Source organism: Pseudophryne corroboree, chromosome 8 (genome assembly GCF_028390025.1).
Source record: "Pseudophryne corroboree isolate aPseCor3 chromosome 8, aPseCor3.hap2, whole genome shotgun sequence".
Classification (NCBI taxonomy): Eukaryota; Metazoa; Chordata; class Amphibia; order Anura; family Myobatrachidae; genus Pseudophryne; species Pseudophryne corroboree.
In genome coordinates, this window is record NC_086451.1 from 50,194,161 (window position 1) to 50,770,876 (window position 576,716).

The following is a 576,716-nucleotide window of genomic DNA, read 5'->3' on the forward strand; positions in this document are numbered from 1 at the left end:
TGCACCAGTCAAACATAACAGGGGTCTGACAATCACTGACAAAAAATCAGTGGGTAGTGGGCATCTTGTTAATATTAGACTAATGGTTGCTGCAATATAGATGGCGATGCAGCAGGACAACTCGTTTCAGTCTGCTATAATACTGAAGCTTGGGAGAAAGCTCAGCCTTCAGTAGGGCAAGTATGCCGAGCACAAGGCCAAAGCAACTCTGGCATGGTTAAACAACACAAAGACGAATGTTCTATAATGGCAGAGTGCAGATCTCAGCCCAGTGGAGAATCTGTGGCACTATTTGAACATTGCACAGTCCACATCCAACCAACCTGAACAACCTGGAGCGAGTGCGCAAGGAGGAAATCAGACTTTAAGCTGTCACTGCAGCAAGGTGGCTCTATCAAGTATTAGTTGGCATGGGGTTGAATACTTATGCAAGCATTATTTTTCAGTATCTGCAAATAAAGTAAATCTTCAGACTCAGAATTCTTTTGGAGCCTACAAGGAGGAGGGAGAAGAGGAAGAGGAGGAAAAGGAGAAAGAAGAAGACGTTAAAAAAAATCTGGAACAATCTGTGTGTGTGTAATTTGTAATGCAGACAAATCTGTTGACTTATTAGGGGTTGAATACTTTTGCAAGTCCCTATATAATAAACTTAATTAACTGAGAATTTAGGTCCTTTCATGCCCAGACCCATTTTTTTTAATGTTCTCTTTCATCTGCTGTAGCTTTTCTCATTTTCACTATATTTATTGAAGCTTTCAGACACACAGCTTTCTATTGGCAGCGTACTGGAATAAAGGTCTTCTTTGATTGGGGCTTATTGTAATGTAAATATGTCTCTGAAATTCTGTAAGTGGGTAAAGATGGGCACCAGATAAACACTCTCCCTTACAACCCTTGCTCCTCCTTAGTTCACCATTAGCCAAGTAAGGAAACAAAGCCAGGAGCCTAGGACACAGATGAGGAGTTTGGTTTTGGGGAACTTGTTTTAGGCACGGCTCCCAAAAGAGACATATCAATAAAGGAAATATAGCCAGGGAAAAAAAGCAGAATATGTGCTACTGCAGACAGACACCTGAATCGTCACTCAAAAGGAGCCGATTCCTTTATTCTCTGCGCCCCCTGCTGGGCATCTTTAGCAATGGGTGACTATCGGAGCTATTCGAGCACTTGAACTGGTGTCCAAATCCGCGTTTGGCCGATTTGGTCCCCACAAACTACGGACTAAACATTTTTTCTCGCACCTTGGAGAAAAATAAATAAAATGCGACTGCCACAGGTGATGGGCGTCTATCGGAGCAACAATTGAATAGCTCCGATAGACGCCCTTTCCTTCATACGGCCAACAGGTGATGCGCAACACAAAAAAAAAAAAAAAAAACGGTAAATCCTTTTCTCCTAGTCCGTAGAGGATGCTGGGGTCCACTTCATGACCATGGGGTATAGACTGTTCCGCAGGAGCCATGGGCACTCTAAAGACTTTTCATTGGGTGTGAACTGGCTCCTCCCTCTATGCCCCTCCTCCAGACCTCAGTTATAGGAACTGTGCCCAGGGAGACGGACATTTCGAGGAAAGGATTTACTTTAATACTAATGGTGAGATATATACCAGCTCACACCTCAACCATGCAGCACAACATGGCATTCAACATAACACACGCCAACAGGCATGAACCAATTACAGCAAACATGCTGAAAATAATAAAACACAACATGTGTAACTCAAATAAACAAAACTGCAGGTAAAGTACGAACTGGGACTGGCGCCCAGCATCCTCTACGGACTAGGAGAAAAGGATTTACCGGTAAGTATCAAAATCCTGTTTTCTCATACGTCCTAGAGGATGCTGGGGTCCACTTCATGACCATGGGGTTTATACCAAAGCTCCAGTATGGGCGGGAGAGTGCGGATGACCCTGCAGCACCGATTGACCGAACTTGAGGTCTTCATCGGCCAAGGTGTCAAACTTGTAGAATTTTGCAAATGTGTTTGGCCCCGACCAAGTAGCTGCTCAGCAAAGTTGCAATGCCGAGACCCCCCAGGAAGACGCCCAGGATGAGCCCACCTTCCTAGTGGAATGGGCCTTCACCGGCGTCGGTAACTGCAATCCAACCGTAGTATGAGCGTGCTGAATCTTACTTCTGATCCAACGCGCAATAGTCTGCTTGGAAGCAGGACACCCAATCTTGTTGGGAGCATACAGGACAAACAAAGCCTGTTTTCCGTATTCGAGCTGTTCTAGCTACATAAATCTTCAAAGCTCTAACCACATCTAGAGACTTTGAGTCAGTGAACGTGTCAGTAACTACTGGCACCACAATAGGTTGGTTTATGTGGAAAGATGAAACCACCTTTGGAAGAAAATGTTGACGAGTACTCAACTCTGCCCTATCTTCATGGAAGATCAGGTAAGGGCTCTTGTGAGACAAGGCCCTCCACTCAGACACCCGCCGTGCGGATGCCAATGCCAAAAGCATCCCCACTTTCCAAGTGAGAAACTTCAACTCTATCTCTTGTAGAGGCTCAAACCAATCCGATTGAAGAAACTGCAACACCACATTAAGGTCCCCTCTCACGAAGGTCTGAACCTCTGGAAGAGAGGCCTATTGTTTTTGGAAGAACACGGACAAGGCCGAAATCTGGACCTTGATTGACCCCAATTGGAGGCCTGCCTCCACACCAGCCTGCAGAAAATGGAGAAAATGTCCCAACTGAAACTCTTCCGTAGGAGCCTTCTTGGATTCACACCAAGACACATATTTTCTCCAAATACGGTGGTAATGTTTCGACGTTACTCTTTTCCTGGCCTGAATAAGGGTGGGGAGGACTTCCTTGGGAATACCCTTACGGGCTAGGATCCGGCGCTCAACAGCCATGCCGTCAAATGTAGCCGCGGTAAGTCTTGTTACACGCACGGCCCCTGCTGCAGCAGGACCTCGCGAAGAGGAAGAGGCCGAGGATCTTCTATGAGCAACTCCTGAAGATCTGGGTACCAAGCCCTCCCTGGCCAGTCTGGGGCAATGAAGATTGCTCGAACTCTTGTTCTCCTTATGATCCTGAGCACCTTTGGGATCAGCGGAAGTGGAGGGAAGAAATACACCGACCGGAACACCCACTCGACCTGGAACAATATTTCTGAAGCTTCATGTTGAGACGAGATGCCATCATGTCTACTTGAGGAACTCCCCAAAGACTTGTCACCTCTGCGAAGACTTCTTGGTGGAGGCCCCACTCTCCTGGATAGAGATCGTGTCTGCTGAGGAAGTCTGCTTCCCAGTTGTCTACTCCCGGAATGAAAATTGCCGACAGAGCCTTTACATGTCTTTCTGCCCAGAGGAGGATCTTCGTCACCTCTGCCATTGCCACTCTGCCTGTTTATGTACGAGACTGCTGTAACATTGTCCGACTGGATCTGCACGGAATGATCTTGAAGAAGATGTACCGCTTGTTGAAGGCCATTGTAAATGGCTCTCAATTCCAGCACGTTTATGTGAAGGCAGGCTTCCTGACTTGACCATTTTCCTTGGAAGCTTTCTCCCTGAGTGACAGCTCCCCAGCCTCGGAGACTTGCATCCGTGGTTACCAGGACACAGTCCTGAATCCCGAACCTGGGTCCCTCTAGTAGGTGAGAACTGTGTAGCCACCACAGGAGCGAAACCCTGAATTTTGACAACAGGATTATCTTCCGGTGCATGTGTAGGTGGAATCCTGACCACTTGTCCAACAGGTCCCACTGGAATACCCTGGCATGGAACCTGCCAAACTGTATGGCCTCGTAGGCCGCCACCATCTTCCCCAACAACCGAATGCACTGATGGATCAACACAATCGATGGTTTCAAACCCTGTTTTACCATTTTCTGGATTTCCAGAGCCTTTTCCACTGGAAGAAATACTCTCTGAACTTCTGTGTCCAAAATCATCCCGAGAAAAGACAATCTTGTCGTCGGTTCCAACTGTGACTTCGGATAATTTATGATCCAACCGCGTTGTTGGAGTATTGACAGGGAGAGTGTGATGTTATGTAACAACTGCTCCCTGGATCTCGCCTTTATCAGGAGATCATCTAGATAAGGAATTATATTGACTCCTTTTTGACGCAGGAGAGCCCTCATCTCCGCCATCACCTTGGTGAATACCCTCGGCGCCGTTGAGAGACCGAAAGGTAACGTCTGGAATTGGTAATGGCAATCCTGAACCGCAAATCTCAGATAAGCCTGGTGACGAGGATAAATGGGAACATGCAGGTAAGCATCTTTTATGTCTACAGACACCATGTAGTCCCCCTCCTCCAGACTGGAAATCACTGGCCTCAGTGATTCCATTTTGAACTTGAATCGTTTCAAATAGAGATTCAGATATTTCAGGTTTAGGATCGGTCTGACCGAGCCGTCCGGCTTCGGAACTACAAAAAGGCTTGAATAAAACCCCTCCCCTTGTTGTGACAAAGGTACCAGGACTATGACCTGATCCTGACATAATTTTTGGATTGCCGCTGTTACTGCTTCCCTTTCTGGAAGAGAAGCTGGCAAGGTCGATTTGAAAAATCGGCAAGGGGGAACGTCTTGAAACTCCAGCTTGTATCCCTGGGACACTATTTGCAACACCCAGGGATCCAGGCCAGACAGAATCCAACCTTGGCTGAACAGTTTGAGACGTGCCCCCACCCGAGCGGCCTCCCGCAAAGGAGCCCCAGCGTCATGCTGAGGATTTGGCAGAAGTAGGGGTAGACTTCTGCTCCTGGGAACCTGAAGCTGCTGTGGACTTCTTTCCCTTTCCCCTACCCGCAAAGAAGGGGGAACCTCTTGCTTTTTTGTATTTATTGGGCCGAAAGGACTGCATGTGCGGGTGATATGTCTTTTTTGCCGGTGCAGGCGTAGAGGGCAAAAATGTCGACTTACCTGCGGTAGCCGCCGAGACTAACGCATCCAGTACATCGCCAAATAAGGCCTCACCTTTATATGGGAGAGCCTCCATTTTTCTTTTGGAATCTGCATCCGCGTTCCACTGGCGAATCCACACCGGCCGCCGAGCCGATACTGCCATGGTAGCGGCTTGTGAACTGAAGAGTTCAATATCTTTCATCGCTTCTAACATGTATGCGGCAGCGTCTTTGATATTCCCCAACTTAAGGAGTATCTCATCTTTATCAATCGTGTCAATTTCTGATGACACGCTTTCTGACCATTTTTCAACAGCGCGACTCACCCACGCGCAACCAATTGTGGGCCTGAGCAGCGTACCATTGGCAACATAAATGGATTTCAATGTAGTTTCCATCTTTCGGTCTGCCGGCTCTTTTAGTGAAGCCGTGCCAGGTGCAGGGAGAATTACCTTCTTTGTCAACCTGGACAGTGCACTGTCTAACACAGGGGGTGACTCCCATTTTTTCCTGTCCTCCACCGGGAAAGGGTAAACTCTGTGAATTCTCTTGGGAATACTAAATTTCTTTTCGGGATTCACCCACATCCCTTCAGAGAGTGTATTAAGCTCGTGGGAAGGAGGGAAAGTGACCTTAGATTTCTTTTCTTTATAGAAATAAGCCTTCTCCTGAGGTGCAGGAGTGGCTTCCGTGACTTCCAGAACTTCCCTTATAGCCGGCAATCATATATTGTAAATTTTTTGCCAATTTATGATCTATTTATCTGGAGTCACTATCGTCGACACAAGAATCAGTGTCCGTATCGGTATCAGTATTCACAATATTCGCAAATGGTCTCTTATGTGACCCAGGGGGGTCGCCTGCGGATGGAAGAACAGAGCCCTGAAAAATCACATCCTCCACAGATTTTCTCCATCACTCAGCATGAGATTCAGACTTATCTAATCTCCTATTGATATGATGCATACTATCACGCATTTCTTTCACCCATGCAGGCTCTTGGTGTGCCGGCAGCGCCACCACATTACACTTGTGTCCCTAAAATGGTTTCCTCCGGGGAGGAACTCCCTGCCTCTGACATGTCTTAAACACGTGTACAACACACACACACACTGGGACTTATAGGGGACAGACCCACAGTAAACTGTCAGAGGGACACAGTTTAGGAGCAGCCAGTTCACAACCCCAGCGCCAGTATCTAATGCCTGTGAACACAGAATGCCCACTGACATGCAGCGCTTTTTACAAAGTAAAACACACTTGTAAAGCACCAAATTCGTTTGTGCCCCCCGTTTTGCACCCTGATACTTGTAGTCAGAAGTGAAGGATGACCAGCGATGTCTCTGCAGCCTGAGGAGAGAAAATGGCACTGAGTAGTGTGCTGGCTGCCTGAGGAGAGAAGCTCCACCCTTTTTAACTCAGAAACTTTTCATAATATTTATACTGGCAGGGGTAGGGCTGTACCTGTGCATCTTATGCCCCCTTTTTGCCAGTTTATAGAGGTGTTTTTGCTGTCCAGGGCGCCCCCCCCCCCCGCACCCTGCAGTACCTGTGTGTGTGTGGGCAGCAATGGCGCGCTGCGCTCCCGCCAGCCGCGCTGTACCTCAGCCGTCACTTTTCTTGATAGAAGATCTGTCTTCATCTACTCACCTGTCTTCTGACTTCTGGCTCTGTGAGGGGGGTGACGGCGTGCTGTGGGAGTGAGCATCTAGGCACGGCTAGCGTTCAGTACCCTTCAGGAGCTAATCGTGTCCTGTCAGCCAGAAGCAGAGCCATGAAACATCAGGAAGTTGGTTCCTACTTCTGCCCCCTCAGTCCCACGAAGCAGGGAGACTGTTGCCAGCAGTTCTCCCTGAAAACAAACAACCTAACATAAGTCTTTTCAGAGAAGCTCAGTAGAGCTCCCCTAGAGTGCATCCAGTCTGCCTGGGCACATTTCTAAAACTGAGATATGGAGGAGGGGCATAAAGGGAGGAGCCAGTTCACACACATTGAAAAGTCTTAGAAGTGCCCATGGCTCCTGCGGAACCGTCTATACCCCATGGTCATGAAGTGGACCCCAGCATCCTCTAGGACATATGAGAAAAAGGTGTTTTTCTATTGAAATGTCACCCAAACACAAACTTGGTTATACTTTGTTCACTTATTCTAAGAGTGCACCTGTCGCCACAGACCAAGTGGGAATCACCCTCAAGTTCCTTGCAGAGGACGATCCCCAGTTGTCCTACGCAGAAAGAGGGATTAAAATGCCCTCAAGCAGCATGCATTGCAATTGTAAAGTTGTTCGCAGGCAGCTTTGCAAATGCGATCCATAGTAATGCAAATGCAGTGTTAAACACCTCCTTGCTGCATTTGCGATCCCAGTGAAGCGACCGCATCGCAGCCTGGGATCAACATCACGATTAATGGTTGCGATGTTCCCCGCAGACTGCCAGCTGATTAAGCCTCAGCTTACTCAGGCTGGCCGTAGCCGAGGTTGCAAGGCCAAGAAACCTGCGTCTGGGACGCAGAGCTTGGCCTCACCACACCCGGAAAAAAGGGGCGACACGTCTCCATTTCTGGAAAAGCCGTCCGACTCTGCCCCACGAAAACTGCTGTTGAAGTGCGAGTTAGAGCCAGGGCCTGCTCTGCATTATGCGCACAACGGGTCCAGCGCAGTTTTCCAATAATCGGGAAACTGCGCATGGGATCGCTTGTGCAACCCATCCTGAATGAGCGCCCAAGTTTGTATTATAGCCTGGATTCGGGATCTGCCTAAATTCCCCTTTCTTCTAATCCATCAAAGCCAGCACAAATGGGTGTTAGGCTGTTCTCATCTTTATTTTATATAATCTTTTAGGCTATTACTACCTTTTAACCTTTCAGTAGATGATGATTACACACCTGCCCGTTTAATTGGCAACTTCTTCTGGTCTCTGATCAACAGGTACTGTACCACCTCACCCACCTACAACAAAAAAAGGGAAAAACTAATTTAACAAGTGCAGAAATGTGGGAAAAGTCTCTAGTTTTGAAGGTTTCCCAGGATCTGCGCTGTAACCGGGTCAGTACCCAGTGACTGTGGCCATTTCTTTATATGAACATGCCATAGTGGGGAACAAGAGCCATCTCTCAACTTAGATGGCAAGCAGGGCAGGTATTCACCTAATTAAAAACAAAAAATAAGGTTTGTTGGCGCTGGGCAGAACTGTGTAAATGTGAATTGGAATCAGCAGCCACCTGGTAAGGAGGTAGCCAGCCTCCTCAGCAATTAGCAATAGAAAACAAACAAATACCAGGTCGGCGCTTGAAAATCCAATAATACTGCCAAATATAATAAAACAATTTATTTAGCTAGCAAAAAAATATATAAAACACAAAAAGAAACATAGAAAAATAAAAACTAATAATGGACCACAATAATATATAACACATAAAACTTGGGTGTAATTACACCTCAGATAATAGCATATATATGCCTATAATAAAAACATATAGGAGTGGGTCACCGGTTTTCACCTATATAGCTTTCAATATACTGGATTCTAAGTTGTTCAGTCTCTCACAGTTCAGAAAGAATATGTCCTCCGGCTAATAAATTCAGCCTCTGTAACCATATATGTAAAGTATAATTTTCCACGTGATGGATATGATATGAAAGAACCGTACGGTTTCAATTACTCACTGAATCGCTGTCCTTGCTTTCCTATGCACGGTGGGTAATGCAAAGCCGCTCTCTATCACCCTTTGCAATTGTATTAGGTTATATATATTATTATTATAGGTAGAACTATAATAATTTATGTAATGGACCTTATTAACTGATTCCCTGAGCTAACCCCTAGCCTTGTAAGAGATTGATAAATGAGGCACCTGCTGTGATTTTGTACACACCTATTCTCACTAATTACAAAGCACAGGGTATAAAAGATAGAAAGTGCTCAGAAGGGAATACTTTGCCTCTTGAAGAAGCCGCCTGGGGTGCGGAGAAACGCGTTGAGGACACAGAGAGGACGGGTCACTGAGAATATCACCGAGACCATCCAAGTGCTCACAGGAGAAATACACCTGCTGTTCTATAATATCAAGTTGTCTGTAACCTGTTGCCGGCAATCAGCCTGCTTGTGAAGAGACCGGACTCTTCATTTCTTCACAATTTTTCACACCATCAGCCTGTCTTGCTGAGCATGGCTATTTCCAATCAGGGATAATACACGGCAGTTTAGCTTACCAACTCTGTGCTGTGTTAAAGAAAACATCCATCCCTGCGGGCGCCGCCGACGGATGTCTCACCCGTGCAAAGGGTGATAGAGAGCGGCTTTGCATTACCCACCGTGCATAGGAAAGCAAGGACAGCGATTCAGTGAGTAATTGAAACCGTACGGTTCTTTCATATCATATCCATCACGTGGAAAATTATACTTTACATATATGGTTACAGAGGCTGAATTTATTAGCCGGAGGACAGATTCACCTAATTAAGCACTTAACTGGATAACCACATTGTATGTCCAGCCAGATGGCACGTTTAAGTCTTCATTCTCAAAATGGGACTCTCCAATGCAGATGATCTTAAAGTGAGGGATTACACTGCTGACAGTATGTCCCATGTCCATGTATGAATTCCCCAATCTGAACAAAGCATTTCCATTACATGACAGCAGGTCAAAGACTTGCAGTGATTAGGATTTGGTACATTACTTTGCCTTCCCTTTGAGACCCCAAAGGGGATGCGGTTACCATCTCGGCGGTCGGAATCCCAGTGCACAAAATACTGGCACCGGGAGGAGTGGTTTGGCAGCCAGTGCGGGAGGACGTGTTGTCTGAGGACTCCTGCAACATCAGTCTTTATATAAATATTCACATCCCCCAGCCACGCTCCAGTCCCTCCTATACGATCTCCCCCCTTCCTACCTACAGGAGAGCAGGGACTGCGGAGCCGGGAGAGGCTCTAGGCCTCTCTGCGGGTTGTGGCCTGCCTCCTCCATACAGACCGGGACCTCAAGTTCCGGGCTTGCCTGCCGGGTGCGCCATCGGACCCTGCCGGCCCGTCTGATCTCCTTTCGGGTCCCGGCAGCACCTGATCTGACTGACCCCCGCTGAACTCACCACTGGCGGGGCTGCCCTCTCCTTCTCGCTCTGGTTCCTCACAATCATCGCGGCTCTCCCCGCTCCCCGGACGGACGCCCGCCATCTTGGCTCTCCCTGCTGCTCAGTAACTCCCGGCGCCGCACATCAGACAGCGCTGCCGGAGACGAGCGGGCGAACCTGGGGAGTGTGAGCCGGCGCCCGCTCACTGGCCTGCAGAGGGACCCGACAGGGTCTGCAGCCTAGTCCGGAGGATCCAGCTGAGGGAGGTAAGCCTTGCTGCGGTGGGCTGGTGCCCCCGGCACCCCCCATACGCTGGCCTCCGTCCCACAACACCCACCTCAGCCAACACCACTAAGAGGTGCTCCTGGGCGCTGACAGCTGCACGCAGCCTGCGCTGTTTTTACACCCTTCACGGGCGGTCCCTCAACAAAGGGTATCTTTACGCAGCTCAGGCGATACCTGAACCCCCCCCCCTGCTTGTGCTTATTGCTGCATACCCAAACAGCGCGCCTCTTCCTGGCGCCAGTTACGCGCTTGCCCCCCAACTCTTACCCCTGCCTCTCACGTGTCCCCCCATCTCCCTGATCTCTGCGGCTGATCCCGGACGAGGCACACGGAATAGGACTAGTGGGACCCCTGCGAATTGCGGCCCACCTGCCCCATAGATGCCTCTGCCTCCCTTCCAGTTAACCGGTGCCTCCCAGTTCGGCATATAGGGACTCTCTGGCACCAGCCTGCGGTCCCGGAGCCCAACTATTGCTGCCGCTGCCTTATACAAATACTCCCTTTACAGTGAAAGCCAGACTGCAGTGGCCTCCCTTGATTTGGCCTGTTTTGTGCGGGTGGTGGCTTACGACTCTACAGTGTGGTGCCCATCTCCCTCATTCTTGATTACCGGGACATTACTTTTATTTTTGATTCACCCGCGGACACCCACTGCTGCGACTATGGCGGATAGCCTACATCCCCTGACCCCTGCCTCAAGTACACCTAGACCCCTCCACCTCCAGTAGTGGAGTGCGCGCCTCATAGCTCCACATCAGCTACCTGGCAGAGAGTGGCCCCACACGCGGCAATGCTGGAAAACCCCATCACTGCTTTAGACGTCTAACAGTCCTCATGTCCCACTGATCACACCATAACTCATCCCTCCAGTGGTCCTTTCTCTGGCTGTTTGATAGCTTTGCTTTCTTCATCTACTCCAGTGCTCGGTTTAACCCTCCCTCACTCAAACCCTACTACTGAGGTGCAACCATGTCTAAATCCAACCCGAACACAAGAAAACGTGCGGGTACAGATATCTCCCAACATTTTACTAAAAATGACAAGACCGACAAACCCTCCTTACCCTCAGGCCCTCCCTCTCCTAGCCTATCCTCATCAGATAGAGACGATCCATCCCCCTCACCCGTTCTATCTACCAAAGAGGATATTATGGCCTTGAAATCGCTCATAATGGACTTTAAAGAATCGCTGGAATCCAAATTGGACAGTGCGGTCACCTCAATCAGATCAGACATGTCATCTCTGTCATCCAGAACCTCTAGGTTGGAATCTAGACAAGACATCCTGCAAAAGGATCACATAGAAACCGTCCGGGATATCGACCACCTTATCCAGGACATATCGGAGCTGCGTGCTAAAAACGAGGATCTAGAAAATCGCGAAAGGAGAAACAACCTCCGCAATATCCCAGAGTCTATTCTCCCAGCGGCCCTAGAAGCATACCTACAAAGGCTGTTTGCCACCCTTGTACCAAGTATGGACCCTGCGAACTGCCCTTGGAAAGGGCTCATATGGCTCTCTGACCCAAACCTCGTGATGGCGATCCCCCAAGGGACGTTATCATGCGCTCTCTCAGCTTCAAAGATAAAGAGTTGGTTCTCCTTCTGACTCGGGGCAAACCGCACATAATGTTTGAGGACTCCAAGTTACAGTTTTTTCAAGATCTAGCCACCTCCACAATACTTAAAAGGAGAGAACTCAGGGACTTAACTTCCGCACTCCGCATACGCGGGATTCGCTACCGTTGGGGATTCCCCTTTAAACTTCTGGTCGACTACAACGGTAAAACAATCGTCATCAAAGACCCGAGAGAAGGAGATTTCCTGTCACACTTGGAGGACTCAGACCCACCAACTGGGCCGATTCCCACCTCTCGACCGCCCTAAACACATTTGCACCTGCGCTTATGTGGACATTCTACTTATTATACTGCTCTAGTAGCCATGTTGATTGTTCGACCTGTTTCAATTCATCATCCTGGTTGTTCTGAATGCCTATTGTATATAGTCTGCCCTCTCTTTTCTCAACCTGTCTTTCTAGCCCTACCGTTTGAAGTTTTGCGGCTGTTTCTGTTTCAATAGGTCTGCCCATATGGCTCTTGCTGCCGCATATCGGCTACTACTGCATACTTTATAATGGCGTTTGGACATCAGGATGTTTAGCTCGGTTTTCTAGTGATTTTGTTTATATTACTGCAGTGTTGCTCTTATTGTGATTAATGTTTGGCTCTACATGCCGCTTCTCTGTCAAATGGGTTTTTTTTTTACACACTGGTTATTACATATCACAGCCCCTATTGCACCTTTTACATTGACCACCACTGGAGAGACGTGTTCCCCCACTGGCTTTGCCCACCACACAAGCTCACACTGTTGCTTTCTACCATCTGATCCCACCTCTCCACCCTTTCCCCTCCGTGGAGGGAGTATGTTCGTTACCAGACGCTCCTCCACTTTGGATCCTTTGAGCCTACTCTCTGTGCCTGTTCCTTCTCGCTGCCCGTAAGGAACCCCTACACAGACTCCTCCCCTCCCTTCCTGTTCTCTCCTTCTCCTCCCTCTGTTGAGTCGGGGCCCATTCTTCTCTCCCGCCCGCCCGCCCCCCCCCCCTTTAAAAAAAATAATATTTTATTTATTTATATATATATATATATATATATATATATATATATATATATATTTTTTTTCCCCTTGCTCCCCTTAGGCAATATCTAAGATGCCCTTGGTCCTGGCATCCTGGAATGCTAAGGGTCTCAATACCCCCCAGAAACATTCGTCCCTGTTCTGCTCTCTCCAAACCATTAAAGCGGGAATAGTGTTCATCCAGGAAACTCACTTTAAATCCCGGTTACATCCAACCCTGTCCACCAAACGCTATCCAACGGCTTTTTATTCCTCAAGCCAATCAAAACACAATGGAGTGGCCGTTTTGATCCACTCCAAAATCCCACTTACACTACACTCGACTCACACGGACACTGACGGCCGCTATATTATTCTGACGGGCACGCTCGGACAATTGGAATGCACGATTGCCACTGTTTACGCCCCCAATTCCGGGCAACCCTCTTTTTTCAATTCTTTCTTAACAGATCTGACTAAAGTCAGACAAGGTTACTTAATATTAGGGGGGGGGGGGGGGGGGGCTTCAATACTGTCCCAGACACCGACTTAGATAAATCTTCAGGACAGTCCCACACACAGCGTGATTCGGCCTCACGATCCTTAAATAAACATATCCGCGAATTAGGCCTCTTCGATGTCTGGCGGGCCCTCAACCCAACTTCTAGAGATTACACCTTCTTCTAGACTCCGCACCAATCATACTCTCGAATCGATCTTTTTTTTTGCGGCACACTGGTCTATAAACATGTAACAGACTCGTCTATTATTACTAACCCTTTGTCGGACCATTCCATCATTACTGCCACCTTTAACATCCTCGACACTCCGACAACTCGCCCCAATTGGCAATTAAACGAGAAACTCTTGAAAATCCCTAAATTCCAAGAAAAAATTAATCTAGCTATCGCTGACTATTTCTCCTTAAATATAACTGATTCTGTTTGTACCCCATTAGTCTGGGAAGCCCACAAAGCTGTCATCAGAGGCCAAATTATAAGCTACGCGTCACATAGGAACAAAGATCGCAAGCAGAAAATATCATCCCTCACAGTTAAGGTCCACAATCTAGAAACTTTACATAAACAACGACCCTCGCGGTCTCTATATTCACAACTCACATCTGCCAGGGAAGCACTAAATGCTTTACTAGCCGAAAAAACCGAGCACTCTCTCCGCTGGCTGAAACAAAAATTCTATGAAAAGAGTAACAAAGCTGATTCACTATTGGCCAGCAGATTGAGAGCCCGGAAGGCGCACACTGCTATCCCGGCTATTAAAGACGAGAACGGCTCCCTTCAATACAACCCAAAGACCATTAACTATCTTTTTCAGACTTATTACGAGCGGCTTTATAATTTGCCCGACGCCTCATCTTCCTTGGACCCGACCCATCCCACGATTTCTGACTACTTAACATCCCCCGACCTGCCTCATATCGACTCAAATGTCTCTTCTGAACTTGACAAACCTATTACCCCTGAAGAAATAGACCTAGCTATCAAAAGTCAGAAACCATCCAAAGCCCCAGGCCCGGACGGCTATCCAATGTCCTATTATAAGACTTTTCAACCCGCACTACTACCCCACCTCACAACAGTATTTAATCTTATACTGGACGGGTCTCCCTTCCACCCCCACACTACTAAGGCTATTATTACCGTGCTTCCAAAACCCAATAAAGATCCCCAACTTCTCTCTAACTACCGGCCCATATCACTTCTGAACTCTGATTTGAAATCTTCGCCAAAGTACTGGCTAATAGACTCAACCCCATTCTCCCCTCACTCATACACGGCGACCAGGTGGGCTTCGTCCCATCCAGACAGGCACTTGACAATACTAGACGTGTGGTGATATCATTCATCACATTAATCTTCATAAGATCCCGTCTTTGACACTTGCTCTGGACGCGGAGAAAGCCTTCGACAGGGTCTCATGGCATTTCATGCAGCAGTCCTTACAACGTTTTGGCCTTCAAGGTAAAATTTCTCCATACAGGCCTTATACCAGAACCCTTCGGCATCGGTTCACTCCAACGGCCTACTATCAGATCCCTTCAAAATTTCAAATGGAACCCGACAGGGGTGCCCACTATCCCCCCTCATATTCGCACTTGTTATTGAACCCCTCGCAAATTGCATTTGGGCTAATCCTGACATCTCGGGGGTCTATATCAACCATACCAATACACCATCTCCCTCTTCGCGGATTACATCCTTTTGACTCTTACGAACCCGACTATTTCCCTTCCGAAACTCTTCCGAGAACTATCCACATATGGCAATCTCTCGGGATATAAAATTAACCAGACAAAATCTGAGGCCCTCTCCTTACACATCCCCAAACCTCAATTACAACAGAATTTTAACTTTTCCTGGCCCAGACACTCGCTCAAGTATCTAGGGGTCTACATCACTAAATCCTACAGTTCTCTTTACAGGGCTAATTACCCCCCCCGCTCATCACATCAATCCTTAATGATATCCATCAATGGGAATCATACTCTCATGGGTAGGACGAATCAACGCAATAAAAATGAACGCCCTCCCCAAACTTCTATACTTGTTCCAGACACTTCCAATCTCGATACCTCCCCGGACTCTTAATACTCTCCAATCTTCTTTGTGTAAATTCATATGGAACCATAAAAAGCTTAGAATCCGGCGGGATATCTTAGCTAAACACTCCCGGTACGGCGATCTAGGCCTCCCCATCCTTCAGCGTTATTATGATGCAACCAGGTTGAGCCAAATGGTTGCCTGGCATGTCCCAAAGCATACCAAAAGATTGGTTGATCTGGAGAGTGACCTAATGGGAGTCCCGTCGGTCTCTTACTTGCCGTAGCTCCCTAGAAAACAACGCTCCCCACCCCGCTGCCTCTCACCGACAATAGAATTGTCACTTAAACATTGGCAAAACCTGAACAAAAAATTAAAATTGTCCACCCATCCCTCCCCTTTGACTCCCATCTGGAGCAACCCAGCATTTCCCCCGGGACTCTCCCAAGGAATGGCCCGCCCTTGGATCTCAGCAGGTGTCACTAGAATTCACCATTTCACAGGGACACACGCCATTAAATCATTCTCCGATTTGCAAACTACATATGATCTACCCAACTCTCTGTTTTATCAATATCTACAAATCCGCCATTTTCTCTCTTCTCTACACTTACCATTCCCTCTACCGGTCCCCTCACCTATCTAGAGACTTTGCATCTACAACTCTACCGACAAGGGCACTATCTCTCTTCTCTACAAAACCACCCTCATCCCTGAATCTCCCCCTCTCGAACCGCATGAGCTAGCGTGGGAAGCGGATTTAGGGTCTCAACTTGGGGAAGACACCTGGGACACAGTCCGCATTGCGATCTCACAATGCTCCATCAGCGTGGCCATATGCGAAAACTCATACAAAATTTACACACGATGGTATTTAGTACCAGATCGGTTGCATAGGATCTACCCTGATACCTCCAACCTTTGCTGGAGGAACTGCGGCCAAGTAGGCACGTTTTATCATATTTGGTGGACTTGTCCGGTGATTATTCAATATTGGATGATGGTCAGCAAACTCCTCTCTCAACTAACTGATTTGTCAGCACCTCTTTCACCCGTGAACCTCCTCCTTTGCACACCACCTGATTGCATTTCTAAAGAATCGAAAAACCAGATCCTTTTCATCTCTTGCGCAGCTAAATTTCAAATAGCGCGTAATTGGAAGAATCCTGAAGCTCCCAACCGTCAGGCATTTATGAATAGAATCTGGTTTGTCGCAAACATGGGAGTATATTACCAGTCTCCGCCAAAACACAGTACAAAAATTCCACTCTATCTGGCTCCCCTGGTATAGATACCATGACCAACCCCTTCCTGGATTAAACTAAATGTAGATCCCGCTCTATAAGTATTATTCCCCCCCCCCCTTTGTTTGTTTTTATCCTTCCCCTCTCTCCCTCCCCTCATTTCCTCTCTGCCCCTCAGACCCCCAACTCTTCGGAGTACCTTTTCCTTTCCGCTATTTTCTTCTTTCCTCTATATCACTTGATCTTTCTTTTCTGTTCATCCCTTTCTACATACTTTTCCTATCTGCCTCGCCAAGTATTTCCTGTCTCTGTTACAGCTCGGAACTCCACGATCCCACTCCCTTTTTCTGTTCTCGCATCCTCCCACTCTCCGAAAATGCCCCACTACACGAGTCTCTAATCTCTAAGTAGGACGTTTAATACTTTACACGCCTCTTTTTTTCTTTTCTTTTCTCTTTATTATTAATTTCTTGAAGAAATTTTACGTCTGTATTTTTACCGGCCTCCCAGCCATCTGTTTACTGTTTATATATTCGTTATGCTTTTTCCGACTGAATTGTATTTTCTCCTCCAAAATAAAAAATGACATGATTATAAAAAAAAAAAAAAAAAGATACTGGCACCGGAATACCAAAAGGGGATAGAACACTGACGCCGAAATCTAGACTGTCAAAATCCCGATCATCCAGGTAAGCACTATGCTGCAGATGGTGTGTGTGTGTGTGTGTGTGTGTGTGTGTGTGTGTGTGTGGGGGGGGGGGGGGGTTAGGTTTAGGCACCACCTGGGGATGGGGGATAAGGGGTGTTTGGGTTAGGCTGCAGAGGGGTGGGGGGGTTGGAGGTTTAGGTCCCTAAAAAGGGAGAGTTAGGGTAGGGTTACACTCCTCGACTGTGTTTACATGTGTGCAGCAGTTTGATAGCAAGTGTATATAGCAGCCTCTACACACTGAAGGTAGTGAACAGCAGTTGAGCTCTTATTATGAGAATCTAAGATTTTCAGTATAGCAAAGTTTATGGATATATAGTGCCCTTATGATAAGGGAGAGTAAAACGCGAGGACAATTTTATATCAAATATAAGGACCTCATTCAGTAAGGATTGCAGATTCTGCTTATTAACAGAATTTGAAATCTTTTTGATTGCATGCTGTGGGCCGCCCATCATGCTACCCGCCGCTTCCCCACTGCCAACACGCTGAAATTGCGGTCGCATCGCACTTCCAGCGTGATCGTAGAATTTGTTGATACCTTCCACCGGCGCAGCTGCCATCTTTGTGATCGTAGTGGCTGCGTGTGACGTCACGCCCCCTCCCCCATTCTCCTCCGTTCGTCTGCAGCCACCTCTGTTTCCCAGATGCCACCCCTGCTATGCTCCGTCTCTGCCTAGGAAACGGAGCGTTGCTGCCCCCCTCCCGCCTGATTGACAGGCAGAGGCGTTCGCATTTACTGCGGGGTGCCGGAATTTGCACAGGACGGGCCCTGAGCATGCGCCCGCATTGTCTTTGTCATTTTTACGGTTGGATCACGTTTTGCGATCCGAACTATTTAAACGGTTTTGGGCGAGCTGCCCCCGAGGCTGCACTTATCGGGGCATTTTCCTTGCATCTTTTTGAGGTGTGGGCAGCAGCAATACATGTTAAAAAGGGCACTGGGGCTGGACGCGAGTGCCAGACACGCCTTACCTTAGCACGGGAGAAGCGGTTTAACGTGGCTAATCCCGTTCGCTGTCAGGACCAGCGCGAGGCTGGTCAAGCAAACAATTGAATTAGCTCCCTGACACTTTAGACGGGAATTCATTCTCTTATATGGGCACACGATTGAGTAAAATGGAAAGCTCTTATGAACTATACCATGAATGATACACATAGAACGGTTAAGACAGCAGATATCAGAAAACATGGGTCATTAGCAATTCTCTAGACATGAGAGGTGCTCTGATGAGCGACCTGCTGACGTGACAGGACGGACCCAAGAGGTCAAATCCCGCCCTCCTTTATATAGTATATTGATTTGGTACTGCAGATTGGTAATAAAGGTGTCTGGGTGCCTAATTATAAAGCTCACCGACTTGTTAGTAATTACCTGACACCCGTTACCTGTGTGTGACATGGTTGTGCGTGTATACCTCACCATTTTCTGAAGTTAGGGAAAGTTTGCGCTTTGATGCTATGCAGTGCTGAGATCATGTAACAAACTATACACTCTCAGTACATTACACTGCGGCTGTACCTTAAGGCTGACTTGTGTGGGAGAATGCTTGGCCAAATTTTTCTGCACCTGCGATGGAGTTTGGGTTTGAGTGATATTAAAGTCATCATCCATATCCACATCTTGACCCTTCACAAACACAAAAAAAACAAAAAACAAAGTAAATGAAACTCAAAATTACTACACCTAAATAAAGAGATGACATTAACGCACAACCCCCCCCCCCAAAAAAAAAAAAAAAAACAACCAAAAGGATGTCCCTTGCAGAAATCAAGTTTGGTGGTGGCATTAAAAGGCTATTATTTCATGTCATGAATAAATGTGCATACAGAAAAAACAAACATCCCCTACTTTTGTGCAGTTCTTATTACCCCTGTAGTGGCATAATGATCAATAGTGATGGCTTGTGAAAGTGCCAGAAACCACAGATCCCCCCTGAACGTCTGACCGGTAACCTGCAGGTCTCTGTGGTTGGTGCTGCACATACACTGCTTGCTTTTGACCTGTATGGTGTCTGCCTGGGAAGGTGTCTGATGTCGCAGCTGTACGGCCAGGGAGAGATTACAGCCACCCCGTAAAAATCGGAACAGTCCCAACCATACGGGAGGCTGTAATCTCTCAGTACTTGGTGACATCTGTCACAGACATCTTCCATTTTTGACCAATCGCCAAGTTGTAAATGGGTCCCAGGTCAGATGACCCGGCTTACCCGTTTACACTGCCCCTTAACCCGGGTACTAGTCATCTCCAACCCTGCAAGCTACATGGGTTGGATTCCCAGGTAACTGGACCCGGTGTTTCTTTTTAAAGGAGCCATTTACACTGAGCAAAAACCCTGGTTGGTGTGCGTTCGTGTGCAAAAACCCGGGTTTTTGAAGGCAGTGGAAAAGGGGTATTAAAAATCTAAAGCTGGGTACACACTGGAGTGATATGTACTAAGCCGATATATAGGTCCGCGCAAATTGGGCATACTCACTGCCCTACATGCCCCGATGTAAACAATGTTGGCCCGGACTGGATATTTTTGAGATCAGCAATCACCACCACCATCATGCAGTATTGCACATTTTTACTAATGGTTTTTAACACGGCGGTAAGTAGGGGGAAAAAAAAAAAAAACCCACTCAAAAATCCCAAAAACAAAGCACAGAACAGCAAAACATGGGGCAGATGTATTAACCTGGAGAAGGCATAAGCAAACGATAAAGCAATGATAAGTGCAAGGTGATAAACGCACCAGCCAATCCGCTCCAATATGCAAATTGACAGTTAGGAGCTGACTGGCTGGTGCATTTATCACCTTGCGCTTATCACTCGTTTATCACTTAATTATGCCTTCTCCAGGTTAACACATCTGCCCCCATGTCTTACTAAATTAAACTTGTTGGAATATGACAAAAGGAGGTGTACTGCAAGATGTAACATGAAGAACAATCTTCTAGGCTCATAGTGATTTAGCATATCAGCAGTGTATTTATTTGCGGTGTGGTATAAACAGCCAAGGAAGGGTCTCGCCAAAGGCCGCTCTGAGCACACCAGACCATACAGTACAGTTGCCTGATATTAGCCGCTCCGCTCGCACACTAGCATGCAATATTAAAGTCCTAACCATAAAACACATTTAAAGGCTAATCTCTCCAAGCATTCAGAAGGCTCCGGATGGTACCTGAAGTTGTCGCAAGTCCTGATGAGCACTGGGCCGGCCTCTCCTCCTCTGCGACATTGCTCCTGGACCTGAAACAGCCTGACCAGTGACGCTCTGTGAGAAACACACAAGCACATACATAAAAGGGAAAAAGTTATCACAGAACACCAAATGTTAAAGAAATGTTAAATTTTACAAAACCTTATTTAATATTTATACCATCCTAAAGTCAGGGTTTCACAATACATTCAAAAACATAACACTACCGTTGTCTGAAGATATTGTATAACCAGTTCCTTTTCTTTAAAATACACAATGGTAGGAATTCAGCTTTCGATGACGTCCATGAAGTGTCGGCATTCCATAGATGAAAATGTGCAATACTGCGATTCCATAACTCTCAGAAATGTGCGCAGGCAAACAAGTGGGGTGGGGGATTCAATTCCTGGTGAGGTGTCGCCATGCACTTTACACGTCAGTCGGTTACGGTAGCACATACATCGTAAGTTTTCCCTTGTCACATTTTGAAAAAAAAATTGTTTAAGTGTTTAAGTCCTTAGAACAGGCATTACCAACCTCAGCTCTCAAGGCACACTAAAGGGCCGATGTGTGCGGGTAAAATGAACGATCTTGTTCACTAATGAACGAGAAATCGTTCATATCGCTCAGTGTGTATGCACCGACGATAAGCGGCCGTGCGGTCGTTCATCGTTGGTTCTCCTTCGCTTTGCAATGCAAGTCAATTTGGACGATGATCGATTATTCAGATCGATCACTGTCAAAATTGAATGCATCGGCAAGTGGTAGGGCCCTTAACAGTCCAGGCTTGAGCACAGGTAACCGTGCCGGATTACCAAACAGGCAGAGTAGGCACCGGTCTATGGGCCCGGAACCTTTTAGAGGCCCCGTGACAACAGATCAAAATAATATTGATTTGATCTTAACAAAATTACAATCAAGCTTTCTTAAATTGTTTCCAAAATATATAGAGAAAAAAAAACAATCAACTCAAAGAAACAAGTACTTTACATTAAAGACGATTGAGAAAATACTGTGTTAATGTAATGTACCCATTAACAACTTAAAGTACAAACGCCAGCGTTTTTTCGCACACGCCCAGAAAATGGCAAGTTTCCGCCCAGAAACACCCACTTCCTGTCAATCACAGTACGATCACCAGAACGATGAAAATTCCTCGTTATGCCGTGAGTAAAATACCTAACTTTTGTGTAAAATAACTAAGCGCATGCGCTCTGCGAACCTTGCGCATGCGCATTAAGCGACTAATCGCAACATAGCTAAAATCGGCAACGAGCGAACAACTCGGAATGACCACCTATATTCTGTCATTTTCATGTTAAAATCACTTTTAATAAGTTATTACCAATTTTAAGGTGTGAACTAAAAGTGGTGATTTCTCCCTTTTAAACTCATGTTTTACTTGGAATAAAAGTTTGCAGTAAATTGAATCTGCCCCTTAAAAGGGGATGCCGTCATGTGATCGGCGCTCAGGATAAAGGCGGTCACCATGCTGATGCCGGAATCCGGAGCGCTTAAAATGCTGGCAGACAGAATGCCTACCCACGGGGTCTGTTTCCACTTGTGGGTCTCCACGACACCTGCAGAGTGGGAACAGAACCTGTGGCGAGCGCAAGGGCTTTGTTGTGCTCACCCCCCCCCCCGCCGGCATTCTGCTGCTGGTATCCCGGGGTCAGTATGCGGGGGCAGATGTATTAACCTGGAGAAGGCATAAGGAAGTGATAAACCAGTGATATGTGCAAGGTGATAAACACACCAGCCAATCAGCTCCAATATGTACATTAACAGTTAGGAGCTGATTGGCTGGTGCCTTTATCACCTTGCACATATCACTGGTTTATCACTTCCTTATGCCTTCTCCAGGTTAATACATCTGGCCCAGGGTTCAGTAGGATTTAACAGCAAATTAGACGTATACCAAAGTACATAAACCATACACATCAGGTTCACATTACAGTTTCCATATAGTTGAGTGTTGATTGGTGAAATGAAGAACGTATTAGGAGATCATTTACGAGGGGCTCCGAGATTTCGACTGCATAGGGGGAGTCCGTCCACAGAGTTTCATCCGGCACTGACGGGGGACTTAATTAGTACCCGGGTTATTTTGGTTTAACATTCTGTGCTGAAGTCTGGATATCACTAAAACCTGCACTGTTCGTGTGCCTTGAGGACTGAGGTCAGGAATGCCTGCCTTAGAAGGTACATCTAACAACCCCACTGAAATTTAGGAATGTACTGTATGCTCTTCATGTGGTCCAGCGCCATGATCCACCTTGATTAATCTGTGGGCACTCAGGATTGTAACACTTTGCTAGACATCTGTATACGATTACAGAGATTATGGGGGTCATTCCGAGTTGTTCGCTCGCTAGCAGTTTTTAGCAGCCGTGCAAACGCTTAGCCGCCTCCCAGTGGGAGTGTATTTTAGCTTAGCAGAAGTGCGAACGAAGGGATCGCAGAGCGGCTACAAAGTTTTTTTGTGCAGTTTCAGAGTAGCTCAATACCTACTCCTAGCTTGCAATCACTTCAGACTGTTCAGTTCCTGTTTTGACGTCACAAACACGCCCTGCGTTCGCCCAGCTACGCCTGCGTTTTTCTGAACACTCCCTGAAAACGGTCAGTTGACACCCAGAAACGCCCTCTTCCTGTCAATCACTCTGCGGCCACCAGTGCGACTGAAATGCTTTGCTAGATCTTGTGTGAAACTACATCGTTCGCTGTAATAGTACGTAGCGCGTGCACATTGCGCCGCATACGCAGAAATGCCTTTTTTTGCCTCATCGCTGCACAGCGAACGAAAGCAGCTAGCGATCAACTCGGAATAACCACCTATATATGTAAAGGTGCATACACTGGGCGTTTTTGCCCAGTGTGTATGAACAGCGATGATCGCTGACACCGCTGGGCTGAAAAGCGCTCAATGCATACACACTGAGCGCTTTCCCCCCCTGCCCAGCGATGTCAGCCGGGTGAGCGGCTTTCTAAAGCAGGACGTTATGGAAAGCCGCTCACCCCGCCGTTCATCTACTGGTAATACCAGCAGATGAACGGCGGCCGACAGTGATGAAGCCTGAGCGCGCATCAGCGCTCACCGCTTGTCCATTCACACTGGGCGGCTTTGAGCTGAAAGCAGCACAACACACCAAAAGTGACCTGCTCTCAGCTCAACATCGCCCAGTGTGTATGGGCCTTAACTGTCAAGATAAATGTTAACGCACTCAAATGTAATCCTTAATTTACATTTCCCCCCCCCTTTCATTTGCAACTAAATCTATATGGAATAGAAATTCAGGATGTGAACCCAGCAGACCATTGCCACGCCCTTTTGCAAAACCCTGGGGAGTACCCGGCAATGGCGGCTCTCCTTAAAGAGGTCTCTGCTCTGCGGGTGTGGTATGTAGGGTCGACCACACGTAGGTTGACAGTAAGTAGGTCGATAGGATTTATAGGTTGACAGGGACTAGGTCGACATGACAGAAGGTCAACATGAGTTTTTTCACTTTTTTTGGTTTTGTTTTCTCCGTACAGTGACCGGGAACCCCAAGTAGTGCACTGTGTTCCCCTCGCACTTCGGCACAGCTTACCGATCCCATTTGTAGTCCACGTGGATCTTAAAGTATGATAAAGTTCAAAAAAATGAAAAAAAAAAAAAAAAAAAGTGAAAAACTCATGTCGCCCTATAGTGGTCGACCTAGAGACCGGATACCCTGCTCTGCTGTTTTGATGTGTAGTGACACCCCAATCAGCTGACGTGTCAGCCCCTGTTCATACCGAAATGTGCAGCACAGGGGCCTCGGTACAGAAGACCAGCATTGGTGGGCATCCTCTAATCTGCTGCTGCTGCGGTACATGCGCTCACGCTTGCCAAAGTAGCAGTATTTGCACAATCTGGGTGCATCACACTCTATAAAAGCACCTCCTGCATTATGTATACATACCAAAAATAAAAAAAATGTAAATGTATATTTTACCAGGATGTACTTATGTGACCAGTGGTCTTCAATACCGACACCTACATCCCACAATCCTGACAGTCGGTGTGCCGACTAGCAGACACCCATAGAAGGAGAATAGAACCTACAGCGAGCCCGCAAGGGGCTTCGTTGCACTTCCTCCCCCGGCCATCTCACAGCCGGGATCCCTCCTTCAGTATTGTGACTGGTGGTCTCCTGACCGCTGGTTACACATACCCAACTAGTGTTCACTCTAGGAATTTTTTAGGGCAGGGTGCTGATCACGGGTAGGGCACATTTTTCATTCGGGAGGGCACATTTTTCGTTCGGGAGGGCACATTTTTCAATTAGAAGGGCAAAATTAGGTACATACTATAATGCTTGGTCCTCCCATTCCCACATGATAAAGAATGGGCAGTGCGCGCCAAAGGCGAAAATTTAGGGGCGTTGTTTTTCGTGGGGTTAGGGGCATGGCCACATAATAGTGGCAATTCACATTACACCACACAATAGTGCAGCTAATACACACTGCACCAGGTAGAACCTCCTATACACACTGCGACAGGTAGAGCACGTTATACATATTGCGCCAGGCAGAGCACATTCTACACTTTGCGCCAGGCAGAGCACGTTATACACATTGCGCCAGGTAGAGAGCACTGAGACACACTGCACCAGGTAGAGAGCACTGAGACACACTGCACCAGGTAGAGAGCACTGAGACACATTGCACCAGGTAGAGAGCACTGAGACACACTGCACCAGGTAGAGAGCACTGAGACACACTGCACCAGGTAGAGAGCACCGAGAAACATTGCACCAGGTATAGAGCACTGAGAAACATTGCACCAGGTAGAGAGCACTGAGAAACATTGCACCAGGTAGAGAGCACCGAGAAACATTGCACCAGGTAGAGAGCACCGAGAAACATTGCACCAGGTAGAGAGCACCGAGAAACATTGCACCAGGTAGAGAGCACCGAGAAACATTGCACCAGGTAGAGAGCACCGAGAAACATTGCACCAGGTAGAGAGCACCGAGAAACATTGCACCAGGTAGAGAGCACGAGAAACATTGCACCAGGTAGAGAGCACCGAGAAACATTGCACCAGGTAGAGAGCACCGAGAAACATTGCACCAGGTAGAGAGCACCGAGAAACATTGCACCAGGTAGAAAGCACTGAGACACATTGGAGGAGGAGGGGGGGGGTAGATGGTTCCGCACACACATAAGACAAGGGGTAGTGGGGCCACACACAGGGGGTTGGGGGGGGCAGGAGGGCACAAGGTGTCACACACACGGGGGGGGGGGCGCACAAACCAGGGTGAGGGGGGTAAAGTGTGCCACACACAAAGGCTGGGGGTAAATGGGGTCACATGCAGGGGGTGGGGGCAGGATATGGCAATGCATTAAAATACATGTTCATTACTTTGTGTGTATCTACTTACTCACACTCTGGCAGCTGAGGGTCACACTCCGGTAGATGGGTACGCTGGCCAGTGGCACTGGCTGGTGGGAGATGGGGGCTGCCCGCGGGTGTCTGGCCATGCACACAGAGAGGAGGGAGGGCTGGGTTTGCCTCGGCGGGAGAGGCAAACCCAGCCCTCCTGTCTCTCGCAGAGGAGGGGAGATGCGGCGGCTGACAACTAAGGACGGACGAGGTGGGCGGGCGGGACGGACGAGGTGGGCGGTACAGACGGGGCGGGCCGCGGAGGTCTCTGTCTCTCATGCAGGGAGACAGTGTGACTGTGATTAAGCACACTGGATTACTGCAGTAATGTGTCCGGTGGCTTGGCGGGGTCCGGCGGGCAGCAAAGTGCGGGGCGGGAGGGCGCACACAAATGGGCAGGGCGGCATTCAGGTGTCTAAAAAAGGGGCAGGGCGCAGCGCCCTGTGAAAGACACCTAGAGTGAACACTACCCAACCCGAAGGAGGACCACACTTTTAACAAGTCAATCTTCTGCCATGTAGAACATACGTCCGGATTATGCCCAGCCTTTAACTGTTTAAGCAATAAAATACAACTTCAGCAGCACCGGGGCCATGCTTAGGTCGTCCCACATTGTCGTTTATGGGGCAGAACAAGGTTGTGCAACATTTTTGGTATTCATTTAGAAATCTGTTACGTTAACGTGGTTTCAATGGTAGTTAATACAGCTTTTAGGGGGTTATTCAGAGATGAACGTAGATGGCTGCATATGCAGCCAGATCTGCGGTTATCTCTGCACATGCTGGGGACCGCCCATCGAAGGGCAAGGCCGACCAGCACGTGTGGGGCCGCCTCCCGTTGCCTCCGCAATCTAACTGCGAATGCACTGGATTTAAGGCTGACCCCTGGCAGCGCAGCACTTTTTTTTTCTGGAGCGGCTGCGTGCAACGTCACACAGCTGCCCCGAAAACGGTACCAGTCAGTCCCCGTTTTCCCTGCGCTGCCCCCGCAACGCTGAAACTCTGCCCCCGCAATGGCCTTTCCTGTCAATCACATTGCGATGCGACCGCAATGTGTATGGTCACTGTTGCGGACAGGTCTGAATGACCCCCTTAGTTTGCTTGTCCATTGTAGGTGAAAAGTAGGGAAAATCTCTATTTTAAAGTAGATTTGTCAGAACACAGTGCTGTACCCCTGTGCAGAGATATTGGGACATATTGAGAGGTATGTTTTTGTTTGATGTACTGATACAGAATCACTAAGGATGCCCTGACGTGATCCTGTGAAGCTTTGTTACGATTTACACACATTATGTCCTGTGACCAGGTAACCTGACAGAACACGGGTAAACAATCCCTTTCTATTATATAATGCATATTAATGAAGTAAGGATGCAGTCCAGTCTCCGAAAACAGTGTGAGGTAAATCACCGTCTGATAAAAGGTGTATTCGGTCTGGTTATCCAGGTGTAATTGCACATAAAGCAGAAATCAAAGTCTCACCATATTTCATCTAATTTTGACATAAAATTAATAGCTTTGAGCAACAGAAGTGATAAACATATACCAAACATTAGTATGCAGGTTAGGTGTGAACTGGAAATCACTAGGACGTATGAGTAAGGATAAATGAGGTATCACAATGCTGTCATATTTCCACTCATGTCATATCTTAAATAATGGAAAGCAATGTGAGCATACCATATTTTATGTAGTTATTATACAGGGAAAGTTATGTACGTTTGTTTGTACTGAAGGTAAAAGTTACATCTGACAGTTCTGGGATGGAGCCAGATTTAAGTAACTGGTCAGTCGTGACTTTGTTATGACATCACACCCTGGAACATCCATCTTAATATTTATAGAGGTTTTTAGATAAGAAAATACATGACCTCATACATCATTGCGGCAGTCACCACAAACATCCCCACTCCGTGATATCTGCTAGCGGTGAGCATCATTCCCCCCCGAAAAATGTGTCTAATAAGGCCTACACACTGGGCGATGTTAACGATTTTATCAACCAACGATATTATCGATGGTCGATATTTCCGCCAACTATTTTTGCCTACACACTGGATGACATTGATGGTCAATTTGGACGATAGTAGTACATACATCTATATCGTTTAAATTGACTTGAATGTATAAACGAGGATAGATCAACGATGAACGATCGCGGGGCCGCACACCATTCATGCATACACACTGGAAGATATGAACGATTTATCGTTCATTTGTTAACAATATCGTTCATATCGACCATCGTAATCGCTAAGTGGGTAGGGCCCATTAGTGTGTCTAGGATGCTACAGGGGACTGTGCCGATTAATTTGAATTTGATATGCGACTCTTATCTGTGTGCAACTGAGTCTCCGAATCTGTATATGAAGTGCTATGATACAGTAGCTGTGGATTTTTACCATTCCATGCTTGGTTGAACTTCGTATACAGACTCAGTCGCACACAGACATACAAGTGTTGCATATCCTAGTAATCAGCACAGTCTCCTGGTGCATCCCAGTCATATTGTGTTGCGACCAAGACATATTTTCAACAAAAAAAGATGCCCGCTGCTAGCAGAGTTGCGCAGGACCTGAAAGCTCACTTACGCCAGGCATCTCGCGCTGTGTGGTGTATTAAGGATAGATGTATGAGGGCACATCGGTAAGGCCAATAAGGACAGGTCAGAAAAATGGGTTTACTGATGTGGTATATGTATGTAGAGGTGCTGAATGGATGAGAAATTTCTTTTTTTTTCTTTATCATTTACACAAGTTGCAAAATGTAAACAATTTTACACTATTGCCTCCAATATCTTGCATATGCCATCTGCCTGCTCCAGGATGATTTCCTTGCTCTTTCATGTACTTCACATAGGTCATGTACCGCAGAGTTAACACAGCACTCTACGTTTGCAATTGAAACTGTGCAGCTTGATGAAAACATCTTGCAATGTGCGCATTATTTCACACTACAGAACAAGCGGGTAATGACGATGGGCTCTATCCCATTAGCCACAAGCCCCCGTCACAGTGTAAATGCGGCTATGCATCACACATAGGTCTCTTAAGTTTGGCTTTATTACATCCGGACTATCTGAATTTTGTTTACAGCCACATACAATAATCCGCAAGTCCAGGAGGAGTAGCGGTAACACTGCGTCAAATCACACATAATAGGATCAGCCACTACAGGACGGTGCAATCAGAATCACACCCCCTCCCTGAGTCTGTGCAGCTATATGAAGCACTGACGGTAGCAATGTGCTCGTGAAATAAAGGCGCAGGGGGGGGGGGGGGGGGGGGGGTTGGGGATGGGGGGCTACTGCCGGCATTTCCATGCTGTGGCAAAGGGAACATGCGCCCCTTGTGGGTAATTGAATCGACCCCTATAGATGTTGGGACTGGGATGCCTAGGTGGGATATTTATCAAGAGTGGAGAGAGATAACGTGGAGAGATAAAGTACCAGCCAATCATCTCCTATGATACAGGCTGTGGTTGAAAAATGAGTTAGGAGCTGATTGGCTGGTACTTTACCACTCTCTCTCCAAGCTTTGATACATCTCCCCCATAGTGAGAGAAGGATGCTGTGATGGCGGCACCTGAGCACATTACTGACCACTGCAGCACAAGCTACAGCATCAGGAAGAAGACTGTTCCCGGCTACTCCTGTTAATGAGGATCGCACAATGGCGGATGGGGGTTATTACTACGCCACACGGAGAACAGACGCCTGTAGCACAAAGGCCTCTATCCTGCCGGCGGCCCCGTCCCCTCCCCTCCCATGTCCCGGTACGTAACTCACCTTTTCGGGGTTACCCCACAACCACAGCGAGTGACACTGAGCGCCCGGGCACCGGAATACAGCGGCCCCGCCCCCTCCTCGCCATACGTCACTCCCGTCACGTGGCGTTGGGTGCGTGACGCGGGCTGGTGGAAGGCAGCTGCTGATTGGCTGGCCGGTATTTGGCGCAAGTTTTGGTGCTGCAGGACAGGTTGGGATGTCTATCGATGGTTGCAATCGATGACAACATCAACAATCGATTATTAGGAACCATCGATAGACGATGGCCATCGTAAGGACAGGTGTTCCCCCAAGATGGACAGTGCTCAAGAGTCAGGAGAGGTCTGACACTGAGAGGGTGCGGCCACTGGTTACACGGGTCATATGTGCGGGATATGTAGGGCAGTAATCACATCTCATCGTAACGCTGCACTGTTCACTCCTGTGTATCATATCTGTCTTATGCATCCGTTATATGTACCTGCATAGCTCACCATATCACTGCACTGTGCACCCTGAGTCCTGTGCATCGGCTATACAGGCCTGTATATCTCACAATATCACGGCACTGTGCACCCTGAGTCCTGTGCATCAGGTATATAGACCTGTATATCTCCCAATATCACTGCACTGTGCCCCAGCCCCATGAGTCATGTGCATCAGCTATACAGACCTGTATATCTCCCCATATCACTGCACTGTGCACCCGGAGTCCTGTGCATCGGCTTTACAGACCTGTATATCTCCCCATTTCACTGCACTGTGCATCGGGTATACAGACCTGTATTTCTCTATCGTCCTAAGTGGATGCTGGGGTTCCTGAAAGGACCATGGGGAATAGCGGCTCCGCAGGAGACAGGGCACAAAAAAGTAAAGCTTTACTAGGTCAGGTGGTGTGCACTGGCTCCTCCCCCTATGACCCTCCTCCAGACTCCAGTTAGATTTTGTGCCCGAACGAGAAGGGTGCAATCTAGGTGGCTCTCCTAAAGAGCTGCTTAGAGAAAGTTTAGTTTAGGTTTTTTTCTTTACAGTGAGTCCTGCTGGCAACAGGATCACTGCAACGTGGGACTTAGGGGGAAAGTAGTAAACTCACCTGCATGCAGAGTGGATTTGCTGCTTGGCTACTGGACACCATTAGCTCCAGAGGGATCGAACACAGGCCCAGCCGTGGAGTCCGGTCCCGGAGCCGCGCCGCCGACCCCCTTGCAGATGCTGAAGCGTGAAGAGGTCCGGAAACCGGCGGCTGAAGACTCCTCAGTCTTCATAAGGTAGCGCACAGCACTGCAGCTGTGCGCCATTTTCCTCTCAGCACACTTCACTGGGCAGTCACTGAGGGTGCAGAGCGCTGGGGGGGGGCGCTCTGAGAGGCAAATATAAACCTTATACAAGGCTAAAAATACCTCACATATAGCCCATAGGGGCTATATGGAGATATTTAACCCCTGCCTGACTGGAAAAATAGCGGGAGAAGAACCCGCCGAAAAAGGGGCGGGGCCTATCTCCTCAGCACACGGCGCCATTTTCTGTCACAGCTCCGCTGGTCAGAACGGCTCCCAGGTCTCTCCCCTGCACTGCACTACAGAAACAGGGTAAAACAGAGAGGGGGGGCACATTAATGGCTATATATATATATATATTAAAGCAGCTATAAGGGAGCACTTAATATAAGGATATCCCTTGTATATATAGCGCTTTGTGGTGTGTGCTGGCAGACTCTCCCTCTGTCTCCCCAAAAGGGCTAGTGGGTCCTGTCTTCATTAGAGCATTCCCTGTGAGTTTGCGGTGTGTGTCGGTACGTGGTGTCGACATGTATGAGGACGATATTGGTGTGGAGGCGGAGCAATTGCCAAATATGCAGATGTCACCCCCCAGGGGGTCGACACCAGAATGGATGCCTTTATTTGTGGAATTACGTGATGGTTTATCTTCCCTTAAACAGTCAGTTGAGGACATGAGGCGGCCGGACAATCAATTAATGCCTGTCCAGGCGCCTCAAACACCGTCAGGGGCTGTAAAACGCCCTTTGCCTCAGTCGGTCGACACAGACCCAGACACGGGCACTGATTCCAGTGACGACGGTAGAAATTCAAACGTATTTTCCAGTAGGGCCACACGTTATATGATTTTGGCAATGAAGGAGACGTTACATTTAGCTGATACTACAGATACCGTAAAACAGGGTATTATGTATGGTGTGAAAAAACTACAAACAGTTTTTCCTGAATCAGAAGAATTAAATGACGTGTGTGATGAAGCGTGGGTTGCTCCTGATAAAAAGTTGATAATTTCAAAAAAGTTATTGGCATTATACCCTTTCCCGCCAGAGGTTAGGGCGCGCTGGGAAACACCCCCTAAGGTGGACAAGGCGCTCACACGCTTATCCAAACAAGTGGCGTTACCCTCTCCTGAGACGGCCGCACTTAAGGATCCATCAGATAGAAAGATGGAAGTTATTCAAAAGAATATATACACACATGCAGGTGTTATACTACGACCAGCTATAGCAACTGCCTGGATGTGCAGTGCTGGAGTAGTTTGGTCAGAATCCCTGATTGAAAATATTGATACCCTAGATAGGGACAATGTTTTACTGTCGTTAGAACAAATAAAGGATGCATTTATCTATATGCGTGATGCACAGAGGGATATTTGCACACTGGCATCTCGGGTGAGTGCTATGTCCATTTCAGCCAGAAGAGCCTTATGGACACGACAGTGGACAGGCGATGCGGATTCAAAACGTCACATGGAGGTTTTGCCGTATAAAGGGGAGGAGTTATTTGGAGTTGGTCTATCAGACTTGGTGGCCACGGCTACTGCCGGGAAATCCACTTTTTTACCTCAAGTCACTCCCCAACAGAGAAAGGCACCGACCTTTCAACCGCAGCCTTTTCGCTCCTACAAAAATAAGAGAGCAAAGGGCTTGTCGTACCTGCCACGAGGCAGAGGAAGAGGGAAGAGACACCAACAGGCAGCTCCTTCCCAGGAACAGAAATTACAGCGCGCAGTGGGCTCACTCGCAGGTAGACCCCTGGATCCTGCAGATAATATCTCAGGGGTACAGGTTGGAATTAGAGACGGATCCTCCTCATCGTTTCCTGAAGTCTGCCTTACCAACCGTCTCTTCCGAAAGGGAGAGGGTGTTGGAAGCCATTCACAAGCTGTACGCTCAGCAGGTGATAGTCAAAGTACCCCTATTACAACAAGGAAAGGGGTATTATTCCACTCTATTTGTGGTACCGAAGCCGGATGGCTCGGTAAGGCCTATTCTAAATCTGAAGTCCTTGAACCTCTACATAAAAAAGTTCAAGTTCAAGATGGAGTCACTCAGAGCAGTGATAGCGAACCTGGAAGAAGGGGACTTTATGGTATCCTTGGACATCAAGGATGCGTATCTACACGTTCCGATTTACCCCGCACACCAGGGGTACCTCAGGTTCATTGTTCAAAACTGTCACTATCAGTTTCAGACGCTGCCGTTCGGATTGTCCACGGCGCCTCGGGTCTTTACCAAGGTAATGGCCGAGATGATGATTCTTCTTCGAAGAAAAGGCGTATTAGTTATCCCATACTTGGACGATCTCCTAATAAGGGCAAGGTCCAGAGAACAGCTGGAGACAGCTTTAGCACTATCTCAAGAGGTGCTAAGACAACACGGGTGGATTCTGAATATTCCAAAATCCCATTTAATCCCGACAACTCGTCTGCTGTTCCTAGGAATGATTCTGGACACGGTTCAGAAAAAGGTTTTCCTTCCAGAGGAAAAAGCCAAGGAGTTATCCGATCTGGTCAGGAACCTCCTAAAACCAGGAAAAGTGTCAGTACATCAATGCACAAGAGTCCTGGGAAAAATGGTGGCTTCTTACGAAGCAATTCCATTCGGCAGATTCCATGCAAGAATATTCCAAAGGGATCTGTTGGACAAATGGTCAGGGTCGCATCTGCAGATGCACCTGCGAATAACCCTGTCACCAAAGACAAGGGTGTCACTTCTGTGGTGGTTGCAGAAGGCTCACCTATTAGAAGGCCGCAGATTCGGCATTCAGGATTGGATCCTGGTGACCACGGACGCCAGCCTGAGAGGCTGGGGAGCAGTCACACAAGGAAGAAACTTCCAGGGAGTATGGACGAGTCTGGAAAAGTCTCTTCACATAAACATTCTGGAACTAAGAGCAATCTACAATGCTCTAAGCCAGGCGGAACTTCTCCTGCAAGGAAAGCCGGTGTTGATTCAGTCGGACAACATCACGGCGGTCGCCCATGTAAACAGGCAGGGCGGCACAAGAAGCAGGAGTGCAATGGCAGAAGCTGCCAAGATTCTTCGCTGGGCGGAGAATCACGTGATAGCACTGTCAGCAGTGTTCATCCCGGGCGTGGACAACTGGGAAGCAGACTTCCTCAGCAGACACGATCTTCATCCGGGAGAGTGGGGTCTACATCCAGAAGTCTTCAACATGTTAATAGACCGTTGGGAAAGACCAATTGTAGACATGATGGCGTCTCGCCTCAACAAGAAACTGGACAAATATTGCGCCAGGTCAAGAGATCCACAGGCAATAGCTGTGGACGCACTGGTAACTCCTTGGGTGTACCAGTCAGTGTATGTGTTTCCTCCTCTGCCGCTCATACCAAAGGTATTGAAGATCATACGGCAAAGAAGAGTAAGAACAATACTAGTGGTTCCGGATTGGCCGAGAAGGACTTGGTATCCGGAACTTCAAGAGATGCTCACGGACGAACCGTGGCCTCTACCTCTGAGAAGGGACCTGCTACAGCAGGGTCCCTGTCTTTTTCAAGACTTACCGCGGCTGCGTTTGACGGCATGGCGGTTGAACGCCAGATCCTAAAAGGGAAAGGCATTCCAGAAGAAGTCATTCCTACCTTGATTAAGGCACGGAAGGAAGTCACCGTGAAACATTATCACCGCATTTGGCGAAAATATGTAGCGTGGTGCGAGGATCGGAGGGTTCCGACGGAGGAATTCCAACTGGGTCGTTTCCTACATTTCCTGCAATCAGGATTATCTATGGGTCTCGAATTGGGATCCATTAAGGTTCAAATTTCGGCCCTGTCAATATTCTTCCAAAAAGAATTGGCCTCTGTCCCTGAGGTCCAGACTTTTGTCAAGGGAGTACTGCATATACAGCCTCCTGTGGTGCCTCCGGTGGCACCGTGGGATCTAAATGTAGTTTTAGATTTCCTCAAATCCCATTGGTTTGAACCATTGAAAAAGGTGGATTTGAAATATCTCACATTGAAAGTGACTATGTTACTAGCCCTGGCCTCTGCCAGGAGAGTATCTGAATTGGCGGCTTTATCTTATAAAAGTCCTTATCTAATCTTCCATTCGGATAGGGCAGAACTGCGGACTCGTCCGCATTTTCTCCCTAAAGTGGTATCAGCATTTCATCTGAACCAACCTATTGTGGTGCCTGCGGCCACTAGCGACTTGGAGGACTCCAAGTTGTTGGACGTTGTCAGAGCCTTAAAAATACATTGCAAGGACGGCTGGAGTCAGAAAATCTGACTCGCTGTTTATATTGTATGCACCCAACAAGTTGGGCGCACCTGCTTCTAAGCAGTCGATTGCTCGTTGGATTTGTAACACAATTCAACTTGCACATTCTGTGGCAGGCCTGCCACAGCCTAAAACTGTAAAAGCCCACTCCACAAGGAAGGTGGGCTCATCTTGGGCGGCTGCCCGAGGGGTCTCGGCATTACAACTCTGCCGAGCAGCTACGTGGTCGGGGGAGAACACGTTTGTAAAATTTTACAAATTTGATACCCTGGCAAAGGAGGACCTGGAGTTCTCTCATTCGGTGCTGCAGAGTCATCCGCACTCTCCCGCCCGTTTGGGAGCTTTGGTATAATCCCCATGGTCCTTTCAGGAACCCCAGCATCCACTTAGGACGATAGAGAAAATAAGAATTTACTTACCGATAATTCTATTTCTCGGAGTCCGTAGTGGATGCTGGGCGCCCATCCCAAGTGCGGATTATCTGCAATACTTGTACATAGTTATTGTTAACTAATTCGGGTTATTGTTAAGGAGCCATCTTTAAGAGGCCCTTTCTGTTGTCATACTGTTAACTGGGTTTAGATCACAAGTTGTACGGTGTGATTGGTGTGGCTGGTATGAGTCTTACCCGGGATTCAAAATGCCTCCCTTATTGTGTATGCTCGTCCGGGCACAGTACCTAACTGGAGTCTGGAGGAGGGTCATAGGGGGAGGAGCCAGTGCACACCACCTGACCTAGTAAAGCTTTACTTTTTTGTGCCCTGTCTCCTGCGGAGCCGCTATTCCCCATGGTCCTTTCAGGAACCCCAGCATCCACTACGGACTCCGAGAAATAGAATTATCGGTAAGTAAATTCTTATTATCTCCCCATGTCACTGCACTGTGCCCCCTGAGTCCTGTGCATCGGCTATACAGGCCTGTATATCTCCCCATATCACTGCACTGTGCACCCTGAGTCCTGTGCATCGGCTATACAGGCCTGTATATCTCTCCATATCACTGTACTGTGCACCCTGAGTCCTGTGCATCGGGTATATAGACCTTATATCTCCCCATATCACTGCACTGTGCCCCCAGAGTCCTGTGCATCAGCTATACAGGCCTGTATATCTCCCCATATCACTGCACTGTGCACCCGGAGTCCTGTGCATCGGCTTTACAGACCTGTATATCTCCCCATTTCACTGCACTGTGCATCGGGTATACAGACCTGTATATCTCCCCATGTCACTGCACTGTGCCCCCTGAGTCCTGTGCATCGGCTATACAGGCCTGTATATCTCCCCATATCACTGCACTGTGCACCCTGAGTCCTGTGCATCGGCTATACAGGCCTGTATATCTCTCCATATCACTGTACTGTGCACCCTGAGTCCTGTGCATCGGGTATATAGACCTTATATCTCCCCATATCACTGCACTGTGCCCCCAGAGTCCTGTGCATCAGCTATACAGGCCTGTATATCTCCCCATATCACTATACTGTTCACCCTGAGTCCTGTGCATCAGGTATATAGACCTGTATATCTCCCAATATCACTGCACTGTGCATCGGGTATGGTCTTATGCATCCGTTATATGTACCTGCATAGCTCACCATATCACTGCACTGTGCACCCTGAGTCCTGTGCATCGGCTATACAGACCTGTATATCTCCCCATATCACTGCACTGTGCCCAAAGTCCTGTGCATCGGGTATACAGGCCTGTATATCTCCCCATGTCACTGCACTGTGCCCCCGAGTCCTGTGCATCGGCTATACAGGCCTGTATATCTATATCTCCCCATATCACTGCACTGTGCACCCTAAGTCCTGTGCATCGGGCATACACTACAGACCTGTATATCTCCCCATATCACTGCACTGTGCCCCCTGAGTCCTGTGCATCCACTGTAAAGGCCTGTATATCTCCCCATATAACTGCACTGTGCACCCTGAGTCCTGGGCATCGGGTATATAGACCTGTATATCTCCCCATATCACTGCACTGTGCACCCTGAGTCCTGTGCATCCGCTATACAAACCTGTATATCTCCCCATATCACTGCACTGTGCTTCTGGTATACAGACCTGTATATCTCCCCATGTCACTGCACTGTGCCCCCTGAGTTCTGTGCATCGGCTATACAGGCCTGTACAGTATGTCTCACCATATCACTGCACTGTGCCCCCTAAGTACCGTGCATCGGGTAGACAGACCTGTACAGTATGTCTCACCATATCACTGCACTGTGCCCCCTGAGTCCTGTGTATCGGCTATACAGGCCTGTACAGTATGTCTCACCATATCACTGCACTGTGCCCCCTGAGTTCTGTGCATCGGCTATACAGGCCTGTACAGTATGTCTCACCATATCACTGCACTGTGCCCCCTGAGTTCTGTGCATCGGCTATACAGGCCTGTACAGTATGTCTCACCATATCACTGCACTGTGCCCCCTGAGTTCTGTGCATCGGCTATACAGGCCTGTACAGTATGTCTCACCATATCACTGCACTGTGCCCCCTGAGTTCTGTGCATCGGCTATACAGGCCTGTACAGTATGTCTCACCATATCACTGCACTGTGCCCCCTAAGTACCGTGCATCGGGTAGACAGACCTGTACAGTATGTCTCACCATATCACTGTACTGTGCCCCCTAAGTACCGTGCATCGGGTAGACAGACCTGTACAGTATGTCTCACCATATCACTGCACTGTGCCCCCTGAGTCCTGTGTATCGGGTATATACACTTGGACGGGAAGCAGTCAATAGACCGCCGGACGGAATCCCAGCGGTCAATATACCAACGTCGGAATCCTGATACAATATCGACGGTCGGGTCTGGTTTCCCCACTTCATTGGTGGATTGTTGCAGAGACAGTTGTCACTCCCATAGCGCCACAAAGCCAGAAACTCAGGAGTGAGCTCCGGCTGCCGCTGAGGGGAAGGTGCCTGCGCCCGCTTTGTAACACAACCTTAGCGGGCGTCCGGCATCCCCATGTGGCTCCGGGCTCACATTCTGGGTTAGGTGAGCCGGAGAAGGCGGAACTGCGTTCTCTCTCCAAATGGAACTGACGGAACGCAGTTTCGGCTTGCTTTAACCCAGATGTTCTCAAACTCGGTCCTCGGGGGCACACACAGTGCATGTTTTGCAGGTTACCCAGCAGGTGCACAGGTGTATTAATTACTCACTGACACATTTTAAAAGGTCCACAGGTGGAGCTAATTATTTCACTTGCGATTCTGTGAGGAGACCTGCAAAACATGCACTGTGTGTGCCCCCGAGGACCGAGTTTGAGAACCTCTGCTTTAACCTCTGCTGTAACATAACAAAATGTGGAGAAAGTAAAGTGTTGTGAATGCTTTCCGGATGCACTGTATAAATATATAAGTATCCACGATAATATTGGCGATGGTGAGCATTGGCGTGGTGGCGCCATTTTTTTTACGCTGCCTGCTCCATTGGAATTCACTGCAAGTTAGCGCATTGGGGTCTATGGAGGGGGTTGGGGGTACTCCCACCCTGACTGAACCACCTTATGTCACGTGTGATTGCAACAGACATGCGGGGCCAAATGTAATAGAGTGAGAGTTTCAGAAAGTGAGAGATTTGGTAAGGTTTTGCAGGGTTTTTTTTTCAAGTGGCAATCATTTACACTGCAAAACCAGGTTGATCTTGCTGTGTAAATGATTGCCACTTTTAAAAAAAACTGCAAAACCTTACCAAATCTCTCACTTTCTGAAACTCTCACTCTATTACATTTGGCTCACGGTGTCAGTGGTGGAATTTCACGGAACACCAATGGGAATGCGGCCTTACAGACTCATGTTAGTTGGTTACAGCTTTTACTGCACCTCAGAGGCGTAACTAGGGTTTTTGGAGCCCAGGGCAAGATCAATAATGGCGCCCCCCCCCCCAAAAGAATTTTTTTTTTTTTTTTTATAAAAATAATAAATTAATAAAATGATAATAAAAAAACAAAACAAAAGGAAAGTATGTGCAGACGCCACCGGTGTCACTGCATATAAAGATGTCAGGGTGTGTATGTATGTGTATGTAGGTGCAGTGGTCGAAGTTGAATTTTTGAAGGTGGAATGAAAGAGTGCAGATAGCAATTATGCTCGGCGCGCGCTCTCCGGAAAAGGGGCGTGGTCACTCAAAAGGGGCGTGTCCTTCAGTGTAGTAGGACCCCTTATACTATCTAGTACTGGTGCCCCTTTGACATTATAGCACACGGTATGAGCCGAAATTCACATTATAGCACACAGTATGAGCCGAAATTCACATTGCCCCACACGGCATGAGCCGAAATTCACATTATAGCACACAGTATGAGCCGAAATTCACATTACCCCACATGGTATGAGCCAAAATTCACATTATAGCACACGGTATGAGCCGAAATTCACATTAGAGCACACGGTATGAGCCAAAATTCACATTACTCCACATGGTATGAGCCAAAATTCACATTACCCCACATGGTATGAGCCGAAATTCACATTACAGCACACGGTATGAGCCGAAATTCACATTACAGCACACGGAATGAGCCAAAATTCACATTACCCCACATAGTATGAGCCGAAATTCACATTATAGCACACGGTATGAGCCAAAATTCACGTTACAGCACATGATATGAGCCAAAATTCCCATTATAGAGTTAGGGGATCCTACCCCCAGAATTAACATGGCCTGTGGGGCACTATGATGAGGGGAGCCCACCCCCTTAATAGACTAATTGCAGAGTTTAGCAGCGGAAGGGCTGCAGCGGTTTCTCACCCCAAGCTGCGGCGCTTCTGCCACCTCCGACACTCCACATCTTCGGCACCACCCGGGATGCAGAGCACCGCACCGGGTATGCACCCTTTTCAGTGTGGTCTGCTGCGCTCCGAAGGGGTTCTTGTTTCATGCTGCAGGATCCCGATGTGCGCCTTCCTCCCCGCTGTTACTGTCACGGTAAGCATTAGTATCGTTTACCGCAGAGGCCATTTTCTGAGGCATATGTGTTAAACCTCAGGAACTGAGATGCCCTTCGCACCATATAGCTGTGTGGCCGAGCCGGGCGGGGGGACAGCCAGCAGCAGCATGCCGGATATCGGCAGCAGAGGGTGCGGGCTGTACATACTTGAGGCAGCTGGATATTCAACAGTGCTGAAAGCCTCCGGAGCCCGCACCCCCGGAGCTGCAGTACACCGGCAGAGGACACCCATCCCCCGAACCCTGCGTAGCCCAAAGCCGGAGATCAGCAGCATGTTGAACGCGGAAGCAGAAGCTGCTTATTGCCGGTCAGCATGCTGCTGATCTCCGGCTTTGGGCTCCGCACGTGCATTACAGCCCCCACCCTCGGCTGCTGATATCCGGCATGCTGCCCCTGCTGCTGGCTTTCCACCCGCCCGGCTCGCCCACCCAGCTGGATGGTGAGTGAGAAGGGCATCTCAGTGCCCGTGGTTTAATACATATCTGTCTTCGGTAAATGGCCATTAGTACATCCCACACACACTGATTACACACACACAGACTTGCCACCCCCAAATCCTACACACACCCACTCAGACTACACACACACATTCTCATACTTTCCTCTCCCCCACACACACACTGGACTGCAAAAATTTACACACACTGACACTGTTCCACACACACACAATTAACACACACTCACACTGTCCCACACACACAATTAACACACACGCACACTGTCCCACACACCAGTGGCATGCGGTGAGGTCAGTGGCGTGCGGTGAGGCACTACAGCCATAATGTCCGCCGAATCCTGCCGATGACCCCTACCGCCACCGAGCCAATGCCCGCCACTGCCTCTGAGCCGATGCCCGCTGCCACCACCAATGGCTTACAAACTCGCCCACCATCAACTGACCCAGCCCTCCGCCACTAATTTGCAACTCAGTCCAAAGCCGCCAATGCCCGCTGCATGCCTGCTCATCATACTTGTGATATATTGTACATTTTTATAGAAAAAATTAATAATTAGTGTTTGGGACTGGGAAGGGAGTGGGAGGAGGACATGAATGCAATTTTGTTGTCCAGGGTTTCCATTAACTTAATGGAGAAGGGTCTGAATGGGTTAAAAATGTAAAAAAAAAAACTGCGTGAGGTCCCCCTCCTAAGTATAACCAGCCTCGGGCTCTTTGAGCCGGTCCTGGTTGTTTAAATACTGGGGAAAAATTGGACAGGGGTTCCCCGTATTTAGACAACCAGCATCGGGCTCTTAGTCCGGTCCTGGTTCCAAAAATACGGGGGACAAAAGATGTAGGGGTCCCCCCGTATTTTTAAAACCAGCACCGGGCTCCACTAGCCAGGGACATAATGCCACAGCCGGGGGACACATTTATGTAGGTCCCTGCGGCCGTGGCATTACCCCCCCAACTAGTCACCACTGGCCGGGGTTCCCTGGAGGAGTGGGGACCCCTTAAATCAAGGGGTCACCCCCCCTCCAGGCACCCAAGGGCCAGGGGTGAAGCCCGAGGCTGTCCCCCCCATCCGTGGGCTGTGGATGGGAGGCTGATAACCATGTAAGTAAAAAAAGAATATTGTTTTTTGTTGTGGAACTACAAGGCCCAGAAAGCCTCCCCCGCTTGCTGGTACTTGGAGAACCTCAAGTACCAACATGCAGGGAAATAACGGGCCCGCCGGTACCTGTAGTTCTACAACAGAAAAAATACCCAAATAAAAACACAACTCACACACCGTGACAGTAAAAATTTATTAAAGCACACTGACACACTCACACATACTTACCTATATCCCACGCCGGTCACGTCCACTTGTCCAGTAGAATCCAGTAGGGGAATCTGTAAAAATGAGAGACAGATTACTTACCTACATCCCACGCCGGTCACGTCCACTTGTCCAGTAGAATCCAATAGGGGTACCTGTAAAAATGAGAGACAGATTACTTACCTACATCCCACGCCGGTCACGTCCACTTGTCCAGTAGAATCCAATAGGGCTACCTGTAAAATAGAGAGACAGATTACTTACCTACATGCCACGCTGGTCACGTCCACTTGTCCAGTAGAATTCAATAGGGGTACCTGTAAAAATGAGAGACAGATTACTTACCTACATCCCACGCCGGTCACGTCCACTTGTCCAGTAGAATTCAATAGGGGTACCTGTAAAAATGAGAGACAGATTACTTACCTACATCCCACGCCGGTCACGTCCACTTGTCCAGTAGAATTCAATAGGGGTACCTGTAAAAATGAGAGACAGATTACTTACCTACATGCCACGCTGGTCACGTCCACTTGTCCAGTAGAATCCAATAGGGGTACCTGTAAAAATGAGAGACAGATTACTTACCTACATGCCACGCTGGTCACGTCCACTTGTCCAGTAGAATTCAATAGGGGTACCTGTAAAAATGAGAGACAGATTACTTACCTACATCCCACGCTGGTCACGTCCACTTGTCCAGTAGAATCCAATAGGGGTACCTGTAAAAATGAGAGACAGATTACTTACCTACATCCCACGCCGGTCACGTCCACTTGTCCAGTAGAATCCAATAGGGCTACCTGTAAAATAGAGAGACAGATTACTTACCTACATGCCACGCTGGTCACGTCCACTTGTCCAGTAGAATTCAATAGGGGTACCTGTAAAAATGAGAGACAGATTACTTACCTACATCCCACGCCGATCACGTCCACTTGTCCAGTAGAATTCAATAGGGGTACCTGTAAAAATGAGAGACAGATTACTTACCTACATCCCACGCCGGTCACGTCCACTTGTCCAGTAGAATTCAATAGGGGTACCTGTAAAAATGAGAGACAGATTACTTACCTACATCCCACGCCGGTCACGTCCACTTGTCCAGTAGAATCCAATAGGGGTACCTGTAAAAATGAAAATGATACTTACAAACTTCAATCCACAGGAGGAGAGAGAGAGAGAGAGAGAGAGAGGGGGGGGGGGGGGGGGAGGAGGAGGAGTGGGGGGGGGGGGAGAGAGAGACTAACCTGCTGCTGCTGCTGGGGAGACCGGCACACACTGCAGGGCCACGACGGGAGGACGGAGCCGGCGAGGGAGGGGGAGAGCCGCACACCGCCGCTCCTGTCAGCGGCAGCGGAGGAGGACGGGGCGCACACTACAGACGCCAATAACCGCCGGGACAATTAACACACACACAATTAACACACGCACACTGTCCCACACACACACACAATTAACACACACGCACGCACACTGTCCCACACACACAAATAACACACGCACGCACACTGTCCCACACACACAAATAACACACACGCACACTGTCCCACACACACAATTAACAAACACGCACTGTCCCACACACACACACAATTAACACACTCACACTGTCCCACACACACACACACACACACACACACACAATTAACACACGCACACTGTCCCACACACACACAATTAACACACACGCACACTGTCCCACACACACACAATTAATACACACGCACACACAATTAACACACACTCAAACTGTCCCACACACACACAATTAACACACACTCAAACTGTCCCACACACACACAATTAACACACACGCACAAATAACACGCACTCAAAACTGTCCCACACACACAATTAACACACTCACACTGTCACACACACACACACACACACAATTAACAAACACGCAAAACTGTCCCACACACACAATTAACACACTCACACTGTCCCACACACACACACACACACACACACACACACAATTAACACACACACACTGTCCCACACACACACAATTAACACACGCACACTGTCCCACACACACACAATTAATACACACTCACACTGTCCCACACACACACACACACACACAATTTACACACTCAAACTGTCCCACACACACAATTAACACACTCACACTGTCACACACACACAATTAACACACACGCACTGTCCCACACACAACACACACGCACACTGTCCGACACACACACAATTAACACACACACACTGTCCCACAAGAACACTGTCCCACACACACACTTAACACACACACACAAAATGTCCCGCACCCCCTGTCCCGACAGGGAAGTATAAAGAAGATTACCCCGCTCACCTGCACTCACGGTTGGTTCTATATCGGAGGGGCTGAAGGGACCTTGTGACGTATTGAGGGGAGGAGCTACGTCACCAGGGGGAGGAGCTACGGGCGAACAGGGTACCCGAAAAGTACCCTCGCGGGCTCGCTTCGCTCGCCACGCTTCGGGCACGGTGGCTCGCTCCGCTCCGCTTCGCTCACCACCTAATTACTAAAGGTAATAGTTGGTGGCGTGGATAGTAGAGGAACTATCCCGCTGGCCTAGCTCCTCCCCCTTGCATCGTAACTCCTCCCCCTTACGGAAAAGGTCCCTTAGCCCACTTGATTCTAGCATCTACCCTGCACTCACTGCTGTTCAGGGGCCGCGCGCCCCCCGAGGTCGCGCACGCGCATGCGCGCACCTCCCCGGTCGCGATCGCGCACGCGATCACGTACACTTTGCAGGGGGGAGTAGGGGGAGGCTCCTGGCTGCCGCTGCCTGTCTATTGTGACAGGCACAGCAGCCGGGGAGACAGGGAAACCGCCGCGGGTAGCGCCGGCGGAATCCCTGACGCATGGGGCGAGTGGGCCGTGCCGGTGGCGCCCCCCTCTGTTGGGGCTGCCATGGCGCCCAGGGCATGTGCCCTGCTCGCCCCGTGCTAGATACGCCTCTGCTGCACCTTATTTAAACTTCTACACTATTGGGGTCATTCCGAGTTGTTTTACTCGCTAGCAGATTTTAGCAGCATTGCACATGCTAGGCCGCCGCCCTCTGGGAGTGTATCTTAGCAGAATTGCGAATGAAAGATTAGCATAATTGCGAATAGAAAATTCTTGGCAGTTTCTGAGTAGCTCCAGACTTACTCCTACACTGTGATCAGCTCAGCCCGTTTCGTTCCTGGTTTGCGTTCGGCCAGCCACTACCCCGTTTCTCCAGACACTCCCGCGTTTTATTCTGGCACGCCTGCGTTTTTCCGCACACTCCCAGAAAACGGTCAGTTTCCGCCCATAAACACCCACTTCCTGTCAATCACACTCCGATCACTTCAACGATGAAAATTCTTTGTTCGGACGTGAGTAAATCTACTAAGTTTTGTGCTAAAATACTTAACGCATGCGCACTGCGTACCATGCACATGCGCATTTTTGCCTTAATCGCTCCATTGCGAAAATCGGCAACGAGCGAACAACTCGGAATGACCCCCTATGGGGGTAATTCTGAGTTGATCGCAGCATCAAGTTTGTTAGCAGTTGGGCAAAACCATTTGCACTGCAGGTGTGGCAGATATAACATTTGCAGAGAGAGTTAGATTTGGGTGTGGTGTGTTCAAACTGAAATCTAAATTGCAGTGTAAAAATAAAGCAGCCAGTATTTATTACCCTGCACAGAAACAAAATAACCCACCCAAATCTAACTCTCTCTGCACATGTTATATCTGCCCCCCCTGCAGTGCACATGGTTTTGCCCAATTGCTAACAAATTTGATGCTGCGATCAACTCGGAATTACCCAAATGGGCGGTATTCCATTCTTTCCGTTCTCTTCCATACCCGTTCTGTTTCTGCTTACGGGCGTGGTATCATCACTACAGCTCGCTAACCCCGGGGTAACGAGGCGTCCAACCCTTTACGTAGCTAATCCAGATAACTATGGGGGCAATATGAACGATAACGGGGATCACTTTAGAAAGGAGATTAGGCCTGATATATAATTTGAATACCGTCTTATACCGTATGTTAAAATGTGCCCACTGAAGCAGGATACACACACATATATTATAAACACTGCACTCTCTATTGCAGGGCCCAGGATCATGAAGCCTCCCTTACGCAGACGATCTGCTCCCATGTGCTATGAGGTCCAGGACACAGCCCCAACACGCCCGGCACCCCTCTCCGTCTCACATAGGCAGCCAGGGAAAAAAGATGGCGCTCCTGAGGGCCTTTAAATCCAAGGCCGGATAAAAGGTCCCAGAACCTCAGGTTCAACTGCGGAGTCAGTCAGAGGTTGGTGGCTAAAGTGTTGCTGTGAGGGCTGCTGACTCACCGGCAGAGGGCACTTACCTCAGCCGTTGTTGAAGGAAACCGATTGGTTGAAAAACTTTTTCTTGTGTACCAGTTTCCATACAATGTTTCTCTGACGTCCTAGTGGATGCTGGGAACTCCGTAAGGACCATGGGGAATAGACGGGCTCCGCAGGAGACTGGGCACTCTAAAAGAAAGATTTGGTACTATCTGGTGTGCACTGGCTCCTCCCTCTATGCCCCTCCTCCAGACCTCAGTTAGATTTCTGTGCCCGGCCGAGCTGGATGCACACTAGGGGCTCTCCTGAGCTCCAAGAAAGAAAGTATATGTTAGGTTTTTTATTTTACAGTGAGATCTGCTGGCAACAGACTCACTGCTACGAGGGACTAAGGGGAGAAGAAGCGAACCTACCTGCTTGCAGCTAGCTTGGGCTTCTTAGGCTACTGGACACCATTAGCTCCAGAGGGATCGACCGCAGGACCCGTCCTTGGTGTTCGTTCCCGGAGCCGCGCCGCCGTCCCCCTTACAGAGCCAGAAGCATGAAGATGGTCCGGAAAATCGTCGGCAGAAGACTTCAGTCTTCACCAAGGTAGCGCACAGCACTGCAGCTGTGCGCCATTGCTCCTCATACACACTTCACACTCCGGTCACTGAGGGTGCAGGGCGCTGGGGGGGGGCGCCCTGAGCAGCAATAAAAACACCTTGGCTGGCAAAATAATCACAATATATAGCCCCAGAGGCTATATATGTGATAATTACCCCTGCCAGAATCCATAAAAAAGCGGGAGAAAAGTCCGCGAAAAAGGGGCGGAGCTATCTCCCTCGGCACACTGGCGCCATTTTCTCTTCACAGTGTAGCTGGAAGACAACTCCCCAGGCTCTCCCCTGTAGTTTTCAGGCTCAAAGGGTTAAAAAGAGAGGGGGCACTAAATTTAGGCGCAATATTGTTTATACAAGCAGCTATTGGGGAAAATTCACTCAGTGATAGTGTTTATCCCTACATTATATAGCGCTCTGGTGTGTGCTGGCATACTCTCTCTCTGTCTCCCCAAAGGGCTGTGTGGGGTCCTGTCCTCAGTCAGAGCATTCCCTGTGTGTGTGCGGTGTGTCGGTACGGCTGTGTCGACATGTTTGATGAGGAGGCTTATGTGGAAGCGGAGCAGATGCCGATAAATGGGATGTCGCCCCTGTGGGCCGACACCAGAGTGGATGGATAGGTGGAAGGTATTAACCGACAGTGTCAACTCCTTACATAAAAGGCTGGATGACGTAACAGCTATGGGACAGCCGGCTTCTCAGCCCGCGCCTGCCCAGGCGTCTCAAAGGCCACAGGGGCTCAAAAACGCCCGCTCCCTCAGATGGCAGACACAGATGTCGACACGGAGTCTGACTCCAGTGTCGACGAGGTTGAGACATATACACAATCCACTAGGAACATCCGTTACATGATCCCGGCAATAAAAAATGTGTTACACATTTCTGACATTAACCCAAGTACCACTAAAAAAGGGTTTTATGTTTGGGGAGAAAAAGCAGGCAGTGTTTTGTTCCCCCATCAAATGAGTGAATGAAGTGTGAAAAAGCGTGGGTTCCCCCGATAAGAAACTGGTAATTTCTAAAAAGTTACTGATGGCGTACCTTTTCCCGCCAGAGGATAAGTTACGCTGGGAGATATCCCCTAGGGTGGATAAGGCGCTCACACGTTTGTCAAAAAAGGTGGCACTGCCGTCTTAGGATACGGCCACTTTGAAGGTAACTGCTGATAAAAAGCAGGAGGCTATCCTGAAGTCTGTATTTACACAGACCTGCAGATAGTGCTGCTGCAGCGTGGTCTGTAACCCTGTCAAACAGGGATACTATTTTGCGAACATAAGTCGTCGTCTTATATATAAGGGATGCACAGAGGGATATTTTGCCGGCTGGCATCCAGAATTAATGCAATGGCCAGTCTGTCAGGAGGGTATTAGAGACCCGACACTGGACAGGTGATGCTGACTTTAAAAGGCACATAGAGCCTTATAAGGGTGAGGAATTGTTTGGGGATGGTCTCTGGGACCTCGTATCCACAGCAACAGCTGGGAAGAAAAATTTTTACCTCAGGTTTCCTCACAGCCTAAGAAAGCACTGTATTATCAGGTACAGTCCTTTCGGCTTCAGAAAAGCAAGCGGGTCAAAGGCGCTTCCTTTCTGCACAGAGACGAGGGAAGAGGGAAAAAGCTGCACCAGTCAGCCAGTTCCCAGAATCAAAATTCTTCCCTCGCTTCCTCTGAGTCCACCGCATGACGCGGGGGCTCCACAGGCGTAGCCAGGTATGGTGGGGGGCCGCCTCAAAAATTTCAGCGATTAGTGGGCTCGCTCACAGGTGGATCCCTGGATCCTTCAAGTAGTATCTCAGGGGTACAGGCTGGAATTCGAGGCGTCTCCCCCCCGCCGTTTCCTCAAATCTGCTTTGCCGACAACTCCCTCAGGCAGGGAGGCTGTGCTAGAGGCAATTCACAAGCTGTATTCCCAGCAGGTGATAGTCAAGGTGCCCCTACTTCAACAAGGACGGGGTTACTATTCCACACTGTTTGTGGTACCGAAACCAGACGGTTCGGTGAGACCCATTTTAAATTTGAAGTCCTTGAACACATACATAAAAAAATTCAAGTTCAAGATGGAATCGCTCAGGGCGGTTATTGCAAGCCTGGAGGAGGGGGATTACATGGTATCCCTGGACATCAAGGATGCTTACCTACATGTCCCCATTTACCATCCTCACCAGGAGTACCTCAGATTTGTGGTACAGGATTGCCATTACCAATTCCAAACACTGCCGTTTGGACTGTCCACGGCACCGAGGGTCTTTACCAAGGTAATGGCAGAAATTATGATACTCCTTCGAAAAAAGGGAGTTTTTAATTATCCCGTACTTGGACGATCTCCTTATAAAGGCGAGGTCCAGGGAGCAGTTGTTGGTCGGAGTAGCACTATCTCGGGAAGTGCTACAACAGCACGGATGGATTCTATACATTCCAAAGTAACAGCTGGTTCCTACCACACGCCTGCTGTTCCTGGGGATGGTTCTGGACACAGAACAGAAAAAAAGTGTTTCTCCCGCAGGAGAAAGCCAAGGAGCTGTCATCTCTAGTCAGAGACCTCCTGAAACCAAAACAGGTATCGGTGCATCACTGCACACGAGTCCTGGGAAAAATGGTAGCTTCTTACGAAGCAAAATTCCATTCGGCAGGTTCCATGCAAGAACCTTTCAGTGGGACCTCTTGGACAAGTGGTCGGAATCGCATCTTCAGATGCATCGGCTGATAACCCTGTCTCCAAGGACCAGGGTATCTCTACTGTGGTGGCTGCAGAGTGCTCATCTTCAAGAGGGCCGCAGATTCGGCATACAGGACTGGGTCCTGGTAACCACGGATGCCAGCCTTCGAGGCTGGGGGGCAGTCACACAGGGAAGAAATTTCCAAGGACTTTGGTCAAGTCAGGAGTCGTCCCTACACATAAATATTCTGGAACTGAGGGCCATTTACAATGCCCTAAGTCTGGCAAGGCCTCTGCTTCAAAACCAGCCGGTACTGATCCAATCAGACAACATCACGGCAGTCGCACATGTAAACTGACAGGGCGGCACAAGAAGCAGGATGGCGATGGCAGAAGCCACAAGGATTCTCCGATGGGCGGAAAATCACGTCTTAGCACTGTCAGCAGTGTTCATTCCGGGAGTGGACAACTGGGAAGCAGACTTCCTCAGCAGACACGACCGACACCTGGGAGAGTGGGGACTTCATCCAGAAGTCTTCCAACTGTTGGTAAACCGTTGGGAAAGGCCACAGGTGGACATGATGGCGTCCCGCCTAAACAAAAAACTAGATATTGCGCCAGGTCAAGGGACCCTCAGGCAATAGCTGTGGACGCTCTAGTGACACCGTGGGTGTACCAGTCGGTTTATGTATTCCCTCCTCTGCCTCTCATACCAAAGGTACTGAGAATAATAAGAAAACAAGGAGTAAGAACGATACTCGTGGTTCCGGATGGGCCAAGAAGAGCTTGGTACCCAGAACTTCAAGAAATAATATCAGAGGACCCATGGCCTCTACCGCTCAGACAGGATCTGCTACAGCAGGGGCCCTGTCTGTTCCAAGACTTACCGCGTCTGCGTTGGACGGCATGGCGGTTGAATTCCGGATCCTAAAGCAAAAGGGCATTCCGGAGGAAGTCATTCCTACGCTGATAAAAGCCAGGAAAGAAGTAACCGCAAACCATTATCACTGTATTTGGTGAAAATATGTTGCGTGGTGTGAGGCCAGGAAGGCCCCAACAGAGGAATTTCAGCTGGGTCGTTTTCTGCACTTCCTACAGTCAGGAATGACTATGGGCCTAAAATTGGGTTCCATTAAGGTCCAGATTTCGGCTCTGTCGATTTTCTTCCAGAAAGAACTGGCTTCACTGCCTGGAGTTCAGACATTTGTAAAGGGAGTGCTACATATTCAGCCCCTTTTTTGTGCCTTCTGTGGCACCTTGGGATCTCAACGTGGTGTTGAGTTTCTTAAAATCACATTGGTTTGAGCCACTTAAAACTGTGTATTTTAAATATCTCACGTGGAAAGTGGTCATGTTATTGGCCTTGGCTTCGGCCAGGCGTGTGTCAGAATTGGCGGCTTTGTCATGTAAAAGCCCTTATCTGATTTTCCATATGGATAGGGCAGAATTGAGGACTCGTCCCCAGTTTCTCCCTAAGGTGGTATCAGCTTTTCACTTGAACCAACCTATTGTAGTGCCTGCGGCTACTAGGGACTTGGAAGATTCCAAGTTACTGGACGTAGTCAGGGCCTTAAAAATTTATATTTCCAGGACGGCTGGAGTCAGGAAAACTGACTCGTTTTTTTATCCTGTAGGCACCCAACAAAATAGGTGCTCCTGCTTCTAAGCAGACTATTGCTCGCTGAATTTGTAGCACAATTCAGCTGGAGCATTCTGCGGCTGGATTGCCGCATCCTAAATCAGTAACAGCCCATTCCACGAGGAAAGTGGGCTCATCTTGGGCGGCTGCCCGAGGGGTCTCAGCTTTACAACTTTGCCGAGCTGCAACTTGGTCAGGGGCAAACATGTTTGCTAAATTCTACAAATTTGATACCCTGGCTGAGGAGGACCTTGAGTTCTCTCATTCGGTGCTGCAGAGTCATCCGCACTCTCCCGCCCGTTTGGGAGCTTTGGTATAATCCCCATGGTCCTTACGGAGTTCCCAGCATCCACTAGGACGTCAGAGAAAATAAGATTTTACTCACCGGTAAATCTATTTCTCGTAGTCCGTAGTGGATGCTGGGCGCCCATCCCAAGTGCGGATTGTCTGCAATACTTGTATATAGTTATTGCCTAACTAAAGGGTTATTGTTGAGCCATCTGTTGAGAGGCTCAGTTATATTTCATACTGTTAACTGGGTATAGTATCACGGGCATAGAGGGAGGAGCCAGTGCACACCAGATAGTACCTAATCTTTCTTTTAGAGTGCCCAGTCTCCTGCGGAGCCCGTCTATTCCCCATGGTCCTTACGGAGTTCCCAGCATCCACTACGGACTACGAGAAATAGATTTACCGGTGAGTAAAATCTTATTTTTTGATGCAAGTTATCCACTATTAAGAGTGATGATGCTGCAAAAACGGTGATTGCAAAAAAATAAAATAAATCTGAACTGTAGATAAATTGTCCTCAGCTGGTATTACATCCAGGGTCAGACTGGCCCACAGGGGACCAGAGGAAACCACCGGTGGGCCCACCTCCTCCTCTAGGAATTAGGTTCCAAACTGTATCCTAGTGCACTTTAATTATATATATGTTACTACTTGTTACTTTATACTGCACAGGACTATGGGCCCAGCCCATGCACTCTCTTACGGTTAGGTGGGCCTCCACTATTGCCTGGCCACACCCTTAAGCATGGGCCCCTACCACTGCATTACCCCGGTGGGCCATTCTTGCCCCAGTCTGACACTGATTACATCTGATGTTATCCGAGGGTGGCAGGCTAATATCCGGAGCCCAATAGAGGCAGTTAGAAGAGCCAGCGGGGTTTGCCTACGGACATGCATTAGCAATAGAATACATTGGCCATCGGACCATTTGGTATCAATTAAAAGATATTAGCAGCTCTTGGCGTAGTGCATGAGAAATAGGATAATGCACTCCCTACTGTAAATTATAAGGATATCAGATGTCACCAGCAACTATATACAGCACAGGGACATATTATCATCATATTTGGGGCACTTTACAGTAGTACTCACTGCACCCTACAGATATTATTTACAGTTTGGATATATATCGACATCACCTGTTTATTGTATAGCAATAACGCTTTTCATATATAGTGGCGTGTTGGGTGTGGTCGGCTTAGCACAGACCACCCAAAAAATGTCTCCTCTCCTGATACTGAACCTGTTATTCCTCTTGTAATTAATGTGTCACTGAAAGGGGTGGTATTCAGTATGCCAGCTGTTGGGATCCCGGCGCTTAGTATACCGGCGCCGGAATCCCGACAGCTGGCATACCGACAACTATTCTCCCTCTTGGGGGTCCAAGACTCCCCTGGAGGGAGAATAAATAGCTGCGCCCCACCGTGCCCGCAGTGTGGCGAGCACAGCAAGCCTTGCAAGAGTCTCATTTGCGCTCACCCAGCTGCCTGTATGCCGGCGGTCGGGATCCCGGCGCCGGCATACTACACCCGCTGAAAGCTTTGGACAGACTTAGCCAGCAGGATATCTGACCCAACAGAAGAAACTAAGGGCCTAATTACGTTCTGACCGCAGCAGCAAATTTGTTAGCTAATGGGCAAAACCATGTGCACTGCAGGGGGGGCAGTTGTAACATGTACAGAGAGAGTTAGATTTGGGTGGGTTATATTGTTTCTGTGCAGGGTAAATACTGTCTGATTTATTTTTACACTGCAATTTTGATTTCAGTTTGAACACACCCCACCCAAATCTAACTCTCTCTGCGCATGTTATATCTGCCCCACCTGCAGTGCACATGGTTTTGTCCATTAGCTAACAAATGGTATGAATTAGGCCCTAACTTCAGTGTTCTCATAGGTAATGACTTCCCCCACCCACCACCATTCACAGAACCCCCCTTCCTCTACTGGTTTCCACTCATAGATACATGGGAAGTGATCTTATTTTTACTTTTCCTTATTCCAGATCCTGACAATAGCAGCCACATAACCTACAAATCTCCCTCACTCAATCCCCAGCGAGAACCCTAGGGCGAGGGTGGCAGGTGCCCCAGCTTCTGCTGACCAAAGTGTGCAGCAGCAGTAGTAAGGCTCCTCAGAGGAGGCACCTGTTCCTCAGGGGAGGAGCCAGATGCACCTGCCTATAAGGATGGGTGGCAGAGTTTGGACTTTGAAAAGATTTACAAATATATTTTGAAAGGCACTAGAGGGGTGCAAAGCTGTCAGAATGTGGTACATGTTGAGAAAGGAAAGGAAGAAGTTTAAAAAAAAAAAAAAAAACATTTTTGGTGATGTCCCCAAGGCACATATGTTTTTTTTGTTTGTTTTTTTAATTTAATAGGCAGGTGAACATTATTTTATTCTAGCATCTTAAACATAAATGACCAACCCTTGGATGGTACACTATTCCCCACACTAATCCCGCTGTCTATACCAGTCTCCATTTAGAGGAGGTTATGAAAGGAGGCGGAACTTCAGGGCATCATGGCTTGATTGGGGGTGGGGTTACAAGTACAAAGACCGTATGAAGCTGTTGGGAGGAGGAGAGAGGGAAACAGTGGGAGCAGTCAACTGTTATTAGTCAGTTAATTAGGGTGTGTACACACGGTGAGATCTTTGCTATGTTCGATTTTTACTTGCGATTTCCCTTGAACTCCCCGGAGCCCAGATAGGACAGATTTTGACTAACTTTTCTTGAGCTATGTACTATGTGTGCTTACGATTTTGGCTTATGTGAGATATTGGCTTATGTGAGATGTCATTGACATGTGAGATGAACTAGATAGTACACCGATCTAGCAAGGATTGACTTGCCTGCACAGTCTATCTTTTCTTGCGATGCCGACCTGGCGGGGCCGCGCATCGGGATCGCAAGGTGACTTTCACCTTGCGATTTGCACTAACTTTTCTTGCGATTTTGACTATATAGTCAAAATCTCAAGAAAAAAATCTCACCGTGTGTACACACCTTTAATTAGGCTCTAGATCAGGGGTGGGCAATAAGTGGCCCTCCAGCTGCTGCTGAACTACACATCCCAGTATTCTCTGATTGCAAAACTGTGGCAGGGTTTTCTGGGATGTATAGTTCCACAGCTGCTAGATAGTTGTTGCTAAAAAAATTTAAGGAAAATAATAAACAGTAGTTTGATGTGATTCTGGGTTATCCTGTTGAGATTCATTTATCTCTGAATACTTCTGCGGCTGTTTCATTGCATCCCGAACCAGTTTCAGACCCGGAACGCTCCAGAGATAGGTTCCTGCATAATAACTATGCTTTCCTGGACTCCCAACCCAAATCTGAGCCCTTTGATACAGAGGGGACACAAACCCATCCACAGACAACCAGCTTTTGCCCCTGGGACTGCTGAAATGAGAGGAACATCTGAAGCCCACTTGAAGCACCCTATTCCCCCCTCCCCCCCCCTCCCCTTTACCTCTGTTCTAAATCTCCACACCCCCCTTTCTTACAAGAATTTGTAATCTAGCACTAGCCGGAAAGCTACTGGTGGCTTTACCGTATTTCAATGCATAGTTACTTTATTTATACAATTCAATATATTTGGGTTCTAAGAAACTGGATTATCACTGTGTGCTCACTGGCGCCAAGATAATTTTGTCCCTTAGTTGTCACTGTTCTGTTGTCACATTTGTAGTCACGGGGTCCGATTCAGAAATATGCAAAGGCATTCACAGCTGCAAAATGTGTTCGTAGCAGCTCTGTGAAAATCTGCAAATGTTGTAGCCGCCTGTGTGGACGCCCATCAGCAGTCCAAGCGGCTGTGTACAAAGGTTTCCTATGGTTGTGCAGCATGGCCGCAGGAGGTCATGTGCTGGAGCCATTGCAGCTGTGTATGGCATCGCAGTTGCAAGCTGAGACGCGCCCCAAAGCGGTTGCGACACATCTGCATTTCCCCCCCACTCCCCACTACTTACCCCAAATGGTGCCTGACTCGTCCATCACATTGCAAATAAATCCTCTCAGCAACTGCTGTCGCAAAACCGTAGCGTCACCCGAGCCCTGCGTATAGCTCTGAATCAGGCAAGCGACCCTTCGTTCACTGCAGCAGATCGGTATGTGGGCAGTGTCCCACTATGCTACTCCGTGTCGGACTGGGGCATGTAGGGCCCACCGGAGGAATGCAGTGGTAGGGGCCCATGTAGAGGGGTGTGGTCAGTATGCTGAGGGGGTGTGGCCTGCCACCTCATTGGTTTGCCTAACCATTAGAGAGTGCAACGTCTGGGCCCCTTCATAAATATGTACAGTAAATTCAGCAGCTGCATGCATGATAATGAACCAGATTAATAACAGATTGATAACAGCAATGCACTGTAGAAAATACACCATAGTACAGTATAAGGTAACATAGGTATAATGTATAATTCAAGTGCACAGTCTAGAACCTGATCCTTAGAGCAGGAGGTGGGGCCCCAGGCAGTAGGGCCCACCGGTGGTTTCCCCTGTCCCCCTGTGGGCCAGTCCAAGCCTGATGCTACTGAATGCAGGTAAGTAGAGAAGTTTCTATTGTGCAGTCTGCTTTATTGAACATTTGTAGATAGGTAACCCCCAGTCTCTGCCAGCCATGCGCGTTGACCAGGTTTAACGGCGCGCCAGTGTGTGGACTAAAATAATGCTACTCTCGTTACAAGGGGTCACACCATTTAAAAGTTGTAAGACATGTAACTACAAAGATGCTATCACACATTATTCCATTGTTTATTTATTATAATGTGATAGATCTTTATAGAAAGTTCTGGTTTTCCTCCGCAAAATCTCTACATGACGGGTTGCAGGCACGGTAGAAGGGAGTCTGTCGCATATCACAGAAACAGCAATCAGCTGATCACCAGTAGAGTAAGGGGAGGGGGGGGGTAACAGGATTCTGTGATTCCTCAACGTTTCTTTTGACGGTATAGAATCAGCCCGGTAAATAGCTGGAAGTGTTAATGCAAGAGATAAGTTGGGATACGGTCATTAGGTCGGCCACACTTATACCCTTTTTCAACCTACGAGCACGGGTCGCAGCCGGGAGCCTGACACGGGTGCTACCGGGCTGCGGCCCGTGCTCAGCCCACTTACCCACTGCGCTCACCATCCCGGCATATTGCCGGGTTGGTGACGCTGCTAGTGACGCGGCAGGGGCGGCGCTGGGAGATCGCATGATCTCCCAGCGCCGCCTTCCATACAGTGTAAACGGGAGCCGTGTCGCATCGACATGGCTCCCGTTTACACTACAACCCTACCCGGATCATTCCCGTGTCCTACCCAGGTAGTTATCCGGGTAGGATTCACGGGTCACTTGATCCGGGTTTTTGCGGGGGGACTCTTTTCCACTTGCAAAAAACACGGGTAAATGCGCGCCCCCCATGCATTTACCCGTGTTTTTTGAGCTAGTGGAAAAGGGGTATTACGTTAACAGTCATTAGGTCAACCACTTTTGGTCGACATGGGAAAAGGTCGACATGAGTTTTACACTTTTTCTCTAACGTCCTAGTGGATGCTGGGGACTCCGTCAGGACCATGGGGATTAGCGGCTCCGCAGGAGACAGGGCACAAAAATAAAGCTTTAGGATCAGGTGGTGTGCACTGGCTCCTCCCCCTATGACCCTCCTCCAAGCCTCAGTTAGGTTTTTGTGCCCGTCCGAGCAGGGTGCAATCTAGGTGGCTCTCCTAAAGAGCTGCTTAGAAAAAGTTTTTAGGTTTTTTATTTTCAGTGAGTCCTGCTGGCAACAGGCTCACTGCATCGAGGGACTTAGGGGAGAGAAGTGAACTCACCTGCGTGCAGGATGGATTGGCTTCTTAGGCTACTGGACACCATCAGCTCCAGAGGGATCGAACACAGGCCCAGCCATGGAGTCCGGTCCCGGAGCCGCGCCGCCGACCCCCCTTGCAGATGCCGAAGATTGAAGGTCCAGAAACAGGCGGCAGAAGACTTTTCAGTCTTCATGAGGTAGCGCACAGCACTGCAGCTGTGCGCCATTGTTGTCAGCACACTTCACACAGCGGTCACTGAGGGTGCAGGGCGCTGGGGGGGGCGCCCTGGGCAGCAATGTATAATACCTTTTTTATGGCTAAAAATACATCACATATAGCCCTTGAGGCTATATGGATGTATTTAACCCCTGCCAGATCTCACAAACTCCGGGAGAAGAGCCCGCCGAAATAGGGGGCGGGGCTTATTCTCCTCAGCACACAGCGCCATTTTCCTGCTCAGCTCCGCTGTGAGGAAGGCTCCCAGGACTCTCCCCTGCACTGCACTACAGAAACAGGGTAAAACAGAGAGGGGGGGGGGGCACTTTTTTGGCGATATTACTATATTTAAGCTGCTATAAGGATACAACACTTATATAGGGTTGTTCCCATATATATTATAGCGCTTGGGTGTGTGCTGGCAAACTCTCCCTCTGTCTCCCCAAAGGGCTAGTGGGGTCCTGTCTTCAATAGAGCATTCCCTGTGTGTCTGCTGTGTGTCGGTACGTGTGTGTCGACATGTATGAGGACGATGTTGGTGTGGAGGCAGAGCAATTGCCGGTAATGGTGATGTCACCCCCCAGGGAGTCGACACCGGAATGGATGGCTTTGTTTATGGAATTACGTGATAATGTCAGCACATTACAAAAATCAGTTGACGACATGAGACGGCCGGCAAACCAGTTAGTACCTGCCCAGGCGTCTCAGACACCGTCAGGGGCTGTAAAACGCCCTTTACCTCAGTCAGTCGACACAGACCCAGACACGGACACTGAATCTAGTGTCGACGGTGAAGAAACAAACGTATTTTCCAGTAGGGCCACACGTTATATGATCACGGCAATGAAGGAGACTTTACATATCTCTGATACTGCAAGTACCACAAAAAGGGGTATTATGTGGGGTGTGAAAAAACTACCTGTAGTTTTTCCTGAATCAGAGGAATTGAATGATGTATGTGATGAAGCGTGGGTTAACCCAGATAGAAAAGTGATAATTTCAAAAAAGTTATTGGCATTATACCCTTTCCCGCCAGAGGTTAGGGCGCGCTGGGAAACACCCCCTAGGGTGGATAAGGCGCTCACACGCTTATCAAAACAAGTGGCGTTACCGTCTCCTGATACGGCCGCCCTCAAGGATCCAGCTGATAGGAGGCTGGAAACTACCTTAAAAAGTATATACACACATACTGGTGTTATACTGCGACCAGCCATCGCCTCAGCCTGGATGTGCAGTGCTGGGGTGGTCTGGTCGGATTCCCTGACTGAAAATATTGATACCCTGGATAGGGACAGTATTTTATTGACTTTAGAGCAATTAAAGGATGCTTTTCTTTATATGCGAGATGCTCAGAGGGATATTTGCACTCTGGCATCGAGAGTAAGTGCGATGTCCATATCTGCCAGAAGAAGTTTATGGACGCGACAGTGGTCAGGTGATGCGGATTCCAAACGGCATATGGAAGTATTGCCGTATAAAGGGGAGGAATTATTTGGCGTCGGTCTATCGGATCTGGTGGCCACGGCAACTGCCGGAAAATCCACCTTTTTACCTCAGACCCCCTCCCAACAGAAAAAGACACCGTCTTTTCAGCCGCAGTCCTTTCGGTCCTATAAGAACAAGCGGGCAAAAGGACAGTCATATCTGCCCCGAGGCAGAGGAAAGGGTAAGAGAGGGCAGCAAGCAGCTCCTTCCCAGGAACAGAAGCCCGCCCCGGGTTCTGCAAAGCCCTCAGCATGACGCTGGGGCTTTACAAGCGGACTCAGGAGCGGTGGGGGGTCGACTCAAGAATTTCAGCGCTCAGTGGGCTTGCTCACAGGTGGACCCCTGGATCCTGCAGGTAGTATCTCAGGGTTACAGGTTGGAATTCGAGAAGTCTCCCCCTCGCCGGTTCCTAAAGTCTGCTTTGCCAACGTCTCCCTCAGACAGGGCGACGGTATTGGAAGCCATTCACAAGCTGTTTTCTCAGCAGGTGATAGTCAAGGTACCCCTCCTACAACAGGGAAAGGGGTATTACTCCACACTATTTGTGGTACCGAAGCCGGACGGCTCGGTAAGACCTATTCTAAATCTGAAATCTTTGAACCTGTACATACAAAAATTCAAGTTCAAGATGGAGTCACTCAGAGCAGTGATAGCGAATCTGGAAGAAGGGGACTTTATGGTGTCCCTGGACATAAAAGATGCTTACCTGCATGTCCCAATTTGCCCTTCACATCAAGGGTACCTCAGGTTCGTGGTGCAAAACTGTCATTATCAGTTTCAGACGCTGCCGTTTGGATTGTCCACGGCACCTCGGGTCTTTACCAAGGTAATGGCCGAAATGATGATTCTTCTGCGAAGAAGAGGCGTATTAATTATCCCTTACTTGGACGATCTCCTGATAAGGGCAAGGTCCAGAGAACAGCTGGAGGACGGAGTAGCACTAACCCAAGTAGTGCTGCAACAACACGGGTGGATTCTGAATTTTCCAAAATCTCAGTTGACCCCGACAACACGTCTGCTGTTCCTGGGAATGATTCTGGACACGGTTCAGAAAAAGGTGTTTCTTCCGGAGGAGAAAGCCAAGGAGTTATCCGAACTTGTCAGGAACCTCCTAAAACCAGGAAAAGTGTCTGTGCATCAATGCACAAGAGTCCTGGGAAAGATGGTGGCTTCTTACGAAGCGATTCCATTCGGCAGATTCCACGCACGAACTTTTCAGTGGGATCTGCTGGACAAATGGTCCGGATCGCATCTGCAGATGCATCAGCGGATAACCTTATCGCCACGGACAAGGGTGTCTCTTCTGTGGTGGTTGCAGAGTGCTCATCTGTTAGAGGGCCGCAGATTCGGCATACAGGACTGGGTCCTGGTGACCACGGATGCCAGTCTGAGAGGCTGGGGAGCGGTCACACAGGGAAGAAACTTCCAGGGAGTATGGTCAAACCTGGAGATATCTCTTCACATAAATATACTGGAGCTAAGAGCGATTTACAATGCTCTAAGCCTGGCAAAACCCCTGCTTCAGGGTCAGCCGGTGTTGATCCAGTCGGACAACATCACGGCAGTCGCCCACGTAAACAGACAGGGCGGCACAAGAAGCAGGAGAGCAATGGCAGAAGCTGCAAGGATTCTTCGCTGGGCGGAAGATCATGTGATAGCACTGTCAGCAGTGTTCATTCCGGGAGTGGACAACTGGGAAGCAGACTTCCTCAGCAGACACGATCTACACCCGGGAGAGTGGGGACTTCATCCAGAAGTCTTCCACATGATTGTGAACCGTTGGGAAAAACCAAAGGTGGACATGATGGCGTCTCGCCTCAACAAAAAAACTGGACAGGTATTGCGCCAGGTCAAGAGACCCTCAGGCAATAGCTGTGGACGCTCTGGTAACGCCGTGGGTGTTCCAGTCAGTGTATGTGTTTCCTCCTCTGCCTCTCATACCAAAAGTACTGAGAATTATACGGCAAAGGGGAGTAAGAACGATACTCGTGGCTCCGGATTGGCCAAGAAGAACTTGGTACCCGGAACTTCAGGAGATGCTCACGGAAGATCTGTGGCCTCTACCTCTAAGACGGGACCTGCTTCAGCAGGGACCGTGTCTATTCCAAGACTTACCGCGGCTGCGTTTGACGGCATGGCGGTTGAACGCCGAATTCTAAGGGAAAAAGGCATTCCGGAAGAGGTCATTCCTACACTGGTAAAAGCCAGGAAGGAGGTGACTGCACAACATTATCACCGCATTTGGAGAAAATATGTTGCGTGGTGTGAGGCCAGGAAGGCCCCCACGGAGGAATTTCAATTGGGTCGATTCCTACATTTCCTGCAAACAGGATTGTCTATGGGCCTCAAGTTGGGGTCCATTAAGGTTCAAATTTCGGCCCTGTCGATTTTCTTCCAGAAAGAATTGGCTTCAGTTCCTGAAGTCCAGACTTTTGTAAAAGGAGTACTACATATACAGCCCCCGGTTGTGCCCCCAGTGGCTCCGTGGGACCTTAATGTAGTTTTGGATTTTCTCAAATCCCATTGGTTTGAGCCACTCAAATCGGCGGATTTGAAATATCTTACATGGAAAGTAACCATGCTACTGGCCCTGGCTTCAGCCAGGAGAGTGTCAGAATTGGCGGCTTTATCGTATAAAAGCCCATATCTGATTTTCCATTCGGACAGGGCAGAACTGCGGACGCGTCCTCATTTTCTGCCTAAGGTGGTGTCAGCGTTTCACCTGAACCAGCCTATTGTGGTGCCTGCGGCTACTAGCGATTTGGAGGATTCCAAGTTGCTGGACGTTGTCAGGGCATTGAAAATATATATTTCAAGGACGGCTGGAGTCAGAAAATCTGACTCGCTGTTTATACTGTATGCACCCAACAAGCTGGGTGCTCCTGCTTCTAAGCAGACGATTGCTCGTTGGATTTGTAGCACAATTCAACTTGCACATTCTGTGGCAGGCCTGCCACAGCCTAAATCTGTCAAGGCCCATACCACAAGGAAGGTGGGCTCATCCTGGGCGGCTGCCCGAGGGGTCTCGGCATTACAACTCTGCCGAGCAGCTACGTGGTCGGGGGAGAACACGTTTGTAAAATTCTACAAATTTGATACCCTGGCTAAAGAGGACCTGGAGTTCTCTCATTCGGTGCTGCAGAGTCATCCGCACTCTCCCGCCCGTTTGGGAGCTTTGGTATAATCCCCATGGTCCTGACGGAGTCCCTAGCATCCACTAGGACGTTAGAGAAAATAAGATTTTACTTACCGATAAATCTATTTCTCGTAGTCCGTAGTGGATGCTGGGCGCCCATCCCAAGTGCGGATTGTCTGCAATACTTGTACATAGTTATTGTTACAAAAAAATCGGGTTGTTATTGTTGTGAGCCGTCTGTTCAGAGGCTCCTACGTTGTCATACTGTTAACTGGGTTCTGATCACAAGTTGTACGGTGTGATTGGTGTGGCTGGTATGAGTCTTACCCGGGATTCAAAATCCTTCCTTATTGTGTACGCTCGTCCGGGCACAGTATCCTAACTGAGGCTTGGAGGAGGGTCATAGGGGGAGGAGCCAGTGCACACCACCTGATCCTAAAGCTTTATTTTTGTGCCCTGTCTCCTGCGGAGCCGCTAATCCCCATGGTCCTGACGGAGTCCCCAGCATCCACTACGGACTACGAGAAATAGATTTATCGGTAAGTAAAATCTTATTTTTTCCATTTTTTTAACTTTTTCATACTTTACGATCCACGTGGACTACGATTGGGAACGGTAACCTGTGCCGAGTGCAACGGTAGTGGAGCGAGGCACCTTGCCCGAAGCATGGAGAGCGAAGCGAGCCATGCGAGGGGACGCGGTGCACTAATTGGGGTTCCCTGTCACTTTACGAAGAAAACACCAAAAAAAAGTAAAAAAACAACAACCTCACGTCGACCTTTTCCCATGTCGACCTTGATCACGTCGACCTAATGCATGTCCACCAATAGTGGTCGCCCTAATGACTGTCGACCCAAGCATGGTCAACCTAATGACCCATACCCAAGTGATTCCCGCAGAAGCAGCAACTGACGTGCAGATCTGATAACTCACCCGGGACAATGAATCAATTCAATCATTCGTGATTTTCTTAATCTGTAGCCCATGAAAGGTGTCTCCACCTTCAGACGACTTTTACTTCCTGGTTTATGATTCAGAGTAGTATGCAATCGATGGTTCGTGTACTCCTATGGCAGGTAGACTGCTGAGTGTCCTGGGTTGCGTGTTGTGCCCCCAAGCCATTTGGAGGGCAGAGCAGGGGTCGTGTCGGGACGGTTCTATAAAACGGCATGTAGTGGGCTGAGGCAACAGTCATCAGCAGGTAGCGTAACAATGCGCTAGGAGCCCGTGCCTCATGCCTCGTGATGTCACTAGTTTCTAGAGAGTTTATGTGCAGAATATTTGAATTCCTCCAGGGTGTGCAGGTGACACTGCACTTATATTGGTGTATATCCTGCAACTTCAGTTATGGTGAACTGGCTATTATCACATTGTGATGTAGACTGTAGATCACTACCAAGGTATATATGCTACTAGAAAATGGGTGTGGCCTTGCTGCACTGTGGGCGTGGCTGCAATGCGTTGGACTATCCCAGAGCTTCTAGCAACTCTTAAGCAGTATGCCCACTCTGACGAAAACACCTCCACCCTGCCACGTGTGCCAGCGATAGGTATAGGGTCTTATGTAGCACCTGCAAGGCACAGAGACGGGCAAGATTCTGGCAAGTCTGCTTGTATGCTTAAAGCGCCAATGATGCAAGGGCGTAGCTACCATAGGTGCAGACAGTGCAGCTGCTATGGGGCCCAGGATTGAGAGGGGCCCCTTTTATCTGTCAAAGTTACATATGTTATATACATATTACATCATTCGGTGGTACATAGGGGCACTTACAAATATTTGCCTTGGAGCCTGCAATCTTTCTAGTTACGCAACTTGACCTGTACATTGTAATGTGGTATAAAATGAACTGGAGGGGAATTATAATGTTAAAAAATATGAACTGCGGCCCTGAAATGTGGCACAATATGAAGTGAAGGCACTGTATTGTGGCATAATATGAGCTGGGGACTCTGTGGCATAATGTGAATTGATACTGTGTGGCATAATGTGTACTGGCAGCCCTATAATGTGAATTAGAGCGCCGGTGGGCCCCACTGCCTGTGGCCCCTCCTCCTCCTCTAGGCATCAGGTTCCAGACTCTATACTAGTGCACTTTAATTATGCATTATACTTATGTTACATTTTACTTCACAAGAATATGGTTTATTATATATTTACCAGGGGGTACAGAACATGTACTCTGTAATAGTTAGCCAAACCTCTGTGGTGGCTGGCCACGCCCCAGTGCAGCCTGGCCACACCCTTAAGCATGGGCCCCTACAACAGCATCCCCCCGGTGGGCCCTTCATGACCCAGTCCGACACTGTGTGGGCTACAGTGGTCTAACTATCTAACTAGGGGTCCAGTGCCCTTGGAAAAGTAAGTTACTGGTGCCCCCAATCGATGGATAAAAACCATCGATGGTCGTACAACAATGTGAGAGAGTTTTTACCATCAATGGCAGAAGGACAGATAGTTTACCGCCATCGATAGTAGCCACTGGCCAAATAAGTTTTTTTTCAGACTTGCACTGCAGCGCAGAGTTACATGGCTGTCAGCAGCTCTGCGCCGCAACTCTGAGTCCAGCAACTTCAAATACAAGTGACCGTGAGTGACCCGACGTGTTCCACGGCTGGCACTGGCCCGTCTTGCTAACTGGTATTCCCTTATTGGTGGTCATTCCAAGTTGTTCGCTCGCAAGCTGCTTTTAGCAGCTTTGCACACGCTAAGCCGCCGCCTACTGGGAGTGAATCTTAGCATAGTAAAATTGCGAACGAAAGATTAGCAGAATTGCGAACAGACACTTCTTAGCAGTTTCTGAGTAGCTCCAGACTTACTCGGCATCTGCGATCAGTTCAGTCAGTTTCGTTCCTGGTTTGACGTCACAAACACACCCAGCGTTCGCCCAGACACTCCTCCGTTTCTCCAGCCACTCCCGCGTTTTTCCCAGAAACGGTAGCGTTTTTTTACACACACCCATAAAACGGCCAGTTTCCGCCCAGAAACACCCACTTCCTGTCAATCACATTACGATCACCAGAACGAAGAAAAAACCTTGTAATGCTGTGAGTAAAATACCTAACTGCATAGCAAATTTACTTGGCGCAGTCGCAGTGCGAACATTGCGCATGCGCAATTAGCGGAAAATCGCTGCGATGCGAATAAAATTACCGAGCGAACAACTCGGAATGAGGGCCATTGTTCACTCTGCCAGCTAACTGGCGTTTGGTAGCTTGATAAAACCGTTTCAGCTCACTGACCTCATCTCAGCTACTTTCTTGTTAGAAATATTTTTTGTCACCTTCGCCCTCTACAGCAAAACATCTGCTGGGGTTGCGTGATGATGGGTTTTTAGAAGAGATGAGGCAAGAGTTGTAACAAACAAACTACAAAGTGTGGGTTGAGATTTTTTTTATGTTAACCATCTGCAAGGTCCTGCTATTTTAGTCATAGAACAACATGTGGTTCTGAACATATTTCTGTAAAAATCAGGAACACTAGGGAGCCTTTTAATACATCTCTGTTTATATTATGTTATAAGCTTTGCATGCAAAAATAAATGATGAGGGTTTAATTTAGAGTTGAACATACGTCAGTTTTCGGTATGTAAATATACACCGTCCCCATTCAGTACATGTGTGCCAAAATGCTTGTATATGTATATCTGCAGTGGTGTGCAAGATAATTGGGATGAAGCTTATTTTCTGCTGTTTAGTTTACAAACTAGCCGCGATCCAGCTCTCCTCTGTCCACCACGTCTTAGGCGACACATTAATAATCCTCACGCATGTTCACCTGTAAACATTGCTGCATGGGGGGGTATTCAATTATTGCCGTGTTTGCAATTTTCGCCTGTTTTTAGGGCGAATTACATTCGCCCTATTCAATACCTGTGCCGATTTTTCGACTGGTGGCAAAATCTGGCACTGGCGTAAACGTGGATCAGCAAATTCACCGCCAATACAAGTGTTACGTCAAATTTGCGGGCGTTTTCGCCCGTTTTTGGGTCCATTTTCATCCATGCCGATTCGACAACAAAAAGTGAAATGGTATGGGCAATAATGGATAAAAAAATGGGCGAAAACACCCGCTATTGAATTCATATGGTTGAATTAGTACCGTATTTTCGGCTAGAAGGAAAACAGCGCTTCATTGAATACCCCCCCCATAGTTTACTTCCCCTAGATATTAAAGTTTGATTGTCTTTTCAGTGCTCCGCCAGGGATATGTCTGACGTGGCAGAGTGCCCAGGGCTAGCTCTACCATTAGGCAGTTGCCTGGGTGCTTATCAGAAAATTAAGGATGCATCTTTGTTAAACTTAATGCACATGGCAGCTGTTGAACTTCTATAAATTTCTAAGATGCTACCTCCACACTTTCACCTGAGGGGCTGGAGAGTGGGTACTGTGTGTGGTTGGGGGGAGGGGGTGCAGACTGAAGTTTTGCCTAGGGTGTCGAGAAACCTTGCACCGGCCCTGAGAGTGCCAGTGGCAGATTTTGCCAATGGGCTGCAAGACTGCAAGAGAGTGTGCGTCTAGTAGGAAGCCAATCCCTGCCTAATCGTTTCCCCTACCTGGCTTTTATGTCCTTAATAACACCGTCAAGCCACTGTTCCCTCTAGTGTGTATGACACTTCATCACGTGTATAGGGTAATAGGTGTTTTGCATTTAGTACTAAGACTTTCCAGCTGCACCTCTGTGCTATAGTTGGGTTTAAGTAAATGGATTTGTATGCCTGGCGAATGGTTGATACAGAAAAACTCCTGGTTGGAGATGGACATGTCATAAAATACATGAAACTCAACATAATCATTTATTACAACAGAATTTTTGTGTACCTCTAAAAAAAGGTCCAGAGTATTTAAGATTGTGTAGTTTGTTATTACATTGTTAAGAAACATGTCACTATTAACCCAGGAAAGAGGTATTTTATACCTTGATGACCAGGCTTGTTTTCTATCAGGTTAAAATAAGGAGCTTGGACTTAATAAAACACACACTGTATACCAGTTGATCACGTTAGATCGATGCATGGGATCTACCCGATTTAACCTCTCGAAAGAAAGACAACAATTGGTAGATAATTGTGGAGCTCTGAGTTTATTTGAAGGACTCCAAATGCTGAGATAGGCAACGGATCAAGAAAATAAGAAACTATCTGGCCTTTATTTATTAACAGTTTCTTATATGGCGCAGCAAATTCCGTTGCGCTTAATAACCGGACACAATGATAAGACAAAACTGGGCAATAATAAACAGTCAGAGGTAGGAAGGCCCTGATCGCAAGCTTACAATCTATGGGGTAGAAGATTGCTGTCATCCTACATAGACTATTTCAAAATGAAACAGACTTTACAAAAAAAAAAATATTGGTAGGTGAAGTTTCTGTGGCCCTTTAGACCAGGGGGTCCCAAACTTGGCCCTCAAGGACCACTCACAGTTCATGTTTTCCAGGTCTACAATAGAAGCTTGATAGGAAATTGACAACTCTATAAGCGCCAAATTATAAGTGAAAGAAATGAAAATAAGCTATGTAGTATACATTCCTTCTATGTTCATCTCAAACAATGCTGTGCAAGTGTGCGATCGCATGTGCAGGAGAGAAGTTTGTGCAGTTTCTGCACAGACCAGGACTTACTCTTCCAGTGCGATGATCAGGGCCGGAACTGACGTCAGAAACCCTCCCTTCAAACGGCTGGACACGCCTGCGTTTCTCCAGACACTCATAGGAAACGGTCAGTTGCCACCCACAAACAGCCTCTTCCTGTCAGTCACCTTGCGATCGCACGTGCAATCGCTTTTCTCGGACCATTCCGTCGCTACCCGCCGATCCCCTTCGCTGTGAACCAACATGCCTGCGCATTGCTGTGCATATGCAGTTCAGACCTGATCGCAGGCTGTACGAAAACGCAGCCTAGCGATTAGGTCTGAATTACCCCCATTATCTCCTTCATTTATTTTTTTCTCCACATATTCTTTGGAACATATTGTTGAGACATTTATACCCCTTTCAAACTGCACAAATAACCGGTATCGACTTGGTATATTGCAGGGTCGACACGGGTCCCTGTGTGGTGTGAAAGGGGCCATGGACGAATTCCCAGGTCGCCTGACACGGTAATTCAACTCTGGTTATAAGAAAGGTTATTCCCGCGTAATTACCGGGTCAGGCGCAGTGTCAATGGGTTACCCAGGTCGCGGTGTGTAAGGTCCAATGCCAGGTCCCACCCGGGAAGGACTCGTTTCCAATTCCCGGATGGGACTTGTCATTGCGATCTGAAAGTGGTATTAGCAAGCAAAGGAGTAGAAGGAGGACTTCTGTGGAATGTATATTTTATAACTTATTTTCGTTTAATTCACTTAGAATTTGGCGCTTCTACAGGTGTAAATTCCCTATCAAGCTTGTGTTGGAAATTTGTATTGGGTGTGGTGACACCCCTTTAGGGAATTCGACTTGTGCACATTTCAAGTTTCCAATTCACTTGTTTCATGTTTTCCAGGTCACCCGTGGATTTTGAAAATGTGACAGTTGGTGACACACAGTGCACCTGCCCGGTTACCTGGAAAACGTGACCTGTTAGTGCTCCTTGATGACCAAGTTTGGGATCCACTGCTTTAGACATAATTGAGTGAGTATTCAATATCCAGTCCCAGTTTTCTCATGAGAGTTCAGCAGATATATCTGTAGGTTTATATTTTTACCTTCTTCTCTCCTAGTTATAGGATAACTGTATCGTACCTTTTCCTATTATTCCACTCCTTCTTTTGCATACTGTAACTAGTGATGTGCACCGGAAATTTTTCGAGTTTTGTGTTTTGGTTTTGGATTCGGTTCCGCGGCCGTGTTTTGGATTCGGACGCGTTTTGGCAAAACCTCCCTGAAATTTTTTTGTCGGATTCGGGTGTGTTTTGGATTCGGGTGTTTTTTTAAAAAACACCCTCAAAAACAGCTTAAATCACAGAATTTGGGGGTCATTTTGATCCCATAGTATTATTAACCTCAATAACCATAATTTCCACTCATTTTCAGTCTATTCTGAACACCTCACAATATTATTTTTAGTCCTAAAATTTGCACCGAGGTCGCTGGATGGCTAAGCTAAGCGACCCAAGTGGCCGACACAAACACATGGCCCATCTAGGAGTGGCACTGCAGTGTCAGACAGGATGGCACTTCAAAAAAATTGTCCCCAAACAGCACATGATGCAAAGAAAAAAAGAGGCGCACCAAGGTCGCTGTGTGACTAAGCTAAGCGACACAAGTGGCCGACACAAACACCTGGCCCATCTAGGAGTGGCACTGCAGTGTCAGACAGGATGGCACTTCAAAAAAATTGTCCCCAAACTGCACATGATGCAAAGAAAAAAAAAAAGGTGCACCAAGGTCGCTGTGTGACTAAGCTAAGCGACCCAAGTGGCCGACATAAACACCTGGCCCATCTAGGAGTGGCACTGCAGTTTTCTAGCGAGAGGATGAGTGCTTCCATCCTCATGTGAATCTGAACCACTAGCCATGAACATAGGCCAGGGCCTCAGCCGTTCCTTGCCACTCCGTGCTGTAAATGGCATATTGGCAAGTTTACGCTTCTCATCAGACGCTTTAAATTTAGATTTTTGGGTAATTTTACTGAACTTTTGTTTTTTTTATTTTACATGCTCTCTACTATGACATTGGGCATCGGCCTTGGCAGACGACGTTGATGGCATTTCATCGTCTCGGCCATGTCTAGTGGCAGCAGCTTCAGCACGAGGTGGAAGTGGATCTTGATCTTTCCCTATTTTAACCTCCACATTTTTGTTCTCCATTTTTTAATGTGTGGAATTATATGCCAGTATCAATAGCAATGGCCTACTACTATATATACTGCGCACAACTGAAATGCACCACAGGTATGGATGGATAGTATACTTGACGACACAGAGGTAGGTAGAGCAGTGGCCTTCCGTACCGTACTGCTATATATACTGGTGGTCACTGTCAGCAAAACTCTGCACTGTACTCCTCCTATATAATATACTGGTGGTCCCCAGTCCCCACAATAAAGCAGTGTGAGCACAGGTATATGCAGCACACTGAGCACAGATATGGAGTGTTTTTCAGGCAGACAACGTATACTGTGGTCACTGTCAGCAAAACTCTGCACTGTACTCCTCCTATATAATATACTGGTGGTCCCCAGTGCCCACAATAAAGCAGTGTGAGCACAGATATATGCAGCACACTGAGCACAGATATGGAGTGTTTTTCAGGCAGACAACGTATACTGGTGGTCACTGGTCAGCAAAACTCTGCACTGTACTCCTCCTATATAATACAGCTGCTCCCAGTCCCCACAATTAAGCAGTGTGAGCACAGATATATGCAGCACACTGAGCACAGATATGGAGTGTTTTTCAGGCAGACAACGTATACTGGTGGTCACTGTCAGCAAAACTCTGCACTGTACTCCTCCTATATAATACAGCTGCTCCCCAGTCCCCACAATTAAGCAATAAGCACAAATATTATTAATAAACGGAGAGGACGCCAGCCACGTCCTCTCCCTAACATTTCCAATGCACGAGTGAAAATGGCGGCGACGCGCGGCTGCTTATATAGAATCCGAATCTCGCGAGAATCCGACAGCGGGATGATGACGTTCGGGTGCGCTCGGGTTAACCGAGCCATACGGGAGAATCCGAGTATGCCTCGGACCCGTGTAAAATGGGTGAAGTTTGGGGGGGTTCGGTTTCCGAGGAACCGAACCCGCTCATCACTAACTGTAACAGGGTTGGGAAAGTAAGAACACACAGTGTCTTTTACTGGAAGCAGACACTGAACAGGCAGTAGCCTGGAAAACAGGCCTAGTGATTAAATAAACAGGTGTACTCAAACAACCCAGCAGCAAAGTCATTCTGCTGCCCTGGGGTGCAGCCATCTCCTGCCGTGCTTCCTAGCACAGCTATTCAGTCAGTCCCTGGCACTAACCACACCTATTCACTGGCCACTATCCAGCATCACTGGCCAGAGCACCAGGCAGATGAGAGGTTGTTTCTCTAACGTCCTAAGTGGATGCTGGGGACTCCGTCAGGACCATGGGGAATAGCGGCTCCGCAGGAGACAGGGCACAAAAAGTAAGCTTTTAGGATCACATGGTGTGTACTGGCTCCTCCCCCTATGACCCTCCTCCAAGCCTCAGTTAGGTTTTTGTGCCCGTCCGAGCAGGGTGCAATCTAGGTGGCTCTCTTAAAGAGTTGCTTAGAAAAAGTTTTTAGGTTCTTTATTTTCAGTGAGTCCTGCTGGCAACAGGCTCACTGCATCGAGGGACTTAGGGGAGAGAAGTGAACTCACCTGCGTGCAGGATGGATTGGCTTCTTAGGCTACTGGACACCATTAGCTCCAGAGGGAGTCGGAACACAGGTCTCGCCCTGGGGTTCGTCCCGGAGCCGCGCCGCCGACCCCCCTTGCAGATGCTGAAGATTGAAGAGGTCCGGAACCAGGCGGCAGAAGACTTTCAGTCTTCATCAGGTAGCGCACAGCACTGCAGCTGTGCGCCATTGTTGTCAGCACACTTCACACAGCGGTCACGGAGGGTGCAGGGCGCGGGGGGGGGGGGCGCCCTGGGCAGCAATGTATAATACCTGTATGGCGAAAAATACATCACATATAGCCCTTGAGGCTATATGGATGTATTTAACCCCTGCCAGATATCACAAACTCCGGAGAAGAAGCCCGCCGAAAAGGGGGCGGGGCCTATTCTCCTCAGCACACAGCGCCATTTTCCCTCACAGAAATGCTGGTGGGAAGGCTCCCATGCTCTCCCCTGCACTGCACTACAGAAACAGGGTTAAAACAGAGAGGGGGGGCACTGATTTGGCGATATGAATATATATTAAATGCTATAAGGGAGGAACACTTATATAAAGGTTGTCCCTGTATAATTATAGCGTTTTGGTGTGTGCTGGCAAACTCTCCCTCTGTCTCCCCAAGGGGCTAGTGGGTCCTGTCCTCTATCAGAGCATTCCCTATGTGTGTGCTGTATGTCGGTACGTGTGTGTCGACATGTATGAGGAAAATGTTGGTGAGGAGGCGGAGCAAATTGCCTGTAATGGTGATGTCACTCTCTAGGGAGTCGACACCGGAATGGATGGCTTATTTATGGAATTACGTGATAATGTCAACACGCTGCAAGCCGGTTGACGACATGAGACGGCCGGCGAACAAATTAGTACCTGTCCAGGCGTCTCAAACACCGTCAGGGGCTGTAAAACGCCCATTTACCTCAGTCGGTCGACACAGACCCAGACACGGACACTGATTTCAGTGTCGACGGTGAAGAAACAAACGTATTTTCCTTTAGGGCCACACGTTAAGGGCAATGAAGGAGGTGTTACATATTTCTGATACTACAAGTACCACAAAAAAGGGTATTATGTGGGATGTGAAAAAACTACCTGTAGTTTTTCCTGAATCAGATAAATTAAATGAAGTGTGTGATGATGCGTGGGTTTCCCCCGATAGAAAATTATTGGCGGTATACCCTTTCCCGCCAGAAGTTAGGGCGCGTTGGGAAACACCCCTTAGGGTGGATAAGGCGCTCACATGCTTATCAGAACAAGTGGCGGTACCATCTACAGATAGGGCCGTACTTAAGGAGCCAGCTGATAGGAGGCTGGAAAATATCCTAAAAAGTATACACACACATGCTGGTGTTATACTGCGACCAGCGATCGCCTCAGCCTGGATGTGCAGAGCTGAGGTGGCTTGGTCGGATTCCCTGACTAAAAATATTGATACCCTTGACAGGGACAGTATTTTATTGACTATAGAGCATTTAAAGGATGCATTTCTATATATGCGAGATGCGCAGAGGGATATTTGCACTCTGGCATCAAGAGTAAATGCGATGTCCATATCTGCAAGAAGATGTTTATGGACACGACAGTGGTCAGGTGATGCAGATTCCAAACGGCACAAAGATGTATTGCCGTATAAAGGGGAGGAGTTATTTGGGGTCGGTCCATGGGACCTGGTGGCCACGGCAACTGCTGGAAAATCCACCGTTTTTTACCCTAAGTCACATCTCTGCAGAAAAAGACACCATCTTTTCAGCCTCAGTCCTTTCGTCCCTATAAGAGTCATATCTGTCCAGGGATAGAGGAAAGGGAAGAAGACTGCAGCAGGCAGCCCATTCCAAGGAACAGAAGCCCTCCAACGCTTCTACCAAGTTCTCAGCATGACGCTGGGACCGTACAGGACCCCTGGATCCTACAAGTAGTATCCAAGGGGTACAGATTGGAATGTCGAGACGTTTCCCCCTCGCAGGTTCCTGTAGTCTGCTGTACCAATGTCTCCCTCCGACAGGGAGGCAGTATTGAAAACAATTCACAAGCTGTATTCCCAGCAGGTGATAATAAAATTACCCCTCCTACAACAAAGAAAGGGGTATTATTCCACATTATATGGTGGTACTGAAGCCAGAAGGCTAGGTGAGACCTATTCTAAATCTGAAATATTTGAACACTTAAAAAAGTTCAAATCCAGATGGAGTCACTCAGAGCAGTGATAGCGAACCGGGAAGAAGGGGACTATATGGTGTCCCGGGACATCAGGGATGCTTACCTCCATGTCCCAAAATTTGCTTTTCTCACCGAGGGTACCTCAGGTTCGTGGTACAGAACTGTCACTATCAGTTTCAGACGATGCCGTTGGATTGTCCACGGCACCCCGGGTCTTTACCAAGGTAATGACCGAAATGAGGATTCGTCTTCAAAGAAAATGGACGACCTCCTGATAATAACAAGGTCCAGAGAACAGTTGGAGGTCGGAGTAGCACTATCTCAAGTAGTTCTACGACAACACGGGTGGATTCTAAATATTCCAAAACCGCAGTTGTTCCAACGACACGTCTGCTGGTCCTAGGGATGATTCTGGACACAGTCCAGAAAAAGGTGTTTCTCCCAGAGGAGAAAGCCAGGGAGTTATCCGAGCTAATCGGGATCCTCCTAAAACCAGGAAAAGTGTCAGTGCATCATTGCACAAGAGTCCTAGTAAAAATGGTGGCTTATTACGAAGCGATTCCATTCGGCAGATTTCACGCAAGAACTCTTCAGTGGGATCTGCTGGACAAATGGTCCGGATCGCATCTTCAGATGCATCAGGGGATAACCCTATATCCAAGGACAAGGGTATCTCTCCTGTGGTGATTACAGAGTGCTCATCTTCTAGAGGGCCGCAGATTCGGCATTCAGGATTGGATGCTGGTGACCACGGAGGCTAGCCTGAGAGGCTGGGGAGCAGTCACACAGGGAAAAAAAAAAAAAAAAAAAAATTTCCAGGGAGTGTGATCAAGTCTGGAGAATTCTCTCCACATAAATATACTGGAGCTAAGAGCAAATTTATAATGCTCAAAACTTAGCAAGACCTCTGCTTCAAGGTCAGCCGGTATTGATCCAGTGGGATAACATCACGGCAGTCGCCCACGTAAACAGAAAGGGCGGCACAAGAAGCAGGAGGGCAGTGGCAAAACTGCAAGGGTTTTTCGCTAGGTGGAAAATCATGTGATAGCACTGTCAGCAGTGTTCATTCCGGGAGTGGACGACTGGGAAGCAGACTTCCTCAGCAGGCACGACCTCCACCCGGGAGAGTGGGAACTTCATCGGGAAGTTTTCCGCATGATTGTGAACCGTTGGGAAAGACCAAAGGTGGACATGATGGCGTCCCGCCCGAACAAAAAACGGGACAGGTATTGCGCCAGGTCACGAGACCTTCAGGCGATAGCTGTGGATGTCCTGGTAACACCGTGGGTGTAACAGTCGGTGTATGTGTTGCCTCCTCTGCTTCTCATAACCAAGGTATTGATAATTATAAGACGTAGAGGAGTAAGAACTATACTCGTGGCTCCGGATTGGCCAAGAGGGACTTGGTACCCGAAATTTCAAGAGATGCTTACAGAGGACTAATGGCCTCGGGAACTAAGAAGGGACTTGCTTCAGCAAGTACCATGTCTGTTCCAAGACTTACCGCGGCTGCGTTTGACGGCATGGCGGTTGAACGCCGGATCCTAAGGGAAAAGGCATTCCGGAAGAGGTCATACCTACCCTGGTCAAAGCCAGGAAGGAGGTGACCGCACAACGTTATCACCACATGTGGTGAAAATATGTTGCGTGGGTGAGGCCAGGAAGGCCCCACGAAGAAATTTCAACTAGGTCGATTTCTGCACTTCCTGCAAACAGGAGTGTCTATGAGCCTCAAATTGGGGTCCATTAAGGTTCAAGTTTCGGCCCTGTAGATTTTCTTCCAGAAAGAATTGGCTTCAGTTCCTGAAGTCCAGACATTTGTCAAGGGAGTATTGCATATACAGCCCCTTTTGTGCCTCCAGTGGCACCGTGGAATCTCAACGTAGTGTTGGGATTCCTCAAATCATATTGGTTTGAACCGCTCAAATCTGTGGATTTGAAATATCTCACTTGGAAAGTGACCATGCTGTTGGCCCTGGCCTCGGCCAGGCGATTGTCAAAATTGGCGGCTTTGTCTTACAAAAGCCCATATTTGATTTTCCATTCGGACAGGGCAGAACTGCGGACTCGTCCCCAGTTTCTTCCTAAGGTGGTGTCAGCGTTTCACCTGAAACAACCTATTGTGGGCCTGCGGCTACTAGGGACTTGGAGGACTCCAAGTTGCTAGACGTTGTCAGGGCTCTGAAAATATATATATTGTCAGGAATCGACTTACCGCTGTTATGTCTGTCCGCCGGAGCGGACTCCGTCCGGGGTCACTGCATGTTGCTGTCACCTGTCGCCCTGCTCGTGGATACCATCTCAGGCCTGGGAGCGCCCCTGGAGTCAACGGGCGTGTGGGCGCGCCGCGTCCCAGCCGGGCCGCGTCATGGGCGCCGCCATGACAGTTTTCCCCAGTGTAAGTGCGGCAGCCAATCCGGAGCTTGGCCGCACCTCCTCGTCTCACTCCAGCCAATACCTGCCGGTCAGGGGGTATATCAGGAGCTGCAGGGTGAGTCAGAGGTTGTCCTGAACTTTGTGTCACTCCTGCGACCCGTGTGTCTGGACCTGTTCTCCTGTTCCTCCGTGTTCCAGGATATTCTCCTGATCCTCCGTGCTCCTGGATATTCTTCAGTACCTGTCACTTCCGTGGAACTACAAGTACCAGCACCAGCAATACCTTTCTGGCTTCACACCTTCTACACCTGCAGTGTGCTCCAGCCTACAGCAGTAGAGACTCCCTCTCCAGGTGCATTCCGTCATCTCACCTGTGATTCAGCCTGCATGCTGATTGTGCACTTCCAACAGCACAGTGAACATTACCATCCAGTCTCCTGCATTGCTACCAGGTTTGCTACCATTATTCCACCTCTGCTGGCTCCACGTTTTAATTACTCTGGTTCCATTTCTTCATTACAAACTCTGCCATAGACTTTCAGTTTCAAACCACATTATATCATTGCCATTACCATTGCCGTTACCATTGTCATTTCCATTGCATTCGTTTGTTTTACTTTCTGCTGCATTATTATCTGGACTTTCTGTTAATAATAAATCTACATTGTGCACATGCGCAGAAACCCAATACTGCCTCCTCACTTCATTCCACCTACCTCCACTGACCCACTAGCGCCCCCTCCGGGGACACAAACTAAACCGACTCTGACAGTAAGTTCAGGACCGATGGACTCGGACGGTGGTCAGAGTGTGGGGTCAGGGGCCTTACAAAACCTGGTCTCCCGTTTGGATGGACAAGAGGCTGTGCAGCAGCAGATCTTCCAGTTTCTGCAAGGGATGTCCTCCCGGATTGATACGTTACAACAATCTCTGCTAAGTGCGCCTGCACCTCCAGTTCCTGTTACCCCTGCACATGCAAGTGTAGGGGGTTCTTCTTCTCCGGCTGCATCTGCTCCTGTATCTCGTTTGCACCTGCCTGTGCCTAGCAGGTATGATGGCAGTCCGAAGTTATGCCGTGGGTTCCTCAACCAGTGTGAAGTCCAGTTTGAACTTTTACCTCACAATTTTCCCACGCCAAGATCCAAGGTTGCTTATATCATTTCACTGCTCTCTGGATCAGCCCTGAGCTGGGTGTCTCCTCTATGGGAACGTGCCGACCCGTTGATGAACAACTATGCTGAGTTTGTTTCCATCTTCAGACGCATCTTCGATGAACCGGGTCGTGCAGCATCAGCCTCCGCGGATCTTCTCCAGCTCCGTCAAGGGACTCGCAATATGGGCCAATACGTCATCCAGTTCCAGACGCTAGCCGCAGAGATCCAGTGGAATAACCAAGCCTTGGTAGCAGCCTTCTGGCATGGACTCTCGGAGAGGATAAAAGATGAACTGGCAACCCGTGATATTCCTGAGCAATTACCCGAGCTAATCTCCCTATGTATCAAGTTGGACTCTCGCATCCGCGAACGCAACAATGAGCGTGCTCGTGCTGAGTGTCGCAAACCAAGAATGGTACCTCCTGTACAGTTGCAGCCTCCACCTTCTGATGAGCCTATGCAAATTAATAGGTCCCGCTTAACTGCTGAGGAGCGGTCAAGGAGACTCCGTGAGAGACTGTGTCTTTACTGTGCGGCAGTAGGCCACCAAATAAGTTCTTGTCCAGTGCGTTTGGGAAACACCAGATCCTGACTTGTAAGGGAGGAGTCAAGTTGGGATCTTTCAAGCAAGCTCCTTCAACCCAAGATTTCATTCTTCCTGTGACCTTAGAGACGGCGGCTGGACTCCAATCTGCAACTGCGTTGGTAGACTGTGGTGCAGCGGGGAATTTCATCACTCAAGCTGCGGTAGACAAGTTTCATCTGCCGGTCTATGAACTTCCATATCCAGTCTACATCACGGCAGTTGATGGTAGTCGTATTTCTAAGGGGTATATCACTCAACAAACCCGGCCAGTGATACTGGGGGTTGGGTTCCTGCATTCTGAGTTAATAAAATTTCTAGTTATTCCTCAGGCAACTCAGGAGATTGTGTTAGGTATGCCCTGGCTCCAGCTACATAACCCACAGATTGATTGGGCTACCTTACAACTAACTGCTTGGGGTTCACATTGCCGTCAGTCCTGTTTAGCCCAAGTTGTTCCTGTCAAGACTTCTGAAATCAAGACCCAGTCTACTCTTCCTATGGCCTATCAAGATTTCGCTGACGTCTTCAGCGAGAAGGCCGCTGATGTCCTGCCGCCCCATAGAGAGTGGGATTGCCCCATCGACCTCATTCCTGGCAAAAAACCACCTAGGGGGCGCACCTACCCGTTATCTGTTCCTGAAACCGAAGCGATGAGCGAATACATCAAAGAAAACCTACAGAAAGGATTCATCCGTCCCTCATCATCACCTGCTGGGGCAGGTTTCTTTTTTGTTAAAAAGAAAGATGGAGGACTACGTCCATGTATTGACTACCGGGGACTTAATGATATTACCGTTAAGAACAGCTACCCGTTACCTCTTATTACCGAGTTATTTGATAGAGTCAAAGGAGCCCGCATCTTCACCAAGTTAGATCTCCGCGGTGCCTATAATCTCATCAGAATCCGCAGCGGTGACGAATGGAAGACAGCTTTCAATACTCGGGATGGCCATTACGAGTACCTGGTAATGCCATTCGGGTTGAGCAATGCTCCAGCAGTGTTTCAACACTTTGTTAATGAAATTTTCCGTGACGTTCTGTACAAGTATCTCGTTGTTTACCTGGACGATATCCTCATCTTCTCTGAAGACCTCCCTTCTCATCGTCTCCAAGTCCGTGAAGTCCTCCGACGTCTTCGTGAGAATTGTCTTTACGGCAAATTATCTAAGTGTACCTTTGAGGTTACCTCCATACCCTTCCTGGGGTATATAATTTCTGGATCGGATCTCCAGATGGACCCGGCAAAATTGGAAGCTATTGCCAATTGGTCCATTCCGAACACTCTCAAGTCCATTCAACGATTCCTGGGCTTTGCCAATTATTATAGGAAATTCATCCGAGGCTTTTCAACTCTCATTGCTCCTATTACTAGCTTAACTCGGAAAGGGGCAGATCATTCCAACTGGTCAGAAGATGCCCTGGCTGCGTTTCAAAAAATCAAGATGGCTTTTGTTACCGCTCCAGTTTTGTTACAGCCCGATATTAATAAGCCATTCGAGTTGGAGGTGGATGCTTCCACAGTAGGAGTGGGAGCTGTTCTCTCTCAGATGGGAGCTGACGGGAAGATTCATCCCTGTGGATTCTTTTCCCGTAAGTTTCTTCCTGCAGAAGTTAATTATTCCATCGGAGATCAAGAGCTTCTGGCGATTAAACTGGCCCTTGAGGAATGGAGGTATCTCCTGGAACGGGCGAAGTTCCCATTTAATATCTATACGGATCATAAAAACCTGCTCTACTTGAAGGCAGCTCAGTGCCTTAATCCTCGCCAGTCCCGATGGGCTATGTTCTTCTCCCGTTTTAATTTCAAGCTCCATTTCCGCCCAGGTTCTCAGAATACCAAAGCAGATGCCTTGTCTCGATCCATGGAATCTGAGGACGAGATATCCGATCCAGTACCACGCTCCATCCTGGATCCTGTTGCTTTTGCTTCTTCACAAGTTTCTCCAGCTCCGCCTCCTGGTAAGACTTTTGTTGCTCCTGAACTCCGTTCTAAGTTGTTGTCTTGGGCTCATCAGTCTAAATTTACTGGGCATCCTGGTGTCCTAAAGACTTTTAAATTTCTCTCTGAAACATACTGGTGGCCGAAGATGAAAGTCGACATCAAAGACTTTGTGGCGTCTTGCCCTAAATGTGTGCAGCACAAAACTCCTCGTCGGTCTCCAGCAGGTCAGTTACAGCCATTATCCATTCCCAGCCGTCCTTGGTCACATCTGTCTATGGATTTCATCTCTGACCTTCCCTTCTCCCAAGGATTCAATACCATCTGGGTAGTGGTCGACAGATTTACCAAAATGGCTCATTTTGTTCCACTCCAAGGACTTCCTTCCGCTCCAAAACTGGCTCAAATCTTCCTACGGGAGATTTTCCGTTTACATGGACTACCCACTGAAATAATATCTGACCGTGGAGTCCAGTTTGTGGCAAGGTTTTGGAGAGCTCTCTGTTCTGCCATGCAGGTCCATCTCAAGTTCTCGTCAGCGTATCATACTCAGACGAATGGGCAGACAGAGAGGGTAAACCAGGAGTTGGAAACTTTTCTGAGACTGTACATATCATCGTCCCAAGATGACTGGGTAGATTTGCTCCCGTGGGCTGAATTCGCTCACAATTTCCGCTACCACACAGCTACTGAAACTACTCCGTTCTTCGCTGTTTATGGGCAGCATCCACGAGTTCCTGATTTTCAAGACCTTCCTAGCATCGATGTCCCTGCTGCCATTACTGTCCTCAGTCAGTTCTCAACAATATGGAGGAAGATTCATACTTCACTCAAAAAGGCTTCTGCCCGGTACAAATTCTTTGCCGACCGCAAGAGACGTGCAGTTCCCAGCTTGAAACCTGGGGATAAAGTCTGGCTGTCAACCCGGAATCTTCGTCTTAAAGTGCCTTCGATGAAGTTTGCACCACGCTTCATTGGTCCTTTCTCCATCGAAAGAGTTCTAAATCCTGTGGCTTACAAGCTCAAGTTACCCTCTTCATTGCGTATTCCTAATGCTTTCCATGTCTCTCTCCTCAGACCATTAGTCCTAAATCGCTTCCAAAGAGCTCTTCCAGCTGGCCCCAGCATTCCAACTCAGCGGGGCATAGAGTTCGAGATAGAGAAGATCCTGGACTCCCGTCACCGGTATGGTCGTCTGCAATATCTCATCGACTGGGCCGGCTATGGTCCTGAGGAGAGGAGTTGGGTGAACTCTGCTGATGTCCACGCTCCCAGGTTGGTCCGTGTTTTCCACAGGTCTCATCCTTCCAAGCCACGTGGGTGTTCGGTGCCCACCCATAAGGGAGGGGGTACTGTCAGGAATCGACTTACCGCTGTTATGTCTGTCCGCCGGAGCGGACTCCGTCCGGGGTCACTGCATGTTGCTGTCACCTGTCGCCCTGCTCGTGGATACCATCTCAGGCCTGGGAGCGCCCCTGGAGTCAACGGGCGTGTGGGCGCGCCGCGTCCCAGCCGGGCCGCGTCATGGGCGCCGCCATGACAGTTTTCCCCAGTGTAAGTGCGGCAGCCAATCCGGAGCTTGGCCGCACCTCCTCGTCTCACTCCAGCCAATACCTGCCGGTCAGGGGGTATATCAGGAGCTGCAGGGTGAGTCAGAGGTTGTCCTGAACTTTGTGTCACTCCTGCGACCCGTGTGTCTGGACCTGTTCTCCTGTTCCTCCGTGTTCCAGGATATTCTCCTGATCCTCCGTGCTCCTGGATATTCTTCAGTACCTGTCACTTCCGTGGAACTACAAGTACCAGCACCAGCAATACCTTTCTGGCTTCACACCTTCTACACCTGCAGTGTGCTCCAGCCTACAGCAGTAGAGACTCCCTCTCCAGGTGCATTCCGTCATCTCACCTGTGATTCAGCCTGCATGCTGATTGTGCACTTCCAACAGCACAGTGAACATTACCATCCAGTCTCCTGCATTGCTACCAGGTTTGCTACCATTATTCCACCTCTGCTGGCTCCACGTTTTAATTACTCTGGTTCCATTTCTTCATTACAAACTCTGCCATAGACTTTCAGTTTCAAACCACATTATATCATTGCCATTACCATTGCCGTTACCATTGTCATTTCCATTGCATTCGTTTGTTTTACTTTCTGCTGCATTATTATCTGGACTTTCTGTTAATAATAAATCTACATTGTGCACATGCGCAGAAACCCAATACTGCCTCCTCACTTCATTCCACCTACCTCCACTGACCCACTAGCGCCCCCTCCGGGGACACAAACTAAACCGACTCTGACATATATATATATATATATAATTCCAGGACGGCTGGAGTCAGAAAGTCTGACTCACTGCTTATATTGTATGCACCCAACAAGATGGGTGCTCCTGCTTCTAAGCAGACGATTGCTCGTTGGCTTTGTAGCACAATTCACTTGCACATTCTGTGGCAGGCTTGCCACAACCTAAATCTGTCAAGGCCCATTCCACAAGGAAAGGGGGCTCATCCTGGGCGGCTGCCCGGGGAGTCTCGGCATTACAACTCTGCCGAGCTGCTACTTGGTCAGGGGCAAACACGTTTGCAAAATTCTACAAATTTGATACCCTGGCTGAGGAGGACCTTGAGTTCTCTCATTCGGTGCTGCAGAGTCATCCGCACTCTCCCGCCCGTTTGGGAGCTTTGGTATAATCCCCATGGTCCTGACGGAGTCCCCAGCATCCACTTAGGACGTTAGAGAAAATAAGAATTTACTTACCGATAATTCTATTTCTCGTAGTCCGTAGTGGATGCTGGGCGCCCATCCCAAGTGCGGATTGTCTGCAATACTTGTACATAGTTATTGTTACAAAAAAATCGGGTTGTTATTTGTTGTGAGCCGTCTGTTCAGAGGCTCCTACGTTTGTCATACTGTTAACTGGGTTCAGATCACAAGTTATACGGTGTGATTGGTGTGGCTGGTATGAGTCTTACCCGGGGTTCAATATCCTTCCTTATTGTGTACGCTCGTCCGGGCACAGTACCTAACTGAGGCTTGGAGGAGGGTCATAGGGGGAGGAGCCAGTACACACCATGTGATCCTAAAAGCTTACTTTTTGTGCCCTGTCTCCTGCGGAGCCGCTATTCCCCATGGTCCTGACGGAGTCCCCAGCATCCACTACGGACTACGAGAAATAGAATTATCGGTAAGTAAATTCTTATTTTTTTTTCAATAATATTTTATTGGAGAACCGCACATGTAGACATAATAAAAAATGTATATAAAATTTTACAGTATAAACTATAAACCCATTCAGATTACAAAATCGTAGCAAGAACATGTTAATGTAAACCATGTTAATGATGAATTCGTACAACATCATATGGACCAAATAAGGTAACTAAACAAATAAAAGATATACAATACTCAAGGTATGGGCATCAGTATACAATTCTGCAGAAGATGTATGACATCCAAAATTAAGTATGGTTAGAAAGGATGATTGACAGTTGCAAGCACTTCAAGGTTGTACTAGGAAGTCAACGATACTGATGTACGTAATTAATTTTTAATTTAATTAATCCAATGCATTTCGGGACTATGCTGTCCCTTTTTCAAGACTGATTCTATCAGCCTTGAAAAAGGGACAGCATAGTCCCGAAACGCGTTGGTTTTGCCCTGCTGTGCCTTATTCCATTATCAAGACGGACAACCTCTGCATGCTGTGGGTCACGTGGACGGTCATTTGGGAATCAAATCTCTGGAGCCTATAGCAGGGTATTTCCCGGGGTACTCTGCTTTCTCAACACCTGCGGCTCCCACCAAATATACGGGTACGATCACCTTCCTACCTTCATTGTGATTCACCACATGTGTTTTATATTTCTAGATTTTTGTCTTATTTTATGCTTATTTTATTAAATATTTTATCATATTTTGATACCTCATTTGACATCTATATTGGAGATATCATATCTACATGGATCTAGCGCCTACTAGGGAGTGGTTACATCTCTTTGCTATTGTCTATTCCCAAGGGAGTCATATAGGGGGCCCCCATACCCTCCCTCACGGCCTGCTTCAGATCCCATACAGCGCCAGTTAGCCCCCACCTTTCGTATTTAGCTTCCAAAGCAATTTGTCTTTTGATATGGGTATACAACGAGGAGGTATTGAACACTCTGCCATCAGCATGACTAACCAATACATCTAGTCCATTCAAGACGTCTTTGTCAGGTCATTTGGAAAGGACGCTAGAAGTATAACTTCTTATTTGATAATATACAAATAATGGTATGGGCAAACATGGATATTTTTCTTGCAACTGCAGAAAAGATAGCATTTTCCGACCATCTTTTTCCAAAACATGTAAAAGTAAACAAGGCCCATCCCTGCGCCAAGCTACGGGCAATGGAGAGTATTGCATTAATGAGCTATGCGTAGTAGTGGTTTGGTAAAGCGGTAAGAATATGGTATTATGTGGTGAGAATCCCTGGTTGGAGCGAGATAACCACCAGGCAGTACAGGTAGTTGTAACAAATTGCCAGTTATGCTAGTGGGGTATTCAGAAGGTGAAACAAATCAGGCACAGTTAGATCTGGAAAGAAGGCTTGTTCCAGGACAGTATTTGCATAATTCCTAATAGTATTAATCCAGTCCACTGTGTAGCGATAGTTTGCTGCTAAAGCGTAGCTTCGTATTCAGGGTAAGTTTATACCACCCAGGGAGTTTGACTGACAAAATTTGAATATTGATAGCAGATGAGAGTTTTAAACTCTTCCTGTTCTCTGGTGATGATTCCCAGCTAACTATGGCAACATGGAAAACCCGTAGTTCCAAACCACCATTGCTCCTGCAGAGGCTTTGCTTTCCTCTCCGTTGGAGGGAGCTGATCCCACAGGAAAGTGGGCAATTAAGGTGAGAAACAACACCTCTCACCACAATATTTAGTTCTTCTCAGTCTTGTGGTAGAGCTATCAACTACCCAATTCAACCAGTGCACACAAAAAAAGGCAGTATCGTGACAAAATTGATTTGACCACATTTTTCTTCATGAAATTGGGTAGGGGTTGCTTCTTAAATTAAAAGTATTCATTACCTGTGTCTTTACCTACTAGGTAAGAATTATCAATCAACACTATGGTTCATGGACTGGCTTACTGAGGAAATGAATGCTTCTAACTAGAGATGTGCACCGGACATTTTTCGGGTTTTGTGTTTTGGTTTTGGATTCGGTTCCGCGGCCGTGTTTTGGATTCGGACGCATTTTGGCAAAACCTCCCTGAAATGTTTTTGTCGGATTCGGGTGTATTTTGGATTCGGGTGTTTTTTAAAAACAAACAAACCTCAAAAACAGCTTCAATCATAGAATTTGGGGGTAATTTTGATCCCATAGTATTATTAACCTCAATAACCATAATTTCCACTCATTTTCAGTCTATTCTGAACACCTCACAATATTATTTTTAGTCCTAAAATTTGCACCAAGGTCGCTGGATGACTAAGCTAAGCGACCCAAGTGGGCGGCACAAACACCTGGCCCATCTAGGAGTGGCACTGCAGTGTCAGACAGGATGGCACTTAAAAAAATAGTCCCCAAACAGCACATGATGCAAAGAAAAAAAGAGGTGCACCAAGGTCGCTGGATGGCTAAGCTAAGCGACCCAAGTGTCCGGCACAAACACCTGGCCCATCTAGGAGTGGCACTGCAGTGTCAGACAGGATGGCACTTAAAAAAATTAGCCCCAAACATCACATGATGCAGAGATAAATAAAATAAAAAAGAGGTGCATGATGGAATTGTCCTTGGGCCCTCCCACCCACCCTTATGTTGTATAAACAGGACATGCACACTTTAACAAACCCATCATTTCAGCGGCAGGGTCTGCCAAACGACTGTGGCTGAAATAACTGGTTGGTTTGGGCCCCCACCAAAAAAGAAGCAATCAATCTCTCCTTGCACAAACTGGCTCTACAGAGGTAAGATGTCCACCTCCTCCTCATCGTCCAATTCCTCACCCCTTTCACTGTGTACATCCCCCTCCTCACAGATTATTAATTCGTCCCCACTGGAATCCACCATCTCAGGTCCCTGTGTAATTTCTGGAGGCAATTGCTGGTGAATGTCTCCACGGAGGAATTGATTATAATTCATTTTGATGAACATCATCTTCTCCACATTTTCTGGAAGTAACCTCGTACGCTGATTGCTGACAAGGTGAGCGGCTGCACTAAACACTCTTTCGGAGTACACACTGGAGGGGGGGCAACTTAGGTAAAATAAAGCCAGTTTGTGCAAGGGCCTCCAAATTGCCTCTTTTTCCTGCCAGTATACGTATGCACTGTCTGACGTGCCTACTTGGATGCGGTCACTCATATAATCCTCCACCATTCTTTCAATGGTGACAGAATCATATGCAGTGACAGTAGACGACATGTCAGTAATCGTTGGCAGGTCCTTCAGTCCGGACCAGATGTCAGCACTCGCTCCAGACTGCGCTGCATTACCGCCAGCGGGTGGGCTTGGAATTCTTAGCCTTTTCCTCGCAGCCCCAGTTGCGGGAGAATGTGAAGGAGGAGCTGTTGACGAGTCACGTTCCGCTTGACTTGACAAGTGTCTCACCAGCAGGTCTTTGCGCCTCTGCAGACTTGTGTCTGCCGGAAAGAGAGATACAACATAGGCTTTAAACCTAGGATCGAGCACGGCGGCCAATGTGCTCTGATTTCAACAGATTGACCACCTGTGAATCCTGGTTAAGCGAATTAAGGGCTCCATCCACAAGTCCCACATGCCTAGCGGAATCGCTCCGTTTTAGCTCCTCCTTCAATCTCTCCAGCTTCTTCTGCAAAAGCCTGATGAGGGGAATGACCTGACTCAGGCTGGCAGTGTCTGAACTGACTTCACGTGTGGCAAGTTCAAAGGGTTGCAGAACCTTGCACAACGTTGAAATCATTCTCCACTGCGCTTGAGTCAGGTACATTCCCCCTCCTTTGCCTATATCGTAGGCAGATGTATAGGCTTGAATGGCCTTATGCTGCTCCTCCATCCTCTGAAGCATATAGAGGGTTGAATTCCACCTTGTTACCACCTCTTGCTTCAGATGATGGCGGGACAGGTTCAGGAGTGTTTGCTGGTGCTCCAGTCTTCGGCACGCGGTGGCTGAATGCCGAAAGTGGCCCGCAATTCTTCGGGCCACCGACAGCATCTCTTGCACGCCCCTGTCGTTTTTAAAAAAATTCTGCACCACCAAATTCAATGTATGTGCAAAACATGGGACGTGCTGCAATTTTCCCAGATGTAATGCACGCACAATATTGGTGGCGTTGTCCGATGTCACAAATCCCCAGGAGAGTCCAATTGGGGTAAGCCATTCTGCGATGATGTTCCTCAGTTTCCGTAAGAGGTTGTCAGCTGTGTGCCTCTTATGGAAAGCGGTGATACAAAGAGTAGCCTGCCTAGGAACGAGTTGGCGTTTGCAAGATGCTGCTACTGGTGCCGCCGCTGCTGTTCTTGCTGCGGGAGGCAATACATCTACCCAGTGGGCTGTCACAGTCATATGGTCCTGAGTCTGCCCTGCTCCACTTGTCCACATGTCCGTGGTTAAGTGGACATTGGGTACAACTGCATTTTTTAGGACACTGGTGACTCCTTTTCTGACGTCTGTGTACATTCTCGGTATCGCCTGCCTAGAGAAATGGAACCTAGATGGTATTTGGTATCGGGGACACGGTACCTCAATCAATTCTCTAATTCCCTGTGAATTAACGGTGGATACTGGACACACGTTTAACACCACCGCAGCTGCCAAGACCTGAATTATCCGCTTTGCAGCAGGATGACTGCTGTGATATTTCATCTTCCTCGCAAAGGACTGTTGGACAGTCAATTGCTTACTGGAAGTAGTACAAGTGGTCTTCCGACTTCCCCTCTGGGATGACGATCGACTCCCAGCAGCAACAACAGCAGCGCCAGCAGCAGTAGGCGTTACAATCAAGGATGCATCGGAGGAATCCCAGGCAGGAGAGGACTCGTCAGACTTGCAAGTGACATGGCCTGCAGGACTATTGGCTTTCCTGTCTAAGGAGGAAATTGACACTGAGGGAGTTGGTGGTGTGGTTTACAGGAGCTTGGTTACAAGAGGAAGGGATTTAGTTGTCAGTGGACTGCTTCCGCTGTCACCCAAAGTTTTTGAACTTGTCAATGACTTCTGATGAATGCGCTCCAGGTGACGTATAAGGGAGGATGTTCCGAGGTGGTTAACGTCCTTACCCCTACTGATTACAGCTTGACAAAGACAACACACGGCTTGACACCTGTTGTCCGCATTTCTGTTAAAATAATTCCACACCGAAGAGGTGATTTTTTTTTGTAATTTGACCAGGCATGTCAATGGCCATATTCGTCCCACGGACAACAGGTGTCTCCCCGGGTGCCTGACTTAAACAAACCACCTCACTATCAGAATCCTCCTTGTCAATTTCCTCCTAAGCGCCAGCAACACCCATATCCTCATCCTGGTGTACTTCAACAGTGACATCTTCAATTTGACTATCAGGAACTGGACTGCGGGTGCTCCTTCCAGTACTTGCAGGGGGCGTGCAAATGGTGGAAGGCGCCACCTCTTCCCGTCCAATGTTGGGAAGGTCAGGCATCGCAACCGACACAATTGGACTCTCCTTGGGGATTTGTGATTTAGAAGAATGTACAGTTCTTTGCTGTGCTTTTGCCAGCTTAAGTCTTTTCATTTTTCTAGCGGGAGGATGAGTGCTTCCATGAAGCTGAACCACTAGCCATGAACATAGGACAGGGCCTCAGCCGTTCCTTGCCACTCTGTGTCGTAAATGGCATATTGGCAAGTTTACGCTTCTCATCAGACGCTTTTAATTTTGATTTTTGGGTCATTTTACTGAACTTTTGTTTTTTGGATTTTACATGCTCTCTACTATGACATTGGGCATCGGCCTTGGCAGACGACGTTGATGGCATTTCATCGTCTCGGCCATGACTGGTGGCAGCAGCTTCAGCACGAGGTGGAAGTGGATCTTGATCTTTCCCTATTTTACCCTCCACATTTTTGTTCTCCATTTTTTAATGTGTGGAATTATATGCCAGTAATATATCAATAGCAATGGCCTACTGTACCGTACTGCTATATATATATGTATTGTCAAAGTCGAAAAATATCATAATACATATGCCTTGTAGTAACCCCATGCACATGCCCGCTGCTCGTGCACTCAGTCCTCCGTACGTGCACATATCCGCAATTTGCGTAGGAGTCGCTCCGGCGATCTTGCACGGGATATGTGTATTTACGGCGGAGTTTGTGAGCGTGTAGCGTGTTATTAGAACATTGCATATTTAACCCATATAGCGTACATTCTAGATATAGTTCCCCTAGACCATGTCAGCGAGTAATATTAGTTTAAACAGTTCCTGGACGGAGAGATTCGTCTTTGCATGATAGGAAGGGCCAGATAAAGGTTGGAAGGGGATGTCTAGTATCCAGCTGCAGGGTATTTTAAGGGTAACATTCCGGTGTTAGTTAGGAAAAGATTGCTTGCTCCTGCGTATAGTTATGTACAAAAGTAGAATATGAACATTAACTGTATTTGCTGTAAATTACACATGCGGCGGGAATCCAGAGGATACCACCCACAAGAGCGGTTGGGAAAAGACATCGCCTACCTATTCAAATCCACCTATGACCTTTTCTGTAATGTAAGGACACATCCCTGTGTCCAATGAACAATGGGGGTCATTCCGAGTTGTTCGCTCGGTAAAAATCTTCGCATCGCAGCGATTTTCCGCTTAATGCGCATGCACAATGTCCGCACTGCGACTGCGCCAAGTAAATTTGCTATGCACTTAGGAATTTTACTCACGGCATTTTCTTCGTTCTGGCGATCGTAATGTGATTGACAGGAAATGGGTGTTACTGGGCGGAAACAGGCCGTTTTATGGGCGTGTGGGAAAAAACGCTACCGTTTCCGGAAAAAACGCAGGAGTGGCTGGAGAAACGGGGGAGTGTCTGGGCGAACGCTGGGTGTGTTTGTGACGTCAAACCAGGAACGACAAGCAGTGAAATGATCGCAGATGCCGAGTAAGTCTGAAGCTACTCAGAAACTGCTACGAGGTGTGTAATCGCAATATTGCGAATACATCGTTCGCAATTTTAAGATGCTAAGATTCACTCCCAGTAGGCGGCGGCTTAGCATGAGCAAATCTGCTAAAATTCACTTGCGAGCGAACAACTCGGAATGACCCCCAATGAGTTTACAGTGACCATTGTATTGTGTATGCATGTTGTGTATAAAAAGACCACTGTTGCCTGGCCGGTCAGAAGACTCTGAACGCTTTCTACCTGATAGCGGAGGACTGGTTCAGGACGCGCTTGCGAACGATTCCCCACGTATGTATATTCACTGTAGCCATTATTCTCAATTATTCTGTTTAGATTTACTTGTTAGACTGTAGTGTATAAATTGTATTTGTTTACCCTTTTCTCTGAATAATCCACTGTGGTGTTAGAGCCCAGTGGTTTACCACAAACCGGTGTTGTGTTTTCACTTTCCTGCAAAGGGCTTTATAGTGTATTAATCGGTATAAGGAATATAAGCTTTAATAAAGTGTAACCATACTATTGAATTGTGTTATTTATAAGGTTTACAGTATATCAATCCGTGTGCGTACGTGCCGCGTGTGCGTTGTACCCACGGCACGGAGTCTGATACGCTAAGTGCGTATCAATACGGTACTCAGTACGCAAATAGCGTACTTAGTACGTAGGGTGTGTAAATAGTATAGCGGCCATAGCGGCTTCACGGTAATAGAGAATCTAGTGGTATAGCTTTGTGTTTTAAGATAGTAATTGACATTATCAGTATATATACTGGTGGTCAGCAAAATGCTGCACTGTCCTCCTACTATATACTGCGCAACAACTGCAATGCAGCACAGATATGGATAGTATACTTGACGACACACAGGTAGAGCAATGGACTACTGTACCGTACTGCTATATATTATATACTGGTGGTCAGCAAAATTCTGCACTGTCCTCCTACTATATACTGCGCACAACTACAATGCAGCACAGATATGGATAGTATACTTGACGACACACAGGTAGAGCAATGGACTACTGTACCGTACTGCTATATATTATATACTGGTGGTCAGCAAAATTCTGCACTGTCCTCCTACTATATACTGCGCACAACTACAATGCAGCACAGATATGGATAGTATACTTGACGACACACAGGTAGAGCAATGGACTACTGTACCGTACTGCTATATATTATATACTGTTGGTCAGCAAAATTCTGCACTGTCCTCCTAATATATACTGCGCACAACTACAATGCAGCACAGATATGGATAGTATACTTGCAACACACAGGTAGAGCAATGGACTACTGTACCATACTGCTATATATTATATACTGGTGGTCAGCAAAATTCTGCACTGTCCTCCTACTATATACTGCGCACAACTACAATGCAGCACAGATATGGATAGTATACTTGACGACACACAGGTAGAGCAATGGACTACTGTACCGTACTGCTATATATTATATACTGGTGGTCAGCAAAATTCTGCACTGTCCTCCTACTATATACTGCGCACAACTACAATGCAGCACAGATATGGATAGTATACTTGACGACACACAGGTAGAGCAATGGACTACTGTACCGTACTGCTATATATTATATACTGGTGGTCAGCAAAATTCTGCATTGTCCTCCTACTATATACTGCGCACAACTACAATGCAGCACAGATATGGATAGTATACTTGACGACACACAGGTAGAGCAATGGACTACTGTACCGTACTGCTATATATTATATACTGGTGGTCAGCAAAATTCTGCACTGTCCTCCTACTATATACTGCGCACAACTACAATGCAGCACAGATATGGATAGTATACTTGACGACACACAGGTAGAGCAATGGACTACTGTACCGTACTGCTATATATTATATACTGGTGGTCAGCAAAATTCTGCACTGTCCTCCTACTATATACTGCGCACAACTACAATGCAGCACAGATATGGATAGTATACTTGACGACACACAGGTAGAGCAATGGACTACTGTACCGTACTGCTATATATTATATACTGGTGGTCAGCAAAATTCTGCATTGTCCTCCTACTATATACTGCGCACAACTACAATGCAGCACAGATATGGAGCGTTTTCAGGCAGAGAACGTAGATATTTGCAGCACACTGAGCACAGATATTTGCAGCACACTGAGCACAGATATTTGCAGCACACTGAGCACAGATATTTGCAGCACACTGAACACAGAAACTGAGAGAACGCAGCTACGTCCTCTCGCTATCATCTCCAATGCACGAGTGAAAATGGTGGCAACGCGCGGCTCTTTATATGCAATACGAATCTCGCAAGAATACGACAGCGGGATGATGACGTTCGGGCGCGTTCGTGTTAACTGAGCAAGGCGGGAAGATCCGAGGCTGCCTCGGAACCGTGTAAAATAGGTGAAGTTCGGGGGGGTTCGGATCTCGAGGAACCGAACCCGCTCATCTCTACTTCTAACCAATGACTGCTGCTAACCAATGCAACTCTTAAGGGAGACTTACGAAGGAGACTGTATACAATATGGGCAATACTGATTCTTGGGATTCTTGAGTTAGTAAAATTTCATACTACGGCACACTCATGCTTGGGATACTGGAATGGTCAAGGTCTGACTATATTAAACATTGGTTTCCTAGAAAAGGAGAAATCCTTGACCACATATATAGAAATTTCACCTTGGTTTCCTGGCTATCCCCAATCACCCCATAATCTCACCAACATTAACATACTGGAAAGCCCTATGGCAGTCACCTCATATCTCCTCCATAGTCTCTCCACTCATGTCCTTCTTGGCCAGTAAAGATTTTATTCTTAGCATCACCCTCTCAACATTTCACCACTGCGTTACGGCAGAGGTTTTCCTGCTGTCATGAGTGGAGATCCATTCCATCATGGAAGTTCAGTCTCAGTGGGAAATACCTTCCTCGGAATTTTGAAAGTACTTCCATGCTCATCGTTTTTTTCACTCCTCAGTGTACATTACATACCGTATGCACAGAGAAATCCGACCCTTTTTGAGAATTAATGTGTTTCTCCTCAGGATTCCAAAGATTCTATTTACACATTATTATTATTATTATTATTATTATTATTAAATAATAATAATAATAATAATAATAATAATAATAATAAATAATAATTAAATAATAATAATAATAATAATAATAATAATAATAATAAAAACCTATCAATCATTATTACCAGGGTTTAGAAAATCTTGGGACCTGGGCAGACCTCTAAGTGATAAGGACTGGGGAGAAATTTCCCAAACTGCCCATACTAGCATCTTCATTTGGAAAATCAATATAAAAGTTTTGAGCTGTTGGTATAGACACCCAAGTCTTCTTCACAAGATGTCCTCTTGCACCTTGAACATTTGTTGGAGATGCGAGGCGGCCACTGGTAGTTATTTACACATCTGGTGGTCGTGCACACAACTGCAACCCTTTTGGTTGGCAGTCAATCATGCTTCCCGAACCATCTTTCAACAGGAAGTTCCTTTGGGTCCAGACCTTTGGCTATTGAATCTCTCTCATTTACTGATTTGGTACATAGAAAAAAATCTTTGCTAAAACATCTTTACAATGCAGCAAAGGCTGGGGTCTTGGTTTACTGGAGGTCTATCTATACCACCACCCAGTGACGTGCGGTGGGGTGAGGCAGAGCCTTTCCTGTCATACTAACGTTTGTGTCAGAGTTTTGACTGTATAAAGTAGATGAAAAATACAAAGAATATGTTTGTAATATCTTCTTTGCATTATTCTAATAATTTTTATAGCCAAAACTCTGGAGTAAAAAAGTCTATGGCAGGTGCTTATCTTTTCCGCACACCTCAGATCAAAAATCACCAAATTTACAGGAGTTTATACTGCTGCACCTGTGTATAATGCCCAGATGTACCCTATGGCTCGTATACTGCATTGCGTGTAAATCTGGCTCTAGTGCTAGACAGTGCCTCCTGAGCCATTTAGCTCACCGCACGTCCCTGCCACCACTTCACAAGACTTGTATAATCATATAGACTTCTATATATCTTTGGATGACATCATAACACTGGCTTTTGACACCCACGCTGATGTTACCACTACGTTGGACTACAGAAACGATATGTACAGTACCGGCCCGAAACCTCAATCGATCTGGCCCGTGGTCTGATCTGTGCTTCTTCCCTATTGATCTGTACCTTCTCTCTTAAGGCTCTTAGAAGAATGTCACCCTATTTCTTGTCCCTCTCAGACACGACCCACTCTCTCTTCACCTCTTCTGAATCCCCTTTTCATTCCTTTCTTTCCAGTGCTTCTCCTCCTGTTTGACTATTAACACCACCTGCCCCACAAGTTTTTTATTGAGGAAATAAAATGTATGCTTTTGTTGATATGACAATACGGATTCTACGTTACTACCATGGAATGTAGTTAGCATCCCGACGGTAGGGGTGCCAGCGGTCAGAAGATCAGTAACAGAATCCTTTCAGAATGCCGACGCCAGAATCCCTAATGTAAGTATGCTGGGGAGGGTTAGGTTTAGGCTGCGGGAAGGGAGGGGTATGGGTGTATAGTATGTTAGGTAGATTAGACTTAGGTCCACAGTGTCTAGGTCGACATGGTTTCTAGGTCGACAGGGACTCTAGGTGAGATGTACTAGGTCGACATGATTTTTTTTTAAAACTTTTTTTGGTGTCGTTTTCTCCATACAGTGACCGGGAACCCCAATTAGTGGCATGCTTCAGGCAAGGTGCCTCGCTCTGCTACCACTGCACAGGTTACCGTTCCCAATTGTAGTCCACGTGGATCGTAAAGTATGAAAAAGTTAAATAAATTTAAAAGAAAAATGTGAAAAACTCATGTCAACCTTTTGTCATGTCACCCTAGAAGTGTCGATCTAGAGTCCCTGTCGACCTACTTACTGTCGACCAATAGTGGTCGACCTATATAGTGTCGACCTAACGACCGGATCCTGGGGTAGGGTTATTTAGTTGCTCGGGATTATGGCAGTCGGAATGCCTGTATCCAGTACAAAACCGGTCCTACATTGTTTCAGATGCAACTTTATATTATGTCTGACCACCTGTATACCTTTCAGTATCGCCGTAATGCTGCCTCATGATAAGTCTTGCTTTGGTCCTATTGTTTTGTCATATACTTTTACACATTTTACTATTGTATATCTGTAACAGAGTGTTTATACTCAATAAAAAGTTTATGTAAGAAAAAAAATGATACAGTAATGAGTATATGTATACTGAGGTGAGACCTTAAACTAAGCTGTAAGATCAATAATTTGTTTTCATTAGACATATAAAAGCGTGTTGGTTCCTTGTCATGCTGCAGGATAATTTAATGTATTCCCTGTTAACAAACAAGATTGGCACTGGCCAAATAGAGGCGCAAAGTCTAATAGCCAATACTCTGTACGGATGCCTGCAAAGAGGTTTGGGCTTCGCTGTGGAAGCCTTCTTCTAACCTGCTTCTTGCTGGGGTTAGCTGGTAGTAATTGAGAGGTCTGTGGAGCCTTGCTCATAAACTGGAAGGTAGTGGTACAGAATGAGGAGTATGTTAGGATTATACCAGCCAGGAGGTAATGATTGCTTAGAAACTCTTCCAGAGTTTTCCACCCATAGCAGCCACCTTTCCCACTGCCAGGAACCCCTGTGTGTAGCTGCACAAGTAGTCACAAGCAATGGTAATATATTCACACAATGATATTTAATATGGGAGCTCATATACAGACGTGAGGGAATGCAAAATAAACACAAACTAAGAAAACTGCAGCAAATAAAGTCCTAGTAAAGTAGAAAACTATTAGGTACTGTAGTAAGAGGTGGTCTTCAGTATGCCGCCGGCCGGGATCCCTGCTACCATCATACCGGCGCCGAGATCCCAACCGCCGGCATGCCGACACATATTCTCCCTCTTGGGGGTCCATGACCCCCCTGGAAAGAGAATAAATAGCGTGGTGCGCGTAGCACCCCCATGACCGCAGTGTGGCGAGCGCAGCGAGCCCGCAAGGGTCTCATTAGCGCTCGCCCAGCTGTCGGTATGCCGGCGGTCGGGATCCCGGCGCCGGTATGCTGGCCGCCGGCCACTCATACTACACCCGTAGTAAGAAGTTCCTCTGCTTGCAGACACACAGGGCGCCTCACACCAGTGTAGAGCTTTCCGTTCCTTTATGAATCTCACCATACAAAAGTATATTGATGCGATTCAGGCATGGAGCGGGGGTGCCGTGGAGTAGTCAGGTGCTTCTCCACGGTAACCCACTCTGTGTATAGCCCAAAGCAGAGAAAATCCCTGTGCTTTTTTCTGTTTTATGAATGGACCCCAGTGTCTGTAGGTAGGAGGGAAGCTCTCAGTAGTGCAGAGCTTGAGGTATAGGTGATGCTGCGAGGTGAATGGAATCCCAGTAGTGTCAGGCACAGGGAATACAGGAAACCCGAAGGTGGGAGCTGAAACTCTCAGCAGAGCTCAGAAGAAGCTGCAATGCAGAGAGGATTCCTAACAATGCCACTAGTTGATCTTTCCCTGAACTGGTGCATTGGAAAGGTTTACATAGGCTTTCCAGGGAGCGGATAGGCTGCAGTGATCATGTGGAGTGATGCAGGAGCCGGATAGGTGCAGAAACGATCACATGACGAGAGTCAATATGGATGCACCCATGCTGTGCTGGGCCTTGTCATACCGATAAACTGTAAGTAGAGGCAATGCAGGGAATGTCATGCACAGGGTGTTCCAGGAAACATTGCATGCACAGAGGACATCAGGATAATATATGAAGGAGGTGAGCTGATCCAGAGGAGTAGAACCTGACAAGCAGTACAAGAGGCACTGTTAATATAAGCAAAACAGGTTTGGCTTTGGCACCCTGGTGACATCAGAGGTCAGCTAATAGCAAGGGAAACTAGAAGCCACTATGGGGGTCATTCCGACCCGATCGCTCGCTGCAGTTTGTCGCAGCGGTCGGGTCGGAACTGCATATGCGCTGGTGCCGCAGTGCGCCGGCGCTGCAGTGTGCCGGCGCATGGCAGCCGTCGTTGCCTAGCTATCGCCTCTGAGACAGAGGCGGTCGCTGGGCGGGAGGGGGCTGGACGGCGGCTTTAAGCCGCCATTTAGGGGGTGCGGTCCGGCCAACACAGGCGTGGGCGGACCATTGGGGGGCGGGCCGCGGCAGCAGCATGACGTCACACGCAGCCGTTGCAGGCCCGGGAGCGACGAGTAGCACCCAGCCAGCACGCTAAAGCTGCGCTGGTCGGGAGCTACTCTTGAAGTGCAAAGGCATTGCTGCAGTGCGATGCCATTGCACTTCTGCGGGAAGGGGGGGGGGGGGGCGGCACTGACATGCGGGGCAGACTAGCCCTGTGCTGGGCGTCCACCCGCATGTCAGTGTGAATGATCGTAGCTGTGCTAAATTTAGCACAGCTACGATCAACTCTGAATGACCCCCTATGTCTGGAAAAATGATGCTGGATTCTGGGACCGGTGTGTAACATTGCAATTATTAAGTGCAGATTTGCATCTTAGTGCAATAACAGTAAATAGCCATCAACCCAGAACCACAGTAATAAAGGACTTAATTCAATTGTGCAGTAAGTAGTACATTGTCTGCTAGTCTCAGAAGTACGCAATACCTACAAATTGTTTAGCAAATGCCAGATTTTGCATCAGGCCAAGTAGACAGACATCTGAAACCGAGAAAGTCAGTACACAAAGTTTTTTTTCTTTTATCAACTAAAATAACCAAAATATGGGTACTGGAAAAAAAAATGTTTTTAATGTATCTGGGAGTTAGTATAGCAAAAGTCTGAAATGTGGCAGGCAGGGCCAATGCTACCTAAAGCACGCACATTTTGGAGGTACTCAAAACACTAAAATTAAATGCAGCCAAATTATAGATTTTTAACTATACCCCCTATTCCCATTATAATTGGATGACAATGGAGAAGGGGAGACGTTCCATAATTTCAATTAGATTAAATTGAGCGATTTATGATCACTTTAAGGTAAATGTAATAGCTTGCAAATTGCAGGCATCGGTAAGATCCCAGTGAATCTGGGCAATGGTTAAGGGATAATTATTTAAAAGGCAAAGGTTTTGGCGTTTAAATAATTTCCCATTTAAAACAATGGGCCTAATTCAGACTTGATCGCTAGGCTGCATTTTCGTACAGCCTGCGATCAGGTCTGAACTGCACATGCGTATTCACCGCAATGCGCAGGCACGTCGGGGATCGGCGGGCAGTAAGGTGACTGACAAGAAGAGGCCGTTTGTGGGTGGCACCTGACCGTTTTGAAGGAGTGTCCGGAGAAACGCAGGAGGGACCAGGCGTTTGGAGGGAGGGTTTCTGACGTCAGCTCCGGCCCCGATCATCGCACTGGAAGAGTAAGTCCTGGTCTGTGCAGAGACTGCACAAACTGCTGTTTGTGTAGCTCTCCTGCACATGCGATCGCACCCCTGCACAGCCATTTACCCCTCCCCCTGTAGGCAGCGACTACCTGATCGCAGGGATGCAAAAAATGCACCCTAGCAATCAGGTCTGTTAGGCCCAATGTATAAACGCAGTCGCACTGATGCCTACAATTTGCAGACAATACATTTACCCCTTTGAATGTAGCACTGCTGCTCCTACCTACACATGATTGATAGGCAGTGGAAAGTGGAGCTAATCTGTGGTGTTACATTTACTCTCCCCCCCCCATACACTCAACCGCACACCTGCTCAAAGAAAGAAAAAAAAAAGCGGTAAAGGAGATGCAACAATCAAGCAGTGAACACTCTAAGGGGGAGGTAAGAACCTGCGGTGCTGGTGTCTGCTAACCTTCCACTGGTCCTTGTAATTGTACTAAGAAACCTACAGAGTTCTCTGTGTAAGGGCCCATTTATCATTACTCGCATATTTAAGGCGATCTGGGCGCGATATTCTTGCTCAGGATTGCATTACAATATGTGATTAGTTAGGGTGAAAGTATTAACACGTACCCACAGGGACAGGGGCTCCCCTGCGATGTGCTGTAAGTGCTGCCAGGGTTCCTGCGCGTGTGCGGTCTTGCTGACTGCACACGCACAGCAGCCATCGATATATATCTGCAGTGTGTAGCCCATAGGCTACAGTGGGCTACCGCCATCTTCAGATGGCGTTAGCTGCCGGGGTCAATATCAGAAATGCTCTGCATTCCGGAAATTGGTCATTCTCACAGCATCACGTCCCCCATAGAAACCTATGATGTAGCTGCAAGCGGTAATGGGGGGAACGCGGCAGGTATGGAAGATGTTTTTGTCATACATTCAGGGGATACTTAATATTTGCAGTTAACCCCTGAAAACGGGTGTTGTCGGGGATTAAGCTGCAAATATACAATGATAAATGGTATCCGGTGTTTAGGTCGACATCACTTAGGTCGACCACTATTGGTTGACATGCGTTAGGTCGACGCGGTCACTAGGTCGACATTTCAAATGATGATGCATGAAAAGGTCGACATGAGTTTTTCACCTTTTTATATATTTTTTTTTTACTTTTTCATACTTTATGATCCACGTGGATTACGATTGGGAATAGTAACCTTGCCATGCCAGGGGACACGGTGCACTAATTAGCGTTCCTGGTCACTATATGAAGAAAATGACAACAATTAAAAAAACAAAAAACCTTATGTCAACCTTTTCCCATTGCGACCTTATTCATGTTGGCCTAATGACCGTGTCAACCTATTTCATGTGACGACCTAGTCACTGTCGACCAATAGTGTTTGACCTAATGACTGTCAACCTAGTTACTGTCGACCCAACGAACCACACCCGTGATAAATGGGCCCTTAAATAAGGTGTGGCTACAAGATCTAACCTATCCAGCAAAGATGATGTGCCCTAAAAATAAGAGTGCAGCTGGTCTGGATGACAGAATGCCAGGGGTACTGAAGGGAGTGGGTGGGTGCTAGTTACCCAGACCCGGGCTTCTCTGGGTGGCCTGGGCCAGCCGTGGAGGAGGAATGTCCCTCTGGGCAAAGGATTCAGAGTAAAACCTTTCCTCTGTGTGCTTGGCCACACACATGTATCCTCAAGCATCACCTTCTAGTGGATGTAGTTATAATGGCAGCTGTCGGGATCCTGGTGTTCAGGAGCCCAAAGCTGGAATCGCGACAGGCGACATATTACCGGCAGTCGAAATGCTGACACCCCCACATAATTCCCACTCGGTTGATGGGTCCACGCCACCAACTAAGTGGGAATAGAACCTGTCTCGCCCAGAGCTGGATTAAGGCATTGGGGGGCCTGGGGTTCTTCAGACAGGGGGGCCCTAAGGTCTAAAATTATTGTATATATAATACACAATGTATCGTTTGAACTAGGGGAGTATCGGGTAGTTTGGATAAATTAGCTATTTTACATATATATATATATATATAGCAGTCCAATTGAAAACGGCACTCAGAGACAGAAAAAACGTAGAAAAAAGTTTAATTCATCCCATTAACGTTTCGGGGCAGCAAGCCCCGTCCTCAGAATGGACAGAAATGAAATACAAGAACACTTACCGCAATAAATAGAGACCCACACCGGGTTAGGTATGGGGACGGTATGGTTAATATTTTCATTTCTCGGTGCTTCCGACCCTCCCCTCTCCCTTTGCAGAATCTCCCCTGCTCGAGCCTCCTATTCCTTATTGAGGTGGATCCAGTGATTGGCTGACGGTGGAACGCATACCAAAGCGTTCCCTTAGCAACCATCAGCGGCGGATGCGGAAATTACGTCGCGGACAGAGCAGTGGGACCGGAACGCGAGGGAGTAGGCGATGGGAGGAAACGCCGCCGGTGTGGGTCTCTATTTATTGCGGTAAGTGTTCTTGTATTTCATTTCTGTCCATTCTGAGGACGGGGCTTGCTGCCCCGAAACGTTAATGGGATGAATTAAACTTTTTTCTACGTTTTTTCTGTCTCTGAGTGCCGTTTTCAATTGGACTGCTATTTCTTTGCTTTAACGGGCACCAGAGCAAGCTGCTGTGATTTGAGTGCCGGCATATACTGGAAGTATATATATATATATATATACATACACACACACACACATATATACACACTCACCGCAGCCTAACCCTAACACTCCCACTGCAGCCTAAACCTAATTCCCCCCCCACCCCTCTCTCTACCGCATGTTACCTCTCCGTGGGCCTGGCAAACACTCATAGGGGATTCCAGCGGTCAGGGATCCGAACAGTGTCGTAATTTCGGTGTCTGTATTTCGAATGCTGGGGTCCTGACTGCCAGGATCCTCACCCTGCTCATATATATATATATTACAGAATAAACAGCGGCACTCAGGGTTTTCTGTGTCCAAAAAAACTGTATTGAACAAGTCACATACAACCGACGCTTTTAGAGGCTCGCAGACCCTTTTTCAAGGTGTGAATAAGGAGAAAGAAGGTCTACGAGCCTCGAATGTCGGTTGTATGTGACTTGTTCAATACAGTTTTTTTGGACACAGAAGACCCTAAGTGCCGCTGTTTATTCTGTTCTATACCTCCACCCCACATTGTAGCACACTTAATGAGCCGAAATTCACATTCTAGCACACTGAATGAGCCGAAATTCACATTGTAGCACACTGAATGAGCCGAAATTCACCTTGTAGCACACTGTATGAGCCGAAATTCACATTGTAGCACACTGAATGAGCCAAAATTCACATTGTAGCACACTGAATGAGCCAAAATTCACATTGTAGCACACTGAATGAGCCGAAATTCACATTACAGTACACTGAATGAGCCAAAATTCACATTGTAGCACACTGAATGAGCCGAAATTCACATTGTAGCACACTGAATGAGCTGAAATTGTGACAGCAGGGAGAGAGAGAGTGACGACAGGGAGAGAGAGAGTGATGACAGGGAGAGAGAGAGTGACGACAGGGAGAGAGAGTGATGACAGTGACGACAGGGAGAGAGAGTGACGACAGGGTGAGAGAGTGATGACAGTGACGACAGGGAAAGAGAGTGACGACAGGGAGAGAGAGTGATGACAGTGACGAAAGAGAGAGAGAGTGACAACAGGGTGAGAGAGTGACGACAGGGAGAGAGAGTGACAACAGGAAAAGAGAGTGACAACAGGAAAAGAGAGTGACAACAGGGAGAGAGAGTGACGACAGTGACGACAGGGAGAGAGAGTGACGACAGGGAGAGAGAGCGACGACAGGGAGAGAGAGCAACGACAGTGACAGCAGGGAGAGAGTGACAGTAGGGACAGGGACAGTAACGACAGGGAGAGAGGTGACAGCAGGGGAACATTACCTCATCTGTTGCTGGTGGCTGGCGGCGGTGAGCGGTGGGCTGCAGTGGGCTGCTGGCGGTGGTAAGTGGCGTGCGGTGGGCGGCGGTGAGCGGCTGTGAGCTAGTACAGCGCTCTACACAGCCGCCGGCAGGGACAGGGAGCAACATGTGCAGCAGGATGGCCACTTCCCTCGCCTCCTGCTGCACTTTCAGTTCCTCATTTCCGGGTCAGTGGAAGAAGTGGCGGTATACCATACCGCTGCATACCGCCCCACTTCGACCACTGTATGTATGTATGTATATATATATATATATATAAAAAAAAAAACACAATCCGGCACTCCCTCCTATGCCACAGAAATAACCTGCCAGTGTGCCCTAATAGGGACCAGCAAAGCCCATCCATTATGCAAACAACAGAGGCGGTACTCCCGGACTCAGTACTTGGTGAAAGATAAAGTGCTTTACTGCAACGTATATATCCTGTGTGTATATATATATATATATATATATATGCAAATTTGGAACGTACACACCTTCAATCGTTTTGGCAGGGTGCTCGGTCAAATATTAACATCCAGACGATGTGACAATGATCCACAAAAACCAGCACACCTTATGTAGCAATAAACAATTTACTGAATTCTCATTTTAAAGTGCACCGTGCAAAAGGTAGTACAAATCGTATACTTAGCAGTTCAATTCATAATGGTAACCCCGCATAATGGCAACTCCAACAGCTGTTTCGGTGCAACAGCACCTTCGTCAGGGAAAGCCAGCAGTATAACTAACCATCACCAAACACCACACTTATATACACAGAGACAATTAAAAACAATTACATACACCTGTTAATTCTAATCAAATTACAAGTCATGTGATCCCATGGTCCAATCCCGGACTAGGGTATTGCCCACTTCTCCGGCGTCATGGCAACAAGATACAAAACTAAAAAATGTGTGTGCTTAAACATAAACTGTCAGCTGATGGGGCATGGGTCGTACAATCACATAAATCTTATTGCAGAACGCGCCTCACCCACCGTCACAACAGCACAGTTACAACGGCCGAATGCATCTGGAGCCGGTTACTTCCGGTGTACGGAACCAATCTCGTGCACTGGGGTTGGTGGGGACCTAACAGCGGGACGCGTCACCCGGAAGTGACGCGATTTCGCTGTTATTGTAAAGATACCGTTCCCATGACAGCGGGACGCGTCACCCGGAAGTGACGTAGTCGCGCTGGTGTCATGAGGAAAAACCTCCCTAAGCAGCTGTGTATGTATACTAAAGTGCACACACACACACACACACACACACAATGCCAACAATTAGCGCAGCATGTGTGAAGTGGCCAATAAAATTAAACATCAATAATCCCATCTTCGTCAATCGGTCCACAGAATTACATGACAAAAATGTATATCACAAGCTATAAATACCTAATAAGTCTTGCAGTAGAACATAAACAAAAGAATTAATAAACACTACAAGAATGAAATATGGTCATGGACATTATCCCAATAAGGCCAGGCTGACTGTGTCCCTACAGGTAAGTATGAACTAATAAATCATCACCAGGCTATAGCAACATGGAAATGGATGTACTGAGTCCACCAGACTAATGAGATGACCAATGCAAATCAGAGTCTATAGGAAAGGCGTAAAGGACAGTTCTTCATTTAACCCTCTTGGTGTCATCGCATCTAGATTATAAATCCATTTGCATTCCTTTTGTAAAAGAACTTTGTTCCTATTTCCTCCTCTACGTGCCGGAGGGACTTGCTCTATAGGCATAACTTTCAAGTCCTTTATCGTATGCTTAGCTGCTGCAAAGTGACGAGCTACTGCCGGTGTGCTGGTGTCAATTTTTGTTAATGCTTTTTTAATGGAGCTGCGGTGCATTGCCACTCTTTCCTTGAGCATTCTCTGGGTTTTACCCACATATATCAATTTGCACGGGCACCAAATAACGTATATGACATATTTGGTATCACATGTCATCCGTTGTTTAATTTGATATTTCTTGTCTGTGGCAGGGTTGATGAAAGTGGTCCCCGTATTCATAAAGCTGCAGTTGGTACATCCCGTGCACTTGTACACTCCTTCTTGCAACTGCAGCCAACCACTTTTAATCATTACTTTTGGACTAATGTCTGAATGCACTAGTCGATCCCTCAAATTGGTGCTCCTTTTATAACAGAACAACGGCAAGTTCTTGCAGGCCTGTCCCAGAGTCGGGTCACTTTGGATAATGTGCCAATGAGAGAGTATTGTCCGTCTTATAGCTCCTGATGTGATCGAATATGTACTAGAAAGCATCAATCTGTCGGCTTCCTCTGCCTTCTCTTTAGGAACCAGCAAGTCTTTCCTATCCAATTGGAGGCATTTTTGTATCGCATCGTCTACCTCCTTCTTTCCATATCCTCTGTCAAGAAATTTCTTCCCCATGTTCATTAGGGCTTCAGGCAATTTATCGGAATCAGAGGTAGCTCTAACCACCCTCACCATTTGTGAGTAGGGTAAACCCCTCTTTAATGGCTGCGGGTGGAAGCTGTCAAATTGTAGCAGTGTATTTTTATCGGTTGTTTTACGATAAATTTCAGTCATAAACCGCCTTTCCATAATGCTCACCTTAACATCTAAAAATTCAATAGAAGATGGACTACTGTTACAGGTGAATCTGATGGACCCCTCAATACTGTTAAGCCTGGTGACAAATTTGTTCAACTTATCACTACCTCCTGTCCAAATAAAGAAAAGATCGTCTATAAAACGACAGTAACATTTGACATATTTAGAAAATTCAGGGTCACCGTGAATATGCGCTTCCTCATAGTTGTACATAAACAAATTTGCGTATGATGGGGCCATATTTGACCCCATCGCGGTCCCGCAAAGTTGCAAGTAAAATGCATTGTTAAATAAGAAATAATTCTTGTGGAGTACAATTTCCATGAGGAGCATTAAATATTCTATCGGTGGACCTTTGTAGTTGGTACTGGAAGAAATCACCATTCTAATTGCATCCTTACCTTCCTTGTGATTAATAATTGTCACATCGTCTGGATGTTAATATTTGACCGAGCACCCTGCCAAAACGATTGAAGGTGTGTGTGTTCCAAATTTGCATATGATTATTGACCATTGCATTGTGGTTTATGGACTGCACCACTAATTTTTACATCAAAAGCTTTATGAAAGTGATCTCCATTCACATGGATTTGTCATAGCATATTATTTTTACATACACCTTTTTTGGTCATGGATAAAGATGTCGGTGATTTAACAGGCACTAAAAGATTCCTGGAAAAGGATATTTCTAAAATATTGTTCACTGCAACAGAAGAATTGGCTTTTGATACGGACAGTCCAACAGAAGTTTTTGCAGATCTACTCAAACTTAAGAAAAGATTAACGGAGTTAGAATTACATGGACTCACCTTATCACAATACCACAAAGATAAATATATACAGAGGGGCTTTCGTATCAAGAATCAACCTACCATTGGGCGCAATAGCGCAGAATTCTGTAGACAGTGGTGTCTCATATTAAATCATTGTAGTTTTGACTTGATGATTTTGATTATTCAACAGGTTAAGTGGAAAAAGCTATGCGCTCAGGTGGGTAGCACTGCACTTGGTTGTCAGCAGCCTCTTGAAAAAGGGAATTGCCAATCCCTTAAAACAAAACCAATAAAACAATTAACAAGTGGCGCTGGACAACCAGAGTAAATTAAAACATTTATTTTCTAAAATGCATGTAAAAATTACAACAACCTCCCTGGGGTAATAAATCTTAAAACATCACAATGACTGGATTAACACTGAATGAGCCTAATTAATAGCATATAATTAATTTGTAAATAACACCTGGAAGGTAAACAGCCTTTTGTGGGTTATGTATATGCACACTAATATTACTAATTGATAGAACAAAAGTCACTAGCAACTGTTTTCTATTAGCCAATTGCAAAAATATAAGTTCATGACAGTAGGTAGCTATTGCAGAAAAAAGACACGTGTATATTAATAGCTGTGTGCACACAGTTACCACTGGGCAGGAGCTCCTACGGTCTCTGCTCCCTGGTGCTGTCCCACAGTCCGGATGGAGACACTCACCAGAGCCTCAGTGGACAATCTGGAAGCCGTGCCGTGCGGGGTATCTCAATGCGCCGTCCTAGCCCAATTCACACCGTCTCCGGTACCTCCGTGTTTTGCAAACGGGGGCTATTAGCTGGTATATCCGGAGTTGAATAGGGTAAACGTTCCTGGTGTGTGTGACCCACAAGGAGCCTAACTTCTATTGGGCGGGCATCCGACAGGGGCTCCGTTCGCCGATCTGTGCCGGACTTGGAGAGGCGGCTAACGGCTTCCACCGCTCAGCTTAGCGTGTGCGGTCTGGCTGCAAAAGGTGAAGAGATGCAGCATAGATGTTCCCAGTCGCAGTGGTGAGCAGTGGATCCAAAAATGCAGGGCTTGTCGCTGTTATGTGTAAAAGCTCCCCATAGCTTTAGAGTATAAGTCCTTATGATAGGAAGCCTGTATCCTTAACGCGTTTCAACGCCAGCAGGGCGTCTTTCTCGAAAGGCAGGTATACCTGGGAGTAGGGATGGTCTGATCTTATACCTATTCCACAGGTGGAGCTAATCATCCATAATTGTATGCAGCTATTTCTAAGCATCAGATTTAAATATGCTATTTAAACTCCTATCGTTTTAAGATAGGCATACATCTTTATAATAGACATCGCTATATTGATTCTGCACTGCAATAAATAATAAATAATAATATAAAGTGCATTATGTATGATAATAAAAAGTAATAGATAATAATTAATACAGTATAATATCTATTTAACATGAGACTGGGAATATTTATGGCAATCATAGAGGATATCCTATAGCAATATATAGTCATCATATCAATTTATATAACCATAAATATATGTATTCAAATTGGTAATATTTAGTATTTATACATAAAGATAGATGACCTTTATGTGGATACCTCATAATTAGAGTCTCCACTAGCAACAGGATATACATATTAATACCTATAGGGGGGATATTGCTATAAGTATCTTCCTATAGTGATTTATGAAGTCGTCATGGAGGGAAACATGTTGAACAGGGAATAAAGGATGGGATAATCAGTAGGAGAGAGAAACCAGAAAAGATCTTTACAAAGCATATAGAGCCAGAGAGAGTTAATAATAGATCTTTTTGGCTAGGGATCGTTTACTACAAATACTGATAGATTATAATATATAGTAATAATAATAAAAGTGATAATAGAGAATAGTATAAAAAGCAAAGAGTACTAAACCTAATTTTAATAATTTTGGTAGTTTTAGTGGATGTCACTATCTCAAGGGTCAAAAAGCAAGAAGGGGGAGAGAAAGAGGCTAACCAAGATGAGACCATAAGATCAAACTGCACCCACTCTCTAGTAATGAAAAAGTATTACCAGAGACTAGGTTAAATTTCAAATGAACTCCAGATCAATAGTTTCATTAAGACCCTGGGGGTTCAATGTCTGTAGTTTCAAAATCCATGCAGCCTCCTGTCTACATAAAAGTCTAAAGCGATCACCACCCCTGCTGGTTGCTGGAATATGTTCCAGCCCGACAAGCAGGAGCCCAGTGGGATCGCCTCCATGATACTCAGAGAAATGTCGAGGAACACTATGATTCGCGTTCTTATTCAGAATATTCCGTCTGTGTTCCATAAATCTGAGTTTCAGGGGACGTATTGTTCGACCTACGTAATATATGTGACAGGGACATATCAATAGATAAATCACATATTGGGTGCTACAGTTAATAAAAGTATTAATAGTGTACTCTTTCTTAGAGACACTAGACACCACGCTTTTGGTTTTATTCTGAACAAACGAACAAGTGGTGCATCTCCTATGGTTACATCTATGGAAGCCTATAACCTCCGGTCCAATGAGAGTTCTTTGTATATTTTTTATGGATCGATCTGCGTGTCCTTTAAAGAGACTTGGAGCCAGAATGTTACGCAAATTTTTAGCTTTCTTAAAAACAATCGTTGGTTTTTCATCTAGATGTTCTCTAAGGACAGGGTCAGTAAATAGTAATCTATAGTTTTTATTAATTATGCCTTTGATTTTACTGGCCGCCACATTGAATTTAGATTTAAATACTAAACTATATTTATCTTTGTTCTTTTTTGTTGTTTCCTTTTTATTTTTATTTTTATCTTTATTCTCAAACTCATATCTGGCTCCATTAATAGCCTCCAGGTCACTACCACTTAAATGACCACACTCCTGTGCATGAGAATGGTTTTCATCTTTAGTGAAAAACAGATCTTTTCTCACAAGTTTGGAGGCATAAACCAAAGCCTCATCCAATACTTCTTGTGGATAGTCACAGCTCTTAAAGGTGTCCACAAGAGATGCAACTTGTTCATGGTATTTCTTATCTGAAGTACAGTTTCTCCTAATTCTATGTACCTGACTTCTTGGTACATTTCTAAGCCAGTTTTTATTGTGATTACTAGAATAAGGAATATAATTACATACATCCACCGATTTTTTAAAAGGTGATACTATGACGGTATCCTCTACCGTTACATCTAAAAAATTAATCTGTGAGGGATGGTGAGTGCACGTGAAGGTTAAACCATAAGTGTTATTATTAATATACCTAACAAACTCAGTGACTGAAGCAGTATCCCCTTTCCAAACAAAAAACAGGTCGTCGATATAGCGACCATAGAGGACCAGGTTCGCAGCGTGGGCACCACCCCAGATGTACGTATCCTCAAAGTCCCCCATATAGATATTGGCACTTATGGTTTAACCTTCACGTGCACTCACCATCCCTCACAGATTAATTTTTTAGATGTAACGGTGGAGGTGGTAGAGGATACCGTCATAGTATCACCTTTTAAAAAATCGGTGGATGTATGTAATTATATTCCTTATTCTAGTAATCACAATAAAAACTGGCTTAGAAATGTACCAAGAAGTCAGGTACATAGAATTAGGAGAAACTGTACTTTAGATAAGAAATACCATGAACAAGTTGCATCTCTTGTGGACACCTTTAAGAGCTGTGACTATCCACAAGAAGTATTGGATGAGGCTTTGGTTTATGCCTCCAAACTTGTGAGAAAAGATCTGTTTTTTTACTAAAGATGAAAACCATTCTCATGCACAGGAGTGTGGTCATTTAAGTGGTAGTGACCTGGAGGCTATTAATGGAGCCAGATATGAGTTTGAGAATAAAGATAAAAATACAAATAAAAAGGAAACAACAAAAAAGAACAAAGATAAATATAGTTTAGTATTTAAATCTAAATTCAATGTGGCGGCCAGTAAAATCAAAGGCATAATTAATAAAAACTATAGATTACTATTTACTGACCCTGTCCTTAGAGAACATCTAGATGAAAAACCAACGATTGTTTTTAAGAAAGCTAAAAATTTGCGTAACATTCTGGCTCCAAGTCTCTTTAAAGGACACGCAGATCGATCCATAAAAAATATACAAAGAACTCTCATTGGACCGGAGGTTATAGGCTTTCATAGATGTAACCATAGGAGATGCACCACTTGTTCGTTTGTTCAGAATAAAACCAAAAGCGTGGTGTCTAGTGTCTCTAAGAAAGAGTACACTATTAATACTTTTATTAACTGTAGCACCCAATATGTGATTTATCTATTGATATGTCCCTGTCACATATATTACGTAGGTCGAACAATACGTCCCCTGAAACTCAGATTTATGGAACACAGACGGAATATTCTGAATAAGAACGCGAATCATAGTGTTCCTCGACATTTCTCTGAGTATCATGGAGGCGATCCCACTGGGCTCCTGCTTGTCGGGCTGGAACATATTCCAGCAACCAGCAGGGGTGGTGATCGCTTTAGACTTTTATGTAGACAGGAGGCTGCATGGATTTTGAAACTACAGACATTGAACCCCCAGGGTCTTAATGAAACTATTGATCTGGAGTTCATTTGAAATTTAACCTAGTCTCTGGTAATACTTTTTCATTACTAGAGAGTGGGTGCAGTTTGATCTTATGGTCTCATCTTGGTTAGCCTCTTTCTCTCCCCCTTCTTGCTTTTTGACCCTTGAGATAGTGACATCCACTAAAACTACCAAAATTATTAAAATTAGGTTTAGTACTCTTTGCTTTTTATACTAATCTCTATTATCACTTTTATTATTATTACTATATATTATAATCTATCAGTATTTGTAGTAAACGATCCCTAGCCAAAAAGATCTATTATTAACTCTCTCTGGCTCTATATGCTTTGTAAAGATCTTTTCTGGTTTCTCTCTCCTACTGATTATCCCATCCTTTATTCCCTGTTCAACATGTTTCCCTCCATGACGACTTCATAAATCACTATAGGAAGATACTTATAGCAATATCCCCCCTATAGGTATTAATATGTATATCCTGTTGCTAGTGGAGACTCTAATTATGAGGTATCCACATAAAGGTCATCTATCTTTATGTATAAATACTAAATATTACCAATTTGAATACATATATTTATGGTTATATAAATTGATATGATGACTATATATTGCTATAGGATATCCTCTATGATTGCCATAAATATTCCCAGTCTCATGTTAAATAGATATTATACTGTATTAATTATTATCTATTACTTTTTATTATCATACATAATGCACTTTATATTATTATTTATTGCAGTGCAGAATCAATATAGCGATGTCTATTATAAAGATGTATGCCTATCTTAAAACGATAGGAGTTTAAATAGCATATTTAAATCTGATGCTTAGAAATAGCTGCATACAATTATGGATGATTAGCTCCACCTGTGGAATAGGTATAAGATCAGACCATCCCTACTCCCAGGTATACCGGCCTTTCGAGAAAGACGCCCTGCTGGCGTTGAAACGCGTTAAGGATACAGGCTTCCTATCATAAGGACTTATACTCTAAAGCTACGGGGAGCTTTTACACATAACAGCGACAAGCCCTGCATTTTTGGATCCACTGCTCACCACTGCGACTGGGAACATCTATGCTGCATCTCTTCACCTTTTGCAGCCAGACCGCACACGCTAAGCTGAGCGGTGGAAGCCGTTAGCCGCCTCTCCAAGTCCGGCACAGATCGGCGAACGGAGCCCCTGTCGGATGCCCGCCCAATAGAAGTTAGGCTCCTTGTGGGTCACACACACCAGGAACGTTTACCCTATTCAACTCCGGATATACCAGCTAATAGCCCCCGTTTGCAAAACACGGAGGTACCGGAGACGGTGTGAATTGGGCTAGGACGGCGCATTGAGATACCCCGCACGGCACGGCTTCCAGATTGTCCACTGAGGCTCTGGTGAGTGTCTCCATCCGGACTGTGGGACAGCACCAGGGAGCAGAGACCGTAGGAGCTCCTGCCCAGTGGTAACTGTGTGCACACAGCTATTAATATACACGTGTCTTTTTTCTGCAATAGCTACCTACTGTCATGAACTTATATTTTTGCAATTGGCTAATAGAAAACAGTTGCTAGTGACTTTTGTTCTATCAATTAGTAATATTAGTGTGCATATACATAACCCACAAAAGGCTGTTTACCTTCCAGGTGTTATTTACAAATTAATTATATGCTATTAATTAGGCTCATTCAGTGTTAATCCAGACATTGTGATGTTTTAAGATTTATTACCCCCGGGAGGTTGTTGTAATTTTTACATGCATTTTAGAAAATAAATGTTTTCATTTACTCTGGTTGTCCAGCGCCACTTGTTAATTGTTTTATTCAACAGGTTAACACTGAGATCGAGGTTCTCAATAAGGAGCTGGCTGACTGTGAATTGACAGGTGTTGAGATTTTACAATCTGATGTAGGTTGTGATTGGCTTAACAAATTATAGGATAGTGTTTCCTCCTTTAGATCTGAATTATTATCTTTCAAGAGAGACAAATTTAGAAAAGTCAAGGAAGACTACAAGGAACTGAAGGTGTATCCCTGGCTTACGAATCCAGGTGCCAGGCGAGTGTGGAGAGGGGGCCAGAGCAACAGGGGAAGGAGGAGAGGGGACAGATCATATACGGACCTTGATTCCCAAACCTCCCCCAGTGACTCAGACCAACCCTCCACCAGCAGACAGCCTTTTTTAAGGGATCGAGTGTACACCAGACGTCGATACAAGGTAGGCAGAGGCAAAGGCCCTGTAGAAGAGGGGGGATTAAACATCGAAAGGGGCCAAGAAAGGACATATACAAAGGGGAACAGGAGATAGTAGTGTTTAATCTGTCTAGTCACAGTCTTACACCAGCTGAAATGACTGTATTATCAAAAGGGTTAACATTTGTACCGACATTCAAACAAACTGCGTTTGAATGGGAGACTGAGTTGTACCGCTTCTACAGGCAACTACGACTAAGAGATTTCTTTAGTAAACAAGGTACGGGTGAGACACGGGAACGATCCTTTAGATCTAAGAGTTTGTTTGACCCTCCGAGTAACAACGCTTTCATTGACACATTTATCAGATTGGTCAAGAGAGACACACTGCCTATTATTAATTCTATGAGAAAGAAATATCAAAATTTAAATCCTGAGGAGATTAAAGCTTTACAGGATTTACGGAATAACGATCAGATCATAATACGCCCGGCAGATAGGGTGGCGGGATTGTTCTCCTTGACCGGTCTGAATATATTGAAAAAGTGAACTCAATAACACCTTGTGCTATAAGAAATTGACCTTTGATCCAACAGGCGCCTATAAGCGTGAGATTGACTCCATCATCTCCATGGGCACTCACAATGGTTGGATAGATGAGTCGACTGCGAGTTTCCTATATCAAGATTTCCCCAGAGTCCCGGTTCTCTGTATATTGCCGAAAGTGCATAAATCATTAAGCAAACCCCCAGGAAGACCTATAATTTCATCTAGGGGCTCGTTAAGCCAACCCTTATCACAATATGTCGACGTGTACCTACAACCCATTGTTCAGAATACCCCCTATTATTTAAGGGATACGACAGATTTTTTGAACAAATTGGAGACTTATGGGACACCCCCTGAAGGCTGTCTGCTGGTGACACTAGATGTATGTAGTCTCTATACTAATATTAATCACAAGGAAGGTATGGATGCAATTAGAATGGTGATTTCTTCCAGTACCAACTACAAAGGTCCACCGATAGAATATTTGATGCTCCTCATGGAAATTGTACTCCACAAGAATTATTTCTTATTTAACAATACATTTTACTTGCAACTTTGCGGGACCGCGATGGGGTCAAATATGGCCCCATCATACGCAAATTTGTTTATGTACAACTATGAGGAAGCGCATATTCACGGTGACCCTGAATTTTCTAAATATGTCAAATGTTACTGTCGTTTTATAGACAATCTTTTCTTTATTTGGACAGGAGGTAGTGATAGGTTGAACGAATTTGTCACCAGGCTTAACAGTATTGAGGGGTCCATCAGATTCACCTGTAACAGTAGTCCATCTTCTATTGAATTTTTAGATGTTAAGGTGAGCATTATGGAAAGGCGGTTTATGACTGAAATTTATCGTAAAACAACCGATAAAAATACACTGCTACAATTTGACAGCTTCCACCCGCAGCCATTAAAGAGGGGTTTACCCTACTCACAAATGGTGAGGGTGGTTAGAACTACCTCTTATTCCGATAAATTGCCTGAAGCCCTAATGAACATGGGGAAAAAATTTCTTGACAGAGGCTATGGAAAGAAGGAGGTAGACGATGCGATACAAAAATGCCTCCAATTGGATAGGAAAGACTTGCTGGTTCCTAAAGAGAAGGCAGAGGAAGCCGACAGATTGATGCTTTCTAGTACATATTCGATCACATCAGGAGCTATAAGACGGACAATACTCTCTCATTGGCACATTATCCAAAGTGACCCGACTCTGGGACAGGCCTGCAAGAACTTGCCGTTGTTCTGTTATAAAAGGAGCACCAATTTGAGGGATCGACTAGTGCATTCAGACATTAGTCCAAAAGTAATGATTAAAAGTAGTTGGCTGCAGTTGCAAGAAGGAGTGTACAAGTGCACGGGATGTACCAACTGCAGCTTTATGAATACCGGGACCACTTTCATCAACCCTGCCATAGACAAGAAATATCAAATTAAACAACGGATGACATGTGATACCAAATATGTCGTATACGTTATTTGGTGCCCGTGCAAATTGATATATGTGGGTAAAACCCAGAGAATGCTCAAGGAAAGAGTGGCAATGCACCGCAGCTCCATTAAAAAAGCATTAACAAAAATTGACACCAGCACACCGGCAGTAGCTCGTCACTTTGCAGCAGCTAAGCATACGATAAAGGACTTGAAAGTTATGCCTATAGAGCAAGTCCCTCCGGCACGTAGAGGAGGAGATAGGAACAAAGTTCTTTTACAAAGGAATGCAAATGGATTTATAATCTAGATGCGATGACACCAAGAGGGTTAAATGAAGAACTGTCCTTTACGCCTTTCCTATAGACTCTGATTTGCATTGGTCATCTCATTAGTCTGGTGGACTCAGTACATCCATTTCCATGTTGCTATAGCCTGGTGATGATTTATTAATTCATACTTACCTGTAGGGACACAGTCAGCCTGGCCTTATTGGGATAATGTCCATGACCATATTTCATTCTTGTAGTGTTTATTAATTCTTTTGTTTATGTTCTACTGCAAGACTTATTAGGTATTTATAGCTTGTGATATACATTTTTGTCATGTGATTCTGTGGACCGATTGACGAAGATGGGATTATTGATGTTTAATTTTATTGGCCACTTCACACATGCTGCGTTAATTGTTGGCATTGTGTGTGTGTGTGTGTGTGTGTGTGTGTGTGTGTGTGTGTGTGTGTGTGTGCACTTTAGTATACATACACAGCTGCTTAGGGAGGTTTTTCCTCATGACACCAGCGCGACTACGTCACTTCCGGGTGACGCGGCCCGCTGTCATGGGAACGGTATCTTTACAATAACTGCGAAATCGCGTCCCGCTGTTAGGTCCCCGCCAACCCCAGTGCACGAGATTGGTTCCGTACACCGGAAGTAACCGGCTCCAGATGCATTCGGCCGTTGTAACTGTGCTGTTGTGACGGTGGGTGAGGCGCGTTCTGCAATAAGATTTATGTGATTGTACGACCCATGCCCCATCAGCTGACAGTTTATGTTTAAGCACACACATTTTTTAGTTTTGTATCTTGTTGCCATGACGCCGGAGAAGTGGGCAATACCCTAGTCCGGGATTGGACCATGGGATCACATGACTTGTAATTTGATTAGAATTAACAGGTGTATGTAATTGTTTTTAATTGTCTTTGTGTATATAAATGTGGTGTTTGGTGATGGTTAGTTATACTGCTGGCTTTCCCTGACGAAGGTGCTGTTGCACCGAAACAGCTGTTGGAGTTGCCATTATGCGGGGTTAACATTATGAATTGAACTGCTAAGTATACGATTTGTACTACCTTTTGCACGGTGCACTTTAAAATGAGAATTCAGTAAATTGTTTATTGCTACATAAGGTGTGCTGGTTTTTGTGGATCATTGTCACATCGTCTGTGTATATATATATATATATATATATACATATACACACATACACACACACACACACACACACACACACACACAACCCAGGGCCTACGTTTAAATTTAATACATAAGTTTAAAAAAAATTAAACAACCCATCCTGACCATACATTAAAGACTGGAGCCTGTCTCTTCACGGTTGATGCTAGATCCAAGTCTCTTCACCCGGCCAGTAGTACACACGCGCTGGCAGGAGCTTCCTTCTTTCCTGCAGCCTGTGTGCTCAGCCAGTCGTTGAGCAGCAGGCTTACAGGGTGACACACTATTGGGCAGCTGAGCCGTCGCTCAGCAAGCAGCCCAGGAAGCGCTCAGCGGCGCCGGCGGCTCTGTGAGCGACGGCTGCTGCTGGGCTGATAGTGGGAGGGGAGCGCAGTGCAGTGCCGCGGATCGGATTACAGATCCGATCTGTGGCGCGTGACGGGGGGCCCTTTCAGACAGGGGGGCCCGGGGTACTTAACCCCGGAGCCCCCCCTTTAATCCGGCTCTGGTCTCGCCACGGGGCCCGAAGCATGGCGAGCGCAAGAGCCCGCGAGGGGACTCGCTGCCGGTATACTGACAGCCGTCATCCCATCAGCCAGTATATCTGATTCTGATTTGGAAGTAAATCAAAATGAAAAGCAAGTAACTTTGTATCTGGAACAAATGATGTTGCCATGCAAGGGTAGCAAATACATTTTGCATATTTTGCATGCAGGGTAAATACTGGCTGCTTTTGCATGTAGCACACAAATCCTGTACAGCTTTATTTTTACACTGCAATTTAGATTTCAGTTTGGACACACCCCACCCAAATCTCTCTCTGTACATGTTACATCTGCCCCACCTGCAGTGCACATGGTTTTGCCCACGTGCGCACAGGTACTTGCTTTATTGCGGCATCGGAATTCTGACCGCCGCGATGCCCATTCCACCAGCTTAAAAGAAAAGTCATCTGGTGTGGGGCCCATGTTGTCTTATGTTAGGTATTGTGGTGGTGCTACAAAGGAGAAATATATTTACAAATGTAAATCAATCTGAGGCATTTCCTATATACAGTAACAGAGAAATATTATTCTCAGAAACTGTCATTACCTGAGATTTCAAAATGGTTTATTTCATGGCAGGAAAAGCAGAACGAGTCATTCATAATTACAGAACGGCGGATACAGGAGTTCTGTTTCCACTATGCAGAGTATGTTATTACGTGGCCTTATTTTTAAAGCTCTATTTATTCACCGTGTTATGACAAGCAGTCATACGTTCGCACGGGAGACCTTACTTCTTTTCATACTGCGGCAGATATTTCCCTGCTGTGCTGCTTGATCATTGTTGGCATTGTCAATATAACTTTACAATAAAAAATAAATGATCTTCCCGTAAGTTTTGCTACATTATACAGCCTCTGGCGGTGCGCCACCCATGTACAAACTCTGGGCCCGATTCAGATCTGATCGCTGCTGTGCGATTATCAAACTACTGCGCACGCGTATGCACTGCAATGCGCACGCACGTCGCCAAACAGCGACAGGATGGCGCGAAAATTTCGATCACATGGCCGTTCGCAAGGTGATTGACGGGAAGAGAACGTTTGTGAGTGGTAACTGACCGTTTCCGGGAGTGTCAGGAAAAACGCAGGCGTTCCCAAGCGTTTTCAGGGAGGGTGTGTGACGTCAGCTCCGACGCCGATCTGCCTGTTTGTATCACACTGGAGGAGTAAGTCCTGGGCTGCGCACAGACTGCACACACTGTATAGAATGGGAAAAACATTAGATGGTGAGTGTGATGCAAACAGTTTTGCATCTGTCCACTGACTGAGGGGAATTTTCGCACGGCGTACACATGCAATCGCACACTTGCACGGGGTGAATTTTCACTCCCACTGGACGGCGACTATCTGATCGCAGGACAGTGTAATTTGCAGCAAAGTGATCAGGTCTGAATTAGGCCCTCTGTTTGGTGGTGTTCTACATACAGAGCGTAATTCCGACCTGATCGCAAGATGCGCTTTGTCGCAGCCGCGCGATCAGTTCGGAACTGCGCATGTGCTGCGGCCGCATTGCACAGGCGCGTCGTTGCCCAGCGACGCCACTAGTGAAGAAAGCAGTTGCAGCGGCGACCGCAAGAAGATTGACAGGAGGAAGACGTTTTCTGGGAGTGGTGCGGCGAACGCAGGCGTGTCCAGGCTTTGGAGGGCGGATGTCTGACGTCAATTCCGGGACCATCAACGCTGGATTCATCGCACAGGGTAAGTAACTCAAACCCTGGTCTTGTTCTGCATAAAACTTTTTTAGCATAGCAGGGCTGCACAAGTGATCGCAGCCTTGCTATGCAGAAATACACTCCCCCATAGGCGGCGTCTAGTCGATCGCATGGGCAGCAAAAAGTTGCAGCGTGCGATCAACTTGGAATGACCCCCCACAGTGCTATGGGTTCCGTCTGGTAGGGCTTGATGTGCCTCTGGGAGGCACTATAAATATGGGTGAAGATAGACACATCCATCTAAACGAGATCCGGTTAGGATCCCGACTGTTGGGTTCCCAGCAGTCAAAATGCCGACACTGGAATACCGACACAGGTCGGAATGACGGCATCCTGGCAACTGGGATCCTGATCGACACAATGCTTTCCCCCGTCCCAAAGTTGGGATGCCGCAGTTGGTATTGTGATCACCGACATCCCAACCGCCGACATTTCCATCCCAAGCCATCTAAAGCTAGACATTTGTACACACGGCACCCATTATAAATGTGCCATGCAGAGATTACTTCCACTGGCACTACAGCCATTATAAATGTGCCATGCAGAGATTACTTCCACTGGCACTACAGCCATTATAAATGTGCCATGCAGAGATTACTACCACTGGCACTACACCCATTATAAATGTGCCATGCAGAGATTACTACCACTGGCACTACAGCCATTATAAATGTGCCATGCAGAGATTACTACCACTGGCACTGCACCCATTATAAATGTGCCATGCAGAGATTACTACCACTGGCACTACAGCCATTATAAATGTGCCATGCAGAGATTACTACCACTGGCACTACAGCCATTATAAATGTGCCATGCAGAGATTACTACCACTGGCACTGCAGCCATTATAAATGTGCCATGCAGAGATTACTACCACTGGCACTACAGCCATTATAAATGTGCCATGCAGAGATTACTACCACTGGCACTACACCCATTATAAATGTGCCATGCAGAGATTACTTCCACTGGCACTACACCCATTATAAATGTGCCATGCAGAGATTACTACCACTGGCACTACAGCCATTATAAATGTGCCATGCAGAGATTACTACCACTGGCACTACAGCCATTATAAATGTGCCATGCAGAGATTACTACCACTGGCACTACAGCCATTATAAATGTGCCATGCAGAGATTACTACCACTGGCACTACACCCATTATAAATGTGCCATGCAGAGATTACTACCACTGGCACTACACCCATTATAAATGTGCCATGCAGAGATTACTACCACTGGCACTACACCCATTATAAATGTGCCATGCAGAGATTACTACCACTGGCACTACAGCCATTATAAATGTGCCATGCAGAGATTACTACCACTGGCACTGCACCCATTATAAATGTGCCATGCAGAGATTACTACCACTGGCACTACAGCCATTATAAATGTGCCATGCAGAGATTACTACCACTGGCACTACAGCCATTATAAATGTGCCATGCAGAGATTACTACCACTGGCACTACACCCATTATAAATGTGCCATGCAGAGATTACTACCACTGGCACTACAGCCATTATAAATGTGCCATGCAGAGATTACTACCACTGGCACTACAGCCATTATAAATGTGCCATGCAGAGATTACTACCACTGGCACTACAGCCATTATAAATGTGCCATGCAGAGATTACTACCACTGGCACTACAGCCATTATAAATGTGCCATGCAGAGATTACTACCACTGGCACTACAGCCATTATAAATGTGCCATGCAGAGATTACTACCACTGGCACTACAGCCATTATAAATGTGCCATGCAGAGATTACTTCCACTGGCACTACAGCCATTATAAATGTGCCATGCAGAGATTACTACCACTGGCACTACAGCCATTATAAATGTGCCATGCAGAGATTACTACCACTGGCACTACAGCCATTATAAATGTGCCATGCAGAGATTACTACCACTGGCACTACAGCCATTATAAATGTGCCATGCAGAGATTACTACCACTGGCACTACACCCATTATAAATGTGCCATGCAGAGATTACTACCACTGGCACTACAGCCATTATAAATGTGCCATGCAGAGATTACTACCACTGGCACTACAGCCATTATAAATGTGCCATGCAGAGATTACTACCACTGGCACTACACCCATTATAAATGTGCCATGCAGAGATTACTACCACTGGCACTACAGCCATTATAAATGTGCCATGCAGAGATTACTACCACTGGCACTACAGCCATTATAAATGTGCCATGCAGAGATTACTACCACTGGCACTACAGCCATTATAAATGTGCCATGCAGAGATTACTACCACTGGCACTACAGCCATTATAAATGTGCCATGCAGAGATTACTACCACTGGCACTACAGCCATTATAAATGTGCCATGCAGAGATTACTACCACTGGCACTGCACCCATTATAAATGTGCCATGCAGAGATTACTACCACTGGCACTACAGCCATTATAAATGTGCCATGCAGAGATAACTACCACTGGCTCTACAGCCATTATAAATGTGCCATGCAGAGATTACTACCACTGGCACTACACCCATTATAAATGTGCCATGCAGAGATTACTACCACTGGCACTGCACCCATTATAAATGTGCCATGCAGAGATTACTACCACTGGCACTACAGCCATTATAAATGTGCCATGCAGAGATTACTTCCACTGACACTACAGCCATTATAAATGTGCCATGCAGAGATTACTACCACTGGCACTGCACCCATTATAAATGTGCCATGCAGAGATTACTACCACTGGCACTACAGCCATTATAAATGTGCCATGCAGAGATTACTACCACTGGCACTACAGCCATTATAAATGTGCCATGCAGAGATTACTACCACTGGCACTACAGCCATTATAAATGTGCCATGCAGAGATTACTACCACTGGCACTACAGCCATTATAAATGTGCCATGCAGAGATTACTACCACTGGCACTACAGCCATTATAAATGTGCCATGCAGAGATTACTACCACTGGCACTACAGCCATTATAAATGTGCCATGCAGAGATTACTACCGCTGGCACTACAGCCATTATAAATGTGCCATGCAGAGATTACTACCGCTGGCACTACAGCCATTATAAATGTGCCATGCAGAGATTACTACCACTGGCACTACAGCCATTATAAATGTGCCATGCAGAGATTACTACCACTGGCACTGCACCCATTATAAATGTGCCATGCAGAGATTACTACCACTGGCACTACAGCCATTATAAATGTGCCATGCAGAGATTACTACCACTGGCACTGCACCCATTATAAATGTGCCATGCACAGATTACTACCACTGGCACTACAGCCATTATAAATGTGCCATGCAGAGATTACTACCACTGGCACTACACCCATTATAAATGTGCCATGCAGAGATTACTACCACTGGCACTACACCCATTATAAATGTGCCATGCAGAGATTACTTCCACTGGCACTACAGCCATTATAAATGTGCCATGCAGAGATTACTACCACTGGCACTACAGCCATTATAAATGTGCCATGCAGAGATTACTACCACTGGCACTGCACCCATTATAAATGTGCCATGCAGAGATTACTTCCACTGGCACTGCACCCATTATAAATGTGCCATGCAGAGATTACTACCACTGGCACTACAGCCATTATAAATGTGCCATGCAGAGATTACTACCACTGGCACTACAGCCATTATAAATGTGCCATGCAGAGATTACTACCACTGGCACTACAGCCATTATAAATGTGCCATGCAGAGATTACTACCACTGGCACTGCACCCATTATAAATGTGCCATGCAGAGATTACTACCACTGGCACTACACCCATTATAAATGTGCCATGCAGAGATTACTACCACTGGCACTACACTCCTTTCATAATAGGCTGTGCTAAGTGCCGCTTACTCACACGGGCCCACCAGGACAATCATTTGCCAGCTTCTCCTCCACAAATTTCCATTCTTGATTTTGGCATAAAAATATTCAGCAATTATAACCTACAGTGTAAGGAAACTCTGGAGTGGGTGTGGAGTTATAAAACTTCAAGTTCATATTATCACGTGAATTACCTCATAAAATAATTCTTCATTCCTGAGAGAGTGATCTCATACTGAAGCCAATTATATGAAATTAAATCCCCTGGGGGTTTTATTTTTACATATATAAATATATATTTTTTCCATCATAATAAAGATGGAATGCATAGCAACCCTGCAGTATTTATTTACCTCCTCTCTCCCAATGTAATGTCAAAAGTATAAACCTGAAAAAATACTATTAATCTCAATATTTTTTAAAGGAGACTTTTTTTTTATTCTATCGTTTTACTAATACACCCTTCCTTTTGGAAGAGTTCACTGTCTTTTTATTGGGATGTGGTCAGCATCCCGGCGGTTGGGATGCCGGCCGTCATGTGACCGACGCCGGAGTCCCGACACCACCCGGAGTCCCGGCACCGGTACACCAAACCGTTCCCGAAAGTAAGTATCGGGGGTGAGGGTTAGTGCGGAGTGGGGTGGGGGGGAGGTTAGTGTTAGGCACTAGAGGGGGAAGGTTTTACCCGTAGCCCCCCCCCCCAAGTCTTAGCCCTAGCTGACACCCCCTGTGACCTATCCTTAGCCGCCACACCAGGCAGATAAGGGAAGGGGTGGGGTTAAATGCCCGCCCCTACCCCACCGGCGGTACCCCCACCCGCAGCGCCTCTGGACTCCTTCCCCCATCCGTGCCCCCCACTCCGCCGCCCGTCCCCCACTCGCAGCACCTCCCTCCCCCATCCCCGCACCCCCGCATCCACCCCTCCCCCACCCACAGCACCTCTGGACCCCATCCGCGTCTCCCCCGCACCCGCCACTCCCCCAACCACAGCACCTCCGGCCCCCTCCCCCATCCACCCCCCCATCAACCACAGCATCTACAGACACGCTCCCCCATCCGCAGCCCCCCCACACCTGCCCCTCCCCCACCAGCAGCTCCTCTGGACCCCCACCCCCATCCGCAGCACCCCCTCTGCACCAACCCCTCCCCTACCCACATCACCTCCGGACCCCATCCGCGGCCCCACCGCAGTCACCCCTCCCTCACCCGCAGCCTCTACAGACCTACATTCTGTACATTGTGCCCTGCAGGCGTTGTTCACGCCGTCGCAATGGCCTACACCCCCTTCACCATTGGACGCCCTTTCGTCGCGCAATATTTAATAACTAACAAAACTAGGAATGCTGGTAATGCTCTATATAATACAAATATTGAATGCCAGACATGCGTGCAGGGGTTAAGGGGGCGTAGCCCTTTGCGACGGTGTGAAGAGCACCTGTAGGGAGCGGTGAATCACCTAGTTCAAAATACTTTCATATTAATGGGACCCCTCCTAGATTTCAAGTGTTCTTTAAACTGATTTATAGTTATTGCAAGAGGCAACCGTTGACCTGCGGGAACAAAGATAAGTAAGTGGCCAATGGCACAATAGCATAACCCATCATATTTACAACAGCACGATGTATAGGAAGGTATGAACCACTATGAGCCTTACCTGTCCCCCCTGCTTTGCTGTGCTTATAACTTTTATAGGGGTCTATTCAGGAAGCAGTCAAAAGAGTGGAGATGTGAAACAGTGGAGAAGTTGCCCATAGCAACCAATCCGTGCTGAGGTAACATTTATCAAGTACAGTCTATAAAATTATACGTAGCAGCTGATTGGTTGCCATGGGCAACTTATGCACTGGCTCACTTCTCCGCTCTTTTCACTGCATCATGAATAGACCCCATACTGTGAATGATGTTTATTCATTTACACAGTTCTACTGAAGTGTGTTTAGAAAACAGAAGAAAAAGTGTGTTCCTGCTGACACTAAAGATAGCAGTGTCGACTAGTTCTGAATGGTCTAGGCAGGGCTCCTGGGAATTCGTGGCAGAGGACACAGAGCCGTACCTAGACTGCCCTGTGCCAGAAAGAGAATTGGCGCCCTCCAATTTTCCATTAGGGACATAGGGGGTAATTCAGAGTTGATCGCAGCAGCAAATTTGTTAGCAGCTGGGCAAAACCATGTGCACTGATGTAACATGTGCAGAGAGAGTTAAGGGGGGTACACACGGAGAGATCTGTGTTTAAAATATAAGCAATCTGACTAGATTGCCTAGATTTTAAGCACGGATCTGTCGTGTGTATGCCCCCCAGCGATAGCAAGATGCGGCCCCACGCATCGCTATCGCCGGTGCTAGATTGAGCCTGCATGCAGGCTTAATCTGCAGGCTCAATCTAGCGAGTCGCTCACTTCAGCGCTGTGTGAAGTGAGCGGCCCCCCATCGTCGTCCCCCCTCGCTCAGCACATCGCGCTGTGCTGAGCGGGGGGAGAGATGTGTGCTAAGCGGTCTGTGTTAAGATCGCTCAGCACACATCTCCCCCATCAGTACTGGCCTTTAGATTTGGGTGGGTTATTTTGTTTCTGTGAAGGGTAAATACTGGCTGCTTTATTTTTACACTGCAATTTAGATTTCAGTTTGAACACACCCCAGCCAAATGTAACTCTCTCTGCACATGTTACATCTGTCCCCCCTGCAGTGCACGTGGTTTTGCCCAACTGCTAACAAATTTGCTGCTGCGATCAACTCTGAATGACACCCATAATGCACATGCCTCGCAGGGAACAGGCATGAAAAAATTGATCCCAGAGAAAGCGCCAGCTATGATGCACCTTCCCACACATATATATATATATATATATATATATATATATATACACACACACACACAGTGGGGCAAAAAAGTATTTGGACAGCCACCGATTGTGCACGTTGACCCACTTAAAAAGATGAGAGAGGTCTGTAATTTCCATCATAGGTACACTTCAACTGTGAGAGACATTGGGGTATATTTACTATAATTCGTATTTTTCCGAATGAGGTTAAAGTTCAATCACGAATGACATCGAAAGTGTAAAATTGCAACTTTTTGAATTTATTACGACTAATTTACTAAGCTGTCGTATTCTGCTTTTTCGTATTTACCGATGTCGATGTCATTTGTATTTTTTGGCAGTGTTTTACGTGAGTGAATTGTAAAACACTGTCGACTTTAACACAATGAATCTCGGCCGGATCTGTGAGATCCGTGCTGGGCTTCATTGTGCACCTTTCGTAAAAAATAATACATTGTTAAAAAAAAAAAATGCGTGGGTTCCCCCTCCTAAGCAAAACCAGCCTTGGGCTCTTTGAGCCGGTCCTGGTTGAAAAAATATGGGATAAAAATTGACCGGGGTTCCCCCATATTTAATCAACCAGCACCGGGCTCTGCGCCTGGTCCTGGTTCCAAAAATACGGGGGACAAAAAGCGTAGGGGTCCCCCGTATTTCTGAAACCAGCACCGGGCTCCACTAGCCAGATACATAATGCCACAACCAGGGGACACTTTTATATTGGTCCCTGCGGCCCTGGCATTACATACCCAACCTGTCACCCCTGGCTGGGGTACCCTGGAGGAGTGGGGGCCCCTTCAATCAAGGGGTCCCCCCCTCCAGCCACCCAAGGGCCAGGGGTGAAGCCCAAGGCTGTCCCCCCCATCCAAGGGCGGCGGATGGGGGGCTGATAGCCTTTTTGTCAAAATTTGAATATTGTATTTAGTAGCAGTACTACAAGTCCCAGCAAGCCTCCCCCGCAAGCTGGTACTTGGAGAACCACAAGTACCAGCATGCGGTGGAAAACCGGGCCCGCTGGTACCTGTAGTACTACTACTAAAAAAATACCCCAATAAAAACAGAAGACACACACCTTGAAAGTAAAAGTTTAATTCATACATCCACACCTCCAAACATACATACTTACCTATGTTCACACGAGGGTCGGTCCTCTTCTCCATGTAGAATCCATGGGGTACCTGTTGGAGAAATTATACTCACATAATCCAGTGTAGATCGGTCCTCTTCTGTTCTATTTGTAATCCACGTACTTTGCAAAATAAAAAAACGGACACCCGACCACGCACTGAAAGGGGCCCCATGTTTTCACAAAAAGCGTAGGGGTCCCCCGTATTTTTGTAACCAGGACCAGGCGCAGAGCCCGGTGCTGGTTGATTAAATATGGGGGATCCCCGGTCAATTTTTCCCCCATATTTTTTCAACCAGGACCGGCTCAAAGAGCCCGAGGCTGGTTTTGCTTAGGAGGGGAGACCCTACGCATTTTTTTTTGCCAAATTTAACTCTTTCCCACCCCTTCCCACTGATAAACATGCACGGATCTCATGGATCCGTGCATGCCTATCAGAACACGGTAAAAAAAAGCAGGTCTGTTTTATTTTAGCACTTTCTTACGATTGGTATTTTTTCACGGCAGTGTTTGGCTATTGTCGGCAGTGTTTGTGAATTATACTTTTTAGTAAATGTCCGTGTTCTACCAAATTACAGGCGAATTTGACCGATGGTGTATTCATTCGTATTTTTTTACTTGGACTTCCAAAAAAATACGAATGCCCTCATCACTGCCGTGATTTGAGTTTAGTAAATTCCCGAGATGACACTTTGAAGAAAAAACACCATCTCAGTCAAAATCGGGACCTTAGTAAATATACCCCAGAATCTGAAAAAAAACAAAAAAAACAGGAAATCACATTATATGATATTTGGACAATCAAAAAGTTTAACTCAATACTTTGTAATATAACCTCGGTTGGCAATTACGGAGGTCAAACGTTTCCTGTAGTTCTTGACCAGGTTTGCACACACTGTAGCAGGTATTTTGGCCCACTCTTCCATGCAGATCTTCTCTAGATCTTTCATGTTTTGGGGCTGTCGACGGGCAACACGGACTTTCAACTCCCTCCACAGATTTTCTATTGGGTTGAGGTCTGGAGAATGGCTAGGCCACTCCAGGACCTGTAAATGCTCCTTAGGTGCCCAGGTGGTGTGTTTGGGGTTATTGTCATGCTGGAAGACCCAGCCACGTTCCATCTTCAATGCTCTTACTGAGGGAAGGAGGTTTTTGCCCAAAAGCTCACGATACATGGCCCCATTCATCCTCTCCTTAATACGGATCAGTCGTCCTGTCCCCTTTGCAGAAAAGCAGCCCCAAAGCATGATGTTTCCACCCCCATGCTTCACAGTGGGTATGGTGTTCTTGGGATGCCATTCATCATTCTTCTCCCTCCAAACACGGCGAGTGGAGTTCATACCAAAAAGTTTGATTTTGCTCTCATCTGACCACGTTACATTCTCCCAATCCAGATGGTCACTGGCTAACTTTAGACGGGCCTGGACATGTGCTGGCTTAAGCAGGGGGACCTTTCGGGCGCTGCAGGATTTCAATCCATGATGACGTAATGTGTTACTAATGGTAACCTTTGTGATTGTGGTCCCAGCTCTCTTGAGGTCATTGACCAGGTCAGAGGCGGAACTAGCGAGCGGTGGGCCCAGGTGCGACAAAATGCTTTGGGCCCCATCCCATCCAAGTCCACCCCCTCACCCCTGGAGAGGATCTGGTGAGGGGGACCTGCTCAGGGCCAGAGAAATGGATACCTAGCAACAGTGCCGTAACTAGACATTTTAGCACTGTGTGCAAGAAACGGCATCGGAGCCCCACCCCTGCATGCAAAACAGGGGCAGTGCGCGCCGTAGGGGCGCGCAAAAATACATAGTGGCGTGGCTTCGTGGGGAAGGGGTGTGGCCACAAAATAATACCAATTCATAAAACGGTGCACAGTAGTCTCCATTCTTAAAATTACGACGCACAGTAGCACCACTACACCAGGTAGAGACCCTTTTACACCTTACGGCGGATAGCGTCCCCCTTTTTACACATAACGGCAGACAGCGTCCCCTTTTTACACATTACGGCAGACAGCGTGCCCTTTTTACACATTATGGCAGACAGCGTGCACTTTTTACACATAAAGGCAGACGGCGTACACTTTTTACACATGACGGCAGACAGCGTGCCCTTGTTACACATAGCGGCAGACAGCGTGCCCTTTTTACACATAACGGCAGACAGCGTCCCCTTTTTACACATTACAGCAGACAGCGCGCCCTTGTTACACATTACGGCAGACAGCGTCCCCCTTTTTACACATTACGGCAGGCAGATTCCCCCTTTTTACACATCACGTCAGGCAGATGAGAAATTCTTTAACCGGATTATTCTGATCAGCTGATAATGTCTCTGACACCTTTACTGCGGGAAGCAACCGAGGTGAAGACACCGAAGGGCAAGGCTCCGCTGACAGAGACAACCTATCTTTCCAGGGTTTGATTAAGTTAACATGGTAGATTTGTTCGGGTTCTCTCTTTCCCGGCTGGTATACTTTGTAATTAACCTCATTCACTTTTTCCCTAATCTCAAATGGACCCTGCCATTTAGCTAGGAATTTGCTTTCCACAGTGGGTACCAAAACAAGAACTCTATCTCCAGGAGCAAATTCCCGTATCTTGGCACTCCAGTTATAGACCCTCTGTTGAGCACTTTAGGCCTGTTCCATGTGCTCTCTGACAATAGGTACCACAGCTGCAATCCTATCCTGCATTTGTGTTACATGTTCAATAACGCTTCTATAAGGAGTGGGCTGTCCTTCCCACGTCTCTTTGGCAATGTCCAACAGCCCTCTGGGGTGTCTACCATACAACAAATCAAATGGAGAAAACCCCATAGAGGACTGAGGAACTTCTCTGATGGCCATTAACAAGTAGGGCAACAAACAATCCCAGTTTTTCCCATCTCTCTCAACAACCTTTTTTAACATACTTTTTAATGTTTTATTAAACCTTTCCACCAACCCGTCAGTTTGGGGATGGTAGATGGACGTCCTGAGGTGAGTGACCTTACATAATTTGCACAATTCTTTCATGATCCTTGACATAAATGGAGTACCTTGGTCAGTCAAAATTTCTTTTGGTATTCCCACTCTACTAAAAACCTGCACCAGCTCCCTAGCTATCGCCTTGGTTGTGATAGTGCGTAAAGGGACAGCCTCAGGATATCGAGTGGCATAGTCCATAATTACCAGGATATACTGATGGCCCCGAGCAGACTTTAACAAGGGCCCCACGAGATCCATGGCTATTCTGTCAAACGGGACCTCTATAATAGGCATGGGAACTAGTGGGCTCCTGAAATGGGGTCTAGGGGCATGATACTGGCATTCAGGACAGGAAGAACAATATTCAGACACTTCTTTATAAACCCCTGGCCAAAAGAACCTTTGTAAAACTCTTTCAGTGGTTTTTTCTGCCCCTAAATGTCCTGTGGTAACGTGACTATGAGCTAAATCTAGTACCGTTCTCCGATAAGGCTGGGGAACTACCAGCTGTTCCACCACATCCTCACCCCTTTTGACAATGTGGTACAAGAGCTCATTACAGATGGCCATGTGGGGATACGTAACCCTGTCACCTGGTACCACAGGTTCCCCATTAACAACCTTAACATTCTCTCTAGCCTTTATTAAGGTAGGATCCTTTAACTGTTCAGACGCAAACAGATCCTTATTTACCTCCAGGTCAGGCACGCTTTCAGTTCTAACTACTATGTCTCTGTTTCCAGCAAGAGGGTCCTCACTGGACTCCCTATCTGTCACTTCCCCAGCCAAACTAGCAAAAGGCAAAGGGTCAGAAAGTTCCGAAGACACACGTACATCCATAAAATCACCGGTATTATCAACTGGCTCTTTACTTCTCACATCTGTTGATAACCGTGATTCCCACAGTTTCCAAAAATGAGGAAAATCCCTCCTTATTATGGCCTCATGCACCAAGGTGGGGACCAGTCCTACTTTAACAATTGCTGACCCACAACAAGTTTCTATATTCACTTCAGCAGTGACATAATGTTGGGTAACCCCATGTATGCAAGTTACCCCAATAGGTATTTACTGGACCTTTAAGGGGTTCACTAACCCAGCTTTTACAAGGGTAACTAAACTTCCTGAATCTAGCAAGGCCTCTACCCGGTTACCCTCTAAGAACACATCACACATTTGTTTTTCCAGCTCAGGTGAAGGTACCACAGTACAGGCTAACCTAGCAAAGAAAGACATTCTGCGACATTCAAAGGCAGCATCACATTGCATGGGTTCTTGCGTGACTGGGCAATTGGCAATAACATGACCTGGCATACCACACCTAAAACATTTAACCACACGATTATCAACCCGTTTGGGCAGCATAGACCGTTCTAGCCCCATTGGCCTGTCTCCAGGGCCAGTGTTTACAGTCTCTCCAGCCTTGCGTTCTCTTAACCGCCCAGCAACGTTTTCCCACGGAACAGTCTTACCAGTCTTTACTGAAGGGCGCTGTCGAGGATCTATGGGTTGCTGGGTGGTCATCAGTAGTTCCTCTGCTGCCAAATACCTCTCTACCATGTCCACTAATTGGTCAGCAGTACCCGGGTTTCCATGGCTCACCCACTTGCGCAGGACCATGGGCAAAGATCTCAAGTAGCGGTCCATGACGACTCTTTCAACCATCTGGGGACCAGTTAATGTCTCTGGCTGTAACCATTTTTTTGTTAGCTGAATAAGGTCGTGCATCTTGGAGCGAGGAGGCTTCTCCATGGCGTACACCCAACGGTGCACCCGTTGTGCTTGTACTGACAGCGTGACTCCCAGGCGGGTCAGGATCTCAGTCTTTAGTTTATCATAGTCCCGACCTCAGCAGGGCTTAAATCATAGTACGCTTTTTGGGGCTCACCTGACAGAAAAGGTGCCAGCAGACTGGCCCACTGTGCTTTCGGCCAGTTCTCACGCTCGGCAGTCCTTTCAAACGTGGTCAGGTAGGCCTCCACATCATCAGCCTCTGTCATTTTCTGCAGGAAGTGACTGGCCCGTATAGAACTAGAGCTGGTCGGAGCACTGACGGCCATATCTCCAATCCGGGCTGCAAGGCTCTGCATCACTTCTGTTAAGGCCTCTCGCTGTAGTCTCCAATTTTCCTCCATTGCCACCTGCTGCTGTCTGTTGGCCTCCTGCTGAGCCACTGTAGCTTGCAGCAAGGCTTTGAGCAGTTCCTCCATGTCAACAGACTTTTCAGGCGGCTTTGTAGCTGCTTTCACCCAGGACATATATCAAATCCTCAGGGCGAGTCTCAGTAACTTCACACTGGGCTGTATCTGCATAAACCACCGTTTTCTGCAGGCCTCACAAAGCTGCTGCTTTCACTTATGCGCAGTACGGCATGCTCGCATTCTCCACCTAGTTGTAACACTGTAAGGGTACAAGGTGCCGTTTCCTGGGGTAAGTGGCAGCACGCAGCAGCTGAGGAACCGCACAAGTCCAGTTTCTGGTACAACTGGCCCCAGCCAGTTTTATTATACAGAAAATAAAACAAACACCAAAAGAAAATACCTTGCCTGTCCGGCACTAACTAAACACAAGATGTTCCTAACTAGCACTAAACAAAAACACAGAGTTCTCCAGTAAACACTGTATAGCTCACTTGTATCAGGAAGCGTGTTTCTCTCACAGAGATCCTGCAGTCTTCCCAGGCAGTCTGCACACATTAATCAGGCTAGAAGCCCTATAAGACTCTTGCACAGCTGAAAGCCCTGATTAGCCCTCTGTGAGGCCAAAGATCCGAACTGGGCCCAATGTCTGGAACTCGCCCTATCTCTCTCTCAGGGCCCTTATCCAGCTTTTCCAGCAAACTGAAAAGGTTCTAACAAAACAAAAGCATTTTCATAGAAGTTTTCATTTTCTAAAACATGTAAGACAAGAACCTGGGACAAACATACCTGCCCTCAAACACTATCCCAGTGTTCTTGTCACACTAAGTAAATGCTATTCGTATCAGAACCTCTGTCATTACGGTTCTTTACAACGGGCCTGCCTGCAGATCCAAGTAAGCATCTGCATCTAGATGGAACTATTCAGGCATTTCTCTCAGCAGGGGTAATAGTCCCTGTGTCACGTCTGAGGGTCTGTTAAGTATGAGCTAGGTGCCAGGAGTTGGACTAGAATTTAGGTGCTAGAAACTAGGGTGGTCATTCCGAGTTGATCGCTCGCCAGCAGTTTTTAGCAGCCGTGCAAACGCTATGCCGCCGCCCACTGGGAGTGTATTTTAGCTTAGCAGAAGTGCGAATGAAAGGATCGCAGAGCGGCTACAAAGTTTTTTGTGCAGTTTTAGAGTAGCTCAAAACCTACTCAGCGCTTGCGATCACTTCAGACTGTTCAGTTCCTGTTTTGACGTCACAAACCCGCCCAGCGTTCGCCCAGCCACGCCTGCGCTTTTCCTGGCACGCCTGCGCTTTTCCGAACACTTCCTGAAAACGGTCAGTTGACACCCAGAAACGCCCACTTCATGTCAATCACACTGCGGCCACCAGTGCGACTGAAATGCTTCGCTAGACCCTGTGCAAAACTACATCGTTCGCTGTGCTCGTACGATGCGCATGCGCATTGCGCTGCATATGCATGCGCAGAACAGCTGTTTATTAGCCTGATCGCTGCGCTGCGAACAACTGCAGCTAGCGATCAACTCGAAATGACCACCAAGGTGGTTTGATAAAGTTCCCTCCGCAATGTATGAGGACTAGTGCGGGGAGGAGTAGTAATACAGGAGAGTCTGTAGAGCGAGGGGCACTGGTATCAGGAGGCGCTAGGAGACTGCGGGACCTGATAGTGGGAACTGAGTGGCAAAGTTAGCGGAGAGTTGGATAACTGAATCAGACAGCACTGGATAACTGGAACAGGCTGAGGACTGAAGTGGACTGTACTGGATAAATTGAACAGGCCGAGGACTGAAGTGGACTGTGCTGGATAACGGGAACGGGCTGAGGACTGTGCTGGATAAATGGAACAGGCTGAGGACTGAAACAAACTATGTGGATAACTGGAACAGGCTGAGGACTGAACTGACTGTGCCGGATAACTGGAACAGGCTGACAACTGAAGTGGTAAGCGACAGATAACTGGAACAGGCTGAGGACTGAAGTGGACTGTGCTGGATAACTGGAACAGGCTGAGGACTGAACCAGACTACGCAGATAACTGGAACAGGCTGAGAAATGAACCGGACTATGACAGATAACTGGAACAGACTAGGGGACCGGGATAACTGGATCAGCTGGGAACCAGGATTGAACTGGATCAGCTGGGAACCAGGATTGAACCGGAAAACTGGATCAGCTGGGAACCGGGATTGAACCAGAAAACTGCATCAGCTGGGAACCGGGATTGAACCAGAAAACTAGATCAGTTGGGAACCGGGATTGAACCAGAAAACTGGATCAGCTGGGAACCGGGATTGAACCAGAAAACTGCATCAGCTGGGAACCGGGTTTGATCCAGAAAACTAGATCAGCTGGGAACCGGGATTGAACCAGAAAACTGCATCAGCTGGGAACCGGGATTGAACCAGAAAACTAGATCAGCTGGAAACCGGGATTGAACTAGATAACTGGATCAGCTGGGAACCAGGAGTGAACCGGACAGCTGGATCAGCTGTAACAGAGATACATTGGTGCACAGGTCATCTGCCTGTGCAACGGGGATTCCTTTTATAGGACTGGCTGTGCTTCAACTGGCCGTGGAGATCACCTGAGCAGAATCTGTGTCCTGACTGACTGGAAGCGGACATGCGCCTTTGTCCCAGACTTGGCGTGAAGTCTGGCGTGGGGATGTGTCAGGCATTGCATTGCTCTCAGACCTGACACCAGCAGCAGCCACGGTCGTCCTGGATGGCCGGGAGAGACAGCGATGATGCAGATATCTGGTATAACAGGTCCGGAGTGTGACACCCTGTCCCTGTGGACCAGAGCGGGTTTGTGTTCTTCCTTCAGTTCAGAAACTGGTCTTTCAGGCCTAAATTGACAGTGGCTGAATGTTCATCTTTAGGTGTACAGGCCTAATTCACGGTATCTATGGATATGGATATTAGGAAAACTTATCTACTGTATATGTCCCTATCTGGGAGGGAGGAACATCAGTCCCTAACCAGGCTTGTGATTCGTTCATGGCATTACTTTTTTTCATTACAACTGCTTACCTGGACGACCTTCTGATCAAGGCAGGCTCTCTGGACATGTTGTTGGAACACGAGAGACACAGAACAGGTTCTGGAGGAGCATGATTGCATAATAAAAGATACCAAATGCAATCTGATTGAGTCCCAATAGAGACTCTTCCTGGCAATGCTCTTCAAAATCCCCAATCATCCTGGCTCCTCCCATCTGCAGACGCATCATTTGTACTGCTAATTATCCATGCAAATCTATGCGAGTAGCTAAAAATCAAATGCATTTGCACAAAAGCAGACACCAATGGTACTCTCACTAGGGAGGCGTGTCTTTTACATTTTGACGTGACCTGTACTATCTGTACATATATTCAATTAGGATCATTTTCTCAAAGAGGGCAAAGTCTTTTTATAATTAGGTACCGTATATACTCGAGTATAAGTCGACCCGAATATAAGCCGAGGCACCTTATTTTACCACAAAAACCTGGGAAAACGTATTGACTCGAGTATAAGCCTAGGGTGGGAAATGCAGCTCTAGCCGTACACAGCCCTCATAGTGCCAGATATGCCCCCACAGTGCCAGATATGCCTTCACAGTGCCAGATATGCCCTCATGCTGCCAGATATTCCCCCACAGTGCCAGATATGCCCTCATAGTGCCAGATATGCCGCCACAGTGCCAGATATGCCCCCTCTGTCCCACATATGGCCCCCCCCAAGTGCCAAATATGCTCCCCCAGTGCCAGGTATACGGTAACTTACCCTCCGCCGCTCCCGCACTGTCTTGTGAAGGAGGGACACGGAGGGCACAGCGCGCGCCTCTCCTGTGTCCCTCCTGCGTCTCTGGCGACCGCGGCGGGTCTGTTAAATGAAGTGCCAGTTCATGAGCCAATCAGAGCTCACGAATGGGTACTTCATTTAATAGACCCGCCGGAGACGCAGGAGGGACACAGGAGAGGCGCGCGCTGTGCCCTCCGTGTCCCTCCTTCCCACTGCACTGGCTCGAGTATAAGCCGAGGGGGCTTTTTCAGCACAAAAAAAAGTGCTGAAAAAGTCGGCTTATACTCAAGTATATACGGTATGTTAATTAGCTCTGCATGTAGGTGAATATATGCATTTATTTCCATACACATAATGCTATTATGCCTGACTTGTGTTTAATACTTCCCCTAAGGGATACGGTCCTTAGGTCGACCTCACTTGGGTCAACAGTCATTATGTCGACCACTATTGGTCGACATACACTGGGCCAGCATGGGCATTAGGTCGACGTGGAATGATCGACACACGAAAAGGTCGACATGCGTTTTCCACAATTTTTTTCCTTTTCTTCATTTTTTGAACTTTTTCATACTTTACGATCAACGTAGAATACAGTTGGGAGCATCAGAAAATATTACATTGGGCCTATGGTTACCATTTATTATTGATAAAACCAGGGCATTCTGGGGCATTTACCCTAAGTCTCCCCCCGCCAACTTGTCTAAAGGGAACCGTATTCTACTAGTCAAACTGACTGCCGCCGCAAAAATAACGATACTCTCCCAATGGATTTCTGCTGACCCGGTTTCTATTTCATTATTACACCCCAGAGTCTCATATTTGTTCCACTTAGATTGGACCAACACCACGTTACAAAAAGAAAAGTTTTAATATATGGCTTCCCCGTTAATGAAAGAGGTTTTACGGAAATGTTTCCAGTCTACTAAATGGTACAATTTAGAAATCCTTGACTTCGGTGATCCCTTCTGAATCACCCCTGACCAGGGGTATATCCTCCCCTATCCAAGGCTGTGTTTTATTTAAACTGTATCTGTGATTTTCCTTTAAATATTACTCTGTATGTGTTTTGGAATATTGTATGATCATTATTTGTCTTTTGACTGATATAAGGTACTGATGGAACATTTTACCTTTACTATGTCTATTTGTACTGTATACATGTACTGTTTATTATTGATTTCTCCTGTCAATAAAACTTTTTGAAGAAAAAAAAGAATACAGTTGGGAATAGTAACATGTGCCAAGCGCAGTGGTAGCAGAGTGAGGCACCTTGCCTGAAGCATGGCGAGCCATGCGAGGGGGCACGATGCACTAATTGGGGTTCCCGGTCACTTTAAGAACAAAACGACACCAAAATAAACAAAAAAACTCATGTCGACCTTTTTCAGGGTGTCGACCTACTGCCTGTCGACCAAGAGTGGTCGACCTAAATAAAAACAAACCCATTCCTCTCCTAAATTAAGCCCAAATTATATTTGTTTCTTATTAAATGTACAAAACACTTCTACTGCTTTCTCAATACCAGGGCCGTAACTAGGTGTGTGCGGAGTGTGCACCGCACATAGCGCTGCAGGGTAATGGGCACTGTTGGCGGCACTTTTCAGCTGTTTTTATTACTTTCACATGCAGCTTTCCCCCTTTTTGTAGCCCAGCAACTCCTGACCACCCCTGTCTCCTAACCCTACCCCTTCCGTCGCTAATTCCTATACAACATTCATGAATTTAACTTGACAGCTCTTTTTTATTCAGTCGCACTGTCCTTTATTACATTTCAAGATGCTGATATAACCGGAATTCAAACCCATTGTCTGTGGCATTGCAGTCAGACACTCTATTAATTTAGCTATCTGCCCTTACACAGAAATCTAGAGAAGTCTAAAGCCCCGTACACACGGGGGAGATGTGTGCTGAGTGATCTGGCACAGACCGCTCAGCACACATCTCTCCTCCAGCTTAGCACACAGCGTGGTCTGTGCTGAGTGAGGGGGACAGGGGGACTCTCATTTCACCCAGCGGTGAAATAAGCTATGTACTAGATTATGGCCAGTCTAGTATCGGCGATAGCGCCGCGCGGGGCTGCACATCGCTATCGCTGTGAGGCATACACACGGAGAGATCCGTGCTTAATTTCTAAGCAATCTAGTCAGTTTGCTTAAAATTTAAGCACGGATCTCTCCATGTTAAGCTTGAGAATTCTAACTATTTAAAGCTTACCTTGTTCTTTGTGAAAAAATTGATGAGCATTGCAGCTGAGCAGATCTATAGTATGTGGATGCAAGGGATTGAATATGTGGCTGCACACTATATAGATCTGCTCAATTGCAATGTTCATTATTTTTTTCCATAGTACAAGTAGGCTCATATTGTTAGGAATCTCGTAGTTTCTATGCAGGATCAAATAGACCAGTGGCACAGGGCATCAAAAAGTCTAGTTACGGCTCTGCTCAATAACCCCCTCCCCTCCCTCTTATTGGCCCTCATTCCGAGTTGTTCGCTCGCAAGCTCCTTTTAGCAGCTTTGCACACGCTAAGCCGCCGCCTACTGGGAGTGAATCTTAGCATAGTAAAATTGCGAACGAAAGATTAGCAGAATTGCGAATAGACACTTCTTAGCAGTTTCTGAGTAGCTCCAGACTTACTCGGCAACTGCGATCAGTTCAGTCAGTTTCGTTCCTGGTTTGACGTCACAAACACTCCCAGCGTTCGCCCAGACACTCCCCCGTTTCTTCAGACACTCCCACGTTTTTCCCAGAAATGGCAGCGTTTTTTCACACACTCCCATAAAACGGCCTGTTTCCGCCCAGAAACACCCACTTCCTGTCAATCACATTACGATCACCAGAACGAAGAAAAAACCTCGTAATATCGTGAGTAAAATACCTAACTGCATAGCAAATTTACTTGGCGCAGTCGCAGTGCGAACATTGCACATGCGCAATAAGCGGAAAATCGCTGCGATGCGAAGAAAATTACCGAGCGAACAACTCAGAATGAGGGCCATTGTTCCCACACCCTAGCCTTACTGTTTTTATGTTTTAGTTCCTCACACACCCCATAATTTAATTTTACTGAAGTTCTAGAAAGGATGAGAGAAAGACGACACACTTAAATGTGTTTTTACTTTGTAGTTTTCTCTTGCTTTATTGTATTGGCAATGTCATTTTTAAATTAAAAATGGACAAAAAAGGAACATATGATATAAACAACTTTGTTGCGTAATTCTTCATAAAGCGCTGACAAATAAGGCAGCAGGTGGCGTTTCTCCATTATTTGCTGCCAATCTGGGATGTGATTCTATCTGAGGTCACAAAAACAAGTTACTCGTTACTTTAGACATTTTCATGAATAAGTAAAGGAAAAACATGAAATACAAACACAGTGCAATACTATAAAAAAAACTTTAAACACCCAGGTAGGTGCTCATATAATATCCCATAAAGGGACTTTTTTTGTCTTTCATATTCAGAATTCACACCATGTGCAGAGCGTTACATAAGAGTAAGTACTCTTACTGGAACCCAATGGCATCTGTCCTGATTTTTGCGGGACAGCCCAGTTTCTTTGCGACTGTTTCGCTGTCCCACCCAAGGGCAGCAGTGTTCCGCGGTGGGTGGGGGTGGGGGGGGGGGGGGCAGTTGGGATGCTCCTGTCACTCACTGGCTGCTCTGCTTAGTGCAGAGCAGTGGAGAATAGATGCTGTGGGCTATTCACAGGAGATAGAGGGACTGGGGGCATGCCAGCAGCTAACAGAGCCCCCGTAGTTACAAAATTGGGAGGCATGGCTCGTGGTTGTGGCATGCCGCCAAAGCTACGCCCCCTTTCTATAGGCCACACCTCTTTTCCGGCAGGCAGGTGCAGCTTCGCCATGCAAGGGGAGCACCTATTTATAAAGTCCTGATGTTGGGAGGTACAGTGCCTTGCTAAAGTATTCACCCCCTTGGCTTTAGAACCTATTTTGTTACATTACAACCTGTAATTTACATTTTATTTAATCTGAATTTAATCTGATGGGTCTGCACAAAATAGTCTAAGTTGGTGAAGTGAAATGAGAAAAAAATTATATTTAAATTTTTTTTTTATAAATAAAAATTTGAAAATTGGCATGTGCATATGTATTCACCACCTTTGCTATGAAGCCCCTCAAAAGTTCTGGCGAATTACCTTCAGAAGTTACATAATTACCTTCAGAAGTTACATAATTAGTGAAATGCAGTCCACCTGAGTGCAATCTAAGTGTCACATGATCTGTCAGTATAAACACACCTTTTCTGAAAGGCCCCAGAGGCTGCAACACCACTAAGCAAGAGGCTTCACACCGTGAAGACCAAGGAGCTCTCCAAACAAGTCAGGGACAAAGTTGTTGAGAAGTACAAGTCAGGGTTGGGTTATAAAAAAATATCCAAATCTTTGATGATCCCCCGGAGCACCATCAAATCCATCATCTTCAAATGGAAAGAACATGGTACCACAGCAAACCTGCCAAGAGAGGGCCGGCCACCAAAACTCACAGACCGGCAAGGAGGGCATTAATCAGAGAGGCAGCACAGAGACCAAAGGTAACCCTTAAGGAGCTGCAAAGTTCCACAGCAGAGACTGGTGTATCTGTACTTGTGACCACAATAAACCGTACACTCCATAGAGCTGGGCTTTATAGAAGAGTGGGCAAACAAAATATATTGAGCACCATATAAAGCAGAGAGCATCAGTGGGGGTAATTCAGAGTTGATCGCAGCTGCAAATTTGTTAGCAGTTGGGTAGAACCATGTGCACTGCAGGGGGGCAGATATAACACGTGCAGAGAGAGTTACATTTGGGTAGGGTGTGTTCAAACTGAAATCTAAATTGCAGTGTAAAAATAAAGCAGCCAGTATTTACCCTGCACAGAAACAATATAACCCACCCAAATCTAACTCTCTCTGCACATGTTATATCTGCCCCCCCCCCCACAGTGCACATGGGCCCTCATTCCGAGTTGTTCGCTCATTGCCGAGTTTCGCTATATTGCGATTAGTCGCTTACTGCGCATGCGCAAGGTTCGCAGAGTGCATGCGCTTAGTTATTTTACTCAAAAGTTAGGTGTTTTACTCACGGCATAACGAGGATTTTTCATCGTTTTGGTGATCGGAGTGTGATTGACAGGAAGTGGGTGTTTCTGGGCGGAAACTGGCCGTTTTATGGGAGTGTGCGAAAAAACGCTGGCGTTTCTGGGAAAAACGCGGGAGTGTCTGAAGAAACGGGGGAGTGTCTGGGCGAACGCTGGGTGTGTTTGTGACGTCAAACCAGGAACGAAACTGACTGAACTGATCGCCGTGGCAGAGTAAGTCCCGAGCTACTCAGAAACTGCAAAGAAATTTCTATTCGCAATTATGCAAATCTTTTGTTCACAATTCTGCAAAGCTAAGATTCACTCCCAGTAGGCGGCGGCTTAGCGTGTGCAAAGCTGCTAAAAGCAGCTAGCGAGCGAACAACTCGGAATGAGGGCCATGGTTTTGCCCAACTGCTAACAAACTTGCTGCTGTGATCAACTCTGATTTACCCCCAGTGATCACATATAATACAGTAAACATCACAGTGATCTCTATATAATACAGAGAGCATCGCAATAGCAGCCCGATAATTCATAGAGCATTTCAATGATGGCCAGATAATACAGATAATATTGTTGTGGCCACCATATAATGCAGAGAGCATTGCCATAAAAGACAAGAAAGCATTGCCGTAACCATGATATAATATACAGAGTGCTTCTGTTAGACTGTATACAGAGAATTAGATCCAGTATACAGTATTACAGAAGCGCCGTGGTGCAGCTGTCAGTGACATATACTGAGAATTACATCCACTATACGGGAATATAGAAGTGTTGGCTGTGTTATGTATAATAGTAATTATTGCAGCTGGTCTGTGGGTTACAGCTCAGCTCTGCAAAAAAAAGAGCAACAATGTAATGTGAGTGACAGGCTGCAGAGATGAACCCTTTCTGTGACTGCTGCACAGGGATCACCCAACCTCCATTCATAGGGCTGAATTCAATTAGGGGAGATGTTCTCGCAAAGCAAGCGCAGGTATATGCTGCACTCAGGGACGTCTTTTTGTATGGGCTCTTTCCCAAGGGCCCCAAGAGTACAAGGGCCCTAGTCTGATAGCTGAGGGTCCCCCCTTTCCAGCGGTACCAGATTTTTGAAAATCGGCCCTGGGGAACCGAAGATATCTGACTTGAAAGCAGTGGTCCCCATCCAAGCCTGTTAATTGCTCTTCCCAGCCAGATATCTCGAGTTCTGTCTGACTTAGAACTCGAGATCTTGTGGTGGACACTGACAGCTTGTCCTTACTATGCCCAGCTGTCAGTGTCTCCCCTTGTGGTGGATACTGACAGCTTGTCCTTACTATGCCCAGAACCAGAGATATCAGCCTTTAAGCAGCTGGTCCCTGCTCCAGCTCCACACGCCTAATATGCAGTTTTAGATTTTCGTTGATAAATTGATATGCAGTTTTAGATTTTCGTTGATAAATTGCTCTGGCTCCTGAACTCTGATCCCCAAGTCCCATTCAAAGCGAAGAAATATATTTTCAGGAACTTGAGATTTCTGCAGTCAAGCAAGCTGACCTCCCACCGGAAAAATAAGATTTTAAACCTACCGGTAAATCTTTTTCTCCTAGTCCGTAGAGGATGCTGGGGACTCCGTAAGGACAATGGGGGGTATAGACGGCTCTGCAGGAGACATGGGCACTGTAAAGCTTTAGAATGGGTGTGCACTGGCTCTATGCCCCTTCTCCAGACCTCAGTTAGGACTGTGCCCAGAGGAGACTGACAGTACGAGGAAAAGGATTTTGTTATCTAAGGGCGAGATACACACCAGCCCACACCATACACACCGTACAACATGGTATACAATAACCAGTTAACAGTATGAACAAAACAGGATCAGCCAGAGGTCGATCTCAACTGTAACTTAACCCTTAAGTATGCAATAACTATATACAAGTCTTGCAGAATGTTTCCGCACTGGGACGGGCGCCCAGCATCCTCTACGGACTAGGAGAAAAAGATTTACCGGTAGGTTTAAAATCTTATTTTCTCTTACGTCCTAGAGGATGCTGAGGACTCCGTAAGGACCATGGGGTTTATACCAAAGCTCCAGAACGGGCGGGAGAGTGCGGATGACTCTGCAGCACCGACTGAGCAAACACGAGGTCCTCATCAGCCAGGGTATCAAACTTGTAGCACTTAGCAAAAGTGTTCGATCCCGACCAAGTAGCTGCTCGGCAAAGCTGTAATGCCGAGACGCCTCGGGCATCCGCCCAAGAAGAACCCACCTTCCTAGTGGAATGAACCTTTACTGAATTTGGTACCGGCAATCCAGCCGTAGAATGAGCCTGCTGAATCGAGTTACAGATCCAGTGAGCAATAGTCTGCTTAGATGCATGAGTGCCAACCTTGTTGGCTGCATACAGGACAAACAGTGCATCTGTTTTCCTAACCGTAGCCGTTCTGGCTCAATAAATCTTTAAGGCCCTGACTACATCAAGGGACTTGGAATTCTCCAAGGATCCCGTAGCCACAGGCACCACAATAGGTTGGTTCATATGAAATGACGAAACCACTTTAGACAGAAATTGAGGACGAGTCCTCAACTCTGCTCGATCCGCATGGAAAATCATATAGGGGCTCTTGAAAGACAAGGCCGCCAACTCGGACACCCGCCTCGCAGATGTCAAGGCCAATAACATGACCACTTTCCAAGTGAGAAACTTCAATTCAACTGTTTGAAGAGGGTCAAACCAGTGTGACTCAAGGAAACTTAACACCACGTTAAGGTCCCATGGTGCCACCGGGGGCACAAAAAGAGGTTGAATGTGCAACACTCCTTTTACCAAAGTCTGGACTTCTGTGAGAGAAGCCAATTCCTTCTGAAAGAATATGGATAAGGCAGAAATCTGCACCTTAATTGAGCCTGACTTTAGGCCCATATCCACTCCTGTCTGTAGAAAATGGAGAAAACGTCCTAGTTGGAAATCCTCAGTAGGAGCATCCTTGGCTTCACACCAAGACACATATTTTCTCCAGATACGGTGATAGTGTTTCGCCGTAACATCTTTTCTAGCTTTAATAAGAGTAGGAATGACCTCCTCTGGAATACCCTTTTTAGCTAGGATTTGGTGTTCAACCGAAATGCCGTCAAACGTAACCGTGGTAAGTCTTGGAACACGCACGGCCCCTGTAGTAGCAGGTCATCCCTGAGAGGAAGGGGCCACGGATCTTCTGAGAGCAGTCCCTGAAGATCTGCATACCAGGCCCTTTGAGGCCAAACTGGAACAATGAGTATCGTCTGCACTCTTGTTCGTCTTATGATTCTCAATATTTTTTGAGATGAGAGGAAGTGGAGGGAACACATAGACCGACTGAAACACCCACGGTGTCACCAGGGCGTCCACCGCCACTGCCTGAGGGTCCCTCGACCTGGAACAATACGTCCGAATCTTCCTGTTGAGGCGTGATGCCATCATGTCTATTTGAGGAAGTCCCCAACAATTTGTCACCTCTGTAAAGACTTCCTGATGAAGTCCCCACTCTCCTGGATGGAGATTGTGTCTGCTGAGGAAGTCGGCTTCCCAGTTATCCACTCTGGAATGAAGACCGCTGACAGAGCACTTACATGATTTTCCGCCCAGCGAAGAATCCTGGTGGCTTCTGCCATTTCTGCCCTGCTTTTTGTCCCGCCCTGGCGGTTCACATGTGCCACGGCCATGACGTTGTCTGACTGGATCAGAACAGGTAGGTTGCGAAGAAAATTCTCCACTTGTTTGAGGCCGTTGTAAATGGCGCTCAATTTCAGCACAATGATGTGTAGGCAAGCCTCTTGGCTTGACCATATTCCCTGAAAATTGTTTCCCTGTGTGACTGCTCCCCCTCCTCGGAGGCTCGCGTCCGTGGTCACAAGAACCCAATCTTGAAAGCCGAACCTGCGACCCTCTAGTAGGTGAGCACTCTGGAGCCACCACAGGAGAGAGACCCTGGCCCGGGGGGACAGGGCAATCTTCCGATGCATGTGCAGGTGGGACCCAGACCACTTGTACAGAAGTTCCCACTGAAAAGTCAGTCTGTCATGGCCTCTTAGGCCGCCACCCTCTTTCCTAATACATGAGTGTATTGATGAACTGACACTCTTTTTGGCTTTAACAGGTCTCTGACCATGTTCTGGAGTACTTGGGCTTTTTCCTCTGAGAGAAGGACCTTTCGTTTTTCTGTGTCCAGAATCATGTCCAAAAAACAACAGTCGAGTTGTTGGAATCAACTGCGACTTTGGTAGATTTAGGATCCAGCCGTGTTGTTGTAGTATTCTCAGGGAGAGAGATACGCTTTGTAACAATTTTTCCCTTGAACTCGCCTTTATCAGGAGATCGTCCAAGTACGGGATAATTGTGACGCCTTGCTTGCGCAGGAGCACCATCATTTCCGCCATTACCTTGTCGGGCCATGGAAAACCCAAACGGCAACGTCCGAAATTGGTAATAACAATCCTGTACAGCGAATCTCAGGTACGCCTGATGAGGAGGATAAATGGGGATATGAAGGTATGCATCCTTTATGTCTAATGACACCATAAAAACTCCCCCTTCCAGGCTAGAGATCACTGCCCGGAGAGATTCCATCTCGAATTTGAACCTTTTCAGATATAGGTTCAGGGAATTTAGATTCATAATGGGTCTGACCGAGCCATCCGGTTTTGGGACCACAAAAAGGCTTGAATAAAAACCCTTCCCCTGTTGTAGAGGGGGAACCTTGATAATCATTTACTGATCAGTGATGATACAGTTTCTGTATGGCAGCTGCCACTGTTTCCCTCTCTGGGGAGGAAACTGGCAAGACCGATCTGAAAAATCGGTGAGGAGGCACATCTTCGAATTCTAGTTTGCATCCCTGGGATACAATTTCCACCGCCCAAGGATCAAAGTCCGACTGAACCCAGACTTGGCTGAAGAGTCGAAGACGTGCCCCCACCGGCGCGGACTCCCTCAGCGGAGCCCCAGGGTCCTGCAGTGGATTTTGTAGAGGACGGGGAGGACTTTTGTCCCTGGGAACTAGCCGTAGCAGGCGCTCTTTTCCCTCTACCTCCACCTCTGGCGAGGAAGGAAGAGCCCCGACCCTTTCTGAACTTATGCGACCGAAAGGACTGCATCTGATATTGAGGTGTTTTCTTTTGCTCTGGGGGAACATAAGACAAAAAAGAAGATTTACCCGCGGTAGCTGTGGTCACCAGATCCGCGAGGCCCTCCCCAATAAAACTTCACCTTTGTAAGGCAAAGTCTCAATATGTCTTTTTGAATCAGCATCACCCGTCCATTGGCGGGTCTACAGGGACCGTCTAGCAGAAATTGCCATGGCATTGGCTCTTGAACCCAACAGCCCAACATCTCTCGCAGCTTCTCTCATATATAATGCTGCGTCTTTAATGTGACCCAAGGTCAACAAAATGGTATCTTTATCTAGGGTGTCAATGTCAGATGACAAGGTATCTGCCCACGCTGCAACTGCGCTACCCCCCCCCCCCCCATGCCGACACTACTGCCGGCCTTAGTAGGGCACCCATATGTGCATAAATTGATTTTAAGGTAGTTTCCTGTCTGCGATCAGCAGGATCCTTGAGGGCTGCCGTATCAGGGGCTGGTAGCGCCACCTTTTTTGACAAGCGCGTTAAAGCCTTGTCTACCGTGGGTGAGGATTCCCACCATAACCTGTCCTGGGAGTGGAAAGGTTATGCCATAATAATTCTCTTGGGAATCTGCAGTTTCTTAACTGGAGTCTCCCAAGCTTTTTCAAACAGGGCGTTCATTTATTGCAACAATCATATATTGAATACTCTTGGCCACCCTTGGGTGCCACTTATCATCATCGTCGACACTGGAGTCGGAATCCGTGTCGGTACCAGTGTCTACTACCTGTGAAAGGGGACGTTTCTGAGACCCCGAAGGGCTCTGTGACACAGTCAAAGCTATGGATTGACTCCCTGCTTTTTCCTTGGACTCAGCTTTGTCCAATCTTTAAAGTCACATTAGCATTTAAAACATTCCACATATTCATCCAATCAGGTGTCGGAGACACCACAATCATCTGATCTGCCTCCTCCCTAGATGAGCCTTCCACCTCAGACATGTCGACACACACGTACTGACACCCCCACACACACTGGGATACCTAATATTATGGGGACTGACCCACAATAAGGCCCTTAGGAGAGAGAGAGAGAGAGTATGCCAGCACACACCCAGCGTCACTGTAGACTGAGACAAAAATCCTAGCCTGTCAGCGCTTCTTATATATATGTGTAAAAACACCACATTTTTGCGCCAAATAATGTGCCCCCCCCCCCTCGTTTTGGCCCTCTGTACTAGCAACAGCAGGGTGGGAGTCCGGGGCCGCTTCTCTGCAGCATGCTGAGGAGAAAATGGCGCTGGTTAGTGCTGGAGGATCAAGCCCCGCCCCCCCGACGGCGGGCTTCGGTCCCGCTCTAAATCTTTATACTGGCGGGGGATCTAAAATTATATAGCCTCTACAGTATATATAAGTACTCTGCCAGTCTTATCTGAGGTATATTTATGCTGCCCAGGGCGCCCCCCCTGCGCCCTGCACCCTTACTGTGGTGCCTGTGTGTGTGAGCTGGGAGCAATGGCGTGCAGCGTTACCACTGCGTGTTACCTCATGAAGATCTGAAGTCTTCTGCCGCCTTTGAAGTCTTCTTTCTTCTTATACTCACCCGGCTTCTATCTTCCGGCTCTGTGAGGAGGACGGCGGCGCGGCTCCGGGACGAACGGCGAGGGTGAGACCTGCGTTCCGACTCCCTCTGGAGCTAATGGTGTCCAGTAGCCTAAGAAGCAGAGCCTATCATTTAAGTAGGTCTGCTTCTCTCCCCTCAGTCCCACGAAGCAAGGAGCCTGTTGCCAGCAGTGCTCCCTGAAAATAAAAAACCTAACAAAATTCTTTTTCAGAGAAACTCAGGAGAGCTCCCCTGCAGTGCATCCAGTCTCCACTGGGCACAGGAACTAACTGAGGTCTGGAGGAGGGGCATAGAGGGAGGAGCCAGTGCACATTCATTCTTTACAAAGCTTTACAGTGCCCATGTCTCCTGCGGAGCCGTCTATACCCCCCATGGTCCTTACGGAGTCCCCAGCATCCTCTAGGACGTAAGAGAAATGATAAATATTAAGCCCACTCCACTATTCACCCCTCCCCTGCATATTAAACACCCCCTACTACAGTGGAAGTCATGTACCAGGGCTTCTTAATTCAGCCCAATGTCCCCTTCTACAGTGTAGCCCCATCTGTGCAGTAAAGGAGTAATTAGCAGAAATTACTGCTCCAGCTCCTACATGCTGAGCAGAAGATAGGACATCAAACCTGGCGCTGCTAGCACCCCCCCACCCCTATCGCTGGAGGATGGGTAGGGGGCCCAGTGCATTGCTGTGCTCAGGGGCCTACACTTCTGTTAAGATGGCCCTGGCTGCACACTCATGGTAACATTGGATTCACAGATATTTTTTTCTTGCAACAAACCATATACAGAGAAACATTGAATTTTACTGTAGATAAGAACCACATGGCCCATCCAGTCTTCTCTTTAAGCTGACCATACACTAGGACAATATCGGATACGTATGCACAATTTAGATGCCTAGATTACTGTATTGTGTGCACGTTGTGCATTATCTGGGTACCATTACGATGCGATACATGGTCCTGCGGGTCGACTGTTGCATTTTCTGATCATACGTGCAGCCCATATTATCCATCGGAATTGCCTGCACATCGTATCATGTTTTATGCACATACAATACATCGTTCGATGGATCATTCAATCAGCATCATTTGAGTGTATGCTTTTTGTGAGGCATGCAATGGATCGTGAGATGATCCATCGTATAGGGGTGCACGATGGGGCGTAAGATCGTAAGCATATCATTTGCACATCGTGTGTCAAAAACAGACCAAACCAGGACTGCCAGGGAGCTACCGGGGAGTTCAAGGGAAATCGTGAGACAACTCGCATCAGATGCTGGTCGTTCTAATGTATGTCCAGCCTTAGTGTTAAGGCATTAGGGATAATTTAGGGGTCTGGAGGGGTTGGGAGCCTATTAATTGTTTTCTTACTAAAATTGAGCAGTTGGAGCACACACTTTAAAAAGAATTTAGGCACTGCAGCCAGTGGCATCACAAGGGGGGCGTGGCTCACACCTGGGTGTCACCCACTGAGGGGTGACACCATAATGCTGGCTCCTGCTCAGTGGCAGGAGCCGGGAGCTCTATTGTAACATTATGTGCAGGTCTCTGGCTTCTGTCACTGTGTAGAAGCCGGCACGGCAGCTACAACACACCCCGGGGGCAGCCCGCATCTCCCAAACCTCCGGAGTAATGAAAACAGGGGTCGGAACGCCAAGCCACCTCCCTCCCGCTAAGCCCTGCCCATTTCCTCGTGAAGTCCAGCTCTTTTTTTGCGACGTTGCACCAGGTGTCACCCAGGTAAGTAACGCCTCTGACTGCAGTACCGTTTTTTGTTTCCCTGATTCTTGGGGCCCCCCTGAACCTCGGGGGCCCTGTACGTGTGTCCCCTTGGTCCCCTCCTGCTGCCGGGCCTGGCTCTACACAATTTACAGTAACCACAGAAAACCTTTTGTACAAGTGTTATCAAAATGAAGGTATTATCCAAGGAATTTTTTACTACTTCTTAAGTTAGGAGCCCACCTATAGGTTTCTGGTAGATACTTAATACCAAATCTTCACTTAATAATTCCCCCATTGTGGTTTTTTTTTTATATGATTTTCTCAAATTTTCTATATTCTTTATCATAAGCAGTACATATAGTTCATTAAAAATCCATGTAAACAGTTATTTTAGATTTAAATTGTAATCTCTTGAGGGAATCTTTAGATTTGCATTTTCTAACTTATTTTGTTTATACCCTTATTTCGAAAAAATGCAAAGTTCATGTTTTAATTTGTTATTCATAGATTTCTCTGCATATTCTTTTGACCCTTTTAAGTTGGTCTACATGAATATTATAACCCTATTACACCGCCAACTTTGAACACGGGTTGTTGCACATGAGCGCGCATAACCTGTGTTGCTGTGCGGTGTAAAAGGGCCAGTTGGAATAATCCGGATCGAGTGACCTGGTATTCCAACTCGGGTGGCGAGCAGGGTTGAATACGGGTTCAACCCGGCTCGCTGTGCTGTGTAAACGGGAAGCCGGGTTGATGCGACCCATATCCTGTTCACACTGACCTCACCAACCCGGCAATATGCCCGGTTGGAAACGGTGGCAGCGAGGGGCCTGAGGTGGGTCGCTGCCAGGAAGCACCCGTGTCAGGCTACCGGGTGCTATACACCTCAATCAGTCTACAGGGGTCATTCCCACCTGTTCGCACGCATCGGTTCTTCGCTGCGGTGCGAACAGGTCAGAACTGCGCATGCGCGGCAGAAACAATGCACGGCGGGTGCAATGCGCACGCGCTGCATTGCTCAGCGACGGCTGTTGCCGGGCAGTGGCCAGAAGAAAGTGATTGCAAGAAGCGCGATTGCAAGAAGATTGACAGGGAGGAGGCGTTCCGGGGCGTCTACTAACCATTTTCTGGGTGTGGAGATCCGAACGCAGGCGTGTCCAGGCATTTGGAGGGCGGATGTCTGACGTCAATCCCGGGACCTTCGCCGCTGGATCCGTCGCACAGGGTAAATAGGTCTGACCCTGGTCTTGTTTTGCAGTAAACTGTTTTAGCATAGTAGGGCTGCACAAGCGTTCACAGCCCTGCTATGCTAAAATACACTCCCCCATAGGTGGCGTCAAGTTGATCGCACGAGCAGCAAAAAGTTGATACATGTGATCAACTCGGAATGACCACCTAAAAGGGGTATTATTCAGCACTTGGTATGTTCCACTATTTAACTTAATTTAATTATCAGTAGTTTTATTTTATCTAGTTTTCTTACCAGTTTGATGTTTTTTTTGCAGAAATAAATAAATCAATATATTAATATCTTATTTATTCACACTGAATATAATGTTGAGGTCATTATTGTTTAGTGATTAACAAAAAGTATCCAGACTAATAAAATCCCCATGCCAAATTAAAAAATGCTGTCTATAAATCGGTAACTGCAGAACAGGTTTGTCTCCAGACTTCCCTGAGGCTAGATGTTACTGAGCTCCCAGTATACCATAGATAAATTGGCGTAGCGGGGGTAAAACCTGGTCCCCATGGCTGTCCCGATAGACTGCAAATAATAATCACCATCAAAATAAAAAGAAATATTTTCCAAAATAAATATTTTTTTTTGTGAATAAAGTGTTTCAGTTGTAGGTCTTTGTCAGTACTATCTTGAAAAAAACAAAAACAAAAGCTTCTATGCCCTATTAAAGTATTAACATCTGCTGATACTAGAATACATTTAGTATTATAAATTACAATACATTTTGTAATTTTAATGGAAAATCACTGGTATCCTTTATAAAATAAGAATTCATGCACACTAGAGGTTGTAAGTGGAAGTCCACAAATGCTGAGAGGTGGTTGGTTAATAACTGTTTTTATCATTGGCATCAGTGGTAGGTGCGCTGATTTTTATTTTAACACTACTTGTATAACCTCACAGTAGGCCTGATTCTGCATGTTTCCGCACTGCACATGCTCTGGAAAAGAGTACACTCAAGTAAGGGCAATGCAGAATTGTATGCGTTTCAATCGTACTCCAATTACAGCTGTAGATGCGTAGCTGAATTGTACCAGGGAGTTCCCACATTGGATATGTTCTGTATGGACATGTCAATGAAACTGTGGGCCTATACAGAGTTGGACATAAGTGTAGATAAGACTAATTCAAGGCATACCTTTGGCTCTAAGCATAGGCTGCTGCAAGTATGCACTAATGATGATAGTAATGAGTAGCAAATCAAGAGTGCAGATAGGGGCAAGCGCAACATAGGATATGCACCATCTCACGCCAGAGTGGTGAGCCCCATTACTGTACCTAGCGCTGTCACTATATATGGTGTTACATCTCTCTCCCAGGCTGTCTGGTCATGTTCCATGTCTTACCATACCAATGCCAAAGACTGTGTGTTTTCCTACTGTCAAGCTGGTGCTCCTGGGACATGGGTGATGCAATCTAGCCTGTGATCACCTGACCGCTGTTCTACCAATCTGTGAGCTGATTCCCTGCACATGACTCCTGTGACCTATCAGCCGGCAGGGCACCCTATATATGTCTCTCTCTAGCCATGGTCCTTTGCCAGAACAAATTTTGCTGTTGTCAGCTTCATAGCTTCAGTCTGCAGTTATTCCTGAGTTGGCTCCACAGTCCAGTGTGCTCCATCTGCTGATGTGATAATCCAAGTGCCAGCCATTATAGCTGTGTGGTCTTCACAGTTCTCAATGTGTTCCTATTATGCTCCAAGTGTCAACCACTATTACTGAGCACTCGCTACAGTTCCAGTGTGTTCTTGTGTTACTCCAATTGCCAGCCATTATTTTTTCTGGGCTCTCTGCGCAGTTTCCAGTGTGTTCCTGTGATACTCCCAGCTCCAGTCACTAGAGGGAGCTCTTCACAGTGTCCAGTGTTCCCCTGGGTACTTCAAGAATCAGTCCACTCAGATGGCAAACAACACCAGTTCCAGTATACTTCATGCTACTGTGTAACCATGATAAAGAGTACCCTCTGTATATCCATTGTCTCTTGTGCTATGGTTACTGCTATCATTTATCCTCAGAGACTCTCTATGCTAAGTTTGTACTGGGCACTCTCCGTAATCCCCTGTCTTGATCATATTCGCCAGGCCTTACCAGCAGTGGCTCCTACCTATGTGGATGAGGGGGGCTGCGGCTGAAGAGAGCCCCTGCTGCAGCCGCCACTGGCCGGGTCCTGGCACCTGCATAATGAAGCCGACAGGAACCAGGACCGGTGCAAGTGCAGAAGCGGTGGCTTGACTGTGCTTGTGCAATACCATGGCTTCTATGGGCTGCACTGGCTGCAGCCGATAAAAGCCGGCTCGGGCTGACGAGGCAGGGAGCTGGCTTCCTACAGGAAGCCAGCTCCCTGCCTATCGCAGCCCGGTCTGGCAGACCCGTAGGGAGGAAACACCTCCCAATGGGACTGCCTGTAGTGTCTGTGACTGGCAGATAGGACTTCCAATAGGAAGTCACTGCCGGTCACAGTGAAGCCAGTGCAGTCTCACAGACTGCATCTGGCTTCACTGGCAGTGAGCAGGGCGGGCGGATTTGGGCTGAAGTCTTGCAGCCCATAGTTAAAAAATGCCACTGGTCCTTACTGGTAATCAGTGACTGTATCATTGTGCTCAGATCTCTACCTGTGTCTGCCGTTATCAATTAACAAGTTTAATTTTACTTCTGAGAAGAAACCTCATTACTCCTCCAAGTTTTCAACATACAGCCTCCAGCCATATACAGACCTTGGGTCCTGCTCTGGGTTCAGATCCTGACATGTGCAACTCTGAAAACAGGTGAATATTTTATTTATTTATTAGCAGTTATTTATATAGCGCACACATATTCTGCAGCGCTTTACAGAGAATATTTGGCCATTCACATCAGTGAATACAGACATTTATTTCTGTGCACGCAATCAGTGTTGGACTGGGGCATGAAGGGCCCACCGGGTCAATGCAGTGGTAAAGGCCCATGTTTAGTGGTGTGGACCGTCTCCAGAGGGGATGTGACCATCCACCACATTGGCTTGCCTAACCATTAGAGAGTGCATGGGCTGGGATCCTTGATAAATATATATAGTAAATACTGACATCACATGAAGTGAGGCCCACCGGGGGTTTCCCGTGTACCACTGTGGGCCAGTCCAACCCTGCACGCAATGCAGGAGCACATATGCCCAACTTCCAACCAACTGTCTGTTAGACTCAGTATGAGGACCAGATATGTAGCAACTGTTTGCAATGGAGAACATTGTGCATGTTCTATGCTTGTCCGACTCAGAGGTCTATTTACTAAGCCTTGGTGGAGATAAAGTGGACGGAGATAAAGTACCAGCCAACCAGCTCCTAACTGGCATTGGTTGGCTGGTACTTTATCTTCGTCCACTTTATCTCCATCCAAGACATAGTAAATAGACCCCATAGTCCCTGGAAAACTTCAAAAATTTACTGGAAGCCAAAATGATCTTGCAGAACATAAGTTTGGCTGTCCACACATATTGTTATATCTTCCCAATTCTTCAGAAAACTACCAAGTTAGAGGACCAGATCTACATGTGCTTGTCCAGCATAAGATATGCAGAATACAAATATATATATACTTCCCCAGAAAATGTTGCACGTGAATCCTCTCTTCGTACATAATTCAGCTCTAAAAGGGTGTTGGGGGTATGTCGTTTAGTTGTGTTCTGTGCCTGGTGTCGAAGTCAAAAATATTACATAAAGAGAACATACAAACTACACACATATGAGTCGCTATACTTGCAAATACGCGCAGTGAGCACAGCAAAATATGGTAACACACGCATTTACACGGACATGCCACAGAGATGGATTCGACACATATTTCATACAGTACATGATTATAGTGATATCAAGCGCCAGACATCATGATGTTTTAAAATTATGTAATGAAGTAATGTCATGTATGTGTATTATTTGAACGAAGCAAGATAGACCTGTCATATTTACTATTAAAACAACCAGCTTAATGTGTAGATTAATTTGATGCTTGTTGTGAAGTTGTGGGACATTGCAGCGGATAATTATGATTAAATGTATAAAAGCTAAAATCACTTTTATTAGAACAATGGATGTTCCAAACAGGTAGTGGACAGGAAACTCAGGCCAGCCCTTTGGATGTCTTCAAGGCTGAACCTAATTAGCATATACAAAGGAACTGGTGACTCATCGTGAATCCCTCCCCCAGAAACTAGATAACACATTGATCACACAGGAGCTTAGTCCCTGTTTGGTCTCACAGTAAGATGGAGTCCCAGCATGATTCATAGAGAGAAAGGGAGACATAAGCAAAAAGGGAATGGTATTTTATCGCTGGCATGTAACTGTAACTATATGTAACTGTATGTAACTATGTTTTAACTGCTTACTGTGTGAGTGTAACCATGTGACTATAAGTATACTGTACTTTGTAATATATTGAATCCTTTTAACAACAAATATATACATCAATGAGCTTTGGAACTCAGATAATGTGTGGGTGTATTGTTTTTCTCTTATGGGATGCAGTGTTTTGCGATATATAGCGCACATTCATGGGATATGGTAATAAGAGGTGCAGGCGTTTAAAGTATATATTACAGTGGGCATTTTAAATATTTGTGAGAAAGCAATTTGGCATTTACACTGGGCACCCAGTGGCGCCGAGAGAGGGGGGGGAGAGGGTACAAATTACCTGGGCCCAGGTCTGATGGAGGGTCCCCATTCCCTTATCACCTGGAAGCAGCAGCTGCAGCTCTTCTTCTCAGCCCAGCACACGCTGCTGTATGCTGGGCTGCAGTGTTGCCAGGGAAGTGCTTAAAATACAATTTGTTTCTGTAATTTTTACTAAGGGTGCATGGCCACACCTCCTGTAATTAGGCCATGCCCCCTAAAAAGGACCTGGGCCAGCCAAGTTCTCTACTGCCCTGGCTTGGGGAGGCATTCCATGATCCTGTCAGTGGGTGCTTCTCATGTGCTAGACACGCCTCCCAAAGTGGTGTGGCCATGCCCCCAGCATGCTGCAGTCACACCCCCTCCAGGGGTAGCACGGGGGCCCAGGAAGTTGTGGTACTGGGGCCCAGGATTTCTCTTGGCAGCCCTGTGGGCACCTTGCAGAACACATAGTTACCATGTTGAATAAACATCTGTTTTTGTTTTCTAGATATTACTGTAGCAAAATTTGAGTATTTGCACCATTTTTCATAAATTTGGTGCAATCAGTATTTCTTCATTTTTAACTAGAACAAAAGAACCAATGTCTTTAAAAATAAGGCATTCAGAATATTCAGCATAAATATAGGACTTAGTGGTGTGGACTGGTCAGTCGGTGAAGAGCTTGTAACCGCTAATCTCCTATGCACCGGGTAGTTGTCACAGTTGACACTATGGTACGTAAGTAAATATGTCTTTTTACTGCCTACCGAACCATCTTTGATGTCTTGTGCTGCATTCGCCTTCATTTAAAAAGCTATTGACACACTTCAGAAACTGGGCTGAACGTCAAAATATTTTGGTTTCATTTAGAGCAGGGGGAGGTTTGGAAGAAGTTGGCCTGTCTCCAATTAAGCGTCCCCAGCCTAACTCATCTGGACAATCATGGCTTGTAAAGGAATGAATGCATCTTTTATAGACCTTAACACCCAAAAGGAAAAATGCTCTAGGTTTAAAAGTGCAAAGGAAAGTCCATCCGTACGGAGTGAATTCAAAGAGCACAGTTTTCCTTGTGATGCTCCACAGATATTTAAGTTACGATCTTATAGTGTCAGGTATGGGGAACTTAATAAGAAACTACTTTCTGCTTCTGGTGTCTATAACCATTGCCGACCTGTCTCTCACTGATGGAAGAAGTCTTGGAAGCCCCTACCTGGAGGTAAGCCTGGCATACCGTGTTTTACTTGTGTTACGCACTTTAATCTGCTCATTGTATTTTGTGCAGAACGTAGTACGGTGGGTTTGTTTCCTAATTTATTACAGATGCAGTTTTGACCTACAACATTGAAATGTATTAAAGTTAGCATTCTGTTTATGTAATATATTACAGTTTACAGTCAAGAAAATATAATAAACATAATTCAATTACCGGTGATGGGCGTTCTGACTTTTTCCCTAGTGATGTTGGGGCACAGTAATTCATGGTGATGTGCGCAGCCGTACATCGCAACTGCACATCACTAAGTACTGAATTGCCCTCTAAGAGCCCCAAGATCACGAGTGGAATGAAATTCTCTATTTACTGTGGTCAGCATAATCAGGTTACATGCTCTGTAAGGGAGCCGTCTTACAGTAGCAATTATTCACTGGGATACAGGCAGTTTATTACAGTTTCTTGTGGACATCAATTATATTTTAAATAACTTAATAATAATAATAATAATAATAATAATAATAATATTTATTTATATAAAGTCAGCATATTCTATTACAGTTTGGAACACACTAATAAAATGATCCTGGGTATTTACAAACAAGAGAGGTCATATTTGCTTGTTAAGTTATCATTTATCATAATATGCTTCTAGTTTGAAAACTAATTAAAATCAGCACAAAAAAGGGGATTCTATTGTATTTGAAGCTTAGTTTTCTGAAAGAATGATTGATTTAAATAAGTATTCAGGAGAAAATGAAGTTTTCCCAGGGAAGTTGAGCCGCTACGTTAGTGAAGGAGTATAATTATAGTTCATCTTTCTTTATCTCTTGAGTATTGCAAATGATTTCCTGCTACATTCTCAGGCTTGGAAACTTTTTTGCATGAAACATGTTTATTACTAGCAGCTCCTGAGCTGGCCCCAAGTGTCTTTGTCAATGCTGAAAATAGGCTTTTTTGTGTGTCTTGTGATAGTTTTACAAGCGTGTGTATTGCTGCAAAAATGCCACAAGTAAGGGGAAACAGGTGTCATTGGGGTTTGTGTAAATGACTGTGTGCAGACACTTAGGTCCCTTAAGGACTGAAAATGTGAAGCAGGTACATGATGAAAATAAATGGAATATTCCTGATCAGGGGCGTAAGTTCATACCAGATGCCCGGAGGTGAAATAGAGAATGGTGTGCCTTCCCTGTCCCCCCCAGCTTGTCGGGATTCTGGCAGCGAGATTTTGACTGCCCACATCCCACGCACACACATACAGCCCCATACGCACATTGCCACATACACAGCCACATATGTACACACACACAGCCCCAAATGCACACACACACACGCAGCCCCTCATATGCAGACACATGTACAGCCCCCTATATGGGCACACACACGCACGCAGCCCCATATTCACACACAGGCAGCCCTCATATGCAGACACACGTGCAGCCCCCTATATGTGCACACACACGCACGCAGCCCCATATTAACACACATGCAGCCTCAAATGCACACACACACAGCACCCCATATGCACACATACGCATAGGCCCCCCATATGCACGCACACACACACATACACAGCCCCCATAAGCGCACACAGACCCCCCATATTCACACACACATACAGCACCCCATATGCACATATATACGCACAGGCCCCCCATATGCACGCACACACACATACACAGCCCCCATAAGCGCACACACGCACGCAGCCCCATATTTACACACATGCAGCCCCCATATGCACACACACACAGCACCCCATATGCACACATACGCATAGGCCCCCCATATGCACGCACACACACACATACACAGCCCCCATAAGCGCACACAGACCCCCCATATTCACACACACGCAGCCCCATATGCACACACACATACAGCACCCCATATGCACATATACGCACAGGCCCCCCATATGCACGCACACACACATACACAGCCCCCATAAGCGCACACACACACACAGCCCCATATTCACACACGCAGTCCCCCCATATGCACACACACGCAGCCCCCTATATACACACACGCAGTCCCCCATATACATGCACAAACACACACACACGCAGACCCCCATATGCACACAAGCAGCCCCCATATTCACACACACACAGTCCCATATGCACACACACAGCCCCCCATATGCACATATTGAGTCCCAAACGCTGCAGCCACAGCTGCCGCTCCTCACCTATAGTGTGTAAGCACTGAGGAAGTCATCTTCTAGAGCAGAGCAGCCGTCCAAATCGTAGGGAGCATGAACCACTGCGGGAGGAAGGGGGGGAATGCTGGCAGGGGACGGGCACCAGTAGGGCTGCTAGGAGGTGGGTGCATTGCCGGCAACCCCCGCCTCCTCCCTCTCACTGAGATGCGGCTCAGAGACTGGAGTGGGCGGAGCAGCTCACCAGGGGCAATGTAGAATGTCAGGCCGGGTGCCGCTTTCAGAACTGGAGCCCGGCGGCCACTGACTCCATTGCCTCCGGGACTTCTGCCACTGTTCCTGATTATGATTCATCATCCCGTAATATTAGAAAACATACAAACTTTCACTTACATTTGCAAAATCAGAGCAGTGTCGGACTGTAGGGCCCACCAGGGGAATGCAGTGGTATGGGCCCATGTTTAGGGGTGTGGCCAGTCCGCAGAGGGGGGGTGTCCTGCCACCTCATTGGTTTGACTAACCATTAGAGAGTGCAATGTCTGGGCCCCTTCATAAATATATACAATAAATTAATCTGCTGCATGCATGATAATGTACCAGATTAATAACAGATTAATAACAGCAATGCACTGTAGACAATACACCATAGTCCAGTATAAGGTAACATATGTATGATGTATAATTCAAGTGCACCGTCTGGAACCTGATCCTTAGAGCAGAAGGTGGGCCCCCCAGGCAGTAGGGCCCACCGGTGGTTTCCCCTGTACCCCTGTGGGCCAGTCCAAGCCTGAATCAGAGTATCCTAAATACGTCTTGCTTACCTGGCAGCCCCAATACTGTCCATGGTACCCATACACTAGTATGGAGATCTTCATTCACCAAACCTCTGCTGGTGCCAATTCTCTCCATGTACATGCGAGAACTCAGGTCACGCATGTGCACTAACATTGGGGGTCATTCCGAGTTGTTCGCTTGTTGCCGATTTTCGCTATACTGCGATTAGTCGCTTACTGCGCATGCGCAAGGTTCACAGAGCGCATGCGCTTAGTTATTTTACACAAAAGTTAGGTATTTTACTCACGGCCTAACAAGGATTTTTCAAAGTTCTGGTGATCGTAGTGTGATTGACAGGAAGTGGGTGTTTCTGGGCGGAAACTGGCCGTTTTCTGGGAGTGTGCGAAAAAACGCTGGCGTTTCTGGGAAAAACGCGGGAGTGTCTGAAGAAACGGGGGAGTGTCTGGGCGAACGCTGGGTGTGTTTGTGACGTCAAACCAGGAACGAAACTGACTGAACTGATCGCAATGTAGGAGTAAGTCTGGAGCTACTCAGAAACTGCTAAGAAATTTCTATTCGCAATTCTGCTAATCTTTCGTTCGCACTTCTGCTAAGCTAAGATACACTCCCAGAGGGCGGCGGCTTAGCGTGTGCAATGCTGCTAAAAGCAGCTAGCGAGCGAACAACTCGGAATGAGGGCCATTGCTGGGTTAGCAGTGTAAATGCAGGGATCATGGAGACAGCCGCACTGGTGATCCATATTCCTAAATAGCGGGGTCGTTACTGGCATATTGATAAATATTTCCCCTAGTGAGGAAAATATACTCTACATATAGATCTTAGAAAAAATATCCTCTAGATTGTTTTCTAAGGCTACACAGTTATATATACTATTACTAATCTATGTTTTTTCAAAGCCGGTACTTATTGTTGGTTCTCGATATAAATTGGCAACAATATTAAATGCAAAACTAGCAGTGTTGTGCATCAGATATTATTGCCGTCTTAAATTCTGCATCCGGAAACACTGAAAAGCCTGCATAGTAAATATACCCCATATTTTCCCCCAAAAATTGTGTTAGTAGCCCCTGAAAATTGCCCAGTTTGTCTGGACAGTTAAAACCTTTTATTCTATATATGTATGTGTGGGATTTTTTATACGCGCATAGAATTTGTTTAATATTGAGTAAATATTATTATAATTATTACACAGAAACAGGGTTGGACTGGCCCACAGAGGTACAGGGGAAACCGCCGGTGGCCCCCACTGCCCTCCAGACTGTGCATTAATTATACATTATAATAAGTTACCCATACCTCCCAACTTCTCTCTGTCCTAAGAGGGGATTTTTGTGCGCTGAAGGTGCGTGGGTGAAAATAGGGGTGTGGCCTCATGGTTAGGGTGCGTGGCCTCGCAGCAAGTGGCATGATAGCAAGTAACGCACCCGTTGTACTCAGTATGGGGGTATGAGCAGCACTCAGTGACCTGCTGGCCACGCCCCCTGTCCTTCTCTGCCAGGGAATAGACGCTCCTGCTTCCCGACCGCTGCTGCCCTCCGTCTCCGGCCACCGGCGCCGCTCCTCGGATCTACGGGAGAGACGTCATGACGTCTCTCCCATAGCACCGCATAGACACTAGAGGTCAATTATGACCTCTAGCGTCTATGTGCTGCTCCCACAATACAGTGCAGGTGCGCGATGACTTCATCGCGCACCGCACAGCACCGGCACCAGTAGCGGATCTTGCCATGGCGGCGGTGGCCTTCGGACGGTGGCGGCACTCTCCGGAAAGGCGCCCGCCCCGAGCAAAAATCCTGCTTGCCTGTAACAAGATCCACTACTGGTTACCTTAGTACATTGCTGTTATTAATCTGGTACATTATCATGCATGCACTAGCAGTATTTACTATTTATATTTATTAAGAGGCCCAGACCATGCACCCTCTAATGATTAACCAACTTCTTTAACCACTGGCCACACCCCCTCTATAGTCTGGCCACACCCCTACACATGGGCCCCAACGACTGCATTCCCTCGGTGGGCCCTTCATGATCCAGTCCGACACTGTACAGAAAGGCTGACATGCGCTAGTTGTTATTGTGCCATAAATCGCCAACCGGTAACAGCACACCACTATGACAAATAAATAAATGTAAACATATTTCCCAGAGGTATTTAATATTGTGATAGTTTTGCCCTAATAGACTGTTCTCCGTATACCGCTTTTTGATAACAGGACCAAAATTCTGATATTTTAATTATTTATTTTTAAACTAGAGATTGAAGCGTCAGAACCGCCCACCAAAAACAGAGGTAAGTGGAAACAATTGTCTTTTGTTGCCTACAGAAAACATTTTGTCGGCAGGTTACATAACATTTGCCAAATTGAAACTTATGGGACAGAGGGGAAAATGTATGAAGCAGTGATAAGAGTGGAGAAGTGAACCAGTGGAGAAGTTGCCCATGGCAACCAATCAGCATTGAAGTAACATTTATAATTTGAATACTATACAATTGTATGGAGCAGCTGATTGGTTGCCATGGGCAACATCTCCACTGGCTCACTTTTCCACTCTTATGACTCCTTCATACATTTACCCTAGAGTGTTATCTATTGGCCAAGAGAAAATAAACCCAAGACGTAAGTGTTTATACGTTATCATAAAGGCTGCACTGTACTGACTTACTTTCCCCAGCATCAGACTGGCTCTGTCAGTGAGCAGTGTGGGAGCCATACTTCTGTGACATCTGTCCCACACATGTATGGAAAGTGCCACCATAAATACCATGGTGGATTTTTGTTTTAATAAGACTCATTTGTTTATTTGCGTATAACACATTTAAGAACTATGGACAACTCTAGCAAACGAGGTCCAATCTATTATCCTAGAATGTTCTATGGCCTAAGGCCATGCAAGCCAAGACTGTTGGTTGTGATAGCAAGTCAGTATACTTTATCTAATCATGAAGAGATGTCATTTCCACATAACCCACAAGTCACCCAGCTGTCCTTAAATCAGCACCACAGTCCCAATAGATGGACACCGGATGGTCGACAGGCAATATGCTGACATAGTCAAAAGGTCAACAGTTAAATTGTTGAAGGTTTATATGCAAATGCATACCTCCCAACATGACCCTCTCCAGGAGGGACACAATGCTCTGCTTCTGGACTTCCAGCTTAAGTTATAATTGCCATCACCTGTGCTGAAACACCTTTCTTATCCATTAGCTTGTTCAACACAGGTGCCGGCAATCATGAATTAAGAGAAAATCCAGGAGCAGAGCATTGTGTCCCTCCTGGAGAGCCTCATATTGGGAAGGATGCAAATGACTCAAACAGAAAAGGTTGACACGTTTTTTTCATGATTTTTAGGGTTAGGGGTTAAAGACTTAGGGGAGGGTTAGGGCGTTGGCACTTGGGGGAGGGTTAGGGTTAGGGTTAGGCTGCCAGAAGGGACGGTTAGGATTAGGCACTAGAGCAGTGATATTTAACCTTTTTCAACTCACAGCACACCAAACAAGACTTTAAAATTGCCAAGGCACACCATCAGCCCCCCATGTTGGGAAAAACACACACACATTGACCGCCACAGTAATTGAACAAACAATGGCTTCCACATTAATACACATTTGTCCCCCCACAGTAATTCCAAACACATTGGCCCCCACAGTAATTCCAAACACATTGGCCCTCACAGTAATCTAAACACATTGGCGTCCACTATAATCCAAACACATTGGCGTCCACAGTAATCCAAACACATTGGCCCCCACAGTAATTCAAACACATTGGCCCCCACAATAATTCCAAACACATTGGCCCCCACAATAATCCAAACACATTGGCCCCCACAGTAATTCCAAACACATTGGCCCCCACAGTAATTCCAAACACATTGGCCCCCACAGTAATTCCAAACACATTGGCCCCCACAATAATTCCAAACACATTGGCCCCCACAATAATCCAAACACATTGGCCCCCACAGTAATCCAAACACATTGGCCCCCACAATAATTTCAAACACATTGGCCCCCACAGTAATCCAAACACATTGGCCCCCACAGTAATCCAAACACATTGGCCCCCACAGTAATATAAACACATTGGCCCCCACAGTAATCTAAACACATTGGCCCCCACAATAATTCCAAACATATTGGCCCCCACAGTAATCCAAACACATTGGCCCCCACAATAATTCCAAACACATTGCCCCCCACAATAATTCCAAACACATTGGCCCCCCACAATAATTCCAAACACATTGGCCCCCCACAATAATTCCAAACACATTGGCCCCCCTCAATAATTCCAAACACATTGGCCCCCACAGTAATCCAAACACATTGGCCCCCACAGTAATCCAAACACATTGGCCCCCACAATAATTTCAAACACATTGGCCCCCACAGTAATCCAAACACATTGGCCCCCACAGTAATATAAACACATTGGCCCTCACAGTAATCCAAACACATTGGCCCCCACAATAATTCCAAACACATTGGCCCCCACAATAATCCAAACACATTGGCCCCCACAGTAATCCAAACACATTGGCCCCCACAGTAATCCAAACACATTGGCCCCCACAATAATTTCAAACACATTGGCCCCCACAGTAATCCAAACACATTGGCCCCCACAGTAATATAAACACATTGGCCCCCACAGTAATCCAAACACATTGGCCCCCACAATAATTCCAAACACATTGGCCCCCACAGTAATCCAAACACATTGGCCCCCACAGTAATCCAAACACATTGGCCCCCACAGTAATCCAAACACATTGGCCCCCACAGTAATCCAAACACATTGGCCCCCACAGTAATGCAAACAGAAGGGCCCCTACAATAATTTCAAACACATTGGCCCCCACAGTAATCCAAACACATTGGCCACCACAGTAATCTAAACACATTGGCCACCACAATAATTCCAAACACATTGTCCCCCACAGTAATCCAAACACATTGGCCCCCACAGTAATCCAAACACATTGGCCCCCACAGTAATCCAAACACATTGGCCCCCACAATAATTCCAAACACATTGGCCCCCACAGTAATTCAAACACATTGGCCCCCACAGTAATCCAAACACATTGGCCCCCACAGTAATCCAAACACATTGGCACTCACATTAATACACATTGGCCCCCACAGTAATTAAACAAACACATTGGCCCCCAAAATAATTCCAAAACACATTGGCCTCCACAGCAAATCTAAAACATATTGGCACCCGTATTAATACACATTAGCTCCACACAGTAATTCCACACACACTGTCTCCCCACGCAGTAATTAAATGAAAATAAACTGGCCCCCTACTTTCTTTTATTCCCTCCCTCTATTAGCGGTGGCTAGTGAGAGTTAACACGGCAGATGTGAGCAGCGCGGAGCTGTGAGGATCAGGGCTTAGTTGGCGGTGCGCTGGCAGTCTGGCGGGTGACGCAATGTGCCGTATTGTCACAGGCCAGGCCTCAGGAGAGTTCCAGCGCTGCCTGAGCCCCAGACTCCATGCGGGCAGTCGGGCAGCGCATCTCTGGCGGCACACTAGTATGCCGCAGCACACTGCACTACAGGAAGGGTTAGGGTTAGGCACCAGGGAGAGGGTTAGGGTTAGGGGTAAGGCTAAAATAACAAGACCTTTTGACCCTGTTGATATTTTTACCCTGTCATCCTAAATCCATGGCAACAATTTAACTGTCGACCATTTTACCCTGTAGACCTATTTAATGTCAGCTATCTGGTGTAGACCGGGTTGGGGCTGTAATGCCAGCGATCGGGATCCCGGAGGTCACAGCATCCCGACCCTGGGAACCCTGCCGCCAGAATGCCGGCGGGAGGGGGGTGGGTGCGAGCGCAACGGAGTCCCTTGCGGGCTCGGTGACTCGCTGTGCTCGACACAGGTTCTATTCCCACTTTATGGGTGTCGGGAATAGTCCCTGTTAGTTGGCATGGCAACCGTTAACATTGTCAGCAGTTGGGATTCCGGCGTCAGTATCCTGACTGCCGGGTTCCCGACCGCCGGCAAATCAACTACATCCCTATAGAACTATTGACTATCCATCTATATACTGTCGATCTTTCAATCCACACCCTATGCCACAGTCAGGCCCCCGGCATGCTCCACTCATGCCCCTGCGTCCCGATTCCAAGATATCTAATATTGGGAGATAGGAAGTGCGTGGGAAATGATCCGTCCTAGTTAGATGCAGGCCGTGCACACTTGCGCTACTAATTTTACGATTACGGTACATGCAAAATGGCAAGGAATGCATTTAATAGCAGGTTAGTATGCAACGCGTTTTGCACATCTCAGGAGAAATTTACCAAAGAAAAAAAATGTATTTCTAATGAAATAATAAATCATAATATACAGTAGTGAGACGTTATTAAAGACAGATGTCTGGCCATTCTTATGATTTATTTAGCCAAGCAGTATTTTCGGAAAACAACTAAAAAAAAAAGAAGGAGCTTCTATTAAACTGAAAGTAGTTACGGCTTTGGAGTAGTGAAATGCATTTCTGCCTGGATAAGCTTTATTGCCATCACCCCATAGAGTGTTAATGTAATTTTTGGACAGTTACATGCATTAACTAATTAATTATTGAATTAAAACAAATTCATAAAAAAAAAAAAAAACTGGTACACAAGTCTTCAAAATGGAAAACACAGTGTAGGTATGAAAGGGTTAATGAACATTTTTTACTATTAGAAATTATAATCAATCTCTTGCAGGGGCGTAGAGAGCTGTGGCGGGCATAGGTACATTATGGGGGGGTGGCCTAATTGAACGGAGGCATGGCCTTGTCCCCTTTGTATAAATTTGTGGAAAAATATATATTTTCAGCACCTTGAAGCAGTACAGGGGGCGCCACTGTGCCCCTCAGCCAGAGACAAATCCAGAGGGGAGAGCAATCACACCGCACAGGCAGAAGGGGCTATTGCTAAGCAGCAGCCTCCCTGTACCCAGTGGCGCTGAGAGGGGGAGCTCTTTACCCCGGGCCTTTCTGAGGGGTCCCGAGTCCTGCTGCCCCCTCTCCCTTGTGTACCCAGCTTTAGCCTTTAAAAAAAAAAGGTAAATACAAATTTATAAAAAAAAAAATTGTACATTTTATTTTTTGGGTTTCAGATAAAAAGAAAGAAAAAATATCAGAGAACCCAAAATAAAATTGCGGACAAGAAAAAATGGAAAAATGTTTGATCCGATTCCCAAATAACTCTGAGGAATTGTTTAATAGGATTTTAATACCTACTGGTAAATCCTTTTCTCTTAGTCCGTAGAGGATGCTGGGGATGCTTCAAGAACCATGGGGTATAGACGGGATCCGCAGGAGACATGGGCACTTTAAGACTTTAAAAGGGGTGTGAACTGGCTCCTCCCTCTATGCCCCTCCTCCAGACTCCAGTTATAGGAACTGTGCCCAGGGAGACGGACATTTCGAGGAAAAGGATTTATTTAATTTTTAAACTAAGGTGAGATACATACCAGCTCACACCTCAAACACGCCGTACAACATGGCATTCAACAACAACGCATGCAACAGCATGACTAACATCAGCCACAGACTGACTGAACTCAACACAACATGTGTGTAACCATAACCAATAACTGCAGATACAGCCCGCACTGGGACAGGCGCCCAGCATCCTCTATGGACTAAGTGAAAATGATTTACCGGTAGGTATTAAAATCCTATTTTATCATACGTCCTAGAGGATGCTGGGGATGCTTCAAGAACCGTGGGGTTTATACCAAAGCTCTAGAATGGGCGGGAGAGTACGGATGACTCTGCAGCACAGATTGACCAAACAAGAGGTCTTCCTCAGCCAGGGTATCAAACTTGTAAAACTTCGCAAAGGTGTTTGATCCCGACCAAGTAGCAGCTCGGCAAAGCTGTAATGCCGAGACCCCTCGGGCAGCCGCCCAGGATGAACCCACCTTTCTGGTAGAATGGGCCTTCACTGATTTCGGTAACGGCAATCCCGCCGTAGAATGAGCTTGCTGAATTGTATTACAGATTCAGCGTGCAATAGTCTGCTTGGAAGCAGGAGCCCCAATCTTGTTGGGAGCCCACAGGACAAACAGAGCCTCTGTTTTCCTAATTTGAGCCGTTCTGGCGACATAGATTTTCAAAGCTCTGACCACTTCGAGAGACTTCGATTCCGCCAAGGCGTCAGTAGCCACTGGCACCACAATAGGCTGGTTTACGTGAAACGATGAAACCACTTTTGGCAGAAATTGCTGACGAGTTCTCAACTCCTCTCAATCAGCATGGAGGCTTTTGTGAGACAAAGCCGCCAATTCAGATACCTGCCTTGCAAATGCCAAGGCCAACAACATGACTACTTTCCAAGTAAGGAATTTCAACTCAACCTTACGCAAAGGTTCAAACCAATGAGATTGCAGGAACTGCAATACCACAGTAAGATCCCATGGTGCCACTGGGGGCACAAAGGGAGGTTGGATGTGCAGCACGCCTTTCACGAAGGTCTGAACCTCTGGAAGGGAGACCAATTCTTTCTGAAAGAAAATTGAGAAGGCCGAAATTTGTACTTTAATTGAGCCCAACTTTAGGCCCAAATGGAGCAAACGCCTCAGCTGAAATTCTTCCGTAGGAGCCTTCTTGGATTCACACCAAGACAAATATTTTCTCCAAAAATACGGTGGTAATGCTTTGCCGTTACTGCTTTTCTAGCCTGAAGTAGTGTGGGAATGACTTCACTGGGAATACCCTTTCGGGCTAGGATTTGGCGTTCAACCGCCATGCCGTCATACGCAGCCGCGGTAAGTCTTGGTACACGCACGGTCCTTGCTGTAACAGGTCCTCTCGTAGAGGAAGAGGCCAGGGACCTTCTGTCACAACTGAGGGCCTGAGCTGACGGGAGGCAGCCTCAGTTGTAGGGGCTGAGATGTACCGGAACCTGGGAGGTTGTATCAGACCCCTGGACATGTAAGTAACATGAATAATAACTGCCCGAAGGCGTGACCACGACAACTTGGATAAAAGTCAATGATGTTTATTATGACAACTCCGCAACACAGCAGCAGTAAAAGAAAACGTAAAAGTCAGCAAAGAATAAATACAGTTCCTGGGTACTACAGGATGGCAGGAGCCACAGGGCACTGGTAGTGTGAGATAGTTCTTATGATCTTCTAGATGGAAAGTCCTTACCAGACCCGACTGTAGCAATGGAGATAACCCAGGATTGTGCCAGCTGGTGTTCCAGGAAAAGCTGGGTTGCTGAAGATAAAACAGCTGCTGTGGATACTGGCTGGAACCAGACTGTTGTTAGCACGGAGTGGATACTGGCTGGAACCAGTTAAATAATAAATGAACTTGGGAGCGATGAAATATGAACTGAAATGTAGAACTTGAGAGCGGAGAAATAATAATACCGGTGGAGAGTGGTAAAGTGTAGAAAGGACACCGGCCCTTTAAGGGAAGCTGTACTCTGCTGGAAGCTGAGCTGGAAGCAGGTAATGTTGTAGCTGGAAACAGATGAATCCACAATGGATTGGAGAGTCAGGCTACACCGCAGGTGGAATGCTGGTGCGGGTCTCTATGGTGGAAGTCTTGAGACAGGAGCTGGAACCTGGAAGACAATCACAGGAGAGAGACAAACAGGAACTAGGTTTGACAACCAAAGCACTGACGCCTTCCTTGCTCAGGCACAGTGTATTTATACCTGCAGCAAGGAAGGGATTGGCTAGGCAATTATGCAGATTATCAATACTGAGAACAGATTGGTGGAAATGATCAGCTGACAGAATCCAAGATGGCTGCGCCCATGCAGACACTTGGAGGGAAGTTTGGTTTGTAATCCATGTGGTAATGAAAACAGTAATGGCGGCGCCGGCCACCGGAGACAGGAGGCGCCAGGCTGACAGATGCACATCCAACCACGCGGACACAGCGGAGGCCGCGGCTGACGTAATCGCCACTCAGACACTCTGCATGCAGAAGTTCAGGGACGGCGGCGGAGGCCGCGGGAGACACCATGCCAGGTGTAATATGGCGTTTACTGTGACAGCGTCCCAGAGTGACAGGAGAGGATACAGGAATGTACACATCAGGATAACAGATGGGATCCGGTCCTGGAGCGCTGAGCCAGCCTTAGGAGGCATCTGAGGGGTAAGAAATGGCGTCCAGATACCCGGATCGTGACAGCACCCCCCCCTTTAGGAGTGGCCCCAGGACACTTCTTTGGCTTTTGAGGAAACTTGGAATGGAATCTCCGGACCAAGGCAGGAGCATGGACATCAGAAGCATTGGTCCATGAACGTTCCTCAGGACCATAACCCTTCCAGTCAATAAGATATTGTAGTTGACCGTAACGGTGACGTGAGTCCAGGATCTTGGCCACTTCATACTCAACGCCTCGTTGAGTTTGGACTTTCGGAGTTGGAGGAAGTGAGGAATGAAACCGATTCAAGATCAGCGGTTTCAACAGGGAAACATGGAATGTCCTGGGTATTTTTAAGAAGGGAGGCAACTGGAGTCTGTAAGCAACAGGATTGATGACTTGTTCAATCTTGAAAGGACCGATATAGCGAGGTGCAAACTTCATACTGGGAACTCTTAACCTCAAATTCTTCGTGGTTAACCATACCCGATCACCCACCTTGAGAGCAGGAACTGCTCGACGCTTCTTATCCGCAAACTTCTTGTACCTGAACGATGCCTTGAGCAGAGCTGATCGTACGCTCTTCCAGATATTGGCAAACTGATGCAAGGTGATATCCACTGCGGGAACAGAAGTTGCTGGAAGCGGTTGGAACTCAGGGACTTTAGGGTGGAATCCAAAGTTAGTGAAGAATGGTGTTGAAGCAGATGAAGATTGATACTGGTTGTTATGACAGAACTCGGCCCAGGGAAGTAATTGAACCCAGTCATCTTGAGAGGAGGACACATAGATGCGGAGGAAGGCCTCCAAGTCCTGATTCACCCTCTCGGTTTGACCATTGGTCTGAGGATGGTAAGCCGTGGAAAACTTTAGCTTGACTTGGAGGACTTGACATAAACTTCGCCAGAATTTGGCTGTGAATTGAACTCCTCGATCTGAGATAATTTCTTCAGGAAGACCGTGGAGTCGGAAGATCTCTTGTATGAATACTTGAGCCAACTTGGAAGCTGACGGAAGACCGGTGAGAGGAATGAAGTGTGCCATCTTGGTGACCGGGTCAACTACCACCCAGATGGTATTGAACTTGTTGCACATGGGTAAGTCTGTAATGAAATCCATCGACAAGTGGGTCCATGGTCGACGGGGAACGGATAGTGGAACCAGTTGCCCCGCAGGCGACTGGCGGGATACTTTATGTTGGGCACACTTTGGGCAAGATGCAATAAACTCCAAGACGTCCTTTTTCAGAGTTGGCCACCAATAGGACCTAGAGATAAACTCCAGGGTTTTTTGGATACCTGTATGTCCGGCAAAACGGGAAGCATGGGCCCAATGCATGAGCTTCTTCCTTAGCATCGGCTTCACAAAACTTTTCCCTGATGGGGGCGTAGAGTCCATCTCTACCGTGGAGAATGCCAACGGATTTATAATAGGATGCTTGTCTGAAGACTCTGACTCATTTTCTTGCTCCCATGAGCGGGAAAGGGCATCGGCCTTGCGATTCTGAGAGCCCGGACAGAACTGGAGTTTAAAGTCGAACCTGGAAAAGAAAAGTGCCCATCTGGCCTGACGAGGGTTGAGACATTGTGCGCCCTTCAGGTATAAAAGGTTCTTGTGGTCTGTAAGTATGGTGATTGAATGAGAAGCTCCCTCCAACAGATACCTCCACTCTTCTAGAGCGAGCTTGATGGCTAGCAACTCCTGGTCGCCAATGGCATAGTTGCGCTCAGCTGGGGAGAACTTCCGGGAGAAGAAACTGCAAGGGTGTAAATGGCCATCTTTAGCCCTCTGAGATAACACCGCTCCTACTCCAACGGAGGAGGCATCCACCTCTAAGATGAAAGGAGAGTCGATGTCAGGCTGTTTCAGAACAGGCGCAGAGATGAACCTTTGTTTTAAAAGATGAAATGCTTGCATGGCTTCTTCAGACCACTTGGACGGGTTAGCACCCTTCTTAGTGAAAGCAGTAATAGGCGCCACAATGGTGGAAAAGTCTCGTATAAACTTTCGGTAATAGTTGGCGAACCCTAAGAACCTCTGGACCCCTTTGAGGGTTAAGGGTACCGGCCAATTTTGGATTGCTTGTAGTTTCTCAGGATCCATCTCTAGTCCGGAACCGGACACAATGTACCCTAGAAACGGAATGGACTTGACTTCAAAGACGCATTTTTCTAATTTGCAATAGAGATGATTGACACGGAGACGGGACAGAACCTCTTTAACCCAAAAACGATGTTCCTCTAAATCGTTGGCAAAAATGAGGATATCGTCTAGATAGACCACGACATGACGGTATAGAATGTCTCTGAAGATCTCATTGACAAAATGCTGGAAGACAGCTGGAGCATTGCTCAATCCGAAGGGCATGACGAGGTACTCATAATGTCCGTCACGGGTGTTAAAGGCGGTCTTCCACTCGTCACCCTCACGGATCCGGATGAGATTGTATGCACCTCGCAAGTCCAGCTTTGTAAAGATGGTAGCTCCGCTAACTCTGTCAAAGAGCTCAGTAATCAGGGGTAAAGGATAACGGTTCTTGATGGTAATGTCGTTCAAACCTCTGTAGTCGATGCACGGCCGCAGACCACCATCTTTCTTTTTTACAAAAAAGAAGCCTGCGCCGGCTGGAGAAGAAGAAGGTCGAATGAACCCCTTTGCTAGGTTCTCTTTAATATATTCCTCCATAGAATGCGTCTCAGGCAGAGACAACGGATAAGTTCGGCCTCGAGGTGGAACCTTCCCTGGAACGAGATCAATCGGACAGTCCCATTCTCTATGAGGAGGAAGGATATCAGCAGAAGCTTTACTGAACACATCCGTGAAATCTTGATATGGAGGAGGTGGAACATCAGACGACCTGGGGGAGGAAGAACAGACAGGCAATACTTTAAACAAACATGTCTCAGCACAGGAGGAACCCCATGCCAGGATTTGCGTAGTCGTCCAATCAATTGTAGGATTGTGAAGACGGAGCCATGGAAGGCCCAGGACCACAGGATGTGTGGCTCTTGGAATCACTAAAAAAGAAATAAGTTCGGAATGAAGAACTCCCACTCTCAGACGAACTGGTAGAGTCCTTAAAGAAATAACTGCATCAAAAATTTTGCTGCCATCCACGGCAGTTAAAGAAATGGACGAAGGAAGTCTCTCGGTGGGTAGGGACCACCGTTTAACATAGGCTTCGGTAATAAAGTTCCCAGCTGCTCCGGAATCAAGGAGGGCAATGACGTTCCGATAACGTTGAGCAACTTGAAGCGAGACTGGGAGATTACAATCTTGAGGAGATGGAGAGGAGATCATTACTCCTAGCCGGCCCTCTCCTTGGCGAGCTAGGATTTGGAGTTTCCCGGACGTTTGGGACAGGCATTAAGGGTGTGAGACGGAGCTGCACAATAGAGACAGAGAAACTCGGAGAGACGTCTTCGGCGCTCAGCAGGAGTTAAACGGGAACGGCCAAGTTGCATGGGCTCATCTTTAGATGGTGACAGTTGACGAGGAGGAGGAGCAGAAGATTTTGGAGCAGATGATCTTCCACGCTCAGTTGCTCTCTCTCTGAAACGTAAATCAACTTTCGTGCAGAGTGAGATTAGCTCATCTAACTTAGAAGGTAAGTCTCTGGTAGCTAACTCATCTTTAATACGCTCAGATAAGCCATGCCAGAATGCAGCATACAGGGCCTCGTCGTTCCATGCCAGTTCGGATGCCAGGATCTGGAACTGTATCAGATATTGTCCTACAGTACGTGACCCCTGGCGTAAACGGAGAATCTCGGATGAAGCTGAGGTTACCCGGCCTGGCTCGTCGAAGATGCGCCTGAATGTTGACACGAATGCAGTGTAAGAAGATAGCAGGGTGTCGGACCTCTCCCATAACGGTGATGCCCAGTCAAGGGCGGAGCCACTGAGAAGAGAGATGATGTAGGCAATTTTTGTACGGTCACTGGGAAAATTGCCAGGTTGTAGCTCAAACTGAATCTCACACTGGTTGAGAAATCCCCTGCAGAATCTTGGAGATCCGTCAAATTTTGCTGGCGTTGGAAGATGAAGACGTGGAGCAGAAACGGGTAAGGTGGGTGGGGTTATAGTTGGAGTCACTGTGGTTGACGCACCAGATGCGCCTGATCCACGGAGAGTTGTCTGAATCCCATCCAGCCGAGTAGAGAGATCCTGGAGACAGCGGATGATGTGGCCCTGTGCAGCCTCCTGATGTTCTAGTCGGGCTGCCAGTTCTTGCATCGGCCTGGCCGCTTGATCCTGGTCTCCGGCTGGATTCATTAGGTCAGTGCTTACTGTCACAACTGAGGGCCTGAGCTGACGGGAGGCAGCCTCAGTTGTAGGGGCTGAGATGTACCGGAACCTGGGAGGTTGTATCAGACCCCTGGACATGTAAGTAACATGAATAATAACTGCCCGAAGGCGTGACCACGACAACTTGGATAAAAGTCAATGATGTTTATTATGACAACTCCGCAACACAGCAGCAGTAAAAGAAAACGTAAAAGTCAGCAAAGAATAAATACAGTTCCTGGGTACTACAGGATGGCAGGAGCCACAGGGCACTGGTAGTGTGAGATAGTTCTTATGATCTTCTAGATGGAAAGTCCTTACCAGACCCGACTGTAGCAATGGAGATAACCCAGGATTGTGCCAGCTGGTGTTCCAGGAAAAGCTGGGTTGCTGAAGATAAAACAGCTGCTGTGGATACTGGCTGGAACCAGACTGTTGTTAGCACGGAGTGGATACTGGCTGGAACCAGTTAAATAATAAATGAACTTGGGAGCGATGAAATATGAACTGAAATGTAGAACTTGAGAGCGGAGAAATAATAATACCGGTGGAGAGTGGTAAAGTGTAGAAAGGACACCGGCCCTTTAAGGGAAGCTGTACTCTGCTGGAAGCTGAGCTGGAAGCAGGTAATGTTGTAGCTGGAAACAGATGAATCCACAATGGATTGGAGAGTCAGGCTACACCGCAGGTGGAATGCTGGTGCGGGTCTCTATGGTGGAAGTCTTGAGACAGGAGCTGGAACCTGGAAGACAATCACAGGAGAGAGACAAACAGGAACTAGGTTTGACAACCAAAGCACTGACGCCTTCCTTGCTCAGGCACAGTGTATTTATACCTGCAGCAAGGAAGGGATTGGCTAGGCAATTATGCAGATTATCAATACTGAGAACAGATTGATGGAAATGATCAGCTGACAGAATCCAAGATGGCTGCGCCCATGCAGACACTTGGAGGGAAGTTTGGTTTGTAATCCATGTGGTAATGAAAACAGTAATGGCGGCGCCGGCCACCGGAGACAGGAGGCGCCAGGCTGACAGATGCACATCCAACCACGCGGACACAGCGGAGGCCGCGGCTGACGTAATCGCCACTCAGACACTCTGCATGCAGAAGTTCAGGGACGGCGGCGGAGGCCGCGGGAGACACCATGCCAGGTGTAATATGGCGTTTACTGTGACAGCGTCCCAGAGTGACAGGAGAGGATACAGGAATGTACACATCAGGATAACAGATGGGATCCGGTCCTGGAGCGCTGAGCCAGCCTTAGGAGGCATCTGATGGGTAAGAAATGGCGTCCAGATACCCGGATCGTGACACCTTCTATGAGTAACTCTTGAAGATCGGGATACCAGGCCCTCCTTGGCCAGTCTGGAAAAATGAGTATCGCCTGAACCCTTGTTCTTCTTATGATCTTTATCACCTTTGGAATGAGTGGAAGTGGAGGGAACACATAGACCGACTGAAACACCCACGGTGTCACCAGGGCGTCCACCGCTATTGCTTGAGGGTCCCTCGACCTGGAACAATATCTCTGAAGTTTCTTGTTGAGACGAGACGCCATCGTGTCTATTTGAGGAATTCCCCAACGACTTGTCACTTCTGCAAAGACCTCTTGATGAAGACCCCACTCTCCTGGATGGAGATCGTGTCTGCTGAAGAAGTCTGCTTCCCAGTTGTCCACTCCTGGAATGAAGACTGCTGACAGAGCGCTTGCATGTTTCTCCGCCCAGCGAAGAACTTTTGTGGCCTCCGCCATCGCCGCTCTGCTCTTTCTTCTGCCCTGGTGGTTTATGTACGCCACTGCTGTTATTTTGTCTGACTGAATCAAGACGGGCACACCGCGAAGAAGATGTTCCGCTTGCCGAAGGCCGTTGTAAATGGCCCTTAATTCCAGAATGTTTATGTGCAGACAAGCTTCCTGGCTTGACCATTTTCCCTGGAAATTGTTTCCCTGTGTGACTGCTCCCCAGCCTCGGAGACTTGCATCTGTGGTCACCAGGATCCAATCCTGAATCCTGAACCTGCGTCCCTCTAGGAGGTGAGAACTGTGCAGCCACCACAGGAGAGAGATTCTGGTCCTGGAAAATAGGATTATTTTCCGGTGCATGTACAGGTGAGACCCGAACCACTTGTCCAACAGGTCCCACTGAAACACTCTGGCATGGAACCTGCCAAACTGAATGGCCTCGTAGGCCGCTACCATCTTCCCCAGCAACCGAGTGCATTGAAGAATCAACACTCTTGCCGGTTTCAGAATCTGTTTTACCATGTTCTGTATTTCCAGAGCCTTTTCCACTGGAAGAAAAACTCTCTGTAATTCTGTATCCATAATCATACCCAAGAACGACAGCCGTGTCGTCGGAACCAACTGTGATTTTGGCAAGTTTAGGAGCCAACCATGTTGTTGCAGAATTGTAAGGGAGAGCGTAACGTTTTTCAGTAATTGCTCCTTGGATCTCGCCTTTATCAGGAGATCGTCCAAGTACGGGATAATTGTGATTCCCTGCTTGCGCAGGAGAACCATCATTTCTGCCATAACCTTGGTGAAAATCCTCAGAGCCGTGGACAGACTAAATGGCAACGTCTGAAATTGGTAATGACAATCCTGAACAGCAAACCTCAGATAAGCCTGATGTGGAGGATATATGGGGACGTGTAAGTAGGAATCCTTTATGTCGACCGACACCATAAAATCCCCCTCCTCCAGGCTGGTGATCACTGCTTGGAGAGATTCCATCTTGAATTTGAATTTTTTTAGATAGAAATTGAGGGATTTTAAGTTCAGAATCGGTCTGACTGAGCCATCCGGCTTCGGGACCACGAATAGGCTCGAATAAAAGCCTTCCCCCTGTTGTGACGGGGGTACCATGACAATGACTTGATTTTGACACAGCTTTAGTATTGCAGCACATACTACCTCCCTTTCTGGAAGAGAAGTTGGCAAGGCCGATTTGAGAAATCGGTGAGGAGGCACATCTTGAAACTCCAATTTGTGCCCTTGGGCTACTATCTCTAATACCCAAGGATCCAGGGACGAGCGAACCCAGACCTGACTGAAGAGTTGGAGACGTGCCCCCACCGGTGCGGACTCCTGCAGAGGAGCCCCAGCGTCATGCGGTGGATTTGGTAGAAGCCGGGGAGGACTTCTGCTCTTGGGAACTTGCCACAGCCTGTGACCTTTTTCCCCCTCCTCTTCCTCTCGTAGCAAGGAAGGAAGACCCTCGTCCTTTTTTGTATTTATTGGGCCGAAAGGACTGCATCTGATAGTGGGGCGTTTTCTTTTGTTGTGCAGGAACATAAGGTAGGAACGATGACTTACCCGCGGTAGCCGTAGATACCAGGTCAGTGAGGCCGTCACCAAACAAGACTCTACCGTTAAACGGCAGAGACTCCATAGTCTTCTTAGAGTCAGCATCAGCATTCCATTGATGAATCCACAATGCTCTTCTAGCTGAGACTGCCATGGCATTGGCCCTTGATCCCAAAAGGCCAATATCCCTTGCAGCTTACTTTAGATAGGCTGCAGCGTCCCTGATATGGCCCAGTGTCAAAAGCACGCTATCCCTGTCCAGGGAATCTATATCAGATGACAAGTTATCTGCCCACTTTTCAATAGCGCTACTCACCCATGCCGATGCAACGGCAGGCCTGAGCAGCGTACCTGTAGTGACAAAAATGGATTTTAGTGTATTTTTCTGCTTACAATCCTTTAGGGCTGCCGTGTCAGGAGACGGAAGTGCCACCTATTTGGACAGACGCGATAGAGCTTTGTCCACCGTGAGGTTTGACTCCCACTTTTCCCTGTCCCCAGAGGGGAACGGATATGCCACCGGAATTCTCTTGGGAACCTGTAACTTCTTGTCAGGATTTTCCCAAGCTTTTTCAAAAAGAGCGTTCAGTTCATGAGAGGGAGGAAATGTCACCTCAGGTTTCTTTCCCTTAAACATGCAGACCCTAGTATCAGGAACAGCAGGGTCTTCCGTGATATGTAATACGTCTTTTATCGCCACAATCATGTACTGAATGCTCTTAGCCAGTTTAGGATTCAATCTGGTATCACTATAGTCGACACTAGAATCAGAGTCCGTGTCGGTATCTGTATCAGCTATCTGGGTAAATGAACGCTTCTGTGACCTCAAGGGGGTCTGAACCTGCGACAATGCATCCTCCATGGATTTTCTCCATGTCTGGTTCTGAGACTCAGATTTATTTAATCTCTTATTCAACCGAGCCACATTTGCATTCAAAACACTCAACTTATTTACCCAATCAGCCGTCGGCGGTGCCGACATGGTCACTCCCACAGTCTTTTCTGTCCCCACTCCAGCCTGCTCCTGGGAAGAGCACTCAGCCTCAGACATGTCGACACATGCGCACCGACACCCACAACCACACTGGGGCTATAGGGGACAGACCCACAACAAAGCCTGTTAGAGAAACACAGAGGGAGTTTTGCCAGCTCACAACCCAGCGCCTATCCCGGTACTGAAACGATTAAAGTAATGCCTCAGACCTGTTAGCGCTTTTACACTAATAACTCAGCAACAAAATACTGTGCCTCCCCCCCGTTTTGCACCCTGTTTCTTGTACAGCGGTTAGGAGGTCAGGACCAGCGTCTCTGCAGCTCTGTGAAGAGAAAATGGCGCTGATTAGAGCTGTGAGGGCTAAGCCACGCCCCCTTAATGGCGTGCTTCAGCCCAGCTTTTTTTCAAATATTTATACTGGCGGGGGTCCGGTTTTAGTGCCCAGGCACTGTAAGCCTCTTTTGCCAGTCTATTATTTTGAGGATTTATGCTGCCCAGGGCGCCCCCCCTGCGCCCTGCACCGCCGCTGTGTGTGTGGGAGCATGGCGCGCAACGCGGCCGCTGTGCGGTACCTCAAAGCCGTCACTGAAGTCTTCTGATCTTCTTCTACTCACCCGTCTTCTGACTTCTGGCTCTGCAAGGGGGGTGACGGCGTGGCTCCGGGAACGAGCATCTAGGCGTACCAAGCGATCAGACCCTCTGGAGCTAATGGTGTCCAGTAGCCTAAGAAGCAGAGCCTTGAAACTCACAGAAGTAGGTCTGCTTCTCTCCCCTCAGTCCCACGATGCAGGGAGCCTGTTGCCAGCAGGTCTCCCTGAAAATAATAAACCTAACAAAAAGTATTTTTTCTGAGAAACTCTGGAGAGCACCTCAGTGTGCATCCAGTCTCACTGGGCACAGAATCTAACTGGAGTCTGGAGGAGGGGCATAGAGGGAGGAGCCAGTTCACACCTCTTTTAAAGTCTTAAAGTGCCCATGTATCCTGCGGATCCCGTCTATACCCCATGGTTCTTGAAGCATCCCCAGCATCCTCTAGGACGTATGAGAAATATTTTTTACATTGTAAAAAAATAATAAAAATGTATGTCTATGTATTAAGTCACACAGAATGATAATGTTCCTGCGCTTCTGTACAATCTCTCATAGATATAGGGCCTAATTCAGACATGATTGCAGCAGCAACTTTGTTAGCTAATGGGCAAAACCATGTGCACTGCAGGGAGGCAGATATAACATGTGCAGAGAGAGTTAGATTTGGGTGTGGTGAGTTCAATCTGCAATCTAAATTGCAGTGTAAAAATAAAGCAGCCAGTATTTACCCTGCACAGAAACAATATAACCCACCCAAATCTAACTCTCTCTGCACATGTTATATCTGATCCACCTGCAGTGCACATGGTTTTGCCCATTAACTAACACATTTGCTGCTGCGATCAGATCTGAATATACCCCATAGTGTCTAACTACTTACATGTATATAATCACCAGCTGAGGTGCCGGCGTTGCCCCGGTTACATGGTAATGTTATCATGTGATCAATGAGTCGGATGTAACTGTCAGCATTAAAAAAATAATTCCCAGCTTAGCAGCACTTCCAACACCCCCATGAGGTGGCTGCCCGGTGTCGTTTTTTTTTTCCTTGGGGTGTTGCCAGTAGCCCTAATCCCCAGCTCTCCTTTTTTTTTTTCTTGGGGTGTCGCCAGTAGCCCTAATCCCCAGTTTTTGTGACATAGGCATGGAGGAATAGATGGGGCGATAGTACAGGGAGGTCTCTATGTGGATGGTGGGAAGCACGGGCTTCGGCACAGAGGGCAGGTCTCTCTAATCTGTACCCACTCTGCAATGCAGGAATGATGGAAGACGTGGTCACAGGGAAGCTGAGTGACTCTGTCCCCATTGCTGTAGTTTATAATACAGATGCTGCAAGAGTCTGTGGGTTCCCCTTGGTTGTATTCACGGGATGGAAGTCTGTCACGCGGTCCGATCTCATTGAAGCTCGCTAGCAGGCTGTGAAGAATTTCAGGGATGTTCCATCCTCCCCATGGTGCAGCCGCAGGCCTCTGGTCACGTGCAGGACTCCTGGAACGAGCCCTCTGCTCTAATGCCCTCCTCTGAGAGGCGCGTGTTCTAAGCCTCTGATTCCCTTCTCCCTGGCCTCTTTCATCTCTATACCCTCTCCATCCTATCTGGTCACTCACAAGTCGCCGCAGTTCTCTTCGGCTCATCGCGTTGCCAAAAATAAGATTTTAAACCTACAATAGGTTGGTTCATATGAAAGGATGAGACCACTTTAGGTAGGAATTGAGGACGAGTCCGCAATTCCGCCCTATCCATATGAAAAACCAGATAGGGGCTTTTATGTGATAAAGCCGCTAATTCCGAAACTCGCCTAGCTGAAGCTAAGGCTAACAACATGACCACCTTCCAAGTGAGATATTTTAACTCCACCGTTTGAGTGGTTCAAACCAATGTGACTTAAGGAAACTTAACACCATGTTAAGGTCCCAAGGCGCCACCGGAGGTACAAAAGGAGGCTGAATATGCAGTACTCCCTTCACAAACGTCTGTACTTCGGGAAGAGGGGCCAATTCCTTTTGAAAGAAAATGGATAAGGCCGAAATCTGAAACTTAATAGATCCTAATTTTAGGCCCAAATTCACTCCAGTTTGTAGGAAGTGAAGGAAGCGGCCCAGATGGAATTCCTCCGTAGGAGCATTCCTGGCCTCACACCAAGAAACATATTTTCGCCATATTCGGTGATATTGTTTCGATGTCACGTCCTTCCTAGCCTTTATTAGTGTAGGAATGACCTCATCCGGAATACCTTTTTCCGCTAGGATCGCACGTTCAACCGCCATGCCGTCAAACGCAGCCGCGGTAAGTCTTGGAACAGACAGGGCCCCTGCTGCAGCAGGTCCTGTCTTAGAGGAAGAGGCCACGGATCTTCTGTGAGCATCTCCTGCAGATCCGGATACCAGGTCCTTCGTGGCCAATCTGGAACAATGAGGATTGTTTTCACTCCTCTTTGTCTTATTATTCTCAACACCTTGGGTATGAGAGGAAGAGGAGGAAATACATAGACCGACCGGAACACCCATGGTGTCACCAGGGCGTCCACAGCTACCGCCTGAGGATCTCTTGACCTTGCACAATACCTTTTTAGCTTTTTGTTGAGACGGGACGCCATCATGTCTATTTGGGGCAGTCCCCACCGACTTGCAATCTGCGCGAAGACTTCCTGATGAAGCCCCCATTCACCCGGATGCAGATTGTGTCTGCTGAGGAAGTCTGCTTCCCAGTTGTTCACTCACTGCTGACAGTGCGCTTACACGATTTTCCGCCCAGCGAAGAATCCTGGTGGCTTCCTCCATTGCCACTCTGCTCCTTGTGCCGCCTTGGTGGTTGACATGAGCTACTGCGGTGACATTGTCTGACTGGATCAGAACTGGTTTGTCGCGAAGTAATGCCTCCGCTTGATGTAGGGCGTTGTATATGGCCCTCAACTCCAGAACGTTGATGTGGAGACAAGTCTCTAGACTTGACCAAAGACCTTGGAAATTTCTTCCCTGTGTGACTGCTCCCCAACCTCGGAGGCTTGCGTCTGTGGTCACCAGGATGCAGTCCTGAATGCCGAACCTGCGGCCCTCTAGGAGGTGAGCACTCTGCAGCCACCACAGGAGAGATACCCAGGCTCTGGAGGACAGGGTGATCCGCTGATGAATTTGTAGATGTGACCCGGACCACTTGTCCAGTAGGTCCCATTGGAAGGTCCTCACATGGAACCTGCCGAAGGGAATGGCTTCGTATGATGCCACCATCTTCCCCAGGACTCGAGTGCAGTGATGCACTGACACCTGTTTTGGCTTCAACAGGTTCCTCACCAGAGTCATGAGTTCCTGAGCTTTTTCCGTCGGAAGAAAAACCCTTTTCTGGTCTGTGTCCAGAATCATGCCCAAGAAGGTCAAACGAGTCGTAGAAACCAGCTGCGACTTCGGGATATTGAGAATCCAGCCGTGTTGCTGTAACACCTTCAATGAAAGTGACACGCTGTTCAGTAATGTCTCTCGAGATCTTGCTTTTATGAGGAGATCGTCCAAGTATGGGATAATTGTGACACCTTGCTTGCGCAGGAGCACCATCATTTCCGCCATTACCTTGGTGAAAATCCTCGGGGCCGTGGAAAGCCCAAACGGCAACGTCTGAAATTGGTAATGACAATCCTGTACTGCAAATCTCAGGTACGCCTGATGAGGTGGATATATTGGAACATGAAGGTACGCATCCTTTATGTCTAGGGATACCATAAAATCCCCCCCTTCCAGGCTGACGATGACCGCTCTGAGTGATTCCATCTTGAACTTGAACCTTTTCAAGTATAGGTTCAGGGATTTTAAATTTAAAATGGGTCTGACCGAACCGTCCGGTTTCGGGACCACAAACAGGGTTGAGTAATATCCCCTCCCTTGTTGTAGTAGTGGAACCTTGGCCACCACCTGTTGAAGATACAATTTTTGAATCGCATTTAACACTAATTCCCTCTCTGAAGGAGAATCTGGCAGGGCCGATTTGAAAAAACGGCGAGGGGGCACCTCGAATTCCAGCTTGTATCTCTGAGAAACAATTTCTATTGCCCAGGAATCCACCTGTGAGTGAACCCAGATGTGGCTGAAAAGTCGAAGACGTGCCCCCACTGGAGCGGACTCCCTCAGGGGAGCCCCAGCGTCATGCGGTGGATTTTGCAGAGGCCGGGGAGGACTTCTGTTCCTGGGAACTAGCTGTGTTGTGCAGCTTTTTTCCTCTGCCCTTACCTCTGGCAAGAAAGGACGATCCACGTACTCTTTTGCTTTTATTTGAATGAAAGGACTGCATTTGATAATGAGGCGCTTTCTTAGGCTGTGAGGGAACATAAGGCAAAAATTTCGATTTACCTGCCGTAGCTGTGGAGACGAGGTCCGAGAGGCCTTCTCCAAATAATTCCTCACCTTTGTAAGGTAAAAACTCCATATGCTTCTTCGAGTCGGCATCGCCTGTTCACTGTCGGGTCCATAAGACTCGCCTAGCAGAAACAGACATAGCGTTTATTCTGGAACTCAGTAAACAAATGTCTCTTTGAGCATCCCTCATACATAATATATATAACACAGCATCTTTTATATGCCCTAGGGTCATTAAAATGGTATCCTTATCTATGGTCTCAATTTCCGCTGATAAGGAATCTGTCCATGCTGCTACAGCGCTACAAACCCAGGCCGACGCAATTGCCGGTCTGAGTATTGTACCAGAATGTGTGTAAATGGACTTCATGGTAACCTCCTGCTTGCGGCCAGCAGGATCCTTGAGGGTAGCCGTATCTTTGGATGGCAGCGCTATCTTTTTTGATAAGCGTGTCAATGCTTTGTCTACCCTAGAAGAGGATTCCCACCGTATTCTGTCCTTTTGCGGGAAAGGATATGCCATAAGAATCCTTTTGGGTACCTGCAGTCTTTTGTCTGGGGTTTCCCAAGCTTTTTCGCATAATTCGTTCAGCTCATGCGAGGATGGAAAGGTGACCTCAGGCTTTTTCCCTTTATACATGTGTACCCTTGTGTCAGGTTCCTCTGTGATATGCAAAACCTCTTTTATTGCAATAATCATATATCAAATACATTTAGCCACTCTTTGCTGTAATTTTGCATCATCGTGGTCGACACTGGAGTTTGAATCCGTGTCGGTATCTGTGTCAACTATTTGGGATAGTGTGCGCTTCTGAGACCCCGAAGGTCCCGGCGACATTGGGACAGACATGGTTTGACTTCCTGACTGTTCCCTAGCCTTAGCTTTGTCTAATCTTTTGTGCAATAAATTTACATTAGCACTTAAGACATTCCACATATCCATCCAGTCAGGTGTCGGCGCTGCCGACGGAGACCTTACATTCATACACTCCCCCTCCTCCTTAGGTGAGCCTTCAACCTCATACATGTCGACACACGCGCACCGACACACCCCACACACACAGGGAAGCTCTTTTCTGAAGACAGGTTCCCCACCAGGCCCTTTGGAGAGACAGAGAGAGAGTATGCCAGCACACACCTCAGCGCTATATGACCCAGGAAAAAACACAGAATGTTTACCCAGTAGCGCTGTTATGAATGTATATGCGCCAATTATGTGCCCCTCCCCCTCTTGAAAAACCCACTGTCACCGTCAGTAAGCAGGGGAGAGTCCGGGGAGCTTCCTCTCAGCGCTGTGCTGTGGAGAAAATGGCGCTGGTGAGTGCTGAGGGAGAAGCCCCGCCCCCTCGGCGGCGGGCTTCTGTCCCGCTCAAAATTCTTAAAAACATGGCAGGGGCTCTTTATATACATGTACAGTGCCCAGCTGTACATGTATATATGTACTTTTGCCATTAGAGAGGTTTATATTGCTGCCCAGGGCGCCCCCCCTGCGCCCTGCACCCTGCACCCTTACAGTGACCGATGTGTGTGAGGTGAATGGGAGCAATGGCGCACAGCTTCACCGCTGTGCGTTACCTCTATGAAGATCAAGATGTCTTCTACCGCCTCTGAAGTCTTCTTATCTTCTCATACTCACCCGGCTTCTATCTTCCGGCTCTGCGAGGAGGACGGCGGCGCGGCTCTGGGACGGACGGCGAGGGTGAGACCTGCGTACCAATCCCTCTGGAGCTAATGGTGTCCAGTAGCCTAAGAAACAGAGCCTTGAAACTCAGAGAAGTAGGTCTGTTTCTCTCTCCTCAGTCCCTCGATGCAGGGAGTCTGTTTCCAGCAGGCTCCCTGAAAATAAAAAACCTAACTAAAATACTTTCTTGACAGGAAACTCAGGAGAGCTCCCTGAAAGCACCCAGTCTCCACTGGGCACAGTCAGTATCAAACTGGCGGAGGGGCATAGAGGGAGAAGCCAGTGCACACCCAGATCCAAAGTCTTTCTTAAAGTGCCCATGTCTCCTGCGGAGCCCGTCTATCCCCATGGTCCTTACGGAGTCTAGGACGTTAGAGAAATCTTCGTTTTGTAACAACAAAAAGTAGCGCGTTCAATCCAGTAACTGAACAAATGCCACTGGTGGTCCTGTGCTCTGGGGTTTTATGCCTTCCCATAGGCCATTCTGATGTCATAATGAATGACATCACTGAAGCCAAGATGGAGGATTCCAGCTGCAGAGTGTCTGTGCCTACATGAATGGGGCTGGCTATTGCTTCTGACCAGTGTACACATTATTTCCACAATCTCTATAACAAAGCCCCACCAGCTACCCCATAAGCAGTGTGAGGTCTGTAACTCAGGACTGTGGCGGTGCAGTAATGACACATGGTAAATTCTCATCTCTGTCCCATTGCTAATGTCACACTTTCCCCTGATATTCCCCCAATCCCACATCACTCAGCCATCTGCACCACCTAATTCATAAGCTCCAGCGTATAATGGACCTAATTCAGATGGTTTATGTACAAATCTGATAGTGTGGGGTCTGTGCAGGCGCACATGTGCGATATCGCTCGCAGCCCCCTGTCAGCCGCAGCATAACTGACATGATGCAGCATTTGGGGGGGGCGGTGCCCGGCACCGTTCTTCAAAATGGGGGCGTGTCGTCTTCATTTTGAAGACGTGATGAGTCCAGGATCTGCTTTATCGGACGCAGACTTACTGGACCTTAGGCTGACTGCCTAAAACATTGCAAATTACAACCGATGGTTGCGATGGTGATGCGAGACCGCATTCTCAGACGCAGCACTTGGATCTGGCAGATGCATGCAGGAGGAGGCTATCTCCTACAGGCTCCTCCTGCTGCATTTAATCACACAGAATTGCAGATCCGCTTCCTTGCGGCTGTGCAGTTCCATCCATACATGAACTAGGCCCAATATATCCTGCAGCTCTCTAAGTATCACTGACGTATCCTCATTTGCCGCCAGTACAAACAGATCTGGACTTCTTTGTAACATGACTGTATTAGTGGCATCTCTGAGCTTTTATAGGTCACATCAATCTCTAGAAATCCAGACTTCTTTCATTTATTGCTGAGAGTTATGTCACTATTCAGAGATTCGCCTTATGAGTTCCTTTTTTGCACAATGCTCTTCAAATAATGGATATATTCTACTTATCCTGTATATATATTTAAACAGAGTAGAAAATAAGCAAGACTCTTTGTGGGTGCACTCTTGAGAAGGATATACAATGATCAGTATATAATGGGAGATTTTAAAACATATATTTATTAGGTATTTTTAAAAGTAGGGTATCCAAAATTAAGGACAAACAACAATCAAAATAAAAGGCTTTGGTGTAAGAATAGCACCCTAATTATGTAAATATCTGATTAGGTAATATTTGAAATCCTAAATACCAAAGCCGCTGCACCTGTGAACTGATAAGTAATTTAAGCCCTAATGGCCAATAAAACAGACTCACGGAAAGGTCACATGCATTATGAACACCGAACCAGGTATAACTACTGGAACAATATGGCGAACAAGAAAATGAGTGCAGAAAAAAGTCAAGCATAGTGATTCTGCTGTCAGTGTTAGGGTGTGTACACACGGTGAGATATTTTCTTTCGATTTTGACTATAAAGTCAAAATCGCAAGAAAAGTTAGTGCAGATCGCAAGGTGAAAGTCACCTTGCGATCCCGATTCGATCCCGATGCGCGGTCCCACCAGGTCGGCATTGCAAGAAAAGATAGACTGTGCAGGCAAGTCAATCCTTGCTAGATCGGTGTACTATCTAGTTCATCTCACATGTCAATGACATCTCACATAAGCCAAAATCTCACATAAGCCAAAATCGTAAGCACACATAGTCCATATCTCAAGAAAAGTTAGTCAAAATCTGTGCTATCTGGGCTCCGGGGAGTTCAGGGGAAATTGCAAGTGAAAATCGGGCATAGCAAGGATCTCACCGTGTGTACACACCCTTAGGCATGGAGTCATAGTGGTGAGCGAGTGATTTCTACTACACTTGGTATTCCCAGGTAGTCTCCCATCAAGGTACTGACCAAGCCCAACACTGTTTAGCTTCCAAGATCGGATGGCATTGGGCGTTTTCAGTGTGGTGTGATAGTAGATAGATATGGATGCAACAGCTCCCTGGATCACTGATGAGAGAAACCTTTTTTTTTGTGAAAAGGCATTGGCGAAAAATGCCTCAAAATCATCGAAAATGGCCTGCGTTTTCACCAGCGAAGGAGAGAAAACTAGAGATGAGCGGGTTCGGTTCCTCGGAATCCGAACCCCCCCGAACTTCAGCCTTTTTACACGGGTCCGAGGCAGACTCGGATCTTCCCGCCTTGCTCGGTTAACCCGAGCGCGCCCGAACGTCATCATCCCGCTGTCGGATTCTCGCGAGACTCGGATTCTATATAAGGAGCCGCGCGTCGCCGCCATTTTCACACGTGCATTGAGATTGATAGGGAGAGGACGTGGCTGGCGTCCTCTCCGTTAGAATAGATAGAGACACTTGAGTTGATTTACTACTAACTTAGTAATTTTGGGGAGCATTAGGAGTACTCAGAGTGCAGAGTTTTGCTGATAGTTACTAGTGACCACCACCAGTTTTATTTATTATTTAATATAATCCGTTCTCTGCCTGAAAAAAAACGATACACAGTCACATACCATATCTGTGCTCAGCCTCAGTGTGCTGCATGATAATATCATCTATGTATATCTGACTGTGCTGAGTGCTCACTGCTCACACAGCTGAATTGTGGGGGAGACTGGGGAGCAGTTATAGCAGGAGTACAGTGCACACTTTTGCTGCCAGTGTGACTGACCAGTGACCACCAGTATATTGTCTGCCTGAAAAAGTTAAACACTCCTGTGGTGTTTTTTTATTTTATTCTATAAACGCATTCTGCTGACAGTGTCCAGCAGGTCCGTCATTCATTATATTATATAAATATTTACCTGCAGTAGTGTTATATTTTTTTTGTTCATCTCTATCATCTTTATCATCTCTATATTAGCAGACGCAGTACGGTAGTCCACGGCTGTGGCTACCTCTGTGTCGTCAGTGCTCGTCCATAATTGTATACCTACCTGTGGTGGGTTTTTTTTTTCTATCTTCTTCATACTAGTAGTTTAGGAGTCTGCTGACAGTGTCCAGCAGGTCTGTCATTATATTATATATACCTGCAGTAGTGATATATATATTTTTTATATCATTATCATCTCTATACTAGCAGACGCAGTACGGTAGTCCACGGCTGTAACTACCTCTGTGTCGTCAGTGCTCGTCCATAATTGTATACCTACCTGTGGTGGGGTTTTTTTTTTCTATCTTCTTCATACTAGTAGTTTAGGAGTCTGCTGACAGTGTCCAGCAGGTCCGTCATTATATTATATATACCTGCAGTAGTGATATATATATATATTTTTTATATCATTATCATCTCTATACTAGCAGACGCAGTACGGTAGTCCACGGCTGTAGCTACCTCTGTGTCGTCAGTCACTCGTCATCCATAAGTATACTAGTATCCATCCATCTCCATTGTTTACCTGAGGTGCCTTTTAGTTGTGCCTATTAAAATATGGAGAACAAAAATGTTGAGGTTCCAAAAATAGGGAAAGATCAAGATCCACTTCCACCTCGTGCTGAAGCTGCTGCCACTAGTCATGGCCGAGACGATGAAATTCCATCAACGTCGTCTGCCAAGGCCGATGCCCAATGTCATAGTACAGAGCATGTAAAATCCAAAGCACAAAATATCAGTAAAAAAAGGACTCAAAAATCTAAAATAAAATCGTCGGAGGAGAAGCGTAAACTTGCCAATATGCCATTTACCACACGGAGTGGCAAGGAACGGCTGAGGCCCTGGCCTATGTTCATGGCTAGTGGTTCAGCTTCACATGAGGATTGAAGCACTCAGCCTCTCGCTAGAAAAATGAAAAGACTTAAGCTGGCAAAAGCACAGCAAAGAACTGTGCGTTCTTCGAAATCACAAATCCACAAGGAGAGTCCAATTGTGTCGGTTGCGATGCCTGACCTTCCCAACACTGGACGTGAAGAGCATGCGCCTTCCACCATTTGCACGCCCCCTGCAAGTGCTGGAAGGAGCACCCGCAGTCCAGTTCCTGATAGTCAGATTGAAGATGTCAGTGTTGAAGTACACCAGGATGAGGAGGATATGGGTGTTGCTGGCGCTGGGGAGGAAATTGACAAGGAGGATTCTGATGGTGAGGTGGTTTGTTTAAGTCAGGCACCCGGGGAGACACCTGTTGTCCGTGGGAGGAATATGGCCATTGACATGCCTGGTGAAAATACCAAAAAAATCAGCTCTTCGGTGTGGAAGTATTTCAACAGAAATGCGGACAACAGGTGTCAAGTCGTGTGTTGCCTTTGTCAAGCTGTAATAAGTAGGGGTAAGGACGTTAACCACCTCGGAACATCCTCCCTTATACGTCACCTGCAGCGCATTCATCATAAGTCAGTGACAAGTTCAAAAACTTTGGGCGACAGCGGAAGCAGTCCACTGACCAGTAAATCCCTTCCTCTTGTAACCAAGCTCACGCAAACCACCCCACCAACTCCCTCAGTGTCAATTTCCTCCTTCCCCAGGAATGCCAATAGTCCTGCAGGCCATGTCACTGGCAATTCTGACGAGTCCTCTCCTGCCTGGGATTCCTCCGATGCATCCTTGCGTGTAACGCCTACTGCTGCTGGCGCTGCTGTTGTTGCTGCTGGGAGTCGATGGTCATCCCAGAGGGGAAGTCGTAAGACGACTTTTACTACTTCCACCAAGCAATTGACTGTCCAACAGTCCTTTGCGAGGAAGATGAAATATCACAGCAGTCATCCTGCTGCAAAGCGGATAACTGAGGCCTTGGCATCCTGGGCGGTGAGAAACGTGGTTCCGGTATCCATCATTACTGCAGAGCCAACTATAGACTTGTTTGAGGTACTGTGTCCCCGGTACCAAATACCATCTAGGTTCCATTTCTCTAGGCAGGCGATACCGAAAATGTACACAGACCTCCGAAAAAGACTCACCAGTGTCCTAAAAAATGCAGTTGTACCCAATGTCCACTTAACCACGGACATGTGGACAAGTGGAGCAGGGCAGACTCAGGACTATATGACTGTGACAGCCCACTGGGTAGATGTATTGACTCCCGCCGCAAGAACAGCAGCGGCGGCACCAGTAGCAGCATCTCGCAAACGCCAACTCTTTCCTAGGCAGGCTACGCTTTGTATCACCGCTTTCCAGAATACGCACACAGCTGAAAACCTCTTACGGCAACTGAGGAAGATCATCGCAGAATGGCTTACCCCAATTGGACTCTCCTGTGGATTTGTGGCATCGGACAACGCCAGCAATATTGTGTGTGCATTAAATCTGGGCAAATTCCAGCACGTCCCATGTTTTGCACATACCTTGAATTTGGTGGTGCAGAATTATTTAAAAAACGACAGGGGCGTGCAAGAGATGCTGTCGGTGGCCAGAAGAATTGCGGGACACTTTCGGCGTACAGGCACCACGTACAGAAGACTGGAGCAACACCAAAAACGCCTGAACCTGCCCTGCCATCATCTGAAGCAAGAAGTGGTAACGAGGTGGAATTCAACCCTCTATATGCTTCAGAGGTTGGAGGAGCAGCAAAAGGTCATTCAAGCCTATACAACTGACCACGATATAGGAGGTGGAATGCACCTGTCTCAAGCGCAGTGGAGAATGATTTCAACGTTGTGCAAGGTTCTGCAACCTTTTGAACTTGCCACACGTGAAGTCAGTTCAGACACTGCCAGCCTGAGTCAGGTCATTCCCCTCATCAGGCTTTTGCAGAAGAAGCTGGAGACATTGAAGGAGGAGCTAACACTGAGCGATTCCGCTAGGCATGTGGGACTTGTGGATGGAGCCCTTAATTCGCTTAACAAGGATTCACGGGTGGTCAATCTGTTGAAATCAGAGCACTACATTTTGGCCACCGTGCTCGATCCTAGATTTAAAACCTACCTTGGATCTCTCTTTCCGGCAGACACAAGTCTGCAGGGGTTCAAAGAACTGCTGGTGAGAAAATTGTCAAGTCAAGCGGAACGCGACCTGTCAACATCTCCTCCTTCACATTCTCCCGCAACTGGGGGTGCGAGGAAAAGGCTCAGAATTCCGAGCCCACCCGCTGGCGGTGATGCAGGGCAGTCTGGAGCGACTGCTGATGCTGACATCTGGTCCGGACTGAAGGACCTGCCAACGATTACGGACATGTCATCTACTGGCACTGAATATGATTCTCTCTCCATTGAAAGAATGGTGGAGGATTATATGAGTGACCGCATCCAAGTAGGCACGTCAGACAGTCCGTACGTATACTGGCAGGAAAAAGAGGCAATTTGGAGGCCCTTGCACAAACTGGCTTTATTCTACCTAAGTTGCCCTCCCACAAGTGTGTACTCCGAAAGAGTGTTTAGTGCCGCCGCTCACCTTGTCAGCAATCGGCGTACGAGGTTACTTCCAGAAAATGTGGAGAAGATGATGTTCATTAAAATGAATTATAATCAATTCCTCCGTGGAGACATTCACCAGCAGCAATTGCCTCCACAAAGTACACAGGGAGCTGTGATGGTGGATTCCAGTGGGGACGAATTGATAATCTGTGAGGAGGGGGATGTACACGGTGATGAATCGGAGGATGATGATGAGGTGGACATCTTGCCTCTGTAGAGCCAGTTTGTGCAAGGAGAGATTAATTGCTTCTTTTTTGGTGGGGGTCCAAACCAACCCGTCATTTCAGTCACAGTCGTGTGGCAGACCCTGTCACTGAAATGATGGGTTGGTTAAAGTGTGCATGTCCTGTTTATACAACATAAGGGTGGGTGGGAGGGCCCAAGGACAATTCCATCTTGCACCTCTTTTTTCTTTCATTTTTCTTTGCGTCATGTGCTGTTTGGGGAGTGTTTTTTGGAAGGGCCATCCTGCGTGACACTGCAGTGCCACTCCTAGATGGGCCAGGTGTTTGTGTCGGCCACTTGGGTCGCTGAGCTTAGTCATCCAGCGACCTCGGTGCAAATTTTAGGACTAAAAATAATATTGTGAGGTGTGAGGTGTTCAGAATAGACTGAAAATGAGTGGAAATTATGGTTATTGAGGTTAATAATACTTTGGGATCAAAATGACCACCAAATTCTATGATTTAAGCTGTTTTTTTAGGATTTTTTGAAAAAAAACACCCGAATCCAAAACACACCCGAATCCGACAAAAAAAATTCTGTGAGGTTTTGCCAAAACGCGTTCGAACCCAAAACACGGCCACGGAACCGAACCCAAAACCAAAACACAAAACCCGAAAAATTTCCGGTGCACATCTCTAGAGAAAACACGTGGATTCGCCGATCCACATGTTTTTCACTCCTGCTGAGTTTTTGGTCTAGGCGATAAATTGGCCCTGCTATTGAATAGGGCGAATCTCCATTTGCCCTAAAAATTTAGTGAAAAGTGCTTCTTTTGTTTTTGCCTAGGTGAAAAAAAAACTGACCTAATTGAATACCCCCCTTAGACAGCAAAAGCTCTTTCCTCTTATTGATAATGAAAGCATTCATATCACTTAGAGAAACAGCAATAACACTTACTTTGCGGTGCTTTCTCTAGTAGGACAATTCTAATATTAAATATTAAACAATGGCAGTCTATATATTGGGTCCAACATTAGTGTGGTTTTATAATTGAGTGCCAACTTGACAGGGGGTCTAGCAAATGAGAAGCCGCAGGAGCATGGCATGCCCCCCAGCTAGGGCAGTAGAGAGCCTAGCTGGGCCCAGGTACTTTTCAGGGGGCATGGCCAAATCAAAGGAGGCATGGGCCTGCTCCATCAGACCTAGGCCCAGGTAATTTGTATCCTCTCCCCCCCCTCTCTCGGCGCCACTGCCTATATAGACCACTTTTTGGTTGATTGTTCCAAAAACTGCATTTGGATTAAGCATTTGGGGGGCCGGGTCACTTAATACAGGGGTGCCCACCCCCTCTTGTCACCACTGCCCACCTGGCTGTGCCCGCTATATGTGTACCTCCTCACCCCGCACCTCCTGAGTACCCAAAACCCCTCCCCTGATGGACCACATTTTTTTTCCAGAGACGGAGACAGCCTTGTAAGTGATGTGTGTGCATAAGGTACACTGGGGTAAATATATGATACTGGCACATATTGGGCCACTATCACACTTCCCGCTTCGTCTCTTTACCAAGGCAAAGCGGGAAGCACTAGCGCCGAGATGTATTAATATCTTGGCTGCCAGAGAGGGGGAGTGAAAACTCCTCGGCGGCCACAGCACATCAGCCTACTGCTGATGCGTTGTGTCTCTCCCTTCCAGCCGGCTCACTGGGCATGCGCAAGATCTCATAAGACCTCACATGCAGTTGCATGCCAGCACCCCCCACAGCCAGGGATAGCTCTGTCCCTGCTGTGGAGATAGGACATTGCCACCTGTAGCTATCGAAATGGATAGCTGCAGATGTCAGAACAGTCAGTGTCACTGACCATTCACATATTGCCCTGCACATCTGCGTGCTATCTGTTAGATAGCAGAGCCGATATGGACAGTGGAGCATTGCACCCCTGTCACGGGGCACACCGCCACTATAATACATGGTGAAGAAGCGGTACCATAGCCAGTGCTGATACCACTTACCCCTCATACCATATCATACATCTACCCCACTGTGCAGTATCATACCTCCCAACATGACCTCTCCAGGAGGGACACCAGGCTCTGCTCCTGGACTTCCCTCTTACTGTATGATTGGCGGCACCTGTGTGTTGAACAGGTTAAAGGTGTTTCAGCACAGGTGAGGGCAATCATACATTAAGAGGGAAGTCCAGGAGCAGAGCATTGTGTCCCTCCTGGAGAGGGTCATGTTGGGAGGTATGATGTATGTACGCTATATGCAAGGTATATTCTGCAAAAAAAAAAGAAAATTATATATATATATATATATATATATATAACTCCATACACTCATGAAAACCCTGTATTTGTCCCTCTATACCTTGCTCTGTAGAAGAACACAGGATCAGTCAGTCGGCAAGCACTCACTGACTTTGATGAGTCCCTCCCATGATGAGGCTGCTCAGAGAAGCATGTGATGGGCTCCACCAATCAGAGCTCAGCATATGCCTTTCTGACCATTAGTGCTAAGTCTCCTGGGACTTAATCAGCTCCCAGTAGTCATGGGCAAAGTGATTCACTGAACTGAGTTGAAACACATGACTCAGTTCAGTGAAGTGTCTCGAGTCAGTGTCTCGGCACATGAGTCATGCATACCCTCCAACTGTACCTTTTTAAAAGGTACAGTACCTTTTTTTTATGGTCTGTACCTATTTTTGGCTCGCCAAACTTCCATTGAAAGTATAGGAAAAGGGAAGTGGCCACGCCCCATTTACCCGTGGCCACGCCCCTTTTCTAATTTGTACCGATTTTTGTATGCAAAATGTTGGAGGGTATGGTCATGACTCATGTGTACTGGAATGTGTTGCAGAGACTGCACATGAATCAGTGAGTTGCCAGTGCTGGCAGATCAGTGCTGGACTCATGGAGGGAGCTATTCAGCTGCAGTGATTGTGCAGTGTATCTGGGGGAGGCAGCTGCTTATGCACTGATTGTTAATAATATATTAACATAGATTCAGTGTTATGTTGATATATTATTAATAACCACTTATTGCATACTAGTTACAGAATATGCACATTACTTCTGGCTGAGGAGAGAAAGCTTAACAGCCATGAAACACATCATTCAGTCTGTAACTAAACCAAATAAAAACATTTTTTTTTACTTTGCATACTTTGCTAATTGGATGATTTTAGGTGGGCTTTTTCTTAGATGGGCTTGGATTTATTATATTATCCACTATCTAGCCTCCAGGGAGTTTGACACGCACAATCACACTGAGCAGGATCAGTGAGTTGAGGGTAGAGGCTAGATTAGGGGTGGGCAACATGCGGCCCGCGGGCCGGATGCGGCCCGCGAACCGATTCTGCCTGGCCCGCTGTCCCATACCACTGTGCAATGACAAGCGGCCCGGCTGAGCCGCTTGTCAATGCGCTACGAAGCTCCGAGATGCGGCGCCGCTGAGGAAATACCCGGTCTGCTGACCGGGATTTCCTCTGTGACATCAGGCGCTGGGCGGCATAGGGGGCAGAGCCACGGCAGGAGAGGGCAGCGGGTAGCAGCAGGTCCTGGGGGGGGGGGGAGGAGGGAGGGAAGAGGAGGGAGGGAGGAGAGGAGGGGGGTAGAGACTGCTGTATAGGTGTTCAGGGGAAAGGGGGTAGAGACTGCTGTATAGGTTCAGGGGAGGGGGTGAAGGGGGGTGTAGTGACTGCTATATGGGTTCAGGGGTGGGGGAAGGGAGGTAGAGACTACTATATGGGTTTAAGGGAGAGGGGAGGTTTGAGACTGCTATGTGGGTTCAGGGAAGCGGGTGGGGCGAGCTAGTAAGTAACCAGCTGTGAATACGATTGATAACAGCAGTACACAGGATGCTGTTTGTTTGTTTGCTTTCAGCAGTTTTTTATTTTTATTTTTTTATTACTGGATGTGTTTTTTAAGCCCAGGGAGACGGGGGCGGGGGGGGGGGCGACCCGCTAGATTGGCCTGTCTAGCAGCAGCGATAGCGATGTGCGCGGCCGCGCATCGCTATCGCTGAGGGGGCTACACACTTGGTGTGTGTGTTTTTATAGTTATATATATATATATATATATATATACCTGTATAAATATAATACTATGTTTTTATAGTTATATATATATATATATATATAATGGATGGAGACAGGCGGCACTCAAGCAGACTCAAATAGAGTGAAAAAAGCGGTCCGTTTATTGATCCATATTGGATCAATAAACGGACCGCTTTTTTCACTCTATTTGAGTCTGCTTGAGTGCCGCCTGTCTCCATCCATTATATTGAGGATCAGCATTGTTTCTCTAGGAGGGCACCGCAGCACATTGCCATTTGGAGAGGGAGTGCCGGGATTACTACACTTTTTATATATATATATATATATATATATATATAACTATGGGCCTAATTCAGACCTGATCGCTAGGGTGTGATTTTTGCACTGCTACGATCAGGTAGTCACCGCCTACAGGGGGAGGGGGTAATCGCTGTGCAGGGGAGCGATCGCATGTGCAGGAGAGCTGCAGAAACAGAAGTTTGTGCAGTCTCTGCTCAGCCCAGGACTTACTCTTCCAGTGTGATGATCGGGGCCGGAGCTGACGTCAGAAACCCTCCCTCCAAACGCCTCGTCCCTCCTGCATTTTTCCGTGCACTCCTCTAAACCGGTCAGTTGCCACCCACAAATGGCCTCTTCCTGTTAATCACCGTGCGATCACCTGTGCGATCGCTTTGTTCGCACCATCCCATCACTGCCTGACGCTCCCTAGCGCGGCGGACTGATGTGCCTGCGCACTGCAATGCATGCGCAGTTCAGACCCGATCACCCGCTGTGCGAAAATACACAGCAGCGACCGGGTCTGAATTGGGCCCTTTAACGGGTCTCATTTTGCAGCAACTGCTGACTAAGGGGCTGATTCAGACCTGATCACTGTGCTGCAAATTTTGCTGTCCTGCGTTCGGGTAGTCGCCGCCCCCAGGAGGAGTGTAAATTCACCCGTGCAAGTGTACGATCGTATGTGTACGCAGAGCTGCAAAAATCTACTTTGTGCAGTCTCTGCGCAGCCCAGGTCTTACTCCTACAAATATTTGTCATTCATATTAGTCCCCGCCCTTGTGTGTGGCCCTCGAATATTCACTGGAAGTGTTAAGCGGCCCCCCAGCTGAAATAATTGCCCACCCCTGGGCTAGATCCAAGTGGCCAACCGTAAGTTGAGAGCCCTGTACCACAGGGGCTCCACCTCCTGCAGGCTTATGCTGCATGAATCAGATCCATCCACTGAGTCACTGAGTCTACACAGTGTACAACTGTCTCAACTCACTGCCAGACTCAGGATGAATCATGATTCATGACATGGATCAGGCACAGCAGCAGAGCACTCACTGACTGGTGAGTCGTGACTGCTCCCTCCCCCCTCCCACTGGGTGTCACCTGGTATAGCCTCTGGCCAATCACAGCTAAAGACACTCAGCAGAACACACTGACTGAAGGACACACTGAGTTTCCTCCCTCTGAGAGAGGCTGCTGCTGCAGCTGTCTCCACTCATTGGGGGTCATTCCGAGTTGTTCGCTCGCAAGCTGCTTTTAGCAGCTTTGCACACGCTAAGCCGCCGCCTACTGGGAGTGAATCTTAGCTTATCAAAATTGCGAACGAAAGATTCGCAATATTGCGAAAAGACATCTCTGTGCAGTTTCTGAGTAGCTCGAGACTTACTCTTCCAGTGCGATCAGTTCAGTGCTTGTCGTTCCTGGTTTGACGTCACAAACACACCCAGCGTTCGCCCAGACACTCCTCCGTTTCTCCAGCCACTCCTGCGTTTTTCCCAGAAACTGTAGCGTTTTTTCACACACACCCATAAAACGGCCAGTTTCCGCCCAGAAACACCCACTTCCTGTCAATCACATTACGATCACCAGAACGAAGAAAAAACCGTGAGTAAAATTCCTAACTGCACAGCAAATTTACTTGGCGCAGTCGCAGTGCGAACATTGCGCATGCGCATTAAGCGGAAAATCGCTGCGATGCAAAGAAATTTACCGAGCGAACAACTCGGAATGACCCCCATTAAACAGTGAGTGACTTGTAGGGTTTATGTAGCAGAAATTCTAATAGGATATCGATATTGATAAGTTGTGAGGGAAGAATTGGAGTGGGGTAAGTATTAGTCCTGACTATTTTAATACTGTTTAAGTAATGTCTGATTTGAAAATACATAAATCTGTGGGTGTGGGGCAGTTCAAAGCGTTTAGCAAGCTCTGTAAATGAATATATATTTCCTCCGGGATCAAAAACCTTATGTGAAGTATCTAGACCTTTAGATTTCCAGTAATAAAAAAGCGAATTATTCAAAGATGGGGAAAAAGAGGGGTTACCCCACAAGGGGAGAAAACAAGAGATGCAAGGATTCCTATGACAAATTTTGTTTAAAGAAACCCAAGCAGCATATGTATCCCTAAACAAAATGTGCATTTTTATGTGGGTAGGAATCTTTGACAGTTTAGTTTGAATCAAAGCTCCAGGGGAGTATGGGTAAAAAATAGCTTGGTCCAAAGTAGAATCTGTATAGGTAGAATTGTTTAGAATCCAATCGTTGATATATCTAAAAAAGGTAGCTAAGGAATAGTTATTTAGATCTGGGCATCCCATTCCTCCACCTGCCCGGGGAGTGACAAGTTTAATTTTTGCTATTCTAGGCCTTTTACCTTGCCATATAAACTTTAGAAACAAATTTTCCATTTTAGCAATATCTGATTTATGCAATGCCAACGGGATCATTTGCATACAATAATAAAGCTTCGGAAAGATTATTGACTGGATTATGGCAAGTCTGCCCAGCAAAGAGACTGGTAAGTCTTTCCACGATTCCAGTCTAGTGGTTATTTTAGATATTATGGGGGGAAAATTTAGGGAGTATAATTTAGTTAAGTCCGAAGGAATGTGTACCCCTAAGTAGGGAAAATGAGAGGAGGCTACTCTAAAAGGAATGTCAGCTTTATCAATAAAGTCTAGGGCGTCTGCTCCCAGCGGCATAATTTCCGATTTTGTTAAGTTGACTTTAAACCCCGACAGCGCTCCAAAGGAGTCGAGAAGGTGAAGTAGGGCAGGTAAAGATTGTGTAGGTTTAGAAAGGAAAATAAGCGTGTCATCAGCAAAGAGAGCTATCTTCAGTTCAAGAGAGTGTATAGTAATTCCATGTATCAGGGGGGAGCTACGTACTGCGACAGCTAGAGGTTCAACTGCTAGTGCAAAGAGAAGAGGGGATAACGGACATCCTTGGCGAGTACCTCTTTGAAGTAGGAAAGGGGAAGATAAAAGACCATTGCAAGATACCATTGATTTAGGGAAAGAGTATAAGGTGCGAATTATCTGAATAAAGTGAGGGGGAAAGCCAAAATTATATAATGTTTGAAAAAGATGGGGCCACAATACCAAATCAAAAGCTTTTTCTGCGTCTAATGTAATCACCATGTTGGAAGAGGAAATATCAGAGGTCAAGGTAGATTGTTGGATGACTGCTAAAAGTCTTCGGACGTTCACTACAGAATGTCTGCCGGTGATAAATCCTGTCTGGTCTGAGTTAATCAAGAGGGGCAATAAAGGTTTCAATCTCTCTGCCAAAATTTTTGTCAGTATTTTATAATCTACGTTTAGCAGAGAGATCGGCCTATATGAACCAGGGAGGCTAAGGTCTCGCCCAGGCTTGGGGATGACTTTTATAATAGCATCAGAAAAGTAAAGAGGAAGAGACTGTTGGTCTATTGCAAAGTTGAAAGTGTCCGCCAGCGGCCGGGCTATCTGTGGGGATAATATTTTATAAAATTCATTTGAAAATCCATCAGGGCCCGGCGCCGAGGCCAGTTTCAACTTTCCAATAGCCCAAGAGATCTCTTCAGGGGTAATGGGGTTCGTCAGGGTCGTCATAAATTTCTCTGGTACTTGTGGTAAAGTAAGGGAATTCCAGTAAGAAGAAGAAATAGAAGAGATAGAAGTTGAGGAGGAGGAGGGAGGTAAAGTGGGGATAGAGTCATGATCTTCTAAGGACTCCTCTGGAACCACCGCCGGGGCTGAGTACAAAGACTGATAGAAACCTTTCATAGTTTCAACTATTTGTGCTTCAGAGACAGTTTTGGAGCCGTCTGGACGTATCAAAGGGTGAACAACTGTGCGCGGTCTAGATCCTTGTAATAAGTTAGTTAGGAGCTTTCCCACTTTATTCCCAAACTTATAAAATTTTGAATGCACATTGAAAAGGTATTTGTCTCCTAAAGTTAGGAGAAATTCATTATAGGCTAATTTAGCTTCCAAGTAGGTAGTTTTATGTGCTGGTGAGGGGAGTGTCTTAAACATTTGGAACGCATTAGATAGTTTCTCTTGCAACTGCAAGTATTCTTGTTTATGGCGTTTTTTGGTATTTGCGGTAAAAGCTATCACTTCACCTCGAAGGACCGTCTTGGCGGTTTGCCAAAAGAGGGGGGGGTTAGTAGAGGAATGGGATGCATTTATTTCTGCGTAATTATTCCATGCAGTCAGAAGTTTTTGTTTTAGGCCCTGGGATTGAAATAAGTGGGATGGAAATCTCCAACTCGGAGGGGTGGCTTTACTTTTTGTCAGAACTAGTTTCGCAGTGATCAATGAGTGATCTGATAAAAGGGGGGGTTCTATCTCCACCGAGGCAAGTGAAGGAAACAGGGATTCGGCAAGTAATATATAGTCTATTCTGGACCAAGTATTGTGAGTTAGTGATAAGCAAGTAAATTCTCTCTCCGTTGGATTGAGTGTCCTCCAGGAATCTATTAAGTTAAGATCTTTGCTAAGGTATGGGACACCCAATCTAGGGAGAGGAGTCTGCCGTTTGGAGGGAGGGGATCTGTCTAGATATTGAGAAGATATTAAGTTTAGATCTCCACATACTATCAGGGAGGAGGTGTCATATTTATGTAAATGTGTAAGGAGTTCCACAAAAAAGGATTTTTTATATTGAGTAGGAGCATACACATTACAAATAGAGAAGGAGGTACCTGTATGGGAAAGGGATATAGTCTGGTATCTACCAAGCGGGTCAGAAAAGGTTGACGTAACCTGCAAGTTTAAAGCTTTTTTTGCTAAGACTGCTACCCCACATGACTTAGTATTAAAGGACGCTGAACCTAAGACAGACCAACCCATAATTTGTAACTTTTTCACTTCATCTGGCATCAAATGAGTTTCCTGTAAACATATAAGATCAACATTGCGTTTGTTAAGGTAGGTAAAGAGTTTTCGGCGCTTAGCAGGTGTATGAATCCCTCTAATATTAAGAGAGCCTATATTAAGAGACATTAAAGTGGTATTTGAATAATAATTGCAAAGGAAAGTCAGAGAGAGAAAAGTAAAGAGAGAGGAGGGAAAAAACACAGGGGAAAGGGGAGACGCAAGACATAAGGAACAAAACCATTCCTACAAAAAAACTAAGTGACCTCCAGAAAATCCCTGGTATCCAAACCGGTACGATTCTAGATATCAGGGAGGGGTCTTTCAATAATAAAATTTCAAAACAATCAAGAACGGCAGAGCTCCGCTCTCCGAGCTGCTCAAACATATAATTTTCCAAACTCAGGTAAGTAGATCCACTAAGCGTGGGCTATCTTCTCATTATAACATTATTATGTTATATAAGTGTATATATGGGTACAAAACTTGTGATATCAGACAAGATTGCACACTCATCATGTCTAAGATTGAGTGTACGGGATATGTCTCGTTTCAAGGATTCAAAGTCAAATTCCCGGTAACAGATTAGCAAGTGGTTCACACAGCCATATCATCAGGTTCTACCGTGGGATCAGTTCCTATTTCATCCGACTCTTCCTTGAGATAAGCTGCAGCATCTGCTGCGTTAGAAAAATCAGCAAAGCCTGACGTTGTGAAAATTCTAAGCTTGGCTGGGTATAACATATGAAACTTGCGGTTTGTTTGTATCAGCGTAGTACAGACCGTTGAGAAGGATCGTCTCACTCTGGAAAGCTCTACAGAAAAATCCTGGAACAGTCTCAGGGTATGGGATTCCCAAACGAGGGGGTTGTGTTTTCTAGAAGCAGACCAAAGCACCTGTTTATGCAAGTAATTCAGTGTTTTAAAAATGACAACCCTCGGTTTATGTGCTGAAGCAGGTTTAACTTCTCCCATCCTGTGTACTCTTTCAATCACTATATCTGAGCATTCAGATTTTACATGTAGTAATTCAGGTAGTGTATGACGAACAAAAAATTCTAACTGCGCCCCTTTGATAGATTCAGGGAGCCCGGTGATACGCAGGTTGTTACGTCGTGACCTGTTTTCAATATTGTCAAGCTTATCAGCCATGCGTTTGTTATCTAATAGCAAGTCTTTGACTGACTTTTGTAGCGTGTGGATATCATCCATGTTCTGGCTTATGTGTGCCTCTGCCCCTGATATGCGGTCAGACAAGCGGGAAATCTGTGTAGTTATGTCTGCAACCGCCTTCTGTAATAACGGCGCCATAGTGGCTTGCATAGCCTTGGTAAGTTCATCATATGTGAGGGAAGCTGTGATATTACCTTCCGGCATACTTTTGATCCCTTCCGCGGCTGAGATAGCTTTCTTCGCCGCTGGCGTCCCCGGACCCTTGTCTGTGTCAGGCGCCATGTTATGGTCGCCACGACGCTTCTCCTGGCGCTGCTGCTGCATTACCGGAGGTTGCTTTGCGGGCGGTGGTGGGCTCATGAACTTGTCCATAGCTATACCCGATCTGTTAGGGGACCGGGAGCGGTGTCTAGCTGCGGCCGACAGGGTTAAGGCTGGGTATAGCAGCGTGGAGAGCGGAGCTGCAGGGAGAAGCTGTTCACTCTCCCATGCCGGAACCGGAAGTCAGCCTCTTTTTCCAACACCTTAATTGGCTGCGGGCAGCTGGGGTCAGAGGACACAGAGAGAGGATAGGGAGATAGTGGGGGAAGACACAGAACGGAGGTCCTGTGCAAGTAGCAGCAACTGAAACAGCTGCTTGGCAGCAACAATGATAAAAGAACAACAGTTAAAAAAAATATATGCCCCGAAAATAACAGGGAGGGTATGTGCCTTGGCACTCCCCCCCCCCCTGAATCCACCACTGTCTGCAACCCTGTACCGGGAGGGTCCCTGATGTGGGTGTGAGCTGCCCACATTACTGCCCCCCCCGCCCAATCACCTCCCCCTCTCACCTGGGTCCATGTGTCCTGTGCAGAGGCGCTGGTGCTGTTGCTGAGACTGCTGCCTGGGAGAGGATAGAGGAGGAGGGGAGAGAGCGCCGGCCACCGCACGATGCACTTGCCTCTGCCTGAGGGGCAAGGGTGTATCTAGGAGTCTGAATGCCCCTGGCAAAGTAGGGGACTGGTAACACCCCCCTCCCCCCCCCCCCACACACACCACAATTTGCTTGTTATTCTAAACCATTGTGATGAAAATAAGTGCCCCACAAAAGAAAATGCCTCTGTTATTACCCAACACACAGCACCCTCTCATCATTACCCACCACACAGCACCCCTTTCAGCATTACCCCCCACACAGCACCCTCTCATCATTACCCACCACACAGCACCCCCTTCAGCATTACCCACCACACAGCACCCCCTTCAGCATTACCCACCACACAGCAACCCCTTCAGCATTACCCACTACACAGCACCCCTTCAGCATTACCCACCACACAGCACCCCCTTCAGCATTACCCCACCCCCCACACAGCACCCCCTTCAGCATTACCCCCCACACAGAAACCCCCTTCAGCATTACCCACCACCCAGCACCCCCTTCAGCATTACCCACCACCCAGCACCCTCTTCAGCATTACCCACCACACAACACCCCCTTCAGCATTACCCACCACACAGCACCCCCTTCAGCATTACCCCCCCCCCCACAGCACCCCCTTCATCATTACCCACCACACAGCACCCCCTTCAGCATTACCCACCACACAGCACCCCCTTCAGCATTACCCACCACCCAGCACCCTCTTCAGCATTACCCACCACACAACACCCCCTTCAGCATTACCCACCACACAGCACCCCCTTCAGCATTACCCCCCCCCCCCACAGCACCCCCTTCATCATTACCCACCACACAGCACCCCCTTCAGCATTACCACCCCACACACAGCACCCCCTTCAGCATTACCCCCCCCCACACAGCACCCCCTTCAGCATTAGCCACCACCCAGCACCCCCTTCAGCATTACCCCCCCACACACAGCACCCCCTTCAGCATTACCCCCCCACACAGCACCCCCTTCAGCATTAGCCACCACCCAGCACCCCTTCAGCATTACCCACCACCCAGCACCCCCTTCAGCATTACCCACCACAAAGCACCCCCTTCAGCATTACCCCCCCACCCCCACACACAGCACCCCCTTCAGCATTACCCACCACAGCACCCCTTTCAGCATTACCCCAACAAAGCACCCCCTTCAGCATTATCCCCACACAGCACCCCCTTCAGCATTACCCCCCCACACAGCACCCCCTTCAGCATTACCCCCCCACACAGCACCCCTTTCAGCATTACCCCCCACACAGAAACCCCCTTCAGCATTACCCCCCACACACAGCACCCCTTTCAGCATTACCCCCCACACAGAAACCCCCTTCAGCATTACCCCCCCCACACAGCACCCCTTTCAGCATTACCCCCCACACAGAAACCCCCTTCAGCATTACCCCCCCACACAGAAACCCATCATTACCATATTGCTCTGTGTAGTGTCTGCTGCCAGGAGAGAGTTCCATTCTCCCTGCAACACAGCTGTTCCCAGGGCCGGATCCAGGGAGGGGCGAACGGTGCGAACGCCCCCCCTAACTGTCATAGCCACGCCCACTTACATGAGGTGGGGGCTGCTGCCAGGTGATGGTGTGTGGCTGCACTAACATCCCTCCCCATCCTCCGTGTCCCTCTAGCCCCATCTGCCATCATTACATGCTGTCACCCCCACCTTGGGCAGTGTGTGCCGCCCATATGTGTGTTAGTAGTTACATGCGCCCGGTTGTGTGTGCTACATAAGAAGCACATGTGCAGCCTGGCAATGCTTTATATGCTCTTTACAGCATTAATGGACAGTTGGTATAGGAAGTGGGAGGAGTAATGTGTAGGGGAGGAGTCAGGAATAAATAAACCGCCCCCCCTAAAAGAAAAGTGTAGATCCGTCCCTGGCTGTTCCCGCTGTTGGACTCCGTTGGTTCCTGCTGTTGGACAGCTAGGTGACATAGCCCCGCACCATCCTCTGCAGCTCGCTCTCCTGGCACCCAGCCTCACTGCAACAGCAGCAGGTCCACGTCCTCCGCTATCGGCATGGAGCGCAAGGACAGCTTCGGCCGGTGGTTGCTGTACAAGGTGCAGGGTGCCATCCCAGCTGCTCCAGTGAGTCCGTGCGCGTCTTCCGGCAGGGACTTCAAAAGCATTGCGCCGCCTGTACCTCCTTCCGCCGCGGCACCCCCTTTCAGCCAGCCGCCCCCATTCACCCCCATTCAGTCAGGAAGAATTGAAACTGAAACTGAAGAGGTAATGCTATCTCGTCCCGCCACTGCGTATGGGTACAGGTGATTGGACCAGCGGATCCAGCGCTGGATCCGCTGTCCAATCACATCTGCCTCGGTGACAGGGGCCTCCTGTCCCTGTCAACGAGGCACTTATACTAGTGCCGCTTTCCCCACTATTTTCAATGGGCTTTTACAGCCCACTGATTGGTCCCACCCCCTGCTCTGTTCCCGTTCCCATTGTCACCGGGAGGCACTGCTATCAGTGCCTCCCAAACCAATTAAATGTATTAAAATTATTAGAATATTTTAAAGAAGATACTTATGATACAGAATATGTGTCATAAGTATCTTCTTTACATTATTTTAATTATTAATAACATGGGAGGCACTGCCTCCCCTGACTGCACGTCCCTGCTGTAACCCCCCCTTAATCCGGCTCTGGTAAGGCAGATAAATAGGCACAAACTGAGTAACTATGCTGGGGTGCAATTTTTTACAGAGGTGGTAATATACTCAGGGCCGGTGCTAGGGTGTTCAGCGCCCCCCTGCAAACTATAAATTTGCGCCCTCCCATATCCCACAAATGGTCAGCGCGCGCCGGGTAGGGGCATGGCCACACAATAGTACCCCCATTTAAAATTACGCCACACCGTAGCACAATCTTATTCAACTTATACGTAATGCCCCACCCGTAGTAGTAGCAGCGTCCTTATATGTAATGCACCCCAGTAGTAGCGTCGTTATACGTAATGCCCCCCCCAGTAGTAGTAGCGTCCGCAAATGTAATGCCCCCCCAGTAGTAGCATCGTTATACGTAATGCCCCCCCAGTAGTAGTAGCGTCCGCAAATGTAATGCCCCCCCAGTAGTAGCATCATTATACGTAATGCCCTCCCAGTAGTAATGGCATCCGTAAATGTAGTGCCCCACCAGTAGTAGCGTCGTTATACGTAATGCCCCCCAGTAGTATTGTCGTTATACGTAATGCCCCCCCAGTAGTATTGTCATTATACGTAATGCCACCCCAGTAGTAGCGTTGTTGTACGTAATGCCCCCCCAGTAGTAGCATAGTTATACGTAATGCCCCCCCAGTAGTACTAGCGTCTGTAAATGTAATGCCCCCTAGTAGTAGCGTTGTTATACGTAATGCCCCCCGTAGTAGAGTCATATACATAATGCCCCCCCCAGTATTAGCGTCCTTACATGTAATGCTCCCCCAGTAGTAGCGTCCATAATGCGCACGTACACAGACACACCTCACACACATACACACCCCCACCATACACACACACCCCCACCATATACACCCACCATACACATACATACCTGTACATTTCTCTGACGTCCTAGTGGATGCTGGGACTCCGTCAGGACCATGGGATTAGCGGCTCCGCAGGAGACAGGGCACAAAAATAAAGCTTTAGGATCAGGTGGTGTGCACTGGCTCCTCCCCCCATGACCCTCCTCCAAGCCTCAGTTAGGTTTTTGTGCCCGTCCGAGCAGGGTGCAATCTAGGTGGCTCTCCTAAAGAGCTGCTTAGAAAAAGTTATTAGGTTTTTTATTTTCAGTGAGACCTGCTGGCAACAGGCTCACTGCTACGAGGGACTTAGGGGAGAGAAGTGAACTCACCTGCGTGCAGGATGGATTGGCTTCTTAGGCTACTGGACACCATTAGCTCCAGAGGGATCGAACACAGGCCCAGCCATGGAGTCCGGTCCCGGAGCCGCGCCGCCGACCCCCTTGCAGATGCCGAAAAGTGAAGAGGTCCAGAAACCGGCGGCAGAAGACTTTTCAGTCTTCATAAGGTAGCGCACAGCACTGCAGCTGTGCGCCATTGTTGTCACACACTTCACACCAGCGGTCACGGAGGGTGCAGGGCGCTGGGGGGGGCGCCCTGGGCAGCAATGATAATACCTTATTCTGGCTAAAAAATACATCACATATAGTCCCTGGGGCTATATGGATGTATTTAACCCCTGCCAGGTCTCAGAAAAACGGGAGAAGAAGCCCGCCGAAAAGGGGGCGGGGCCTATTCTCCTCAGCACACAGCGCCATTTTCCCTCACAGAAATGCTGGTGGGAAGGCTCCCAAGCTCTCCCCTGCACTGCACTACAGAAACAGGGTTAAAACAGAGAGGGGGGGGCACTTATTTGGCGATATGATTATATATATTAAGATGCTATAAGGGAAAAACACTTATATGAAGGTTGTCCCTGTATAATTATAGCGTTTTGGTGTGTGCTGGCAAACTCTCCCTCTGTCTCCCCAAAGGGCTAGTGGGGTCCTGTCCTCTATCAGAGCATTCCCTGTGTGTGTGCTGTGTGTCGGTACGTGTGTGTCGACATGTATGAGGACGATGTTGGTGAGGAGGCGGAGCAATTGCCTGTAATGGTGATGTCACTCTCTAGGGAGTCGACACCGGAATGGATGGCTTATTTAAGGAATTACGTGATAATGTCAACACGCTGCAAGGTCGGTTGACGACATGAGACGGCCGGCAAACAAAATAGTACCTGTCCAGGCGTCTCAAACACCGTCAGGGGCATTAAAACGCCCATTTTACCTCAGTCGGTCGACACAGACACAGACACGGACACTGACTCCAGTGTCGACGGTGAAGAAACAAACGTATTTTCCTTTAGGGCCACACGTTAATTGTTAAGGGCAATGAAGGAGGTGTTACATATTTCTGATACTACAAGTACCACAAAAAAGGGTATTATGTGGGGTGTGAAAAAACTACCTATAGTTTTTCCTGAATCAGATAAATTAAACGAAGTGTGTGATGATGCGTGGGTTTCCCCCGATAGAAAATTATTGGCGGTATACCCTTTCCCGCCAGAAGTTAGGGCGCGTTGGGAAACACCGCTCAGGGTGGATAAGGCGCTCACACGCTTATCAAAACAAGTGGCGGTACCGTCTCCAGATAGGGCCGCCCTCAAGGAGCCAGCTGATAGGAGGCTGGAAAATATCCTAAAAAGTATATACACACATACTGGTGTTATACTGCGACCAGCGATCGCCTCAGCCTGGATGTGCAGCGCTGGGGTGGCTTGGTCGGATTCCCTGACTGAAAATATTGATAACCCTTGACAGGGACAGTATTTTATTGACTATAGAGCATTTAAAGGATGCATTTCTATATATGCGAGATGCACAGAGGGATATTTGCACTCTGGCATCAAGAGTAAGTGCGATGTCCATATCTGCCAGAAGATGTTTATGGACACGACAGTGGTCAGGTGATGCAGATTCCAAACGGCACATGGAAGTATTGCCGTATAAAGGAGAGGAGTTATTTGGGGTCGGTCCATCGGACCTGGTGGCCACGGCAACAGCTGGAAAATCCACCTTTTTTACCCTAAGTTACATCTCAGCAGAAAAAGACACTGTCTTTTCAGCCTCAGTCCTATCGTCCCCATAAGGGCAAGCGGGCAAAAGGCCAGTCATATCTGCCCAGGGATAGAGGAAAGGGAAGAAGACTGCAGCAGGCAGCCCATTCCCAGGAACAGAAGCCCTTCACCGCTTCTGCCAAGCCCTCAGCATGACGCTGGGGCCGTACAGGACCCCTGGATCCTACAAGTAGTATCCCAGGGGTACTGATTGGAAATTCGAGACGTCTCCCCCTCGCAGGCTCCTGATGTCTGCTTTACCAACGTCTTCCTCCGACAGGAAGGCAGTATTGGAAACAATTCACAAGCTGTATTCCCAGCAGGTGATAATCAAAGTACCCCTCCTACAACAAGGAAAGGGGTATTATTCCACACTATATTGTGGTACTGAAGCCAGACGGCTCGGTGAGACCTATTCTAAATCTTTGAACACTTACATACAAAGGTTCAAATCAAGATGGAGTCACTCAGAGCAGTGATAGCGAACTAGGAAGAAGGGGACTATATGGTGTCCCTGGACATCAGGGATGCTTACATCCATGTCCAAAATTGCCTTTCTCACCAAGGGTACCTCAGGTTCGTGGTACGGAACTGTCACTATCAGTTTCAGACGCTGCCGTTTGGATTGTCCACGGCACCCCGGGTCTTTACCAAAGTAATGGCCGGAAAAGAAAAGGCGTCTTAAATATCCCTTACTTGGACGATCTCCTGATAAGGGCAAGGTCCAGAGAACAGTTGGAAGTCAAAGTAGCACTATCTCAAGTAGTTCTACGACAGCACGGGTGGATTCTAAATATTCCAAAATCACAGCCTTTGCCGACGACACGTCTGCTGTTCCTAGGGATGATTCTGGACACAGTCCAGAAAAAGGTGTTTCTCCCGAAGGAGAAAGCCAGGGAGTTATCCGAGCTAGTCAGGAACCTCCTAAAACCAGGAAAAGTGTCAGTGCATCATTGCACAAGAGTCCTGGGAAAAATGGTGGCTTATTACGAAGCGATTCCATTCGGCAGATTCCACGCAAGAACTTTTCAGTGGGATCTGCTGGACAAATGGTCCGGATTGCATCTTCAGATGCATCAGCGGATAACCCTATCTCCAAGAACAAGGGTATCTCTCCTGTGGTGGTTACAGAGTGCTCATCTTCTAGAGGGCCGCAGATTCGGCATTCAGGATTGGATGCTGGTGACCACGGAGGCCAGCCTGAGAGGCTGGGGAGCAGTCACACAGGGAAAATAAAAAAATTTTTTTCTAGGGAGTGTGATCAAGTCTGGAGACTTTTCTCCACATAAAACTGGAGCTAAGGGCAATTTACAATGCTCTAAGCTTAGCAAGACCTCTGCTTCAAGGTCAGCCGGTATTGATCCAGTGGGACAACATCACGGCAGTCGCCCACGTAAGCAGACAGGGCGGCACAAGAAGCAGGAGGCCAATGGCAGAAACTGCAAGGATTTTTCGCTGGGCGGAAAATCATGTGATAGCACTGTCAGCAGTGTTCATTCCGGGAATGGACAACTGGGAAGCAGACTTCCTCAGCAGAAAAAACTGGACAGGTATTGCGCCAGGTCAAGAGACCCTCAGGCAATAGCTGTGGACGCTCTGGTAACACCATGGGTGTACCAGTCAGTGTAGGTGTTTCCTCCTCTGCCTCTCATACCAAAAGTACTGAGAATTATACGGCAAAAGGGAGTAAGAACGATACTCGTGGCTCCGGATTGGCCAAGAAGAACTTGGTACCCGGAACTTCAGGAGATGCTCACGGAAGATCCGTGGCCTCTACCCCTAAGACGGGACCTGCTTCAGCAGGGACCGGGTCTATTCCAAGACTTACCGCGGCTGTTTTTAACGGCATGGCGGTTGAACGCCGAATTCTAAGGGAAAAAGGCATTCCGGAAGAGGTCATCCCTACGCTGGTAAAAGCCAGGAAGGAGGTGACTGCACAACATTATCACCGCATTTGGAGAAAATATGTTGCGTGGTGTGAGGCCAGGAAGGCCACCACGGAGGAATTTCAACTGGGTCGATTCCTACATTTCCTGAAAACAGGATTGTCTATGGGACTCAAATTGGGGTCCATTAAGGTTCAAATTTCGGCCCTGTCGATTTTCTTCCAGAAAAAATTGGCTTCAGTTCCTGAAGTCCAGACTTTTGTAAAAGGAGTACTACATATACAGCCCCCGGTTGTGCCCCCAGTGGCTCCGTGGGACCTTAATGTAGTTTTGGATTTTCTCAAATCCCATTGGTTTGAGCCACTCAAATCGGTGGATTTGAAATATCTTACATGGAAAGTAACCATGCTACTGGCCCTGGTTTCAGCCAGGAGAGTATCAGAATTGGCGGCTTTATCGTATAAAAGCCCATATCTGATTTTCCATTCGGACAGGGCAGAACTGCGGACGCGTCCTCAGTTTCTGCCTAAGGTGGTGTCAGCGTTTCACCTGAACCAACCTATTGTGGTGCCTGGGGCTACTAGCGATTTGGAGGATTCCAAGTTGCTGGACTTTGTCAGGGCATTGAAAATATATATTTCAAGGACGGCCGGAGTCAGAAAATCTGACTCGCTGTTTATACTGTATGCACCCAACAAGCTGGGTGCTCCTGCTTCTAAGCAGACGATTGCTCGTTGGATTTGTAGCACAATTCAACTTGCACATTCTGTGGCAGGCCTGCCACAGCCTAAATCTGTCAAGGCCCATTCCACAAGGAAGGTGGGCTCATCCTGGGCGGCTGCCCGAGGGGTCTCGGCATTACAACTCTGCCGAGCAGCTACGTGGTCGGGGGAGAACACGTTTGTAAAATTCTACAAATTTGATACCCTGGCTAAAGAGGACCTGGAGTTCTCTCATTCGGTGCTGCAGAGTCATCCGCACTCTCCCGCCCGTTTGGAAGCTTTGGTATAATCCCCATGGTCCTGACGGAGTCCCAGCATCCACTAGGACGTCAGAGAAAATAAGATTTTACTTACATAAATCTATTTCTCGTAGTCCGTAGTGGATGCTGGGCGCCCATCCCAAGTGCGGATTGTCTGCAATACTTGTACATAGTTATTGTTACAAAAAAATCGGGTTGTTATTGTTGTGAGCCGTCTGTTCAGAGGCTCCTACGTTTTGTCATACTGTTAACTGGGTTCAGATCACAGGTTGTACAGTGTGATTGGTGTGGCTGGTATGAGTCTTACCCGGGATTCAAAATCCTTCCTTATTGTGTACGCTCGTCCGGGCACAGTATCCTAACTGAGGCTTGGAGGAGGGTCATGGGGGGAGGAGCCAGTGCACACCACCTGATCCTAAAGCTTTATTTTTGTGCCCTGTCTCCTGCGGAGCCGCTAATCCCATGGTCCTGACGGAGTCCCAGCATCCACTACGGACTACGAGAAATAGATTTATCGGTAAGTAAAATCTTATTTTCTCTCTCACCCTCCACTTACCTAAGTCTGGCTGGTTGCCACTGTAATTACTCTTCAGTCTCCCTCTGTACAGCATCCTGGTCCGTGTAGCCCTGCCCCCTTCTGTCCTATGTTGCTCCACCCCCTCCTCTGATCTGTACACAGTACTGTCATACAAATGAGGGGAGGGGGCTTTTCATGAAGCCAGTGCCACTGCCTGTCATACAGTGACAGGCATAGCAGCTGGCAGCAGCAGGGGAGGGATGCAGAGCAGGGGGAGCGCCTCTCCGTCCCAGCGCCTCCCTGCACTGCACCCCTTCGCTGAGCGGGTAGCGCCGGGCCTGAATATACTGTAGCTACTGTTGGATATGCAGTAGAATGAGAAGTGACTGGTAGGTTATTATTGCTGAGACAGCAAAGCTACAAGGATAACGGCTTTAGCTCCCAATGAAATCAGTATGGATGACCGGCGCATGGGATACCGGTGTTCATAATACCGATGCCGGGATCCGATGGACAAAATCCTGACAAGGGTGAGTAGAGGGTATTTCCCCCTCCCCACTAACCCTCTGGTCCCGTAGCCTAAACCTAATTTCCCCTTTAGTGCCTGAACCTAACCACCCCCTGGAGGTGCCTACACCTAACCTCCCACCCCTACTGCCCAAACCTAACCCTTTTTAGCATTATGGGGGTGTGCCCTAATTGAACGGAGGCATGGCCATGTCCCCTTATATACATTTGTGAAAAGAAAGTATTTTCAGCGCCTTGAAGCAGTACAGGGGGCACCACTGTGCCCCTCAGCCAGAGACAAATCCAGAGGGGAGAGCAATCACACTGCACAGGCAGCCTCCCTGCACCCAGTGGCACTGAGAGGGGGGGGGGGGTCTTTACCCCGGTTCTGGGCCTTTCTGAGGGGCCACGAATCCTGCTGCCCCCCTCTCCCTTGTGTACCCAGCTTTAGCCTTTTAAAAAAAAAGTAAATTAAAATTTATAAAAAAAATTGTACATTTTATTTTTTGGGTTTCAGATACGAAAAAAAGAAAAAATTTCAAATAACCCAAAATAAAATTGCTGACAAGAAAAAATGGAAAAAAGTTTGTTCCGATTACCAAATAACTCTGAGGAATTGTTTATATATTTTACGTTGTAAAATATAATTAAAATGTGTGTCTATGTATTAAGTCACACAGAATGATAATGTTCCTGCGCTTCTGTACAATCTCTCATAGATATAAGGCCTAATTCAGGGCCTAATTCAGACCTGATTGCAGCAGCAAATTTGTTATCTAATGGGCAAAACCATGGGGGTAATTCAGAGTTGATCGCAGCAGCAAATTTTGTTAGCAGTTGGGCAAAAGGGGGGCAGATATAACATGTACAGAGAGAGTTAGATTTGGGTGGGGTGCGTTTAAACTGAAATCTAAATTGCAGTGTAAAAATAAAGCAGCCAAATGTTGATTTTAAAATTTTGTCCAAAATCGTGGCTAATCGTCTGCAACAAATTTTGCCGAACCTACTTACTGACCATCAGTTGAGTTTTGTAGCAGGCAGACATTCGGTTCGCGCAATTAGATCTGCGATAGCAGCCTCCATTTCCTCCTTTCAGTCATCTTGTTCAAACAATATGCTACTTAGTGTAGATACTCACAAAGCGTTTGATACAGTGCTTTGGCCACACCTGTTCTCTATATTGGAGCACAGGGACTTTGATCTGGAGTTCATAAGATTAATTTCTTTTTTCTATCGCTCTCCCACTACTTTGCTCTTGGTTAATGGGTTGAGAAGCGATGTTTTGACCCTCTACAGAGGCACTCGTCAAGGATGCCCTCTTTCCCCCTACTCTTCAATCTGTCACTTGACCCTCTTTTACGAATTCTTCAAAACCGGCCCCAATTCCAGGGAATACGTATTGCATTGTGTGAAATAAAAATTTCTGCTATCGCGGATGATCTTCTTTTATATTTTAATAATCCCCGTGAATCAGTCTCTCTTATTTTAGACAAAATTAACTCTTATGGCGGCATCTCTGGATTGGTTATTAACGCAGACAAATCAATAGTGATGCTATTAGGTTCGGGTAGATCTATTCCGCAGTGGAGTAATTCCCATCAGTGGTCTAAGTGGAAATTTTGAAGTGGGGGTATGCAAAAGTCAGGGACGTAATTATGTGCGCGCCTAAGGCGCGCTCTCCAGAAAAGGGTGTGTGGTCACCCAAAAGGGTGCGTGGTCACCCAAAATGGGGCATGTCTCGTGTAGTAGAACCCCTTATACTATCTAGTACTGGTGCCCCTTTCACCTTATAGCACACGGTACAAGCTGCAATTCACATTATAGCACATGGGGGGTGATTCCGAGTTGTTCGCTCGCTAGCGGATTTTAGCAGCATTGCACACGCTAGGCCGCTTCCCTCTGGGAGTGTATCTTAGCTTAGCAGAATTGCGAATGAAAGATTAGCAGAATTGCGAATAGAAATTTCTTAGCAGTTTCTGAGTAGCTCCAGACTTACTCCTACATTGCGACCAGCTCAGTCCTTTTCGTTCCTGGTTTGACGTCACAAACACACCCAGCGTTCGCCCAGACACTCCCCCGTTTCTCCAGCCACTCCTGCGTTTTGCAACTCGAACGCCTGCGTTTTTCCGCACACTCCCATAAAACGTCCAGTTTCCGCCCAGAAACACCCACTTCCTGTCAATCACACTACGATCACCAGAACGAAGAAAAATCCTCGTAATGCCGTGAGTAAAATACCTAACTTTTGTGTAAAATAACTAAGCGCATGCGCTCTGCGAACCTTGCGCATGCGCAGTAAGCGACTAATCGCAGTATAGCGAAAATCGGCAACGAGCGAACAACTCGGAATGACCCCCACGGTACAAGCCGAAATTCACATTGTAGCATTTACAGAGGAGAAGGTCCTAACAGAACTCTCAAAGCTGAAAGTGGACAAATCTATGGGGCCAGATGGGATACATCCAAGGATACTAAAAGAACTTAAAAAGGTGCTGGTAGCACCATTGACAGAATTATTCAACCAGTCATTAGCTACAGGAGTAATTCCAGGGGACTGGAAAAGAGCAAACGTAGTCCCACTGCACAAAAGTGGAAGCAAGGAAGAGGCAAACAACTACAGACCAGTGAGTCTTACATCAGTAGTAGGGAAATTGATGGAAACACTCTTAAAAGAAAGAGTTGTAGATTATCTCAAATCCGGCAATTTACTGGATCCCAAACAGCAAGGATTCACTGGGGGGAGATCATGTCAAACAAATCTTATTGACTTTTTTGATTGTGTGACTAAAGTGATGGATAAAGTGGGAGCCATGGATATAGTTTATCTAGACTTTAGTAAGGCTTTTGACACAGTTCCACATCGCAGACTGCTAAATAAACTTGAAAGTTTGGGATTGGATATTAGGATTATTGAATGGATAAGATCTTGGTTGAAGGATAAAAAACAGAGAGTTGTGGTAAATGGAGTGCATTCACAGGAGGGAAATGTTACCAGTGGAGTACCCCAGGGATCTGTACTTGGACCAGTGCTTTTTAATATCTTTATTGGTGACATTGCAAATGGCATTAAAGGGAAAGTATGCCTTTTTGCAGATGACACAAAGGTATGCAACAGGGTAGACACACCAGGTGGGGTAAAACAAATGATTGAGGATCTAGGTAGATTAGAGGAATGGTCAAGAGTCTGGCAATTACAGTTTAATGCCAAAAAATGAAAAAATCATGCACTTGGGTCTCAAAAATCCTAAAGCTAAATACAGTATTAATGGCACTATACTGGAAACTACTGAGGAGGAAAGGGATCTAGGAGTCACTATTTCAGATGACTTAAAGGCAGGTAAGCAATGTAACAAGGCAATGAGGAAGGCTAGTCAGATGCTTGGCTGCATTGGGAGAGGAATCAGCAGCAGAAAGAAAGAAGTAATAATGCCACTGTATAGGTCATTGGTACTGCCTCATCTAGAATACTGTATTCAGTTCTGGAGGCCATATCTTCAAAAGGATATTAATACATTAGAAACTGTACAAAGGAGGGCAACTAAAATGGTGCATGGCCTACATCACAAAACATACCCAGAAAGACTAAGAAATCTCAATATGTATAGTTTGGAGCAGAGAAGGGAAAGGGGGGACATGATAGAAACTTTCAAATATATCAAGGGTTTTAACAAAGTCCAGGAGGGAAACATTCTCCAAATGAAGAGAAGCAATAGGACACGAAGACATGCACTGAGACTGGAGGGGGGGAGTTTCAGGGGAAATTTGCGGAAAAATTATTTCACAGAAAGGGTAGTGGACAAGTGGAATAGCCTCCCATCAGAGGTGGTAGAGGCTAAGACAGTAGAGCAATTTAAACATGCATGGGATAGACATAAGGATATCCTTACAAAGAAATAAGGATCAAATAAGGTTAGAGATAAAAATAATATTAAAAAAAAAAAAAAAAGGAGCAGACTAGATGGGCCAAGTGGTTCTTATCTGCCGACAAATTCTATGTTTCTATGTTTCTATGTAGCACACTGAATGAGCCGAAATTGTGACAGCAGGGACAGCCAGAGTGACGACAGGGAGAGAGAAACAGTGACGACAGGAAGAGAGAGAGAGACAGTGACGTCAGGGAGAGAGAGACGACAGTGACGACAGGGAGAGAGAGAGAGTGACGACAGGGAGGGAGAGTGACGACAGAGGGAGAGAGTGACGACAGTGACGATGGGGAGAGAGAGTGACGATGGAGACAGAGTGACGACAGGGAGAGAGAGAGAGTGACGACAGGGAGAGAGAGAGAGTGACGACAGGGAGAGAGAGAGAGTGACGACAGGGAGAGAGAGAGAGTGACGACAGGGAGAGAGAGTGACGACTGTGAGAGTGACGACAGGGAGAGAGTGACGACAGTGACGATGGGGAGAGAGAGTGACGACGGAGAGAGTGAAGACAGTGACGACAGGGAGAGAGAGTGACGACAGTGATGACAGGGAGAGAGAGTGATGACAGTGACGATGGAGAGAGTGACGACAGTGACGACAGGGAGAGAGAGTGACGACAGGGAGAGAGAGTGACGACAGGGAGAGAGTGACGACAGTGACGACAGGGAGAGAGAGTGACGACAGTGATGACAGGGAGAGAGAGTGATGACAGTGACGACGGAGAGAGTGACGACAGTGACGACAGGGAGAGACAGTGATGACAGGGAGAGACAGTGATGACAGTGACGACAGGGAGAGTGACGACAGGGAGAGAGAGTGACGACAGGGAGAGAGAGTGACGACAGAGGGAGAGAGTGACGAGAGAGTGACGATAGGGAGAGAGAGTGACGACAGGGAGTGACGACAGTGACGACAGGGAGAGAGAGTGATGACGGTGACGACAGGGAGAGAGAGTGACGACAGTGACGACAGGGAGAGAGAGTGATGACAGGGAGAGACAGTGATGACAGGGAGAGAGAGTGACAACAGGGAGAGACAGTGATGACAGGGAGAGAGAGTGACGACAGGGAGAGAGTGACGACAGTGACAGCAGGGAGAGAGGTGACAGCAGGGGAACATTACATCATTTGTTGCTGGCAGCGGTGGGCTGCTGGCGGCGGGTGGCTGGTGGTGGTGAGTGGCGGGTGGCTGGCGGTGGTGAGCGGCTGTGAGCTACTACAGTGCTCTACACAGCCACCGGCAGGGACGCGGAGCACCCTGTGCAGCAGGATGGCCACTTCCCTCGCCTCCTGCTGCACTTTCATGGGCTCATTTCCGGGTCAGTGGAAGAAGTGGCGGCAGAGCTGGATTAAGGCCTCGGGGGGCCTGGGGTACTTAAGAAAGGGGGGCCCTAAGATTTAAAATTAAAATCATATATATATATTATATACACACACACCTTTATATATACACATATATATATATATATATATATACACACACACACACACAATATATATATTATATATATATATATATATATACACATATATATATATATATAGATAGATACACATATATTATACATATATTTCTCTGACGTCCTAGTGGATGCTGGGGACTCCGTCAGGACCATGGGGATTAGCGGCTCCGCAGGAGACAGGGCACAAAAGTAAAAGCTTTAGGATCAGGTGGTGTGCACTGGCTCCTCCCCCTATGACCCTCCTCCAAGCCTCAGTTAGATTTTTGTGCCCGGCCGAGAAGGGTGCAATCTAGGTGGCTCTCCTAAAGAGCTGCTTAGAGTAAAAGTTTTGTTAGGTTTTTTATTTTCAGTGAGTCCTGCTGGCAACAGGCTCACTGCATCGAGGGACTTAGGGGAGAGAAGTGAACTCACCTGCGTGCAGGATGGATTGGCTTCTTAGGCTACTGGACACCATTAGCTCCAGAGGGAGTCGGAACACAGGTCTCACCCTGGGGTTCGTCCCGGAGCCGCGCCGCCGACCCCCTTGCAGATGCCGAAAAGTGAAGAGGTCTAGAAACCGGCGGCAGAAGACTTTTCAGTCTTCATAAGGTAGCGCACAGCACTGCAGCTGTGCGCCATTGTTGTCAGCACACTTCATAGCAGCGGTCACTGAGGGTGCAGGGCGCTGGGGGGGGCGCCCTGGGCAGCAATGATAGTACCTTATTCTGGCTAAAAATACATCACATATAGCCCCTGGGGGCTATATGGATGTATTTAACCCCTGCCAGGTCTCAGAAAAACGGGAGAAGAAGCCAGCCGAAAAGGGGGCGGGGCCTATTCTCCTCAGCACACAGCGCCATTTTCCCTCACAGAAATGCTGGTGGGAAGGCTCCCAGGCTCTCCCCTGCACTGCACTACAGAAACAGGGTTAAAACAGAGAGGGGGGGCACTTATTTGGCGATATGACTATATATATTAAAATGCTATAAGGGAAAAACACTTATATAAAGGTTGTCCCTGTATAATTATAGCGTTTTTGGTGTGTGCTGGCAAACTCTCCCTCTGTCTCCCCAAAGGGCTAGTGGGGTCCTGTCCTCTATCAGAGCATTCCCTGTGTGTGTGCTGTGTGTCGGTACGTGTGTGTCGACATGTATGAGGACGATGTTGGTGAGGAGGCGGAGCAATTGCCTGTAATGGTGATGTCACTCTCTAGGGAGTCGACACCGGAATGGATGGCTTATTTAAGGAATTACGTGATAATGTCAACACGCTGCAAGGTCGGTTGACGACATGAGACGGCCGGCAAACCAATTAGTACCTGTCCAGGCGTCTCAAACACCGTCAGGGGCGTTAAAACGTCCTTTTACCTCAGTCGGTCGACACAGACACAGACACGGGCACTGACTCCAGTGTCGACGGTGAAGAAACAAACGTATTTTCCTTTAGGGCCACACGTTACTTGTTAAGGGCAATGAAGGAGGTGTTACATATTTCTGATACTACAAGTACCACAAAAAAGGGTATTATGTGGAGTGTGAAAAAACTACCTGTAGTTTTTCCTGAATCAGATAAATTAAATGAAGTGTGTGATGATGCGTGGGTTTCCCCCGATAGAAAATTATTGGCGGTATACCCTTTCCCGCCAGAAGTTAGGGCTAGAGATGAGCGCCTGAAATTTTTCGGGTTTTGTGTTTTGGTTTTGGGTTCGGTTCCGCGGCCGTGTTTTGGGTTCGAACGCGTTTTGGCAAAACCTCACCGAATTTTTTTTGTCGGATTCGGGTGTGTTTTGGATTCGGGTGTTTTTTTCAAAAAACACTAAAAAACAGCTTAAATCATAGAATTTGGGGGTCATTTTGATCCCAAAGTATTATTAACCTCAAAAACCATAATTTACACTCATTTTCAGTCTATTCTGAATACCTCACACCTCACAATATTATTTTTAGTCCTAAAATTTGCACCGAGGTCGCTGTGTGAGTAAGATAAGCGACCCTAGTGGCCGACACAAACACCGGGCCCATCTAAGAGTGGCACTGCAGTGTCACGCAGGATGTCCCTTCCAAAAAACCCTCCCCAAACAGCACATAACGCAAAGAAAAAAAGAGGCGCAATGAGGTAGCTGTGTGAGTAAGATTAGCGACCCTAGTGGCCGACACAAACACCGGGCCCATCTAGGAGTGGCACTGCAGTGTCACGCAGGATGTCCCTTCCAAAAAACCCTCCCCAAACAGCACATGACGCAAAGAAAAAAAGAGGCGCAATGAGGTAGCTGTGTGAGTAAGATTAGCGACCCTAGTGGCCGACACAAACACCGGGCCCATCTAGGAGTGGCACTGCAGTGTCACGCAGGATGTCCCTTCCAAAAAACCCTCCCCAAACAGCACATGACGCAAAGAAAAAAAGAGGCGCAATGAGGTAGCTGACTGTGTGAGTAAGATTAGCGACCCTAGTGGCCGACACAAACACCGGGCCCATCTAGGAGTGGCACTGCAGTGTCACGCAGGATGTCCCTTCCAAAAAACCCTCCCCAAACAGCACATGACGCAAAGAAAAAAAGAGGCGCAATGAGGTAGCTGACTGTGTGAGTAAGATTAGCGACCCTAGTGGCCGACACAAACACCGGGCCCATCTAGGAGTGGCACTGCAGTGTCACGCAGGATGTCCCTTCCAAAAAACCCTCCCCAATCAGCACATGATGCAAAGAAAAAGAAAAGAAAAAAGAGGTGCAAGATGGAATTGTCCTTGGGCCCTCCCACCCACCCTTATGTTGTATAAACAAAACAGGACATGCACACTTTAACCAACCCATCATTTCAGTGACAGGGTCTGCCACACGACTGTGACTGATATGACGGGTTGGTTTGGACCCCCCCCCAAAAAGAAGCAATTAATCTCTCCTTGCACAAACTGGCTCTACAGAGGCAAGATGTCCACCTCATCTTCACCCTCCGATATATCACCGTGTACATCCCCCTCCTCACAGATTATCAATTCGTCCCCACTGGAATCCACCATCTCAGCTCCCTGTGTACTTTGTGGAGGCAATTGCTGCTGGTCAATGTCTCCGCGGAGGAATTGATTATAATTCATTTTAATGAACATCATCTTCTCCACATTTTCTGGATGTAACCTCGTACGCCGATTGCTGACAAGGTGAGCGGCGGCACTAAACACTCTTTCGGAGTACACACTTGTGGGAGGGCAACTTAGGTAGAATAAAGCCAGTCTGTGCAAGGGCCTCCAAATTGCCTCTTTTTCCTGCCAGTATAAGTACGGACTGTGTGACGTGCCTACTTGGATGCGGTCACTCATATAATCCTCCACCATTCTATCAATGTTGAGAGAATCATATGCAGTGACAGTAGACGACATGTCCGTAATCGTTGTCAGGTCCTTCAGTCCGGACCAGATGTCAGCATCAGCAGTCGCTCCAGACTGCCCTGCATCACCGCCAGCGGGTGGGCTCGGAATTCTGAGCCTTTTCCTCGCACCCCCAGTTGCGGGAGAATGTGAAGGAGGAGATGTTGACAGGTCGCGTTCCGCTTGACTTGACAATTTTGTCACCAGCAGGTCTTTCAACCCCAGCAGACCTGTGTCTGCCGGAAAGAGAGATCCAAGGTAGGCTTTAAATCTAGGATCGAGCACGGTGGCCAAAATGTAGTGCTCTGATTTCAACAGATTGACCACCCGTGAATCCTTGTTAAGCGAATTAAGGGCTGCATCCACAAGTCCCACATGCCTAGCGGAATCGCTCCCTTTTAGCTCCTTCTTCAATGCCTCCAGCTTCTTCTGCAAAAGCCTGATGAGGGGAATGACCTGACTCAGGCTGGCAGTGTCTGAACTGACTTCACGTGTGGCAAGTTCAAAGGGCATCAGAACCTTGCACAACGTTGAAATCATTCTCCACTGCACTTGAGACAGGTGCATTCCACCTACTATATCGTGCTCAATTGTATAGGCTTGAATGGCCTTTTGCTGCTCCTCCAACCTCTGAAGCATATAGAGGGTTGAATTCCACCTCGTTACCACTTCTTGCTTCAGATGATGGCAGGGCAGGTTCAGTAGTTTTTGGTGGTGCTCCAGTCTTCTGTACGTGGTGCCTGTACGCCGAAAGTGTCCCGCAATTTTTCTGGCCACCGACAGCATCTCTTGCACGCCCCTGTCGTTTTTTAAAAAATTCTGCACCACCAAATTCAAGGTATGTGCAAAACATGGGACGTGCTGGAATTTGCCCATATTTAATGCACACACAATATTGCTGGCGTTGTCCGATGCCACAAATCCACAGGAGAGTCCAATTGGGGTAAGCCATTCCGCAATGATCTTCCTCAGTTGCCGTAAGAGGTTTTCAGCTGTGTGCGTATTCTGGAAAGCGGTGATACAAAGCGTAGCCTGCCTAGGAAAGAGTTGGCGTTTGCGAGATGCTGCTACTGGTGCCGCCGCTGCTGTTCTTGCGGCGGGAGTCCATACATCTACCCAGTGGGCTGTCACAGTCATATAGTCCTGACCCTGCCCTGCTCCACTTGTCCACATGTCCGTGGTTAAGTGGACATTGGGTACAACTGCATTTTTTAGGACACTGGTGAGTCTTTTTCTGACGTCCGTGTACATTCTCGGTATCGCCTGCCTAGAGAAGTGGAACCTAGATGGTATTTGGTAACGGGGGCACACTGCCTCAATAAATTGTCTAGTTCCCTGTGAACTAACGGCGGATACCGGACGCACATCTAACACCAACATAGTTGTCAAGGACTCAGTTATCCGCTTTGCAGTAGGATGACTGCTGTGATATTTCATCTTCCTCGCAAAGGACTGTTGAACAGTCAATTGCTTACTGGAAGTAGTACAAGTGGGCTTACGACTTCCCCTCTGGGATGACCATCGACTCCCAGCGGCAACAACAGCAGCGCCAGCAGCAGTAGGCGTTACACGCAAGGATGCATCGGAGGAATCCCAGGCAGGAGAGGACTCGTCAGAATTGCCAGTGACATGGCCTGCAGGACTATTGGCATTCCTGGGGAAGGAGGAAATTGACACTGAGGGAGTTGGTGGGGTGGTTTGCGTGAGCTTGGTTACAAGAGGAAGGGATTTACTGGTCAGTGGACTGCTTCCGCTGTCACCCAAAGTTTTTGAACTTGTCACTGACTTATTATGAATGCGCTGCAGGTGACGTATAAGGGAGGATGTTCCGAGGTGGTTAACGTCCTTACCCCTACTTATTACAGCTTGACAAAGGGAACACACGGCTTGACACCTGTTGTCCGCATTTCTGGTGAAATACCTCCACACCGAAGAGCTGATTTTTTTGGTATTTTCACCTGGCATGTCAACGGCCATATTCCTCCCACGGACAACAGGTGTCTCCCCGGGTGCCTGACTTAAACAAACCACCTCACCATCAGAATCCTCCTGGTCAATTTCCTCCCCAGCGCCAGCAACACCCATATCCTCCTCATCCTGGTGTACTTCAACACTGACATCTTCAATCTGACTATCAGGAACTGGACTGCGGGTGCTCCTTCCAGCACTTGCAGGGGGCGTGCAAATGGTGGAAGGCGCATGCTCTTCACGTCCAGTGTTGGGAAGGTCAGGCATCGCAACCGACACAATTGGACTCTCCTTGTGGATTTGGGATTTCAAAGAACGCACAGTTCTTTGCGGTGCTTTTGCCAGCTTGAGTCTTTTCAGTTTTCTAGCGAGAGGCTGAGTGCTTCCATCCTCATGTGAAGCTGAACCACTAGCCATGAACATAGGCCAGGGCCTCAGCCGTTCCTTGCCACTCCGTGTGGTAAATGGCATATTGGCAAGTTTACGCTTCTCCTCAGACAATTTTATTTTAGGTTTTGGAGTCCTTTTTTTACTGATATTTGGTGTTTTGGTTTTGACATGCTCTGTACTATGCCATTGGGCATCGGCCTTGGCAGACGACGTTGCTGGCATTTCATCGTCTCGGCCATGACTAGTGGCAGCAGCTTCAGCACGAGGTGGAAGTGGATCTTGATCTTTCCCTAATTTTGGAACCTCAACATTTTTGTTCTCCATATTTTAATAGGCACAACTAAAAGGCACCTCAGGTAAACAATGGAGATGGATGGATTGGATACTAGTATACAATTATGGACGGGCTGCCGAGTGCCGACACAGAGGTAGCCACAGCCGTGAACTACCGCACTGTACTGTGTCTGCTGCTAATATATAGACTGGTTGATAAAGAGATAGTATACTCGTAACTAGTATGTATGTATAAAGAAAGAAAAAAAAAACCACGGTTAGGTGGTATATACAATTATGGACGGGCTGCCGAGTGCCGACACAGAGGTAGCCACAGCCGTGAACTACCGCACTGTACTGTGTCTGCTGCTAATATATAGACTGGTTGATAAAGAGATAGTATACTCGTAACTAGTATGTATGTATAAAGAAAGAAAAAAAAACCACGGTTAGGTGGTATATACAATTATGGACGGGCTGCCGAGTGCCGACACAGAGGTAGCCACAGCCGTGAACTACCGCACTGTACTGTGTCTGCTGCTAATATATAGACTGGTTGATAAAGAGATAGTATACTCGTAACTAGTATGTATGTATAAAGAAAGAAAAAAAAACCACGGTTAGGTGGTATATACAATTATGGACGGGCTGCCGAGTGCCGACACAGAGGTAGCCACAGCCGTGAACTACCGCACTGTACTGTGTCTGCTGCTAATATATAGACTGGTTGATAAAGAGATAGTATACTCGTAACTAGTATGTATGTATAAAGAAAGAAAAAAAAACCACGGTTAGGTGGTATATACAATTATGGACGGGCTGCCGAGTGCCGACACAGAGGTAGCCACAGCCGTGAACTACCGCACTGTACTGTGTCTGCTGCTAATATATAGACTGGTTGATAAAGAGATAGTATACTCGTAACTAGTATGTATGTATAAAGAAAGAAAAAAAAACCACGGTTAGGTGGTATATACAATTATGGACGGGCTGCCGAGTGCCGACACAGAGGTAGCCACAGCCGTGAACTACCGCACTGTACTGTGTCTGCTGCTAATATATAGACTGGTTGATAAAGAGATAGTATACTCGTAACTAGTATGTATGTATAAAGAAAGAAAAAAAAACCACGGTTAGGTGGTATATACAATTATGGACGGGCTGCCGAGTGCCGACACAGAGGTAGCCACAGCCGTGAACTACCGCACTGTACTGTGTCTGCTGCTAATATATAGACTGGTTGATAAAGAGATAGTATACTCGTAACTAGTATGTATGTATAAAGAAAGAAAAAAAAACCACGGTTAGGTGGTATATACAATTATGGACGGGCTGCCGAGTGCCGACACAGAGGTAGCCACAGCCGTGAACTACCGCACTGTACTGTGTCTGCTGCTAATATAGACTGGTTGATAAAGAGATAGTATACTCGTAACTAGTATGACTATAAAGAAAGAAAAAAAAACCACGGTTAGGTGGTATATACAATTATGGACGGGCTGCCGAGTGCCGACACAGAGGTAGCCACAGCCGTGAACTACCGCACTGTACTGTGTCTGCTGCTAATATATAGACTGGTTGATAAAGAGATAGTATACTCGTAACTAGTATGTATGTATAAAGAAAGAAAAAAAAACCACGGTTAGGTGGTATATACAATTATGGACGGGCTGCCGAGTGCCGACACAGAGGTAGCCACAGCCGTGAACTACCGCACTGTACTGTGTCTGCTGCTAATATAGACTGGTTGATAAAGAGATAGTATACTCGTAACTAGTATGTATGTATAAAGAAAGAAAAAAAAACCACGGTTAGGTGGTATATACAATTATGGACGGGCTGCCGAGTGCCGACACAGAGGTAGCCACAGCCGTGAACTACCGCACTGTACTGTGTCTGCTGCTAATATAGACTGGTTGATAAAGAGATAGTATACTACTAATATTATATATACTGGTGGTCAGGTCACTGGTCACTAGTCACACTGGCAGTGGCACTCCTGCAGCAAAAGTGTGCACTGTTTTAATATAATATTATGTACTCCTGGCTCCTGCTATAACCTATAACTGGCACTGCAGTAGTGCTCCCCAGTCTCCCCCACAATTATAAGCTGTGTGAGCTGAGCAGTCAGACAGATATATAATATATATAGATGATGCAGCACACTGGCCTGAGCCTGAGCAGTGCACACAGATATGGTACAGTATGTGACTGACTGAGTCACTGTGTGTATCACTTTTTTCAGGCAGAGAACGGATATTTTAAATAAACTGCACTGTGTGTCTGGTGGTCACTCACTATATAATATATTATGTACTCCTGGCTCCTGCTATAACCTATAACTGGCACTGCAGTAGTGCTCCCCAGTCTCCCCCACAATTATAAGCTGTGTGAGCTGAGCAGTCAGACAGATAATCAGATATATATAATATTATATATAGATAATAGATGATGCAGCACACTGGCCTGAGCCTGAGCAGTGCACACAGATATGGTATGTGACTGAGTCACTGTGTGCTGTGTATCGCTTTTTTCAGGCAGAGAACGGATTATAAATAAAACTGGTGGTCACTATCAGCAAAACTCTGCACTGTACTGAGTACTCCTAATGCTCCCCAAAATTAGTAAATCAAGTGTCTCTCTAATCTATTCTAAACGGAGAGGACGCCAGCCACGTCCTCTCCCTATCAATCTCAATGCACGTGTGAAAATGGCGGCGACGCGCGGCTCCTTATATAGAATCCGAGTCTCGCGATAGAATCCGAGCCTCGCGAGAATCCGACAGCGTCATGATGACGTTCGGGCGCGCTCGGGTTAACCGAGCAAGGCGGGAAGATCCGAGTCGCTCGGACCCGTGAAAAAAAACATGAAGTTCGTGCGGGTTCGGATTCAGAGAAACCGAACCCGCTCATCTCTAGTTAGGGCGCGTTGGGAAACACCCCTTAGGGTGGATAAGGCGCTCACACGCTTATCAAAACAAGTGGCGGTACCGTCTCCAGATAGGGCCGCCCTCAAGGAGCCAGCTGATAGGAGGCTGGAAAATATCCAAAAAAGTATATACACACATACTGGTGTTATACTGCGACCAGCGATCGCCTCAGCCTGGATGTGCAGCGCTGGGGTGGCTTGGTCGGATTCCCTGACTGAAAATATTGATAACCCTTGACAGGGACAGTATTTTATTGACTATAGAGCATTTAAAGGATGCATTTCTATATATGCGAGATGCACAGAGGGATATTTGCACTCTGGCATCAAGAGTAAGTGCGATGTCCATATCTGCCAGAAGTTGTTTATGGACACGACAGTGGTCAGGTGATGCAGATTCCAAACGGCACATGGAAGTATTGCCGTATAAAGGAGAAAAAGACCACGTCTTTTCAGCCTCAGTCCTTTCGTCCCCATAAGGGCAAGCGGGCAAAAGGCCAGTCATATCTGCCATGGGATAGAGGAAAGGGAAGAAGACTGCAGCAGGCAGCCCATTCCCAGAAACAGAAGCCCTTCACCGCTTCTGCCAAGTCCTCAGCATGACGCTGGGGCCGTACAAGCGGACTCGGGTGCGGTGGGGGGGGGGGTCGTCTCAAGAGTTTCAGCACGCAGTGGGCTCACTCGCAAGTGGACCCCTGGATCCTACAAGTAGTATCCCAGGGGTACAGATTGGAGATTCGAGACGTCTCCCCCTCGCAGGTTCCTGAAGTCTGCTTTACCAACGTCTCCCTCCGACAGGGAGGCAGTAGTGGAAACAATTCACAAGCTGTATTCCCAGCAGGTGATAATCAAAGTACCCCTCCTACAACAAGGAAAGGGGTATTATTCCACACTATATTGTGGTACTGAAGCCAGACGGCTCGGTGAGACCTATTCTAAATCTGAAATAGTTGAACACTTACATACAAAGGTTCAAATCAAGATGGAGTCACTCAGAGCAGTGATAGCGAACCAGGAAGAAGGGGACTATATGGTGTCCCGGGACATCAGGGATGCTTACCTCCATGTCCCAATTTGCCCTTCTCACCAAGGGTACCTCAGGTTCGTGGTACAGAACTGTCACTATCAGTTTCAGACGCTGCCGGTTGGATTGTCCACGGCACCCCGGGTCCTTACCAAGGTAATGGCCGAAATGATGATTCTTCTTCAAAGAAAATGGACGATCTCCTGATAGGGGCAAGGTCCAGAGAACAGTTGGAGGTCGGAGTAGCACTATCTCAAGTAGTTCTACGACAGCACGGGTGGTTTCTAAATATTCCAAAACCGCAGCTGTTTCCGACGACACGTCTGCTGTTCCTAGGGATGATTCTGGACACAGTCCAGAAAAAGGTGTTTCTCCTGGAGAAGAAAGCCAGGGAGTTATCCGAGCTAGTCAGGAACCTCCTAAAACCAGGAAAAGTGTCAGTGCATCATTGCACAAGGGTCCTGGGAAAAATGGTGGCTTCTTACGAAGCGATTCCATTCGGTAGATTTCACGCAAGAACTTTTCAGTGGGATCTGCTGGAAAAATGGTCCGGATCGCATCTTCAGATGCATCAGCGGATAACCCTGTCTCCAAGGACAAGGGTGTTTCTTCTGCGGTGGCTGCAGAGTGCTCATCTACTAAAGGGCCGCAGATTCGGCATTCAGGACTGGGTCCTGGTGACCACGGATGCCAGCCTGAGAGGCTGGGGAGCAGTCACACAGGGAAAAAATTTCCAGGGAGTGTGATCAAGTCTGGAGACTTCTCTCCACATAAATATACTGGAGCTAAGGGCAATTTACAATGTTCTAAGCTTAGCAAGACCTCTGCTTCAAGGTCAGCCGGTATTGATCCAGTGGGACAACATCACGGCAGTCGCCCACGTAAACAGACAGGGCGGCACAAGAAGCAGGAGGGCAATGGCAGAAACTGCAAGGATTCTTCGCTGGGCGAAAAATCATGTGATAGCACTGTCAGCAGTGTTCATTCCGGGAGTGGACAACTGGGAAGCAGACTTCCTCAGCAGGCACGACCTCCACCCGGGAGAGTGGGGACTTCATCGGGAAGTATTCCACATGATTGTGAACCGTTGGGAAAGACCAAAGGTGGACATGATGGCGTCCCGCCTGAACAAAAAACTGGACAGGTATTGCGCCAGGTCAAGAGACCCTCAAGCAATATCTGTGGACGTTCTGGTAACACCGTGGGTGTACCAGTCGGTGTATGTGTTCCCTCCTCTGCTTCTCATAACCAAGGTACTGAGAATTATAAGACGTAGAGGAGTAAGAACTATACTCGTGGCTCCGGATTGGCCAAGAAGGACGTGGCACCCGGAACTTCAAGAAATGCTCACAGAGGACTCATGGCCTCTGCCGCTAAGAAGGGACTTGCTTCAGCAAGTACCAGGTCTGTTCCAAGACTTACCGCGGCTGCGTTTGACGGCATGGCGGTGGAACGCCAGATCCTAAGGGAAAAAGGCATTCCGGAAGAGGTCATTCCTACCCTGGTCAAAGCCAGGAAGGAGGTGACCGCAAAACATTATCACCACATGTGGCGAAAATATGTTGCGTGGTGTGAGGCTAGGAAGGCCCCACGAAGAAATTTCAAGTCGGTCGATTCCTGCATTTCCTGCAAACAGGAGTGTCTATGGGCCTCAAATTGGGGTCCATTAAGGTTCAAATTTCGGCCCTGTCAATTTTCTTCCAGAAAGAATTGGCTTCAGTTCCTGAAGTCCAGAAGTTTGTCAAGGGAGTATTGCATATACAACCCCCTTTTTGTGCCTCCAGTGGCACTGTGGGATCTCAATGTAGTTTTGGGATTCCTAAAATCACATTTTAAACCGCTCAAATCTGTGGATTTGAAATATCTCACATGAAAAGTGACCATGCTGTTGGCCCTGGCCTCGGCCAGGCGAGTGTCAGAATTGGCGGCTTTGTCTCACAAAAGCCATATCTGATTGTCCATTCGGACAGGGCAGAGCTGCGGACTCGTCCCCAGTTTCTTCCTAAGGTGGTGTCAGCGTTTCACCTGAACCAGCTTATTGTGGTACCTGCGGCTACTAGGGACTTGGAGGACTCCAAGTTGCTAGATGTTGTCAGGGCCCTGAAAATATAGGTTTCCAGGACGGCTGGAGTCAGGAAAACTGACTCGCTGTTATCCTGTATGCACCCAACAAACTGGGTGCTCTTGCTTCTAAGCAGACGATTGCTCGTTGGATTTGTAGCACATTTCAACTTGCACATTCTGTGGCAGGCCTACCACAGCCTAAATCTGTCAAGGCCCATTCCACAAGGAAGGTGGGCTCATCCTGGGCGGCTGCCCGAGGGGTCTCGGCATTACAACTCTGCCGAGCAGCTACGTGGTCGGGGGAGAACACGTTTGTAAAATTCTACAAATTTGATACCCTGGCTAAAGAGGACCTGGAGTTCTCTCATTCGGTGCTGCAGACTCATCCGCACTCTCCCGCCCGTTTGGGAGCTTTGGTATAATCCCCATGGTCCTGACGGAGTCCCCAGCATCCACTAGGACGTCAGAGAAAATAAGATTTTACTTACCGATAAATCTATTTCTCGTAGTCCGTAGTGGATGCTGGGCGCCCATCCCAAGTGCGGATTGTCTGCAATACTTGTACATAGTTATTGTTACAAAAATCGGGTTATTATTGTTGTGAGCCATCTTTTCAGAGGCTCCGCTGTTATCATGCTGTTAACTGGGTTCAGATCACAGGTTGTACAGTGTGATTGGTGTGGCTGGTATGAGTCTTACCCGGGATTCAAAATCCTTCCTTATTGTGTACGCTCGTCCGGGCACAGTATCCTAACTGAGGCTTGGAGGAGGGTCATAGGGGGAGGAGCCAGTGCACACCACCTGATCCTAAAGCTTTTACTTTTGTGCCCTGTCTCCTGCGGAGCCGCTAATCCCCATGGTCCTGACGGAGTCCCCAGCATCCACTACGGACTACGAGAAATAGATTTATCGGTAAGTAAAATCTTATTATATATACATACATATATATACATATATATATATATATTAAAACCCATAACATACTGTAAATCAGCCTTACGTTCTGAGAGCTGGCTGAGAATGGGTGCTGGGCTGGCTGCTGCCTCCATGCGCGGCTGTCCTCTCTCCTCCTTCCCTGCAGCCTGCGCGCCCAGCGGCAGCCAATGTCTGAGCCGCAGGCTGCTGCTCCTCATGTTATTGGACAGTTGAGCCGTCGCTCAGCTGTCCCATCACACAGGCAGTGCAGTCAGTGGAGCCGCCGCCGGGAGCCGGGAGCCAGAGCCACCAGGGACAGCAATCGTTGAGCTGCCCTGCCGCTGCGTGTGGCGCCAGCTCCCGGGAGCGCAGCGCAATACCGCAGATCGGATCTCTGTTCCGATCTGCGGTGGCGACGGGGGGCCCTTTGAAAAAAGGGGGCCCGGGGTACTTATCCCCGGGACCCCTTCTTAATCCGGCTCTGAGTGGCGGTATACCATACCACCGTATACCGCCCCACTTCGACCACTGATTCCCATAAAATGGACTTCCTCTTCTTTATCTTATCTGGGTATAACTTTAACTATAAACCCTTCTGACTTATATAGATTCAATATCACCAGGGCAATTCAAAATATTTAAAGGCCTGGAAACATTTACCTCTTTCTTATCTTGGAAGAGCAAAATTGATCAAAATGATCACTTTTCCTAGAATACTCTATTTATTACAGGTTCTTCGTTTGCTGCTCACTCAAAATGATGTAAAATGTATTAATAGCCATTTCCGATCCTTTATATGGTACACGCAAATATGTTACTTGAATCTCAGCTATCGGGAGATTCAAATACTGCTAGTTTTCTCCACGCTCGTGATCAGGATATCCCACTTATTCTTCGAGACAACTCTCTTCTCTGGACTACGAGAAAGGTCTGGCACATTTTGAGACATAAAAAAGGGTTTAATGCTCATTTCTCCAATGCCTCCCCTTCTGCAAAAACCCAGGCTTCCAGGGCGGTATGGCAGCTCACCCCTTCACCATATGGAGGCTAGGAGGAATCACTTCAATTGGGCACTTAATTCCATCAAAAGACAAAAGACCTCTCACATTCTTAGAAGCAGTGGCTAGGTTTGAAATCCTTCAATCTTATCCAGTGGCATTTTTACAAGCACAACACTATATCTCTACTGTGCTGAGGGAACTTAAAGGTCCAGATTGGGATAACTCTTTAGATATTCTTATTCGTCAAGGATCTTCTCAAAAAAAGGCGATTTCCTCTCACTATGTATTCCTAGGAAATCCCATTGATCATACTGCCTCACAATCAGGGATGAGCCAGTGGTTAGTCCACTTCCCAACTTTCTCGACTCAGGACCTCTTACTGTTTCTTAATATTTCATGTAAACTCTTATCCTCCAGTATGTACCAGGAACTATTTTTTAACGTAATATATAGAACTTATCTTTCTCCTAATAGACAGTTTCTCATGGGCTTAATCCCATCTGATAGTTGTCCCAAATGTTCTCCGGGCCTTTCAGATTTGTACCATTGCTTTTGGGACGGTCCAATAATTAGAGGCTTTTGGGCACGGGTCAAACGCGATGCAGAAAATGCTTTAATTAACTATGTCCCTCTTTCCCCAGAATGGGCTATTTTTGGATTCCCCCAAAAACATCAACATATTACTAAGGGAGGGACGAAGTTGCTCTTAGCCATTAGCTCCGCTGCCAAAAAAAAATATTGCAAAACTGGATAAATCCTAACCCCCGTCCTTTTCCCTTTATAAAGAAAAATTACATAATATTTTTAGAATGGACTGGGTGGAAACTATGTTTGAAAAAGAAAAGCGGGTAGGTCCGTTCATTGATGTCTGGGAAAGCTACATAGCAACGCAAACTGTCTCAGCTTACGTCTGACTTCATGGTATGGATTACGTATCCTAGATGGGGATCCTCCCATTACTCTTGACTAATTGATTCCCCTACATTTTATTTTGGGGTGGGTTGTGAACACCACAAATCCTCCTGAATCTAAAGTGAAATTGTGCATTATACATTACGCAAATATTACATAATGTTTTATTGCTCTTATTGTTGATAGCTAAGAAATGAGGCTACACATTGACATATGCAATGTTTATTATTTTATTGTACTCTCTCTACATATATGTCTTGTGGATGATATGTCTTTATTCATGCTTCAATAAAAAATAAAAAAATAAAAAAAAATAAAGCAGCCAGTATTTACCGTGCACAGAAACAATATAACCCATCCAAATCTAACTCTCTCTGCACATGTTATATCTGCACCACCTGCAGTGCACATAGGCCCTCATTCCGAGTTGTTCGCTCGCTAGCTACTTTTAGCAGAAATGCAAACACAAAGCCACTGCCCTCTGGGAGTGTATCTTAGCATAGCAGAATTGTTAACGAAAGATTAGCAATTGCTAACGAAAGATTAGTAATTCTGCTATTATTAGCAGAATTGCTAACGAAAGCAATTTCCTTGCAGTTTCTGAGTAGCTCCAGACCTACTCCTAGATTGCGATCACCACAGTCCGTTTAGTTCCTGGTTTGATGTCACAAACACGCCCAGCGTCCGACCAGCCACTCCTCCGTTTCTCCAGCCACTCCTGCGTTTTTACCTGGCACGCCTGCGTTTTTTAGCACACTCTCTGAAAACGGCCAGTTTACGCCAAGAAATACCCACTTCCTGTCAATCAGCAGAGCGATTGAAAAGCTTTGTTCGCCTGTGAGTAAAATAGCATAGTTTTGTGTAAATTTGCTTAGCGCGTGCGCCCTGCTGTGCATACGCATGCGCAGAACTGCCGGATTTTAGTCTATTAGCAATTCTGCTAAAATTAGCAGCGAGCGAACAACTCGGAATGAGGGCCCTGGTTTTGCCCATTAGCTAACAGATTTGCTGCTGCTGCGATCAGATCTGAATATACCCCATAGTGTCTAACTACTTACATGGTAAAGTTATCATGTGATCAATGAGTCGGATGTAACTGTCAGCATTAAAAAAATAATTCTCAGTTTAGCAGCACTTCCAACACACCCATGAGGTGGCTGCCCAGTGTAGTTTTTCTTTTTCTTGGGGTGTCGCCAGTAGCCCTAATCCCCAGCTCTCCTTTTTTTTCCCCTTGGGGTGTCGCCAGTAGCCCTAATCCCAAGTTTTTGTGACATAGGTTTGGAGAAATAGATGGGAATAGATGGGGCCGATAGTTGAACATTGCACTGAAATAACTGCTGGTAATTCCTTCTACTTTACTCCTGCAGAACATTGCACTCAAATAACTGCTGGTAATTCCTTCTACTACACTCCTGCAGAACATTGCACTCAAATAACTGCTGGTGAATATATACTTGTCTAGGTTTATTGTTAATGAGAGCTGCATATTATCACTACTGATTGCACTGAAATAGTAAATAGCAAATTGGGTGATAAGAATGATAACATTGCTATAAGCATAAGGAATCTGCTTTTATATTAGATTGCTTATGTACATGATGGGTTACTATTGATAAATTGGAATGTTATCTCCTGAGTATAGGCATGAGGGCATGACTCTGATAAATCTCAGTTGGTTTGTTAGCTTGTTTTCTTACTAGTCATTGCTGGGGGTGGGTTCATTGGAGTTTGGGTGTAATCAGTGTATTCACATGCTTGGTCCATTACTTAAAGAGCATTAAGGAGGCTTGGGCCGTAGGCTTGTGGGCCATTACCTCAATGGACATTATTCAAAGGATAACTACAAGTTTAAAAATAATTTTGACGTTACACCGACGTTAAACAGAAGGACAACAATCAATCCACAATCTGGACCACTAAAGGACAGCTTTCAAACAAATGTGAGTCCAATTCCTCTACACATCAAACTACTCCAGCCTGAGTAACCCATACTTATACCTTAAATCTGTGATAGGAACGCTGCAAGACCTTTCCACTTCATCCGCAACTACTCAAATTTATGTCTATAGCTTACCAAAACCATCTGAATTCTCACCTGTACCAATGTTATCTGACTTTTTACACTATGAAAAGACATCCCCAAACTGCTCACTACAGCTCTCTCATATGCAAACTCATGTATGTTTTATGATGTAATGATTGGCTTGTAATTGGCATTGCATGTGTGGGGAAGTTGCACAGTGAAACATAGTTTATTATTGCATGCTCTCTGGTGTTTACCTCCTTTGATCATTTGGCCATTGTGGTCAGGTGTACTATATCTTTACATTTAGGGAGGTGTATTCATGGTGTAAAGGACACAGTGTGAATCCTGATTATATATATATATATATATATATATACACCAAACACTGAGCAACATCCCCAAACAGGTAATTTCAACTTTAAACTTGTCATTTATTTTGTACAGTCTGGACATGGCTACTAATAACAAATGCACAGACAAAATTCTTAAAGCTATGTGTGCAAATGCTAGGAGCTTAGGAGACAAAATTCCAGAGAGCTAATGGTCATAATGACAAGGGATAACCTGGATTTTGTGGCTATTACAGAGTCATGGTGCAATGAAAATCATGACTGGGACATAGCTATACCAGGATACAATTTATTTAGGAAGGATAGAATAGGAGGAGGGGTAGCAATGTATGTGGAAAAAAAAGCATAAATGCTACTTTAATACAAAATACTGAAGACAAACTGAGGCCCTTTGGGTCACCATAGAAACCGGGGAGAAGGACATTATTCGCATTGGGGTAATCTATAGACCACCAGGCCAGGGGCAGGATTTGGACAGGAACCTATTGTTGGACATCACCAAAAATGGCTTTAAAGGGAGAAGTCATAATCATGGGAGACTTCCATTTACCTGATGTAAATTGGGAGGGGTCTTTTGCAAGTTCAGCTACAAGTGGCACATTTCTACATTCCTTACAGGGAGCATCTCTCAAGCAATTGGGGAGGGAGCCCACTCGCAAAGACTCAATATTAGATTTAAATCTTACAAATGGTGATAGGATATCCGACATATATGTGGGTGAGCACCTGGGATCCAGTGATCATCAAGCAGTATGGTTTAGTATAAAGACAGGATCCAACTCCTGTCACACAAAAACAAAGGTGTTGGATTTTAGAAATGCTGACTTTGCAAAAATGGGGAGATGTTTAAGTGATTCATTGGCGGACTGGTGGAACTTGGAAGGAGTGCAGGAGAGGTGGGAAAAACTGAAAAGTGCAATACTTAGTGCAACTGACCTTTGTATCAAAAGGGTTAGGAAAAGCACCAGGAAAAGGAAGCCAGTGTGGTTCACAAAAGAAGTATCAACTAGTGTGAAAGCAAAAAAGATGGCTTTTAGGAAATACAAACAGACTCAAAATAATAATGAAAAAGAGGTGTATCTTGACAGACGGAAGGATGCTAAGAAAGTGATCAGACGTGCAAAAGCAGAAGCTGAGGAGAATATGGCCCAGTCAGTAGATAAAGGGGGCAAAACTTTTTTTAAGTATATAAGTGAAAGGAGAAAATCAAATGGAGGAATAATAAGACTTAAGACAGAGAGTGAGCATTTGGTGGAGGGAGACAAGGCAATAGCAGATCACCTAAATAATTATTTTTGCTCAGTATTTACTACAGAAGAAGGGATGGGGCCACAGTTAAGTTGCAAGGACATTCATAAAAATAAGGTAGATGAAAGTACATTTACAGAGGAGAAGGTCCTAACAGAACTTTCACAACTAAAAGTGGATAAATCAATGGGACCAGATGGGATACACCCAAGGATACTCAAAGAGCTAAAAGATGTGCTGGTTACACCTTTAACAGAATTATTTAACCAGTCACTAAATACAGGTGCTATTCCAGAGGACTGGAAAAGAGCAAATGTAGTTCCACTGCACAAAAGTGGAAGCAAGAAAGAAGCAAGTAACTTTAGACCAGTAAGCCTTACACCAGTAGTAGGGAAAGTAATAGAAAAACTATTAAAAGAAAGAGTTGTGGAATATCTAAAATCAAACCACTTACAGGATCCAAAACAGCATAGATTTACTGGTGGGAGATCATGCCAAACATATCTTATTTACTTTTTTGACTCTGTGACAAAAATAATAAATCAAGGGGGAGCTGTAGATATAGCATATCTAGACTTTAGTAAGGCATTTGACACTGTCCCACATTGCAGACTGCTAAATAAACTTGAAAGCATGGGGGTGGATTATAAAACGGTTAAATGGATAAGAACCTGGTTGCAGGATAGGAAACAGACAGTTGTCGTTAATGGAGTGCAATCTATGGAGGGAAATGTTACCAGTGGAGTACCCCAGGGATCTGTACTTGGTCCAGTTCTCTTTAATATCTTTGTTGGTGACATTGCAGATGGTATTGAAGGGAAGGTATGCCTTTTTGCAGATGATACAAAGATATGCAACAGGGTAGACACACCGGGAAGGGTAAAACAAATGATTGATGACCTAGGTAGGCTTGAGAAATGGTCAAGAACGTGTCAACTACAGTTTAATGCTAAAAAATGCAAAATCATGCACTTGGGTCTCAAAAACCCAAAGGCTAAATATAGGGTACTATAATGGAAACTACTGAGGAGGAAAGGGATTTAGTCACTATTTCAAGTGACTTGAAGGCAGAAAAGCAATGCAACAAAGCAATGAGAAAGGCAAGTCAGATGCTTGGTTGCATAGGGAGAGGAAAAAAGTTGTGATAATGCCACTGTATAGGTCATTGGTGCGGCACCATCTGGAATACTGTGTCCAGTTCTGGAGACCATATCTCCAAAAGGATATAAATACATTAGAGAGTGTACAAAGAAGGGCAACTAAAATGGTGCATGGCCTACATCACAAAACGTACCCCGAAAGGCTAAAATATCTTAACATGTATAGTTTGGAGGAGAGAAGGGAAAGGGGGGACATGATAGAAACTTTTAAATATATCAAGGGTCTTAACAAAGTTCAGGAGGGAAACATTCTTCAAAGGAAGAAAAATCCTAGAACTTGAGGACATACACTGAGACTGGAAGGGGGGAGGTTCAGGGGAAATTTAAGGAAAAATTACTTCACAGAAAGGGTAGTGGATAAGTGGAATAGTCTCCCATCAGAGGTGGTAGAGGCTAAGACTGTAGAGTAATTTAAACATGCTTGGGATAGGCATATGAATATCCTTACAAAGAATTAAGGTTCAAAAAGGGTTGAGATTGCCTAAAGGATAAAAAAAACAAAATCTTTTTCTCCTAGTCCGTAGAGGATGCTGGGGACTCCGTAAGGACCATGGGGTATAGACGGGCTCCGCAGGAGACATGGGCACTCTAAAGACTTTAGAATGGGTGTGCACTGGCACCTCCCTCTATGCCCCTCCTCCAGACCTCAGTTAGAGAACTGTGCCCAGAGGAGACGGACAGTACGAGGAAAGGATTTTTGTTAATCTAAGGGCAAGATACACACCAGCCCACACCATCCACACCGTACAACTTGGAACAAACGAACCAGTGAACAGTATGAAACAAAACAGCATCAGCCCGAGACTGATCAAAACTGTAACATAACCCTTATGTAAGCAATAACTATATACAAGTCTTGCAGAATTTAGTCCTCTACGGACTAGGAGAAAAAGATTTACCGGTAGGTTTAAAATCTTATTTTCTCTTACGTCCTAGAGGATGCTGGGGACTCCGTAAGGACCATGGGGATTATACCAAAGCTCCAGACCGGGCAGGAGAGTGCGGATGACTCTGCAGCACCAATTGAGCAAACATGGGGTCCTCCTCAGCCAAGGTATCAAACTTGTAGTATTTAGCAAAAGTGTTTGAACCCGACCAAGTAGCCGCTCGGCAAAGTTGCAATGCCGAGACACCTCGGGCAGCCGCCCAAGAAGAGCCCACCTTCCTAGTGGAATGGGCCTTTACTGAATTAGGTACCGGCAATCCAGCCGTAGAATGAGCCTGCTGAATCGTGTTACTGATCCAGCGGGCAATAGTCTGCTTAGAAGCAGGGGCGCCAATCTTGTTGGCAGCATACAGGACAAACAGTGCCTCTGTTTTCCTAACTCGAGCCGTCCTGGCTACATAACCTTTTAAGGCCCTGACTACATCAAGAGACTTGGAATCCTCCAAGTCCCCCGTGGCCACAGGCACCACAATAGGTTGGTTCATATGAAACGATGAAACCACCTTAGGCAGAAATTGAGGACGAGTCCTCAACTCTGCTCTATCCACATGGAAAATCAGGTAGGGGCTTTTGTGAGACAAAGTCGCCAATTCGGACACCCGCCTCGCAGATGCCAAGGCCAGCAACATGACCACTTTCCAAGTGAGAAATTTCAACTCAACTGTTTGAAGAGGTTCAAACCAGTGTGACTTAAGAAACTGTAACACCACATTAAGGTCCCATGGTGCCACTGGGGGCACAAAAGGAGGCTGGATGTGCAGCACTCCCTTTACAAAAGTCTGGACTTCTGGGAGAGAAGCCAATTCCTTCTGAAAGAATATAGATAGGGCCGATATCTGTACATTAATGGAGCATAACTTCAGGCCCATATCCACTCCTGTCTGTAGAAAGTGGAGAAAACGGCCCAGGTGGATATCTTCCGTAGGAGCATTCTTGGCTTCACACCAAGAAACATACTTCCTCCAGATACGGTGATAATGTTTCGCCGTCACCTCCTTCCTAGCCCTTATCAGAGTAGGGATGACTTCCTCCGGAATACCTTTCCCAGCTAGGATTCGGTGTTCAACCGCCATGCCGTCAAACGTAACCGCAGTAAGTCTTGGAACACACAGGGCCCCTGCTGCAACAGGTCCTCCCTGAGAGGAAGAGGCCATGGATCTTCTGTGAGCATCTCCTGAAGATCTGAATACCAGGCTCTTCGAGGCAAATCTGGAACAACGAGTATTGTCTGCACTCTTTTTCTTCTTATGATTCTCAATATTTTGGAGATGAGAGGAAGAGGAGGGAATACATAGACCGACTGAAACACCCATGGTGTCACCAGGACATCTACCGCTACTGCCTGAGGGTCCCTTGACCTGGCACAATACCTCCGAAGCTTCTTGTTGAGGCGTGACGCCATCATGTCTATTTGAGGAAGTCCCCAAAGACTTGTTATCTCTGCAAAAACTTCTTGATGAAGTTCCCACTCTCCTCGATGGAGATCGTGTCTGCTGAGGAAGTCTGCTTCCCAGTTGTCCACTCCCGGAATGAAGACTGCTGACAGAGCGCTTACGTGATTTTCCGCCCAGCGCAGAATCCTTGTGGCTTCCGCCATTGCCACTCTGCTCCTTGTCCCGCCTTGGCGGTTTACATGAGCCACGGCTGTGACGTTGTCTGATTGAATCAGAACCGGTAGGTCGCAAAGAAGATTCTCCGCTTGTCGTATATGGCCCTTAATTCCAGAATGTTGATGTGTAGACAAGCCTCCTGGCTTGACCATGTTCCCTGAAAATTTCTTCCTTGTGTGACTGCTCCCCATCCTCGGAGGCTCGCGTCTGTGGTCACCAGAACCCAGTCTTGAATGCCGAACCTGCGACCCTCTAGAAGGTGAGCACTCTGCAGCCACCACAGGAGAGACACCCTGGCCCTGGGGGACAGGCTTATTTTCTGATGAATTTGAAGATGGGACCCGGACCACTTGTCCAGAAGGTCCCACTGAAATGTCCTCGCATGAAATCTGCCGAAGGGGATGGCCTCGTAGGTCGCCACCATTTTTCCCAATACACGAGTGCATTGATGGACCGACACCCTTTTAGGTCTTAACAGGTCTCTGACCCTGTTCTGGAGTTCCTGGGCTTTTTCCATCGGGAGAAAAACCCTCTTTTCTTCCGTGTCCAGAATCATGCCTAAGAAAGATAGCCGAGTCGTTGGAACCAACTGTGACTTTGGTAGATTTAGAATCCAGCCATGTTGCTGCCGCACTCTCAGGGAGAGCGACACGCTTTTCAGCAACTGATCTCTCGATCTCGCTTTTATCAGGAGATCATCCAAGTACGGGATAATTGTGACTCCCTGCCTGCGCAGGAGCACCATCATTTCCGCCATTACCTTGGTGAAAATCCTTGGGGCCGTGGAAAGCCCAAACGGCAACTTCTGAAACTGGTAATGACAGTCCTGTACAGCCAATCTCAGGTACGCCTGATGAGGAGGATATATGGGGACATGAAGGTATGCAGGTTTAGGGATTTTAGATTTAGAATGGTCCTGACTGATCCATCCGGTTTCGGAATCACAAACAGGGTTGAATAGTACCCCTTCCCCTGCTGAACTAGGGGAACCTTGAAAATCACTTGCTGTTGATACAGCTTTTGAATTGCAGCTAAAACTATCTCCCTCTCTGGGGGAGACGCCGGTAAAGGCGATTTGAAAAATAGGCGCAGAGTCACCTCTTCGAATTCCAGCTTGTATCCTTGGGATACAATTTCCATCGCCCAAGGATCCACGTCTGATTGAACCCAGACGTGGCTGAAGAGTCGAAGACGTGCCCCCACCGGGGCGGACTCCCTCAGTGGAGCCCCAGCGTCATGCGGTGGATTTAGTAGAAGCCGGGGAGGACTTCTGCTCCTGGGAACTAGCCGCAGCAGGCATTCTTTTCCCTCTAACCTTACCTCTGGTGAGGAAGGAAGAGCCCCGACCTCTTCTGGACTTATGCGACCGAAAGGACTGCATCTGATATTGTGGTGTTTTCTTTTGCTGTGGGGGAACATAAGGTAAAAAAGTAGATTTACCCGCAGTAGCTGTGGAAACCAGGTCCGCGAGACCGTCCCCAAATAAAACCTCACCCTTGTAAGGCAAAACTTCCATATGCCTCTTTGAGTCGGCATCACCCGTCCATTGGCGGGTCCACAGGGCTCGCCTAGCAGAAATCTCCATGGCGTTGGCTCTCAAACCTAGCAACCCAACGTCTCTCTGAGCGTCTCTCATATATAAGACTGCGTCTTTAATATGACCTAAGGTCAATAAAATGGTATCCCTATCTAGGGTATCAATGTCAGCTGACAAGGTATCTGCCCAAGCTGCTACAGCGCTACAAACCCAAGCCAACGCTATTGTCGGTCTGAGCAAGGCACCAGTATGTGTATAAATTGATTTCAAGGTAGTTTCCTGTCTGCGATCAGCAGGATCCTTGAGGGCCGCCGTGTCTGGTGACGGTAGCGCCACCTTTTTGGACAAGCGCGTTAAAGCCTTGTCCACCTTGGGCGAGGATTCCCACCGTAACCTGTCCTGTGCAGGGAAAGGATACGCCATAAGAATTATTTTGGGAATCTGCAGTTTCTTGTCTGGAGTTTCCCAAACTTTTTCAAATAACTCATTCAGCTCATGAGATGGGGGAAAGGTTACCTCAGGTTTCTTTTCCTTAAACATGCATATCCTTGTGTCAGGGACAGAGGGGTCATCTGTGATATGCAAAACATCTTTTATTGCAATAATCATATAATGAATACTTTTGGCCACCCTTGGGTGTAACCTCGCCTCATCGTAGTCGACACTGGAGTCAGAATCCGTGTCGGTATCAGTGTCTGCTACTTGGTACACGGGACGTTTATGAGACCCTGAAGGGCCCTGTGATACAGCCAAAGCCATGGATTGACGCCCTGTTTTATCCCTGGACTCTGCTTTGTCCAATCACTTATGTAATAAAGACACATTTGCAGTTAAAACATTCCACATATCCAACCAATCATGTGTCGGCATTGCCGACGGAGACACCACAATCATCTGCTCCACCTCCTCCTTAGATGAGCCTTCCACTTCAGACATGCCGACACACACGTACCGACACCCCCACACACTCAGTGATATATCTAAATGGAGACAGTCCCCCAATAAGGCCCTTTGGAGAGACAGAGAGAGAGTATGCCAGCACACACCCAGCGCCACCGGACACTGGAATAAAATCCCAGTTAGTACAGCGCTTTTATATAAATATATACAATTACACTCACTGCGCCAATTAAATGTGCCCCCCCCCTCTTTTTTGCCCTCTGTAACCGTGTTCAGCAGGGGAGAGTCCGGGGAGCCAGCTTCTCTGCAGTGTGTTGTGGAGAAAATGGCGCTGGTTAGTGCTGGAGGATCAAGCTCCGCCCCCTCGGCTGTGGGCTTCGGTCCCGCTCAAATTATTTATACTGGCGGGTTTTTTTTTAATATACCGCCTCCGCAGTTTCTACCTATATGCCAGTGTCCCATGAGGTTAATATTGCTTCCCAGGGCGCCCCCCCTTACAGTGGCCGCTGTGTGTGTATGTGTGGGAGCAATGGCACGCAGCGTTACCTCAGTGAAGAATAGATCTGAAGTCTTCTGCCGCCTTTGAAGTCTTCTTATCTTCTTAATACTCACCCGGCTTCTATCTTCCGGCTCTGTGAGGAGGACGGCGGCGCGGCTCTGGGACGAACAGCGTGGGTGAGACCTGCGTTCTGACCCTCTGGAGCTAATGGTGTCCAGTAGCCTAAGAAGCAGAGCCTATCATTTAAGTAGGTCTGCTTCTCTCCCCTCAGTCCCACGATGCAGGGGAGCTACCCTGCAGTACACCCAGTCTCCTCTGGGCACAGGATCTAACTGAGGTCTGGAGGAGGGGCATAGAGGGAGGAGCCAGTGCACACCAGTATCCTAATTCTTTCTTAAAGTGCCCTGTCTCCTGCGGAGCCCGTCTATTCCCCATGGTCCTTACGGAGTCCCCAGCATCCACTACGGACTACGAGATATAGATTTACCGGTAAGTAAAATCTTATTTTTTGGGACAATCAACCAAAAAGTGGTCTATACAGGTCCTAGGCAAGATAATGCAAACCTTCCCCTCCCCCTATCTCATCCATTTGAAAAAGTAAAACCAGTAGCCTAGGTTGCCTAATAGATGACCAGCCTGTGCCTCCTGTCAAGTTAGCACTCAATTATAAAACCACACTAATGTCAGACCCAACATATGGACTGCCATTGTTTAATATCTAATATTAGAATTGTCCTACTAGAGCAGAGGCGTCACTAGGGTTGGTGTCACCCGGTATGGTAACTCATGGTGTCACCCCCATGGACCTCCTTCTGTATCACACCACACAGAACCCTTAGTAATGTTTTTGTACTAGTTTTACTTGTAAATCATAATTCCCGTGTATATATTCCGTGCTCTAACTGGCGCAACATTTATAACGTGCTCTACCTGGCGCAATGTGTATAACGTGCTCTACCTGGCGCAACATTTATAACGTGCTCTACCTGGCGCAATGTGTATAACGTGCTCTACCTGGCGCATTGTGTATAACGTGCTCTACCTGGTGCAATGTGTATAACGTGCTCTACCTGGCGCATTGTGTATAATGTGCTCTGCCTGGTGCAATGTGTATAATGTGCTCTACCTGGCGCATTGTGTATAACGTGCTCTATCTGGCGCAATGTGTATAACGTGCTCTACCTGGTGCAATGTGTATAACATGCTCTACTTGGCTCAATGTGTATAACGTGCTCTACCTGGTGCAATGTGTATAACATGCTCTACTTGGCTCAATGTGTATAACATGCTCTACTTGGCTCAATGTGTATAATGTGCTCTACCTGGCGCATTGTGTATAACGTGCTCTACCTGGCGCAATGTGTATAACGTGCTCTATCTGGCGCAGTGTGTATAACGTGATCTACCTGTCGCATGTGTAAAAAATAATAATGTGTAATATTATATATATATATATATATATATATATATACATACACACACTTTAAAAAAAATAATAATACTGGATTATATTGAAATTAACCATTTGTTTGCACAAACAAATGGTACTAATTTCAATAAAATCCATGTTTACTTCAGGAAAAAAATTTAATTAATTGACTATATAATATTTTTTTTTACTGTAAATACTAACTTATTATTGAAGTTTCCACAAACGAATTGCAGCCAGCCAAGGAGTGACAGCAGGAGGTTGAGAATGAGCCTGAGGTGCGCAACCAACTTCAAGGCAGGCCCTACGACCCTAGGCTCCCTGTAGTAACCGCAGCACTGACCTCCTCCCACTTCTCCCTCCCAGCAGTGCAAGCGGGCGAGCGGCGGCGTGATGACGTCACGGGACTTGCATGATGAAGACGTGATCGTGTGTATGGACCCGGCCACGGCGGAGTCTCCCAGCCGGGAGGAAGGTATGCAATCATAATTGTGCTGTAGTGGAGTCTTCTTGTTGCAGGCGGGGATGTAGGATTTTGAGTTGATGGGGGCGCGATCGTAACTGTTGTGGTTGGTGCCAGACGGCAAACAGAGCACTACAGTTACGATTGTACCCCCGTCGACTCAAAATCCTACACCCCCGCCTGCAACAAGAAGACTCCACTACGGCGCAGTTTTAATCGCATACCATCCACCCCCTCCCGGCTGGAAGACTCCGCAGCGGCACAGTTACAATTGCTCCCCCAATGCCTCCCCCGCCCCGCTGACTGAAAGTCACACACCCCGCCTGGAAGACTCCGCCGGGTCCGTGCTGTGTGACAGTGTCATGAAGCAGGGGATGCAGCAGGTGTGAGTGTGCAGCTTAATTTGGTGTCACCCCATTGAAGGGTGACACCCGGGTGCGGGCCGCACCCCCCGCACCCGCCTCATGACGCCACTGTACTAGAGAAAGCACCGCAAAGTAAGTGTTATTGCTGTTTCTCTAAGTGATATGAGTGCTTTCATTATCAATAAGAGGAAAGAGCTTCTGATGTCTTAGGGGGTATTCAATTAGGTCTGTTTTTTTTTGCCTAGGCAAATAAAAGGACACTTTTCACTATTTTTTTTTCCGAAGCCAAGGCTAATAGCATGACCACCTTCCACGTGAGATATTTTAACTCCACGGTTTTAAGTGGCTCAAACCAGTGTGATTTCAGGAAACTCAACACCACGTTAAGATCCCAAGGTGCCACTGGAGGCACAAAAGGGGGCTGAATATGCAGCACTCCCTTTACAAACGTCTGAACTTCAGGTAGAGAAGCCAGTTCTTTTTGAAAGAAAATGGATAGGGCCGAAATCTGGACCTTAATGGAATCCAATTTAAGGCCCAAAGTCACTCCCGACTGTAGGAAGTGAAGGAAACGGCCCAGCTGGAATTCCTCTGTAGAGGCATTCCTGGCCTCGCACCAAGCAACATATTTTCGCCATATACGGTGATAATGTTTAGCCGTCACGTCCTTCCTAGCCTTTATCAGCGTAGGAATAACCTCATCCGGAATGCCTTTTTCTGCTAGGATCCGGCGTTCGACCGCCATGCCGTCAAACGCAGCCGCGGTAAGTCTTGGAACAGACAGGGCCCCTGCTGCAACAGATCCTGCCTTAGAGGCAGAGGCCATGGGTCCTCTGTGAGCATTTCTTGTAGCTCTGGATACCAAGTCCTTCTTGGCCAATCCGGAACAATGAGTATTGTTCTCACTCCTCTTTTTCTTATGATTCTCAGCACCTTGGGTATGAGAGGAAGAGGAGGAAACACATAAACCGACTGGAACACCCACGGTGTCACCAGTGCGTCTACAGCTATCGCCTGAGGGTCTCTTGACCTGACGCAATACCTCTGTGGCTTTTTGTTGAGGCGGGACGCCATCATGTCCACCTGTGGCAGTTCCCATCGCCTTGCAATCTGCGTGAAGACTTCCTGATGAAGTCCCCACTCTCCCGGGTGGAGGTCGTGCCTGCTGAGGAAGTCTGCTTCCCAGTTGTCCACTCCCGGAATGAACACTGCTGACAGTGCTCGTATGTGATTCTCCGCCCATCAAAGAATTCTGGAGGCTTCCGCCATCGCCACCCTGCTCCTTGTGCCGCCTTGGTGGTTTACATGAGCCACTGCGGTGATGTTGTCTGATTGAATCAGCACCGATTGGTCGCGAAGCAGGGTCTCCGCTTGACTTAGGGCGTTGTATATGGCCCTTAGTTCCAGGATATTGATGTGAAGGCAAGTCTCCTGACTTGACCACAGACCCTGGAAATTTCTTCCCTGTGTGATTACCCCCACCTTCGGAGGCTTGCATCCGTGGTCACCAGGACCCAGTCCTGAATGCCGAATCTGCGGCCCTCGAGAAGGTGAGCACTCTGCAGCCACCACAGAAGAGACACCCTGGCCCTGGGGGATAGGGTGATCAGCCGATGCATCTGTAGATGCGATCCGGACCACTTGTCCAACAGATCCCATTGAAAGGTCCTTGCATGGAACCTGCCAAAGGGAATGGCCTCGTATGACGCCACCATCTTTCCCAGGACTCTCGTGCAGTGATGCACCGACACCTGTTTTGGTTTTAAGAGGTCTCTGACCAGTGTCATGAGTTCCTGCGCCTTCTCCGTCGGGAGAAAAACCTTCTTCTGCTCTGTGTCCAGAATCATGCCCAGGAAGGGCAGACGCGTCGTAGGAATCAGCTGCGACTTTGGAATATTCAGAATCCAGCCGTGCTGTTGTAACTAGAGATGAGCGCCGGAAATTTTTCGGGTTTTGTGTTTTGGTTTTGGGTTCGGTTCCGCGGCCGTGTTTTGGGTTCGACCGCGTTTTGGCAAAACCTCACCGAATTTTTTTTGTCGGATTCGGGTGTGTTTTGGATTCGGGTGTTTTTTTCCAAAAAACCTAAAAAACAGCTTAAATCATAGAATTTGGCGGTCATTTTGATCCCAAAGTATTATTAACCTCAAAAACCATAATTTCCACTCATTTTCAGTCTATTCTGAATACCTCACACCTCACAATATTATTTTTAGTCCTAAAATTTGCACCGAGGTCGCTGTGTGAGTAAGATAAGCGACCCTAGTGGCCGACACAAACACCGGGCCCATCTAGGAGTGGCACTGCAGTGTCACGCAGGATGGCCCTTCCAAAAAACCCTCCCCAAACAGCACATGACGCAAAGAAAAAAAGAGGCGCAATGAGGTAGCTGTGTGAGTAAGATTAGCGACCCTAGTGGCCGACACAAACACCGGGCCCATCTAGGAGTGGCACTGCAGTGTCACGCAGGATGTCCCTTCCAAAAAACCCTCCCCAAACAGCACATGACGCAAAGAAAAAAAGAGGCGCAATGAGGTAGCTGTGTGAGTAAGATAAGCGACCCTAGTGGCCGACACAAACACCGGGCCCATCTAGGAGTGTCACTGCAGTGTCACGCAGGATGTCCCTTCCAAAAAACCCTCCCCAAACAGCACATGACGCAAAGAAAAAAAGAGGCGCAATGAGGTAGCTGTGTGAGTAAGATAAGCGACCCTAGTGGCCGACACAAACACCGGGCCCATCTAGGAGTGGCACTGCAGTGTCACGCAGGATGTCCCTTCCAAAAAACCCTCCCCAAACAGCACATGACGCAAAGAAAAAGAAAAGAAAAAAGAGGTGCAAGATGGAATTATCCTTGGGCCCTCCCACCCACCCTTATGTTGTATAAACAAAACAGGACATGCACACTTTAACCAACCCATCATTTCAGTGACAGGGTCTGCCACACGACTGTGACTGATATGACGGGTTGGTTTGGACCCCCCCCAAAAAAGAAGCAATTAATCTCTCCTTGCACAAACTGGCTCTACAGAGGCAAGATGTCCACCTCATCATCACCCTCCGATATATCACCGTGTACATCCCCCTCCTCACAGATTATCAATTCGTCCCCACTGGAATCCACCATCTCAGCTCCCTGTGTACTTTGTGGAGGCAATTGCTGCTGGTCAATGTCTCCGCGGAGGAATTGATTATAATTCATTTTAATGAACATCATCTTCTCCACATTTTCTGGATGTAACCTCGTACGCCGATTGCTGACAAGGTGAGCGGCGGCACTAAACACTCTTTCGGAGTACACACTTGTGGGAGGGCAACTTAGGTAGAATAAAGCCAGTTTGTGCAAGGGCCTCCAAATTGCCTCTTTTTCCTGCCAGTATAAGTACGGACTGTGTGACGTGCCTACTTGGATGCGGTCACTCATATAATCCTCCACCATTCTATCAATGTTGAGAGAATCATATGCAGTGACAGTAGACGACATGTCCGTAATCGTTGTCAGGTCCTTCAGTCCGGACCAGATGTCAGCATCAGCAGTCGCTCCAGACTGCCCTGCATCACCGCCAGCGGGTGGGCTCGGAATTCTGAGCCTTTTCCTCGCACCCCCAGTTGCGGGAGAATGTGAAGGAGGAGATGTTGACAGGTCGCGTTCCGCTTGACTTGACAATTTTGTCACCAGCAGGTCTTTCAACCCCAGCAGACTTGTGTCTGCCGGAAAGAGAGATCCAAGGTAGGCTTTAAATCTAGGATCGAGCACGGTGGCCAAAATGTAGTGCTCTGATTTCAACAGATTGACCACCCGTGAATCCTTGTTAAGCGAATTAAGGGCTCCATCCACAAGTCCCACATGCCTAGCGGAATCGCTCCCTTTTAGCTCCTCCTTCAATGCCTCCAGCTTCTTCTGCAAAAGCCTGATGAGGGGAATGACCTGGCTCAGGCTGGCAGTGTCTGAACTGACTTCACGTGTGGCAAGTTCAAAGGGCATCAGAACCTTGCACAACGTTGAAATCATTCTCCACTGCGCTTGAGACAGGTGCATTCCACCTACTATATCGTGCTCAATTGTATAGGCTTGAATGGCCTTTTGCTGCTCCTCCAACCTCTGAAGCATATAGAGGGTTGAATTCCACCTCGTTACCACTTCTTGCTTCAGATGATGGCAGGGCAGGTTCAGTAGTTTTTGGTGGTGCTCCAGTCTTCTGTACGTGGTGCCTGTACGCCGAAAGTGTCCCGCAATTCTTCTGGCCACCGACAGCATCTCTTGCACGCCCCTGTCGTTTTTTAAAAAATTCTGCACCACCAAATTCAAGGTATGTGCAAAACATGGGACGTGCTGGAATTTGCCCATATTTAATGCACACACAATATTGCTGGCGTTGTCCGATGCCACAAATCCACAGGAGAGTCCAATTGGGGTAAGCCATTCCGCGATGATCTTCCTCAGTTGCCGTAAGAGGTTTTCAGCTGTGTGCGTATTCTGGAAAGCGGTGATACAAAGCGTAGCCTGCCTAGGAAAGAGTTGGCGTTTGCGAGATGCTGCTACTGGTGCCGCCGCTGCTGTTCTTGCGGCGGGAGTCCATACATCTACCCAGTGGGCTGTCACAGTCATATAGTCCTGACCCTGCCCTGCTCCACTTGTCCACATGTCCGTGGTTAAGTGGACATTGGGTACAACTGCATTTTTTAGGACACTGGTGAGTCTTTTTCTGACGTCCGTGTACATTCTCGGTATCGCCTGCCTAGAGAAGTGGAACCTAGATGGTATTTGGTAACGGGGGCACACTGCCTCAATAAATTGTCTAGTTCCCTGTGAACTAACGGCGGATACCGGACGCACGTCTAACACCAACATAGTTGTCAAGGCCTCAGTTATCCGCTTTGCAGCAGGATGACTGCTGTGATATTTCATCTTCCTCGCAAAGGACTGTTGAACAGTCAATTGCTTACTGGAAGTAGTACAAGTGGGCTTACGACTTCCCCTCTGGGATGACCATCGACTCCCAGCAGCAACAACAGCAGCGCCAGCAGCAGTAGGCGTTACACGCAAGGATGCATCGGAGGAATCCCAGGCAGGAGAGGACTCGTCAGAATTGCCAGTGACATTGCCTGCAGGACTATTGGCATTCCTGGGGAAGGAGGAAATTGACACTGAGGGAGTTGGTGGGGTGGTTTGCGTGAGCTTGGTTACAAGAGGAAGGGATTTACTGGTCAGTGGACTGCTTCCGCTGTCACCCAAAGTTTTTGAACTTGTCACTGACTTATTATGAATGCGCTGCAGGTGACGTATAAGGGAGGATGTTCCGAGGTGGTTAACGTCCTTACCCCTACTTATTACAGCTTGACAAAGGGAACACACGGCTTGACACCTGTTGTCCGCATTTCTGGTGAAATACTTCCACACCGAAGAGCTGATTTTTTTGGTATTTTCACCAGGCATGTCAACGGCCATATTCCTACCACGGACAACAGGTGTCTCCCCGGGTGCCTGACTTAAACAAACCACCTCACCATCAGAATCCTCCTGGTCAATTTCCTCCCCAGCGCCAGCAACACCCATATCCTCCTCATCCTGGTGTACTTCAACACTGACATCTTCAATCTGACTATCAGGAACTGGACTGCGGGTGCTCCTTCCATCACTTGCAGGGGGCGTGCAAATGGTGGAAGGCGCATGCTCTTCACGTCCAGTGTTGGGAAGGTCAGGCATCGCAACCGACACAATTGGAGTCGGACTCTCCTTGTGGATTTGGGATTTCGAAGAACGCACAGTTCTTTGCGGTGCTACTGCTTTTGCCAGCTTTAGTCTTTTCATTTTTCTAGCGAGAGGCTGAGTGCTTCCATCCTCATGTGAAGCTGAACCACTAGCCATGAACATAGGCCAGGGCCTCAGCCGTTCCTTGCCACTCCGTGTGGTAAATGGCATATTGGCAAGTTTACGCTTCTCCTCCGACAATTTTATTTTAGGTTTTGGAGTCCTTTTTTTACTGATATTTGGTGTTTTGGATTTGACATGCTCTGTACTATGACATTGGGCATCGGCCTTGGCAGACGACGTTGCTGGCATTTCATCGTCTCGGCCATGACTAGTGGCAGCAGCTTCAGCACGAGGTGGAAGTGGATCTTGATCTTTCCCTAATTTTGGAACCTCAACATTTTTGTTCTCCATATTTTAATAGGCACAACTAAAAGGCACCTCAGGTAAACAATGGAGATGGATGGATTGGATACTAGTATACAATTATGGACGGGCTGCCGAGTGCCGACACAGAGGTAGCCACAGCCGTGAACTACCGCACTGTACTGTGTCTGCTGCTAATATATAGACTGGTTGATAAAGAGATAGTATACTCGTAACTAGTATGTATGTATAAAGAAAGAAAAAAAAACCACGGTTAGGTGGTATATACAATTATGGACGGGCTGCCGAGTGCCGACACAGAGGTAGCCACAGCCGTGAACTACCGCACTGTACTGTGTCTGCTGCTAATATATAGACTGGTTGATAAAGAGATAGTATACTCGTAACTAGTATGTATGTATAAAGAAAGAAAAAAAAACCACGGTTAGGTGGTATATACAATTATGGACGGGCTGCCGAGTGCCGACACAGAGGTAGCCACAGCCGTGAACTACCGCACTGTACTGTGTCTGCTGCTAATATATAGACTGGTTGATAAAGAGATAGTATACTCGTAACTAGTATGTATGTATAAAGAAAGAAAAAAAAACCACGGTTAGGTGGTATATACAATTATGGACGGGCTGCCGAGTGCCGACACAGAGGTAGCCACAGCCGTGAACTACCGCACTGTACTGTGTCTGCTGCTAATATAGACTGGTTGATAAAGAGATAGTATACTCGTAACTAGTATGACTATAAAGAAAGAAAAAAAAAACCACTGTTAGGTGGTATATACAATTATGGACGGGCTGCCGAGTGCCGACACAGAGGTAGCCACAGCCGTGAACTACCGCACTGTACTGTGTCTGCTGCTAATATATAGACTGGTTGATAAAGAGATAGTATACTCGTAACTAGTATGTATGTATAAAGAAAGAAAAAAAAACCACGGTTAGGTGGTATATACAATTATGGACGGGCTGCCGAGTGCCGACACAGAGGTAGCCACAGCCGTGAACTACCGCACTGTACTGTTTCTGCTGCTAATATAGACTGGTTGATAAAGAGATAGTATACTCGTAACTAGTATGTATGTATAAAGAAAGAAAAAAAAACCACGGTTAGGTGGTATATACAATTATGGACGGGCTGCCGAGTGCCGACACAGAGGTAGCCACAGCCGTGAACTACCGCACTGTACTGTGTCTGCTGCTAATATATAGACTGGTTGATAAAGAGATAGTATACTCGTAACTAGTATGTATGTATAAAGAAAGAAAAAAAAACCACGGTTAGGTGGTATATACAATTATGGACGGGCTGCCGAGTGCCGACACAGAGGTAGCCACAGCCGTGAACTACCACACTGTACTGTGTCTGCTGCTAATATATAGACTGGTTGATAAAGAGATAGTATACTCGTAACTAGTATGTATGTATAAAGAAAGAAAAAAAAACCACGGTTAGGTGGTATATACAATTATGGACGGGCTGCCGAGTGCCGACACAGAGGTAGCCACAGCCGTGAACTACCGCACTGTACTGTGTCTGCTGCTAATATAGACTGGTTGATAAAGAGATAGTATACTCGTAACTAGTATGTATGTATAAAGAAAGAAAAAAAAACCACGGTTAGGTGGTATATACAATTATGGACGGGCTGCCGAGTGCCGACACAGAGGTAGCCACAGCCGTGAACTACCGCACTGTACTGTGTCTGCTGCTAATATAGACTGGTTGATAAAGAGATAGTATACTCGTAACTAGTATGACTATAAAGAAAGAAAAAAAAACCACGGTTAGGTGGTATATACAATTATGGACGGGCTGCCGAGTGCCGACACAGAGGTAGCCACAGCCGTGAACTACCGCACTGTACTGTGTCTGCTGCTAATATAGACTGGTTGATAAAGAGATAGTATACTACTAATATTATATATACTGGTGGTCAGGTCACTGGTCACTAGTCACACTGGCAGTGGCACTCCTGCAGCAAAAGTGTGCACTGTTTAATTTTAATATAATATTATATACTCCTGGCTCCTGCTATAACCTATAACTGGCACTGCAGTGCTCCCCAGTCTCCCCCACAATTATAAGCTGTGTGAGCTGAGCACAGTCAGATATATATATACATTGATGCAGCACACTGGGCTGAGCAGTGCACACAGATATGGTATGTGACTGAGTCACTGTGTGTATCGTTTTTTTCAGGCAGAGAACGGATATATTAAATAAAACAAACAACTGCACTGTCTGGTGGTCACTGTGGTCGTCAGTCACTAAACTCTGCACTCTCTTCTACAGTATCACAGCCTCAGGTCAATCTCTCTCTCTCTCTCTCAACCCTAATCTAAATGGAGAGGACGCCAGCCACGTCCTCTCCCTATCAATCTCAATGCACGTGTGAAAATGGCGGCGACGCGCGGCTCCTTATATAGAATCCGAGTCTCGCGATAGAATCCGAGCCTCGCGAGAATCCGACAGCGTCATGATGACGTTCGGGCGCGCTCGGGTTAACCGAGCAAGGCGGGAAGATCCGAGTCGCTCGGACCCGTGAAAAAAAACATGAAGTTCGGGCGGGTTCGGATTCAGAGAAACCGAACCCGCTCATCTCTAGTTGTAACACTTCCCGAGAGCATGCTACACTGATCAGCAACTGCTCTCTGGACCTCGCCTTTATGAGGAGATCGTCCAAGTATGGGATAATTGTGACTCCTTGCTTTCGCAGGAGCACCATCATTTCTGCCATTACCTTGGTAAATATTCTCTGTGCCGTGGACAGACCAAACGGCAACGTCTGGAATTGGTAATGACAATCCTGTACCACAAATCTGAGGTACTCCTGATGAGGTGGATAAATGGGGACATGAAGGTAAGCATCCTTTATGTCCAGAGACACCATAAAATCCCCCTCCTCCAGGCTTGCGATGACCGCTCTGAGCGATTCCATCTTGAACTTGAACCTTTTCAGGTATATATTCAGGGATTTTAAATTCAATATGGGTCTGACCGAACCGTCCGGTTTCGGTACCACAAACATTGTCGAATAGTAACCCCTTCCCTGTTGAAGGAGGGGAACCTTTACCACCACCTGCTGGAGATACAATTTGTGAATTGCAGCTAACACTATTTCCCTCTCTATGGGGGAAGCTGGCAGGGCCGATTTGAGGTAACGGTGAGGGGGCATCACTTCGAATTCCAGCTTGTATCCCTGAGACACAATCTCTATAGCCCAGGGATCCACCTGTGAGTGAACCCACTTGTGGCTGAAATTTCGGAGATGTGCCCCCACCGGGCCTGGCTCCACCTGTGGAGCCCCAGAGTCATGCGGTGGATTTAGTGGAAGCCGGGGAGGACTTCTGTTCCTGGGAACTAGCTGTATTGTGCAGCTTCTTTCCTTTACCCCTGCATCTGGCAAGAAAGGACGCACCTCGTACTTTCTTGCCTTTCTGTGAGCGAAAGGACTGCATTTGGTAATACGGTGCTTTCTTAGGTTGTGAGGGAATATATGGCAAAAAATTTGACTTTCCAGCCGTAGCTGTGGAGACCAGGTCAGAGAGACCGTCCCCAAACAATTCCTCACCCTTATAAGGTAAAACCTCCATGTGCTTTTTTGAGTCGGCATCGCCTGTCCATTGCCGAGTCCACAGGACCCTTCTGGCAGAAATCGACATAGCATTTATTCTAGAGCCCAGTAGGCTAATGTCTCTTTGGGCATCTCTCATATATAGGACAGCGTCTTTTATATGCCCCAGGGTCAGTATTATAGTATCCTTGTCCAAGGTATCAAGTTCCTCAGATAAGGTATCTGTCCATGCTGCTACAGCACTACACATCCAGGCCGACGCAATTGCCGGCCTTAGCAGGGTACCTGAATGTGTATAAATGGATTTCAGGATACCCTCCTGCTTTCTATCTGCAGCATCTTTTAGGGTGGCCCTATCCTGTGACGGCAGGGCTACCCTCTTGGATAAGCGTGTTAAAGCTTTGTCTACCCTAGGGGCGGATTCCCAGCGTAACCTGTCCGTTGGCGGGAAAGGATACGCGATAAGCATCCGTTTGGAAATCTGCAGTTTCCTATCTGGAGATTCCCAAGCCTTTTCACATAACTCACTTAACTCATGTGAAGGGGGAAAGGTCACCTCTTGCCTTTTTTCCCCATACATATAAACCCTCTTGTCAGGGACTGGGGTTTCCTCTGTGATGTGTAACACATCTTTCATTGCTATAATCATGTAGCGGATGGCTTTAGCCATTTTAGGCTGCAACTTTGCATCATCGCCATCGACACTGGAGTCAGTATCCGTGTCGATATCTGTGTCAACAATTTGGGATAGTGGGCGCTTCTGAGACCCTGACAGCCTCTGCGCTGTAGGATCAGGCATGGGTTGAGACCCTGACTGTCCCAAGGCTTCAGCTTTATCCAACCTTTTTTGCAAGGAATTAACATTATCATTTAAAACCTTCCACATATCCATCCAATCGGGTGTCGGCGCCGTCGGTGGCGACCCCACATTCATTTGTACCCGCTTTGTTTCCACATAGCCTTCCTCGTCAAACATGCCGACACAAGCGTACCGACACACCACACACACAGGGGATGCTCTATTTGAAGACAGTTCCCCCACAAGGCCCTTTGGAGAGACAGAGAGAGAGTATGCCAGCACACACCCCAGCGCTATATGACCCAGGAATCACACAGTAACTTAGTGTTAACCCAGTAGCTGCTGTATATCTGTTTTTGCGCCAAATTTATGTGCCCCCCCTCTCTTTTCACCCTCTTTCTACCGTGATTCTGCAGGGGAGAGCCTGGGGAGCTTCCTCTCAGCGGAGCTGTGGAGAGAAAATGGCGCTGGTGAGTGCTGAGGAAGAAGCCCCGCCCCCTCAGTGATGGGCTTCTGTCCCGCGTTTTGTGTGTAAAATAATGGCGGGGGCTCATGCATATATACAGTGCCCAACTGTATCTATGCTGCTTTTTGCCATGAGGTTCCCAATTGCTGCCCAGGGCGCCCCCCCCTGCGCCCTGCACCCTACAGTGACCGGAGTGTGTGGGTTTAGTGTGGGAGCAATGGCGCACAGCTGCAGTGCTGTGCGCTACCTCAGATGAAGAAGACTGGAGACTTCTGCCGCCGATTTCGAAGTCTTCTTGCTTCTCACGCCGGCTTCTGTCTTCTGGCTCTGCGAGGGGAACGGCGGCGTGGCTCTGGGATCGGACGACCAAGGGTGCGTTCCTGTGTACGATCCCTCTGGAGCTAATGGTGTCCAGTAGCCTAAGAAGCAGGACCTATCTTCTAGTGAGTAGGGCTGCTTCTCTCCCCTCAGTCCCACGTAGCAGGGAGTCTGTTGCCAGCAGATCTCTCTGAAAATAAAAAATCCTAACAAAATACTTTCTATTTAGCAAGCTCAGGAGAGCTCACTGAGGTGCACCCAGCTCGTCCGGGCACAGATTCTAACTGAGGTCTGGAGGAGGGACATAGAGGGAGGAGCCAGTGCACACCAGTATCCTAATTCTTTCTTAAAGTGCCCTGTCTCCTGCGGAGCCCGTCTATTCCCCATGGTCCTTACGGAGTCCCCAGCATCCACTAGGACGTTAGAGAAACTGTAATGCGGGCATGAGCCTACATGTGCGCAAGGCAGAAACTGAGTAACTATGCTGGGGTGCAATTTTTCCAGTTGTTACCTGGCCTATATGTTTTTTGGTACAGAGGTGGTAATATACTGTACAACTGTTGGATATGCAGTAGAATGAGAAGTGACGGGTAGGTCATTATTGCTGAGACAGTGAAGCTATAAGGATAACGGCTATAGCTAACAACAGAATCAGTATAGATGACTGGCGCATGGGATACCGGTGTTCATAATACGGATGCCAGGATCAAAATCCAGACAGGGGTGAGTGCAGGGTATTTCCTCCCCTTCCCCCCTAATCCTAACCCTCTGGACCCATAGCCTCAACCTAACCTCCCCTTTAATGACTGAACTTAGCCACCCCCCGGAGGTGCCTACACCTAACCTCCCATCCCTACTGCCCAAACCTAACCCTCCCTCCCCTGCAGCCTTACCCTAACCAACCTCCCCCGGGGGCGCCTAAACCTAACACTCCCTCCCCACAGCCTAACCCTAACCTGCCCCCTTCCGCTTCCCTGCAGCCTAACCCTAACCCCCCAGGTGGTGGCAGAACCTACCCAACCCTTCCCATCCCTAAACCTAACCCGCCGGCTGGTGTAATGGTTGGGATGCCGGCTATTGGTCTCCTGCCCTTTTTGGAGTTCCGGCTCCGGGATTCCAATGGGTGTCGGGATTCCGGCGTTGGTATTTCGTCAGGCCGGATCCCAAAAGCCAGCATATGCACTGCATCCCCTCCCAACAATGAAGCTGTAACATTGCAGATTTATGTGCACATTTTTACCATCACAAAATATCTTTGTGAATTATTGTCGGTTTTGATTCTAGTGTCCTTTGAGTAGTTTTATGACGCAAGTACAGACATATGTTATTTTATAAATATCCATTCCCAGCATGTATAGCGTTCAGCTGGGACGTTACTCGATGCTGCTAAACAGTGCTTTCACTCTTGGCTCCCTGAACCCATACTCTTTTATGTTCACTGATTAAAGGGTACCTCTTGCAAAGATCTCAGCTCCCCTCGGCTAAGAGGAAACATCTCAGGAATGTGAGGTGGACAGGATGTTTACACAACAGCTCCGTGGTCCTGGCCTGCTGGGGAAGGCTATGAAAGTCCCAATTATTGATGTGCCCCAATAGTCCAGTGTCCCTACTGAAGGAACATGAATGTGCTCAGTGACAAGTATTCTGGAGCATTCATTGCTCCTGCTCAGTTTATAGCAGGCTCAGGGGATGCATGATGGCCACAATATAGCGGGTAATTCAGAGCTGATCACAACAGCAAATGTTAGCTAATAGGCAAAACCCTGGGGGGTCATTCAGACCCGATCGCATGCTGCATTTTTTTGCAACCGTGCGATCGGGTCTGAACTGCGCATGCGTGTGACCCGCAATATGCAAGCGCGTCCCCCGCCGGGCAGCGACGGATCCTATGAAGAAAGCGATCGCATGAAGATTGACAGACAGAAGGCGTTTGTGGGCGGCAACTTGCCGTTTTCTGGGAGTGTCCGGAAAAACGCAACGGGCCCGGACGTTTCCAGGGAAGGTTCCTGACGTCACCCACATCCCGGATCATTGTAGCGGCTGAGTAAGGCCTGGGCTGTGCAGAAACTTGTGCAGCTTTCATCACAGCCATTCGCACCCCTGCACAGCGATTACCCCCTCCCCTGTAGGCGGTGATTACCTGGTCGCAGCAGTGCAAAAAATAGCCTGCGTGCGACCAGGTCTGAATTAGGCCCCATGTGCACTGCAGGGGGGGGCTGTAACATGTGCAGAGAGAGTTACATTTGGGTGGCTTATATAGTTTCTGTGCAATACTGGCTGCTTTATTTTTACACTGCAATTTAGATTTCAGCTTGAAGTCACCACACCCAAATCTAACTCTCTCTGCACGTTACATCTGCCCCCCCTGCAGCGCACATGGGGGGTCATTCCGACCCGATTGCTCGCTGCAGTTTGTCGCAGCACAGCGATCGGGTCGGAACTGCGCATGCGCCAGCGCCGCAGTACGCCGGCGCATGGCAGCCGTCGTTGCCTAGCGATCGCTCTGAGACAGAGGCGGTCGCTGGGCGAGGAGGGGGCTGGATGGCGGCATTAAGCCGCCGTTTAGGGGGCGCGGTCTGGCTAACGCAGGCGTGGCCGGACCATTGGGGGGGCGGGGCGCGACAAACAACTCCCGGCCAGCCGCAGGAGCTGCGCTGGCCGGGAGTTACTCCACAAATACAAAAGCATCGCCCCTGTGCGATGCTTTTGTATTTGTGCGGGGGGGGGGGGGGGGGGGGCGGACTGACATGCTGGGCAACCCCCGCATGTCAAGGAAAATTTAGCACAGCTACGATCAACTCGGAATGACCCCCATGGTTTTGCCCATTAGCTAACAAATTTGCTGCTACGATCAGATCTGAATTAGGTCCACAGTTACCTCCAGCCACAGTTCACGTTATGTCACAGTGCCCCCAGTTCACATTATGACACACCTCCTCTCTTGGCCTCTCTCAATGGACTGACTCCCCTACTCATCAGGAGGGCCACTGCCTTGATCTTGTATTCACCAGACTATGCTCTGTTTCTGAACTCACTAACACTCCTTTTCCTCTCTCAGATCACAACCTTATCACCTGCATGCTCTCCTCCATTACTTCAAACTCAATGTCCCTGAAGTCTACAAAGATGCCTCTAACCCGCAGAAATATTAACGCTATTAATTTTCAACAACTATCTACCTCTCTGCAACCACTGCTCTCACCAATTTCTACATTCACCTCTCCGGAGACTGCTGTGTCACACCTTAACCAAACTCTAGAAACAGCACTTGATGAAGTGGCTCCAGCTACCCATCACACTCCACGTAGACTTAGATGTCAACCGTGGCACTCTAAATACACTAGACTCCTACAAAAACTCTCACGTAAAGAATAACGCCAGTGGCGTAAATCTCGTAGTTCAAGTGACTTTCTCACATATAGGACCGTGTACCACTTTTATCGTAATGCTCTGGACACTGCCAAACAAACATATTTTCAATCTCTAATCTCTGCTCAAGCCTCTAACCCCAAGCGACTTTTTAATACATTTAAATAACTTCTTTTCCCTCCCTCACCCAACCCACCAGCCACTGTCAGTGCGCAAGATCTTGCTTCCTATTTCAAGGACAAGATTGACAAGATCCGAAATGAAATGGTATGCTCTTCCACAGCAAGTGACCTGCTCAATTCCCTACCTGAACACTCTAACACCTTCTCTTCCTTTGATCCTACAAATGAAGATGAAGTATCTGCACTCTTTTCATCTGCCTACTCGAATACCTCTCCTCTTGACTCTATACCCTCACAAATTAGTAAAGCTGTCTGCTGTGCTCATCCCAACATTAACTAAAACCTGTAATCTCTCTCTGTCTACTGGTATGTTTCCTTCTCTATACAAGCATGCAGTGATTACTCCCATTCTGAAAAAAAAAAACTCTGACCCTATCTCTCTCTCAAACTACCATCCCATATCTCAGCTCCCATGCCCCTCCAAGCTACTTGAGAGACTTGCCTACACTTGCCTCACACACTTTCTTAACTCACACAGCCTACTGGACCCACTTCAGTCAGGATTTCGTGTCCAACACTCCACAGAGACAGCACTGACTAAGGTAGTGAATGATTTGGTCACTGCTAAATCAATACGACATTACTCTCTACTTATTCTCCTTGATCTTTCTGCTGCTTTTGACGCTGTTGACCACTCTCTTCTCATACAAACACTACAATCCCTAGGGATTCAGGACACAGCCCTTTCTTGGTTCTCATCCTACCTATCTAATCGCTTCTTCAGTGTTCGTTTCTCTGATTCCACCTCTCTCAGTTGGAGTACCGCAAGGCTCAGTCTTAGGTCCTCTGCTTTTCTCTATCTATACCACATCTCTTGGCAAACTAATCAACTCTTTTGGATTTCAGTACCATCTGTATGCGGATGATACTCAAATCTACCTATCCTCCCGTGATTTGTCACCATCTGTATTGGGCTGTGTCACTGAATGCCTTTCTGCCATTTCATCTTGGATGACATCTCGCCACATCAAACTTAATATTTCCAAATCAGAATTAATTATATTTCCACCGATCAACAGTAGTTTCCAACCTGATATCTCTATCACTGTTGAGAACTCGGCAATCATCCCTACCCCACAAACTCGCTGCCTATGTGTCATCCTTGACTCTGACCTGTCCTTTGTCCTTTGTTCCCCACATTCAATCTGCCTCAAGATCATGTTACATACATCTAAGAAAGATATCCAAAATACGACCTTATCTTACACAAGACACAGCAAACACTCTAATCCATGCTCTCATTATCTCCCGCATTGATTATTGTAATAGTCTCCTGACCGGTCTTCCCAAACATAGGCTCTCACCACTACAATCCATTTTGAATGCAGTGGCGAGGCTAATCTTCCTCGCTAGACGTTCATCGTCTGCAGGTCCGCTCTGCCAGTCCCTCCATTGGTTACCAGTATTCTACCGTATTAAATATAAAATACTTTTACTGACATACAAGGCTATTAACCAAACTGCACCAACATACATCTCTTCACTCATCTCAAAATATCTCCCTACTCGACCTCTCATCCACACCATTACTTGTTCACACTCAAAATTACAGGACTTTATCCGGGCTTCACCCACTCTGTGGAATGCCCTCCCACGCACAATAAGACTCGCCTCTAGTCTCCAAACCTTTAAACGTTCCCTGAAAACTCATCTCTTCAGACAAGCCTACCAAATTCCAGACCCACCCACATAACCTTCAGTGCTTCCCTATCTAATTACATCCTCTCTGTACAGTCCACATAACCTCACATATTTTGTCTCTTTACTCTCACACCCTCCTGACACTTGGCCAACATTGTGGGTTGATCATATCATACAACCTATTAACAACCTAGCAATCTGGTGGACCATTATGCAATAGATAGCATCTATCCTTGTATATCAATGCCTATTTCCCTATAGATTGTAAGCTTGCGAGCAGGGCCTTCCTACCTCTATGTCTGTCTGTTCTTACCCAGTTTTGTTCTATTACTGTTTTTCTAATTGTAAAGTGCAATGGAATATGCTGCGCTATATAAGAAACTGTTAATAAATAATAATAAATAATCATAGTGACCCCAGTTTACATTATGCCACAGTGCCCCCAGCTCCGAATATGCCACATTGCAGTGCCTCCAATTTGCATACCACACAGGTCACATGCCAGTTCATTCAGTACACATACAGTACCACAGTGCCCCCTGTTCACATTATGCCACATAGACTGTTTAAAGCGAATTAATTCCACCTCTCTATTAGGAGGCTCATTCAGCTGTATCTCCCTCATATTATGCCACCATACAACCGGTTCACATTGGCATGCTCCGGCTTACCATGCTCCTTGACCACTTTCTTCTTCCCTTTGCGCTCTGCAAGGGGACTCTCCTCTCCTGAGTCCCGCGTCAGCAGTGCTGCACAAATCCCTGTGAACATGGAACTGCACCCATTTTCCCAGCGTCTTGCGCATGCACATTAGAAAAATTGCAAGGGAAATGCCCACCACGCTATTTCCCCGGAGACCTGCGCATGCGCTGCATGGTTGCCAGCTAGAGAGGAGGGGGCCTGGAACAGTAGACAAGTCTCCCGAGCCAGCCCGCTGCCCTCCACCCAGCCACCTACTTACAAGTGAAGTGGGCGGACCCGGCTGCTGAGGACATGATTCACGCTGAATTGCGTCACCGTAGCCCCGCGCCTCGCTGTACCATGCCGGTAATCTCAGCATTACATAGTGGGGACATGGGCCACCATGATGTGATCGTGCAGCCACGCCTCCAGCACTCTCGTGTAGCACCTCCTAATTAAAGCCCCCCCCCACCACCACCACCTCCAACCCACACCACTGGCTCCCGCTGTGCCGACCTGGCTGCTTACTCCCAGAGGTGAGATCTATGAGTGTATATATACTGTATCCGTATACGCTGTAATACCGCCTGGTGCATCTATAGATGCCGCTATCGGCTGCACCATCCAAATCTGCAGCAGCTCTATGGCAGGGGCAGATTTTCCATGTGAGTGCAGCCTCCAAAGTGAGCGATGCAATGTCTGAGTATGCAACCACTCCAGTTACATACTCGTGACACCCATAGCAGGTCTCGACTCTCTAATAAGGACCATCTCCGTGCGTCTGATTAGCCGGCCCCGTCACCAGGAATGCTAAACACATTTCATAACACTTCTCTGGGCAACTGCAACTCTATATGAACATAATCTAGACCCAGAATCAATTCCGATGTTCTTTTGTGTATATGACAATTCATTACATTATGGCCCTCATTCCGAGTTGATCGCTCGCTACCAGTTTTTAGCAGCCGTGCAAACGCATAGTCGCCGCCCATGGGGGAGTGTATTTTCGCTTTGCAGGAGTGCGAACGCCTGTGCAGCCGAGCGGCTGCAAACACATTTTGTGCAGAACAAGACCAGGACTGTAGATACTTATCCTGTGCGATGATTGCTGCGACGAGTGACACACGTTCTTTAATAAAATATAAATCTCTTTAGAAGTATAACTTGCACCGTTGATTCCTTTCCGCGCTTTCAAAATTCCATCCAGTTCTATCCAGTTCCCAGCATCATAGGGAATACATGACAAAGGGGGTCATTCCGACCCGATCGCTCGTTGCAGTTTCTCGCAGCGCAGCGATCGGGTCGGAACTGCGCATGCGCCGGTGCCGCAGTGCGCTGGCGCATGCCATCTGTCGTCGCCTAGCGATCGCCTCTGAGGCAGAGGCGGTCGCTGGGTGGGAGGGGGCTGGATGGCTGCGTTAAGCCACCATTTAGGGGGCGCGGTCCGGCCAACGCAGGCGTGGTCCAGCCAATGCAGGCGTGGCCGGAGCATTGGGAGGGCGGGCCGCGGCAGCTGCGTGACGTCACACGCAGCTGCTGCGGGCCGGGGAACGACAAGTAGCTCCTGGCCAGCACGCTAAAGCTGCGCTGGTCGGGAGCTACTCTTGAAGTGCAAAGGCATCACCGCTGTGCGATGCCTTTGCACTTCTGCAGGGGGGTCGGCACTGACATGCGGGGCGGACTAGCCCTGTGCTGGGCGTCCCCCCGCATGTCAGTGTGAATGATCGTAGCTGTGCTAAATTTAGCACAGCTACGATCAACTCGGAATGACCCCCAAAAGACAGAAAAAATGGACATAGCGTAATACAATTTTTTTGTAAGTAAATCAGATATAGGACTCAACAATTGCAAATGTGCAGCACTCAAACAGAACACTCCCGCAGTGGTAGAAATAAGGAAATTACCGGACAGTTCCTTGAATAAACAACCACCGCCGTCAGTCCATGCCAGTGCATTTCAACCCGCTGTGGGGTCTTTATTAAGGCAAAGAATAGTGCTCTGTGGTGTACAGCAAATCCTTATATATCCAGTTCCACCAACAGCCTTACGGCAGTCATCATGACATGCACCTGACAGAACAGATGCAAGTAAATGCGATTTTTCATGTGTGCCCCTTATTCCGCAGATACTATCACTTTAATGCTGGGTTCTTAAAGTCTGAATCAGGTGTGGACACAATATCGACGTTGTAACATAGAAACATAGAATTTGGCGGCAGATAAGACTCACTTTGCCCATGTAGTCTGCCCATGTACACGCACACATATTCACACTAGGGTTAATTTTTGTTGGGAGTGAATTAACCTACCTGTATATTTTTGGATTGTGGGAGGAAACTGGAGTATCCGGAGGAAACCAATGCAAGCACAGGCAGAATATACAAACGCCACAAAGTAGTATAGAATAGCATCCAACCTGCCAGGGAGAACCCTATAAGACTATACTCTCCCCGTAGGGTTACAGTGGATAATAATAACATCTTAATATGGATTTAGCTATCGGTGCCAAATTCCAAATTGGAATAAAGGGGACTGCAGTCTGCAGCATTAGTTTGCGTAACACAGGCGATATCGCTAATATCTCCTGCATTAGGCATTTAAATCGTCCCAATTCTTAAAATGGGATGTAGTTAATATCACAGCGCTCAGGAGACCAACGAACAGAATCCCAAGGTCAGGTTCCTGCCCATCCGGCTGCCCTGTAGTATCCATGGCAACATTCCCTATCAATCCTAACAGTAACATAGTAACATAGTATCTGAGGTTGAAAAAAGACAATTGTCCATCGAGTTCAAGTTCAACCTATTTGTGGTCTCCTATGCATGATGATTTGACTAAAATTTCTGACTGATGCTGCTGTCAGCCGTTACATTTTATCCCTATTTATAGTAACTATAATGCATGACTATGCACCATACCCCTGGATATCCTTATCCATTAGGAATTTATCTAACCCATTCTTAAAGGTGTTGACAGATTCCGCCATTACAACTCCCTCAGGCAGGGAATTCCAAACACGTATTGTCCTTACCGTGAAAAAGCCTTTATGCCGTATTATGCGGAATCTCCTCTCCTCTAACCTGAGCGAGTGTCCACGAGTCCTCTGTGTTGATCTAACCAAAAACCGGTCCTGCGCAAGCTCTTTGTATTGTCCCCTTATATATTTGTAGATGTTGATCATATCCCCTCTTAGTCTCCGCTTTTCCAATGTAAACATGCCTAGTCTTTCAAGCCTTTCCTTGTATTCCATCATCTCCATGCCCTTAATTAGTTTGGTCGCCCTCCAGTCATAACAGCAGTGCTGTTTCCATCAGCCCTTGAATGCCTCCTGCAAAAGGGCTACGGAACATGTTACCTTTTACTGTTAGTTAGACATGAATGCTAACAATTTGTAGCTAGTAAAAAAGTAGGCAATCTACCCATGATGGTTTCCCTTTTTATGCATTACCTGATCGCTCATTTATCTTTTTGGTTTTTACGTTGTTCACCGTTTCGGTCAACAGACACTGTAACTATAAGTACACCCAGGGAGCAACACCCTGAGCAACAGATATCATTACTTTTCATTGAAGCTTTGCTGACTCTCCGTTACATAATTGGCTTGTTGCTAAATTATCTGATTGCTAACTTACCACCTATTTCTGGCCCGACTTGTTAATGACCACCCAAGTCTGTTTGTAACCTGACTATGGGCCTGAGTTTAGATGTGGTTGGGTTTAGCATCACTGCTTCTTCCTTGGAAGCAGCAGCAGCGATACTAGCATATGTTAAAGTATAAGTAGATGCCTCCTGCATGCATGAGTGTTCTGAGGACGCAGCATAGGAGCACTTGTAACCACATGAGATCACATAAGCCGGCCGCCGCAGCTCCTTACAAGAGGCCAGGAAATCTCAGTCGGATTACGGAGACCTTGGCCTTGGTAGGCAACACGTTCCCTCCCAACCCTTATTCGGCTGCAGACTTTCAATCACTTGCTGGGAAGTCTATATTTTCCTATAAAATATCTCCTTAATCCCTAGAGAGCCAGGGGGAATTGTAGGTCAGATTCCATGTGTCTTGTAAAGCATTTGGACTAGTAGATAGATTTTTCCAGTGGCACGTCTTTAATGAAGTCACATTTAATGGGGTAGGTGTTTAAATGCTGCGAGAAGGGAGTAACTTATGGCTGTAACACATTTCCTTACGTAGCGTTGTCTGAGAGCTAAAACATATGGAGGATATAAGAAAAGGCCGCTTATTTCACTGCTTGCGGAAAGGTTAAACAGTAGCGGAATTTTTATTTATTCGGTTCATGATTTTCAGCTCTTTGCAGTTTCCATGCAACTTTGTGCTGATAAAAGGGAAATTAATGAAGCGGCAATATTTTTCTATTACTGAGGCCTAAAGGGCGGGTTTCCTTGCTTGGTAGAGGAGACACACTTCTAGAAAAGCAGCAGGAACATAATTAGTTACATAGAAACATAGAAACATAGAATTTGACGGCAGATAAGAACCACTTGGCCCATCTAGTCTGCCCCTTTTTTTTTTATCCTTTATGTAATCTCAACCCTTTTTGAACCTTAATTCTTTGTAAGGATATTCATAGGCCTGTCCCAAGCATGTTTAAATTGCTCTACAGTCTTAGCCTCTACCACCTCTGATGGGAGACTATTCCACTTATCCACTACCCTTTCTGTGAAGTTCGGGTGAGTCACATTGTCACATTAAGAAATCCCAGTAACAGTTACAGTGATCGTAAAAATTAGATTTTCATTTTTAGCTAGCATTAGGCTCGGTATATGACTCGAGCTGTGTCGGCCACAGGTAATTATTTTGCACATCTTCTGGAGTCAAGAACCACATTGCACGTCTCATCAAAAACAGGGGGGAAAAAGGGAGCAGAACAGGAGGCAACAGTTGAGAAGAAGACGGTAGAGTGGGGTTACGGTCGTTAGGTCGTCACAACTTACGTCGACACTCAGGTCGACAACTGAAGGTCGACAATGCCGTTAGGTCGACATGTACTAGGTCGACAGGTCAAAAGGTCGACATGGGGGTAAAAAAAAATTATTAAATTTTTTGGATTTTTTCATACTTAACGATCCACGTGGACTACGATTGGAACGGTAATCTGCGAGGCAGCTTGCCCAGGGGACATAGGTGGTGATTCCGAGTTGTTCGCTCGTTGCCGATTTTCGCTATACTGCGATTATCCGCTAACTGCGCATGCGCAATGTTCGCAGAGCGCATGCGCTTAGTTATTTTACACAAAAGTTAGGTATTTTACTCACGGCATCACAAAGCTTTTTTTATCGCTGTGGTGATCGTAGTGTGATTGACAGGAAGTGGGTGTTTCTGGGCGGAAACTGGACGTTTTATGGGAGTGTGCGGAAAAACGCAGGCGTTCGAGTTCCAAAACGCGGGAGTGGCTGGATAAACGGGGGAGTGGCTGGGCGAACGCTGGGTGTGTTTGTGACGTCAAACCAGGAACGAAAAGGACTGAGCTGGTCGCAATGGCTGAGTAAGTCTGGAGCTACTCAGAAACTGCGGGGTAATCGTTACGAGAAAATTAGCGAAGCTTTCGTTCGCAATTCTGCTATGCTAAGATACACTCCCAGTAGGCGGCGGCTTAGCGTGTGCAATGCTGATAAAAGCAGCTAGCAGCGAACAACTCGGAATCATCCCCATAGTATACTAATATGGGTTCCCCATCACTTTACGGAGAAAACTACACCAAAAACAGTCAAAAACCTCATGTCGACCTTTTGACCTGTCGACCTAGTACATGTCGACCTAATGGCAATGTCAACCTTCATTGGTCGACCTAATGAATGTCGACCTAAGCTGGGTCGACCCAACGACCCATACCCGTAGAGTGGGAGTATGAATTGCATACCCAGCCCGACTCGCAGTGGTATACCATGTTATAAGACCACAGCTTATTCCACTCTTCTCAAAGGATTTTATTATTATTTACATCAGAGGTTCTCAAACTCGGTCCTCGGGGGCACACACAGTGCATGTTTTGCAGGTAACCCAGCAGGTGCACAGGTGTATTAATTACTCACTGACACATTTTAAAAGGTCCACAGGTGGAGCTAATTATTTCACTTGCGATTCTGTGAGGAGACCTGCAAAACATGCACTGTGTGTGCCCCCGAGGACCGAGTTTGAGAACCTCTGATTTACATTGATCTGTAAGGCACCACAGTGCTCCACATGCCAGTGCGGAAAACAGGGTAGTCATAAAACAAAGACATACAAAATAGACAAGAGAGTATATGGACACATAAAAAATAAATAGTAAGAAGGGGCCCTGCTCGTAATAGAGCTTATAACATAACTAGTGACATTTGGGATGTCCCAGTCCTGGAGTTCGGCACTGCAGGCGGCAACCAGGGCGGTACTGCAGGAGGAAAGGGGGGTTGCGGCAGAAGTAGGTACCACCCACTTCACTCGGGATATGGTCAGCCGCGTGGTGGCAGCTCTGGGAGATTTGCCCACTCTTCCCAGCGGCCAGGAGTGCCACACTATTTTTGGGAGCCTCCCGGTCATTACAGGAGGGCAGGCAAAAATGGCTTACAAGCTAGTGAAAAAGAGCACAGCTGAGTCAAGAGGATGATCAGTCATTCAGGGTTGAGATTGGGACCTGCCATGCCGTGAGGGACTGTCTGACGTGACTGAAGCCACAGTATATGAAGACACATCTGTATAGCCTGATGAGCTTTAGGTATCCAGATGGATATAAGAAATATGCCCTTATGTATGAGTATGGCCTCTCCTACATGAGCATCTTTGTACGCAACGCTTTTAGCGGCATGCCGCAACATGCCTGTGATACTCCCACAAGATGCAACATCTCTGTGAGTCATTTCAGACACCCCCATTACCTCCCAGTCACGCTCCAGGAACCCCGCCCTCCTCATACATTTCTAATACCGTGCTTCTAAACTTGATCTGCGACTCTATACCAACAATATTACCACAGGCGCCTGCACAAAAGAGAAAACAGCACCCGCTAACGTGAATATCAGCATAGCATGCATGACTCAGAATGGGGCCTAACATATTCTGTAACGATCAAGACAAAAAAATGTAATCATTAAAAAACATTCAATGTTCTTAATTATTTACAGAGAAAACAAATATCAGGGTCCGGCTGTAACGCTGTCCGAGTTGGCCATGCCTTTTAAATTATTGCCCCTTTAAAAAAATCGTCCAAGTTCGTTTGGTTACCTGCAGATCTGTATCATTTATGATTACAATATTTGTTAATACTATTAAATACTGTGTACATGTTTACCGCTCACAGTGGACCTCTCATTAAATTAGTCATTAGTATTTAACATTTTTCTTGTGTGACTGATGACTTGTTTTCCTTTCCTCATCTACTCTGCTGTTATTTCCTACTTCAACAAGTGGCAGCGGCAGATTTACTAAAGCTTCTTAAAAGAGAAAGTGGAGTTGTTGCACACAGCAGGCAACCAGATTCTAGGAGATAAGTTTACTAAGCAGCGGTTTCCAGAGGTTTGCAAACCATTGGGCATCGGGCCTAATTCAACGTTGAGTGCAAAGCAAAATCTTCCTCTAATGGGCAAAGCCATGTGCACTGCAGGTGGGGCAGATATAACATGTGCAGAGAGAGTTGGATTTGGGTGGGTTGCAGTGTCGGACTGGGGCATGAGGGGCCCACCGGGAAAATGCAGTGGTAGGGGCCCATGCATAGAGGCTAGGCTAGCCATTAGCAAGTGCATGCAGTTAAATACTGTTAGTGTATGCATGATAAATACATCATAGAACTTTATAATATATAATGTAACATACAGTATAATATATAATTAAAGTGCACAATCTGGAACCTGAGGTGGTGGGGCCCCAGGCAGTGGAGCCCACCGGGGGTCTCCCCTGTACCCCTGTGGGCCAGCCCAACCCTGGTGGGGAGTGTGCTAACTGAAAAATAAATTGCAGTGTAAAAATAAAGCAGCCAGTATTTACCCTGCATAGACACAAAATAACCCACCCAAATCTAACTCTCTCTGCAAATGTTATATCTCCCCCCTGCAGTGCACATGGGCCCTCATTCCGAGTTGTTCGCTTGCAAGCTGTTTTTAGCAGCATTGCACACGCTAAGCCGCCGCCTACTGGGAGTGAATCTTAGCTTAGCAAAATTGCGAACGAAAGATTCTCAAAATTGCGAATAGAAATTTCTTAGCAGTTTCTGAGTAGCTCGACACTTACTCTGCCACTGCGATCATTTCAGTCAGTTTCGTTCCTGGTTTGACGTCACAAACACACCCAGCGTTCGCCCAGACACTCCTCCGTTTCTCCAGCCACTCCCGCGTTTTTCCCAGAAACGGCAGCGTTTTTTCACACACACCCATAAAACGGCCAGTTTCCGCCCAGAAACACCCACTTCCTGTCAATCACACTCCGATCACCAGAACGATGAAAAAAACTCGTAATGCCGTGAGTAAAATACCAAACTGCATAGCAAATTTACTTGGCGCAGTTGCAGTGCGAACATTGCGCATGCGCAATTAGCGGAAAATCGCTGCGATGCGAAGAAAATTACCGAGCGAACAACTCGGAATGAGGGCCATGGTTTTGCCCATTAGAGGAAGATTTTGCTTTTGCAATTAACCTTGAAGTAGGCCCATCGTCTCTGATTGTTCAAAATACTGTATTTACTAAAGGTCATTTTATCTTTTCAAAAATTACTTTCCATTGATTCCCAGTACTTTCCCACTGTGGTTTGCAAGCTCCTGGGGCAGAGGTTCCCAAACTTTTTTGAACTGCGGCGCCCTAGAGTATCAGAATGTTTTTTTCATGGCGCCCCTAGGTCAGAAGTTTCTTATTGAGAAATGTAGAAAGAAATATTAAATTAAGTAAACTGTGTTTATATGTCATCCTTAAGGTGTGTACACATGGTGTACACACCGGTGTACACACTTGCGATTTTGAGTATGGGGGTCATTCTGACCCGTTCGCAATGCAGCGGTTCTTCACTGTGGTGCGAACGGGTTGGAAATGCGCATGTGCAGAGGACGCATTGCGCACGCGTGCCGTGATCTTCGCCGGGCCACGACGTTGTTAGCGAGAAAAGTGATTGCAGCGGCGATCGCAAGAAGACGGACAGGCAGGAGGCGTTCCGGGGCAGATACTCACCATTTTCCAGGCGTGGTGAGTCCAACGCAGGCGTATCCAGGCGTTTGGAGGGCGGATGGCTAATGTCATATCCGGGACCTTCATCGCTGGACCTGTCGCACAGGGTAAGTAGCTGAAGGGCTAGTCTTGTTTTACTTGAAACTTTTTTAGAATAGCAGGGCTACACAAGCGATCGCAGCCCTGCTATGCTAAAATACACTCCCCCATAGGCAGCGTCAGGTTGATCGCACGAGCAGCAAAAAGTTGCTACGTGCGATCAACTCGGAATGACTCCCTATATACTGTAGTCAAAATCGCAAGGAAAGTTAGTGCAAATCGCAAGGTGTTAGCCACCTTGCGATCTCGATGCAAAGTCCTGCGGGGTCGGTATCGCAAGGTTAGATAGTCAAAATTGGCACTTAGTAAAAATTGCACATAGCCAATATTGCAAGCACACATAATCAAAATCAAAATGAGCCAAAATCTCACTGTGTGTATGCACCTTTAGGCTCAATTGTGTGGTGAGGGACAAGATTTGCTTCTGTTTGTCCACATATGTTATATGAATGGCAGCCACCAGCGCTGGTTTTGCCTATTACATTGACCATAAATAATTTGAATTGGTCCTGAACCACCAATCCAGGGCACCCCTGCAAGTGTCCCGAGGCACCCCAGGGAGCCACAGCACACAGTTTGAGAACCACTGTCCTAGGGATCTGTGGAGGTTTTTTTATTTTTAAAAACAATGACAGGTCCACAAGCAACCTGTCATTTGCGACACGCTCCCTATGGGAGAAAAATTGTGACGTCTTACATGGTTCCTTTTCTGCAAATTACAAGGAAGCCTGCATTGGAACAAAGAGGTCCTTTCCAGGGATCCGGTCTTTAGGTCGACAGTAAGTAGGTCGACACTGTCTAGGTTGACCACTATTGGTCGACAGTAAGTAGGTAGACATGGTTTCTAGGTCGACAGGGACTCTATGTCGACATGGTCTAGGTTGACATGACATAAGGTCGACATGAGTTTTTTTTAAAAAACTCTTAATTTTTAGAACTTTTTCATACTTTACGATCCACGTGGACTACAATTGGGAACGGTAACCTGTGCCGAGCGCAGTGGTATGGCGAGCAAACACGGTGCACTAATTGGGGTTCCCAGTCACTGTACTGAGAAAACGACACCAAAAAAAGTAAAAAAACTCACGTCGACCTTTTTTCATGTCGACCTAGTACATGTCGGCCTAGAGTCCCTGTCGACCTAGAAACCATGTCAACCTACTTACTGTCGACCAATAGTTGTCGAGCTAGACCAGGGGTGGGGAACCTTTGGCCCTACAGCTGTTGTTGAACTACACATACCAGAATGCCTTGCTATTGGTTTGCTATTTGGCCATGCTAAAACTGTTGCAGGGCATGCTGGGATGTGTAGTTCAACAACAGCTGGAGGGCCGAAGGTTCCCCATCCCTGAGCTAGACACTGTCGACCTAAGTCTTATCTACCTAACATACCACACCCCCTTTTCCAATGGCTTTGTAATTAATAAATTGGTGTAAAAGAGGACTGAGTCTTTTATTTGAGTTTTGTTTTTGTTTTTTTTACATTAAACTGGAGTTTGTGTGTATATGTGTGTGTGTATGTGTGTGTATGTGTGTGTGGAGGGGGGAAAGGGGTCGCATATTCCCCTGGTGCACTACATGTGCCAGTGGGCCCGGGCCCTAAGGCATGCTGACACTTGTGGCTGTAGTGCGCCAATTATTTCAAACTATTCCTGTGTTATTAGACCTCATAATTAGGTAAAAAAAATAATATATATTTATTTCTGACAAGCTCTTGAAACTTGTATATGCATTTTTTTTACTGTTATTTTCTCTGACGTCCTAGTGGATGCTGGGAACTCCGTAAGGACCATGGGGAATAGCGGCTCCACAGGAGACTGGGCACAAAAGTAAAAGCTTTAGGACTAGCTGGTGTGCACTGGCTCCTCCCCCCATGACCCTCCTCCAAGCCCCAGTTAGATTTTTGTGCCCGGCCGAGAAGGGTGCAATCTAGGTGGCTCTCCTGAGCTGCTTAGAGTAAAAGTTTTAAATAGGTTTTTTATTTTCAGTGAGACCTGCTGGCAACAGGCTCACTGCATCGTGGGACTAAGGGGAGAAGAAGCGAACTCACCTGAATGCAGAGTGGATTGGGCTTCTTGGCTACTGGACATTAGCTCCAGAGGGACGATCACAGGTTCAGCCTGGATGGGTCCCGGAGCCGCGCCGCCGGCCCCCTTACAGAGCCAGAAGAGCGAAGTGGTCCGGAAAAATCGGCGGCAGAAGACGTTCCTGTCTTCAATAAGGTAGCGCACAGCACTGCAGCTGTGCGCCATTGCTCTCAGCACACTTCACACTCCGGTCACTGAGGGTGCAGGGCGCTGGGGGGGAGCGCCCTGAGACGCAATAAAACATGTTTTAAACCTTATATGGCTAAAGAAATGCATCACATATAGCTCCTGGGCTATATGGATGCATTTAACCCCTGCCAGTTTTCCTAAAAAAAGCGGGAGAAAAGGCCGCCGAAAAGGGGGCGGAGCCTATCTCCTCAGCACACAAGCGCCATTTTCCCTCACAGCTCCGCTGGAAGGACGGCTCCCTGACTCTCCCCTGCAGTCCTGCTACAGAATCAGGGTAAAACAAGAGAGGGGGGGCACTAATTGGCAGAAAATACATATACAGCAGCTATAGAAGGGAGAAACACTTATATAAGGTTATCCCTGCATATATATAGCGCTCTGGTGTGTGCTGGCAAACTCTCCCTCTGTCTCCCCAAAGGGCTAGTGGGGTCCTGTCCTCTATCAGAGCATTCCCTGTGTGTGTGCTGTATGTCGGTACGTTTGTGTCGACATGTATGAGGAGGAAAATGATGTGGAGGCGGAGCAATTGCCTGTAATAGTGATGTCACCCCCTAGGGAGTCGACACCTGACTGGATGGTCGTATGGAAGGAATTACGTGACAGTGTCAGCACTTTGCAAAAAACTGTTGACGACATGAGACAGCCGGCAAATCAGTTAGTGCCTGTCCAGGCGTCTCAAACACCGTCAGGGGCTCTAAAGCGCCCGTTACCTCAGATGGTCGACACAGACCCAGACACGGATACTGACTCCAGTGTCGACGGTGACGAGACAAACGTAATGTCCAGTAGGGCCACACGTTACATGATCACGGCAATGAAGGAGGCTTTGAACATTTCTGATACTACAAGTACCACAAAAAGGGGTATTATGTGGGGTGTGAAAAAACTACCCATAGTTTTTCCTGAATCAGATGAATTAAATGAGGTGTGTGACAAAGCGTGGGTTTCCCCCGATAAAAAACTGCTGATTTCTAATAAATTATTGGCATTATACCCTTTCCCGCCAGAGGTTAGGGCGCGTTGGGAAACACCCCCTAGGGTAGATAAGGCGCTCACACGCTTATCAAAACAAGTGGCGTTACCGTCTCCGGATACGGCCGCCCTCAAGGAACCAGCTGATAGAAAGCTGGAAAATATCCTAAAAGGTATATACACACATACTGGTGTTATACTACGACCAGCAATCGCCTCAGCCTGGATGTGCAGCGCTGGAGTGGCTTGGTCGGATTCCCTGACTGAAAATATTGATACCCTGGATAGGGACAGTATATTATTGACTATAGAGCATTTAAAGGATGCATTACTATATATGCGAGATGCACAGAGGGATATTTGCACCCTGGCATCAAGAGTAAGTGCGTTGTCCATTTCTGCCAGAAGAAGTTTATGGACACGACAGTGGTCAGGTGATGCGGATTCCAAACGACATATGGAAGTTTTGCCGTATAAAGGGGAGGAGTTATTTGGGGTCGGTCTATCAGACCTGGTGGCCACGGCGACGGCTGGGAAATCCACCTTTTTACCCCAGGTCACCTCTCAGCAGAAAAAGACACCGTCTTTTCAAACTCAGTCCTTTCGTCCCCATAAGGGCAAGCGGGCAAAAGGCCACTCATTTCTGCCCCGGGGCAGAGGAAGGGGAAAAAGACTGCAGCAGGCAGCCTCTTCCCAGGATCAGAAGCCCTCCCCCGCTTCTGCCAAGTCTTCAGCATGACGCTGGGGCTTTACAAGCGGACTCAGGCACAGTGGGGGCCCGTCTCAAAAATTTCAACGCGCAGTGGGCTCACTCGCAAGTGGACCCCTGGATCCTGCAGGTAGTATCACAGGGGTACAAATTGGAATTCGAGACGTCTCCCCCTCGCCGGTTCCTGAAGTCTGCTCTACCAACGTCTCCCTCCGACAGGGAGGCAGTATTGGAAGCTATTCACAAGCTGTATTCCCAGCAGGTGATAATCAAGGTACCCCTCCTACAACAGGGAAAGGGGTATTATTCCACGCTGTTTGTGGTACCGAAGCCGGACGGCTCGGTGAGACCGATTTTAAATCTGAAATCATTGAACACTTACATAAAAAGGTTCAAATTCAAGATGGAATCACTCAGAGCAGTGATAGCGAACCTGGAAGAAGGGGACTATATGGTGTCTCTGGACATCAAAGATGCTTATCTCCATGTCCCAATCTACCCTTCTCACCAAGGGTACCTCAGGTTTGTGGTACAGAACTGTCATTATCAGTTTCAGACGCTGCCGTTTGGATTGTCCACGGCACCACGGGTCTTTACCAAGGTAATGGCCGAAATGATGATTCTTCTTCGAAGAAAAGGCGTCTTAATTATCCCTTACTTGGACGATCTCCTGATAAGGACAAGGTCCAGGGAACAGTTAGAGGTCGGAGTAGCACTATCTCAGGTGGTGCTACGTCAGCACGGGTGGATTCTAAATATTCCAAAATCGCAGCTGATCCCAACAACACGTCTACTGTTCCTAGGGATGATTCTGGACACAGTCCAGAAAAAGGTGTTTCTCCCGGAGGAGAAGGCCAGGGAGTTATCCGAGCTAGTCAGGAACCTCCTGAAACCAGGACAAGTGTCAGTGCATCAATGCACAAGGGTCCTGGGAAAGATGGTGGCTTCTTACGAAGCGATTCCATTCGGAAGATTCCATGCAATGGCGTCTCGTCTCAACAAGAAACTAGACAGATATTGCGCCAGGTCAAGGGACCCTCAGGCGATAGCGGTGGACGCTCTGGTAACACCGTGGGTGTACCAGTCAGTGTATGTGTTCCCTCCTCTGCCTCTCATACCCAAAGTACTGAGAATCATAAGAAGGAGAGGGGTAAGAACTATACTCTTGGCTCCGGATTGGCCAAGAAGGACTTGGTACCCGGAACTTCAAGAGATGCTCACGGAGGACCCGTTGCCTCTACCTCTCAGAAAGGACCTGCTCCAGCAGGGACCTTGTCTGTTCCAAGACTTACCGCGGCTGCGTTTGACGGCATGGAGGTTGAGCGCCGGATCCTGAAGGAAAAAGGCATTCCAGATGAAGTCATCCCTACCCTGGTCAAGGCCAGGAAGGATGTAACCGCAAAACATTATCACCGCATTTGGCGAAAATATGTTGCGTGGTGTGAGGCCAAGAAGGCCCCTACAGAGGAATTTCAACTGGGTCGTTTCCTGCATTTCCTGCAAACAGGACTATCTATGGGCCTAAAATTAGGGTCCATTAAGGTTCAAATTTCGGCCCTGTCGATCTTCTTCCAAAAAGAACTGGCTTCAGTGCCTGAAGTTCAGACGTTTGTCAAAGGGGTACTGCATATACAGCCTCCTTTTGTGCCTCCAGTGGCACCTTGGGATCTCAATGTAGTGTTGAGTCTCCTAAAATCACATTGGTTTGAACCACTCACCACTGTGGAATTGAAATATCTCACATGGAAGTGGTCATGCTGTTAGCCCTGGCTTCAGCCAGGCGTGTCTCAGAATTGGCGGCTTTATCATATAAAAGCCCTTACCTAATTTTTCATTCAGACAGGGCAGAACTGAGGACTCGCCCTCAATTTCTCCCTAAGGTGGTTTCAGCGTTTCACATGAACCAGCCTATTGTGGTACCTGCGGCTACTAGGGACTTGGAGGACTCCAAGTTGCTGGACGTAGTCAGGGCCCTGAAAATATATGTTTCCAGGACGACTGGAGTCAGAAAATCTGACTCGCTGTTTATCCTGTATGCACCCAACAAGCTGGGTGCTCCTGCTTCTAAGCAGACGATTGCTCGTTGGATTTGTAGTACAATTCAGCTTGCACATTCTGTGGCAGGCCTGCCACAGCCAAAATCTGTAAAAGCCCATTCCACAAGGAAAGTGGGCTCATCTTGGGCGGCTGCCCGAGGGGTCTCGGCTTTACAACTTTGCCGAGCAGCTACTTGGTCAGGGGCAAACACGTTTGCTAAATTTTACAAATTCGATACCCTGGCTGAGGAGGACCTGGAGTTCTCTCATTCGGTGCTGCAGAGTCATCCGCACTCTCCTGCCCGTTTGGGAGCTTTGGTATAATCCCCATGGTCCTTACGGAGTTCCCAGCATCCACTAGGACGTCAGAGAAAATAAGAATTTACTTACCGATAATTCTATTTCTCATAGTCCGTAGTGGATGCTGGGCGCCCATCCCAAGTGCGGATTGTCTGCAATACTTGTATATAGTTATTGTTACAAAAATCGGGTTGTTTATTGTTGTGAGCCATCTTTTCAGAGGCTCCTACGTTTATCATACTGTTAACTGGGTTCAGATCACAAGTTGTACGGTGTGATTGATGTGGCTGGTATGAGTCTTACCCGGGATTCAAGATCCTTCCTTATTATGTACGCTCGTCCGGGCACAGTATCCTAACTGAGGCTTGGAGGAGGGTCATGGGGGGAGGAGCCAGTGCACACCAGCTAGTCCTAAAGCTTTTACTTTTGTGCCCAGTCTCCTGCGGAGCCGCTATTCCCCATGGTCCTTACGGAGTTCCCAGCATCCACTACGGACTATGAGAAATAGAATTATCGGTAAGTAAATTCTTATTATTAACTCTTTCATTGGATACATAATACTAGGTTGAATACAAGTAAAAAAACACAAAAAAAACCAGTGTTGTTTCTAGATAACAAGTTGGATAAATGAACTTTGTTTTATATATACAGTAGGTGAAGTACAGTCCATTCCTTTCTTTGTTACCTCACAATCTCTCCTACATCTTCTTTCCCTGGTCATCTACTTTCCTTTCTTTAAATGTGAATTTATGAACAAAGTACATGAAAAATGCATCAGCAGTGCATTAAAAACACATGGGCCATACAGAATACATTAATCACTAACATAAGTCCATACTTATCATCAGCATAGCACACTTATAACAGTTTTTGGTAGTACAGCCACCATTTTATTTTGTAACCATAAAATATCTACCTGTAGGCAGTGGGACCACTATGTTTTTACAGTTTGTAGACAGGGTCTTCTGGTCCTCCCAAAAACTCACCTTCAGCCTCCCAACATTTGTTGCATCTGCTGCAACTTAGGATAGCCAACCATGGGTGAATGGTTTTGCCATCAATGGTAGAGAGAGATCCAATTGATGGCAGAGGAACCAATGATTTTTTTTCTCTCTCATGATGGAGGAGCACAGAGTTTAGCTATATCCTTGACGTGACTAACAAAGCCCCACCTCCTTCCCTGTTTGGTCCGCCAACTGCCAAGTCCCACCTCCAGATGCTTCACTGATGCCCGTTGATGGTGTAAACCATTGGTATTTTCTGGTAGTTAGTTTCTTGCCATTGAAACCACCAATTACACCATCAATGGAGACCACCGATTGTGGACCTGTCTTTGGCCAAACAAGGAGGGAGCTGCTACTTTACTTGAAAGGTGCATGTGGCCATGGCCCATGAGGTGTGGTTACTGGTAACACTTATTCACGAGGTTGTGTTGATCTCTTATTCTGATCTATTATATAGATCTACTCAAGGTTGTAGCTACCATAGGTGCAGGAAGTGCAGCTGCTATGGGGCCCAGAGCTGAGAGGGGCCTACCTTTCCTGTCAACGTTACATGTGACCTATATATTTGCACAATTGGTGGAACATAGTGGCACTTACAAACGTTTGCCGTGGGGCCTACAAATATCTACTTTTGGTCCCTGGACCCACTCTTTGTAATGCGGATTAAAATAAACTGGAGGGCACTATATTGGGGCATAAAATGCGGACACTGTATGTCATAATGTGGATTGGGGGTACTGTGTGGCATAATGTGTACTGGCTGCCCTACAGTGTGACATAATGTGAATTAGGGCACTACTATGGTGCATAAAATAAACCAGGGCACTACTATGGGGCATAAAATTAACACCTGCTGTGGGAAGGTGTCTCTCTAGAAGCGCTGGGACAGGGGCCCCTTCAAAATGTTGCTATGGGGCCCATAAAGTTCTGCCTACGCCCCTGGATCTACTGCACACGCAGAGCTAATTGAGCCCCCTCAGATTTTCTTCCCGGTTTGTTGCTGTTTTCATGTGTTTTCATAACGTTGACAGGGATTTTATTAAATCAACTGGACTTTATTCAATTAAAAGGAGCCCTGATAACAAAAGTACATCAAAACCATATGTGCTCTTGTTAGTCAACGAGCTCTGAATTAGATGGATGGTTCTCTTCAATGCACGAGAACCATCATTGCACAGACATCATTAAAATATAGTAACAACATATAGTGCAACATACTGTGGGGGAGATTTATCAACGTTTGTAAAGTACTAACCAATCAGCTCTAAACTCTACATTTTAAAGGTTGTGTTTAAAAAAATGACAGTTAGAAGCTGATTGGCTGATACTTTATCTCTCTCTATTTTATCTCTCTCCAAGCTTTGCTAGATTTCCCCCTGTAGCTGAAAACAGGTTATTATTTTCAGCTCTTTTATCATTATAGCAGAGTGGATCGCAGATTAATAGTATGTTCTTACTGCTTAGCCATAATGAATGTATTTACTCTCTTCCAGCTGACAATCCGCAGTCTGAACATTCAGTCCACCATAGTCTCGCGCTATGCCTTCACCAAGGTGCATACTGTTATGGCCAACCCGCATGATGTATCAAAGGAGGCCATCTTTGATTTGGAGCTGCCCAGCTCAGCATTCATATCCAACTTCACTCTGTAAGTACATCAAATCGTTTTATTGAACCTTATTAAATTACAGGACAAACCGAACAAACAGCCATAAAAAAAAAAAAAATAATAATAATAATAATAATAATAATAATAATTCTTACCGCGCACTGATAAAATACCCAGGACCTGATTCTGAGTAAGACGCACCGGCAGCCATATTTTCGCTCAGCTACAGCAGCCTACTTACTTCCCCATGCTAATTGGGGAATCCGCTGGTGTATAGTGCTCACGCTAGGCTGTTTTAGCAGGGCACCGCGCCCTGCCCGATTTTTTAAGGGCAAAATCCGCCCTGCCCTTTCTGCGGCGCCCTGCTAGAACAGCCGCCTGCTTCCTGCCCTCCCAGCGTGTAAAGATGGTGTGCGCATGCGCGCGGCATCCATTCATGCTGTGAGAGAGCTTGGAGGAAGCCCAGCACCTCCGTAGGTGCTGGGCACGCCCCGAACTGTGATGCCGCCGGCCGCCCACTCCCCTTTTTAACATCTGTGGGCTGAACCGCTCACTTTTATTACGTGAAATGACCACGCCCCCTATTTTGTGTGGCCACACCCCTTTTTTGGCCGCGCGTGCACACGCTTGTGCCCCTCACAGTCCGGCGCCCTGCCCTGACCAAATCCTAGAGTGAACACTAGGTGTATACTAACAATCAGTGGGGGCTGCCAGGCAAACCACACATAGTATGGGGGTGGCCGGGTAACACACAAAACATACCATTAATGTTGTATGTAATGTACGTGATGGCTTCCTGACCATGGGGATCGGCAGCAGAGAGACCACAGCCGCCGCCTCACCTGGGATGCAGCATTCAGCTTCTCCTCCCTGTATAAACCCACCCCCAGACTCCCATTGGCTAGTTTCACAGGAGTCTGGGGGCGGGCTTATACAGGAAGGAGAACTGAAGCTGAGTGCTGCCCCCCGAGTGCAGTGGCGATGGCTGTGATACACAGCGATGCTGCAGATCCCCAGGGTCAGGCAGCCATCACACATATTACATGTAACATTAAGGATATGTTTATATATGTAAACCCCCCCCCCCCCCATGCTATATGCGGTCAGTTCATGGACAGCAGTCGCCACTGCTAACAATCCCTGTTGTTATGTCCGCAACTGGCACCATTGGTATGGGCACTTGCTAGGCTTACCATACTATCCCTTTAAACCAGGACACTCGTGAACTATACAGGTTCTGTGGTTGGCTGACTTCAAACCTGCATTTCACCTGGTTGTAATCAGTCACAGAACCTGTATGATCCATGAGCGTCCCGGTTTAAAGGGACAGTATGGTAAGTCTAACACTTGCACCCCCTCTTTGCTGCGCTGAAAAGATCCTTCTGACACAGTCGTCCAATTTCCGTCTGCACACTGCGTTCCAGCACTGAAGCGGTATACACGCCACCGATAGTCTCATGACACTCCCACGAGACAACAGAGGGGCAGATTTATTAAGCCTGGAGAAGTGATAAAGTGGAAGGTGATAAAGCACCAGCCAGTCATCTTATAGCTGTCATGTTCCAGGCTGGGTTTGAAAAATGACAGTTAGGAGCTGACTGGCTGGTGCTTTATCACTTTCCACTTTATCACTTCTCCAGGCTTAATAAATCTGCCCCATTGTTCTGTGCTCTCACTGCCGTCGCCCACTTACCACCCAGAAACGCCCACTCCACGTATATGGGACATAAAACACGGCGATGCTGTAGTATAACGTCATACACCACGCTCTCATTCACAGGTCAGCTACTACAGATTTTCCCGTGTCAGGTCCCAGCACAAACTAATGAAACCTTAGGGATACCGTAGCCGGTTGTAGTATGGTATGCCGGCGGCCGGGCTCCCGGCGACCAGCATACCGGCGCCGGGAGCCTGACCGCCGGCATACCGACAGTGTGGCGAGTGCAAATGAGCCCCTTGTGGGCTCGCTGCGCTCACCACTCTGCGGGCACGGTGGCGAGCTACGCGTGCCACGCTATTTTATTCTCCCTCCAGGGGGGTCGTGGACCCCCACGAGGGAGAAAAAGTGTCGGCTGTCGGGATTCCGGCGCCGGTATACTGTGCGCCGGGATCCCGACAGTCGGCATACTGAAGACCACCCACTGTAGCCACAGTCTGGCCATTCTATTCCAAGTCTGGCAACTCATAATGGTGCAATTAAGATGGAATAAGAGCGACGTTCGTGGGTTGAAGTGTTTTTAGATTGAGCACATCTGCAGGGGATTGGGTATCCTGTAACACTTTTACCAATCTAGACGTCCTTTACAGCTTCTACCAGGGATCACGATTAAATCTTTTGACAGGAACTTACTTGGTACAAACCTAGATTAGCTTGGACCTATCTGCCAATCACTAAGTAATATAATGCATAAGCAGGACAGAAATGTATATTGTTAAAGATACAGGTAATTAATGGCTGAATAAGCAGTGTATACGGCTAAGTAAAAATCTGAGGTTGATGTATAAAGCAGTGTAACGAGTTGAGAAGAGGTCCAGTGGAGAAGTTGCTTTGGCAACCAATCAGCTTTTACCTATAATTTTCTAGAATGTACTTGATAAATGCTAACTCAGAGTTCATTGGTTGCTATGGGCAACTTCTCCACTTTTTTCACTGCTTGAAACATCACCCCCACTGTGGGGGAAGGAGACCATGGAAGTGTCCATACTTGTGGGGATGTTAGAGTGTTGGAGCGTAAAAGACGCTGGTAGTATTCCCCCCTCTTGGCAATATCAGTAGGTTTTTGTTTGTGTGTTTCACTCAGCGCCCAAGTTTACTATATAAAGGTATTATTGCGTTAGTTGCTTTCAATGGTCTGAGGTGGAAATATTTTTTTCATCCGTCTCGGTGTGAGCTAAGATTCCTACCACATGTTGGTACCCAGTCCCTCTGTTCTTCAGTCCCTAATCCCTAATAAATGCTCAGGGTGGACCATGTTACCACTTACACGGCGTTGCAATAACCTGCAGCTATACAGTGCACGTTCTTGTGGCACTGCAAGTACCAGCATGCATATATGCACCAGTATGCATATGTACCAGCATGAATATGGAACACTACAAGTTATTTGCTTTTATATGGAGGCAACAATTCTATATGACAGTCTTGTGGCACTGCAAGCATACGTATTCATTGAGGCACATGTGCATGCTGGCATTTGCAGTACCACAAGTGCGTGTGCTATATTTTGAGAGCACGGTGACCAACAGCCAATTAAACCACGTGGGGTCCAGGGCACAGTGGTCTCTTGGTGCAGGGACACGGTCATTCAAATCGTCTCTTTTCCTTGTAAGGGATGCAGTAAAATTACCATCAGTCAGGATCCCGGTGGTCAGGATACCGACGCCGGAATCCCGACTGCTGACAGTGCCGGCAGCTGGAATCCCAGCTCACAGGGGCTATTCCCACTCATGGGAGTCACCGACACCCATAGTGTGTGCATAGAACCTGTGGCAAGCGCAGCAAGCCACGAGCCCACAAGGGGACTATCTGCACTCGCCCCGCTGCCGGCATACTGACGGCTGGGATGCCGTTGCCTGTATACGGACAGCCAGCATCCCAACCGTTGGTAAATCATACGATACCCCTGTAGGACCAGGTTTGAAGCTGAGTAGGTTGGACTTTAAGAAAATGTAAGTTAAAACCGTATATTCTCCATCCAGCTGTACCCTGAGGTTTGGCCTGACCTGACTGCTGTTTGGGGGTTTGTAGTCTGCCACACATTGGATGTGGTTTGAGTTAACACCCTGCCCTGGAAACACCATCCGATATGTGGAAGTTTGCAAAGCGCAAATAAATGTGCAGCTTAGTAAATTCCCCCCTCAGACACAGCTGAGGAGAAACCAGATGGCACCGACATCAGGATGGTGTTTAATCTGGATCTCATGTCCGGGGAAATAGAAGAATTCCAGTGATATCCATTGACATTTAACAAACCGTATAAAGGGGGGTTATTCAGTACGGATTGTAGAGTCTGCTAAAAAGCAGAATCTGCAATCCTTTCTTCTGCAATACTGGGAGCCGCCCATCGCAGGGCAAGGCCGCACAGCATGCAGAATGCCTGCCCAGCGGCTGCAACCGCAACTGTGGACAACCCCCTGCAGCCGCAGCTAGGCTGCGCATGCAGGCGGTCAGCTGCCATTTTTCTCATCAGAACGTCTGCGTGTGACGTCATGCAGCCGCCCCAAAAATGCCGCCGACCAGCCTCCGTTGCCGCCCCCCACCCGCCCCGCGAATGCTTCTGCCTGTCAATCAGGCAGAGACATTCACAGCCAATGCAATCAGATCACATTTGGCTTGTCGGGCACGCTCAGGACGGAACCTGTCCATGCACATCGCTTACGACCTCAAAATACTTTGCAGCAGAAGTAGACAATAAAATAGCTTTATGTGGTTATTTTTATCTTCTAAGCATAAAAATTAGAGATGAGCGGGTTCGGTTCCTCGGAATCCGAACCCGCCCGAACTTCAGCTTTTTTTACACGGATCCGAGCGACTCGGATCTTCCCGCCTTGCTCGGTTAACCCGAGCGCGCCCGAACGTCATCATGACGCTGTCGGATTCTCGCGAGGCTCGGATTCTATCGCGAGACTCGGATTCTATATAAGGAGCCGCGCGTCGCCGCCATTTTCACACGTGCATTGAGATTGATAGGGAGAGGACGTGGCTGGCGTCCTCTCCATTTAGATTAGAAGAGAGAGAGTGAGATTGAGACAGAGACACTTGATTTACTGGAGCTTAGGAGTACTAGAGAGTGCAGAGTTTACTAGTGACTGACCACTGACCAGTGACCACCAGTGCAGTTTTATTTAATATAATCCGTTCTCTGCCTGAAAAAAACGATACACAGTGACTCAGTCACATACCATATCTGTGCTCAGCCCAGTGTGCTGCATCATCTATGTATAATATCTGACTGTGCTCACACAGCTTAATTGTGGGGGAGACTGGGGAGCAGTTATAGGTTATAGCAGGAGCCAGGAGTACATATTATTAAAATTAAACAGTGCACACTTTTGCTGCAGGAGTGCCACTGCCAGTGTGACTGACCAGTGACCTGACCACACTGACCACCAGTATAGTATACTATATTGTGATTGCCTGAAAAAGTTAAACACTCGTCGTGTGACTTGTGTGGTGTTTTTTTATTCTATAAAAAACTCATTCTGCTGACAGACAGTGTCCAGCAGGTCCGTCATTATATAATATATACCTGTCCGGCTGCAGTAGTGATATATATATATTTTTTATATCATTATTTATCATCCAGTCGCAGCAGACACAGTACGGTAGTTCACGGCTGTAGCTACCTCTGTGTCGGCACTCGGCAGTCCATCCATAATTGTATACCACCTACCCGTGGTTTTTTTTTTCTTTCTTCTTTATACATACTACATCTCATTATCATCCAGTCTATATTAGCAGCAGACACAGTACAGTACGGTAGTCCACGGCTGTAGCTACCTCTGTGTCGGCACTCGGCAGTCCATCCATAATTGTATACCACCTACCCGTGGTTTTTTTTTCTTTCTTCTTTATACATACTACATCTCATTATCATCCAGTCTATATTAGCAGCAGACACAGTACAGTACGGTAGTCCACGGCTGTAGCTACCTCTGTGTCGGCACTCGGCAGTCCATCCATAATTGTATACCACCTACCCGTGTTTTTTTTTTCTTTCTTCTTTATACATACTACATCTCATTATCAACCAGTCTATATTAGCAGCAGACACAGTACAGTACGGTAGTCCATGGCTGTAGCTACCTCTGTGTCGGCACTCGGCAGTCCGTCCATAATTGTATACCACCTACCCGTGGTTTTTTTTTCTTTCTTCTTTATACATACTACATCTCATTATCATCCAGTCTATATTAGCAGCAGACACAGTACAGTATGGTAGTCCACGGCTGTAGCTACCTCTGTGTCGGCACTCGGCAGTCCATCCATAATTGTATACCACCTACCCGTGTTTTTTTTCTTTCTTCTTTATACATACTACATCTCATTATCATCCAGTCTATATTAGCAGCAGACACAGTACAGTACGGTAGTCCACGGCTGTAGCTACCTCTGTGTCGGCACTCGGCAGTCCATCCATAATTGTATACCACCTACCCGTGGTTTTTTTCCCTTCTTTATACATACTACATCTCATTATCATCCAGTCTATATTAGCAGCAGACACAGTACAGTACGGTAGTCCACGGCTGTAGCTACCTCTGTGTCGGCACTCGGCAGTCCATCCATAATTGTATACTAGTATCCATCCATCTCCATTGTTTACCTGAGGTGCCTTTTAGTTGTGCCTATTAAAATATGGAGAACAAAAATGTTGAGGTTCCAAAATTAGGGAAAGATCAAGATCCACTTCCACCTCGTGCTGAAGCTGCTGCCACTAGTCATGGCCGAGATGATGAAATGCCAGCAACGTCGTCTGCCAAGGCCGATGCCCAATGTCATAGTACAGAGCATGTCAAATCCAAAACACCAAATATCAGTAAAAAAAGGACTCCAAAACCTAAAATAAAATTGTCGGAGGAGAAGCGTAAACTTGCCAATATGCCATTTACCACACGGAGTGGCAAGGAACGGCTGAGGCCCTGGCCTATGTTCATGGCTAGTGGTTCAGCTTCACATGAGGATGGAAGCACTCAGCCTCTCGCTAGAAAAATGAAAAGACTCAAGCTGGAAAAAGCACAGCAAAGAACTGTGCGTTCTTCGAAATCCCAAATCCACAAGGAGAGTCCAATTGTGTCGGTTGCGATGCCTGACCTTCCCAACACTGGACGTGAAGAGCATGCGCCTTCCACCATTTGCACGCCCCCTGCAAGTGCTGGAAGGAGCACCCGCAGTCCAGTTCCTGATAGTCAGATTGAAGATGTCAGTGTTGAAGTACACCAGGATGAGGAGGATATGGGTGTTGCTGGCGCTGGGGAGGAAATTGACAAGGAGGATTCTGATGGTGAGGTGGTTTGTTTAAGTCAGGCACCCGGGGAGACACCTGTTGTCCGTGGGAGGAATAGGGCCGTTGACATGCCTGGTGAAAATACCAAAAAAATCAGCTCTTCGGTGTGGAAGTATTTCACCAGAAATGCGGACAACATTTGTCAAGCCTGTGTTCCCTTTGTCAAGCTGTAATAAGTAGGGGTAAGGACGTTAACCACCTCGGAACATCCTCCCTTATACGTCACCTGCAGCGCATTCATAATAAGTCAGTGACAAGTTCAAAAACTTTGGCCGACAGCGGAAGCAGTCCACTGACCAGTAAATCCCTTCCTCTTGTAACCAAGCTCACGCAAACCACCCCACCAACTCCCTCAGTGTCAATTTCCTCCTTCCCCAGGAATGCCAATAGTCCTGCAGGCCATGTCACTGGCAATTCTGATGATTCCTCTCCTGCCTGGGATTCCTCCGATGCATCCTTGCGTGTAACGCCTACTGCTGCTGGCACTGCTGTTGTTGCTGCTGGGAGTCGATGGTCATCCCAGAGGGGAAGTCGTAAGCCCACTTGTACTACTTCCAGTAAGCAATTGACTGTTCAACAGTCCTTTGCGAGGAAGATGAAATATCACAGCAGTCATCCTGCTGCAAAGCGGATAACTGAGGCCTTGACAACTATGTTGGTGTTAGACGTGCGTCCGGTATCCGCCGTTAGTTCACAGGGAACTAGACAATTTATTGAGGCAGTGTGCCCCCGTTACCAAATACCATCTAGGTTCCACTTCTCTAGGCAGGCGATACCGAGAATGTACACGGACGTCAGAAAAAGACTCACCAGTGTCCTAAAAAATGCAGTTGTACCCAATGTCCACTTAACCACGGACATGTGGACAAGTGGAGCAGGGCAGGGTCAGGACTATATGACTGTGACAGCCCACTGGGTAGATGTATGGACTCCCGCCGCAAGAACAGCAGCGGCGGCACCAGTAGCAGCATCTCGCAAACGCCAACTCTTTCCTAGGCAGGCTACGCTTTGTATCACCGGTTTCCAGAATACGCACACAGCTGAAAACCTCTTACGGCAACTGAGGAAGATCATCGCGGAATGGCTTACCCCAATTGGACTCTCCTGTGGATTTGTGGCATCGGACAACGCCAGCAATATTGTGTGTGCATTAAATATGGGCAAATTCCAGCACGTCCCATGTTTTGCACATACCTTGAATTTGGTGGTGCAGAATTTTTTAAAAAACGACAGGGGCGTGCAAGAGATGCTGTCGGTGGCCAGAAGAATTGCGGGACACTTTCGGCGTACAGGCACCACGTACAGAAGACTGGAGCACCACCAAAAACTACTGAACCTGCCCTGCCATCATCTGAAGCAAGAAGTGGTAACGAGGTGGAATTCAACCCTCTATATGCTTCAGAGGTTGGAGGAGCAGCAAAAGGCCATTCAAGCCTATACAATTGAGCACGATATAGGAGGTGGAATGCACGTGTCTCAAGCGCAGTGGAGAATGATTTCAACGTTGTGCAAGGTTCTGATGCCCTTTGAACTTGCCACACGTGAAGTCAGTTCAGACACTGCCAGCCTGAGTCAGGTCATTCCCCTCATCAGGCTTTTGCAGAAGAAGCTGGAGACATTGAAGGAGGAGCTAACACGGAGCGATTCCGCTAGGCATGTGGGACTTGTGGATGGAGCCCTTAATTCGCTTAACAAGGATTAACGGGTGGTCAATCTGTTGAAATCAGAGCACTACATTTTGGCCACCGTGCTCGATCCTAGATTTAAAGCCTACCTTGGATCTCTCTTTCCGGCAGACACAAGTCTGCTGGGGTTGAAAGACCTGCTGGTGAGAAAATTGTCAAGTCAAGCGGAACGCGACCTGTCAACATCTCCTCCTTCACATTCTCCCGCAACTGGGGGTGCGAGGAAAAGGCTCAGAATTCCGAGCCCACCCGCTGGCGGTGATGCAGGGCAGTCTGGAGCGACTGCTGATGCTGACATCTGGTCCGGACTGAAGGACCTGACAACGATTACGGACATGTCGTCTACTGTCACTGCATATGATTCTCTCAACATTGAAAGAATGGTGGAGGATTATATGAGTGACCGCATCCAAGTAGGCACGTCACACAGTCCGTACTTATACTGGCAGGAAAAAGAGGCAATTTGGAGGCCCTTGCACAAACTGGCTTTATTCTACCTAAGTTGCCCTCCAACAAGTGTGTACTCCGAAAGAGTGTTTAGTGCCGCCGCTCACCTTGTCAGCAATCGGCGTACGAGGTTACATCCAGAAAATGTGGAGAAGATGATGTTCATTAAAATGAATTATAATCAATTCCTCCGCGGAGACATTGACCAGCAGCAATTGCCTCCACAAAGTACACAGGGAGCTGAGATGGTGGATTCCAGTGGGGACGAATTGATAATCTGTGAGGAGGGGGATGTACACGGTGATATATCGGAGGATGATGATGAGGTGGACATCTTGCCTCTGTAGAGCCAGTTTGTGCAAGGAGAGATTAATTGCTTCTTTTTTGGGGGGGGTCCAAACCAACCCGTCATATCAGTCACAGTCGTGTGGCAGACCCTGTCACTGAAATGATGGGTTGGTTAAAGTGTGCATGTCCTGTTTATACAACATAAGGGTGGGTGGGAGGGCCCAAGGACAATTCCATCTTGCACCTCTTTTTTCTTTTATTTTTCTTTGCGTCATGTGCTGTTTGGGGAGGGTTTTTTGGAAGGGCCATCCTGCGTGACACTGCAGTGCACTCCTAGATGGGCCCGGTGTTTGTGTCGGCCACTAGGGTCGCTTATCTTACTCACACAGTCAGCTACCTCATTGCGCCTCTTTTTTTCTTTGCGTCATGTGCTGTTTGGGGAGGGTTTTTTGGAAGGGACATCCTGCGTGACACTGCAGTGCCACTCCTAGATGGGCCCGGTGTTTGTGTCGGCCACTAGGGTCGCTTATCTTACTCACACAGTCAGCTACCTCATTGCGCCTCTTTTTTTCTTTGCGTCATGTGCTGTTTGGGGAGGGTTTTTTGGAAGGGACATCCTGCGTGACACTGCAGTGCCACTCCTAGATGGGCCCGGTGTTTGTGTCGGCCACTAGGGTCGCTTATCTTACTCACACAGCGACCTCGGTGCAAATTTTAGGACTAAAAATAATATTGTGAGGTGTGAGGTATTCAGAATAGACTGAAAATGAGTGGAAATTATGGTTTTTGAGGTTAATAATACTTTGGGATCAAAATGACCCCCAAATTCTATGATTTAAGCTGTTTTTTAGGGTTTTTTGAAAAAAACACCCGAATCCAAAACACACCCGAATCCGACAAAAAAAATTCGGCGAGGTTTTGCCAAAACGCAGTCGAACCCAAAACACGGCCGCGGAACCGAACCCAAAACCAAAACACAAAACCCAAAAAATTTCCGGCGCTCATCTCTAATTAAAAATGACTGAAAGTAGAGTATATAATATGTATTTAGCACAGAGTATTTAGAATAAGGTGATATTCTGTAGAATAATAATACATGTGCCTGCAAATGTCTGGTTGTTGACTCCAGGGAAGCAGGACGGCCAAGTCCTCCTCAGGCTTGGCCACAAATGGAGAAACAATGATTTAACATATAAATATTAAGCTGCCTATTTATAGAATGGTTTCTAGTCTTAAACATGTAGAAACGGATGTTTTTCTGCCTGTTTAAGGAAAATAAATTATTGAGATAATCTGTGAGGATTATTTAAAAAAAAGAACAATATAACAATGGGGGTCATTCCGAGTTGTTCGCTCGTTATATTTTTCTCGCAACGGAGCGCTTAGTCGCTAATGCGCATGCGCAATGTCCGCAGTGTGACTGCGCCAAGTAAATTTGCTATGCAGTTAGGTATTTTACTCACGGCATTACGAGGTTTTTTCTTCGTTCTGGTGATCGTAATGTGATTGACAGGAAGTGGGTGTTTCTGGGCGGAAACTGGCCGTTTTATGGGTGTGTGCGAAAAAATGCTACCGTTTCTGGGAAAAACGCGGGAGTGGCTGGAGAAACGGAGGAGTGTCTGGCCGAACGCTGGGAGTGTTTGTGACGTCAAACCAGGAACGAAACTGACTGAACTGATCGCAGATGCCGAGTAAGTGTGGAGCTACTCAGAAACTGCTAAGAAGTGTCTATTCGCAATTTTGCTAATCTTTCGTTCGCAATTTTGATAAGCTAAGATTCACTCCCTGTAGGCGGCGGCTTAGCGTGTGCAAAGCTGCTAAAAGCAGCTTGCGAGCGAACAACTCGGAATGAGGGCCAATATTAGATATACCTCCTGTGTTTAGTAAAACCATGCTTGCTGCTAGGGGCGTAACCAGATCTTTGTGGGCCCCATAGCAACATACTGAAGGAGCCCCTGTCCGAATGCTTCTAGAGAGACACTTCTCCGCAGCAGTTATTAACTTTAGGCCCCATAACAGTGTCCTAATTCATTTCCTGAACCATAATAATGCCCTAGTTAATATTAAGCCCCATAGTAGTGTCCTAGTTTATTTTATGAACCATCATAATCCCCTAGTTTACATGATGTCACATTGTAGGGCTGCCAGTACACATTATGCCACAATATCTCCAATTCACATTATGACATACAGTGCCCCCAGTTCATATCATGACACATTACAGAGCCCACTGTTCATACTGTGCCACATTAGAGTGCCCTCCAGCTCAAATTATGCCATGTTACAGTGCCCGTGTTCATATGCCACATTACAGAGCCCCAGTTCATATTATGCCACATTACAGAGCCCCAGATCATATTATGCCACATTAGAGCCCCAGTTCATATTATGACACATTACAGAGCCCCAGTTCATATTATGCCACAGTACAGTGCCTCAGTTCAAATTATGCCACATTACAGTGCCCCAGTTCATATTATGCCACATTACAGTGCCCCAGTTCATATTATGCCAGATTACAGAGCCCCAGTTCATATTATGACACATTACAGAGCCCCAGCTCATATTATGCCACATTACAGAGCCCCAGTTCATATTATGCCACATTACAGAGCCCCAGTTCATATTATGCCACATTACAGAGCCCCAGTTCATATTATGCCACATTACAGAGCCCCAGTTCATATTATGCCACATTACAGAGCCCCAGTTCATATTATGCCACATTACAGAGCCCCAGTTCATATTATGCCACATTACAGTGCCCCAGTTCATATTATGCCACAGTACAGTGCCTCAGTTCATATTATGCCATAGTACAGTGCCCCAGTTCATATTATGCCACATTACAGTGCCCCAGTTCATATTATGCCACATTACAGTGCCCCAGTTCATATTATGCCACATTACAGTTACAGTTCTTATGATGTAACATTATAGTGTCCCCCACATTACAATAAACAGATCAGATTATGACATATTGCAGTGGCCAGTTACCATTATAACATCTACTGCACACTCCCCTCACTGAAAATGTAACATCACACAGTTCAGGCCGGGCAATGGATCAGACCCAATTGGTTAGCAGGCAAACCTGGGAATTTGGTATGCAACTTTATAATCTGGGTCCAGGCCCCCTAAGACTCTGGGCCCCATAGCAGCGGCACCCCTTGCACCCACTATAGTTACTACCTTACAGTAGCAACTGTGTGCAGTGAGACTACTGTGCTCTATCATATTTGCTCCCTCTGCAACCACTACAGTTTTACCAGCATACATGTCTAACTGACCCGTTATGTAAGTGTAGACTAGAACGTGGGCCAGATGCATCATCGCTTGGAAAGTGATAAAATGGAGAGTGATAAAGTGCCGGCCAATCAGCTCCTAACTGACATTTTTCAAACACAGCCTGTGACCTGGTAGTTAGGACCTGATTGGCTGGTACTTTTTCACTCTAGCCCACAGTATAAGAAACTGAAAGCTATAGCCTCTAGAGCAGTGATAGTCAATCGGAAACACTCCATAGGGTGCATTGGTCGACCCTTTAACCCTCACAAGAGTTACCCTCTATCTACGTAATAAGGGCCTAATTCAGACCTGATCGCAGCAGCAAAACTGTTCTCTAATGGGCAAAACCATGTGCACTGCAGGGGGGGAAGATATAACATGTGCAGAGAGAGTAAGATTTGGATGGGTTATTTTGTTTCTGTGCAGGGTAAATACTGACTGCTTTATTTTTTACACTGCAATTTAGATTTCAGTTTAAACACACCCCACCCAAATCTAACTCTCTCTGCACATGTTACACCTGCCCCGCCTGCAGTGCACATGGTTTTGCCCATTAGAGAATAATTTGGCTGCGATCAGGTCTGAATTACCCCCAAGTTATATCAATGCATTCAGCCAAAGACAGAGGCACATACCTATAATAAGGGTGGTGATTGGTGCCAGTTGATGAGGATATCGAGATCACACATTGTATCAGTTTTCATGAAGCATCTATAAATAAAGAATGATGTTCGGCACAGGACGGGTCAGTGCAACTATGTCTTTGGGCGCAATCGATGAGCATCCGCGTCTGACTAGTAACACTCCCGTCAGCTCCCTGAAAAGCCCACTGAAATGCCATCTCTCTGCGCGCAGTTTTGATCTGCATCTTAAGGGCTGATTGATAGGTGGATACAATATTATGTTTACGCTAAACATCGATGCCTGCAGTGAGCGTCTGTTACGTAAGACGCCTCTTTCGGCTTTGGCATAATGTCGCACAGCTGCTGCACACAAAGACGCAGCGGCTGTTTTAATAGCGTCCACCGCTGAATCAGTAACCATCAGGATGCATGTGCATGGCGACGCGGGCGCAGGTGCAGACTGATAACATCGGCTGTTTGTGTTGCATCAACATTACGTGCACCTCTGTAACAGGGCCAAGTGTGACAATAAGGCAGGAAGCAGCTGGGGCCTCCGGTGAAGGCTTATGAGGCCCAATATATAACCTCTGCTCCTGCTTCTCCACACCTAATTGTACTATTATGTAGAGCCGTAACTAAACTTTTTAATGCCCTGTGCCACTGGTCTATATGCCATCGCCGGTACTAGACTGGCCACAATCTAGTACATAGCTTATTTCACCGCTGGGTGAAATGAGCGTCCCCCCGTCCACCTACCCCCCTCGCTCAGCACACATAGCGCTGTGTGCTGAGTGGGGGGAGAGATGTGTGCTGAGCGGTCTGTGCTAGATCGCTCAGCACACATCTCCCCCGTTTGTACCGGGCTTTAGACTTCTCTAGATTTCTGTATAAGGGCAGATAGCTCAATCAATATATGACTGCAATGCCACAGGCCATGGGTTTGAATCCCGGTTATGTCAGCATCTTGAAATGTAATAAAGGACAGTGTGACTGAATAACAGAGCTGTCAAGTTAAATTCATGAATGTTGTATAGGAATTAGCGACGGAAGGGGTAGGGTTAGGAGACAGGGGTGGTCAGGAGTTGCTGGGCTTCAAAAAGGGGGGAAGCTGCATGTGAAAGTAATAAAAACAGCTGACAAGTGCTGCCAACAGCGCCCCCTACACTTCAGCGCTATGTGCGGTGCACACTCTGCACACACCTAGTTACAGTATTAATACTTTCGCTGAGTGCAGTTTTACACGAAGTGGATCCTATAATTAACTTCCATAAATGATCATTTATGCAGCACACATACCAAGAGCAGATATTGGATCCCACATGATAATGTTGATATTATCTTAAAACATAAAGCTATACCTTTAAACATACTTTTACCATGGAGCCGCTGCGGCCGCTAAACTTAATATGCACTCTACGTACTTTTTACGCTATTTGCGTAGTGAGTCCCGTACCATGGAGGTCATTCCGAGTCGTTCGCTCAGAAAATTTCTTCGCATCGCAGCGTTTTTCCGCTTAGTGCGCATGCGCAATGTCCGCACTGCGACTGCGCCAAGTAAATTTGCTATGAAGTTTGGATTTTTACTCACGGCTTTTTCTTCGCTCAGGCGATCGTAGTGTGATTGACAGGAAATGGGTGTTACTGGGCGGAAACAGGCCGTTTTATGGGCGTGTGGGAAAAAACGCTACCGTTTCCGGAAAAAACGCGGGAGTGGCTGGAGAAACGGAGGAGTGTCTGGGCGAACGCTGGGTGTGTTTGTGACGTCAAACCAGGAACGATAAGCACTGAACTGATCGCAGATGCCGAGTAAGTCTGAAGCTACTGTGAAACTGCTACGAGATGTGTAATCGCAATATTGCGAATCTTTCGTTCGCAATTTTAAGAAGCTAAGATTCACTCCCAGTAGGCGGCGGCTTAGCGTGTGCAATACTGCTAAAATCGCCTTGCGAGCGAACAACTCGGAATGAGGGCCCATGTACGGACTTTGCGTACAAACGCCGCGCTGGGGGTACAAAGTACACGCAGCGCGTACACACTCAATTAATACACTTTTAAACCTTATACAGTTAGGCAATGTAATATACTTTAAACCCTAGCAGGGAAAAGAGGACACAACACCGATTTGTAGTTAATCACTGGGTTCCGACACCACAGAGTAATATTTCTGAAAGGGGGTTAACAATACAAATTATGCACTACAATACAACAGAGTAAATGGCTACAGTCAATGTACATACGTGAGAATATTCGCATGCACCTCCCGGTCCGGTCCTCCACTATCAGGTTGATAGCGTTGAGAGTCTTGTGCCCGGCCAGGCTGCAACAGGCTTTTTATACAATACTTCCAAAAGCAATACAATGGATACTGTAATCCCTTTGTCCATTGGACACAGGAATGCACCTTTACAGTACAGGAGAGGTCATAGGTTGATTTGAAAAGGTGGGCAATGTCTTTCTCAACTGCTCTTGTGGGTGGTCTCCTCTGGATTCCCGCCGCATACATAATATACATTAAATACAGTTTATATCTATATTCTGCTTCTGCACCTAACTATCCACAGGAACATGCGATCTTCCGCAAACCAACAACGGAATGTTACCCTTAAAATACCCTACAGCTGGATACCAAACACGACCTTATAACCTTAGTCTGTCCCCTCTTATCCTGTAAAGGCGAATCCCTTTGTTCTGGAATCATTTAAACTGTTGATACTTTCTGATGTGGTGCAGGGGGACAATGTGTACAATGTGCACTATTTGGATTAAATATGTAATGTTTTGATAGCTCTCCATGCGTTCACAAACTCCGCCGTAAATACCCATACCACGCGCAGGACCGCGGGAGCGACCATACGCAAATTGCGGATATGTGCACGCACGGCGGAACAAGTGCACGTGCAGTAGGCATGTGTGTGTATTTTATATGTGCTGTGTGTTCTGTAATATTTTTCGACTTTGACAGTCCACCCTTTGGCAGTCAACAATAACTGCCACTATCTAATCACTAAACAGAAAAATATCAATACAATATCTACAGACGATTGGATGGTAGGAGGAGAGTTGTAGGCGGGAAATGTATGACCTAGTGGGATAGTAAAAAGCATGTATGTATGAATCCATGTCTGAGGGGCATGTATCATCGTGCCGTATATGTTCTAGATAAGCTTCGAGGTATTGCGAAGTATACATTAAATCCTTCTTATCCCGTATTAAGGGTCTGTAAGTGGGCCAACAAACACTACCGAGCTCTTTTCGGCTTCTTGTTCCAACAAATGGGGTGCACATTTAGTTGATGATACATGGAGGGGGAACATATGTGAGTGCTAGTATATGTGGATATCACCTGTCAACTATGTGTGTCATTAACTGGAGGTTATAGAGATGAAGATAAGACACATATCTAAAATACATTCACATAACATTTTGACAAAGCTAAATATTTGTCTTACTTAAAACCCTTTAAGAGGTCTAAGAACACTGTACGCTATTGACGTATGGAATACCGTAAGGATACGCACGTTGCGTAACGATCGCTTAGCCGTAGTCGAGACGCTCAAGCGTCACGTTCGCTCACGGCCAAGAGATCACAGACAGGCACGCTATTGGCTGCCGACTAACGTAATGGTTCGCTATAGCGTAGCGAACGCTCGGGACCACGAGGAGATCACCAGCGGCGCTAACGCTCACAATGTTAAACCTTTATGTGTAAACCATGAACAATGTATTATACAGGAAAACCTTAGTGAAATGATAGAGTGTAGATGCAACACAGTGTAACCTTATTAACTCAAAAGCTGTTCGAGCGTCACCGACGCTCGAAGAATACTTAACACTATAAGAAATACACAAATACTGGGCTTAGGGTCTAACGCCTTATATAAATGTTATACTTGCAAAAGAATAATACAATACAAGTCATACACTACAATATAACATAGACTAACTAACCAGATAACTACACAGGAAATACAATACAATACAATTACGTTTAAGGAAAAATGAGGGAGAAAGAGGAGGAGAGAGAGAGAGAGAGAGAGATAGAGAGAGATATGGCTCACAATAACAATAAAGACAATATGATTGCGGAGAAAACTTACGCACAAGGGGAACGATCGCATGCGCCTCGATATCCAGCTCCCGATTATCAGCAATGAGAACCGTTGAAGAGAGTGAGCTGGATATGGTCGGCTTGTCTATTTATGCCCCACACACAATACAATTCAATGGTCCCTACAAATCTCATTGTTCATTGGACACAGGAATTCGTCTTCGTATTATAACAAAAGGTCATAGGTTGATTCATACAGGTGGGCTGAGACCATTTCCAACTGCTCAGGTGGGTGGGAAACTAGGTTTCCCGCCGCATGGATAAGTAAGTGCAAATAATAGTAAATGGACATAAACTTCTTATGTCTATAACTATTCGCACGAGCGATTAATCCGCTTCAAACCAACACCGGAATATTGCTAATTAAATACTCTTCCGATGGATACTAAACACCACTGTATGACCCATGTCTGACCCTTCGTATCAAACAAAGAGGGATCTCTCTGTCCATGAACATGCTATTTTAACTAAACTTTCAGAATCTATCAAGGGGACCATGATCTACAAAATACATTATATGGTGAAAATATATAACAATTGAGTCGCACGCTGGGCGCACAGAAACTTTACCGTAAATGCGCATACCGTGCGCCTGCGGGTGCCCGCAACAGCGAGTATGCGCACGCACGGGAGAGCGCACGCATGCGCAGCGCGGACCTGTATGAGGTGCAAATATGGCAGTGTGCATCGTGATATTTTTCTGACTTTGACAGTCCACCCTTTGGCAGTCAACAATAACTGCCACTTCCTAAAACATTTCAAAAAGAGAAAAATATATGTCAAGTGTAAATATATTTCTATGGTTGGGTAGGGGAGGAGAGGAGAAGGTAGGAAAAGGGTATGACCTAGTGAGATAGCAGAAGCATGTGTGTATGAATCCATGTTTGGGGGGGTCATGTATCATCGTGCCGTACGTGTTTTAAATCAAGCTTCGAGGTATTGCGAAGTATACATTTGAATTCCTTCTTATCCCGCGGTACGGGTCTGTGGATGGGCTGTCAAACTTTACCGAGCTCTTTTCGGATTTTGGTTGCAACAAAATGGGGGGAGCACATTTTAGTTGATGATACATGAATGGGGGAATATGTGATTGCTGATATCTGTGCCTGTGTTCCCTATCGACTATGTGTGACATTACCTGAAGGTTGTAGAGATGAAGATAAAGAACACTTATGGTAAATGCATTGGTATTCTATGTCAGGTTAATGAACATTTGTCGGTTGAAGTCTTGTTCGGTGTCTGTTGAATGCAGTCTTCTTTGGGCTTTTGCCAAAAGGTGTGGGCAAAAAGCTTTGTCAATGTCCATAGACTTACAAAAGTGTTGGGCTAGCGTAATTTTAAAATTTATAGGGAAACTGGGGGTCTATGGCATAGTTCATCAAATATCTGTGTATAAGGTTGTCAAAACTTCTTCTTTAATCCATCAGTTGTCTGTATACAGGATCATCAAATTCCTCGTCAAAAGTGGGTCTTTTTACCTTGGAAAAACCGGAAAAACAGGTGAAAGAAACGGACCGTATAATCGCATTTTCATCACATCATTGTTTCTACAGTTGGGTCATAAATCAAATCCATTGGAATTACAATTTCCTCACTCCTTAGACTCATTACCCTGGTACTACGTTTGCACTTCGTTAAAGCCTGACCGCATCTAAATATCAAGCCAATCGTTATGACAACACCTAAGATACATAGGAGAAACTTCCCTACATCCATTATGACTCCTTGAGCCCATTCTCCTAAACCAGAGAACCAATTTCGCGGGTTCAACCATGACACCCAACCAGTCAGCTCATTACCCACAGCAGCAAGGGTGAGATTGTGTCTCCTGCGAAATTCCCACTTTAATTGGAGAATATCATCCATCTTTTGGTCTATGACCTCGACCGGGTCCTCGGTACTATTCGTTATATATGTGCAGCATTTCACGCCGTACTGCGTTGCCAGTGTGACACAATATCCACCTGTCACTGCCGTGAGATAATTGAGAACCATTCTATGCTGAACCAGTTCTGTTTTATAAGCTTGAAGTTCTCTTCCAGTATACCTAAACGTGTCATCATACATTTCTGTGATATTGTCTAACAAATTTGCAAGCGCAGAGATATATCTATAGTTCAGCACTCCTCTAGCGGTGCGAGTGTAATCTAACGCGATTAGGAATTGGATCCCGGTGGATTCATGGATCATGTCAGAGGCCGAATGCTCTGTCCTTTCTGTCAGTTGCCTTTTAACTACGTGCTCGTAATGGGTGTGAGTATAAGGAGCTTGGGCACCACGGTGTATATCTTTCATTTTGGCATGTGATACAATCATTACCTCAGGCAGTACTTTTCCAATATAACACAATCCTTCAGAGTTTGGGGCAAGCCACTTATACGCCTTCCTCCCGCATATGAAATATGCATCATCGGGGAGAACATATGGGACGGAGTAGGACATAACCATATTACACACCCTCCATGTGAAATCTCCCACCCCTAATTCTCCCATCTGTCTAGTACACGTATCAGTTTGTACGATATGTGCACAGTATCCTGGTGATACCTCTCCAACTCTCGTAATCCTACTTCCTAGGGTATACCTATATCGGAAAGATTTTTCTCTACTGGCTATGTGGCGTATAAGCTCTGTATCTGTCGGCATTCTATCTGCTCTATATGAAAAGGTCATGGTTTGGTTACTCCATGACACTTCCCAATTTCCCGGCTTTCGGGGATTGGTAATGTTAAAACATATTAGGGATCTATCCACATGATATTGGTGGAGCTTCAAACTAGGAGGACTGGAGATATTAAACCTCCTGTCCACCGGTCTCCCACCCTTTAGCTCAAGTACCTCCCCTACCGTTAAAGGAAATGGTACTAGTCCTGATTTGCTATGACCTTGAGGTACTTGAGAGCATACCCAACAATCTGTTTGATTTAACACACTACCCACTAAGGAGTGATAGTCACTCAATGGATGCCGGTCCATGTGGATATTAAAACTGGATTGGCATTTCTTAATGCACCCATCCTCAACTACATTGTCACAGAGCCTACAGATACAGTTTTCTTCAGCTAACAATCCTTCACAATTCCTTCTATTGTCAATGCTATCGGATCGTTTTCTGATACTCGCCTTTACTTGTTGATTAAGTTGTTCTTGGAAAACTACGCCTCCATCTTTGTCATCAGAACCCATTCCAGAACCTCTCTCGACCTCCATGGTACTCTCGCCGGAACAGACTGCTCTGGTCAACATCATGGTCAACAGGAAAATCCGGATCACAGTCTCTTGGGGCAAGTCCATCTTATAGGAGGAAACGGAGAAGAATGAGAAGGGGAAAAAATAATTGAGGGAGAGGGGATGGGAAGTGGAGAAAAACAATAAAAGGGAACAGGGAATCGACAACTGCTTTTGATCTTATGATTTTCCGATGCTCAGGTGCCGCCTCAGTCCTCCTGGAACAGACACTCCAGTGATACAACTTCCTCTACCGTCTGTTCCTTATCACAGGACCTCTCTGGATCAGCAACCTTCTTACAGTGGGACGAATGAACCCAAGTCTCTCTCTCGGCAACCTTCAATGCAGTAGTGCTAGTCAATAAGACTTGGTATGGTCCTTCCCATCTGTCAATAAGGCAACCTGAGCGTAGAAAATTCCGTATCATTACATAATCCCCAGGTTCAATGTCATGACAATTACTATCTGGTAAATCAGGAATCACTAACTTCAAATTATCATTTTGGTTCCTTAACTGTTTACTCATGTTAACCAGGTATTTTACAGTCACTTCATTGTTACACTTCAAATCATCCTGAGTGTTAATCATAACATGCGGTTGTCGACCAAACAAGATTTCAAAGGGAGACAGATTTAGAGGGGACCTGGGAGTGGTTCTGATGCTGTATAGTACAATGGGTAAAGCTTCTGGCCATGTCAATCCTGTCTCTGCCATAACTTTGCTCAGTTTATTTTTAATAGTGCTGTTCACTCTTTCCACCTTCGCACTCGCCTGTGGACGGTATGGAGTGTGCAGCTTGCTATCAATTCCCATCAACTTACACATTCCTTGAAAGACATCACCTGTAAAATGGGTACCCCTATCACTTTCGATTATTCTAGGGATACCATATCTACATACAAATTCCTGCACAATTTTCTTAGCAGTAAACATAGCGGTATTTGTGGCCGCCGGAAATGCTTCGACCCAATTTGAGAATACATCTATACAAACAAGTACATATTTCAAATTTCGACAAGGGGGTAATTGAATAAAGTCAATCTGTATTACCTGAAAAGGGCCGCCTGTAGGTGGGATATGAGATGGTTCTGTTGGTATTGCCTTTCCGATATTCTTTCTCAAACAGGTAAGGCATGACATTGCTCTCTTACTCGCATGAGATGAAAATCCTGGGGCGCACCAATATGCTCTTACCAACTTGCACATTCCCTCCTTGCCCAGATGAGTCAGCCCGTGTGCTGCCTCAGCTAAACATGGAAGATATGCTCTGGGGGCCACTGGTTTACCTTGTCCATCCGTCCAGAGTCCTGAGGACTCCTGGCCATATCCCTTTGCCTTCCAGACTGCCTTTTCCTGTGTGGAACACAAATTTTGCATTTCACACAACTTCTGTGTGTTGATGGTATTAAATACCATCAATTGTGTGGTGTCTGTCTGTCTGGGGGTACCAGCTGCTAACTTAGCTGCTTCGTCTGCTCGGCTGTTACCAAGTGATACTGGGTCCTGGCTATATGTGTGTGCTTTACATTTGATAACAGCCACTCTGTCGGGTTCCTGTATCGCTGTTAGAAGCCTTTTGATGTGAGCTGCATGCGCTACCGGTGTACCAGCTGCCGTCATGAAGTTTCTGAGGTGCCATAGGGCTCCGAAATCATGGACTACCCCGAAGGCGTATCTAGAGTCGGTGTAGATATTGGCTGATTTGCCCTTAGCCAATTCACATGCTCTGGTTAGGGTGACCAGTTCAGCAACCTGGGCTGAGTGAGGTGGGCCTAGCGGTTCAGCTTCTATGGTGCCTTGGTCATCTACGACTGCGTATCCAGTACACAAGTCTCCCGAGTCTGACTGTCTGTGACAACTACCGTCCGTGTAGAAAGTTAGATCTACATCTTCCAGTGGGTTGTCACTGATGTCAGGCCTTGCGGTAAAATTTTGGGTCAAATAATCCATACAATCATGTGTGTCCTCCTTTGTATTAAATCCTCCTTCCCCACCACTCTCATCCTCCACCCTTTGTGCCTGTCCAGGCACACCTGGGAGATATGTTGCAGGATTTAATGCACTGCATCTCCTTATGGTGATGTTTACGGGGGCCATTAGTGCCAATTCCCATCTTGTAAACCGCGCTGATGAGACGTGCCTGGTTTTGGCAGAATTTAGCAAGGCTGACACTGCATGTGGTGTATGAATTGTGAGGTTGTGACCTAGCACTACATCTTCGCTTTTTGTTACTAGCAATGCTATCGCAGCAACGCTTCGCAAGCATGTGGGGAGGGATCGCGCTACCGTATCTAGCTGAGAGCTGTAGTATGCTACCGGCCTGCTGGCATCACCATGCTTTTGGGTTAGGACGCCTGCCGCGCAACCAGCACTTTCTGTTCCGTACAGCTCAAAGGGTTTCCCATAGTCTGGCATACCTAATGCTGGTGCCTGCGTTAGGCACTGTTTAAGTCTCTCAAATGCCATTTCGGACTCGTCTGTATGCGAAATCCGATCAGGTTTGTTTGAGGAAACCATCTCCTGCAAAGGTAACGCCAGAATGGAAAATCCTGGGATCCAGTTACGGCAATACCCACACATTCCTAAAAACGTTCTGATCTGTTGCTGGGTTTGAGGCAGAGTCATGTCTCTAATTGCTTGAATTCTATCAGCGGTCAGGTGTCTCAGTCCTTGTGTTAGACAGTGTCCCAGATATTTTACTTTAGTTTGGCATAATTGTAACTTGTCTTTGGAAACCTTGTGTCCTGTGTCTGAAAGATGAAACAGGAGCTGTTTCGTATCCTTCAGGGATGCTTCCAATGAATCTGAACACAGTAGTAAATCATCCACGTACTGTATCAATATTGATCCACTCTCTGGTTGGAAAGACTGTAAACAATCATGCAAAGCCTGAGAAAATATACTTGGACTATCTATGAAACCTTGTGGTAATCGAGTCCATGTGTATTGGACTCCTCTGTATGTAAATGCAAACAAATATTGGCTGTCAGGGTGCAGAGGTACCGAAAAGAAAGCGGAGCAGAGGTCAATAACAGTGAAAAATTTCGCAGTGGGAGGGATTTGCATAAGGATGACAGCTGGATTTGGCACTACGGGGAACTGACTCTCAACTATTTTGTTAATACCCCTTAGATCCTGCACTAGCCTGTAACCCCTCCCCCCACTCTTTTTCACAGGGAAGATGGGACTATTGGCAGTGCTGGATGTTCTTACCAGAATGCCCTGTTGTAGCAAGCGCTCTATTACTGGGTAAACTCCTAACTCCACCTCTGGCTTCAGAGGGTATTGTGGGATTTTTGGAGCTATCCTACCATCTTTTACTTGTACAACTACCGGAGCTACGTTTGCCATTAATCCAGTGTCCTGTCCATCTTTTGTCCAAAGTGACTCTGGTATCTGGGATGTCATCTCTTCTATTTGGGATGGAATCTTATTTGTCATAATGGTATGTGTCATTAATTTTGATGGGGAGTCTAACATGTCTCGCACTTCCTGAGCGTGATTCTCAGGTATGTCCAAGAATACACCTTCAGGAGTACAATAAATGACGCACCCCATTTTACACAATAAGTCTCTTCCCAGGAGATTAGTCGGTGCCGATGCAGCCAGCAAAAAGGAATGCTTGGTATGTAAAGGCCCTATTGTAATCTCGGCTGGTTTGCTAACAGGGTAATGCTGGACTACTCCCGTTACTCCCATGGCTGGAATTGTCTTACCAGTGGTTCTCATGCCCACTGTCGAATTTATCACTGATTTGGCCGCCCCCGTATCTACAAGGAAGTTTAATGATTTACCAGCTACATTAATTGCAATTTCGGGTTCACTTCCAAGACTTGCAATCAATTTTACTGGCTGCAGATTACAGGTATGGCCACACCCCTATTGGGTATGGTGACCTCCCTGAATCCCGCTGGCAGCAACTACTTGTGAAGGGGTTAAATGGGAACTACCAGAGGCTTGCCAGTCTCTGTTCGGGGGGTATCTTTTTGTTTCCCCTGCATGTGGCTCATAACTCCGTTTCTGTGGACCCTGCTCCCAATGTCGTGTGTCGTGTCGTTGTCTAGGGGGTTGATAAGACTTTTGTATGTTTCTCGATTTACAGTCTCGTGCAAAGTGTCCCTCTCTATGACAAGAATAACAGGTTACCACATTTGACTTACCCACAGGGTTTGGTGATTTATACAAAGGCTGCCTTGTGGTCAGGGCCTGTATACTTACGGCCATTAACTTATCACCTTGTAATTCCCTGTGTCTGGTGATATTCCGATCGTGATCAATAGCTGCCTCTCTCAAAGTAGCCACCGACAGACCTCGCCAACATGGTTGCGTGGTCTGTACCCTTGTCTTTAATGCCTCTTTTAGGCCATCCATTAGTACAGACACTGCTACTTCTCGATGGTTTATGTTTGTTTTAATGTCCTCTATGCCTGTGTATTTAGCCATATCTAGTAATGCCCTGTGAAAATACTCTGCAGCGGTTTCTGACTCCTTTTGTTTAATGGAGAATATCTTGTTCCATTTAACTACAGCTGGGAAATACTCCTTTAACTGTAAACTTATCCTTTTTACATTGTCTTTGTTGTACACATCTGTAAGAGGTACATCCTGATCCAATCCACAGTCAGCTAAAAATTGAGCCGAGTCGACATTGGAGGGTAAACAAGCCCTCAGCAATACCTGCCAGTCTTTGTTATTGGGCTCTAAAGTGTTCCCTAGGTCTCTGATGTATTTCTGGCTAGCAACTAAGTCTTTCCTAGGGTCAGGGAATTCAGACACTATGGTTCTTAATTCCATTCGGGAAAATGGGCTATACATGGCAATGTTCCTAATGGGAGTGACTCCTGTGGTGTCTGTTTTCCCATTTGGAACAGCTATCACCCTAACAGGATTAAGTCTAGCAACATCATTCTGTGTAGATTCTACAGCCTGTGGTGAAATGGTTTCAGCATAGTGTATGGTGCCGTACTTACCCGTAGATACAACCTCACCTGTCCCTCCGCTAGGGGCCTTTGTTACTAATCTTAAGGGTTGGGCCGTGCCTACTGTAGTTTCTGATATGGTGGCTGCTAGAGAGAGCGCCGATATTGTTGCCGATTCGTCCTCTTGATCACACTCCTGGGGAAAGTTCAAAACAGGGTACAACTTGCACGGGTTAATACTTGCATTGGTTAACTTATTAACATTTACACAGTTACTAAGTGTTTGTTTGTTACACCCTAGTGCGTCATTCTCCGCAACCAATTTCTCTCCTGATATGTAAGGTGGTGGCGGGGCCGTGGCTATCAGTTTCCTGATAGGGTTAGATCCCGCCGCCTGAGCCAATCCTCTCTGTATTTCACCCTCCTGTTGCCATAACTGCAAATAATCATAATGTTTGATTTGTCTCTTTGTTGATTTAATGAGACATATCCTCCTCCTTAAATTTTGTAACACTTCTGGGCTAAAGCTACCTACTCTTGGGAATTTCTCCCCGTCATGTACAGTCATTCTCTCCCATTCATCACATAAAACCTCTGTGTGTGAACCGTATTTTTCACACATTACGTACCTTGCCGACCCGACTGGTCGGTTCACTGAATCAACCCGAACCGAGGTTGATCGCCCCCTACCTGAACAATTGGCCCCCATACCTGTAGGCGTTGCTTTCGTCAGCCAACCCTTACAAAAACCAAAATGTTCAAGATAGGCTGACGGTGGCGGTTTACTGAGTACCCCACTCACTCACCCACGCCGACCAATACGACCTACACACTGCCCTAGTGCTGGCGTACTCGACCCAGGGCCCCTATGAACCTTTGTTTACTGGAACATGTGAGTGTGTTCCGCAGAGCATTGACCCTTTCCAGTAACTATTGGTTGTTGGACAATTCCTGAGTGACCAGCGAACTTCCCTTTAGAAAATAAAAAATTACACAAATCACGTCAGAATGTACAAATAGTATTTATGACCCGTTTCGTACACAAACGGTACTGGTCAGATTTAACTAATGCACACAATTACGTGCGGTACAATCGTTCAGCACATAAGCAACTAATCTTATGTGCAGAGCGACCAGTGGAATCGAAAATTTCGGCTGCGAATTCCTTCAGCATGAGCTTTAATGGCCTATATGGGTTCTGCACCAACCCCCTGGGTTGTGCTCTTTTCTCTATTTATAGCGGACTTCCTTGTCTGCTGTACCTGGACCTCCTGGTCTGTTCTGGACCTCCTGGTCTGTGCTACAGTGTGACCTCCTGGTCTGCTATACTCTAATGCTCAGATTCTATGTTTAACAAGGGATGCCTCCCTAGCCACCATGTACGTCACTTACATGCATGTACCCTGCGAGAACTCGACTTCTTGTGGTTCAACCTCAAAAATTGTATAAACTTATATATACAAAACACTCACTCATCACATGTACACTTTTGTTTCTATTTCTATTTCTGCGCAGAAATTTTCTTTCCTTTAGACCAGATGTGTTGTAAATTTGGAGAAGGATCTGTTAGTCTAAATTTCGGACACTAAAATAGACTTGCGCTATTTATCGCGTTGCCACCTTTTCGCCTGTTACAATAACACTAGTGTGTGATTTGAGTTACGTGGGCGTATCCGGGCGCTCCGTTGCGTAATATACGCTGCGTGCGTCGGCCTTTGAGTTGCGTACGCGAGTCTCGGTCTTTTGTTAGAGACACGTGCACGCAAAGCAGATATCCACCGTAACACAATTAACACATTTATCAATGTAGATGATCCTCGATCATCTACTGAGCACCACACCAATCTCTCCTTGTATCTTTAGGTAGAGCTGTGTGCGAGCTTTGCACTTTATCCCTTAATGTATTACTTTTACACTTTAACTATGAAATAGCGACAAATCTCTCTTAGCACGTTTATCAATTGTAAAATGGCAAACAGGAGAGTGATATATGAAAATACACGAATAAAAGAAATGCAGATATGCGTGTGTGCGTACGCAAGACAGAAATAAACAGTTTTAAAAGACACTAACGTGTTGTTCTTACCTCCGGTTCCGGATTCCCTCAGCACCCTTTACTAAGCAAAGCAGATGCTTATCCAGACAGCACTACGAGGAATATGACCTCCCGCCCTTTGCTGATGGATAATGTCTGCTGAAATTACCTAGTGCAGATATGTGAAGGACGGACGAACCGCCAATTGACAAAGCTAAATATTTGTCTTACTTAAAACCCTTTAAGAGGTCTAAGAACACTGTACGCTATTGACGTATGGAATACCGTAAGGATACGCACGTTGCGTAACGATCGCTTAGCCGTAGTCGAGATGCTCAAGCGTCACGTTCGCTCACGGCCAAGAGATCACAGACAGGCACGCTATTGGCTGCCGACTAACGTAATGGTTCGCTATAGCGTAGCGAACGCTCGGGACCACGAGGAGATCACCAGCGGCGCTAACGCTCACAATGTTAAACCTTTATGTGTAAACCATGAACAATGTATTATACAGGAAAACCTTAGTGAAATGATAGAGTGTAGATGCAACACAGTGTAACCTTATTAACTCAAAAGCTGTTCGAGCGTCACCGACGCTCGAAGAATACTTAACACTATAAGAAATACACAAATACTGGGCTTAGGGTCTAACGCCTTATATAAATGTTATACTTGCAAAAGAATAATACAATACAAGTCATACACTACAATATAACATAGACTAACTAACCAGATAACTACACAGGAAATACAATACAATACAATTACGTTTAAGGAAAAATTAGGGAGAAAGAGGAGGAGAGAGAGAGAGAGAGAGAGATAGAGAGAGATATGGCTCACAATACAATATGATTGCGGAGAAAACTTACGCACAAGGGGAACGATCGCATGCGCCTCGATATCCAGCTCCCGATTATCAGCAATGAGAACCGTTGAAGAGAGTGAGCTGGATATGGTCGGCTTGTCTATTTATGCCCCACACACAATACAATTCAATGGTCCCTACAATCTCATTGTTCATTGGACACAGGAATTCGTCTTCGTATTATAACAAAAGGTCATAGGTTGATTCATACAGGTGGGCTGAGACCATTTCCAACTGCTCAGGTGGGTGGGAAACTAGGTTTCCCGCCGCATGGATAAGTGCAAATAATAGTAAATGGACATAAACTTCTTATGTCTATAACTATTCGCACGAGCGATTAATCCGCTTCAAACCAACACCGGAATATTGCTAATTAAATACTCTTCCGATGGATACTAAACACCACTGTATGACCCATGTCTGACCCTTCGTATCAAACAAAGAGGGATCTCTCTGTCCATGAACATGCTATTTTAACTAAACTTTCAGAATCTATCAAGGGGACCATGATCTACAAAATACATTATATGGTGAAAATATATAACAATTGAGTCGCACGCTGGGCGCACAGAAACTCTACCGTAAATGCGCATACCGTGCGCCTGCGGGTGCCCGCAACAGCGAGTATGCGCACGCACGGGAGAGCGCACGCATGCGCAGCGCGGACCTGTATGAGGTGCAAATATGGCAGTGTGCATCGTGATATTTTTCTGACTTTGACAATTTTCATAATCTTTCTTGGGTAGGGTCGATGTCTTTTCCGGATCGGTGTATCTGGGCAGAGGGGGAGACAAAGGAAAAACGGGTGAAAGAAACAGGCCATGGAATTCATTTGCAATCCTTATAACACTGTCTCTATGGATGGGTCGTAAATTAAATCTGCCGCTGTAACAGCGCCCCCGCTCCTTAGACTCATCAGTTTTGTGCCGTGCTTGCGCCGCGTTAGAATACGAACACACCTAAATATCAAGCCAATAATTATGACGACTCCCAGGACACAAAGGAGAAACTTTCCTACACTCATAATAACATTTTGAGCCCACTCTCCTAATCCTTAGAACCAATTTCGTGGGTTCAACCATGAGACCCAGCCGGTCAGCTCATTACCCACAGCGGTCAGGGTAAGGTTGTGTCTCCTCCGGAACTCCCACTTCAACTGCAATATATCATCCATCTTTTGATCGATAATCTCTGTGGGGTCATCAGTGCTGTTTGTAATATACGTGCAGCACTTCACACCATATTGAGTTGCCAAAGTGACACTGTACCCACCCGTCACGGCTGTGATATAATTGAGGACCATCCTGTGCTGGATCAGTTCTGTCTTGTAAGCTTGTAACTCCCTACCCGTATACCTGAAGGTGTCGTCATACATCTCAGTGATATTATCTATCAAGTTCGCTAGCGCATGGATATACCTATAATTTATAATTCCTCTGGCAGTACGGGTGATGTCTAATGCGAGAAGGAATTGAATCCCGGTGGATTCGTGGATCAAATCAGAGGCTACGTGCTCTGTCTTCTCTATGAGGTGTCTCTTGACGATGTGTTCATAGTGAGTATGAGTATAAGGAGCCTGAGCACTGTGGTGAACATCTTTCATCTTATCATGGGTTATGGTCATGACCTCTGGCAACACTCTTCCAACATAACACAATCCCTCTGAGTTCGGGGTAAGCCACTTATACGCCTTCCTCCCATATATGAAATAGGCATCATCGGGGAGAACATATGGGACAGAATATGACATTACCATATTACAAACTTTCCAAGTGAAAAACCCAATCCCTAGTTCTCCCATCTGCTCAGTACAAGTATCAGGCTGGATGATATGAGCACAGTACCCTGGTGATACTTCTCCAACCCACATGGTCTTGCTTCCTCGAGTATACCTATACCGAAAATACCTTCCACTGTTGGCTATTTGGCGTACAAGTTCAGAGTCTATGGGTATCCTATCAGCTCTGTGCGAAAAGGCCATTGTCTGGTTATTCCATGTCACCTTCCAATTTCCCGGTTTTCGGTAATTGGAAATATTGAAACATAATAAGGATCTATCTACATGATACTGGTGGAGCTTCAAACTAGGGGGCCTAGAAATATTGAATTTCTTGTCGACCGGTCTCCCACCCCGTAATTCGAGTACCTCATCTATTGCTAACGGCTACAGTACTAATCCTGACTTGCTCTGACCTTGAGGTACTTGTGAGCACACCCAGCATTCTGTCTGGTTTAAGACCTTACCCACTAGTGAGTGGTAATCACTCAATGGATGACGGTCCATGTTGATATTAAGGCTGGACTGACATCTCTGGATGCACCCATCCTCGACTATGTTCTCACAATTCTTACAAATGCAATTTTCCTCAGCCAATAACCCTTCACAGTGCCTCCGAGCTCCCTGACTACCAGATCGCTTTCTGATACTCGCCTTTGCTCGAGTGATGTGTTGCTCTTGAGATTCTACAAATCCATCCTTGCCATCAGAACCCATTCCAGATCCTTTCTCGACCTCTCTAGGACGCTCACCGAAACAGACTGTCCTGGTCAACAACAGGATTAACAGGAAAACCCGGAACGCAGTCTCTTGGGGTAAGTCCATGTTGTTAAGGGAAGAGAAGGGAAACAAGAAGGGGGAGAAAGAGAAGGAGAGAAGGAGGGTAGTGGGAGATGGAGAAAATAATAAAAACTGGTGTGACAACCGCCTCTGGTCTTGTTGTTCTCCGCGCTCAGGTGCCGTCTCAACAGTCCTGCCTCTCAACCTTCCCGGAACAGACACTCCAGTGATACGATGTTCTCTACACTCTGCTCTTTGGAACGGGTTCTCTCCGGGTCAGCGACCTTCTTACAGTGGGACGAGTGGACCCAAGTCTCTCTCTCGGCAACCTTTAATGCTGTCGTGCTGGTTAGCAAGACTTGGTACGGTCCTTCCCACCTGTCAATGAGGCAACCTGAGCGTAGAAAATATCGAATCATTACATAATACCCAGGTTCAATGTCATGACAATTACTGTTCGGTAGGTCAGGAATCACCAGCTTTAGATTTCTATTTTGATTCCTCAGCTGCTGGCTCATCTTAACCAAATATTTTACAGTCACTTCGTTATTGCATTTCAAATCATCCTGGGGGTCTATCATTACATGGGGTTGTCGGCCAAAAAGAATCTCAAAGGGTGATAGGTTAAGGGGGGACCTGGGAGTGGTTCTGATGATGTACAATACTAGTGGCAAAGCTTCTGGCCACAACAATCCAGTCTCAGCCATCACTTTGCTCAGCTTGTTCTTAATAGTGCTGTTCACTCACTCAACCTTCGCACTTGCCTGTGGTCGGTACGGAGTATGCAGCTTGCTATTAATTCCCATCAGTTTGCACATAACCTGAAAGACTTCACCTGTAAAATGGGTACCCCTATCGCTTTCAATTATTCTAGGGATACCATATCTACACACAAATTCCTGCACAATTTTCTTTGCCGTGAACGTAGCAGTATTTGTGGCAGCAGGGAACGCTTCTACCCAATTGGAAAACACATCAATACAGACTAACACATATTTTAAATTCCTACAGGGTGGTAACTGTATGAAATCAATTTGTATTACTTGAAAAGGGCCGTCTGTCAGAGGGATATGGGATGGTTCTGTTGACTTTCCAATATTCTTCCTCAAGCAAGTAAGACATGTCATTGCTCTCTTACCCGCATGAGAAGAGAATCCTGGCGCACACCAGTAGGCTCTCACCAGCTTACACATACCCTCTTTACCCAGATGAGTCAGACCGTGTGCCGCCTCAGCTAAGCTTGGAAGATATGCTCTGGGGGCCACTGGCTTACCCTGTCCACCTGTCCAGAGTCCTGAGGTCTCCTGGCCATACCCCTTTGACCTCAAGACCGCCTTTTCCTGTGGAGAACACAAATTTTGCATTTCAATTAATTTTTGTGTGTTGATTGTGTTGAATGTCATCAGTGATGTGATATCTGTTTGTATGGGGGTGCTGGCTGCTGATTTAGCAGCTTCGTCTGCCCGGCTGTTACCAAGTGAGATTGTATCTTGGTTGTAAGTGTGTGCTTTGCACTTGATAACAGCCACTCTGTCTGGTTCTTGTATTGCGGTTAGAAGCCTTTTTATGTGGGATGCATGCGCTACAGGTGTGCCAGCTGCCGTCATGAAATTTCTGAGGCGCCATAGGGCCCCGAAATCATGCACTACGCCAAAGGCATACCTAGAATCTGTGTATATATTGGCTGACTTACCCTTGGCCAATTCACACGCTCTGGTTAGGGCGATGCAGCTCAGCAACTTGTGCTGAGTGCGGTGGGCCCAGGGGTTCAGCTTCTATGATACCTCTGTCATCTACGACTGCGTATCCAGTACACAGGTCTCCCGAGTCCGTCTGTCTGTGGCAACTACCGTCGGTGTAAAAAGTAAAATCTACGCCTTCCAGTGGGTTGTCACTAATGTCAGGTCTTGCAGTGAAAGTCTGATTCAGACATTCCATACAATCATGCGTGTCAGTGTCTGCACTAAATCCTCCTTCACCATCATTCTCATCCTCCACCCTTTTTAGTGTGCTGCATCTCTTTATGGTGATGTTTACAGGGGCCATTAGTGCTGATTCCCACTTTGTAAACCGTGCCGATGAGACATGTCTGGTTTGGGCAGAGTTCAGTAAGGCTGATACTGCATGAGGTGTATGGATTGTCGGGTTGTGTCCTAACACTACGTCTTCGCTTTTACTTACTAGCAAAGCTATCGCTGCAACACTTCGCAAGCATGTGGGGAGAGACCGCGCTACGGTGTCCAACTGTGTCCAACTGTGCACTGTAGTAAGCTACCGGCCTGCTGGCATCACCATGTCTCTGGGTTAGGACACCTGCCGCACACCCAGCACTTTCCGTACCGTACAATTCAAAGGGTTTCCCATAATCTGGCATGCCTAATGCAGGTGCCTGTGATAGGCACTGTTTGAGTCTCTCAAATGCCAGTTCGGACTCATCTGTGTGCGAGATCTGATCTGGTTTGTTCGAAGAGACCATCTCTTGCAAAGGTAAAGCCAGTATGGAGAACCCTGGGATCCAGTTTCGGCAGTACCCACACATTCCAAGAAAGGTGCGGATCTGTTGCTGGGTTTGTGGCAGAGTCATGTCGCGAATCGCCTGTATTCTGTCAGCGGTGAGGTGTCCAAGTCCTTGCGTCAAGCAATGTCCTAAATATTTTACCCTGGTCTAGCACAGCTGCAACTTATCCTTTGAAACCTTGTGTCCCGTATTAGAAAGGTGAAACAGAAGCTGTTTCGTGTCTTTCAAGGACGATTCGAGTGAATCAGAACACAGCAGTAAGTCATCTACATACTGTATTAATACTGATCCGCTCTCAGGTTGAAAGGATTGTAAACAGTCATGCAAAGCCTGGGAGAAAATACTTGGGCTGTCAATAAAACCTTGGGGTAGGCGAGTCCAGGTGTACTGTACTCCCCTGTATGTAAATGCAAACAGGTATTGGCTGTCAGGGTGCACAGGGACCGAAAAGAAGGCAGAACAGAGGTCAATGACAGTGAAAAATTTTGCAGTAGGGGGAATTTGCATGAGGATGACAGCTGGATTTGGCACTACGGGGAATTGGCTCTCAACTATCTTGTTTATCCCCCTTAGATCCTGCACTAGCCTGTAACCCCTCCCCCCACTCTTTTTCACAGGGTAGATGGGACTATTGGCAGTGCTGGACGTCCTGACTAGGATGCCCTGTTGTAGCAAGCGCTCTATGACTGGGTACACTCCTAATTCCACCTCTGGCTTCAGAGGATACTGAGGGATTTTTGGAGCTATCCTACCATCTTTTACTTGCACTACTACAGGAGCTACATTTGCCATCAATCCAGTGTCTTGTTCATATTTGGTCCAGAGGGATCCCGGTATTCGTGAGATCATTTCCTCTACCTTTGATGGACACCTGTCTATAACAGCAGAATGTGACATTAGCCTTTGTGGGGTGTCTAACATATCCTGTACTTCCTGAACGTGATTCTCGGGTATATCCAAGAAGACACCCTCAGGAGTACAATATATGACACACCTCATTTTACACAATAAATCTCTCCCAAGTAGATTAGTCGGAGCCGATGCAGCTAGCAAAAAGGAATGCTTGGTCTGCAAAGGCCCTATCGTAATCTCCGCAGGTCTACTCAAAGGGTAGTGTTGCACTATTCCTGTTACTCCCATTGCTGAAATGGTTTTACCCGTGGTTTTCATACCTACCATCGAATTTAACACTGACCTGGCCGCCCCTGTATTTACAAGAAAAGGTAATGATCTACCAGCTACATCAACTGTGACCTCAGGTTCACTACCAAGGCTAGCAATTAACTTCACTGGCTGCAGACTACAGGTGTGGCCCAACCCCTATTGTATATTGTGACCCTCCCGCAGCACACTGGCAGCTACCATATGTGAGGGGGGTAACTGAGAATTTTCGGAGGTCTGCCAGTCCCTCCTAGGTGGGTACCTCCTTGTTTCCCCTGCATGTGGCTCATAACTTCTCCTATGCGATCCCTGATCCCAATTATGTGTATTATAGTGTGGTTCATATCCTGGTCTAGGGGGTCGGTAAACCTTATGTGTGTTTTTATACCTACAATTCCGTGCAAAATGTCCTTCCTTCTGACAGTTATAGCATACTACTACACGTGACTTACCATCAGGGGTCTGGGGTTTTGGCTGATGCGGTTTTGTTGTAAGAGCATTTATACTTACTGTCATCAGCTTATCCCCCTGAGACTCCCTGTGCTTAATGACGTTCCGGTCGTGCTCGATAGCGGACTCTCTTAATGCAGCCACCGAGATACCTCTCCAGTTAGGTAGAGAGGTTTGTACCCTTGTTCTTAATGTCTCTTTTAACCCGTCCATTAATACTGACACAGCTACCTCCCTGTGATGTACAATTTCCTTAATGTCCTCGATCCCAGTGTATCTAGCCATTTCCTGCAGTGCCCGGTGGAAATATTCAGATGCCATTTCACCTTCTTTTTGTCTTATGGAAAATATTTTATTCCATTTGACAACAGTAGGGAAATATACTCCTAATTGCAGATTGATTTGTTGTACATTCTCCTGAGTGTACTCATCAGTGAGAGGTACTTCTGCGTCTAATTTACAATCAGTAATGAATTTTGCGGGTCAATATTGGAAGGTAAACATACTCGTAGCACTGTTTGCCAATCTTTGTTTGTGGGTTCGGTGGCGTTACCTAACTCTTTAATGAATCTCTGGCATGCGACTAGATCCTTTCTGGGATCGGGAAATTCTGACATAATTGCCCTCAATTCTGTCCGGGACCAGGGACAGTGCATGGCAATGTTCCTGATGGGAGTTACTCCCTGAGCGTCAGTCTTTTCATTGGGGACTGCGATCACCCTGACAGGATTTAGTTCAACTACGTCATTCTGAGTTGACTCCAAAATCTGAGGTGCTATTGTCTCTGCATAATGTATGGTACCGTACTTACCTGTGAACACGACCTCACTTATTCCTCCGCTAGGGGGCCTTACTACTGCTCTTGCTCGTTGGGCCGTGCCCACCTGAGTATTCTGTATGGTGGCTGCTAGAGAGAGTGCCGATATCATGTTGGGCTCATCTTCTTGCTCGCAGTCCTGAGGAAAATTTAAAATGGGATACAACTGGCAAGGGTTAGCGTTAGTACATTTATCAACTATACTCTTATCGGATACCAATATGCCATTGTCTGTAGCCACTTTTTCCCCCATAATATACGGTGGTGGTGGTGCGGTTGCCATCATTTTCCTGCTAGGTTTGGAACCTGCTGCGTGAACTAATTCTCTTTGCATATCGCCCTCTTGCTGCCATAAGTTTAAACAATCTGTGTGTCTGACCCTTTGTTTTCGGGATTTTATCAGACATATCCTAATCCTTAAATTCTGCAATACCTCTGGTTCAAAACTGCCTACCTTAGGGAATGGTTCCCTATCTCCCGCAGTCATACGTTCCCATTCATTGCACAAAACTTCTGTGTGTGGTCCATACTTCTCACACATTATGAACCTCGCTGACCCCCTGGGCCACGGTATGTCAACCTGAACCCTGGTTGAACGTCCCTTACTTGAGCAACTGGCCCCCATATTTTGCAGGTATTGTCCTTTCGGCTAATCACACAAAAAACCCCAAAATACTCAATATAAGGCAACGGTGAAAGTTCTCCGAGCGCTCTTCACCCACTCACCGCCCACGTTGACCAGTACTACCATACACTGTCGATAGCGAAGGCAACGTACCCAACTTAGGGCCCTATGTAACCTCTATTTACTGGAAGTTTCTGGGAATAACTTACCCTTTCCAGTAAATATAGGCTGTTGGAGATTTCCTGAGAGAGGCCAGCGAAAACTCCCTAAACCTTTATTATACACAAATCACGCTTGCGTATGCTATATACAGCGCTAATGATACCGCGATTTTACGCAAAGCTCGTAAAAAGGTTATCACGTTGCGATAAATATTACACCCACGAACGCGCGGTCCAATCGCACAGCGTATAGGTACTTGTTACTTATCCGCCATACGACCACTGGAATCGATTTTCAGGCTGCGAAACCTCAGCTGGAGCGTAAAAAAAAAAACTAAATGGGTAAACCTTCGCTAACCCCCTGGGCCGCAGTACTCTAAACCTCGCTGACCTCCTCGGCCGCGGTACTCAGCTACCTTGCTCCTTTGTACTTCAATCTATATTAACATGAGTCAGCTGCCTCACACCACCAAGTCTCCACTCACTTGATGTACCACTCGACGGGATCCCGAATTCCTGGGGTCCACTACGTTCTCTGTTACGTTTGCTCACTCATGTTCACTCATTCAAATACACTTTGGTTTTTCTGTACAGAAAATTATCTTTCATTCAGAATTCAGATAAACAGCTTTACTACCAGAGGCAATACAGTGAAAAAGGTTTTATTTAAACTAAATCTTGGAAACCGAGCAATTTGTGCTAATGTAGCGTGGCTACTGTCCCGCCCCTAAACTAAACGATGCTATTGTGTAATTTGTACTTAGCGGTCGTACCCTAACGCACGTTGCGTAAACACGCGACCGTGCGTATGTCTTTACGTTGCGTACACAGTCCCGTCCTTTGTCCGAGACACGTCTACAAAAACCGTACATCCGCAATAGCACAAATCCCACACTTCTATAAATGTAAGCGATATTACCTATAATCGCTCACTTAACACGACACAGTTTCTTTCTGTATAAACCTTTTTAACTAGGCCAGACTGTGTTTGTGTTTTACGTTTAATTCCTTAATATTTATTCTATATTTTAACTAAATAGCAACAAATTTCTCCGCACAGGTCTAAATGAATCTAGTAATCAGTACTTATGGCAACAATGTGAGCAGGTATACAGAGTACAGGTGTACGCTTGTGTTGTGTGCGCATTTGGCACCAAACAGAAATTCACAGACTTTTTAAATAGCTTTGCGTATTGACTTTATGGGTCCCACCAGCATCCCTACAAACCATGCAGAGCAGACGCCATCTAATCAGCAATAAAATAGGGTTTCCAGTGTATCCTGCGGCCAGAAAAAGGTTTATGTAGGATACCTGTCGCCCTTTGCTGATAGATAAAGTCTACTTTAACCTGCTAGGCTGCAGGTATGTGGAAAAACCGGATGATGCCCCCAATTGATAATGTTGATATTATCTTAAAACATAAAGCTATACCTTTAAACACACTTTTACCATGGAGCCGCTGCGGCCGCTAAACTTAATATGCACTCTACGTACCTTTTACGCTATTTGCGCAATGAGTCCCGTACCATGTACGGACTCTGCGTACAAACGCCGCACTGGGGGTACAAAGTACACGCAGCGCGTACACACTCAATTAATACACTTTTAAACCTTATACAGTTAGGCACTGTAATACACTTTAAACCCTAGCAGGGAAAAGAGGACACAACACCGATTTGTAGTTAATCACTGGGTTCCGACACCACAGAGTAATATTTCTGAAAGGGGGTTAACAATACAAATTATGCACTACAATACAACAGAGTAAATGGCTACAGTCAATGTACATACGTGAGAATATTCGCATGCGCCTCCCGGTCCGGTCCAGGCTGCAACAGGCTTTTTATACAATACTTCCAAAAGCAATACCTAGGATAATGTAATCCCTTTGTCCATTGGACACAGGAATGCACCTTTACAGTACAGGAGAGGTCATAGGTTGATTTGAAAAGGTGGGCAATGTCTTTCTCAACTGCTCTTGTGGGTGGTCTCCTCTGGATTCCCGCCGCATACATAATATACAGTAAATACAGTTTATATCTATATTCTGCTTCTGCGCCTAACTATCCGCAGGAACATGCGATCTTCCGCAAACCAACACCGGAATGTTACCCTTAAAATACCCTACAGCTGGATACCAAACACCACCTTATAACCTTAGTCTGTCCCCTCTTATCTTGTAAAGGCGAATCCCTTTGTTCTTGAATCATTTAAACTGTTGATACTTTCTGATGTGGTGCAGGGGGACTATGTGTACAATGTGCACTATTTGGATTAAATATGTAATGTTTTGATAGCTCTCCATGCATTCACAAACTCCGCCGTAAATACCCATACCACGCGCAGGACCGCGGGAGCGACCATACGCAAATTGCGGATATGTGCACGCACGGCGGAACAAGTGCACGCCCAGTGGGCATGTGTGTGTATTTTATACGTGCTGTGTGTTCTGTAATATTTTTCGACTTTGACACACATGACTGACAGGAGTAGTGGTACTGTGCCGTCAGATATACAGTACACATTTCCAAACAGTGGTTGCTGTCAAAATTCCGGCAGTCAGGCTCCTGACAGTGAGAAGACCGACAGTGGGATCTGAATGGTCAGAATACCGAAAGAGACTGTGGCGGTAAGTACTGGGGTTAGGGTTAGGCACTAGGGGGAGGATAGGGTTAGGCTGCGGGAGGGTATAGTTAGGGTTAGGTTATGGGAGAGGGAGGTTAGGGTTAGGCTGCGGGAGGATATAGTTAGGGTTAGGTTGTGGGAGAGGGAGGTAAGGGTTAGGTTGCTGGAGGGGGGTAGTAGGCTGTGGGAGGTTAGGGTTAAGGGCCCTATGGGGGAGATTAGGGTTAGGCTGCAGGAGTGGGGCAGGTTAGAGTTAGAGCTGCAAAAGGTTAGGGTGTGGGAGGGGTGGGTTAGGGTTAGGCTACAGGAGGGGAGGATTGGGTTAGGCTGCGGGAGGGGACACTTAGGGTTAGGCTTTGTGAGCGGACTGTTAGAATTAGGCTGTGGGAGAGGGAGGTTAGGGTTAGGCTGTGGGAGAGGGATGTTAGGGTTAGGCTGTGGGAGAGGGAGGTTAGGGTTTAGCTGCAAGAGTGGGAGGGTAGGGTTAGGCTGTTGGAGAAGGTTAGGGTTAGGCTACAGGAGGGGTGGTTTGGGTTAGGCTGCAATGGGGGAGGTTAGGGTTAGGCTGCAGGAATGGATGGTTAGGATTAGGCTGCAAGAGAGGGAGATTAGGATTAGGCTGTGGGAGGGGTAGGTTAGGGTTAGGCTACAGGAGGAGAGGGTTTGGTTAGGCTGCAATGGGGGAGGATAGGGTTAGGCTTCGGGAGCGGATGGTTAGGATTAGGCTGCAGGAGAGGGAGATTAGGGTTGGGCTGTGGGAGGGAGGAGGGTAGGGTTAGGCTACAGGAGGGGAGGTTTGGGTTAGGCTGCAACGGGGGAGGTTAGGATTAGGCTGCGGTAGTGGATGTTTAGGACTAGGCTGCAGGAAAGGTAGGCTAGGGTTAAGCTGCAGGAACTTAGGGTTAGGCTGTGGGAGGGGGAGGTTAGGGTTAGGCTGCGGGAGGGGGAAGTTAGGGTTAGGCTGCGGGAGTGGATGGTTATGATTAGGCTGCGGAAAAGGGGCTAGGGTTTAGCTGCGGGAGGTTAGGGTTAGGCTGTGGGAGGGGGAGGTTAGGGTTAGGCTACAGGAGGGTAGGTTAGGGTTAGGCTTCTGGAGTGGATGGTTAGGATTAGGCTGCAGTAGAGGGAAATTAGGGTTAGGCTGCGGGAGAGGTAGGTTAGGGTTAGTCTGTAGGAGGGGTTGGTTAGGGTTAGGCTGCCGTAGTGGTAGGTTAGGATTAGTGGTAGGGTAAAAATACTTACTGCCAGCTATCAGTCTTGTAACGGTCGGATCCCGACTGCTGGGATTTCATACCCAACCCTCACAAACAAATTACCAAAACACAAACAATTACAAACCACTGGCAGATGTGTGGTATCACTCATTATAAAAACATATAAAGGCAAATCCTTATTGACAGACAAATGGCAGACAGTAGCCCAGAACGGATTTCATCCCTAATTATCCGGGGGTCTCACCTTTGCATCCTCAGTAACACCATTTGAGCTCAGCAATAACAAACTCCCTGGATGTTTTGACCATAGTGTGAGTAAGCTTGTCACTAGGTAATTATAGGATGGAGGCATTAACAGGAGGCTGCTGCCATTTTCATGCCATTCTGCTTATGTTGGCCTCAAAAAAATAATTCAAAAATAACCCTGTGCTTTGAAGTGACTTTTGGAAAATGACCAAGGATACACAGAAGAGGGGGAAGAAATGGTGCAAGGCATCCGAGCACATACAGCTCCCTGTCACAAGGAAAGTTTTTGTCCCCCTGGCCAAGTTAATCTTGGCCGGCCCCTGTCCTCCTAAAGTTTATGCTGGCCAGCCGTCTATGCATGTCTCTCTTAAACTTCATCTTGCCTGGAGACCTGGAAACAGAAGAGAAGTTGTTTCAATCACTTGAGATTTTTTTTTTGCTAAAGAAAAGAGAAAGTAGGAATCAACATTATTTGTCAAGAGTACAAAGATTTTAATTGGAAATCTGGGACAGAAATGACCGTTTTGGCGACGTTTGTGTCCCAATGTCCATTTCTATAGAATTCTACCAACTTGTGTAACAAATGGAGAGTTCAGCTAAGATCAGTACAGAGTGTGCTAGATGGTAAATTATGACGGAGAATAAGGATTGTCCCTTTAATGAGATGCAGTTCTTTCCACACACTGCGCCCAATACAGAACGCGTATGTAAGTAGATTAGACTGTTCTCACAGGTATTATAAATATCCAGAATAGTACTGCTATTACAGCCTGTTTTGTTTGATAAATGTGAGGAGTGATTACATACTGTATTATATATTTTGCAGAGTATTTCATAGTTAAAAAGCATCAATGCTGAGTTTGCATTGTTTTACAAAACAACCGGACTGTATTCCTACTGTAGGTGGTCATTCATTGCTAACCTGTACCTATCTCCATAACTCCATGGCCGTCTTAACAGCATTGTAGGCCCTGGACAAAGCAATGCACTGGGGCTCCTACCCACCCATTCACGGGAACCAATTTTAAAAATCATAACATACCCCTTCTGCAGTCCTGTGCCATCTCTTCACATGCCTTCATACAGTGAATGGCTGTCAGCACTCTGATTGGTGAATATCTCAAGCCAGGGCAGCCATCAGGGGGGGACTGCGGGGACTAGAGTCCGGAGCCCTTATAGAGAGGGGGGCCCACCCCTGATCATACAGCTAGTACCTGGAGAGCTATACAGCCAGCGCAACATCAGCGGGCTGATGCGCAATGAGGACTTAATACAAGTCTTGCATGCGCATCAGCTCTGTGAATTGTTCCTGCAGGTCCGCAATGCTCCACCCATAGGTGAAGTCATGATGTGAGACATCATATAGGAGTGGAACAGTGTGGCAGAATCTTTTATTTCTGTGGGGGGGACCCTGTCTATTTTGTCAGTCCCGGGCCTCACAATTTCTGATGGCAGCCCTGGCTCAAGCCATCCACCAATCAGCATGCTGACAGCCATTCACTGTCTGGCTGCAGGCTGGGAGATAGGTAGAGAATGCCACCTGGCCACACTGATTGTGTGACCATCACCGACCCCTGCTCAGAGGCCCCTAGAATTGTTGGGCCCTGGGCAGCTGCCAAGTGTGCCTATACATTAAGATGGCCCTGCAAATCTTTTATATATGTACGTAGAACAATATTCTAAATGAATTTGGGAATGTCTTGTTCAAACATACACATTAAATACTACTACTACTACTGCTACTACTACTACTAATAGTGATAATAATTTATTTATTATTTATTACCAGTTTTTTATATAGCGCACACATATTCTGCAGCACTTTACAGATAATATTTGGCCATTCACATCAGTCCCTGCCCCAATGGAGCTTACAATCTATATTCCCTACCACATGTACACGCGCACACATTCATACTAGGGTTAATTTTGTTGGTACCCAATTAACCTATCAGTATATTTTTGGATTGTGGGAGGAAACCCGGAGGAAGCCCACTCAAGTACGGGGAGAATATACAAACTCCACACAGTTAGGGCCATGGTGGGAATTAAACCCATGACGTCAGTGCTGTGAGGCAGTAATGCTAACCATTAAACCATCCGTACTACCTAATAATAATAATAATAATAATAATAATAATATTTCTCTTATGTCCTAGAGGATGCTGGGGTCCACATTAGTACCATGGGGTATAGACGGGTCCACCAGGGCCATTGGCACTTTTAAGAGTTTAATAGTGTGGGCTGGCTCCTCCCTCTTTGCCTCTCCTACCAGACTCAGTTTAGAAAATGTGCCTGGAGGAGCCGGTCACAGCTAGGGGAGCTCTACAGAGATTCTTTAGAAAAAACGTTTTTTTTTTAGAGTTTATTATTTTACAGGGAGGCTGCTGGCAACAACCTTCCTGCTTCGTGGGACTAAGGGGGGAGTACTGTCCGCCCTGCGGGGTCTGAGCCACTATCTACTCTGACAGGACACTGAGCTCCTGAGACGATAGATCGTTCCCCGCCACAGGGGATCGCTCACCCCAGCAGCTGCCGCCACCCCCTTACAGAGCCAGAAGATCGGTGGCGAGTGAGTCTCCGACCCCTCTTGCAAGCGGGGGGCCGGTGTGAAGACGGCGGCAACAGGGTAGGGAGCACGGTATTAACCGCGCTCCGGAGCTCAGAGGCACACTGTGCGGTGCTGTGAGGAGGCGCCCTGAGCCGGCGCCTAAACCCTGCACTGGTCAGAAAGCCTGTCGGGGTCCGTGGATCTCAGCCAGCATTACCCTCAGGCCAGTATAATCATTGTGAAGAACGGGATGACTGTGCCATTTTGGGGGCAGAGCTTCTCCTCAGAGCGGACCCAGCAGCGTTCTGCGCCATTTTCCTGCCTGCATAGCGCTGTCCAGGAAGAGAAAGTCCCTCCACAGCAACTCCAGCTATCTCTCACGGTACCAGAGGGTTGTAGAAGGGGGGGGGGGGGGAGGCTAAATACAGACTATGTGACCTATTAAGGTGCACAGTCAGCGCTGGTAGGGGATCACCTTTTACCTAAAAGGCTCTGTGTGTGGGTTGGCTCCAATCTCAGTGTCTGTCTTGCCATCCTTGAGGATGAAACTCTGTCTGCCCTCCCCTGTGTGTGTGTAGAGTGTCTGTGGTCTCCATACAGCTATGTCCAGGGACTCTGTGTCATATGCTGCAGAGGATATGTCCTCTCAGGATGATCCCATTCCATGTAATCAGGATTGCACTGGTTTAGCACAGATACCAGCAAGGGAGCCTGAGTGGTTATCCTCTATCAAATCTATGATTTCTCAGATTTCAAATAGGGTTGCACAAAATGAATCTGCAACTCAGGCTTTACAGAACTCTATGGCAATTTGGCCCAGTTCTGGTACCTCAGGGCTCCCCGCTGTATGTTCCCAAAAACGTGCTCTTGCACAGATCATGCAGGATGACACGGATACCGATTCTGACACGGCAGACGGTGATGGGGATGTGTTGCGGGTGGCAGCATCTCTTGCTAAAAGGGTGCAGTTGATGATAGAGGCTATTAGAGATGTGTTGAATATTGCTGATACAACACCTGAGCAGGTTGAGGAGGCTTACTTCACTGAGAATAAGAAAGCCTCGCTAACCTTCCCTGCATCAAAGGAATTAAATGCTAATTGAAAAAGCATGGGAAAACCCGGATAAAAAATTCCAGATCCCTAAAAGGGTTCTGGTGGCATTCCCTTTCCCGGTAGAGGATAGAAAATAATGGGAAAACCCGCCCATTGTTGACGCGTCAGTATTCAGACCCTCAAAAAAAGTGTTTTTATCTGTTCCAGGATCTACCGCCTTGAAAGAGCCGGCTGATCGTAAAATTGATAATACGCTCAAATCCATGTACACGGCTTCTGGGGCAATTCTACGTGCCACTATTGCCAGTGCTTGGATTGCCAAAGCTAATAGTAAAGTGGTCAGGCACGTTACTTGAAGATTTGGATACTATGGAGAAACGTGATGTTGAATTGTTTTTACGTAACATTCAGGATTCGGCATGATTTCTGGTAGAATCTTCCATGTCTGTCTCAGCTCGTCGAGAACTGTGGTTGCGCCAGTGGTCTGCCGACGCGGAATCCAGGAGAAGTGTGGAGACCCTACCCTACACAGGTCAGGCTCTCTTTGGGGAAGCGTTAGATATGTGGATCTCCACGGCTACGGCGGTTATTGTACCGGTCCCTCATATGCAAAACAAAGGTTACTATTCGAACCTTTTCGTGGTACCGAAACCAGATAGTTCGGTCAGGCCTATTCTGAACCTAAAATCGCTAAATCCCTTTTTGAAGGAGTACAAGTTCAAAATGGAGTCTCTAAGGGCGGTGATATCAGATCTGTAAAAGGGGGAATTTCTGGTATCCCTGGATATCAAGGATGCGTACCTCCACACTCTGATTCGCACTGTTGGACTGTCACTATCAGTTCTAGGCCCTGCCATTTGGCCTCTCCACAGCACCGAGGGTAATCACCATGGTGATGGAGGAAATTATGGTTCTCCTCCGCAGACAGGGGGTGAATATAATTCCATATCTGGACGATCTGCTGATAAAGGCGTCATCCATGTATATGCTGTTACAGTCCATTCTTCTCATGACACACTTGCTCAGGGAACACGGTTGGATCCTGAATCTTCCAAAATCACATTTGGAACCAACCAGGAGGTTGTCCTTTCTGGGAATGATCCTCGACATGGAAGTGCAGAGGGTGTTTCTTCCAGGCGAAAAAGCGTTGATGATACAAACAATGGTCCGGGATGTCCTGAAGCCAGTCCGGGTGTCGGTTCATCACTGCATTCGCCTTCTGGGAAAGATGGTGGCCTCTTACGAGGCTCTACAGTATGGGAGGTTTCATGCTCGGTCCTTCCAACTGGATCTCCTGGACAAGTGGTCGGGATCCCATCTACGTATGCACCAGAGAATACGTCTGTCACCAAAGGCCAGGATTTCACTCCTCTGGTGGTTGCAACTACCTCACCTTCTGGAGGGCCGCAGGTCCGGCATTCAGGACTGGATCCTTCTAACCATGGATACAAGTCTCTAGGGCTGGGGCGCAGTCACTCACGGGGAGACCTTCCAAGGAAAGTGGTCAAGTCTGGAAGTCGGCCTGCCGATAAACATTATAGAAGCAAGAGCCGTCTACAACGGTCTTCTCCAAGCGGCCCATCTTCTGAGAAATCGGGCCATTCAAGTGGAGTCGGACAATGTAACGACAGTGGCTTATATCAACCGACAGGGCAGAATGAAGAGCAGTGCTGCAATGTCAGAGATAACAAGAATAATCCTCTGGGCAGAAAAAACACGCGTTAGCGCTATCAACAATCTTCATTTCGGGAGTGGACAACTGGGAAGCGGACTTCCTCAGCAGACACGATCTCCATCCGGGAGAGTGGGGTCTCCATCCGGAGGTGTTCAAGGTAACAGATCTTTGGGGTGTACCTGAAATAGACATGATGGCCTCTCGTCTCAACAAGAAGCTTCGGCGATATTATTCCAGGTCGAGGGACCCGCAAGCAGTGGCCGTGGACGCCCTAGTGACTCCTTGGGTTTTCCAGTCGGTGTACGTGTTTCCACCACTCCTACTCATTCCAAGAGTGCTAAAGCTCATAAGGAGCACAAGGGTTCAAGCGATCCTCATTGCTCCAGACTGGCCAAGAAGGTCTTGGTACGCGGATCTTCTGGATCTACTGCTGGAAGATCTGAGGCCTCTTCCTCTTCGAGCGGACCTGCTGCAGCAGGGGCCGTTCGCCTATCAAGACTTACCGCGGCTACGTTTGATGGCATGGAGGTTGAACACCAGATACTAGCTCGGAAAGGGCATTCCGAACAAAGTTATTCCTACCCTGATACAGGCTAGGAAAGGCGTGACTTCTAAACATTGCCATCGTATTTGAAAAAAATATGTATCTTGGTGTGAGTCCAAGAAGTTTCCTACGGTGGAGTTTCAACTGGGACGTTTTCTCCTCTTCCTGCAAGCAGGTGTGGATATTGGCCTGAGGTTGGGATCCATAAAGGTCCAAATTTCGACCCTATGTCTTTTCTTCCAGAAACAGTTGGCTGTCCTCCCTGAGGTTCAGACTTTTTTGAAGGGAGTTCTGAACATCCAGCCTCCCTTTGTACCGCCCACGGTGCCCTGGGACCTTAACGTGGTGTTGCAGTTCCTCCGGTCAGACTGGTTTGAACCTCTACAGGAGGTTGAGCTCAAGTTTCTCACATGGAAGGCTGTCACTTTGTTGGCCTTAGCTTCTGCTAGACGTGTGTCGGAGTTGGGGGCTTTGTCATGTAAAAGCCCATACTTGATCTTCCATGAAGATAGAGCTGAGCTCCGAACGCATCAGCAGTTCTTCCGAAGGTTGTGTCGGCATTTCATATCAACCAACCTATTGTGGTGCCAGTTGCTTCTGACTCTTCAATTTCATCAAAGTCCTTCGATGTTGTAAGGGCTTTGAAAATGTATGTGAAGAGGACTGCTTGTCACAGAAAATCAGACTCTCTGTTTGTCCTGTATGATCCCAAGAAAATTGGGTGTCCTGCTTCTAAGCAGTCGATCTCTCGTTGGATCAGGTTCACTGTCCAGCATGCGTATTCTACGGCAGGTTTACAACTTTGCCGAGCAGCAACTTGGTCTGGGTCGAACACGTTTGCAAAGTTCTACAAGTTCGATACTTTGGCCTCTGAGGACCTGAAGTTGAGACAATCAGTTCTGCAGGAGCCTCCACGCTTTCCCTCCTGTTCTGGGAGCTTTGGTACATCCCCGTGGTACTAATGTGGACCCAGCATCCTCTAGGACGTAAGAGTAAATAGGATTTTGGTTACCTACCAGTAAATCCTTTTTTCGTAGTCCGTAGGGGATGCTGGACGCTTCATTTTCATGCAATTGTTATCTGGTTCAGTACAACTTTGTTTTTAGTTAAGTACTGCATTGTTACTTGGTAAGTACTGTTTCAGTGGTTGCTGAGTTTTCAAGCTAGTTAGCTTGATGTGTCTTGTAAGTGTGAGCTGGTATGAATCTCGCCACTATCAGTGTTAAATCTAGAGATGAGCGCCGGAAATTTTTCGGGTTTTGTGTTTTGGTTTTGGGTTCGGTTCCGCGGCCGTGTTTTGGGTTCGACCGCGTTTTGGCAAAACCTCACCGAATTTTTTTTGTCGGATTCGGGTGTTTTTTTCAAAAAACCCTAAAAAACAGCTTAAATCATAGAATTTGGGGGTAATTTTGATCCCAAAGTATTATTAACCTCAAAAAACATAATTTACACTCATTTTCAGCCTATTCTGAACACATCACACCTCACAATATTATTTTTAGTCCTAAAATTTGCACCGAGGTCGCTGTGTGAGTAAGATAAGCGACCCTAGTGGCCGACACAAACACCGGGCCCATCTAGGAGTGGCACTGCAGTGTCACGCAGGATGTCCCTTCCAAAAAACCCTCCCCAAACAGCACATGACGCAAAGAAAAAAAGAGGCGCAATGAGGTAGCTGTGTGAGTAAGATTAGCGACCCTAGTGGCCGACACAAACACCGGGCCCATCTAGGAGTGGCACTGCAGTGTCACGCAGGATGTCCCTTCCAAAAAACCCTCCCCAAACAGCACATGACGCAAAGAAAAAAAGAGGCGCAATGAGGTAGCTGACTGTGTGAGAAAGATAAGCGACCCTAGTGGCCGACACAAACACCGGGCCCATCTAGGAGTGGCACTGCAGTGTCACGCAGGATGTCCCTTCCAAAAAACCCTCCCCAAACAGCACATGACGCAAAGAAAAAAAGAGGCGCAATGAGGTAGCTGACTGTGTGAGAAAGATAAGCGACCCTAGTGGCCGACACAAACACCGGGCCCATCTAGGAGTGGCACTGCAGTGTCACGCAGGATGTCCCTTCCAAAAAACCCTCCCCAAACAGCACATGACGCAAAGAAAAAAAGAGGCGCAATGAGGTAGCTGTGTGAGTAAGATTAGCGACCCTAGTGGTCGACACAAACACCGGGCCCATCTAGGAGTGGCACTGCAGTGTCACGCAGGATGTCCCTTCCAAAAAACCCTCCCCAAACAGCACATGACGCAAAGAAAAAAAGAGGCGCAATGAGGTAGCTGACTGTGTGAGAAAGATAAGCGACCCTAGTGGCCGACACAAACACCGGGCCCATCTAGGAGTGGCACTGCAGTGTCACGCAGGATGTCCCTTCCAAAAAACCCTCCCCAAACAGCACATGACGCAAAGAAAAAAAGAGGCGCAATGAGGTAGCTGTGTGAGAAAGATAAGCGACCCTAGTGGCCGACACAAACACCGGGCCCATCTAGGAGTGGCACTGCAGTGTCACGCAGGATGTCCCTTACAAAAAACCCTCCCCAAACAGCACATGACGCAAAGAAAAATAAAAGAAAAAAGAGGTGCAAGATGGAATTGTCCTTGGGCCCTTCCCACCCACCCTTATGTTGTATAAACAAAACAGGACATGCACACTTTAACCAACCCATCATTTCAGTGACAGGGTCTGCCACACGACTGTGACTGAAATGACGGGTTGGTTTGGACCCCCACCAAAAAAGAAGCAATTAATCTCTCCTTGCACAAACTGGCTCTACAGAGGCAAGATGTCCACCTCATCATCATCCTCCGATATATCACCGTGTACATCCCCCTCCTCACAGATTATCAATTCGTCCCCACTGGAATCCACCATGTCAGCTCCCTGTGTACTTTGTGGAGGCAATTGCTGCTGGTCAATGTCTCCGCGGAGGAATTGATTATAATTCATTTTAATGAACATCATCTTCTCCACATTTTCTGGATGTAACCTCGTACGCCGATTGCTGACAAGGTGAGCGGCGGCACTAAACACTCTTTCGGAGTACACACTTGTGGGAGGGCAACTTAGGTAGAATAAAGCCAGTTTGTGCAAGGGCCTCCAAATTGCCTCTTTTTCCTGCCAGTATAAGTACGGACTGTGTGACGTGCCTACTTGGATGCGGTCACTCATATAATCCTCCACCATTCTATCAATGGTGATAGAATCATATGCAGTGACAGTAGACGACATGTCCGTAATGGTTGTCAGGTCCTTCAGTCCGGACCAGATGTCAGCATCAGCAGTCGCTCCAGACTGCCCTGCATCACCGCCAGCGGGTGGGCTCGGAATTCTGAGCCTTTTCCTCGCAGCCCCAGTTGCGGGAGAATGTGAAGGAGGAGATGTTGACAGGTCGCGTTCCGCTTGACTTGACAATTTTCTCACCAGCAGGTCTTTGAAACCCAGCAGACTTGTGTGCGCCGGAAAGAGAGATCCAAGGTAGGTTTTAAATCTAGGATCGAGCACGGTGGCCAAAATGTAGTGCTCTGATTTCAACAGATTGACCACCCGTGAATCCTTGTTAAGCGAATTAAGGGCTCCATCCACAAGTCCCACATGCCTAGCGGAATCGCTCTGTCTTAGCTCCTCCTTCAATGTCTCCAGCTTCTTCTGCAAAAGCCTGATGAGGGGAATGACCTGACTCAGGCTGGCAGTGTCTGAACTGACTTCACGTGTGGCAAGTTCAAAAGGTTGCAGAACCTTGCACAACGTTGAAATCATTCTCCACTGCGCTTGAGACAGGTGCATTCCACCTCCTATATCGTGGTCAGTTGTATAGGCTTGAATGGCCTTTTGCTGCTCCTCCAACCTCTGAAGCATATAGAGGGTTGAATTCCACCTCGTTACCACCTCCTGCTTCAGATGATGGCAGGGCAGGTTCAGGCGTTTTTGGTGGTGCTCCAGTCTTCTGTACGTGCTGCCTGTACGCCGAAAGTGTCCCGCAATTTTTCTGGCCACCGACAGCATCTCTTGCACGCCCCTGTCGTTTTTTAAAAAATTCTGCACCACCAAATTCAAGGTATGTGCAAAACATGGGACGTGCTGGAATTTGCCCAGATGTAATGCACGCACAATATTGCTGGCGTTGTCCGATGCCACAAATCCACAGGAGAGTCCAATTGGGGTAAGCCATTCCGCGATGATCTTCCTCAGTTGCCGTAAGAGGTTTTCAGCTGTGTGCGTATTCTGGAAACCGGTGATACAAAGCGTAGCCTGCCTAGGAACGAGTTGGCGTTTGCGAGATGCTGCTACTGGTGCCGCCGCTGCTGTTCTTGCGGCGGGAGTCCATACATCTACCCAGTGGGCTGTCACAGTCATATAGTCCTGACCCTGCCCTGCTCCACTTGTCCACATGTCCGTGGTTAAGTGGACATTGGGTACAGCTGCATTTTTTAGGACACTGGTGACTCTTTTTCTGAGGTCTGTGTACATTTTCGGTATCGCAACCCTAGAGAAATGGAACCTAGATGGTATTTGGTACCGGGGACACAGTACCTCCAACAAGTCTTTAGTTGGCTCTGCAGTAATGATGGATACCGGAACCACGTTTCTCACCACCCAGGATGTCAAGGCCTCAGTTATCCGCTTTGCAGTAGGATGACTGCTGTGATATTTAATCTTCCTCGCAAATGACTGTTGGACAGTCAATTGCTTGGTGGAAGTAGTAAAAGTGGTCTTACGACTTCCTCTCTGGGATGACCATCGACTCCCAGCAGCAACAACAGCAGCGCCAGCAGCAGTAGGCGTTACACGCAAGGATGCATCGGAGGAATCCCAGGCAGGAGAGGAATCGTCAGAATTGCCAGTGACATGGCCTGCAGGACTATTGGCATTCCTGGGGAAGGAGGAAATTGACACTGAGGGAGTTGGTGGGGTGGTTTGCGTGAGCTTGGTTACAAGAGGAAGGGATTTACTGGTCAGTGGAGTGCTTCCGCTGTCACCCAAAGTTTTTGAACTTGTCACTGACTTATTATGAATGCGCTGCAGGTGACGTATAAGGGAGGATGTTCCGAGGTGGTTAACGTCCTTACCCCTACTTATTACAGCTTGACAAAGGGAACACACGGCTTGACACCTGTTGTCCGCATTTCTGGTGAAATACCTCCACACCGAAGAGCTGATTTTTTTGGTATTTTCACCTGGCATGTCAACGGCCATATTCGTCCCACGGACAACAGGTGTCTCCCCGGGTGCCTGACTTAAACAAACCACCTCACCATCAGAATCCTCCTTGTCAATTTCCTCCCCAGCGCCAGCAACACCCATATCCTCCTCATCCTGGTGGACTTCAACACTGACATCTTCAATCTCACTATCAGGAACTGGACTGCGGGTGCTCCTTCCAGCACTTGCAGGGGGCGTGCAAATGGTGGAAGGCGCATGCTCTTCACATCCAGTGTTGGGAAGGTCAGGCATCGCAACCGACACAATTGGACTCTCCTTGTGGATTTGGGATTTCGAAGAACGCACAGTTCTTTGCTGTGCTTTTGCCAGCTTGAGTCGTTTCATTTTTCTAGCGAGAGGCTGAGTGCTTCCATCCTCATGTGAAGCTGAACCACTAGCCATGAACATAGGCCAGGGCCTCAGCCGTTCCTTGCCACTCCGTGTGGTAAATGGCATATTGGCAAGTTTACGCTTCTCCTCCGACAATTTTAGTTTAGGTTTTGGAGTCCTTTTTTTTCTGATATTTGGTGTTTTGGATTTGACATGCTCTGTACTATGACATTGGGCATCGGCCTTGGCAGACGACGTTGCTGGCATTTCATCGTCTCGGCCATGACTAGTGGCAGCAGCTTCAGCACGAGGTGGAAGTGGATCTTGATCTTTCCCTAATTTTGGAACCTCAACTTTTTTGTTCTCCATATTTTATAGGCAGAACTAAAAGGCACCTCAGGTAAACAATGGAGATGGATGGATTGGATACTAGTATACAATTATGGACGGACTGCCACGGTTAGGTGGTATAAAAAAACCACGGTTAGGTGGTATATATTATAATAATAATACAATTATGGATGGACGGACTGCCTGCCGACTGCCGACACAGAGGTAGCCACAGCCGTGAACTACCGCACTGTACACTGGTTGATAAAGAGATAGTAGTATACTCGTAACAACTAGTATGACACTATGACGACGGTATAAAGAAAGAAAAAAAAATACCACGGTTAGGTGGTATATATTATAATAATAATACAATTATGGATGGACGGACTGCCTGCCGACTGCCGACACAGAGGTAGCCACAGCCGTGAACTACCGCACTGTACACTGGTTGATAAAGAGATAGTAGTATACTCGTAACAACTAGTATGACACTATGACGACGGTATAAAGAAAGAAAAAAAAATACCACAGTTAGGTGGTATATATTATAATAATAATACAATTATGGATGGACGGACTGCCTGCCGACTGCCGACACAGAGGTAGCCACAGCCGTGAACTACCGCACTGTACACTGGTTGATAAAGAGATAGTAGTATACTCGTAACAACTAGTATGACACTATGACGACGGTATAAAGAATGAAAAAAAAACCACGGTTAGGTGGTATATATTATAATAATAATACAATTATGGATGGACGGACTGCCTGCCGACTGCCGACACAGAGGTAGCCACAGCCGTGAACTACCGCACTGTACACTGGTTGATAAAGAGATAGTAGTATACTCGTAACAACTAGTATGACACTATGACGACGGTATAAAGAATGAAAAAAAAACCACGGTTAGGTGGTATATATTATAATAATAATACAATTATGGATGGACGGACTGCCTGCCGACTGCCGACACAGAGGTAGCCACAGCCGTGAACTACCGCACTGTACACTGGTTGATAAAGAGATAGTAGTATACTCGTAACAACTAGTATGACACTATGACGGTATAAAGAATGAAAAAAAAACCACGGTTAGGTGGTATATATTATAATAATAATACAATTATGGATGGACGGACTGCCTGCCGACTGCCGACACAGAGGTAGCCACAGCCGTGAACTACCGCACTGTACACTGGTTGATAAAGAGATAGTAGTATACTCGTAACAACTAGTATGACACTATGACGACGGTATAAAGAAAGAAAAAAAAATACCACGGTTAGGTGGTATATATTGTAATACAATTATGGATGGACGGACTGCCTGCCGAGTTCCGACTGCCGACACAGAGGTAGCCACAGCCGTGAACTACCGCACTGTACTGTGTCTGCTGCTAATATAGACTGGTTGATAAAGAGATAGTATACAATACATACAACAATATACTACTATACTGGTGGTCAGGCACTGGTCACCACTAGTCACACTGGCAGTGGCACTCCTGCAGCAAAAGTGTGCACTGTTTAATTTTAAATTAATATAATATTATGTACTCCTGGGGGCTCCTGCTATAACAACCTGCAGTGCTCCCCAGTCTCCCCCACAATTATTATAAGCTTTGCCTTTTATACATTGATGTGCAGCACACTGGGCTGAGCTGAGTGCACACAGACTGAGTCACACTGTGTGACTGGCTGCTGCTGTGTATCGTTTTTTTTCAGGCAGAGAACGGATATAGCAGAGAACGGATATATTATATTAAAATAAATAAAAGTTAACTAACAACAACTGCACTGGTCACTGTGGTAAACTCTGTCTGACTCTGCACAATCTCTCTCTCTCTTCTAATCTAATTTCTAATGGAGAGGACGCCAGCCACGTCCTCTCCCTATCAATCTCAATGCACGTGTGAAAATGGCGGCGACGCGCGGCTCCTTATATAGAATCCGAGTCTCGCGAGAATCCGACAGCGTCATGATGACGTTCGGGCGCGCTCGGGTTAACCGAGCAAGGCGGGAGGATCCGAGTCTGCTCGGACCCGTGAAAAAAACATGAAGTTCGTGCGGGTTCGGTTTCAGAGAAACCGAACCCGCTCATCTCTAGTTAAATCCTTCTCTCGATGATGTCCGTCTCCTCGGGCACAGTTTCTAGACTGAGTCTGGTAGGAGGGGCATAGAGGGAGAAGCCAGCCCACACTCTCAAACTCTTAACGTGCCAATGGCTCCTGTACCCCAGCATCCTCTACAGACTGCGAAACAAGGATTTACCGGTAGGTAACCAAAATCCTATTATAACAAATGATAATAATGAGTTAGGTGCCTGTTTATTATCTCCTACATCAGTGATTTTCAACCTTTTTCAATTCGCGGCACACCGCACAAGATCTGAAAATTGCCAAGGCACACCACGGAAAAACAACACACACACGGGGAAATAAAGCAAACATTTATTGGTCCCCAAGGGGGAAAAAACACACACATTGTCCCCAACAGTAATTAAAATAATGCACTGGCCCCCACAGTAATTGAACACACTGTCTGCCACAGTGATCCCACACATTGCCACCCATAATAATGCCACCACACACACACACACACTGGGATCCATAAAGGTCCAAATTTCGACCCTATGTCTTTTCTTCCAGAAACAGTTGGCTGTCCTCCCTGAGGTTCAGACTTTTTTGAAGGGAGTTCTGAACATCCAGCCTCCCTTTGTACCGCCCACGGTGCCCTGGGACCTTAACGTGGTGTTGCAGTTCCTCCGGTCAGACTGGTTTGAACCTCTACAGGAGGTTGAGCTCAAGTTTCTCACATGGAAGGCTGTCACTTTGTTGGCCTTAGCTTCTGCTAGACGTGTGTCGGAGTTGGGGGCTTTGTCATGTAAAAGCCCATACTTGATCTTCCATGAAGATAGAGCTGAGCTCCGAACGCATCAGCAGTTCTTCCGAAGGTTGTGTCGGCATTTCATATCAACCAACCTATTGTGGTGCCAGTTGCTTCTGACTCTTCAATTTCATCAAAGTCCTTCGATGTTGTAAGGGCTTTGAAAATGTATGTGAAGAGGACTGCTTGTCACAGAAAATCAGACTCTCTGTTTGTCCTGTATGATCCCAAGAAAATTGGGTGTCCTGCTTCTAAGCAGTCGATCTCTCGTTGGATCAGGTTCACTGTCCAGCATGCGTATTCTACGGCAGGTTTACAACTTTGCCGAGCAGCAACTTGGTCTGGGTCGAACACGTTTGCAAAGTTCTACAAGTTCGATACTTTGGCCTCTGAGGACCTGAAGTTGAGACAATCAGTTCTGCAGGAGCCTCCACGCTTTCCCTCCTGTTCTGGGAGCTTTGGTACATCCCCGTGGTACTAATGTGGACCCAGCATCCTCTAGGACGTAAGAGTAAATAGGATTTTGGTTACCTACCAGTAAATCCTTTTTTCGTAGTCCGTAGGGGATGCTGGACGCTTCATTTTCATGCAATTGTTATCTGGTTCAGTACAACTTTGTTTTTAGTTAAGTACTGCATTGTTACTTGGTAAGTACTGTTTCAGTGGTTGCTGAGTTTTCAAGCTAGTTAGCTTGATGTGTCTTGTAAGTGTGAGCTGGTATGAATCTCGCCACTATCAGTGTTAAATCTAGAGATGAGCGCCGGAAATTTTTCGGGTTTTGTGTTTTGGTTTTGGGTTCGGTTCCGCGGCCGTGTTTTGGGTTCGACCGCGTTTTGGCAAAACCTCACCGAATTTTTTTTGTCGGATTCGGGTGTGTTTTGGATTCGGGTGTTTTTTTCAAAAAACCCTAAAAAACAGCTTAAATCATAGAATTTGGGGGTAATTTTGATCCCAAAGTATTATTAACCTCAAAAAACATAATTTACACTCATTTTCAGCCTATTCTGAACACATCACACCTCACAATATTATTTTTAGTCCTAAAATTTGCACCGAGGTCGCTGTGTGAGTAAGATAAGCGACCCTAGTGGCCGACACAAACACCGGGCCCATCTAGGAGTGGCACTGCAGTGTCACGCAGGATGTCCCTTCCAAAAAACCCTCCCCAAACAGCACATGACGCAAAGAAAAAAAGAGGCGCAATGAGGTAGCTGTGTGAGTAAGATTAGCGACCCTAGTGGCCGACACAAACACCGGGCCCATCTAGGAGTGGCACTGCAGTGTCACGCAGGATGTCCCTTCCAAAAAACCCTCCCCAAACAGCACATGACGCAAAGAAAAAAAGAGGCGCAATGAGGTAGCTGACTGTGTGAGAAAGATAAGCGACCCTAGTGGCCGACACAAACACCGGGCCCATCTAGGAGTGGCACTGCAGTGTCACGCAGGATGTCCCTTCCAAAAAACCCTCCCCAAACAGCACATGACGCAAAGAAAAAAAGAGGCGCAATGAGGTAGCTGACTGTGTGAGAAAGATAAGCGATCCTAGTGGCCGACACAAACACCGGGCCCATCTAGGAGTGGCACTGCAGTGTCACGCAGGATGTCCCTTCCAAAAAACCCTCCCCAAACAGCACATGACGCAAAGAAAAAAAGAGGCGCAATGAGGTAGCTGTGTGAGTAAGATTAGCGACCCTAGTGGCCGACACAAACACCGGGCCCATCTAGGAGTGGCACTGCAGTGTCACGCAGGATGTCCCTTCCAAAAAACCCTCCCCAAACAGCACATGACGCAAAGAAAAAAAGAGGCGCAATGAGGTAGCTGACTGTGTGAGAAAGATAAGCGACCCTAGTGGCCGACACAAACACCGGGCCCATCTAGGAGTGGCACTGCAGTGTCACGCAGGATGTCCCTTCCAAAAAACCCTCCCCAAACAGCACATGACGCAAAGAAAAAAAGAGGCGCAATGAGGTAGCTGTGTGAGAAAGATAAGCGACCCTAGTGGCCGACACAAACACCGGGCCCATCTAGGAGTGGCACTGCAGTGTCACGCAGGATGTCCCTTACAAAAAACCCTCCCCAAACAGCACATGACGCAAAGAAAAATAAAAGAAAAAAGAGGTGCAAGATGGAATTGTCCTTGGGCCCTTCCCACCCACCCTTATGTTGTATAAACAAAACAGGACATGCACACTTTAACGAACCCATCATTTCAGTGACAGGGTCTGCCACACGACTGTGACTGAAATGACGGGTTGGTTTGGACCCCCACCAAAAAAGAAGCAATTAATCTCTCCTTGCACAAACTGGCTCTACAGAGGCAAGATGTCCACCTCATCATCATCCTCCGATATATCACCGTGTACATCCCCCTCCTCACAGATTATCAATTCGTCCCCACTGGAATCCACCATGTCAGCTCCCTGTGTACTTTGTGGAGGCAATTGCTGCTGGTCAATGTCTCCGCGGAGGAATTGATTATAATTCATTTTAATGAACATCATCTTCTCCACATTTTCTGGATGTAACCTCGTACGCCGATTGCTGACAAGGTGAGCGGCGGCACTAAACACTCTTTCGGAGTACACACTTGTGGGAGGGCAACTTAGGTAGAATAAAGCCAGTTTGTGCAAGGGCCTCCAAATTGCCTCTTTTTCCTGCCAGTATAAGTACGGACTGTGTGACGTGCCTACTTGGATGCGGTCACTCATATAATCCTCCACCATTCTATCAATGGTGATAGAATCATATGCAGTGACAGTAGACGACATGTCCGTAATGGTTGTCAGGTCCTTCAGTCCGGACCAGATGTCAGCATCAGCAGTCGCTCCAGACTGCCCTGCATCACCGCCAGCGGGTGGGCTCGGAATTCTGAGCCTTTTCCTCGCAGCCCCAGTTGCGGGAGAATGTGAAGGAGGAGATGTTGACAGGTCGCGTTCCGCTTGACTTGACAATTTTCTCACCAGCAGGTCTTTGAAACCCAGCAGACTTGTGTGCGCCGGAAAGAGAGATCCAAGGTAGGTTTTAAATCTAGGATCGAGCACGGTGGCCAAAATGTAGTGCTCTGATTTCAACAGATTGACCACCCGTGAATCCTTGTTAAGCGAATTAAGGGCTCCATCCACAAGTCCCACATGCCTAGCGGAATCGCTCTGTCTTAGCTCCTCCTTCAATGTCTCCAGCTTCTTCTGCAAAAGCCTGATGAGGGGAATGACCTGACTCAGGCTGGCAGTGTCTGAACTGACTTCACGTGTGGCAAGTTCAAAAGGTTGCAGAACCTTGCACAACGTTGAAATCATTCTCCACTGCGCTTGAGACAGGTGCATTCCACCTCCTATATCGTGGTCAGTTGTATAGGCTTGAATGGCCTTTTGCTGCTCCTCCAACCTCTGAAGCATATAGAGGGTTGAATTCCACCTCGTTACCACCTCCTGCTTCAGATGATGGCAGGGCAGGTTCAGGCGTTTTTGGTGGTGCTCCAGTCTTCTGTACGTGCTGCCTGTACGCCGAAAGTGTCCCGCAATTTTTCTGGCCACCGACAGCATCTCTTGCACGCCCCTGTCGTTTTTAAAAAAATTCTGCACCACCAAATTCAAGGTATGTGCAAAACATGGGACGTGCTGGAATTTGCCCAGATGTAATGCACGCACAATATTGCTGGCGTTGTCCGATGCCACAAATCCACAGGAGAGTCCAATTGGGGTAAGCCATTCCGCGATGATCTTCCTCAGTTGCCGTAAGAGGTTTTCAGCTGTGTGCGTATTCTGGAAACCGGTGATACAAAGCGTAGCCTGCCTAGGAACGAGTTGGCGTTTGCGAGATGCTGCTACTGGTGCCGCCGCTGCTGTTCTTGCGGCGGGAGTCCATACATCTACCCAGTGGGCTGTCACAGTCATATAGTCCTGACCCTGCCCTGCTCCACTTGTCCACATGTCCGTGGTTAAGTGGACATTGGGTACAGCTGCATTTTTTAGGACACTGGTGACTCTTTTTCTGAGGTCTGTGTACATTTTCGGTATCGCAACCCTAGAGAAATGGAACCTAGATGGTATTTGGTACCGGGGACACAGTACCTCCAACAAGTCTTTAGTTGGCTCTGCAGTAATGATGGATACCGTAACCACGTTTCTCACCACCCAGGATGTCAAGGCCTCAGTTATCCGCTTTGCAGTAGGATGACTGCTGTGATATTTAATCTTCCTCGCAAATGACTGTTGGACAGTCAATTGCTTGGTGGAAGTAGTAAAAGTGGTCTTACGACTTCCTCTCTGGGATGACCATCGACTCCCAGCAGCAACAACAGCAGCGCCAGCAGCAGTAGGCGTTACACGCAAGGATGCATCGGAGGAATCCCAGGCAGGAGAGGAATCGTCAGAATTGCCAGTGACATGGCCTGCAGGACTATTGGCATTCCTGGGGAAGGAGGAAATTGACACTGAGGGAGTTGGTGGGGTGGTTTGCGTGAGCTTGGTTACAAGAGGAAGGGATTTACTGGTCAGTGGAGTGCTTCCGCTGTCACCCAAAGTTTTTGAACTTGTCACTGACTTATTATGAATGCGCTGCAGGTGACGTATAAGGGAGGATGTTCCGAGGTGGTTAACGTCCTTACCCCTACTTATTACAGCTTGACAAAGGGAACACACGGCTTGACACCTGTTGTCCGCATTTCTGGTGAAATACCTCCACACCGAAGAGCTGATTTTTTTGGTATTTTCACCTGGCATGTCAACGGCCATATTCGTCCCACGGACAACAGGTGTCTCCCCGGGTGCCTGACTTAAACAAACCACCTCACCATCAGAATCCTCCTTGTCAATTTCCTCCCCAGCGCCAGCAACACCCATATCCTCCTCATCCTGGTGGACTTCAACACTGACATCTTCAATCTCACTATCAGGAACTGGACTGCGGGTGCTCCTTCCAGCACTTGCAGGGGGCGTGCAAATGGTGGAAGGCGCATGCTCTTCACATCCAGTGTTGGGAAGGTCAGGCATCGCAACCGACACAATTGGACTCTCCTTGTGGATTTGGGATTTCGAAGAACGCACAGTTCTTTGCTGTGCTTTTGCCAGCTTGAGTCGTTTCATTTTTCTAGCGAGAGGCTGAGTGCTTCCATCCTCATGTGAAGCTGAACCACTAGCCATGAACATAGGCCAGGGCCTCAGCCGTTCCTTGCCACTCCGTGTGGTAAATGGCATATTGGCAAGTTTACGCTTCTCCTCCGACAATTTTAGTTTAGGTTTTGGAGTCCTTTTTTTTCTGATATTTGGTGTTTTGGATTTGACATGCTCTGTACTATGACATTGGGCATCGGCCTTGGCAGACGACGTTGCTGGCATTTCATCGTCTCGGCCATGACTAGTGGCAGCAGCTTCAGCACGAGGTGGAAGTGGATCTTGATCTTTCCCTAATTTTGGAACCTCAACTTTTTTGTTCTCCATATTTTATAGGCAGAACTAAAAGGCACCTCAGGTAAACAATGGAGATGGATGGATTGGATACTAGTATACAATTATGGACGGACTGCCACGGTTAGGTGGTATAAAAAAACCACGGTTAGGTGGTATATATTATAATAATAATACAATTATGGATGGACGGACTGCCTGCCGACTGCCGACACAGAGGTAGCCACAGCCGTGAACTACCGCACTGTACACTGGTTGATAAAGAGATAGTAGTATACTCGTAACAACTAGTATGACACTATGACGACGGTATAAAGAAAGAAAAAAAAATACCACGGTTAGGTGGTATATATTATAATAATAATACAATTATGGATGGACGGACTGCCTGCCGACTGCCGACACAGAGGTAGCCACAGCCGTGAACTACCGCACTGTACACTGGTTGATAAAGAGATAGTAGTATACTCGTAACAACTAGTATGACACTATGACGACGGTATAAAGAAAGAAAAAAAAATACCACAGTTAGGTGGTATATATTATAATAATAATACAATTATGGATGGACGGACTGCCTGCCGACTGCCGACACAGAGGTAGCCACAGCCGTGAACTACCGCACTGTACACTGGTTGATAAAGAGATAGTAGTATACTCGTAACAACTAGTATGACACTATGACGACGGTATAAAGAATGAAAAAAAAACCACGGTTAGGTGGTATATATTATAATAATAATACAATTATGGATGGACGGACTGCCTGCCGACTGCCGACACAGAGGTAGCCACAGCCGTGAACTACCGCACTGTACACTGGTTGATAAAGAGATAGTAGTATACTCGTAACAACTAGTATGACACTATGACGACGGTATAAAGAATGAAAAAAAAACCACGGTTAGGTGGTATATATTATAATAATAATACAATTATGGATGGACGGACTGCCTGCCGACTGCCGACACAGAGGTAGCCACAGCCGTGAACTACCGCACTGTACACTGGTTGATAAAGAGATAGTAGTATACTCGTAACAACTAGTATGACACTATGACGGTATAAAGAATGAAAAAAAAACCACGGTTAGGTGGTATATATTATAATAATAATACAATTATGGATGGACGGACTGCCTGCCGACTGCCGACACAGAGGTAGCCACAGCCGTGAACTACCGCACTGTACACTGGTTGATAAAGAGATAGTAGTATACTCGTAACAACTAGTATGACACTATGACGACGGTATAAAGAAAGAAAAAAAAATACCACGGTTAGGTGGTATATATTGTAATACAATTATGGATGGACGGACTGCCTGCCGAGTTCCGACTGCCGACACAGAGGTAGCCACAGCCGTGAACTACCGCACTGTACTGTGTCTGCTGCTAATATAGACTGGTTGATAAAGAGATAGTATACAATACATACAACAATATACTACTATACTGGTGGTCAGGCACTGGTCACCACTAGTCACACTGGCAGTGGCACTCCTGCAGCAAAAGTGTGCACTGTTTAATTTTAAATTAATATAATATTATGTACTCCTGGGGGCTCCTGCTATAACAACCTGCAGTGCTCCCCAGTCTCCCCCACAATTATTATAAGCTTTGCCTTTTATACATTGATGTGCAGCACACTGGGCTGAGCTGAGTGCACACAGACTGAGTCACACTGTGTGACTGGCTGCTGCTGTGTATCGTTTTTTTTCAGGCAGAGAACGGATATAGCAGAGAACGGATATATTATATTAAAATAAATAAAAGTTAACTAACAACAACTGCACTGGTCACTGTGGTAAACTCTGTCTGACTCTGCACAATATCTCTCTCTCTTCTAATCTAATTTCTAATGGAGAGGACGCCAGCCACGTCCTCTCCCTATCAATCTCAATGCACGTGTGAAAATGGCGGCGACGCGCGGCTCCTTATATAGAATCCGAGTCTCGCGAGAATCCGACAGCGTCATGATGACGTTCGGGCGCGCTCGGGTTAACCGAGCAAGGCGGGAGGATCCGAGTCTGCTCGGACCCGTGAAAAAAACATGAAGTTCGTGCGGGTTCGGTTTCAGAGAAACCGAACCCGCTCATCTCTAGTTAAATCCTTCTCTCGATGATGTCCGTCTCCTCGGGCACAGTTTCTAGACTGAGTCTGGTAGGAGGGGCATAGAGGGAGAAGCCAGCCCACACTCTCAAACTCTTAACGTGCCAATGGCTCCTGTACCCCAGCATCCTCTACAGACTGCGAAACAAGGATTTACCGGTAGGTAACCAAAATCCTATTATAACAAATGATAATAATGAGTTAGGTGCCTGTTTATTATCTCCTACATCAGTGATTTTCAACCTTTTTCAATTCGCGGCACACCGCACAAGATCTGAAAATTGCCAAGGCACACCACGGAAAAACAACACACACACGGGGAAATAAAGCAAACATTTATTGGTCCCCAAGGGGGGAAAAACACACACATTGTCCCCAACAGTAATTAAAATAATGCACTGGCCCCCACAGTAATTGAACACACTGTCTGCCACAGTGATCCCACACATTGCCACCCATAATAATGCCACCACACACACACACACACTGTCCGCCTGTAGTAATAATGCCACCACACACACAATGTCCCCCTGTAATAATGCCACCACACACACACTGTCCCCCTGTAGTAATAATGCCACCACACACACAATGTCCCCCTGTAATAATGCCACCACACACACACTGTCCCCCTGTAGTAATAATGCCACCACACACACACTGTCCCCCTGTAGTAATAATGCCACACACACACACACACACACACACACACACACACACACACACACACACACACACACACACACACAATGTCCCCCTGTAATAAAGCCACCACATACACACTGTCCCCCTGTAGTAGTAATAATGCCACCACACACACACTGTCCCCCTGTAATAATGCCACCACACACACACTGTCCCCCATAGTAAAAAAGCACACACACTGTCCCCCATAGTAAAAAAGCACTGGCTCTATAGTAAAAAGAAAAGCATTGGCCCAAACCTTTTAAAGTCCTTTTCACCCTCAGCGGTAAGAGCGGTAAGAGAGGGAGGAGCGGAGCAGCACGGGCGGGATGGCGACGTGGTGTTTGTGACCTATGAGTCACACCACGTCATAAGGGTCACAGGCCGGGCCGCAGAAGAGCTGCCTCTGCAACCCGATAGTGATACTGTAAGTGTATTGTATCACTATTATGCAGCTCAGGCAGCTCTTCCACAGTCACGTCATGCAGTGAAGACGGCAGCAGCCAGGACCGGAGCAGCAGGTCTCTCTGACTGCGGCGGCACATATGACAACCGCTGGCGGCACACCAGGGTGCCGCGGCACAGCGGTTGAAAAACACTGTCCTACATAATAGCCCAGATCTGTGACTTTGTGATTCATTTGCTAACGCTGGGCGGAGTCACAACACTGGGCGGAGTTATTCAAACGAGTTATTCAAACGAGATCTGGGCAAATCTACAGGAGACTAGGAGCAGAAGCAGATAGCATGGGCATTGGGCATGGCACAGGCAGGGGTGCATACCTCCCAGCTTTCTTCAGGAGCTTTCTTCAGGCAGAAGGAGGGACACACACTCGGCGAAAAGGGGGCGTGGCTTCACGGGAGGGCCCCCATTTTCGTCAGTGAGGGGGCATGCCCAGCGCTCTGTGAGCTGCTGGCATGCCCCCAGGGGCTGATTATGAGTTCGGGGGGCCCAGGGCACTTGAGACAGGGGAGCCCTATCTCATTGGTGTGCCTGCTGTGGTGTTGGGGGCGTGGTCTAATCGCGGGACGCGCGGCCACGCCCCCTTATGCAAATTCCGATTTTTATTTTTATTTTTTTATGGGATTTTGGCCCCTCAGCTAGGGCTAAATCCAGAGGAGGTGGTCGCTCCCCCCTACACACCCGCACAGGCAGAAGAAAGCAGGGAGACTGCTGCCTCCCTGTAACACCACAGACCTGCCAATATGCAGCAGCGTGTGCTGACTGTAGCACAATGCTGCCGTTGTTGCTGGCAGGATGGGGGGGGGGGGGCTTCTGAGCTGGGACAGAGCTACTGGAGCCGGGGGGCCCCCTAAAACTGTGGGGCCAACGGTACATACCCCCTGCCCCCCCCCCCTTAATCCGGCTCTGCTGCTGGAACCCCCCCTTGATCCGTACCCCCTGACGCCCCCTCTCCCTCTGTCTCCACTATTCACTGCTGCTCTGCTAAGCAGAACAGCGAGTACAGGAGCTTTCCAACTGCCCCCCCCCCCCCCCACCGCGGGACACTGCGACCCGCGGGTGGGACAGTGGGACAGACCCCAAAAAATGGGACTGTCCTGCGAAAATCGGGACATTTGGGAGGTATGGGGGTGTGTGAGGGGGTATGCCATACTTGACCCCCCACATCGGCATACTGAGCAGGGTCTCTCTGGCGCGGAGGAGCGTCACTTTCTGGCACACTCCACGCTTCTTAGCTGCAGTTTTGTGGGGCACCTGCCGCTGTGCAGGTTCCGTACTGCCTCTGTTATCTCCAGCATCGGCAACCCCACCGCTAGCTGCAGCGCTGCCACCCGCAGTGAGGTGCGCCCAGCTCCTTCACACACTTTAGCCAGCGGGTAGCGCTGCAGAAGTCCGAGCTGCTTGCAGGCTCCGACCCCCTCCTCCCTCCAGCCGCAGCGTCTCCTGGGAGCTAACCAGTCACTCCCAGTCTCCCCTTACCACAGTGCCCGGCAGCCGCGAGGTCCGCGCCACTAGCATGCTATGACCCCCTCCTCCCTCCAGCCGCAGCATCTCCTGGGGGCTAACCAGTCACTCCCAGTCTCACCTTACCACAGTGCCCGGCAGCTGCGCGAGGTCTGCGGTGTGTGACTGAGGAGGGGGGGAGGAATGCGGACGGGCAGAGGGAGCAGGACTCCAGCCTGAGAGAGTCAGCCATGCCAAGTCTCCACCAGCAGCAGATCCCAACAGGTTGGAGTGGAACAGCAGCAGCCAGCAGCAGTGACTCCGGTAAGACACATCTGTCTGTCACCACTGTTCTGTCTCTAATACCAATCTCTCCCGCGTCCTGTGTTCTGTCATGTCCCTGTCACCCCTGGCCTTGCCCTGCCACCCTTATCCTGGCCCTTTCACCCTTATCCTGGCCCTTTTACCCTTATCCTGGCCCTGTCACCCTTATGCTGGCCCTGTTACCCCTATCCTGGCCCTGTCACCCCTGTGCTTGCCCTATCAACCCTATACTGGCCCCGTCACCCCTGTCCTGGTCCTGCCGCCCCTACCCTGGCCCTGTCACCCCTATCCTGTCCCTGTCATTTCTGTCCTGGCCCCGTCGCCCCTGTCCTGGCCCCGTCACCCCTGTCCTGGCACCGTCACCCCTGTTCTGACCCTGTCACCCCTGTCCTGGCCCCGTCAACCCTGTTCTGACCCTGTCACCCCTGTCCTGGCCCTGTTACTGCATACCCTCCAACTACCTTTTATGGCATGTACAGTACCCGCAGCGCCTCCAGACCCCTCCCCAATGCACCACACCTCCGCACCTTCCCCTCCACCACATGCGGCACTCCACCCCTCCCCCACATGCTGTGCCTCCAGACCCCCTACACCACCCGCGGCTCCCACTCCTCTGCCCCTTCACCACCCACAGCACCTCCAGGCCCCCTCCACCATTCACCCCCCTTATATGTCTCCCCCCACACCTGCCCCCCTCCACCCGCAGCATCTGCAGACACCCTCCTCCATCCGCGGTCCCCCCCTCACCCACCCCTCCCCCATCAATGGCACCCCCGCACCTGCCCCTCCACCACCTGCAGCACCTCCAGACCTCCTTTCCCATCCGCCGCACCTGCCCCTACCCTACCCATGGTGCCTGCGGTCCCCTACCCCACCCCTGGCACTCCCGTCCCTTCCCATCCCACAGCACCTCCGGAACCCTTCACCCATCCACAACATCCCCACACCTGCCCCTCTCCCACTTGTGGCACCCCTGCCCCTCCCCCACCTGCAGTGCCTCCGGACCCCTCCCCCATCTGCATCCCCCACTCCTCTGCCCCTCCCCCACCCGCAGCACCTCTCGAACCTTCCCCATCCGGGCCCCAACCCACTTCTGCCCCCCCTCCACCCGCAGCATCTAAAGACACCATCCGCAGTCCCCCCCGCACCCGCTACATTCTGTACATCGTGCCCTGCAGGTGCTGTTCACGCCGTCGCAAGGGGCTGCGCCTCCTTCACCATCGCACGCCCTTTCATTGTGCAATATTTAACCACTAACAAAGGAATGCAGGTAATACTCCATATAATACAAATATTAAACCCCAGAAAGGCATGCAAGGGTTAAGGGGGCATAGCCCCTTGCGACGGTGTGAAGAGCGCCCGTAGGGCGCGATGAAGCACCTAGTTAATCACATATTTGCATGATAAATAATGAATGAAATTGTATTTTAGTTTTAATTTATTGGCGTTATTTAAAATTATTTGCTAGATGCTTCAGGAAAGAGACTGCCCTGCGAGGCACTTCCCCATAGCTTATTGCTTGATGAAAATCTCCACTTGTTGGAGGAAACTACTGTGTTATATAAAATGCACAATAACAGCACAATGCAAAACTAGCGCAAATATAATCTCAGCAGTGATTAGATTATATATAGCAACAATATAAAAGACAGTGGAATGAGAACTACTGTACCAAGAGTTAAATGTACATAAGACCACATTGGTCAAATATAAAAGCATGTACTGTATATGGGTGTGGTATTGAAGGTCGACCACACTTAGGACGACAGTGTCTAGGTCCACCACTATTGGTCGACAGTAACCAATGGACCAGACTTGCCCCCGTTCTCACCGCCTCTGCAAGGCTGTGTCGCCGCCCTGCAAACTCCTCTGCCTATCTATCAGGCAGAGGAATTCGCATTAGCGAGATGCGATTGCATCTCACTGCGTGCGCACGCGCAGAACAGCTCCTGTGTGTGTGCACTGGGCATAAATTCATCAGTATGCGATCACAATAAGACACATAATCTTTATGCAATGTGAATGCACAAGATAAGAAAATGTTAGTGATAAATATGTTTATGTCAGTAACCGGTATTGATATCACCTCTCCTTATTAGAACACACAATGCGGCCCAGAGTACAAGAGTACAGTCTTCTGGAGTAGACAATTACAGGCACTCTATTTCTTATATAAACCATAATTGAAACCATAATCTTATTAACATTTACTTAAAACTATATGGGGGAGATTCAAATGTTTTAAAAGTCAGTTGGGTGTCTGTTTTTTCCTATCTAATATAGACAGACACCCAACCGACTTTTCAAACATTTGAATTCCCCCCTGAGGGCCGAAACACACGAGGCGGCTGGCGCCGCCCGGCAAACACCCGGCCGGCTTTAAACCACTGCCTTGATGTAAAGACACATGCAGCGCAATGTGTCCTTACACACGGCACGGTCCTGGCCCGGCTGCCGGGTTGCAGCCGGGTCTCACCACTGGAAGGTCCGGCTGCCGGGCCGTCTTTGCAGCCAGTAAACCGTGTGTGTGAAGGGGAGCTTTCACACACAATGGTTTTTTCTCAAGCCGTGTCTGATGCTGCGCATGCGCACAGCATCACACACGGCTCAAAGCCGTCCTGTGTGACAGACTCTGTCGGTTTCTCCCGGATGGCAAAAAGCCGGACAAAGTTTGTCCGGCTTTTTGCCATCCGGGAAAAACCGGAGTGTGTGTTACAGCCCTTAGAGTCTTTATTACCCTAACTTGAGAATTATTAAAATAAAATATGCCAAATAGTCTACAGATAATAATAATAATAATAATAATAATAATAATTTTATTTATATAGCGCTCTTTCTCCAATCGGACTCAAGGCGCTTAACAGATATATAGCATAATGTAGTACAGAAATTAATGAAGTACAGAACAGCTTTTCATAAAATACAGGAGCATGTAGATACTAAAGGGACATTTATGGGAATGCTTGAGTAAAAAGGAAAGTCTTGAGTCTACTTTTGAAGGATTCTATAGTTTGGCCTCTCGCACTGTGCGGGGAAGTGAGCTCCCTAGAGTCGGAGCCGCATGACTAAAAGCTCGACCCCCAGATGAATTACGGTAGATTCTAGGTACTGCTAAAAGTCCTTCATCTACAGATCGCAGTAATCGAGTGGGGCAGTATGGGGTCAGAAGCTACTTCAGCTACCTTGGGCCCAGGTCATGTAATGCTTTGAAACTCAGTAAACCAATCTTGAAGATGATTCGCCATCTTACAGGCAGCCAATGAAGGGAGTAGAGTATGGGTGTTATGTGGCTAGAACGGGGCTGGTCGGTTAACAGCCTGGCAGCTGTGTTTTGCACCAGCTGTAAGCAGTGCAATTCTTTTGCAGAGAGACCAAGGTAGAGGGCATTACAGTAGTCTAATCGAGATGATACAAATGCATGGATGACTTTTGGCAGATCATCTGAGGGAATTAAGTGCTTGATTCTGGCTATGTTCCTCAGGTGAAAGAATGATGATTTGATTGTGGCTGATATCTGATGTTTAAGTGTCAAGCCACCACCCAGGACAACGCCAAGATTCCACACATGATCAGTGGTTTGTAATTCTGAATCCCCGAGTGTAAATCCAGTTGGTTGGCTATGCTGCAGTCTTGTCCTTTGATGTTGCAGTCCTATCATAAGGACCTCTGTTTTATCCGTGTTCAGTCGCAGCCAACTGGCACTTATCCACTCCTTGAGTTTAGCTAGACAGCCATTTAGGGTTGCTATTGGGTTATCAGTGCCCGGAGCAAAGGACAAGTACAGTTGTGCATCATCTGCATAGCAGTGGTAGACTAGCCCATGGTGCCTGATTATTTCACCTAGCGGGAGCATGTATAAGATAAGATTGCTTTGTAATAAAAAGATAAACCATCCCTCCCAATGATAATATAGGGTCATAATTCTTTAATAGTGTGCTGCTGGACACCTGCAGGGCAGCCATCAGGGGGGAACTGTGGGACTGGTGTCCCGGGCCCTTACAGAGAGGGGTCCCACCCCTGGCTCCTACCACCGATACCTGTAGAGCTGCACCAGTCTATGAATCAACAGCAGGATGATGCGCAAGGAAGACTTCTTTAAAACAAGTCTTATCTGCGCATCAGCTCTCTGTAAACCGTTTCTGTAAGTCCGTAACACTCCGCCTATATGTAACGTCACAGTGTATGACATCACCTAGGGGTGGAGCAGTGCAGCAGAATCTTTGTTTTTGGAGGGTGGGGCCCTGTCTATTTTGACAGTCTCGGGCCCCATAATTTCTGATGGCAGCCCTGGACACCTGAATATCCAATTGCGTGTGCATGAAAGATCTATAAGCACTGGCGTATTTATAATGGGTGCAGTGTGTGCGGTTCACACGGGTCCCCGGGGTCCAGGGGGGGGTCACACCAAATACCTTGCACCCATTATTTTTAATACTTGCCCTCCGGAGTCCCACGGCGCTGCAGAAATCACTGTGAAAATGGCACGGTGCCATTTTCCCAGTGTTTCGCGCATGTGCTGTAGGAAAATCACTGGGAAAATGGCCACGGCGCCATTTCCCCATCGATCAGGGCATATGCTGTAGACTCTGGGACAACGCTAGGGTCCCCTAGCCTCTATTCCAGCTGGTGTCAGGATTCCGGCTTCAGTATCCCGATCATCGGGATCCCGACCAGCGGTCAATTGACTACTTCCCGTATAAAAAGACCAATATCTATCTATCTATCTATCTATCTATCTATCTATCTATCTATCTATCTATCTATCTATCTATCTATCTATCTATCTATCTATCTATCTATCGGGGTAATTCCGAGTTGATCGCAGCAGGAACTTTGTTAGCAGTTGGGCAAAACCATGTGCACTGCAGGGGAGGCGATTTAACATGTGCAGAGAGCGTTTGATTTGGGTTAGTGATGTGCACCGGAAATTTTTTGGGTTTTGTGTTCTGGTTTTGGATTCGGTTCCGCGGCCGTGTTTTGGATTCGGACGCGTTTTGGCATAACCTCCCTGAAATTTTTTTGTCGGATTCGGGTGTGTTTTGGAGATGAGCGGGTTCGGTTTCTTTGAATCCGAACCCGCACGAACTTCACTTTTTTTTTCACGGGTCCGAGCGACTCGGATCTTCCCGCCCTGCTCGGTTAACCCGAGCGCGCCCGAACGTCATCATGACGCTGTCGGATTCTCGCGAGGCTCGGATTCTATATAAGGAGCCGCGCGTCGCCGCCATTTTCACACGTGCATTGAGATTGATAGGGAGAGGACGTGGCTGGCGTCCTCTCCATTTAGATTAGATTTAGAAGAGAGAGAGAGAGAGAGATTGCTGTGATACTGTAGATTAGAAGAGAGTGCAGAGTGCAGACAGAGTTTAGTGACTGACGACCACAGTGACCAGTGACCACCAGAGACAGTGCAGTTGTTTGTTTTATTTAATATATCCGTTCTCTGCCTGAAAAAAACGATACACAGTCACACAGTGACTCAGTCTGTGTGCACTGCTCAGCCCAGTGTGCTGCACATCAATGTATTGTATATAAAGCTTATAATTGTGGGGGAGACTGGGGAGCACTGCAGGTTGTTATAGCAGGAGCCAGGAGTACATGATAAATAATATTATATTAAAATTAAACAGTGCACACTTTTGCTGCAGGAGTGCCACTGCCAGTGTGACTAGTGGTGACCAGTGCCTGACCACCAGTATATTAGTAGTATTGTATACTATCTCTTTATCAACCAGTCTATATTAGCAGCAGACACAGTACAGTGCGGTAGTTCACGGCTGTGGCTACCTCTGTGTCGGCACTCGGCAGGCAGTCCGTCCATCCATAATTGTATTATATACCACCTAACCGTGGTTTTTTTTTTCTTTCTTTATACCGTCGTCATAGTCATACTAGTTGTTACGAGTATACTACTATCTCTTTATCAACCAGTGTACAGTGCGGTAGTTCACGGCTGTGGCTACCTCTGTGTCGGAACTCGGCAGGCAGTCCGTCCATCCATAATTGTATTATAATATATACCACCTAACCGTGGTTTTTTTTCCGTTCTTTATACCGTCGTCATACTAGTTGTTACGAGTATACTACTATCTCTTTATCAACCAGTGTACAGTGCGGTAGTTCACGGCTGTGGCTACCTCTGTGTCGGAACTCGGCAGGCAGTCCGTCCATCCATAATTGTATTATAATATATACCACCTAACCGTGGTTTTTTTTTCGTTCTTTATACCGTCGTCATACTAGTTGTTACGAGTATACTACTATCTCTTTATCAACCAGTGTACAGTGCGGTAGTTCACGGCTGTGGCTACCTCTGTGTCGGCACTCGGCAGGCAGTCCGTCCAACCATAATTGTATTATATACCACCTAACCGTGGTTTTTTTTTCATTCTTTATACCGTCGTCATACTAGTTGTTACGAGTATACTACTATCTCTTTATCAACCAGTGTACAGTGCGGTAGTTCACGGCTGTGGCTACCTCTGTGTCGGCACTCGGCAGGCAGTCCGTCCAACCATAATTGTATTATATACCACCTAACCGTGGTTTTTTTTTCATTCTTTATACCGTCGTCATACTAGTTGTTACGAGTATACTACTATCTCTTTATCAACCAGTGTACAGTGCGGTAGTTCACGGCTGTGGCTACCTCTGTGTCGGCACTCGGCAGCCCGTCCATAATTGTATATACCAGTGACCTAACCGTGGTTTTTTTTTCTTTCTTTATACATACATACTAGTTACGAGTATACTATCTCTTTATCAACCAGTCTATATATTAGCAGCAGACACAGTACAGTGCGGTAGTTCACGGCTGTGGCTACCTCTGTGTCGGCACTCGGCAGCCCGTCCATAATTGTATATACCACCTAACCGTGGTTTTTTTTTCTTTCTTTATACATACATACTAGTTACGAGTATACTATCTCTTTATCAACCAGTCAATATATTAGCAGCAGACACAGTACAGTGCGGTAGTTCACGGCTGTGGCTACCTCTGTGTCGGCACTCCGCAGCCCGTCCATAATTGTATATACCAGTGACCTAACCGTGGTTTTTTTTTCTTTCTTTATACATACATACTAGTTACGAGTATACTATCTCTTTATCAACCAGTCTATATATTAGCAGCAGACACAGTACAGTGCGGTAGTTCACGGCTGTGGCTACCTCTGTGTCGGCACTCGGCAGCCCGTCCATAATTGTATATACCAGTGACCTAACCGTGGTTTTTTTTTCTTTCTTTATACATACATACTAGTTACGAGTATACTATCTCTTTATCAACCAGTCTATATATTAGCAGCAGACACAGTACAGTGCGGTAGTTCACGGCTGTGGCTACCTCTGTGTCGGCACTCGGCAGCCCGTCCATAATTGTATATACCAGTGACCTAACCGTGGTTTTTTTTTCTTTCTTTATACATACATACTAGTTACGAGTATACTATCTCTTTATCAACCAGTCTATATATTAGCAGCAGACACAGTACAGTGCGGTAGTTCACGGCTGTGGCTACCTCTGTGTCGGCACTCGGCAGCCCGTCCATAATTGTATACTAGTATCCAATCCATCCATCTGCATTGTTTACCTGAGGTGCCTTTTAGTTGTGCCTATTAAAATATGGAGAACAAAAATGTTGAGGTTCCAAAATTAGGGAAAGATCAAGATCCACTTCCACCTCGTGCTGAAGCTGCTGCCACTAGTCATGGCCGAGACGATGAAATGCCAGCAACGTCGTCTGCCAAGGCCGATGCCCAATGGCATAGTACAGAGCATGTCAAAACCAAAACACCAAATATCAGTAAAAAAAGGACTCCAAAACCTAAAATAAAATTGTCGGAGGAGAAGCGTAAACTTGCCAATATGCCATTTACCACACGGAGTGGCAAGGAACGGCTGAGGCCCTGGCCTATGTTCATGGCTAGTGGTTCAGCTTCACATGAGGATGGAAGCACTCAGCCTCTCGCTAGAAAACTGAAAAGACTCAAGCTGGCAAAAGCACCGCAAAGAACTGTGCGTTCTTTGAAATCCCAAATCCACAAGGAGAGTCCAATTGTGTCGGTTGCGATGCCTGACCTTCCCAACACTGGACGTGAAGAGCATGCGCCTTCCACCATTTGCACGCCCCCTGCAAGTGCTGGAAGGAGCACCCGCAGTCCAGTTCCTGATAGTCAGATTGAAGATGTCAGTGTTGAAGTACACCAGGATGAGGAGGATATGGGTGTTGCTGGCGCTGGGGAGGAAATTGACCAGGAGGATTCTGATGGTGAGGTGGTTTGTTTAAGTCAGGCACCCGGGGAGACACCTGTTGTCCGTGGGAGGAATATGGCCGTTGACATGCCAGGTGAAAATACCAAAAAAATCAGCTCTTCGGTGTGGAGGTATTTCACCAGAAATGCGGACAACAGGTGTCAAGCCGTGTGTTCCCTTTGTCAAGCTGTAATAAGTAGGGGTAAGGACGTTAACCACCTCGGAACATCCTCCCTTATACGTCACCTGCAGCGCATTCATAATAAGTCAGTGACAAGTTCAAAAACTTTGGGTGACAGCGGAAGCAGTCCACTGACCAGTAAATCCCTTCCTCTTGTAACCAAGCTCACGCAAACCACCCCACCAACTCCCTCAGTGTCAATTTCCTCCTTCCCCAGGAATGCCAATAGTCCTGCAGGCCATGTCACTGGCAAGTCTGACGAGTCCTCTCCTGCCTGGGATTCCTCCGATGCATCCTTGCGTGTAACGCCTACTGCTGCTGGCGCTGCTGTTGTTGCCGCTGGGAGTCGATGGTCATCCCAGAGGGGAAGTCGTAAGCCCACTTGTACTACTTCCAGTAAGCAATTGACTGTTCAACAGTCCTTTGCGAGGAAGATGAAATATCACAGCAGTCATCCTACTGCAAAGCGGATAACTGAGTCCTTGACAACTATGTTGGTGTTAGACGTGCGTCCGGTATCCGCCGTTAGTTCACAGGGAACTAGACAATTTATTGAGGCAGTGTGCCCCCGTTACCAAATACCATCTAGGTTCCACTTCTCTAGGCAGGCGATACCGAGAATGTACACGGACGTCAGAAAAAGACTCACCAGTCTCCTAAAAAATGCAGTTGTACCCAATGTCCACTTAACCACGGACATGTGGACAAGTGGAGCAGGGCAGGGTCAGGACTATATGACTGTGACAGCCCACTGGGTAGATGTATGGACTCCCGCCGCAAGAACAGCAGCGGCGGCACCAGTAGCAGCATCTCGCAAACGCCAACTCTTTCCTAGGCAGGCTACGCTTTGTATCACCGCTTTCCAGAATACGCACACAGCTGAAAACCTCTTACGGCAACTGAGGAAGATCATCGCGGAATGGCTTACCCCAATTGGACTCTCCTGTGGATTTGTGGCATCGGACAACGCCAGCAATATTGTGTGTGCATTAAATATGGGCAAATTCCAGCACGTCCCATGTTTTGCACATACCTTGAATTTGGTGGTGCAGAATTTTTTAAAAAACGACAGGGGCGTGCAAGAGATGCTGTCGGTGGCCAGAAAAATTGCGGGACACTTTCGGCGTACAGGCACCACGTACAGAAGACTGGAGCACCACCAAAAACTACTGAACCTGCCCTGCCATCATCTGAAGCAAGAAGTGGTAACGAGGTGGAATTCAACCCTCTATATGCTTCAGAGGTTGGAGGAGTAGCAAAAGGCCATTCAAGCCTATACAATTGAGCACGATATAGGAGATGGAATGCACCTGTCTCAAGTGCAGTGGAGAATGATTTCAACGTTGTGCAAGGTTCTGATGCCCTTTGAACTTGCCACACGTGAAGTCAGTTCAGACACTGCCAGCCTGAGTCAGGTCATTCCCCTCATCAGGCTTTTGCAGAAGAAGCTGGAGGCATTGAAGAAGGAGCTAAAAGGGAGCGATTCCGCTAGGCATGTGGGACTTGTGGATGCAGCCCTTAATTCGCTTAACAAGGATTCACGGGTGGTCAATCTGTTGAAATCAGAGCACTACATTTTGGCCACCGTGCTCGATCCTAGATTTAAAGCCTACCTTGGATCTCTCTTTCCGGCAGACACAGGTCTGCTGGGGTTGAAAGACCTGCTGGTGACAAAATTGTCAAGTCAAGCGGAACGCGACCTGTCAACATCTCCTCCTTCACATTCTCCCGCAACTGGGGGTGCGAGGAAAAGGCTCAGAATTCCGAGCCCACCCGCTGGCGGTGATGCAGGGCAGTCTGGAGCGACTGCTGATGCTGACATCTGGTCCGGACTGAAGGACCTGACAACGATTACGGACATGTCGTCTACTGTCACTGCATATGATTCTCTCAACATTGATAGAATGGTGGAGGATTATATGAGTGACCGCATCCAAGTAGGCACGTCACACAGTCCGTACTTATACTGGCAGGAAAAAGAGGCAATTTGGAGGCCCTTGCACAAACTGGCTTTATTCTACCTAAGTTGCCCTCCCACAAGTGTGTACTCCGAAAGAGTGTTTAGTGCCGCCGCTCACCTTGTCAGCAATCGGCGTACGAGGTTACATCCAGAAAATGTGGAGAAGATGATGTTCATTAAAATGAATTATAATCAATTCCTCCGCGGAGACATTGACCAGCAGCAATTGCCTCCACAAAGTACACAGGGAGCTGAGATGGTGGATTCCAGTGGGGACGAATTGATAATCTGTGAGGAGGGGGATGTACACGGTGATATATCGGAGGGTGAAGATGAGGTGGACATCTTGCCTCTGTAGAGCCAGTTTGTGCAAGGAGAGATTAATTGCTTCTTTTTTGGGGGGGGTCCAAACCAACCCGTCATATCAGTCACAGTCGTGTGGCAGACCCTGTCACTGAAATGATGGGTTGGTTAAAGTGTGCATGTCCTGTTTTGTTTATACAACATAAGGGTGGGTGGGAGGGCCCAAGGATAATTCCATCTTGCACCTCTTTTTTCTTTTCTTTTTCTTTGCATCATGTGCTGATTGGGGAGGGTTTTTTGGAAGGGACATCCTGCGTGACACTGCAGTGCCACTCCTAAATGGGCCCGGTGTTTGTGTCGGCCACTAGGGTCGCTAATCTTACTCACACAGTCAGCTACCTCATTGCGCCTCTTTTTTTCTTTGCGTCATGTGCTGTTTGGGGAGGGTTTTTTGGAAGGGACATCCTGCGTGACACTGCAGTGCCACTCCTAGATGGGCCCGGTGTTTGTGTCGGCCACTAGGGTCGCTAATCTTACTCACACAGCTACCTCATTGCGCCTCTTTTTTTCTTTGCGTCATGTGCTGTTTGGGGAGGGTTTTTTGGAAGGGACATCCTGCGTGACACTGCAGTGCCACTCCTAGATGGGCCCGGTGTTTGTGTCGGCCACTAGGGTCGCTAATCTTACTCACACAGTCAGCTACCTCATTGCGCCTCTTTTTTTCTTTGCGTCATGTGCTGTTTGGGGAGGGTTTTTTGGAAGGGCCATCCTGCGTGACACTGCAGTGCCACTCCTAGATGGGCCCGGTGTTTGTGTCGGCCACTAGGGTCGCTAATCTTACTCACACAGTCAGCTACCTCATTGCGCCTCTTTTTTTCTTTGCGTCATGTGCTGTTTGGGGAGGGTTTTTTGGAAGGGCCATCCTGCGTGACACTGCAGTGCCACTCCTAGATGGGCCCGGTGTTTGTGTCGGCCACTAGGGTCGCTAATCTTACTCACACAGCTACCTCATTGCGCCTCTTTTTTTCTTTGCGTCATGTGCTGTTTGGGGAGGGTTTTTTGGAAGGGACATCCTGCGTGACACTGCAGTGCCACTCCTAGATGGGCCCGGTGTTTGTGTCGGCCACTAGGGTCGCTTATCTTACTCACACAGCGACCTCGGTGCAAATTTTAGGACTAAAAATAATATTGTGAGGTGTGAGGTATTCAGAATAGACTGAAAATGAGTGTAAATTATGGTTTTTGAGGTTAATAATACTTTGGGATCAAAATGACCCCCAAATTCTATGATTTAAGCTGTTTTTTAGTGTTTTTGGAAAAAAACACCCGAATCCAAAACACACCCGAATCCGACAAAAAAAATTCGGTGAGGTTTTGCCAAAACGCGTTCGAACCCAAAACACGGCCGCGGAACCGAACCCAAAACCAAAACACAAAACCCGAAAAATTTCAGGCGCTCATCTCTAGTTTTGGATTCGGGTGTTTTTTTTACAAAAAACCCTCAAAAACAGCTTAAATCATAGAATTTGGGGGTAATTTTGATCCCATAGTATTATTAACCTCAATAACCATAATTTAAACTCATTTTCAGTCTATTCTGAACACCTAACACCTCACAATATTATTTTTAGTCCTAAAATTTGCACCGAGGTCGCTGGATGGCTAAGCTAAGCGACACAAGTGGCCGACACAAACACCTGGCCCATCTAGGAGTGGCACTGCAGTGTCAGGCAGGATGGCACTTCAAAAAAATTGTCCCCAAACAGCACATGATGCAAAGAAAAAAAGAGGCGCACCAAGGTCGCTGTGTGACTAAGCTAAGCGACACAAGTGGCCGACACAAACACCTGGCCCATCTAGGAGTGGCACTGCAGTGTCAGACAGGATGGCACTTCAAAAAAATAGTCCCCAAACAGCACATGATGCAAAGAAAAAAAGAGGCGCAATGAGGTAGCTGTGTGACTAGGCTAAGCGACCCAAGTGGCCGACACAAACACCTGGCACATCTAGGAGTGGCACTGCAGTGTCAGACAGGATGGCACTTCAAAAAAATAGTCCCCAAACAGCACATGATGCAAAGAAAAAAAGAGGCGCAATGAGGTAGCTGTGTGACTAAGCTAAGCGACCCAAGTGGCCGACACAAACACCTGGCCCATCTAGGAGTGGCACTGCAGTGTTAGACAGGATGGCACTTCAAAAAAATAGTCCCCAAACAGCACATGATGCAAAGAAAAAAAGAGGCGCGATGAGGTAGCTGTGTGACTAAGCTAAGCGACCCAAGTGGCCGACACAAACACCTGGCCCATCTAGGAGTGGCACTGCAGTGTCAGACAGGATGGCACTTCAAACAAATAGTCCCTAAACAGCACATGATGCAAAGTAAAAAAGAGGCGCACCAAGGTCGCTGTGTGACTAAGCTAAGCGACACAAGTGGCCGACACAAACACCTGGCCCATCTAGGAGTGGCACTGCAGTGTCAGGCAGGATGGCACTTCAAAAAAATCGTCCCCAAACAGCACATGATGCAAAGAAAAATGAAAGAAAAAAGAGGTGCAAGATGGAATTGTCCTTGGGCCCTCCCACCCACCCTTATGTTGTATAAACAGGACATGCACACTTTAACGAACCCATCATTTCAGCGACAGGGTCTGCCACACGACTGTGACTGAAATGACTGGTTGGTTTGGGCCCCCACCAAAAAAGAAGCAATCAATCTCTCCTTGCACAAACTGGCTCTACAGAGGCAAGATGTCCACCTCATCATCATCCTCCGATTCCTCACCCCTTTCACTGTGTACATCCCCCTCCTCACAGATTATTAATTCGTCCCCACTGGAATCCACCATCTCAGATCCCTGTGTACTTTCTGGAGGCAATTGCTGGTGAATGTCTCCACGGAGGAATTGATTATAATTCATTTTGATGAACATCATCTTCTCCACATTTTCTGGAAGTAACCTCGTACGCCGATTGCTGACAAGGTGAGCGGCTGCACTAAACACTCTTTCGGAGTACACACTGGAGGGAGGGCAACTTAGGTAGAATAAAGCCAGTTTGTGCAAGGGCCTCCAAATTGCCTCTTTTTCCTGCCAGTATACGTACGGACTGTCTGACGTGCCTACTTGGATGCGGTCACTCATATAATCCTCCACCATTCTTTCAATGGTGACAGAATCATATGCAGTGACAGTAGACGACATGTCAGTAATCGTTGCCAGGTCCTTCAGTCCGGACCAGATGTCAGCACTCGCTCCAGACCTCCCTGCATCACCGCCAGCGGGTGGGCTCGGAATTCTTAGCCTTTTCCTCGCACCCCCAGTTGCGGGAGAATGTGAAGGAGGAGCTGTTGACGGGTCACGTTCCGCTTGACTTGACAATTTTCTCACCAGCAGGTCTTTGAACCTCTGCAGACTTGTGTCTGCCGGAAAGAGAGATACAATGTAGGTTTTAAATCTAGGATCGAGCACGGTGGCCAAAATGTAGTGCTCTGATTTCAACAGATTGACCACCCGTGAATCCTGGTTGAGCGAATTAAGGGCTCCATCCACAAGTCCCACATGCCTAGCGGAATCGCTCTGTTTTAGCTCCTCCTTCAATCTCTCCAGCTTCTTCTGCAAAAGCCTGATGAGGGGAATGACCTGACTCAGGCTGGCAGTGTCTGAACTGACTTCACGTGTGGCAAGTTCAAAGGGTTGCAGAACCTTGCACAACGTTGAAATCATTCTCCACTGCGCTTGAGTCAGGTGCATTCCCCCTCCTTTGCCTATATCGTGGGCAGATGTATAGGCTTGAATGGCCTTTTGCTGCTCCTCCATCCTCTGAAGCATATAGAGGGTTGAATTCCACCTCGTTACCACCTCTTGCTTCAGATGATGGCAGGGCAGGTTCAGGACTGTTTGCTGGTGCTCCAGTCTTCGGTACGCGGTGGCTGAATGCCGAAAGTGGCCCGCAATTCTTCGGGCCACCGACAGCATCTCTTGCACACCCCTCTCGTTTTTTAAATAATTCTGCACCACCAAATTCAATGTATGTGCAAAACATGGGACGTGCTGGAATTTGCCCACATGTAATGCACGCACAATATTGGTGGCGTTGTCCGATGTCACAAATCCCCAGGAGAGTCCAATTGGGGTAAGCCATTCTGCGATGATGTTCCTCAGTTTCCGTAAGAGGTTGTCAGCTGTGTGCCTCTTATGGAAAGCGGTGATACAAAGCGTAGCCTGCCTAGGAACGAGTTGGCGTTTGCGAGATGCTGCTACTGGTGCCGCCGCTGCTGTTCTTGCTGCGGGAGGCAATACATCTACCCAGTGGGCTGTCACAGTCATATAGTCCTGAGTCTGCCCTGCTCCACTTGTCCACATGTCCGTGGTTAAGTGGACTTTGGGTACAACTGCATTTTTTAGGACACTGGTGACTCTTTTTCTGACGTCTGTGTACATTTTCGGTATCGCCTGCCTAGAGAAATGGAACCTAGATGGTATTTGGTACCGGGGACACAGTACCTCAAACAAGTCTCTAGTTCCCTGTGAATTAATGGTGGATACCGGAACCACGTTTCTCACCACCCAGGCTGACAAGACCTGAGTTATCCGCTTTGCAGCAGGATGACTGCTGTGATATTTCATCTTCCTCGCAAAGGACTGTTGGACAGTCAATTGCTTACTGGAAGTAGTACAAGTAGTCTTCCGACTTCCCCTCTGGGATGACGATCGACTCCCAGCAGCAACAACAGCAGCGCCAGCAGCAGTAGGCGTTACACTTAAGGATGCATCGGAGGAATCCCAGGCAGGAGAGGACTCGTCAGACTTGCCAGTGACATGGCCTGCAGGACCAATCGATTACCTGTGTAAGGTGGAAATTGACACTGAGGGAGTTGGTGGTGTGGTTTGCAGGAGCTTGGTTACAAGAGGAAGGGATTTAGTGGTCAGTGGACTGCTTCCGCTGTCATCCAAAGTTTTTGAACTTGTCACTGACTTCTGATGAATGCGGACCAGGTGACGTATAAGGGAGGATGTTCCTAGGTGGTTAACGTCCTTACCCCTACTTATTACAGCTTGACAAAGGCAACACACGGCTTGACACCTGTTGTCCGCATTTGTGTTGAAATAATTCCACACCGAAGAGGTGATTTTTTTTGTATTTTGACCAGGCATGTCAATGGCCATATTCGTCCCACGGACAACAGGTGTCTCCCCGGGTGCCTGACTTAAACAAACCACCTCACCATCAGAGTCCTCCTTGTCAATTTCCTCCCCAGCGCCAGCAACACCCATATCCTCATCCTGGTGTACTTCAACAGTGACATCTTCAATTTGACTATCAGGAACTGGACTGCGGGTACTCCTTCCAGCACTTGCAGGGGGCGTGCAAATGGTGGAAGGCGCAAGCTCTTCCCGTCCAGTGTTGGGAAGGTCAGGCATCGCAACCGACACAATTGGACTCTCCTTGGGGATTTGTGATTTTGAAGAACGCACAGTTCTTTGCTGTGCTTTTGCCAGCTTAAGTCTTTTCATTTTTCTAGCGAGAGGATGAGTGCTTCCATCCTCATGTGAACCTGAACCACTAGCCATGAACATAGGCCAGGGCCTCAGCCGTTCCTTGCCATTCCGTGTCGTAAATGGCATATTGGCAAGTTTACGCTTCTCATCAGACGCTTTCAATTTTGATTTTTGGGTCATTTTACTGAACTTTTGTTTTTTGGATTTTACATGCTCTCTACTATGACATTGGGCATCGGCCTTGGTAGACGACGTTGATGGCATTTCATCGTCTCGGCCATGACTAGTGGCAGCAGCTTCAGCACGAGGTGGAAGTGGATCTTGATCTTTCCCTATTTTAACCTCCACATTTTTGTTCTCCATTTTTTAATGTGTGGAATTATATGCCAGTATCAATAGCAATGGCCTACTACTATATATACTGCGCACAACTGAAATGCACCACAGGTATGGATGGGTAGTATACTTGACGACACAGAGGTAGGTAGAGCAGTGGCCTTCCGTACCGTACTGCTATATATACTGGTGGTCACTGTCAGCAAACTGCAAAACTAAAATGCACCACAGGTATAGAATCTAGATGGATAGTATACTTGACGACACAGAGGTAGGTAGAGCAGTGGCCTTCCGTACCGTACTGCTATATATATTGGTGGTCACTGTCAGCAAAACTGTGCACTGTACTCCTCCTATATCATACTGCTGGTCCCTAGTCCCCACAATAAAGCAGTGTGAGCACAGATATATGCAGCACACTGAGCACAGATATGGAGTGTTTTTCAGGCAGACAACGTATACTGGTGGTCACTGTCAGCAAAACTCTGCACTGTACTCCTCCTATATAATACTGCTGGTCCCCAGTCCCCACAATTAAGCAGTGTGAGCACAGATATATGCAGCACACTGAGCACAGATATGGAGTGTTTTTCAGGCAGACAACGTATACTGGTGGTCACTGTCAGCAAAACTCTGCACTGTACTCCTCCTATATAATACAGCTGCTCCCCAGTCCCCACAATTAAGCAGTGTGAGCACAGATATATGCAGCACACTGAGCACAGATATGGAGTGTTTTTCAGGCAGACAACGTATACTGGTGGTCACTGTCAGTAAAACTCTGCACTGTACTCCTCCTATATAATACAGCTGCTCCCCAGTCCCCACAATTAAGCAGTGTGAGCACAGATATATGCAGCACACTGAGCACAGATATGGAGTGTTTTTCAGGCAGACAACGTATACTGGTGGTCACTGTCAGCAAAACTCTGCACTGTACTCCTCCTATATAATACAGCTGCTCCCCATTCCCCACAATTAAGCAATAAGCACAAATATTTGCATCAACATTAATAAACGGAGAGGACGCCAGCCACGTCCTCTCCCTAACATTTCCAATGCACGAGTGAAAATGGCGGCGACGCGCAGCTGCTTATATAGAATCCGAATCTCGCGAGAATCCGACAGCGGGATGATGACGTTCGGGCGCGCTCGGGTTAACCGAGCCATACGGGATAATCCGAGTTTGCCTCGGACCCGTGTAAAATGGGTGAAGTTCAGGGGGGTTCGGTTTCCGAGGAACCGAACCCGCTCATCACTAATTTGGGTGTGGTGTGTTCAATCTGCAGTCTAAATTGCAGAGTAAAAATAAACCCACCCAAATCTAACTCTCTCTGCACATGTTATATCTGTCTCCCCTGCAGTGCACATGGTTTTGCCCAACTGCTAACAAAGTTCCTTCTGCGATCAACTCAGAATCACCCCTATCTATCTATCTATCTATCTATCTATCTATCTATCTATCTATCTATCTATCTATCTATCTATCTATCTAATCCAGGCATTCCCAACCTCGGTCCTCAAGGCACACTAACAGTCCTGGTTTTAGTGATATCCAGGCTTGAACACAGGGGACTTAATTAGTACCTCAGTTATTTTGATTTAACCATCTGTGCTGAAGCCTGGATATCACTAAAACCTGCACTGTTGGTGTGCCTTGAGGACCGCGGTTGGGAGTGCCTGATCTATCTATCTATCTATCTATCTATCTATCTATCTATCTATCTATCTATCTATCTATCTATCTATCTATCTATCTATCTAGTATGTCCAGGATCTGTACTAGGTTCTTCGAACGCTCCCCCAGACTCCCACACTTGCTCAGAGCAGGAGATTGTTGATTGCATTTGGAAACCCCCATCTACAATTCCTACATTTGCCCTTGCCCAATGCCCAATAAAAACTGTCAAATACAAAGAAAAACACAGTTGCGAGGAAAAGACAATTATCCAGAAATGATTGTGATTAGCAAATTACTTAAATGAAACAAATGCAAAGTACATATATACTGAGATGTTACTTTCCATAATGTACTGTAAATGTTGAGCATCCAGTGTCGTACACAAAGCAAGGACTCCATACAAGTTGCGTTATATATTGTTGTTCAGATGTCTAGTTTTTATGAATTCACAGAAATGTGTTTCTACAGCACAGTTAACGGTAACACGCATGTTGCTGAGGTAAAGGAGAAGCACCAAGCAAAGAAGATGTATGAGGATGCAAGACGACAGGGGAAGACCGCAGCTCATGTTGGGACCAGGTAAGAACACAAATAGCCCCTTCAGTGACCCCTTGGTGTCACATTAATACCAGGATAAAATTACTTATTTTTTGGAAACTTTAATAATATTTGAAAATGTTTCAAAGCAAATCTGCCATTTACACTCACCTGCGTATTAAATAAATATATGAGCAGACACCATATAACTAAACATATTTCATATTTAGGGCAAAATTCAATTAACCGCATGTTACTTACCTTCCAACTAGCTGATTTCTGCTCCTTGCCTCTGGAGGTCCGAGCAGAATTTAGCTACCATAATGGGCTGATAAATGCGCGTCATTTTATGGCCAGATATGAATATTCATTTGTCCCGTGACATCCTCAAACTGCCAGCTTTCAGCACATTGGTTCTGAATGATCACATGAGATCAGTGCCACAGGAAGTACTGCCCACACTGACAACTAATTTACATAAGACTGTAAAGGAAAACAGGTTTGATTCCACACTGGTTATCAATAATTTGGAAATAATTAGTATGAACCAACATTTGTAAAATAATGAGGTATAAATCCCTACATTTCCACTGTTGGTGATGCACCAATAAGTCAGTAATTGCTTACTGTGTACAAATATCAAAGAAAAAAAGAAAGAAGACTCCTTTTTTGGCGCACTCTTAGAAAGGACAATATAGTATGTCTAGTTGAAGATAATTAAAACTTAACTTTTACTTGTTACTCTAAAATAATGTCTCCTAAGAACAAATAGAATGAATAAAATAAATCAATATGGACATCGCCCATTCTCAAGACATTAATTTATTCTGTGTGGCTTCTATTCTTGTGATACAGGGCCCTATAATTGCTCACGTGCCTCATAAAAAAAAATTCTGGCAAAGTTCAGAGTGCAGTCATCCTTTCCAATAATAGAGATGCCACCAAGCAAACCAATGATGATGATAAAATGCTTTAAAATACTTGTGTACCGTGCAAGCCAAGATGAGCCTGGACTATTTCTGTTGTGGCAACAGGTCTGGAAAGCTCTGAACTAACATGGCTAATTGTTGTTCAGAGCCTAAGACAATTACAACACTTATCTCCACGTTAAGGAGCTAGCTTCTCAAGCCTAAGAACATTTCTGAGGTGTTTCTTAAAAACTATGAAAACCTTTACTCTGCACCAGTTGGTGATACTACCTGAGGTTTTAGTTATCGCCATAAGGAGAGACTTTCTAAGCTTAACGACTTGGACAGGGAACTCCTCATGAACCCCACTACATATTTTTAGGTTCAAGCTCTCATAAAAACCTCCCAATATGGTAAAGTCTCTGGGCCCAATCGTTTACATGCCAAGTATTCTAATCTTCTTTCCCCTCATCTGGTGTCACGCCTTACCACTCTGTTTAACCCCATGATAACTGGGCACCAAGTGCTTACTTGGTTTAGCTCTTTCTGGATTGTAGTTCTCCCAGATCTGACTCTGTGGAAATCCCGACCCCCATTTCCTTGCTCAATCAAGACCTGAACATATTTTCTAAGCACCTACAGTTTTTTCTCCCCACCTTACTGCACACAGCACAAACTCATAAATTAAAGGGCAGCATTTGGTACACAATGCAAGGATGTTGATAACAGCCATGACCAAGATGCATTACACTGTGACAGACGTAACATTGTGGTAATCTTGCAAAATCAGAAATTTGGATGTGATTTCATTCACATTTTTTAGGTATTATACAATTCACCAACAGCTGTTTTAACTATCAACAGTATTAATAACCATACCTTTAGCCTATCCCATGGCAGGAAGCAAGGATTTCCACTATAGCCCTAAACTGAGGTATTCAGGAGGGCCCCTGTGATCTTCAAGTCTCTGCTTTCATTGAGGACTTCTTGTTAGATTTCAGGAACCTCCATACTCCCACACCCTTAGTTTTGCAGAAAATATAAGATTTCCTTTCTGTGGCAGGTTTCCTTATAAACATTTCCCAAACAGAAGCTTTGGCATTCTTACCAGAAGTAAAACGGAGTTGGAAGTCTAATTTTCCATTTTGGAGGATCAACCCATCTTTGAAATATTTATGACTGAACTTCCCTCCTCACGTCTACTTATTGTATGCTAGCAATTATCCAGCCCTGATCCATTAGATCCTGGGATTTCAAACCTAAGCTAATCTTGCGTTGTCTTATTTAGGCCGCTGTCATTTAATAAAAAAAATGAGTTTCCCCGCCTTTTGCATCCTATTCAAATGTTGCCCCTTCTCACATCTAGATAGGATCTGAAGATCTTGAATAAACCATTAACCTGGAATAATAAATGCCACAGGATTTTTTTATTTAAAGTTCAGCAGGATCCAGCTTTAGATTGGGTCAACATACTGTGTATCAAGACTTATGCCTTGGTCACTGATGTTAGATATACTGTGGACTAGGTAGGAAGTCTATATATTTTCCCAATTTTAATGTGGAACAAGCTTTTTGCTCGCATACTCATTTGGGGTCTTTGCCTCACATGCACCCAACTTTCCATGGGTATTAAAGACAACCTCTCATTAAATACGTCCTGCAGGGAACGCCGTGAGACTCAAGTCTACGACTGTCCATATCTATATCCATATTTATGCATTTTTTAATAACCTTGGCTTCTATTGTGGGAACTGCTCTCGCTTGCTGAGTATCTGGCACCTCCATGGGCTCAAGAACATTTTCCAATTTCAAGACATGGTATGCTTTAGTCCCTTTTCCTTACCCAGCAAAGAGACAATTTTCCCCATATGACTATTCCAATATTTCCTTATTACAGGCTTGTAGCTAAGTTTTTAAATTGGCCTGAGATTTGCTTGTCACGGATCAACTGAGTGCCATGGATGGTGCGATGCGTCTTTGCTCTACTGAGGCCCTTTCCATCTCTCAAGTGTTTTTTTCTCACTCAAGGAACCTTGTGACTTGACATCGGAAGTTCCTAGCCTAGACCTATCCTGAAGGCATGTACTCCTAAGTTGATGTTTCTCATAGGTAACTCTAGTGACTCTAATTGCTACAAATGTCACCGTCCTAAGGCAGAATTTTATCATTGCATACAGTCTTGACTAATCTTGTCCAAGAGTTTCAGAGCTTTTGGATGAAAGTGCTAAGCATTGGAACACATGTTCTCAAGATCACATTTACTGTTACCCCAAAAAAGGCTCTTATCTTTGGTTTGTCTACATGCAATAAATTGTTACAAACCAAAGCAATGGCTACGGCTAACAGAACAATACTCTCAGTGAATCTCTAGAAGAGGAGCCCAGGAAAGGGGCGGGGGGGAAGTGGGCACTAATTACCAAGGCCCAGGCTCTTGTTAGAGGGGACTGGCGGAGGCAACGGTCTAACGCCCCCCCCCCCCCCCCAACTCACCGGTCAGCCACAGCAGCGGCTATCCTCAGCCCAGTAAACATTGTCGCTTGCTGACTGCTGTGGATCTCCTATGTATGTCTGCCCAAATAAGATATGTTTTTTTGTTTTGTTTTTAAATTAAGGGCGTGGTGATGACCCAGCCAGCCAGAGCTTTAAAATGTCTCCATAATATGTGGATGATGGGTGCACTTTAATTTAGAACATGCAATATATCCGTTTGTGACAGAAATAAAATATATAGTAATTGGGTTTCCATCACCACAGGGACAGAGAGACAGAGAAGTTCCGTATGTCTATGAATGTGGAGGCTGGTGGGGAGATCACCTTCACCCTGACCTATGAGGAACTGCTGAGAAGACACCTGGGGAAATATGAGCAAGCTGTCAGTGTGCGACCGGGGCAGATAGTCCAAAACCTCACCGTGCAGGTGACAATCTCTGAAAGGACAGGGATAGACTATGTTCGAGTTCTACCTCTACGTGCCAGCCGTCTGATCACCAACAATGTGCGAGGTATGTTCCAACCACTAGCATAGATGGCTAGATGCTGTTAATTTGGCTGGAAGTCGCTATACAATATAATTTGCAGTCATCTTTGGGTCAATTATATCTGGATGGCTGTTACATTTCCTATAATTTTTCCTTCTTATGCTTTGGCCTGATCTCTACAACATGGCAGAAGTACTTATCTATTTGTTCTACAGGCGAGACGGCAATGCCTCCATCCACAGAGATAGAAAAGAGTTCTAACTGCGCACGGGTCACTTTCCGACCAACACCTAAGGAGCAGGCTGCCCATTCCAACGCTGGCATCACTGCAGATTTTGTTGTCCAGTACGACGTGACCGTGAAAGATCTTGCAGGGGATGTTCAGGTAAATCTTCAGATTTCATTTGCCATGCTAGTTCAAAGTTACACACCTCAAATATCATCTCTCCATCTCTTTCATCCAGATATACAATGGATATTTTGTTCACTACTTCGCCCCACGAGGGCTACCAACTATTCAGAAGAACGTCATCTTCGTCATCGATGTCAGTGGGTCAATGTTTGGCACCAAAATTAAACAGGTTAGTGGTCACGGGTTTCACCATGTTGAAGATGTTGCAACAACGTTATCCTATAGAAAACCTTAGAGAGCTAGGAAAATGCTGCAGATATCCAATCACTGCGAGGGGTTTCTTATTGGCGAGTAAGAATGTGATGTCATGTCATGAGCTGCTGGTCTACATTTGGTTTATAAATGACTTCAATTTCATTTTTCTTTCCAAAGATATAGGGAACATTGTGCTACTGCTCCAAAACACTACATTAGTTTAAATGTCACTGATCGTCACTATTGTGAATAGATGATACATTTTTTTTTACATTGATGGCCTTTAATTATGTTTGAACACCATTGGTGCTCTCCAGCCGGGCCCCTCCAGCAGCACGGGCCCTGGTAATTAGTACCCCCACCCCCCCTTTTGGCGCCACTGTGTACATACATAACATGGCAAATACGTCAGCCTATAAGTTACTACACAAAATCAGAGGAGGCTATAATGAGTATATTTTGGGCGGGGGGTTACACTGGGCTTAGGACTGGTGACCTACTGTCTCATTAAACATCAGTTTCAATGCATTGTAAACATTATTGCGTTTGATACATGATGATAACGATGAATATTTGAGAGATGCTCAGTGAAGACCCCTGTGCAAGTCAACAGATGCCACCTACAGTGTCCAGAAGCACAGATGCTCCTGACTTGCAGTGTGAAATCTAGAGTGCACAGGGGGCATTTGAACCAATAGGTACCATGTCCAATAACAAGCTTTTACAAACTGTGAACTGCAGCCTTCACAACTTAAAGACGCTTTGCAAGTATGTGGGTCCTTTGAGAAAAAACAGGTGCAGAAGGCCATTATAAAATAGCATGTTACTCAATTAGATTCTGCAAAGACAGTTCATGCTGTGGAATAAACCATCCAAGTAACCGCTTGACAAACAACCCTACATCACAATAAAACACTAATTCCGCCCTACATGAAAATATTACTATTGGATAGAATTAGGTCACATAGGGGTGCATTTAATCAGCGGTAAGGTTGTGCAATGTATGACTGCGTGCTTTATCAGCTATTACAGTACATAAACACCCACTTATCTCTGATCGCACTGGGGCACTGACTGCTAAAGAATTGCTAGGCTGCTTTCCCGTGTATGGCTCCGCCCACAAAATGGTTGCCTCCAGTGTAGTAACAAGTGCACTTTAAATAAAAGATATGGATATTATATACAGACGCCGTGTTTAATTGTGCAGTAAGTCTACACTCACAGTAGTACACATGACATTATTTCCATTCTCTGCCGATTCAGACCAAGAGTGCAATGCACGTCATCTTGAATGACCTCCACCGAGATGACTCCTTCAATATAATCACCTTCTCGGATGTGGTACAAGTGTGGAAGCCTGGCTTCTCCATCCAAGCCACAGTACAGAACATCAAGAGTGCAAAGGACTATGTGAATAAAATTGAAGCTGATGGATGTAAGTGTGACTTCTAAGATTTATTTAATAGCGTATCTTTAGAAATGATCTGATGGAAAACTGGGGTTATATACTCTGTGCAGACATTGGGCCTAATGCAGATCTGATCGCTGCTGTGAGTTTTAACACAGCAACCGATCAGGTCTGAACTGCGCATGCACCAGCTCCGCAGTGCACCGGCGGCATGCCAGACAGCCGATGGCCATCTCAGCCCTGCGATTGCCTCTGCCTGATGGACAGGCAGAGGCGTTCGCTGGGTGGGAGGGGGCGGACTGGCGGTGTCTGGCCGCCATTTTAGGGGCACGGTCCGGGCAACGCAGGCGTGCCCAGACTGTGCGGGGGGCGGGCAGCGGCAGCTGCATGACGTCACACGCAGCAGCTGCGACCCGGACAGCGATAGGTAGCTCCTTACCAGCGCACAGGAGCTGCGCTGGTAGGGAGCTACTCTTTAGGTATAAAAGCATCGCCGCCGGCGGGAGGGGCAGCGGGGGTGTAGGGCCTGACATGCGGGGTGGACAAGCCCTGTGCTGGGCATCCCCCCGCATGTCTGAGTAACTGATGATAGCTACGATCGGGTCTGAATTAGGCCCATAGCGAAAACATTTAGGGGTAAGTTTACTGAGAAGGGAGTTTTTTTTTTAGAACTGGCGATGTTGCTAATAGCAACCAATCAGAGTCTACTTAACATTTATCTAGCTGCTTCTGATTGGTTGCTATGGGAAACATCACCAGTTCTAAAAACTCCCACCTTAGTAAATTTACCCTGTAGTGTGCTATTGTAAGTTTCTGTCTCCAGTTTAATTTAATTAATTCCTATTTTATTTTATTTAGTGTTATTAACAATTGTTTGCTTAACTTTCAGTAATGGTCAGCTTCAGCAGCTTTTCAGCTACTGGCTGCAAATCATCTTTAGACCTGGGGGGATAGTTAATAAAAGTTGATTTTGGTCGATGTTTGGACGATATTTGGTCGATTTTTGATTGATTTTGCGTTTAAAGGTCTAAATCACACATTTACCAGAGATTATTTTTGACATTGTTTACTAAATGAAATACAGCAACCAAACATAGACCCAGATCGATTTTTAGTAAATATATCCCTAAATCCCACATTTACTAAAAGATGATTTTTACATAATTTTTTTTTAAACGATGTAAAAAATCATCTGTTAGTAAATGTGCGATTCAGGGGCAGATGTATTAACCTGGAGAAGGCATAAGGAAGTGATAAACCAGTGATATGTGCAAGGTGATAAACGCACCAGCCAATCAGGTCCTAACTGTTAATTTACATATTGGAACTGATTGGCTGGTGCCTTTATCACCTTGCACATGCCACTGGTTTATCACTTCCTTATGCCTTCTCCAGGTTAATACATCTGCCCCTTAAACCCTAAAACCCAGAATCAATCAAAAATCAACCCAACATCGAAAAAATAAATAAATAAATAAATAAAATAAAATCGTTTAACATCGACCCAAATCGACTTACATTAAACATACCCGCTGATGTCTGGATGCAGGTGGTTGCCATGCATTAGTGTTTAATACACAGACTGCAAGATGAGCATCAAGACATCATTGCTGAGTCCTGGGAAGCAAGTGTTGAGCAAATGAATCAAGGGTCTCTTTTACCGTTGCGTACATCTGTATTTAATTATTTGTCCAACAGTTTACTTTGAGTCTAACTTTAAATGACCCATTAAATTACTCAAGGCTCTGGAATACAGGCTGGGACATCCTTATACATAGAACAATGGCGTCTTGCAACTCAGTCTACTGTCTGTCTGGTTGCTTTGCAGGCTCCTGTATGCAACCCTCTGAGACTGGATGACAGGACATAAGACTCACTCTAGGAGGCATCTGAAATCAAGACCTAGTAAATTCTCTTTCACTCATACATTACACATAGTAATAACATGTTTATTTGGTAATTTCTGCAGCAGGGTACATAGGATTTCCACAGCGAAACCTCGGGGCGTGTAGTGGAAGGAAAAAATAAAATAAAATAATTAAAAAACACAACGCTTGCTCTGCATTTGTATCAGAAAGCCTATTGACTACTTTACAGGAATGGGCTATCCATAGAATGAGGAACTAATGCAGCGCATTTCTTTTCAGGGACCGATATTAATGCCGCAATCCTGGCTGCAGCTTCGATCTTCAACCAGACATCAGCCAAATTGGAGAAAGGTGGTATGAAACAGAAGATCCCTTTAATCATATTCTTAACTGATGGAGAAGCCACCTCAGGGGTCACTTCTTCTATTCGCATCCTGGAAAATGCACAGAAGGCGCTGAAAGGCACGGTCTCCCTCTTTTGCCTAGCCTTTGGTGAAGATGCTGACTACAACCTCATGCGCCGGCTGTCCCTGGAAAACCGTGGCATAGCACGGCGCATCTACGAATATTCCGACGCCACACTACAACTAAAGGGATTTTATGATGAGATTGCCAGTCCTCTCCTCTTCGATATTGAGCTGGCTTACCATGGAGAAGCAGTTCAAAATGTGACACAGACCCTTTTCCCCAATTTTTTTGAGGGGTCAGAGTTGGTGGTTACCGGAAAGTTAAAGTCGGGCACAAAGAACCTTCAGGTTAGAATGACTGCTCATGACCAGAAAGAGAAGCTAAGTCTAGAAAATGATATCTCCTTGGAGGATAATGCCACGCAATCTGGCTTTGGATGTTCGGGCAACGTGGATGAAATCCAGTGGTTTGTCCAGAGGCTTTGGGCTTATTTCACCATTCAGGATTTGTTACAGGCAAGGATCAAAGCCAATGACACCATAGCTAGAAAGATTCTTACCGAGAAGGCTACCAATTTATCCCTTAAGTATAACTTTGTGACGCCTGTTACTTCCTTGATTGTAGTTAAACCTGATGACCCGGATGACCCAAAAACTACCACCGTCACTTCAGTGCCTAGTACTACAACTCTTCCTGCAGCTGTACCTTCCTATACTACAGTAAATTTTACTACCGCTGTTCTGATCCCCAAGTCCACTTCACCAGCCCGACCTAAAAGGCCGACCACTAAAACGCCCAAACTTCCAGCGACGACCAAGATAAGCACAATGAGACCAACAACTAATATTATAGGAACCAGGGGCCAACCGAATGCCACTCCGGGAATGCTCACAACTAATGCCATGGAGAAGATTACAACTATGGCTCCAGTAGCCAGATCATTCCCAACGACCCATTCAAGTCTCCGACACAAATCCCCTTTATCCCCCACCAGCACATTTCACCTAAGCAGCTTTGTACCAACAGGAACAATATCCAGCACAGAAAAACCTACTACCACATTCTTAAGTTTTGAAGGTCCATCCAGCTCTGTGGCTCCAGGCAGAATGTCTACAGTTCCAGCGGCAGAAACTGTGCAGGAGATCTCTACCGCATCTTTTGCCACCACAATTAATCCTGATGACCCGGAGGGTGATGAAATGCAAGGGTCGAATCCCACTACAGTACCTGTGAACCCCACTTCCCTGAGACTTCTTATTCTCTCCCATGATGCAGAGCTTCTACCTGGCACATACACGTATCCAACATATGTCGAGTCGCTGAACCCTCCCCCAGTTTACAGCTATTTTGAAGAAATTGCAGGTACGTTGGATATAAAATTAAGCTTATGAAAATTAAGGTTATGGTTTATTCTTATGTTTATGCTGAATAAAGCAAGATCACTCCATTCAATGATTCTTTATAAAAAGAATTAAAAAAGTAAATTTTTGGGTAAAGCCTAGTCAGCATCTTTCTACTTTTTTCTGCATATTTGTACAGTTTAGATGGCACTTTAGGAGTCTATCAATGTATTATATTACTGTAATAAAACTTTTGCAGCACCCCTTGTGTTAAAATTAGGGATGCCCCAATTCCATATTTTGTGTTTGATCAAATACTTAAGTCTATTAGAAAGGATTCTCTTTAAAAACAAACTGCTACTAACCCCTAATTTGCAGTTATTTTTAGTTATTTAACTTTTTTAATGACCTAATTAAAAGGACACATTTGCATACTGTAATAGGGTCAGGGAAACATGTACCATCTCCTTGGTTTGTTTTATTGTGCAGAAAACAATAGAAATAAACACAGGATCATTCCTAAAGGTGGGTACACACTAGTAGATATATCTGCAGATCAATTGATCTGCAGATATATCTATGTACGGATCGGGCAGTGTGCTGTGCATACACACTGCCCAATCCGTCGGGGGACTGACGTCATGAACTGGGCGGGCGTGTGTACCTGTCACCTGTCAATCATCGCCGGCCGCCGCAGCATGTGTACGGGCGGTCGGACGACCACCCCGTACACACACAGCGACGCGCCAATATATCGTTAGATATATTGGCCGTCGGCTGTGCTGCGCAGCCGACGCGATACGTCTGTGAACGACGGAGTTCACAGACGTATCGCCTGTACATACTGGCCGACGGTCCCGCGATGTATCGGCCGTTCAAGAGAACGGCAGATATATCGACCAGTGTGTACGGGCCTTAACTCACTAACAAAAATACAAGAAGGTTTTTACTAGAGATGAGCGGGTTCGGTTTCTCTGAATCCGAACCCGCCCGAACTTCATGTTTTTTTACACGGGTCCGAGCGACTCGGATCTTCCCGCCTTGCTCGGTTAACCCGAGCGCGCCCGAACGTCATCATCACGCTGTCGGATTCTCGCGAGGCTCGGATTCTATCGCGAGACTCGGATTCTATATAAGGAGCCGCGCGTCGCGGCCATTTTCACACGTGCATTGAGATTGATAGGGAGAGGACGTGGCTGGCGTCCTCTCCGTTTAGAAATTAAAATAGATAGGAGAGTGAGAGTGAGACACTTCATTTACTTACTGGAGCTTAGGAGGAGTTATACTAGTGACTGATGACCAGTGACCTGACCACCAGTGCAGTTTTATAATTTATTATTATTTAATAATCCGTTCTGTTCTTGTTCTCTGCCTGAAAAAAACGATACACAGTGACTCAGTCACACTCACATACCATATCTGTGCTCAGCCCAGTGTGCTGCATCATCTATGTATAATATCTGACTGTGCTCACACAGCTTAATTGTGGGGGAGACTGGGGAGCAGTTATAGGTTATAGCAGGAGCCAGGAGTACATATTAAACAGTGCACACTTTTGCTGCCAGAGTGCCACTGCCAGTGTGACTGACCACTGACCACCAGTATAGTATATTGTGATTGAATGTCTGCCTGAAAAAGTACACTCGTCGTGTGACTTGTGTGGTGTTTTTTTATTCTATAAAAATTAAAAAACTCATTCTGCTGACAGACAGTGTCCACTCCAGCAGGTCCGTCATTATATAATATATACCTGTCCGGCTGCAGTAGTGATATATATATATTTTTTATATCATTATTTATCATCCAGTCTATACTAGCAGCAGACACAGTACGGTAGTTCACGGCTGTAGCTACCTCTGTGTCGGCACTCGGCAGTCCATCCATAATTGTATACCACCTACCCGTGGTTTTTTTTTTCTTTCTTCTTTATACATACTACATCTCATTATCATCCAGTCTATATTAGCAGCAGACACAGTACAGTACGGTAGTCCACGGCTGTAGCTACCTCTGTGTCGGCACTCGGCAGTCCATCCATAATTGTATACCACCTACCCGTGGGTTTTTTTTTCTTTCTTCTTTATACATACTACATCTCATTATAATCCAGTCTATATTAGCAGCAGACACAGTACGGTAGTCCACGGCTGTAGCTACCTCTGTGTCGGCACTCGGTAGTCCATCCATAATTGTATACCACCTACCTGTGGTTTTTTTTTTCTTTCTTCTTTATACATACATACTACATCTCATTATCATCCAGTCTATATTAGCAGCAGACACAGTACAGTACGGTAGTCCACGGCTGTAGCTACCTCTGTGTCGGCACTCGGCAGTCCATCCATAATTGTATACCACCTACCCGTGGTTTTTTTTTTCCTTTCTTCTTTATACATACTACATCTCATTATCATCCAGTCTATATTAGCAGCAGACACAGTACAGTACGGTAGTCCACGGCTGTAGCTACCTCTGTGTCGGCACTCGGCAGTCCATCCATAATTGTATACCACCTACCCGTGGTTTTTCTTTCTTTCTTCTTTATACATACTACATCTCATTATCAACCAGTCTATATTAGCAGCAGACACAGTACAGTACGGTAGTCCACGGCTGTAGCTACCTCTGTGTCGGCACTCAGCAGTCCATCCATAATTGTATACCACCTACCCGTGGTTTTTTTTTTCTTTCTTCTTTATACATACTACATCTCATTATCATCCAGTCTATATTAGCAGCAGACACAGTACAGTACGGTAGTCCACGGCTGTAGCTACCTCTGTGTCGGCACTCGGCAGTCCATCCATAATTGTATACCACCTACCCGTGGTTTTTTTTTCTTTCTTCTTTATACATACTACATCTCATTATCAACCAGTCTATATTAGCAGCAGACACAGTACAGTACGGTAGTCCACGGCTGTAGCTACCTCTGTGTCGGCACTCGGCAGTCCATCCATAATTGTATACCACCTACCCGTGGTTTTTTTTTTCTTTCTTCTTTATACATACTACATCTCATTATCATCCAGTCTATATTAGCAGCAGACACAGTACAGTACGGTAGTCCACGGCTGTAGCTACCTCTGTGTCGGCACTCGGCAGTCCATCCATAATTGTATACCACCTACCCGTGGTTTTTTTTTTCTTTCTTCTTTATACATACTACATCTCATTATCATCCAGTCTATATTAGCAGCAGACACAGTACAGTACGGTAGTCCACGGCTGTAGCTACCTCTGTGTCGGCACTCGGCAGTCCATCCATAATTGTATACCACCTACCCGTGGTTTTTTTTTTCTTTCTTCTTTATACATACTACATCTCATTATCAACCAGTCTATATTAGCAGCAGACACAGTACAGTACGGTAGTCCACGGCTGTAGCTACCTCTGTGTCGGCACTCGGCAGTCCATCCATAAGTATACTAGTATCCATCCATCTCCATTGTTTACCTGAGGTGCCTTTTAGTTGTGCCTATTAAAATATGGAGAACAAAAATGTTGAGGTTCCAAAATTAGGGAAAGATCAAGATCCACTTCCACCTCGTGCTGAAGCTGCTGCCACTAGTCATGGCCGAGACGATGAAATGCCAGCAACGTCGTCTGCCAAGGCCGATGCCCAATGTCATAGTACAGAGCATGTCAAATCCAAAACACCAAATATCAGTAAAAAAAGGACTCCAAAACCTAAAATAAAATTGTCGGAGGAGAAGCGTAAACTTGCCAATATGCCATTTACCACACGGAGTGGCAAGGAATGGCTGAGGCCCTGGCCTATGTTCATGGCTAGTGGTTCAGCTTCACATGAGGATGGAAGCACTCAGCCTCTCGCTAGAAAACTGAAAAGACTCAAGCTGGCAAAAGCACCGCAAAGAACTGTGCGTTCTTCGAAATCCCAAATCCACAAGGAGAGTCCAATTGTGTCGGTTGCGATGCCTGACCTTCCCAACACTGGACGTGAAGAGCATGCGCCTTCCACCATTTGCACGCCCCCTGCAAGTGCTGGAAGGAGCACCCGCAGTCCAGTTCCTGATAGTCAGATTGAAGATGTCAGTGTTGAAGTACACCAGGATGAGGAGGATATGGGTGTTGCTGGCGCTGGGAAGGAAATTGACCAGGAGGATTCTGATGGTGAGGTGGTTTGTTTAAGTCAGGCACCCGGGGAGACACCTGTTGTCCGTGAGAGGAATATGGCCGTTGACATGCCTGGTGAAAATACCAAAAAAATCAGCTCTTCAGTGTGGAGGTATTTCAACAGAAAAGCGGACAACAGGTGTCAAGCCGTGTGTTGCCTTTGTCAAGCTGTAATAAGTAGGGGTAAGGACGTTAACCACCTCGGAACATCCTCCCTTATACGTCACCTGCAGCGCATTCATAATAAGTCAGTGACAAGTTCAAAAACTTTGGGCGACAGCGGAAGCAGTCTACTGACCAGTAAATCCCTTCCTCTTGTAACCAAGCTCACGCAAACCACCCCACCAACTCCCTCAGTGTCAATTTCCTCCTTCCCCAGGAATGCCAATAGTCCTGCAGGCCATGTCACTGGCAATTCTGACGAGTCCTCTCCTGCCTGGGATTCCTCCGATGCATCCTTGCGTGTAACGCCTACTGCTGCTGGCGCTGCTGTTGTTGCTGCTGGGAGTCGATGGTCATCCCAGAGGGGAAGTCGTAAGCCCACTTGTACTACTTCCAGTAAGCAATTGACTGTCCAACAGTCCTTTGCGAGGAAGATGAAATATCACAGCAGTCATCCTGCTGCAAAGCGGATAACTGAGGCCTTGACAACTATGTTGGTGTTAGACGTGCGTCCGGTATCCGCCGTTAGTTCACAGGGAACTAGACAATTTATTGAGGCAGTGTGCCCCCGTTAGCAAATACCATCTAGGTTCCACTTCTCTAGGCAGGCGATACCGAGAATGTACACGGACGTCAGAAAAAGACTCACCAGTGTCCTAAAAAATGCAGTTGTACCCAATGTCCACTTAACCACGGACATGTGGACAAGTGGAGCAGGGCAGGGTCAGGACTATATGACTGTGACAGCCCACTGGGTAGATGTATGGACTCCCGCCGCAAGAACAGCAGCGGCGGCACCAGTAGCAGCATCTCGCAAACGCCAACTCTTTCCTAGGCAGGCTACGCTTTGTATCACCGCTTTCCAGAATACGCACACAGCTGAAAACCTCTTACGGCAACTGAGGAAGATCATCGCGGAATGGCTTACCCCAATTGGACTCTCCTGTGGATTTGTGGCATCGGACAACGCCAGCAATATTGTGTGTGCATTAAATATGGGCAAATTCCAGCACGTCCCATGTTTTGCACATACCTTGAATTTGGTGGTGCAGAATTTTTAAAAAAAACGACAGGGGCGTGCAAGAGATGCTGTCGGTGGCCAGAAGAATTGCGGGACACTTTCGGCGTACAGGCACCACGTACAGAAGACTGGAGCACCACCAAAAACTACTGAACCTGCCCTGCCATCATCTGAAGCAAGAAGTGGTAACGAGGTGGAATTCAACCCTCTATATGCTTCAGAGGTTGGAGGAGCAGCAAAAGGCCATTCAAGCCTATACAATTGAGCACGATATAGGAGGTGGAATGCACCTGTCTCAAGTGCAGTGGAGAATGATTTCAACGTTGTGCAAGGTTCTGATGCCCTTTGAACTTGCCACACATGAAGTCAGTTCAGACACTGCCAGCCTGAGTCAGGTCATTCCCCTCATCAGGCTTTTGCAGAAGAAGCTGGAGACATTGAAGGAGGAGCTAACACGGAGCGATTCCGCTAGGCATGTGGGACTTGTGGATGGAGCCCTTAATTCGCTTAACAAGGATTCACGGGTGGTCAATCTGTTGAAATCAGAGCACTACATTTTGGCCACCGTGCTCGATCCTAGATTTAAAGCCTACCTTGGATCTCTCTTTCCGGCAGACACAAGTCTGCTGGGGTTGAAAGACCTGCTGGTGAGAAAATTGTCAAGTCAAGCGGAACGCGACCTGTCAACATCTCCTCCTTCACATTCTCCCGCAACTGGGGGTGCGAGGAAAAGGCACAGAATTCCGAGCCCACCCGCTGGCGGTGATGCAGGGCAGTCTGGAGCGACTGCTGATGCTGACATCTGGTCCGGACTGAAGGACCTGACAACGATTACGGACATGTCGTCTACTGTCACTGCATATGATTCTCTCACCATTGAAAGAATGGTGGAGGATTATATGAGTGACCGCATCCAAGTAGGCACGTCACACAGTCCGTATTTATACTGGCAGGAAAAAGAGGCAATTTGGAGGCCCTTGCACAAACTGGCTTTATTCTACCTAAGTTGCCCTCCCACAAGTGTGTACTCCGAAAGAGTGTTTAGTGCCGCCGCTCACCTTGTCAGCAATCGGCGTACGAGGTTACATCCAGAAAATGTGGAGAAGATGATGTTCATTAAAATGAATTATAATCAATTCCTCCGTGGAGACATTGACCAGCAGCAATTGCCTCCACAAAGTACACAGGGAGCTGAGATGGTGGATTCCAGTGGGGACGAATTGATAATCTGTGAGGAGGGGGATGTACACGGTGATATATCGGAGGATGATGATGAGGTGGACATCTTGCCTCTGTAGAGCCAGTTTGTGCAAGGAGAGATTAATTGCTTCTTTTTTGGTGGGGGTCCAAACCAACCCGTCATTTCAGTCACAGTCGTGTGGCAGACCCTGTCACTGAAATGATGGGTTGGTTAAAGTGTGCATGTCCTGTTTATACAACATAAGGGTGGGTGGGAGGGCCCAAGGACAATTCCATCTTGCACCTCTTTTTTCTTTAATTTTTCTTTGCGTCATGTGCTGTTTGGGGAGGGTTTTTTGGAAGGGACATCCTGCGTGACACTGCAGTGCCACTCCTAGATGGGCCCGGTGTTTGTGTCGGCCACTAGGGTCGCTTATCTTACTCACACAGCTACCTCATTGCGCCTCTTTTTTTCTTTGCGTCATGTGCTGTTTGGGGAGGGTTTTTTGGAAGGGACATCCTGCGTGACACTGCAGTGACACTCCTAGATGGGCCCGGTGTTTGTGTCGGCCACTAGGGTCGCTTATCTTACTCACACAGCTACCTCATTGCGCCTCTTTTTTTCTTTGCGTCATGTGCTGTTTGGGGAGGTTTTTTTGGAAGGGACATCCTGCGTGACACTGCAGTGACACTTCTAGATGGGCCCGGTGTTTGTGTCGGCCACTAGGGTCGCTTATCTTACTCACACAGCTACCTCATTGCGCCTCTTTTTTTCTTTGCGTCATGTGCTGTTTGGGGAGGGTTTTTTGGAAGGGACATCCTGCGTGACACTGCAGTGACACTCCTAGATGGGCCCGGTGTTTGTGTCGGCCACTAGGGTCGCTTATCTTACTCACACAGCTACCTCATTGCGCCTCTTTTTTTCTTTGCGTCATGTGCTGTTTGGGGAGGGTTTTTTGGAAGGGACATCCTGCGTGACACTGCAGTGACACTCCTAGATGGGCCCGGTGTTTGTGTCGGCCACTAGGGTCGCTTATCTTACTCACACAGCTACCTCATTGCGCCTCTTTTTTTCTTTGCGTCATGTGCTGTTTGGGGATGGTTTTTTGGAAGGGACATCCTGCGTGACACTGCAGTGACACTCCTAGATGGGCCCGGTGTTTGTGTCGGCCACTAGGGTCGCTTATCTTACTCACACAGCTACCTCATTGCGCCTCTTTTTTTCTTTGCGTCATGTGCTGTTTGGGGAGGGTTTTTTGGAAGGGACATCCTGCGTGACACTGCAGTGACACTCCTAGATGGGCCCGGTGTTTGTGTCGGCCACTAGGGTCGCTTAGCTTAGTCATCCAGCGACCTAGGTGCAAATTTTAGGACTAAAAATAATATTGTGAGGTGTGAGGTATTCAGAATAGACTGAAAATGAGTGTAAATTATGGTTTTTGAGGTTAATAATACTTTGGGATCAAAATGACCCCCAAATTCTATGATTTAAGCTGTTTTTTAGTGTTTTTTGAAAAAAACACCCGAATCCAAAACACACTCGAATCCGACAAAAAAAATTCGGTGAGGTTTTGCCAAAACGCGTTCGAACCCAAAACACGGCCGCGGAACCGAACCCAAAACCAAAACACAAAACCCGAAAAATTTCCGGCGCTCATCTCTAGTTTTTACTAGAGATGAGCGGGTTCGGTTTCTCTGAATCCGAACCCGCCAGAACTTCATGTTTTTTTTCACGGGTCCGAGCGACTCGGATCTTCCCGCCTTGCTCGGTTAACCCGAGCGCGCCCGAACATCATCATGACGCTGTCGGATTCTCGCGAGGCTCGGATTCTATCGCGAGACTCGGATTCTATATAAGGAGCCGCGCGTCGCCGCCATTTTCACACGTGCATTGAGATTGATAGGGAGAGGACGTGGCTGGCGTCCTCTCCATTTAGATTATAAGAGACTGAGAGAGATTTACTGGAGCTGACTAGGAGGAGTACTGTTACTGTAGAAGTGTAGAGACTGAGTGGAGAGTTTTTACTAGTGAGGACAGTGCAGTTTACTTTATAATCCGTTCTCTGCCTGAAAAAAGCGATACACAGCACACAGTGACTCAGTCACATACCATATCTGTGTGCACTGCTCAGGCTCAGGCCAGTGTGCTGCATCATCTATTATCTATATATAATATTATATATATCTGTCTGACTGCTCAGCTCACACAGCTTATAATTGTGGGGGAGACTGGGGAGCACTACTGCAGTGCCAGTTATAGGTTATAGCAGGAGCCAGGAGTACATAATATATTATATAGTGAGTGACCACCAGACACACAGTGCAGTTTATTTAATATATCCGTTCTCTGCCTGAAAAAAGCGATACACACAGTGACACAGTCAGTCACATACCATATCTGTGTGCACTGCTCAGGCTCAGGCCAGTGTGCTGCATCATCTATTATCTATATATAATATTATATATATCTGTCTGACTGCTCAGCTCACACAGCTTATAATTGTGGGGGAGACTGGGGAGCACTACTGCAGTGCCAGTTATAGGTTATAGCAGGAGCCAGGAGTACATAATATATTATATAGTGAGTGACCACCAGACACACAGTGCAGTTTATTTAATATATCCGTTCTCTGCCTGAAAAAAGCGATACACACAGTGACTCAGTCAGTCACATACCATATCTGTGTGCACTGCTCAGGCTCAGGCCAGTGTGCAGCATCATCTATTATCTATATATAATATTATATATATCTGTCTGACTGCTCAGCTCACACAGCTTATAATTGTGGGGGAGACTGGGGAGCACTACTGCAGTGCCAGTTATAGGTTATAGCAGGAGCCAGGAGTACATAATATATTATATAGTGAGTGACCACCAGACACACAGTGCAGTTTATTTAATATATCCGTTCTCTGCCTGAAAAAAGCGATACACACAGTGACTCAGTCAGTCACATACCATATCTGTGTGCACTGCTCAGGCTCAGGCCAGTGTGCTGCATCATCTATTATCTATATATAATATTATATATATCTGTCTGACTGCTCAGCTCACACAGCTTATAATTGTGGGGGAGACTGGGGAGCACTACTGCAGTGCCAGTTATAGGTTATAGCAGGAGCCAGGAGTACATATTATATTAAAATTAAACAGTGCACACTTTTGCTGCAGGAGTGCCACTGCCAGTGTGACTGACCAGTGACCTGACCACACTGACCACCAGTATAGTTAGTAGTATACTTATATTGTGATTGCCTGAAAAAGTTAAAAACTCGTCGTGTGACTTCACTTGTGTGTTTTTTTTTTTTTATTCTATAAAAATAAAACTCATTCTGCTGACAGACAGTGTCCAGCAGGTCCGTCATTATATAATATATAATATATACCTGTCCGGCTGCAGTAGTGATATATATATATTTTTTATATCATTTATCATCCAGTCGCAGCAGACACAGTACGGTAGTTCACGGCTGTGGCTACCTCTGTGTCTCTGCACTCGGCAGGCAGTCCGTCCATAATTGTAATACCACCTAACCGTGGATTTTTTTAATTCTTCTTTATACATACATAGTTACATAGACATCTTCTCTTTATCAACCAGTCTATATTAGCTGCAGACACAGTACAGTACGGTAGTTCACGGCTGTGGCTACCTCTGTGTCTGCACTCGGCAGGCAGTCCGTCCATAATTGTATACCACCTAACCGTGGTTTTTTTTCATTCTTCTTTATACATACATAGTTACATAGACATCTTCTCTTTATCAACCAGTCTATATTAGCTGCAGACACAGTACAGTACGGTAGTTCACGGCTGTGGCTACCTCTGTGTCTGCACTCGGCAGGCAGTCCGTCCATAATTGTATACCACCTAACCGTGGATTTTTTTCAGTCTTCTTTATACATACATAGTTACATAGACATCTTCTCTTTATCAACCAGTCTATATTAGCTGCAGACACAGTACAGTACGGTAGTTCACGGCTGTGGCTACCTCTGTGTCTGCAGTCGGCAGGCAGTCCATAATTGTATACTAGTATCCATCTCCATTGTTTACCTGAGGTGCCTTTTAGTTGTGCCTATTAAAATATGGAGAACAAAAATGTTGAGGTTCCAAAATTAGGGAAAGATCAAGATCCACTTCCACCTCGTGCTGAAGCTGCTGCCACTAGTCATGGCCGAGACGATGAAATGCCAGCAACGTCGTCTGCCAAGGCCGATGCCCAATGTCATAGTACAGAGCATGTCAAATCCAAAACACCAAATATCAGAAAAAAAAGGACTCCAAAACCTAAAATAAAATTGTCGGAGGAGAAGCGTAAACTTGCCAATATGCCATTTACCACACGGAGTGGCAAGGAACGGCTGAGGCCCTGACCTATGTTCATGGCTAGTGGTTCAGCTTCACATGAGGATGGAAGCACTCAGCCTCTCGCTAGAAAAATGAAAAGACTCAAGCTGGCAAAAGCAGCACAGCAAAGAACTGTGCATTCTTCGAAATCCCAAATCCACAAGGAGAGTCCAATTGTGTCGGTTGCGATGCCTGACCTTCCCAACACTGGACGTGAAGAGCATGCGCCTTCCACCATTTGCACGCCCCCTGCAAGTGCTGGAAGGAGCACCCGCAGTCCAGTTCCTGATAGTCAGATTGAAGATGTCAGTGTTGAAGTACACCAGGATGAGGAGGATATGGGTGTTGCTGGCGCTGGGGAGGAAATTGACCAGGAGGATTCTGATGGTGAGGTGGTTTGTTTAAGTCAGGCACCCGGGGAGACACCTGTTGTCCGTGGGAGGAATATGGCCGTTGACATGCCAGGTGAAAATACCAAAAAAATCAGCTCTTCGGTGTGGAGGTATTTCACCAGAAATGCGGACAACAGGTGTCAAGCCGTGTGTTCCCTTTGTCAAGCTGTAATAAGTAGGGGTAAGGACGTTAACCACCTCGGAACATCCTCCCTTATACGTCACCTGCAGCGCATTCATAATAAGTCAGTGACAAGTTCAAAAACTTTGGGTGACAGCGGAAGCAGTCCACTGACCAGTAAATCCCTTCCTCTTGTAACCAAGCTCACGCAAACCACCCCACCAACTCCCTCAGTGTCAATTTCCTCCTTCCCCAGGAATGCCAATAGTCCTGCAGGCCATGTCACTGGCAATTCTGACGAGTCCTCTCCTGCCTGGGATTCCTCCGATGCATCCTTGCGTGTAACGCCTACTGCTGCTGGCGCTGCTGTTGTTGCCGCTGGGAGTCGATGGTCATCCCAGAGGGGAAGTCGTAAGCCCACTTGTACTACTTCCAGTAAGCAATTGACTGTTCAACAGTCCTTTGCGAGGAAGATGAAATATCACAGCAGTCATCCTACTGCAAAGCGGATAACTGAGGCCTTGACAACTATGTTGGTGTTAGACGTGCGTCCGGTATCCGCCGTTAGTTCACAGGGAACTAGACAATTTATTGAGGCAGTGTGCCCCCGTTACCAAATACCATCTAGGTTCCACTTCTCTAGGCAGGCGATACCGAGAATGTACACGGACGTCAGAAAAAGACTCACCAGTGTCCTAAAAAATGCAGTTGTACCCAATGTCCACTTAACCACGGACATGTGGACAAGTGGAGCAGGGCAGGGTCAGGACTATATGACTGTGACAGCCCACTGGGTAGATGTATGGACTCCCGCCGCAAGAACAGCAGCGGCGGCACCAGTAGCAGCATCTCGCAAACGCCAACTCTTTCCTAGGCAGGCTACGCTTTGTATCACCGCTTTCCAGAATACGCACACAGCTGAAAACCTCTTACGGCAACTGAGGAAGATCATCGCGGAATGGCTTACCCCAATTGGACTCTCCTGTGGATTTGTGGCATCGGACAACGCCAGCAATATTGTGTGTGCATTAAATATGGGCAAATTCCAGCACGTCCCATGTTTTGCACATACCTTGAATTTGGTGGTGCAGAATTTTTAAAAAAACGACAGGGGCGTGCAAGAGATGCTGTCGGTGGCCAGAAAAATTGCGGGACACTTTCGGCGTACAGGCACCACGTACAGAAGACTGGAGCACCACCAAAAACTACTGAACCTGCCCTGCCATCATCTGAAGCAAGAAGTGGTAACGAGGTGGAATTCAACCCTCTATATGCTTCAGAGGTTGGAGGAGCAGCAAAAGGCCATTCAAGCCTATACAATTGAGCACGATATAGGAGGTGGAATGCACCTGTCTCAAGTGCAGTGGAGAATGATTTCAACGTTGTGCAAGGTTCTGATGCCCTTTGAACTTGCCACACGTGAAGTCAGTTCAGACACTGCCAGCCTGAGTCAGGTCATTCCCCTCATCAGGCTTTTGCAGAAGAAGCTGGAGGCATTGAAGAAGGAGCTAAAAGGGAGCGATTCCGCTAGGCATGTGGGACTTGTGGATGCAGCCCTTAATTCGCTTAACAAGGATTCACGGGTGGTCAATCTGTTGAAATCAGAGCACTACATTTTGGCCACCGTGCTCGATCCTAGATTTAAAGCCTACCTTGGATCTCTCTTTCCGGCAGACACAAGTCTGCTGGGGTGCAAAGACCTGCTGGTGACAAAATTGTCAAGTCAAGCGGAACGCGACCTGTCAACATCTCCTCCTTCACATTCTCCCGCAACTGGGGGTGCGAGGAAAAGGCTCAGAATTCCGAGCCCACCCGCTGGCGGTGATGCAGGGCAGTCTGGAGCGACTGCTGATGCTGACATCTGGTCCGGACTGAAGGACCTGACAACGATTACGGACATGTCGTCTACTGTCACTGCATATGATTCTCTCAACATTGATAGAATGGTGGAGGATTATATGAGTGACCGCATCCAAGTAGGCACGTCACACAGTCCGTACTTATACTGGCAGGAAAAAGAGGCAATTTGGAGGCCCTTGCACAAACTGGCTTTATTCTACCTAAGTTGCCCTCCCACAAGTGTGTACTCCGAAAGAGTGTTTAGTGCCGCCGCTCACCTTGTCAGCAATCGGCGTACGAGGTTACATCCAGAAAATGTGGAGAAGATGATGTTCATTAAAATGAATTATAATCAATTCCTCCGCGGAGACATTGACCAGCAGCAATTGCCTCCACAAAGTACACAGGGAGCTGAGATGGTGGATTCCAGTGGGGACGAATTGATAATCTGTGAGGAGGGGGATGTACACGGTGATATATCGGAGGGTGAAGATGAGGTGGACATCTTGCCTCTGTAGAGCCAGTTTGTGCAAGGAGAGATTAATTGCTTCTTTTTTGGGGGGGGTCCAAACCAACCCGTCATATCAGTCACAGTCGTGTGGCAGACCCTGTCACTGAAATGATGGGTTGGTTAAAGTGTGCATGTCCTGTTTTGTTTATACAACATAAGGGTGGGTGGGAGGGCCCAAGGACAATTCCATCTTGCACCTCTTTTTTCTTTTCTTTTTCTTTGCATCATGTGCTGATTGGGGAGGGTTTTTTGGAAGGGACATCCTGCGTGACACTGCAGTGCCACTCCCAGATGGGCCCGGTGTTTGTGTCGGCCACTAGGGTCGCTAATCTTACTCACACAGTCAGCTACCTCATTGCGCCTCTTTTTTTCTTTGCGTCATGTGCTGTTTGGGGAGGGTTTTTTGGAAGGGACATCCTGCGTGACACTGCAGTGCCACTCCTAGATGGGCCCGGTGTTTGTGTCGGCCACTAGGGTCGCTAATCTTACTCACACAGCTACCTCATTGCGCCTCTTTTTTTCTTTGCGTCATGTGCTGTTTGGGGAGGGTTTTTTGGAAGGGCCATCCTGCGTGACACTGCAGTGCCACTCCTAGATGGGCCCGGTGTTTGTGTCGGCCACTAGGGTCGCTAATCTTACTCACACAGCTACCTCATTGCGCCTCTTTTTTTCTTTGCGTCATGTGCTGTTTGGGGAGGGTTTTTTGGAAGGGACATCCTGCGTGACACTGCAGTGCCACTCCTAGATGGGCCCGGTGTTTGTGTCGGCCACTAGGGTCGCTTATCTTACTCACACAGCGACCTCGGTGCAAATTTTAGGACTAAAAATAATATTGTGAGGTGTGAGGTATTCAGAATAGACTGAAAATGAGTGTAAATTATGGTTTTTGAGGTTAATAATACTTTGGGATCAAAATGACCCCCAAATTCTATGATTTAAGCTGTTTTTTAGTGTTTTTTGAAAAAAACACCCGAATCCAAAACACACCCGAATCCGACAAAAAAAATTCGGTGAGGTTTTGCCAAAACGCGTTCGAACCCAAAACATGGCCGCGGAACCGAACCCAAAACCAAAACCCAAAACCCGAAAAATTTCAGGCGCTCATCTCTAGTTTTTACCAGGCACAGCACACTGGGTTTCAACAGCAGGTTTCTCTCACAGAGACTCCATAGCAGGGCCGGTTCTTGCCCTTGTGGCGCCCCGGGCAAAAGTTAGGGGCGTGGCTTAATGCGGGGGCGTGGTCAGTCACGCCCCCATTTGTAGCGCAGCTGAAAGGAAATTAAAAAACAAACAAACAAAGTATACTTGCTATACCCCGCTCCTGATTCCAGACATGCAGACCTCCCCCCGGCGCCGCTCTTCTCCTCGGATCTATGGGAGAGACGTCAGTCATGACGTCTCCCCCATAGCACAGCATAGGCACTAGAGGTCAATTATGACCCCTAGCGTCTGTGCTACAATGCTGTGCGGTGCGCGATGACGTCATCGCGCACCGCACAGCAAAGGTCCTCTCCATGAAGGGAAACTAGACGCGTAGCGTCTGGTTCCCTTCTCACAGCGGGGGGAGGCACAGCGCGGGGGCACTGCTGGGGGGCACTCTGCACAGTGGCGGATCTTGCCATGGTGCGGCGCCCACCGGATGGCGCCGGCGCCCTCCGGAAGGCGGCGCCCCGGGCAAAAGTCCTGCTTGCCTGTGGCAAGATCCGCCACTGCTCCATAGACTCTACTTTGTGACACAAACCTATAGGTGAAAGCCCTGGTAAACCTTCTGTGAGGCTAATAGCCCAAAGAGCCAAACTGGGCCTAAATGCATGGAGAACCCACCCTCACTTCTCACATCCAACCCCAGGACTCCTTTTCCAGCTTTTAGTAAAAGTCAAAAGCTCTCAGCATAACCAATAAAACATTCCTGGGGTTTTAAAATACATATGTGAGAAACCTGGGGCAAATTAATATACCTGCCTTCTACCACTATTCCAGTGATCTTATCACATATATAACATGCAGCAGAGGTTCCCAAACGCGGTCCTCAAGGCACCCCAACGGTCCAGGTTTTAAATGTATTCATGCTTGGCCACAGGTGACTTGATTAGCATCTCAGTCAATTTGATTTAACCATCTATGCTCAGCCATGGATATACTTAAATCCTGGACTGTTGGGGTGCCTTGAGGACCGCGTTTTGGAAACTCTGACATACAGCTAACATGCAGCCAGGGCAGCCTTCTTAATATATAATAACGTTTTCTTTTTAAATTAAAAATATATATATTTAGGGTGTTATGTATCAAAGCTTAGAGAGAGAGATAATGTGCACAAAGGTAAAGTACCAATCAGCTTCTGTCATTTTACATGCTGTTGAGTAACAACGCTTAAAAACTCTACGTAACTGGTTTCTAGTGAGTTGAATTCCACTAAATATAATCTAATTTTTTTTCCCATTTTTATTTTAAAACTGCAGAACTAAATTTAAAAGTTTAACCCAATATTGTGTCCATTTCAGGGGGAAGTCATGGAACATATTCAACAGATGGTACGTATTTCCACTTAACCTGCCTTACATTGTACTTGAGACGAGCGGGGTATGAAAAGCAGACGTTAGGAATATTGGGGGTCATTCCGAGTTGATCGCACGTAGCTGCTTTTTGCAGCCCGTGCAATCAACTATACTCCGCCTATGGGGGTGGGTTTTTTTTCCCATAGCAAGGCTGTGATCGCTTGTGCAGCCCTGCTATGGGGAAAAAAATTGTGCAGTTTCTAAGTAGGTCTAGACATACTTACCAGCTGCAATGTTTTCAGCCTGTACGGGTCTGGCTCTGATGTCAAACACCCGCCCTGGACACGCCTGCATTTCTTCAAACACGCCTGCGTTTTTCTTACCACTCCCAGAAAACGGGTCCGAACGCTGTGTTGCCGCCCAGGAACGGCCACCGCCTGTCTATCTTCAAGCGATCGCCGCTGTGATCACTTTCTTCGTTCCATTCGTGCGTGCGCATTACTCCCCCCGTGTGTGCGCAGTAGTGACCCGGTTGCAGCTGTGCGAGCGAAAGCACGCTGCGATCGGGTCGGAATGACCCCCATCGACACCAGAATGCTGATATAATTTAATATGTTGTCCATGGGTTGTCCATAGGGTTTTTTTAACTAACACTAACCTCTAACAACTGCATTATTATAATTGTTTATTTCTATGGCGCCTTAAGGGTTCCGCAGCGTCTAACAAAGTACATAATCAAATGAGCAAAACAAAAAAACAGTTATTTACAGTATAAGACAATGTTGGAAAAGTACATGGTATATTAACATTGCTGCATCAGGCGACAGAACACTGACATAGGGGATTATTCAGGTCGAATCACTAAGTGATCCAACCGCAAATTCCCCATCGGCGGCACCAGTGCGCACACACAGGATTCTGTCCTGCGTGTGGCAGCCAATGTGATCGCATCACATTGGCTGCGAAACGCATCTACCTGATTGACAGGGGCAGGCGGGGGTGGAGACGGACCATTTTCGAGTCGTCTTGCAGCCGCTCTGATGAGAAAAATGGCGGTGGGCCGTCTGCCTTCTCAGCCAGGCTGCGAAGGCAGGGTGTCATCCACAGTTGCTGCGACCGCAATTAAATTGCAGTCGCAGCCGCTGGACAGGACATTCAGCATGCTGGGCGGCGTAGCCCTGCCATGGACGGCCAACAGCATGCACTAGAAAGGATTGCAGATTCAGCTCTGAAGCAGAATCTGCAATCCAACCTAAATAACCCCCATAATCTCATGGTGGCAGAAACAGAGGGTTAGGTGAAGTTGTATGGAGTATGGAGGAGAAAATAGTCTAAGCTTGGGTACACACCCCAAGATCATCCGTCCAATCTGGCTGGTCAGAATAAAAATCCGGCAATGTACAGTATGGAAGCAAGTAACAAACAACCATTTGCTCCTAAACACCAGAAAATGGGCAAAAATTGTCACCTGAACAAACTCGCCTACTCAAATGAATTCAGCTAATTTGTCCGAACGACCACCACCTGCCCCCCAGTGCCCGGGAGCAAATGGTCCACTGGCATCCGCTCCCACACACCACCAGACCCGGGGGGTAATATAGATCTGATCGCTGCTGTGTGTTTTCGCACAGCGGGCGATCAGGTCCAAACTGCGCATGCATATGCACTGCAATGCGCAGGCGCGTCGGACAGCTACAACGAGCATCGCCAGTCGGCAACGGGATGGTGCAAAGGATCCATTCACACGGGCGTACGCAAGGTGATTGACAGGAAGAGGCCGTTTGTGGGTGGCAACGGAGCGTTTACAGGGAGTGTCTGGAAAAACGCAGGCGGTTCCAAGCGTTTTGAGAGAGGGTGTTTGACGTCAGCTCTTGCCCCGATCAGCAGGATTCAATTGCAGTGAAAGAGTTAGTCCTGGGCTGCGCAGAGACTGCACAAACTGATTTTCTCTTACGTCCTAGAGGATACTGGGGTCCACATTAGTACCATGGGGTATAGACGGGTCCACTAGGAGCCATGGGCACTTTAACAAATTGGTAGTGTGGGCTGGCTCCTCCCTCTGTGCCCCTCCTACTAGACTCAGTTTAGAAAATGTGCCCGGAGGAGCCGGTCATGCTTGGGAAGCTCCTGAAGAGTTTTCTGCATTTATTTTCCTTTTTATTGTTTTCAGGCAGGTCTGGCTGCCACCAAACTGCCGGCTTCGTGGGACTTTGGGGGGAAAGGGCCAACCTCTCTAGGGTTAATGATCCCGTTCCCCGTTGACAGGACACTGAGCTCCTGAGGGTCCTATTCGCAAGCCCCACCACGGCGAGTGTACAGACTCGCAGCACGCTGCCTCCTCTAACAGAGCCAGAAGTAAGAAGAGTGGTGAGTAGGTGGCCGGCATCCCGGTTAGCGGGTCACCAGCTGTAATGGTGGCACAAGGGGTAGGAGCACAGCACTGATAAGCAGGCTGTGGCTCCAGGCTTCAGAGGCATGCAGGGTGCTGTGTGTTCCGCTGTGAGGGGCGAGCTGAGGCCACAACACACATATCCCCACACTGGCAGCAATTCTACAGGGGTCTAACCCACTGTAGAACAGAAATGACCTCAGCCAGTATAATAAAAATGGGAAGAGCACGCGCCATTAAGGGGGTGGGCTTCACTATGAGCAGATCCAGCAGCTCACCGGTGCCATTTTCCCTCTGCAGCTATACACACACAGACTGGCAGGGAAGGGCAGCTCCACCACAAGGACTCCAGAGCACCTCAGCGGTACCAGGGGGTCATAGCAAAGGGGGGGGACGGGACATTATTTGGTATACTAAACCCTGTTTAGGGTACTTAGTTTGCGACCCAGCTAAACTTGGACTTTAGCTATAGGGGAGCTGTGTGGCTGGCTCCATTATACTCTGTGTCTCCCTAGAGGGCTCTGTGTGGCCCTATTTTCGTGTGTGTGTGTGTGTGTGTGTGTGTGTGTATTCTTTCACATTTACTATGTCAAAGGAGTGTGTATCATGCACAGCAGAGTGTTTTTCTCAATCTGGGGGATCACTGCCATGTACTCAGGATAGTACACATTCTCAGGCTAGTGGATCTGAACCCGTATTGTTAGATTCATTAAAAGGGATGATTTCAAATATTTCAATAAATTATCCCAAAATGAGAAAGAGACACAATACTTAAGGCAATCTGTTGATGACCTGATGAATAGAGATTCAGTGGTCATTCCAGTATCTCAGACCCCTACCATTTGTCCACAGAAGGGTACTCTGGCCCAAATCATGCAGGCTGATACTGATGATGATGATGATGATGATGATGTATCAGACCCGGAGGAGGGTGAAGTGGACTCGGGAAGAGGGGATGCAGCTTTGTCACAGGGTATACAGGCCCTGATAGAAGCTATTAGAGATGTCCTGCACATCCCTGATGAGATATCAGAGGACGAGGAGGAATCTTATTTTAATGTGAAAAGGAAATTCTGAGCTACTTTCTCTGCATCTAAAGAATTAAATTCCCTATTTGAAGCAACTTGGGAAAATCCTGACAAGAAGTTTCAGGTCCCAAAACGGTTACTCACATCCTTCCCGTTTCCTCAGGATAACAGAAAAAAAGGGAAAACCCACCGATAGTTGACGCATCGGTTTCTAGCCTGTCACGTAAGATAGTTTTACCTGTCCCTGGGGCAGCTTCCTTGAAGGATGCTGCAGACCACAAGATTGAGACCAATCTCAAATCTTTGAACACAGCTGCGGGGGTGGCCCAGAGACCAAGTTTAGCCTGTGCATGGATCTCTAGGTCCATTGCTAAATGGTCAGGTAATCTAATTGACGGGTTAGATTCCTTATCCAGGGGGGAGATCATTTTACTCCTACAGCATATACAGGATTCTGCTAACTTTATGGTGGAGGCCATAAAAGAAATTGGTTTACTCAATGCACGCACCACTGCCATGGCAGTGTCAGCACGCAGGGGCTTGTGGCTACGCCAGTGGACTGCGGACGCGGATTCCAGGAAAGGCGTGGAAAGCCTACCTTTCACAGGTGAAGCTCTTTTTGGAGATGAACTGGATATGTGGATATCCAAGGCTACGGCGGATAAGTCTACATACCTTCCTTCCGCAGCTCCCCGGCTAGAAAATCCTACACTGCTCCAACTCTGCAGTCAGTTTGGATAGCGAAGTTTAAAAACAAAACCAAAGGTTCTTCTATGGCCTTCAAAGGCAATAGAGGTAAACCCAGAAAACCAGCAACTGCAGGTTCACAGGAACAGAACCCTGGTTCTGCTTCCTCTAAGCTTTCAGAATGACGGCGGACCGCACTGCCTGGAAGACAGGCAGGTGGGAGCCTGTTTGAGATTCTTCAGTCACATATGGGCAATGTCATGCCAGGATCCCTGGTCAAAGATCTTATAGCCCAGGGCTACAGACTGGAGTTTCAGGAACCCCCACCTCACAGATTCTTCAAATCAGGCTTACCAGCTTCTAAAGAAGCAAGTATGACTTTACAGGAAGCAATTCAGAAACTGGTACGGACTCAGGTCATTGTTCCAGTTCCACTTCAGCTGCAAAACCAGGGTTATTTTCCAGCCTGTTTGTGGTTCCGAAACCGGCCGGTTTAGTAAAGCCAATTTTAAATCTCAAGTCGTTAAACCCATACTTACGGGTGTCCAAGTTCAAGATGGAGTGTCTGAGAGCGGTAATCTCAGGTCTGGCGGAGGGGGAATTCTTGGTGTCTCTGGATATCAAGGATGCATACCTTCATATTCCGATTTGGCCGCCTCATCAGGCTTATCTAAGGTTTGCATCACAGGACTGTCACTACCAGTTCCAGGCCCTGTCATTTGGCCTCTCTTTGGCACCGAGGGTGTTCACCAAGGTAATGGAAGAGATGATGTTTCTCCTCCGCAAACAAGGAGTGAACATAATTCCGTACCTGGACGATCTGCTGCTAAAAGCACCATCCAGTGAGAGGTTGTCAGTCAACATTGCCTCTCAACCCGACTACTCCAGGATCACGGGTGGATTTTGAACCTACCAAAATCTCATCTGGAACCAACACAGAGGCTTCCGTTCCTGAGGATGATATTGGATACGGAGGCGCAGAAGGTATTCCTTCAGTTGGCAAAAGCATTGGTGATCCAGTTGATGGTGCAGGATGTTCTAAGACAAACCCGGACACCGGTGCATCTATGCATTCGCCTTCTGGGAAAGATGGTAGCTGCTTACGAGGCGCTGCAGTATGGAAGGTTTCATGCAAGGCCCTTCCAGCTGTATCTGTTGGACAAATGGTCCAGATCACATCTTCACATGCAGCAGAGGATCCGTCTGGCGCCAAAAGCCAGGATTTCTCTTCTGTGTTGGCTTCAGCCTTCTCACCTGACCGAGGGCTGAAGGTTCAGGATTCAAAGTTGGATTCTGCTAACCTCAGACGCAAGCCTCAGAGGTTGGGGAGCAGTTACCCAGGGGGAACAGTTCCCAAAAAAATGGTCAAGTCAGGAAGCCATTCTTCCAATCAACATTCTGGAACTAAGGGCCATATACAACGCCCTTCTACCGGCATCGCATCTTCTTCAAGATCAAGCCATTCAGGGTCAGTCGGACAATGTGACGGCAGTAACGTACATAAACCGACAAGGCGGAACAAAGAGCAGGGCATCAATGTCAGAGGTAACATGGATTCTCCTCTGGGCAGAAAGATAGGCTGTGGCATTGTCCGCGATCTTCATTCTGGGAGTAGACAACTGGAAAGCAGACTTCCTCAGCAGGCACAACCTCCACCCAGGAGAGTGGAGCCTTCACCCGGAGGTGTTCATGTGCTTGACACGTCGGTGGGGAATGCCACAAATCAACATGATGGCCTCTCGTCTCAACAAGAAGCTCAAGCGGTATTGTTCCAGGTTGAGGGACCCGCAAGCAGTGGCGGTGGACGCTCTGGTGACTCCATGGGTCTACCAGATGGTGTACGTGTTTCCACCACTCCCATTGATCCCAAAGATTTTCAAAAGAATAAAAAGGGATAAGGTTCAAGCAATTCTCATTGCTCTGGACTGGCCATGAAGGGCCTGGTATGTAGATCTACTGGAGATGCTCCTAGAGGACCCGTGGCATCTAACTCTTTCAGAGGACCTTCTCCAACAGGGTCCGTTCGTCTATCAAGACTTACCATGGCTATGTTTGACGGCATGGAGGTTGGCGTCAAATTCTAGCCCGGAAAATTATCCTGGATAGGGTTATTCCAACCCTGATCCAAGCCAGAAAAGGGGTAACGTCTAACATTACCACTGTATTTGTAAAAAATACGTCTCTTGGTGTGAGAATAGGAAATTTCTTACGGTGGAATTTTAACTGGGACGTTTTCTCCTTTTTCTGCAGTAAGGTGTGGATGTGGACCTACGTTTGGGCTCCATAAAAGTCCAGATTTCGGCCTTATCCATTTTCTTCCAGAAACAATTGGCTTCTCTCTCTGAGGTTCAGACATTTTTGAAGGGGGTTCTGCACATCCAACCGCCCTTTGTGCCTCTTACGGCACCTTGGGATCTCAACGTGGTGTTGCAGTTCCTGCAATCGGAATGGTTTGAGCCTTTACAGGACGTGGACGTCAAGTTTCTTACGTGGAAGGCCATAATGCTGTTGGCCTTGGCTTCTGCGAGGTGTGTGTTGGAGCTGGGGGTGTTGTCTCACAAAAGCCCCTACTTGATTTTCATGAAGATAGGGCTAAACTCAGAACTCGTCAGCAATTTCTTCCAAAGGTGGAGTCTGCGTTTCATATCAACCAACCTATTATGGTACCGGTGGTTACCGACACCTCTGCTACTTCAAAGTCCTTGGATGTTGTGAGGGCTTTGAAGATCTATGTGAAGTGGACAGCTCGTCACAGAAAATCTGACTTGCTGTTTGTTCTCTATGATCCCAATAAAATTGGGTGTCCTGCTTCAAAGCAGAAAATTGCACGCTGGATTAGGCTTACTATCCAGCATGCTTATTCCACGTCAGGTTTGCCGTGTCCAAGATCTGTACAGGCCCACTGTACTAGATCGGCGGGTTCTTTCTGGGCGGCTGCCCGGGGTGTCTCAGCTTTACAGCTCTGCCGAGCAGCTACTTGGTCAAGTTCGAAACACGTTTGCTAAGTTCTACAAGTTCGATACTTTGGCCTCTGAGGACCTTCAGTTTGGTCAATCAGTTCTGCAGGAACCTCAGCACTCTCCCGCCCGGGCTTTGGTACATCCCCATGGTACTTATGTGGACCCCAGTATCCTCTAGGACATAAGAGAAATATGGATTTTAATTACCTACCGGTAAATCCTTTTCTCGTAGTCCGTAGAGGATATTGGGTGCCCGCCCAGTGCTTCGTTTCTTCCTGCACTGTTACTTGGTTAAGTATTCTTGGTTCAGCGGTTGCTGTTCCTGGTTTAAAGTTTGGTTACCTTGGCTTTCCTCTGTTTTGTGTGTGCTGGTTCGGAATCTCACCACTTTCCTTTTATATCCTTCTCTCAAGGTATGTCCGTCTCCTCGGGCACAGTTTCCTAGACTGAGTCTGGTAGGAGGGGCATAGAGGAAGGAGCCAGCCCACACTATCAATTTCTTAAAATGCCCATGGCTCCTAGTGGACCCGTGTATACCCCATGGTACTAATGGGGACCCCAGTATCCTTTACGGACTACGAGAAAAGGATTTACAGGTAGGTAATTAAATTCCTATTTTTAGCAGCTCTACTAACACATAGGAACACACAGTTGCACAGCAAAAATACACTCCCCCTGTAGGCGGCGACTATCTGATCGCAGGACAGCAAAAAACGCAGCCCAGCGATCAGTTCTGAATTACCCCCCCAATCCCAATGCCTGCATTCAACCTAATGAGAGGCGTGTCATAAAAATGACTTAGATTCAAATGTAAATGAGCCCCAACGTTTGTAAGAGCTACTGATATTTTTCAGGAATTATTCGTATATTGAGGGTCATTCCGACCCGATCGCTCGCTGCAGTTTGTCGCAGCGCAGCGATCATGTCGGAACTGCACATGCGCCGGCGCCGCAGTGCGCGGTGCATGGCAGCCGTCGTTGCCTAGCGATTGCCTCTGAGACAGAGGCGGTCGCTGGGCGGGAGGGGGCTGGACGGCAGCGTTAAGCCGCCGTTTAGGGGGCGTGGTCCGGCTAATGCAGGCGTGGCCGGACCGTTAGGGGGGCGGGCCGCGACGGCTGCGTGACATCACACGCAGCCGCTGCGGGCCGGGGAGCGATGAGAAGCTCCCAGCCAGCACGCTAAAGCTGCGCTGGACGGGAGCTACTCTTGAAGTGCAAAGGCATCGCCGCTGTGCGTTGCCTTTGCACTTCTGCGGGGGGGGGGGGGGGGGGAGTGGCACTGACATGCGGGGTGGGATAGCCCTGTGCTGGGCGTCCCCCCGCATGTCAGTGTGAATGATCGTAGCTGTGCTAAATTTAGCACAGCTACGATCAACTCGGAATGACCCCCAATGTGTTTTAGAAGAGCTTCCATATACTGTAAGTGGCCAAGACAAACCTTATTTCAAATGCATGTAGCCATAGGGATCATAGGGGTCATTCCGAGTTGTTCGCTCGCTAGCTGTTTTTAGCAGCCGAGCAAACGCTATGCCGCCTCCCACTGGGAGTGTATTTTAGCTTAGCAGAAGTGCGAACAAAAGGATCGCAGAGCGGCGGCAAAGTTTTTTTGTGCAGTTTCAGAATAGCTCAATACCTACTCAGCGCTTGCGATCACTTCAGACTATTCAGTTCCTGCTTTGACATCACAAACACGCCCTGCGTTCGCCCAGCCATGCCTGCGGTTTTCCTGACACGCCTGCGTTTTTTCGTACACTCCCTGAAAACGGTCAGTTGACACCCAGAAACGCCCACTTCATGTCAATCAGTGCGACTGAAAAGCTTCGCTAGACCCTGTGTGAAACTACATTGGCCGTTGTAAAAGTACGTCGCGCGTGCGCATTGCGCCGCATACGCATGCGCAGAAGTGCCTTTTTTTGCTTCATCGCTGCACAGCGAACGAATGCAGCTAGCGATCAACTCAGAATGACCACCATTGTGCCTTATAACAATGCAGGGAAATGGCACTAATTAGTTAATTTGAATGTATGTGTCTCTGATTTATATTTGTACCTCAAGAATGTAAAGTAAAATCAGGGAAATTGCTGGACTATTCCGGGAGTGAGGGAGATTGCTACTATTTCAGGGAGTCTCCTGCAGAATGAGGGAGGGTAGGGAACTCTGATTTCAACCTATAGACAAAATAACAAACGTATTAAATCTGTTGTTGTGATTTTGCAGACTCTGATTATGCTTTTATCGTGGACCCCTTCTTGGAACCAGATATTGACTATGATGGTGAGTATTGCGTAGAGCTGTAAGGCTCAATGTACAGTAGGTATAGGCAAACGCAGGAGGGGTTTCTGGTTGCCCAGAAACCCCCCCCCCTCTTCTTGGCCAGCAGTTCACATTATGACAGCAATCGTAATAGAATATAATATGATTACTAGAGCTGCTGCCACAACATGCAGTTTAAGGGACAGAGCGGATCTGCTGCACATGCCCAGAGTTACTGTAGCAGTTTCTTCTACTCAGCCCTAAATCAGAGCACTGGACCAGAGAATAGCTGCCAGTATGAAGAGACAGGGGCCCTACCATGAGGTGGAAGAATGTGAGGTTAGAAAGTTCAGTTCTGTCTCATACTGATTCTATTATCTTTGTGTATGTATTTATTTATTTATTTATGGATGTTTAACCTTTTCCTGTCCATTTATTTTATTTATTTTAATTAAATATGGTTTATAAAGCCTATACTACAGACTATAGTGTTAAATATTAATATTGTATTACATACACTATCCAGTGTATAAAAAGACCAATGTGTACATTAATGTCCAGGGTCAGTACTAGGTTCTATGGTTCCCCCAGACCTCCTCACCTGTTTCAATGACGGATTGCATTTGCAAATGCCCCCCCCCCCCCCCTAAAAATCCTGCGTTCATTCCACTGGTAGGAGTATGTACACTGGGATATACACTGTAAGATAGCAAGTACAAGATAGCAATGAATTTGGATAGAAAAAAACAATAAAAAAACGACACTATAAATATTTTAAAAAACATTCAAAGGTGCAAAGAGCATATATGGATGAAACGCATTGGGTTCTCCCTAGTCTGACCTCCTCACAAAGATAAGCATCATCTCACCCAGGGCGAGCCACTAACTTGGCGCCCCCCCTCGCATTCAAGCATGTTTGTGTATGTGTGTGTGTATATATATATATATATATATATATATATATACACACACACACACACACACACACACACACACACACACACACACACACACACACACACACACACACACACACACACTTGTGCTCATAAGTTTACATACCCTAGCAGAATTTGTGATTTTCTGGACATTTGTCAGAGAATATGAATGATAACTCACAAACTTTTCTTTCACTCATGCAGAGCCGGCCCTAACCAGTATGATGCCCTAGGCAAGATTTTGGCTGGTGCCCCCTAGCACCACCGCTAGTTCTGCAGAAGATGTCTGGCATGAGTCAGCTGGCAGCTTTGCTAACCTCGGGCGCCTTTTGTTTATGAAAATGTATCTTATTTGCATTACTATGTGGCTATGATGCACAAGCAGCTTCTGCTGATTAAAATGATATGCAGCATGCCTATATTCTGTGTGCGGCTGCGGCTGTATCTGCATACGAAATGCTACATTACAGTGATTTCCAGGAATACACGCAACGTAGCATTTCCTATGCAGATATAGCCGCAGTCACACACAGAATATAGGCATGCCGCATATCAGAAGCTGCTGGTGCCCCTAAGCATACCAAATGCCCTAGGCATTTGCCTAATTTGCCTATGCCTAAGGCTGGCTCTGCACTCATGGATAGTGGTTGGGTGAAGCCATTTATTGTCAAACAACTGTGTTTACTCTTTTTAAATCATAATGACAACAGAAACTACACAAATAACCCTGATCAAAAGTTTACATACCCCAGTTCTTAATACTGTTTATTGCCCCCTTTAACATCAAGGACAGCTTGAAGTCTTTTGTGGTAGTTGTGGATGAGGCTCTTTATTTTCTCAGATGGTAAAGCCGCCCATTCTTCTTGGCAAAAAGCCTCCAGTTCCTGTAAATTCTTGGGCTGTCTTGCATGAACTGCACGTTTGAGATCTCCCCAGAATGGCTCAATGATATTGAGGTCAGGAGACTGAGATGGCCACTCCAGAACCTTCACTTTATTCTGCTGTAGCCAATGACAGGTCGACTTGGCCTTGTGTTTTGGATCATTGTCATGTTGGAGCGTCCAAGTACGTCCCATGCGCAGCTTCCGGGCTGATGAGTGCAAATTTTCCTCCAATATTTTCTGATAACATGCTGCATTCATCTTGCCATCAATTTTGACCAAGTTTCCAGTGCCTTTGTAGCTCACACATCCCCAAAACATCAGCGATCCACCTCCATGTTTCACAGTAGTAATGGTGTACCTTTCATCATAGGCTTTGTTGACTCCTCTCCAAATGTAACGTTTATGGTTGTGGCCAAAAAGTTCAATTTTGGTCTCATCACTCCAAATGACTTTGTTCCAGACGTTTTGAGGCTTGTCTCTGTGCTGTTTGGAGTATCGTAAGCGGGATGCTTTGTGGCATTTGCGTAGTAATGGCTTTCTTCTGGCGACTCGACCATGCAGCCCATTTTTCTTCAAATGCCTCCTTATTGTGCTTCTTGAAACAACCACACCCCTTTTTTTCAGAGAGTCCTGTATTTCAGCTGAAGTTATTTGTGGATTTTTCTTTGCATCCCGAACGATTTTCCTGGAAGTTGTAGCAGTTTTTGTTGGTCTACCTAACCGTGATTTGGGTTCCACAGAATCCCTCATTTTCCACTTCTTAATTAGAGTTTGAACACTGCTGATTGGCATTCTCAATTGCTTGGATATCTTTTTATATCCCTTTCCTGTTTTATACAGTTCAATTACCTTTTCCCGCAGATCCTTTGACAATTCTTTTGCTTTCCCCATGACTCAGAATCCAGACACGTCAGTGCAGCACTGGATATAAGATGCAAGGGTCTTTCAGGAGTCCAGAAACTCACTGACCTTTTATACACACACACTGATTACAAGCAAACAGATCACAGGTGAGGATGGTTACCTTTAGTAGCCATTCAAACCCATTTGTGTCAACTTGTGTGCATGTTATCAGGCCAAAATCTCCAGGGTATGTAAACTTATGAGCACAACTGTATGTATATATATACAGGTTGAGTATCCCATATCCAAATATCCGAAATACGGAATATTCCGAAATACGGACTTTTTTTGAGCGAGAGTGAGATAGTGAAACTTTTGTTTTCTGATGGCTCAATGTACACAAACTTTGTTTAATACACACAGTTATTAAAAATATTGTATTAAATGACCTTCAGACTGTGTATATAAGGTGTATATGAAACATAAATGAATTGTGTGAATGTAGACACACTTTGTTTAATGCACAAAGTTATTCAGGCTGTGTGTATAAGGTGCATATAAAACATAAATGCATTCTGTGCTTAGATTTAGGTCCCATCACCATAATATCTCACTATGGTATGCAATTATTCCAAAATACGGAAAAATCCGATATCCAAAATACCTCTGGTCCCAAGCATTTTGGATAAGGGATACTCAACCTGTATATATATATACTCCACAAACACTCTCCTCCTGCGCTAATTGGTTTCAAAATAGGCGATTAGGTATAGCTATCTCTAGGATGGGCTGCCTGGTTCCTCTGAGTTCCTTGTTAGGAGGAACTGAGCAAAGAAAATAGAGTATAGAAATAGAGGAAAAATGGCGCATGCATGATCACTGGCTCACTGCTGATCACTATTTGGAAGGTATCATATCCATAGGATACCATAAGGACTCTGTATAGATTTCTGCATTTTTCTCCTGTATTGTGACTTCTGAGGTCCTCCATGTGTGCATGAAGTTGCTGATTCCTCTTTTTTCATACGAATGCTTCCCTTTAGAGCTCTTCGTAATCTTAGTTACCAGATTCACGAGGCTGAATGTATGCCCTTATTTCACGCCTCATTGATGTTTGGAAGCCCACGTACGAACCTATTTGGCCAATGATCTAGGCCTATCACTCTCTTGGATAGACATTATTATCTAAGACGCACCCCTGATGAAGTCTAGTTCCTAGATGAAACGCGTTGGTTTACTGTATTTCTTGTTGATGTTATCTCCGAATATTTAATGAGGAAGAACAAGGATACAACAGAAAGTTTGCCTTCTTTCCTCCATATCCCATTGATGGATTTCTGTAGGAGAAACTACATCATAATGTACATGTAATAATGATGGATATACTTCATGTTTTTGTATAATTGTTTTAATAAATTTTTATGAAAAGAACAGTCCGTTATGTGTTTTAAAAACCTGTATAAATATTGATTGCAAATCCTGTTAAGCAATAGTCTTTGTATAAGGGTATTTGTAAACCCCTGGGGCGCCATTTTTCCTCTATTTCTATACTCTATATATATATATATATATATATATATATATATATATTTATATATATAGGAAAGTAGAAATAAATGGCTCTCAGGAAACAACGGGCTAAATGTAATAATGGTCTTTAATCTCCGTCGTCAGGACATGTATGACAACGCTCCGAAACGTTGTCCGTTATTGCATTTAACCCGTTGTTTCCTGAGTGCCATTAATTTCTACTTCCCTACATTGTTTTTGGATTCGAGCACCAGGGCAAGTTGTTGAATTGTTAGAGTGCTGGACACCGCTTGTTATTTTCATTTTTTATTTATTTATTTGGGCTACGGATGAAGAAAAAATAAAATCATAACCCATACATTGATACATACATAAAACCCCAGCGTGGCGAGCGCAGCGAGCCCGCAAAGGGGCTTATTGCGCTCGCGCCATAAGCAAAGGGGCTTATTGCGCTCCCCACCGACGGCATTCCGCTCCCGGGATACCGGCGTCGGTATGCCCGGACACGCATACCACACTCATACAGATATGTAGTCACACACTTATTCACATACAATCACACACATGCGCACATTCATACACACATATAGCAGTCACACACACATACAGTGCCCCTTCCCTGAGTAATAGGCTGTGCTGCTGCCCTTCTACCCTCCTCTCTTCCATGCTGCTGCTGGCTGGCATGGCACTGTGTGCACAGGGCCGTTTAGCCCCGCCCCCTTTTCAAACCTCGGAATTTCTTGTCCGCTAAAGCAGTGCTGCGATGATTAAGGGCACTAGCAGTGGGGTGGGGGGGGGGAAGGGGTAATAATTTGTCCCCTGTGCACCCTCTTAATCCGGCTCTGCCGTGCCGATCACAGCACGCTGAAAAGATGAAGCGGCAGCGATCGCTTGGAGCCGGTGGAGCTCAGACTCCAGACTCTGCAGCTGCCGCCTATGAAGTACCCAGGCACACCACATCGCTGAGATGAAACTGAAAATAAACTACATCTCCCAGCAGCCCTTGTTGCCGAGAGCTGCAGAGATGAAAGTAAAGTGCAGCTCCCGGCAGCAAGGGCTGCTGGGAGATGTAGTTTATTTTCAGTTTCATCTCAGCGATGTGGTGTGCCTGGCTACTCAGTAGGCGGCAGCTGCAGAGTCTGGAGCCTGAGCTCCACCGGCTCCAATCGATCGCTGCCACATAGGGAGGGGGCGTTAGGAGGGGTTAAAGAGTGACAGTCTCTGCGCCTTCTCCAGTCTGGCGCCCAGGTCACATGCCCCCCTAGCCCCCCCCCCCCTCCCCCCCTAGTTTTGGCCATGCAGGTAGACAGGGTTTTGGGTGTGGGAATGGGAATGGAGAGTGGTCGGTTAAACGCAGGCGTGTCTTGATCGTTCAGACGGCGCTTTCTGGGCGTGCATAAATTTAGCAGTTGCGATCTTACTTGCTACTGGAGAGCTGCTCACCATCCCAGGAGAGCAGCTCAGCATCCCAGGAGAGCTGCTCAGCATCCCAGGAGAGCAGCTCAGCATCCTAGGAGTGCTGCTCAGCATCCCAGGAGAGCAGCTCAGCCTGCGCGTCTTCTGCGCCACTCAGACTCTGCGACATGCCCTGATCTGCGACGATGGTACCAATGTATCAGCAATTATACGCCGTTGGATGGAAATTACACCATAGCAGCGGGCGTCCCTATGCTCAGGATAGCTTCTTCTCATATTATCCTATTATCGCAAATGTGAGCGGTAAAAGATAGCAACAGCATCACAAGAAGAACCGCATCTGAATCAGACCCATTGCCTTATTGCTAGGACAGTATATTCTATATCATGCATGTTTTAGTAAGATCTTTAAACCAGAAAATGACAACAATCTGAAGATTAAACACTCCAATAAGGGGACATTGCATTGAATGGAAAGGATCTTACTCTCTCACAATTGCAAGAGCACCGAAGCGTATCTGTGTCTGGGAACAAAAGTTTCAACTCAGCCGGATTTAATATGAATAGTGATAGACGTAACGCTACTGTCCTGCTTTATCAGGTGACTGTACTAGAACATTCCTAATGTACACTTTATATGTCTTATAGGGGTACCTGCTGGCGTGCCTGGGCTCCAGACTTTCATGTCCTCAGGTGAGTTCCCGCATTTATTCCCTGCTGGAATGTGACCAACAGGGCTGATGGCTGCATTTTCCTTTTATTCCAACCAATTTACTGAGTCTCGGGAACATGGTGGAAAATAGTCAGCACTGAAATGCCAGCTCCAGCCATACCATACCATAATCATAACTATTTTGGGGCCACCATCTGCCCGCAGCTTTATTCCCTGGGGTAGGGCCGCCGAGAGTGGCTACGGGCCCGGGTACTAATGACGGCATGACCAAATCCGGGAAGGCATGGCCACGCCCCCTCAACAGAAAAAAAAGGGGCGCTGGCAGCTTAAGAGGGGGGCAATGTCCCCATAGCAGCAGACCTGGGCCTAGCCCCTGTCTGGTCCCTCCAAGAAGCTCGGGCCCAGGAAATTAGTAGCCACTTCTCCACCCCCCACCACTCTTGGCACCTCTGCTCTGGGGATCTGACTATGCACAGAGGACCCACTAGGCCTTAGTGGGGCAGTGCTGAGCACTTTAATGGCAACTTAAAGGGGGTGCTCCATGGCCATTCTCTGCGCAACACAGAGATCACTGACTATAGTCATCTTCAGTCCCAGCATCGTATGCCGATTTTGTGCCTCAGAAGGGATGCGGTTAACTTGCCGGCTGTCGCGGATCCCCGCAGTCAGGATACCGACGCCAGAATCCTTACAGCTGACAGCCGAAATACCGGCGCACAGGGGCTATTCCCACTCGTGGGTGTCCACGATACCCATAGAGTGAAAATAGAACCTGTGGTGAGCGAGCCCGCAACGTGGCGAGCACAGCAAGCCCGCATGGGCACTCTTAGCGCTTGCCCCGCTGTCGCTGGTAAATAGTATGTAACCCCCTAAGAATGCCATACAATTGGAACTGACACATGTTCTGCTATGCCTTCCATGATGGTGAAGGTAATGCCACCGTGGAGGGGTAATACCGCATGGGTCCAGTAGACATGCCTTCAGGGGCATGCTAAATACCGCCTAGATGTATTTTCTGCTGCGGGGTACACTGGGCTCCACAAGGATTGGACTGTCAAAGTCAGAAAAATGTCTCAATGCACGTTGCCATATTTGCACCGCACACTGGTCCGCGCTGCGCGTGCGTACGCTCTCCCGTGGAGGCGCTTACCCGCAATAGCGTGCACTCGCAGGCGCGGTGTGCGTATTTACGGTAGAGTTTATGTAGTCGTAGCGTGCGACTCATTCGTTACAAATGTTCACAATTAATGTAGTTTATAGATCATGGTCCCTTTGATAGATTCTGAAAGTTTGGTTAAAATAGAATGTCCCTGAGCTGAGGAATCCCTCTTTGCATCGTACGAAGGGTCTAACAGGAATCATACAGCAGTGTTTGGTACCCATCGGAAGAGTATTTAATTAGCAATATTCCGGTGTTGGTTTGGAGCGTATTAATCGCTCGTGCGAATAGTTATGGACATAAGAAGTTATGTCCATTTATTTATTATTATTTGTTCTTACTTAGTCATGCATCTGAAACAGTTGGAGACAGGCATCAGTGGGTCTCAAATGTCTCTTTGACCTCAGAGATCCCCCAAACAATAGTTTGCATGTTAAGAGGGCCTCATATCTACACATGCATAAGGTAAACACAGGAATAGTAATTGAAGATCAATTGTACTCCAAATCAGTATCTTTCCCGCAGACGGAGTACAATAGCCTTTAATTACACTGAGTTTTTGAGACTCAATAAGGAGGGCCAACACCTGTGTTTACAAATGGGGCTGGATTTGTATACAGGAGAATGAGGGCTGAGATGTCATTGTCTCAACTGAAAGTGGACATCATGAATATAGAACAGAACCCAGACAGGATTCTGTTTTGTATTCGCCAAACAATCGCTCTCCAGAAGACAGGAATGTGTTAGTCATCACCCATTATTTTGCATAACCAGGGCCACTGATATGAGTCAACTTATGACCTTTTGTTATGATGCAGGGCCGAATTCCTTCGGCCAATGAACAATGGGATTGTAGGGACTATGAGATTGCATTGTGTGTGGGGCATAAATAGGCAGGCCGACCACATCCAGCACTCACTCTCATCAACGGTTATCTGCTGATAGCCGGGAGCTGGATATCGAGGCGCAGGCGATCATACCCTTTGTGCGTAAGTTTCTCTCCGTAATCATTGTCTTTCTGTGAGCCAATTTCTCTCATCTCATCTCTCTCTCTCTCTCTCTCTCTCTCTCTCTCTGTTCTGTTCTCTCATATCTCCCCTAGACTAGGCTAGTATTGTATTGTATTAGATAGTATTGTATTGTATTGCATTTAGGTCAGTGTAGTATTGTCTTTTTGTATTTATTGTTTAGTTCTGTGGTTAGGAAGTCTCTGTTATATTGTAGTGTATCATTTGTACTGTTATCCCCTTTTACAAGTATATTAGATATAATACAGTTAATAGGCTTTGGAACCTAAACCAGTATCTGTGTATTTTCTATAGTGTTAAGTGTTCACTTGAGCGTCGGTGACGCTCAAGCAGCTTTGTAGTTAGTCAGGTTACACAAGGTTGCACTTACACCCTGTACTCACATTAAGGTATTCTTTGTATTTCTTTGGTATAAGGTTTAAACATTAAGGTATAGCGTTGTGAGCGTCTGCGCCGCTGGTGATCTCCTCGTGGTCTCGAGCGTAAGCTACGCCATAGCGAATCATTACTCTAGTCATAGCCAATAACGTGTCCTGTGATCCCTGGGCCGTGAGCGAACGTGACGCTTGAGCGTCTCGCCTACGGCTGAGCGATCGTTACGCAACTAGCGTACCATTACGGTACTTCTTAAGTAAACAGCGTACAGTGTTCTTAGCTTCATAAAGGGTTGTTTATACGACAAAGGAATTTAGCATTGTCAATTGGGAACTCGTCCTATACTTCTCACATCTGCACTAGGTAGATCAGCAGACATTATCCCCCAGCAAAGGGTGGGAGATTGTCTCATAGTGCTGGCGGGATAAGCGTCTGCTTCGCTTAGATAAAGAGTGCTGAAGGAACCCGGTAACCGGAAGTAAGAACAAAACGCTTGTGTCTTTTTAAAACTGTTTATTTTTCTTTTGTCTTGCGTACGCACGCATATATCTGCATTTCTGTTTCATTTTCGTATATCACTATTCCTGTTTGCCAATTTTATAGTTGATAGAAAGTGCAAAAAGAGATTTGCTGTTATTTCATAGTAGAGGTAATAGTTAAAGTATAGAACAAACACACGGTTTGTCTGAGATACAAGGCAGTCAGTGTGGATTGCGGTAGATGATCAGGGATCATTTACATTGATAAAAATATATTGTGTTACGGTGGATCTTTGCATTGCGTACACGTGTCGCTAACAAAGACTAGCGTACGCAATCCAAAGCAGACGCAACGTAGCGTCCGGTTACGCCCACGTAGCTCAAGTTGTGATAAAGTGAAGTAACGCAAAGGCGATAATTAACGCACAGCGGTAGATAACGCGACGCGGTAAATAACGCAAATCTATTTTTGGAAAATCTGAAATTTAGTTTAACAGATCCTGCTCCTAATTGGTAACACTTTTGGCCTAAAGACAATTTCTGCGCAGAAATAGACATAGAAACAAAGTGTACATGTGTTGAGTGAGTGTGTTTATACAATTTTAAAGGTGGAACCACAAGAAAAGCCGAGTACTCGTCAAGGGACATACGTGTAAGTGACATATACGGTGGCTAGGGAGGCATCCCTGGTTAAATAATATTTGAGCATTAGAGTATAGCGGACCATAAGGTAACAAGACCAGGAGGTCATAAGGTAACAGACCAGGAGGTCATAAGGTAACAGACCAGGAGGTCATAAGGTAACAGACCAGGAGGTCATAAGGTACAAAGAGGTCCGCTATAAAAGTCCAGTGGCACAACGCCTGGGGTGTTGGTGCAGAACCCATATAGGCCATAAGCTCTTGCTGAAGGAATCGCGGCCGGAAACATCGATTCCATTGATCTTTCAGTACATGACAAGTAGTGCTCGTGTACTGAACGATTGGACCGCACGTAATTGTGTGCAGTAGTTAGTAATCTGACCTAATACCATTAGAGTAAAGTGGTCACAAACGCTATTTGTACATTCTGACGTGATTTGTGTAATTTTTTATTTTTGGAAGGGAAGTTCGCTGGTCACTCAGGAACTATCCAACAACCGATACTTGCTGGGGAACGCGCCCCAGTAAATAAAGGTTCACAGGGGCCCTGGGTTGGGTACCGCAGCTCTGGTTACAGTGATTGCAGCACAGGCCAACGTGGGCGAGAAGTAAGTGGGGTACTTGATAAACCACCACCGCCGGCCTGCCCAAGGACATCTTGGTTTGTTTGTAAGGGTTCGCTGAAAACCTTGAGATAAAGATCCAAGGAGGAATAAGCAACGCCTGCAGATTATGGGGGCCATTTGTTCAGGTAGGGGGCGATCAACCTCGGTTCGGGTTGATTCAGAGAACCGACCAGTTGGGTCGGCACGATATGTAATGTGTGAAAAATACGGTAGTCACACAGAGGTTTTATGTGATGAATGGGAGAGAATGACTGTACAAGACAGGGAAAAAATTCCCAAGAATAGGTAGCTTCAGTCCAGAAGTGTTACAAAATTTAAGGAGGAGGATATGTCTCGTAAAATCATCAAAGAGACAAAATAAACATTATGAATATTTACAGTTATGGCAACAGGAAAGTGAATTACAAAAAGAGTCTATTGACTTTTCTGACTCTTATCTTGAGAGGAGAGACAGTGGCATCAGGAGAGGGGTTGATTGCGGAGAGAAAGACACAAGGGTGAACAATAAAAACGCTCTTAGCAACTGTAATATAGATTATAAGAATAAGTGTAATAAATGTAACAATGATTATTGTAATACTGTTGAATGTACAACTATTAACCTGTGCAAGCTGCACCCCATGTCAAACCTCCCTCAGGAATACAAACAAGAAAGTGAGCCCAGAACGATGTCAGCACCTCTTCCAGAAGCCATCCTACAAGACATCCAGGTGGACGCGACCAAATTGGTAAAGGCAATAATCAAACCCCCTAACGGAGGGTCAGGTGAGGTCGTGTCCACAGGTACGTACAATGTTTTATATCACGCACAAACAAATGTACCCCATATTATAAGACCAAAACAAGGTGATGTAATTGAGTTTAGTCCTGTCAGGGTGATCACAGTCCCCAATGGGAAGACTGATGATCAGGGAACCATTCCCGTCAAGGACAGTGCAATGCGCCATCCCTGGTCCCGGACAGAATTGAGATCAATCATGTCTGATTACCCAGATCCTAGGAAAGATCTAACTGTATGATCAAAGATTCACAGAAGGTATATCAACTCCCTAGACAACGACATAATCATGGTATCCAAGGAATCAGGTAGGTACAGGGAAAGCGGTTGATGGTGATGAGCATCCAAGCGTTTGAGGAGGCATCAAATCAACCAAAACCCCAGGCCATTGGCACATGGAGGAACTTAAGGATTTGTGATCTGTGCAAAAGAGAAGGGCATTATGCCAGTAACTGCAACAGCCCACATAAAATCAGACCCCCTAGACATGAAAATGAGCAAAAGTTATGACACACCAAATTATAATCAAGGATCACATAGGCAGGAAAGGTGATTATTAGGAATGGAGGCAAGCCTGAAGTAACGGTTAATGAAGTGGGAGGTCATTCACTAAAGACACAGGAATGACCAGGTGAAAAGTTGTAAATGTATTTGTGAAAAATGTTTTTCTCTCCCTCTCTCTATCCCCATCTCTGACTAGTAGTGGTAAGAATTCACACATTGCATATCCACTTGGTCCTTGCAGAAGTCTACCAAACCCCAGCATGACCTCCGCCACAATGTATTTCTGGCCAGATCAGACAGTGGAGTAATGCAGGTGCTGGTGGGAAGGGACTGCTCAGGGAGACCATTAGACACATGGATATGACAGCCTAATAAGTCTGACAATGTTTTTCTAATGCTAACAATGTTTTCTTACAATGTTTAAAAATGCTTTGTTTCTCTTTTCTTATTGATGGTTATTGTCGAGTTATGTAATGTATATATGCACATGAATTGTTCTCTATCTCTTTTGTTTTTTTATTTCCTCTCTCTTCTCACTCATGTTTCCATGGTTTAAAGATGGTATGTCACCCCTCAGTTGGACCAATGGTAATGCCAGATTTTTGCTCCTTACAGAAAGATCGTCGGTTAGGAAGGAATATTGCATCACCAGAATGATCGTTTTTGAAGACTGAGAGACAGCACCTTTGAGAGGACAGCAGAACAAGAAGAACAACAAGACGAGAGAACTTATTATCGTAACGAGTTCTCCCCCCCCCCTCAAACTGTTTTCTTATACCCCCTTTACAAATTTCGTCTTTTCTCCTCCTGTAAGATGGACTTGCCCCAAGAGACTGCGATATGGATTTTCCCGTTAACCATGATGTTGACCAGAGCAGTCTGTTTCGGTGAGAGTACCAGTGAGGTCGAGAAAGGATCCAGAAAGGTCCTGATGACTGAGACGGAGGTGTAAATTTCCAATAGCAACCCAATCACCAAGCAAAGGCGAGTACCGGGCACGATCTAACAACCATGTTATTTGTAAACAACTGTGAAGGAATGTTAGTTCAAAAAGAAAGTTGTATCTGTAGGCTCTGTAACAAAGAAATGCCAATCCAGTTTTAATATCCACATGGACCGGCATCCATTGAGTGACTATCACTCTCTAGTGGGTAACGTGTTAAACCAAACAGATTGTTGGGTATGCTCTCAAGTACCTCAGGGTCACAGCAAATCAGGGCTAGTATCATTTCCTTTAACGTTAGGGGAGGTACTTGAGCTAAGTGGTGGGAGACCGGTGGACCGGAGGTTTAACATCTCCAGCCCTCCTAGTTTGAAGCTCCACCAATACCATGTGGATAGGTCCCTCATATGTTTTAACATTACCAATCCCAGAAAACCGGGAAATTGGGAAGTGTCATGGAGCAACCTTACCATGACCTTTCCACACAGAGCAGATAGAATGCCTACAGATACAGAGCTCGTACGCCACATAGCCAGTAGAGGAAAATCTTTCCGGTATCGATATACCTTAGGAAATAGGATTACTAGAGTTGGAGAGGTATCACCAGGATACTGTGCACATATCGTACAAACCGATACGTGCATTAAGCAGATGGAAGAATTAGGGTCAGGAGATTTCACCTGGAAGGTTTGTAACATGGTCATGTCCTTCTCCGTCCCCTATGTTCTCCCCGATGACGCATATTTCATATGTGGGAGAAAGGCGTACAAGTGGCTTGCCCCAAACTCTGAAGGATTGTGTTATATTGGAAAAGTATTGCCTGAAGTGATGACTGTTACACATGACAAAATGAAGGACATACACCGTGGTGCCCAAGCTCCTTATACTCACACTCATTACGAGCACCGAGTTAAAAGACAACTGTCAGAAAGGTTAGAGCATCCGGCCTCTGATCTTATCCATGAATCCACCGGGATTCAGGTTCTGGTAGCGTTAGATTTCACTCGTACCGCTCGAGGTGTGATGAATTATAGATACATTTCCGCACTCGCCAATTTGTTAGATAATATCACTGAAATGTATGATGACACGTTTAGATACACTGGAAGAGAACTTCAAGCTTACAAAACAGAACTAGTTCAGCATAGGATGGTTCTTAATTATCTTACAGCAGTAACAGGCGGATATTGTGTTACATTGGCAACACAGTACGGCATAAAGTGTTGCACGTATATCACAAATAGCACCGAGGACCCGGTAGAGGTCATAGACCAAAAGATGGACGATATTCTCCAATTGAAGTGGGAATTTCGTCGAAAACACAATCTCACCCTTGCTGCTGTAGGTAATGAGCTGACTGGTTGGGTGTCATGGTTGAACCCGCGAAATTGGTTCTCCGGTTTGGGAGACTGGGCTCAAGGAGTCATAATGGATGTTGGAAAGTTTCTACTATGTATCTTGGGTGTCATTATATCAATTGGATTGATATTTAGATGCGGGCAGGCTTTAATGAGGTGCAAACAAAGTACAAAAGTGATGAGCTTGAGGAGTGAGGAAACTGTAATTAACCTGGATTTGATTTATGACCCAATGATAGAAACCAGAATGTGATGAAAAATGCGATTATACGGTCCGTTTCTTTCACCTGTTTTTCTGCTTTTCTCCAAGATACAAAGACCCCTTGGACGAGGCAGTTGACGAGACGGTATACAGACAAGACAACAGACAAGCACCAAAGATGAAGTTTTGACAACCTATGATATGGACACTTGATGAACTTTGCCATGGATCCCCAGTTTCCCTAGTACTTTTAAACTCACGCTAGCCCAACATTTTTTGTAAATCTGATGGCCCAGACAAAGCTATTTGCTCATGCACAAGGAGCAATACAGCGCAAAGAAGACGACTCTCAACAGATACCGAACACAACTTCGACGACAGATGTACATTTCCCTGACATAGAATATCATTGCATTTTCCATAAGTGTTCTTTATCTTCATCTCTACAACCCTCAGGTAATGACACACATAGACGATAGGGAATACAGGCACAGATAGCAGCAACCACATACCTCCCCCATTCATGTATCATCAACTAAAATGTGCATCCCCATTTTGTTACAACCACAGCCGAAATGAGCTCGGTAGAGTTTGACAGCCCATCCACAGACCTGTACCACAGGATAAGAAGGAATTCAAATGTATACTTCGCAATACCTCGAAGCTTGATTTACAACACGTACGGCACGATGATACATGACCCCCCAAACATGGATTCATACACACATGCTTCTGCTATCTCACTAGGTCATACCCTCTTCACACCTTCTCCTCTCTCCTCCCTTACCCAACCATGGAAATCAATTAACCCCTGACTTGCATTTTTCTCCTTAAATGTTTTGTGGCAGTTATTATTGACTGCCAAAGGGTGGACTGTCAAAGTCAGAAAAATGTCTCAATGCACGTTGCCATATTTGCACCGCACACTGGTCCGCGCTGCGCGTGCGTACGCTCTCCCGTGGAGGCGCTTACCCGCAATAGCGTGCACTCGCAGGCGCGGTGTGCGTATTTACGGTAGAGTTTATGTAGTCGTAGCGTGCGACTCATTCGTTACAAATGTTCACAATTAATGTAGTTTATAGATCATGGTCCCTTTGATAGATTCTGAAAGTTTGGTTAAAATAGAATGTCCCTGAGCTGAGGAATCCCTCTTTGCATCGTACGAAGGGTCTAACAGGAATCATACAGCAGTGTTTGGTACCCATCGGAAGAGTATTTAATTAGCAATATTCCGGTGTTGGTTTGGAGCGTATTAATCGCTCGTGCGAATAGTTATGGACATAAGAAGTTATGTCCATTTATTTATTATTATTTGTTCTTACTTAGTCATGCATCTGAAACAGTTGGAGACAGGCATCAGTGGGTCTCAAATGTCTCTTTGACCTCAGAGATCCCCCAAACAATAGTTTGCATGTTAAGAGGGCCTCATATCTACACATGCATAAGGTAAACACAGGAATAGTAATTGAAGATCAATTGTACTCCAAATCAGTATCTTTCCCGCAGACGGAGTACAATAGCCTTTAATTACACTGAGTTTTTGAGACTCAATAAGGAGGGCCAACACCTGTGTTTACAAATGGGGCTGGATTTGTATACAGGAGAATGAGGGCTGAGATGTCATTGTCTCAACTGAAAGTGGACATCATGAATATAGAACAGAACCCAGACAGGATTCTGTTTTGTATTCGCCAAACAATCGCTCTCCAGAAGACAGGAATGTGTTAGTCATCACCCATTATTTTGCATAACCAGGGCCACTGATATGAGTCAACTTATGACCTTTTGTTATGATGCAGGGCCGAATTCCTTCGGCCAATGAACAATGGGATTGTAGGGACTATGAGATTGCATTGTGTGTGGGGCATAAATAGGCAGGCCGACCACATCCAGCACTCACTCTCATCAACGGTTATCTGCTGATAGCCGGGAGCTGGATATCGAGGCGCAGGCGATCATACCCTTTGTGCGTAAGTTTCTCTCCGTAATCATTGTCTTTCTGTGAGCCAATTTCTCTCATCTCATCTCTCTCTCTCTCTCTCTCTCTCTGTTCTGTTCTCTCATATCTCCCCTAGACTAGGCTAGTATTGTATTGTATTAGATAGTATTGTATTGTATTGCATTTAGGTCAGTGTAGTATTGTCTTTTTGTATTTATTGTTTAGTTCTGTGGTTAGGAAGTCTCTGTTATATTGTAGTGTATCATTTGTACTGTTATCCCCTTTTACAAGTATATTAGATATAATACAGTTAATAGGCTTTGGAACCTAAACCAGTATCTGTGTATTTTCTATAGTGTTAAGTGTTCACTTGAGCGTCGGTGACGCTCAAGCAGCTTTGTAGTTAGTCAGGTTACACAAGGTTGCACTTACACCCTGTACTCACATTAAGGTATTCTTTGTATTTCTTTGGTATAAGGTTTAAACATTAAGGTATAGCGTTGTGAGCGTCTGCGCCGCTGGTGATCTCCTCGTGGTCTCGAGCGTAAGCTACGCCATAGCGAATCATTACTCTAGTCATAGCCAATAACGTGTCCTGTGATCCCTGGGCCGTGAGCGAACGTGACGCTTGAGCGTCTCGCCTACGGCTGAGCGATCGTTACGCAACTAGCGTACCATTACGGTACTTCTTAAGTAAACAGCGTACAGTGTTCTTAGCTTCATAAAGGGTTGTTTATACGACAAAGGAATTTAGCATTGTCAGGGGTGTAGAGTAGGATCTTGATCCGAGGCACCAACAGGCTCAAAGCTTTGACTGTTCCCAGAATGCACAGCGTCGCCTCCTCTATAACCCCGCCTCCCTGCACAGGAGCTCAGTTTTGTAAGTTGGTGCTGCAGTAAGCAGGCACTTAACAGGGGGACTGCTCCAGGCAGCCCTAAAAAGAGCTTTTTTGTGAAGAAAAAGTGAACACTTCAAGGGCAGCAGCGGTGGCAAATGTCAGGAGACATTCACTGCTGCAGCTCCAGTTCTCCCCAGCGGCGCTGTACACTCCCGAGCCCTGGTTGCCGGGTACCTACAGTGGAGGCTCCGGTTTTCTTCATGTTAGACACACACGGCTGGGGCTCTCCAGGATCGCCAGGCAGCGCTTCGGGAGGTGGTAAGTGGGTCCCGCTTGTGGGACCCGGTCTTTATAGCGATCCGGCGCGGTCAGTGGGAGGCGGACCGCGCGCGCTGGCGGTCGACACTGTGGCAGTACAGGCGATCCCACTAGATCACCAGGGCATGGGCGCAGGTCAGGTTTTCTCTCTAAACTGATTTTTTATCGCCCACAGTACCCGGTGATTTCGCCGGCAGGGGGATAAGGCTTAGACCTGAAGCCCCTCCCCCAGCCCCAGGGCGCCATTTCTAGCAAGTGTTCCCGCCCTGGAGCTGCATCTCTGTCTTTTCCTCACTCCCTGTCAGTGTCAGCGGCACCATTCTCCCTCAGCTCACTGTTCCTGGGACTGCTTGGGCAAATCCTCCTATGTAAAGCCACCTGGTTGTCAGTGCTGTGACTTTACATGACACTTAAGTATTCTACCTGCCTTTTTAGACAGTGATAGTTAAGAAAGAGTGCATTTAGTCAGGGTTATAGTACAATTACCCTGTGATATACATCCAGTTCTTACTGTGTACTGTTATATCTATTGTTATATAGCTGTGTAAGCTAGTCCAGTGCAGTATTATTGTCAGTAATAACCTCTGCATTGTACAAACTGTGACTATTTGTGTGTGCATTTGATAGCTGAGTGTTGTCCATTTCATGTCTTTCACTCAACTTGCTATCCCTATATTCCATAACCTGAGGGGGCTTGGTGCGTCAGCTTTTATCTAATATAGGATTTTCACAAAGATATACTGTATTACGTATTTTTCTCCGTGATTTAGTCACCATATCTCTCCTTTATCTCTGCTAGTGATGACTACACTGCGCAGGGGTTTGGGTTTAGAGGTATAGTGCTGCTGATAATTGTACTGTGTTACCTCATACTGCAAGTTATATCATGTCTGCTTCTGAGGGTAACGGTTCTGGGGCTGAACACACTACCGGCGTTGCTGACGCCACGGGGCCATATGAGGAAAATATAGCAGCTGTGGGCTCTGGTTCTGGGGGCTCCTTGCCCCCCAGTGGGACTGTGGCAACGGAGGCACATACTGCCTCACCGTGGGCCGCTTTTTCCACGCTTGTACATACGCTAGTTCATAAACTAACTCCCCCTATGGGACCCCCAATGCCGGTACAACCGTATGTGGTCCCTGCAGCTAACCCGCCGTGGGCGGACGATTTATCTGCTCAATTAAAGAAGTTGAACTAGTCACTGACTACTAAAAAGTCTAACCATCTCTCGCCTAAGTCCAAGGGGTCCTCTAAGCGAGCGCTTATCTCCTCACAATCCACTGCTGTCACTGACACCTCGTCTGATGAAGACGGCACGTACACTGACCCCACAGGTTCTGACTCAGATACGGCTGATGGGGAGGGTAGTTCACATGTGGATGTTCATGATCTTTTGGAGGCTATTAAGTTAATTCTACAGATTACGGATGATCCTGAGCCATCCGTCCCTCCTAAGAAACCAGATAGGTTCAAGCGTCAGAAGGTGGTTAAACAAGTGTTACCTCACTCTGACCACCTAGTGGATATACGTCAGGAACCCTGGGAAAACCCGGTAACGAAGTTTGTGCCTCAAGAGAAGATGCTGGCTCGCTATCCCCTTGCGCCAGAGCTGTCTAAGAATTGGGAAACGCCTCCTCCAGTGGACTCACATGTGGCTAGGATGGTGGTTTCCTCAGCTCTGCCTGTCACTATCGTCACGTCTCTAAAAGAGCCTACGGATAAGCGTGTGGAGGGTTGTCTGAAAGTGATTTACACCCTCACGGGTGCTGCGCAAAGGCCCACTATTGCAGCTACATGGGCTGCAGAGGCTATTGAAGCATGGGCCTTGGAGTTAGAAGCTGAAATCTCCTCTGACCATGCTAGACAATGCTTGTCATATATTGTCACAGCTTCTCGATATATTAAAGAGGCGGCTTCGGATGCCGATATCCTAGCAGCCAAGGCCTCTACTACGTCAGTCCTGGCTCGCCGAATATTGTGGCTGAGATACTGGTCTGTGGATCTGGACTCTAGAAAAACCCTGGAGGTACTCCCTTTCAAGGGAGATATTCTGTTTGGGGAGGACTTAAATAAGATAGTGGCTGACTTGGCTACTGCCAAAACTGCCTGTCTGCCAAATACCGCTCCTTCTGTTTCGAAGGCTAAAGGTACGTCGTTTCGCCCCTTTCGCCCTTCCGGTAAAGCAAAAGGTCAGGCGTACCACAAGCAGGCCTGCACTTCCAAACCTGGTAAGCCGAAGCCCAAAAGAGCATGGGCTGCCCGTCAGCCAGCTTCCAAGACCGATAAGCCTGTCGCATGATGGGGCGGGCCTCCACCTGGGGGATCCCAGGGTGGGGGGCCGGCTTCTAGGGTATTCCCAGGAATGGTTGAAGACCACTTCAGATGCCTGGGTACAGGAAGTCGTCACTCGAGGTTACGCCATAGCCTTCAAAAACCGACCCCCTCATCGATTTTGCCAGACAGACGTCCCGTCGGACCAGACAAAGGCAAACACTCTCCATTCAGTGATACAGACTCTCCTGGATACAGGAGTTGTAGTACAGGTGCCTCTTGCTCAGAGGGGCCGGGGGTACTATTCTCCGCTGTTTCTAGTCCCGAAATCGAATGGGTCCTCCCGGCCCATTCTCAACCTCAAGGCATTGAACAGGTTTGTGAAGGTTTCCAAGTTCCGTATGGAAACCCTTCGCTCTATAGTTCTGGCCCTAGAACCTGGGGACTACATGGTCTCCCTGGACATACAGGATGCTTACCTGCATATTCCTCCGTGAGTCTTCACCAAAGTCATGGCGGTGATGACGGTGGTACACCACCGTCAAGGGGTCAGGATACTGCCGTACCTGGACGACTTGTTAATCCTGGCAAATTCCCCAGAACTTCTCCTGTGTCATCTGGATATGACGGTCCGGTTTCTACAAGCCCACGGGTGGCTCATCAACTGGAAGAAATCCTCCCTGGTCCCTGCTCAGAGCATGGTGCACCTGGGAGCGCTATTGGACACTCGCAACCAGCGGTTGTTCTTGTCTCAGGAGAAAGTCCTGAAGCTTCAGGACAGGATTCGTTGCTTCCTGTGTCGTCCGCAAGTGTCGATGCATTCGACATGGTGGAGTATGCTCAATTCCATTCTCGCCCCCTCCAGAGGCTGATTCTAGCCAAGTGGGACGGCCTGCCTCACCGGATCAGGTCTCAGATGATCTCATTGACTCCGGAGGTCTATCTGTCGCTACTTTGGTGGCTCCGGGACCAACAGGGGCCGTCCCTTCTGGATATCCAACTGGGTCCTGTTGACGACAGATGCCAGTCTAAGAGGTTGGGGCGCGGTGCTGGAGCAACACTCCCTTCAGGGTCGGTGGACCAAGGAGGATACTCTCCTCTCGATCAACATTCTGGAATTGCGGGCGGTCTTCAATGCGTTGAACCTGGCCCAGCATTTAATTCAGAACCGTCCTGTTCAAATACAGTCGGACAACGCCACCACAGTGGCTTACATAAATCATCAAGGCGGCACTCGAAGCCGTTTGGCAATGAAGGAAGTCTCACGGATTCTACGTTGGGCGGAACGCCATCTACCGGCCATATTGGCTATATTATTCCGGGAGTCCTGAATTGGGAAGCGGACTTTCTCAGTCGTCAGGACGTGCATGCCGGCGCGTGGAGCCTCCATCCAGAAGTGTTTCAACTCCTAGTGGAAAAGTGGGGTCTTCCAGATGTAGATCTGATGGCGTCTCGACACAATCACAAGGTTCCGGTCTTCAGATCAAGGACAAGGGATCCTCAACCAGCATTCGTGGATGCGCTGGCGGTGCTGTGGAGGTTTCAGCTGCCGTACATGTTCCCTCCGGTGTCACTCCTGCCCAGGGTAATTCGGAAGTTCAAGCAAGAAAAAGGGTATCTGCTTCTCATAGCTCTGGCGTGGCCCAGACGACACTGGTTCTCAGACCTGCAAGGCCTATCGTCAGAGCGTCCACTTCTACTTCCACAACGCCCAGACCTCCTCGTTCAGGGCCCCTGTGTCTACCAGGACCTAGCCCGGCTGTCTTTGACGGCGTGGCTCTTGAAGCTTCCGTCTTGAGGGCTAAGGGTTTTTCTGAAGAGGTCTTTAAAACTATGGGGGTAATTCCAAGTTGATCGCAGCAGGATTTTTTTTAGCAGTTGGGCAAAACCATGTGCACTGCAGGGGAGGCAGATATAACATGTGCAGAGAGAGTTAGATTTGGGTGGGTTATTTTGTTTCTGTGCAGGGTAAATACTGGCTGCTTTATTTTTACACTGCAGTTTAGATTGCAGATTGAACATACCACACCCAAATCTAACTCTCTCTGCACATGTTATATCTGCCTCCCCTGCAGTGCACATGGTTTTGCCCAACTGCTAAAAAAAATCCTGCTGCGATCAACTCAGAATTACCCCCTATGTTGCGGGCCCGGAAACCGGCTTCTGGTCGGATTTACCATAGGGTCTGGCATTCCTACTTTGTTTGGTGCGCATCTCATAATTATGACGCTTCCAAGTTTAGTACAGCCAAACTTTTTGCTTTTCTGCAGCAGGGTCTAGATTTAGGCCTGCGTCTCGCCTCCCTCAAGGTTCATATTTCTGCCTTGTTGGTGTGGTTTCAGAGAAAAATTGCGACTTTACCTGATGTTCATACTTTCACTCAGGGTGTGTTGCGTATCCAACCTCCCTATGTTCCACCTGTAGCTCCTTGGGACTTGTCGGTGGTTTTGGAGGCGTTGCAGGAGCCTCCGTTTGAACCCCTGGGTTCAGCTGACCTTAAGTGGCTTTCCCTTAAGGTGGTGTACTTACTGGCTATTGCCTCTGCTAGAAGAGTGTCGGATCTGGGTGCCTTGTCTTGTATTTCCCCATATCTGATTTTTCACCGTGACCGGGCGGTTCTTAGGACTCGTCCCGGATATTTGCCTAAGGTGGTTTCTTCGTCCACCTTAATCAGGAGATTGTGGTTCCGGCCTTTGTCTCTCCTGATTTGTCTCCCAAAGAGCGGTCTTTGGATGTGGTACAGGGTCTCCGTATCTATGTGAAGAGAACTGCTTCTATTCGAAAATCTGATTCTCTCTTTGTTTTGTTTGGATTTCACAAACGTGGCTGGCCTGCTCACAAGCAAACTCTGGCCAGATGGATTAGAATGGTGATTGCACATGCTTATGTGAGGGCTGGTCTGTCAGCTCCTGCTCACATTACTGCCCATTCTACTCGGTCTGTTGCAGAGCCGGCCCTAACCAATATGATGCCCTAGGCAAGATTTTGGCTGGTGCCCCCTAGCACCACCGCTGGTTCTGCCTCTGACCTTGCACCTCTTTCCCAGCACCATCACCCCTCACCCATAGCAGTCCTTGTACCCCCTATGTTTTAAATAGGAACAGTTCGCACATTTGACGCACAGCCCAAAAAGGGGCATCTTCTTGCTGGGAAGGGGCATGGCCACACAATAGTAACCCCAATTACAATTACGCCACACAGTACTGCAACTTTATTCACATTTTATCTTGCGATAGTGTCCATAATTCATATTACGTCCCACAGTAGTATCACTTTACCTTATAAACGTTACTCCTCACAGTAGAGCCCCTTATTCACATTACATCACACTGAATTGCTCCTTATTCACATTAGACGACACAGTAGTGCCCTTTCTATATGCAACGCCACATAGTAGAGCACCTTATACACATAATGCCACACATTAGTAATGCATTTATACACAATTCCACACAGTAATGCCCCTTACACATATGAGACACATTAATGTCCTTATAAAAATAATGCACCTTACACATTATGACAACCTTTATTAATGCTCTTTTACACATAATGTCCCTTACACATATGCCGCACATTATTAATGCCCTTATACACATAATGACACACATAGTGCCCCCTACACATTTGCTGTACATTATTAGTGGCCCTATACACATAATGACAGACATACAGTAGTACCCTGTTACACATATGCCGCACATTATTAATGCTCTTATACACATAATGACACACATAGTGGCCCTTTACACATATGTTGCACATTATTAATGCATTTTTACATGACACACATAATGCTCCTTACACATATTCTGAATACTACTGCACAACCAACCCACTCACATGCACACAGCACTCACACTTCCACTAACACTGTGACCTCTGCCTCTGCTTGGATACAGATGTGTCCTCACAAATCTTGCATCAATGCTAACGTCGGGCACCTTTTTTAATGAAAATGCATCTTATTTGCATTGCTGTGTGGCTAGGATGCACAAGCAGCGTCTGCTGATTAAACTGATATGCAGCATGCCTATATACTGTGTGAGACTGTGGCTGTATCTGCATATGAAATGCTACATACAGAATATAGGCATGCCGCATATCACTTTAATCAGCAGAAGCTGATGATGCCCCTAGGCATATCAAATGCCCTAGGCAATTGCCTAGTTTGCCTATGCCTATGGCCGGCTCTGGTCTGTTGGACCCTCTTGGGCGGCCCAACGTGGTGCGACCCTAGATCAATTGTGCAAGGCGGCTACGTTGGTCCTCTGGGAACACTTTCATAAGGTTCTATGCCTTCGATACTGCTGCTTCCCAGGATGCTTCCTTTGGACGCCGGGTTCTTGTGCCCGCTACAGTGCGTCCCCTCCCATTAGGAACTGCTTTAGGACATCCCCATTGTCCAATCCTTGTGGAGCCCAGTGTACCCCGCAGTAGAAAACGAGATTTATGGTAAGAACTTACCTTTGTTAAATCTCTTTCTGCGAGGTACACTGGGCTCCACAAGGCGCCCAACCCTGACGCACTTAGCTTCTTTGGGTTGATATGGCATTAGCCGCTGACACTTCTCTTGTCGTGAGAGTGTGGTGTATGTGGCTACTAACCGTTGTCGTCTCTTTTTCTGCTACTGCATTGGGCTGGTTAACTAAAAACTGAGCTCCTGTGCAGGGAGGCGGGGTTACAGAGGAGGCGGCGCTGTGCATTCTGGGAACAGTCAAAGCTTTGAGCCTGTTGGTGCCTCGGATCAAGATCCTGCTCTACACCCCATTGTCCAATCCTTGTGGAGCCCAGTGTACCTCGCAGAAAAAGATTTAACAAAGGTAAGTTCTTACCATAAATCTCAGTTTTGCAATAAAATACATTTTAGAAATGGATGTTCCTGTCCTAATAAATAATAAGAAAAATAAATAGTTCCTGGCAACATTTTTGTAAAAACGAACCATTTCAGTGTTAAACTTACTTCACTGTCATGTCTGTTCCTCACATATCACTGTATCCCAATCCTATAACTTATGTTGTAGAAACCTCAAGAGTATTTAAATAGTGTTTAAATAGCTGCCCAGTGAGTACAGAATGTTATTTATTTTCTGACCACATATAATTATCTGCTGAAGCTGATTTCATGTTCTACCGCAGTTGACGGAGATCCTCACTTTGTGGTGAATTTACCTCAGATCCGAGAAAAGTTGTGTTTCACTCTAGATGGTCGTCCAGGGGACATCCTCAGGCTCCTCTCTGACCCAGATACAGGTATGATTCACGTATTATTGTCTGGTTTTTCCCCAAAGCATTATTATCTGTAAATTATTACAATTATACTTACAGTAATATACAGTATGTTGGATATTGCAAAACACAGGAGGCACTCTTGACTGTCCTTTGTTTCCCACATATGGGGATAAGGTAGAGTTGAAAAAACTCTTATTCATCCATCCGTGTGTAGATATGGAGGCGTTTCCCACACTGACTATTGCAATACCCCAGCGATACTGGTACTTAACCATTTAACTGACGATTTTCCCCCCAAAAAAAATGCTCAGAAATTGTTGGCGGGGGTTTTATGAGTGAATTAGGTGAAGAACATGAATTTAACCCTATCCAAAATGATTTTAGTAAAAAAAAAAGAAGAAGAAGAAAACAAAATATTTTTATTTTATTTTTACATGTTTAAACATCGGAACATCGTTCAGGAACATCATGACCATCGGAACATCGATAACATTGCGACTTTAGTTTTTAGAGACTGGACTGCTGCCAGGTACACAGGGGGTGCTTGGGGACGATTATTTACACTTACCAGCGGCTGCTATTGTCTGCAGCTGCTGGGGGGTGGGGGATCCTGCCATGCTGACCGATCAGCAATGATCGGCAGCACGCAAATACTGGGGGCTGGGTGCTGGAAGGTAGAGGGACCTTCCAGTCCTTCTGACAGCAGCAGCGGAGGGAAGTTTCCCTTCCCTGCCCCTGCTAACACAGTTTATCTGACTGGTCGCATCCTGTGCGACCAGGTCAGATAAAGCACTTGCAGGCGACCATGCCAGGCAAGTGGTTAAAGACTGAAGTACACTGAGTAGAATGGAGACTAGTACTAGCTAGAGATGAGCGCCTGAAATTTTTCGGGTTTTGTGTTTTGGTTTTGGGTTCGGTTCCGCGGCCGTGTTTTGGGTTCGACCGCGTTTTGGCAAAACCTCACCGAATTTTTTTTGTCGGATTCGGGTGTGTTTTGGATTCGGGTGTTTTTTTAAAAAAACACTAAAAAACAGCTTAAATCATAGAATTTGGGGGTCATTTTGATCCCATATTATTATTAACCTCAAAAACCATAATTTCCACTCATTTTCAGTCTATTCTGAATACCTCACACCTCACAATATTATTTTTAGTCCTAAAATTTGCACCAAGGTCGCTGGATGACTAAGCTAAGCGACACTAGTGGCCGACACAAACACCTGGCCCATCTAGGAGTGGCACTGCAGTGTCACGCAGGATGTCCCTTCCAAAAAACCCTCCCCAATCAGCACATGACGCAAAGAAAAAAAGAGGCGCAATGAGGTAGCTGTGTGAGTAAGATTAGCGACCCTAGTGGCCGACACAAACACCGGGCCCATCTAGGAGTGGCACTGCAGTGTCACGCAGGATGTCCCTTCCAAAAAACCCTCCCCAAACAGCACATGACGCAAAGAAAAAAAGAGGCTTTTTACTGATATTTGGTGTTTTGGATTTGACATGCTCTGTACTATGACATTGGGCATCGGCCTTGGCAGACGACGTTGCTGGCATTTCATCGTCTCGGCCATGACTAGTGGCAGCAGCTTCAGCACGAGGTGGAAGTGGATCTTGATCTTTCCCTAATTTTGGAACCTCAACATTTTTGTTCTCCATATTTTAATAGGCACAACTAAAAGGCACCTCAGGTAAACAATGGAGATGGATGGATTGGATACTAGTATACAATTATGGACGGGCTGCCGAGTGCCGACACAGAGGTAGCCACAGCCGTGAACTACCGCACTGTACTGTGTCTGCTGCTAATATATAGACTGGTTGATAAAGAGATAGTATACTCGTAACTAGTATGTATGTATAAAGAAAGAAAAAAAAACCACGGTTAGGTGGTATATACAATTATGGACGGGCTGCCGAGTGCCGACACAGAGGTAGCCACAGCCGTGAACTACCGCACTGTACTGTGTCTGCTGCTAATATATAGACTGGTTGATAAAGAGATAGTATACTCGTAACTAGTATGTATGTATAAAGAAAGAAAAAAAAACCACGGTTAGGTGGTATATACAATTATGGACGGGCTGCCGAGTGCCGACACAGAGGTAGCCACAGCCGTGAACTACCGCACTGTACTGTGTCTGCTGCTAATATATAGACTGGTTGATAAAGAGATAGTATACTCGTAACTAGTATGTATGTATAAAGAAAGAAAAAAAAACCACGGTTAGGTGGTATATACAATTATGGACGGGCTGCCGAGTGCCGACACAGAGGTAGCCACAGCCGTGAACTACCGCACTGTACTGTGTCTGCTGCTAATATATAGACTGGTTGATAAAGAGATAGTATACTCGTAACTAGTATGTATGTATAAAGAAAGAAAAAAAAACCACGGTTAGGTGGTATATACAATTATGGACGGGCTGCCGAGTGCCGACACAGAGGTAGCCACAGCCGTGAACTACCGCACTGTACTGTGTCTGCTGCTAATATATAGACTGGTTGATAAAGAGATAGTATACTCGTAACTAGTATGTATGTATAAAGAAAGAAAAAAAAACCACGGTTAGGTGGTATATACAATTATGGACGGGCTGCCGAGTGCCGACACAGAGGTAGCCACAGCCGTGAACTACCGCACTGTACTGTGTCTGCTGCTAATATAGACTGGTTGATAAAGAGATAGTATACTCGTAACTAGTATGTATGTATAAAGAAAGAAAAAAAAACCACGGTTAGGTGGTATATACAATTATGGACGGGCTGCCGAGTGCCGACACAGAGGTAGCCACAGCCGTGAACTACCGCACTGTACTGTGTCTGCTGCTAATATATAGACTGGTTGATAAAGAGATAGTATACTCGTAACTAGTATGTATGTATAAAGAAAGAAAAAAAAACCACGGTTAGGTGGTATATACAATTATGGACGGGCTGCCGAGTGCCGACACAGAGGTAGCCACAGCCGTGAACTACCGCACTGTACTGTGTCTGCTGCTAATATATAGACTGGTTGATAAAGAGATAGTATACTCGTAACTAGTATGTATGTATAAAGAAAGAAAAAAAAACCACGGTTAGGTGGTATATACAATTATGGACGGGCTGCCGAGTGCCGACACAGAGGTAGCCTCAGCCGTGAACTACCGCACTGTACTGTGTCTGCTGCTAATATAGACTGGTTGATAAAGAGATAGTATACTACTAATATTATATACTGGTGGTCAGGTCACTGGTCACTAGTCACACTGGCAGTGGCACTCCTGCAGCAAAAGTGTGCACTGTTTAATTTTAATATAATATTATGTACTCCTGGCTCCTGCTATAACCTATAACTGGCACTGCAGTAGTGCTCCCCAGTCTCCCCCACAATTATAAGCTGTGTGAGCTGAGCAGTCAGACAGATATATAATATATATATAGATGATGCAGCACACTGGCCTGAGCCTGAGCAGTGCACACAGATATGGTATGTGACTGACTGAGTCACTGTGTGTATCGCTTTTTTCAGGCAGAGAACGGATATATTAAATAAACTGCACTGTGTGTCTGGTGGTCACTCACTATATAATATATTATGTACTCCTGGCTCCTGCTATAACCTATAACTGGCACTGCAGTAGTGCTCCCCAGTCTCCCCCACAATTATAAGCTGTGTGAGCTGAGCAGTCAGACAGATATATATAATATTATATATAGATAATAGATGATGCAGCACACTGGCCTGAGCCTGAGCAGTGCACACAGATATGGTATGTGACTGAGTCACTGTGTGCTGTGTATCGCTTTTTTCAGGCAGAGAACGGATTATAAATAAAAGTGGTGGTCACTGGTCACTATCAGCAAAACTCTGCACTGTACACTACTGAGTACTCCTAATGCTCCCCAAAATTAGTAAATCAAGTGTCTCTCTAATCTATTCTAATTCTAAACGGAGAGGACGCCAGCCACGTCCTCTCCCTATCAATCTCAATGCACGTGTGAAAATGGCGGCGACGCGCGGCTCCTTATATAGAATCCGAGTCTCGCGATAGAATCCGAGCCTCGCGAGAATCCGACAGCGTCATGATGACGTTCGGGCGCGCTCGGGTTAACCGAGCAAGGCGGGAAGATCCGAGTCGCTCGGACCCGTGAAAAAAAACATGAAGTTCGGGCGGGTTCGGATTCAGAGAAACCGAACCCGCTCATCTCTAGTACTAGCTGGATCTAGTAGACAGGAATACAACTAGGAACTTGAGCACCAAGGAATAGCAGCGGGGAGCCGATAGCCGGTCACAAGAATGAAGTTGTTCTGGCACTGGTCTGCCCATCGATACAGCCTTAAAAAGGAAGCTCCTGATAGGCTCCTTGGGTCAGCTGAACTTAGAGTAGTTTCTGGTTGGTGATCAGAGAGTCAGCTGACTGAAATCAAGATGGAGACGCCTATGCACCACTAATAATAGAGATAATCCTAGAGGCATAACAACCACCAGGCGGATTTCACAGATACAAGAAATGTTTTTGGCGGCCTATGGGAACCCCTAAGTCCTCGAAGTGGCAGCACCGCAACAGGTACCATAGATATTTTTTTGGTAAATAGTCATTTTATTATACATTTAAAACAGTATTACATAGAAAAAGAAAAGCAATGATTATGCTTGATCGAAAGTAGAATATCAGGACAGTGCATTTATATAAAAGAAAGAAGCAACAAATGCATTAAAAATATTAAACTCAGCTAGCCAAACGGAGAAAAATTTTGGAGTGTGCTCTGCTGGGAAAGAGGGAAGAACAAAAGAAGAAAAGGAGAAGAGGAAGAAAGCAAGGGAAGGTCATGAAAGGTGAAGGTGCTGCTGTGTCATGGGAACATGAAGTCAATATGAAATTAGTTTTTAACAGTTCGCAAAGGTGGCTCAGCCTCAAAGTGCTTGGTCCTTGGAGACCAGATTTTAGCAAAGTGATTAGGAGTGTCAACAAGAGTGTCTGTGATCTGCTCTATACAGAATATAGACCAAATAGCATTAATGGTAGCTGGGAAAGAGGGAGGCTTAGGGTTTTTCCAGTGCAAAGCAACAGTAAATGTAACTTCAAATGCAATGTGTGCAGGGCCGTCTTTCCGTATGGGCTCAATGGGCTCTTGCCCAAGGGCCCCAGGACTATAAGGGCCCTAGGCTGATAGCTGAGGGTCCCCTCTTTCCAGGGGTACCAGATTTTTTAAAATCGGCCATGGGGAACCGGAGTTATCCGACCTCAAAGTAGTGGTCCCCATCCAAGCCTGTTAATTGCTCTTCCCAGCCAGATATCTTGGGTTCTGTCTGACGTAGAGTTTTTCTGAGGGTATAATCCAAAAGCTGCGACTCTCTCCTTTTGGTGGACAGTGGCAGCTTGTCTCTACTATGCCCAGAACCAGAAATATCAGCCTTCAAGCAGCTGGTCCCTGCTTCAGCTCCACACGCCTAATATGCAGTTTTAGGTTTTCATTGGTGAATTGCTCTGGCACCTAAATTCTGAGCCCTAATCCCCCAGTACCTTGTGAAAAGTGGGACTCTCTAGTTTTTTATCCCGTTCAAAGCTAAGAAATATATTTTCAGGAACTTGAGATATCTGCAGTCAAGCAAGCTGCCCTCCCACCAGAAAATTATAAATATTAAGCCCACTTCACTATCCACCCTTCCCCTACGTATTAAACACCCCCCACCACCCTAAAAGTCATGTACCAGGGCTTCTTTATTCAGCCCAATGCCCCCTTCTACAGTTTAGCCCCATTTGTGCAGTAAAGGAGTAATTAGCAGAAATGACTGCTCCAGGTCCTACATGCTTAGCGGAAGATAGAACACCCCCTACCACCCGCGGGACTTCAAAGCTGCCACTGATAGCACCCCCCACCCCTACCACTGGAGGATGGGTAGGGGGCCCAGTGCATTGCTGTGCCCAGGGGCCTACACTGCTGTTAAGACAGCCCTGAATGTGTGACTAGACAGTGCAAGAGATGTTACACTGAAATTAAAAAATATATTTTTTTCTGTTAATTGGTAAAAGGCTGTGCCACTAGCCCATAGATCAGTAATGCACTCTCAGTCCCTCAAAGATCATTTAAATTGATCAGATCCCAAAAAGTGTTCTCGATTCTGCGATGTGGATACAGTTTGAAGTACATGCTTGAGCATTTACATTGGGGGTTGTCCTAATCTGCCCATTTCCTTCCATCAAAAAATAAACATTTTGTTCTCTCACAGTGAACATCATAAACATGGGTATAAACTTTCCCATACAAATGGGCAAAAAGCAATAATAGAAGCAATATAAAATAAAACTGTGCATCATGTCAACATTTATCTGCAACTCCAGTAAGTACGTTAGTGAGTTTATTACAAAATAGCACAGTTCTCAAGTACACTTATATTCTATTATAGCAAATAAGGAATATCTTGTGCTCCCTCTACAGGTATCACAGTGAATGGACATTTGATGAAGGCCCCTCTGAGAATTGGCCATGAAAGCCGGTTACGTACTTACCTAGACATCATCACTATCACCATCAACCAGCCACGATGCAATTACATAGTCAATATCTCTCTAGACAGTTTGACCCTTAAGGGGGAGAAACAGATTACGCTCCCAGTTAACAGACCTGCTCTGCTCCGAAAACCCAAATTGGCCATCAAAATCTCACCATCATCCAATATAACAGTGTGGATTGGGCGTAATGTGGAGTTGTTGATCTTGTTTCATCACTACCAGCATCCAACGTACCTGCAGCTGAACCATCTGGGCTTTTACATTGTCAGAGGAGATGGGTTATCTGCCAGCTGTGGAGGCCTCTTAGGTGAGTCCACATAATCTACACAAGAACATTGTTTGTACAGAATAACCGTTGCCATCCCACTACACTAATTATCCATCTCCTTTGCTCATTGTCGTCTCACTTAATATTGTAAATGATGAGCATAATTAAAATGTGTTTCTCTAACATCCTAGTGGATGCTGGGGACTCTGTAAGGACCATGGGGAATAGACGGGCTCCGCAGGAGACATGAGCACTTTAAGAAAGAACTTAGATTCTGGTGTGCACTGGCTCCTCCCTCTATGTCCCTCCTCCAGACCTCAGTTTGAATCTGTGCCCGGACGAGCTGGGTGCTGTTCAGTGAGCTCTCCTGAGCTTGCTGTAAGAAAGTATTTTGTTAGGTTTTTTATTTTCAGGGAGCTCTGCTGGCAACAGACTCCCTGCATCGTGGGACAGAGGGGAGAGAAGCAGCCCTACTCTCTGAAGCTAGGTCCTGATTCTTAGGCTACTGGACACCATTAGCTCCAGAGGGATCGTACACAGGATCTCACCTTCGTCGCCCGATCCCAGAGCCGCGCCGCCGTCCCCCTCGCAGAGCCGGAAGACAGAAGCCGAGTGAGTATGAGAAGCAAGAAGACTTCGAAATCGGCGGCAGAAGACTCCGTTCTTCACATGAGGTAACGCACAGCACTGCAGCTGCGCGCCATTGCTCCAAACACACCTCACATACTCCGGTCACTGTAAGGGTGGAGGGCGCAGGGGGGGGGGGGGGGCGCCCTGGGCAGCATATGGACCTCTTTTGGCAAAAGTACACATATATACAGTTGGGCACTGTATATATGTATGAGCCCCCGCCAAGAAAATGTATATTTAAGCGGGACAGAAGCCTGCCGTCGAGGGGGCGGGGCTTCTTCCTCAGCACTCACCTGCGCCATTTTTTCTCCACAGCTCCACTGAGAGGAAGCTCTCCAGGCTCTCCCCTGCAGATACATGGTAGAAGAGGGCAAAAAGAGAGGGGGGGGGGCACATAATTAGGCGCAAAAATCAATATAAACAGCAGCTACTGGGTTAACATTAAGTTACTGTGTTATTCCTGGGTTTATAGCGCTGGGGTGTGTGCTGGCATACTCTCTCTCTGTCTCTCCAAAGGGCCTTGTGGGGGAATTGTCTTCAGATGAGCATTCCCTGAGTGTGTGGTGTGTCGGTACGTGTGTGTCGACATGTCTGAGGTAAAAGGCTCTCCTAAGGAGAAGATGGAGCAAATGTGTGTGTGAGTGGTGTCTCCGTCGACAACGCCGACACCTGTTTGGATATGTGAAATTAAGTGCTAAGGTAAAATTATTGCACAAAAGATTAGAGAACAGAAAGGGAATCTACCCATGTCTGTCCCTATGTCGTAGAGACCTTCAGAGTCTCTCAATGCTCACTATCCAAAATAATAGACACTGATAGCGACACGGAGTCTGACTCCAGTGTCGACTACGATAATGCAAAGTTACAGCCAAAATGGCAGGAAAGTATTCAATATATTATTATTGTAATAAAAAATGTTTTGCATATCACTGATGACTCATCTGTCCCTGACACAAGGGTACACATGTTTAAGGGGAAGAAAGCTGAGGTAAATTTCCCTCCTCTCATGAAGAAAAAGAGCGGGAATCTCCAGACAAGAGACTGCAGTTTCCCACAAAGAATTCTCAGGGAGTATCCTTTCCCTACTAGGGCCAGGATACGATGGGAATCTTCCCCTAGGGTGTCACGTTTGCCCAAAAGGTAGCGCTGACTTAACAGCTATCCTCAGGGATCCTGCAAATAGCATGCAGTAAAAGTACTTTGAAGTCCATTTACACACATTCTGGTACTCTACTCAGACCGTCGATTGTGTCGGCATGGGTTTATAGCGCTGTAGCAGCGTGGACAGATACCTTATCAGCAGAGATTGAGACCCTAGTATGTGTATATATATATATATATATAAAAAAAAGATGCTGTCTTAGATATATATATAAAACATGCCCAAAGGGACATTAGTCTACTGGGTTCTAGAGTCAACGCTATGTCGATTTCTGCTTGACGTGTCCTGTGGAACATGCAATGGACAGGTGATGCCGACTTAAGAGGCATATGGAAGGTTTACCTTACAAGGCTGAGGATTGTGTGGAGAAGGGATCTCGGACCTGGTCTCCACAGCTATAGCTGGTAATTCTGATCTTTTGCCTTATATTCCAGCACAGCCTAGGAAAGCACAACATTATCAAATGCAGTCCTTTCGATCACAAAGAAACAAGAAAGTCCGAGGTGCGTCCTTTCTTGACAGAGGCAGGGGCAGAGGAAAGAAGCTGCACAACACAGCTAGTTCCCAGGAACAGAAGTCTTACCCCCGGCCTCTACAAAATCCACCGCATGTCGCTGGGGCTCCACAGGCGGAGCTAGGCCCGGTGGGGGCACGTCTTCGAAATTTCAGCCACAAGTGGGTTCACTCCCTGCTGGATCCCTGGGCAATAGATATTGTGTCTCAGGGATACAAGCTGGACTTCGAGGAGATGCCCCCTCACCGACGGCCCTGCCGGCTTCCCCCCTCGAGAGGGAAATAGTGTTAACTGCAATTCACAAATTGTATCTTCAACAGGTGGTGGTCAAGGTTCCCCTCCTTCAACAAGGAAGGGGTTATTATTCGACCATGTTTGTAGTCCTGAAACCGGACGGTTCGGTCAGACCCATATTGAATTTAAAATCCCTGAACATATACCTGAAAAGGTTCAAGTTCAAGATGGAATCGCTGAGAGCGGTCATCGCAAGCCTGGAAGGGGGGGATTTTATGGTGTCTCTGGACATAAAGGATGCATACCTTCATGTCCCCATTTATCCACCTCATCAGGCGTACCTCAGATTTGTGGTACAGGATTGTCATTACCAATTTCAGATGTTGCCGTTTGGTCTCTCCACGGCACCGAGAATAATTACCAAGGTAATGGCGGAAATGATGGTACTCCTGCGGAAGCAAGGAGTCACAATTATCCCATACTTGGACGATCTCCTCATAAAAGTGAGATCAAGAGAGCAGTTGCTGATCAGCGTAGCACTTTCTCTGGAAGTGTAACGGCAACACGGCTGGATTATAAATATTCCAAAGTCGCAGTTGGATCCTAGGGTTCGTCTGCCTTTCCTAGGCATGATTCTAGACACAGACCAGAAAAGGGTTTATCTCCCGATAGAGAGAGCTCAGGAGCTCATGACACTGGTCAGGACCCTATTAAAACCAAAACAGGTCTCAGTGCATCACTGCACTCGAGTCCTGGGAAGGATGGTGGCATCATACGAGGCCATTCCCTTCGGCAGGTTCTATGCGAGGACCTTTCAATGGGACTTACCTGACAGGTGGTCCGGATCACATCTTCAGATGCATCGGTTAATCACCCTATCCCCCAGGGCCAGGGTGTCTCTCCTGTGGTGGCTGCAGAGTGCTCACCTTCTCGAGGGCCGCAGATTCGGCATTCAGGACTGGGTCCTGGAGACCACGGATGCAAGCCTCCGAGGGTGGGGAGCAGTCAAACAGGGAAGAAATTTCCAAGGTCTGTGGTCAAGTCAGGAGACTTGCCTTCACATCAACATCCTGGAACTAAGGGCCGTATACAACGCCCTACGTCAAGCGGAGACCCTGCTTCGCGACCAACCGGTTCTGATTCAGTCAGACACCATCACCGCAGTGGCTCATGTAAACCGACAAGGCGGCGCAAGGAGCAGGGTAGCGAGCCACCAGAATTCTTCGCTGGGCGGAAAATCACGTAAGCGCACTGTCAGCAGTGTTCATCCCAGGAGTGGACAACTGGGAAGCAGACTTCCTCAGCAGACACGACCTCCACCCGGGAGAGTGGGGACTTCATCAGGAAGTCTTCGCACAGACTGCAAGTCGGTGGGTACTGCCACAGGTATACATGATGGCATCCCGCCTCAAAAAAAAATCTACAGAGGTATTGCGCCAGGTCAAGAGACCCTCAGGCGATAGCTGTAGATGCCTGGTGACACCGTGGGTGTTCCAGTCGGTCTATGTATTTCCTCCTCTTCTTCTCATACCAAGGTGCTGAGAATAATAAGAAAAAGAGGAGTGAGAACGATACTCATTGTTCCAGATTGGCCACGAAGGACTTGGTATCCAGATCTGCAAGAAATGCTCACAGTGGACCCGTGGCCTCTTCATCTAAGACAGGACTTTGTGCAACAGGGGCCCTGTCTGTTCCAAGACTTACCGCGGCTGCGTTTGACGGCATGGCGGTTGAACGCCGGATCCTAGCGGAAAAAGGCATTCCGGAGGAGGTCATTCCTACGCTGATAAAGGCTAGGAAGGACGTGACAACTCAACATTATCACTGTATATGGCGAAAATATGTTGCTTGGTGTGAGGCCAGGAATGCCCCTACGGAGGAATTCCAGCTGGGCCGTTTCCTTCACTTCCTACAGTCAGGAGTGAATTTGGGCCTAAAATTGGGGTCCATTAAGGTCCAGATTTCGTCCCTATCCATTTTCTTTCAAAAGGAGTTGACTTCTCTAACTGAAGTTCAGACGTTGTAAAGGGAGTGCTAAATATTCAGCCCCCTTTTGTGCCTCCAGTGGCACCTTGGGATCTTAACGTGGTGTTGAGTTTCCTGAAATCCCACTGGTTTGAACCACTCAAAATGGTGGAATTGAAATATCTCACATGGAAGGTGGTCATGCTGCTAGCCTTGGCTTCGGCTAGGCGTGTGTCAGAATTAGCGGCTTTGTCACATAAAAGCCCCTATCTGGTTTTCCATGCAGATAGAGCAGAGTTGCGGACCCGTCCACAATTCCTGCCAAAAGTGGTTTCATCCTATTGTGGTGCCTGTGGCTACTACTGACTTGGAGGATTCCGAGTTGCTTGATGTGGTCAGGGCTTTGAAGGTTTATGTAGCCAGAACGGCTAGAGTCAGGAAAACAGACTCTTTGTTTATCCTGTATGCTTCCAACAAGGTTGGTGCGCCTGCTTCAAAGCAAACTATTGATCGCTGGATCTGTAACACGATTCAGCAGGCTCATTCTGTGGCTGGAATGCCGCTGCCAAAATCAGTTAAGGCCCATTCCACAAGGAAGGTGGGCTCTTCTTGGGCGGCTGCCCGAGGGGTCTCGGCATTACAGCTGTGCCGAGCGGCTACTTGGTTAAGTTCAAACACTTTTGCAAAGTTCTACAAGTTTGATACCCTGGCTGAGGAGGACCTTGTGGTTGCTCATTCGGTGCTGCAGAGTCATCCGCACTCTCCCGCCCGTTTGGGAGCTTTGGTATAATCCCCATGGTCCTTACGGAGTCCCCAGCATCCACTAGGACGTTAGAGAAAATAAGATTTTACTTACCGGTAAATCTATTTCTTGTAGTCCGTAGTGGATGCTGGGCGCCCGTCCAGGGCCGGTGCTAGGGTGTTCGGCGCCCCCCTGCAAACTATAAATTTGCGCCCTCCCTCTCATACTGTAGTTAATAAAATGAGAGTGTGCGCCGAAGGCCGCAAAAAAGGATTATGGTGTGACCACAACAGTACCCCCAATTCAAATTATGTCACACAGTAGCACAATCTTATTCACATTTCACCGCACATAGAATGAGCCGAAATTCACATTATACCACACGGTATGAGACGAAATTCACATTATAGCACACAGAATGAGCCAAAATTCACATTATAGCACACGGTATGACCCAAAATTCACATTATACCACACGGTATGAGCCGAAATTCACATTATAGCACACAGAATGAGCCGAAATTCACATTATAGCACACGGTAGGACCCAAAATTCACATTATACCACACGGTATGAGCCGAAATTCACATTATAGCACACATAATGAGCCAAAATTCCCAGTATACCACACGGTATGAGCCGAAATTCAAATAATAGCACATAGAATGAGCCAAAATTCACATTATAGCACACGGTAGTGTTATGCACACCAGTGCCTGCAGGAAAGTACTGGTGTCAGAACTGTTATGCACTCCAGTGTCTGCAGGAATGTACTGGTGTTTGAACTGTTATGCAAAACAAATGGACTCACAGACAAACTGGGGAATATGACATAACGTACACAGAAGGTGATAGGGTAACAAAATACACACAAAGTGAACAGAGAAGCCCAGAGGCTAAGGAACTGGGTATCTCCCTTGTATTAGAACTGCTCAGATGGAAAAGCAAGATGTTGTGTTTTAATACGTAGAGAACCCGAAATGCTGTTGCTAAGGGCAACAGCAAAACCCTAAAGGGTTACCAACGGGTGTGGCAGTAAACTCCTTGGTCAGAGATGGAATGATAGACACAAGGAGGGTCTCCACAATCCTGATTCTCACTGGCAGTGCACAGGTTTTAGCTTACTGCCACTAAACTGACCCCTGACACCTAGCACAGTGAGACAGGATTAGACAGGCAAGTCTTAGAATACAGCCGCAAACTTGCTAAATTCACAGAGTAGTAACAGAACCCCAGCAAGCTAAACGACTGACTCCAGTCTTACTGCTAGGTCTGGATTGGCAGAGTGTAATACCAAATCCCCAGGCCTATTTGCAGTAAGCAACAAACAAATACAAAGCTACACAGTACTGGCTAACTTTCATGAACTGACTAACCAACAAAGATTCAGCAGCATCTGCTTACCCTGAAAAGAGGCCTTATAAAGCAGGTGCTGTCCACGCCCCACTCAGACCTCACAGACTGTGAGCACAAAAACCAGCACCGGATCCCCTGCCGTGCACAGAGCCTATAACCACTGCACAGCAAAAGACCCGAACCGGAGTATCAGCTGCGCTCAGGTTACTCCGCTAGCACTTGTCTCCCGGTTGCCATGACGACGTGGCAGCACAGGGCAGGAGACCCTAACAGTACCCCCCCTCTGACGAGGGGTCAAAGAACCCCTACCACCGGGTTTATCGGGGAACTGCGAGAAGAAAGAGCGTATCAGTCTGGGGGCATGAAGATCACAACTGCGCACCCACGACCGCTCCTCCGGGCCATACCCCTTCCAGTGCACCAAAAATGACAGCCGACCCCGAACCACCTTGGAGTCAAGAATCCTTTCAACAACAAACTCCCTCTGGCCACGTATCAGAAGAGGGGAAGGTCTTCCACTGGAAGAAGGATTACTAATCGCCCGTTTTAAAAGGGAACAATGAAATGTTTTATTGATACCCAAAGAACGGGGCAGATCTAACTGAAATGCCACCGGATTGATAACCCTGGTGATCTTATAAGGGCCGATGAACCGGGGGCCTAACTTATGAGATGGCTGTCTCAACTTCAAATTCTTGGTAGACAACCAGACGAAGTCTCCTAATTTGAAGCTGCAGGGTCTTTTCCGCTTATCAAAAACCCTTTTGGTCACTAATGACACAGACACAAGGGCTTTCTTCACTTTCCGCCAAATACCTCTAAGGACCGAAACCACAGAGGAACCACCAGGCGTGGAGTCCAGGGGGTCAAAAGAATTGGCCTTAGGATGATGCCCATACACACAAAGGAAGGGAGAGATCCCTGTAGCAGAGTGAGCCGCGTTGTTATAGGCAAACTCCGCCATGGACAGATGAGCAACCCAGTCAGTCTGACACTTGGAGACATAACACCTGAGGAACTGCTCCAAGGACTGGCTCACCCTTTCAGTCTGCCCATTAGACTGCGGATGGTAGCCTGACGACAAGCTGACAGAAATCTGGAGATCGGAACAAAATGCCCTCCAGAATTTGGCCACAAACTGGGATCCGCGGTCAGAGACCACATCAAGTGGCAACCCGTGGAGACGCACAACATGCAGCATAAATAATTCAGACAGGCGTCTGGCTGATGGCAGCCCAACCAGTGGAACGAAGTGCGCCATCTTCGAAAACCTGTCAACGACAACCCAGATGGCTGTCATCCCCGAGGATTTGGGCAAGTCCACCACAAAATCCATTGAAATGTGGGTCCATGGCTTAGATGGGATAGAGAGTGGATGTAATGGGCCAACAGGAACCCCTCTAGGAGTCTTATTTCGGGCACAGATGTCACATGCCCGAACCCACTGATCCACATCCTTAGCCACCGAGGGCCACCACACCGCCCTAGATAGCAACTCCCGAGTTCTGGCAATACCCGGGTGACCTGCCGACTTCTTGGCATGGAATTCCAGGAACACTCGCTGTCTTAACCTAGGAGGCACAAACAAAAGACCTACCGGAAGGTCTGGAGGAGCCTGCTCCTGTGCTCTAAGGACTAATGATAAGAGGTCCTGGGTAATGCCCACTTTAATACATGATGGGGAAACAATGGGCAACGGCTCCTCGGTGGTCTCCTGGATTGGAGCAAAACTCCGCGAGAGCGCATCAGCCTTGATGTTTTTTGACCCAGGGCGATATGTTATCAAAAAATTAAAGCGAGCAAAAAACAAAGCCCATCGTGCCTGCCTGGCATTGAGACGCTTCGCTGACTCTAAATATGCCAGATTCTTATGGTCAGTGAGAATTGAGACCACAAACTTAGCCCCCTCAAGCCAGTGTCTCCACTCCTCGAGTGCATCCTTAATAGCCAACAATTCCCGGTTACCCACGTCATAATTCATCTCGGCAGGCGAAAATTTACGGGAAAAGTAAGCACAGGGATGAAGGCGATTATCAGACACTCCCATCTGAGAAAGCACTGCCCCAATACCCATCTCAGAGGCATCCACCTCCACCACAAAAGGACGCTCTGGATCTGGGTGTCGCAGCACCTTGGCCGAAACAAATGCCCTTTTGAGACGGGCAAAAGCCGCTTTAGCCTCACAAGACCAATGAGCAACATCCGCCCCTTTCTTAGTGAGTGCCACCAAAGGCGCCACTATAGACGAAAATCCAGCGATAAATCGTCTATAAAAATTCGCAAAGCCCAGGAAACGCTGAAGCGCCTTCAAACTAGTGGGCTGCACCCAATCCAGAACTGCCTGTACCTTGGAACCCTCCATTTGGAAACCTTCTGGGGAGATAATATATCCTAGAAATGCGATTTGCTGAACTTCAAATTCGCACTTCTCCAGCTTCGCCCCAAGCCGGTGGTCTCTGAGTCTCTGGAGGACTAAGCGTACATGCTTCCGATGTTCCTCCAGGGAATGGGAGAAGATTAGGATGTCATCTAAGTATACAACTAAGAATCTATCCAAATATTCCCTGAGCACATCATTCATGAAATCCTGGAAGACTGCCGGGGCATTACAGAGCCCAAAAGGCATCACCAAATATTCATAATGCCCTGAGTGGGTATTAAAGGCAGTCTTCCATTCATCCCCCTCTCTTATTCGGATTAGATTGTACGCACCGCGTAGGTCAATCTTAGAAAAAATGGTGGCAGTACGAAGCTGGTCAAACAAGACCGAAATGAGAGGCAGTGGGTATGAGTTTTTAATCGTGATACGGTTCAATTCCCTGAAGTCGATGCAGGGTCGCAACGAACCGTCCTTTTTACCCACGAAGAAGAACCCCGACCCAACTGGAGACTGTGAAGGTCTGATAAATCCCTTAGCCAAGTTCTCCTGAATGTACTCTGCCATAGCCTGAGTCTCAGGACGTGACAGGGAGTACAACCTGCTCTTGGGAAGCTTAGCATTTGGCAACAAATCAATGGCACAGTCATAGGGGCGATGGGGAGGTAGTACCTCTGCAACTTTTTTGGAGAACACGTCCGCAAAATCTGCATAACACCCTGGCAATCCTGGCAAACTTAGCTGCGAGAGCCTGACTGGAAGGCTCAAGCAACTCCTGAAACAATCAGTACCCCAACTAAGAATCTCCCCAGAGACCCAGTCAAATTGAGGATTGTGGGCCCTTAACCAGGGTAACCCCAACACCAATGGGGCAAAAGTACAGACAGTCACATAAAAGGACAATTTTTCAGAGTGTGTGGCTCCAATAAACAAAGAAATCTGGCTAGTGCAAGAGGTAATTTTACCTTGGGATAATGGTTCCCCGTTTAACCCACAAATCTCAATTTCCGATGCCAAGGGTACTAAGGGAACAGAGTGTTTCAGGGCGAATTGGCGGTCCATAAAAACCCCGTCAGCCCCACTGTCCACAAAGGCCTCAGTCTTGACAGTTTGACCGAGGATCTTCAAGGTCACCGGAATGATAAAAGTCTTCTTGGGAAATTCTGACTTCTGGCCTGACAGGATATTTCCCATCACCCTCAGGCCCTGAAGTTTTCCGGCTTTTCTGGGCATGATACTACCACATGACCTTTATTCCCACAGTACAAACACAACCCCTGCTGTCTACTCCGCGTCTTCTCACGCGAGGAGAGGCGGGTAGCCCCAATCTGCATAGGCTCCTCAGAAAATTCCTCAGAGTCTGAGGTTCCCTTGGGAAGGAAGGAAATCTCAGTCTCCCTTTCAAGCCTACGCTCTCTCAGCCGTCTATCCACCCGGATGGATAACTGCATGAGCTGATCCAAGCTATCAGGCAAGGGATATTGTACCAGTTGGTCCTTTATCTGGTTAGAAAGACCTCTTCGGTACTGGTGTCTCAGGGCTGGGTCATTCCACTGGGTATCATGGGCCAACCTCCGAAACTCCGTACAGTAAACCTCAACTGGCCTTCGCCCTTGCTTAAGGATCGAAATCTGAGCCTCGGCTGAGGCCGTCTTGTCAGGGTCATCATACAACACGCCCAGTGCCGTAAAAAAAGCATCAACACTTTTAAGCGACGGACAGTCAGGCTGCAACCCATATGCCCAGACCTGTGGGTCTCCTTGTAGCAAGGAAATCACTATGCCCACCCGCTGAATCTCCGACCCAGAAGACTGAGGCCTAAGCCGGAAGTATAGCTTGCAGCTCTCCTTGAAACAAAAGAACTGCGAGCGATCTCCAGAAAAACGATCCGGGAGATTTACTTTCGGCTCCTTAACCCCTGCAGGTGCTGCTGCTGCGGGAGCTCCGCCAGCAGCCTGGGAGGTGTGCATTTTAATGGACAAATCATTAAATTGTCGAGTCAGGACCTGCACCTGATCGACCACCTGTTGCAACGTATTTTGAGGGGTATGCTCCATATTCCCACAAAATTTCAACAGGAGTATTAGGCTGCTGAATATGTTATGCACACCAGTGCCTGCAGGAAAGTACTGGTGTCAGAACTGTTATGCACTCCAGTGTCTGCAGGAATGTACTGGTGTTTGAACTGTTATGCAAAACAAATGGACTCACAGACAAACTGGGGAATATGACATAACGTACACAGAAGGTGATAGGGTAACAAAATACACACAAAGTGAACAGAGAAGCCCAGAGGCTAAGGAACTGGGTATCTCCCTTGTATTAGAACTGCTCAGATGGAAAAGCAAGATGTTGTGTTTTAATACGTAGAGAACCCGAAATGCTGTTGCTAAGGGCAACAGCAAAACCCTAAAGGGTTACCAACGGGTGTGGCAGTAAACTCCTTGGTCAGAGATGGAATGATAGACACAAGGAGGGTCTCCACAATCCTGATTCTCACTGGCAGTGCACAGGTTTTAGCTTACTGCCACTAAACTGACCCCTGACACCTAGCACAGTGAGACAGGATTAGACAGGCAAGTCTTAGAATACAGCCGCAAACTTGCTAAGTTCACAGAGTAGTAACAGAACCCCAGCAAGCTAAACGACTGACTCCAGTCTTACTGCTAGGTCTGGATTGGCAGAGTGTAATAATACCAAATCCCCAGGCCTATTTGCAGTAAGCAACAAACAAATACAAAGCTACACAGTACTGGCTAACTTTCATGAACTGACTAACCAACAAAGATTCAGCAGCATCTGCTTACCCTGAAAAGAGGCCTTATAAAGCAGGTGCTGTCCACGCCCCACTCAGACCTCACAGACTGTGAGCACAAAAACCAGCACCGGATCCCCTGCCGTGCACAGAGCCTATAACCACTGCACAGCAAAAGACCCGAACCGGAGTATCAGCTGCGCTCAGGTTACTCCGCTAGCACTTGTCTCCCGGTTGCCATGACGACGTGGCAGCACAGGGCAGGAGACCCTAACAGGTAGGACCCAAAATTCACATTATACCACACGGTATGAGCCGAAATTCACATTATAGCACACATAATGAGCCAAAATTCCCAGTATACCACACGGTATGAGCCGAAATTCAAATAATAGCACATAGAATGAGCCAAAATTCACATTATAGCACACAGAATGAGCCAAAATTTACATTATAGCACACTGAATGAGCCGAAATTCAAATTTTGCCACATGAAGACAAAATTCAGGGAGAGTGACAGTAGGGACAGGGTGAGAGAGAGGGAAAGTGACAGCAGGGACATAGGGACAGGGAGCGTGACAGAGAGAGGGATAGTAAGGGCATACAATAGGGACTAGGGGGAGAGAAAGGCAGCAGGGTAAGATTACCTATTTAGCAGCAGCGGTGCTGAAGATGCTGTGGTCTGCGGTGCGGTGTATTAGGAGGCTGTGGTTGGCATGGTGCGGAAGTGCAGAGAAGGACTGAGGGCGGAGGCAGGGCGGCAGCGGTGTAGCAGAGGAGGAGGCAGGTGGCGGTGCGAGAAGGAAGCTGTGGTTGGTGGCACTGCAGCTCCTATGACCACAGCGCCACTGTTTCAAATCCGCCGTGGACCTGCAGCCAATCAGGAGGGGGCAGGATAAGATCAGTGGTGAGGAGCAGGAGGGGACAGGATGGGAGCAGGATGGGAGCAGTGGTGCGGAGTAGGAGGGGGCAAGATGGGAGTAGTGGTGCGGAGCAGGATGGGAGCAGTGGAAACACTGCATGGCACACGAACGAGACGTGACCGGGCGCCATGAGGGCAACATTAATCGTCAGCAAGCTTGTGAGTGGGGGGTGCCACGATGCCTATGGTCTGCACTCTTCTATTAGTAAAATAAAAACAAAAAACTTCCATACATACATTACACATACATTATAAATAATTATACATACATTACATATACATTATACATAAATTATACATACCGTCCACAGGAGGACACGGGCGCAGTGCGGTGCTGAACAATTAAGAGGTGGGGAGGAGAGGGGAGGGAGACCGTGACCTCACTAGAGAAGAGAGCCGTGTGGACCTGAGAAGAGCCGCTTCTTGTTGCCGGAGACGCAACGAGAAGAGGGAGTAAGGTAGCAGACGCCAGGACGCTACAGTGTGACAAGGGCACAGCAGCAGGGATGCAGAGCAGGGACAGCGCCTCTCCAGCCCAGTGCTCCGTGCTTTGCATCCCTTTGCTGAGCGTGTTACGTCAGGCCTGGTGACAGGAGGGACAGGTCAGGGAGGGGACGAGACCACCTTTCTCCTTGTAGCCCATGGCTAGCAGCAGCGCACCGTTATTAGTCCTGCTGACTGATCCGCTGGTTGAGGGCCCCCCAAGTGCTGTGGGCCCCCATGCATTGCACTGGCTGCTGCAGCGAAAGTTCCACCTCTGCCATCTACTGTTAATGCCTGCAGAAGTGAAACTTATACACACACACACAAACACATATATATACATACAGTACATACACACAAACACACACATATACATACATACACACACACATACACAGACAGTACATACACACACTTTCTCTGACCTTTTTTCCATCCACTTACAGTATCAGTCTGGTTGGCTGCAAGGGATTTGCCTCAGCTTGGGGATCCCGTTTAGCCCCGCCCATTTTCGTTCGTGTAACCCCGCCCCCTTAAGTCCGTGTAGCTCCGCCCACCTTTCATCCGCTCATCCTGCCTCTGTCCGATCATCATGCCTCTGTAGGGAAGGAGGGAGGGCTTTAAACGGACGGCGCTGCTGCCTGTCAGTTTGCATTTGCAGGCGGCAGCAGCAGCAGGGGAACAGGCCCGGCTCAGGGTAGCGCAGCACAGGGATGCAAAGCAGGAAGGCGCCTCTCCAATCAGGCGCCTACCTGCTTTGCATCCCTTTGCTGAGCGGGTAGCGCCGGGCCTGCGCCCGTCCCAAGTGTGGACCTCTTCTGCAATACTTGTATATAGTTATTGCTGCAATAAGGGCTATGTTATGGTTGCATCAGGGTTGAACTGATGCTCCGTTGTTGTTCATACTCAGGGCTGTCTTAACAGCAGTGTAGGCCCCTGGGCACAGCAATGCACTGGGCCCCCTACCCATCCTCCAGTGGTAGGGGTGGGGGGTGCTATCAGTGGCAGCTTTGAAGTCCCGCGGGTGGTAGGGGGTGTTCTATCTTCCGCTAAGCATGTAGGACCTGGAGCAGTCATTTCTGCTAATTACTCCTTTACTGCACAAATGGGGCTAAACTGTAGAAGGGGGCATTGGGCTGAATAAAGAAGCCCTGGTACATGACTTTTAGGGTGGTGGGGGGTGTTTAATACGTAGGGGAAGGGTGGATAGTGAAGTGGGCTTAATATTTATAATTTTCTGGTGGGAGGGCAGCTTGCTTGACTGCAGATATCTCAAGTTCCTGAAAATATATTTCTTAGCTTTGAACGGGATAAAAAACTAGAGAGTCCCACTTTTCACAAGGTACTGGGGGATTAGGGCTCAGAATTTAGGTGCCAGAGCAATTCACCAATGAAAACCTAAAACTGCATATTAGGCGTGTGGAGCTGAAGCAGGGACCAGCTGCTTGAAGGCTGATATTTCTGGTTCTGGGCATAGTAGAGACAAGCTGCCACTGTCCACCAAAAGGAGAGAGTCGCAGCTTTTGGATTATACCCTCAGAAAAACTCTACGTCAGACAGAACCCAAGATATCTGGCTGGGAAGAGCAATTAACAGGCTTGGATGGGGACCACTACTTTGAGGTCGGATAACTCCGGTTCCCCATGGCCGATTTTAAAAAATCTGGTACCCCTGGAAAGAGGGGACCCTCAGCTATCAGCCTAGGGCCCTTATACTCCTGGGGCCCTTGGGCAAGAGCCCATTGAGCCCATACGGAAAGACGGCCCTGTTCATACTGTTGACTGGGTAAGTTTATCACAAGTTATACGGTGTGATTGGTGTTGCTGGTATGAATCTTGCCCTGGATTACCAAAATCCTTTCCTTGTACTGTCAGCTCTTCCGGGCACAGTTTCTCTAACTGAGGTCTGGAGGAGGGACATAGAGGGAGGAGCCAAGAGCACACCAGAATCTAAGTTCTTTCTTAAAGTGCCTATGTCTCCTGCGGAGCCCGTCTATTCCCCATGGTCCTTACGGAGTCCCCAGCATCCACTACGGACTACGAGAAATAGATTTACCGGTAAGTAAAATCTTATTTTTCAATGTTTTGCATTGGAGAACACAGAACCAGTGCTGCTCCAGGAAGTTGACCATTATGTTAGATGACTCCTTCTCCCGCAGATCATATATCTATAATACATGCTAGCTGCTTATAATTTAGTATCGTTAAACTGGGCATACACTATACAATTATCTGCCAGATAATCTGCCAGATCTGGCTGATTGGAATGAAATTCTGGTAATAAATGAGAGCAAATGACAATCGACCATTTGCTCCCAAACAGTGGAAAAAGGACAAAAACTATTGTTCATATAAATTAAATCCATAAGTTAACCAATTTGTGTGAAGGATAGTTTTTGTTAAATTTCCAATGTTTGGGAGCAAATGGTCGATTGTCATTTTTCCTCAGCCATTACCAGATTTTCATTTCAACCAGCCAGATAATGGTATAGTGTATGCCCAGCTTAAGGAGGTGAACCTAGGTCCAATTTTTGGCCTTTAACTATATATGTATTGTAAAATCAGGGTAGGCGTGCCCTCTCCTGGGGTAGATGGGCACCTCCAGACACGCAGCAGCTAGGAAAACAGCACACTAGTCAAGGGTTTTCATGCAATCTAGCCGTGGCTAGTTTTATTGTGCGGTAAAAAACATAAAGTGTGTAAGCAAAACCATTTTTTATGTCCACTCTGTGAGACTATTTAGTTTAATAAAACTTTTTTTATATTGTATTGTTAGGCCCATTCACCATGTTGAATGAATTTTATTGGTGAGAGGGAGTGTTTACAAAACCCCTAAAAATTCAACAGACAAGATTTTCCTTTATTATAGCATAATAGCTGCAAAAATTAGATGTTTCATGGTCCATTTATTTTAATAAGGTTACAGTACATACTAGATCACATACAAAAGAATTGATCTTTGTTCATTCTGTAAATTAAGCTCCAGAAGGATTATCATAGTTGAACTTTCATAGGCGTGATAGGTACTTGAGTCATGAGTTCTGCCCTCACAGTTTTATTTAGTATATTTATATATATATATATATATATATAGAGAGAGAGAGAGAGACTGGAAAGTGGGCACTCACTGTTATTATGATCAAATGCCGTGGTACCCTCCTTAGTGGTACGGTGGTTCCCCGGGATGGGACTAGCATGTCCCCCCTCCTTGCAGAAGAAACCAGGTTGCACGCAGCTGACTTTGTGAAAAATTTTTTTTTAGTATATAATACAAGAAAAAGGCATAGTGCGCCATTGTTTCAATGCCACGCAGGGCATTTTTCTCAAGTTGCTATGCTGTGTTTTTGTTCACAGCATAGCGCTTTGAGAAAAACGCCCTGCGCGGCATTGAAACGTTGGCACACTATGCCTTTGGACAATTCTTTCTTATTTTCAGACATTTTTAGGGCTCTTTATGTGTCTTTAGAGGATAGCAAATCTCCAGTAGGCAATTCAGCAAGCATCTAGTGGGGCAGTTAGCCTGTTTCTTCAACCAAAGAGCACATTCTACCAGCTCAGTAAATTCCACTTGCACAGAGCAAAGGGAGGCTTCAGGGGAACAGTAGTATCAGGTGGCCCCTTGATCTTCTGTCGACGTTCTTGCACTTCAACCTTGTTTGCTTCCAAAGACGCTAGTTTTGAACTAAATAGTCTGTGCATCGAACCTTCAGAGCATTCAACAAACAATTATTTTTTCTTGGGGGGGGTCCATAGCAATTGCCTTATCTAGTGACATACACCACAAAAAGTTATTTAATCAGGATACTTGTTTTTGGTCAGTGCTTGCCTTTGGTTGACCAAACAGCTTGGCAGGACAAGTTCCACTGGACTCCCGCTATAATCTCACTCAACAGTGCCACAGTGCCAGCAGGGCTATAATCCCCAGACACCAGATTAAGGGAAAACAAGCTCTTTTGCTGGCAGCAGGGATTCTCATGTATTGGTAAATAGGCACCTGGGTGCAAAATATTTTGTGATAAAATGGTGAATTCTGGAGAAAAGATCCGAAATTGGTGCCATTAGTCTTACAAGGTAAAAAGGTTGATTTCATTTATTTTTGCAGGTCAGTTCCAAAATGCCCATATAGAAGTCACTGAGCGGAAGCAGAGTAATGATCTGACCCTGTCTGGAGTTCTGAGAAGAAATAACCACACCGCTCCTGCAATTCTTGCTGTAAAAGCCATGAAGGATTCCACGGCACAAGTCCACATGTCCAAATGCTGGCTGGTGAAACACACAGATGTCGAGGAGATTCTAGACGGAAAGTACATGTCCTACGTGGCGTCAGACCTTCAAGATATGTAAGATCACCTGCACGCCCCATACATACAGTATGATGTCTGCATTGTCACAGGTCAGCTATCAACGGGTTCACTATCTATGAGGATGCTGTATTCCTGCAAAGGACACAAAGTAATATAGAAAGAGCAATATGTTCATTGTCCAAGAGAAATGATCCTGGACAGCAACCACCATCGGTTTGTGATCATAAAGTCAAGCGCAGGAACTGTCCAGCTTTTATCATCGTCCTGTAACTGAGTTACTCACATCCATAAGTGGCAGCACCTTTGTGCCTGCACGTCGCACTCATACAAGCTAATTGTTGTCATGTCCGAGGACCTATTAATCTGGTAATGAATGTAGTGGTAAGGTGTTAGTGTATAGTATATTAACTTTATGTCTTCATATATTTATATGAGAGAAGTGTTTATAAATGTGTATAAAATGTTATGCTGTTGTGAAAAGTCAAAGCACGCTCACCATAATCAGGCCTTGTCCAGTAGGCCTGTTCTTAGACTTCACATTCCAGGTGGAGGAAGTCACCATGGAAACACTGAAGATTAGGTTAACATGGGTTGGGTATGATATGTTGGCAGCCATCCCGGCAACAATAATCAGTCGACATGAGAATATCAACATGGTCTTAATGTAGAAGTTGACCATGTCAACAGTGATTATCGACGTGAGGATATCGTCATGGTCATAATGTTGACGTTGGCCAAGTCCACATTTATTATGTAAACAGTGATGAAATGTTGAAATGTTAGAATGTCGACATATCATCCCTGGTGGCCTAGTGGGGACTTATCTGCTCCCAGCGGCTTCAGCCGTGTCTTCCAGGTCCCGATAGTCATGTGGCTATAACTTCCGGGTCAGACTACCAGCCTAACCCTCCCTCTAGTGCAGTCCTGGCCAACTTGTGTCTCTCCAGCTGTTGCAAAATTACACATCCCATTATGCTCTGGACCAGTTTTAGCATACCCTAGTAGCAAAACTGTGGCAGGGCATGCTGGGACTTGTTGTTTCACAACAGCTGGAGAGCCACAGGTTGAACAGGCCTGCTCTAGTGCCTAACCCGGACCTCCCCCACACCCGCAGCCTACCCTAACCCTACCCCTGAAGCCTAACCATAACCTTCCCCCACAGCCTAACCCCACACCCCACCCCCATTATAACTGTCAACCTTGTGGTATAGGCACTGTTATTGTCGACCTTTTGACTACACCCCATTTAGACTGATCCTTACTGTGTAGTGTTGCTCACCAACACAAAACAGTGTGGAAAGGATCTTCAGAAAGTCATGTCTGCATTTGGAATACACAAGTACATTCTAAAACCACATTTGTCTGGACAAAACCTTCCAAGTTCCAATCCTTGTTTTGTGTGTTTAAAAAAGTTTTGTACATTTGTAACATTCCAGAAATACTGTCCTGTTGCTGTTTGTTTGTAAAACTGATGTGTGTTTGTCTGTTTTTGTGGTTACAAATGTAAAAACTCTTGCACATGGAATCTGGTTTCCGCTACTTCCCAGGAGAGTGTCAGTTACAGCCTCCTCCTTGGTAATGTGATGTCAGAGGAGGGGGAGGAAGGCAGAGATTCTACCTGACAATAAGCAGGGGGTTCCAAAGTATCCCTGCTCATCAAATTCTGCACGGTGACTGTGACTGTCATGGTAACGGAATGAAAGTGAACAAACTCTAGACTGAATCATAAATGAAAGTAAAGCATAATAGCATGGTGTGTCTTCTAATAGGTAACCAAAAGGATTTACGTTAAAGAAACCCCTTGTTTGTACAAGCAATAACACTTTTATGGGTCTAGTCAAACAGGCTTTTTTCTGTACCTAAAATCAGGGTTTACCGCTTAGAGACCCACTGATTCTGTTTGTGAACTGCAGAATCAATCTCCGCGCGCCAATCCCCGATTTTGCCGTTTCTCTGGGACCTTTCCTTGCAACTCATGTAGCTGCGAAGTTCAGTCCACCATCAGGGATTCATGTGCGGGGTAATCCCCGCTGACTGACTCTGTCCATCTGTAGCAATTAGCCACAGGGTTAATTAAATATGCCAGTTAAAGTAAATCTTTTAGACCAATTACCCAGCTTTGAGATTCCGGACGAACTTGTACGTTTTTTTTTTAAAAGCGGCAGTCATTTCCTGGGCAAAACCAAACTGGTTATTCCTTGTAAATGATTACCGCTTTTAAAATAAACGTATGAGACCTGCCGGAATTTTGGCATTCCGGTTGTCTTGCATTATATCCGGCCCATTATCTCAGAATGTGTGGCCATCGGTGATAATACTGTATATTATCTCAGTATGTGTGGGCAGAACTAGGCCAAGTCCAACAAGTTATATTCAGATTGCCAATGAACTGCTACACAGCAGAGACAACAAATGTATAGGGTGACGCCGTGTGTGTCCGCATAGGAATCAATGAATCCCGAGCCCTGCAACGTTTCACTGGCACTTACCTTATTAATCGATGCTTTGGAAATGCCTCCTAATGAAAATGAGTAATAACTAATGTGGACGCAAGAATGACAGTTATGGGACTGTACTTACAGTGATAGACACAAGGCCACCTACAGACATGCACTGAACATCTCTTTCCTCAGACCGCTGGCGTACCGCCACCTCTGCAGCAGAGCGCAAAACTGAACGATGATTCCCGCCACACATTTTGTCTGTTTATTGTTTTTACCACGTTAGACATTAGTGGTTCTCAACCTCACCCCCAAGTCTTCTCAACAGGTCATGTGTGGCGGATTTCTGTCTGTGGAAGCAGCTGGGATAATTACTGACTAACAAAATACATTGACTCACATGTGCATGACTATAGAAATCCGCAAAACATGACCTGCTGGCACGGCCGGATTAAGCCTTGGGGGTGCCCGGGGAATTTAAGACAGGGGGGCCCCACGATGGAAGGTGGGGGATGTATATTAAATTGTGCATACCTCCCAACATGTCCCATTCCAGGAGGGACAACATGCTCTGCTCCTGGACTTCCCTCTTAATATATGATTGGCGTCACCTGTGTTGAACTATTTAATTGATATGAAAGATACTTCAACACAGGTGATTGCAATCGTAATTTAAGCAGGAAGTCCAGGTAGAGAGCATTTTGTCACTCCTGGAATGGGTCATGGTGGGATGTATGGATTGTGTATATTAATTTTAAACCAATGGTTTATATTAGTTTTAACTAATAGTTTAATAATGGCTGGGTACTGTTTTAGCTCTACCTAATTGAAAGAAGAATTTTATAAACTTTTCTTGTAGTGGAACAAAGACAACTTAACCTTAAAATACATATAGAAAAATAACATAATTTATCTTGTCACATGCAAGAATAGCAGCAGGCTCTGTACTACTTACACACTGGGACAGGACTCAGGAGGCGAGTGTGTGTGTGTGTGTGTCTGTATCTCTAGACCCAAATGGTTTAGTTGTATAACAGTTTACACAGGACTCAGACACCCTGGCGGGGAGTAGGAGAAGCTGGGATCCCTGTGTCACTTACAGCTCTCTCCACCCTCCTATCTCTCCTCTGGTCAGGAAGCTCTGTCGGTAGCTCATGAAACATGTTATTACTGTGTCTCTGCCTGCACTGCCTACTGTCCTGCCTGCATTTTGGCTGCTGGTTCTGCTGCTGCTTAAGAGAGAAAACTAGTGATGTCAGAGTGCTCTGGGCAGGGGTCCCGGAGTACGGTATGATCTGCATCCCCCCCTTAATCTGGATTTTCCTGCTGGTGGTATTGGGGGACTGGAGATGAGAACCTGCCACCCTATGGGTACAAAGCATATTAGGCACAATCCAGATTCACGGACACCTGCTCCGTACATTGGGCCTAATTCAGACCTGATCTCTGCTGTGCGTTTTCGCACAGCAGCCGTTCAGGTCTGAACTGCGCATGCGCCGGCGCATGCCAGGTGGCAATCTCAAAACTGCGATCGCCTCTGCCTGATTGACAGGCAGAGGCGGTCTCTAGGCGGGATGGGGCAGGCCGGCGTCATATGGCTGCCGCTGTAGAGGCACGGACCGGGCAATGCAGGCGTGTCCGGACCACGCGGTAGGCGGGCCGCAGCAGCTGCCTGACGTCACACGCAACCACTGCGACCCGGAGAGCGACGAGTAGCACCCAGCCAGTGCGCGGGAGCCAACGCCGCTGTGCGATGCTTTTGTACTTGTGCGGGGGGGGGGGGTGTCGGGCCTGACATGCGGGGCGGACTATCCCTGTGCTGGGCGTCCCCCCGCATGTCAGGGAAGCTGATCGTAGATGTGCTGAATTTACCACATCTACAATCAGGTCTGAATTAGGCCCATTGCTTGTGAGAGGGAATTTTATATTCACCTTTATGTCTCTACCAAGAGTTACAGCAGACAATTGTTTTACAACTACTAATGAATCTGTCTCATCTTTCTCATGTGCATATTGTAAAGAGTTTAGAGTATAAAAATAAAATGCAGAATTCCTGGGAAAATTACTAAGCTTTATTACTAGTTTGATTTTAAATGTTACAATACTAGTTGTCCACAGCATTGCCCGAGTTTGTTTTCTTCTCTCTCCCCCTCCTTTTCTTTCTTCTCCTCTCTCCCCCTCTTAATCCACCTCTATCTTCCCCATCTCTCTCTCCTTCCTCCTCTGTTTTTGTTGTTCTGACACTGTTCCCCCTTTTTTTTTTTTTCTGTCCCTCTACTCTGTACGCCCGACCCAGTGGCTGCAGACATTAGCAACCGCTGGGGAATGTTAAAATGCAGCCCCGTACCTTCCCTCTTGACCCCCGGATACTATAAAGAGGAGCAGGCGCCGAAAATGCAAAGTTGTGATGCATCGGCCATCGATCGTTGCGATGTTCCAACCATCAATGTTTCCTCCAATGTTTTGTTTAAAAAAAAAATGTGCTGTAATTTTTTTTATATACACTGTATATATATATATATATATATATATATACAGACACACACACACACACACACAGACACACACTATATATATATATACACACACACACAGACACACACTATATATATATATATATATATATATATATATATATATATATATATATATAGGAAGCCTGCCACCAAAACCCCATTTCAATAACAATACCACCATTCAAATCCCACCACATATGATCACCCACCACAATCTTATTGAAACAATTTTTACTCATGTACACGACATGTCAGAGGATTCCCTTGCAAAACGAGTCATTGTTGCACCCACAAATGCACACACACTAGACATGAACCGAAAAATAATTGATTTAATACCAGGAAATGCCACCATTTATTACAGTGCCGACTCTGTGGACACGGAAGATCCAAACGACACTTTGACCTTCCCCCTTGAATTTCTACACAACCAAACACCCTCAGGAATGCCTCCACATGTCCTGCTCTTAAAAAAAGGTGTCATTATCATGCTTTTACGCAACCTTAACCCACAAAAGGGATTGTGTAACGGGACACGATTAATCGTGGAAGACCTGGCACACCACTTCATAAAGTGCAGAATTATTTCAGAGTGCAACCACGGGGACGTTGTCTTTATTCCACGCATTGATTTGGCACCAAGTGATACAACATTACCATTTATCTTACGCCGTAGACAGTTTCCTATCATTCCAGCTTACGCTATAACCATCAACAAATCACAAGGCCAAACTTTTGATCACGTTGGCATTCTTCTACAGACATCCGTCTTCTCATATGGCCAACTGTACGTTGCATTATCACGCTCTAGAAAAGCACATCACGTCAAAGTACACATTACACCAACTGAACAACAAGGACAGCTCCTTGGTGACACCCAACACTTTACTAAAAATTAGTTTTCACACAAATTTTTCAAATGTAAACCATATCTTCACATACTTGCCTTGGCCAACCATCTTTACTATACATGACATTTACACCTACAATCTAACCAGCCTCCCCTATAGACACTGCTCACCCATTCACAAGACCCTGCACCCCATTCACCATCACATTCCCTTTTGTCATACTACATGTACCCACAAACAAACCAACTATTCCACCAAAACTTTACCATCTACAATTCTACACCTTCACTTTTCTGTCGAGTTTAGCGGGGCGTAGCCCCTTACGACGGTGTGAAGAGCGCCCGTAGGGCGCGATGAATCACCTAGTGTATATATATATATATATATATATATATATATATATATATACACATTTGGGTATATATTAAATAGGTATTCAATCGCACACACAAAAAACCCAGACAATTTCTGAGAGGTTTTTGGAAAAAATATTAGCCAGTTAAGTGGTTAAGTAGAAAAGTTTCCCAACCGAGTAGGATTAGGTGTAGGGATAAAATACTTACTGGGATGAGTCTGGCCCTTGGGATCCCACGGTCGATCTCCATCTGTCAGGATCCTGACTATAGGATTTCATAGTCATACTCAATCATTTTGCTTATAAGTCATACGGAACTCGGACAAATCTGGTTATCTGTGAGACGGGGTGTAAACGGGCAGCAACAATGTGAGCACACAGAACTGCCTGTCTTGTGGGAGTGTTATGTTATAGGCATGTATCAAAAGACCTGGACAATTCTGAATTGTGCGTACTGGGCTTATGACAGCTGCAGAGGCCAGGGTCAAATCAAAGGACAGCAGACGCACAAGCCACCGCATTAGCGTTATGGATTCTCCAATTACATAATGTAGTAAATCTGATTTCTGCGTCTGCCCGCAGCTGCAGCCACTTTGCAAGTGACTCCGAATCAGCCACAAAGGTTTTTTTTTACGAGTGGGCAGAGATAGAGTACCAACCAATCAGCTCCTAACTGCCATGTTACAGGCTGTGTTTGAAAAATGACAGGAGCTGGTTGGTTGATATCTCTCTCCAAGGCTTAGTACATGGGGAATAATTCATAGTTGATCGCCGCAGAAAATTTGTTAGCAGTTGGGCAAAATCATGTACACTGCAGGGGGGAAGATGTAACATGTGCAGAGAGAGTTAGATTTGGGTGGGTTATTTTGTTACTGTGCAGGGTAAATACTGGCTGCTTTATTTTTACACTGAAATGTAGATTTCAGTTTGAACACACCCCACCCAAATCTAACTCTCTGCACATGTTACATCTGCCCCTCCTGCAGTGCACAGGAGAGCAGATCTCGTCCATATTTGCCTGCACTGCTGTGGAGCCGGGTGACGGGGGGAGTGAAGAAACGTCACTCCCCCGGTCACTGCCCCCCCCCCACGCCGGGTCGCCTGGCGGCGGATCGCAAGTGTGTAGGGCCCTTAAGGGCATGTATACGCAAATGCGGCCCATGCAAAAACAACAAGGACACAAATGGGTCAGTCAGGAGGAGCAGGACCGGATGAAGACAGGTGTGGGCCCAGGGGCACCGAAGTTGTGGGGGACCCCAATAGAAAAGGTGATGCAACCCTGAGAATTCCCCCCCCCCCCCCCCCCCCCACACACACACACACACACACACACACACACACACACTCTGTCCCTGGACACTGCAGCAGGCTATACTAGACACCACTTAACCGACGAATTTTCACTTCAAAATCGTTCATAACATTGTTTTTTGAATATTTTTTATTAAAAATAGTTTAAAAAGTATTTTTTTACAATATTTAAATATTATACTATGCACATCTGCAAAACGGATCTCCTCGTCAAAAACTGGCGGACACAGTGGGGCGATGCGGTTGCATGAGATCTGACCATGCCAGTTAAGTGGTTAAATGGATAAAAGTAAAAAGACAATTTAGTTTGTATAACACATAATTGCATCCATAAAACATTCAATAGCGTGAATTCACATTCAATAGTAAAAAAGGTGTATATTACCCTGGTAAAAATGTGTCAGGAAATATATAAATGAATGGATGGAAGAATCCGTTCCAATGGCCCTTGTTAAGGATAATGTCCGTCCAAAGCAGCAGGAGTCTCTTTATTAGTAGTGGAGAGTCCGGTCGTGGGTTGTATTCCCGTGCACCGTTAGATGAACAAAGGCTGAAGAATATCCCGTATTAATGACAGGGTCCTCATGCAGTACGGTGTCTGTAATGTGCCGGAATCCTCTCTAAGGCTCCTCTGATGGATGTATCAGTCCCAAGGGTGATGGTAAATTCCAAGTAAATAAACAGTCCTGACCCATGCCATAACATCTGACGCGTTTCGCTGCATATAACTTGCAGCTTTTTCAAATACCTTTACCTAATATACATCTTTTTTACTATTGAATGTAAATTCACGCTATTGAATGTCTTATGGATGCAATTATGTGTTATACAAATTAAATTGTCTTTTTACTTTTATTAATTTAATTAGTATTTTATTGTGCAGCATCAATTAGAGCGCAGCCTCCTTTTCTGTATTTTTTTTCCTGTAATCCTGTGGAGGGACTTTCCCCTTTACCCGGCTGCAGATAAGCAAAGCATCTCCTCTCACATCTATACTAAACACTGCAGTCACTGAAATGTTTAGTATAGTAATGTTACACAATATGAGCTGGAGACACTGTAATGTTCCATAATATGAGCTGGAGGAACTGTAATGTTACACAATATGAGCTGGAGGCACTGTATTGTTACACAATATGAGATGGAGGCACTGTAATGTTACACAATATGAGCTGGAGGCACAGTAATGTTACACAATATGAGCTGGAGGCACGGTAATGTTACACAATATGAGATGGAGGCACGGTAATGTTACACAATATGAGATGGAGGCACGGTAATGTTACACAATATGAGATGGAGACACTGTAATGTTCCATAATATGAGATGGAGGCACTGTAATGTTACACAATATGAGCTGGAGGCACGGTAATGTTACACAATATGAGCTGGAGGCACAGTAATGTTACACAATATGAGATGGAGGCACGGTAATGTTACACAATATGAGCTGGAGGCACAGTAATGTTACACAATATGAGCTGGAGGCACAGTAATGTTACACAATATGAGATGGAGGCACGGTAATGTTACACAATATGAGATGGAGGCACGGTAATGTTACACAATATGAGATGGAGACACTGTAATGTTCCATAATATGAGATGGAGGCACTGTAATGTTACACAATATGAGCTGGAGGCACGGTAATGTTACACAATATGAGCTGGAGACACTGTAAAGTTCCACAATATGAGCTGGAGGCAGAGGCGGATTGGCCATAGGGTTTACAGGGAAGATCCCCGGTGGGCCGGCACACCCGTGGGGCCTGTTTTGTTTGAGGACATGTGGTCCTTTTTATAGACATAATGAATAAGATGCAAAATAATTTGCATATATGAAAATGACTTTGCCACTTAGCCTGTGATTGCAGATGATCTAGTGTATGCTCTGACTGCCTGCTTGGCTGACATATAAGATTGAGTGAATAGTGATTGGGATACACGGTTGGTGTAATAAGCAAGAAAATATATATTTCTAAAGAATTATATCGTTTCCTAAATTAAAATTCTGAAGGTGTATGATATAATGTGCTCATAATATTTAATTTTATTTCTTTTTAACTTCCCCCTTGATGCTGGACATGCCCACTATGCGGGGGGAGGGTGCTGCTGCCATAGCCCATGGCTAGACCTTACACCTCTGGTGCTGCCCATGTGGGGCCACTAGTACAAATTTTTCCAGGGCCGCTTTTTGTTCCCAATCTGCCCCTGGCTGGAGGCACGGTAATGTTCCATAATATGAGCTGTAGGCACGGTAATGTTATATAATATGAGCTGGAGGCACAGTAATGTTACACAATATGAGCTGGAGGCACGGTAATGTTCCATAATATGAGCTGGAGGCACAGTAATGTTATATAATATGAGCTGGAGGCACAGTAAAGTTACACAATATGAGCTGGAGGCACGGTAATGTTATATAATATGAGCTGGAGGCACGGTAATGTTATATAATATGAGATGGAGGCACTGTAAAGTTACACAATATGAGCTGGAGGCACGGTAATGTTCCATAATATGAGATGGAGGCACAGTAATGTTACACAATATGAGCTGGAGGCACGGTAATGTTACACAATATGAGCTGGAGGCATGGTAATGTTATATAATATGAGCTGGAGGCACGGTAATGTTATATAATATGAGATGGAGGCACTGTAAAGTTACACAATATGAGCTGGAGGCACAGTAATGTTACACAGTATGAGCTGGAGGCATGGTAATGTTATATAATATGAGCTGGAGGCACGGTAATGTTATATAATATGAGATGGAGGCACTGTAAAGTTACACAATATGAGCTGGAGGCACAGTAATGTTACACAGTATGAGCTGGAGGCATGGTAATGTTATATAATATGAGCTGGAGGCACGGTAATGTAATATAATATGAGATGGAGGCACTGTAAAGTTACACAATATGAGCTGGAGGCACTGTAATGTTCCATAATATGAGATGGAGGCACGGTAATGTTACACAATATGAAACTGGAGGCAGGGTAATGTTACACAATATGAGCTGGAGGCACTGTAATGTTACACAATATGAGCTGGAGGCACTGTAATGTTACATAATATGAGCTGGAGGCACTGTAATATTACATAATATGAGCTGGAGGCACGGTAATGTTATATAATATGAGATGGAGGCACTGTAAAGTTACACAATATGAGCTGGAGGCACGGTAATGTTCCATAACATGAGATGGAGGCACGGTAATATTACATAATATGAGCTGGAGGCACTGTAATGTCACATAATATGAGCTGGAGGCACTAATATTCCATAATATGAGCTGGAGGCACTGTAATATTACATAATATGAGCTGGAGGCACGGTTATGTTACATAATATGAGCTGGAGGCACTAATATTCCATAATATGAGCTGGAGGCACTGTAATATTACATAATATGAGCTGGAGGCACGGTTATGTTACATAATATGAGCTGGAGGCACTAATATTCCATAATATGAGCTGGAGGCACTGTAATATTACATAATATGAGCTGGAGGCACGGTAATGTTACATAATATGAGCTGGAGGCACGGTTATGTTCCACAGAATGAAATGTGAGCACTACAGTGTGGCGTAGTATGACAGGGGACACTACTATGTGGCATTATATGAGCTGGGGCACTATAATGTAGTATGTTATGGACCCGGGGCAGGGGTGTAGCGAGGGTGGGTCCGGTGGAGCGCGAGCTCCGGGTGCCAAGAAGTTGGAGGGCGCACTGCCGTCCACCACACCCTCTTCCCTTTTTAATTTATTTGAATTAAACAAGTACATACTGTAGTTAAATACAGCTGCTTACATAGCGGCTCTACCATGGTGTAATGTGTATAAGGGACTCAGCCATAGTGTAACATGTATAAGAGGCACTGCTGTGTGGCATAACGTATATAAGGGGTATTACTGTGTGATATAATGTGAATAACAGAGACTACTGTGCGGTGTAATGTGAATTGGTACTATTCTGTGGCCACTCACCTTCGTAAATAAGCCATTATTTATTTATTATTACCAGTTTTTTTGGTTGGAGCTATTTAACCTACCAGTATATTTTTGTATTGTGGGAGGAAACCGGGGTACCCGGAGGAAACCCACACAAGCATGGGGAGGATGTACAAACTCCACACAGTTGGAATTGAACCCATGATCTTAGTGCTGTGAGGCAGTAATGCTAACCACTACACCATCCGCACTGCCATTCCAGATTGTTGTTGCAAGCCTTCGGCACGCACTGACCCTATTTTAAACATGGGTGGGCACCCAAAGGAAACTTTCACCCTGACCTCTACAAGGTCTAGAACCGACACTGTCACCAATTTAGGATTTTTAAATATTGTATCTTTTCAAATGTAACATGTTGGCTAGGCCCCCAATTCAGTACAGGGGAGGGGAGCGCCAAAACATACACTTGCTCCGGGCACCATAGCACCTAGCTACACCTCTGACCCGGGGTCACTTCAATGTGGCATAATGAAATACTGGAACACTGTGTTGCTATCAACCAGTGCCGTAACTAGGCATTTTAGCGCTGTGTGCAAGAAACGACATTGGCGCCCCCCCCATGCAAGATAGGGGCAGTGCGCGCCGTAGGCGCGCAAAAAATATATAGGTGCGTGGCTTCATGGGGAAGGGGCGTGGCCACAAAATAATAGCAATTCATACTACGGTGCACTGTAGTCTCCATTATTCAAATTACGCTGCACAGTAGCGCCGCTACACCAGGTAGAGCCCCTTTTATACATTACAGCAGACAACGTCCCCCTTTTTACACATTACAGCAGACAGTCCCCCTTTTTACACATTGCGGCAGCCAGGACCCCTTTTTACACATTGCGGCAGCCAGGACCCCTTTTTACACATTGCGGCAGCCAGTCCCCCTTTTTACACATTGCGGCAGCCAGTCCCCCTTTTTACACATTGCGGCAGCCAGGCCCCCTTTTTACACATTGCGGCAGCCAGTCCCCCTCAGCCAGTCCCCCTTTTTACACATTGCGGCAGCCAGGCCCCCTTTTTACACACTGCGGCAGCCAGTCCCCTTTTTACACATTGCGGCAGCCAGTCCCCCTTTTTACACATTGCGGCAGCCAGTCCCCCTTTGCGGCAGCCAGTCCCCCTTTTTACACATTGCGGCAGCCAGGCCCCCTTTTTACACATTGCGGCAGCCAGGACCCCTTTTTACACATTATGACAGACGGTGTCCCCGAGAGAGAGAGAAAAAGAGAAAGAGAGAGAGAGGGATGGATATACTTACCTTCTCCCCGCTGACAGGCTCCTCGTGCTGGCATCTCCCTCTGTGCAGTGTGCAGGCACCGGACAAGGAGGAGGAGGGAGGGGGACTGGAGCCGCAGCAGCGCTATTTCATTGGTAGTAAGCGCCGCTGCAGCATCCCCCTCTCCTTCCGTATTGGTTGCCTGGCGCTGCTGTGGATGCTGGGATGGAGGAACCGCATCCCAGCATCCACAGCAGCGCCGGGCAGCCTATACGGAAGGAGGGGGGGATGCTGCAGCGGCGCTTACTACCAATGAAATAGCGCTGCTGCGGCTCCAGTCCCCCTCCCTCCTCCTCCTTCTCAGCTGCCTCCGGCACTTCTCTCTCCTCCAGCGCGGCTGCGGCGCACGGCGCGGACTTCAGAGGCGGCATGTAATGAGTCAATTTGACTCATTACATGCCGCTGGCCGTACGCCCTCAGGGCAACTGCGCTGTGTGCCAAGCCCACTTGGCACACACGTAGTTACGGCCCTGCTATCAACCATTACCTACATTAGGTGCAGCGTAGGGATTCCTGGGTACTGCAATTTCTTGCTCTATGAATCGGAATGCTGCAGTATGTTGAATTGTGAGACACAGAGACTTCCTGCAGAATCTCCAGGGGCTTATGAGAAATATGCAATGAAAGCACTTCAACGGTGCCCCAGTTTTTTACCTTGTTAAATATCCTCAGAACAGAGAATTCTTTCTAACCTAAAATGCCTGTGTGGCTATCAGATGCCAGAGAGGGACAGATAAATAAACATTTTGAAATGTATTAATTCTGGGAAGAGAGCGAGAAAACACAGCAGTACAACACGGCATTATACAGCGTATTATCCTCAGCATTAAATGGGATATCGCAAGGAAATGAGTTTGTGTTCTGCAGTATGGAGTAATATAAAGTACTGTCCTGTAATCAGAATTACAGCAAAAGGTTGGCTCATGGTTATGTTTTCATTAACCTTTTATTTCTCATCAATGGCAGCTAGGTCAGTTTTGGGTAGTGTCCTATGTTTATAACTAGCCACATATGCCATGATGTTGTTGGCGATATCGGGAAATTGGGCCTTCATTGTGGCATGTTTGGCCCTAAAACAGATGTGATTTGGAATAATCACATAATTATTGGGGGGATACGGTCGTTAGGTCGACCACTATTGGTCAACATGCAGTAGGTCGACAGGGTTGCTAGGTCGATTTGGTCTATAGGTCGACATTAAAAAAGGTTGACATGAGTTTTTCACAATTTTTTTCAACTGTACAATACACGTGGAATACAATTGGGAAAGGTAACCTGTGCCGAGCGGTAGCTCGCCATGCAAGGGGTGTACTAATTGGGGTTCCCAGTCACTCTACGAAGAAAAGACCCAAAAAAAATAAAATAAAAAAAACTCAAGTTGACCTTTTTACATATCGACCTATAAACCAGGCATTCCCAACCACGGTCCTCAAGGCACACCAACAGTGCAGGTTTTAGTGATATCTAGGCTGCAGCACAGATGGTTAAATCAAAATAACTGAGGTACTAATTAAGTCATCTGTGCTGAAGCCTGGATATCACTAAAACCTGCATTGTAAGGGCTGTAACACACGCGCCGGCTTTTGCCGGCCGGGAAAAGGCCAGATGATTTTATCAAGTACTATATGAATTGTCCAAGGGTGCAAATGCTCGTTCCTATCAACTTGGGTTGTTTAAAGAATAAAGTCCTTGTTTAAAAACCAGATTGCGGCGTCCAGCTAATCTGTGTATGTGGTACACTTGAGTGGATGGAGGCCGTGGTGGGTGTGCAGTTATGACAGCTTGTGGAAGTAAGGTGAAAGGGGGACCCCGGACCGGTCCTCCGTCCCCTCGCTCTCGCCGCCGTCGTTGTGACTGTGATCGGTCACACGGGCTGACCGGTCTCCATCCACACAAGTGTACCACATACACAGATTAGCCGGACGCCGCTATCTGGTTTTTAAACAAGGACTTTGGGGCAGATGTATTAACCTGGAGAAGGCATAAGGAAGTGATGAACCAGTGACATGTGCAAGGTGATAAAGGCACCAGCCAATCAGCTCCAATATGTAAATTAACAGTTAGGATTTGATTGGCTGGTGCCTTTATCACCTTGCACATATCACTGGTTATCACTTCCTTATGCCTTCTCCAGGTTAATACATCTGCCCCTCTATTCTTTAAACAACCCAAGTTGATAGGAACGAGCATTTGCACCCTTGGACAATTCATATAGTGCTTGATAAAATCATTAACATCACAGCACAAACACCAGGGTCTTTTGGACGATTCGCCTGTCAAGAGACTCAGAGCTGATAATTAAACAAGAGCTGCTGCACATTTGATTTAATAAATACATTTATGCAAAGTATACATCATTGCATTATTTGACAAACCTCATTATTTCATATACAACCCAAATCGGGGTTGAGCGAGTGTAATTCCATTTTTGTTGCAAGATAAATTGCAAATTACTATGGATTATTTTGAAGTCTTGTGAGGAAATCTTCAACACGGAACAATGGAAGAGAGAATGAAGTTACCGAGGCAGCCAGCAGTGATCCTCAAGGTTAGATGGACATTTACCAGCACATCCACCTCTGATCCTCAAGCTTAGAAGATGCAATATGGCATTGAAGATAAAGAACTGAATTTGATTTTATCTTACATAAAACACATATTTATTATGTAAAAGGTAAGAGAGATAAGAGAGCAATGTGCTTCTACTGCAGTTATATGAGGAGTGTGGCGTCTGGGAGCAGGACTACAGGAGAGGGAGCACTCATTCCCCCTATTGCAGGCCTGGCCAACCTGTGGCGCTCCAGCTATTGTAAAACTACAAGTCACATCATGCTTTGCCACAGTTTTGCTAAAACCGTGGCAGAACATGCTGGGATGTGTAGTTTCACAACATCTGGAGAGACACAGGTTGGCCAGGCCTGCCCTATTAAAATAAAATAAAAATACATAGCTTGTGCCCAGCAGCCCAGGTACTGGATGTTGGTGGCGTGGCATGGAGTGAGTGAGTGAGTGAGTGGGCAACAATGTGCTTTGACCAGAAAATTAGCCAGTATCACGCCAACTGTGGAGGGGGCAGTGAGAGAACTGTGGAGGTGGCCATGAGATAGAGCCGTGGAAAGGTGTGGAGGGACTAGAGAGAGCTGTGGAGAGGGCAGTGAGAGAGAGCCGTGGAGAGGGCAATGAGAGAGAGCTGTGGAGAGGGCAGTGAGAGAGAGCCATGGAGATATGTGGAGGGACTAGAGAGAGCTGTGGAGGGGGCAGTGAGAGAGAGCCGTGGAGAGGGCAATGAGAGAGAGCTGTGGAGAGGGCAGTGAGAGTGCTGTGGAGAGGGCAGTGAGAGAGAGCCGTGGAGAGGGCAGTGAGAGAGAGCCATGGAGAGGGCAATGAGAGAGAGCTGTGGAGAGGGCAGTGAGAGTGCTGTGGAGAGGGCAGTGAGAGAGAGCCGTGGAGAGGGCAGTGAGAGAGAGCCATGGAGAGGGCAATGAGAGAGAGCTGTGGAGAGGGCAGTGAGAGAGAGCCATGGAGATATGTGGAGGGACTAGAGAGAGCTGTGGAGGGGGCAGTGAGAGAGAGCCGTGGAGAGGGCAATGAGAGAGAGCCGTGGAGAGGGCAATGAGAGAGAGCTGTGGAGAGGGCAGTGAGAGAGAGCCATGGAGATATGTGGAGGGACTAGAGAGAGCTGTGGAGGGGGCAGTGAGAGAGAGCCGTGGAGAGGGCAATGAGAGAGAGCCGTGGAGAGGGCAATGAGAGAGAGCTGTGGAGAGGGCAGTGAGAGTGCTGTGGAGAGGGCAGTGAGAGAGAGCCGTGGAGAGGGCAGTGAGAGAGAGCCGTGGAGAGGGCAGTGAGAGAGAGCCATGGAGAGATGTAGAGGGACTAGAGAGAGCTGTGGAGGGGGCAGTGAGAGAGAGCCGTGGAGAGGGCAATGAGAGAGAGCTGTGGAGAGGGCAGTGAGAGAGAGCCGTGGAGAGGGCAATGAGAGAGAGCTGTGGAGAGGGCAGTGAGAGAGAGCCGTGGAGAGGGCAATGAGAGAGCTGTGGAGAGGGCAGTGAGAGAGAGCCATGGAGAGATGTAGAGGGACTAGAGAGGGCAGTGAGAGAGAGCCGTGGAGAGGGCAATGAGAGAGAGCTGTGGAGAGGGCAGTGAGAGAGAGCCATGGAGAGATGTAGAGGGACTAGAGAGGGCAGTGAGAGAGAGCCGTGGAGAGGGCAGTGAGAGAGAGCTGTGGAGAGGGCAGTGAGAGAGCGCCATGGAGAGATGTAGAGGGACTAGAGAGAGCTGTGGAGGGGGCAATGAGAGAGCGACATGGAGGAGGCAGTGAGAGAGCTATAACGGTGGTAATGAGAGAGCCATGGAAAGGTGTGGAGGGACTAGAGAGAGCTGTGGAGGTGGCAGTGAGAGAGAGCTGTGGAGAGGGCAATGAGAGAGAGCTGTGGAGAGGGCAGTGAGAGAGAGCTGTGGAGAGGGCAGTGAGAGAGAGCCATGGAGAGATGTAGAGGGACTAGAGAGAGCTGTGGAGAGGGCAGTGAGAGAGAGCCATGGAGGGGGCAGTGAGAGAGCTATAGCGGTGGTAATGAGAGAGCCGTGGAAAGGTGCGGAGGGACAGTGTGTAGAGGACAGTGACAGCTGTGGAGAGGGCAGTGAGAGAGAGCCATGGAGAGGGCAGTGAGAGAGAGAGAGCCATGGTGGGGGCAGCGAGAGACCTGTAGAGGTGGTAATGAGACACAGATGTGGAGGGGACCGTGGGGGTGATTCCGACTTGATCGTAGCTGTGCTAAATTTAGCACAGCTACGATCAGGAACACTGACATGCGGGGGAACGCCCCGCACAGGGCTAGCCTGCCCCGCATGTCAGTCCAGCCCCCTCCCCACAGAAGTGCAAAGGCATCGCACAGCGGCAATGCTTTTGCACTTCAGGAGTAGCTCCCGGCCAGGGCAGCTTTTGCGTGCTGGCCGGGAGTTACACACCGCTGTCCGGGTCGTAGCAGCTGCGTGTGACATCACGCAGCCGCTGCGGCCTGCCCCCCACACGGTCCAGCCATGCCTGCGTAGGCAGGACTGTGCCCACAAAACGGCGCCCAAATGCCACCGTGCCGCCCCTTCCTGCCCAGCGACCACCACTGCCTGTCAATCAGGCAGAGGCGATCAAGAGGCAACGACAGCCGTTGGCTCTCAGCTATGCGCCGGCACACTGCAGTGCTGGCGCATGTGCCGTTCTGACCTGATCGCTGCGCTGCGAAGAACTGCAGCGAGCGATCAGGTCTGAATGACCCCCCATGAAAGAAAGATGTGTTTGGGGGGAAAGTTAGAGAAATCCGTGGAGAGGGCAGTGAGAGAGCTGTGGAGTAGCAAATGAGAGAGCAGTGTAGAGGGCAGTGAGAGAGCGCCACGGAGGGGCATCGAGAGAAAGCCATGGAGAGGGTAGTGAGAGATGTTTAGGGGCATTTAGAGAGATATGGAGGGGCAGTGATAGAAAGCCATGGAGGGGGCAGTGATAGAAAGCCATGGAGGGGGCAGTGAGAGAGCTGCAGAGAGGGCAGTGAGACAGCTGTAGAGGGACTATAGAGAGCTATGGAGGGGCAGTGAGCGAAGGCCGTGTAGCGGACAGTGAGAGAAAGCCATGGAGGGTGCAGTGACAGACAGCTGTGAAGGGGGCAGTGAGCGAGCCGTGGAGAAGGCAGTGAACGAGCCGTGGAGAAGGCAGTGAACGAGGCATGGAGAAGGCAGTGAGCGAGCTGTTGAGGGGGCAGTGAGCGAGCCGTGGAGAAGGCAGTGAGCGAGCCGTGGAGAAGGCAGTGAACGAGCCGTGGAGAAGGCAGTGAACGAGGCATGGAGAAGGCAGTGAGCGAGCCGTGGAGAAGGCAGTGAGCGAGCCGTGGAGAAGGCAGTGAGCGAGCCGTGGAGAAGGCAGTGAGCGAGCCGAAGGCAGTGAGCGAGCCGTGGAGAAGGCAGTGAACGAGGCGTGGAGAAGGCAGTGAGCGAGCCGTGGAGAAGGCAGTGAGCGAGCCGTGGAGAAGGCAGTGAGCGAGCCGTGGAGAAGGCAGTGAGCGAGCCGTGGAGAAGGCAGTGAGCGAGCCGTGGAGGATTTAGGTTTAGGCTGCGGTATACTTACCTAGCCTCTGCCGGGAATCTCACCATCAGTATGCCGTGGTCAGCATACCAACATCCCAATCACCAACATCCCAATCACTGGCATATCATACCAAATCCACCCTGGACAGTATGGAAAGGTGATTGTGCAGCAATGGTAGTTTCCCAGCAGTGCTGAACCTCTCAGATAATTTCTTTAATTACTCATTAAACTGCATGGTCACATTTGCCATATTCGCTGGTTCCTGTGTGAATCTGATCTACAAGAGCATCTCAGCAGAGTTCCTTAGATAAGCCTGTGTTCAATATAATTAAAGTATGTGTGCAGGACTGCCATCAGAAATTGTGGGGCCCGGGACTGAAAAAATAAACAGGGCTCCTCCCTCTCAAAAAAATACGATTCTGCCACACTGCTCCACCCCTATGTGATGTCATACACTGTGACGTTACATATAGGTGGAGTGTTGCGGACCTACAGGAACGGTTTACAGAGAGCTGATGTGCAGATACAGTTTGTTGATTCACACACTGGTACAGCTCTAGAGCACAGGTTCTCAAACTCGGTCCTCAGGACCCCACACAGTGCATGTTTTGCAGGTCTCCTCACAGAATCACAAGTGAAATAATTATCTCCACCTGTGGACCTTTTAAAATGTGTCAGTGAGTAATTAATGCACCTGTGCACCTGCTGGGTTACCTGCAAAACATGCACTGTGTGGGGTCCTGAGGACCGAGTTTGAGAACCACTGCTCTAGAGGTATTGGCTGTAGGAGCCAGGGGTGGGCCCCCCTCCCTGTCTGGGCCTGGGACACCAGTCCCCACAGTCCCCCCCTGATGGCTGCCCTGTATGTGTGACATATCACTGCACCTGCTTACATCCCCCGGCTGTAAGGTATCGGGTCACCAGTGCCTCTAACCTCTCTGGTCTTCCTCAGGCCTTAGATGCTTACACTTACCGAATGATGCAGTTCCACCGGTCCAGTCCCCCATGCATACTATGCAGCTGAGCTAGTGGTCAGCTCTTAGTCTTAGCACCTTGAGGCTTACAGGAGAAAGAGCACTCTATAAGTAAAATGATTACCACCAGCAGCCACGCCAGTCTCTACCAAGTCCTGATCTGCATAAACAGCAATTATGCAGCTTAAAGTACAGTATATGAATCAGTCTCTGGGTTACAAAAACTTCAGAATAAAATGTTAGTTGCTTATATCAATTAAAAAATACAATTCAGATGCGTGAAAGGGAGGGGGTAGTCTAAGCTAGAGATACATTGGGGATTAACTCCCGGTGTTCCCCAGCACACCAAGCTGTACCTGTACCGAGACATGGAAGATTATATATATATATATATATATATATATATATATTTGCGCGTGCCTGAAAAAATTAAGGCAGCATGGTCTCATTGTAAAATTCCAGTTGTAGTGCCCCTTACATATTTGTCCACTGTAAAAGTGCCTCTTACACATTTGCCCACTGTAAAAGTGCCTCTTACACATTTGCCCACTGTAAAAGTGCCCCTTACACATTTGCCCACTATATAAGTGCCCCTTACACATTTGCCCACTATATAAGTGCTCCTGACACATTTGCCCACTGTTCCCCTTACATATTTTGCCCACTTAAATACTTCCCCTTACATATTAATCTAATCAAAGTACTCTTATTACCGGATATGCCCCCCTGTGCCCGGAGACTTGCAAAGCAGTCAGTGATGTTAGTACTAGAAGAAGAATCTCAAAATAAACTGCGGCTCCTAGTAGCCGGACAGCAAGGGCTTCTGGAAGCGGTAGTTTATTTTGCATGTACAGTAATGTGAAGAATCTCAAAATAAACTACCGCTCCCAGCAGCCCTTGCTGTCTGGAAGCAAGGGATTCTGGGAGCAGTAGTTTATTTTATTTTTCTTCACATTACTGTAGTGGGGTGCGCTGCCGAACATAGCGCAGCGGCGCCAACATCACTGCCTGCTCGGTGAGTCTCCAGGCAGGCTCTACATATCAGGGCGTATCAGGAACGGCCAGTGTTACTTAGGGGTCTATTTATTAACATTATTTTTACTAAAATAATGTGAAAAAGGGTGTTTTCTGTTTTCACACCCTTTTCACATTATTTTAGTATCACCTGAATGTGTTAAAGGGCATTTGGAGCAGTTTTCATGAAAACCTGTTCCAAACCCTTTCATTCACTTTTTTTAGTAACCCACATCGCATTCCCCATACTTATAATGGGAAATGTGATGTGGCCAAATTTACTAAAAAAAAAAATGTGAAAAAATACAGCAGTGTGCCCTGTGATAATCTCGCCAGCTCAGGCTGGCGAGTTCACAGGGCAGCACTGCGATAATGAGAAAGCTGAGCGGGGACCCGGCAGAGTGATCAGCTATGTGTGTCCGATGGACACACAAGCTGATCACAGTGTAAAAAGTAAAAAAAAAGAAAAGAAAAAAGTAAAAGACAAAACAAAAACCATACTCACTTGTCCAGGGAGCCGGTCTCCGCTGCTCCGGTGAGCGCTGCCGGGCGCCTTGTCCCCCATGTGCTGCAATGTGACCCCGGTGCAGTAAAGTGATGCTGAAAAGCGGCAGCGCACTTTACAGCACCGGGAGTCACCGCAGCGCACAGGATACGGCGCCCGAAAGCCCAGCAGAAGCAGCACGGAGTGGCTCCCTGGACTGGTGAGTATATTGATCTTCTAGGGGGGGTGGGCGTGGCCCGGGGGGTAGCCACGATGGCGTGGGGGCGACCGGGTGGCGGCGGTAGCGGCAATGCAGACGGGGGCGGCGCATGCGCAGCAGGACATCGGGGTATTTTTTCCGAAAAATACCCCGATGATGCTGCGGAGTATCATTGCAGGGACAGAGCTTGACCGCAAGCTCTGTCCCTGCACGCGATAATTGATACATCCCTGCGATGTAATCAATTATCGCAGTGCGAGTTTGGGTGATTTTATCACCTGTCATCCGCATCCTGGATGGTGATAAATAGGCCCCTTAGTGAAATAGATGGTTAGTATTTTATATAAAACCAGGTGAGTAAAGGATATTTCTAGAAGATCAACATTCATTCACTGTACTCACAGAGGCCTCACTGACACATACCTCCCAACATGACCCTCTCCAGGAGGGACACAAGGCTCTGCTTCTGGGATTTTCTCTTAATGTGTGATTGTCGGCACCTGTGTTGAACAGGTAATGGATAAGAAAGGTGTTTCAGCACATGTGATGGCAATCATACATTAAGAGGGAAATCCAGGAGCAGAGCATTCTGTCCCTACTGGAGAGGGTCATGTCTAGATATTGTCCTTCTCACCGCCTGAGGTTTTATATTTTCCTCTGTGTTTTGTGTACTGTCCACTCCATGTTTTGTATTGTATTTGTCCCCCTATGTTTTGTATTGTGCACTCCCCTCCCTGTGGATAAGTTACCTTTGCATGCCCTGGGCCTCTCATGCTCCAGGCTCTGCCACTCACAGTCTGTCATGACTTGGGCTTATCAGCTGCTGAGCCTCACTACTTGTGTCACTGACTGTTAGAGCGCATCACCCCAGCAGGCCACCACCTAGCATTTCCAGTTGGATACAGTGACACTCATCCAGCAGGTACATGAGTGGCAAGTCAGTAATGTGGTACAGCATACTGGCCCGTACCACCTTACGTAAACCACTGATATCCTGTGAACCTATTTGCAATAGGGGGCCAGGAGTTGAAGCTCAACCTGCCCCCTTACATAGAAAACATTAGCTAACATCAGTCCCAGAACCGATGTTAGGACTAAACAATGATTTGTGACCAGTGTTAAAAACATCGGTACTACCAATAATTTCCATGTCCCCTCCCTACTCTACAGAGGCGAGACAAGCAGGAGCCTTGTGTGCTGTGCTGGGGGCGGGGTGTAAGGGTTAGTTTATGTTTGGAGGGGAGTGAGTGAGCAGCAGGTGACAGCTCAGGTGTGCAGGGCAGGTTGGGTGGTATCAGGTGTACTGCTGGGAGAAGCACAAGCTGCAATCATCAGTAAGGACAAGGTAATGTTCTGTGGGATATACCTGTGATAATGTTCCACATAGAACCATTTTATTGTTTGCAGATAGTAGGCTATCATGGTTTTCGTTTATGTAAACTGTAATGTATAGGGACTGAGTGGTGACAATGATTGGCACACTTTATCCTTGAAGACCCTAAATGTTAATGCATCAGGGAAGATAATGGCTGTTGTATGAGCCCATGTAACTGTTTCTGCAGATCCTGCAAGTGATAATCACTAATTAACCCTCTAGTTTCCAAGGTTTTTTTTGTGGGGGTGGGGTGCTATGGTTTAGGGTATCCGTTCACATGGTCGACCATGTTATGGTCTACAGTCATTTGGTCGACATTGTCATGGTCGACATGGACACATGGTCGACACTTGAAAATGTCGACATGAGTTTTTTTTAACTTTTTTTTTTCTTTTGGGGAACTTTTCCATACTTTACGATCCACGTGGACTACGATTGGAACGGTAATCTGTGCCGAGCGAAGCGGTAGCGGAGCGAAGGTACCATGCCCGAAGCATGGCGAGCGAAGCGAGCTATGCACTAATTGGGGTTCCCAGTCACTTTACGCAAAAAACGACACCAAAAAAAGTTAAAAAACTCATGTCGACCATTGTCATGTGTCCATGTCGACCATGTGTCCATGTCGACCATGTGTCCATGTCGACCTAATGACTGTCGACCATAACATGGTCGACCATTCATACCGGAACCATGGTTTAGATGTGTGTGTGTGGGGGTTTTTTTTTTTTTATACTTCCATTTTTATTTTTTTCCTTTGCCCGATGCAAATTATTTGTTTTCTATTTTAATGGATAACAATGTTACATAGGGCTGTGACAGAAACGTGTTTTTCCATTTTTTTTTGTTCTAAGAAAACGTTCACATTTGCAGCAGGATGTAGTGGAGTCTGAGATTCCATTACATCCCGCCGAATGTCTCGCTGATATTGTTTCTACTAAATTGTTTACTATTATTATTATTATATCCTTTTTGTCTTTATGGGTGTGCAAATGATTGTAGGATCGTTTTAGGCCAGTGTGTTCACACCGCCGGAGCTACGCTCGTATGTCTTCAGGCTAGCTTCTCATATTCCCAAACTATCCTCATAACCTGGCTTGCTGCTCCTATACGGAGTTCACACAAAACTAATGGGCCCTACACACTAATTGTCCCTACACATTAGGCGACATCAATGAAAGATCTGAGTGATCTCGTTCATTAACGAACGAGATATTGTTCATACCTTTCAATATGTTGGCACCAACGATGAATGATGTGCGGCCCCGCGCTCGTTCATCGTTGGTGCTGGGTCGCTTATACATGCATGCCAATATGGACAATATCGTCCATATTACCATTCATTGCTATGGAGCCGGGTGACGGGGGGAGTGAAGAAGCTTCACTCCCCCCGTAACCCCCCCCCCCTCCCGCCGTCGAGTCACCTGTCTGCCGTCGGGCACCTCGGCAGTTCATTAATGAACGAGATATCGTTCATATATTTCAGTGTGTAGGCACCAATGATGAACGATGTGCGCCAATATGGATAATCCCGTCCATATTAGCATGCATTGCTATGGAAACTTCACTCCCCCTCGTCACCCCCCTCCGCCGGGCCGCCCATATCGGCCGTCGGGCACCTCAGCGGCACATCGCACAATGTGTAGGGCCCTTTACATGTATCTTTGCCCATCATTTCTGTGTGACTGGTCACAGTACTATCTGGCTGAACATATATGCATTATGTAGCACTAGTCTTATCCTAATGTAACACTTCTGTTTCCCTGTACACAGACTTGCCATACTATCCCTTTTACACTGGGACGCTCATGGATTACACAGGTTCTGGGGCTGGCTGACTTCAAGCCTGCATTTCACCTGGTATTAATCAGCCCCAGCACTTGTGTAGTTCATGAGCGTCCCAGTCTGAAGGGATAATATGGTAAGTGTAATTATACAGTAGATTGTAAGCTTGAACCTCTTACTTCTCTTACAGCTAGTACCCGGTCCTGTTTTATTCCTGTGTTTGTTTCCAATTACAAAGCATTACAGAATGTACTGGTGGTGTATAAATGTGGTAATAGTGTACTTTATTGCAGCAATAGGTGGTATCCGTTTGGCAGGTCGACCCTAGTTAGTTCAACCACTTTTGGTAGTCATTGACATGGACAAATGGTCGACGCATGAAAAGGTCGACATGGCTTTTTTTAATTAGATTTTTAACTTTTCGTACTTTATCATCCACGTGGACTACAATTGGGAATAGTAACCTGTGCCGAGCGCAGCGGTAGCAGAGCGAGGCACCTTGCCCGCAGCCGCGAGCCATGCAAGGAGACCCGGTACACTAATTGGGGAGCCTGGTCATGTTACGGAAAAAATTACACCAAAAACAGTTAAAAAATCCATGTCGACATATTATTGTGTCGAACTGTCCAGTGTCGACCATTTTCATGTGTCAACTATTTGTCCATGTCAGTGACGACCAATAGTGGTCAACCTAATGACTGTCGACCTTAACACTGTCGACCATTCATACCGGAACCGCAATAGGTATGTGATCTTCATCTGTAACAATAAGAATGTGATGTTACCCACGGCTGTAAGTGATCATTTCCGGTCTATAGATAATGATATGCGTGACATGGGCACTGGAATGTGCTGTATGAGCGTGGCTCCATGCATAACACTATCCATTACTTTCAGGTGTCGCCTACCTCCTGATCAGTGACAACATGGCTACCTACATTCACACTGGTATCCTGCTATCCGCCATCACGCTGTGGACTGCCTGGGCTGATCTGGATGCCAGAATAATGGAGACAGGAAGATCCCAGCTGCAGATTCTTCAGAACTTTGCCCAACACCCTGGATATGGCGACTGCTGGAGCCGTGCTCTTCAGAGGGTGGATGTGGGGTGTAAGCAGCTGAATGAGGAGGAGCAGAGCCGAATAGCTCTCGCTTTCACCCACTGTCACCTGGAGAGGTACCATCACTCCTGACTCTTGTCATTACTATTCAGTAGTAGCAACCTGCGGAGAGGAGTATTAACACCCGTCCACCAGTGGCGTGCGGTGAGGTCAGTGGCTGGTGAGGCACTACAGCCATAATGTCCGCCGAATCTGCCGATGACCCCTACCGCCATCGAGCCAATGCCCGCTACTGCCCCTGAGTCGATGCCCGCTGCCACCGCCACCGGCTTACAAACTCTGCCACCATAAACTGACCCATCCCTCCGCCACTAATTTGCATCTCACTCCGATGCCGCCAATGCCCGCTGCCTGCCTGCTCATCATACTTGTGATATATTGTACATTTTTATAGAAAAAAAATAGTGTTTGGGACTGGGAAGGGAGTGGGAGGAGGACATGAATGCAATTCTGTTGTCCAGGGCTTTCATTAACTTAATGGAGAAGGGTCTGAATGGGTTAAAAAATTAAAAAAAAAAAAAAAAATGCGTGAGGTCCCCCCTCCTAAGTATAACCAGCCTCGGGCTCTTTGAGCCGGTCCTGGTTGTTTAAATACTGGGGAAAAATTGGACAGGGGTTCCCCGTATTTAGACAACCAGCACCGGGCTCTTAGTCCGGTCCTGGTTCCAAAAATACGGGGGACAAAAGATGTAGGGGTCCCCCGTATTTTTAAAACCAGCACCGGGCTCCACTAGCCAGGGACATAATGCCACAGCCGGGGGACACATTTACGTAGGTCCCTTCGGCCGTGGCATTACCCCCCCCAACTAGTCACCCCTGGCCGGGGTTCCCTGGAGGAGTGGGGACCCCTTAAATCAAGGGGTCCCCCCCCCCCTCCAGGCACCCAAGGGCCAGTGGTGAAGCCCGAGGCTGTCCCCAGCACCCCTGGGCGGTGGGTGCCAGGCTGATAGTCATGAGTGTTAAAAAAAGAATATTGTTTTTTGTCGTGGAACTACAAGGCCCAGAAAGCCTCCCCCGCTTGCTGGTACTTGGAGAACCTCAAGTACCAGCATTCGGGGAAATAATGGGCTCGCTTGTACTTGTAGTTCTACAAAAAAAATACCCAAATAAAAACACAACACACACACCGTGAAAGTAAAATTTTATTATAACACACTTACACACTCACACATACTTACCTACATCCCACGCCGAGAATCACGTCCACTTGTCCAGTAGAATCCTATAGCGGACCTGTAAAAATGAGAGATTACTTACCTACATCCCACGCCGAGAACCACGTCCACTTGTCCAGTAGTGGGACCTGTAAAAGTGAATGAAAATAAGGAGTTACAGAGGGGGAAAAGGAGAGAGAGAGAGAGAGAGAGAAAAAAGAAAAAAAAATACCTGCGTGCTGTTGTATGCGGACGGAGCAGCCGCCCGGAGAGAGCCGCACAGACTCTGGCAGCTGTCAGCTGCCCACAGGAAAGACGTCTGGTGCCTGTGTGCGGGAGGGGGGGACGGAGCCAGCGGAGCATGACAGGGGAGAGCAGCAGTCACTGCAGACCCACCGCTGCTGCTGCTCCCGTCCCAACTTCTGCCTCCCGCCGCGTCTTGGTGATTGGACAGCGGATCCAGTGCTGGATCCGCAGTCCAATCACAGCTGCCTCGCTGACATGGGGGTGGTGTCCCTGTCAGTGAGGCACTTTTTTTCAGTGCCGCTTTGCCACTGTATTTCAATGGGCTTTTACAGCCTGGTGCTAGGCTCCGCCCCCCGCTCTCTCCAGTGCCTCCCAAAGTAATTTCACCCAAAAAAAAATATGCCATTACATAAGGAAGATACTTATGACATAGAATATGTGTCATAAGTATCTTCTATGTATTCTTTTACTAATTAATCACAGGGGAGGCACTGCCTCCCCTGACTGCACGTCCCTGCCGTCCACCCCGTGACATTATACAGTGCAGTACACCTTTCTATTATGTTTTATTTATGTTTAGAATAGGTGAAAATACTATTTTTTTGATCACTTATAGCAGGCATGTCCAAACTGCGGCCCTCCAGCTGTTGTGAAACTACATATTCCAGCATGCCCTGACACAGTTTTGCTGTCAGAGAATGGTAAAGCTGTGTCAGGGCATGCTGGGATGTGTAGTTTCTCAACAGCTGGAGGACCGCAGTTTGTACAAGCCTGACTTATAGCATACCTCCTGTCTCTATTTTGGCGGAACAGTCCCATTTCCACAGTAGAGAGGGACTGGGGGCACATCCAGCAGCTCCCAGAGCTCTGGGCATGCCCCCACAGTGACCAGATATGTGGGCACTTTTTACTCACAAGGCTGTGCCCCTAGACACAACGCATCTTTGACTTCTCGCAGATGTACCTCCTGCCTCAGTAGGGGAGGTAAGCCTATAGCCAGGGCCGGGTTAAGGGCCACGTAAGCCTGGGGTTGACAATAATCAATGACCTATTGTGAGAAGGGGAGGAGCTTTGGCCAGTACCAGGTGGGTGTGACCAGTGCCATGTGGGTGTGTATTATCAGCCCCAATATCTTCCTAAATGTGTAAAACTTGCATCATTTTCTGAGGAAAATAGAAATACAATTATAATATACTTGACAGCTATTTTTATTTGGAGGCCTGGAACTGTAGTCCCATGCAGCCCATTGTTAATTAATATGGCCCTGGCTATAGTATACAGTTTGAATCATCTAAATTGAAACTGAATTGAAGTATTTTTTGTAAGATTTTTCATTCACCTCCCTTATGTAAGGTTCATTATGTGTGGAAACCCATGTAATGTGCAGCAGTATAACGTATCTTCTGCAGGTCAGGCCGCGGCTTCCCAAGCTGCACAGAACACAGCACGGTCCGGCAGTGCACACGTGGAATGGATTCAGTGGCGTTTAACGCATATACAGAGTTCTTCACACACGCTCACAGTATCTGCTACTATCTGCAGAATGAGCTGTGGCAGGAGAAGACTGAGGATATTATTCTCCGGTAAGGGTTGCTGATCTCTGGTCCATTCTGGTGATCCTGGCAAACTCCCGGCACTCTGGCTCAGAGTAGAGTAGGTGACTAGTATGTAATTGAATCCATCTCAAAACTGCAAGCAGTCGTGGAGGCGGCGATATATGGTACCAGCTGAGGAGAGTTGCAAGAGTGGATGCAGTCGGCTTCCAAACGGTCACAGTCCCAACCATCAGATTACCGGCGGTGGGATCCCGATGGGGGAAGATGCAGGCAACTTGAAAGAGCAAGTATGAGAGTTAGGGTTAGACTGCAGAGGAGGGAGGAGGGGGCAGGTTAGGGTTTGGTTGCCGACGTGATGGTTAGGATTAGCCGTAAATACATACCAAATATTTCCGCCATTTTCACCATCGGGATCCTGCTGCCGGCGTTCTTACTGTCTGGCTTCCGTGTTCAACCCAGCAAGAGATGTCTGGAGTAGGATACATGGAAGGTCACTTGGACCAGAATAAAGAAGCATAAAATAACAATTCGGAACAACTGACACACAGGAAGGAATTCAATTAATGAAGGGGATGTAGCTCCCAGGATGAGTGTCCGGAGTTATTCAATTCACTGCATCACACCCAGCACTTATTTTGGGAGTTGCAATTTACCGTGACTAATGAGGTAAGCTGCATCTAACTTAAGTAAAGTTGCAGTGCTGTTACTAGATGTGGTATCTCCACAATTAGTCCCGAGGCACTAGTTAGTGCAGACTTCTGCTGGCTTCTCTGTGGTGTGCAAGCAGAATCCGCTAGTCGAAGGTTTGCAGCATGAGCAATTGAATAGCTCCGGCCGCTCATCCCGGGTAGCTACATTCTCTCTCTTCTAATTGAATCCCCCCACCACCACCACCAAATGTTCAGTGGTTAGCTACAGATGTCTGTTGTTCATCTGATATTAAAGCTACACTACAGCCTATGTAACAGGAGGGGCGTGATCTGGTGGACCAATTACAAGCCAGAGTCACAATCTTAGCTTGTGATTGGTCTTCACCCAGCCCTCCTAGTTTTATCTGAGGCTGTTGGATGACCATGTGCACATTACTCTTTGATGGATCCCATGTGAATGCATTGCTGAAGTATTACTAGTGAGCGTATGTTCTATGTTTTGACTGGATCACTCAACTTCAAAGCGATCAATAGTGAATTGATTACCTGTCCCCCCAGGGGCCGGTGCAAGGTTTCTCGGCAACATAGGCAAAACTTCAGCCTACTGCTCCAAACCACCACCAATACCCACTTCCCAGCCCTTCAGATGAAACTGTGACTTAGAAGTTCCACAGCCACCACTTGCATTAAGTTTCTTTTTTTTGCATTGCATTTCTTTCAGAAACATCCGAATTTTGTGATAGGCAGACTCAGTGGCGCCCCTAGATCCCGCACCCTAGACAGCTGCCTAGTAGTGGAGCCGGCCTTGTGTCCCCACGTAAATAAATTCAGTGCAGTTCTTGTAATAATGATTGTATACTAGCTCCCTTCTTGGATTCCCATCCTCGAATGTAACGCTATTATCTCTCTGCAGGTTAACGGTGAACTCTGACAGTGTAGCCAGGCAGCTGGAAGCCACAAACATAATGGCGGAAGAAATGATGCAGGCCCAGAATGCAACGCTCCAATCCCAGGAGGCAATCCTACGCAATGGGCACTTACTGAAGCAAACGCTCCAGGAATCTACTATGGGTGGGTCACAAAATTGTTTGTTTTGTAATGTATCGTCAGCATTTTAGTGCTCTGTTACTAGCCAAGAAAAAGCACAAGACTTTGCGTATAGCAGGTTCAGTGGGCCTGAATCAGAGTTGTACTCAAACACTGACTTTATGCAGTGAATATCGGCCACTGCGCATGTGCAGAGATGGTGTTGCGATGACTCTGCTGAGTGGACTTATTTGCAAAGTGATTGGCAGTTTGGAGGAGGTGGTGGGGAGTGGTAGCAAGAAGGCAGGCATGTTACAGCAGTTTTGGAATCATGTCTCAGCCCGTGTCTGCAGTTTCATACGTGGTACCAGTGGCTCTGGTGTCTCGCTTCCTGCCGCCATGCTTATACGCAGCTGTTAGGACTCACAAAGCCGCCGGTGAGCATATAAATCTATATGGCAGCGATATTTGCTTATTTCTGCACCATCGCTGCTTACTCATATGCAGATGCGGAGGCTTTAGTGCACATCTCTGTATCAGGTCCAGCATGCAGAGATCTTGGGCCTTCTGATTAAGATATAGATTTTTTTTTTTGCAAATGACAAAGTTGAACAATCACCATTGTTTAAGTGCAATAATGGACTCAATGAGAAGCGGACACGCTGGGGGTCAAATGGAGAGATATTGGGGGGCACAATATGCCGGTTATGTGGGATTTGAATATGTTTTTCTACTGTGCGAAGGCAAAACTGAAAGCTTCATGAGTTGCACATGCCAAATTTAGAAACTAAATGGTGATTGATTAGCCTTCCCCTATTGAAGGGGATGTATAAAGAACCAGGGATAGTTTTCACATTTTTTAATACCCTTCAATGAGCCTGTACCCTTCTGATGTTACACTACTGCCTGCATTGTGCTCTCCTATTCCTGCCACAGCTTATTTCCCAGACACTGTACTCTGAGTAGTCAGAGCCGTACGGTACTGCTTTCTGTGCATTTCTGCCAGTGGTGAGTACAGTGACAGAACGGACGTCTCTGCTCAGATTAGGATAATGGAATCCCCCCAAACCCAAACTCCATATTAGACATTCCTGTACGGATGCTGTCTGTGTCTATGGAACACCCACAAAGTGTAGTCCAAATTACACGTTGGAACAACTTTTGCACCATAAACTACTGCTGTCACCCACTAAGGGCCTGGATCATTTTTATTCAACTTTTGAGGTCCTCTTAGACTTTCTCTCCTGTTAAACACTAGAGATGAGCGGGTTCGGTTCCTCGGAATCCGAACCCCCCCGAACTTCAGCCTTTTTACACGGGTCCGAGGCAGACTCGGATCTTCCCGCCTTGCTCGGTTAACCCGAGCGCGCCCGAACGTCATCATCCCGCTGTCGGATTCTCGCGAGGCTCGTATTCTATCGCGAGACTCTGATTCTATATAAGGAGCCGCGCGTCGCCGCCATTTTCACACGTGCATTGAGATTGATAGGGAGAGGACGTGGCTGGCGTCCTCTCCGTTAGAATAGATAGAGACACTTGAGTTGATTTACTACTAACTTAGTAATTTTGGGGAGCATTAGGAGTACTCAGAGTGCAGAGTTTTGCTGATAGTTACTAGTGACCACCAGTTTTATTTATTATTTAATATAATCCGTTCTCTGCCTGAAAAAAAACGATACACAGTCACATACCATATCTGTGCTCAGCCTCAGTGTGCTGCATGATAATATCATCTATGTATATCTGACTGTGCTGAGTGCTCACTGCTCACACAGCTTAATTGTGGGGGAGACTGGGGAGCAGTTATAGCAGGAGTACAGTGCACACTTTTGCTGCCAGTGTGACTGACCAGTGACCACCAGTATATTGTCTGCCTGAAAAAGTTAAACACTCCTGTGGTTTTTTTTTTTTAATTCTATAAACGCATTCTGCTGACAGTGTCCAGCAGGTCCGTCATTCATTATATTATATAAATATTTACCTGCAGTAGTGTTATATTTTTTTTGTTCATCTCTATCATCTTTATCATCTCTATATTAGCAGACGCAGTACGGTAGTCCACGGCTGTGGCTACCTCTGTGTCGTCAGTGCTCGTCCATAATTGTATACCTACCTGTGGTGGGTTTTTTTTTTCTATCTTCTTCATACTAGTAGTTTAGGAGTCTGCTGACAGTGTCCAGCAGGTCCGTCATTATAATATATATATATATATATATATATATATATATATATATATATATATATATATATATATATATATATATATATATATATATATTTTTTTTTTTTTTTTTTATATCCTTATCTCTATACTAGCAGACGCAGTACGGTAGTCCACGGCTGTAGCTACCTCTGTGTCGTCAGTCACTCGTCATCCATAAGTATACTAGTATCCATCCATCTCCATTGTTTACCTGAGGTGCCTTTTAGTTGTGCCTATTAAAATATGGAGAACAAAAATGTTGAGGTTCCAAAAATAGGGAAAGATCAAGATCCACTTCCACCTCGTGCTGAAGCTGCTGCCACTAGTCATGGCCGAGACGATGAAATTCCATCAACGTCGTCTGCCAAGGCCGATGCCCAATGTCATAGTACAGAGCATGTAAAATCCAAAACACTAAATATCAGTAAAAAAAGGACTCAAATCTAAAATAAAATCGTCGGAGGAGAAGCGTAAACTTGCCAATATGCCATTTACCACACGGAGTGGCAAGGAACGGCTGAGGCCCTGGCCTATGTTCATGGCTAGTGGTTCAGCTTCACATGAGGATGGAAGCACTCAGCCTCTCGCTAGAAAAATTAAAAGACTTAAGCTGGCAAAAGCACAGCAAAGAACTGTGCGTTCTTCGAAATCACAAATCCACAAGGAGAGTCCAATTGTGTCGGTTGCGATGCCTGACCTTCCCAACACTGGACGTGAAGAGCATGCGCCTTCCACCATTTGCACGCCCCCTGCAAGTGCTGGAAGGAGCACCCGCAGTCCAGTTCCTGATAGTCAGATTGAAGATGTCAGTGTTGAAGTACACCAGGATGAGGAGGATATGGGTGTTGCTGGCGCTGGGGAGGAAATTGACAAGGAGGATTCTGATGGTGAGGTGGTTTGTTTAAGTCAGGCACCCGGGGAGACACCTGTTGTCCGTGGGAGGAATATGGCCATTGACATGCCTGGTGAAAATACCAAAAAAATCAGCTCTTCGGTGTGGAAGTATTTCAACAGAAATGCGGACAACAGGTGTCAAGCCATGTGTTGCCTTTGTCAAGCTGTAATAAGTAGGGGTAAGGACGTTAACCACCTCGGAACATCCTCCCTTATACGTCACCTGCAGCGCATTCATCATAAGTCAGTGACAAGTTCAAAAACTTTGGGCGGAAGCAGTCCACTGACCAGTAAATCCCTTCCTCTTGTAACCAAGCTCACACAAACCACCCCACCAACTCCCTCAGTGTCAATTTCCTCCTTCCCCAGGAATGCCAATAGTCCTGCAGGCCATGTCACTGGCAATTCTGATGAGTCCTCTCCTGCCTGGGATTCCTCCGATGCATCCTTGCGTGTAATCCCTACTGCTGCTGGCGCTGCTGTTGTTGCTGCTGGGAGTCGATGGTCATCCCAGAGGGGAAGTCGTAAGACGACTTTTACTACTTCCACCAAGCAATTGACTGTCCAACAGTCCTTTGCGAGGAAGATGAAATATCACAGCAGTCATCCTGCTGCAAAGCGGATAACTGAGGCCTTGGCATCCTGGGCGGTGAGAAACGTGGTTCCGGTATCCATCATTACTGCAGAGCCAACTATAGACTTGTTTGAGGTACTGTGTCCCCGGTACCAAATACCATCTAGGTTCCATTTCTCTAGGCAGGCGATACCGAGAATGTACACGGACGTCAGAAAAAGACTCACCAGTGTCCTAAAAAATGCAGTTGTACCCAATGTCCACTTAACCACGGACATGTGGACAAGTGGAGCAGGGCAGACTCAGGACTATATGACTGTGACAGCCCACTGGGTAGATGTATTGACTCCCGCCGCAAGAACAGCAGCGGCGGCACCAGTAGCAGCATCTTGCAAACGCCAACTCTTTCCTAGGCAGGCTACGCTTTGTATCACCGCTTTCCAGAATACGCACACAGCTGAAAACCTCTTACGGCAACTGAGGAAGATCATCGCAGAATGGCTTACCCCAATTGGACTCTCCTGTGGATTTGTGGCATCGGACAACGCCAGCAATATTGTGTGTGCATTAAATCTGGGCAAATTCCAGCACGTCCCATGTTTTGCACATACCTTGAATTTGGTGGTGCAGAATTATTTTAAAAACGACAGGGGCGTGCAAGAGATGCTGTCGGTGGCCAGAAGAATTGCGGGACACTTTCGGCGTACAGGCACCACGTACAGAAGACTGGAGCAACACCAAAAACGCCTGAACCTGCCCTGCCATCATCTGAAGCAAGAAGTGGTAACGAGGTGGAATTCAACCCTCTATATGCTTCAGAGGTTGGAGGAGCAGCAAAAGGCCATTCAAGCCTATACAACTGACCACGATATAGGAGGTGGAATGCACCTGTCTCAAGCGCAGTGGAGAATGATTTCAACGTTGTGCAAGGTTCTGCAACCTTTTGAACTTGCCACACGTGAAGTCAGTTCAGACACTGCCAGCCTGAGTCAGGTCATTCCCCTCATCAGGCTTTTGCAGAAGAAGCTGGAGACATTGAAGGAGGAGCTAACACTGAGCGATTCCGCTAGGCATGTGGGACTTGTGGATGGAGCCCTTAATTCGCTTAACAAGGATTCACGGGTGGTCAATCTGTTGAAATCAGAGCACTACATTTTGGCCACCGTGCTCGATCCTAGATTTAAAACCTACCTTGGATCTCTCTTTCCGGCAGACACAAGTCTGCAGGGGTTCAAAGAACTGCTGGTGAGAAAATTGTCAAGTCAAGCGGAACGCGACCTGTCAACATCTCCTCCTTCACATTCTCCCGCAACTGGGGGTGCGAGGAAAAGGCTCAGAATTCCGAGCCCACCCGCTGGCGGTGATGCAGGGCAGTCTGGAGCGACTGCTGATGCTGACATCTGGTCCGGACTGAAGGACCTGACAACGATTACGGACATGTCGTCTACTGGCACTGCATATGATTCTCTCTCCATTGAAAGAATGGTGGAGGATTATATGAGTGACCGCATCCAAGTAGGCACGTCAGACAGTCCGTACGTATACTGGCAGGAAAAAGAGGCAATTTGGAGGCCCTTGCACAAACTGGCTTTATTCTACCTAAGTTGCCCTCCCACAAGTGTGTACTCCGAAAGAGTGTTTAGTGCCGCCGCTCATCTTGTCAGCAATCGGCGTACGAGGTTACTTCCAGAAAATGTGGAGAAGAAGATGTTCATCAAAATGAATTATAATCAATTCCTCCGTGGAGACATTGACCAGCAGCAATTGCCTCCACAAAGTACACAGGGAGCTGTGATGGTGGATTCCAGTGGGGACGAATTGATAATCTGTGAGGAGGGGGATGTACACGGTGATATATCGGAGGATGATGATGAGGTGGACATCTTGCCTCTGTAGAGCCAGTTTGTGCAAGGAGAGATTAATTGCTTCTTTTTTGGTGGGGGTCCAAACCAACCCGTCATTTCAGTCACAGTCGTGTGGCAGACCCTGTCACTGAAATGATGGGTTGGTTAAAGTGTGCATGTCCTGTTTATACAACATAAGGGTGGGTGGGAGGGCCCAAGGACAATTCCATCTTGCACCTCTTTTTTCTTTCATTTTTCTTTGCGTCATGTGCTGTTTGGGGAGTGTTTTTTGGAAGGGCCATCCTGCGTGACACTGCAGTGCCACTCCTAGATGGGCCAGGTGTTTGTGTCGGCCACTTGGGTCGCTGAGCTTAGTCATCCAGCGACCTCGGTGCAAATTTTAGGACTAAAAATAATATTGTGAGGTGTTCAGAATAGACTGAAAATGAGTGGAAATTATGGTTATTGAGGTTAATAATACTTTGGGATCAAAATGACCCCCAAATTCTATGATTTAAGCTGTTTTTTAGGGTTTTTTGAAAAAAACACCCGAATCCAAAACACACCCGAATCCGACAAAAAAAATTCGGTGAGGTTTTGCCAAAACGCGTTCGAACCCAAAACACGGCAGCGGAACCGAACCCAAAACCAAAACACAAAACCCGAAAAATTTCCGGTGCACATCTCTAGTCTACACTACAGAAAAGGGTAAAAAAGAGAGGGAAGGGGGCACTAAATTTAGGCGCAGTATATATAACAGCAGCTATAGGGGACATGATTCAGTTAGTCCCGGCATTATATAGCGCTCTGGTGTGTGCTGGCATACTCTCACTCTGTCTCCCCAAAGGGCTTTGGTGGGTCCTGTCCTCTGTTAGAGCATTTCCTGTGTGTGTGCGGTGTGTCGGTACGGCTGTGTCGACATGTTTGATGAGGATAATGATGTGGAGGCGGAGCAGATGCCTATAGAAGGGATGTCACCCCCTGCGGGGCAGACACCTGAGTGGATGGACTTATGGAAGGAATTGCGTGCACGTGTCGACTCCTTACACAAAAAATTTGACGACATGCCAAATGCGGGACAGCCGGCTTCTCAGCTCGTGCCTGTCCAGGCGTCTCAAAGGCCATCGGGGGCTCTAAAACGCCCGCTACCTCAGATGGCAGACGCGGATGTCGACACGGATACTGACACCAGTGTCGACGACGATGAGTCTAGTCTAATGTCCACTAAGGCCATTCGTTGCATGATTGAAGCAATGAAAGAGGTGTTACAAATTTCTGATATAAACCCAGGTACCACTAAAAAGGGTATTATGTTTGGGGAGAAAAAACTACCCGTAGTTTTTCCCCCATCAGAAGAATTAAATGAAGTGTGTGAAGAAGCGTGGGCTTTCCCTGATAAAAGATTGGTAATCTCTAAGAAGTTACTAATGGCGTTCCCTTTCCCGCCAGAGGATAGGTCACGTTGGTAGACACCCCCTAGGGTGGATAAAGCGCTCACACGTTTGTCTAAAAAGGTGGCACTACCGTCTCCGGATACGGCCGCCCTCAAGGAACCATTTGATAGAAAGCAGGAGGCGATCCTGAAGTCTGTATATACACACTCAGGCATTATACTTAGACCAGCTATTGCATCAGCATGGATGTGCAGTGCTGCCGCTGCGTGGTCAGATTCCCTGTCAGAAAATATTGACACCCTAGACAGGGACACTATTCTGCTAACCATAGAGCATATAAAAGACTCAGTCTTATACATGAGAGATGCACAGAGGGAGATCTGCCGGCTGGCATCTAAAATAAGTGCATTGTCCATTTCTGCTAGGAGAGGCTTATGGACTCGCCAGTGGACAGGGGATGCAGATTCAAAAAGGCACATGGAAGTTTGCCTTATAAGGGTGAGGAGTTATTTGGGGATGGTCTCTCGGACCTAGTTTCCACAGCAACTGCTGGGAAGTCAGCATTTTTACCCCATGTTCCCTCACAGCCTAAACAGGCGCCGTTTTATCAGGTACAGTCCTTTCGGACTCAGAAAAAATAAGAATTTACTTACCGATAATTCTATTTCTCGTAGTCCGTAGTGGATGCTGGGAACTCCGTAAGGACCATGGGGAATAGCGGCTCCGCAGGAGACTGGGCACATCTAAAGAAAGCTTTAGGATCACCTGGTGTGCACTGGCTCCTCCCCCTATGACCCTCCTCCAAGCCTCAGTTAGGATACTGTGCCCGGACGAGCGTACACAATAAGGAAGGATTTTGAATCCCGGGTAAGACTCATACCAGCCACACCAATCACACTGTACAACTTGTGATCTGAACCCAGTTAACAGCATGATAATAGAGGAGCCTCTAGAAAAGATGGCTCACTACAACAATAACCCGAATTTTTTGGTAACAATAATTATGTACCAGTATTGCAGACAATCCGCACTTGGGATGGGCGCCCAGCATCCACTACGGACTACGAGAAATAGAATTATCGGTAAGTAAATTCTTATTTTCTCTGACGTCCTAGTGGATGCTGGGAACTCCGTAAGGACCATGGGGATTATACCAAAGCTCCCAAACGGGCGGGAGAGTGCGGATGACTCTGCAGCACCGAATGAGAGAACTCCAGGTCCTCCTCAGCCAAGATATCAAATTTGTAGAATTTTACAAACGTATTTGCTCCTGACCAAGTAACTGCTCGGCAAAGTTGTAAAGCCGAGACCCCTCGGGCAGCTGCCCAAGATGAGCCCACCTTCCTTGTGGAGTGGGCATTTTAAGATTTTTGGCTGTGGCAGGCCTGCCACAGAATGTGCAAGCTGAATTGTACTACAAATCCAACGAGCAATCGTCTGCTTAGAAGCAGGAGCACCCAGTTTGTTGGGTGCATACAGGATAAACAGCGAGTCAGATTTTCTGACTCCAGCCGTCCTGGAAACATGTATTTTCAGGGTCCTGACCACGTCAAGCAACTTGGAATCCTCCAAGTCCTTTGTAGCCGCAGGTACCACAATAGGTTGGTTCATGTGAAATGCAGAAACCACCTTAGGTAGAAAATTTGAGGACGAGTCCTCAATTCTGCCCTTTCAGAATGAAATATTAAGTAAGGGCTTTTATATGATAAAGCCGCCAATTCTGACACCCGCCTGGCTGAAACCAGGGCTAACTCGTCACTTCCATGTGAGATATTTTAAGTCCACAGTGGTAAGTGGTTCAAACCAATGTGACTTTAGGAAACTCAACACAACATTGAGATCCCCAAGGTGCCACTGGAGGCACAAAAGGAGACTGTATATGCAGTACCCCTTTTACAAATGTCTGAACTTCAGGCACTGAAGCCAGTTCTTTTTGGAAGAAAATCGACAGGGCCGAAATTTGAACCTTAATGGACCCTAATTTTAGGCCCATAGACAGTCCTGTTTGCAGGAAATGGAGGAAACGACCCAGTTGAAATTCCTCTGTAGGGGCCTTCTTGGCCTCACCCCACGCAACATATTTTCACCAAATGCGGTGATAATGTTTTGCGGTTACGTCTTTCCTGGCCTTGACCAGGGTAGGGATCTTCAGGATCCGGCGTTCAACCGCCATGCCGTCAAACGCAGCCGCGGTAAGTCTTGGAACAGACAAGGCCCTTGCTGGAGCAGGTCCTTTCTTAGAGGTAGAGGCCACGGTTCGTCCGTGAGCATCTCTTGAAGTTCCGGATACCAAGTCCTTCTTGGCCAATCCGGAACCACGAGTATAGTTCTTACTCCTCTCCTTCTTATGATTCTCAGTACTTTTGGTATGAGGGGCAGAGGAGGGAACACATACACTGACTGGTACACCCACGGTGTTACCAGAGCGTCCACCGCTATTGCCTGAGGGTCCCTTGACCTGGCGCAATATCTGTCTAGTTTTTTGTTTAGACGGGACGCCATTATGTCCACCTTTTGTTTTTCCCAACGGTTTACAATCAGGTGGAAGACTTCTGGGTGAAGTCCCCACTCTCCCGGGTGAAGGTCGTGTCTGCTGAGGAAGTCTGCTTCCCAGTTGTCCACTCCCGGAATGAACACTGCTGACAGTGCTATCACATGATTTTCCGCCCAGCGAAAATCCTTGCAGCTTCTGCCATTGCCCTCCTGCTTCTCGTGCCGCCCTGTCTGTTTACGTGGGCGACTGACGTGATGTTGTCCGATTGGATCAATACCGCCTGACCCTGAAGCAGGGGTTTCGCTTGACTTAGGGCATTGTAAATGGCCCTTAGTTCCAGAATGTTTATATGAAGAGATGTCTCCAGGCTTGACCATAAGCCCTGGAAATTCCTTCCCTGTGTGACTGCTCCCCAGCCTCGCAGGCTGGCATCCGTGGCCACCAGGACCCAGTCCCGAATGCCGAATCTGCGGCCCTCTAGAAGATGAGCACTCTGCAACCACCACAGGAGGGATACCCTTGTCCCTGGTGACAGGGTTATCCGCTGAAGCATCTGAAGATGCGACCCGGACCATTTGTCCAGAAGGTTCCACTGTGCGTGGAATCTGCCGAATGGGATTGCTTCGTAGGAAGCCACCATTTTTACCCAGAACCCTTGTGCATTGATGCACTGAGACTTGGTTCGGTTTTAGGAGGTTCCTGACTAGCTCGGATAACTCCCTGGCTTTCTCCTCCGGGAGAAGCACCTTCTTTCTGGACTATGTCCAGAATCATCCCTAGGAACAGAAGACAAGTCGTCGGAACCAGCTGTGATTTTGGAATATTGAAAATCCAATCGTGCTGCCGCAACACTACCTGATATAGTGCTACACCGATCTCCAACTGTTCCCTGGATCTTACCCTTATCAGGGAATCGTCCAAGTAAAGGATAACTAAAATTCCCTTCCTTCGAAGGAATATCATCATTTCGGTCATTACTTCAGTAAAGACCCGGGGTGCCGTGGACCATCCCTACGGCAGCGTCCGAACTGATACAGTTCTGTACCATAACCTGAAATACCCTTGGTGAGAAGGGTAAATTTTGACATGAAGGTAAGCCTCCTTGATGTCCCGAGACATCATGTAGTCCCCTTCTTCCAGGTTTGCAATCACTGCTCTGAGTGACTCAATTTTGAATTTGAACCTCTGTATGCAAGTGTTCAAAGATTTTAGATTTTAAAATCGGTCTCACCGAGCCGTCTGGCTTCGGTACCACAATAGTGTGGAATAATACCCCGTTCCCTGTTGCAGGAGGGGTACCTTGATTATCACCTGCTGGGAATACAGCTTGTGAATGGCTTCCAAAACTGCCTCCCTGTCAGCGGGAGACGTCGGTAAAACAGACTTTTGGAAACGGCGAGGGGAATACGTCTCGAATTCCAATTTGTACCCCTGAAATATCTGAAGGATCCAGGGGTCTACTTGCGAGTGAGCCCACTGCGCACTGAAATTCATTGAGAACGGGACCCCACCGTGCCTGAACTTGTAAAGCCCTAGCGTCATACTGAGGGCTTGGCAGCGGCGGAAAAGGGTTTCTGTTCCTTGGAACTGGCTGATCTCTGCAGCCATTTTCCTCTCCCTCTGTCACGAGCAGAAAAGAGGAACCCTTTTGTCCGCCTGCCAACCAGGACTGCGCCTGATAATACAGCGTCTTATTTTGAGAGGCGACCTGGGGTACATCCCCTCTTTTAAGGCAATACTTCCAAATGCCGTTTTTGGAATCCGCATCACCTGACCACTTTACTGGAATAATTGGACAACGCACTTATACTTGATGCCAGTCGGCAAATATTCCGCTGTGCATCCTGCATATATAGAAATGCATCTTTTAATTGCTCTATAGGCAATAATATACTGTCCTTATCTAGGATATCATATTTTTCCAGTCAGGGAATCCGACCACGCCAACCCAGCACTGCACATCCAGGCTGAGGCGATTGCTGGTCGCAGTATAACACCAGTATGTGTGTAAATACATTTTAGGATACGCTCCTGCTTTCTATCAGCAGGATCCTTAAGGGCGGCCATCTCAGGAGAGGGTAGAGCCCTTGTTTTTACAAGCGTGTGAGCGCTTTATCCACCCTAGGGGGTGTTTCCCAACGCACCCTAACCTCTGGCGGGAAAAGGTATACTGCCAATAACTTTTTAGAAAATATCAATTGTTATCGGGGGGGAAACCCACGCATCATCACACACCTCATTTTATTTCTCAGATTCAGGAAAACTACAGGAAGTTTTTCCTCACCAAACATAATACCCCTTTTTTTGGTGGTATTCATATTATCAGAAAAGTGTAAACTTTTTCCATTGCCTCAATCATGCAATGTGTGGCCCTATTGGAAATCACGGTTGTCTCTTCACCGTCGACACAGGAGTCAGTACCCCTGTCGGCGTCTGTATCTGAGGTAACGGGCGCTTTAGGGCCCCTGCATGAGACGTCTGGACATGCACAAGCTGAGTAGCCGGCTGTCTCATGTCAACCACTGTCTTTTATACAAAGCTGACACTGTCACGCAATTTCAACAGTACATCCACTCAGGTGTCGACCCCCTAGGGGGTGACAACACTATTTCAGACACTCTACTCCATCTCCTCATCATTTTTCTCCTCATACATGTCGACACCAACGTACCGACACACAGCACACACACAGGGAATGCTCTGATAGAGGACAGGACCCCACTAGCCCTTTGGGGAGACAGAGGGAGAGTTTGCCAGCACACACCAGAGCGCTATATATATACAGGGATAACCTTATATAAGTGTTTTTCCCTTTATAGCTGCTGTATTGTTATATACTGCGCCTAATTTGTGCCCCCCTCTCTTTTTTAACCCCTTTCTGTAGTGTAGTGACTGCAGGGGAGAGCCAGGGAGCTTCCCTCCAACTGAGCTGTGAGGGAAAATGGCGCCAGTGTGCTGAGGAGATAGGCTCCGCCCCTTTCTCGGCGTCCTTATCATCCTTTTTCTGTATGTTTTGGCAGGGGTTAAATGCATCCATATAGCCCAGGAGTTATATGTGATGCATTTATTTTAGCCATATAAGGTTTTTTTATCGGTTTATTGCGTCTCAGGGCGCTGCCCCCCCCAGCGCCCTGCACCCTCAGTGACCGGAGTGTGAAGTGTGCTGAGAGCAATGGCGCACAGCTGCGGTGCTGTGCGCTACCTTATCTGAAGACAGGATCGTCTTCTGCCGCCGATTTTTCCGGACCTCTTCGCTCTTCTGGCTCTGTAAGGGGGACGGCGGCGCGGCTCCGGTGACCCATCCAGGCTGAACCTGTGATCGTCCCTCTGGAGCTAATGTCCAGTAGCCTAAGAAGCCCAATCCACTCTGCACGCAGGTGAGTTCGCTTCTTCTCCCCTTAGTCCCTCGATGCAGTGAGCCTGTTGCCAGCAGGTCTCACTGAAAATAATAAACCTAAACTAAAACTTTCACAAAGAGCTCAGGAGAGCCCCTAGTGTGCACCCTTCTCGTCGGGCACAGAAATCTAACTGAGGCTTGGAGGAGGGTCATAGGGGGAGGAGCCAGTGCACACCAGGTGATCCTAAAGCTTTCTTTAGATGTGCCCAGTCTCCTGCGGAGCCGCTATTCCCCATGGTCCTTACGGAGTTCCCAGCATCCACTAGGACGTCAGAGAAACAGGCGTGGAAAAGGCGGGTCCTTTCTGTACAGAGGCAGAGGTAGGGGAAAAAGGCTGCAACAAACAGCAGGTTCCCAGGAGCAAAAGTCCTCCCCCGCTTCTTCCAAGTCCGCCGCATGACGGTGGGGCTCCACAGGCGGAGCCAGGTACGGTGGGGGGCCGCCTCAAAAATTTCAGCGATCAGTGGGCTCGCTCACAGGTGGATCCCTGGATCCTGCAAATAGTATCTCAAGGGTACAAACTGGAATTCGAGGCGTCTCCACCCCACCGGTTCCTAAAATCTGCCTTGCCGATTACTCCTTCAGACAGGGAGGCTGTGCTAGCGGCAATTCACAAGCTGTATTCCCAGCAGGTGATAATCAAGGTGCCCCTACTTCAACAAGGACGGGGTTACTATTCCACACTGTTTGTGGTACCAAAACCGGACGGTTCGGTGAGACCCATTTTAAATTTGAAATCCTTGAACACATACATAAAAAAATTCAAGTTCAAGATGGAATCGCTCAGGGCGGTTATTGCAAGCCTGGACGAGGGGGATTACATGGTATCCCTGGACATCAAGGATGCTTACCTGCATGTCCCCATTTACTATCCTCACCAGGAGTACCTCAGATTTGTGGTACAGGATTGCCATTACCAATTCCAGACGCTGCCGTTTGGACTCTCCACGGCACCGAGGGTGTTTACCAAGGTAATGGCGGAAATGATGATACTCCTTCGAAGAAAGGGAGTTTTAATTATCCCGTTCTTAGACGATCTCCTAATAAAGGCGAGGTCCAAGGAGCAGTTGTTGGTGGGAGTAGCACTATCTCAGGAGGTGCTACACCAGCACGGTTGGATTCTGAATATTCCAAAATCACAGCTGGTTCCGACGACACGTCTACTGTTCCTGGGTATGATTCTGGATACAGTCCAGAAAAAAGTGTTTCTCCCGGAGGAGAAAGCCAAGGAGCTGTCATCTCTAGTCAGAGACCTCCTGAAACCAAAACAGGTATCGGTGCATCACTGCACGCGGGTCCTGGGAAAGATGGTGGCTTCTTACGAAGCAATTCCTTTCGGCAGGTTCCATGCCAGAATCTTTCAGTGGGACCTGTTGGACCAATGGTCCGGATCGCATCTTCAGATGCATCGCCTAATAACCCTGTCTCCACGAACCAGGGTGTCTCTGCTGTGGTGGCTGCAGAGTGCTCATCTTCTAGAGGGCCGCAGATTCGGCATACAGGACTGGGTCCTGATGACCACGGATGCCAGCCTTCGAGGCTGGGGGGCAGTCACACAGGGAAGAAACTTCCAAGGACTATGGTCGAGTCAGGAGACTTCCCTACACATAAATATTCTGGAACTAAGGGCCATTTACAATGCCCTAAGTCAGGCAAAATCCCTGCTTCTACACCAGCCGGTACTGATCCAGTCAGACAACATCACGGCAGTCGCCCATGTAAATCGACAGGGCGCCACAAGAAGCAGGATGGCAATGGCAGAAGCCACAAGGATTCTCCGATGGGCGGAAAATCACGTACTAGCACTGTCAGCAGTGTTCATTCCGGGAGTGGACAACACTCCCGGAATGGGAAGCAGAATGGCCTCTGCTGCTCAGACAGGACCTGCTGCAGCAGGGGCCCTGTCTGTTCCAAGACTTACCGCGGCTGCGTTTGACGGCATGGCGGTTGAACGCCGGATCCTGAAGGAAAAGGGCATTCCGGAGGAAGTCATTCCTACGCTGATTAAAGCCAGTAAAGATGTAACTGCAAAGCATTATCACCGCATATGGCGGAAATATGTTGCTTGGTGTGAGGCCAAAAAGGCCCCAACAGAGGAATTTCAACTAGGTCGATTTCTGCATTTCCTACAAGCTGGAGTGACTATGGGCCTGAAATTAGGCTCCATTAAGGTACAGATCTCGGCTCTGTCGATTTTCTTCCAGAAAGAACTAGCTTCACTACCTGAAGTTCAGACGTTTGTGAAAGGAGTGCTGCATATTCAGCCCCCGTTTGTGCCTCCAGTGGCACCTTGGGATCTCAACGTGGTGTTGAGTTTCTTAAAATCACATTGGTTTGAGCCACTTAAAACCGTGGATCTAAAATATCTCACGTGGAAAGTGGTCATGTTATTGGCCTTGGCTTCAGCCAGGCGTGTGTCAGAATTGGCAGCTTTGTCATGTAAAAGCCCTTATCTGATTTTCCATATGGATAGGGCGGAATTGAGGACTCGTCCCCAGTTTCTCCCTAAGGTGGTATCAGCTTTTCACTTGAACCAACCTATTGTGGTGCCTGCGGCTACTAGGGACTTGGAGGATTCCAAGTTACTGGACGTGTTCAGGGCCTTGAAAATTTATGTTTCCAGGACGGCTAGAGTCAGGAAAACTGACTCGCTATTTATCCTGTATGCACCCAACAAGCTGGGTGCTCCTGCTTCTAAGCAGACTATTGCTCGCTGGATTTGTAGCACAATTCAGCTGGCGCATTCTGCGGCTGGACTGCCGCATCCTAAATCAGTAAAAGCCCATTCCACAAGGAAGGTGGGCTCATCTTGGGCGGCTGCCCGAGGGGTCTCGGCTTTACAACTTTGCCGAGCTGCTACTTGGTCAGGGGCAAACACGTTTGCAAAATTCTACAAATTTGATACCCTGGCTGAGGAGGACCTTGAGTTCTCTCATTCGGTGCTGCAGAGTCATCCGCACTCTCCCGCCCGTTTGGGAGCTTTGGTATAATCCCCATGGTCCTTTCGGAGTTCCCAGCATCCACTAGGACGTCAGAAAAAATAAGATTTTACTCACCGGTAAATCTATTTCTCGTAGTCCGTAGTGGATGCTGGGCGCCCATCCCAAGTGCGGATTGTCTGCAATACTTGTACATAGTTATTGTTAACTAAAGGGTTATTGTTGAGCCATCTGTTGAGAGGCTCCGTTGTTTTCATACTGTTAAACTGGGTATAGTATCACGAGTTATACGGTGTGATTGGTGTGGCTGGTAAGAGTCTTACCCGGGATTCAAAATCCTTCCTTATTATGTCAGCTCGTCCGGGCACAGTGTCCTAACTGAGGCTTGGAGGAGGGTCATAGTGGGAGGAGCCAGTGCACACCAGGTGACCTAAAAGCTTTCTTTAGTTGTGCCCAGTCTCCTGCGGAGCCGCTATTCCCCATGGTCCTTTCGGAGTTCCCAGCATCCACTACGGACTACGAGAAATAGATTTACCGGTGAGTAAAATCTTATTTTCTTCCCTTTCTCTCAAGGAGTGAAGCTAGCTTTCCAAGAGATGCAGCAATCTGCCAGTGAGCAGCGGCTACTGTTTTCTGAGATCTTTAACCGCATCACCTACTTGCATCAGTTTGTGGTGGGAGAATCCAACACCCTCTACTCCTTCCTGTACAACCTGTTGGGCTGCAGTGCGGTCTTCCTGCTGACCTCTACTCAGCGGACTGCTGGGGCCAGGTACCTCCAATACTTTTGCTCTCACCCTTAATTCTAATCTGTAATACTAATACCCTAACCCTTATCCTAATACCGTAATGCTAATACTTTAACCCTCACCCCGAAGGGTCTTGACTCCTTTTGGAGAAAGTGCGCTATATAAACTAAACATTTAGTATTATTAATCCTCACCCCAAACACTAATACCCTAACCCAGGGGTGTCCAAACAGTCGATCGCGATCCGCTGCCCATCCACACGAGGAGAGCGCAGCGCGTGCTTCTCCTGCCTGCCGCCCTACCCCTCAGTCTGGTCTCCGGCAGTGACGGCGGAGTGTATAGCTCAAATCAGGTGCCGGTTCGTTAGCCAATCAGAGCTCGTGGACCGGCGCCTGATTTGGCGCCTGATTTGAGATATACACGCTGCCGTCACCACCGGAGACCAGACTGAGGGGCAGGGCGGCAGGCAGGAGAGGCGCGCGCTGCGCTTTCCACACAGCAGCAAAACGGTGAGCAGCACTATGGGGGCATATCTGGCACTGTGGACACATGGCACAGTGGCGGCATATATGGCACTGTGGGGGCATATCTGTATCTGGCACTGTGGGGTCATATGTGGCACTGTGGGGGCATATCTAGCACTGTGGGCACATGGCACTGTGGGGTCATATCTGGCACTGTGGGCACATGGCACTGTGGGGGCATATCTGTATCTGGCACTGTGGGCTCATACGTGGCACTGTGGGGGCATGTCTAGTACTGTGGGGGTATATGTGTATCTGGTACTGTGGGGTATATGTGTTTGAGGTTTTTACCTGTGGGGGCCAATGTGTTATTTTGTGCGAGACAGTCATTACACTCTGTGCAGCAAGGCTACATCCCTTTTTTTGCTATACCACGCCCACTTTTTTTGTTATGCCACGCCCGCTATTATCACACCTAGGTAGATCACAAAAAAAGAGACGCGGCGGAGGAGCAGGAACGGGGGGAGTGAAGTTTCTTCACTCCCCCCGTCACCCTGCTCCATAGCAGTGTAGGCAAATATGAACGAGATCGTCCACATTGGCCTGCATGCACACGACGGGGCACCAACGATGAACGAGCGCGGGGCCACACATCGTTTATCGCTGGTGCCTCCACACTGAAAGATATGAATGGCATCTCGCTCATTAATGAACGAGATCATTCATATCTTTCAGTAATATCGCCCAGGGTGTAGGGCCTATAACACTCCAACTTTTACCTTTAATTTGAACCCTGATCCTAATACCCTAACACTATTACCCTAACCAAACCCCTAATTCACCTTTACCACATAACCCTAATAACCACACCCTAACAGATCAGACTAGATGGGCCAAATGGTTCTTTCTTTCTTTTCTTTTCTTTTTTCCATCAAATTCTGTGTCCTGGCTCTGACGTGATTCCTCAATGTTATATGTACATACAGCTAGAGATAAATCTCAAACTGTATATATATCTGGCGCTAAAATGCAATGTATGGTAATGATTTACCAGATGGTGATCAGTAAAAATCGTGACCTTTAGGGCTGCTGAGCAAAACAGCTGGTTAGGCTGAACAACTAATTAAAGTACAAAGAAGGAAGAAATGCTCTGCGCACCAAAAATTAATTAATTAATTCCAAGTGATTTTTGGTGCTCAGAGCATTTCTTCCTTCTTTGTGATTCCTCAATGTGACCCTTTCCACAGGCTGATCCTGTTTAGCCTGGTAGCGGCTAACGTCTACACCGAGAGGATGGTCTGTTCGTACATCTTGGGTGGATCCCAGCCCAGCTATGACGAGACGGTGAGGACATCTTCTGGTGTTACATGCTTACAAATGCCAGTTCTAGTTTTCAATACTAGAGAGATGACCCACACATAAGCGGGCACTGGGAATTATTCCATTAAGAGCGCAGCCGCAGGGACAGTAAAACATCCTTGTGTGTTGGGACAATAGCTAAACTCTTGACTGCCTAATATACTAATATACTTCCATGCATTGTGCTTTAATCACCTGTCTGAGTACCTCTGTCTGGAGATTGTGGTGGGAGGAGCAGAACTGGACCATATGATAATCCGTCTAATCAGGTGCAGACTTTCATCATAGGTCATCTCCATTCTCCACGCAATAGATGGGTCTGTAGACAAGCAAAGGCATAAGTGCCCCCAGTGACGTGCGGTGAGGTCAATGGCTGGGGAGGCACTGGCTTCCCCAGTACATCTCCAGTACATGGGATGATGTGCCTGGTGCGGGGCAGCACACGCACTGGTGTCTATACAGCCACTATGTTATAGTAGTACTCAGGAGTCACGCATGGTCTGCTTGGAGCTCAACATTCTATTCCGGCTGCCAGTCCCCATTCCCCGAGTACATGTACTGAGGTCTCCCTTATAGGCACTCTAGATGTGATGGTATGTGACCCCTTATGTGTGTGTATGGGCCATACACTTATGGGTGACTCCAGGGTACTGTCACTGTGCGTACTGTGCAGCGCCTGGTGACAGGCCGGTGCTGCTGAGGAGGAGGAAGGAGGAGGAGAAGGAGAGCACCGGGCTGCACAATGCACTTCCAGCTTACCTCCGCCACTGCCTTCAGGTCCGGCGCCTCTGATTATCTGCACCTTGCTCTCCAGCCTTCCCGGCGCTGCCAGCTGAGGAGTAACGGAGAGCACCGGGCGCCAGGCAGTGGCGGAACAAGCAAGCGGTGGGCCCAGGTGCGACAAAATGCTTTGGGCCCCCCCCCCATCCAAGTCCACCCCGGGGGCAGTGCGCGCCGTAGGCGCGCGCAAAAATACATAGTGGCGTGGCTTCGTGGGGAAGGGGTGTGGCCACAAAATAATACCAACACAGTAGTCTCCATTATTCAAATTACGCCGCACAGTAGCACCACTACACCAGGTAGAGACCCTTTTACACCTTACAGCGAACAGATTCCTCTTTTTACACATTACAGCAGACAGCGTGCCCTTTTTACACATAACGGCAGACAGCGTGCCCTTTTTACACATAACGGCAGACCGCGTGCCCTTGTTACACATTACGGTAGACAGCGTGCCCTTTTTACACATTACGGTAGACAGCGTGCCCTTGTTACACATTACGGCAGACAGCGTGCCCTTGTTACACATTACGGCAGACAGCGTCCCCATTTTTACACATTACGGTAGGCAGATTCCTCCTTTTTACACATAGCAGCAGGCAGATTCCCCATTTTTACACATAGCGTCAGGCAGCCCCCCTTTTTTACACATTACGGCAGGCAGATTCCCCATTTTTACACATAGCGTCGGGCAGATTACCCCTTTTTACACATTACGGCAGACCGCGTGCCCTTGTTACACATTACGGCAGACCGCGTGCCCTTGTTACACATTACGGCAGACCGCGTGCCCTTGTTACACATTACGGCAGACAGCGTGCCCTTTTTACACATTACGGCAGACAGCGTGCCCTTGTTACACATTACGGCAGACAGCGTCCCCATTTTTACACATTACGGCAGGCAGATTCCCCTTTTTACACATAGTGGCAGGCAGTCCCCCATTTTTACACATTGCCTCGGGCAGATTACCCCTTTTTACACATAGCGGCAGGCAGTCCCCCATTTTTACACATTGCGGCAGGTAGTCCCCCCTTTTTACACATTGCGGCAGGCAGTCCCCCCTTTTTACACATTGCGGCAGGCAGTCCCCCCTTTTTACACATTGCGGCAGGTAGTCCCCCCTTTTTACACAGTGCGGCAGGCAGTCCCCCCTTTTTACACATTGCGGCAGGTAGTCCCCCCTTTTTACACAGTGCGGCAGGCAGTCCCCCCTTTTTACACAGTGCGGCAGGCAGTCCCCCCTTTTTACACAGTGCGGCAGGCAGTCCCCCCTTTTTACACATTGCGGCAGGTAGTCCCCCCTTTTTACACATTGCGGCAGGCAGTCCCCCCTTTTTACACATTGCGGCAGGCAGTCCCCCCTTTTTACACATTGCGGCAGGTAGTCCCCCCTTTTTACACAGTGCGGCAGGCAGTCCCCCCTTTTTACACATTGCGGCAGGTAGTCCCCCCTTTTTACACATTGCGGCAGGCAGGCACAAGAAAGAAAGAAGGAAAGAAAAAGAAAGAAAGAAAGAAAGAAAGAAAGAAGAATTATACTTACCCTCAGGCTCCTCGGTGCAGCTGCGTCAGACGACGATTCCCGGGCAGTAGAGAATGAGGAGGAGGGAGCCGGAGCCTGAGGACGGAGCCGCAGCAGCGCTTTGTTACTGGTGGAGGCGCTGCTGCCCCTCTGCTTCCCTATAGGCTGTTCTCGGAAGACAGCCTATAGGGAAGCAGAGGAGCAGCAGCAGCAGCGCCTCCACCAGTAACAAAGCGCTGCTGCGGCTCCGTCCTCCGGCTCCCTCCTCCTTCCCCCGTCTGTACCGCTGCTCAGCTCCTATCTCCGGGCGGCTGTGCGCTGCGGGCAGCGGTTGCCTGCAGCGCACAGCGGCATGTAATGAGTCAGTTTGACTCATTACATGCTTGGGCCCCTGGACAGAGGCGGGCCCCAGTGCAGTGCACTGCCTGCACTGCCGGTAGTTCCGCCTCTGGCGCCAGGGATGTATCTATTGGCCTGTGCGCCCCTGGCAAAGTAAGGAACTGGTGCCCCCCATGTTACAAATAGGGACAGCGCACAGAGAAAAAGGGGCATGGTCTTGTGGGGAAGAGACATGGCCACAGAATAGTACCCCCAATTAAAATTACGCCACACAGTAGTGCCCCTTATTCACATCACAGCATACAGTAGTCCCCTTATTCACATTACACCACACAGTAGTCCCCTTATTCACATTACACCACACAGTAGTCCCCTTATTCACATTACACCACACAGTAGTCCCCTTAATCACATTATACTACACAGTAGTCCCCTTATTTGCATTACTCCACGCAGTAGTAGCCGTTACTCACATTACACTGCATAGTAGTGTTCTTTATTCATATTACACAACACAGTAGTACCCCTTATACACATTACACCACACACTATAGCCCCTTATTCACATTACACCACACAGTAGTACCCCTTATACATGTTAAGCCACACACAGGAATAAATCCCCCACGAGGGAGCTGCAGTCCGCATCGTCTGCAGCTAAGATTTGGCATCATTGATCCCTATGTAAAATGGATCTTCAAATGTACATGGGCTTATAAGACCAGAAGCATAAAATAATTAGAAGAACTGCCTTGAGTCATTCTTTTTCTAAAATCATATTTACACTTAAAACCAGTTTTACATAGTTATGAACATTAACAAAATTCTCACTGCTACTCTAATGCGTTGCAGGTAAACAATGATCAGGACCACCTCCTACTGAAGATGCAATCTAGAACATCTAATAAAGTAGCAATCTGACATGTCATTCTACAGTGCCCACAGGCAAGGGCGTAGCTACCATAGGTGCAGGTACTGCAGTTGCTATCGGACCCAAAGCTGAAAGAAGCCTGCTTTCCCTGTCACAGTTACATGTGTTTATATACATTTTACACGGCACTGCCTCCCCTGACTGCGCGTCCCTGAGTGCCCTCTGATTTGCTCTCCCAAGCAGCTGAAGGAGTTGGTTATTGATAACCTCAACCAGTCTTTTAAAATAGGTACACACTGTACAATAATCTCAACCTCAGTCTCCCGTAATCGTGCAGTGTATATGTATATGCATTCTGTATAATCTGACTATATGCAAATTCAACTTGGTGTGGCAGAAAACCGGTTACTTAAAAAAACCTTAGTGTGTAGCTCAGATATTGGGGTCTTCCCAAAAATTGTACAGTGTGCACCTAGCTTTAATCACGGGGCGAGGTCATAGTGGAAAACCTTCAGCTCCGAGAAGAGCGATACTGCCGGCAATGGCTTTTCATGCTGTTTAGTTTTGTTTCTTTTGTGTGTTTGTGACCTCGGCCTTTACCATCTTCTCTCTCCCAAGGAGAATGTCGCATTCTGGGTGGGAATATCACGGAAAATCTCCATTTCACTTGGGCTGCTGGTTCTCCTTTACTTCTCTGTGACGTATCGGGATGTACAGCGCCAGAGCCTGGAGGTGCTGCGGGGACTGCAGGAGACTAAAGCAGAGCTGCAGAGCATTCTACAAGAGGCAGGTATTGTACTTATGGTCGTTGTCTTACCATTTAGCCTAATAAATTGTCATCTTAATTGCAAGAACTTCTTCAGTAACGTGATGTTGGTTGAATTATGCAAAGTCGATTTTTTTTTTTTTTTTTTTTCCCTTTCTGATACTGAACAATATAATACTTAAGGTGTGAAATATCATTATTGTCTGGGACACAACAACATATTGCAGTGCAAACAAAACTTGCTGTGTGTACCCAATCCCATGTGTGCTCTGGCTATTTTAACCTTTTCCTATTGGTGAAGAGTGCACCCGGTGACTGTGCTTAAATCATGCACTGATGCGGACAGTGGGGGTCATTCCGAGTTGATCGCTCGCTAGCTGTTTTTAGCAGCCATGCGAACGCACAGTCGCCGCCAACAGGGGGAGTGTATTTTAGCCTTGCAAGTGTGCGATCGCATGTGTAGCAGAGCTGTACAAAAACATTTTGTGCAGTTTCTGAGTAGCTCTGAACTTACTCAGCCCTTGCGATCACTTCAGCCTGTCCGGGGCCGGAATTGGCATCAAACGCCAGCAAACGCTTGGACACGCCTGCGTTTTTTCAAACACTCCCAGAAAACAGTCAGTTGACACCCACAAACGCCTTCTTCCTGTCAGTCTCCTTGTGATCGGGTGTGCGAATGGATTCTTCATAAAATCCATCGCACCGCAACGATCCGCTTTGTAGCCTTACGACGTGCCTGCACATTGCGGTACATACACAGTTCTGACCTGATCGCAGCAAAAAAAACTAGCGTGCGATCAGGTCGGAATGACCCCCTGTATTCCTAAAGTACGGTAACCCACAAAGTGATATAAAATGGAAAATCAACTATAAATGAAATATCTTTTTAAATTTGCCCCACAAAAAAATTGGGTTGGATTATGAATAAAGAAATGACAGAATTGAATATAAAGAACTTGCATAAATAAATGAATAATACAGCTAACTGTTATTATCACTTAACTGAAAATGTTTCCCTTCAAAGCTATTCATAAAATATATATTGTTTATTCATTTAAAATAGTTTAAAATGTATTTATTAAAATATTATGCACATCTGCAGAATGGATCTCTTCGTCAAAAACTGGGGGGCACAGTGGGGTGGCATGGTCGCACGTAATCTGACCGTGCCAATAAGGTAGTTAATAAATTAAAATAATTATCTAAAAATAGAACCATAAAATGACTAAATTGTGGCTGTAGGAGGAGGCATATAATAATTAGAGAAAACCAGTGGCCTGCATTTACCATCCAATGCCTAATACTTGGTATATGCAAATCAATATTAGGAACGGAATACCCCAAAAACGGTAATACATGATGTCAACCAAAAGGGTGGTCTTCAGTTTGCCGGCTGTCGGGATCCCAATGCACAGTATACCGGCATACCGACACTTTCTCTCCCTCTTGGGGGTCCACGACTCGCAAGGGGCTCATTTGTGCTCGTCACGCTGTCGGTATGCCGGCGGTCGAGATTCCGGCACCGGTATGCTGGTCGCCGGGAGCCCGGCCGCCGGCATACAATACTACACCCACCCAGAATACTGTAATCCAATAGATGTTAGTGCACAATGGGAATGAGTGGACCAGCCTCCCTTCTAAGGAATTTTTCAGTCTGGCGTGGAAGTTGTAGTTCTTGCGGTTAGATCGCATATAGAGGTCTATTCATGTACAAACTGAAATGGCTACGGCTAATTACCAGTATATATCTCATCATATCAATGCGATGTACAGGAGTGTTATATAGCCTCTCAGTGGGGATCTATTCATGTAGCAGTAATAACAGGGCTTTCGTCCGCTTCGTCCTTTTCACAGAAGGGTTTACCATGGAGAAATCTCAGGTTTGTCCAGCTGTGCCCCCTAGTGTAGAAATAATTTTGGGGGGCTGTCTCATAATTGGGGCATTAATCTGGATTTGCAGTATGTTGGGAGGTTTTGCACTGAGGACTGTCCACGCGTTTTGGAGACATCCGATGTTGGGCTTTATGCGTAACTTCTGCAAAAGCTTCTGTGGCCTCACGTGAGATCCACTATGGTAAAATCGAAGTCACTGAACTCTATTTAAGTGTTTCCCATGGTGGAGTCACAATCTTCCCTAGTTATGAGAATTACCCAATGAAGCAACGCGTTTTACTGTATTTTTTTTTGCAGAGAAGCTTCTTAACAAGCCCAGCTGTGGTCAAGACGAGATTCTGCTGAAGGAAGACTTGTTGTTCGGGGATTCTGGAATTACTGAGTCCTCTGTTATTCAGGAGCATTCCATTCAGGCTAGCCTGCTGGACTCTGTATGCAGTGTACAGCTTGGTATGTAATATCCTTGAGGGGCATGGAGCCCACAATATTCTAGCTACGCCCCTGAAAAGAACTGTTTGAAAAAATAACAGGAGCTAGTTGGTTGGCACTTTATCTCTCTCTCTCTCCTTAATCTCTCTCCAAGGCTTGGTAATAGACCCCTTTATCTCTCTCCACTTTATCACTTTCCAATGCAGAGTGCATCTGCCCCTGGTTCACATACTGCAGAGCAGAGCATCATTGCTGGCTAATGAGTATGTGCCCTAAAGCCGTTTTCTTCATGTATATTTGTTTTATTGCCCCTTCTACAGAGACGCAGATCACAAGCACTCCAAAAAGAAGGGTCCGTTCCAGGTCCCGTTCCAGGTCCCGCAGTGTTAGTCACAGGAGGAGCGTCAGACCCTCAGAGCCAGCTGTGTACAATATTGCGGTCACCCAGCCAGAGGTAGGTGTGGCGTGCAGGCAGGAGAGAAGTGCACTAGTCTCACCTTGCCAATTAGGACTGTTCAGTAATTCAGCACTTACATCGCCAGCTTAACACAGGCTACACTTGTTATATTTATGGTGCTGGGTAGAGTGTAACCTGTGATATTATTAATACAGCGCGCACATATTCCGCATCGCTTTTACAGAGTATATTTCGTTCCCATACGTCCCTGCCCCAGTGGCGCTTACAATTTATGCGGCCTATGTACTAAGCCTTGTAGAGAGATAAAGTACCAGTCCATCAGGTCCTAACTGCCGTGTGTTTAAAAAAAAATTACAGGAGATGATTGGTAGTTTATCTCTCTCCAAGGCTTGGTACAGAGACCCCTATATTCCCTATCAGATATACACACACATACACAATAGGGTTCTTATTCTTATCAGAAGCCAATTAACCTAACCGTATGTATGGTTTTTTTTTATATTGCACCTGCGGGGAAACGGGAACACCCAGAGAAAACCCAGGAAAGGGAGGGCTGGGATTCTGCAGAAACAGAGGTCATGTTCCCAGCTCTGCTGCTTATTGCTGCTGAAACCTGCTGCTTGGCTGATGTGTGACTCTGAGGATCCGCGCTTGGACATTTATCTCAGAGGTCGTACTGTCCATGGTGGGGCTTGCTTTACAATCAGGCCTGCTAGTGTGGTCACCAAATAACTGCATGCACAGACCGGTATATGGTAATCTAGTAGTTATGCACCCAATCTCCGCCGGCTGCCACCCACGTCTCACCCGCCCCTTTCCAGCCTGCTCTCCGCCCTCCCTCTTATGCTTTCTGCCCCTTATTCCATCCTACTCCCCACCCCCTCCAATCCTGTTATGGATACTTGCCCTCCTCCATTCCTGGTCCTCTTCTCTCCCAGGGTGTGCCCGCAGTGGGAGATGGGGTGTGTGCTGTGCACGCTAGGTGTGACCTGCACACGCCCCCTGGCTGCGATTAGGTCATCATGCAAACGTTTGTGATGTCCTCATTTAATTGTCAGGAATAGTGTTGGCTTATGGCTCTGTGTATGAGTGCTTAGGGACTGCTGGAGTTGTCACTAATATAATGAACACTAGCACATGGCAGCAGGTATATGCTTCCAGTATTTATTCTTGTGTTGTTATGTATTAATCTTTGCACCTGTTTCCTTTAGGCTCCACGGTACAGCCTGCGCAGCAATGCCTCCGTCAGCAGCCCCTTGTCAGCTCTGTAGACGCAGTGTTCTGGAGAAGCCGGTCTGGTCTTCCATGTAATAGTGTGGCCATGGCATTCTGCACCCCCGGGAAACCAAGATTGAAATATTTAGTATATTTATTTTTATTGGATTTGTTTAATAAATGTTTGTACGCTGCTTACACGTTACAGCATCATTCCTCTATTGTACAGTAATGTCTGTGTAGTTGTACTGCTAAGCTGCACCATCTACTATTTGTGCAATGTACCATATTACACCAAAGGGAGTTATAAATAACCAAGGGCCATATAATAAATGATGCCACACAAGGAAACCTGACATGCACGCCAGGTCATCAGGCTCCACCACACAAGATCATCTCTATGTAACGTTATACCCTGTAATCATACTTGTCTACTGACTCCTGGTTTTTCGGGTAGTCCCCCCTGCACCCACATCTCCTGCATACCATCCGCTCCCTAGTGCAGCAGGCAGGATGAGGAATTACACCTGGGAATTACCACTCTGTATGGTGAAGGCGGAGCTAAATGATGCAAAACTGCACCATTTAGACAGGAGCTGATTGGCTGGTCATTTATCTCTCTCCTCTTTATCTCTCTCCAAGCTTTGATGAATCTCCTCCTCTGGCCCTATGGAATCAATATCGCCAGGACAGCTCTTCCGAGCCTCCATGCTCCCCTGCACCGGGTGATCATATTCTGTGTATGCGGGTACACAGTCTGGTGGCCACTCACGCTCTGTGTCCTATCACAACTATCCCATTACGGCCAGCATCTTCGCAGGGACAGACCCCTATTAGAGGTTTCTAGAAACATTCTGACCAATGAGAAGTAAGATGGTGCAGGTATCTCAGACAATGCCACACAGTATCCTCCATGTCTTCTCCATCCTGGCCCCGTATGTCTTTGTGTTTTGCACCCATGGATGATACTTTGAGGCTGTTACACAATTTAACTTTGAGGCCACCGTGTCTAGTTACACCCCTGCCTGTCCCCCTTGCTCTGTAATGATTGCAGGAAGAGTGACAGTAATTACCTGCGCACCTCCCTGCAGCGCTGTGATTGGCCTGCTCCCCGATACCTACTCTACGCAGGCTGCCAGTCATCACACCGCTAACACACTGGCCTGGTACAGATATGGAAGTAGTTCCGGCATATGCTGTACATGGAAAGAATGCATAGATTTGTTTCTATGCAGAGCTGCACTATCTTGCGATCCGTCGGCCTCTGCTTGTGTGCATGATCTGCCGCAGATGATCGTCATCAGGTCACAATGGCACCTGGTCTGTACTAGGTGCACAGTGCAGATTCACACAATGCCCACTGGGCCTGATTCTGATTTGGAAGTAAAGCAAAACAGTATCTTGGTATCTGGAACAAACCTTGTTGCCATGCAAGGGGGGCAAATACATTTATATTTCTCTAACGTCCTAGAGGATGCTGGGGACTCCGTAAGGACCATGTGGATAGACGGGCTCCGCAGGAGACCTGGGCACTTTAAGAAAGAATTTAGTTCCTGGTGTGCACTGGCTCCTCCCTCTATGCCCCTCCTCCAGACCTCAGTTTGATACTGTGCCCAGAGGAGCTGGGTGCTTTTCAGTGAGCTCTCCTGAGTTTACTGATAGAAAGTATTTTGTTAGGTTTTTTTATTTTCAGGGAGCTCTGCTGGCAACAGACTCCCTGCATTGAGGGACTGAGGGGAGAGAAGCAGCCCTACTCTCTGAAGCTAGGTCCTGCTTCTTAGGCTACTGGACACCATTAGCTCCAGAGGGATTGGTACGCAGGATCTCACCCTCGCCGTCCGTCCCAGAGCCGCGCCGCCGCCCCCCTCGCAGAGCCGGAAGATAGAAGCCGGGTGAGTATGAGAAGAAAAGAAGACTTCACAGGCGGCAGAAGACTTCATGATCTTCACTGAGGTAACGCACAGCACTGCAGCTGTGCGCCATTGCTCCACACACCTCACATACTCCGGTCACTGTAAGGGAGCAGGGCACAGGGGGGGGGGGGCGGCCCTGGGCAGCAATATAAACCTCTTATTTGGAAAAAGGAGCATATATACAGCTGGACACTGTATATATGCAGGAGCCCCCGCCAATTTTACACTTTTAGCGGGACAGAAGCCCGCCATCGAGGGGGCGGGGCTTCTCCCTCAGCACTCACCAGCGCCATGTTTTTTTCCACAGCACCGCTGAGAGGAAACTCCCCGGACTCTCCCATGCTTATACCACGGTAGAAGAGGGTTTTAAAGAAGAGGGGGTGCACATAATTCGGCGCAGATAATAACATCGCTACTGGGTAAACATTAAATTACTGTTTTTTCCTGGGTCATATAGCGCTGGGGTGTGTGCTGGCATACTCTCTCTCTGTCTCTCCAATGGGCCTTGTGGGGGAATTATCTTCAGATGAGCATTCCCTGAGTGTGTGGTGTGTCGGTACGTGTGTGTCGACATGTCTGAGGTAAAAGTCTCTCCTAAGGAGGAGATGGAGCAAATGTGTGTGTGAGTGGTGTCTCCGTCGACAACGCCGACACCTGATTGGATATGTGCAGGGCCGGATTAACAATGGGGCAGATGGAGCTGCAGCTCCAGGCCACCCATTGAAAATAGGCCCACAGAGCTCCCTTCCAGTGCAGCCAGTGATGACAGGAAAAAAAATCCTGTCATCATCAGCACACTCGCCTCCTTGCCGCCCAGTCACACATCCACCCCGAATCGGCCGGCTGAAGTCCCAACCACCCGTGGGCTTATTCAAAACTACAGTAGCTGCCACTGTCTGAATGTGCCCGAGGCCCCGCCCCCATCCCAACCCGAAGCTCCGCCCCCGCATCCGCTGTTACTCAGGGGCAGATGTATTAACCTGGAGAAGGCATAAGGAAGTGATAAACCAGTGATATGTGCAGGGTGATAAAGGCACCAGCCAATCAGTTCCTAACTGTTAATTTACATATTGGAGCCGATTGGCTGGTTCGTTTATCACCTTGCACATATCACTGGTTTATCACTTCCTTATGCCTTCTCCAGGTTAATACATCTGCCCCTCAGTCTGGTGTGGAGCAGCACAAAGTCACAAACTGTACAACAGTAAAAGTAGAAGAGCAAGGTAGGTGCTGCAGTGGTCTCAATGTCAATCCATACAGTTATTAAGTAAGAGGAATGGGAGCATAATTTAATGATATTATAAAAGGGGTGGGGACAGGCAGCTCGAGTCATAGAAATACTGCATATAAGGGGGGAGGTTAGTGGGCAAAAGTTACATACACATATAAGGAGGAACAGGACCAAAGTTCAATATAAAGGGGGTCAGGAGGCACAACTTAAATATAAAAGGGAGGATATAGGTACAATGTAAATAATATATATAATGGGGGTAGGTGACATCATAACTAAATATGTAAGGGGGCATGTTGCATAAATTAATAAAAGAACTTATTACCATCAGTATAAACCGCTGCATCTGTGTATAATGCCCACATGTATATACTGCTGCACCTGTGTATAACGCCGACGTATATACTGCTGCGCCTGTGTATAACGCCCACATGTATATAGTGCTGCACCTGTGTATAATGCCCCCATGTATATACCGCTGCGCCTGTGTATAATGCCCACATATATATACTGCTGCGCCTGTGTATAATGCTGACGTGTATATACCGCTACACCTGTGTATAACGCCCACATGTATATACTGCTGCACCTGTGTATAACGCTGACATGTATATGCTGCTGCACCTGTGTATAATGCCCACATGTATATACTGCTGCACCCGTGTATAATGCCCACATGTATATACCGCTTCAACTGTGTATAATGCCCACATGTATATACCGCTGCGCCTGTGTATAACGCCCACATGTATATGCTGCTGCACCTGTGTATAATGCCCACATGTATATACTGCTGCACCCGTGTATAATGCCCACATGTATATACCGCTGCACTTGTGTATAATGCCGACATGTATATACCGCTGTGCTTGTGTATAATGCCAACATGTATATATTGCTCACCTGTGTATAATGCCCACGTGTATACACTGTTGCACCTGTGCATAATGACCACATGTATATACTGCTGCACCTGTGTATAATGCCCACATGTATATACCGCTGCACCTGTGTATAATGCCCATGTGTATACACTGCTGCACCTGTGTATAATTCCCACGTGTATATACTGCTGCACCTGTGCATAATGCCCACATGTATATACTGCTGCACCTGTGCATAATGCCCACATGTATATACCGCTGCACCTGTGTATAATGCCCACGTATATATGCTGCTGTGCCTGTGCATAGTGCCCACATGAATATACTGCTGCACATGTGTATAATGCCCACGTGTATATACCGCTGCACCTGTGTATAATGGTCACATGTATATACTACTGTACCTGTGTATAACGCCCACATGTATATACTACTGTACCGGTGTATAACGCCCACATGTATATACTGCTGCCCCTGTGTATAACACCCACATGTATATACTGCTGTACCTGTGTATTTTGCCCACATATATATGCTGCTGCGCCTGTGTATAATGCCCACATGTATATACTGCTGCGCCTGTGTATAACACCCACATATATATGCTGCTGCGTCTGTGTATAATGCCCACATGTATATACTGCTGTTTCTGTGTATAATGCCCACATGTATATACTGCTGCACCTGTGTATAATGCCCACATGTATATACAGCTGCACCTGTGTATAATGCCCACATGTATATACCGCTGAACCTGTGTATAATGTCCACATGCACCCTTGGACTCATTTATTGTGTGTAAATCTGGCTCTGGTACTAGCCAGTGCTTCCTCAGCCATTTTCCTCACCGCACATCCCTGGTTATAGGGCACATAGATTATAAGCTTCACTGGGGCAGGGACTGATGTGAATGGGCAAACACTCTCTGCAAAGCACTGTGGAATATGTGTGAGCTATATAAATAACTGGTAATAATGTTAAAAATAATTTTTATTGGCCTGCATTGAGCAGGAAAATACAGCAAAGTGCAAGGAGTGTGTGCTGTGTATGACGGCGGGGAGCACTGGCTATGGATTGATAGCTACTCCCCCACCCCCACCAACACACTTGTAGCTCAAAGAGTCATAAATTGCTCACCTGTAGATGCCTGGGCGTAGAAAAAGTGAATTACCAGAGAGAGGCCAATGTTAATTTATTAACCTAATTTGTGTTTCCAGAGAGAGCTTATTTAATAACCAGTATTAGCATTCCGGCAGACTTTAAAAAAAAAAATAGTTTTCAAGGAGCGCCATTTTCTCATTTCTCTTATTTTTCACTCTGGCTGCGCAGCCTGCAGGGGTAGAGAGGGCATGCATGGAAACATGAGAAGGAGCGGCTGCAACACTGTAGACCTGTTCTCTCTGACATTTACTGAGCATCGCGGCTGTAAAGTAAGGAGGGTGATGAAGGAAAGGTCGGTCCAGAATGTGAGGGATGGAGCAGAGTAATGGAGGACAGGAGGGGCCAGAGTATGAGGGAAGGAGCAGAGTGATGGAGGAGAGGAGGGGCTGGAGTCTGATGGATGGAGCAGAGTGAAGGAGGAGGGACTGGAGTGTGAGGAATGGAGCAGAGTGATGGCGGAGAGGAAGGGCTGGAGTGTGAGGGATGGAGCAGAGTGATGGAGGAGAGGAGGGGCTGGAGTGTGAGGGATGGAGCAGAGTGATGGAGGAGAGGAGGTGCTGGAGTGTGAGGGATGGAGCAGAGTGATGGAGAAGAGGAGGTGCCAGAGTGTGAGGAATGGAGCAAAGTAATGGAGGACAGGAGGGGCCAGAGTATGAGGGAAGGAGCAGAGTGATGGAGGAGAGGAGGTGCCGGAGTGTGAGGGATGGAGCAGAGTGATGGAGGAGAGGAGGTGCTGGAGTGTGATGGAGCAGAGTGATGGAGGTGAGGAGGTGCCGGAGTGTGAGGGATGGAGCAGAGTGATGGAGGAGAGGAGGTGCCGGAGTGTGAGGGATGGAGCAAAGTAATGGAGGACAGGAGGGACCAGAGTATGAGGGAAGGAGCAGAGTGATGGAGGAGAGGAGGGGACGGAGTGTGATGGATGGAGCAGAGTGATGGAGGAGAGGAGGTGCCGGAGTGTGAGGGAAGGAGCAGAGTGATGGAGGAGAGGAGGTGCCGGAGTGTGAGGGATGGAGCAAAGTAATGGAGGACAGGAGGGGCCAGAGTATGAGGGAAGAAGCAGAGTGATGGAGGAGAGGAGGGGACGGAGTGTGATGGATGGAGCAGAGTGATGGAGGAGAGGAGGTGCTGGAGTGTGAGGGATGGAGTAGAGGAGGAGTCGGATGGATGGAGCAGAGTGATGGAGGAGAGGAGGGACCGGAGTGTGAGGGATGAAGCAGAGTTATGGAGAACAGTAGGGGCCAGAGTATGAGGGAATGAGCAGAGTGATGGAGGAGAGGAGGGGCTGGAGTGTGATGGATGGAGCAGAGTGATGGAGGAGAGGAGGTGTTGGAGTGTGAGGGATGGCGCAGAGTGAAGGAGGAGAGGAGGTGCCGGAGTGTGATGGATGGAGCAGAGTGATGGAGGAGAGGAGGGTCCGGAGTGTGAGGGAAGGAGCAGAGTGATGGAGGAGAGGAGGTGCCGGAGTGTGAGGGATGGAGCAGAGTAATGGAGGACAGGAGGGGCCAGAGTATGAGGGAATGAGCAGAGTGATGGAGGAGAGGAGGGGCTGGGGTGTGATGGATGGAGGAGAGGAGGTGCTGGAGTGTAAGGGATGGAGCAAAGTGATGGAGGAGAGGAGGTGCTGGAGTGTGAGGGAAGGAACAGAGTGATGGAGGAGAGGAGGTGCCGGAGTGTGAGGGATGGAGCAGTGTAATGGAGGACAGGAGGGGCCAGAGTATGAGGGATTGAGCAGAGTGATGGAGGAGAGGAGGGGTCGGAGTGTGATGGATGGAGCAGAGTGATGGAGGAGAGGAGGTGCCGGAGTGTGATGGATGGAGCAGAGTGATGGAGGAGAAGAGGGACCGGAGTGTGAGGGAAGGAGCAGAATGATGGAGGAGAGGAGGGTCCGGAGTGGGAGGAATGGCAGTGTAGAGGAGCTGGAAGGGGGCAGTCACCAGCACTGTAAAAGCACTGTAAAGAAGATTGAGAGCACAGTTTGAAGTTAAGTAGCTAATGCTAATAATAAGGTGTGATCCGGTATTGGTTTCGAGAGTTGCTGTTTTGGAGTAGATGGAAGTGGGGGGATATGTGGGTCACAAGGCAAAGTCTCAACTTGCACCCCCCAAGCACATTTTATATGCCATAAGACCATCCAGATGCCCCCAATATGCCTTCAGACTCCTTCATATGCCTGTATAAGTCATTACACTCTTCCACATGCTCTTTATATACCATTAGATCCAATTAGATATGCCATCAGGACCCCGCCCCCTCATAGGCTCTACCCCCTTATTTAGGTCTGCTTCAGAAATTTCCCCAACTGGATTTCCATCCCAATCTGCCCCTGCTTCCATGGATGTCAGAGCAGAGCTGGAGTGCAAAACCCGGCAAGTTACAGCACACACCAGGCCCGGGGGTTTCCTCTCCCATATTTAAGTGGTGTCTGTGTCAGTAAGTTTATCTGTGTTGTCTGTGTCAGTAAGTAGCATCTGTCAGTAAGTGTGTGTTGGGTTTGCCAGTAGGTGGTGTCTGAGTCAGTATGTGTGTGTCAGTAAGTGGTATCTGTGTCAGTAAGGGCTGTTTGTGTCAGTAAGTGGTGTTTGTGCCTGTGTATTTGTATCAGTAAGTTGTATCTTTGTCAGTAACGGGTGTCTGTCATTAAGGGGTCTATTCATGTAGAAAACGAAAACATAATTGCTACTTATCACTATACATCGCATCTCTTCGATGCGATGTATAGCTGTGATAAGTAGCAATTCATGTATACTCACCCTTCCGACGATGCGCTGCGGTGTCTGCGGCTCCTGCGGTGAGGTCTTCTCCAGAGATCCCTCCCGGTGATGCGCGGAGTCCAGCGGCGGGTCCCTTTGCGCATGCGCAGGGTGTTGACCTCCCGGCCGGCCGCAGTGGTTGCTGGGAGGTCGGGGGGCGGAGCCAGCGCGAGGTGCAGAGCAGCGATCAGGAAAGCATTGAGCTTCCCTGACGTCTCCGCACTACAGTTCAGGTTACGCCGTCCTCAGATGGCGAACCTGAACTCCATGGAGAAGCGGAAAGCAGAGCTTTCCGCACCTTCATGAATTGCACTCACCATACAAAGGTACGGTGATGCGATTCAGGCACAGAGCGGGGGTACCGCTGGAGAAGTCAGAGACTTCTCCACGGTAACCGGCTCTGTGAATTGCGGTAAGCAGAGAAAAGCCCTGTTTAACGCAAAACAGGGCTTTTCACTGCTGCATGAATAGACCCCTTAGTATGTACAGTATGTGCCAATAAGTGATGTCTGTGTCTGTAAGGGGTATCTGTCAGTAAGTGGTGTTTGTGTCATTAAACGTGTGCATCAGTAAGAGTTTGCCAGTAAGCTGTCAGTGGTGTGTGTGTCAATAAGTGGTGTGTGTGTGTGTCTGTCTGTCTGTCTGTCTGTCTGTCTGTCTAGCAGTGTGTTGGTGTCAGTAAGTGGAATCTGTATTACTAAGGGTTGGATGTGTTGGTAAGTGGTGTCTGCCAGTAAGTGTGTAAGCAAGTGGTGTCTGTGCTGGTGTGTCCCAGGAGCCCTCTGTTCCCTGTATGCCCAGTATTGCCCCCATCTTTTCTAATCTTTCCACATCTGTTCTGTTTTGCCTCATCATTGCTCCTCTTTAGACATCTCCACCTTTCCAGCTCTCTCTATTACATGGGGGTCACTGTGATGCTCCCTGTATATGGTGGTCACTAATGCTCTGTATTACATGGTGGTCACACATTTTTTCTTGCTATAGTTAACTATGAAGTGGTTGAAGGTAGGCACTAGCTATGCCCTCCATGGAGATGGCTACACTCATGGCACATGCCACACCCCCTATTTAGACCACAGACATACCACAACATATCACTAGAGCAGGCCCTAACCAATATGATACCCTAGGCAAGATTTTGGCTGGTGTCCCATAGCACCACCGCTAGTTCCGCCTCTGACCCTGCACCCCTTTCCCAGCAGCATCACCCCTCACCCATAGAAATCCTCATTTTGGTGTTCACATTTTATTATGCGATAGTGTCCCTAATTCACATTACACCACACTGTACACCACTTTACATTATATGTACGTTACGCCATACAGTAGTGCCCCTTATTCACATTACATCACACTGAATTGATCCTTATTCACATCCATATTGCTCTTTATTCACATTAGACCACACAGTAATGTCCTTTCTATACGTTACGCCACACAGTAGAGCACCTTATACTCATAATGCCACACATTAGTAATGCATTTATACACATAATACCACACAGCAATGCACCATACACATAAGCCGCACATTATTAATACCCTTATACACATAATGCCACACATTAGTAATGCATTTATACACATAATACCACACAGCAATGCACCATACACATAAGCCGCACATTATTAATGCCCTTATACACATAATGCCACACATTAGTAATGCATTTATACACATACCACACAGCAATGCACCATACACATAAGCCGCACATTATTAATGCCCTTATACACATAATGACACACATAGTTCCACTTACACATTTGCTGCACATTATTAATGCATTTATACACATGACTACTGCACAACCAACCCAGCCACACACAGCACTCACTTGGCTGCTAACACTGTGACCGCTGCCTCTGCTTGGATACAGATGTGTCCACATCCATCTTGCCTCAATACACCATGCAGCAGGAGATGCCTGGCATGAGTCAGCTGGCTGCTCTGCTAACGTCAGGCCCCTTTTTTTGATTAAAATGCATCTTATTTGCATTACTTTGTGGCCAGGATACACAAGCAGCCTCTGCTGATTAAAATAATATGTGGCATGCCTATATTCTGTGTGCGACTATGGCTGTATCTGCATATGGAATGGTACGTTACAGTGATTTCCAGGAATACACTGTAACGTAGCATTTCGTATGCAGATACAGCCGCATTTACACACAGAACATAGGCATGCTGCATGTCATTTTAATCAGCAGAAGCTGATTGTGCCCCTAGGCATACCAAATGCCCTAGGCAATTGCCTAGTTTGCATATGCCTAGGGCCGGCTCTGCATATCACATCACTAGTTACACCACCGCAACGCTGGTTACACCTTCCTCCGGGGCACACAATAGGCCAGGGGTGGGCAATTATTTCAGCTGAGGGGCCACTTGACATTTCCTGTCAGTATCCGAGGGCCACACACAAAATAGCAGCTCCCCCCACTTGCCAAAAATATAGGGACGTGGCTTCATGTGGAAGGAGTGTGGACAAAAAATAATACAGATTCATATTAGGCTGCACAATAGTCTCCATTATTCAAATTGCGCCACTTATACACATTACAGCAGGTAGAGCCCCCTTTTACACAGTACGGAAGGTAGAGCCCCCTTTTACACATTACAGCAGGTAGAGCTCCCTTTTACACAGTACAGTAGGTAGAGCTCCATTTTACACAGTACGGAAGGTAGAGCCCCCTTTTACACAGTACGGAAGGTAGAGCCCCCTTTTACACATTAACATTTTATTTAGGATAATTATTGCGCAGCAAGCAAATTATCCAGTGTCTTATGGCCCCTTTTTAGCTTTTAGCAGCATTTCACACGCTAAGCTGCCGCCTACTGGGAGTGAATCTTAGCTTAGCAAAATTGAGAACGAAAGATTCTCAAAATTGCGAATAGAAATTTCTTAGCAGTTTCTGAGTAGCTCGGGACTTACTCTGCCACTGCGATCAGTTCAGTCAATTTCGTTCCTGGTTTGACGTCACAAACACTCCCAGCGTTCGCCCAGACACTCCCCCGTTTCTCCAGCCACTCCCGCGTTTTTCCCAGAAACGGCAGCGTTTTTTCACACACACCCATAAAACGGGCAGTTTCCGCCCAGAAACACCCACTTCCTGTCAATCACATTACGATCACCAGAACGAAGAAAAAACCTCGTAATGCCGTGAGTAAAATACCTAACTGCATAGCAAATTTACTTGGCGCAGTCGCACTGCGGACATTGCGCATGCGCATTAGCGACTAATCGCTCCTTTGCGAAAAAAAAGTAACGAGCGATCAACTCGGAATGACCACCAGTGATAGGACACGGGGAGTGTGACACAGTGACAGAACATGAGGGGTCACAGATAAGAGCCGGCACACACAGTCCAGTCTCCGGGGGCAGCCAGCATCTTCGGGGAAGCTGGACATGCCCCCGGAGCGAAAGAGAAAATACCCGCCAGGCCCCACCCCTTTTAAATTAGGCCACACACCCTTTTTGGGCACCACACGGCTTGAGCGGGGGGGGGGGTGGTGTAATAGTACAGAGTACGCTCCGGGTGTCACCACACCCGGTGACGCCTCTGGGCGACACGGTGACAGAAGAACACGGTGGGGTTGACAGTGACAGAACACCATGGGGGTGACACGGTGACAGAACACGGGGGGTGTGACACAGTGACAGAACATTGGGGGGTGTGACACAGTGACAGAACATTGGGGGCTGTGACACAGTGACAGAACACGGTGGGGGTGACACGGTGACAGCACACGGGGGGTGACATGGTGACAGCACACGGGGGGGGTGACAGTGACAGAACACGGGGGGTGTGACACAGTGACAGAACACGGGGGGTGACAGTGACAGAACACCATGGGGTGACACAGTGGCAGAACACGGGGGGTGTGACACAGTGACAGCACATGGGGGGGTGACACAGTGACAGAACACGGTGGGGGTGACACGGGGGGGTGACAGTGACAGAACACGGGGGGGTGACACAGTGACAGAACACGGGGGGGTGACAGAACACGGGGGGGGGTGATGCAGTAACAGAACACGGGGGGGGGTGACAGTGATAGAACACGGTGGGGGTGACACGGTGACAGCACACGGGGGGGGGTGACAGTGACAGAACACGGTGGGGTGACAGTGACAGAACACGGGGGGTGACACAGTGACAGAACACGGTAGGGGTGACAGTGACAGAACGCGGGGGTGTGACACAGTGACAGAACACGGTGGGGGTGACACGGTGACAGCGCACGGGGGGGTGACAGTGACAGAACACGGGGGTGTGACACAGTGACAGAACACGGTGGGGGTGACACGGTGACAGCGCACGGGGGGGGGGGGGGTGACAGATCACGGGGGGTGTGACACAGTGACAGAACACGGGGGGGTGACAGTGACAGAACACGGGGGTGTGACACAGTGACAGAACACAGTGGGGGTGACACGGTGACAGCACACGGGGGGTGTGACACGGTGACAGCACACGGGGGGTGACAGTGACAGAACACGGGGGGTGACAGTGACAGAACACGGGGGGTGACAGTGACAGAACACCATGGGGGTGACACGGTGAGGGTTTGGTACAGCGAGAGCTAAAGATCTCTCCCCCCAACCTAAAAACAGTCTGACGCCACTGTCCGCACACACAAATACGTGACACACACACTCTCACATATATATACACACACACACACACACACACACACACACACACACACACACACACACACACACACACTTTCTCTCACTCACTTTTCCCATTAACTTACTGATCTGGCTGGCAGTGGCAGGAAGGATGGATCTGCAGCAGTCTGGCTCTTGTCCCGTGTAGCTCCGCCCCCTGAGGGCCAGTGTAGCCCCGCCCCTTCATCGGCACATAGCCCCGCCCCCTTTTCGGCTGAACACAGCCGTTGTCACTGGGGAGTCTGGAGGCGGGAGGAGGAGGCTGCTACATTGCAGCAGCAGGGGAGAGAGGCGCCGCTGGCAGCTTGGAGGTACTGCAGTGCAGAGCAATGACAGGCAGCTCAGCTGGTCGGGCCGCTTGTCATTGCTTGCTGGTGGGAGGCAGTGGGCCAGGCAGGATCGGTTTGCGGGCCGCATCCGGCCCGCGGGCCGTATTTTGCCCACCCCTACAATAGGCCCTTCATAAATGTCAGCTCCAGGCCCATGTGGACCTTAATCTGGCACTGGATATGTGAAATTAAGTGCTAAGGTAAATTTATTGCACAAAAGATTAGAGAACAGACAGGGAATCTACCCATGTCTGTCCCTATGTCGCAGAGACCTTCAGAGTCTCACAACGCTCGCTATTCAAACTAATAGACACTGAGATCGACACGGAGTCTGACTCCAGTGTCGACTACGATAATGCAAAGTTACAGCCAAAACTGGCAGAAAAGTATTCAATATATGATTATTGTAATAAAAGATGTTTTGCATATCACTGATGACTCATCTGTCCCTGACACAAGGGTACACATGTTTAAGGGGAAGAAAGCTGAGGTAAATTTCCCTCCTCTCATGAAGAAAAAGAGCGGGAATCTCCAGACAAGAGACTGCAGATTCCCACAAAGAATTCTCAGGGAGTATCCTTTCCCTACTAGGGCCAGGATACGATGGGAATCTTCCCCTAGGGTGGACAAAGCTTTGTCACGTTTACCCAAAAGGTAGCGCTGACTAAACAGCTATCCTCAGGGATCCTGCAGATAGCATGCAGTAAAAGTACTTTGAAGTCCATTTACACACATTCTGGTACACTACTCAGACCGGCGATTGTGTCGGCATGGGTTTATAGCGCTGTAGCAGCGTACACAGATACCTTATCAGCGGAGATTGAAACCCTAGATAAGGATACCATGTTATTGACCCTAGTATATGTGTATGTGTGTGTGTGTATATATATATATATATATATATTTATATATAAAAACATGCCCAAAGAGACATTAGTCTACTGTGTTCTAGAGTCAACGCTATGTCGATTTCTGCTAGACGTGTCCTGTGGAACATGCAATGGACAGGTGATGCCGACTAAAAGAGGCATATGGAAGGTTTACCTTACAAGGCTGAGGAATTGTGTGGAGAAGGGCTCTCGGACCTGGTCTCCACAGCTATAGCTGGTAATTCTGATCTTTTGCCTTATATTCCCTCACAGCCTAAGAAAGCACGACATTATCAAATGCAGTCCTTTCGGTCGCAGAATAACAAGAAAGTACGAGGAGCGTCCTTTCTTACCAGAGGTAAGGGCACAGGGCACAGCTAGTTCCCAGGAACAGAAGTCCTCCCCGGCCTCTACTACATCCACCGCATGACGCGGGAGCTCCGCTAAGGGAGTCCATCCCAGTGGGAGCACGTCTTCGACTCTTCAGCCACATCTGAGTTCACTCACAGGTGGATCCCGGGGCAATAAAAATTGTTTCTCAGGGTTACAAGCTGGAATTCGAAAGGTGCCTCCTCGCCGGTTTTTCCTTATCGGACCTACCGGCTTCTCCCCCAGAAAGGGAGATAATAATATTAAATACAATTCACACATTGTATCTCCAACAGGTGGTGCTTAAGGTTCCCCTCTTGCAACAAGGAAGGCGATATGACTCAACCTTGGCTGTAGTTCGGTCAGACCTATTTTAAAATTAAAATCTCTGAACCTATACGGGAAAAGGTTCAAATTTAAAGTGGAATCGCCCAGAGCTATCATCGCCAGCCTGGAAGGGGGGGATTTGATGGTGTATCTAGACATAAAGGCTGCATACCTTCATGTTCCCATTTATCCACCCCATCAGGTGTACCTGACACTTGCAGTACAGGATTGTCATTACCAATTTCAGGGTAAATGTCGGAAATAATGGTGCTCCTACGCAAGCAAGGAGTCACAGTTATCCCATACTTGGACGATCTCCTAATAAGGGCGAGATCAAAAGAGCAGTTGTTCAACAGCGTATCACTTTCGCTGAAGGTGTCACTGCAACACGGCTGGATTCTCAATTTCCAGAGGTCACAGTTGGTTCCTATAACTCGTCTGCCCTTCTTGGGTTTGATTCTGGATACAGACCAGAAATGGGTTTACCTTCAGATAGAGAAGGCCCAGGAACTCATGACTCTAGTCAGGGACCTATTGAAACCAAGACAGGTGTCAGTGCATCACTGCCCTCGAGTCCTGGGAAAAACATTCCCTTAGGGTTCCACGCGAGGACTTCAAATGGGACCTACTGGACAAATGGTCCGGGCACATCTACAGATTCATCAGTTGATCATCCTATCCCCCAGGGCCAGGGTATCTCTCCTGTGGTGGCTGCAGAGTGCTCACCTTATAGAGGGCCGCAGATTCGGCATTCAGGACTGGATCCTGGTGACCACGGACGCGAGCCTCCGAGGCTGGGGAGCAGTCACACAGGGAAGAAATTTCCAAGGTCTTTTGGTCAAGTCAAGAGACTTGTATTCACATCCACATATTGGAACTAAGGGCCATATACAACGCCCTACGTCAAGCGGAGACCTTTCTTCGCGACCAATCGGTTCTGATCCAGTCAGACAACGTCACCGCAGTAGCTCATGTAAACCGCCAAGGCGGCACAAGGAGCAGAGTGGCGATGGCGGAAGCCACCAGAATTCTTTGCTGTGCGGAGAATCATGTAAGAGCACTGTCAACAGTGTTCATTCCGGAAGTGAACAACTGGGAAGCAGACTTCCTCACCAGACATACGTCCTGGAGAGTGGAGACTTCATCAGGAAGTCTTCGCAAAGATTGCAGTTCGGTGGGGACTGCCACAGATAGACATGATGGCGTCCCGCCTCAACAAAAAGCTACAGAGTTATTGCGCCTGATCAAGAGACCCTCAGGCAGTAGCGGTAGGCGCACTAGTGACACAGTGGGTGTTCCAGCGAGTCTATGTATTTCCTCCTCTTCCTCTCATACCCAAGGGTTGAGAATAATTAGAAAAAGGAGGAGTGAGAACAATCCTCATTGTTCCAGATTGGCCACGAAGGATCTGGTATCCGGATCTGCAGGAAATGCTTACAGAAGATCCGTGGCCTCTTCCTCTAAGGCAGGACCTGTTGCAACAGGGCCCATGTCTGTTCCAAGACTTACCGCGGCTGCGTTTGATGGCATGGCGGTTGAACGCCGGATCCTAGCGGAAAAAGGCATTCCGGATGAGGTCATTCCTACGCTGATAAAGGCTAGGAAGGACGTGACATCTAAACATTATCACCGTATATAGCGAAAATATGTTTCTTGGTGTGAGGCCAGGAATCCTCCTACGGAAGAATTCCATCTGGGCCGTTTCCTTCACTTCCTACAAACTGGAGTGAATTTGGGCCTAAAACTTAGGCTCCATTAAGGTTCAGATCTCGCCCCTATCCATTTTCTTTCAAAAAGAATTGGCTTCTCTCCCAGAAGTTCAGACTTTTGTGAAGGGAGTGCTGCATGTTTAGCCTCCTTTTGTACCTCTGGTGGAGCCCTGGGACCTTAACGTGGTGTTAAGTTTCCTTAAGTCACACTGGTTTGAACCACCTAAAACGGTAGAGTTAAAATATCTCACTTGGAAGGTGGTCATGTTATTAGCCTTGGCTTCGGCTAGGCAAGTGTCGGAATTGCGGCTTTGTTTCATAAAAGCCCCTATCTGGTTTTCCATGTCGATAGAGCGGAGTTGCGGACACGTCCTCAATTCCTGCCTAAGGTGGTATCATCCTTTCATATGAACCAGCCTATTGTGGTGCCTGTGGCTACGCGTGACTTGGAGGAGGATGTGGTCAGGGCTTTGAAAATTTACATAGCCAGAACGGCTAGAGTCAGAAAAACAGAATCACTTTTTGTCCTGTATGCTGCCAACAAGCTTGGCGCTCCTGCTTCAAAGCAGACTATTGCTCGCTGGATTTGTAACACCATTCAGCAGGATCATTCTACGGCTGGATTGCCGTTGCTTAAATCGGTTAGGGCCCATTCCACTAGGAAGGTGGGCTCTTCTTGGGTGGCTGCCCGAGGGGTCTTGGCAGTACAGTTGTGCCGAGCTGCTACTTGGTCAGGTTCAAACACTTTTGCTAAGTTCTACAAGTTTGATACCCTGGCTGAGGAGGACCTCTTGTTTGCTCAATCGGGGCTGCAGAGTCATCCGCACTCTCCCGCCCGTTTGGGAGCTTTGGTATAATCCCCATGGTCCTTACGGAGTCCCCAGCATCCTCTAGGACGTTAGAGAAAATAAGATTTTACTTACCGGTAAATCTATTTCTCGTAGTCCGTAGAGGATGCTGGGCGCCCGTCCCAAGTGCGGACTTCTTCTGCAATACTTGGGAGAGAGAATTGACAGCATAGGAAAGGAATGAGTTAAACATCCTGTGAGGGGTGGACCTAGCTGGGAGGAAAGTACAGCCCTTGGGAAAAGGGGAGGGTTAGTATATATAGGGAAGGATAGGCCATTTTGTCTCTCTCTGGTTGGTGAAATTGCCTTGGGGTGAGTGCTGCTGTGCAGAATCTCCCCATTTATTCACAGTTATATATTCCCAGCATTTGTCAGCTCCCTGCATAACTATTACTATGGCTGCCACTCGCCCACGACGGTCCGCAGGGACCCCAGCCCGTTACCGCTCATCGGGCGGTGGGGCTGGTACCGAGGACGGGGTGGCTGGCCCTGGGGACGGCGTCCCGTCCCCTGGGGCCTTCACGGCGGGGGCCAGGTCAGCATTGACAGGCGGGCGCGGCCGACGAGGAAGGACAGAGAGGCAGTCAGGCCGCCCGGAGGTAGACGGGCGGCAGCCCTCGCCTCCGAGCATGGCCGGGGAAGCCCCTGTACCGGGTGCCCGCGGGCGCGCCGCGCTGGGCGCCCATCCGTGGAGCCGAGCTCTATTCCCATCTCTCCCCCCTTGCCGGGGCCGGATAGAGGTCCCAGGCGGGGGGTGGGAACTAGGCGGGAGACGGTGGCGAGCCGAGCGAGGCCTGTCGCAGGGCCTTGCGCGGCGTTTTCCCTGGAGACCTCAGCCGAGCGTTCACGGGCCGTAAGCTGTGGGACGCACGCGCGCCGCAGTCCTCCTTGTCCCCTCAGCCCTCTCCCCTACAGCCGGAACCCAGCATGGAGCGGGGGGGGAGGAGGAGCGGCAGAGATCAACCAGGTATTAATATGGGGGCTAATGATGAAGCAGCGGAGAGCAGTGGGGCGCGCCGCAGCAGCGCCGCCAGCCCTGCTGTCTCCCCTGTTATCTCCCAGGCAGCCGGAATCCGGCGATGGCCGAGGGGGGAGGGGAGGCAGGGCAATTGATGATGCAGGGGACTGGCAGGGGCGTGCGATGTCAGCACAAAGGGGTGCGGGAGCGAGAGGTTACGGGGCGCGCGCACGGGATGTGTGCGAGCCCGTGTCCACTGCGAGCGGCGCAGGGCGTGCGCAGCTGCGCCGCGGGGTTCCCTGTCTCCCCAAATCACTCCCCTGGAGCCGGAATCCAGCGGCCGGCAGGGGAGGAGGGGGGACAGGGAATGGGTTAGTGGCCGCAGGGCTGCTGCACGCGCCGCATATGCTCGCGGCGGCCCCCCCTCAGTGGGGACGGATAGTTCCGATCCGCAGGAGGAGGGGACGTATTCGGAGGGGGAGAGCGAGGGCGGTGCGGGCACCGACAGGGGTGCCTCCGCTTTCCCGCCGGGGCAGCGGGCGTCGGGTGCCCGGTTCACGCAGGTCGGGTGGCGAGCGCGTGGTCGCGCGCGGGCCTCGGCTGAAGGGCCCTTGGGGCCCAGGGCCGCGTTTTGGGGCAGGCACGACCCCTCCGGAGCTCTGGCGTCGGCCCTGGCCACGGTGGTGGAGGCTTTAGGGCCGCTAGCCGCGGCTGCCTCCCCGAGGGCGGCTGTTCGTTCCGGCGCGCCTGCGGGCGGCGGGCTTCGGCGGTGCAGCGGGTGGCACGCGCCTGCCGTGAGCTCGGGGCGGCTGCCGCAGAATTGGAACAGGGTCCATTGCAGGACGCGTGGGAGCGCGCGGCGGCAACGCCCCCCCGCACGGAGGGCGCGGCATGCGCCGCGAGTGCTGGATGGGTCCTCCGCTTCTTTCTCTTTTTCAGGGGAGCTCGGGGACGAGGAGATGGCAGGTTTCGAGGAGGAAGACGTCGATTTGGCCACGCCGGAGGATTCCATGTCGGGGCAGTCGGCGGCATCAGGTGAGGTGGTGCAGTCGGTATCGGGTTCCTCCACGAGCTCTAGTTCTCGTAGTTCTTCCTCTTCCTCCTCTTCATCTTCCCTGTCGTCGCAGGCGTCCGAAGTCAGTAGCACGACTAGGGCAAAGAAGCGGGCGGCAAAATTCGCCAAGAGGGTAGCGGGCCAGCAGAAAAGGCGGAAGAGGCGCAAGCGGCTTAGCGAGGAAGCTCGTAGGGCCAAGAAGCACTGCGATTTGCCCAGAGTCGTGCGATGTGACTATACTGCTGTAATGCGGGGGCAGCGAGATAGCTGCCGCAGGAAGATTCGCAGAGGGGACTTCGTAGATGTGTTCGTATTGACGAAGGACGCGAAGAAAGAGTATAAGGTGGCGGCCGCAAAGAAGGGCATCGGGGCTGAGGCATTCCGTACCTTCGATAATTGGCTGGCCGGGTTCTGGGTCTTCGCGGCATGTTACCTGGAGGACAGGCCGGCGGAGCACATGAATATAATTCGGTACCTGCATCTCGTACATGACATGCAGCGCACGTCTTCGGGATCGGAGTGGCGTAGGTACGACCAGGAATTCAGGGAAAAGCCGGACGGTTTGCAGGTCATGGACTTTGGGTTTAAGGACGTTGAGGTCTGGCTCAAGGTCACGCGGGCTTCGCAACAATCTGAGGAGCCCTGGAAGCCGGGGGCGGACGGGCACCGCGCAGGGTCGTCCGCCCAGGGGTCAGGCGTGGACGGCGGATTGGCCAAGCCAGGAAGGTCGGGCGTCCGCGCAGGGGGGCGGGCCGCCACAAAAGGAAAATGTTTCGCGTTTAACAACGGGGCGTGTTCCTTCGGCAAACAGTGTCGTTTTCGACACTCGTGCCTGCAGTGTGGCGGATCCCACCCAGCCTCCTCCTGCTTCAAAGGCAGTCGGCAGGGTGCCTGGGGTAAGCCATCTTACCACAGGCAAGCCGCGGGCGGGAGCGCTCCGCAGAGCGCCAACACCAATTAAATTGGAAACGATGGGCCGGTGGTTGGACTGGTATCCGAATAGGGAGGATGCACAATTTTTGTTTTCCGGTTTTCAGTTCGGGTTTCGCTTGCCTGTTGCGAGCGAGGTGTCCGTGCGGGCCCAGCGGAACCTCCAGTCTGCCCGAGCCTTGCCATTAGTACTGAGGGAGAAAGTGGATAAGGAGGTCAGGTTGGGCAGGATGGAGGGACCGTTTCTATCGCCCCCGGTGGATGACTTGGTCATCTCTCCAGTGGGGGTGGTTCCCAAGAAGACTCAAGGCGCTTTCCGGCTCATTCAGCATCTTTCTTACCCGTCGGGGGCGTCGGTCAACGACGCAATACCGCCGGCTCATTGCTCGGTGGTTTATCAGTCGTTTGACGATGCGTTGGAGATGGTCTGCAGTTACGGGACCGGGGCCCTCATGGCTAAGATTGATGTTGAGTCAGCTTTTCGGTTGCTGCCATTACATCCGGACTCATTCCGTTTTATGGGTTTCCAGATTGGAGCGGAGTATTTCATCGACAAATGTTTGCCGATGGGATGTTCCGTTTCATGCTCATTTTTCAAGCGTTTTAGCACGTTTCTACATTGGTGCGTGGAGTCTTCGTCAGGGGGTCACGGGGTCGCCCATTACCTCGACGACTTCCTGTGTGCGGGTCCGGCAAATTCACCACGGTGCGGCGACTTGCTTTTCAGCATCCGAGCGCTGTTTTTCCACTTCGGCGTTCCTGTGGCCGAGGATAAAACAGAGGGCCCGTCCTCCTGTTTGTCCTTTTTGGGGATTGAGATCGACACGGTGGCAGGATCGTGTCGGCTTCCTCGGGACAAGGTGGTGAAGCTCCGCGACGCTATTTGCCGGTTTAAAGGGTCGCGTAAAGTCACACTGCGGCAGGCGCAGTCCTTGCTGGGCATGTTGAACTTTGCTTGTCGGGTAATCCCGATGGGCAGGGTTTTCTGCCGGAAGCTAGAAAGGGCGACTGCGGGGTGTGCCAGACCACACCATTTCGTGCGTTTGTCCTCAGAGATCAAGAGGGATTTGGCCGTATGGACCTCGTTCCTGGAGGACTTCAACGGGGTGTGTATATGGCAGGCCCTAATGGTGGACAGCGCTAGGTTGCAGTTGTTCACCGACGCAGCGGGTGCCTCTGGATTCGGTTGCTATCTGGAGGGATCTTGGTGCGCGGCCTCGTGGCCGGCGGAATGGCATCGCGAAGGTTTCACTAAGGACCTTTTGCTTCTGGAGCTTTTTCCCATTATGGTGGCGCTGGAGGTATGGGGCGATCGGCTGGCTCATCGCAGCATCTTGTTTAGATGTGATAATCTGGGTGTGGTGCATGCGATTAATAACCAGAGGGCGAAGTCGCTGGTCGTTCTGCGGGTGCTGGGGCAGTTGCTGTTGACATGCCTACGTAGGAACGTGTGGTTCCGCGCGCAGCACGTGCCGGGGCTAGAGAACGGAATTGCTGACGCGTTATCACGAGGGCAGTGGGAAAGATTTTGTTTATTGGCACCCGAGGCCGACGAGCATGGTTTTCATTGTCCCGGTTATGTTTGGCAGGTGATCGGGCCGGACTGGAGGGTCTAGCGTTGCGGTCAGTCGCGCCAACCAAGCTTAAGGCTTACAGGCAAGCTTGGAGCGAGTGGGAGGAGTTTGTTCAAGGACAGAATTCACAAGGCATCGGATGATGCTTTCTTTTATTTGGCAGCTGTATGTTTCGGGCAGGTCCAGAGCGGTTGTATCCCGGTACTTGGCTGGCATTTCGTTTTTCAGCAAAATAAAGGGCGTCCCGACGTGACGAAAAGTGGGATTCTGCTGAAGGCGATGAAGGGATGGGCGCGAGTCGCGCCGACGCCGCCTGACAGGAGGCGGCCCATTGATGCGGCCTTGTTGCCGGCTGTCATCAGGGCGGTAGGAGGTGTCGCATCGTCCATGTTTGAGTCGCTGTTGTTCAGTTTGGCGTTCTCAATGGCTTACCACGGGGCCTTTAGGGTTTCGGAATTGGTGGCGCCTTCTAAGCGAGCAGATTCGCGCATGCTGGTCGGGGACGTGGTGGGTGAGAGGTCCTTGCTTTGCAGATTGCGTCGCTCTAAAACGGACCAAGTGGGGAGAGGTCGTTGGGTCACCTTGGTTCCGGCACTGGATGAGAGCATTTGCCCAGTAAGTTTGGCAGTGCAGTATGCGGCAGTACGGCCCGGCGGTCGGGGGTCATGGCTGCTGCATTATGACGGGCTGCCGGTGACGAAGTATCAATTTCGTTGGATGCTGGGTCGCTGTCTTGCGAGCTTGGGCCTTCCACCCGCTGCGTTCAGGACGCATTCCTTCCGCATAGGGGCGGCGACGTCGGCTGCGGCGGCGGGATTTTCCATGGCCGAGGTCCAGGCGGTGGGGCGATGGAAGTCGTCAAGTTACAGACGGTATATTCGCCCCGTTGCATGAGATGTTGGCTTGCGCGTAGTTCGTTGTTTAATTACAGTTGTTCAGTCATGTTGTACAGTTCAGTACGTTATAGTGTTGTGCGTGTGTTTGTCTTCCCACCTTTTATCCTACTCAGGGATTAGCTACTCGCCGTTGCGGGCATGAGCCGGCAGCGGGGGTCTGGAGTTATTTTGCGATTTTTTGCCTGATTTGACGGACTGAATTCTAATCCACAATTCGGCTAATCTGCTCTAATCAGAGTCCCTCAGCAGGTCTTTACGCTTTCACCTCCAGCTGAGTTCTTACATGTTTTACCCCCTTTTTACCTCCCCCCCTCTTTTTATTTTCTTAAATTTGTTTTCATTTTACCCATTCGTGTCTTCATGTTATGCTTCAAATTGGCTCGAAGCTCGTGCAGATCGGCTAGGCCGAGATTTCTGCAATATTCGGAAACAATTTTTTTTCTTTTTGGCAGATCCTTCAGGTTAATGCACTTACTGAATTATGGTTTAGATATGTAGTAACCAATTTTACCCCCTTTTCCTCCTCTTCAGGTTGGTTTGCTGATGACTTGACCGTTTGGGTGGTGGGCCACTCGTATGTTTATTGGGCCGCAAAGTTTTTAGCCTCGGCTGGGGCTCAGCGGTTTCCTAGGGCTCAGGGAGTTAGATGGCTTGGTTGGCGAGGAATGATGTGGAAAGATCTGAGGAGTAGACTAGTCAGTCAGGCCAGCAAGCATGGAGTTCCTAGAGTATTGGTTGTCCATCTAGGTGGCAACGACCTGGGGAAGAGGATATCTTTGGAGTTGCGGTGGGCCATGATACAGGATCTGGCAAGTGTGGCCGCGGCATGGACCAATTGCATATTGGTGTTCTCATTGATGGTGCCAAGGTTGAGTTGGCGAGGTGTGACGGACGGTCGCGTAATTGATGAGGCCAGAAAGAAGGTGAATGGGGCGGTGGCGAAGTGGGTGCTGTCCCACGGAGGCAAGGTAGTTCGCCACCCTAGGATTCGGTTCCGAGACAGTCACCTTTTTCGGCCTGATGGGGTGCACCTATCCAATGAGGGGATGATGTTTTTCCTGGAGGATCTGTTCCTAGTGTTGCAGGAGTTAGGGTGAGTTTATGGTGGCGGTGCGAAGACTCTGGGGAGGAGTCTTTCGCTGTTGGCGGAAAAGAACGGCAGTTTGTAGTTGTATGGTAAGCTGTAGTGATTTACAGTTTGATTTGGTTTAGGTGCACTCACCTCCATCGACTTATTGGCCGCTCGACCACCCGACCGGGAGGCAGCGGAATGGGCACCCCTCCGGGTGGGAAGTCATTGTGGGGGTGGAGCTAGCACCTATTACCGTGTTGATAGTTTGTATTTAAATTAAGATGGTTTTGATTTAGCATTTTTAAGGTTAGCGTCAGTTTAATAGAGCCGTTCTTTTTTCTGCCACCATATGCCGGCTGTTTCGGCATCTTAACAAAAGTTTTTCATTTACAGGTTTCCTATGGTTAGGGTCAAATAAATAGCTAGCAATTTTTCTGCCAAATTCAAGTCTCCGTGTCTTTATTTCTTGGTATGAGAGGTAACGAAGGCTTACTTAGAACGAAGGGGTCCACCAAATGTCACTAGGATGTTTAGGAGAGAGAATTGACAGCATAGGAAAGGAATGAGTTAAACATCCTGTGAGGGGTGGACCTAGCTGGGAGGAAAGTACAGCCCTTGGGAAAAGGGGAGGGTTAGTATATATAGGGAAGGATAGGCCATTTTGTCTCTCTCTGGTTGGTGAAATTGCCTTCCCGCCCTCCCACCCTGTTTGGTAGAGGTTCTGGCACGGAGTGCATTGGCATTGAATTGTTGGCTGGTTTAAGGCGCCCATAATTTTATTGCGATTGACAAACACTTCTTTAAGCTAGCTTATCACTAAAATAACGACACACTAAAATAACGACACGGACACGGTTAGCTGTAGTTAAAGGCCAGACGATATTTATTGATCGCTGACCTGTTCTTTAAACTATAATTGTAATTGAATTGATTTTATATTGGAGGATGGCAAAAGGACCAGTCGCTACCAGACACCAGCTCCGGTCCGTTGGATGAAATCCAACCACCAAGGAGGGGAGTACACCAAACCCCGCCTCCTACCTGCATAACCCGCATTGTGCAGGCCTCACCCCTCTTTTCTCTGGCAAACGTTCGGTTCCCGCAGGGGAACGTCTAAATGTCCAACCGCAAGAGAAGGACACACCTGCCGTCCTTCTAAAGAGGGTGCCCCACAATGACCACTTATGCCCATCTGACCGCTGGTTGGTAGCGACTTCCCGCCAGTCTGGCTGTCAATAGCCCACCGAGAAAAACAAGATGTAGAAAATTAAAAAAAACATAAAATTATGGTCAGGGCGGGCGGGAGGGCATTCCAAAATGGCAAGAGGAAGCTGAGTCATATGACCATGGCTTATATATTATTCCAAGACCAACCCCTACCCTCTTGATGGACAGCCCTATAATCCTATAGGAAAAATACCCAAGAACACACTGATCTGCCTAGCAACTGCTTAGTCACCAACAACCAATCACAAAAAATAGGACTCTTATATTGCTTCAGGCTTATGCAGCCTTCAGCTTATTTAAGGCGCCCATAATTTTATTGCGATTGACAAACACTTCTTTAAGCTAGCTTATCACTAAAATAACAACACACTAAAATAACGACACGGACACGGTTAGCTGTAGTTAAAGGCCAGACGATATTTATTGATCGCTGACCTGTTCTTTAAACTATAATTGTAATTGAATTGATTTTATATTGGAGGATGGCAAAAGGACCAGTCGCTACCAGACACCAGCTCCGGTCCGTTGGATGAAATCCAACCACCAAGGAGGGGAGTACACCAAACCCCGCCTCCTACCTGCATAACCCGCATTGTGCAGGCCTCACCCCTCTTTTCTCTGGCAAACGTTCGGTTCCCGCAGGGGAACGTCTAAATGTCCAACCGCAAGAGAAGGACACACCTGCCGTCCTTCTAAAGAGGGTGCCCCACAATGACCACTTATGCCCATCTGACCGCTGGTTGGTAGCGACTTCCCGCCACAGAGGTTTAACAAACCGCCCCGCCATCCAAACCAATAGAAACCAGGAAAGGAGAAAGCTAACTAAAAGGACCAGAACCCCAGGTAAGACAAAACCTGCAAAATTTCAGCCGGAGAAGACGAAACGCCTTCCCCCCTTGCCAAAACTGCGGCTGACGCAGTACCAGCAGAGGATGCCTGACCACCTAAAAGCCGTAACCCAAAACATCAGCTGTCCTATGCGCCAAGTAATGCCCTGCCGCCCAAAATGTAAGAGTGGCCAAACCAGCCATTCCCATTCAACCTTTGACGGCTGCAAAAGAAAAACACCCTGAAATCATCAATGACCGACATCACATAGAAAACCAAGTGACAGATAGCAGAACTAACCCAAGTGAAGGAGAAAACTCAAAAAACCTCCCGTGGACCTGTGTTGAGCCAATTGTAATTAGGCCCCCTCGGAGGAAAATGTAAAAATTCACTTCACACCCTCGATTCCTGAACGCTACTTGTTCAAAAACCGACGGGTAAACAAGTTTTTGGGTTAGCACAACAGGCACAACTAAACATTATCCACATGCAGAAGGCTTATAGTAAGCCTCCCTCCACGGAGCACCTCCTGAATAGCTGCCGTGGAGGACCCTGTGGCTGCCGCACGGTAGCCACCCCCATCCGCAAGGAATAGGACCCAAAAGTATACCTCCAACGGACCACGTCCTGCATCGCTGCCATGGAGGAACCTGTGGCTTCCGCATGGTAGCCACCCCCATCCCTATGGAATAGGACCTAAGAAGTATATCCCCAATGAAACACCCCTTGAATAGCTCCCGAGGGGGACCCTATGTCTGCCGCACGGCAGTCACCCCCCCTCCACAAGGAATGGATCTAAAAAACAAATATACCTCCAGCAGACCCCTGAATAGCTGCCGCGGTGGACCCCATGGCTGCCGCATGGTCGCCACCCCCATCCGCAAGGAATAGGCCTAAGAAGTACACCCCCAACGCCCCAGATCCTGGACCGCTGCCGCGGGAGACCCTGTGACTGCCGCCCAGCAGCCACCCCAATCCAACGGAACAGGACCTATAAGGAGTAAACCTCCAACTCCCTAGTTCCTGAACAACCGCCGGGGAGGACCCTGTGGTTGCCGCCTGGCAGACTCCCCCCTCTGCAAGGAACAGGACCTAAAAAGTATACCTCCAAACATCCCAACACTGGAACCGCTGCCGAGGGGGACCCCGCGGCCGCCGCATAGCAGCCACCCCAATCGGCCAGGAAATAGGACCTGCGACAAGCATCCCCCCAGCGACCCTGCTCCTGAAACCACTGTCGTGGAGAACCCTGTGGCTGCGCATGGTCCGCCTCCCCAGCTCGCCGGGGATAGGACCTAATATAAGCACACCCCCAAAAGCTCTGCTCCTCAACAGTTGCCGAGGATGACCCTGAGGCTGCCGCAAGGTAGCCACCCCAAACCGCAAGGAATAGGATCTAAGAAGTATACCCCCAATGGCTCAGCTCCTGAATAGCTGCTGTGGAGGCCCCTGTGGCTGCCAAACTGCAGCCTCCCCCATCCGTAAGGAATAGGACCCAAGCAGTATACCGCCAACGGGCCAGCACCTGAACAGCAGCCCAAAACACCGCAGCAACCCTGTACCTTAGTGAGATAACCAGCGAGCGCCTGTATCAGCAACTGGTCGCCCCTTCGGAGGCCCATCCATACTCCTGCGCCAGGCGCAGCGGGCCGACACTCACAACCTCCTGGGCCTCCAAGGACACCCAGCGACCCCCAGCTGCTTGATCCGATGTGGATCACACCATCCTGCCGCGCAACCGACCACCCTGCAACCCGCGTTACAGATAAAGGTCCCGGCATTCCGAAACTGCCTGCTGCTCGCCACCCTTCGCTCACCCGCAAAACCAGAATGAAGCCAAAGCAAAGGCTAATCTAAACCGGGGCCGCCTCCCACACCAACTTGGCGACAGGAGGCAGCACACCCAGCACTCTGCCAAAATTTGCCACGTAACAGGCCTACGTGTGTCCGCAGGCGCGGGGCGCACCCTAGCCCCCACCCCAAAGTGCTAACGACAGACCAGGAGGGGTCCACCAGCCTGCGCAGTCTAGAACGGAAGGAAATGCCCGCAAAGGCAGGATACCTGGCCGCCTAGGCCCTCCCTCCCAAATAACGCTCGAACAGGAAAACCAGCAAACCGTCTACCAGGGACACACCCGCTGTATTCAACCTACTGAAAAAACACCGGGACGTAGCAGACGCCCCAAACGAGGAAAGAGCCAACGCATGACCAGTCCGAGTAGCCAACCCACCCGGACAATCCACCCGCCAGAAGACGGGCATGAGGAAACCTTATGACGCTACCCCGGAACACACTCGCGGCACTCATCAAACTGCAAAGAGACAAAGCATCCGCCAAACCAATCCGACTCCGGAGCGGGATGGCAAAAAATGCACCGCCAGCAGCCACGCAGCTGTCGCAACAGCCGCAAAGCCTAGGGGGACCGTAGGGGACCAGGAGGAGGAGACCACAACCACCTCCCCGTAAAAAAAAACTATAGGAATGAAGACCAATTCCACCCAAACATCTCTGATCCCACGGGAAGGGAAACCGCGGTATGCTACCTGGTCGACCCCGCAGGGGCCCGTAGTATCCTTGAAACCTATGCCACCCATGAGGATAAACCTGCTCGCCAACGGGGAGGAGCTAACAACCGCACCCGCTTAAACCGACTTCACGTCGACCCCAGCCGTCGTTAATAAAAACCCCAACAGAGTCGGTACCTTGTCAGCGGGGAGGCGACAGCAACCCGCATTTGTGCCCAGCGCCAACCCCTGAAACCTCAGGCAACCGGTAAGGCCCTAGCCGTATACAGGGGCAACGGGATATTCCAGGATCCTGACAAAAACCTGGCAACCTACTGCAGGATACCTGCAAACCAAAATGCCTCCCAGACCCATGAAGAGAAAATAGTCCCTGTAGCGAGAAACCCCGAAAGGGCCGGATCCGGACCGTGTGCCTCAACGCAAGAAAGTGCAGAATTCCTCCAAAAAAGGCACATGAGCCAGAAAAAATTCGGGGGCACCAACCTGTCAGCATAACAGGCCCCTATCCGAGGCCCGAAAAATTAGAGGTGATAGGGACGCAGGGGAAGCAGCGCAAACACTACCCAACGTATAAGTTACCAAAATTGAGGTACCCGGCCCATATTCCTGGAACAAAAACGCAGAGTCGCTGAAAGACTAATCTCACCCCGCGCGAGGTATCGGAAATAGACCTGTCAGCATAGCGTGCAAAGAAAAAACCCCTCGAGGATACAACAAATGTAGGCTAAGGCGGCCCCCGCCCGGGGTCCCTGGCCATAACCCCCCAGGGAAGAAGCACAAGCCGGGAAGAGATGAAAAAACAAAAACGTCATAGGGCTCGCACGAGCCCTAAGCCGGGTCGGCGACCACCCTCCGCCGGACCTGATGCAGGAAAGCGTGCGCGGACCTCCAAACACCCGTTCCCGGCTGGGGCACCGTCATTATACGGGAGACAGGCCTAGCAAATTCGCAGGAGTGACGAACACGGGAGTGGACCTATGGTGTACTAGCCCCTGCCATAAGCGACACCCCCCTTTTCTACCAAGGAGCGCAAAAAACAGCAACGCCAAACTGCAAGGCACCTGCGGTCTGGGACCCCACTGTGCGGTCCGGCCCGCCGCGCGACCCCCAAACATAAACCCAAGAAATTGACGTCACACCCCCGAACCCGATGGACTTCACGTCGTAATCACCCCGAGAAAATCGTAACCACAACTGAAAATTATGGAAAGCCGTCTACCCAATCTCCCCCCACCGTCCGCTTTCTCCGCGAACCGAAGGGGCGGGGAAAACGGTAACCGCCGACGCCTTGCCTTTCCGAGAAGCCTAACGCCACGTGCAGCGCCATGAGCCTAGCCAACTAACGCGGGCGCCCAGGATAACCAGAGTAAAACGCTACAAGAAAGTACAAGAACTGCAAAGTAATAATAAACAACAGCATGCTCACCGTGTCTGGATGACGTGGCATATCATCAGCCGGCTCCAACGCCACCGACCCTGTCGTTGCATCATCCACTGTCGTTGCAGCCGCATCCCTACTTTGTCACCGATCCCTCCACGATGAATCCACAGACTCCCTGGACTCGCAGGCACCTGTGCGGACAAAACAGAGGGGACAACAAGCGCCGGCAGCGCCCGCGCATAAAGACAGCAAACAGGAGGCATAAGCAGGGGCAAAGTAACGCTGCGACCCATGGACAGTGGGCTGAGGAGGGGGGAAAACACCTAGATGGGAGGAAGGAACACCCGGCAGGAGGGGAAGCCCGGCTAACGGGATGACCAATGGTGTAGCCCGGTAGCCAGGAGGCCAAAAACCGTGCACGTGGGTACGCGGCCGCTGAGGATTAACGAACTATGATCCGTAAAGGCCGGGGGGGAGGAGGGGTGGCTGACCCGAGGCCCCTTGAAGCAACCCCCGGGTAAATGCTCCGGACCCGGAACCGCCGCACATGGCGCAAATTGTGAAAGGGGCAACAGGCAGGCCCGTGAACCGTGTCACATGGTGGGAGGGGGAAGCGAACCACGCAGCCCCAGGGAGCAGGGGCCCCCAGGTGGGACCGCGGCAGGTGACCCCGACACGAAGTCGCCAACACCCCGCGGGCCCGGGAGGAAAAAACGTGGACACCCGTCCACCAAACCCAGAGCGTCTGGCCCCCCTTACCCGCCCTCGGCCATCATAGCATGCCCCCCCCCCCCGCATAGGGGAGCTGTAAACCCCAACCCATGCACCGTCCACCATGAGGGCAGGGAGCGGCTGCTTCCCACGCGCCGCTCCAGCCCGCACAAGCCAATGCCCGTCACCCCCCCGCATACAACCCAGAGCCGCCAGGCCCACGTGGGCGCCGGAGCCGCCGGCGGTGAGGGGAAAGCGACACGCCCGGAAAGGGGACCCCGCAGCATCGCGGGCGCTGGGAAAACCACCCCCGCCCGTACCACACCCGCAGCCGCAGGGGCGCCCGTCCTCCACTAGACCGGCACGACTGAGGAGAGGCGCGGACCGCAGCATAGCAAACCCCCAGGGACCCGCCGTCCAGAGCGGGATCCAGGGGCAGGGGAGACCCCAGCCAGGAGCGCGGCCAAACCAAACATCCTCGACCGCTGCAGTAGGGGTACCGTGTCCCTCGCACGGACGAGCAGCAGGGGGAGAAGCGTGGCCGCAGCGGTCCGATACAGCCGCGCTCCGTGAGGCGCAGCAGGCCATGGACGCTTTCAGGCTGAAGCTAAGGGATGCCGGACGCTGCAGCCGTGACGGAGGAATCGGCCACCATCAGCGATAAAAGGCAGCAGTCCGGCGGGCGGCGCAGGCAGGGCGCCAGCAGCAGGGACCAACCGAACCCGAGGCCAGCGATAATCCGCTGAGGTAAGCGGGCCCGCGGCCTCGGCTAGGTGGCGGGGGGGAGCAGATCTACGTGGGCGGGATGTAACCTAACGCTGGGAATAATCTAAAGCACAGCCCGGGATGGGGGGAGAGCAGGAAAAAAGGGGAGGGGGGGAATAGCAAGTGCAATACAACTACAGTGGGAATAAACAAGTACCAATAAAATACCAACAGTGTGCAGAAAGTAATACATACAGCAACCCAGACTTAACACACACCTGCACCTCAGTACATTCCAAAATGGCAAGAGGAAGCTGAGTCATATGACCATGGCTTATATATTATTCCAAGACCAACCCCTACCCTCTTGATGGACAGCCCTATAATCCTATAGGAAAAATACCCAAGAACACACTGATCTGCCTAGCAACTGCTTAGTCACCAACAACCAATCACAAAAAATAGGACTCTTATATTGCTTCAGGCTTATGCAGCCTTCAGCTTATTTTATCGTTGGCTATTTATTGGCGGAAAAGAACGGCAGTTTGTAGTTGTATGGTAAGCTGTAGTGATTTACAGTTTGATTTGGTTTAGGTGCACTCACCTCCATTGACTTATTGGCCGCTCGACCACCCAACCGGGAGGCAGCGGAATGGGCACCCCTCCGGGTGGGAAGTCATTGTGGGGGTGGAGCTAGCACCTATTACCGTGTTGATAGTTTGTATTTAAATTAAGATGGTTTTGATTTAGCATTTTTAAGGTTAGCGTCAGTTTAATAGAGCCGTTCTTTTTTCTGCCACTATATGCCGGCTGTTTCGGCATCTTAACAAAAGTTTTTCATTTACAGGTTTCCTATGGTTAGGGTCAAATAAATAGCTAGCAATTTTTCTGCCAAATTCAAGTCTCCGTGTCTTTATTTCTTGGTATGAGAGGTAACGAAGGCTTACTTAGAACGAAGGGGTCCACCAAATGTCACTAGGATGTTTATATATAGTTATTGCTTCCATAAGGGTTATGTTATAGTTGCATCGGTCTTGAACTGATGATATGTTTTCATACTGTTAACTGGGTAGTTATCACAAGTTATACGGTGTGATTGGTGTGGATGGTATGAATCTTGCCCTTGGATTAACAAAATCTTTTCCTCGTACTGTCCATCTCCTCTGGGCACAGTTTCTCTAACTGAGGTCTGGAGGAGGGACATAGAGGGAGGAGCCAGTGCACACCAGGAACTAAATTCTTTCTTAAAGTGCCCAGGTCTCCTGCGGAGCCCATCTATCCCCATGGTCCTTACGGAGTCCCCATCATCCTCTACGGACTACGAGAAATAGATTTACCGGTAAGTAAAATCTTATTTTTTCCTGTGCAGGGTAAATATCAACCGCTTTTGCATGTAGCCCACAGATGTTACACAGATTTATTTTTACACTGCCGTTGAGATTTCAGTTTGGACACACCCCACTCAAGTCTAACTCTCTGTGCACATGTTACCTCTGCCCCACCTGCAGTGCAACATGGTTTTGCCCAGGTGCTTAGTTACTTTTTTTTTCTTGGAGTTTTTCTAGTTTGCTTTACTTCCAATCAGAATCAGGCCTTCTGTGCAAATGGGCATACGCTCAACTCTGCCACAGCCCCCGTGATCACAGGAAATGGCACAGGTGATTACCACAGTGGTACGTATTGCAGTTATCAGGTATTGTATCCAGAATGTGGAAGAGAAGGGGAAGTAGATGATGCCCCTGAGACACTGATTAATGGGAGGAACAGAAGGCATGTTGCGTCTACATTGCGGAGCTTTTACAGTATTCATCTGCTCAGCAGCAGGGTCCCGGATTGTGATTATAATGTGCATGATGAGATTCCAAGCGGTGTGCTGGATAACCCCAATATCTGTTTCCAGGTGTAGATTTATTCCAGGAGTTTCCCAGCCATGCGTTGCTCATGCCGGCAACTTACAACTCTGGTTCTTTCTCATCCCCAGCCCAAGCCAACGAGCCAGTGTCCTGGGGAGCCAGAACTGCTGCGGCATCACCCCCTGAGACAGTAAGTATGTGCTGGTTACGGCAGAGCCAGACCTAGGCATAGGCAAGCTAGGCAAATGCCTAAGGGTATTCAAATCTGCCGAGGGTCGGTGGAGGTCCTGCTTTGGGCTGGCTACTGTGATCGGAGCTCTAAGCCGGAAGCTGGCAGCAGGCACCTGTGTCAGAGTGAGCAGCAGGGGGCAGGACTCCATTACTAGAGTCCATAGACGCCAAGCTCCTGTCCCTTGGCAATCATGCGCGTACAGCACTTTGTTGTCCACGCATGATGACGTGCATGCCCAGTACGTTGTGGCCGGGTACATGCCCCGCCTCATGATGTTTACCGCTGTGGTTCGGGTTCTCTCTAGCAGCAGCACCCGGAACCTGAGCATATGCTAGCTGGCAGAGCACGTTACCTGGAACCGGTGGTATTGGCTGCTGAGTGCCGTGTCGGGGGCACAGAGATACAGTTCTTGGAAGTTTAGATGAAACACAACTTTTCCATCTTACAGAGCCCTCTTTTATACAGTAACAGCACAGAAGGGGTTATTCAGCAATCCAGGTGATGCATACAGTGTTTCCATCCATCCATCTGGGGAGGCTTCACTCATTTTATCATTGAAGGCAGTGGACAAACTCCGCCCTCTGTGTATGAGGCTGCCAGGGGAGAATGTCCAGCCCTTTTATCCTCCCAATTGTCTTCTAGTCTAGGCGAGGAATACTTCCAGTAGATCTGCTGCAGGAGCTTGCCACCTCTAGTTTAGAAGAGGTCTAGGGCAGCGGGGAGCATCAAAAATGGCCACAGGAGGAGTGCTGCAGGGTGTTACCAGCAGCAGAAGCTCCTCCTCCCATGGGACTTTGCAGAGAAACTGTCTCCATGCAGCCACAGCACCGCCCAGCCTCCCACCCCAGAAAATGCAGTTAAGGATTCACGGAGTTGCAGGGGCGGACACAGGGGGTAATTCCAAGTTGATCGCAGCAGGAAATTTTTTAGCAGTTGGGCAAAACCATGTGCACTGCAGGGGAGGCAGATATAACATGTGCAGAAAGAGTTAGATTTGGGTGGGTTATTTTATTTCTGTGCAGGGTAAATACTGGCTGCTTTATTTTTACACTGCAAATTAGATTGCAGATTGAACACACCCCACCCAAATCTAACTGTCTCTGCACATGTTATATCTGCCTCCCCTGCATTGCACATGGTTTTGGCCAACTGCTAAAAAAATTACTGCTGTGATCAACTTGGAATTACCCCCACAGTGCACATTGACTGCCAGCAAGCATAAGTAAGTTTCATTTAAAAAAAAGGTTCCTAGCATTACTAATGTGGGTCATTATGTGTATAAGGAGCGCTATTACTGTGTACCGTAACGTGTATAAAGTAGAGATGAGCGCCGGAAATTTTTCGGGTTTTGTGTTTTGGTTTTGGGTTCGGTTCCGCGGCCGTGTTTTGGGTTCGACCGCGTTTTGGCAAAACCTCACCGAATTTTTTTTGTCGGATTCGGGTGTGTTTTGGATTCGGGTGTTTTTTTCAAAAAACCCTAAAAAACAGCTTAAATCATAGAATTTGGGGGTCATTTTGATCCCAAAGTATTATTAACCTCAAAAACCATAATTTCCACTCATTTTCAGTCTATTCTGAATACCTCACACCTCACAATATTATTTTTAGTCCTAAAATTTGCACCGAGGTCGCTGTGTGAGTAAGATAAGCGACCCTAGTGGCCGACACAAACACCGGGCCCATCTAGGAGTGGCACTGCAGTGTCACGCAGGATGTCCCTTCCAAAAAACCCTCCCCAAACAGCACATGACGCAAAGAAAAAAAGAGGCGCAATGAGGTAGCTGTGTGAGTAAGATAAGCGACCCTAGTGGCCGACACAAACACCGGGCCCATCTAGGAGTGGCACTGCAGTGTCACGCAGGATGTCCCTTCCAAAAAACCCTCCCCAAACAGCACATGACGCAAAGAAAAAAAGAGGCGCAATGAGGTAGCTGACTGTGTGAGTAAGATAAGCGACCCTAGTGGCCGACACAAACACCGGGCCCATCTAGGAGTGGCACTGCAGTGTCACGCAGGATGTCCCTTCCAAAAAACCCTCCCCAAACAGCACATGACGCAAAGAAAAAAAGAGGCGCAATGAGGTAGCTGACTGTATGAGTAAGATAAGCGACCCTAGTGGCCGACACAAACACCGGGCCCATCTAGGAGTGGCACTGCAGTGTCACGCAGGATGTCCCTTCCAAAAAACCCTCCCCAAACAGCACATGACGCAAAGAAAAAAAGAGGCGCAATGAGGTAGCTGACTGTGTGAGTGTTAGGGTCTCCTGCCCTGTGCTGCCACGTCGTCATGGCAACCGGGAGACAAGTGCTAGTGGTGTAACCTGAGCGCAGCTGATACTCCGGTTCGGGTCTTTTGCTGTGCAGTGGTTATAGGCTCTGTGCACGGCAGGGGATCCGGTGCTGGTTTTTGTGCTCACAGTCTGTGAGGTCTGAGTGGGGCGTGGACAGCACCTGCTTTATAAGGCCTCTTTTCAGGGTAAGCAGATGCTGCTGAATCTTTGTTGGTTAGTCAGTTCATGAAAGTTAGCCAGTACTGTGTAGCTTTGTATTTGTTTGTTGCTTACTGCAAATAGGCCTGGGGATTTGGTATTACACTCTGCCAATCCAGACCTAGCAGTAAGACTGGAGTCAGTCGTTTAGCTTGCTGGGGTTCTGTTACTACTCTGTGAACTTAGCAAGTTTGCGGCTGTATTCTAAGACTTGCCTGTCTAATCCTGTCTCACTGTGCTAGGTGTCAGGGGTCAGTTTAGTGGCAGTAAGCTAAAACCTGTGCACTGCAAGTGAGAATTAGGATTGTGGAGATTCTCCTTGTGTCTATCATTCCATCTCTGACCAAGGAGTTTACTGCCACACCCGTTGGTAACCCTTTAGGGTTTTGCTGTTGCCCTTAGCAACAGCATTTCGGGTTCTCTACGTATTAAAACACAACATCTTGCTTTTCCATCTGAGCAGTTCTAATACAAGGGAGATACCCAGTTCCTTAGCCTCTGGGCTTCTCTGTTCACTTTGTGTGTATTTTGTTACCCTATCACCTTCTGTGTACATTATGTCATATCCCCCAGTTTGTCTGTGAGTCCATCTGTTTTGCATAACAGTTCAAACACCAGTACATTCCTGCAGACACTGGAGTGCATAACAGTTCTGACACCAGTACTTTCCTGCAGGCACTGGTGTGCATAACATATTCAGCAGCCTAATACTCTTGTTGAAATTTTGTGGGAATATGGAGCATACCCCTCAAAATACGTTGCAACAGGTGGTCGATCAGGTGCAGGTCCTGACTCGACAATTTAATGATTTGTCCATTAAAATGCACACCTCCCAGGCTGCTGGCGGAGCTCCCGCAGCAGCAGCACCTGCAGGGGTTAAGGAGCCGAAAGTAAATCTCCCGGATCGTTTTTCTGGAGATCGCTCGCAGTTCTTTTGTTTCAAGGAGAGCTGCAAGCTATACTTCCGGCTTAGGCCTCAGTCTTCTGGGTCGGAGATTCAGCGGGTGGGCATAGTGATTTCCTTGCTACAAGGAGACCCACAGGTCTGGGCATATGGGTTGCAGCCTGACTGTCCGTCGCTTAAAAGTGTTGATGCTTTTTTTACGGCACTGGGCATGTTGTATGATGACCCTGACAAGACGGCCTCAGCCGAGGCTCAGATTTCGATCCTTAAGCAAGGGCGAAGGCCAGTTGAGGTTTACTGTACGGAGTTTCGGAGGTTGGCCCATGATACCCAGTGGAATGACCCAGCCCTGAGACACCAGTACCGAAGAGGTCTTTCTAACCAGATAAAGGACCAACTGGTACAATATCCCTTGCCTGATAGCTTGGATCAGCTCATGCAGTTATCCATCCGGGTGGATAGACGGCTGAGAGAGCGTAGGCTTGAAAGGGAGACTGAGATTTCCTTCCTTCCCAAGGGAACCTCAGACTCTGAGGAATTTTCTGAGGAGCCTATGCAGATTGGGGCTACCCGCCTCTCCTCACGTGAGAAGACGCGGAGGAGACAGCAGGGGTTGTGTTTGTACTGTGGGAATAAAGGTCATGTGGTAGTATCATGCCCAGAAAAGCCGGAAAACTTCAGGGCCTGAGGGTGATGGGAAATATCCTGTCAGGCCAGAAGTCAGAATTTCCCAAGAAGACTTTTATCATTCCGGTGACCTTGAAGATCCTCGGTCAAACTGTCAAGACTGAGGCCTTTGTGGACAGTGGGGCCGACGGGGTTTTTATGGACCGCCAATTCGCCCTGAAACACTCTGTTCCCTTAGTACCCTTGGCATCGGAAATTGAGATTTGTGGGTTAAACGAGGAACCATTATCCCAAGGTAAAATTACCTCTTGCACTAGCCAGATTTCTTTGTTTATTGGAGCCACACACTCTGAAAAATTGTCCTTTTATGTGACTGTCTGTACTTTTGCCCCATTGGTGTTGGGGTTACCCTGGTTAAGGGCCCACAATCCTCAATTTGACTGGGTCTCTGGGGAGATTCTTAATTGGGGTACTGATTGTTTCAGGAGTTGCTTGAGCCTTCCAGTCAGGCTCTCGCAGCTAAGTTTGCCAGGATTGCCAGGGTGTTATGTAGATTTTGCGGACGTGTTCTCCAAAAAGTTGCAGAGGTACTACCTCCCCATCGCCCCTATGACTGTGCCATTGATTTGTTGCCAAATGCTAAGCTTCCCAAGAGCAGGTTGTACTCCCTGTCACGTCCTGAGACTCAGGCTATGGCAGAGTACATTCAGGAGAACTTGGCTAAGGGATTTATCAGACCTTCACAGTCTCCAGTTGGGTCGGGGTTCTTCTTCGTGGGTAAAAAGGACGGTTCGTTGCGACCCTGCATCGACTTCAGGGAATTGAACCGTATCACGATTAAAAACTCATACCCACTGCCTCTCATTTCGGTCTTGTTTGACCAGCTTCGTACTGCCACCATTTTTTCTAAGATTGACCTACGCGGTGCGTACAATCTAATCCGAATAAGAGAGGGGGATGAATGGAAGACTGCCTTTAATACCCACTCAGGGCATTATGAATATTTGGTGATGCCTTTTGGGCTCTGTAATGCCCCGGCAGTCTTCCAGGATTTCATGAATGATGTGCTCAGGGAATATTTGGATAGATTCTTAGTTGTATACTTAGATGACATCCTAATCTTCTCCCATTCCCTGGAGGAACATCGGAAGCATGTACGCTTAGTCCTCCAGAAACTCAGAGACCACCGGCTTGGGGCGAAGCTGGAGAAGTGCGAATTTGAAGTTCAGCAAATCGCATTTCTAGGATATATTATCTCCCCAGAAGGTTTCCAAATGGAGGGTTCCAAGGTACAGGCAGTCCTGGATTGGGTGCAGCCCACTAGTTTGAAGGCGCTTCAGCGTTTCCTGGGCTTTGCAAATTTTTATAGACGATTTATCGCTGGATTTTCGTCTATAGTGGCGCCCTTGGTGGCACTCACTAAGAAAGGGGCGGATGTTGCTCACTGGTCTTGTGAGGCTAAAGCGGCTTTTGCCCGTCTCAAAAGGGCATTTGTTTCGGCCAAGGTGCTGCGACACCCAGATCCAGAGCGTCCTTTTGTGGTGGAGGTGGATGCCTCTGAGATGGGTATTGGGGCAGTGCTTTCTCAGATGGGAGTGTCTGATAATCGCCTTCATCCCTGTGCTTACTTTTCCCGTAAATTTTCGCCTGCCGAGATGAATTATGACGTGGGTAACCGGGAATTGTTGGCTATTAAGGATGCACTCGAGGAGTGGAGACACTGGCTTGAGGGGGCTAAGTTTGTGGTCTCAATTCTCACTGACCATAAGAATCTGGCATATTTAGAGTCAGCGAAGCGTCTCAATGCCAGGCAGGCACGATGGGCTTTGTTTTTTGCTCGCTTTAATTTTTTGATAACATATCGCCCTGGGTCAAAAAACATCAAGGCTGATGCGCTCTCGCGGAGTTTTGCTCCAATCCAGGAGACCACCGAGGAGCCGTTGCCCATTGTTTCCCCATCATGTATTAAAGTGGGCATTACCCAGGACCTCTTATCATTAGTCCTTAGAGCACAGGAGCAGGCTCCTCCAGACCTTCCGGTAGGTCTTTTGTTTGTGCCTCCTAGGTTAAGACAGCGAGTGTTCCTGGAATTCCATGCCAAGAAGTCGGCAGGTCACCCGGGTATTGCCAGAACTCGGGAGTTGCTATCTAGGGCGGTGTGGTGGCCCTCGGTGGCTAAGGATGTGGATCAGTGGGTTCGGGCATGTGACATCTGTGCCCGAAATAAGACTCCTAGAGGGGTTCCTGTTGGCCCATTACATCCACTCTCTATCCCATCTAAGCCATGGACCCACATTTCAATGGATTTTGTGGTGGACTTGCCCAAATCCTCGGGGATGACAGCCATCTGGGTTGTCGTTGACAGGTTTTCGAAGATGGCGCACTTCGTTCCACTGGTTGGGCTGCCATCAGCCAGACGCCTGTCTGAATTATTTATGCTGCATGTTGTGCGTCTCCACGGGTTGCCACTTGATGTGGTCTCTGACCGCGGATCCCAGTTTGTGGCCAAATTCTGGAGGGCATTTTGTTCCGATCTCCAGATTTCTGTCAGCTTGTCGTCAGGCTACCATCCGCAGTCTAATGGGCAGACTGAAAGGGTGAACCAGTCCTTGGAGCAGTTCCTCAGGTGTTATGTCTCCAAGTGTCAGACTGACTGGGTTGCTCATCTGTCCATGGCGGAGTTTGCCTATAACAACGCGGCTCACTCTGCTACAGGGATCTCTCCCTTCCTTTGTGTGTATGGGCATCATCCTAAGGCCAATTCTTTTGACCCCCTGGACTCCACGCCTGGTGGTTCCTCTGTGGTTTTGGTCCTTAGAGGTATTTGGCAGAAAGTGAAGAAAGCCCTTGTGTCTGTGTCATTAGTGACCAAAAGGGTTTTTGATAAGCGGAAAAGACCCTGCAGCTTCAAATTAGGAGACTTCGTCTGGTTGTCTACCAAGAATTTGAAGTTGAGACAGCCATCTCATAAGTTAGGGCCCCGGTTCATCGGCCCTTATAAGATCACCAGGGTTATCAATCCGGTGGCATTTCAGTTAGATCTGCCCCGTTCTTTGGGTATCAATAAAACATTTCATTGTTCCCTTTTAAAACGGGCGATTAGTAATCCTTCTTCCAGTGGAAGACCTTCCCCTCTTCTGATACGTGGCCAGAGGGAGTTTGTTGTTGAAAGGATTCTTGACTCCAAGGTGGTTCGGGGTCGGCTGTCATTTTTGGTGCACTGGAAGGGGTATGGCCCGGAGGAGCGGTCGTGGGTGCGCAGTTGTGATCTTCATGCCCCCAGACTGATACGCTCTTTCTTCTCGCAGTTCCCCGATAAACCCGGTGGTAGGGGTTCTTTGACCCCTCGTCAGAGGGGGGGTACTGTTAGGGTCTCCTGCCCTGTGCTGCCACGTCGTCATGGCAACCGGGAGACAAGTGCTAGTGGTGTAACCTGAGCGCAGCTGATACTCCGGTTCGGGTCTTTTGCTGTGCAGTGGTTATAGGCTCTGTGCACGGCAGGGGATCCGGTGCTGGTTTTTGTGCTCACAGTCTGTGAGGTCTGAGTGGGGCGTGGACAGCACCTGCTTTATAAGGCCTCTTTTCAGGGTAAGCAGATGCTGCTGAATCTTTGTTGGTTAGTCAGTTCATGAAAGTTAGCCAGTACTGTGTAGCTTTGTATTTGTTTGTTGCTTACTGCAAATAGGCCTGGGGATTTGGTATTACACTCTGCCAATCCAGACCTAGCAGTAAGACTGGAGTCAGTCGTTTAGCTTGCTGGGGTTCTGTTACTACTCTGTGAACTTAGCAAGTTTGCGGCTGTATTCTAAGACTTGCCTGTCTAATCCTGTCTCACTGTGCTAGGTGTCAGGGGTCAGTTTAGTGGCAGTAAGCTAAAACCTGTGCACTGCAAGTGAGAATTAGGATTGTGGAGATTCTCCTTGTGTCTATCATTCCATCTCTGACCAAGGAGTTTACTGCCACACCCGTTGGTAACCCTTTAGGGTTTTGCTGTTGCCCTTAGCAACAGCATTTCGGGTTCTCTACGTATTAAAACACAACATCTTGCTTTTCCATCTGAGCAGTTCTAATACAAGGGAGATACCCAGTTCCTTAGCCTCTGGGCTTCTCTGTTCACTTTGTGTGTATTTTGTTACCCTATCACCTTCTGTGTACATTATGTCATATCCCCCAGTTTGTCTGTGAGTCCATCTGTTTTGCATAACAGTTCAAACACCAGTACATTCCTGCAGACACTGGAGTGCATAACAGTTCTGACACCAGTACTTTCCTGCAGGCACTGGTGTGCATAACAGTGAGTAAGATAAGCGACCCTAGTGGCCGACACAAACACCGGGCCCATCTAGGAGTGGCACTGCAGTGTCACGCAGGATGTCCCTTCCAAAAAACCCTCCCCAAACAGCACATGACGCAAAGAAAAAAAGAGGCGCAATGAGGTAGCTGACTGTGTGAGTAAGATAAGCGACCCTAGTGGCCGACACAAACACCGGGCCCATCTAGGAGTGGCACTGCAGTGTCACGCAGGATGTCCCTTCCAAAAAACCCTCCCCAAACAGCACATGACGCAAAGAAAAATAAAAGAAAAAAGAGGTGCAAGATGGAATTGTCCTTGGGCCCTCCCACCCACCCTTATGTTGTATAAACAAAACAGGACATGCACACTTTAACCAACCCATCATTTCAGTGACAGGGTCTGCCACACGACTGTGACTGATATGACGGGTTGGTTTGGACCCCCCCCAAAAAAGAAGCAATTAATCTCTCCTTGCACAAACTGGCTCTACAGAGGCAAGATGTCCACCTCATCATCATCCTCCGATATATCACCGTGTACATCCCCCTCCTCACAGATTATCAATTAGTCCCCACTGGAATCCACCATCTCAGCTCCCTGTGTACTTTGTGGAGGCAATTGCTGCTGGTCAATGTCTCCGCGGAGGAATTGATTATAATTCATTTTAATGAACATCATCTTCTCCACATTTTCTGGATGTAACCTCGTACGCCGATTGCTGACAAGGTGAGCGGCGGCACTAAACACTCTTTCGGAGTACACACTTGTGGGAGGGCAACTTAGGTAGAATAAAGCCAGTTTGTGCAAGGGCCTCCAAATTGCCTCTTTTTCCTGCCAGTATAAGTACGGACTGTGTGACGTGCCTACTTGGATGCGGTCACTCATATAATCCTCCACCATTCTTTCAATGTTGAGAGAATCATATGCAGTGACAGTAGACGACATGTCCGTAATCGTTGTCAGGTCCTTCAGTCCGGACCAGATGTCAGCATCAGCAGTCGCTCCAGACTGCCCTGCATCACTGCCAGCTGGTGGGCTCGGAATTCTGAGCCTTTTCCTCGCACCCCCAGTTGCGGGAGAATGTGAAGGAGGAGATGTTGACAGGTCGCGTTCCGCTTGACTTGACAATTTTCTCACCAGCAGGTCTTTCAACCCCAGCAGACTTGTGTCTGCCGGAAAGAGAGATCCAAGGTAGGTTTTAAATCTAGGATCGAGCACGGTGGCCAAAATGTAGTGCTCTGATTTCAACAGATTGACCACCCGTGAATCCTTGTTAAGCGAATTAAGGGCTCCATCCACAAGTCCCACATGCCTAGCGGAATCGCTCCGTGTTAGCTCCTCCTTCAATGTCTCCAGCTTCTTCTGCAAAAGCCTGATGAGGGGAATGACCTGACTCAGGCTGGCAGTGTCTGAACTGACTTCACGTGTGGCAAGTTCAAAGGGCATCAGAACCTTGCACAACGTTGAAATCATTCTCCACTGCACTTGAGACAGGTGCATTCCACCTCCTATATCGTGCTCAATTGTATAGGCTTGAATGGCCTTTTGCTGCTCCTCCAACCTCTGAAGCATATAGAGGGTTGAATTCCACCTCGTTACCACTTCTTGCTTCAGATGATGGCAGGGCAGGTTCAGTAGTTTTTGGTGGTGCTCCAGTCTTCTGTACGTGGTGCCTGTACGCCGAAAGTGTCCCGCAATTCTTCTGGCCACCGACAGCATCTCTTGCACGCCCCTGTCGTTTTTAAAAAAATTCTGCACCACCAAATTCAAGGTATGTGCAAAACATGGGACGTGCTGGAATTTGCCCATATTTAATGCACACACAATATTGCTGGCGTTGTCCGATGCCACAAATCCACAGGAGAGTCCAATTGGGGTAAGCCATTCCGCGATGATCTTCCTCAGTTGCCGTAAGAGGTTTTCAGCTGTGTGCGTATTCTGGAAAGCGGTGATACAAAGCGTAGCCTGCCTAGGAAAGAGTTGGCGTTTGCGAGATGCTGCTACTGGTGCCGCCGCTGCTGTTCTTGCGGCGGGAGTCCATACATCTACCCAGTGGGCTGTCACAGTCATATAGTCCTGACCCTGCCCTGCTCCACTTGTCCACATGTCCGTGGTTAAGTGGACATTGGGTACAACTGCATTTTTTAGGACACTGGTGAGTCTTTTTCTGACGTCCGTGTACATTCTCGGTATCGCCTGCCTAGAGAAGTGGAACCTAGATGGTATTTGGTAACGGGGGCACACTGCCTCAATAAATTGTCTAGTTCCCTGTGAACTAACGGCGGATACCGGACGCACGTCTAACACCAACATAGTTGTCAAGGCCTCAGTTATCCGCTTTGCAGCATGATGACTGCTGTGATATTTCATCTTCCTCGCAAAGGACTGTTGGACAGTCAATTGCTTACTGGAAGTAGTACAAGTGGGCTTACGACTTCCCCTCTGGGATGACCATCGACTCCCAGCAGCAACAACAGCAGCGCCAGCAGCAGTAGGCGTTACACGCAAGGATGCATCGGAGGAATCCCAGGCAGGAGAGGACTCGTCAGAATTGCCAGTGACATGGCCTGCAGGACTATTGGCATTCCTGGGGAAGGAGGAAATTGACACTGAGGGAGTTGGTGGGGTGGTTTGCGTGAGCTTGGTTACAAGAGGAAGGGATTTACTGGTCAGTGGACTGCTTCCGCTGTCGGCCAAAGTTTTTGAACTTGTCACTGACTTATTATGAATGCGCTGCAGGTGACGTATAAGGGAGGATGTTCCGAGGTGGTTAACGTCCTTACCCCTACTTATTACAGCTTGACAAAGGGAACACACGGCTTGACAAATGTTGTCCGCATTTCTGGTGAAATACTTCCACACCGAAGAGCTGATTTTTTTGGTATTTTCACCAGGCATGTCAACGGCCATATTCCTCCCACGGACAACAGGTGTCTCCCCGGGTGCCTGACTTAAACAAACCACCTCACCATCAGAATCCTCCTGGTCAATTTCCTCCCCAGCGCCAGCAACACCCATATCCTCCTCATCCTGGTGTACTTCAACACTGACATCTTCAATCTGACTATCAGGAACTGGACTGCGGGTGCTCCTTCCAGCACTTGCAGGGGGCGTGCAAATGGTGGAAGGCGCATGCTCTTCACGTCCAGTGTTGGGAAGGTCAGGCATCGCAACCGACACAATTGGACTCTCCTTGTGGATTTGGGATTTCGAAGAACGCACAGTTCTTTGCGGTGCTTTTGCCAGCTTGAGTCTTTTCAGTTTTCTAGCGAGAGGCTGAGTGCTTCCATCCTCATGTGAAGCTGAACCACTAGCCATGAACATAGGCCAGGGCCTCAGCCGTTCCTTGCCACTCCGTGTGGTAAATGGCATATTGGCAAGTTTACGCTTCTCCTCCGACAATTTTATTTTAGGTTTTGGAGTCCTTTTTTTACTGATATTTGGTGTTTTGGATTTGACATGCTCTGTACTATGACATTGGGCATCGGCCTTGGCAGACGACGTTGCTGGCATTTCATCATCTCGGCCATGACTAGTGGCAGCAGCTTCAGCACGAGGTGGAAGTGGATCTTGATCTTTCCCTAATTTTGGAACCTCAACATTTTTGTTCTCCATATTTTAATAGGCACAACTAAAAGGCACCTCAGGTAAACAATGGAGATGGATGGATACTAGTATACAATTATGGATGGACTGCCGAGTGCCGACACAGAGGTAGCTACAGCCGTGGACTACCGTACTGTACTGTGTCTGCTGCTAATATAGACTGGTTGATAATGAGATGTAGTATGTATAAAGAAGAAAGAAAAAAAAACCACGGGTAGGTGGTATACAATTATGGATGGACTGCCGAGTGCCGACACAGAGGTAGCTACAGCCGTGGACTACCGTACTGTACTGTGTCTGCTGCTAATATAGACTGGTTGATAATGAGATGTAGTATGTATAAAGAAGAAAGAAAAAAAAACCACGGGTAGGTGGTATACAATTATGGATGGACTGCCGAGTGCCGACACAGAGGTAGCTACAGCCGTGGACTACCGTACTGTACTGTGTCTGCTGCTAATATAGACTGGTTGATAATGAGATGTAGTATGTATAAAGAAGAAAGAAAAAAAAACCACGGGTAGGTGGTATACAATTATGGATGGACTGCCGAGTGCCGACACAGAGGTAGCTACAGCCGTGGACTACCGTACTGTACTGTGTCTGCTGCTAATATAGACTGGATGATAATGAGATGTAGTATGTATAAAGAAGAAAGAAAAAAAAACCACGGGTAGGTGGTATACAATTATGGACGGACTGCCGAGTGCCGACACAGAGGTAGCTACAGCCGTGGACTACCATACTGTACTGTGTCTGCTGCTAATATAGACTGGATGATAATGAGATGTAGTATGTATAAAGAAGAAAGAAAAAAAAGCACGGGTAGGTGGTATACAATTATGGATGGACTGCCGAGTGCCGACACAGAGGTAGCTACAGCCGTGGACTACCGTACTGTACTGTGTCTGCTGCTAATATAGACTGGATGATAATGAGATGTAGTATGTATAAAGAAGAAAGAAAAAAAAACCACGGGTAGGTGGTATACAATTATGGACGGACTGCCGAGTGCCGACACAGAGGTAGCTACAGCCGTGGACTACCGTACTGTACTGTGTCTGCTGCTAATATAGACTGGTTGATAATGAGATGTAGTATGTATAAAGAAGAAAGAAAAAAAAACCACGGGTAGGTGGTATACAATTATGGATGGACTGCCGAGTGCCGACACAGAGGTAGCTACAGCCGTGGACTACCGTACTGTACTGTGTCTGCTGCTAATATAGACTGGATGATAATGAGATGTAGTATGTATAAAGAAGAAAGAAAAAAAAACCACCGGTAGGTGGTATACAATTATGGATCCACTGCCGAGTGCCGACACAGAGGTAGCTACAGCCGTGGACTACCGTACTGTACTGTGTCTGCTGCTAATATAGACTGGATGATAATGAGATGTAGTATGTATAAAGAAGAAAGAAAAAAAACCCACGGGTAGGTGGTATACAATTATGGACGGACTGCCGAGTGCCGACACAGAGGTAGCTACAGCCGTGGACTACCGTACTGTACTGTGTCTGCTGCTAATATAGACTGGTTGATAATGAGATGTAGTATGTATAAAGAAGAAAGAAAAAAAACCACGGGTAGGTGGTATACAATTATGGATGGACTGCCGAGTGCCGACACAGAGGTAGCTACAGCCGTGGACTACCGTACTGTACTGTGTCTGCTGCTAATATAGACTGGATGATAATGAGATGTAGTATGTATAAAGAAGAAAAAAAAAACCACGGGTAGGTGGTATACAATTATGGATGGACTGCCGAGTGCCGACACAGAGGTAGCTACAGCCGTGGACTACCGTACTGTACTGTGTCTGCTGCTAATATAGTCTGGATGATAATGAGATGTAGTATGTATAAAGAAGAAAAAAAAAAAAACCACGGGTAGGTGGTATACAATTATGGATGGACTGCCGAGTGCCGACACAGAGGTAGCTACAGCCGTGAACTACCGTACTGTGTCTGCTGCGACTGGATGATAAATAATGATATAAAAAATATATATATATCACTACTGCAGCCGGACAGGTATATATTATATAATGACGGACCTGCTGGACACTGTCTGTCAGCAGAATGAGTTTTTTATAGAATAAAAAAACACCACACAAGTCACACGACGAGTGTTTAACTTTTTCAGGCAATCACAATATAGTATACTATACTGGTGGTCAGTGTGGTCAGGTCACTGGTCAGTCACACTGGCAGTGGCACTCCTGCCTGCAGCAAAAGTGTGCACTGTTTAATTTTAATAATATGTATGTACTCCTGGCTCCTACTATAACCTATAACTGCTCCCCAGTCTCCCCCACAATTAAGCTGTGTGAGCACAGTCAGATATTATACATAGATGATGCAGCACACTGGGCTGAGCACAGATATGGTATGTGACTGAGTCACTGTGTATCGTTTTTTTCAGGCAGAGAACGGATTATATTAAATAAAACTGCACTGGTGGTCACTGGTCAGTGGTCAGTCACTAGTAAACTCTGCACTCTCTAGTACTCCTAAGCTCCAGTAAATCAAGTGTCTCTGTCTCAATCTCACTCTCTCTCTTCTAATCTAAATGGAGAGGACGCCAGCCACGTCCTCTCCCTATCAATCTCAATGCACGTGTGAAAATGGCGGCGACGCGCGGCTCCTTATATAGAATCCGAGTCTCGCGATAGAATCCGAGCCTCGCGAGAATCCGACAGCGTCATGATGACGTTCGGGCGCGCTCGGGTTAACCGAGCAAGGCGGGAAGATCCGAGTCGCTCGGATCCGTGTAAAAAAAGCTGAAGTTCGGGCGGGTTCGGATTCCGAGGAACCGAACCCGCTCATCTCTAGTATAAAGGGCACAATCGAGTGGTGTAACGTCAACAAGGAGCGATACAGGCCCTAATTCAGACCTGATCACAAAAGCAAAATATTTCTGTAATGGGCAAAACCATGTGCAGTGCAGGAGGGGCAGATGTAACATGTGCAGAGAGAGTTAGATTTGGGTGTGTTATGTTGTTCCTGTGCAGGGTAAATACTGGCTGCCTTATTTTTACACTGCAATTTAGATTTCAGTTTGAACACACCCCACCCAAATCTAACTCTCTCTGCATATGTTACATCTGTCCCACCTGCACTGAACATGGTTTTGCCCATCAGAGAAAAAAATTGCTCTCTGTGCTCCTGGGTGATGGGTGCTGTGCTGGGAGAGGGGTACTGGGTCAGAGGCTGAAATAGAGGCAGTGCTAGGGGGCTCCAGCTAAAATCTTGCCAAGGGCATCATATTGGTTAGGGCCGGCTCTGGGTTACTTACAACAGCTGTTGGTTTCCACCGCTGTCCCTGTCACCGCTTATATGACAACTGGTGAGTTGCGTATCTCATCCGGAGGCAGTCACACATCCAACCATAAAGCTTTCGGGATGTCACAGGCCCACAGCAGATATCTGCTGCAGGGATATTTAATGCCTATGGAGATCCAAATGTATTGCGGTGCCGCATTTTAATGTTTGATGCATCCCACCATTAGTGTTTCCCAAATTATTTGATGCAATATACCAGTCAGCGTAACTGCTCTTGCACAGGGTGATCATGCCCTGTTTCTGCTTTCTGCTGCGGGGTACACTGGGCTCCACAAGGATAGACATTGGGGTGTAGAGTAGAATCTTGATCCGAAGCACCAACAGGCTCAAAAGCTTCGACCTTCTTCCCAAGATGCATAGCGCCGCCCAGTGGCGGAACTAGCGAGCGGTGGGCCGAGGTGTGACAAAATGCTTTGGGCCCCCCATCCCATCCAAGTCCACCCCCTCACCCCTGGAGAGGATCTGGTGAGGGGGACCTGCTCAGGGCCAGAGACATGGATACCTAGCAACAGTGCCGTAACTAGACATTTTAGCACTGTGTGCAAGAAACGGCATCGGAGCCCCACCCCTGCATGCAAAACAGGGGCAGTGCGCGCCGTAGGGCGCGCGCAAAAATACATAGTGGCGTGGCTTCGTGGGGAAGGGGTGTGGCCACAAAATAATACCAATTCATAAAACGGTGCACAGTAGTCTCCATTATTCAAATTACGCCGCACAGTAGCACCACTACACCAGGTAGAGACCCTTTTACACCTTACGGCGGACAGATTCCTCTTTTTACACATAACGTCAGAGAGCGTCCCCCTTTTTACACATAATGTCAGACAGCGTCCCCCTTTTTACACATAACGTCAGACAGCGTCCCCCTTTTTACACATAACGTCAGACAGCATCCCCTTTTAAGAATGAAAGAAAGAAAGAAAGAAACTAACTTACCCTCTCCGCTGGCTCAGGCTCCTCGGTGCAGCTTCTGGTCACGATTCCCGGGCAGGAGAGAAGGAGGGAGCCGCAGCAGTGCTGTGTTATTGGTGGAGGCGCTGCTGCCCCTCTGCTTCACTATAGGCTGTTCTCGGAAGACAGCCTATAGTGAAGCAGAGGGACAGCAGCAGCAGCGCCTCAACCAGTAACAAAGCGCTGCTGCGGCTCCCTCCTCCACCTCCCTCCTCCTCCTTCTCCCCCCGTGCTGCTGCGCTCAGTGCACTGTTCTTCTCTCCTGTCCGGGTGGCTGTGTGCTGCGGGCAGCGGTTGCCCGCAGCACACAGCGGCATGTAATGAGTCAGTTTGACTCATTACATGCTTTGGGCCCCTGGACAGTGGCAGGCCCCAGTGCAACGCACTGGTTGCACTGGTGGTAGTTCCGCCTCTGGCGCAGCCTCCTATATCACCCCGCCTCCGTGCACAGGAGCTCAGTTTGTAGTTGGTGCTTGCAGTGCAAGCATGTAACAGGAAGAGCTGCTCACAGCAGCTCTAGGAAAACCTTTTTCTGAGGAAAAAAGAAGACTACAAGGGCTGCAGCTGAGGCACAGATTGTGTTAGATGTCAGTAGACATTGCCTGCAGCAGCTCCATCTCTCCCCCAGCAGCGCTGTACACTCCTGCGCCCTGGTTGCCGGGTACCTACAGCAGGAGGCTCCGGTTTTCTTCCAAGTTAGTCACACACGGCTGGGGCTCTCCAGGATTACGTGGCCGCACTTCGGGAGGAGGGTCCCACACTTTATCACGATCCGGCGCGGCCGGTGGGAGGTGGGCCACGCGCGCTGGCGGTGAACACTGTGGCAGTACAGACGATCCCACTAGATCACTAGGGCATGGGTGCAGGTCAGGTTTTCTCTCTAAACCTTTTTACAAGTAGCCCAGAGTACCCGGTGGTTTTGCCAGCAGGGGGATAAGGCTTAGACCTGGAGCCCCTCCCCCACCCCAGGGCGCCAGTTCCAGTAAATGTTCCCGCCATGGAGCTGCATATCTGTCTCTCCCTCACTCCCTGTCAGTGTCTGGGCGCCATTTCTCTCAGCTACACTGTTCCAGGGACTGCTTGGGCAAATCCTCCTTTGTAAAGCCGCCTGGTAGTCAGAGCTGTGCCTTTACATGACACTTAAGTATTCTACATGTCAATTAGACAGTGTTAGTTAAGAAAGAGTGCATTTAGTCAGGGTTCTCTGGTACAAGTACCCTGTGATATACATCCAGTTCTTACTGTGCAGTGTTATATCTATTGACTTCATAGCTATATATATAAGCTGGTCCAGTGCAGTATTATAGTTAGTAATAACCTCTGCATTGTATAACTGTGACTATATGTGTGTGCATTAGCTTGCTGAGTAGTTTCCATTTCGTGTCTCTCACTCAACTTGCTATCCCTATATTCTATAACCTGAGGGGGCTTGGTGCGTCAGGTTTTATAATTATATAGGATTTTCACAAGATATACTTTAATACGTATTTTTCTTTGTGATTTTAGTCACCATATCTCTCCTGTATCTCTGCTTGTGCTGACTACACTGTGCAGGGGTTTGGGCAAGAGGTATTGTGCTGCTAACAATTGTACTGTGTTACCTGATCCTGCAAGTTATATCATGTCTGCTTCTGAAGGTAACGATTCTGGGGCTGAACACACTGCCGGTGTTGCTGAAGCCACAGATCCCTATGACGAGACTATAGCAGCTGTGGGCTCTGGTTCTAGGGGCTCCTTGCCCCCCAGTGGGACTGTAGAAACGGGGGTACATAATGACCCACCGTGGGCTACTTTCTCCATGCTTCTACATATGCTAGTTACTAAACTAATACCCCCTATGGGACCTCCTATGCCGGTGCAACCGTATGTGGTCCCCGCAGCTAACCCGCCGTGGGCGGATAATTTGTCTGCTCAATTGAAGAAGTTGAACCAGTCCTTGACTGCTAAAAAGTCTGACCCTCGCTTGCCTAAGACCAAGGGGTCCTCTAAGCGAGCTCTTATCTCCTCACAATCCACTGCTGTCACTGACACCTCGTCTGATGAAGATGGTGTTTACACTGACCCCACAGATTCTGACACAGATACTGCTGATGGGGAGGGTAGTTCACATGTGGATGTTCCTGATCTTTTGGAGGCTATTAAGTAGATTTCTCTTACGTCCTAGAGGATGCTAGGGACTCCGTAAGGACCATGGGGTATAGACGGGCTCCGCAGGAGACATAGGCACTCTAAGACCTTTAAATGGGCGTGAGCTGGCTCCTCCCTCTATGCCCCTCCTCCAGACCTCAGTTAGATTCTGTGCCCAGAGGAGACTGGTCACAAACTAGGGGAGCTCTACTGAGTTTCTCTAGAAAAGACTTTTGTTAGGTTTTTTATTTTCAGGGAGCACTTCTGGCAAAAGGCTCCCTGCTTCGTGGGACTGAGGGGAGAGAAGCAGACCTACTTTACTGATAGGCTCTGTTTCTTATGCTACTGGACACCATTAGCTCCAGAGGGTCGGAACACAGGTGTCGTCCTCGCTGTTCGTCCCAGAGCCGCGCCGCCGTCCTCCTCGCAGAGCCGGAAGATAGAAGCCGGGTGAGTATAGGAAGCAAGAAGACTTCAAAGGTGGCAGAAGACTCCAGATCTTCGTGAAGTACCGCGCAGCGGTCGTGCTGCGCGCAATTGCCCCCCCCACCCCACACACACAACGGCACAGCAAGGGTGTAGGGCGCAGGGGGGGGTGCCCTGGGCAGCAATTTTTACCCCATATATAGGCTGGCACAAGTATAGAAACTGCTGAGGCAGTATATAAAGCCCCGCCAGTATAAAGAAACAGCGGGACCGAAGCCCGCCATCGAGGGGGCGGAGCTTTTTCCCTCAGCTCTAAGCAGCGCCATTTTCTCCACAGCTTGCTGCAGAGAAGCTGCTTCCGGACTCTTCCCCTGCTGTACACAAGTAACAGGGTGAAAAACGAGGGGGGGCACATTCATTTAGTGCAAAATTTATTATTATAAAAGCGCTTACTAGTCTGGGACTTTGTTTAAGAACCACAGGGCGCTGGGTGTGTGCTGGCATACTTTCTCTCTGTCTCTCCAAAGGGCCTTATTGTGGGTCTGTCCCCATATCCATATATCCCAGTGTGTGTGGGGTGTCAGTACGTGTGTGTCGACATGTCTGAAGCGGAAGGCTCTTCTAGGGAGGATGCAGAGTAGATGGTAGTATTGTCTCCGGAGGCACCGCCGACGGCTAATTGGGTTGACATGTGGAATGTTTTGAATGCAAATATGGCTTTATTACATAAGAGATTGGACAAAGCAGAGTACAAATGCCAACTAAGGAGTCACTCCATGGCTCTTACTGTGTCACAATACCCTTCAGGGTCCCAAAAACATCCCTTTACTCAGATAGCAGACACTGATACCGACACGGATTCCGACTCCAGTGTCGACTATGATGAGGCAAAGTTGCACCCAAGGGTGTCAAAGAGTATTCAATACATGATTATTGCAATAAAAGATGTATTACATATCACAGAGGACCCGTCTGTCCCGGACACACGGGTCTGTATGTTTAAGGGGAAGAAGCCTGAGGTAACATTTCCCCCATCACATGAGCCGAACGCTTTATTTGAAAAGGCTTGGGAAACTCCAGGCAAGAGGCTGCAGATTCCCAAGAGAATTATAATGGCGTATCCTTTCCCCTCACAGGACAGGTTACAGTGGGAATCCTCACCCACGGTGGACAAGGCCCTTACGCGCTTGTCCAAAAAGGTGGCCCTACCATCCCCGGACACGGCGACCTTAAAAGATCCTGCGGATCGCAGGCAGGAAACTACCTTAAAATCAATTTATGCGACTACGGGAGCCCTGCTCAGACCGGCGGTAGCGTCGGCATGGGTGGGGAGCGCAATTGTAGCATGGGCAGATAACTTGTCATCTGACATGGACACCCTCGATAAAGACAGTGTTTTGTTGACATTAGATCACATAAAGGACGCAGCGTTATATATGAGGGAGGCTGCGAGAGATATTGGGCTCTTGGGTTCAAGAGCAAATGCCATGGCAATTTCAGCTAGGAGGTCACTGTGGACCCGCCAATGGACGGGGGATGCTGACTCCAAGAGACTTATGGAGGCTTTGCCTTACAAGGGTGAAGTTCTGTTTGGGGAAGGCCTTGCGGACCTGGTTTCCACAGTTACCGCGGGTAAGTCTTCTTTTCTGCCTTACATTCCCCCACGGCAAAAGAAAACACCTCAATACCAGATGCAGTCCTTTCGGTCTCATAAATTCAGAAAGGGGCGCGGTTCATCCTTCCTCGCCAGAGGTAGAGGTAAGGGGAAAAGAACACCAGCTTCGGCTAGTTCCCAGGAGCAAAAGTCCTCCCCGACCTCTACCAAATCCACCGCATGACGCTGGGGCCCCGCTGCGGGAGTCCGCACCGGTGGGGGCACGTCTTCAGCTCTTCAGCCAGGTCTGGGTTCATTTGGACTTGGATCCTTGGGTGATAGGAATTGTGTCCCAAGGCTACAAACTGGAGTTTGAAGATGTGCCTCCACGCCGATTTTTCAAATTGGCCTTGCCAGCTTCTCTCCCAGAGAGAGCAATAGTTTCGGCAGCTATACAAAAGCTGTGTCAACAGCAAGTGATTATCCAGGTTCCCCAGTTGCAACAGGGAAAGGGGTTCTATTCAACCCTGTTTGTGGTCCCAAAGCCGGATGGTTCGGTCAGACCGATTCTGAACCTAAAATCCCTAAATCTATAGTTGAAAAGATTCAAATTCAAAATGGAATCTCTCCGGGCAGTGATCTCCAGCCTGGAAGGGGGGGATTTTATGGTGTCACTAGACATAAAGGATGCATACAGGATTGTCATTACCAGTTTCAGACGTTGCCGTTTGGGCTTTCCACGGCCCCGAGGATTTTCACCAAGGTAATGGCAGAAATGATGGTGCTCCTGCGCAGGGTGTCAAAATTATCCCGTACTTGGACGATCTCCTGATAAAAGCGAGATCAAGATAACAATTACTGAAGAGCGTGGCTCTCTCTCTGAGGGTGCTACAACAACACGGCTGGCTTCTAAATTTGCCAAAGTCGCAGTTGGTCCCGACAATTCGGCTGTCGTTTTTGGGCATGATTCTGGACACGGAACGGCAGAGGGTGTTTCTCCCAATGGAAAAAGCTCTGGAACTCCAGAACATGGCCAGGGTTCTGCTGAAACCAAAAAGAGTGTCGATTCATCAATGCACTCAAGTGTTGGGAAAGATGGTGGCGGCCTACGAGGCCATTCCGTTTGGCAGGTTCCATGCAAGAACTTTTCAGTGGGACCTACTGAGCAAGTGGTCAGGGTCCCATCTCCAAATGCATCAGATGATAAGCCTGTCCCCCAGGGCCAGGATCTCTCTCCTGTGGTGGCTCCAGAGTGCTCACCTTCTAGAGCAGTGATTTTCAACCTTTTTTTACTCGCGGCACACCGAACAATATTTTAAAATTGCCAAGGCACACCAACAGTTCCACACAGAAAAAAACAAAACACACACACATTGGCCCTCACAGTAAAAAAAAAAGAAAAGAAAATCCACACATACATTGGCCTACACAAAAAAAACAATCACATTGCTCCCCACATAAATCATGTTGCTCCCTACATAAATCCTACTGCTCCTCACATAAATCAATCACATTGCTCCCCACATAAATCCTATTGCTCCCCACATGAATTGTTCACATTCTTTCCCTCATAAATCCTTATTCTCCCCACATAAATCCTATTGAAATCCTATTATTCCCCACAGGAGAAATAAAATAACATATATTATCAGCTGTCCTCCTCCCTGTCCCTCAGTGGCGGGGGCTGTTCATAGTGGAGTTCTGCGAATACTGAGCAGCGGGCGGTCAGGCAGGTGTGGATGTGGGTGGGCAAGGAAAGCTGTGTATGCTGGCGGGAACTGGAAGATGTGTATGCAGGCGGGTGATATCACATCGTTTTCAAGGCATAGGTCATGGCCGGAGCACGACTGATCCTCTAAGAAGAGCCCGGGTCAACAGTTCACTCTGAAGGTGCAGGAAGCTGCTCTGGCTCCGCGGCACACCTTGCAACTGGTTGCGGCACACTAGTGTGCCACGGCACACTGGTTGAAAAAGCCTGTTCTAGAGGGTCGCAGGTTTGGAATTCAAGATTGAGTTCTCGTGACCACGGACGCGTGCCTCCGAGGTTGGGGAGCAGTCACACAGGGAAAAAACTTTCAGGGAATATGGTCAAGCCAAGAGGCTTGTCTGCACATAAACGTGCTGGAATTAAGGGCCATATACAATGGCCTGAGACAGGCGGAGCATCTTCTTCGCAACCTACCCGTTCTGATCCAGTCAGACAATATCACAGCCGTGGCGCATGTAAACCGCCAGGGCGGAACAAGGAGCAGAACAGCAATGGCAGGGGCCACCAGGATTCTTCGCTGGGCGGAAAATCATGTAAGTGCTCTGTCCACGGTATTCATTCCGGGAGTGGACAACTGGGAAGCAGACTTCCTCAGCAGACACGATCTCCATCCAGGAGAGTGGGGACTTCATCAAGAGGTATTTGCAGAAGTGACAAGTTATTGGGGACTCCCTCAAATAGACATGATGGCGTCGCGCCTCAACAAGAAGCTTCAGACATATTGTTCTAGGGCAAGGGACCCTCAGGCAATAGCAGTTGACGCGCTAGTAACACCGTGGGTGTATCAAGCGGTCTATGTGTTCCCTCCGCTTCTGCTCATCTCAAAAGTATTGAGAATCATAAGAAGAACAAAAGTTCAGACGATACTCCTTGTCCCAGATTGGCCTCGAAGGGCCTGGTATCCAGATCTCCAGGAAATGATCACAGAAGATCCTTGGCCGCTTCCTCTCAGAGAGGACCTGTTACAACAGGGGCCGTGTGTGTTCCAAGACTTACCGCGATTACGTTTGACGGCATGGCGGTTGAACACCAGATCCTAGCTAGGAAAGGTATTCCAGGGGAAGTCATCCCTACTCTACTTAAAGCTAGGAAGGAAGTAACGGCAAAGCACTATCACCGTATCTGGAGGAAGTATGTGTCTTGGTGTGAATCCAAGAATGCTCCTACGGAAGAATTCCAGCTGGGTCGTTTTCTCCATTTTCTACAGACAGGAGTGGATATGGGCCTAAAGTTAGGTTCCATTAAGGTGCAGATTTCGGCCTTATCAATATTCTTTCAGAAGGAATTGGCCTCTCTTCCAGAAGTACAGACTTTTGTGAAAGGAGTACTGCACATCCAACCTCCTTTTGTGCCCCCTGTGGCACCGTGGGACCTGAACGTGATGTTGTAGTTCCTTAAATCACATTGGTTTGAAGTTGAACCACTTCAAACTGTTGAGTTAAAATTTCTCACGTGGAAAGTGGTCATGTTATTGGCCTTGGCATCTGTAAGGCGGCTGTCAGAATTGGCGGCCTTGTCCCACAAGAGCCCCTATCTGATTTTCCATGTGGATAGAGCGGAATTGAGAATTCATCCACAATTTCTAACTAAGGTGGTTTCGTCGTTTCACATGAACCAACCTATTATAGTACCGGTGGCTACGGATGTCTTGGAGGAGTCCAAGTCCCTTGATGTAGTCAGGGCTTTAAAAATCTATGTAGCCAGAACGGCTCGTATTAGGAAAACAGAGGCTCTGTTTGTCCTATATGCGGCCAACAAGGTTGGCGCTCCTGCTTCCATGCAGACTATTGCACGCTGGATCTGTAACACGATTCAGCAGGCTCATTCTATGGCAGGATTGCCGTTACAAAAATTGGTGAAGGCCCATTCCACTAGGAAGGTGGGCTCTTCTTGGGCGGCTGCCCGAGGTGTCTTGGCATTACAGCTTTGCCGAGCAGCTACTTGGTCGGGTTCAAACACTTTTGCAAAATTCTATAAGTTTGATATGCTGGCTGATGAGGACCTCCTGTTTGCTCAATCGGTGCTGCAGAGTCATCCGCACTCTCCCTCCCGGTCTGGAGCTTTGGTATAAACCCCATGGTCCTTACGGAGTCCCTAGCATCCTCTAGGACGTAAGAGAAAATAAGATTTTAAACCTACCGGTAAATCTTTTTCTCCTAGTCCGTAGAGGATGCTGGGCGCCCGTCCCAGTGCGGAATAAATCTGCAGTACTTGTACATAGTTACTGATGTAGTTACACGAGAGTTGTGTACGGTTGCTGATTTCTGTTGTTCATGCTGTTAACTGGTTTAGTTATATACCATGTTATACGGTGTGTTTGTGGTGTGAGCTGGTATGTATCTCACCCTTAATTAACAAAATCCTTTTCCTCGAAATGTCCATCTCCTCTGGGCACAGTTCTATAACTGAGGTCGGGAGGAGGGGCATAGAGGGAGGAGCCAGCTCACGCCCATTAAAAGGTCTTAGAGTGCCCATGTCTCCTGCGGAGCCCGTCTATACCCCATGGTCCTTACGGAGTCCCCAACATCCTCTACAGACTAGGAGAAAAAGATTTACCGGTAGGTTTAAAATCTTATTTTTACAGATAACGGATGATCCTGACCCATCCGTCCCTCCTAAGAAACCAGATAGGGTCAAGCGTCAGAAGGTGGTTAAACAAGTTTTACCTCACTCTGACCACCTAGTGGATATACGTTAGGAACCCTGGGGAAACCCGGGAAAGAAGTTTGTCCCTCAAAAGAAGATGCTGGCTCGCTATCCCCTCGTGCTAGAGCTGTCTAAAAATTGGGAAACGACTCCTCCAATAGACTCACATGTGGCTAGGATGGTGGTTTCCTCAGCTCTACCTGTCACTACCGTCACGTCTCTAAAAGAGCCTACGGATAAACGTGTGGAGGGTTGTCTGAAAGTGATTTACACCCTCACGGGTGCTGCACAAAGGCCCAATATTGCAGCAACATGGGCTGCAGGGGCTATTGTAGCATGGGCCCTAGAGTTGGAAGCTGAAATCTCTTCTGACCATGCTAGACAATGCTTGTCATATATTGTCACAGCTTCTCACTATATTAAAGAGGCGGCTTCTGATGCCGGTATTCTAGCAGCCAAGGCCTCTACTACATCAGTCCTGGCTCGCCGGATATTGTGGCTGAGATCCTGGTCTGTGGATCTGGACTCTAGAAAAACCCTGGAGGTACTCCCTTTCAAGGGAGATATTCTGTTTGGGGAGGACTTAAATAAGATAGTGGCTGACTTGGCTACTGCCAAAACTGCCTGTCTGCCAAGTACCGCTCCTTCTGTGTCGAAGGCTAAAGGTACTTCCTTTCGCCCCTTTCGTCCTTCAGGTAAAGCAAAAGGTCAGGCGTACAACAAGCAAGCCCGCACTTCCAAACCTGGTAAGCCGAAGCCCAAAAGAGCCTGCGATGCCCCTCAGCCAGCATCCAAGATGGATAAGCCTGCCGCATGACGGGGCGGGCCTCCTCCTGGGGGATCCCAGGGTGGGGGGCCGGCTTCTAGGGTATACCCAGGAATGGTTGAAGACCACTTCAGATGCCTGGGTACGGGAAGTCGTCACTCGAGGTTACGCCACAGCCTTCAAAAACCACGCCCCTCATCGATTTTGCCTGACAGATGTCCCGTTGGACCAGACAAAGGCAAACACTCTACATTCGGTGGTACAGACCCTCCTGGATACAGGAGTCGTAGTACAGGTGCCTCTTGCTCAGAGGGGCCGGGGGTACTATTCTCCGCTGTTTCTAGTCCCGAAACCGAACGGGTCCTCTCGGCCCATTCTCAATCTCAAGGCATTGAACAGGTTTGTGAAAGTTTACAAGTTCCATATGGAAACTCTTCGCTCTATAGATCTGGCCTTGGAACCTGGGGATTACATGGTCTCCCTGGACATACAGGATGCTTACCTGCATATTCCTATGGCAGTGTCACATCAGCAATACCTGAGGTTTGCGATTGGCAGCCTCCATTACCAGTTTCAGGTGTTACCTTTTGGTTATGGCGGTGATGATGGTGGTACTCCGCCGTCAAGGGGTCAGGATACTGCCGTATCTGGACGACTTGTTAATCCTGGCAAATTCCACAGAACATTTCATACTTCATCTGGATATGACTGTCCGGTTTCTACAAGCCCACGGGTGGCTCATCAACTGGAAGAAATCCTCCCTGGTCCCCGCTCAGAGCATGGTGCACCTGGGAGCGCTATTGGACACTCACAACCAGCGGTTGTTCTTGTCTCCAGAGAAAGTCCTGAAGCTTCAGGACAGGATTCGTTGCTTCCTTTCTCGTCAGCAAGTGTCGATATATTCAGCAATGCAGGTGCTGGGCCTCATGGTCTCAGCGTTCGACATGGTGGAGTATGCTCAATTCCATTCTCGCCCCCTCCAGAGGCTGATTCTAGCCAAGTGGGACGGCCTGCCTCACCGGATCAGGTCTCACATGATCTCATTGACTCCGGAGGTCCGTCTGTCGCTGCACTGGTGGCTCCAGGACCAATGATTGTGCAAGGGCCGTCCCTTCTGGATATCCGACTGGGTCCTGTTGACGACAGATGCCAGTCTCAGAGGTTGGGGAGCGGTGCTGGAATCTCTCCTCTCGATCAACATTCTGGAATTGCGGGCAGTCTTCAATGTGTTGAACCTGGCCCAGCATTTCATTCAGAACCGTCCTGTTCAAGTACAGTCGGACAACGCCACCACAGTGGCTTACATAAATCATTAAGGCGGCACTCGGAGCCGTTTGGCAATGAAGGAAGTCTCACGGATTCTACATTGGGCGGAACGCTATCTACCGGCCATATCGGCAATATTCATTCCGGGGAGTCCTGAATTGGGAAGCAGACTTTCTCAGTCGTCAGGACGTACACGCCGGAGAGTGGGGCCTCCATCCAGAAAGTGTTTCAACTCCTAGTGGAAAAGTGGGGCCTTCCAGACGTAGATCTGATGGCGTCTCAACACAATCACATGGTTCCGGTCTTCGGAGCAAGGACGTGGGATCCTTAAGCAGCATTCGTGGATGCGCTGGCTGTGCCGTGGAGGTTTCGGCTGCCGTACGTGTTCCCTCCGGTGTCACTTCTGCCCAGGGTAATTCGGAAGTTCAAGCAAGAAAGAGGAATTCTGCTTCTCATAGCTCCAGCGTGGCCCAGACAGCAATGGTTCTCAGACCTGCAGGGCCTATCGTCAGAGCGTCCAATTCTACTTCCACAACGCCCAGACCTCCTCGTTCAGGGCCCCTGTGTCTACCAGGACCTGGCCCGGCTGTCTTTGACGGCGTGGCTCTTGAAGCTTCCATCTTGAGAGCTACAGGGTTTTCTGAGGAGGTCATTCAAACTATGTTGCGGGCCCGGAAACCGGAGTCTGCTCGGATTTGCCATAGGGTCTGGCATTCTTACTTTGTTTGGTGCGCATCTAACAATTATGACGTTTCCAAGTTTAGTACAGCCAAGTTGTTGGCCTTTCTTCAGCAGGGCCTGGACTTAGGCCTGCGTCTGGCCTCCCTCAAGGTTCAAATATCTGCCTTGTCGGTGTGGTTTCAGAAAAAGATTGCGACCTTACCTGATGTGCATACATTCACTCAGGGTGTGTTCCGTATCCAACCTCCCTATGTCCTGCCTGTGGCTCCTTGGGATTTGTCGGTGGTTTTGGAGGCGTTACAAGAGTCTCCGTTTGAACCTCTTGGTTCAGCTGATCTTAAGTGGCTTTCCCTTAGGTGGTGTTTCTGCTGGCTATTGCTTCAGCTAGAAGAGTGTCGGATTTGGGTGCCTTGTCTTGTAGTTCCCCATATCTGATATTTCACGTGACCGGGCGGTTCTTAGGACTCGTCCCGGTTATTTGCCTAAGGTGGTTTCTTTGTTCCACCTTAATCAGGAGATTGTGGTACCGGCCTTCGTCTCTCCTGATCTGTCTCCCACAGAGCGGTCTTTGGATGTGGTACGGGCTCTCCGTATCTATGTGAAGAGAACTGCTTCTGTTAGGAAATCTGATTCTCTCTTTATTCTGTTTGGGTTTCACAAACGGGGCTGGCCTGCTCACAAGCAGACTTTGGCCAGATGGATTAGAATGGTGATTGCACATGCTTATGTGAAGGCTGGTCTATCAGCTCCTGCTCACATTACGGCCCATTCCACTCCGTCCGTGGGAGCTTCTTGTGCGGCCCTTGAACAATTGTGCAAGGTGGCTATGTGGTCCTTAGTGGACACGTTCATAAGGTTCTATGCCTTCGTTAATGCCGCTTCCCAGGATGCTTTCTTTGGACGCCGGGTTCTTGTGCACGCTACAGTGTGTCCCCTCCCATAAGGAACCGCTTTAGGACATCCCCAATGTCTATCCTTGTGGAGCCCAGTGTACCCCGCAGCAGAAAATAAGTTTTATGGTAAGAACTTACCTTTGTTAAAACTCTTTCTGCGAGGTACACTGGGCTCCACAAGGCGCCCACCCTGACGCACTTAGTTTCTTAGGGTTGGTATGGCATTAGCCGCTGACACTTCTCCTGTCGGGAGAGTGTGGTGTTTGTGGCAACTTGCAGTTGTCGTCTCTTTTACTTGCTACTGCATTGGGCTGGTTAACAAAACTGAGCTCCTGTGCACGGAGGCGGGGTGATATAGGAGGCGACGCTATGCATCTTGGGAAGAAAGTCAAAGCTTTTGAGCCTGTTGGTGCTTCGGATCAAGATCCTACTCTACACCCCAATGTCTATCCTTGTGGAGCGCGCAGAAAGAGTTTTAACAAAGGTAAGTTCTTACCATAAATCTCGTTTTTCCCCCATTTATTTTCTTATCACAGTATCTATTTTCTTATCCCAATAGCTGGGTCTAAATAACTGATCCAGAGATAAAGGCATTGGATATTATTAATAAAGTCATGTGCAGCGTGCCAATAATCGCTACGATTCATTAACATCGGCCATTGCGTACAAACATGAGCTAGGCCCACTGTCCTTCATGCACTTGTCTTGGGCCACTGCTGGTGACTGGGGCCTTCTTGATCCACAATTTTTGGATCGATTTTGCACGATTGAACTTCCATAAATCTGACCTCTATGCTCTTCACAAGTCTACGTCTCTCATCCACACTCATAACTCATTCCCATGCACAATTACAGGTCTTTCTTCTGGCTGCACCCACTCTGTGGAATGCTCTCCCACACACAGTAAGACTCTCCTCTAGTCTCCAAACCTTCAAGTGTTGCCTGAAACCTCACCTCTTCAGACAAGCTTATCACATTCCAGAACCGTTCACATCACCTTCATAAACTTTCCAATCCGATTACACCCCCACTGTACAGTCTGCACATATCCTCACATATCTTCTCTTTCTTCACTTTCCCTTCCGCCTGACCCCAGGCAAACATTGCTGTGTGACCATATCATACAGGCCACGAGAACCTTTCCAAACTGTTGGACCATTATGCAATAGATAGCACCTATCCTTGTATATCATTGCCTATTTCCCTAAAGATTGTAAACTTGCGAGCAGGGCCTTCCTACCTCTATATGTCTGTTTGTTACTACCCAGTTTTGTTCTATTTCTGTTGTTTCCAATTGTAAAGCGCAATGGAATTTGCTGCGCTATATAAGAAACTGTTACTAACGAGATTTATGGTAAGAACTTACCTTTGTTAAATCTCTTTCTGCGAGGTACACTGGGCTCCACAAGGATTGGACAATGGGGTGTTGAGTAGGATCTTGATCCGTGGCACCAACAGGCTCAAAGCTTTGACTGTTCCCAGAATGCACAGCGCCGCCTCCTCTATAACCCCGCCTCCCTGCACAGGAGCTCAGTTTTTAGTTAACCAGCCCAATGCAGTAGCAGGAAAAGAGACGACAACGGTTAGTAGCCACATACACCACACTCTCACGACAAGAGAAGTGTCAGCGGCTAATGCCATACCAACCCAAAGAAGCTAAGTGCGTCAGGGTGGGCGCCTTGTGGAGCCCAGTGTACCTCGCAGAAAGAGATTTAACAAAGGTAAGTTCTTACCATAAATCTCGTTTTCTGCTGCGGGGTACACTGGGCTCCACAAGGATTGGACAATGGGGATGTCCTAAAGCAGTTCCTTATGGGAGGGGACGCACTGTAGCGGGCACAAGAACCCGGCGTCCAAAGGAAGCATCCTGGGAAGCGGCAGTATCAAAGGCATAGGACCTTATGAACGTGTTCCCGGAGGACCACGTAGCCGTGTTCAAGGGTCGCACCACGTTGGGCCACCCAAGAAGGTCCAACAGACCGAGTAGAATTGGCCGTAATTTGAGTAGGAGCTGATAGACCAGCCTTCACATAAGCATGTGCAATCACCATTCTAATCCATCTGGCCAGGGTCTGCTTGTGAGCAGGCCAGCCACGTTTGTGAAATCCAAACAAAACAAAGAGAGAATCAGATTTTCGAACAGAAGCAGTTCTCTTCACGTAGATACGGAGAGCCCGTACCACATCCAAAGACCTCTCTTTGGGAGACAGATCAGGAGAGACAAGGGCCGGAACCACAATCTCCTGATTAAGGTGGAACAAAGAAACCACCTTAGGTAAATATCCGGGACGAGTCCTAAGAACAGCCCGGTCACGGTGAAAAATCAGATATGGAGAACTACAAGACAAGGCACCCAGATCCGACACTCTTCTAGCAGAGGCAATAGCCAGCAAGAACACCACCTTAAGGGAAAGCCACTTAAGGTCAGCTGAATCCAGGGGTTCAAACGGAGGCTCCTGCAACGCCTCCAAAACCACCGACAAGTCCCAAGGCGCCACAGGCGGGACATAGGGAGGTTGGATAAGCAACACACCCTGAGTGAAAGTATGAACATCAGGTAAAGTCGCAATTTTTCTCTGAAACCACACCGATAAGGCAGAAATATGAACCTTGAGGGAGGCCAGACGCAGGCCTAAATCTAGGCCCTGCTGCAGAAAAGGAAAAAGTTTGGCTGTACTAAACTTGGAAGCGTCATAATTATTAGATGCGCACCAAACAAAGTAGGAATGCCAGACCCTATAGTAAATCCGAGCAGAAGCCGGTTTCCGGGCCCGCAACATAGTTTGAATGACCTCTTCAGAAAAACCCATAGCCCTCAAGACGGAAGCTTCAAGAGCCACGCCGTCAAAGGCAGCCGAGCTAGGTCCTGGTAGACACAGGGGCCCTGAACGAGGAGGTCTGGGCGTTGTGGAAGCAGAAGTGGACACTCTGACGATAGGCCTTGCAGGTCTGAGAACCAGTGCCGTCTGGGTCACGCCGGAGCTATGAGAAGCAGATTTCCTTTTTCTTGCTTGAGCTTCCGAATTACCCTGGGCAGGAGTGACACCGGAGGGAACACATATGGCAGCCGAAACCTCCACAAATGCTGCTTGAGGATCCCTTGTTCTTGCTCCGAAGACCGGAACCTTGTGAACCATCAGATCTACATCTGGAAGACCCCACTTTTCCACTAGGAGTTGAAACACTTCTGGATGGAGGCTCCACTCACCGGAATGCACGTCCTGACGACTGAGAAAGTCTGCTTCCCATTTCAGGACTCCCGGAATGAATATTGCCGATATGGCCGGTAGATGGCGTTCCGCCCAACGTAGAATCTGTGAGACTTCCTTCATTGCTGAATGGCTTCGAGTGCCGCCTTGATGATTTATGTAAGCCACAGTGGTGCCGTTGTCCGACTGTATTTGAACAGGACGGTTCTGAATTAAATGCTGGGCCAGGTTCTACGCATTGAAGACCGCCCGCAATTCCAGAACGTTGATCGAGAGGAGAGACTCCTCCTTAGTCCACCGACCCTGAAGGGAGTGTTGCTCCAGCACCTCTTAGACTGGCATCTGTCGTTAACAGGACCCAGTTGGATATCCAGAAGGGACGGACCCTGCACAACTGTTAGTCCCGGAGCCACCAAAGTAGCGACAGACAGACCTCCGGAGTCAATGAGATCATGTGAGACCTGATCCGGTGAGGCAGGCCGTCCCACTTGGCTAGAATCAGCCTCTGGAGGGGGCGAGAATGGAATTGAGCATACTCCACCATGTCGAATGCTGAGACCATGAGGCCCAGCACCTGCATTGCCGAATGAATCGACACTTGTGGACGAGAAAGGAAGCAACGAATCCTGTCCTGAAGCTTCAGCACTTTCTCCTGAGACAAAAACAACCGCTGGTTGTGAGTGTCCAATAGTGCTCCCAGGTGCACCATGCTCTGAGCAGGGACCAGGGAGGATTTCTTCCAGTTGATGAGCCACCCGTGGGCTTGTAGAAACCGGACCGTCATATCCAGATGACACAAGAGAAGTTCTGGGGAATTTGCCAGGATTAAGTCGTCCAGGTACGGCAGTATCCTGACCCCTTGACGGTGGAGTACCACCGTCATTACTTTGGTGAAGACTCGCGGAGTCGTCAAACCAAAAGGTAACGCCCGAAACTGGTAATGAAGGTTGCCAATAGCGAACCTCAGATATTGCTGATGTGACGCTGCTATAGGAATATGCAGGTAAGCATCCTGTATATCCAGGGAGACCATGTAGTCCCCAGGTTCCAAGGCCAGAACTATAGAGCGAAGGGTTTCCATACGGAACTTGGAAACCTTCACAAACCTGTACAATGCCTTGAGGTTGAGAATGGGCCGGGAGGACCCATTCGGTTTCGGGACTAGAAACAGCGGAGAATAATACCCCCGGCCCCTCTGAGCAAGAGGCACCTGTACTACGACTCCTGTATCCAGGAGGGTCTGTACCACCGAATGCAGAGTGTTTGCCTTTGTCTGGTCCGACAGGACGTCTGTCTGGCAAAATTGATGAGGGGGTCGGTTTTTGAAGGCTATGGCGTAACCTCGAGTGACGACTTCCCGTACCCAGGCATCTGAAGTGGTCCTCAACCATTCCTGGGTATACCCTAGAAGCCGGCCCCCAACCCTGGGATCCCTCAGGGGGAGGACCGCCCCGTCATGCGGCAGACTTATCGGTCTTGGAAGCTAGCTGACGGGCAGCCCAGGCTCTTTTGGGCTTCGGCTTACCAGGTTTGGAAGTGCGGGCCTGCTTGTGGTATGCCTGACCTTTTGCTTTACCTGAAGGACGAAAGGGGCGAAAGGACGTACCTTTAGCCTTCGACACAGAAGGAACTGTACTTGGCAGACAGGCAGTTTTGGCAGTAGCCAAGTCAGCCACAATCTTATTTAAGTCCTTCCCAAACAGAATATCTCCCTTGAAAGGGAGTACCTCCAGGGTTTTTCTAGAGTCCAGATCCACAGACCAGGATCTCAGCCACAATATCCGGCGAGCCAGGACTGACGTAGTAGAGGCCTTGGCTGCTAGGATACCGGCATCCGAAGCCGCCTCTTTAATATAGCGAGAAGCTTTGACAATATATGACAAGCATTGTCTAGCATGGTCAGAGAAGATTTCAGTATCTGACTCCAAGGCCCACGGTTCAATAGCCTCGGCAGCTGATGTAGCTGCAATAGTGGGCCTTTGCGCAGCACCCGTGAGGGTGTAAATCGCTTTCAGACAACCCTCCACACGCTTATCCGTAGGCTCTTTTAGAGACGTGACGGTAGTGACAGGCAGAGCTGAGGAAACCACCATCCTAGCCACATGTGAGTCCAGTGGAGGAGACGTTTCCCATTTCTTAGACAGCTCTGGCGCGAGGGGATAGCGAGCCCGCATTTTCTTGTGAGGCACAAACTTCGTACCCGGGTTTTCCCAGGGTTCCTGACGTATATCCACTAGGTGGTCAGAGTGAGGTAAAACTTGTTTAACCACCTTCTGACGCTTGAGCCTATCTGGTTTCTTAGGAGGGATGGCTCAGGATCATCCGTAATCTGTAGAATTAACTTAATAGCCTCCACAAGATCAGGAACATCCACATGTGAACTACCCTCCCCATCAGCCGTATCTGAGTCAGAACCTGTGGGGTCAGTATACGTGCTGTCTTCATCAGATGAGGTGTCTGTGACAGCAGTGGATTGTGAGGAGACAAGCGCTCGTTTAGAGGACCCCTTGGACTTAGGCGAGCGATGGTCAGACTTTTTAGTAGTCAGGGACTGGTTCAACTTCTTTAATTGAGCAGATAAATTGTCCGCCCACGGCGGGTTAGCTGCAGGGACCACATACGGTTGTACCGGCATTGGGGGTCCCATAGGGGGTGTTAGTTTATGAACTAGCGTATGCAGAAGCGTGGAAAAAGCGGCCCACGGCGGGTCAGTATGTGCCTCCGTTGCCACAGTCCCACTGGGGGGCAAGGAGCCCCCAGAACCAGAGCCCACAGCTGCTATATTCTCCTCATATGTATCTGTGGCTTCAGCAACACCGGCAGTGTGTTCAGCCCCAGAACCGTTACCCTCAGAAGCAGACATGATATACTTGCAGAATGAGGTAACACAGTACAATTATCAGCAGCACTATACCTCTAAACCCAAACCCCTGCGCAGTGTAGTCAGCACCAGCAGAGATAAAGGAGAGATACAGTGACTAAATCACAGAGAAAAATACGTAATACAGTATATCTTTGTGAAAATCCTATATTAGATAAAACCTGACGCACCAAGCCCCCTCAGGTTATAGAATATAGGGATAGCAGGTTGAGTGAAAGACATGAAATGGACAACACTCAGCTATCAAATGCACACACAGATAGTCACAGTTTGTACAATGCAGAAGTTATTACTGACAATAATACTGCACTGGACTAGCTTACACAGCTATATAGTCAATAGATATAACACTACACAGTAAGAAACTGGATGTATATCACAGGGTAATTGTACTATAAAAACCCTGACTAAGTGCACTCTTTCTTACTAACACTGACTAAAAAAGGCAGGTAGAATACTTAAGTGTCATGTAAAGGCACAGCGCTGACAACCAGGCGGCTTTACATAGGAGGATTTGCCCAAGCAGTCCCAGGAACAGTGAGCTGAGGGATAATGGCGTCGCAGACACTGACAGGGAGTGAGGGAGAGACAGATATGCAGCTCCAGGGCGGGAACATTTGCGGTAAATGGTGCCCTGGGGCTGGGGGAGGGGCTTCAGGTCTAAGCCTTATCCCATCTGCTGGCAAAACCACCGGGTACTGTGGGCGATATTAGAATTGGTTTAGAGAGAAAACCTGACCTGCGCCCATGCCCTGGTGATCTAGTGGGATCGCCTGTATCCACAGTGTCCACCGCCAGCGCACGCGGCCTGCCTCCCACTGACCGAGCTTGACCCACTTACCACCTCCCGAAGCGCGGCCACGCGATCCTGGAGAGCCTCAGCCATGTGTGTCTAACGTGAAGAAAACCGGAGCCTCCTGCTGTAGTTACCCGGCAACCAGGGCTCGGGAGTGTACAGCGCCTCTGGGGAGAGCTGGAGCTGCAGCAGTGAATGTCACAAGACATTTACCACCACTGCTGCCCTTGAAGTCTTCACTTTTTACCTCATAAAAAGCTTTTCTTAGGGCCCCTCTGTTAAGTGCCTGCTTACTGCAGCACCAACTTACAAAACTGAGCTCCTGTGCAGGGAGGCGGGGTTATAGAGGAGGCGGCGCTGTGCATTCTGGGAACAGTCAAAGCTTTGAGCCTGTTGGTGCCTCGGATCAAGATCCTACTCTACACCCCATTGTCCAATTCTTGTGGAGCCCAGTGTACCCCGCAGCAGAAAAATAAATAATAAATCACTTCATTTGTTTCTCTCTTTTATTCAAGTGAAATGTTTTGATCTGCAAACAATTTCTTATTCTTATACCAATAGTGATCGTGGAGATTTATGCCTACATGATAGCAGCTCTGCGATGTATCCAAGGGAATGAAAGTTGGCTAAAGTGGACTAAAAACTAATAGATATTTAAATCTTCTGTTTAAAATGTAAAATTAAAAATATTAACTTAGACCACTTCTGTGTATCAGACAATGCTGGAGAGGGCAGGCCACCACATGTGAGTGATACCACTGTCGTGCGTGGAGGAATATTCCCAGAAATATGGTAATTGACTAATCTGAGGGATGAAGAAAAGGACATTACAGTTCACCATTCACACATGTCAGCATATATTACAGGTGCAATAGATGCTATGTAAGAAGCAGTATTCCATGTAGTGATGTGCACCGGACATTTTTCGGGTTTTGTGTTTTGGTTTTGGATTCGGTTCCGCGGCCGTGTTTTGGATTCGGACGCGTTTTGGCAAAACCTCACCGAAAATTTTTTGTCGGATTCGGGTGTGTTTTGGATTCGGGTGTTTTTTTCAAAAAGCCCTAAAAAACAGCTTAAATCATAGAATTTGGGGGTCATTTTGATTCCAAAGTATTATTAACCTCAATAACCATAATTTCCACTAATTTCCAGTCTATTCTGAACACCTCACACCTCACAATATTATTTTTAGTCCTAAAATTTGCACCGAGGTCGCTGGATGGCTAAGCTAAGCGACACAAGTGGCCGACACAAACACCTGGCCCATCTAGGAGTGGCACTGCAGTATCAGGCAGGATGGCACTTCAAAAAAATAGTCCCCAAACAGCACATGATGCAAAGAAAAAAAGAGGCGCACCAAGGTCGCTGTGTGACTAAGCTAAGCGACACAAGTGGCCGACACAAACACCTGGCCCATCTAGGAGTGGCACTTCAGTGTCAGACAGCATGGCACTTCCAAAAAATTGTCCCCAAACAGCACATGATGCAAAGAAAAGAAGAGGCGCACCAAGGTCGCTGTGTGACTAAGCTAAGCGACACAAGTGGCCGACACAAACACCTGGCCCATCTAGGAGTGGCACTGCAGTGTCAGACAGGATGGCACTTCAAAAAAATAGTCCCCAAACAGCACATGATGCACAGAAAAAAAGAGGCGCACCAAAGGTATAGAATGTAGATGGATAGTATACTTAATGATGACACAGAGGTAGGTACAGCAGTGGCCTTCCGTACCGTACTGCTATATATACTGGTGGTCACTGTGTCAGCAAACTGCAAAACTAAAATGCACCACAGGTATAGAATGTAGATGGATAGTATACTTAATGACGACACAGAGGTAGGTACAGCAGTGGCCTTCCGTACCGTACTGCTATATATACTGGTGGTCACTGTGTCAGCAAACTGCAAAACTAAAATGCACCACAGGTATAGAATGTAGATGGATAGTATACTTAATGACGATACAGAGGTAGGTACAGCAGTGGCCTTCCGTACCGTACTGCTATATATACTGGTGGTCAATGTGTCAGCAAACTGCAAAACTAAAATGCACCACAGGTATAGAATGTAGATGGATAGTATACTTAATGACGACACAGAGGTAGGTACAGCAGTGGCCTTCCGTACCGTACTGCTATATATACTGGTGGTCACTGTGTCAGCAAACTGTAAAACTAAAATGCACCACAGGTATAGAATGTAGATGGATAGTATACTTAATGACGACACAGAGGTAGGTACAGCAGTGGCCTTCCGTACTGTACTGCTATATATACTGGTGGTCACTGTCAAAGTCGAAAAATATCGTAATCCACAATGCCTTATACTAACCCCAATGCACATGCCCGCTGCACGTGCACCCAGTCTGCGGTGCGTGTGCATATCCGCAAATTGCGTAAGATCGCTCCGGCGATCACGCACGTGTTATGCTCATTTACGGTAGAATTTGTGAGCGTGTAGCGGGCGACTCGATCGTAACATATTTAACCTATATTGTGTGTATTATAGTGATTATTTCCCCTTAACAACGACAGTAAAAATGTTTAGTTTAAATGGTTTGTGGACATGGGGATTCCTGATTACATGATATGAAGGGTCAGACAAAGGTTGAATGGTGGTGTCTAGTGTCTAACTAAAGAGTATTTTATTAGAAACATTCCGGTGTTGGTTAGGAAGAGATCGGTCGCTCCAGCGTATAGTTATATGTAAAAGTAGTTTATGGACTTTAAATGTATTTGCTGTTTTATTACACATGAGGTGGGAGTCCTGAGGATGCCTCCCACCTGAGCAGTTGGATAGAGACACATCCCCCCGTACGAACCCACCTATGACCTTTTGTTATAATGCAGAGACAAATTCCTGTGTCCAATGAACAATGAGATTATAGGACCATTGTATTGTACAGTATACTGTGTATATAAAGACCCCCATAGCCAGACCAGCTCACTTCTCTCCACAAAGGTTTTCATCATTGATTAACTGAGAGCTGGTTTCCAGGACTGCGCTTGCGATTCATTCCCACGTGTGTAAGTTTCTCTGTGGCCATTTTGTTACTCTGTGTGTATGCAATTGTTCTCATTTTGTTATCCTCATAAGTATTTGCCATTTATTCTCTTTGTGTTTATTCTATTTATGATCGTTCGCTAGTGTTTATATTTCTGCTTAGTTATTGTGTTTAGGTATTAATGTCAGGTCTGTAGTGTATAAGCTGTATTGTTATTTTCTTTTTGTACTAAACGTATCCCCTAAGAAGGTGTTGGAACCTTATCAGGTCTTGTGGGTTTCACTATTTATAACAAAGGGTATTCTAAGCATC

At 47.5% G+C, this 576,716-nt stretch overlaps 3 protein-coding genes and 1 pseudogene across 6 annotated transcripts in view; 2 read left to right on the forward strand and 2 right to left on the reverse strand.

The window, feature by feature from the left end:
- The window catches only part of LOC134948405 (non-structural maintenance of chromosomes element 3 homolog), a 68,680-nt gene extending 38,725 nt beyond the window's left edge, over window positions 1-29,955 (reverse strand). The window contains exons 1-4 of the mRNA XM_063936358.1: window positions 29,745-29,955; window positions 20,534-20,626; window positions 18,889-18,996; window positions 7,763-7,826 (exon numbers count right to left, since the gene is read on the reverse strand). Of these exons, the coding sequence (XP_063792428.1) occupies window positions 7,763-7,826; window positions 18,889-18,996; window positions 20,534-20,590 (229 nt within the window). The 5' untranslated portion in view covers window positions 20,591-20,626; window positions 29,745-29,955. The remainder of the gene's footprint in view (window positions 1-7,762; window positions 7,827-18,888; window positions 18,997-20,533; window positions 20,627-29,744) is intronic.
- A 124,962-nt stretch (window positions 29,956-154,917) lies between these two features.
- Window positions 154,918-452,642, forward strand: ITIH6 (inter-alpha-trypsin inhibitor heavy chain family member 6). 2 transcript variants are annotated; one of them, XM_063936359.1, is made up of 15 exons: window positions 154,918-155,176; window positions 160,387-160,422; window positions 279,171-279,325; window positions 363,843-363,953; window positions 367,574-367,821; window positions 368,013-368,182; window positions 368,262-368,378; window positions 369,668-369,839; window positions 371,960-373,450; window positions 389,644-389,673; window positions 398,918-398,974; window positions 405,213-405,257; window positions 423,837-423,950; window positions 430,351-430,731; window positions 447,935-452,642. In XM_063936359.1, exons 1-15 carry the CDS (start codon window positions 155,033-155,035, stop codon window positions 448,174-448,176), a joined length of 3,513 nt encoding a protein of 1,170 aa, XP_063792429.1. In that variant the 5' UTR covers window positions 154,918-155,032; the 3' UTR covers window positions 448,177-452,642. The 2 variants fall into 2 exon arrangements, with proteins under 2 accessions (XP_063792429.1, XP_063792430.1); XM_063936360.1 differs by lacking the exons at window positions 154,918-155,176; window positions 160,387-160,422 and adding an exon at window positions 195,934-196,604.
- On the reverse strand, window positions 185,787-185,905 carry LOC134952930 (5S ribosomal RNA; annotated as a pseudogene).
- A 17,799-nt stretch (window positions 452,643-470,441) lies between the features above and the next one.
- LOC134947478 (uncharacterized) lies at window positions 470,442-505,316 on the forward strand. Of its 3 annotated transcripts, none has more exons than XM_063935558.1 (10): window positions 470,442-470,581; window positions 473,714-473,993; window positions 476,747-476,920; window positions 478,457-478,614; window positions 494,882-495,080; window positions 496,769-496,865; window positions 501,014-501,185; window positions 503,352-503,504; window positions 503,804-503,937; window positions 505,113-505,316. In XM_063935558.1, the coding sequence occupies exons 2-10, from the start codon at window positions 473,743-473,745 to the stop codon at window positions 505,170-505,172; spliced, it is 1,398 nt and encodes a 465-aa protein (XP_063791628.1). In that variant the 5' UTR covers window positions 470,442-470,581; window positions 473,714-473,742; the 3' UTR covers window positions 505,173-505,316. The 3 variants fall into 3 exon arrangements, with proteins under 3 accessions (XP_063791628.1, XP_063791629.1, XP_063791627.1); XM_063935557.1 differs by lacking the exon at window positions 470,442-470,581 and adding an exon at window positions 470,682-471,004; XM_063935559.1 differs by lacking the exons at window positions 470,442-470,581; window positions 476,747-476,920 and adding an exon at window positions 470,677-471,004.
- Window positions 505,317-576,716: the final 71,400 nt, after the last annotated feature.

What these genes read in the sequence shown, in the direction of transcription:
- ITIH6 (XM_063936359.1), top strand. Translation starts at nt 155,033, where the DNA reads ATGCTCCACAGATATTTAAGTTACGATCTTATAGTGTCAGGTATGGGG. An exon ending in ATCTTGCAGGGGATGTTCAG is followed by an intron (nt 368,183 to 368,261) that starts GTAAATCTTCAG and finishes TCTTTCATCCAG; the next exon opens with ATATACAATGGATATTTTGT. An exon ending in TGGAACATATTCAACAGATG is followed by an intron (nt 389,674 to 398,917) that starts GTACGTATTTCC and finishes GTGATTTTGCAG; the next exon opens with ACTCTGATTATGCTTTTATC.
- LOC134947478 (XM_063935558.1), top strand. Translation starts at nt 473,743, where the DNA reads ATGGCTACCTACATTCACACTGGTATCCTGCTATCCGCCATCACGCTG. An exon ending in ACCCACTGTCACCTGGAGAG is followed by an intron (nt 473,994 to 476,746) that starts GTACCATCACTC and finishes TATCTTCTGCAG; the next exon opens with GTCAGGCCGCGGCTTCCCAA. An exon ending in AGCCCAGCTATGACGAGACG is followed by an intron (nt 496,866 to 501,013) that starts GTGAGGACATCT and finishes CTCTCTCCCAAG; the next exon opens with GAGAATGTCGCATTCTGGGT.